The sequence below is a fragment of the Strix aluco genome, chromosome 5, assembly GCF_031877795.1.
Source record: "Strix aluco isolate bStrAlu1 chromosome 5, bStrAlu1.hap1, whole genome shotgun sequence".
In the NCBI taxonomy this organism is placed as follows: Eukaryota; Metazoa; Chordata; class Aves; order Strigiformes; family Strigidae; genus Strix; species Strix aluco.
Window position 1 is genome coordinate 43,191,212 of NC_133935.1, and position 576,716 is coordinate 43,767,927.

A 576,716-nucleotide genomic window follows, 5' to 3' on the forward strand; every position below is an offset into this window, starting at 1 on the left:
ATGCATGAAATGTGACAAGCCTCCTCCAGCTGGGATCTTGAGTTCTGCAAACAATGACTTTTTGTTCATCTCTGCTTTTCTGCTTGCCTTTCCTTTCCTTCGTTAACTAATGGTAGAAATGAGAAGCTTGTCATGCATACAGATGTTAAGAAATCTTTGCCATGACTGAAAATAGTTTGAAAGTAACAAAATAAATTGCTAGCAGCAATGCACATAATTAGCAGAAAATATGACTCACTTAAGGGGTAGAACTTAGAAATATTGCAAATACATGTATTTCTCCCTACTACTGAATTTCTAGTCCATTACTATTTTCTACTGTGAGTTTTTATTCAGATAATTGAAAAAAGTAGAATTAACATTTTCATATTTTCATTAAATATAATGGTCATTAAATAGCACTAAAAATTATAAGCAAAAGTGACATACTTGACAATAATATTTTATGCCAAGTGTGCTTTAGAGTAGCTTACCTTTTGTCTAATGTAATCCATAACAATCTAACATATAGACAGCAAAATGAAGAGAGGCTCAACATTATTGAGTTTTATGCAAATTTAAATTTGTACTGCTTCAGGTTTAATGATACGACAAGCACTTATAGCTCTTTGTTCATGGATGGCTGTTTATTCATCTTACTATATAAGTGTATCGAGAAGTACAGAAAAGAGCAAACCTAAGAGCCCTGTGTTGGTGTGCAGTCTGACATGGGGAGAGGCTGAAAACTGCCAACCCTGTTGCAATGTAGTTAATGCTGTCTGGGCCACATTATGAAATATGCTTTTCTGGTTGCAAGAACAAGAGCATGCAAGCCACTTTAATTTCTCTCTCTCTTTTCTGTTCTTGTCTGTCATTTGTTTGATTACTATTTGAGATTCTTTGTCAGGTATATTTTGTGGGCAGCAAATTCAACAGATACATAATAAAATGGTTTGTGCATGAAAACACATTTAAGTACATGAACTTCCAAACCAAGCAAATAATTTTGGCTTTTTGTAGTCCCACATCTTCCACTGCTCTTCTTATTGATGATCATGAACCTAAGCTTGTGCCATAAAGATGTATGGTTCATTTACTGGCTTCTCTTTCTGTTTTCCATTAATTAAGAAAACACTTTGTACAGATGGAACTCCTGCAGTCACTTCACTTTTTCTGGAAATGAAACTGGAAACCCCTCCAAAGTACCTGGTTGTTAACAGGTACTCCACAGGGCATAAAGAAAACAGTTTCTTTTTCTCTCTTGTTTTTTTTTAAAGGCCTGATTTCATAATTGGCCCCATGTACTAAACAAGATGAATTTACATTGTCCAGAAAGCAAGAAAACTCTTTTCTTTTGCTTTAATGTAATTCCTTTAACCAACAATTTGCACCAATAAAGAAAAGAAAAAAACCTCAACCCACATCTTAAAACAGTGAGAAACAGTCAGTACATGTATATGGTAAAGCTAAAAAAATACTTTGGTGAAGAAACATTTAAAATTGTATTGCTAACTTTTGTACTGTAAGCATATGAATTATTTATTTTAAAAAATATTAAATAATGTAATTTTGCACACCTGTGATGAAGATTTCCCAGCTACAACACAGCCCCATAAACAACTCAGCATTCTTTGAAACTTTTTACACATAGCAGGACTCAGCAAGAGCAGATATTGAAATGCAGTGCTGGAATCTCCTAAACTACTGACATTGTCTATTGACAAAGCAAGGCTTTAATCTGTTGGCAACCAATTACCTTTTGAAGTTCTTTCCTAACACCAGAAGTTACCATTCTCTTAACTGTACCAAAGTGGAAGAGGACATACTTCAGCTACTGTCGTGGTTTGGACTCAGCCGGCAGCCAATCACCATCACCACGTGGCCAGTCATTTGATTTTCCCCCCGCCTCCCCCACCCCAGTGAAATAGGGAAGGGACAAAAAAAAAAAAGAAATTTGTAGGTTGAATAAAAAAAATGTAGTAATAGTAACGAAATAACAGTAACAATAGTAAGGCCAAATCAGTAATATATAATGCAGTTGTCACCGACCAGTAGCCTGTATGCAGCCCGCCCCCAGCTGCGATCCTGACCACACCAAAAATCCCACCGCGCCGACCGGGAAACTGGAAATGTAAACGAGAGAGCACGTGTCTACTTATATACTGAGCATGATGTCACATGATATGGAATACTCCAGTGACCAATCTAGGCGTGGCCCTCTAGCTGTGCTCTGTCTCAGCCCAAGGAAAGTTAACTCTATCCTGGCTGAATCCAGGACAGTCCTCCATACCAAATGGGCTTTAACTTTTTGGCTTCCTTGATAGTAGCACATATGGATTACCTGTGCATGGTTAAGTCCACCCCTTGGTCACAAGCCCATCTATATGTTGCATCTCTTCCCTGATGGCCTGACAATTCATGGGCCCAGCGAGCCATAAATTGTTCACCCTTATGTTGCCAGTCCAGATCTACTTGAGCCACCTTAATCTTAGCAGCCTGATCCGCCTGCTGGTTGTTCTGATGTTCTTCAGTGGCCTGGCTCTTGGGTACATGAGCGTCTACATGGCGTACTTTCACAACCAGATTCTCTACCTGAGCAGCAATATCTTGCCATAGTTCAGCAGCCCAGATGGATTTGCCTCTGCGCTGCCAGTTGCTCCGTTTCCACTGCTGTAACCACCCCCACAGTGTGTTTGCCACCATCCATGAGTCAGTATAGAGGTAGAGCACCGGCCACTTTTCTCGCTCAGTGATATCCAAGGCCAGCTGGACGGCTTTCACCTCTGTGAACTGACTCGATTCACCTTCTCCTTCAGCAGCTTCAGCAGCCCATCATGTGGGGCTCCACACAGCTGCCTTCCACCTTCGATATTTCCCCACAATGACACAGGACCCGTCGGTAAACAGGGCATATCGCTTCTCGTTATCCAGTAGTTTATTATATGGTGGGGACTCCTGAGCACGCATTACCTCTTCCTCTGGCGCCATTCCAAAATCTTTGCCTTCTGGCCAATTTGTAATCACTTCCAGTATTCCTGGATGGCTGGGACTCCCTATTCGAGCCCGTTGTGTGATTAATGCGACCCATTTACTCCACATGGCATTGGCTGCATGGTGTGTAGAGGGGACACTCCCTTTGAACATCCAGCTCAGCACTGGCAGTCGGGGTGTCAGGAGGAGCTGTGCTTCAGTCCCAATCACCTCTGAAGCAGATTGGACCCCTTCATATGCTGCCAGTATCTCCTTTTCGGTTGGAGCATAGTGGTCCTTGGATCCTCTGTATCCCTGACTCCAAAACCTCAGGGGTTGACCCCGAGTGTCCCCTAGTGCTTTCAGCCAGAGGGATGGAGAAAAATGTGTCGTCAATATCAGTTGTGACACGTACCACTTGGCTGCCTTCGACTCTAGTTCATACTGAAGTTCTAGCATGTCTGGCACGGCAGCACTCAGCAGTGATGTGACTTCATTCAGGCCATGATAGCCTACTGTTAGTCTCCACTCTCCATTAGACTTTTGCACTGGCCATATGGGGCTGTTAAAGGGGGAGCACGTCTTGCTGATGAATCCTTGGCTCTCTAGATGATGAATCAGTTTATGGATAGGGATTACAGAGTCTCGATTGGTGCGACATTGGCATTGGTGCACTGTTGTAGTGGCAGTTGGCACCCATTGTTCTTTGACCCTCAGCAATCCCACAATAGAAGGATCCTCTGAGAGACCAGGTAACACAGACAGCTGTTTAACTTCCTCTGTTTCCAAGGCAGCTATACCAAAAGCCCACCGATACCCTTTTGGGTCCTTAAAATACCCTCTCCTGAGATAATCTATACCAAGAATACGTGGAATTTCTGGCCCAGTCATAATGGAGTGTTTTTCCCACTCTTTTCCACTTAGGCTCACCTTGGCCTCCAATACAGTCAACTGCTGAGACACCCCTGTCACTGCTGAAATACAAATGGGTTCTGCCCCTTGAAAATTTGATGGCATTAGGGTGCATTGAGAACCAGTGTCCACTAAAGCCTTATACTGCTGGGGGTCAGACGTGCCAGGCCATTGAATCCACATGGTCCAGTAAACTTGACTGTCCCTGTCCTGCATCTGGCTGGAGGCAGGGCCCCTCTAATGTTGGTCATAATACCTGCTAACGACAAATGGGTTAGTGTGGTGTGCACGGGTTTCAGTCTCATCTTGATTACTTACTTCTTGTGAATACAAATCAGAAGTTCTTCTCATAGGATCGTGAACAAAGTTGACCTTTCTGCTCTGTTTGAGCACTTGATTACTGGAAACTGGAGCAGCATTTCTCCTAAAAGAACCCCGTTTTGTAGTTGTTCTTCCCTCCAACTCATGTACCCGCTCTTCTAGGAGATAGGTAGGCTTTCCATCCCATTTCTTCATGTCTTCTCCATGGTCACGCAGGCGACGCCACAGATTTCCGTGTGGTGTATACTGGTTTTCTCGAGTAGAGAAATGACTGCTCCTGATAGCTGAGATCCTAGTCCATGCAGATGGGGAGTAGGACATGTCCTCTTTAAATTGCTGGAATTCTTGAGATAATTTCTCCACAGCAGTGACGAGGGAGGAAGAGAGACTTTCTTCATATTGTTGTAGTCGGTGAGCCAGTTCATCCACTGTTGGCCCTCTTCGTCTCTCCAGTCCATTACTGCAAATGCACTGGCATATGATGATGGTGTGCTCCATACAAACTTCCTCCACATGGGCCGGGTGCACTGGACTTCATCTGGATCTGGGGGTAGCTGTGCATTATCTGGGTCATAGTAAACCATCTCCCACATGGCTAGCTCCCTCAAGGATTGAATAGCTCTCTCCATAGTGGTCCACTTACTTGGATGACATACAACATCTTCCTTGAGGGGATAGCTCTCCCTCACACTAGATAGGAGTCACCTCCAGAGACTGAGATTTCATGTCTTCTTTCCAATTGCTTGGAATCAGATGGCCCCTTCCCTAGACAGGGATCCTAGCTGCCTCGCCTCCCTACCCTCTAGTTCCACGTTACTGGCCCCGCTATCCCAGCAGCCAGGTAACGAGTTGCTCACCTGGACGGCAGCCAAAATCATTCTGCAGGTCTCGCAACTCACTCAGGGATAAGGATTGGGTGACTGGCTCTGCCTCCTCCTCCTGTTCTTGTGACGGGCCTGGTTCACCATCACCCTGTACACTGCAAGGGGATTTTCTTGTGTATTTCTTCTTCTGTATAGGAGCAACTGACACCGTCATGAGTTGTTTCTCTGGTTCAGCTGCAGTGCCTGTGGTCGGGGTTGTAGTGGCTGCAGTTTCTGTTGTGGACTTTGGAGTGGCTGCAATGTCTGTTATTTTGTTACCAGATCCAGAGCCCTTCTCTTCCTCTTGAGGGTGCTGAACAGTGTTTAATAGCACTCGGTAAGCATGGGCTAGGCCCCAGCATGTTGCAGTGAGCTGTGCATGGAATTACCTGGGTGACAACATACTTTTTCCAAATATTTTACTAGTTCTTCAGAATTCTGCACCTGTTCAGGAGTGAAGTTCCAATACACTGGAGGTGCTCACTGTTCTAGGTACTTGCCCATGCTACTCCACACCCCCAGCCACTCATAATTCTCCAACCTTGGGGTAGATTTCCAGGTGATATTCTTAAATAGTTGCTTAACCGTGAACAAAACCTGAACCTCATGCAGGAACACACTGGCTCCTAGCAGTAAAATGACCATGTTAATGTCAACATTCCAAGGATATTTGAAATTCCTGAAACTCTCAAACACAATTGTAAATAGCCCCAGAACCAACGAATGCATCATGTCATAGATCAGCATTACATAGTACAGAAAAACCAAAATCTTAACCCAACTCTCACAGATGGTGAGAAACAGCATGGGGAGTACCTATGGCAAATGAGGTGACAAAATCTTAAGGAGCCAAACAATAAACATTATGACCCAATCTGTTGTTATCTCAAACCTCAGGCCCCATGTTGGGCACCAAAAAACGGTTGTGGTTTGAACTCGGCTGGTAGCCAATCACGACGTGGCCAGTTGTTTACTTCCCTCCCCTCCTCCCTGGTGAAACAGAGGAGAGACCAAAAAAAAAATTTGTAGGTTGAATAAAAAAAATGTTGTAATAGTAACAAAACAACAGTAACAATAGTAAGTCCAAATGGGTAATACATAATGCAGTTGCTTACCAACTGGCAACTGGTACACAGCCCGCCCCCAGCAGTGATCCTGACCACACCAAAAATCCTGCCACGCCAACCGCAAAACAGAAATGAGAGAGCACGCGTCTCCTTTACATACTGAGCATGATATCACATGATATGGAATACTCCAATGACTGATCCAGGCCTGGCCCTCTAGCTGTGCTCCCTCTCAGCCCAAGGATAGTTAACTCTATCCTGGCCAAAACCAGGACACTACACATGAAAGTGAATGGTTGAAAGGTGAGGAAACTTTTTTAAAGTAAACAGATCATTTTTGTGAAAATCTGTTTAACATTCCAGCTAAAGCATTTAACCTGTATGGTTCTTTATATCCCATTCTCTAGCATAATATTAATATACTTTTGAAATAATTCACAAAGCGTTTTCACTAACATCTGTTTTAACTAGCATCTCTTGTGCATTTTTTAATCTTGTTACAGGCAGAAGGTGCACAATGAAGTGTCTTAATTCATCATGTTTCCTTGTGTGTCTTTGCTTTGGCATGTTTATACATGGCCACATTCAGCCCAGCAGCTAAAAAGATCCTATGAGTGTCCTTCATTTTATTATTTTTGTTGAGCAGATTTTTCCCAATAATGAAACATTCTGTTATAATAAAAGAACATAACTGTTAAACCCCAAACTTTAATTAAACTACAGACATCCAAAAAACCCATGGAATATTTTAAAGTATTGAGAAGCAGAACTTATTTTAAAATTCCATATCCCCATGCTTAAAATCTAGAATGAGCAGTGGAGTGTATATTTCAGCTTTCTCCTGTCTAGCTGAGGAGCCATATTGTACCACAGTGCAATACTTGCAGTTTGCTGATCACAGAAGGATTTTTATTTACATAAATAGCACTTTTTGTAGCAAAGTTGAGAGATTATGAATGTCTAAGTAGCTGAAGCTACCTCACTGACATTACACTGAAATGGAGTTTACTGGCAATTTAGCGATGGAAATTTTAATGTGAATACTGTTTTGCATTGGTTTAGTGTAAACAGGTTTGATTTATTTGTGTGTGAAGGAGCCAGGCATGACCTGAAACACCTGTGAGATGTTTCAATGTCTTGACATTTTCAGATGGAGAGACCATTGGTCTTTACCTTCTTATCTTTTTTTAGGTTTGTGATGGAGCAAGAATCTTGGGGTGGAAAGGTAGAATAATGGTGTCAGTTTGTTGTGATGCTGGCTGTGTTATAGATTGGATTGTTTCTTAATAATAAAATCTTTCACCAGTATCAGTAATGGCTCATGACAGTCTTTGCTGATTCCTCTGGTCAATGTCTACTTTGTGGTCCTCACACTTGGCTTTGGAATTAGTTCCTCTTCCTTTAACTCACACTATGTAAGGAAGTGGATTATGAAATGAATGACCTTTAACAAATGCATTATGATCACAAACTTTAAAATGTTTAAACTATTTTTAAAATCATGATACATTGTTTCGTGATCACAGTTGCTATTTTGATAGTCTGCATGTTTTTACATTTCCATGGATGAAAAGGAAGCTCCTTAGCTGGGTAATGTGCACAGGACACAAATTTCTCTCTCACGTGCCTGGATTTCAGTGGCTTTTAAAGACATCACTGTTACTCACTTAGATCTGTTTCATGCCATTGAGTAAAGATCAATTTAGAGCAATTTGTGAAAAACCCGAACTGAGACAAAACCGAAAAATTATGCCAGAGATGGGGGAATTATTTTCTTGCCTTCATACAGTTTTTAGTTAAAATAATAACTAAATTGTAGTCTGATAATCTGATAGCACAGCTAGCTACTGTCAATACACCTGAATGCCATTTTTTATGGTAATCACAGTAGGATAATATTTTCTATTACACCTTAAGTATTTCAATAGCAGACTGAATTAAAATATTTATTCACATCTTATGCTACTTTAGTTGCAAGCAAAACCTCAACAGAGTAACATGACACAGAGTGGAAAAAGAGCAGAATGACTGCTCCTAGACAACGTTCCCAACCTCAGATCACAAAAATAAAAGGTCCCCTTCAGTTTTCAGGTCTCATATACAACAGTATGTGAGTAACTGGAATTCTCAAGCATGTCTTTATCAACCCTTAAATCACGTCTCCAGAAAAAGCACTCTGAAGGAGTATAAAACCAGAAGATTCTGGTCTAATCAACAGTTCCATAGCCAGGAATTAGAGTCTGCTCTGCAGATCAGACTGACCAAGACAGAGATAAAATCTGTTCTTTCCCAGCTGAGGACGTTCAGTTGTACTGAAAGGTGCTAACTAAGCTACCAAACTCTCAGGCTTGTCTTCTATTGGTCTTCAGTTGGCTTTAAACAATTCACGTCTAAGCTAAAGGTATGTCCCTGTTCTAAACATCCTCTCCCTCCATCAAATGTCCGCAGTGAAAGTTTTTTAAGGTTACCATGATGATCTTTGAGGTTACTTGAGGAATGTTTCTTGTGTGAGAAAACCAACTTTGTGAGAGTCTTCTAGTTAAACACAGCAATCAAGTAGGTAAAACCCACAGCTGAAATAGGCAAGAAATTCAAAGTGAGGAACTACAGAGGAACCCTTAAAGCTATGATAATATGCAGAAAACCTTTGGGAAATAAGCATGAATGTAATTGTAAAGTACAATTGGAATTATAACTCAGATTACATTGGAATGTAATTTATTCACACAATATTACATTTCTTTTTTTCCAGTCTCAGCCAAGATCCTCTGAACTTTATTTTTGCACTCTTCTCTTAGTCTCTAATGGCTTCCTTATCAAGTGAAGACTAGCTCTAAATATTGCTGCTTTTTTTTCTTCCCATGTAACATTTCTAAGGTTTTCTGTTCCCCATCTTCATCTAAAAATCTTATGCAGGCCGTCACCATGCTGTAGTAGCTGTTGGCAGGCTTTAACAAATTAAGTGCTGCATCATCACTATTCGAAGCAGGGCTACAGGAATCATTTTCCCTTCTTACTGCTTTGACTACATCACATATCTTTGCAACCATTACCTGATCCTCAGTTTGCACTATATGTCTTGAAAGTAAAGTCCAAGCTGGTTCTTCACTTCTCTGTATAATCCTCTTTTACACTGTTCACAGCAAAAGATTTCATAAGTCTCCACTTTATTTTCGATGGAGACAACATGTGAAAAAGACCCATTGCGAGACTTACACATGTGAGGAAGTCAGCTTTCAGGCGTGTCTTCAAAGTCTTTCTGATATAAGTTTATATTTTATTTTTTGAAATAAGCTGGCAAATGGTAAGGAAAACTTCCTACCTGTCTTTACCCACTTAATTTATCTCCTGTAAGTTTCATGATGAAACAGAACCAGTTGACAGAGAGACTGGGTATTTCATACTTTTGGGGTAATTAATAGATTTGGTTGGCATACTTGGAGTTCAGATAAGTAAAACTATGTTTTGGAGATCTGATGGTCAAATTCCATTCAAGGGAAGCTTAAACTCATAATTAAATAGTGCATTCAGTACCTTTCACTACTGAAGTTTCCATAAAATATATCATTATGCTTTTGTGCTCTTGATCAAAATTATCCATGAACTTAAGTTTTACCAAAAGATGCCCTCTACTGTAGGGAACATTCCCTTATTCTGACAAAGACCAAAGAACTTGCTCCATCCCAGTTTTTGTGGTTCTTCCATAGTTCTTCATTTTCCATTCTTTAGAGTTTTTCCTTCTTCTTCCATCTCACTGACCTCAAAAGTCTACTTGCTAGAATAGAAGGAGGCTCCTGTTTAAATTGGTACCACAAAGCACAGGTACTAATTGGCAGCTTCTGCACTGTGCAGTAACCTCAGCACTGTGAAACAGTATTTCAGCCACTTACTTGTCTGTGAATCCGGCAACAGAGAAGCTAAGGGCAGCAGGTCAACTAGGACAATACTGTGAGTGGCAATAATAGTGTTTCTGTGCTGGGTTTTTGCTTTAATGATTTAAAGGCAGTAGAGAGGATGGGCATGAGGAGCTGAGGGGCCAACAGACTTCCTAAAGAATTCCACAAATGTTTATAAATTGAATGACCATGAAGGAGGCCTGTCTGCTATACAGCTTTGCAAATAATTGACTCTTCCAATCCATGGAACACAGACTGGAATCTTTTCCAAGGCAAGTGCTGAAAACAACCACCTTTGGTGAACATGGACAGTGAGCTCAGATCTCACACATGCCTGGCAAATGCTTTAATCAGTAAGCTGCTGTTTGAAAGGGGTAAGAAGGAAGGGTGTCATCAGTGACACTCATCTTTAGCAATACTTAGAAAAGATATTTCCACACATACAGATGTTGTTATAAAAAATAACAGTGCTGAGTTCTAGAGTTTGAAGCTGCAAATCCTGATCTGACCTACGTAACTTATTGTACAGAGAGTAGTCTGCTTTAACTCCAAAGAAATGAAAAAAAACCCCAAACAAATAATGAAAAAAACCTCATCAGATATGCCCTTCTTTGAAGAAGTTCATACCAGCCAGCCTGTGTGACTGCCTGCTGAACATGCTTGCTCTCACAAGTGCTTTCTGAGCTGCTTAGTTTTTCCTCACTCACCTATTTCAAAGCTCAGATTTGTTGTGATAGCCATGTGCGTAAGTCTCTGATGGATGATGAATCTTGCTCTCAGCTACAGTGTGATTGTCAGGCAACTGCTCTAGTGGTTTGTACGCTGAAGATAAATTGTCAGGATAAGGATCTGAAATGACCAAAAAAAGTGGCAAAAAGCCACCTGGAATAGTGGCACAGCTGGAGTGGAAGAATTATTTTATTTTGGGTCTTTTAACCCATGCATTGCACTGGAAGGCCAAGTTCTGGCAACAAATTCTGGCATAGCACCAGTACTTTGCACTTGTTTCTGAAATGGCCACGTTGACAACCCTTCTCAGAGATTTACCTTCTACGATACATGCGCATCCCCTGTGCATTTACATTTTCCACAATACAGGAGCAACCCTACTGTGGAGCCACCACAGCAGCAAGAATTGCTGAGCCTGAACCCGCTGTTGGCCGTGGCTCCCCCACCTCTCCAGCACCCTTCTAAGGCGGATGAAGTGACTTCAGGCTTCTGAAGCAACACAGTCAATCCTGCATGGACGAAACCTTTTTTGGGGGACGTGGAAGAAATATAAGCAAATACTGCAATGTTTCTTGCAAGAGCCACGTTTGCGTAGTTGATACCAACACATCGTCCTCCAACTGGGATGAACTTAATTGCAAATGAACGCTCGGAAAGCCCTGACTTTAAATCGGTTTCTGGTACTCCTTTACTCGCGACGCCCGGTTCGCAGGGGAACACCCGCCAGCATGCCGCCTCCCTACCTCCCCATCCCCTTCCTACCCGCCCGCCTCGGGTCGCAGGGCGGGAGGGTGAAGGGCCATCACCGGCGGCAGCGGGCCATCCCCGGGGGCAGCGGGCCCCCGCCGCCAGGCCGGGCGAAGGCGCCGTTTAGCGGCTGAAGGGCCGCACCCCGCTGCCCCGCCGGGCCCCCGCGCTGCCGGCTCGGCGGCCTTTGCTGGAGCCACCCCGGGGGCCGCGCCCGCGCGCGCCGCAGCCGTTGGGAGCGGCGAGCACCCAAGGGCCGGGCACACGCCCGCCCGCCCGCCCTTTGTGACGGCCCGCCGGGAGCGGCCGAGTTGAGGCTAGGGGAGGAAGCGCCGCTCTCCGGTTAGGCTCGCACCCTAGTGTCCCCCCCTTTTTTTTTTTTTCTCTTTCTAAGGAGTGGGCGTGAGGGAATTAGCGCCGTGCGAGCCGCGAAGCAGCAGTAGAAGCTGCCTCTGGGGAGCCGCGTGCGTGAGGCAGGGGGAGCAGACGTGATTACTTCAGAATTTATTTAAGGACCGGTGGAAACCACTGCAGCGGCTTCCAGGGGAAGTCCCCGCCGCCGCCGAGGAGCTCGCCGAGCCCAGCAGCGCCCGTGGCCGCTCCCTCCGCCTCCGTCGCGGTCTCTTTCCGCCGCCGGCCGCCCTCCGGCCCCCGGCGGTACCGCCCGCCCGGGCTTCGGCCGCGGGGAGGGGGCGCTTGCCCACGCCTGGCGTTTCTAAATGCGTAATATTAATTACACGCCTGGACTATTCAGATTATAGCAGGTTTTACCACTGCTTTGTCATGGTCGGATTACAGCAGATGATACGTTTTATTACACTATATATCCGATTAGATGAGATGTACCCGTGTTTGCCTGAACTCTTTTAAATTACAGAATGTAGCCGTTCAGAGCTCTCATGCCGTTTTCAGTACAGGCATCACCGAGTAATTGGCCAGGCCCCGAGCAGTGCGGCGGTCGGCAGAGCCCGGCCCTTGGCGGGGAGCCGGTGGCGGTGCCCCGGTGCCGCTGGCTCTGCCCCGCGGAGCGGAGGCGCCCGGGAGGCGCAGGCTGGGGCGCGGGCCGTGGGTGACCCGCCGGGGCTCTCCCAGCTCCCACTGCCGCCACTCCGGCGCCGCGGCTCCTGCTCGGTACCGCTGAGATCCGGCTCTGGACGGTGCCGGCCCCGCAGCGATGAGCTGTGGACAGAAGGTTTCTTTCTGTGAAGCAGAAAACCTCGTTTGCTTTTAATCGTGCGGGGAGTGGTGCGTGCGTGTGGACTTGAGTCACGCACAGAGGCATAGTTAGCCTGGGAGGCACTGAAGAACCAGAGAAGCCAGATACCGCTCAGTTAAGTTTAACAAAAGATGAGAAATAAAAGAAAGATGCTTTCGCCCCGGCCCCTCCCCCCTGTAATCGCTTGCCTCCAGCTGCAAAGATGCTGCTGCTCGAAAGGGGCTGCTGGAGCTTTAAGAACCGTTCCCCCCCCCTCCTGCTCCCGACAATGGTCTGAGCCAAGCTCTGCTTCCCAAAGCAAAATTTGTAATATGCCATTTTTCCCATGGATGCTTCTCCTCTTGGCTGCTGACGAAGTGACCGAAGAAAATGCTCAGGTGCCAAGCAGACAGTCTTGCCGGAGGACGGGTGCGGGGGCTTGGGGTTCCTCGGAGCAACGCCTGTGTCACCATTGCTAGGAAGATGGTCCAGGAGTGCTCGGCTGTGTGAGTCCCCGCTCGAAGCCGGTGGAGACTGCGGTTGTTATTGATCAAGTGAAATAGCAGACGCCGAAATAAAAGCCACTAGGTACTGAACCTTCTATTTCTGAGTTAAGCATTCCCTCCTTAGCCCCGATATCCTCCGAGAGGTGAGGTGCAAATGCAAAATCTTGCTGTCTGCCTCTTGCTGTAGTACTTGTGTGGTATTTAAATGCATTTCTGTAATGGGAGTTGGGAGTTGGGGAATTTCAGACTAAAAAACGTGAAGGCAACTTCTTTTTTTTGGTGCGTTTGAGGGAGATACGAGACCGGAGGGATGACATAAAGAACAAATAGTTGGAATGAGTCCTTCTTTTAAGGTACTGTGTTGATCACCCCTCCTGTGTGGAAGGAGCGCAGGATGCTTCTGTTAAAGGTGATATCATAGTTTAGTGGAGACTGGCAGGTAAGGAGTTAACTAGGAGGAGGAATATGCATGTAATGCAACTCAGACAATAGGAAGGATTTTCCTTATGGAATTACACCGTGCTGCCTAAGAGCAATCTTGCTGAGAACATCTGATAAGACATAATTGCAGTAAGAACTGGATTTATCAGCCACTATAGCTATTTAACGATTTGAAAAATATAGCTTGTAAATGCAAAATATCCGGAATGATCCAATGAAATGAGTTTTCAAGCTGATGTCACTGGACTAGCTAGAATATATGGTAGTTAGATTTCTACTTCTTTTTCCTGCAGCAAAATTACAAGTAACTTGAAATGACTCCTCAACCTTGCTGTGCAAATCAAACATCTGAGTATACAGAAAACAAGCTTTTGAAACCAGTTATGGACAGAAAGGTGAGGGAATAAAATTAGGTTCACATCTAAGGTGGTAGTCTTCAAGGTGAGCAAAATGAATGCTTGTCTAAGAGCTTTTGTCAGGCAGAAGCTAAGTAGGGTTCTGTCTCCTCATTCCCAGAACATGCCCAAGTGAAAGAAGTCCAGCTGGTAAATTATTCCCAGGCTACATGAGATTGCAGAGGTGTTTGTTACAACAGCACTTTAAATAATTCCAAGACTCTTGCACAATTGAGGTAACAGAAGATGTCAAATAGGGTGGGGTCCAATGAGAAGAAAGATGACAACTTTTTTCATTTCATATGCCTTATAGGATACGTACCACAGAAATTTCAAGTAGTTTTAGAAAAAGTCAGTATTAAGGATGCACTTTCACACCTGGTCCATACATGATTCTCAGCATCTGTAGACAGAAGATAATATAAGGGAAGTGCTATCAATTTAGTTGTTAGTGGAATAGCTCCTGAAAAGGGCTTTATATAACTCTTAACCAAGGGTGGGCATAGCCTGTGCTGTTTGTTGCAATTTTTGTCCATTCACTCATCTGGATGTCTAAACCGAGCTGCAGAATTCCTAATTGAGCTAATACTGAGTTCACTCTTGATGGAGACATAATGCAGCTAATCTTATAGATTTGCTGTGACATTTTTTCATACAACCTGAAAAATGTTTAATGCGATGACAATGAACCGCATTCTTTCCCCCTCTCATAGAACAGATTACTTTAAACAGTCGTTGCTTTTTTGCCAGTTAAATGTTTTGTGTTTAGAGGGGAAACCTGTTCGTGATTTCTCCTAATATTGTGGGTAATGGTCATATAACATCCAGCATGCTCTTTAGGCATTCATAACACACATTTGTGATTTTTATGGTCCTGTTTGGAGGTAGTAAAATGACAGGAGGTTGACAGCTTGCCTATGTTAGTGACTTTTCCAACCATCTACACTGATTCAAACCCACTGAAGTCCATGATGGAATTTCTATGAATTTATGCAGTTGTTGGATTAGGCTCCATGCAGATGGTTGGAGAAAACACTGAACTAGGAACCAATCAATTAGGAATAGATTTTGCCGTAGATGGTATAGTAGATACACAATGGACAAGGAAGAGAATGTATTTAGAGAACTTTCAATGTGCTGCTTCACAGGCTGCCATTGTGTATGGCTATGATACCTGAGCACTTCAGGTCTAGAACTACTATTAAAATAAGTGCTTAGGCTTTGTTTCACATAAGAAGATTTCTAAAGTTATTATATTGCCTAAAAGTCTTGTTTGATTTTAAGGGAAGCAGTAATTTGTCAGGATCCTGCTCCCGCTTCAGAACCTCTCAGAGGGTTTGGGATAGTCATAAGGTACTACAGAAGTTCAGTATGCGTTGCAGACCTTGAGAGTTTGGGGCATTTCATGTTCTCCCTGAGCAAGGGAACTGTAATGCTCTGCAGCTCCTGATGAGTCTAAGAAACGGTGTTTGTGTATTACCAGTAAAATGCTGGTGACTTAAATGCATATTTCATTGAGGGATTGCTTTACTTGCGTTCAGAATACCAGGTAAAGTGGTAAACTTTTTACTGCAGATATACTAAGTTCATTATCAATCGAGCTGGTTTTTTTTTCTTTTTAAAGAAAGAGAAACATTTAAAAGTCTTATTTTTGTTGACTTAGATGATTCAAGCATAACTTTATGTTGTATTACTACAGGGCAAGTCAGCCTTTTTCTGGCAAAGGAACACAAAATTTCTCTTTTTTTCCTTTGAGTAAAAAGGTACATAATGAATGCATGTTTAGGTATGAATGAAGTGTATGTCACCTTGTTAAGACCTTTCCCTCCACTCCTTCCTCTTCTTTGCAGTCCTGGCTGTAGAGGAAGTATTGCACAGAATAATGTACAGGAGGGCTTACTCTGTTATCATGGACTTCTGTGGTCCTGAAGATATGGCACAAAGGTGTTTAATCGACCTCTTGCAGTTCCTAAGACCAACCGAAAGAAATTCCATCACCCTCAATGTTCTTTCTTGGATGCCTGTGTTCCCTCGTATATAATTCAGCGTGCGTTCGGTCATATCCTAACAGCAAGATGGCTGCCACTTAGTAGTGGGCTGCTGCTACTGTAGTTATCTGGCCTGTTCCTCACTTACTCCTGAGGACCATGATGATTAATGAAGGTGTTCATTATCTGTTCCCTCTCCACTTCCATTCCTCCCCAACTCCTTTTCTGACTCAGTTTTTTGGGGGGATCAGCCTGCATTTCTCCTCTAGTGGCACAAACAGCTGCATAACTTGCTAGATGCATGGTTGGGCACCACTAGTATAATTAAGTAGGATTTGAGGTATCAAATTAGGAGACCAAGTTGGCTGCCTGAAGTACTCCTTCTTCATCTTCTCCTTTATCTTTCATGTGACCAGAGTCTTGGTAAAGAAATCCTTAGTAAATTACTTTAGTGGGAATTCACTCAGTTTCTGCAAAGTTGACTCCTTATAGCTGGTTACAGATCTCTGAGTTTGCTCAATTCAACACCACATATCTTTCTTTTGAGAAGAAAGCAAGTCTGTTTCTGGGTTCTTGGGTTTGTTTGTGGCTTGGTTGGTTTGTTTGTTTGGCTGATTGATTGTTTCTTGAGAGGATGGTGTTAGGAAAGCTTTTTTTTTTTTTTTTTTTTTCCTGATGAGAATGTGATGTGTTCATATTTTTATTTCTCATTAACGGCGTAGTCAGAAAACTTCCTAAATGTATGAAGGACCTTCATGCCTTTATGTATGTTGTAAACATTGACTTGATAAGAGATTATGACCTTGAATAGGAACAGCGTCAGTGTTGAAATTTTGGGGAAAAATACTTATTTATATTTACTGTTACTTCCCTTTAGATTCTAGAAGGAGCATATACCACTTAACTACTGTCATACCATACATATGTGTTCCCCTGAGAAGCTAGGCTTCAGCAGCTTTTCAGTCTTTATTCCAAAAATATTTTTTCATTATTTGCTTTACTGTGATTCACTGGGTAGGTGAAAAAATGTAAAGCATTAAAATCTTTCTTCAAACCTTTCTTTTGTTTAAACCATTTGAATGATAAGTAAAGCCAGAATATAAGTGAGGCCATAGAAGTTAGTCAAGACTGTTCAAACTTTTAAATTTAAAATGTTCTGAGACGTGGCATTTTATCATCCAGTATAATATTTTAGTGTATTTTTTTGTGTATATTTTCTGACAAAGAAAGGAGTAGGCTACATTGCCAAAAAATAAGCACAGATTTTTGTTTAAATTTGGATGTCTAAAAAAGTATGGCTTTGTTTCCCATCCTCATGTGGTTATGTTTTCAGGTTTCTCTGGCTTGTGTTTTTTTTTAATGTCACTCAGACATTAGAACATTTAGTATAAATGGCAATATTTGAAAACATGGCCATACTTGTAATCAAGTATAACTGAGGTTTATTTTTTTTTTAATAACAATTTTCTTTACTTTCTGTAGAAGTCTTCCAAGTATATAGAGGCCCAAATTCTCCACAAGGCAGGCCATCCTAATAAAATCAACGTGGTGTTTTTGGTTTTTTTTTTTTTTTGTTTGTTTGGTTTTTTTTTTGTATGAATGCAATGAGATGAGCCACAATGTGGGATTTTTTTGGAGTTTTTTATTTCAAATTTCTCTCTAGCCTTATTTAAATGTACATCAGATTTCAGAATCTCTGTGGTAAATGAGTGAATTCTTTGGACTTAAAGCTCTCACATTCACTCACGGAATTACTCAGTGTGGAAGGGACCTTTGGAGCTCATCTGTCCCAACCCCTGCCCAGTGCTGGGCCAACTGCAAATTAAGATCAGGTTGCTTAGTGCAGGTTTGGAAAATAAAAAGAAGATTCAAAAATCACTGTAAATTTCTGAAGTTTAAGGCAGATATTTATACACTCCAATTTTGCTTAGACTTTGTCACATTACCTGATAATTATAAGAGAAGTTACTTTGCAATTTAGAATTGTGGCAATGCAATTCAAGTTTTTTGTTGTAAACTTAAGCGGTTCTGATGTTTCGTGCATATTGTTGTTTGTCTTCATTTATCCTTCCTTTACTCAAAGCTCTGAATTCTTTTTCCCTAATAAGACTCATCAAAGATAGGTAACTGTAATTTCCTTGTAGTAGTTTATGGGACTATATTGAATGAAAGGAATACTACCCTGGGATAACAAAAATCTTAACATAGGAGCTGGCACATGCACACTGAATGGAGAGATTAAAATACATGCACAGACTCAATGAACATATTTTTGCTTCTGAATTTCGGTGTGCACACAGAGTTGAATGAGGAACCAACAGCCCATTCAGCTGTATAAAACCAGTTCAGAGGAGTAGAGGGCTGGGAAACTTCATCCTGATCTTTGATCTTTTGGGGCTGTCTCTGGTTATATAGTTATATGCAGGCAATTGTATGACAGGGGAGCAGGATCTCAAACCATTGGCTGATAAACACAATTAGTAAACATGGAATATCCAGATGTCAGTTGATGACTGTATTTGGTCTATCCAAAAGTTATGGTTTAGAAAATCAGTAAGAATGGAGGACAAAAAGGAAGTTTAAAGATGGTCCATTATTTATCCTGCTGAATCCTGTTCTGAGTGGAATTGATATCTACAGGAATTAGTAGGAACTGTGTACTTGAGACAAACACCTGCCACATATGCATGGATCTGTTATTCCTGAACTGTATATATAGCCAGTAAGTCCAGGATGCATCTGACCTGTCTATATGAAAATTGATTTATACATGTATAGTGAAATGTATCTGAGATGTCTCAGAAGTTCTGTAACTTGCAGAACTCACAGATCAGCCACAGAAACACATGTGCCATGGTAGGTCTAAAATGTAATAGAAGTGGGCCTGCCAATAGGCTTATTCTGAGCCTTTAAAAACTGCAGCATTGCATGTGACTGTGTCTCCCCTATAAATACAATTGAAAAAGGCATATATTTTTCACAGAAAGAATGATTAATTCTAGTTATTTTACTAGAAAGATCACTTTCAGTGTCTAATTATTGAAATCCTTCCTGTATAAAATATACTTCAGTTTAACACAGATTTATGGTCTTCAATTAATGGGGCAAGAATAGGTAGTTACAGTAATTCCGTCTGATTTCAGTGTATGAAATGTTTCAGTTGATTATGTTATGAACCCAGAGTAAAAATTGTTGCGATTTTGGCATTTTTTAATCACCAAAATTAGGTTTAAAATTCAAAGTTACATAGAAGGAAAATCAGAAGTTGCTTTCTTTCCCCATCGGAAATTTAAAAATAAAATTACTCAGGGTATGACCACATTAGCAATCAGACCTAACTGTTCATAGCAATACTATTTTTGTTTTATGTGAATCCTTCAGATGTTTCCATCTGCATTGTGTTGGCTTGGTTCACTGTGTGCTTTTGGTGTGTGCAAACTAAATTCCTTCCAGCTGTAATTAAACTGGAAGCTGACTCTTAAATCTAATGTCCTGACCCTATGTGTGAACCACATCATCATGTGGTTAACCAAGGGTTGTCTAATACATGCACACCATCAGAAGGCTCTGGAAACTTCAAGAAATCTTGTAACTCCCTGACGTGATTCACTTCCTATATAAAGATACAAATGCATATGTGCCCTGCTATTTGTCCTCAGCTGCCAATCTACTACTAAACTGTGATCGATCTGTTTGCTGACACTCTTCCTCTACTTTTGTTGGTTTTGGTGGTCCTTTCTCTGCTTTATCTGCCCCAGCTTTTGTTACAGCCCCTCTTGATGAACCTCTCTTTTCTTTTTTCCTTTTTATCCTTTCTTTTTAAAATTCTTCAGATATTCTCAATATTTTGATTCCTTCCTGCTATCAAGCAGACAATTCATAAAGTGTGCAATAAGGTCCTGGGGAAGTGGGGAAGAAGGCCAGCATTTCTTGGGAACAGTGTTAAATGGTGGCAGCCTCAGGACATCGAAAGCATCTATCTGCTGGCAGGTATAAGAGTGATAAATGCCAGATAAAGTTTAAAAAAAAAGAAAAAAAGAAAAAGAATTATTTTCTAAAGGCAAGAAGAGACAAACTGTAGTAAATCAGAACAACATGGCATACATGTCTTTCATGAAGAGCTGTAAGAAATCTTTCTTTGGGAGCCCCACAATAAGCCTGCAGTTGTTCAAAATTTTGTTCCTTTTTTCTGGGTTGATGACCCAGGAACACCCTGAGAAGTCAGGTTCCCTTCAGAGTTGTTGTGGGGTCCTCGTTGCTGGCTCCCACAGAAGTTCCATGTGAGGACATGTCCCAGGATTCCCTTTTCCCCTGCTCCTCACTGTTGCAAGAATCAATGCATCCCTTTATGGCACGCCCTACCAGCATTTCTGATCTGGCCCAGGTTAGCATACTGCTTTTCTCTATCTGTCTCCAAACTGAGGGTAGGGAAAGTGAAAGGATGCATGTGGTTCCAATGGAATAATGGCACTGATCTCCAAACTGCCAGAAAGCAAGGTACCTCACCAGTCTGACTGCAGGAACTGCCAGACCTTTTAAAGATTCTCCCGGGGCTGTGAGCTGTGGGAGAAAACTTCCAAATAGCAACTGCCTACATCAGAAACTGCCCACCCGTTCCCTGCCTTCTCTGCGGTCTTACTCATAGACCAAGTTTGTTACTTGTGCCATGTCAGGATAACGCAGCCCAGGCTTTCAAAGTAAGCACAGTGCATGGTCCACTCCCCTCCCTGAATGCAGCAGCTTAGGGGGAGAAGACGTGGTAATAGTGCCATGGATTCCATGCAGCCCCACAACCACTTATATATATGGCTTGCCACATCCCCATAATGACTATAGGAGGACATTTTCTATCTAGTTTGAATACAGGGTGCTAAGGTAGGAACAGCTGTCGGCCCAGAGGTTTCCCTGCCTGTTCCCACACACACACAGCATCGTGTGTGAAAAATTGCACCACTCTCTGCCAGTGCCTGTGAGCAGTGGTAGTGTATGCTGTGCTGTTCAGATCATAAACTTGATCTGCGTGTGCAGGACATTGGAGATAATTTCTTGAATGATGAATGTTCACTGCTGAGAATCCCCTGGGGCAGGAAGCGTGCCCCATGATCATGAGGCAGGAGAGGTTCAGTGACAATCATCTGAATTGTTTTCTTTGGTCTTGAAGAATAAGCATGCAGAGACTTTGGTCTCTGGCCCACCTGCTGCATACTGAAAAGGTGTGATTAAACTGAGCAAGTGGCAGATGGCCTTGGATGTTTGAGTTGACCCTTAGCTCACAGTGAACTTGACCATCCCAAGCTGGTTAGCCACAGGTGGGGCCTGGGTGGAGACACTCCAGAGTGATGTCCACTTGCTGAGTGAAATGTACTCCCACAAGTGAGAGGATTGTGGAGGTAAGACAATGTCTCCCCCCCTGCTGGTAGTTCCACATCTCAAGGTATCTGTGGTCAGTGGACAAAGTGGTTACATCAGCAAGAACTCCCTGAAAGCTGTTCAGACTCTGCAGGGAAGTTGAAGTGTAGGAGGATGAGTACTCATTTATTCAAACTGTCCTTCTGCTGGTGCAGCTGCAGAGTTTAGTCACTCCCCATCTGTGGTGCCTCACAGTACACACTGTCCATACTCAGAAGAGGAAGCGGTAGGTACCATGAAGTTTGGTTGATAATGGTGCAAATGTTTTTAAACTTGAAGTTTTTTTATGGCGATGGAGGCACTGATGTATTAATGTCATTTCAATTTGAAAAGCCATTGGGTGCTTCCTAGTGGAGCCTGTAGTTCAGGAGAGGCAAAGGTTTCTGGAATAGAAAGTTTTGAACCTCATGAGTAATGGAGATATGCAGCATCAAATCAGATGATCTTGAGTAAATACACCTGACCTAAATATATCGGAGATGTGAGGAACTTTTCAGTATCTATCACTTCAAGCTATTAACTGCTTCTCTTGCACCTAATTAATTACTAAGTGGATAATAGCCACAAGCAAACTTGACATTGCCTCAAGTCCAGACACTTTAAAAACAGGATCAAACACTACCTGAAACTTCAGTAGTGAAGCTATTGCCTGTGAAAGCTACGCAGTAGTAGCTGATAATTCATGCTGAAATACCAGTGTTTGGTGCCAACTTTACTCGTTATCACATCTGCCAAAAAAATGAAAATTAAGAATACTAAATTCTGAATGAGCATTCAGAATATGATCAAGGCCAGCTAACGTTAGCAAAGCTCTTTAATTTTCCCAGTAAATCTTAGCAGCAAGCAGAGTTAGCACAAGGATTGCTTGTGACTTAGTGATAGTAGGAGGAGATGGTTTTAATGAATTAAATACAGGTGTCTTAGCTCCTCTGTTCCCTGGTGTATGACCTGTCTTTAAGTTATATTCTGTAACAGCTAGATCTTCCATTTTTTTGTAAATTCCGCTTTCACAAGTTCCATTTTCCCACTGTGGAAAGCAGATCAGATTTAAGAATATGTAGAGTTAATCCATCATAGTATTGACTGAAATGATGGGAATGTTAGATGATGGCACACTTAATAGTGGAAGTGTGTCAGTCACATGTATTGTAGACAAAGTTCATGTCTAGAAGGTCCACAGTACTCCTAAGTAAAATATTTTAACTTCCAGTAGATGAACCAAAAGCACCTTGATCCCACTTGCTGAGATAAAAGGCTTCCAATAGTTACTACAATAAGAGAATTTCCAGAAATTGACCCTTAACTATGTATAAAGTTCCTTCTGCTGTACTACTTCACTAATACTAGAAAAACAATTTCTATTCTTTGGGTGGCTGTCACTGGGTAGGTATCATCTATTGTTAACACAGTCTTCTTATTTTTTTAAAAAAATCTGATCTCTGAGACCTGTCATATCTTTCATTTGGTTTTTTCTTTTCCATCTGCTGAACCCAGTATCTCGTAGCATATGGTTCTCCCCATACACAAGTTGAGGGTTTGAGATTTACCTAAGAAGCTTTATAATGAAAGATTGGGACTAGGTGATATTATTTGCTCAGGACTGTTTTGGGGAAACAACAGTGATTCTGTCCCTGGTAATGCAGTTTGCACAAGATATCACAGGGTTGGTAATTAGCAGAGAGTTTCTAGTTCTTGACCTCTTACTGAACAAGCTCACTAGAGAAGAATTTCCCAAGGGTGGGAATAACTAGATAGAAAAATAGATTAACCTGGCATTGTTAAGGCAGCATGATACTGGATCAATGGTTAGCCTGAGCTGTACTGCAGAAATGCCTAGAGCAGGAAAAAATCTGGCAATTAATGGCAGCTGTTGGCATCAATACCAACAATTCAACAATGACATTAAGTAAGAGAGGGGAGAAAATCAACAATTAAGGAGACTACAATTGCAGAGGAAGTATTTTCTGTCATTTTAAGACAGCATTATTTGCGAAACGATTGATTTAAAATATTCTGTTACCCTCCATCTCCTTCCAGTCATTCTTCTCTCAGTTTCAGATGCACATTCAAAGTCTTTGCTGTGTGGAATTAGTCACTGTATTTAATCCCTGTCTATCGATCATCTGATTAACATTGAAAGCACAAAGTTGAAAGAGGGAACAATGCAATAATCTACTAACTGTGTCCATGTGACAGAGTTAATTCCTCTTATGAAATCCCCTCAAGTGTTTTTCTGCTGAAGAGCTTTTCCTTGATTTGTGTTTTTTTAAAGACATGATGTGTGAAGTGATGCCAACGATAAACGAGGACACCCCGATGAGTCAACGGGGGTCCCAAAGCAGTGGCTCGGACTCGGATTCTCACTTTGAGCAGCTGATGGTGAACATGCTGGATGAAAGGGACCGTCTCCTTGATACTCTTCGGGAGACACAGGAAAGCTTGTCACTTGCGCAGCAACGCCTACAGGATGTCATCTACGACAGAGACTCCCTCCAGCGACAGCTTAACTCAGCACTGCCTCAGGTATGTAGTTTATAAAGATTTTCTTTTTAGGTTCACCAATTTTCTACATAATGCCACTTACTTTAGTCCTAATCGGTATTTATTCCTTGAGGCCCAAATTCTGCTCCCTTTGAGGTTGGCTGCAGAAGTCCTATCAATTTAATAGTACCTGGTTTGACCTCTTTGGGACCTGTCTTCTCTTCAAAGTTAAGAGTAGGAGTAATGCTGTTGACTTCAAGGAGAGCAGGATGAAGGCCTGTAGCTACTGGTTCTTTTGGCTGTTGCTCTAGCATTTACAACAGATGAGGGATCATTTAAATTAAAGATCTAATGGTGGAAACAAAGAAAAAAGAATGAGGATGTTTCCTACAGACTCTATTCCAGATAAGATTTTCTAACTAGCATTAGAACAAAACTAGCTTATGTAGATTAAATAAGGTACTACACAAAACCACAAAAACAACTGATATCTTAATATTTTTATTATTTTATTTTTAAATAATTATATACATTTCATTATCTAAAATCACCTTGGTCTTTTTTAGGAACTGCAAAATTAATTACTTCAGTAATTTGATATTATATTTCAGTATTATATATCAATATAACATTATTTTTCAATATACTAGAATAAAAGCAAAGAAACATCTTAGTTGCATCTGTATATCTGGCCAGAGGTTTGAAATATACCATGATGCAAAACGCACTTTTTCTCCATGTTATTTTCTTTGTATCTCCCAACTGTCACTTAGTAGAGAATTTGCTTGTTGTTGTGAGGGCCTGGGCATACTTGCCTGGGCAAAGTTGTATACCTATTCAACAGTGGTTAGAGAGGAAGGAAAACCAATTCAGCTGTGTGATTGGAATAAGGATGTGGTAAGGATGAATGAAATGAGTGAGAAAGTTCTTAAAGATATAAAAAGAAAAAGGCACCCACTGGAGTAGGGAACAGAAGCAGTTGCTTAAGGGCTGACCCCAGCAGGTTATTGGAAGATCTTGAGGTAGGGCTGAAGATGAGAGAGAGAGACTGTTGTCATTTGAAGGTTAGCATTAGCAACTTCAGCATTGGCTCCAGGCAGTAAGAGTGACTACACTTGGCTTGAGTCAAACAAAAAGGAGTAGCAATGATCTTGATATACAGTAAAATCAAGTGGGTTTTTTTTTGTTTTTTCTCTAATTTGTGGGTAGTTAAGCTTCTTTTCCACTGGTGTCTCTTCATAGAAGAGTGTAAAAGAATAAGTGGAAGACAGCGTAGACCCTTTATTCAAAGATTTATTGCTAGCAATCTGAAGAAGAGAGGAGGTTCTGCATCTGTGAACCCCCATTTGGTGTGCCACCTATTACAGAGGCACTCTCCACTCAACCCATAGTGAGGTATTTCTGTTGAGCACTAGCAGGTGTCTAAGCCTTAATATTTCTGTGTCTCACATAAATAAAACTCCTGCTAAAATGCAGGAGACGAGCTAAGGAAAATAGTGTTCAGCATAAATGTGATATAGAGCCTAAAAGAAGCAAATTCTAAGGAACTGAATCATTATAAGATTTTTAATCTTTATTTCTTCTAATAATGTTGGTGTTGTGTGTTTTTTGAATGATAGCTGTACACCCCCTAAAAGTAATTGATTTGTCAGCTGAACACTTCACGCTACCACGTACCATTAAGAATGCATATTTCAGGTAGCATTCATCAATGTATCTAAGTAGAGATGTGGGGTTCCTGTATGAGAAACAGTGTGACATACTGCTTACACTTTAAAAGCAGAACCAGATTTTTTTCCCATCAATTAGGTTGTCTAGATCTTCATGTAAGTAATTCAATTCTGTAGAAATCTTTCTATAAGTACAGAACACTGGCCTAGTAATACAGTCTTCCAAGAAAATAACTTCCATATGACTGCTATACTATTTAGCTTCCTTTGTGGATATGAGATATTCTACATAGTATTTTTATAATTTTCTTTTTTGTTTACAGTTTTATGAACGGCAGGCTTGCATTGCTAGCTGCCTGACATAGCCCTATGACAAAATACTACCCAATGCTTTTATTGTGGAGAGGAAGAATTCTGTGTTCACTTGATTTAAGAGAAGAATACATACATGAACAGTAACGATATGATAATTATTATTGTTATAATGTGACATCTAATGAGTCTTGCTTTATCACAATATATTTCTTTTAGCTCTTGATTTTTTGAGTCGTTTTCAAAATTCAATTATTTCTTAGCATTTACATAGTGCTTTGCATGTAGAAAGTGTGTATTGACACAGTTACATTCTGAAGCATTTTTATTAGGACACTTTTTGTTTATTGTCTTAAACAGTTAAAAATATGATCTGGAAAAATCATTGCAGATGATAGAATCTGAACAAAAAGAACCTGCATGAAAACTGGGGTAATGAATGAGACCTTGACAAGTCTTGTCTGACTGGAAATAGCAAATAATTACTAACATTAAATATGAAGCCTGAGCTATTAGGTAATGCTGTTACAGCTACAGCTGTTAATGCTGTATCCAAAATATGAAGTATGACTGTACATGGCTCTAAGTTTTTATACTGATCTATACTGCAGCAGAACAATGTATATAGTTAACTACATCTTTCAAATTTGAGTTACAGAAATATAGTTGTCTTGCTAATTGCTATCACTGAAGTAATTTTTATTTCCATTAGATTAGCGGTCTTAATTTTATGAACATCTAAGTTTAACTGAAGAGCTATGTTTAAGGAAGGAGGGAAAAAGTGAGCAGGCGATTACTGACCAGTTAGACTAAATGACTAAATAGAGAAGACTTTAAAGCTTATTTTGGAGGAAAAACTAATAATAAAAGTTAAAAATCTGTCAAGGGTTTACCAAAATTATACAGAATAGCTCAACATCACTCTCTGGTACCAGAATTGTTAGACTAGGGAACTATGATATACCTAAAACAGGTATGGTTTGAAGTGGTCTCACTGAAATTACTAGTAGATGTGAGGTGGGTAAGAAAAGGTAAGATGATTAGGTAAGTAATAGCGAGAGGAAAATTTTCACTTACAGTAGGCATTGACAGGATGGAAGAAGGCTAGTAGTAGTTGATTAACAATGTATTTTGGGATCAATTTTTGTTAATTTGAGCACAAGAGGGAGGAGCATGCTAATGGACATTTTAGATGACAAAATTGAGTTGCAAAGTCAGCTAAGGGAATGAGTATGATAGTACAGAAGAACAAGAGTAAAAGAGGTGCGATGATACTGCATGGTACAAAGATGAGGGCCCTATATCTAGCAGTTAATAACAAAGTTTATGTTCTGACCTTTTAGATAGCAGTAGTAGAGAGGGAAAATATATGTTACACAATGGTTGTAGGCAGCCAATGGGAGGTGGGTGTAAAAAAGGGAAATATCGTTCTGAAATGTATTATGTAAGATATTTCTATTAGGAGTAGATAAGTATTAATTCAGTTAAACCAAGGAGTGGTTTGAAACTTATCGTCTGGGTTTTGTCTCAGTAGTGATTGAGAGCCAACCTTAAGCTGGAAGAGATTCAGCAAAAGACTGCTAGAGCACAGGGACAATAACATCTTCTGCATGAAAAGACTAATAGACGTTTTCTTACTTCTGGGGAAAACTAAGTTGAGAGGGAATATGAGTGATTTCTTAAATTTTCTTGGAGTGGCAGGAAGATAGAGCAACTAGGTAAAGATGAAAGAAATGGTTTAAGCCAAAAATAATGTTGATGGAGGAAAAAATGAATATACATTACCATGAGTAAAGGTATATCATTCATCAGAAGAAGGTCTTGAATGATCAAGGAATGACTTGGATCAAGGAAAGAATCCATCTTAGACAGGATGAAAACCCCAAAATGTTTTCAAGATGAATCTGGTGTGAAAGACATTACATACCATAGTACCTTTGGTTAACCTCTGAACTTGACCCAGAACACCCTTTCCTGTTCTTTATTTCAGTCTTTGGAGAGATTTTAGTTTGTGTGGGATTATTCACACAAAGCATGAAACATCAGTCTGAATGTTTTTACTAAAACTTAGAATTATGTGATAGTACAGTTAAGAAGTGTTCTGTGCGTAATAGGTGTTCTGATATTAAGAATCTAGTTCACAAGTGGTCTTGTTTATTCTTTCCAAAGCTGCCTGTTGACAGCGGTAGCCTCTAAGGAAAGTGTTTTTGGGTCTGCACTGCATGTTCCCTTAGAACAGGTATTTATTGTATTTAGGTCATGACTCTTGAGTCCAGCAAAAAAATAATAATTGCTAAATACAATACAACTCTACTGTTACGGGGAAGCATAGGATCTAAATACTTAACAGTATGTTTTTATTTTAGTGGAGTAAAATTAGGTCTTTTACTATAGCATAAAAAAGTGTTCTGCTAAAAAGGTTAGTAACTGTAGTTAGAAACTGTAGCTCCTGTTTTGAGTGGTAGGAAGAGGAAAATGCTCAACTGCAAGTTTCTCAACCAAATTTCACCATAATTTTCTCTAAGCTAAATTTTCTAGAAAGTGTCACCTATATTAGTTGCCTTATAAACAAACACTGAAAAAATACAATTTCTGTCATCGTAAGACTTACACTGAATCATAAGAATCATAAGAGTTTTAATTATAAATGTGCTCTGATAAACAGGGCTTAATTAGGATTGGTTTGTGGTTGTTTCATTGTTTCTTTTAGTCTTTTAAAAATAAGTTTCAAGGTATGGAAGATGCTGAGGTAGTATTTATATGAAGATGTTCATAGGTTATCACTCTCTAGTCAAATATGTATATTTTGTTCACTAGTAACGTACTTGCTCAGTGATTTACTTAGAATTAATCTAATATTCACAGAATCACAGAATGGTGCAAGTTGGAAGGGGCCTCTGGATGTTACCTTGTCGAACCCTCCTGCTCCAGCAGGGTTACTAAGAACAGGCTGCCCAGAACTGTGTCCAGATGGCTTTTGAATATCTCTGAGGGTAGACTCCACAACCTCTCTGGGCAACCTGTGCCAGTGCTCAGTCACCCTTAGAGTAAAAAGTGTTGCCTGATGTTCAGGAGGAACCTTCTGTGTTTCAGTTTGTGCCCATCGCCCCTTGAATATTATATTAACAGAAACAGGATAACAATGTGGCCCAGTCTTGTGGCTGTGCAAGATGATAAAGTAGAGCAACTTTGCAAGCGCTTTAAAAGGTTCTGAAATGCTGAAACGGATCCTGATGATTGTCAGAGTCAGGACAATTTCTCTGATAGTTGTCAGTCTCTTTCTCTTGTCCTGGACCAGGAATTTAGCTGGATGTCACTGGGCTCATTATTAAAGGATTAATGAAAATGTGTTAAGATCTTTCCACTCTGATGAGTGAGTTACTTTCTGTTTGAATCTGGACTAATAACAGAATTATATTGTGGATGATTCTGAGAAAATAAATTCCAAACTAAGTTTTCAAATACAACAGTTTGATTTTAAATTTGAATGTTTATATAATTTTAATAACTATATGGAAACTAAAAGTCAATGATATTGCAACAATTTTTTTGAAGTTTTGTGCTTATTTCATAAAATCAGCATTTTTAAATTTTAAATGTTGCTAAAGGGTTTTTACACTTCAGTCTAACAGAGCTTAGACAAATGTTGCAAGGCTGAAAAGCCTGAGATAATCACAATTTGAAAACAAACTTTGTAGGTGAAATATTGTTGCAATTGAAAATGGTAGATCATGACCTGCATTCATTGACTAGTGCTTTGATATTTATAGTAATACACTGATCTTGTTCAGTCTTTGAATAAACCCCCCCTGGTTTTGGAGAAAATTCATGTGTGATGGAAATGTCACACCAGCACGGACATTACTGTCATTATGCTGATGTTTTCAAGTGGGTAAAAGACATTGGTACATAGTTTTTGTGGCTTTAAAGAATACATAAAGTACCCAATTCCTTATTTACCAAATCTTCCCTTTGTGTGTTTTGATCTCCTTTACTGGTCAGTTGCTGGATTTTTGTAAAGGTCTAAGTTCTGATTTCACTGACCATTTATGTTAGCAGATTTTTTTTTTTTTTTACATGGCTATAACTCTTTTCATGTTCTGATGATCAGAATCTGCACCTATGGGATGTCTTTTATAGTACAATTCATTCTGACTAATAAAGCTGTCTAAAAGTTAAGCATTCAGTCTTAAGTCATATAGAATCTCTCTATAAGAAAATGGGAAAATTAGGCCCTTCAGAAAGGGCAGTTCATTCTGTAAGATGGATAGGGTGAACCTGGAAATGCTCTGGTTTGGTTTGGTTTTTTTCTTGTGACTACAGAAAGAGCCTTAATCTCTAGCTTGGGTGATTAACTTCTAGATAGCCAAATTTACATGTGGTGAATTCTTCTGTGCATGGGTATAAAAACTAAATTTAATATGGACCTTTTAAAACTACAGCAGTCTAAATATTCTATTACTTGGTAGAGATCATAGAATAATTTATACTGAGAGGGACCATTGGAACTCAAGTGGTCTAAACACCCTGCAAAGCAGGGCTAGCTATCCAGGCCTAGGAAGAGGGTGTTACTGAAATACATACTAATCTACTTCATAGAATCGTAGAATAGTTTGGGTTTGAAGGGACCTTTAAAAGTCATCTAGTCCACCTGAGAGAGCATCCTCCTCCAAGAAATTGTACAGCAACGTAAACAACTCTGTGAATGGTAGCTAGCATACAAACACATGTATAACTTTTCATTTGATTAAATGTTTTAATAAAAATGTACAACTTTATGAAAGACCTTCTAATATTACATGTACAATAGAACAGTTGACTTGCCTGTTTCTATAGTAGGCTCTTCAGAAATTTACTGAAAGTATCTTTACTATGAATCTTTACAACAGACATGGAAACATCCAGTACTAAAGAATTAAAAGTCACTCTTTTTTGTCTTGATAAGAACCATGGAGGGGAAATGGCTCCAGTTTCCGAATCTACTTTTATTTAATGTTTTTATTTCCAGCAGCTTTGAGTGTATTGTGATTCAAGTGAATCTCTCTGGAGATCTAAACACCTAGTTCTAATTAAGTATAAATTCTTCAAGATGTTGCAAAAATATTTTTTTTCTCTGTAATAAATATTATCATTAGCACTCTTTGAAAATCTGTTCTGTCTGGATATAGATAGTAGAATTGTTTGTGGTGTGGAACTTCAATGCTAAAAAGAATCCTCTGATAACCCCTAGCACCCCATAGATTTCAGCTAAACTCTAATTGTTAGCTACAATAATTCAGTAATAAAATCAGTAATAGAAATATACTGGTAATCTTTAAGGTTTTATTTCATCTAATAAGATACCACTTATTTAGTAATGCTTACTGGAGGCATGATAAAAGGGAAAATCCAAAGAGGGAAATGTAATGACCTTGTTTTATTGAACCAGTTTATGTAATTTGATCGATACTAAGCTTTAATAGGATTGTGATTAGAGAATTTTGTTGATAGCCTTGCAGTGTCTTCCAATACTGATAAACAATGAATGTTTTACTTCCAGGGACAAGAAAGATATAGGAAGACAACAGTAAATCAGTAGGGCCTTATTCTGAGGTTGTATTTTCTGTTTAAATGTGTGTGCATATAGTGCATAGATAGAAGATAGTGACATACATATAGATACATGTAGTGACCTAGATACAAAAATAAAATAGCCCACCAGAAAAAAACAAACACTTTTAACAACTCCTAACTAATATTATCTGTCAAAACACAGACTGGCTGTTATCAGTCGTGTAAGTAGGACAACACTTTAACTGGCTTCTCTCTAGACTGTCTTTTTTTTTTAACTGCCAGCATATTCCCAACAGACCACAATCATAGGTATAATTGTGCATACAAGTAATTACTTAAATTCTTTTCAAGTATGAGTTTATTTGCTTGCTCTTGTGAAGTTTGTGTATTCAGTAGCATATTGCAAATATTTAAAGCAGAAGATTTTCTCTTAAAAACTGTGGACTTCGAGGTAAATACTTGATGACTGAAGAAGACTGATGTGACAGTCCAGCAGAAGAAAAAGCTGGGATACAAGAAAAAAAACCCAGAAACATAAATATTTAGAGGAGGAGGGGCATGTGGTGAATGCCTGAAGCTAGCAACAAGACTGTGTACTCACATTTCACTCTATATCTGCTTCATAAACGTTGCTATCAATTATTTTAGCTTGAACCAGGCACATCAAGTGCTACGTTAACTAGTGATGGCTCATTATCTGAATGCTTATAAAGACACATGACTGAATATTAGATAAAAGTACAGTGGTGCTGGTCAACAGAATAGAGCAGAGATGGTTATCCAAGTCCTTATAAATGAAGCTGCTGCCATGAAAATTATAGACACAATAGTTATCATAACAACTATAGTCATAACAGCTATAGTCATGCCCGTTAGTGTTTAAGAGGCATTTGGACAATGGCCATTTAACTTGGTCAGCCCTGAAGTGGTCAGGCAGTTGGACTTGATGGTCATTGTAGGTCCCTTGCAGCTGAAAATATTCTAGTCTGTTTTACGGTGAGGAAAAACTGGAAAAAATAAAGCAATTTTATAAAGCTTAACTCTGATGGGATACTCTTTGATCATGTCTTTGAAAGTGGATGGTAGAGGCTCAGACATCATCCAAGAACAGCACATCAGGACAAAAATGAAAGATAAAAATGTAGCTTCTTGAAAATATATATTCTTTCCTTAATAATTGCTCTATTAAAAGCAAAGAAAATGCAGAATATTTAAGAATCATCTTTTAGAAGTGTCTTATTCAGGCTGTGTTCTATTTAACAAATATTTGCCTATACAAACAAGCATTTGCTCAAAAACATAAAATTTTGTTAGGGACATGATTTTTTCTAAAGTACACATAATTTAGCTCTCATTGAAGTTTGTGGAGTTTTTCTGTTGACTCTGAAGAAAACAAGTTTGCTTGTATTGTTGAATGTGTATCTATCTTTCACATGATCCCCAGGAATCTGAACTTCTATGGATAGAAGTTAAGGGCCAGGTAGAGCAGTAACGTTATTTTATATCATATAACTTTTCTACAGTCTACTCACGAATCTGCTCCAAACCATCATTTGGTGAGAATATCTTATCATTTAAGTGTGTTTTTTTTCCTAGTTAGGATCGGATTATGGTGGGGTTTTTTAAAATTATTGTTGGTCTACTAGTTTCTTTGCCATGTGTGAGTTCTAGAAGAAAAAACACTATTATACTGTGACAGTCAATTTGTTATGACACTCAATCACCTGTCAAAACAGATAATATTAAATAAATCTTGGAGACCTACAGTAAGATACTCTCTTTTAGGTTGGTTTACTTGAAATTATGAAGTAACCAAGTTACAGATTTTTTTTTTCCCTTATGGGTTTTTTTTCATAAGACTCTAAGCAAAAGAGAACATAATGATAAATAAAGGGAAGGTGTAATAATGAAAAGGTAATGAACAAGTAGATAAACCATAATTCTGCATCAAAATGGTAGAACTCAATAAGAAGGATAGAGTGAAAGACAGTCAGCACAGGAAGTAAAGCCCTAGGCCAGACTTCATGGAAGTCAGTATGGAATTTTTTCTATTCATATCAGTCAGTGATACAACTAGTCCTTAAAGATCAAGTAGTTAAGGAGCAAGCTGAGCAAAGGGGCAGAGGGTCTGCAAATCTGTTATCATTGTTTTCTCACTAGCTGTTTGGCATTGAAGTAACATCCATTATCAAATAATTGCATTGCAAGTTTAAACAAGCGGACACAATAAAAAAAACCCTGCAGTTTTATAAGGAAAAATTAATCCCTTGTCTTGGAACAACCTTCCTATGATTCCTTTGGAGCTTCATCTTCTGCCTGAACAGTCCCCTCCATGTCTGCAGTTTCATGGATTATCCAGAAGATGGGACACATACATGAGAATGCAGTGTTTCTTGAAATGCATGCTGCAGTTACTTCTGGAGTTCATTGGATGGTGTTTTAGACATATCCTAGTGAGTTAGGGAAGAAATACCCAGGGGCTTCTGGAAAACATTTTGGTTGGGCATGATGGGGCTTCTAGAAAACATTTTGGTTGGGCAACGCCATTTGTGATTCTTAATTTTTTAGCTTGCCTGACTAAGCTAATGTGAAAATTTGCTCTGCACCCACATCAAAAGTGCTCCTTGCCATTCTAACTATGAAAACAAGGCTCATGAGAGTATTTGAGTCTGCAGTGCAAAATTCTGATTTTTGTATTTTTTTGCTGTTATAATGACAAATACGGTATAGGCATTGAACACTGAGATAAATACTACATTCAGAAGATAGATTTTATGATCCCCTTGTCCCGATCCAATGTTGGGGGAGGTCTCGATATGATCCCAACAGCGAGATTAAGACACAAATGTGTTCAGATGCCATACAACCTTGTAAGCTTTATTTCCATAACAAGGGGTAATAGCGATAGGACAGAGAGAAGAAGAAAGAAAAAGTCTGAATACCTAAGCAAGCAAACGGAAGAGATGCAGCAAGATCAGTTAGCACCACCATGAATTCAGCGGCATCCTGTTGGCTCGGTCTTGGTGGAGGTGATGGGTCTTTGCTCCAAGCTCCGAGCTCCAAGCTCCGCAGAGAGATAACGTCAAAATCCCAGCTCTGAGAGAGGAGTATGCAGTCCTTTTATTGTCCCAGTCTCCACAATTTCTCCAAAGAGTCTGGCCATTTCCACGGAGTTCATTGTCGTACGTGCCACCCCGTGTTCCTCCATGCGCACATGCCCAGGTGTTCACGGTGGTTGAGCCGGGGGGGGTCAACCTGCTGCATCTTCAGCCTCCACATGTCTTCCTCACCCTGATTTCCTTTCCACCCGGCTCGTGCGCAAGCACATCTTGGTAGGCACTGCCAAGGATGTTGTTTTTCTACCTTCGGGCAGATATGGTGGTTTCTTTGGGGACAATTCGTCTCCTTCAGAGTGTTGAGGCCAGGAAGTGGTCGTGGTGCAGCAGCAATGTCGAAACAAACACAGTCCAACACAGTCTCTTACACCCCTGAAAAAAAAAGTTACTGTTTCTTTGGTACTAATGAATAAAAGTGTCATCTGGCCAAATGTGTTTTGGAGATGGGATTTGGAGATTATATTTATACACTAAGTTTGTGCATTATGCTTCCTTTGCTTAGTAATATCAAATCCTGCATGGACAATGGAAAGAATGAATACCTAAGACACTAAGAAATGCTGAACGCCTTTGCAATGTTTTCTTTACTAAATGATGAAGGATGAATACTATTTCATATAATTGGCACATAAGCACATTGTTCTAGATCTTTGGTCAAAAAAGTTTAGAAGACAGTACTTCTGAAATAATGAACACTAGATAGATATAATTGCCCCTATTCAATTAATTTGTCATTAGCAGTAAAATCTTGGTATCAGAAGTATTCCATGAAAAAATGAGATATTTTAAGATAGATAATTTCTTATTCAGTAATTTATAGACATTCATATCAGATCCAGATACCTGACTATTATTTGAGTTGCTGTTTGTATGTGCTATAAACTAACACAAACTTTGTCAGCCAAAACATATTTAAAATGCTAACACTGCATATGTGGAGAATAAATAAATTGACTTTCCCATGTCTTTATCCTGTTTTATTGAATATTCAGCTAAGTTCTGTGGCTCATATTCCTTTCCATCTAACTCTACTTAGGCTCTCAGCTATAATACAAATTTAACTCTCTCCTGTATTAAGAAAGAAATGTGTATTTATTTTTGTGTAGTCCCACTGATCCATTTTCAGTGTGAACTACTGCTACTTCTGGCCACAACTGTGGCATGCAGTCAACAATGTAATCATATCTCACATGTATTGTATAGATTCACTACAGAGACTCAATATTTGGATGGTATGGGCAGACTTGAGGAGGTACTGTTCACTGAAAATTGTAATTTCAAAAAATGCATTCTAAATCTGAAAAAATGCTATCAAGAAGCAGTACAGTTTTTCACAAAATTGAACATGTCTATGCATTTATAAAGTCTCAGATTAAGTTTTCAGAAATAATACTGTGCATGAGCAGATGGTTTTATTTCCATACAACTAGAAACTTCTGCATACTTTATAAGGATCAGTGAAGATTATTTGGGAACCTACATTTAAGTCTGAAAATTGGTAATCTGATTTGCAAAACAAATGGTTAAACAAGATCTCAGTCTGAATCAGACTTGCTAAAATATGTACATTTGGTACTAAAAATATCACTATACCTTTCTAATTTTAATATTTCAGCTGGTTACAATTCTTTATAATTTATTCATGCTTGGATCTGAACCATACACTGACAGTTATTTTCTGTTCGAATACATCCTTGATAATTTTGCTTCTTAGTTTCGTATTACAGAGCTATAATAACTAGGATTACAAGAAAATCAGTAACAACTGAAGGTAATAAAAAAATCAATGTTTTTATGTTAGAAGATACAGAAAAAGAAATTTTTTGTTGTTGGTCATTATTTGTATTCTCAGACATTATAGAAAGAGAAGTGAGAAGAATCGCTTTTGCTCTGGACAGAATAAAACAGAAATTACTTGTCTCCTGGAAGAATACTAGCAGATAGGTATGAAACATCTGAAATGCTACTTGTCCTAACCCAGTGCTGCATTTTTGAGTCCTTCAGCATGATGTTTCTTTGTTTTCCAGAGTAACTTTCCTATACTACCTAATTTGCATGGTGATAATAATATGCTAATAATCTCCTTAAAGAAGTCACAAAAGTGTTTCTTTTACTCATAGTTTAAGAAAGAGTTTACACTTACAAATGTTTTTAGATGTGTTTTAAAGATGCCTTCCAGATGATAATAAAATTCTTGTTTCTCACTGGTTATTTAAACAAACAAAAAAGTACTTTAGTTGAAGTCGTATGTCACTGAACTGAATGCAAAGCAGAAGTTTCTAGGCCTATACATTAAGAACAGTTTTAGCTTTACAATTCTTTGTTTGATTTTTCCAGAGATGGGAGAATGACCTCAGGCATAACATATAGGCAAGTGTTGCCAGGTTCATAACCCCATAGTGCTCATTTTTAGAGTGCATGCACACTGGCTGCTCACAAGAAGATATAAAAGGCCTAATGAGGGGAGTAACAACTGGACAAGCACTGTACTGTGAGATCTCCAGAATGCTTTCCCAGACTTCTGTCATTTGCAGCTGAGGGCAGGTTGTCAACTTCAACTTCAGTTTATATGCTACTTCTAAGATACAAGTAAAGTGTGTTCCAGAACTGGTCCAGTCACTTTTGGGCCCATGTAAAATTTAAAAAAAATCGTAGCATGGACATCCACCTACTTTGTTTTTTTTAAAAATTTATTACTTGTGACATCACCAGCTGATACCCTCACCTCCAAAAAGACCTCAGTGATATGAAAAATTAGCCTTGCTCTCACTTTTTCAACAAAAAAGAAAGTATTTAGATATTTGTAATCATGTCAATCTTGTACATGAATATGCTTGTCTGCATGCAAACAATGAAATAAAAGAATGCATACATGATATTAATTAGCTGCAAGTTACCGGTCCAGATGCACTTAAAAATCTGAAAACAAGGTGACCAAGTCCAGTAGCAAGTTAAATTTAGCAGACTCATCAATTCAAGTGTTTTCTCCAAGTAAGAAGAGAAAAATTAAAATGTATGGATACTACTGAATACAAAATACTTTTTGTGTTCTCTTAATGAGTCTGCTTCTGGCAGAAGGAAGAGCACGTTATACATTGTCCTTGCAAAATTGTTCTGTTGTCATTTTTGCACAGAACATATCCTTGAGTAAGAATGTAACCTGTCTACCTCCTCTTTTTCCATGAGTCAGTTGTGACTCATGACTTGTACACTGTCCTCCAAAAGTGAGTTATTTTATGAGTATAAAGTGTGCTATGTATGAAGAACTGTGACACAACTCAAAGTCACAGTAGATATTATTAGAATACTCTCACGGAATGTTGTACATTAACAGAATTTTAAATGGCTTGTGACATCTTCTGGTTTGAAAAGGCTGATGGTCTACCTGTCAAAGATAAGCAGTAAATTTTTCTGGCAGGGTGGTCATTTTGTAATGTAGTACTGGAAGTTATATAATTTGATTATGTTGTACCTACCCTTAGTATCCTTCAGGATCCTTCGTTTAATTTCTAGTAGTGAAATCAATATTGGTATCTATTTAGACTGTTATTGGATATGTAGGTTCCTTTCCCCTATGTCTGACCTTTTTACTCCAAAAACTTCTGCAGTTTGTTGCTTCTGAAAGCAATTTTTGCACTCAATATACACACTTGTTGAAAGCAGTTTTAATCACTTGTGAGAGTAGGTTTACATGGAATATGGATAAAACACTGCTGGCTGCATGTGCCTAGTCTTGGATACTCTGCCATTGCTGAAGCTGTTCTTGTAGTAATAATACACATGTTCAGTTAACTGAGAATTTCTATTAAAATTCAGTTGCTACTGCACAAAAGTTACTACTGATTTTCATAAAAAAGAAAAAAATCCAAAATTAATCTGATTGCATAATCATTCTTTAAAATGTTATTTATTATCTAAAACATTATTTTAAAAATCATTATAGTTTTGATGTTTTATGAAGGATAAACTTTTAAATATTTCCACTATTTTAGAAGAGTATTTTGGAACCATTTAATATACATGCATCTCTGAAAAAATAGTTTATTGGGAAAAAATACAATTCTATATTAGGAGCAAAGGTTCCATTTTGTGAAGAAATAAATTATTTACTATAAATTCTTGTTTTGACAGCCACACCTATTTTTCAGAGCATATCATGACTGGGATATTGTTTTTGTTAAGAAAAAAACCTAACATTAGAAAACTTGAAGATATTTTCTTACAGACATTGAAACATTTTTGAACACCTTAGTGAAATGTTTATAGTTTTCATTGAATTTGCCTATTTAAAAAGAAAAAGATTACCTTCAGCTGGAATAAAACATTACAGCTGAAATGAAAAGAAGATTTTGGGGATTTGTCTGGTGTTTGTTATCAAGGAAATCAGAAAAAAAAAAATCCTCTATAGTGTAGAAACTAAACCCAGTTCATTAGAAATTAAATTTCAAAAACAGTTGTTTAATTTTAAAGCAGTGAAATCAGCATGAATATGTTCTGTTACATACCATTGTCTGTTTCACTGAATTCTTCTTACTTATGTAAATACGATGATTTCAGAAAGAAGAGTAGCTAGGACTCTGGGTAGCCATTCACATTCCACTTTTGGTAATGAGTACTTTAGGAGGATATGCCCCATATGTCCTTTTTTTTTTTTTAATGAGACATAAAATAGATTGGTATTTCATGAAGGTGTAAAAATTCCTCTCTGTCCATTTCTCTTCTGTTTTAGTAAAACAACAAATAGTGGTTATTTTGTCTTCCATTACAATTGTGTTTCTTGTTGCCTTTCTTCCTAAAACACTTCCTGGTCAAACACGTAGATTCCAACTTTACTTAGCATTATTCAGTGGTAGAGTTGATTGCCTCTTTTCATAGCTTGAGAGAAAGAGAAGAGGAAATACTATGGTGTGGCTTGATCTTTGTAATTCTACCTTTTCTTAAAGGCAAAGTACTTATTTATAAGGAGGACATGCTTCTAATTAATTAGTTGTTCTGTGATTTAAAATTAAATGTTTCCCCTCTGTTTTTTTAATTGAACTCAGTCTATATGCCCATATAAATTTCCAACAGTTACATCTTTTGCACCTGGTTTATTTAAGAAACTGTCAGTGGATTATTTAAGGACCTTTCTCAGCCCTCTACCATCTAACCAGTCTAGTCCGAAGCCTTTGTCTCCAAAAGTAGTTAATGCACTGCATTTCACATTAGTGACTTTATTTTTGAGTCAAATTTGAATGGGAAGTCTTTCCTACAACTAACATGACATATGCAAACCTTTTGGATTGGAAATCTAGTTAATAGTCTGTTTGGGACTTCAGGGACAATTGGTCTTTAGGACCTTATGGAACTGCATAGGACCTTTTCTTAATAAGCTTTGGACAGAGATCTCTTGAAGCTTATTTTACCACATTCTATAAATCTGCAGTTCAGTGAACTAAGGAAACACCTTGCAATTCTTTCCATATTTTGGGCATAGCAGGAACAGACAACCTTATTTCTCATTTAATAACTACAAAGTACTCAGCATTACTGAGCACATGGAGAGGAAGGGAGAAGAACAGACTGTAGTTGAAAGTTTCATTTGCAACTTCAGCAAAGTGGTTTGAGTACACATACAAAGTTCTCTAAATTCTTGCCTTATGGCATTTTTGTAGAGAGTTTAGTTTCAACTGTTTGAAGCAGGTTGCCACCTTACATCTCAAAATAAAACATGAAGTTTAATTTAACAATGTTAATGTTTCATACTTTTTGAGTGTTCTACACCAGGGTAAAATGTAATGGAAATCAAAACGTGATATTTTTATAAAGCAGTTTACATTTTTTTTTTTTTTTAAATTACAACCTATTTGTTGTTAGGAATGCCCCTGAAACAATTAAATTCTTCATTTGTTTAGCTGTCCCCTATAGAAGATGGCTTTTTTCCTTCAGATTTTCCTGAAAAATGGAGAAACGTATTTTTTTCCTATCTTGAACAGATAGACGTCACTTCCATGCTTACTTTCATTAAAAAAATTAAAAATATTTTGAAAAAGTTAATCTGCATTTCTGCAGTAGGACTGAGGACCAGTTGCATCAAGGAGTGAGGAGACAACCCACTGTAGATAATTTCTTCCTTTCTTTGTTCAGGGTCACTCAGCTGGTAGAAACATTGCAGGAAAATCGAGGGTCATCTTACAACTGCCTTCAGTCAGTGATGAACAGATTGCCTTTGTAGATTGCAGATATGCTTTTCTTGTTCTAAACTAACTGTCTTCTGTTTCTTGCGAAGTGAAGCTGAAAACAGTTAAGCAGTGCATTTATTTTTTAAAGGAAAAAGGTCCTAAATATCTGAAAGCCTATATCTCTCATGTATTACATGAGTAATCAAAATATTGACCATTGTTGCATAATTTCTATTTATTACACTGATTTTTAAAGTGATTGTAACAAGACAGGTACCTAATTAAAAAACATTGATTTTTTTTAAATTAGAAGTAAGAGTGGCCGTATTTTGAAAGAGCAGCCTTGTTTGGAAGGTGTAACTTGTGCTTAATAGGATAAAAGCACACATACAATTCTTTCTTGTAAGTTACAGATAATGTAACTTTGTACTTTGATCTACCTACTTATTAATTTAAATAGAGCAGTGAGGAATGGCAGTATTCATGTTTACTTCTACTAATTCAGTCCGCAGAAGTATTTTGAATATAAAAAAAAAAAAAAGTGGGACTATATGCTTGGGAGTCTGTACTTGGGATGTTAGCACACAGCAAGAAAATGAGTCTTGTAAAACAAGACACTGGACTGTGATTTAGAAAGGCTCAGGAGTACTTAGGTATACCTCTGATGCCCCATGAAACCATAGGTCAGTCACTTAAATTTGCTGTTCGTCAAATATCTGAGATGGTTTCCTTTCTGTTTCTTTACCTGTTTAATGTTTCTCAGCTGTAGCCCAGGCTTTGATCTAACTGGTCACTCACTTCCTCTGTCACTCAAGAAGATGCAATCTCTCCATACACCAAGATGCACATTATTCTAGTTTCTTAATATTGAGCTCGATTAAGGTATACAGTAGTCTTCCAAAGAGAACAGCAGAGTGCTATCCAAATGTACTGTTTGAAACTAGGCTGAAAAAGTATTTTGAAGAAAATTTTCGAGCTGGTTTTGGAACAGACTGTGTGGACATTCTCATAGCATATTTAAATACTTTTCTTGTTCAAACATAGGAACAAAGTTTTACCAAGAAACCTGTTATAATAAAGTTTTTAAGTTACTTTTGAAAGGGGAAATGAGGAGCAAATTAGTGTTAACCCAGCTCAGCAAGGCCTGTGGCTGGGTAGGGCAGGGCTGTGGGGAACCTGGAGACTGGCCCTGCTGCCGTATTGCTGGGTTGGGGGCTGAAGGCCCCGTGGGGGCTGACATGGGGTCCTGGGGGTTGGGGGGAGCCCCAGGCAGGGGTCAGGGACAGTCAGGGCCAGTGGTGACCTAGGGGCCCTAATGTATTGAGTTCTGAAGGGAAAGAGAAAAGGATACAAATGCTACCATTTTAACCTTTAACAAAAAATTCTTTAACTGATATTCTATAATTCACAGAAAGAAAACTTCAGTGTATTTTTCCAGGGTGGCTTTGATAGTGTTGTGATCTGGTGAGTTTATGAAACAATAGGATTCCACTACTTGCACTGGGGGGTGACAGATTACAAATATATTGTGAAATGTGAAAACCTCTTTATTTTGCATATAATAATGGTTCATGCTTTGCGATTAATTTTTTTTTTTCATTTATCCCCAAATTTGAAATACATAATTCAGAAGGAATTTCCCAATCCAATTTTCACACTGACAGTTATATTCAAAAGCTATGATTTTGCAGGTTATAGCAAGTGGCAAGGTCTTCTATTCAGCCCCTTTGTCTTCAGCAGGCTTCAGATAGCTGGTAGGGCAGTGCTCTTTTGAACAAGCAGGGGGCCTTGTGGATCACAGATAGGTAACATTCTTAGAAGTTTGAGAAAAGTTAAATTCTGTTACCCAGAGACTTAAAAATCATTTGGTTGCCTTTTTAAGCTCTGCTAGCAGGAAGATGATGACCCTAACTATATATGCCCGAGTGACAAACAGTATAAATTAGTGTGGTTTGTTATCAATACCCAATTAGGTTATAACTGAGGTTTGTTAGAGATGACAATTCTCATTGAGATTTTAGAACAAAAATACTTCTCGACTAAAATGAGTCTTGAAATTCCTTCATATGGGATATAGTTTAGTCATTATTATACTAGTGAACTTGGTCACAGATGATCTTACCTAATGGTTTAGAGCTTAATGATCTGGAGGTGTTCCTTTTATTATAACAGAGATACTTCATGTAATTACTTGACTGAAGGGGTATAATGTACCTAGGTTTATAAACCATGTATGATTGTTACAGTCTTTGTTACATAAGGGTTTAGTGGTTGTCTAACATACAGAAAAAAGGATACTTCATTTAATAAGGAAGAAAAAAATCATCATAAGGAAAAATATGGTATTATTGTCCCTATAAATGATGGTTAATGTGTACTTTAACACTTTCAAATGACTGCCCTTCCTTTCAAAGCATTTTAGGTTGGTGGGATACAATCTTAATGTGACAGCCCTAATTATAAAAGTGTCGCTTCTGGAAATCAATAAAAAAATTCATTAAGAGCTCCATGATTATATTTGTGAAGATTGTCTAGATAATTTAAGTTGCAAAGGTACAGGATGCTATTAAGTGGTAATCTCATGCTTTTTAATAGTTGTGTAATTCTGAATAATTTCAAAGAGATTAAACAAATTCTATGATACTGTTAAAGATGCTTTTAACACAGAAGATTATTCATACCCCATTCATTGTCAGCTTCCAAATATAACTGGAAAATAGGTATATGTTAAATCACTTGAGAGGCTGGGTGATTAACCTAGTTAGAAAGCTCATACAGTCATTGCTGCTCCACATAACTGCAGTCAGATGGGCATACATCGGTAGGGTGACTTTGTGCCCTGGTGGGACAGATTGCCCTCATTCTTTGGGGCATCTGCAGCATCCCTGTTAGTTTCGCTGACTTTAAAAAATGGCCCAGATCCTTAAAGGTATCTTTTGTCTAACTGTCTTTCATTCCTCAAAGAGGTTAAGCTTCATATGTCCCATTAAGCACAACCGATTCATTATCCAAACCTCCAGTCTTCCTCTGTGAGCCCTGTACCTCAACTTTCACATCCACTGGCTTCAGCTAAATACTCCTCGCTGTGCCAGTAATTAGCTGAGAGGGGCTAGCAGCTGCAGTCTCTGCAGCCGACAGCCTACACTGCTGCAAGTTCTTGGAAAAGGAACCTTGATTCTCATCTAGTCATTGTCTGTTTTGGGGGAAATTAAAAACCTACAATTTTGCTTCATTGCTTTAATGCTAAAAAATACAAACCTGGTATAAAATGTAGGTCTCTAGAGTATCATATGTTATTTTTTATATTGCCTATAGGCTGGCCAACCAAGTATAATTGGCTGAGAATGTATGTATTTTTTGGCTTCTCAGGCTGCTCAAAACTGATGCTGAATTGCGTATAAGAGAGGTCATAGAGAGAGCACAGTACATTATGCTGGCTGTTCATCTCCTCTGGGCAGAGTTATGCAAATATATATAACATTGCACTCTGTAATCTTTCATCTGAGTGGATTTATTTCAAAAGAAAGTTGGTCTTTTCTAATCTCTGATCATGATTTGGCTTGTAGTCTGGGTCACTTATTTTCTCTGACCAGCCTCACTAAGAGAATGCAGTTGCATGTAAAGTAAAGCTAACTTTTGGGAGTAGTATCATCTGAATTTCTTTTCTTGATTTTGTGGGCTTGTAGTAGTATTCACATGAAATGGAACCAACTAAAACGAAAAGAAAAAAACAACAAACTTAATCTAGTTCATTACTAATGAACAAATCTTCAGTAAGTCTTCCTTTTCCCAGAGGGAGAACTCTATATTGGGAGCATATAGGTACTTCTCATGATATATATGTGTACAGTTGTCATGGAAACACTCTAATGGTAACGCAGACTGTTGCCATTATAGAGCTCTAGTGAAGCAATATTTTTTCTAAAAAGTATAGATTTAGGCTTACAGTAACTGTTAGTTGAGGGTTATAGAATCTGAACTGATAATTTAATTTAAGGAACACACTACCAGCTTCTTAAAGGCTGGATACAGTCATCAAAGTCAACCAGAAGACAGGACAACAAAATCTTAAAATGACATCTCTAGTATATCTTTTTTTTTCTAGACTGGGATGGGGAACTGAAGTCACTAGGTTAGATGAAGTGACATGCTGATGTAAATTGCTTCAAAATTATCTTGAGATTTTATTTTTTTCAAAATTAGTCTGTTAATAAGCACCTCCCATTTTCAAACCTGTTAAAATCATCTGTATTTTAGATGCTAAAAGGATATTTTAAACAGCAAAAAATAACTTCTTGGTTAAATTGAGGTTAACCTTAATCAGTAAAAATACATACAGAGATAACATTTCTGCTTTCTAATGTCCTAGAAAGGCCTACAAGTTGAAGTAAGACTAATTTGGACGTGAGGTAAGATTCTTTGAGTAGAGTCAATGATGATAATACGTCATCGGTGAGAGTAAGAAAAGTTATCAAGGAATTTGATGAATTCCTTTTTTTTTTTAAAGAAAAAGTGCTTCTTATTGAAAAGACTTCAGAATTTTTCAGGTTTTTCTCAATAAAATTGTACATTGCAGTTAAAAGCAGATTGCTTCAAAATATTGGGAATAATATGAAGGTATGTCAAATGAAGTTGTAAACTGGCCATGTAGGTAAGAAAGGCTTATTGCAAGACAGTTTACTTAACAATGAAAGGATGGAAAATGACATCATGCATTCTCAAGTACTGAAAATAAAAATATAAAGACTAAAACTGAAAAGGGACATCTGTTTTGAAGGAAGAAGTGAAGTTTGCAACGGATGGTGAAATATGTAATATGGTATGAAATATTTTTTTTTCATTGGAAACTCTACATGTAGAGGGGATCCTGAGGTTTGGTAGTGCTTCATAACACTGGAAAAGATAAAAGGTTAGAGAAGTCAGATAAGCATAAAATTTAGAATGCACATGAACATTGCATATTCATGAAAAAAATTAATGATTTGGGTTTTGTGTGTAATTAGAATGGGAGGGCTAGCCTGCATGCAAATAAAAGAAATTTAGTCAATCTTGAATGTAATGGAAAAACCTGCTATAATACAAATATTCTTTTGAAACATATTTAATATAAAATCATGTAATAATAAAATGCAGCTAGTATCTTAGCAACTATGTGAGTGAAAATCAGGATAGGCATGCAACTGTTTCTTTCATTGTTTATGATAATATGTTGTGGGTAGGAAAATGAACCTGAACTTCTTTCCAAATGTTGTGTTACATTTCTTCATCTGCTTAAAATCATAAAAATCTGAACACTAAAGTTCTGCATAAAAAATTATGTGGGTTGTTCTAAAAGGCTATGTAAGGCTTCTTTAAAAAGAGAGATTTTACAAAAGTAAGGTACATCAGTAATAATTCTTGGCACAAAATCAAACATTCAGTTGATATGCTGCGAAGTGGAATGGCTATGAGAAAGCCCCACAGGGGGAGGACTGTAAAAGTAGCAAGCAAACTGGAAGTCACACTGATACTTAAAGGCACGACTTAAAGCATTACGAAACAAAAATAATAAACCTAATGAGCAAAATGGTTCCTTTGTGGCTCAGTGCTTCTTTCTGCTGTTTCTTTTAACCAGTTTGGTTTCAGGGCCCTGAATTTATTAATGTATTTTAATGGTACTCTGCATGCAAATATTCCCCTATTCTGCTCCTTTTGTTTCCCTGTTATAAATTATGTATCACTATTAATAAAACAGAGCTTTTCTCTTTAGAACTTATTTTTAACACAGTGTGGGGACAGGGAAGTGGTAGAGTCGACCTTGCACAAACCCTGCTCCTGCCATCCCATTGTACTTCACCTGTGCTTAAAGCAAATCCCATGGGCCTATGTATAAATAGAAACAGCAGCTTCATGTTCAGCCTCATGTTGTTTGTTTGTGGAATGAGAACGTGACCTATTAGAGAGACACAAAATTGCTTAGTTTAGAAGGAAGGATTTTGGCACTTAAGTAATTTTTGATAGTTTAGCTATTTTATTAATTTTATATTATTATCTTGGCTTTTTTGGGAAGTAAAAATTGTTTTGATTTGATACATTTTAGTCATTTTAAAACTGCAGGAGTAGCTGACAAGAAATGAGCAGAAGGATATTTGACATTACTGATTTGTATCTCAACCTCATTGTGCACTTTTCTTCCTCAGATTGTTGATTTATAGCTTTCACCCACATCAACAGCTGTGTGACATGGTTACCTCCAGGTCCCTTTAAATTATACATATCTGAATGTTCTTTTTTTTTTTTTTTAAAAAAAAAAGTGCTTCTGTCACATCATATATAGATATGCTCCAGTGCAGATAAAAATTTTGGTATATTTTGGTTTGAGAGAAAGTTCTTTGCATAAGAAAAGCAGTATGTGCAAATGTCATGAAGTATTAATTAACTAATATTAATTAAAAAGTGACTGGTGGTGGAGTAAAAAAACAATGTTAGAAACGTATTTGGCATGAAAACACAAGTACTTATTTATAGAAAAGAGACTTCTTGCATTCAGCACTCACATGCATGTTTTTGAAAGGTGAAGAAGCACAGGAGTGGCTAAGCTACACGTGAATGGGTTTGATGTCAAGAAGGGAGCCAGTAACCAGCTGGCAAGCAGAAAACAAGGCAGGCAGCTGTGTGCAGGGAGAGGCTTGGTGGGCTGGTTGGCTGCAGACTGCTGCCTTGTGTCAGGGAGGAAATTGGCCAGCCCAAGTTACTACTTTGGAGAGAGCCTATTTATCAGATGGTTTCCACTGTCAACAGGATGTTTTTGCCCTTGGTCTACTTGCAGAAGAAGGAGCTTCAAAGTGGGATTCTGCAGTACCTGAAGTTATTTTTTCTTGAAGTTACATAAAAGTAGCAGGAGGAATAACAGGGAGTGGTACAGAAATGGTTATAGCTGCTCTCATCTTGGTTGTAGAGCAAACTTGTGCTTCCTTGCTGGCTCCTATGCGACTAGTTACTGAAGTTTGAGTAATATATCAGGAGTGGTGTTGCCATGAAAGCGGGAGAGTATTGCTGGAGTTCTGTTGAGTTCCTTGTGAACTACTGGATGGGAAGTGGTGAGACAATGTCCTGTTGTACCATTGTCACACTTCTGCCTCAACAGTTAATACCTCAGACTTTTTTTCTCTAGTATTTCCTTGTATTAATGCTCTTTTTGCTTCATTTCTTATTTGTTCTTGTGGCAATGGTGATATTTTCATTAGCTTACATTAACAGTGCTCCATGCTGATTTAACTACAGTTACTCTAATTTTTTAATAAAATTTCTTAGGCATGGTTTTTCAGGCATAGATTCACAACACTGAGTTTTAAAAACTCTTACTTCTATTCTGATCTTCCTTACTGTAAAGCCAAAAAGAACCTATATCTGTGTTCTGTCAACCTTGTAAGTGACCTTCTAACTTGTGGAGAGAACTTCTTGTCTCCTTCCCTATGGCAAATTATCCATAACTAAATTGTAATTCCCCTTTTGTGTGATTTATTGATCATACTAATAATTTGCCATTCTTTATGTTAAGCTTGTGATGCAGAATCTTGATGAAGTGTTGTTTCTGTTCAGAATCACCAGACAAAATAGCTTCTGTAGGGCTATCTCACTCCATTATGTTGGTCTAAAACATGTCTGATACCAGGCTGTGTGCTGGTGGCAGTGAATTCAGAAATATATTCTTTCTCCTACACACAAAAGAATTTAATTAGAAAAAGAAAGGTAGTATCAGGATGGGCCTGTCTGGGTTTTTTCCTGTTCTGTTGTAGAATTTTGTTAGCCTTGCCTCTAATAATAACTGCACACTCTTAAATTTGTATTACTTTCAGAAACTTTTAGTGTCTCTTTTAATTTTCAGTTTTCTTCAGAAAGGACATACTCAGTTACCTTAAGTTTTCTTCTCATAGTCTGAACCTAATATGTTTGGTTTGTGCCTTATTTTAGTCAGGCAGTGACAGCTGTCTTCTGCCAGTGGTCTGTAGACATACATGTATTTTTTTAATACTACCTCTTTTAATATTTCAAATTAGTGTTGATGTTTAATATTAAATGAAGAAGTTAAAGCTTTGTAGTCATATGTTTATGCTACCATTGAATTTCTGAAAATAATGAAGTATTTGGCATTGTGCTTACTGATTTATAGTTTCAAGTGCTTTTCTAGAAAAACATTTGCTCGATATTCAGTATGTAGTTCCCTGGAAATAATTCAGTGAGCACTCAAATGTCCTTGTGGAGCTGATACAGATTCTACAGTTTTGTGCTGTATTATCTTTGAATATGTGCCATGCCCTCCGAAGTAATTTATTATATTCTGTATCATCATTAAGTTATACAACCCCATTAATTAGCTTTATTACAGTAAGACCTTTACATGAAGTAAACTGCTTTGAATGATGATATAGTGAATGTAGAGGGCAAATGGAAGGGAGAGAAATTTTATGTTTTAAGCTTCTGTTTATGCTTAAGATCAGTATAGATTATTGTCTGAACTTATCCTTACAGGAATCTAATATTAAATCAAATAATGTAAGAAGCTTGATTAATCTGATATGCAGAACAACAACTCTAAAGTGAAATTCTGGTCATTTTGTTACATTTTATCTGTTTGTTGTAGAATTTTGTATTCTGTTGAATGTACCACCAGGACAACTTTTTGTAATAATTTGGTGAAAGGAGGTTTTTCTTATTGTTCACGCTAAAGCTATACAGATCTTTAAGTGATGAAGTTAGGATGGTATTTCCAATAAAAAGGTAAATCACTGTTAGTTAGTTAGTTTTCCTCTAATTCATAATGGAAACGTTGGGGGATGCAAATTCTGATTTTTTTTTTTATATTTAACTTGTTCTATGATTTGCATTTTGACTATATCATGCATGCTGCCACTGAAAGTAGTATGTTGATGCACACCTAATATCTTGTTACAGAAATACAAAAGAAGAGAATTACTAAAACCAAATTGTAACAATGCTACCTAATATACAAGAGTCCATTGAAAATAACCTAAAGAAATGTTGAAGAGACCTGTTGGATTAGCCAGCCTTTTTTTTTGTGCTTCCTTATTGTGATAAGGGGCTAATAATTCCAAGCATTCTCCGTTAGGGCACTGAGATTATTTTTCTTAAGGGTTTGTTTTTTTTTTAGCCATGTAAAACTAGGCAGTTGAAGATGTTTCTATTGACTTGCATTAGAGTCTGGAATTCTTACAATGAAGCTTTTTCTCAGATGTAGCATGTTTGCTATCTTCTCAAAACATACCACTTAAACGATCGTTAGTGCTAGGCAGAATGCTACAGGTGTATTATTAGGAGGTCAGAAAATGAAATAAAAATGCCGTTGTAAGTATATGTCTACATGGCATTTTTTTGGTTTTGCTTTGCTGTTTCGCTTCCTATTGATACATAAGATAATTCTCAACAGACTTTTGATTTCACTCTGTGATTGTTTTACACTTAGAAATCGCAATGATTTCAGGTGTTTTCTTAAATAAACTCAGCCTGTGCTTTTACTCTAAACCTACAATTTGAAGAATCAATTAGTATCCTGCTGGTTGCAGTGAATGTGTGGAAGGAACAACATTCTTGTTCTAATAATGAATCATCCACAAAACTTAACAACAAAAAGAAATGGAACCATTTTGTCTCCATCTGCCTTTCTTACTTTAACAAGATAATTTAAAAATAAATAACAAAGAAAAAAACCACTGGGCTTAAAGTTATGGTAATTTGTTCCTCAGCTCCTGCAAACTAGCTTTTCTAGCATATCGAGTTTTTTAAGTATCAGTGAACTGAGAACACTCAATAGTGTTCAAAATCAAAACCAGTAGCATTTTACCTGAGGCTTTTTACGAGTGTGGAATCCTCTTGTTCTCTGTTCTCTTTCTTCTTTAACTATGGAGAGTTTTTTCAAGGCCCATATGTGTTTGTATATGTTACCTGTATGCACAACAATATATTAAATTCTGGCCCTGATCAGAATTACTTTGGATACATCTATCCAGCTATAAACATATTTAATTACAGCCTGGTTCTGTCTGTCTTTTTCACTTGGATCAGAAAATGTACACTGTGTTATTCCTCAGATCTAGTATATTTTAGTTATCTGTTCATTCCTACTAGCACAACAGACTTATTTCCATATTAGACACTTTGTAGAGAAGAAAAATGGTCAGGGGACTGTGCTGTATACCCCATGGCTGTCAACATCAAATCAAAACATCAATTTACTAAAAGCAAATCAGATGGGCCAGTGTTAGTCTGATAATTTTGGTCTGAACTTAAAAAGACCTCAAAATTCTTTATTATTAGCAATTGATGATGTGTCCTCAACTAAAAAAAAAGGGGGGGGGGATTTAAATTAGAAAAACAACTAGATAAAGATAGAATATAAAATCGTAGAATCATTTAGGTTGGAAAAGACCCTTAAGATGGAGTCGAACCATTAACATAACACTGCCAAGTTCACCTCTAAACCATGTCCTTAAGCACCACATCAACATGTCTTTTAAATGCCTCCAGGGATGGTGACTTAACCACTTCCCTGGGCAGCCTGTTCCAGTGCTTGACTACCCCTTCAGTGAAAAAATTTTTCCTAATGTCCAATCTAAACCTCCCCTGGTGCAACTTGAGGCCATTTCCTCCTGTGCTATCTCTTCTTACTTGGGAAAAGGGACCGATACCTACTTGACTACAGCCTCCTTTCAGGTAATTGTAGAGAGTGATAAGGTTTCCTCTCAGCCTTTTTTTATCCAGGCTAAACAACCCCAGGTCCCTCAGCCTCTCCTCATAAGACACGTGCTCCAGACCCTTCATCAGTTTCGTTGCTCTTCTTTGGATGCAGTCCAGCGCTGCAATGTCTTTCTTGGAGTGAGGGGCCCAAAACTGAACACAGTGTTCAAGGTGTGGCCCCACCAGTTTACCTTATTAAAGATGGAGTAGGTGGTGGTATATGTTACTAAGACTGCCTGGTAGTTTTGACTCCCTAAGGAATGCTGAGAAGTTTTTAAGCACTGGAATGAAGCTTAATTTTATTTTTCTAACATTGAAGTAGTTCTGATTATCATTCCATTTGGCATGCAACATGAAGTGCCCTATTTTCCTTCTTCCTGCACACTTAAACTATAGCTTGGTTTTCATTGTGGTTTAGAAGCACTAAGTCTATCTGTCAACAATAAAACATAGATTATCATGGCCAAAACTTGTCTAAACAGATGACACAGAAGGGCAATTTTGTTTATTTCTTGAAGCAACTGGAGTTTTTGCATGAGAAGAATTCCAGCTTCCTTGCAACACTGAAATGACACAAATTACAACATGGTTTTCTGTTACCTTCTGAAATTAATACATTTTGACATAATATTTGCATAGATTCTGAAGTCTTATAGAGCATAAACATTAAATATTTAATCATATGCAAGTTATGCTATGCTGGCTGGAAGCAAAAGTTACATAGGAGATGATCTGCAATATGCAAGTTCATAATAGACAATGCTGAGCACTTTCTGATAGGTGCATGATTTCCCTCACTTCCTACTAAGTTCTTTAATGCATTCCAACTCTGTCACAAGAGTTGTTGTTGTCATGTTGTTGCTGTGTTTAGCATTTCTTCTTATCCCTAACACTTTATCTTGGAGGTGAAATGACCCTTGAAATCTAATTTTCAGTGTAAAAATTTTAAAGGGTGATATACACTGACATATAGGAAAATAGATCATGAATGCCTAAGAGACTCAGGACACCTGTTATCTTACCAAGTCCTGTAAAAGGGATACAAATAACTGCCAGTGTATTTCATACACATCATTACTGTCCCCCTGCCAGCTTTTATGTAGACACCACGTCCAGTTTGGTGACTTAGTAGAGAAGGTTATGACAGGATTCTGTGTGTGGAAGTCAAAACAGGGTTAACTACGACTGGGAAATACAATGTAGATCTACTTTAGATTCAGAGCTACCAAACAAATAATAAAAATAAGCCATTGTCAGTATGTCTCTTTAAACTGAAAGAAGATAACGTGTTTTAACCAGAGGAACACTATTAGTATGGTACTATCAGACAGACCTTAGAAATTCACTCTTATGGAGGCCAAGTTGTGGTGGTGGTGGTCAGAAATTGTCATCTACTACAATGCCTCCCATTCTTCACTGTTCAGACTTAATTTCATTTAATCAAGAAATTTTTCATGCTTCATTATAGTACTTGGCTCCTGGTGAATGAATAAACAGATTTGGAAGGTGACAGGCTCACCTGATGTTTGTAATGCCATTGAGAGAACCTCTGATCCAATAGTGCCTTCCAGTCTAGTCACACAAACTCTAAAATAATGTGTGGGTCCTTTCAGTCTAAGGGTGTATATTAACAGTGAAGGTGAGGAATGAGCAATGAAGCTTCATGGCTGCTCTAAGATAAAACCAGTACAAACTCCACTGCAGATGAAGTACTTAATGCCGCTGTGTCATATGCTGGCTTAGCATTCTTCTCCCTCTACCCTTCCTTGACTATAAATTGCAGTGACAAATCCAGAAGTGGAGATCCAAGTCGCCTGTATGCTTCCTGGCTCACAGAATCATCAAGGTTGGAAAAGAGCTAGAAGATCACCTAGTCCAACCATTAACCTAACATTGACAGTTCTCAACTACACTATATCCCTACGCGCTGTGTCAACCCGACTCTTAAACACCTCCAGGGATGGGGACTCCACCACTGCCCTGGGCAGCCCATTCCAACCCCTAACAACCCGTTCTGTAAAGAAATGCTTCCTAATATCCAGTCTAAACCTTCCCTGGTGCAACTTGAGGCCATTCCCTCTTGTCCTATCACTTGTTACTTCCTTAAAGAGACTCATCCCCAGCTCTCTGCAACCTCCTTTCAGGTGGTTGTAGAGGGCAATGAGGTCTCCCCTCAGCCTCCTCTTCTCCAGACTAAACAACCCCAGTTCCCTCAGCCGCTCCTCATATGACATGTGCTCCAGACCCTTCACCAGCTTCGTTGCCCTTCTCTGGACACGCTCGAGTAATTCAATGTCCTTTTTGTAGTGAGGGGCCCAAAACTGAACACAGTCATCGAGGTGCGGCCTCACCAGTGCCGAGTACAGGGCTAAGATCACTTCCCTGTCCCTGCTGGCCGCGCTATTTCTGATGCAAGCCAGGATACCATTGGCCTTCTTGGCCACCTGGGCACACTGCTGGCTCATGTTCAGCCGGCTGTCGATCAACACGCCAGGTCCCTCTCTGACTGGCAGCTCTCCAGCCACTCCTCCCCAAGCCTGTAGCGCTGCTGGGGGTTGTTGTGGCCGAAGTGCAGCACCCGGCATTTGGCCTTATTGCAGCTCATACAGTTGGCCTTAGCCCATCGCTCCAGCCTGTCCAGATCTCTCTGCAGAGCCTCCCTACCCTCGAGCAGATCAACACTCCCACCCAACTTGGTGTCATCTGCAAACTTACTGAGGGTGCACTCAATCCCCTCGTCTAGATCATCAATAAAGATGTTAAACAGGAGTGGCCCCAAAACCGAGCCCTGGGGGACACCGCTCGTGACCGGCCGCCAACCGGATTTAACTCCATTCACCACAACTCTTTGGGCCCGGCCATCCAGCCAGTTTTTTCCCAGCAAAGCGTGTGCCCATCCAAGCCACGAGCAGCCAGTTTTGCCTGGAGAATGCTGTGGGAAACAGTGTCAAAGGCCTTACTAAAGTCAAGGTAGACAACATCCACAGCCTTTCCCTCATCCAATAAGCGGGTCGCCCTGTCGTAGAAGGAGATCAGGTTTGTCAGTCAGGACTTGTCTTTCATAAACCCGTGCTGACTGGGCCTGATCATCTGGTTGTCCTGCATGTGTTGTGTGATGGGATTCAGGATGTGCTGCTCCATCAGCTTCCTGGGCACCGAAGTCAAGCTGACAGGCCTGTAATTTCCCGGATCATCCTTCTGACCCTTCTTACATATGGGCGTCACATTTACCAATTTCCAGTCTGTCGGCTCACAGGTAGGAATTCATTTGATGCAGTGTTTTGCCTTCTAAATGGGATGTGAGGGATGATCATATACATATTCCCTCTATAACTACCTGAAAGGAGGTTGAGAGAGCTGGGGATGAGCCTCTTTAATCAACTGATAAGTGATAGGACAAGAGGGAATGGTCTCAAGTTGCACCAGGGAAGGTTTAGACTAGATATTAGGAAGTATTTCTTTACAGAACGGGTTGTTAGGCGTTGGAATGGGCTGCCCAGGGAGGTGGTGGTGTCCCCATTCCTGGAGGTGTTCAAGAGGCGGGTTGACATAGCGCTTAGGGATATGGTGTAGTTGGGATCTGTCAGTGCTAGGTTAATGGTTGGACTAGATGATCTTCAAGGTCCCTTCCAACCTAGATGATTCTGTGATTCTGTGATATGAGAGCAATGTGTGCAGCTCCACTGCTTGCACTGATTTTGATGCTGCCAGTGTGGTTTATTTAAGAAGTAGCTGTCCCCCCTCTGCAGTTGTAAACTATAGTTGTGCAGGAATTCTTGACATACATCTTATTCTTCAAGGAGTGTGTTTAATTAAGAATTTGAAGCTGCATCTATCCCTTTTATCCCTACTAATGCTTGGCAGATCCATAATTTTATCAGATGTGACTCCTTTTTTTTTTTTTCCTCCTCTCTAATTGAATTGTTCTATATCTTATGTTAGAAAGAGATACTGTTTATAGCATAAAACAGGATTTCATAAAGCAATGGTAAATAAGCCTGAACTTTTGTGTGTACAGTAGAGATTTGCTGAACAATGGGGGACACTTAAGATTTTTCCTAGCTATGAAAAGTGTGAGGTTTTAGTGTTTGCTTTGCTTTGCTTTCTTCGTAGAAATGGCTACACACTTTCACTTCATGCCTTTCTTTTGTAATCCTAAATCATACTTGTCAATTAAAATTTTGTGGATCAATTAATGTCAGCCTTAACTGCTTCAGAGTCTCATCTCTTACCCTTCTTTCTCATCTTTTCCAGTGGGTGAATGACACATGCTGGATTAAGAGCTCTTTTTCATTCTCCAGGATGATTTCTTTCCAGTTGATCTGTTACAGCATCTATCCCCTAATCACAATGATTGGGAAACAGGGTGTAAATTGGGAATTGGGAAGAGTGTATATCCTTCTATTCTTCCACTCCCCATTTAAGAATTCTCATTAAGAATCTACTCTTCATTCAAAATGAACTTTCTTAATTAAGAAAGTTTCAACTCTTAATTTGAAATTAACTTGTTTAATTTGCATGGTGCTTCTTTAGTTTTAGTTTTCTGAAAATAGCATTAAAACATTTTTCATTGTACAGAGTTAATAATGGCTATATAATTATGTTAGATACTTCTTCTGTGAGCTTCAAATAAAAAGCAAACATGAGTTTGGGAATTGCCTCATTTAAAATATGGAGAATTTTAGGAGCACTCTTCTGCTCCAAAAGTTACTTAACTGTTTCTTCTCTGCTTCTACTTATTATGTGATTTTAAAAAATTTGCCTTAGGCTCCTCTCATCCCACTAGGAACAGGAAGGCACTAAAGCAAAGGCAAACCATGTCAAATGCCACACAAAATGGAAGTATATCAGTAGATAATGCTAGTCCTGTCAGTTTATTTTTGTGGTATGAAGAGTTTATGTGACAGTGTTCATCACTGATGAATGCTGAAATACAGAAAATTTGAGCTTGGGCAGGGAAAGAGAAAGAGGAGGGCTCAGACTATATCTGGCCTTGTTCATGAATATTATGTGTAAACCTAGCTGAGTTTCTTCCTTGGAGAATGTTTCATAATGCCACTTTTTAAAAATGTGTCTGAGTTGAATGTTTGTTGTGTTTCTTGGTCTTTAATTGACATTTCCTTGTAAATCAACCTCTTAGGAAAATGCATTGACTGCATAATATCACATTGTAAGAACATATTGATGTTATTGTCAGTTTTGCCTGACCATATGCTTGGACTTGAACAGACTGATGTAATTCCTGTCTTCTTAATGTGTTAAACATAAAAGTTTTAATGTGAAGTAGACTACAAATTAGTCAGGGAAAAATTCTACTAAGGTTTTTTTTTAAAGCCATCTTAAACACAAAAGAATTGTTGAAGTCAGGTAGCCTCACTTCATGTAAGCAATTTGTAGGGGGAAGCAGTTGGAATGGCTGCATCATTCTCATTTTCTGTGTGCGCCCACCTAAATTAAAAAAAAAAAAAAAAAAAAAAAAGAGAAAGCAGACCATTACTGACTGTTCAGGAAGATTTCAGTCTTTAAGATATTGCTGATACTAGTCTGATCTTGAGTCACAGCTGCAACACTGCAGTGTGTCTGTTAGCATTTTTCTGTACCTGTGCCTATTTTGTTCATCAGTAACAGACCTGGAAGTATTTTATGTATTCATCCTTTACTGTGATGAGCCTTTCAGCACTGTAAATTGTTCCATTTTATGGAAGAATAGAACGGCAGCTTTCTTAGTTGTTGGCTCCACTGTGATTTGAGTACTTTGTGCGTATTAGTATATTCTCCCACTGATAAATGAAATGGATTTTCTGCAGTAGTTCTTTCATACTTAAAGTAGATCATAACACTTGAAGGTGAGTTTTATTTACTTCAATATAAAATTATGTCTTTATTTCCTTATCCTGCATCTCTTTTACTATTAAAAAATCCTATAGAAAATCAAAGCATCTATAAAATTGGTAAGTTTTGCTTTTCTGTAGAACTTGATAGTTCATTTTTGAAGACTAAAGATTCAGATTCTGTATTCTGTGATCACCCATTGTTTGATTCCTAGCAATTACTTTTTTCATAAAATTAAGGACTGATTATGGTAAAAAGGATTCATATTGAACTTGATATCAAAAATCGTGGAATGGTTGAGGACAGAAGGGACCCTGGACAACCCTCAAGTCCAGTCACCATGCTGAATGCAAAGTCAGCTAGAGCAGGTTACTCAGGACCATGTCCAGTTGAGTTTTGAGAATCTTCAGGGACAAAGACTTCCAACCTCTCTCAGCAAATAGTTCCAGTGTTCGATCACCATTAGAGTAAAAAGGCTTTTTTTTTTTTTTTTTTTTTGGTATTCCACTTTGTGCCCATTGCCTCTTGTCCATTCACTGAGCATCACCGAGAAGAGTCTGGTTCCATCTTCTTTTTGCACTCCTGTTCAGTATTTATACACATTGGTAAGATCCCCTCTGAGCCATCTCCTCTCAAGACTGAACAATCACTTTGAACTCTAAACAATTGAGATGGTACTGTTCATGTGTGTACCTTAGAATTTGCTGGAAAGTAACAATTTCAGTGAAGACATGATACTTTCATCTATTTGGTAATTTTCTATTTGGCATTGTGCCTGTACATTGTGGCTGATGTTTGCACAGCTGTTAGGAATTGCTTACAAAGAGACTTGCAGTAGAGACTCTAGCTCATAATGTTAGATACAGAAGACTTCATCTTTTTAAAATCTACAGATTTTCAATGCAAAAAGATAAAATCTCTTTAAAGTATTTTAAGGCTCGTTCTTAGTAATGTTAGTTCATTGTGTTCTATGAAGTTTTTAAAAAACACATTAATGTTTGCTGTGGAATTTAGGGATACTATTCACATCTGCTAGATACTTTGCAGAGGACAAGGAGATGATTTCTACACCAAAGACGTGCTACTAAGATAGGACAGTGGGTTGAGGTAGCAAAAGGAATTTAACTTGCCAGTGTTGACTGGCAGAAGACAATATTGATCACAAAGTTAATTCAGGTGTGACCACATCAGCCCTTGCACAAGTTTTTATTCAACAAAACAGAATTTTACTAGTTTTGAAGAATTTTTTTAGATTTGAAGAAAAGCAATAAAATCACAGAAATTTGTGGGGAATTCCTTTCAAAAATGAGAAACAGTTTCAGATGAAACTCAAAAGATGTGGATTATAGAATGTCACAAGTAAGCAGAGTTATATATCATGGTATGCTTAATGGTCAGCTCCCATTGAATCCCCCATAGAATTCCAGTTAGGATTTTGGCTAGCTATCTTACTAGCACTGAAGTTTGAGAGAGAAGTCAAGAAACATCATTCCTTTTGGAAGATAAATGCATCATGAATCAAGCACCTACTTTTCACACTTAGGTGCATAAGAGAAACGATGTGGGGGCTTTTTGTTTGATGTCCTAGTTTAGGCAGTCTCTGTTATGTTGCTGTAGCCCAATTTAATGGATTGTTTCCTGTTGCATTCAATCTTCAACTCAGTATCTGGTATTATGGGCCCGCTACCTTATTTACTAATGGGTAATTTCAAAATGTGTTTAAGACACTTCTCACCAATAAACATCTCAAAAGGGAGTGTGTGTGGGAAGGCTCAACTGAAAATTATGTATGAATATACTTGCTGTGCATTCAAGAAATGCTTAGAGAGTTTCAGGAAGAAATGTTTCTCTGGATTCTGGGAACTTAACTTTTTTTTTTCTTTGATAGCTGAATCATTTCCAGCCAAGTGTTGGAGGCTCCCTCTGGTCTGTGTTTCTTGATGTCTTTCTCATGGACACTCAGAACAGGAAGGGGAATTTGAACATAACAAATTCTTTCCTGACATGGAGTCAGAAGCAAACCTAGAACTAAGTTTCTAGTTCTGCATGCTGATGGAAATGCATGGTTATAGCTGATATATCCTTAAATTACAGCTCAACGTGAAGGAGAAATACAGTGTAAGGACAATCCATAAGTTGTGGGTTTTTATTTCCTTACACATGTCAATAATTTTTATAAAAGGAAGGAGAATTTGTATTCTCATACCAGTTTCTAATGCTGTTATGGTTGTGAGAGAGAAATGATTAAGCAGAGCAACAAAGAGAATTAAACATTAAAGGCTGTTGGGTGTTCTGTTTCTGTAAACACTTCTCTATTCTGAATTAAATAGCATGGAGCTTTTCAGAGCCAACCTATTCTAACTTCTGGACCAGGTATTGATGAAATTACTGAGATTTAGATGTCATATTTGATACAAAGTTCAGTTGAATTGCATGTGTAATGATCTGCTTTAGGGCTTGATCCAAGACCTCTTTTGAGCAACCTGTCACATTTCTGAGATGTCCTGACAAGAACAGCCAGATTGAATGAACACAGATTCCAGTCTATTGGAGAACACTGTAATCTGCATTTCTGCAATTCGGCCATAGATTTGAATTAAGTCCAGAGTATCTTTCTGTTATTTTTAGTCACACACTTAGCTTTGCTCTCTTGTAAAAAGCTTTTAACCATAGAGTGGGCTCAGTGGAATATTCCTTTGCCTTAGCAACTTTGGCACTAATGTAAGGAAAAGCATCAGGAGCGGGAAAGATGGAGCTGCAAACTCTTGTACTTCAGGTCTGGACAGCCCTGCCACCTAGGGGAGCCTGGTATTTCCTGCTGTAATTTAGATGTGCCAGAAGCCGTTATGAGCACCGGAGCAGTGCAAACTTAGGAACATGCAACAACCTTGGCTCTCACCTCCCTCAGACCTCTCAGAAACCATAATAATACCATACAGTGACATTGTCTTGTATTTCTGGAGCCAGTACAGGCACAAGCTGACATGGATGAGAGCTAGTGGTGCTCATGATGCAGATCTGAGGTTGGGAAGTAGAGGCTCTAGACTTGTTTTCACTCTCTATCCTCATCGCTTAATACCGCAATCTATTCAATGCTGTCAAATATAAACATGGATTTATTCACCAAACTTCTTAGTTCCGCTGATGCATCTGTAAGCAATGTTCATTTGAATAAAGGAAGACAGGCCAAACACAAATTAATATTATGGGAACTTCTTCATCAACATTCCATTGTCCAGAGGAAAGAAAGTTCAGACACATTCTAAGGGGCAGATATGAAATGGTGTCTTAAAACAGGCAATGATCAGATTTGTTTGTTTTGCTTACAAAATAAAATCTCAAAAGAACAAGGAAAAAAGTCTCAAATTCAACTTTAATTAGAGTGTAATTAATTAGACTATGTGAATTCTCACTCATCTGCATTTTGTACATTTTCAGATTTCTTTGTCTTTTTACGTGGAATGAGAATAGATTGCCTCCAGTTTTACTTGTCCAAAAATGTGAGTAATAAGAATTGAATAGGCATAGCATGCTGAAATATCTCAGCATAGATGTTCATACCCACTGAAAAAGAAAGGACATTGTATTAGAAAGGCAAACAGCCATGAATAATCAAACAAAACTCTCCATGTATATGGGGACATAAGCAGAGTAAGAGAGAGAAAAAAGAATCATTAGCAAAGGAACAGCTGGCAGAAACACATGTTTATCCTTCATGTCTCTCATGAGATATACAGCTTTCTTCTCTTATTGGAAAATTTAAATTGATACTGTCATTTATAAGAAAAACAGTTCATGTAGCTTGACTTCATTTGATGTAACAGTTCTTCAGGATAGTAACATCTATTAATAAAAATGAACACTTGCTAAAAGCCACAGCGTGACAATTGCATACAGAATTTTGTAGATTTTTTTTAAAAAATTAAAATCTGGAAAATACTGCTATCCCTGTCTGAAGGAAGATGGTTTAGGGCGGTAAAATGATTCTCTCACAGCTTAGTGATTTACCCTAGTCATAGTTTCTTTAACCTATTCCACTTCAGTTATAGCCCTTCCTTGAAACAAAACTGCAAAATATGCTGAGACTCTGAATTTATTTTATTTCTATAGATCTGTGAATTTATTTTTGTAAACGGTCATGAATAGAGTTTCTATATTGATCATTAAACTGGAGTGAAGGATCACTAATAAAACATATTCTGTGCAGTGTCTGAAGGCTGTAATAATTTTTATCATTAAAAAATCAAGAGGATAGATCCTCTCTCTTCCCGTCCCTCATTATCTTTTAGTAGATATGTGAAATATAATCAAAGATGCTATTAAAATAAGAAGCTACTCTCTATAACTTCCATTATGTTCCCCCAAAATGGAAAAGCATGCTTGTATGAATAAAGTATCTATCAAGAATTTATGATCTGGAGGGTGCAACCGACTGGACTGGTGCTCAAAAACAGTTGGTTTGACATAACATAATTTCCCCAGAGTCCTGCTTGATTAAAGAGAATACAAGCTATTGCTGTACACGATGTGTTTAGTTTGTTGCACATATTTTGAGTATGATACAGGGAAATACTTCAGGACTTACTAATTTATCCTGCGGTATTTAAAACCGCATGACTTTGAAATACTTACGATATTGCTGCATGACTGGACAGAATGTAGCTTTTTTTTTTTTAAAAGAAAAACCCAAACACCTCTGAAATGCCTGTTTTTAAGTCATTACGCCTCCTCAGTATAAAATGTGTTCTGGACTAGAAGACAACTTTGTTATAAAGATTATTATTTTAGAACAAAAAAACCTTCAAAGGGCTAAACTACATGACTGAGGGTCTGCAAGTGGACTTGCTTCCTCCCCGCCCCGTCTGTTTTGCCTGTTATATTCTGCCTGTGTAATGACCATTACTCCTCTGAAAATACAGCTTAAAATTCCCAAAGAAGTAGAGAAATCAAGTCTCAAGAGTATAGTAAGCTTAGGGACCTTTGAACACAAGTGATTTTTAAGTCCCAAGCAGTGTTTCACTGAAGCACTAGAATAACATGAAGCAAATGTGATATAAAGCTCAGAAATGTTAAGCGGTCTCATGATTACTGAGTTGAAGAATAAACTGTAATGTATGTCAGAATTTTTGTTAAAAGTTTAAAAGCAAAGTAGTTCGTTTTTTTTTAAAAGATGTCTACTTTTGAATATCTGATATATTTTCTATCACATGAAATGTCTCTTTCCACTGGTAAGTCTAGTATTTTCTCTATAAATGGAGTAGAGATGAAAGACTTGAGCTTATTTTTGGGAAAGAAACAGTATGATCCTAAACATTTAAGATTCTTATTCCTATCTGTGTTACTTACAAAAGGTATTGTGATCAGTCTTTGGAAAGTGCCTTCTCTGTGAGAGGAGTAGAACCAATCTATTGTGATTGCACTTGAAGCACAGTCAAGATTACTGTCTCCCCTTTGCTCCACCTGTCATTGTGTTTATGTCCCCTCAACAAGGAACATACATACCTCCAGGGTGTGCAAAATCACATAAAAACACACTAAGTTGGACAAGCTGGTTTCAAATAGAAGCAAACCAGGTTTTCATTCTTTCTTCAACCTTGGTTTTTGCAAGGGTTGATCTTTTGTTCTTTGTTTTGGCATATGTTTGTATTTATTCTCAATTTTTATGTACTAATGCCAGCTTTCAATCATATTTAAGATATTTTGATGACACAAGTGAAACAAGAAGTCCTTCCTGAGAGGCAATTTGGAGTAAAATACTATTTAAAGATGAGGTTAAATGTCCTACCAGTCTTTGAGGGGGCCTGGGCAATAGCCACTTTACAAAGAGGACAGTGATATTTTTCTACCATAATACTGTAAAAGCAAATGTATTAAACCATTCAAGATGTATCTTGGTAGATTGTTTTGCAGGACTGTAAATGCCATTGCTTCCTATTGGTGATATTTGAAAATGAGGGTGATACTTAGCAAAGATTCATCTAACAAACATTTGGCTCTTGCTGAGGCTTATGGTGTTTAATTGCATATCCTTCAATACAAACCATTTAATGTGAGTTGGTTTATTTTACTGATGGGAAGCAAGACAGGTATCCCCTCTGTCCTGCTGTCCTTTGGAATTATTCACTCAGAAATTTTGGAAAGGATTTTCAGCACACTCTTTCAAAACAAAACATTTCGGTGAAAGTGCAAGTATGGAAACATGTAGCCACAGATGTTAATTTCTCCCAAAGTTATGAAAATGGGAGGGGGTAAAAGAGCATTATAATTAGAGATGGTTGAATCTTGTTTGTCAAAGACATTATTCAACAAATTATTTATTATCGGATAATTTGAAACTCACATTTGACTATTTCTATAGCTTTTCAGAGGGAGTTCTCAAATTTTTCAGTGAATAGGAATTATGTAAATTGAATACTTTCGCTGATGTTTTTTAAAAAATTTAAGTTTTTCCCTGCTATTTATTTTGTGTCATTTGGGGAAAAAAAAACCCCACAACTTTACATCCTTGTATATCAGGAGCTACCAGGGCTCATTTAAAATACATAAAACTAAAAATGCTTTATATCTCCAAACTATGTTATGAGTGAAGACCAATAAAGAATGTTCTTTTCAGTGGCAATCATTTAGTTATTCTGATTTTTAAAGCAGAAGAAATGGATAGGTTAAATGATCTTTTCAAAGACACAAAAAACTGAAGTAAGACCTGGATCCATGCACTAATTGTTGCTTTAAAAAGAGTTCTTCCTAATGAAAGGCAAAGTTTTTTCAACTGTAACCTTTACTTTGAAATTCTCTCACTTTCTGCCGAAGGTAAGCACCGTGTTAATGCCTCTGATTTCAAATGTAGTGCAATGTAAATGAATATTAGATTATTCGCAACTACTTTCATATAATATGAATGAAAAGTAAATAGGCTAAGATGAGATGCATATGAATCACTGAATCACTTAAAATTATTGTTCCTGTAAATGAAGACTTTACCAAGACTTCCATGAGACAGTCCCTTCTTCATCTGTGCCCTTGGCTTTTTCAAATTGCCTTGTGACTATCACCCCACTAGTCTGCTCCTGTGCAGAGTGTTTGTCATGTGTTGGATGATATATTTATGTTTACTCTTGAGGAAAGTAACTTCTGGCACTTGATGGAAATTCCTTCTGGTTGATTGGACAGTCCTTTACTGGAAAAGGCTGACTTCCTCATTTCCCGGGCAGCTCTTCACCAAACTGACCTCTTGGTCGTGTAGTTAGACCGTGCCAGGAGCTGCAGGCAAGAGAGTTAGTGTAGCTTCCCTGCTGCATAAGCACTCAAGTGGATCCTTTGGGAAAGATACTGGGTGCTCGACTTCCTTCCCTGGCAATTACCAGGAACTTCTTTCTCCTTCTCAAAACAGTTCTGGTCATAGTTAGGCAGTTCCTTCACTGAAAGAAGAATATCTTCTTCAACAGTTCAGATCTGTTGGGGGAATTGGCAGCTCCTAAAACTGGGCTTTGAGAGCTGGCCATGAGTCTGTTAAGTCCAGCAAATATACTAGTTGGAGATTTCAGTGGATTGTGTGAAACATCTGGAATGAGTGACTGTATTGTTATGACATAATCCAGCTGTGGGTTACCAATTTACTTTGATTTAGATATGTCTCTTTCAAACCTTTTGTTGTCTGTAGCTGTTCCTGGGATGCAGTGAGCCATTGTCTAGTGGTATCCAGAGGAGGATCTGCTGGGTTTCCATCACAGACAATTAGGCTGGAACTACTGGCAGTGAATTGCACCATTCACACAGAATCATCAAGGTTAGAAAAGATCTTGAAGATCACCTAGTCCAACCATTAACTTAACACTGACTGTTCCCAACTACACCATATCCCTAAGCGCTATGTCAACCCGACAAACAACTCCAGGGATGGGGACACCACCACTGCCCTGGGCAGCCCATTCCAACGCCTAACAACCCGTTCTGTAAAGAAATACTTCCTAATATCCAGTCTAAATCTTCCCTGGCGCAACTTGAGGCCATTACCTCTTGTCCTGTCACTTGTTACTTGGTTAAAGAGACTCATCCCCAGCTCTCTGCGACCTCCTTTCAGGTAGTTGTAGAGGGCGATGAGGTCTCCCCTCAGCCTCCTCTTCTCCAGACTAAACACCCCCAGTTCCCTCAGCCGCTCCTCGTACGACATGTGCTCCAGACCCTTCACCAGCTTCGTTGCCCTTCTCTGGACACGCTCGAGTAATTCAATGTCCTTTTTGTAGTGAGGAGCCCAAAACTGAACACAGTCATCGAGGTGCGGCCTCACCAGTGCCGAGTACAGGGGTAAGATCACTTCCCTGTCCCTGCTGGCCACGCTATTTCTGATGCAAGCCAGGATACCATTGGCCTTCTTGGCCACCTGGGCACACTGCTGGCTCATGTTCAGCCGGCTGTCAATCAACACGCCCAGGTCCCTCTCTGACTGGCAGCTCTCCAGCCACTCCTCCCCAAGCCTGTAGCACTGCTGGGGGTTGTTGTGGCCGAAGTGCAGCACCCGGCATTTAGCCTTATTGCAGCTCATACAGTTGGCCTGAGCACATCGCTCCAGCCTGTCCAGATCTCTCTGCAGAGCCTCCCTACCCTCGAGCAGATCAACACTCCCACCCAACTTGGTGTCATCTGCAAACTTACTGAGGGTGCACTCAATCCCCTCGTCTAGATCATCAATAAAGATGTTAAACAGGAGTGGCCCCAAAACCGAGCCCTGGGGGACACCGCTCGTGACCGGCCGCCAACCGGATTTAACTCCATTCACCACAACTCTTTGGGCCCGGCCATCCAGCCAGTTTTTTACCAGCAAAGTGTGCATCCATCCAAGCTGCGAGCAGCCAGTTTTGCCAGGAGAATGCTGTGGGAAACAGTGTCAAAGGCCTTACTAAAGTCAAGGTAGACAACATCCACAGCCTTTCCCTCATCCAATAAGCAGGTCGCCCTGTCGTAGAAGGAGATCAGGTTTGTCAAGCAGGACTTGCCTTTCATAAACCCATGCTGACTGGGCCTGATCATCTGTTTGTCCTGCATGTGTTGTATGATGGTACTCAGGATGAGCTGTTCCATCAGCTTCCTGGGCACCAAAGTCAAGCTGACAGGACTGTAATCTCCCGGATCATCCTTCTGACCCTTCTTACATATGGGCGTCACATTTACCAATTTCCAATCTGTCAGGACCTCTCCGGTCAGCCAGGACTGCTGGTAAATGACGGAAAGCGTCTTGGGGAGCACCCCAGCCAGCTCTTTCAGCACCCTCGGGTGTATCCCATCCAGTCCCATAGACTTGTGTATGTCTATGTGATGCAGTAGGTCACTGACTATCTCCTCCTGGATTGTGGGGGGTCATTCTCCCAGACTCTGTCTTCTGGCTGAGGAGGCTGGATTCCCTCAGTACAACTAGTCTTGTTATTAAAGACTGAGGCAAAGAAGGCATTAAGCACCTCAGCCTTTTCCTCATCACTTGTTACCATGTTTTCTCCTGCACCTAGCAGGGGATGGAGGCTCTCCCTGGTCTTTCTTTTGCTGTTGACATACTTACAGAAACATTTCCTGTTATCCTTGATTGCTGAAGCCAGATTCATTTCTAGCTGGGCTTTAGACCTCCTGATTTCCACCCTGCATAGCCTCACAGCCTCTTTCTAATCATTGTGAGTGGCTAGCCCCTTCTTCCAAAGGCTCCTTTTCTCCCTGAGTTGCAGCCAAAGCTCCCTGTTTAGCCAGGATGGCCTTCTCTGCCGCCAGCTTCTCTTACAGCACCTGGGGACAGCCTGCTCCTGTGCCATTAAGACTTCCTTCTTAAAGAGTGCCCAGCCTTCCTGGACCCCTATACCCTTCAGGACTGTCTCCCAAGGGGTCCTGTCAAGCAGGTGCCTAAAGAAGTCAAAGTCAGCCCTTTGGAAGTCCAGGATGTCAGTTCTGCTTCCCCCTCTCCTGGCCTCTCTAAGAATAGAGAACTCTATTATTTCATGATCGCTGTGCCCTAGTCAGCCTCCAACCGTCACATCATCCACCAGTCCTTCTCTGTTCACAAAGAGGAGATCCAGCAGGGCACCTTCTCTGGTCAGTTCACTCACCAGCCGGGTCAGGAAGTTATCTCCCATACATTCCAAGAATCTCCGGGACTGGTCCTGCTCTGCTGTGTTGTATTTCCAGCAGATGTCTGGGAATTTAAAGTCTCCCACGAGAATAAGGGCAAGTGATCGTGAGATTTCTCTTAAGTGCCTATAGAATATTTCATCCACCTCTCTGTCCTGGGTGGGTGGCCTGTAGTAGACTCCTACTGCAACATCTGCCCTGTTGGCCTTCCCCTGATTCTAACACAAAGACACTCCACCCTGTCTTCACTACACTTGTGCTCGAAGCAGTCATAACATTCCCTAACATACAGCGCCACCCCACCGCCTCTCCTTCCTTGTCTATCCCTCCTAAAGAGCTTGTAGCCATCAACTGCTGCTCTCCAGTCATGGAAGACATCCCACCATGTTTCTGTGATAGCCACTACATCATAATTTTCCTGCTGAATCATGGCTTCAAGCTCCTCCTGTTTGCTGCCCATGCTGTGTGCATTGGTAAACATGCACTTCAGATAGGCTGATGTCCCCAGCACCTTTTTGCATTTAGAGGTCCTAAGTCCAGACAGCCTGAGCTTTCACAAGTGTTACCACAGTTACTGATACATCAATATCCCTTGCATCTTTGTTGTGCTGCATGTCTCCATCCCTTGTCTTCAGGTCTACCACCGTGGAGTGGAAGGGTGTTATTCTTGTTGTGTAGGTGGAGACGTTCCTTCTAAAGACCAATTTCTCTTCCTAACGGGCTAAGTGAAATCTGTGGCTGTGCCAAAACTGCATTGCTTTCTCTTAATCAAAGACATGTCAAGGATGCTCAAGGGTAGTATTTCATTGTAGCTAATGTTTTGGTTTTGTTTTCAGACTGTGATGAATTTGTATTTAAAGTTGTACTTCCAGTGGATTTTAATAACATGTAATGTCTCGGCTACTCTGAAAACCGTGCTATGTTTTCTTCCAAATAAACATTATTTTCTAGTTGGTCATAACTAATAAATACATAGTTAAGTTATTGGGAGACATTACTAAGAATTGAACATGATTAGGGTTTTATAGTGCTTTATTTTTCTTGGAAATTGGTGCTACATTAAACATTACTTCAGGATGTGATTGCTCTATCCTTTATATTACTTGAGTTCAGGAAAATACACCTGCAATTGTGTCATTGTGAGTAACTTAGAAATTACTACTATTACTACTAAGATGCTGTAATATTTTTACTGTGTTTCTATTACTCTGGTACCTGTGTTCAGTTTCAGCATGAGATATTCATTGCTTGTATTTCTTCAAATGCAAATGAAAAAAGGCACTTTTAAAAACAATTGTAATTTTAATTGCTGCTTTATTGGATTATACTACGTGGATTGATCTACTGTATTATATTTTAATGAAAAGAAGCATTAATTTATTTTGGTATCTGCCTACATTTATTTTCAAATTATATAAGAAAATTAACTATTGGTTTGAATGTATGTCTTTAACAGCATTGTCTCAACAATCCAACCCATTAACACAACTTCAGCGATAATCCAGTTTACTTTTTATGCACATCGGTGTTTATTTTAAATCTGTGATTTTTTAAAAAAAATTCTACTTTCTGCTTTTATATATCTTTCCTTGTTCCTTCTTTTCAGTATTGTATCAGTTTTTTTAGCAGTCTCCCACCTACTTGCTTTATAGAGGTGAAAAGGATGCATGTAAGACTGCCACCTTTCATAGCTGCCATAGAAGCTTGGTTTACATGTATATATGCAAGATACCTCTGAAGTCCATATTGATAAACTAGTGTAGTATTTACCTCAGTACTTATGTGGAAGGCCTCGGAAAGGCCTCGTACTCGTTATGTACCTGTCTCTTAATAGGAACTGGTTGTTATTACATGTCTTCATTTTGGGGGGACCTGTGAAACATGCACCCTATCTGTCAATATTGCATGTCATCATAAGTTGGGGGGGAAAGAGTTGGGTGAGTAAGAAAAGAAATTTCTACTTTTTTCTACTTTTTCTGTAACATCAAATTAATAGTTGTTCATTGTAGAATTATGGGGAAAAAATGGATTTTCTTAGAGAAAATTTTCTGCTCTTTACAAAACTCTCATAATGCTTAGCCAAAGACATATTACAAAAAAATCTTAAGTAGATAATCATGCATAAACTGTGATATTCTGATGGCTTTTGCAGTGTACTATCTCTGTGTGTGACACTTGTATTTAGAATATTTTAAAATACCTATGCCCTGTTTATGGAAATATTTTTTTAAATAATTATTAACTAATATGTATGTACACTGTAACAGTAGTATAGTATGTTTTGGAAAAATTCATAAAAAGAGACATGGCTTTCCTACTGGGTTTTTTTTTTGGATGATGCTGGAAAACCTCAGTGTCTATGCTACACTTCATTTGTTTATTTTTTCATTAATATTTGAGACCTTTCTAAATCATGCATATATAGATGAGTTATATCTATAACCATGTTTCTGTTGTCTTCTCCTTTGAAGGAGATACTATAGCACAATACTATAACGGTTGAACTTGAAATTACTTGAAATTACTTAAATGAACTTGGATTTTTTTTTCTGTGCTTTTTTCATTTGCTTTGTATATATATGTGTCATATCAAATCAGCGTTACAGATGGATTTCTCTTGTGTCTTGTTTTAGCAACATTCCTTGGTTGGCTGGTATAAAAACATGTTAAAATGGCTTTGGTAGATTTGCTATTCAGACAAGCTTTTTTTGCCTTGTGATTTAGAAAACACTTTTTTCTTTTTCCCCTCCAAAAATTTTTAGTGTCACTATTACTCTTCTCAGTTGTGCATCCCTGTGGTATCTGAAACCTTACCAGGCATTTTTCAGAGATCAGTTTTCAAACATGAACATTGTAATAAAATGCTAGCATATGCACGTTTATTATTAAAAAATGCATGTATAAATGGCTAAACTGACAAACAGAGTTTATACTAATAACGTAAAAATCTAATGTAAGACCATTTTCATCCAGTGCCTGCTTTTATTGTGGTTGATATAACTGCACATAAGTGAGAAAATTTTTGGGAGGTACTGATAAGTGCTTGTTACTAAGCCCTCATTCTTTTTTGTAAGAAATCATATTGTAAAAACTAATAATTAAAGAATATATTTCTCATATACCAGTCTTGTCTTTGCATTAAGTTTCAGCACCTGCAAGTCTGGATGTCTTAATTTGTATAAAAAATACTGGCTAGCATTATTAGGAAAAAAAAAAGAAAAGATGGAATCTATCAGGATATTCATTGTTAAAATTGTTTTTCTATGAAAGCTAGGAGGTATGTGATGTTCCTGAACTTAATGTGCCTAATGCATTGACACAGGGAGAGGACTATTTGGCTAAAAATAAACCATAAAGCATTATCCAGTAGAGTTCCTTAAATACTGAACTTCATTTGTGTTTGTATGCAGTGAAATAGTGGATGAGAGGAAATTTGGTTCAGACCAGATTGAAACTAATCTGCTAGATTTTGCATGCAAAAATTTAAATTTTGATATTTCACCTTTAATGAATTAAAAAATACTTAATTTGATGTAAAACAAAAGCTTGTTTAAAAATATTTTTTGTTTGTTGGAGTTTTTTTTTTTAATTTAAGGCAATTTTGGGCTAATGCTGATTAGGAATGGACAGGTAGGTTTTGTTAAAATAAAGATTTTTGTCCTTTATTTATATGAGTGTAATGACAAAAAGATTTTGTTTTTTGTGATTCCCATTTCACCTATGTTTTGTTACATGGTCATTTTGAATGTCAGAGAAAAAAAATTAAACATGTACTCACCATACCTCATTCAGAATGCAAACATGCAATGACACCAATTAATGATTCTGGAATTAAGATATTTAATTGGGTAGCTAACTATAGTTGGTGTTTTAGAGTAGTTCATTTTAAAGCTCCTTGTGTCGTCTTAATGAAACCAAATGGACTGGCTTTTTCTGTCTGATTGGAGCTCTGATTGGTTACTCTAGACAGGTATACCTGGTGCTCCCCTCATACCAGTGTGAGATAAAGCTGTTTCAGTGTAGGACCAGTGCGGATTGTTCTAGCAGGAAAGAAAGCAGAAGATGAGGCCTTGGCTGCTAATTTACCTTAATTAGAGCAATTTGTTTATAATCAGAAGTTTTATAGCCTGCTCTAAGTACTTTCAGTCCTCTCTGTGGTGGCTTTTTTTCAGAAATTCCACAAGATGAGCCCTAAATAATGCTTTGAATGCATGTTGTATCTCAATGTCTGTGGCATCTTCACATGTACAGAGTACAAAACCTCCCTTTAAAATGACGGAAGACTGTATATTTTTGTAGTAGTAACTGCTGCTACACTGCATTTTTTTATTGTGTTCTCTGTTACAAAGGTCACATCAGAACCGTACATTTGAGAGGCAGAGCTAGACTTGGTGCATGATGGTGCTTTTCAGTAGAAAATAATTGTACGTAGTTTACAAAAGGTGTAACGAAGTCCATCCCAAAATCTTTTGAGTACGAACTGAGGTTTTACAAGGTCTGAGGTCTAGGCTGTGACTTTATTTCTCCTCTTGTGGTGTTCATCTTTTTGCACCTGCTACTTGTGAGATTTGTAATTGTCTCTTTCAGGAGGTACTGGAGACCTTTTGAAACAAGAGTAGCTACAGAGAAACAGCAAAAAAACGAGATGCAAGGACAGCTAGAGGGATTTGGATCTACCTGTAATACGGTGTATTTAATATCCAGATACAGTGCTTTCAATCCCTGAAAGTTTTCCTAAAGGGATTGAGGATGCTCTGCTTGTAGAGAAATACTTTCTCAAATATGCAGGAATGGGGTAAATATTTTAAGTATCAGGTGTGAGGTACAGGAGGCACAGAAAAATGAAAGGACATGTAAACTGTAGGAAAAAAGCTTGAAAAGAAATACATTATTTTGTGTTACATCAGAGACATGAGACCTGAAGAGACTGTTGCATTTAAAGGATCATTTTTTCTTTTCACTGATATCTCAGTTATCATCCTGTTATCCAGAAACAGGGGGATAGCTCAATTATATTGATTCCTGAAACCATAAAATGTAACCCAAGGAACAATTCAGAATTATCTGAATTAAACTGGAAGGAAAACCAGTAACAGCTTTATAGCACTTAAGTTACAGTTTTAAATTCAAAACTTAATTTGGGAAGGTAAGACTCTAATACACTTTTTATGGTGAAAGCAAACATGGTCACAAAAATGTATACAGATATTTCTTCTCATTTTACAAATGCTTTCATTTGAGATGGCAGACTATAGTGGTCTGTCTAGTGTACAGTAAAAAATCCTGAAACATTTCACCACAAAAAAAAATTAGGCTGAGGTTAAAGATAGGAAAAAGTTGTATACCTCTTTAGGGTTAATACTGCCATTCATGTTGCTACTTCCTTTTAAAATTTTCCTAATTACCATACCTTAAGAGCATGAGCTTTCATCAAAGTATGTTTATCTGTGTGGAGGTGAAGGAAAAGGAGTGAAGGCTTCTGGAGCTGAGACCTTCTGGCAGCAGATTTGAGCTTGCTCGCCCTATGCAAGCTGGAAAAATGCCAGCTGGTAGAGAGTTCATGCACCATGATTCCAGGCAAAGGAACTGAACTGTAAGCTTGAACTTGGTCCCAGGATGCTGTCCTTGATATCACTGTCCTCTGGAAAAGGATTATTGGAATAGGAGTCATTGTAGTGCCCAGATCAAGACACTGCCACCAATTCGGAGCAGTCAGTAAGCACAAGCAAGAACGCTGCCATGGGGGAAAGAGACACTACCTCCCCAGAGGATGATTCTGAAACCCTGTGTCTGGCATGGTGAACCTCAGAACAGACATACTGCTTGAGGTGGAGCAGTCCTTTATCCTTTCTTGAATCATAGTTGGAGGAGCCTGGGAAGGGAACAGCCTTCAAGCAGATAACAGAATCACAGAATCACAGAATCATCTAGGTTGGAAGGGACCTTGAAGATCATCTAGTCCAACCGTTAACCTAGCACTGACAGATCCCAACTACACCATATCCCTAAGTGCTATGTCAACCCGCCTCTTGAACACCTCCAGGGATGGGGACTCCACCACCTCCCTGGGCAGCCCATTCCAACGCCTGACTACCCGTTCTGTAAAGAAATGCTTCCTAATATCTAGTCTAAACCTTCCCTGGCGCAAGATAATGTTGTTTATGTTACAGTACACTTACAGCCAGTGACATAAACAACGTACAGTCCTGGATCTCCTCATAGTGATGAATGCCATCTCTCCCTCCAAACTGACTGACCCTCACATAGTCTTATTCATATGGATGTTGGTGCATGGTTTAAAATGAAGTCAAGGAGCAGAGGAAGGAACTAGTACAGCCGCAAGTAAAGGGGAAAAGTAATAATGGAAATGTGAGCCAGCAAGTTTATTCTGATGCCTCAGTCTCCTTGTTGGGAACATGATCATCCATTACAAGGTTTGGAGGCAGACAATTAAAACAAGATAGCTTTATGGCATTTCCCCATCCTGCCATGCTCTCAAATCCTCCAAGGGCCCTTTATGTTATTGAGAATTCAGTTTCTTTCACGTCATGATTTAGGCTCCTGTTTCTTTTAAAGAAGATCAGACTATTGACTGTAAAATATTGCAGTTCTAATATATGACCCATGGTGTCGCTGTAGCACATAGTAGTGAGACACAGCTTACCAGTTTCCCACTGCATATTCGAGTGAGTCTCTTTCTGCATTTTTGGGTGTATGACTTCTGTTAGTTTACTAATTGCTATGACAAGGCTGCAGGGTTTCCATTGCTAACTCATCCCTATTGCTTCCTCCACTCAAAATCCCTTTCTGTCACATTCCCATTCAAAATGCAGAGCTATGTATGAAGGTACCGGTCTATTCCTGCTGAAAACCCTTTTCTCCCATCCATTATCTTTCTGTTGATGCAGTTAACTCTCACTTCAGGCGACCTCCTGAAAAATGAGGAAGTATTAAAAAAATTATTTCCTCACTCTGCTCTTTAGTCTGCAAAAGTCTCTGGGAGTGCTAATTTCCTTGATTGTGAAAAACCTTGCGTTATTATCCATTGGAGATCATCAGCTGTAAAGGATTACTTGTTTTCATTCTTTTCCTTCTGTAATATGTAACATGTAACAGCATCCACAGACAGAGGTTCCACTTTTTGACCAAAGTAAACAAGAGGAGAAAGCAATTAGGATGGGATGCCTCTGGAATATGCCACTTAACAGAGGAATGCTTCAAAAATAGAATTCACTTCTACTTCATCTGTCCAACAACAGAAACCAGAAACATAAATGCTTGCTTAATGAGTGAAGAGATTTCAAAGGAATTCTCTGTAACCTTGTCATCTAAAGTGGTGAATTAAATGCCACTTCTTGAATTACTAAAGATATCAACAAACAGCCAGGCAAGGCTAAAAATAAGATAGTCCAGATACCATCTCCTTGCCATCCTCTGTCAGAATAGATCACATATGGTCTAGTTGTTGTAGGCAAAGGAGTACTCTCCACAGAAAGCCCTCCATATCTTGACAATAACTTTTAAGCATGGACATCATGTTGAATTTTAGTACAATTACAACATACAGGGTATTTTTAGTTGTGTGGTTGGGTTTTTTAATTGAATGAAAAAATAATGACATAAAGTTTAATCTATTTTTACTCTATCATGTTGGTATTAATGATCTGTTGCTCAACTTGCAGTTTAACCCTAAATATTGTGTGTGTGTGTGTGTGTGTGTTGTTTTTCATTTATATCCTTCTAGAGTGACAGTTTCAAGCATTGACAGGGTACTGTCAGAAATTCATGTCATATGTTATCCCAGATCAGGGGACTGCCTGTCAGGAATACCAGTAGATTGATATATAGATATGGAAAACTGAGTGAGGATTTAAAACTCTGGGTGTCATATGTATCACAAATGGTTTTGTTAAAGATACATATTTCTGTCAGTAGCTTTTGGAGAAAGAAAAAGACACAAAAACCCACTTTCATTTTTTAATTTGGTATAACATTTTTTTTCTTTTTGTTTGACTCCAGAAGTTAGTCACGGATATAATAACTAAGTCTCAGAAGATAATTTTGTCCTTTGAAGAAAAAAATAGGATGTTGAAATTGATGCTCTACCTGTTTTTCTCTTCATTTTCTATGTGTGTATTTTCTATGCAGAGTTTTACTCTGGTAATAAATTACCAACATTGTTGCCTTTCAAATCTGTGTTGTTTACTTTTCACAAGACTTGGGGGTACTTAAAGAGATTAAACAGGGCAATTACAAAGTAAAGTCTCTCTATACTGTCTCTCTTGCTAATGTGAGAAAATGCATGCATGCTTCAATTTAAATGAGACATGTGAAAGACAAGTTTTTAGTATATCGTAGTACTGGAGAACATGATGTAAATGTGTTGGAGCAACCTGATGGTATATCAGAAAAGGGAGTAAGAATGGACGTGAAGCAGCAAGGTTGCTATGGGGAAATACATTAGATCTTCTCATTGCATGCTTTGTAGCCTTTGAGGAATTCTTACGGCACTGGAATTGGTGATCATTATTTGAGACATCCCGGAATTGGTGTTTCTTCATTTTCTGGAATAAATCCTTTTTTTTTTTTTTCTTCCCCTTTCTGCCCTCCACCCCCGGATATGTGGAAGGCCTGATTTTGCAAAACATCAAATGAAGTAACTGCTGTTCTTAGCATGGTTAATAAGTATAAAATGCTCATTGAAGGCAAATAAGGTCTCTTCTACTTCCTAGTAATTCTGAGAGTATTAAAGAATGAAATGGGGCGGGGGGGGGAAGGCAAGGAAAAAAGCTACACTTGGTAGAGATTGGTCAGTTTATGAGAACAGTTATATAACGTGTTCATCTTCATTGGCACTAGGAGATGGGTCTTTCTGGCACAGGCTGATCATCTGCAGTTCCATAGTTTGTAGTAATCTAGATGAACTTTTGTCAACTTTTTTCATGGCCAGGAATTGTGTTGTTGTTTGCTTTTATTTCCTTCTGTCTTCTTTTTTTGCCGTCAGAGAAAGGAGATCAGATCAATACTTAAAAAAAATAATGTCCACTGGAAAAAGCATGAGGCTGGAAGTTAGAAATATTAAAAAAAAGTGCTAAAATTAATATTGTTACTGTTTGAATTGAGAGAGCATGTACAATGTGATTAACTCTATTTAGGACTATTGTGTAACAGTTCTTATTTATTAAGCTTGAAAAAGAGTATAAATAAAAACTACTGCAGAAAATTTTGCAAGAGATTAAATAGTTGACTACAGAGTTTTAACCAGGTTGTGGTTTAACCGCAGCTGTCAACTAAGTACCGCACCACATAGCCACTCACTCACTGCCCCCCAGTGGGATGGGGAGGAGAATCAGAAGAGTAAAAGAGAAAACTCGTGGGTTGAGATAAAGACAATTTAATAGGTAAAGCAAAAGCCTTGTGCGCAAGCAAGGCAAAACAAGGAATTAATTCACTACTTCCCATCGGCAGGGCTCCATCACCTGTAATGGTTACTTGGGAAGACAGACATCATAACTCTAAATGTCACCCCTTCCTCCTTCTTTCCCCCATCTTTTATTGCTAAGCACATTACATGGTCTGGGATATGCCTTTGGTCAGTTGGGGTCAGCTGTCCCGGCTGTGTCCTCTCCCAACTTCTTGTGCACCCCCAGCTCCCTTGCTGGCAGGGCAGTGTGAGAAGCAGAAAAGGCCTTGACTCTGTGTAAGCACTGCTCAGCAGTAACAAAAACATCCCTGTATTACCAAGACTGTTTTCAGCACAAATCCAAACCATAGTCCCATGCTAGCTACTATGAAGAAAATTAACTCTATCCCAGCCAAACCAGCACAAATGATTATCTCCTCCTATGTCTGAAATCAAGTCTGTTTGGAATTACTACCTCCACTTACTTTCACCCTAGTAAATATAATAACAGAACTTCAGTATTTTTAGCCACTGGAACCATAAAATTCCAGATAATTAAGGAGACAATTTGGATGAAAGACAGAATTTTCAATACTGTGGATGTTGCAGCAAACATGTTGCACTGTTGAAACAGTGTTAAAAAGCAATCAAAACACAGAATAAAATCTTTTGTCTCATTGTTATACTGCCTCTTTCTTCCTTTGAAAAAACTGAAGCCCAGATATCAAAGAAACAGAGTAGACAAAGCAGAATAGAAATACTGCATCTAAGGAATAAAAGAAGGGACTGTGATTATAGAAATTACTAAAAAACAATCTTAGTTCTTGCTGTGCTGTGTCTTCAATGAAATTGCTATTGTCATTCTAACCTGTTGGTTTTATCAAAGGTGTGCAAAAAGGAGTGCTTTATTAAGTCCAATGGTTGCACTTACACCCAGAAAATGGCCAAATAAGGCTTTCATATAGAAATCTGCATTATGGTAGTTTAACCATTGTTTAAAGTATTTTCATGTAGGCAAATATTAATATATTTAGGTGCTTTTTTTTGAAAGATTGATAATCTTTACTGTGATTTGTTGGAAATTGAGAAACTTACTTCTTGTAACAGGTGTAACCTGTCAGGGGAAAGAGGACCATGGGAACTCTATGTTCCTCCGTAGACTCCATCTTGCAAAACACCAAGTGTTTTGCCCCAAAGGTTGTAATGTGTTTGGGTTTTTGATTGTTCGTTTGTTTAGCGAAATGAAAGAAATATTTATGTATTTGACATGTAATCAATTTTCATGCCCGTCAGTAATCTCTGTGAATCTCTAAATATGCACTGCGGTCTGAAATGTGCCCTCCCTACGTAAATGCAGTCTATTTTGCAAAGTCACAAGTGGTAATTTAGTGTTTTGAAATATTTTAAATCAGGTGTAAGAATTATGTGAATTATGCACACACAACAAACCTTTTAAAGAAAATTAATCAGTGCCTTGTACAGCAGGTAAAGTTTACATGTTACTGTCACACAAAGGCGATTTTTAAATAAGGGCATCATCTGCTACTTATTTGCATGCATTTTTGTCTTTTCTAGAAGTGTTAAAATTATTATCACATCAGAAATCCTTCTTGTTACCATTATGATTGCAAAAATCACATGGAAAACTTGGTGTCCTCTTCAATACACCATTATTTAGTAAATAGGACATAAGCTTCTGAAACTGCTCCTTGCTTTACGCAGGCCCTGTTTTCTATTTAAAAAATAAAACCACAAATTATTTTAAGATTCAGATAGCAACTAAATACTATGTATTAATATTAATGTATCAAATAGCCTTGCAGTTCATCTAAAGAGAATTAATTTTGTCTGTTTCATATTAACTTGATTTTTCAGGGCTGTTCTAGTTTCTGAGGGAACCACCAAGAGTATTTCCAAATTCTATTCTGCCATCCTATTTGAGACATATTCTGCAAACCTAGTACAGCTGAAGGATACATTATATTTCTCCTTTTATAGCGCTGATAGATCTTTTTTGCTGTGACATATGTTTTGCTTTATCATAATCAGTTGTCTTTGTACCTGAGCATGAATTCTGTAAGCTCTGTCGAAATTTCTTCTAATGTGTTAATGCCTTTTTTTTTTTTTTGAAAATCACTGTTAATGTGAATACATATGTAATAAATTACTTAAGATGTTAATATTTTTCTGCTTTAACTTGCAGGCAATGCTTTCCCAGTTTGTAATGACAATTTTCCTCCAATTTAGAGGAGGATAATGGGGAGCAATATTTCTCTCTCATTTTTTCCCCAGTAGATACTTTCAATTATGAACAAACAACTAATACGCTGCAGTTGAAATTCTGAAAATATATTTCTACTCTGTTTTTCTAAATGTAGTTCTTGCTTCTTTAGAAGACTGAAGTACTGAAGACTGTGGCAAAAGTATATACACATACACAGACTGACAGACACACTTATTCTTACATCTGCACTATCAGGCATTTTTGTGAAGTATTCATTGTACTGAATTTTGTTAAAGTGAAAAAAACTTACTTTGTGGTAAACAAATACAACTCTGCATAAAGCTACCAAAAGTTAATTTTATATGGGATGAAGTTATCGTTGATAGTATGTTCCTGATCCTTAGTGAGGCAACCATTATTTTGCAAATAATTATTTAGAAATAAATTTGAACTCTTAATTTTTGAACAATATCTTTGTCACTTCAGAAGCTGTGGCACTGACAATTTCCTGTAAAGAAGGTTTAACAAAACGTCGCAAAAGTCCTGCCATCCTTATTTAAGGTTCTGGGCTTTTATCCAATTAACTTCTTTGGTTAGATTAAATTTAACTGCAGTTGGTTACTAGCCATAGAGGAAATTGCTAGTGTAGAAGAATAGGAGTTTACAAGCAGTCCAGTTCATACATAAGTTAAAAAACAAGAAACCTCTTTTGTGTCCTAAAGGCTTTTAAGCATGGTTTTCAAGTAGAAATTTATATCCAAGTTAGTTCCTTCTGAAATAGTATATTTTAGAAAAAAGCCAGGTCTTTTTTTTAGTTTGACTAGATACCTAAATATTACATAGTCTCTTCACAGCTGGGATTTTATTAGACAATCTGAATTGTACCATTCAGGTAAATCAAAGACATCACATGTTTTATGATAGAGATAATAATATACATTGATTGTGTTTTTAGAAGTGATTTTTGATAAAAGTGAGAAAGTGGTGTTGGGTTAAGCAGGCTTTACTGAAATTGAATTTCTGAATCTTTGCTTGAAAGCCAACTTGCCAAAATACAACAAATTAGGATCCAATAAGCAAGTGACAGCCAGTATTTTAATCAAAACACTTGAAGAGGTAAAACATTACAAATAAATGCAATATATATACCAAAATCATAAATACCTACTAGGAAAACCAGATACTGCCTACCTGGTAACCTGGTAGATATGAACTGCTATTTGTAGACTGTCACAAAAACTCAGGTCCTGCTTTCCACTGATTCAAGAGAAGTTCAGGTAATTCAAAAGCACTCCCACAAAGTCTAATTAATGATAGATTCACAGGGCTGTTGAAGTGGGGATTTATGTTTGAGCAGTAGCTCATGTCTGTTGGTGAAACCTGAAGAGCATGAATAGAGCTAACAAATTTGGAACTTCCAAACTCTTGGCAACTCCAAGAGGATGCTGTCCCACTGGCATGAGGCTGCACAGTGCTTTAAGATTCTCTTTAAAAATAGTAGGCAGAGTGCCTGCAAACTTTGTTTTGTTAATTTTAACTATACCATATGTTTAATCTTTCTGTCCTTTTCAGAAAGACAGTCTGAGAGAACAGTGTTTCTGTGGAAGCTGCAAAGACCATGTGATATGCATTTACAGGGAACTGTGAAAACAAGGATGACTTTATCTTAAAATATGGCATGTCTTAAACATTTAGTAAAAGAGATTGTCAGAGAAAATCACCTTCTCCTCTCCCCCCTCCCACCCCCCCAGCTTTGTGTCTATAATTAGGAAGCAATGATGAAATGCAAATTATGAGTTAATAAGAGATATCTTATACCAACTATAGCATGTCTCAGAATTCACTAGCAGTTAACTAGTCATTCATTTTCTCTATTGTATCTATTATCAATTCCAGTATTTAGAGTGAATGTAAGGATGGGTAAATATCACGTACTAATTTAGTAATACGTACCAAGAATGATCAAACTGCATGCATTCACAACATAGAAACTTGAATTTCTCTTTTAAGTAGCATAAGAGTACCAGCTCTAGATTTGTCATGCTTCATAAAAATAAATCAGATGTTCTTTCTATGTTGACAAATACAATAATGAAACACATCTAGTTTAGGTTTGCGTTTTCTAAGGCCTTCATTAGATTTATTCCTCTTATTGACAATTAAAGTACTCAAGATCAAATTTACATAGAGTTCTCTGAAAAAAAAAAATCAGTCACTGCCATATGAATAGATGTCTGTTACTCAAGCATCTACATAGTTTTACAATAGGCAGGGAGTACTAAAGGGATTCCAAGCAAGTTATTTGTCCTTAGACTTTTTGTTTTACACCCTACTGTCTCCAAAAATATCTCTGAGATTGGTTTAAGGAAGTTAAATTCTATAGAAAACAAATGCTAGAAAAGAAATGCTCTTTCTTTCCATTTCCTGAGTTCATAATAGAAATTTATAGTTCTGTTAAACACACCTTTATTCTTCCATTTAGTAGCCTTGTATTTTGATGGGAAAAATCCTGAAGAGTAGACTTGTGCAGGAAATAATACATCACTGATAGAAAGAAAAGTTTGTGTTCTGAACACTCCTGTGAGCTGAACATTTTAGGGGCTAAAATCTTAACCTTTCTTGCAAATCTACACTTACAGAAGTACTTCAGTGTTGATAATTAAAATGCTCAGTTTTAAAATTAAAGTATTTGAATTTATCACACTTAAAAATTTATCTGAAATATATTTTGAATTTTGTTTGCAGAAATCAAAAATGTTTAGTTTGGAAAAATGTTAATGGAGTATTTCAACAGTAAGTGCTGTGTAACATTTCCTTTCAAAGTTCAAGTGAAGTAAATGTTGAAAATCTATGTTCACATAAAATGGTTTTGTTTTCACAAACCAACATTTTTGGACAGAAGATTATCCCTCAGAAACTCATATAGAAAACCCCTCTACTTAAATGGAGAATGAAAAAAATATACATTTCAAATCTTTTGGAGCAGTACTGCCTCTGTTTTTGTATCTGCACAATGGCATGTGACATATTCACAATTTATTTTACCTTCCTCACTGCATGAAACAAGCTCTTTGCATTTTTTTCCACTGAAATTATTTATTTTCACTTAAGTGATCCACAGCTGGGTTCTAAACTTCGCAGTAACATCACTTGTAAATCAGTGCTTTGCTGATGCAGCCTATGTATATAACACTATTCTCTACATGTGTAGTGCATGCTTTTTGCAACTATGAAGCATGTGGTATACTTTGTGCACTTCATCTGGAAACACTGCTCTTATTTCCTCTCTCTTCAACCTTAATTATTCTGATGTACTAATGTGCATTGTGATGGTATAGAAGAGCCCTCATTCTAGTTTAAACAAACCCGTTTTCTTGCAACATCTTAATCTGTGCCCATTCTGTGCATTGTAAGTGGCAGTTACCTGTAAAATAAACCTCATGGGAGTCCTGGCTGTATTTTGAAGCACAAATAAAAATTACCTTGGGCATTTGCCCAAGGAGAGATATTAGTGGAATGATATTAGTGTTCTTGGTCCTCTCTTTTAAGCTCCCAATATGAGAAAATGTCTCACAAAATAATCACAGCACTGCGAAATTTCATGAAGTTCATGAGTTGCCAGATAAATCTGCTGCAAGTTAAAGGAACTACTAAGGTTATTTTAAATTATACTGGCATTTCTGCTGTCACAGTTACCTGGAGTTTCTCTCAGAGGTGTACAAGAAGTTTAACTGCTGGATGAAGTTCAGACTAAAAGGAGTCTGAAAAAGGATTGGGACATATCTCTGACTGGCCAGCTAGAGAAGGGTATGCAAAGAAAACAGCCTGCAACCAAACGGGAAAAATGGATTTTTCACAGTGATACTAACACAAGAAGCTGATGAGCTGCTCTGTGCTCATCACTCTATTCCCTTATGTGAACCTATGTCTGAAGGGATAATAGTAATTTCTGCCTTGTCAAATTCTCCCCTTCTTCCTGATTTTCTTTGCACCACTGATTCGATCATCTGACATTCTGTTGCAGATTAATACCCCCCTTGTGGCTTTTTTTTTTTTTTTTTTTTTAATGGAGACAGGATATGGAGTCAATACAGAAATATATGTTGAATGAAGCACCAGATTATAATTTTAGGAGGTTCCTTTATGGCCAAATGCTTTTATATCAGCAGAAGGAAAAGGGAGGTAGGAGGGAGAAAAATGAAAGGAGGTGATTGGAAGAGAGAATGTGAAGGGGAAATTGTGTTCTGAATAAAATGATAAGAGGATAGGGATGTGGGAGACTCCATGAAAGGATTAAGTCACGTGCAAATAACAGCACTGGATCCTTATGAGTTCTCTCACTGTGAAAGGAGCACACACAAACATTGAACATTTTTCAGGGTTATGTATAATTTCTCATTTCATCAATCAAAGGTGAGTGATGTGAATTAAAAAATCAAACAGTCTGTAGGCAACAATACACCTTAAAAACTCACAGCAATTCACTGGTACTAATCACTGAGGAGAGTAAGACACAAGCATGGATCTTCACATTCCATTTTTGTGCATTCCTCTATCCACTAGGATCCAAAAAGCTCAAAGAGAGGCATACGATGTGTGTAAGAACTAGAGAGGGCCTGAATAACTGAAGAGCCTCGTAGATTATTGAGAGACTTGGGGTTGTTCAGCCTGGAGAAGACTCCAGGGAGACCTTATTGCAGCCTTTCAATATATAAAGGAGGCTTACAAGAAAGAAGGAGAGAGACTTTTTACCAGGGCCTGCAGTGACAGAACAAGGGGCAATGGTTTTAAACTGAAAGAGGGTAGATTTAGATTAGATATATGGAAAAAAATTTTATGACAAGGCTGGTGAGACACTGGGACAGGTCGTCCAGAGAATTTGTAAGAAGTGCCTCATCCCTGCAAGTGCTCAAGGTCAGATTGCATGGGATGTTGAGCAACCTGATCTAGTGAAAATGTCCCTGACCATGGCAGGGGTGTTGGAATTAGATGATCTTTAAAAATCCCTTCTAACCCAACCCATTCTATGATTTTATGAGTATTATGAGTGCTAGACATACCAGAATAATTTAGCTGTATCATTACAGCTAAATATGGTAGTGTATAGCATTCAAATTTGCAGGATAGGTGATGGAACCATCCTTCAGGACTTCAAGCATAGCAGAAATTAACTGAAAAATGAGATGCCTTTGAGGGCATTAGCTATACACAGGAGCTAACTGCATATTTTTCTTTCATGTTGATGGTATCCAACCAGGAAAATATCAGATGTGTTAGTAAGCTCTGTCTCCTGTTCTCCTTATTGTTAAAACTTCATTTTGTAAAATCTTCACTGCATGTAACAAACTTTTTCACCCTTTACAGGAATTCAAGTGTAGATACTAGAGAAGAGATTTAAGGATCAGCAAGTGTTAGTCCCATAAACTCCAGATGGAAAGCCCACAGTCCATCTTTTGAACTTTGAACCTTCTCCTTTTCTAGTACAATAGTTTAATTTCAAACAGAACTTTTTAAAATAATTATGTTTTTTAATCTTTCTTGGGACATATTCTTTAAACATGTCAGGGGAGAAACAGTTGCTCATTTTACAGAATCTTTGGTGAAGATACCATTTTGTGTATCTTATCAAAGGACAAAGTTGAAGATTTTACTTAAAAGTTTAATGCCCTAAGCTATCATTCCTCTAAAAGGAAAGCAGTTTTTACAAACATGTTGCATAAGAACTTTCATCTGAAAATAATTAAAAAGAATAAATAACACCCAAGAGTGATAGGACTGTTTACTTGCAATATACAGTAAATAGGGAGTTAAAGTTAGTGAATGTATTTGTATGAAAATTTAAAATTAACAGCCAAACTTAATGTTTCACACAGGAAACTAACAGTTATGAAGATCTCGAGGTTTGCATAGGCCCTCCAAAATTTGGAATCCTTCTGTAATTCATAATACTTTTCTGTAATCATCCCAGGCCAGCTACATGCACCATGGCGTCTGTCAGCTAAATCATGCACTGTACTGGGAAAGATGGGATTATTTAAATTATGAAATTGTCTTGAATAAAATATTCCATATATTAGGAGCACTGTGCTTTCTCGCAGTGAAACAGTACAGTTCTGAAGTGAGTGCAAGAGGGCAGTGCAAGATGTTCAGTGTGGGAGATCTCTAAGGACACAGACTATAATATAATAATTCCTGCAGTTAGTCTGGGATGTTAGCTCCTGTCAGCCACATGTTGGCAGTTTTAGAAAATCTCTAAGGCAGTCCATTGTATTAGCCCCAGAGAAGATGGTAGGGGAGGAGGCCCTTTGGAGATCCTCTCCCAAGTTTTTCAGGGTGTACTGGAATTTCAGGTGTTTTTCAGTTAAGATGGAAGGTTGCATTCATGTGCTTCAGCTATGATTCTTAACTTTTAAAAAGTAATTATAGGGGTTTTTTTAAATATTTTTCATTTCAGAGAGAGAGATTTGTTCTCAAACGTGATGAACCAAAGCCATGCTTCCTATGAAGCTAATGATATGTGATAAAAGTGATGTGCTTGCTTCAAGCTAGTGATTTGACTGACATTTCTCTTCAAAATAAAATAAATTCATTTTAATGTACATTTAGAAAGGCATGTAAATACTTTCTGTGTTATGCATGAAGAACAGTTTCAATAATCTTTACCTTTCTGGTTTTCCCACTTCCTAGTGGGAGCTGGATATGTATTTCGTTTTGAACAGAAATGAAAACTATTCCTACTTATGTATGATCTTCCTGAAACTGAATATGTTTATAAATACATACTTACAAGGGAAATTTATACAGTAGTCACAGAGGCACATAATTTATTAAAAACAATTTAATATTATTTATGAAATATGTATTTTAAAAAAACCCCAATTATATTTCTAAACCAAGAATTTAGGAACAGCTTGAAGCCTCCTGTCACTACTAAAGTAACTGAAATACTTAAGTACAGAATAAGACGATGTTAGAAACAATAATCAAAAGAGAAAATATGCCCAACTCAAGAAAATTTTTTATTACTTCCTTTACATGCTCCTGACTCTTGCTTTTCTTCTTGTAAAGGACTTGTGTTATTACTGCATTACTTCCTAAACCAAAAATCACATTTTTATAACTGATCGTCTCAGGAGAATGGAGATAGTAAAATGCAGTTATATTTGCATTCCTACTGCTTAATTGCATATAGATATGAAGAGAAAGCAAGTCTGTGCCTGTAAGACAGACCCAAATTGCAAGAAGCACAGCCACGTTACCTCAAGGGAAATGCAGGGGGGGCATTGTGTGCCTCAGGGAGGTAGAGACAAAAAGAACAACTTCAGAGCCCAGAGAAAGATTTCATCCACTGCTGAAGGTGATGGGGGAGAGGAATAGTTTGCTGCCTCTAATACCTTGCATTGTTTGCAAGGTTACATTCCTATTTATGCTACAACTGAGTGATCTTCTGGGAGGTCCAATAATTGCAGCTGTGCTTCTCCCTGTGTACCTTACTTTTAACGATGCCCTAAGAATGACTCCTGACTATATAAATTACACAGAAAAGATCACAGCCTGCCCTCCATATTGGACCTCCTCTGTCATCAACAGTGAATTGTAATACTACAACAGTGGTGTTTATAATTCGGGAAAATTCACAGTATGACTGATTAGATTTTCTTTTGACATTTTAATCATCATAAAGGCTCACTGCTGCTTTGTTGCACTGAAACCTTTGTGAATTGGATAATAAATACATGTCGTGTTTGAAGGATGACTCCTTTCCCTGAAAGTAGTTAAGCTTGACTAAATGTTGAAAATGCTACAATGCTATCAGTTGGCAAATAGGTTGGTTTCTTAGAAATGTTCTTAGACTGCACAACACGTTTGGTTTAAAATATAACAGCACATTTTAAAAACAATACTATATATTTTCTTGACACTTAACTGCTAATGGACAGTATATTTGAATATGTAATTACTATGATAACCAATTTAACATATTGTAGCTTTTCTGATAAATACTTTTGGGAACTGACTTTGTCCCAGTACAACTTAAATGGATTTCAGAACAACTTGCAGTGGATTTGGATAATACCCTTTCCATCAGCACCTGATTGGCAGGAAATTAGATTAATAGTACACGAGGAGTTCTTCAAAAAGTTGATTGCTTCTAAGTGTGCTAAAATACCTGAATAACTCTGCATGGCATTACACAACACCTACTGATTTAACTCTCAGACACTGCTAATAAACTGCCTTATGAAAGTCACATAGGAAAAGGTTCTCAGACTGGGTGTACTAAATCAGTAGATGCTTTTTTGAAATTCAGGCTTAAGTCCTACTTTGTAGATAGTTGTGTCTTGAGTTATGAGTTGCATGTCTACAAGCACTGGTAAAGAAATACAAGCATTGGTAAAGAAATTTGGGCTTTATATTCTAATAACAACACAGACATTATTTCTAAAAGTTGACATTTGCCATGAGCACTTAGCACCAATTTTAATACATCCAATTGTTTCTGTATAGTACTTAATTTTTTTATATCCTGCTTAATATGTGTCTGGTTTGCAAAAAATATGTACACAACATATGTCTTTTCTATTTGCTTCTTGTCCAAAACAGTTTTAGCACAAATTAGTACATAAATAGTGACTATTATTAATGTTGGCATTAGTCTGGAATCATTTGTTATACCCACTCATCTATATTTTGCATGCTGATCATGTTGAAAATCAATGAAGCATGTGAAATTGTAAACAAAAAAGTGAAAGCATTCACAATTCTATCCACTTCTGCTCACAGATTAGCTGTTTTAATCTTCAAAAATAAAATCCCCATGACACTGAAGGCCAACAATATGAGTTGTAGCCATGTGAAATTTGTCATGCCCACAAATGGAGATTTGTACCTATTGCACCAAAATTTCACATAAGGGGTTCAAATGATAAAGCAGCTATAGGAATGTGTACCCATTTCTGTTACAGATGCTTTGTGCACATTGATTTATACCCATGTTGTTGCTTGTATACTGTGTAAGTTTGTGTTGGTAAAACAAGAGGAGAGGGAATGAAGCAGTGTGGCTGAATTGCTCAAGGTGACTTTTATGAAGTTAGTAGCAGAGGTGGGACTAGAAGTCAACCATTTTTGTAATTGTGCTGCAGACCAGTCATTCCCAGAATCCTATCTAGGTGATTATATCCACCTTACATTACAGTGCCTTTCCTAAAGGGCATTGAACTCCAAGCTTGATTAATGGTGACACTTTACTTTCTCTGACAGGAGCATAAGCTTTGAATGAACAATTATTTAAATGTTCTCAACTGAGAATCATGCCCTCGTCATCCATGGTTGATGTACAAACATGGTCTCCTGACTGTCTACGCTTTTGCCCATCTGTTTGGATGGCATAATGCCTGTTCTCAAGTAGGTCAAAACCTTGCCGTAGGGCATGTATGCCAGGCAACAATGGCTTTCAGTGGAAGACTGCATAATCCTGAAAGTGTCTTCACTTCTGCAGGAAGTTTTTCCTTTGGTGTAGGATTGAATTGTTAGCTCCTCAGGTTTATATACTTATCCTCAGATATTGCAAAGCAGTATCTGAACAATAGGGAGGAAAAAGAGAGAATGGCCTAATGTGATGGAAACAAGGCAAGAAAGAATCTTTCCTTGGTTTTATCTCCTATGAACTATAAGAAGAACAGTATAGTTTTAATATTTTAAAGTGTGGAACCTGCCAGGCCAAGGGGAGAATCTGGTATCATGTCTGTTGTGTTAGGTTTCTCTGACTACTTGAACTCCACATATTCGGGCCCCTGAGGCTGAAGAACAGGGGGACATTGATCAATGCACAGACATCTGATTTCTCAAGAAGACCACTTACTGTAGGATGTATCGCATAGACAGCAGACTGTCCTAAAATAATTCTCATCCAATAAATGAGTGAGGATATGTACATAATCTTAATTAGTCTGACCTTAATACTTGCCTTGTTTATATCTGCTGCATAAAAAGGCAGCATACAAGATGTAGTAATGGAATTCCTAGGTGGTATGACTTTCTCATTGTATGAACACTTATCTACAGACAGCAACATACATATCTCTTCACAAGAGATAGTAAAATGAGTGAAATATCTTGCATATATTTGTCAGTGTTGGTCTTCTCCCAACAGAGTAGACAGGAGTTGATCTTCTGAGCCTAATGGCTGCTATACTCTGCAAAATATAAGCTAAGCTCTTTTAGGCTATATTAAATAATGATTTAAATTTTCCGTTACAAAATATTTGAGATGCTGTCATGTTTATTTTATTTCCAACCATTATATACTAGCATAGCAACATAAGCACAAAAAATTACAGGCCTGTCAGCTTGACTTTGGTGCCCAGGAAGCTGATGGAACAGCTCATCCTGAGTACCATCACACAACACATGCGAGACAACCAGATGATGAGGCCCAGTCAGCATGGGTTTATGAAAGGCAGGTCCTGACTGACAAACCTGATCTCCTTCTACGACAGGGCGACCCGCTTATTGGATGAGGGAAAGGCTGTGGATGTTGTCTACCTTGACTTCAGTAAGGCCTTTGACACTGTTTCCCACAGCATTCTCCTGGCAAAACTGGCTGCTCGTGGCTTGGATGGGCACACGCTTTGCTGGGAAAAAACTGGCTGGATGGCCGGGCCCAAAGAGTGGTGGTGAATGGAGTTAAATCCAGTTGGCGGCCGGTCACGAGCGGTGTCCCCCAGGGCTCGGTTTTGGGGCCGCTCCTGTTTAACATCTTTATTGATGATCTAGATGAGGGGATCGAGTGCACCCTCAGTAAGTTTGCAGATGACACCAAGTTGGGTGGGAGTGTTGATCTGCTCGAGGGTAGGGAGGCTCTGCAGAGAGATCTGGACAGGCTGGAGCAATGGGCTCAGGCCAACTGTAGGAGTTTCAATAAGGCCAAATGCCGGGTGCTGCACTTCGGCCACAACAATCCCCAGCAGCGCTACAGGCTTGGGGAGGAGTGGCTGGAGAGCTGCCAGTCAGAGAGGGACCTGGGGGTGTTGATTGACAGCCAGCTGAACATGAGCCAGCAGTGTGCCCAGGTGGCCAAGAAGGCCAATGGTATCCTGGCTTGCATCAGAAATAGCGTGGCCAGCAGGGACAGGGAAGTGATCTTAGCCCTGTACTCGGCACCGGTGAGGCTGCACCTCGATGACTGTGTTCAGTTTTGGGCCCCTCACTACAAAAAGGACATTGAATTACTCGAGCGTGTCCAGAGAAGGGCAACGAAGCTGGTGAAGGGTCTGGAGCACATGTCGTACGAGGAGCGGCTGAGGGAACTAGGGGTGTTTAGTCTGGAGAAGAGGAGGCTGAGGGGAGACCTCATTGCCCTCTACAACTACCTGAAAGGAGGTTGCAGAGAGCTGGGGATGAGTCTCTTTAAGGAAGTAACAAGTGATAGGACAAGAGGTAATGGCCTCAAGTTGCACCAGGGAAGGTTTAGACTGGATATAAGGAAGTATTTCTTTACAGAACGGGTTATTAGGCAGTGGAATGCGCTGCCCAGGGCAGTGGTGGAGTCCCCATCCCTGGAGGTGTTTAAGAGTCGGGTTGACATAGCACTTAGGGCTATGGTGTAGTTGGGATCTGTCAATGTTAGGTTAATGGTTGGACTAGATGATCTTCAAGATCTTTTCTAACCTTGATGATTCTGTGATTCTGTAATGGCTTCAGTACCCTGAAAATCACTGAAAGGATTTGGACTGGGCATCTGTCCTATTTTTCCCCTATGGTTTAAGATCTTCAGGGTTATCTCAGATAGGTACTGACTGAAATTGATATTCACATAAATGTACTTATTGCAAAAAACCCTAACGGCACTAAAAGCTTTTGGAGTTCAAATATTGCAGAAAACTCCATACAAGTTATAGTGCACTAATTCCATGAAATATAAGGGAATAAGCAAAGTGCCCTCTAGTGCAAAAAGCTTAGCAATGCCTGTTTGTAGGGGACTATTATATATATATTTACATATATATAAAATCATCCAGTCTATTTTTGATCAAGGAAGGGCATGGATAGAGCTGAACTTTCTAAATTTTGCTGATAATTCATAACTGATTTTTTCAGTAGCACATTAGACTGAGAATTATTACCAAAGCAAATTCAGGCCCACCATCAGGAAAAATCAAACAAAACAACAATAAATAGCTCAAAACCAGTTATTAGGTGTATGCTGTCCTAAAGAAACACCAGTTTCCATTATGAAATACTGCTGTCCTTTTTTTGAACAATGTCAGTCCTGGTGGCCTCTGCCAATCTGTTTTGTTTCTGCCTCTCCTTCCTGCTGGCACCACGCCATAAAGTTTGAGCTGGAGTTGCCAGTGTCATTGCCTGTCTAGAACAGACAGAAAAAGTTTAAGAGCTAACATTACCAAGGTGTGTACCTAAGCTTCCTCACATATAATTGGTCAGCTGTTCCTTTCTAGCTGTAATCCAATGCAATCTTTTAGTTAAATTGTCCAAGTTCTCCATATGAATAATGGATACATATTTGTATAAATCTTCAGGTGGGCAGCCCAAAGTGCGTAAACTAAGAGCCCCAGTCTCTAGATTAGTTTCACAAGTAATCTTGCTCTGTAAAGTGATTCGATGTATCTGCATGCTGGCCTGGAAGTCTTAAGACAGCTGGTAGGAAATGTTACATATCAGATACTTCTGTGCACACAGGTGAATCAGTGCTTCTCAGAATTATTTAGGACTCAGTTATCTTCTGAAATGACAGGCTATTATTTAGTAGTCTAAAGGTTAGAGTAGGAGATTTGGAATCTTGGTTCTTCTCAGCTTGGATCCATAACTGTGTAAATGAATGACCTAGCCACAAGACTGCCAGCAGCTGTCAGTGAGGCCCCTCAGCATCCTTCCAAGGGAAGCAGCGTTACTCTGCAGCCATAAGTGCAAGAACCTCTCAGGTGGAACAAGGGTGAGCTGAAGTACAGCACAAGTCTGGTGAGACCAGACAGCTGGGAAGGAGCAGCCTGGCAGTTCAGCACCTGGTGCTTGGGCTGCTGGAATCGCACAGAAAACCACTGTACTAACCTTCTTTCAACCAAGTGTCCTAAATTCTCACAGTGCCTTTATACCAAGGTTCATCTTGCTGGCCTTGTTTCTGGACCCTTGTATTGTTTTGCAGTCCCAGCATTAGCAAGAGACATGGCAGGAGCTCTTACACAGAGCAGGCATTTGCCTGGAAGTTAAGGCTTCTTCTTGAATTGGGACCTCTGGTTCACAGCCTCCTAGGCTGTGTAAGTGTTTTTACCATTAGGACATGACCTCAATTTAGTATAGTCACATTATGATAGTGTATTGTTTGTGCATATACCTCAAATACATCTAAACATTCTTCAGGGACCTATAGATGAAATCAGGCCTTCCAATAATGAAAACAAGGACTAGGAAGTGCTGAGTTCCTGAAATGCATCACAATATACCTCCATGAAATGGCAAACTGTCAGAGAACCAAAAGCAAGTTCTTCAGAGCTACTTCAAAACCACTTGCCAAGCTTGAAGATACATGGAGGGTTTTAGATATTCTTAGAGCAGTTTAGAAGGACTTCACAAAATACCTTTTTGTCTGCTTTCTCTTGCCATATCCCAGAAATAACGGGCAGCCTCCCGTTAGGAGAGGGGAGCCCAAACAGTTGTGCTCGAAATGTTAGACCAGATCGTTCTTAAGAAATTTCAGGAATGTATACTAGAGATGTCTCAGGGTACATTAGGAGTGTGTGGTCAGTAATGATGGCCTTTTGCAGCCCAGAGAATTGCTACTATAGACCATAGGAAGTGAAACAGCCTACTCTGAAGCACTAAAGGAGAGCTGTTTTCTGTCTCCATTGTCCTAATAAATGATGGGCTGCAAGAGATTTTCCAGTTTCATCAGAACTTTCTATAGGCTTATCCCTGTACAACTTTAGACCACCCTCCTTTAAGCATATGATTCATTTAAATTACATAGTCTGGAGGTCAATCTGCAGAGGAAAATCTATAGAGAAAGCCTTAAGAAAACTAGATGGCTAAATGTTAAGGTTAGGGACTGTAAATAATCCTCTATTCTTCCTAAATTTAATCCGTTCAGTGGCAGCATTATAATAAGGGGCACTTACGTCTTGCCTTGCACTCCTGTTATTAACACTAAGTAGGACCCAGTCTTTTTACAGATCTTGCAACTTCCCAGTCAGCAGGTCTGTATTTATGGATGCTATTCTGAGATACCTAATTTCCTGTACGCTCTGTGAAGCCTTGGTGCCTAATACAGTGTTTTGGATTCCACCCCAGTGACCAGGTGCCTCCAAGTTACTTGTATAAGCTCCTGACACTTTTTTTTTTTTTTTTTTTTATGTCTAGCCATTAAACCGGAGAGCCAATCACTGCTGAATTTCAAGGTTCCGCGACATGTCCAGTGACATGAGGTAGCTGGATGTTAGGAAACAGTAGGGTGAATAACTCCCTGATCAGGGACAAATTGGACAAATTTTACATGAGGAAGCAAAAAATATATAAGTGGATTTATTTTACTTTAAAAAATTCAGAATTGTAAAAATCAGAATAGTATAGGTCATACCTATGCAAATGTGCATGGTAACTTTCATTTAAATATATTGTTAAAGAGATTTAATAGGAGTAACAGATAAGGAAAGCTTGAATACAAGAGTGACTCCTTTTGAATTAAAAGTATTTCACAGAATGTTGAAACTTTGAATAGAAATCTGTCCTGAAGATATGTGGTATAGGTTTTGGTTAACACCACATGAAACAACTGAAATTAATCATTATTAATAAGGATTCTTGTACATAAGAAAGGAACAATTGTTCATATCACAGCAAAATCTGTCAGGCTCCTGAACTGTTTATGACTGTCAGGTTTAATCATTCCTGGATTCACTGGATATGTAATAAATCTGATAAAATGTGATTTAGTCTTATAAAATTTATTCAGGCCAAGTTTCTGGTACTGAAAATCGAAAGTACTTGATCTGTAGCCATCTGTAGCAAATAGAGCTCTTTACAGTAAAGGTCAAGTATCAGTTGTTCTGAAAACTGTCCTACCAAGTGAAACAACTCTTGCTGTTGATATTCCGTAGCTGTATAAAATGGGGGAAGAAGAAGAATCATGCTGTGGTTATCAAGAAACAGCAGCACAAACAAAAGCATCTTAAAAAATGTAGGTTAAATCAAAACTAGGAGGGAGGTTGGTCTGTTACTTGGTCTTCCTGCTATCGTCCCTGCTACTTTTGTTGCCTTTCCCCTTCTGTGCTAGAAGTGGTAAAAATTATAAGGTGAATCCCAATGTGCTGCATGTTTGATTGCTATTTTATTATATGCATCCCATTTTCAGGATATTTTTTCCTTGCTGTTTATCTCTCAGCTAAATTTGGAAAGCTCTCTGCAGGCTGGTGTTCTGTTGAATGAGCTGACTGCCTGAATAGATACGTGACGTGATTCTGCACCAGTTAGGAACTGTAAAGTAAGAGTACTGTTCTCTGGCTTGCCAAGGGCCTCTTTACATATATTAAATCTTGTCTCCTTCATAGCATGTGAAAAGGCAAAACTAAACCAATAATCCATTTTCTGATTAATTCTCAGATTTATCAGATAAATAATTTGGAGGAAGGGAGGAAGGGGAGATGCCTCACGCTCTAAAATAACAAATTTGGGATACTGTTTGAAAGTAAGGCTAGAAAGGGACCACTAGGATCAGCTACACAGATCTACCCATAGAATTCCTCCTAGGTACTGCCATACACTGTGTCTGAACTGAAGTGGGTTAAACCTCTTCATTTTAGAGACTCAGACTGAATACATCAAATTTTGTGGTAAGTTATTTTGTTTTTTAATTTCTAAACAGGGTAGTGTTCTTCCATCTTAATTCTAGTCTCAAATATATACAGTACAATACCAGAGACAAGAACAAAGCAAATGAGTATCTTATATCTAAAATCTTCAGGTTTTGCCCTTTTTTTTTCCACAGCCAAAATTAACAAAATGCCTAGTTAAATTTCATATACATTTTCAAAGTTGTCCAAGCTAGAGTTCACAAAGACATATTATTTCACAAGCTTCCAGCACAAAGCTGCTTCTGGAGGGAAAAAAACCAAACAAAACATAGTGCTAGAGAAGAGATGATGAACAGGAAGAAATGATAGAGAAGACAGAAGCAGGGCAGAGCTCTGAGGCACCTCAGCTGTGAGGATCTTGCCTGTGATACAAAAGAGAATCTGAGATGGTTTTGCCTGCCTCTCTGGCTAAGCTTAAAGAACTATGATTTTGAAGTCCATACCTGACTCTAATGGAGACGCTTTTGGGAATCCTCTAATCTGTTCCTTTTTGGTCATAAATTAAGCACTGTGTGAGAACACCTTCATTTCTAGTCATCTCATTTTGAGGAATACATAAAATACTGCTTTCCCAGTATCTCATTTTAGATACCATTCCTGTAACGTTTCCTTTATTAAGTGAAGGATCTACCATAGCAAAGTCACAGTTTTATATAACGTTGTTGCAACTCTATAGTACAGTAAGAACAAAATGAAAACACATAACTTTTTTAAGGCATCAGTTATGACTACCACTGGCAGATACTCAAAAATTCTGTAAAGGAAACGACCACATGCTGCCAGCAGCTCATAACAAGCACACTCAAATCTTTGCATAATATTTCCACTTTGAATATGCTGCTTTTAACATCTGGAAGTAGTGCTGAAATTATTTTTCCTTGAATTTTTGCTGGAGAATATATAGAAATTTCCTAGGCCATGTTTGCTTTTCACAGACATTTAACAAATGAGTTTATTAACTGGAATGTTCAGTGATATGAGGGATTTTATTAGTTATGCAAAGTGAATTTTGTAATTATAATTGTGAATGATGGCATCAGAAATTGATTTATGTATGTAAAGATGTAAATGTGTCCATTTAAAGAAAGGGATGTCAGATGAGAATACTCACCCATTTTCAGAAAAAGCAACAACCAAGAGTTGTTCGTAAAAATAATTAGAACCCCACCCAATATTAAATAAATACTGAAAAAACTTCTTTTCCAAGACTTCAAAAACAGCAATAGAGATACAGTGAGCGAGAGTAATTGTTCATTGTGTATTAGTCACCCTGCTGCAGTTATTATTATTACTAATAATAGCTGTCTCAGAATGTTTGGACCCTGAATTGGATTAACTTTCCCATCTGCTCATCAAATAAAAAGTTCTTAATTAGGCAAAGACTTGGAAAGAATCATTAGGAACCACTGACTAAACATAGCTAGGACTTTGTGGAGACATGAACCATATCTTTTTTACTGTCTGTTTCAGAGCAAGGGCCTCCCCAAAGTCACAGGAGCCGTATTGTCATTTTCCCTATATGGTGATTGTAGGATTTCCCTTGTCCTCTTTGGCTTTTGTCCCGAACAGCTGTTTACAGTATCTCACAGGATAAAATTGATACTAGTAGTATGAGACTTGAAAGGATCCAATTCTGCATCACGCTGTCTTGGGATATCTTCTAACCAAACATCATGGATAGGAGCAGTGTAACTTCTCATTGCATCATATGCAAAACAGCATCCCAAGTGATGTTTAAAGATTAAAAATTTCCTGTGCATCATGGCATACAGCAATCCACACACCCCCCACCTGCCAAGGAGAAATAGATCTATCCAATTACTTTATCATCGTAAAAGGCATTTCCATTTTGAGGAGGAAGGAAAGCAAGAAGATTTGAGTGAAGCAGAATGCTTCATGGAACTTTTACTTTCAGCAGTAGAAAAATAACCTCTATTTTTTTTTTTTGTTTTCCAAGCCTCCAGAAAACAATATATAAAATTAGTACTGTAACTTTAAACATGGGCCTGTGTCTGATGTCAAGAGTTATGCTTTGCTAATAAAAAAATGTTTGTATTTCGTGATACAGCTTCAGACTATTCCATATTTTGGCAATTAAAAAAAGAAAACATGTTCAGTTTCCATTGTTCATCAAAAAGATGGGAAAAGTGGTTTATGCTGCCTTCTTGTAGCTTCCTACTCCCTCTCCTTGCTTCCTGTTTAATTGGTTTCCTCTTCTCGTCCCCAGCTGCTTAGAGAATGTTCTGTCCCTGTGGCTTTGCTCTCTGTGGCTTCACACTCCTGATTTGCTCTCTGCAGTTGTCTCCTCTGCTGCTCTGCTTTGCGTGTGAGCCCCAGCAAACTGTCATTGACAAATCTCAGAGAACATTAGGAGCTGGGATTTTAGGTTTTTCCCCTTGCTGTGCCTACACATGGAGAGCAAGAAAACAAGGATGGGGGGAGCATATCATGTTGATGTTTATTCTATTTCCCCCTCTATCCTGTCTAAATGATAATACATATTATGTTTATATGTGCCTAAAGCATAGTGCAATCAGGATATAGACAGTAGCAGTGTACTGAAACTAAATAAATGAGACAAGAGTTTCTCTCAAAACCTTGTCAGTGATTTCCTTTAAAAGATTGCCATAAATCCCTATTTGCTTCGTAAAAACAACTTCTGCTGCGTATCTGCAGCAAAGTTGCAGAGAGACTGTCTTAACACATTGCCAGAGGGTTTTTCTGGCTGAGCCAACCATGTTCATAGAAGAAAATTGAAATTATAATCATATTGGGAGATTCTGTGATCCATGATAAAAGAAATTACATTTAAAATGTAGCATTTATGTTAGACAAAGCTATTTCCACTATTGATACTTTTATTAGTAGTATATTTCAAGAGAAATGAATTTAACTTAATTTCATAAATATGTTTGCTTAAATTTATTGAGAAGCAATAAGGTCCTGTGTGCTTGTGTAAAGCTTTCTTATTTCTAGTATATTTAATTTAAAATGAAAAAATACCCCAAACCTGTCTATAAAATAACATCCCTGCTTCAAGTTTTTTCTTACCAATAAACATATTTCTCAGACATCAGCAATGCTGATTGCAGACAGTATAATAATCTTAGGGGAAGATATGGTTACCAGCATACTAGGAAAAATTGACTATATAAACTGTCATGGATTAAGGCAGGAAGTGACAGCAAATTATTATTTCTGTGATAATCTTTGCAATTCAGTAGTGCAAAACATCTCAACTCCACTGTGCTTCTATATAGATATGTAACATTAAGCCATGCACCTCAGACTGTAACTTTGAATTCTTATTTTCAAGAAAATTTAATAATTTATCCATTGATTAATTCCCATTTTATTCCTTGCACCTACTGTGTATCAAAATTACAGTCTCAGCAAGCAGTTTGATGCTGCTTGTCTGTAGATGGAGTTGGACATAGCTCTGATGTGAGTGGGGGAAATGAGCATAGACCTTGTGGTGGGGATGGCCCTTCAGTATGAGACTTCAACCCGACTTGAATTCCTCTCCTAATTCCTATAGCATGCTCTCACTGAGCTGGCAGCACTTACGTTTACAAAAGGGTTGTATGATTTCTCCATATCTTGGTAAATCAGGGACCCGGGCTGAAGCAGCTAGAGAGACCTGCAGGGTCTGTGCAGCATTGGGAGGCTAATGGGGGTGGCAGGGATATAAAGTCCCATTTCTCTCCCCCAGTATTTCTGCACAATGTAGCTACAATGCTGGAAAGTCTCCCGCCAGTTGAGCTCTTTTGGTACTGGAATTGAGAGAGCTACAGGAAACCAGCCACCTGCAGCATTAATTATTGAGACATTTACAGCTACTCAGAAAACTTCCTTAGCTTCCTGGCCCACATCAATGCTGTAATTTCAAATAATTATTGGGTCATTCTGTTCACTGAACCAGCCAGCTTAGAACTAAGGAAGACTTTAAGTTAGCTGAAATCTGAGATACTGCAACTCATTAGTCATCCTGAACATTATTGATCAGAGAAGGATGTTGTAGTAAGCTTCTCTGACGTCTGATTTCTTTCAAAAAGAAGGGCTGAGCCACCAGCATGAGAGTGAAACTGCGGATAGCACCCTGTGGCATCAGAGGCAGTTGACAGCTCTCAGGAACTGGCAGATGCTTGGGGCAAAACTGAGGGCATGGAGGTACTGGTTTTGCTCCATGTTAAAATGGACATTTGTAAGGCTGGAGACAGGTGATAATCCCTTCACATGCTGGCATATTTTGGATACTGTCTTTGGAGGGAGAGGGAACAGGTAGAAAAAAACAGTATGCACGATGGATAAAGCATCCCGGAGCAGTTTCCTGTGAAATGAACTTGATTTCTATTTCTCCTTAGGCTGGATCCACTGATATAAGGATCAGATTATTTTCTGTGAGCTGATGCAAATTACAGCCATCACAATAAAAAGTAGAAAGAGGCTTTCCTCTTTTATTTTTGTTCTTGATTTCTTAGCTCATTTATGCAAGTGAATCTCTATTGCTTTAATTTTTTATGAGTATGAGGTGGCCAAAGAGAATGGTACAAGTCTGGTTAGAGGGAACTCTGCCCAGCCTGTGCCTGGGGACAGAGGATGCAACCCTGCTTGTTCCAGCAGGCTGCACACATTCTTACTACTCTTGGTGCTGGAGATGCTGTGAAGAGAAGTGTGGGTGATCCTCTGCAGAAGTGCAAGTCTGTGGACTTTCTTCTGACTCCCAGTCTCTGTCCTTGCAGCTGCTCGTAAACCCTAGGAGAAGGAGATGGTCCTGAACCCTTCCTGCCAGCCCAAGGGCAGGAGTTGAGTGCCTTGTGTTAATAAGGAAGGAGGATGACATGGGGGAAGGTGGAGGGGGGAGGAGAGTGTTTTTTAAATGGAAAGAGAGGTCCTGAAAGCACACTTATCTCCCTGTCTCCCTAGCTTCCCCACTACGTATCTAGCATACTTCTACTTCCCACTCCTACAGCAATATTTTACTCATGTGGCTGAGATGTCTTCAAGTATCTTTTAATTCTGCCCAGTACCTGCTTCCAATGTCATGCAATATTATTTGCTGTTTAACCTGATTCTTCACAGCACTTTAACAAAAAGATCAACTTTCTGCTGTGAATATATGATTGCTACAGTATCTCTGTTACCAATTACAGTTCAAGTTTATTGGTTGGTAAAAGAATTTTTCATATAGCTAAGGGCAGATCAGGTCACAAGAGAAAGTTGTTTTTTTCAAGGAAAACAAATGTGAACATCTGCAAATGTTGTTACATTAATGAAAATGGATGAAAACCAATAAATATAACATGTCATATCCGTTGTTGGACCAGAAGTTCAGGTTTCAGTGACGTTTGCGGAATTCCCACTGAAGCCTGTCTTTTTCATTAACAGCAGAACTTTACCTGCCTATTAATATTTTACTTTACTACGTGTGGTTTTGTTATTTATCTGTCCCTATGAGTAACTCACAACTTTACTGGATTTGTGCTAACCTCCTTCCCACAAGAGTCAGATGTGTAATCATCGTACATTTTCCCAGTGACGAAACAAAATGAAGAGGGATCAAAAACCCAGTTTTGACAATTATGCTTACCCTATAGAGTTCCTGACTCTGGGAATAACCCTATTTCTGTGAGTGAAGCTCTTTCATGGAGCAAATCACAGCTGTTACAGGCTTGAAGGGCATGTTAAATCTTTCTGGAACCCATTTGAGCCAGCTCCTTAGTGATGGGTTCAAAACCACCAACAGGAAATGAACTCCGGGCTCCCCACAGCCAGTCTGATACTTTGAAACCAAGCGACCTGTTTTCATCACACAGTTCTGTGTGATCCGTGTCGCCCTTGAAAGGTGTGGGGTGAAACTCTGCAGGACACACCAGAGCTGTGGAGCTGTGTCTCCCGGCCTGCAGCCCGCGGCTGCTCCCAGCTTCACCCAGGCAGGCAGCCACAGCTCCACACACCCAGCACCCCCGGCTCCACACCCCAACACCCGCTGCCGCTGCTGCGGGACCAGCGTCGTGCTCCCTCTGCTTCCTATAGATTTGCCGTGGTGAACATCGTCTCGGGAAGCAAGGGACAAGACACCTTTTATGTGACCTCGGCTGGATTTCCAGGAGGTCACTGGCCAAAGACTACAGTGCTTTAAATCCCGTTTTCACAAGCAAATTAGTCTCCTTGAAGTATTTTTCTTCATTGTTTATTAATCAAAACGTTTTATTATGCAGGCGTCAGCATATTATCCTTGAAAATACTTGCATAAGTAAAATGGAGTTGAACCTCTTATAGTTTCTCGGCATTTTAACTTGTTAGGCACAATAAAGGAGGATTTTTTAAGAAAGAGCACCATCTTGTGGCAGTACGTGTTCTGAGTGTGCTGAACAGCCAAAATCCTGTTTAAAGCTGTGCTGTTAAATTTGGGCATTGCAACTTTCAGCATCAGTAGTCACTATAGTTACAGTTTTAGCGCTGAGAATTAAGAAAATAAGAAAAAATAAAAGAGGAACATGAGATAACATATGTATTTTGTATTACCATGAGGGTTCATGAAGACTAATTTGGAAGCATAAAAATAATTTCAGAGTTTATTGATGTAGATAAACTTTAAGAATAAATAAGGAGATACTTTTATACATACTCTAGGATGACAAAGTGACAAAGCTAGATTTGAGGCTAATTCCTGAGAACATGAACTTGAGGTTTATGATTCCTGCACAGAAATTATTTTAGACTGTAAGTTTATGCTTTACACTTTCATATTAATTGTTTGCCAGACCAAGGCAATGGCATTAAAAGGGAAGCCACAGAACTGTCCTTTGCAGTACGGCCAGCTGTTAGAGCCTGGATTTAAGCCTATGGTGCATTCATTGTAAAGCAGTCACTTTTGTACTAGATGTTATTATGCTATAGGTGAAGTGCAGTCTTCTTAGACCTTCTGTTATATTTGATATTTCTCTGTACTTCTCTGTACTGTCTGGTTTCATGCTTTGTTTTCCAGAGTCATTAAGTATAAAAATGTCAAATAGAATTGCTTCATTAAATGGAAATGAGATGATAAACTGGTTCTATTTATATAAACTGATCAGTTTAGTCAAGCTATCACTTATTTACATAAAATTCAAATAAATCAGCACTCAAAATTTCCATTTTTACTGCATTTTGTTTTCATGTGTGTGTGGCACTCTCAGATCCTCCGGAGTAGTTGCTATGGCTCTTAACATAAGAGCTGTTAACATAGAGTAACTGTTCAAATCCGGCCTGGTATTGTGTGCCCATGAACAACTGCACAATTGTCCCAGCAAGAATACCATCATCCACCAGGCAACTGCATCACACTGACATTGATCATTTGGTATGTCAGATATAAAACCTTTGTACAGAAGCATAAAAGTATCTTGCTTCAAAACTAAATACAGGATTTCTTCTGCCTTCAACAGCAGAAAAGGTTCTCCTATGACAAATACCCTGTTTGCACTGATATTAACATTTTATATATATGCATACATAAATATATCTAATACAGATGTATATTTTCAGATATATACATACATATATATCTCTGAAGAATAATTTCCAAAAGTTGATTCAGTGAGTAAGTGAGCAGATTTACATTTTTATGTCTCTTTCCAACATACAGCTGCAATAACTGTTTTGTTGGTGGAAATGCAGTTCAAGATGGGTATAACTTAATGACTTGCAAAAGTACTTAGAAATCCCTTTTGTATTACCACAGTGGACTTCATAACCATGAAAATCATTTTTATATTCCCATTAAATGTCCTAGCTATCCTATATAGCCATTGTTACTGTTATTTCATATCAAATGGTGTGTGTTTAAAGCAAGTGCTAAATCACACAGAAACACATGCTTTCATATGTGAATCGCTCTTTAAGCAGGAAATTTCCTGAAAATTTCTATTTAAGCTTTTCAAGGAGTCAGATTATTTCTGATGGCTTCCTGAAAAACTTCAAACTGTAGTGTTCTTTTTAGAAAGCAGCTTATTCTTACTATTGTTAAAGGTTAGGCTAACATGACCCATCACAGTGATACCTTTTTTCCTATCCTGGTAAGTGCATTTTGTCTGTGGCTGTGTGTGTATTTAGGCTAAAAGCATGTATTAAAGCCTTAAAGTTTGATGTGTCTGCCTCCAATACACACAGTTCAAAATGAGCACAAGCTATATATTACACCGTCATCTGAGAAATCAGAAAATGAGACTTTTTACTAAGTATGATAGAAAAACACAGGTGCTGCCAAGTAGAGGTGACTGGAGATCTAACAGTCTGGTATGCCCTTTAATCATGCTTAGGGATACATAATTCCACAGAAAATGCAAGAAATTTTGAAGGATGTTTTGACTATCCATTTACAACAGAAATTGCCTCTTTGTGGGTGGGGTTTTTTGGAGAAGCATTATTTTGTTTTAGAACTTTAAATTAAAGATAGAAATTGGAATCTTCCACTTGGGTAAGCTATGATTTTTCACAGGTTTTTTTAAAATTTATTTTATCTTACAATTCTAAATGTTTTGTACATATAGGTAAGTGATCATTCTTTAACTTGAAAGCTACTAAATGGTGGAAGTGAAAAAGAAATAGGCTGTACATATTTTAAATTCTCTGGCTTTGAATGACTATTCTAATGGATTTGACATTTGTTACCTTTACCTCTTTAATTGCTGCCACTTTGCAGTTTTGGGGAGCATTTTGTATCTTTTACTTTGCTCAAAAAACTATCAGAACATGTTCTGAAAGAAATGCCTGCAGCAGCTTCAGATATTGTCGCTCTCTACTCGGTGAGAGATGCCTACGCTTGGTCTGGATCACCTCACGTTTTGACAGAAATTAAGATGTACTTTCATCTCAGCCATTGCACATCACAATCCAGTGAAGCAGTGCAAATCATTTGTATTAGTAGTTTGAGCTAATGTTGCAGCCTACCAAGTGTGATCTGTGTGTGTGAATCTCCATTTGTGAAAAAGGCAGAATACTATAAATGGGTATACATACCACTTCTTATAGTTTAAGAAAATCATTGCCTTTACTCATGTCTATTCATGTTTAAGATGTGTGAAAAGTTTCTTAGTGTTAGGAACAGCTTTTCCTCTTTAGGTTGTATATGTGATGGATGCCTCCTCCTGAAATCACACATCTAAATACATCTGCCTGGAATCTAACAGTAACGGCTCTGCTGGAGATGGAAGGAAGGTGGTGTAATTGTCTTTGTCTAAGGGCTTTTTCTCCCATGCCTCATTATTTCTTATTTATAAGACTGCTTGAATGTTTGTTCTGTTGTATTCTTTTTCTTTTAAATATTCCGCAGTTGCTGCATAATATTGAGATTTCACTGTGCGCAGCAAATATATTAAAACAAAATCAGAAAAAAACCCTTCTTGTTCCCCTCCTTCCCTAAATATAAGAAATTCTAGTTTCTGTAATGATCCTGGCTTTGTAGCGTTACTCAAACTTGTAAAAGACTGTGGGATGTGTTTTCCTACCAGGAGTAGTTGCTAACTTCCATTTTATTATATGTATCAAAGTAATTTCAAGAATCTGTCCCTGTATTATGTAATTTGTCAGGATTCATACTCATCCAAAGAGGTCATTAAAACAATTATATGCAAGCTGACAGGAAAGCCATGTTTAAACTTTCTACATGAAGCACTTATTTTTGCATATGCTTTTAAGGAAATGTTCCCTTGTCAAAAGCTGGGTAAAACTTTCTGGCGTGTTCTGCTGAGGTGAACACTAAAGTGTTGTCTGCTATTTGGTGAACAAAAAAATGCAGTCATCAACTACTTAAATTTAAGTAATAGTCTGTGTGGCCAACAAACCACAATTTGCCTACTATACTGTGTGTTATCTTTGATAAATTTCTGTCGATTAGTCCCAGCTCTGGCAAGCACAGTCCCCGGTGCTGCTGCTTACTGCCTCTCCTTGTTAGAACCCTGAGTCAAAAAAGCTTGTTTGCCTGAATTTGCTCTTGTGTAGAGCAATCTTTGCCCAGTTTTTTTAAAAGCACAGTTAGTTCTGAGATCCATTGGCCTTCCAGCCATGCCCACAAGTCCTTTTCCTTGATTCCACTTCTGCAGGCAGTCTATGTTTGCAGCTGGGCATTTGAGAGCTTTAAGAATATATGTAGAATACAACACATCTATACACATTTCATGTGTAAGTTGATTACTTCTGTCTCCAACACAGCTGACACAAATTTCCCAGTTTCAGAGATCCTGTGGCTTCAGTTTTTTTACCATTCTCGAGTGGGGATGTTGGGTTTCTTTTTGCTTGCTCAGTTCTGTTTGGCCTGGTCAGGTGCTGTGGCAGATCCCCCACCTGCGCCAAGCTGGCAGTGCTCTGTGTGATCTCATGACTCAGAGAAGAGGTGACTCCCATCAGCATTTGCTTTCCCTGTCATGCACTCTCTTTGTGTTGTGCACTTGCAGAGAAGGAGAAAACTTGTCTTCCCAGATCACTAGTCCATGGTTTTGCTTAAGGTAACTGTAGGGACATACCATGAATCAAGATTGCTGGCAACAAATGGCAGAGTTTGCATGTTTTGATACTCTATGATTGAATAATTCCACAGTAATAAATTCAGTAAGAAGTGTTAGCACTGACTTTCTCCTGGAAAGAGAAAATTTTGAAACATACTCCTAATGCAGGGACAATTTTGAGAAAATTTCAGCCTCACTGCAGTTTATAGCACTGTTGTTACAATGTCATATACAAGTAACACGGTACTACCTCTAGAGAACAGATGTGGTTATGTCTTTTTTATTGTTTATCTTGCATGAAACAGAAGCGTATATAGTTCTGTGCAAATTTTTCACAAGTTTAACCCCAGCTGGCAATTAAGCACCACACAGCCGCTCGCTTACTATCCCCCTGCAGTGGGATGGGGCAGAGAATAAAAAAAAAAAACAAAAACCAACCCTAAAACTCATGGGTTGAGACAAAAGACAGTTTAATAGGATTGAAAAGGAAGGGAAAATATGAAGAGAATATACAAGACAAGTGATGCACAATACAATAGCTTACCACCAGCTGACCAATTCCCGAGTTGCAGTGCCCCCTGCCAACTCCTCCCAGTTTATATACTGGTCATGATGTCATATGGTGTGGAATACCCCTTTGGATCGTTTGGGTCAGCTGTCCTGGCTGTCCCCCCTCCCAGCTTCTTGTATCCCCAGCCTCCACTGGCAGGGCAGTATGAAAAGCTGAAAAAGACCTTGACTTAGTATAAACACTGCTTAGCAACAACTCAAACATCTGTGTGTTATCAACATTATTCTCATCTGACATCCAAAACACAGCACTATACCACTATGAGGAAGAAAATCAACTTTATTCCAGCTGAAACCACGACAACAAGGGATACAGATACTTCTTCCACTCATGTGGGCTTTAAAACTCATTCCAGTAAGACTGTACTTTATATTTGCTATTTAATGAGTTCAGTAGTCTAACAACAAACTGACAAAAAATTCATGAGAAGTACTTGGTACTTCTAACTATCCGTGATTTTGAATGCTCATCTTAAACCTTTACCTAAAACATGTATTACTGACTACTGCTGAACAAAGTCGCTTATGTGCAAATATGTTTGCAAGACTGAAACTGTAGAGAACTATCATGAGTTAATGCTCGGCCTTTTTGCCAAATTTACCTGTTAAGAAAACAATAATCCAAATTATGTCCCATATTTTTCCAGATTAAACATTTTATGTATGTATTAAAAATAGTTTACAGTTCACCTTACTGCCTTTTCTTGAGGCAACAAACTTACTTAATTCTGATAACAGCCATAATAACACTTCAAAGGACCCCTGATTTACTTCCTCTGTAATTGCCTTCTGCTCCCATACGAACAGTTTATCACTAATTTTAAGCAATTTTAAACACAAAGGGTTTCTAAAATTGTTATAACTGTGTGCATTAGCTGTGGAAGGACTATAAATTTGAATTAACTAAATGTTGGCTTGTCTTTTTGACAAAAAGAAATCAACATACAGCTTGCAGAAAAGTTTGATTTTGTCATTTATATTTATTGCCTCTCTGTTAAAGTAATAATAAAACAGTAATGGACCAGTGACTGAGTTAAAACTTTAATAGTTAATATAAAGCTGCCACGTGGACACCAGTGAGTTGGGGACATACTATTTTTTTCCTGTTTTCCTTTGACCTCCACCACCAATTACGGATTGAGTAATCTGCGTTCCACAACAAGCGCCCATCTCTATCTAAACTGTTCATAGATTTCTTTTCCAAGAAGCAAGCGCTTTGCAGGGGAGTGACAACGGTGGAGAAGCCCCAACATTCGTCATTTTCTTCAACATTACCCTTGTTCCTCCAATGAAAGACTTCATACCTGCCCAGAATTATCGTCTGTCTCCAACTCTTGCAAACCCGTTTTCATTCACTGATGACCTGAAAGAACATCCTTAAAGGATCCTCACCTGTGGGGCCGGAGTCCCGTCGGACGCGTGGGGCCGCACCGCCCGCCGCCCCCCGGCGGGCCGCGGCTGCCGGCAGCGGGAGCGGCCTCGCCGTGCTGCCTGCCAGGCCTGCCGGCAGATGGCAGTCAGCGGAAGAGGATCGGGCCAGGGCTTGGCTGGCGCCATTTGTTGTGCTGGTGCTTGGGGGTGTTACACAAACCGAGAACACGGGCGTGCAGGAGAGGGTGTCGACTGGTTTCAGAAAATCAGCCTTTCGGCTTCTCAGACATGCAAGCAAATGGCTTGTTTTCGAGCTTCAGTATAGTATCTTTAACTAGAAATAACGCCTTATAATGCCTTTACATCTTACAGTTTATCGATGGTCGCTTCGGCTTTAAATCCTGCATAAGATGTCACATTTTGCTAGGAGGATGTCTGTTTTCCTCATGTCATTTAACAGATAACTGTTGCTAGGAATAAAATGAATCATGCACGTAAATCCATGTCCATTAAAATGAAAATAGGCCTCTAAAGCACCAGTGTCAACTTGGCTATTCTTACCCTAAAGATTTAGTGCCTAAGTCCGTGCTAAATTTGTTACATATGTCACTGCATATCTAAGAAATCACCCGATTCGCATGTATTGTAATACTGAATGTTTGTAGATGTCTGTTAACTGCATCCTGCTTGACAGAGATTAGAAAGTGGGCCCTTATGTTTTAAATAGGATATGCATATAATTAAAGAAAAGCTTACTTAGTGACTGAGGGGCCACTTTCTAATCTCAGATATATAGCATGCTCTGCCTATTTACTATATATGGAAAAACCATGATACTGAGCAGAGATTAGTGTGGCATTAAACCTGTGCATTCTGCAATAAATTACCTGTATGATGATAAATATTAAAAAATAATTTCTTGAACCACAGAGTGGTTTTTTTCTTCTTTTTAAGTATATCAACAGCTTCCCTAAGCATTTTTCTAACACCTTTATTTAAAAGCCAGTATGCAACTTTGATGTGACCTTTGGTAGGATGATTCACAGATTATTTTTGCATGAATAGTTTGATACCCACATTTGTTCTCTTTGTATCTGCAATTGCAAGTCATATGGGGATAATTAGTTTTGTTTTAGAAGCAACCACAATGCAGTGGGAATGCTGCATCTTTCACATAAGGCGAATTCCTTTAAAATATCTTCCTTTTAACTTGTTTTTGGCTTTGTTCTCTTTTCTTTCTGAAGAAACATCCTCATTTTTCTGAAGACATTCTCAACACTGCATGATCATCAGAGAAAGTTGATTTTTAAAGTGCCTCAAGTGATAGAAACCCAGTGCAAGACATAGGGGACAGAGTGATATTTAAATATTTGTTAGAGTGTGATACAAAATTTACATCAACACAGAAGCCAAAACCTAAAGTTTTCTCTTCCAATGATGTCATTTTTCAGCAACAAGAAACCAAAAAGTACTCTGTTTTTTGGCTGGAACCTTGGGAGGGGCTGCTGTTCACCCCACACAGCACTGTTGTACTCATGTGCTGCTCACAGACCCCTCCCTCTGCCGATTGAATAGTATAGAAAAAGCCTGGCTCTGCTAACACTTTTTTTATTAGCTGAAGTAGAAAAAGATACAGCTTCGTTGTGCTAGACAATTCCTTCGAACACCTACATGTACATCATGATGCTCGTATGCTGAAGTGCTTGGAAAACCCAGTTCAGGAGGGATAGGTCCTCACTTGGATGGTATATGAAGTCTTTTTTTTGATGGTAATTTTGTAACTGGTCCACTGTTATTCCTCATCCTTATGTTTATGTAGCCTAGCTTCATGGAAAAAGCTCCTCATCTTCCAATCTAAGCCATTTTTTTCCCTATGTCATATTTGCAATACTTACGTAGCAATATTCTGTGTCAGCAGAAACACTGTTCTGCGAGGCAGCCTTTGCTTTGCAACAGTTGTGAAACCTATTTATATAGTATAACATTTGTTTTAACTAGCCTAGTAGTTTATTATAAATCATTAGGAGATGCATTTGGTAATTGGTTCATAGTGTGTTTATTGCATGGTTTGGGTCACTGGTATTTTCTGTATCAGCTGGAGGAAGGGAGTAAAAGTACTTTCTTTTCACTGTGTATGCTTCCAGGGCTGACGCATCACAGTCTACAGATGAGAAAGGGCTGTATAGAGTTGTACAGTTTCGGACTTTTCTGTGGATAGTAACATGTCTGAATGGTCATAGATACAACTCCTGTGTTCTGCCATCTTCAGAACAAAATATCAAATGAGGTCTGAGCCAACTAGATTTTAATGAAAGCAACATTTTATTAGTTGTTTCTATAAAATCTAGCTCACCAAATTCCTGGAGAAGTCAATAAACAAGAGAAAAAAATCCCCAGGTTTATCAATGCCTAATCCAGAAGGCTTTCATTGTATAACCTACCAAATCCATAGAACAAAAACTTTAATGTTGAAAACAGCTCTTCTGATGGAAGAGGTCCAGTGTAGTTTTTACAGCAGCATTTTTAAAGATACTACAGTTAATCGCTCTTTTCTTAAATGACTGAATGAGCAAAAACATTTAGTGCTCTGAATTTAGCCACATGATCCTAGCTCAAACTGAGGTCCTAAACCCCCAGCCAGCCATGAAGTAAATATAAATATAAAGTATTATGAATGCATATATATTACAGCTTTACAAGTTGATTTAGAAAACACTGAAAACTGTTAAATCATTAACATCCTGTCAAAAGTTATTTACCATTATAACTGATGCAGAACTTTTTGTTCTGTATTTCTATATTTTTAGGACAATGTTATTCACTATAGAAGTAGTTTCCTTTAATGAAGAACTGATTACAAAATAACTTATCAGTGAATACTTTTCATTTAGCACAGCTCAGTTGCCAGAGGAATATCTGTGTCCCCTTACTTACCGTAGATGCTGAGCACCCATCATTTCTGTGGAAGGTGATAGGATATGGGCATGCTCAGCATGTATTGGAAAGGGCCTGTGGTTAGCAACACTTCCTGACAGTCATGAACTGAAACAAAATGGGGGAAAAAACAGGTTTTAATTAAAAATTGTTTCTCCAGAGTCAGCTGCTCGTAACTGCATATTATTGAAGAATAAAATAATTTGTGAAACAAGTAGACTGAAAAAAGAAATGAAGTTTAAAAACCCTCAACTTTTAGAAGCAGAGGTGCCTACAGTTTTATGCAGCACTTCTGTCTGCAAGATTCAATGTGATCTATACTCTGGTGATTAAATCAGGAACACTTAGTGAAGGAGGATGTTGTCTTTTGGACTCTGCTGTGCCACTGTTTACAGCTATTAAGATGCTGGAGAGTGGCAAGAGAGCAGAATAAGAAAAAGCCTGCCTTCTGGCTGAAGAGTTGAATGTTTCTCTGAAGCATGCTGTGCGGCCTCTGCTACAGACTACTTGTGTGATTTTGGTCAAGTCACATAAACATAAATCTTAACAATCAAGAGCTGGTCATGACACATGGTGTCCGTTCTTAACTCTTGAGACCATCTAAGGTTTGCAGGTCTCAAGCACTCCCAGTAAGAATGACAAAATTTCTTTGATCATATAATATTGAGTTAGCTGAAAAAAGTTGTATAAGGTACTTCCTGTCTGATGTAAAATTAACTGACATTTTTGGCTGCAGTTTCCCAGTGTCACTCAGTCTGAATTACTGATATATACTGGAAAGTAAAAAGCAACCTCATCTCAAGTTGCACAGAAGAAATGGGACTTCGAATCAGTGGGATGCAATGGCAGTATAGAGAAATACAGATTTTCCTGGGTGAGTGTTAGCAAGACTAAGTTAATTGTAAGGCCAGGTCTTAAGCAATTGAATACCTTCTTATTCAGAGAGCAGCATCAGAATGTTGAAAATATTTTTAAAACCTGGGAGAACATAAGAGATATCAGACCATAACGAGTGTCATCATCTAGAGTAGTTCATTATGCTGAATTTTAGGAAATTTTAAAAAAGTCTGGAAATATATTTGATTTAGAAACTTTTCATGAAGATCTGTCCTGACAAATCAAGTAAAAGTACTATGGAACTGCTGCTTTCTTATTTCCATAGGATAAGAAACATCTCCATACTACACAGATTTAATGCTTAGAACAGAATACATAAAAGGATTAAAATTATCATAAGGAAAACATGAACAGGCTGGATCAATGGGCCAAGGCCAATTGTATGAGGTTCAACAAGGCTGAGTGCCAGGTCCTGCACTTGGGTCACAACAACCCCATGCAACGCTACAGGCTTGGGGAAGAGTGGCTGGAAAGCTGCCCTGTGGAAAAGGACCCAGGGGTGTTGGTCAACAGCCAGCTGAATATGAGCCAGCAGTGTGCCCAGGCGGCCAAGAAGGCCAAGAGCATCTTGGCTTGTATCAGAAATAGCGTGGCCAGCAGGACTAGGGAAGTGATTGTCCCCCTGTACTCGGCACTGGTGAGGCTGCACCTCAAACACTGTGTTCAGTTTTGGGCCCCTCACTACAAAAAGACATCGAGGTGCTGGAGCTCATCAAGAGAAGGGCAACGAAGCTGGTGAAGGGTCTAGAGGCTGCCCAGGGAGGTGGATGATTCACCATCCCTGGAGGTATTTAAAAGATATGTAGATGTGGTGCTTAGGGACGTGGTTTAGTGGTGGACTTGGGAGTGTTAATTTTACAGTTGGATTTGATCTAAAGAGTCTTTTCCAATCTAAATTATTCTATGATTCTATATGGAGTCTTTTACGGAAGAGGACAGCAAAACTTGGAATTCAAACATTACACTGTGGTTCATATGTGGTTCATTTGCTCCCTTCTGCAAGCATCTCCGAAGGACTGAGGTAGCCTTTTGCTCTGCAGAGCTATTTCTACTGTCTAGGATGTTGCAAAAAGTGATATTTCTTGATGCAAACATACTCTGAAAGAATTAGTAGTTGTCAAAGAATGCCTTGAATAGGAACATCTTTCACCTTCTTAGCCTGAGAAAATATGTGAAACGTTTTGCCGACATCTAGTAATTTGGCTCCATTTCAAGAAAACTCTCATTTCTAAAGAATAAGGTCAAATGTTTTAAAACTGAGCCCAACACCTTAAAAATAAAGTAAAACACCATCACCACCAGCCCAGCAAATCTGCTATGTTGCTTTTTGGCTTGGCTATTACACTATTCAAATGTTGTCTTCCACTGACACATTTTTCAGCCTTTCCTTTAGTAGCTTATGCAACTATCATGGAATAGTTTTCAACTTTTTCTTTTCCTTTTTCATTTTTAGCATGTTCTTCTCATGTTTCAACAGGTTTATGTCATCCTCTTTCAATATTGCTAAGACGTACTTTTCTAGGAATGTCTGCTTATGACATGATCCCTCATGGCTAGACCACACACACTGTTGTATAAATTACATGTAATTTACATTACAGAAGTTGAATGTTATCCAAACTCAGTTATTTTCAACATTGAACTACTGTTCTCTCTAGGACTGAAACTTGCATCTAATTTCAAGATACTTTTAAGATACATACTTCCTTTGGCCAATTCTATTCCTGTATCATTAACTATTCACCTGAGTTCTGACATCTGATTACAAGATACATGTAACCCTTGTGCAATGGTCTGTTTGTATCTATTTATATTTCGGTTGTGGGTTCTTTGCAAACAGGTTTTCCCTTGAACAGAAAAAAACTATTATCTTTTTAATTTGTATCCTTTCCTGCTTTATCTTCTCATTTTTGAAGATTAGTAGGATATATTAATTTCTAAGTATTTGCTTGAAATACAATGTATTTTCTATGCTCTTGACAGCTCCCATATAACTTGCATTGTATTGTTTTGGTTTGGTTTTTTTTCTGTTGGGTTTTGTCCCTTTGCATTGTTGTATTTCTGTTATGTTTCCTATGTGTTTTTTAACTGTGCTGTACACATTACAGGCTTTGTGCTTCAGTTTGACACCTCTGTGTGTGTTTCTCCTTGTTTGCTGCTTGTGGTAAACTCATGCCTGAATCTTGAGTCACCTTTCACATACTGTTTCATTACTAACTGTGGAGAGTCTTCCCAATATTCTCAATATTCTACAAGGATAAGTATATCAAAAATTGTAAAGTTTTGACAATTTACGTCTCCCCATTCTTTCAGGCTTTATTTCAGACTACGTGGACTCTGTATTCAGGAGATAAGACTGCAATATGTCTAGATAATGTAACTTGTGCCAAGTTTGTTCTAGATGACTTGCATATAAAGAGCCTTGAAGACTTGGTAGCACAGATGCCAGGAATCAGTAATCTTCTGTAGACAATACAGGCAGAGCACATGCTGGTTTACATCAACAGCTAGGAATAACGGAGTGAAGTGAATTAAAGGTGTCTGTCATGTATGTGGTGTCAGGCTGCATTCTCTCCCCAATTACAATATTGTATTCTTTAGTCAAAAGTGCAACTACTACACTGCATCCAGTGTGATAGAAATAGTTGATTAATATTGATCATTGATATTCTATCTTTAAACACCAAATGACTTTCAACAGCAAGACTTGAAATGCATGAAATCTTTTATTATGTGTCATAACTTTAAACCTTCTGGAAAGGCTTGGCATGTTTATATGCTAGTAAATCAAACAGTAGTGGGAAATGTTCCTGGACTGTCAAACACAATTATCTGTAGTAGCAATCTATTGGCCCAGACCCTGGCACACTTTTCATTCACACTAATTTACACTTTTTCCAGGCAATTCCTAAGTATGGTTTGGAAATAGGACTGTTGCAGGGACCATTCCCAATAAGTAGTTTGCATGCAGCCTCTTCGGACACTTCAGTATTGGCTAGTGTATTTGTGTACTCTTCTGTGCCAGGTGGCTACGTTTGGGAACTTTCCAAAGCACATTTAGTTTACTCCTATAAATATAGCTTTCCTTTCCCCTCTAATGGTGTCACAGCCTCCATGCCAACTCTGCTACCTCTTCTGTTTTAGCTTTGACAGGTTTTGCCTGCCTCTTTCTTGCCCTGTTAATGTCTCCAGCAACTCAGATTGCAACTCCAAAGATGGGCAGTAACGGTGAAATACAGTAGTGTTTGGGATGGGATTGCTTAGGAGGATGGTCTTTGTCTAAGCTGAAACAAGAAACAACTGAGCTGAAAAAGAGTCTGTGAAAGGGTATCCATGACACAGATTTGTGCTTGGTGAAAGTTATTGATAATAGCAAAAGCTTATTTTTAGCCCTCATGAAAAGGGATGATTTTTAACCATGGAGCTTGATCTAACATGTCATTTTTAATCTAAATATAGCCTTCAGTGTTCCACAACAGACATTTTGTTCTCTAATAACAGTTTACCGTTTTACCTTTTAGGTGCATTAATGAAATTGCAGAAATCAGGGAGAATTTCTCAAGGTTCTTGTAAAGCAAATGAAAAGTTCACTGGTTAATTTAATATGTGAATGGTTCAAAGACATATGAAGCAATAAAGTATCTTGTTTAGCTTGAACAGAAACCAAGTTCATCTGTTCAGATATTATGAGGCGGAGTGTATGCAATGGAAAATGATGGGGAGATAATCATGAATGAGTCATTTGAAATTTTTAAAAAATAAAATCACAAGTTTTATTTAAATTGTTGACTCATCTGTGATTTATTTTCCCAACTGTTCTATCTTGCTTGTCTGTCAAACCACGTCTATGGTCATTTGAGTTTTTTCAGTTAAACAGAGAGTGCAAATGTAGAAAACGGTTCTGCTGTTTAATGAAATTTCTTTCTTTTTAAGGATTTCGTATGCCATCTTATGAACATGTTAACATTGCCACTGCTTGACACTTATCAAAATTTAAAGCTTCTTAATACTACATGAAATTCTAAACAAAATTTTGATCTTTGAATTATAATAAATGTATATTGTATCCATTTAATATACATGAGATATGTGTTCATGCTGCAGTGAACATGAAATAAGCACAGATATAGTACTGAGAATTAGGTCTGAGGTTGCTGTGTTATTTAACTTTGTAGATGTGATTTAACTTGTTTCTGTCACAATATCTCCTTTTATAAAACGTGAGTAATTTTGCACTTAATTTTGCCGTGCTCTGTAATGTTCTGTATCTTAGTCTGGAATGTTAATCTTGCATGTGATTATAACAGCAAACCGAATCTGGGTGTGACTGTGAATTTGTTGCTGCAGATGTTGCTTTTCACATAATTTGTTTTAGGAAAGTACGAAAAGCCATTTTCAGGTTTGTGTGGTTTTGTTTTTATTTCACGTAGTTATAGGAATAGTTATTTTAATAATAAATTTCCCTCAGGTGCACTTAATCAGTGGTGGGTTTTTTGTCCTTGATTATAATATTTTCTTGTCATATTTTGATGACTTGTTTAACATTCAGTTCAGGCTCCCAGGGTAGGATTCAGTGCACAGTAACTTCAGACATCTACAGCGTAGGCATTTCTGTCTTTACTGCCTCCCACCTCTGTGGTGTGATTCATCTCAAACTGAAATAGACATTTAAAATAGGTCAGAAGCAGTGCCCTTTGAAAGTGCCTGTCTTTATCGACTTTAAAGGGAACCTGTGGTAATGCACAGAGACACTGGCACTTACACTCCAAATAAAGCCCACCAGAAGACGCTGATGTTCATTGCTGCCATTGCTTCCTTGAAAGAAAGAAATGGAAAAGCTACCTTAGGTACATTGGTGAGGAGGTTTCAATGTGGGGATATAGTCCTTGCTCAATAGCAGCCACATAATTCTCAGCTTCCCACCTGGTATCACTCCAGCTGAGGCTCTCTGGCCATAAATAATGCTTGTTTGATCTAGCATCTTTATAGCCTTACCACTAAGCTTTCAGCATTTTCAAAATGAGCTATGAGTGCAGAACACCAGGCAGTAGTCATCTGCAGCTATGCAGAAGGGACAAGATTTTGTTTAAAAATGAGAGCAGTACTGTGCGAGTACCACAGTGTTTAGTTTAGGTTTGGCTACATTTTTATGCTCTTGTCAAGTAGCTGTTTTTCGTGACTGACCACTCCAAGTGTATGTTTTTAGACCGTGATCTTTAATAACAACAGTTCTTTAATAACAGTTAATATAGGCACACACGTTTGTTAATTGCTGATCCGTCTTCATCTTGATTTTCTATCTAGAGGCATAGATTAAGCCATAAGAATGTTAAGAACATATATATTACACTGCTTATAAGTTTATGGCACTTCGTACATGCATAGAAAGATAAATCGTGAATAATGATACTTAGTCACTTGCATGACGAATATTGAAAGGAAATTCTTTTTTGCCATTTTTATGTCATCCAGACTGAATGCAGAAAGGAAATAAAAACTACTTTTGCTTTTCCTATGTCCTATAAACAGTATTTTACTTACTTAATATCTTTTCCTACTTTTTTTTTGCAAAACGTGTTTAATCATAGAATGGTTTAGGTTGGAAGACTCCTTAAAGATCATCTAGTTCCAACCCCCCTGCCATGGGCAGATGACACCTTCCACTAGACCAGGTTGCTCAAAGCCCTGTCCAACCTGGCTTTGGACACTCCAGGGAGGGGGCATCCACAACTTTTCTGGGCAACCTGTTCCAGTGTCTCAACACCCTCACAGTAAAGAATTTCTTCCTTATATCTAATCTAAATCTACTCTCTTTCAGTTTAAAACCATTACCCCTTGTCCTATCCCTACACTCCCCGATAAAGAGTCCCTCCCCATCTTTCCTGTAGGCCCCTTTAAGTACTGGAAAGCCACTATAAGGTCTCCCCGGAGCCTTCTCTTCTCCAGGCAGAACAACCCCAACTCTCTCAGCTTGTCCTCATATGGGAGGCACTCCAGCCTCCTGATCATCTTCATGGACCTCCTCTGGACACACTCAAGCAGGTCTATGTCCTACTGATGTTGGGGGCCCCAGAGCTGGACACAGAACTCCAGGTGGGGTCTCACAAGAGCAGAGTAGAGGGCGAGAATCACCTCCCTTGACCTGCTGGTCACACTTCTCTTGATGCAGCCCAGGATACAGTTGGCTCTCTGGGCTGTGAGCACATATTGCTGGCTCATAGTCAGTTTTCCATCCACTGCTACTCCCAAATCCTTCTCCGCAGGGTTGCTCTCAATCCACTCAATGCCCAACCTGTATTTGTGCTTGGGATTGCCCCGACCCATGTGCAGGACCTTACACTTGGCCGTGTTGAACTTCCTGAGGATTGCACAGGCCCACCTCTCAAGCCTGTCAAGGTCCCTCTGGCTGGCATCCCTTCCCTCCAGTGTGTCAGACATACCACACGGCTTGGTGTTGTCGGCAAACTTGCTGAGGGTGCACTCAATCCCACTGTCTGTGTCACCAAACAAAGATGTTAAACAACACTGGTCCCAGTACCAACCCCTGAGGAATACCATTTGTCACTGCTCTCCACTTGGACATTGGGCTGTTGGCCACAAATCTCTGAGTGCGACCATCCAGCCAGTTCCTTATCCACCAAGTGGTCCATCCATCAGATCCATGTCTCTCCAATTTAGAGACAAGGATGCCATGTGGGACAGTGTCAAATGCTTTTCAGAAGTCCAGGTAGATGATGTCAGTTTACTGTACCCTTATCCACCAGCGCTGTAACCCCATTGTAGAAGGATACCAGATTTGTCAGGCATAATTTGCCCTTAGTGAAGCCATGTTGGTTGTCACCAGCCACCTCCTTATTTTCCATGTGCCCTAGCAGTTTCCAGGAGTATCTGCTCCCTGATCTTGCCAGGCACAGAGGTGAGACTGACTGTCCTGTAGTTCCCTGGGTCTTCCTTTTTGTCCTTTTTAAAAATGGGAGTTATGTTTCCCCTTTTGCAGTCAAAGAGAACTTCATCAGACCACCATGACTTCTCAGATATGATGGATAGAGGCACAGCCACCTCATTTGCCAGTTCTCTCATGATGCATCTCATCAGGTCCCATGGACTTGTGCACCTTCAGGTTCCTTAGATGGTCTCGCACCTGATCTCCTACAGTGGGAGGTTCTTCATTCTACCAGTCCCTGCCTTTGCCTTCTGCGACTTGGACAGTGTGGCTGGAGCACTTGCTGATGAAGACTGAGGAAAAAATGTCATCAAGTACCCCAGCCTTCTCCATATCCCACGTAACCAGGTGTCCCGTTTCCTTCCAGAGAGGACCCACATTTTCCCTAGTCTTCCTTTTGTCACTGACATACCTACAGAAGCTTTTCTTGTTGCCCTTGACATCCCTGACCAGGTTTAATTCTATCACGGCTTTGTCCTTCCTAACCTGATCCCTGGCTACTCAGACAGTTTCTCTGTATTCCTCTTAATAAAGAATAAAGGTGACTAAAGAATAAAGGTGGCTATTGTGAAGATTAAGACTTAGAAAGTCCTTTTTTTGGGATTTAGAATGTTTTGAAGTCATTCAGCCCAAAGGTTAGGAAAATGGTGGTTTTATATTGTTGCCTTTTGCCTTCAGAATTTTCAGAAAGAGTAATTGAAAAGCCACATTAGATCATCATTAATCAGCACAGCATATTCTGTGATTACCCAAGTTTGAATTGCAAAGGAAATAAAAAATCAAAAATATATAGTTTTATTTGAATTCACATTTTCTAGCACTGGACAAGTATCTTTCAACTGTATTTGTATATCATAACTTTCTTCACAGAAAACTGCAATGTTTGCTCCTACTTAATAGATATGCAATTGCTGGATCGTTCTATATTGTTATAATATCTCATAAGGGGAAATGAAAGTCTGCTGAGTCAAGAGCTGGAACAGCCATTTGCCCTCAGGACAGTATTGACTGTTTCATTTTATAATCCCATATCTTTTCTGTGTTGGAAAGATGATTTTAGACAGTATCAGCACACAAACACTCCCACTGCACTTTTGAAAGGAAAAATGGCATCAAGAGGTTAAGGACAAGTGCAGAAGAAATAGGATACATTTTTAGAAGATAAACTCTTTCTGCTCTCTACCATGACCACTTATCTTTATAAGGCTGTATGTATGGCAATGGTGTACACTACAGCAAAGTCTTGAAGTCTTTTCAGTCTAATATATCATTACTGATTTGTGGTATGTACTTAAAGAAAAAAGTCTTAAAAGGTTTGATTGCTTCTCTTTAGCTATAAATGGGAATTTTGCATCATCTGTAGAAGACTACATTTTGTGAATAGAGTTGGAGCAACAGGTCTGACATTTTCAAACTTGCTCAGTCACTCCAAGTACCTGACCTGTTATGTGTACAACAGTGAGCCCTTATACTCAAAATGGCTTATAACAACATTGGCAGGACAGAAGTGACTTAGTGATGCTATTCAAAGACTAAGCATCCTTGAAAATTAGATGAAAGATGTCTTCAATTAAACAACTGATTTAATTACTGCTTTTGGAAGTATGACTGTAAATACTGTTCACTTTAACAGTCCTTTAGCAGATTCCAAGGGGTATAATCCCATTCAGAATCATTGCTCTAGTTGGCTTCAGGACAGAAAAGCTACTGGAGTAAATGTACTTTTGGGAATTTTATTAGAACATCAGTAATATTTCAATTCTTGCACAGTGTGAAAGGAGGCATGATTATTCAGTTTTATGGGTTTTATTCTGATTATTCATGTTTCTCCAGTTCCTGATAGCTTCATCCAGAAATATGTTCACAAACACTATGGAAATTTTAATTGAGAAAGAAAACAAGCAGACTTTCTTTTGCAAAGGCTTACTGATATCTGCAGTCCTTACTGAAATGAGTATTCCCAGTTCCCATGTAAAATATGGAACTAATCAGTTGTGAATTTTAGCTTTTGATTAAGTTCTTCAAGTTCTTACTCAAAGGACCAGTTTAGCAACTTGCATCACTCATTAAGACAAAAGATATTTCCCAGATGGAGCAGAAATAGAAATAAAAGACAAAGACGATTGCCTTGGCACAAGCTTTCCTGACAGCCCTTATCTTCTAGATATAATTCTGCTACTCATTTTCATTAGTAGTTTACTCTCTGAATAGTTTCTTTACTTGTGGGACAGGATACATTTCAGGGTACGGAAAGATTGCAGAATTGGTATAAAATAAATGAATAGTATGAAAATGAAGAAAATAATGCCATTAAGAAGAAAAAGTGTTTTTTGAAGGGAGGATAGGAAGGTTAATAGTGAGCTGTGGTAAGTTGTAGTGCTTGAACACATTATCTCAAATTTGTATCTTCTTTTGTTTTTCCATCATAGGACCTCATCCTATTTTTAACCTCATGATGAGGCACATAATGTAAGATGTTCACTTAAAAAGAAAAAGCCTCTCTGCTGAGGATGATACATAGGCAATGATTATCATCTCTTACGTTCTTTCATAATTTCTCTCATCCTTAATGTACTGTGATCCTTGGCAGTAATTTATATGATTTAGATTCTACATTTACTGGTAAGAAATGACTCTTATTTTGCAAAGTACAGTGATACCACTGTGTATAATGTTACAATATAAACAACTTAAAGGATGTAAATAATGAAAGTGATACCTAAGTGGTATCGTGCAGGGTGAAATAACAAGCTGCCTGTTTTCATTATTTCTTTGCTACCATCTGGAATCATGTTATTTTGGAGTTTTTGGTCTTGATTCATCAAAAGTTAATGTTAGATTTTACTGGATTTTTATTGAAAATACTCATAAATGCAGTCACTGCTGTGATTCTACATTAAAAAGTGTCTTTAATTCCAAAAAGCCTCTAGACTTTTTCATTAAATATGTAGTTATGCCAGAATACAGAAATGCAGTCATTCCTGGCATCAAAAGTGAATGGCAGAGGACACAGGTTGTGTACTAAATATAGATTCATATCTGTGCTTTTGGCAGTTGAATCCCAAGAGTCATGGAGAAAGGAAAAGTTTGTATCTTTTCAAATCAGGTAAGATATAACTTAGTGGAACAGAGATAAATCTTCCCTCATTTTTTTGTTGTTTTGTTTCATTACACATTCTCGCAACTCTGCCTTCCTCTCCTCCTTTAACTCTCACATTATGCTCTACATCCAGAATACTTCTTTATAATCAAGCATTATGTTTTCATTCAGTTTCTTTTTTAGATTCACTTAGTGAGTCACTGTCATCAACATATAACTTAAAAATAGATAAAAACAGTGTTTATATCAAGTTAATTTCAGTTACCTAATAAGCTTCTGTGTACAATCTTGATTCACTGATAGTCAATTTATATAGAGGAAACACAGATCCAGTGATGAGGAGTTGAAGTGTTTCAAGAAAAACAGAAAGGTCCTTTGGATATTCATCCCAGCTTTGTTGAACCATACAGAAAGGGAGTCAGATATAGAACTATTTGATCAGTAAGCCTTGAGAGTGTGAGAATTAATTTTTCACACCTGTGATGACCAGAATATTGTAGGCCACTGCTGCACAGGGGTCCTAGCTGTGGTCAACAGTTACCTCTCCAGAATGTACAAAAGGAAGGGAAATTTTACTTCTTCCCAAGCAAACAAATTGCAAAATCAAAATTTTCTTTTGGACTTATTTGCATTGTGGTTTCATTTGAAGATTGTCGATTATGGACTACATACATGATAGGTTGTAGGAAATGTATTCTGGATTAGCTCCTGTATTCATACTGAATCAGTGATTTTAATTTTATTGACCTTTTATAGCATAGAGAGTGTTAGTTAGAAAAATGAATTGTGAAGTTTGCCATTTAAAAGAGAAATGGTTTTGAAAGTTTGAAGTTGATTGTCGATGTTGACTCTTTTTTTAAAATAATTGCATACTTGGTAAAATGTCCCAGTACACACAACAAAGCAAGAGTACTTCAAAAAGAAATTACATTCATATTTGCATTTCTTCTGAAAGCTTCAGTCATTGTTCGTGTGCTTGAACGGGAAGCCATTGTACAGAATACATGGTTTATACTTTACTATTGCTGACATACAGTTTATACAGCTAACAGAAGATATTTTGTTCTGCGGTGTGCTTGCCTTCATAGGATACACAAATCCTTATGTTTGAGGTTAAAATGGGGCTTATAATTGCATGCTGACTTGGTACCAGCACTTGCTCTTGTAAGACAGGCTTTCCTGTACAAGCATTGGTATTTGTATATTCAAGATACAAAGCAACAAAGAACATTGATGGAAAATGTTGATAATCAGCTCTTAATTACAGAAACAGGATGAATAACAGATAAGCTGATCTATTTCTACGAGTCTTCCATTCTAAAAGGATTTTCTGTTTGTACCAGAAGGCTGAAAGGGAGCAAAAACTTCCTTGTGCTGGGTTTCATTTTCCTTAATTCTCCCTCCCACTTTGCTTTCTGGGAGCTATAGCAGCTGGGAAAGGTTAGTTTCTGAAACTTGATATGTATGAGTTCTATACATTCTTTAAAGTATATTCATTTGTCAGATAATGTTTTTGTGTTGTTTTTTTGATGAAAAAAAGGAAATACTTTTGATGTAGAACTTCATTAAATGAGCTAAAAGGAATTGTAAATTTGGATATGGAGAACAATTAGATGTGATGTGTGCCTTTATGTAGATATTAATTGCAATTTGATAGCAGTTTGAATAGCTTTTCTCTGAACCGTGGTAAAGGTTTAACATGTTTTTGGCCATTAATAGTTGGAAATCAGAACTCTAAACATTAATAGTTTTCTGTTTAAAGCAAATTCAGGGTATTTTATCCAGATGAGTAATGTATCATATGATACTCCCTCTATATTGACGTCTACAACAGCAGGTATTAAAGAAACATCAATTCAAGTACAGTATTGTAGATTTTGGAAGCTTAGTAGGGTTTCTGTGGGTCTGTGAAGTAAAAACCCGGTAAAAATCTGGGTTTAATGTGAAAGATCTCTAATGTTCTGAAAATCATACACTCTCACTGCTCCTGGAGGAAGGCATGTTTCTTTAACATGGTTTTCCCTGATAGAGACAGAAATGAGAACAGTATGTGATATAAAGTACATGTTTCTGGATAATTACTCACTTAATTTAATAAGAGCTGGTGATTTAAATCTTAACTCAAAACATCTGCTTTTCTATTGCACTACATATTCTGAAGAGAAACTATATCACACAAGCACTAGCAAATTAAAAAGCTAAGTGTGTTTGTAATTTTAAAAAGTGCATCTTGTCTCTTCAGTCAGAGATACAAGTTCTTGTATTAGTGTCCCTGAATTTTCAAAGTACATCACATAATGGTCTGATATATATATTCCTTATTTTTTGATGTGTAACTTACTGGTTTTTAATGCATACATATATCTCTATCTATCTACATATATCAACATATATCTACATTTCTGTATCTACTATAAAAAATACTAGGCTACACATCAAAAAAGAACACTATTTTTTTTTAAATTTATACCACATTGAAAGTTTGGGGAAGGGGTATCTAATTAAAATATAAAGTCAGCATAACACATATAATATATATTCAGAGCTTGGTAACTCATACATTCAAAAGTAATTGGAACTAAAAGCATCTCAGAAGCATTGCCATGTCTCATACTTTTAAACATGTAGGATTTCTTTTTTTTCGTATAGGAGGTTTTTTTTCCTCCACTAAAACTCTTTCACTTCATGGAATAATAAAATCATTTCATCAGAAGACTCATTGGAGCAAGTATCTGAATTGGGATTATATCCTCTGTGAGCACTCCTACCACTGAGCTGTAGTCATGGTCTGTAGGTGTGTTTCTCTGTTTGTCCTGTTGGATCTGTTCAGTTTCCTTTATTCTGTTCCACTTTCTGCTCCCTTTCAGGCTGTGTTGCTTGATACCCAGTTAGACATGGGAGACCTGGTTTTAGCTCCTTGCTCTGAGGAGATTGCTGAATCCCAGCTTTGGGGTTGCTAGGTTTTCTGAAATGTGACTTCTCTTTCTGTAATTGTGAACACGCATATTGCCATGCATCAGTTCATACTTTACTGAATTTTCCTATACCCAGACCAGTTCCTGAAGGGAGACTGGTTTCATGTTTTTCAGAAAAACATTGTTTTACACAAACATTTTCAAGCTGTTTGAGTGTTACATAAAAAATATGTTTTCATTCCATGAGAATCCTGCAAGAACATGGTGTTGGCCTGTTTCACAGTGAGCTAGAAGAAAATTTATAGTTGTTACTGGGAGCATTTCACATGAGGTAGAAGTTAGTGGAGAGATAGAACAACAGTTGCAATGCCATGCCTTCTCTCCAGATCTATACTGATTAGCTAGGGATATGTATTGATTGGAATTTAAATGTGGGGGAGGGGAGGGTGTTGGGGGTTTTGTTGTTGTTATTGGGTTTTTTAGGTGCAAATTCCTTCATCTAAGCAGGGAAACCAAAACAACAGATTGGGAGCAGTATTTTGAAAACCAGTATTTTTTTCAAAATAATGGGCAGCTAGGTCATGGTGGACAGTGATCCCAGTAAGAGTTCCCAGTGGAAGGCTGCAGCTAGAAGATGTGCAGTCTTTCAGGGACAAATATGGGACTAGCAAGTCAAAATACAGCAATAGTATTACAATTGTGGAAGGCATTATTGAAACTGTCACTAGAGCAGTTATGTTTAACTTTGGTATTGACCATTTCTTAAAGATGTTGAAAATATTTTTTTAGCTATGAACTAGCTTAAGGTTTAGAAAATGTCAATATGGGAGATGACCTAAGTTTCCTATATCCCTGGTAGAAACAAGGATTGTGAAAGTTGTGAAGTTGTGAAAGTTGAAGCAAGAGAAAATCAAGCTAATAGGTAGTTATTTAGTAATGAAAGTAATTGTCAATTGGAGAAATGTTTGTGGGATTTTGCACATGAATTCTTCTAATTATGCATTTGGTGAGAAAAATAAGAGGTAAATTTCTGTCATTTTCAGGGCAATCTTAAGTGTCCATAAAAGAAACTTTATTTGTTGAGCTGCAGGGAAATAGCATGTTTGGTCAGTAGATCATAAAGGGGAAAGTATCAGCTCGGAATAAAAGGTTCTATACTCAGATTACCAACAATCTGGTACCACTTCTTTGACCAGTTGAGGGGCCCATTGCTAACACCAGCATCTAGATCTTCTGGAATAAAATGCAGAGAGGGGAGAATAATCTTAATTGGAAATCTAGGTTTCAAGAAAATGTTCCAGACAGTAGTTTTGCTTTGATTCAGTAAATGTTATAGAAGCAATATCATGGTAATTATAAGAAATTGTTAGACATGACTAGGATCTAAGAAGAGTTTTCTTCTCTTTTAGAAAATGATTATTGTGGTATGCGCCACACTAGCATACACATTTAAACAGACAGACATCTCTGCATCTATCCCAACTCCTTTCACAGTAATGTTACTTTAGAAGCTGTATTATCTTCAGTTGCTAAAAGCATTAAGATAAAACAGGATAAAAAACAGAGGCGGCCTGGCAACTCAGCAGGCTTTTAGATTTTTGACAAGTTTCATTTTGAAAGTACCATTTCTTAAATGGTTTGTCTGTTTCTCTTAAACCTTATGAATAAAATGCAAAGTGCTTGACAGAACATGTAAAGTTAGTTTTCCAACCTCTTTACATTTTTACCCCTTACTGAAACCCTACTTTTCAATTTTTGTAAGTGGAACACTTATTTTTTGTTGCTAAAAGTTGTCAAGTTCTTTGAATGTTACTTTCTTTAATGTCTTCATGTAGTTCAAACAATTGTGCGTGAAGAAAAATACAATGAATGCTTTTGGGATGTTCAATGCAGGTGTTCACAATATTATCAACCTTAAAAATTACATTTTTTGAAAGATACTGTATATAGCTAATGAGCTAAGCTGTAGATCTATAACTTTGTGGAGCACAGTAAGGCTCAGAATAAAATTTCAACCTTATACTTAGTAATGTTGGGTAAACCTTTCCTAAAGAGAGATTCAGACTGAAGATGAGAAAAAAGAATTAGAAAACAATGAGAAAAGAGAGGCTTATAATGAGTATTATACTTAAACTGACTGTAGCTCTGTAAACAGTCTCATAAATATTTATTTCCCACTATTTGCAGCCTGTAATAGAACCAAAAAATTAAGAAGTATAAAAAATATTAATTTGGAGAGCAATACCCTGTTTCTTTGATCTCGGCAAGGCAGTCAAAAAAAAAAAACCAAAAAAACAAAAACCACCTTCGTGTTATTTAAAGCAAGTTGGGATGTGTTAACATAGCTGTCAGCAACTGAAAAGATAAAATTATCATTGTTATCAAATACAGCTATAAACTGAACACAAGACATGCTTCAGGTTAGTCAGAAGAGGTCCTCTGTTTTTCACTGTGCGTGCTTGCTTGAAATGAAACTGTGTGTTATTGGTTAACTGGGATGCTTAGCATAATCACTTTGGAAGGCTGTGGTGGAGGGAGGTGATTATCACTGAGAACAGATGGGCAGGTCCAAAGCATTGCCAGATTCTGCACAAGCTCCATGTACTGTAGGTTCTAGCTCTCTTTTCTTCGGCATTTCTTATTTTTATTCATTGTGCATATTTTGAAGGGCTAGCTGAGCGAGAGGTAAGGGAGCGATGACCTTACAGTTTAGCTCAGAGATGTAGGAGTGGGGAATTCAAAGCGCTGTCACTATACATCTGAATGGATGGGACAGACTGCATTTTGTACGATTGCCTCCCTAAATGTATGAAAGGATTTATCTCTGAGCTTAGCACTCTGCATCTGTAGCTCTCTGTGGATTGTATTGTGAGTGTGACCAGAAATGATATTCTCGGATATGAACACTGTCTCTGCCTCTTCTAAAGTGCATCCTCCTAATGGGACCCGGTTTTATACTTTTCAGGTAAGTGAACTTTAATAAAACTGAAAGGATTTTTCTTAGTACGTAAACGATAGGTAAACTTTGAGTAAGAGTAACTAATAGGTTAAGAAGCTTATGTGTTAATTAGTTTCATATTGGTACAAGAAAATATGTAAGAAATCAATATTATCACAGTAAGTTTACTGCCTTAAAAAAATCAGCATGTAAATTGTTCCTAAACAAACATAAAATTGCATTCACAATGATTTTGCTATTGATTGTCATTCCCAATAATATTATCGTCTTACAAATCATTAGATTTATAGTTCCTTAGATGGACCCACACTGTCTTCCTGCTTAGTTCAGATAAGCACTGTGTTGGCATTATCAGAAATTCCAAATTCATATTATACAAAAAAATATTTTAAAACCTTTGTATGTTGTACCTGTCTGGATTTTTTATATTAATCCTGAATGTAGTTTTGTGCTAGCTGATGCTTAATTTGATTCATGTGGATAGTAATCACACATGTGCAATTGATAGAACAGCAGAATCTATTGTTAGTATTATTAAGGTTCTCATTTAAGCCAAGTTTTGCCTTATTCAGGTAAATAAGTTTGTGTTCTTAACTAAAGGTAAGAATTTATTATATGCTCTAAATCTAATGTGCAAACCAGTCTAATTACAACCATCTTTCAGTAGCATTTAATTAAAAGAAATCTTCAGTGCCTTGGCTCTGGAAAACTATGTAATCCTACATTAAGATTTTAACAATAATTAAAAAACCCCACAAACCTCCTGTCCCAGCTGCTCCTTATAGCACTCCAGCCCTGCAGGGCAGTTCAGACACTCCACGACTTAAAGTGGCAATAGCTTTTTCAGCTCAGCCTCTGATAGTTAGGCTTTAAGTAACCTGCCCATTCCTGATAATATAACTGTTTTGCCTTTTTAGTTACTTTATGCTATGTAGTGTGATGTCTTTAATATGTAATAAATCCTGTGTATGCTACCAGAGAAAACAATCTGAGGCAATTAAAAGTTGATCATAAAATGCATGGCAAACTTCTTTCACAAAATACAGGTACCCCATTCTTTGGGTCCAATAACTGCATTTCATTTTGTCTTCTTTTAATCCATTGTTTTTAATTGTACTGTCTTGCCCTTCTTACAGTGATGTCAAATGATAGTTGAGGGCTGTGCAGAAAGAATGGCATCCTCCTAACAGTGACGATCTGCTGATCCTGGCAGTGATTCAGAGACATGAATGCCCCAGGCCTGTTCCTCTACAGCATGACTACTTTTTTCACACACTGACATCTAAATATTCTGTACAGCCTACTGTAGCTATGCTCTTAAACACAGTTCCTGATGTCAGGTATTCTTTTTGAGTGTGTTGAGTTGAAAAAGTCACTAAAATTAGGATGCTTGGTTGTGATACCAAATTGACTATTTTATTATGTGGTACTTATGAAAGTAAACGCTAACAATGAAGTATATAATTTTTTTACAGTATGTATTGTTGCTACTAGCAATCTCTGTGATTATTGTAGATATTATCCCACATACAAAAAGTTCTCTTTTGAAAATTATTTCTTCCACTGAGTTTTAAGCTGAGGGCACAATAAATAAAAGGGAAATATAACCAAATTTCCTGTTGTGTTCTGGATACTTTAATGAACAATATAGAGTTAAATGATCTTGGAATGTAAAGCTGCTAATTCAGGACAGTCTGCGTTTGTCTTCTAGAAGAGCTTGGTGTTATGAGTGCTAAAAGAATCCCTGAAAAAATAAAAAAAATCGACCAAAGAGAGCCTATATTTTCCTGTAATGCCCTTTAAAAATTATTTTTTTTTAATATTTATTTGTTTACTATATGCAGTATAAAGAAAGATATGTGATGGAACTTTCCAGTTCTTGCTTTGGCTTCCTTTGTCATTGCTTGCTTCCTAGCTTTTGATCACCATGTTTGTGGGATCTTCTCTTTCCCTCTTGAGTTTCTTCAGTCTTTTGCAAATGTAATAATTGCTGAGGACTTCATATGACTCTTGTTAATTGTTTTGATCTGTTTTAAACAACTTTCACCTTTTGCTTTCTTACCTTTTCTATTGTTTCTATATGTTACATTGTGATCACTTTGAGACAGAGAATCTCTTCCATTTAAATAGCTTGCAAAGTTATGGGACAGCTTAATGGTTCTTAATTTGAAATACATGTGCTGGTATTTAACCTAAATATGTGAAAATAGTCTTAGCAAAGTCAATGTCTAGCATGTTTGAAACTGAACAAATACAAAAATTGTGAGATGAGCATCTGAACTCTGACTGATGGAGGGTAATGAGTCATTAAGCTACTGAATTAATTGTACATTGATGTAATGATTAAGCAGCTGAATTAATTGTACATTGATTAAAACCCACAACATGTTAATTCCTTCAGCAACAAAAATGGTACTGAAAGAAGCACAAAGCATGAGTGCAAGTTGTAACTTTATTATCGGCAATTCACTGATGTTCTTAGGAAATAAGACCAAATTGGTCTCCACTGGCCAAGGAATCAGACTGGCCATACAGGGGTGCATCTGGCAGAGCACTTGGACTGGGGAGAATCATAATTAGTGGATATCTTTGCAAGTTTTTAAGCATTTATTAAGATCTAAGTATGCTTTAAAATAAACTATAAAGTGTCTTCACACTATAACTGAGCATTAATTGAAATTAGAAGTCTGCCATAAATTTTCAAATTCAGAGATTTTCTTGCCTGATGAACTTTACTTCCAGTAGATTAAATTAACAACAAATTTCTTGACAACTAAGTGCAACATTTAGTTCTATTTTCACCTGTAATGACACAGGATGAATAAACAGGTTTTTTAACTTCTCCCTTCTCTCCCTCTTTGTTGTGTTTTATTAGCTTCTTTGGTCTCCAGGACACCTACTGTTCAGAAGAAGTATTAAATTTTAAAATTACATTGATATCTGCAACTATCTAGAAGCTATGAAATTGCTAGTACCTTTGTTCTGCTCAGGAAATCTGTCGTGAGATTCTGAAAATGTTAAAAGCGTCGGTATTCAGTATATTGGCTGAACCAAATGCTATAATTTAAAGAAGCTTAAGCTTTGGTCCCTAGACTGTGCTTGATTAAAGCAATTAAAATATAAAACTATATGAGAAGGTCATACAAAGAAACTACATACTGTATGAAAGGAAGGAGTTATAACACTATTACGAACAAGGTTTAGTTTTATAATAACCAAGGCAATACCAGAGTTTAGCTCTTTGTATTTCAGTATCTCTCTGTTTCATCTCAATTTGCTTGTGCCATCCTTGTCAGACTTCTTCAGCGATATAACAGAAAGCAGTGATTTTTCTTTCTTTTTGTCTTCAAGCTTGGTAAAAAGGTAGCATTTCTGCTACTCTATGTGGATAAATTAGTTTGCCAGCAGTTCCACAGTAAGCATGTATCTTTCATGAGCATTGTAAACATCAAAGTCCAAGTAGTAACATTGCCTTGCTCTCTGGTTGGTCTTGCGTTTCACTGCATTTAACAGTTATTTGCATAAAATAATGATACGGGTGGAAAAGTTTGGATTAGAAAGGAGATATTTTTAACTTGGATATTGGTTATGAAATGGGAAACATTAATGAACTGAAAAAAATTTTTAATCAAGCTGTTTTTATAGAGAACTTGAGGGTGGTTCCTTTTTATGGGAGCATATCACAAAGAAAATTAATCTTGAAATTTCAGATTTTGTTTTTGAAAGTCGTGTAATAAAAGCAACTTAAATTTATGTTGGTGTTTATCATATCCAGTAAATATTTTTTGTGTTCTTAAATTGGTTGTCTACACCAATAGATGTGTATGCTAACTTGCACAACTTACAAACATTCAAAATATCTTCACATTGTGGACAATGTTTATTTCAACAAAATTTGAAATTGAAAGAACCTTTGTTTCAGGATCTTTCCAAAAGAAAAAAAACCTGAAATATTTCTGTGAATAGTATTTTTAACTCTTGTAACTTTCAATTATTAAGCTAAGTACACATCTAAAGCACAGATCTAAACGCAGAGCTAAATGAGGGCTAAAAGTAGTTGCCAGTAGGCAGAATTTAGGAACTAGGCATGTGCAGTAGAGAGAGACAAACACACTCAAATTGTGGCAGTACATGGGGTCTCATGGATCTGGCTGCATCTCTAGCTTTGAAATCAGCAGTATGCAGTAACAGTTTCCATAAATGTTAAACACAAACCTTCAAATATTTGGAAGCAATACTAGCCCATTTTCTAGTCAGATGAGATTTGTAGTTTATAAATGAACTCTTACGACAACTAGACTATATTCCTTCTTGCTAACAAGTAGTGAAATAAGGACTGGTCTTTTCTGAAACCTTGGGAGGTTAAAGCAGTTTTTTAAAGTTAACTGATGGTCAGAAGATCTGTAAAGAAATAAAATCACTTTCTTACAAAACCTGCAGAGAAATCCTAAAATACTGATATGACATAAAAATATAAATACACTATGAACTACTGTAAAAGTGCTGATCAAAGGTTTGAAACTGGGTTACTGGGAAACTGGGAAATGTTTCTATACATAAAACATATCTATCAGCATGATACTGATTACTACTGGTTTTTATTTCTTAGCAACTAAATGTTAACTCCAATGACAGTGAATTAACAACAGAATGCAAACAAAAATGTTACTTTCTGGTACAGAATGTGCTTTGAGCTGTGTGGAAAAAAGCATATTCTATAAGAAATACTAGATGCACTCATTAATTTTCCTATTAATTCCTATATTAATAGTTTAAATGAACTTACTCAAAACTTCTGGTTTATACTGTTGTAGTTTTAGTGTTTAAGTAATCTATTGTTCTTTCATGTATCTTCTTATATGGAAATAGTAAATGAAACAAAAAGCCTCTTTATAAGAGAAAGTATCTTGTTAAAATTTACAATTGCACTTGTTAGCATACATTTATCATTAGATTATGCTTTGGGCAGGTATGCTATGCTACTCTAGTAGGCGGTAACTTTTCTTTTTGACTATTTTGTTTCCTCACATATTTCTGTGCAATATAATTTAATAACAAAGACAACAGATTTTGAGTTTATTTGCAGAAATCCCCAGTTTTATGAAAAAAAAAAAAATTTGGTGATAGAGATGGGCTGTTAGTCACCTTGTATTTGATGTGATCACTCATATTGCTACAGAATTCTTGTAAAATATATATTTGACGACTGTATCCCTAGTCTATGCAGACTTAATTGCACATGCAGAAAATATACCATATATAACATGAGAATACGGCCAAAAATTTGTGTGTACTTTCAGAGTTGTGTCACCTGGTCCATGGAAGAACTGTGAAATCTGATCTTACCTCAAACTGTTCCTCTGGCCAAGCAAATGGGCAGCACCTTTCAGCAACCCTCTGCCAGGCATTGCATTTCTCCCTTAGTTTTGCCTTTATTTTTATCTAAATCTTTATTTAAAAGATTTTTCACTTAAGCACTGAAACAGTATGTTTCTTTCACAAACATAATGTAAAAGTACTAAAGGCATGTTCTGTGTGAAAACTGCAAGTCCATAGCCAACTGGTAGCTTGTATCAGTAATGCAGGTAAACATCAGTAAAAGGCCAGCTATAACAGGAATCAACTGAATAATTGGTTTTACATGCAAAAAGTTGTGGTGCAGATCATGTAAGGTTATTGTAGACTTCAGAAGGTTTGAAAGCTGCATTAGTGAACATAAATAATAACAGTGGCAGAAAGGCTAACAGTGAAGTGTTTTTAAAGACTTCTGACATGTTAATGGTGACAGAAAATGGTAATGCTGGACCAGTGCTTCACCCTGTAGCCAAAAAACCAAAAAATCATTACAAAGTATGGGCAGTGTCAAAGGCAGGAGACAATAATACAGTGATTTGCATTGCAAAGAGCTTGGAAATATTTATAGCTGTGTAAGTGGGTTTTATATAATTTTAGAATTTAGGAACTTTAGAGGAATAGTGTGAGCAATATGCTTACAGGCTCTTTTACTCAGATATAAATGACAAATGGCAATAGCGGCTGGTGTTACATTACAAGTGAGTGTTATTTATTCTTATTTACTATAATTATTCTGTGATATGTATTTTTATTGCCTGTTTTGTGAAGAACAAACTTAAAGGTTTTCTGCTCAAATACAGACATGTTAATGCAGTGTTAATCTGAATGTACCCCCAAAATATTAATGTTCTCTGTATTAAAAAATTATAACATTTTGAAGGAAAAATATTTTAACATTTTATACATTAAAACATGTTATACCAAATAAACTTTCAATAAGTTTCATCTGGTAGTGCTGTTAATTTTTTTTTTTTTTTTTTGGTAGAATGGAGAAGACTGAGCATTTGTTAATCAGTCTAGCTATACTGACAATTAGTAGGTTTAATCATTTTACTGAGTTGGTCAGAATGTGGCACATAGAACAGAATTATTCAGGCTGACAGGAAAATATGATTGTCTAAGTTTTCAGCTAAAAAGCCCTAAAACTGTTACTGTGAAGTATTTAATGTGGTGTGCCTTAGGTATCTAGAGAAATAATTTTGTTTGAACAAGGGTTTTTTTGCATAATTCTGTTGTGCCAGAGAATTGTGATTTGTGGCCATCAGTGCTCATGAAAGACAATGTCCTCACCACCAGCAACCCTGTCCACACCTATGATACAGGGAGTATCTTTGAAAAGCTACTTGTTTTCTGGTTAACTTCTGAGTTTAATCATGCTGAGAGCTGCCCCAACTGCCACCACATACCCGCTTCCTGCTTAAAAATCAGTAGCACTGCATGGTCCCACATTTTCCATAGTTTTTTTCTAGCCAGTCAATAAAATGGTGATAGTTTTTATGAATATGCTGTTCTTCATTCAGTGAACTAGGAAGGGTGACTTGACTGAATATTAACTGATCTATAGATACATTTGATGTATGTATTTGATACATTTGCATCCTTCTTTGGGTGGAAACACACATTGCTTGAGGAAGAAACGAAAAACATTATGGTTCTAAGATAAGCCTTATTACCATGAATTTGGTAGTGGAAATCAGGAAAAATAATTTTGTGAAGCCATGAGATGAAACTACACATATGCACACACACAGACACATGGTTTCCAAAAAACAATTAAGAAAATAATTGAGCATAAAAGGATTCTGTCTATAGTATTTTTCAATTGTAGAGACTTAGTAAATTATGCTATTTACTCAAAAAATATTATAATTAGAGTAAGCAAAGAAAGCAGGACCTTAAAATACATACATAAAAGAGCGCTTAAAGGCTTTGTGGCTTAAGTCAATATTCATGTAAATTTTTCTTTTGCCTGTCATACAAAAATATTTTGTCCACATAATAGCATTTTTTCATGTGTTGAAACTGAACAGTAGCCAAGCAGAGCAGTCAGTGCACCTTTTCCATGCAGAATTCCTGTCATTCAGGGCGTGGCCAATTCTGCTTTGCGAAGTAATGGAGTAAAGAGTCAGAAGGTAACTTGTCCTTTTTCTGCCAGAAGCACTGGAGCTAAAACAGAGCTGCTGTTTCTTTTGCAGCTGAGTGGATGTGACCAATGAAAGCAGGGGATCAGTAGGAGGAATAGCAATAGGAGTGCTTTCCTCCTATTCCAGAAATAGGATCGTGGTACAGTGTCTGAATCATAGCTAGAAATCATGTTTCTGGCTCAGTTTTCACTTCACTTTATTTTATATAACATATTTTGTTCTCACGGTCGTTTTGTACATAGTTCATAGATCTGTAAGGCAAGAGGATCTGTTGCTTGCCTGTTATTCATGTAACACTCATGTTGAGAGGTGGGTGATCTACCTGAAAATTTCTTCTTTTTTTTACTCTGTCTTAAGGCAAGAAAACAAGCAGATGAAGGCAGACAATGCAAAATACTTGGCATGTTGAACTGTCCTGTGATTGAAGGCAAGAGATAAAATGCATTGTTTTAATGGTTTTCAATAAGTTGAGATGTGAATAAGCTTTTTTTCCTGGGGAACTTAGCCTATAGGTATGTCTATTTGTGGGAAATTACTGTGATAGAAGCATTAAAGTAAATATTTCAACCTTATTCATAGGTTCTATTTTCATTTTGGAGTAATGTTAATATACATCACAAGATTTTTAATACTAAATTTCTTAGTAGTGATTTCTGCAAATAAATTTTATTTTGCCTCACCTGTTCCTGTCTAGTTAAATATTCAGTTGGCAGTTATGCTTAGCATAACATTTATGGAAGACCATAAGGTTAGAATTGTTTTGAAATGACAGCTGACATAATTAATTTGATATTGTGATTCACTCAAATATGAAACAAATAAGAAAAATATGGATTCAGTATTTCCACTGAAAGAATTAGAATTACTGATTCATGGAAATTTAAGTGATCTGTTTAAATTTTTTCACTAGGAGGAATTACACAGTTTCACATGAGTAAGAGTGCTTGTTCCCATAGAATGTATTATTTCTAGTGATAGGTCTAACAATGTATAAGTTGATTTTTTTTTAAATTAAGTATTCTAATACTGCATGCATGGTGGTGCCACAGTGCAGAGGAATGACTTTGTCTACACCATCAGCCATAACAGTGTTGGTGCTGAGCAAAGCCAGAGTAGTGAGGAGATGCCAATGGCACTGGAAATGCATTTAGGGTGTGATTACATGTAGAGATAAGCTTGTGCTGTAAGCCTAACCAAGGTGTGAGGGAAGCTACTTGATCTGAATTCCTGTGTTTATATCTCCATTAGTAAGTAGTGTGGCAGAATAAATGTTAGAGCAAAGGAGGAGGATCTGATGTCTGCATTATCCATGTTTGGAGGCCAGGTGGGTTATTTTGGAATAGGTCTAATCAGGTCCAATAGGCTGAACATCCACGAATGGATGGAAAGCATTAGATGCAATCTAAGAGATCATCTTTCAATTTCATTTCATCCAGGAGTCATCCAGTTCAGGCACTCTGAAATTACTTCATGATGCAAACCAAAGCAAGTTGAGACAATGGGGAAATTTACTTCAGACCTCCTGATGCAAACTAAAACACTAATGTAGACTTGATTTCTGTAATGGCAGGCTCTGATAAACAGCATTTCAGTATAAGGGCTGAGTTCTATGAGTCACAAATTGTATTATGGGAGAGCGTATTCTTCTGGAGTCCAGAAAGATAAGCCTCCCTATGTTGAGCTAATCTTTGTCAATATAACTATATTGGCAAAGACTGTTGACTCTCTAATGTCATACAGTAATTTCAGATGAAGCTTTTCGAGGCCTGCTATTTGCAGTGTGTTTATTATTTTCCTAGGACTTTATTACTAAAATAAATACTATGTGGAGAAAAATATTATTAGGATGTTACATTTCTGAGCAAATTTTTGATGAAGCAGAGAGGAAGATTTTTTGACATTAAGTTATGGAAACCTCTTTTCTGTACCATACTTTTGTATCAGTAATAGGCAGGCAGAAAATTATTTCAGGTTAGTAATTGAGTCTCTAATATAGTTGAGAACCCTAATTCCAGACTGGCTCAGTAGACGGATTTGATCTATCTCATAAGGTTTGAAAATATATATGGTCTCTGTAGGCCTGAAGCCTTGGATGGCTTGGCTAGCACTGTAATGAACAGTGGAGCATAAACCTAAATATCTGCTAAACTGTGCTCAGCAAAAAAATTAAATTAGTAACTTACTAAACGCACACATACACACATCTATTGCTTGAAGTAAAGCTGTCAACATCAACATTTGTGCTTCAAATAAAGATCTGATGACAGTAGTGCATATGCTCATCTCCTCAGACTGGGAACATTGTAGCTTGTTTGAGATGATCTGAATTTTCAGCTGTTCAGTAAAAGAGACCAAAAGATTTTTAAGTTTGAATAAACCACGGGTGATATTAAAACTGAATTTGGAATCCTCCAGCAGCTTCCAGTTTAGTACCAGAAGAAACAATCCTCTCTCCTTTCAGCAGATATAACAGTCACCATCATGTTTCTCACATACATAAAACTAACACACCTCACATACAAATATAAGTGAATGAAGAAAGAATGAGCAGTTTTGGAACAATGTCAGAGAGATAATCAGAAATAGTTTGGGTTTTGGTGGGGTTTTTTCCTTCTATTTCAGATAATGGTAAAAAACTCAATGCATTTAACCAAACTATTAATCAAGAAGCCAAGGAAAAATTCAGATCAGTAGGAAGCATGAACACCAAACTAAAAGTTACCCATTAAACTAAAGAATCTGTCAATTTTACATAGATCATCCCTCAAGAAGCATTACTTTTTACTTTTGTTTTTAAACATAGTATCTTTCCAAGCACACACAACACTTGTCTACAGATATCTTTTGGAAGAGATTTATGGGAGTTCTAGAGGTATGATGGAAAGTTGTAATGGGTTCATTATGGAGTAGTGCTTTCAATTGCTTCTTGGAGTTGAGTTGCTGGCAAATAGTTGAATAGCTATCCTCTTTTACTCAAAGTCACTTTGGAAGCATAAGTCATGGTTTTTAGTTAAAGCTTAATTGGATTTTGCATTTACCATAGTATATATAATCATGTTTAGTACTCAATATGGCTTTTTTTTTCTCTCTTTCAGAAGTCAGTATTTGTTGTTGCATCCTTTTGAATAGTAAGAAAACAAAATGTAAAAGTTATGCTGAGATATTTTCTGCTATGTTCCTTTTTTCTAAGGGTGACTCAATGAATAATGTGCAGAATACAGCTGCTACTGAATGCAGTAGAAAGAAGTATATTTTCTTCCAACACTGTGCTCTACCACAGCGCATCTTTGGTGACTAGAAGACAGGCAATACTTTCCATAACTGATATGAAAGCCTGTCCCAGTTTGTACATACCCTGAAGGAACTCTTGCTTTTGTAGAGCTCTGCCACTAAAGAAGTGGTATCTGAAGTCAATAGTAAGTTTCAGCTTTGTCAGTATTCACTATTCACTTATGCTGATTCCAGTGATCTTACCTTTCAGTGGCTCTCTAAACTAAATAGATGCAAACTGACACAAAAATGTGCCTTATTCAAGTAACAGAGTTCATTCAGTTTTTGTGTAGCAAATGAGTCCAGCAGTATTTTAAATAAATGTCTCCTGACAAGGCAAAATTCATATTTTTCATTGCATTTAGCTTTTACCCTCTCACTACCAGCATTTCAGACCCAGCAAGGTACCTACTTAGTGCACAGCGCCTTTGGCATTTGTGGAATTAGAGCTCCTGAGGGTGGTGTCCCGGGTTGAACTAAAATTGTAATGTATTTGGGCTGTTTACGTATTAAATGTATACTTTTTATATTTAGCCCAATGTTAAAAACCTCATAGTCTGTGTTTGTTACCTGTTAAAGATACCTTTAACTGGATTCTTTATGTAGTTCTTATTAATCTTCAGCACTTTTATTATGTGATTTTCTAAAAACACCAAACTTTGTGGTGATTAAATTCCCTGATAATCATCATTTTTAGCCTGCTCTCTTGGAGGGCATTTTCTTGTCATGGACTTTTAATAATTTCAAGCTACAGTTTAAAGCCACACACTTTTGGTCAGGTATTATGCATAGTATGCAGGTGTTGTCAAGTATCATTTTGAGAGTTAGACATCAAATAGGCCAAATACCTTTTATGCAGAATTACATTCTTATGCTCAGAGTAAATCATCAGGGACCATGAGGAAAAAAAAAAAAAAACCAAACAAAACCCAAAGCTGAAACAAAAACAACCGAGAACAAAGCTACTGTTGAAAGTTTCTCACAGTTTCCCACTTCCTTTCTTACTCTTCCAGGAACAGCAATATATGGCAACGCTTCACAGACTGCATCTATTTCCCTGTTCTGAACAGCGCAACTTCATTGGAGGTTTGACGTTCAGGACAAGTTTTATCCTCTTTCTCACCTTTGGTTTGTGAGGAGATTCATAACAGGTCTCTGAACACAACTCTCCTTCCATTACATATGATTTTTTAATATTCATAGGCTATTTATAGAGGGAAGCTTAGTCCTCTGGAAGCATGAAAGTATCAGTAATGCATTAGTGTCAAATTTAATCTCCAATCTTTGTAAAACAACAACTGAGAGGACAGTCAATCTTTTTTATTCAACAAGTGGAAGTTTTCATTAGATTGTCTTAATTTTAAATGCCCTTCCAAGTTAATGTTGGTGTCTTCTACTTAAATGTAATGCTTATCTGCAAGATTTTTTAAATATGATTGCTAGAAGTAGAAAATAAAAGAAAAATATATTCCCCCCCTTTAGTCTATATTTTGCTGCAATTTGCATCAGATCTTTGATTTCCTGTATAAACAGAGAAATCTGATGTGCATTGAAGTCTTCTGACACCAGCTCCTGATCCTGTTTAAGTCTCATTGATGTTCACTGGAATCTACTGAGAACTTTCAAAAGAGCTCTGGACCCATAGTCCCCTGATTTGTGGGCATGGTCATCTTTAATTTAAAAATTGTGCTAAGGAAATGTGGCATGACCCTGAAAATAGGTGGTATTAGATCTAATGGTTATACCTTTACATTAATTCTTATCTCTAAACTAAAACAAATGTGATTTTATCTTTTCAAACTCTTACTTTCTGGAGAAAGAACAGTTTGCACTCTTCTAGTCAATCAGAATCACCAAATTAAATTATTATGGCACCAGTGTGGTCTGTGACTGTCTCTAGAGTAACAGTGGTGGGGTCTAATAGAACAATAGAATATCTAGTGTATTTAAGGAGAAGAGGAAATTCAGAAGTTCAAAGGAAATGTTCATGAGAAAATCCATGCTCTTATTTTCCAATCTTTTAATATGAAAGTTTAAAGGGAAAGTTAGCTGTCCATTTCTGCTGTAAATTCAATTGTTACAGTAATTTAATAAAGATCCTAACTCTGAAAAAAGTGTAAAAGAATATAAAACTCCCCTCTCTGTATGACAGACCATTGATTTCAAAGGAATTATTCCTAATCCGTGACTATAAGCATCTAGGTATCTTCACAGGACCCAAGCCTGCCTGTCTGTAAATTTGCTATCTAGCTTATGCTAAACATGATATGTAAAGCTAAGTGAAATCAGGGAGATTGTTATTTCATCATCTCTCACATACTTTTTTAGAGAAGTGGCACTTACAGGTGTACCTGTATCTCAGTTTGCATAGTCACTGTTTGTGGTAGCATAGTGAAACACTGCCGCTCTCAATATTTCCTGCTTTCATTGAAGGACTTGTCTGCTATTTTAATGATTTGGGGTTTTTTTCCTGAAGTACCATAATGATGTTGTGAAACTTCAACACAAGTGTTTTGGAGTAGTTTCTAGGTCAATAGTAAATTAATCTATTTATTACTTCAAGAGCATTGACATTTTTAAATAATACATATTTTGTATGTTGAGGTAAACCGTATGAAGTAGATCTGTACTTCCAGCATGTTTGTGAGTTGATATTATAGAAGATTTATTCTGAAATGTCTTGATAAAGCTTTACCCTGCAAAATTTGAGAAAGGCACTTGAGAAATCTTTCTTACGGCAGTACTTATGCAGTCACTTTTTCCTGGGAATGTTTTTCCCCAGAAATTATATATAAACTAAATATATATACATTAATTTGAATACGTGCATATGTGCATAAATATATATATTTCACTATGAAAAAATACCACTTTGGAGTCTGAAATAACTGGCAGGACATCAGAAATCCTTGGAGCTCTGAAAGAATTCTTAGGAGTAGGGGGGTTTTGGTAATTTTGAGGGATTTCAGCAGTGAGAGTTTAAAAATGTCTCTGAGAAAGCATAAGCTCTTACAGCTATGCAGCTGTCATTAGCTGTCACAGACCACTTAAATATGATGCTGAGTATTACTTAATTACTGACACCATTCATAAAAAGTTTTGTGTTTTTCCAGACATATTTGAGGGTATGGCAATCTAGTCTTGCTTTGTGTAGGTAAAATCAGCTAAAGGCTTATTGTGTGGTATCTGAGTAAAATAATACACTAATAAAATTCTAATGTTCTAGTGGAAGTGCAGCTGAAGCATCTGATATGTCACTGGCATACGGTCCAGGACAGGAGCTTAGCCTTGTATGCTGGTCTCTATCATATTCCTAATCCTGTGGGTAGAAATATGATATATGTGAAATGCTTGAACAGTTCAGGATATGCTTTCCACACTGTGTGACCAGTTGGGAGCTCTGTAAATAGAACTTTTTTATTCCTTAGCTTTTTGACTGCTTTCACTGGGTAAGGCTGCATAGAAAACTGGTGAACAAAGAGCGAGCTTACCTTCCATTTCTCCAGAGAAGAATGGACTGTCCAGGCAATTGTTTTCATCATTCCCATTTATTATCTGAATGACAAAAACTTCACCTTGAGACTTTTATCTCCTGGGAGACTCCTGACTTTAAGGAAGCTGGCGAAAGTCAGCATATAGTAGCAGCTGATAGTTCACACATGTTTGCCTGTTTCATCTCTGTGATTCATTCATAGAATGCCAGATTTCAGAAAACTGCTTTTGAATGCTTGATTTCAGTTTCAGGAAAAAAATCCATTAGTTTATTACCCATCAATGAAGAATGATTTCAGAGCTGTAAGGTGAAGAGCCAAGGGCCAGATGCACGAGGAGATATTGTCATGACTTACTTTGGCTCTCAGATTTCACTAAAAAGGTAGGAATGCCATTGTATCTAAGTCTAGATTAAGTAACGGAGAGCAAATGCAATTAAGTAAACAATTAAGCACCTGTAAGTCTTGAAAATCACATTTAGCCTATCCTTTTCCCCCAAACGTAGCCAGAACAAGGGAATGTAGTATGTTGGCCCACACAGTTCCCTCCATAAATAAGTCGAGACCAAATACATTTGCTTTTGTCAAGGCAGCATTTGTGAAATCATCCCTGGTAATTTCCTGTTCAGCAAACAAAAACTTAACAAATCTCCTAGATATCTGCAATGGAGCAAAGAGCTAGAGTTAGGTCTTTTGAAGATCACCAATACTTGTAAGAGAAAAGAATTTGGAGACGTGAATTGTTTTCATTAAAGAGAGGATTTTACCAAGGAGACAATGAGCATTCATTTTGATCTTGAGAAGCTTAAGTGAGAAGGACTGATAGTGGGGCTGAAGAATATGCTGGAAGCTTTCCTATGGCACCTGCAGCATGTGAGATCCAAATCACAAATTGGATTGCATTTCTCTCACACATAAAAAAGGGTATGAATATTTTCAAATTTAAGTCCCACTCATTTCATGTACCAGCTGCTTTTTCACCATTTAGTCTCCTTTTATTCCGCTTACAGTTCTGATATAGTTACAGTTCTTTTACCATCTCATTGAACATGACAAAAATATACATTCAGATAGCAGCTGAGTATACAGTATGGTATGACTGGATGGTATAATCTACTAAAGGAATAATAAAAATTTTTTCATTCCATATGTTCTACATATTTGGGAAAACCAGACATGTTTGTTAGCTCTGATTTTTCACCTCACATTTGCATGAAACCAGTGTAAGAATGGAAAGTCAAACCCATTATTTTCTTCCACTTAATTTCTTTCAAATAACAGTGTTATATTACTTCCTGACAGGGCTTAATTAAAGTCTCTGGAGATTTTTCCTAAACTAAGGTTTGAGATTCTTCAGAAAACTCAATTGTGAATTTATCTGACCAGCAGAAAGCTAGCAGGATTGTTATCATCATTATTTTATTTACAGTGTATATGTGTCTTTGTGTGTGATGTGTGAGAGTTAAAATCATTTCAATTATATGTACAATTTTTATAAATGGATGAGCACAGCTAAGACCCATTTCTTCGTAAGTGAAGGTACAATTCTACTTTTTCTCTTTTCAGAAACAAATTTGGATTAGAAGTCAGTGGATCCATTCGTGTTTGGGGTCCTCTGAGGACTCATCTTTCTAATATAAAAGTTTCACCTTCTCTTTCAGGGCAAAGTTCACCTCACTTGATATTCTGTATCTGTACTGTGAAACTCTACCCAGACTTCTAAACCTACTTGCAGTTCCACTAACCTCTTTTCTGTGTACTGTGTAAGGATATAAACTACTCTAAAAGTACCTGTTTCTAAGATTTTGAGGGGAACTTAGGAAGGTTATCTTCAATTTATTACATGCTGATTTTTGGTCAAATCAAACTTACCTGCAGTGTCCAGAGGCTTAAGAGTGAATATTTGTTTTGTTTTTAAATTTAGCTCATATTTTTGCATTTTGAAAATTTAAGGAGAAGTTATTCTTGATGCAAATTTTGTGTGTGTGTGTGTGTTCACTGTATACTTACTCTGAGGAAAGCCAATCTGAATATGAAAACTGTATATTCCAATCACCTTCTGAAAAAATGGATAATCTGATAGTAAGGTTTAATGTGTGGTTGTTTGATCCTTTTTTGCCTAACATGATTTTAGAGAGTGTGATATAGACATGGAAAAATGACTTTGTGCTACTAAAATAAACACCATTCAGTGATTTTGATATCAAATGTTATGTCTATAACCATGACAAGACTGGGGTTTCCAGTGAAGAACAGATGTAGTTTGAATTTTTAGATCAATCTTTCTTTAAAGAACACATCTAAAAATACTGTTTATTTACATTTGTAGTAGAGTTGGCTATGCTTTCAGATTTGAACACTCTAAGATATGTTCACTGTGCTTACATTGCTGAAGGAAATTTCTGTCTGTTTAATATTCAAAATAGTTTTGATATAAACCTATCTGTCAAGAATTGAGAGACAGAGCAAAACAAAATGAATTATGTCAAAGTTTACATATCAAGAGATCAATCTTGTCTTAATAAATAATGGTATATTATGCTTTGTAAGAACCATGTATTAAAATTGTCATCCCTTTTAAATTCTGTATGATCTTTTTTGGATAAAAACAGAGGAACTACAGAGTTTGATTTTAAAAAGCCAGAGAGTTTAAGGGAAAACTTGTTCGATTTTTGTACGTTTTGTCTAACCTTGACATCAGACATCAGCTCTAGGTAAAATGAACCCCTTTTATGCTTGGTTACAGGAATACACTCAGGTTTGTGAGTACAAAAATTAGACATACTATTGCTGAAATTCAATGGAATTTGTCACTTTTCTAAAGTAATGAAGAGAGATTTCTGCAGAATTCAAGTAATGATCTACTGAACAAACAATATGTAAGGAGGCATTTGACTATGGAAAATGAACATTATCTCTTTTATTGAAGTGTAATTGTAAAAATAATTGTAGATTTCAGCATGTAGTATGGCTGAAACTTAAAATCTATCCCAATTTTCTCTCTTCTGCCATCCTATTTGATTCCATACTGAAATCCATCATAGGAAGAAGGTAGTAAATCCATCAAATAAAAGCATATATCCAATAAATAAAAACATACTGCAGGAATGACAGATTGAGAGGCAACTTCCCTTTTGTCCTCTGGCTCTGAAAAGTAAGCTTTTCTTAAGTAGAAGTAGAAAGACCGAAGAACTGCATCTTTTTTTTCACTATTTCAAGCCATCTATGATGGTCATAGCACTGCTCTGCAGCAGGTTACAGAAGCTATGACCTGCATAGTGAGGTAATATATGTAGGGATCTACTAGGTTCTTGAAATCTTTAATGATTTGGTTCTAAAGTAGTGTAGTTAGGCAGTTTGTAGAAAACTGCAATGGCTTTAGATAAGCAGCTGTCTGGAAAATATTTTACCAGGTCTAGGAAACAATGTTCTCTAAAGAAACCAACTCTGTGTAACTGCAGCGTCTGTGGACTTCTACTGAACCTAGGAACAACAAATTGGAAAGAAGTTACAGAGTTACTGTCTAGAAAGAGAAGAACTGATCAGTGACTGTCACAGAGTGAAAACTATACTGACCCCAGATTTTCAAAGTCTGAGATTATATGGGCCTGGTAATACTTTAGATAAAAAAATATATTTGTCTCTTTTTTTTGGTCATTAATGTTGAACCTTTTCTCAGTGTCTCAGATATTTTAAAAGTATTTCAAGTGAGCTGCTCTGAATGGAATTTTAAAGGATCTGCTGGTTGAGAATTTGATGCAGAAGGTGCCACAGTCTATTAGCCAAGAATGACTTCCATAGGGACAGAAAATGCAACTCATTGTCAAAGGGGTTTTTAGGAATTTATCTTTCAAAATATCAGTTGGCTCCAAATCTCCCTTTCTTAAAGCCAAAACTGTCTGAAACCCATACAAGACTGAAGGAAATGCAGGTCTTTTTGTGGGTAAAAATATAATTTTTGCCTTCAGCATGGAGTGGCAGGACTTGGAGACTCACTTCAGGGGCTAATTAGACACGTAGCAGGATCTATAGCTGTGACACTCCTTAGTTCGCAAATACAGTTTACTCCCATATAAAAATCAAGCATCTTGATAATGGTTAAAAACTGAACAGGATCTGCCACAATATCAAATGTTTCATGCATTAAAGCTGTAGGTGAAAGGTTTCTTCTGAACATGCCATCAGATAAAAGACAAATTGATCAGTGTCATTATCTAGGTTTTTTTCCAAGTTAGCAGGTAATTGCTTTCTTTAATGTAGCTTTGACAACATTTAAAGAAGTTGTTCTGTAGAAAACAGTAAAGCTGGAGAATGGGGGCTCCAAAGCAAAATAATTATCTGTTCTTGCAAAACAGTTACTGAAGTAGAATGATTTTGTCTGTAGACCCACAAATCCAAGAAACAGTATTTATTGCAGCCCTTAGCGGAACAGATGGAACTCTGTGCTTTTCAACTTGCTAATTAAACACAAATTAAATCTTGTTTCATATCAGCCATTGTCTTTCTCCTTCTTTGTTCAGAGCGGTGAAAAGAAGGCATATAATTCTCTTTACTCTCTCCTCTTTTCTTGCTTCTGCCTACCCTATGTCCTGATTATCTTAAGAAAAGCTACATTTTGCATATTTTTCTTTTTTTTTTAAAGATAGAAGGGTAAAATACTTTAAGAAATTTAAGCTTCTTTCACAGCCTAAAAGTTTTTTACATTCTTGTGTTTCCATTCAAAGTCCTGCTGTGGTAATAATAATGACAGTTTTACCACCTACAATGTAAGGGTAGCTCTGTTGCAAGTATTCAGAATGAACAACTTGTGAGCCAACCTTTTCCGTCTCTCAAAGGAGGGATTAATGATAAAGGCTGGCATGTCTCGTTCAGATTGTCAGTGTTTTCAAAGACTGTGAGCCCCCAAAGCTTTGTCACTTTTGTGGAGCTTACTCACTGTGTAAGTGACATATTACACAAAAAAATACTGCTTTATAGGAAAGCTGATAGAAATATATAAGATAAATTACTTCCTTAAAACTGAATATTTTAATATAAAATTTTATATGAAACCGTATAAGTATATTCCATGATTTAGTATGCTATGTATTATTTGTTACTGTATTTTTATCAAATACACATTAAAGTATATAGTATCTTTATGATTTTTATGAAAATAAATATTATAATCTGGTGTAATTATCTTTCTATTTTAAAATTATAAAACTTTAAGCGTTAACTGTCAGTTTTAGAAATGCTGGAATTTGATGGCAGTGTAGTATCTAAATTATAAAATGTATGAGATACCTTGGCTGGCATAGACCATAGCAGCAAGGGTTCACAAATATATCCTTCTGTTAATTCATTTCTATGATATATTTCCTTTAAAAAATTTCCATTATCCTACTAGATACAGTTGGAAATTAGCAATACTAAAGGCATGATATTAAAACCAAATAATGGTTCTCTAACTTTCCCCATAATCATGCAGAACCTCTATTTCCAATATTTCTATAACACTGAACATATACTTGGTTGGAGGTATTAGAAATCATCCTTAATTTTTTTCCTTGGCATGGTGCATTTTTTTGAGTATCAGATCAAATATCCTATCTGTAATCTTTCTATATGGAAAACTGCAACTGACTTCAGTGGTTCTGTAAGACCTCAAAAATAGGCTCTTTTTTATGTGTTTAATAGTGCTGTTTTAAGACAGTAAGACCAAATAGATAAAACATTAAGCTAACAAAGCTACTTTTGATTTAGTTTCCATTACTGTTTTATAGGATGTTAAAATGCTAAGGAATGTAATTCTCACATATATTCTTTATATTAAATATTATTATATATATAATATTATTAAAAATAATTGAAATTTATATAGTATTTGTATACTGCCTTTTATCAAAGGCATTCACTTTTTTCCCTAAGATCTATATCAGAAACATAGTGTTATCAGAACCATATCTCAAATTATTATTTTTTAAAAAAATTTTAATGTCTCAAAGTGTTTTGCATTGTTCATGTACAGAAAGCAGACTAATAGAGTCTTTTTCAGAATACTCTATATAATATTAGCTTAACTGTGCTAAGCTTTTACAAACATTTCTGCTAGAGAAATGGAGGCAACACTTTGTTGCGTGGTGTTTGGTGTGTCGCCTCTGTAAGAACACAAAAATGCTTGATACTGGTCAGTGGGTTGATAGTTTTGCTGTCAGACACTTTCCAGAAGCTTTATTTGAACATTTCACTTAAGTGAAAAAAACCCAACCAGCCAAACAAAAAACCCTCAATAAGTATAATTACATGTATATATAAAATAGAATTCAAAATTAGTTTTGAAGATTGATGCTAACTGGGTCATTATTACAATATAAGTGAAGACATTAACAATTTAATGCTTCATCCAGAGAGAAAAACAAAAAAATGGAGCCTCTCATAATTCTTTTTTCTTTCATATATTTGGAACAAAGTATTTTGAAATCGTACCTAGACAGAAAATTATTTTTTTTCCCTAAGCCAAGCTGAGGTGGTAAGCAGAGATGTAGCCATTAAGTGTAACTGCAACTATTACTAGATCATAATCATACATAAATATTAAATATTTCTTCTAAAGGTTTTGAGAAATAGGCTAGATCTGTTTTAAACACTGTTAGGTTTTATTCCAGTCCAGCTTGATATTTAATAGAAACGTGTCAGCCTCTCGATTCAATCTAGAGGCATATTTCACTACAACAGGAACATAAAGATATGAAGGATAATAAACTTCGGGTTTACTGCCAAAGAGCAAAATCACTAAAATAAACAAGCAGGTATGACCTGTACTTCTTTTTCAGCATTGTTGGGAGCTTACTAGTAATTAAAGAGTACTAGAACTGTTAAGTAAAACAGCTAGTTTTGCTTTTCCAGGAAAGAGAGAATAAATGCAGACTAGTGTCAGGGAAAAAGACAGAAAAAGTAGTTGTCATGGACTTTCTTAGCTACCTCTTTCAACTTTCACTTTCACTCTGCTAAAGGATGGCATCCTATGGATAGAAAAAGAAATAAAAAATAAAGTCATGGTCATATATACAGGATAATGACTGCCACAGCTAGTATTGCATAAAGGACAGTATACACAACAAGATGAAGAATTTACAAATGACTGTCATCTTTTACTAGGAATTTAAAACATCTTCCGGTGATTTCAGCTGTCATTTTTTCCCCTCTCTGAAGCTTGTCTTAAGAACAGACTAGGTTACTTCTCCTTAGGGGGCCTTTGTGATCCAGGAGCAATGAGAGGGTTTTGTTGTTTTGTGTGCCATAAATGCAAAACAAAATATTAAATGATATGTTCTTTAATCTTCCCTAACCCAAACAGCAAAGTCCAAAGTCCCAATTTCTTTTCATAATGCATTTAATAACAATATAGGACTATGGAACAAGTCCATGAAATTTCTCTGGTTACTGAATATGTCTCTCGCTATTTTTTCCTGCTCAGAACTTATGTCCAGTTTCCTTCAGCACTTTGGCTGTATTATGTAAAGTTTTTCAGATGAATGACCCAGAAAGAGCGTATTTTTTTCTTTTTCCCTCTCTCTCTGTAACTGACTTGTGCATATTTTATCTTTGTATAGCATGTTTTCCTTATTCTGGTGAGTTTTCAAAATGTATTTCTTTAACTGTAGAGTTGAGAAACTTTTTTTCCTTTATATTAAAATACACACTTATAATTGCACACAGAAAATAAGTCTTAGTCATGGCCTAATATGCGTGAAGTTAAAAATAAGACAATTTTTTTAAAACCACGACATCAATCATACATGAAATACAACAAAACTTTTTTTCAGTGGATTGTTTTTATATTGTAGACTGTGTGAAAAGGTACTTTGATTTAAACAGTAAAAAACTCTCCAACATTTACATGGAAGGTTTAAAAGCACACCACCAAGCATGTTTTTTCACGTAATTCAGCACATACAATAAAGCTGCCCAGAATAAACAGTAAAAAATTTAATCTCAATTTTGATCACTCTCTTGTATTTTAAATTAGGCTTGAAAATTGTAATTCATTGCATATTATCAGACTACTAATTCAAAAATTAAAAAATCTATCAGAAACACTTTGATCTGTGAGTACTTCAAATCTTGTGGAAGGAAAAAGATTCACCAATTCCTCTCAGTCTAAAACTTTTCACTAGGTAAATTTCAATGAGGTTTGTGTCAAGGGAATAGTACAAAGCAATCCAGATCTCTAACTTTCTCTGTTCACCTTACCAATTTTTTCCACTACACTCGTTATATGCTCTCCTTTGAACAAGTATTTTGGATAGGACGTTATCTTCATACTTATCTAATGACACATTTTCAGTGGGGTCCAAGCATGAAAGGGCATGGGAATGTTAGAAGATTTTAGCCATGGAAATATTTTGGCACCATATGCTTAGCAGGAAGTTTTATTGCCAGACGCTGATGTTACAGCTAAGTTAAAATTAAGCTGGCATGAGACTGATGAGACCAAGCTAATCTTTTGAAGAAACTGAAATTATTCCGTATTTGGAACCCTAGCTCTACATAGGAAACCTCTTCTTGTATTAGATTAGAAAAACTGAAGCAATTTAAAAAAATATTTCCTACTTTTTCATCACTTTTCCTTTTTCCTAATTTAGATCACATGATGCAATTTTGCCTTTGTTTCTTTTGTTCTAAATTTTTACTATACAACCTTTTTTGGAAGAAAGTAATCTACATCAGATGCACGGTTGTTCTGCTTCTTCCCATCTTTTCCTCCCTACTCTGGCCTCCCCTTTTAGAAGCAGAAATCTGCTACAGATAAACTTCTATACTTTTAAGCATCTCTCATGTTCATGGGTTCACCTGTCTCCGTTACCATCAGGCTGGGAAGTGGAGAAGGCTCTGCAGCTTCTCTGCCCTACCTCTGCACTTTCAGAAAACTGGTGAGACATTTCAGAAAGATATGCAGTCCAGTGTGCAGTATGGACGTCTGTATTAAATGTACTGTGATTGAAATGCAAGACTTGCAAAAAGAAAGCTCCATGGTGTAAGAAATCTAGAGCCTATGTATACTAGACAAAGCTGTGCATGGAGTCCCACTGAACTCTGCCAGCAGTGATTTCTGTTCATGCTATTTTGCATTGTTAGACCTGAAGAATGCCCTTCAAAACAAGATAGCTCTGTTACCTTGGAAACATCCAGCTGTCCATGGATAATCTGCCCAGTACTTCTGCTACATTTCAGAGCTTTCATCAACATTTACTGAAACAACACCTTTGACTCCAAGTAAAACTTGGTTATGTTTATGGAAAAAAGAACCATTAGCCACTCTTGATTTTTTATTACACTTCAGCAGCCTGACAGTAAAAAATGAGTTTGTTATGCAAGAGCAGAGCAGGTCTTTCTGTCTATCCAAAGCCTGAATGTTGTCTCATTTACTCCTTCAATTTCCGTATTCACCCAGAGAAACTACCATTATTGCAATAGTTTGAAAAAAATTAGCCTTTTCCACTTCTTGAGGATGGCCTGAAAGTGGGACATCATTTTGCTGGGACAAGTATCAGGCACTACTATTGTTATTTCAGGTGACTCCTGTTGAGATCCGGGGTTGTGTGTCTCAACTCTGACACAATACAGAGCATGAAGCTTCTGGCTGCTGCTGCAGATATCAGTTGTAATATGCACACAAACTAAACTGCGGGACATCAGAATTTGTACTAAGGTCCGTATTTTTGAGAAAGCACCAAATGTATCTTAAGTAAAGGGTCAAACTTCATGTTTTTCTTAAACAGACTGACTTCATGAGTCAGTTAAATTGAACCACTGAGCTGCAATCCTGAAAATCTGTGACGAACTTCTCATACAGACTCAGGCAATTTACTTGACCTTCCTTTTCCTTCATTCTGCAGGTGTAAAATGAGATTAAAATGCCCTTTTCCTCACCCCTTGATCATCTGATTTATTTAGATTGAAGATTTGAGAGGAAGGGAGTAAGGCTGTTGACCACATGACTTTTCTATTGCTTTAAATGCTCCAATTTTCTTTTAGAAACAATTAGCCTTCCTGAGACATTTTCCCCCTGTGAACTAGCACCAAAGATACAATTAGCAAAGCTGCTGCAACTAGATATCATCAAGATGAGAAAGAGAGGGAGGGAAAGACTTTTGACAGGGCCAAACTGCTTCAGAAGGACCTGATGACCCCAAATTATTATTCCAGTAGTCTGGTTTTGGTGACTTTTGGGACACTCTTTTCACCTGGAGCCAAGAGAAAGATATTGGCTGTTGAGCAAATATAAATAATGAATGGGGCTTTACTTTGAATTACAGTTTTCAAATGAAGTGTGCTTTCTTTCTTACAAATCTAACAACCTACTTCAGTGATACTAGGAAAACTGTGTCTTTAACCTTGTATTTGGCCTTTAAGCACCATCATAATTAATGATAATAGAAGTTTGCCCAAATAAAGACTAAATACATGTTAAAAAGAACCTGTGGACTTGTCCTGTGTTCTATTTTTGAGAAAAGAAACGTTACATTCAAATTAAAGTCTGGCTGAAAAGCCATTCTTGGATTTTGAAATGCTACTCATTTAAATTTTAAGATAATGTCCTTTTTCTTTTGACATAATTTCCTAATAACATGCCATATGTATGAAATATTCATGAAAAAATGACTGCATAAGCAATAGTATTAGGTTTTCCTTTTCTTGAGACTGTTTGTATTTCTTTTGAAACATAAGTAACAAAACCAAAAGCTAAAGTTTCAGTATAGCATTTAACCAGAGGTGATTTGACATATGAAGTGGTATTTCTCATACATCTCAAGATGTGAAAATGTCAGTAGGATCAGTCTACTAAAACTCCGTAGGACGCTTCATGGTTTCAAGGATAATGAAGTGGAGGGATTTGGCAAATTTCCTCTGGGAAGGTAAAGCTTGTCACCCGCCTAAGACTCCTATCAAAGCTACTTCACAGATAAGCTGTAGGGGAGGTGTGGCTTAGATGAAGAAAATCAAATCATCTGGTTTGATCAAATCCTACAGAATAGAGGCTGCCTAAGGAGAAATTCTAATTTGGATCACAAATGCAGTTATTTATTTTAAAAGATAAGCTTCATACAGAACAATAAAGGAAATTCAAGTAAGGCTGAGAGTGCAGATCATGTTTTTGCTTCTTGCTATGTGACATTTTTCAGCTTTCACCAAAATCATGTTTAATTCATCAGATATCTCTGGGCACATCTCATCTGCTGTATTTTATTGGGAGCATGTCAAATCACTCAGTATCTTATGGTCAGGTTTGACCAATAAAATTTAAAGGGAGATTTTTATTTTTTTTTTAAACCAACAAATTCTGTATGTAACAAGCTGGTAAAGCTACGATCCCACGTGACAGCTTGATTTTTTAAATTTCAATTTGGTTTCTCTGAATTCAGCTAAATTATTTGTGTGATAGCCATAGTGAGTGTTAGGTTTAAAAATCCAATATGGGATGAACAGAATAAACATGGATTACTTTACAGTAATTAATTCTTTAGAGAACAATTTTACTTTACTCCTGTCTTAATAGCAGCATAGTTTTAAAATACAAGTTTGTATTGACTTTGTATATCATTTGAAGTGTGTTTTTTTCTTTTAAAGTAATATTTTATATTATAGGTCAACTGTTATGTAAGCAGGACAACAGCAATGTACCCCCTGAAACAGTTACAATACTAGTGCTATTTATTATTAATGGACTGCTTGTAAAGTCAGGGATATAAATAATCCAGTGTAATTAAGACTGTCAAAAGGATACTATCAATCCTTTAAGTCTATAAAACCATTTTATAAAATGTGATACTCATTCTGTGTCACATTTTAAACTGGTAACCTTGTTTCTTCCTTTCAAGTTTTTGGTGAAACTAATCCTAGTTAAAGGGATTGCCTTTGCCCACACTGTGCTGAGACAAATTCTTTAGGAAATGCTACCAAGGAACCTTAATTTAGTTTGTGACTTCTTCATTAGTAATAGACAAGGCATTTTCCTTGTAGAAAAGTACAGAGGAAAAGGTCTGAAATAAAATGCTCCTCCATATAGGCTTTTCTGGGGACACGAGACAGAATGACAATACCCATCATAGAAGAAGATCTGCAGCAGTCCTATTTTTAAGTCACTTTCCAACTTTCTGGAAAGAAGAGATATTTTTGTTGATGATTTTTATGAAGAAGTATACAAAGACTTATCAAAGAAAATGTTCTCATTCTCTGGATGGACTTGGAGATATGTCTCATATTGCTCTCAGTGTCAATAGATGCTGGGAAAGGTACACTAGCCTCTAGAGCCTGCACTTTAGAAATACTATGAAAGAGACAAATATCTAGGGGACAGTCGATTCTAAGGTACATTAGAGAGACAGTATAGGCATCTAAATTTAGAAAAACAGTGGGGCACCATGATGTAGGATAATCTGGCATCATGGAGTAATACTTAATATGTAATACCTAGTAGTTATTTAAAAATACAGTAACAAGCTGAGAGGAAATTTGATTTCAAATAGGTAAAGCCAGACTGAATCTGGTGCCTATAAACAGGGAATGTTTCTGTTTCCAAGAGCTACCTGTTGGAGCAGATTGCCTATACATTTACTGTTTGGCTCCAAACTTTCATTGCCATGTTTTAGCCCATAATTAGTTTTTAAAAAATCTGAAACACAAATTTGAATAGAAACATTTTTTTCCTGTATGTGATTATATTTAGATAAAATTGTCAGAGACAATTTATCTTGTGACATCTTGTGATTAAAAAATCACTAATTTTTTAAAAAAATATATAAGAAAAGGGTATTGATCAGATTTTGAAATATGGTTAACTACTTTATTAATTTTTATTTGTAGTTTTCAGCATATAAAATAGATGTCTGAGCATCACATTCATGTATATGTATATAATCAAACAGCTGAGTAGATCAAGGGGTGTCAGGCTTGCTTGGCTTCTCATGTATGCAGATCATGCCTTGTAAGTTTATTGTAATTAAGGTGTGTGATTGTTTTAAATGGTAGAATTACATGAATAAATCCAATTGTGTTGCTACCACAGGAATTGAATTCAAAGTTCACTGTAGGCCTAAGGGAGTTGGCAGTGTCCAATTAAATGAAAAGCATGTCTAATACTAAGTGGCTAACAGCACCATAATTACCATGGATAACTAGTAAAAACAGGATTAGAAATGAAAAATTACACATTATAATTCTGATCCTTAATTTATTGTGCATGAATTCAGTAGTGGACATATAGCGAATATCAGGATTGGGACATAAATAAGAATGGAACAATTTTTATTATTATCTTTTGAGGAAGTAGGAAAATATGGGACTACCTGGTACATAGACATTCACCCTCCTTCTAAAGCCCCTGCTGTAACTAGCTATAACATTGCCAAAACCTCGCTACAGGTATGCTTAGACCAACACAGACCCACACTTTAGTATGGTCTAATTCACAGATTTGTTCTTGCTGATACTTGCAGCTGTGGGGGAATCTTTTTACTGCTATATAGGATTTTTAGGGGGTATTATCCCTTTATTGAAACAAAAATGCTTTTGATCCAAAACCAGGACTGGGTGAACTAAAACTAGGATGACTTCATTGTGTTGCCAAAAATACATGTTCTGATAAAGCCTATCATGTGCTGTCCATGTCCATGAAGAAGCTAGAGAGGAACATGTAGGTACTGTAGTACTAAAAAAATATTTTGAACCCCCTTTTAAGAGGAGGGAGAGAAGACCCAGGCGTGAGGATCCTTTCTCTCCCACCAAAGAGAACAGTGACTGGCCAGTGACTGCTTTAATTAGGTTAATTCAAGGATGGGTTTATTGATCAAAATCAATCTTTCTGAGGTATCAAACCAGTTATAGCTTATGTTTTGCTATGCTTGTATACAATGTATGCTCATTAGCAATGGTTGTTAACGTGCCTCGTCTCTGTCTTCCGCAGCTGCCTTGATCCCACTAATACAAGTCCTGATTGTAATACTTTTTCTTCCTTCCTCCCTTTAAGTAGTTGTGAGAAGTAGTCTACTATTCCTGATTGTTACTTTTAAATTAACCTAGTCTTTTTTCTCCTAGAGTGTTCAACTTTCCTCTGCACATTACTGAGATAATCCATTATAGCACTTATGCAAAAGATTAATTTGATCTTGAAATGTTTCTATTTATACTGAGATTGTCCAATTAAAAATAGTAGAGGCTTAATTAATTCTTACAGCTTTGTACAACATGGTTTAGTTACTGCAATATAGTATAGATGCCGGGCACGGCTGCCCAGCGCCAGCCTGCTGCCCCCGCTGCAGCTCCTGCCTGCTGCCCAGTGAGACCCTTGTGTCCCCCAGCCAAGGTCACAGAGCCGGCCACCTCCACAAGCGTCGCAGGAGAGCGAGCACCGTGTCTCCAACGAGTGTCTAAAGTCACGCTACTCAGGCGTTTATTTCTCGCAGTGCTGGGCAGTAGCACCTATATGCAAGAAAAACAGTGGTTATGTATCTGTAAAATACCTACAAGTACTAATGGATTCAATTTAACTCTTTTTAGACCCCAATGTTTGTTTCTTTATTCTGAGGAAACTTGTATCAAAGCTATCAGTAGGTTTTAATGTGTCCAGAGGCAAATCCTGTAAATAATTCTCTTCATATGCAGGAATAATTAAATCTCAGTCTTGTGATGCTCTGTGCATGGATCATAGATCAGAATTTATTGCATTAAGGTACATCAAGGTTGCAAAATCAGAACATCAAAGAACTTAGATGTTTCACAAAGCAAATCTCTTACTTATCTCTCAAGGATACATTACTGTTGAAAGGCACCATGTACTTACTTTTGTTTTGATTCTTTGTTCATTGCAGAATATATGAAGCATTTGTAAATAAGCTAATACCTTCTATTTCATATTCAGGCTTCTCTTCTTGTCCTCCACATTCTTAATAGCTTTATCATTTTGACAACTGGTGTGATACTACCAATACAGCAAATGGAGCTTCCATGTTGTAACAAACCCATCTGCTTCTGTAACAAAAATATTACTGAGCTTCCTAGTTTTGAGTCCATGTGCCTGTAGTAAATCATCTTTGAGTATAACTTTTAAAAGCAAGGTGCTTCAGTGAGGTGGACTGACCTGGACATTCACCCAGAATCTGCTGTTGGCTTTGAGTTTTATGATGTTTAGCCTAAATTTGATTCAGCTTCCCCCAGGCTGATTGAGCTGCAGCTCTCTCTCTCCTTGCCCTTGCCCAGCTGGATGCCTGTTTTTCAGTGGCTCACCCTCATTGGTGTGGGTAACCAAAGCAGTCCTACGGCCCCTTTGTCCAGAAATGTTTGTTATCTGATACAAAACTGGTCAGTTTCAACCTTAATGGAGCTTTGGCCTTCCATGTCTTCTCCCTGAATATACGAACCACAGCTCTGGAATCTTCCTGTGAAGCCTGACCTTACTTCCAGAGGTTCTCCAGCTCCAGCTCAGTCGTCCCATCTCTCTGAGCATGCAGACTCAGAAGTCATGCAGGTATTCCAACACTGATCATCTCTAACTTTTGCTAGCCCAAGAAAATAATGATTTAAGAAGAACAATGCAAGAGTTGAATATGTTTTCTCACAGAATTACTGCCAATCAGACATTCTCTGGACTCGGGGGCTTATGATTTAAAAATCCAACATCCTTCCTTCCTTTTCTCCTTTCAGCATCTTTTTCTTTTACAATATGGATCTCCACATTCTCTTCTCTTATACTAAACAACTAGAAAGAGTCTTCCTTTATAGCTTCAACCTTTTTCAGATGGTCTCTTGGTTGGTGTCACTCAGTCACCTTCCTTAGGTATCTGTTGCTTGACCCACTTCTCTGACATTGAGCTTTGAAAAACTCCTTAAAGTCAGAGGATCGTCTGTTTATAGTTTCATTATATTGCATCATTGTTTCATACAGAAGTTAAAAAGGAAACAAATAAGGCTCCACATTAAAATGAGGCTTGCAGCCTGTGATAAAGCCCTCCAAATCAGTTAGAATTATTAACTTGTACCCCGGCAGGCTTCCCAAACTATCACATAAGTGAGAAAAACATAAAAATTGAATGCTATAAGAATGCAAGATCTATACAAACACAGACTCTGAAGGTCACTTTTTCTTTGAAGGTCAATTTTTGTCCCTTAATATTTGGCTATTTATTTAACCACACAGTATACAAACAGAATTCGGTTAATTGGTCTTGTACATGCACACTTTCCCCGCAATCCCTAAACCTCTTACTCCGGGAGTCAACATTTGAAATAATCAGGGGTATCTACTGCAATGGGCAAAAGTATCATGAAAATGGAGAGGAGAGGAGAGGAGAGGAGAGGAGAGGAGAGGAGAGGAGAGGAGAGGAGAGGAGAGGAGAGGAGAGGAGAGGAGAGGAGAGGAGAGGAGAGGAGAGGAGAGGAGAGGAGAGGAGAGGAGAGGGGAGGGGAGGGGAGGGGAGGGGAGGGGAGGGGAGGGGAGGGGAGGGGAGGGGAGGGGAGGGGAGGGAAAAAAAGGGTTATGAAGAAGAACATTAAATATATCACTTAGATGCCAAATCAAATTTCACCACCAACTGCATGCACATAAGTTCTAACCCATGGACTGACTGTCGGGGGAACAGGTAATTTTGAAAGAGAAGAGAGACATTCTAGATCACTGCTGCCGGGTCTAGTAGACGTCTCAGTACAGAACACAATGTGAAACCCAGGAGGCTCTGGTTATCTTACTGTCTTACTGAACCATAAAGATGAAAATGTTCAACTTAGGGCAAGACTGAATAATGGATCTTACCTTTTTCCTTGCCAAAAAGCAAGTTGAAAAGGAAGCATAAAATATGTTTTAAGTTGAACTAGATATTTCATTAGACAGGTACTTTATTTCATTTCCAGATGAAATACTGTCCCATAGAAGTTAAATACATAGATTTTTTTCAATATCTAAATTAGTATTTTGAGATAAAAATTCAAATAATTTTGAAGACATCAAAATTTAGCAAAAATATTAGTAAAATCTGTCATCTAATGAAAGTAAATTTGTAAATCATTTTATTGACCTGAATCTCTGAATTTTTGGTGTTACTGTTAGAAAGAAAAATAAATTTGATTACTGTTAGAATGAAAAATGGAAGTTCCTTCCATTATTTTTCCCATGACATGATGGTAAAATTATTTTTATAGGAGGTTGCCATGGACCTACCCCTTTAAAAATCTACAGTCATAAAAAATTGCATTCTTTCCATTGCTTGCAGTCTTTAAATACTTTGTTCAAACAATCTCAAGCACATACTTTACTTTTGATTAAAAATTACTTCACTGAAATGTTTAAATGATATTATATTAAATATTGTAAAGTGTATAACTACATATTTGTATTAGAAAAATACATTTTTGTATTTTGTATCGTACAAGGTAGTTCTTAATCACTCAGCTAAGCACTTCCTTTTTTTCCCATCTCTGGTTTTCTCATCTTCATATCCTCTCTCTGGCTTGACTCTGCTTCAGTGAAACCACTGTAGCATGTACATAAGTGCTTGTCATAGCTGATCAAAGATGGGTTTTCATACTGCCAGTGAATCAAGTCGTCTTTCTTAGCTGAAGTCCCTGTGTTCAGCTGCTCACAGATAGTATAGGTCAGCTTTTGGGCCATATTAGTGCCTTCTCAGGGAAGCAAATAATCAGAAACTTCCACCTTGCAAGCCACTGGGCCCATCTTTCTTTTCTACATCTGGTTTGTGCCTTTTGTATACCCATACCAGAACCTCAGTGATGTTTCATTTTGTTTTATCCTATTGGTAAAACAGATATCAGTGGTATCTGAAAGCTTTCAGGCTTACAGAAGTCAAAGGGGCACCATGCCAGGCATCCAGTGAATAACATTGCTTCCCTGAATTAGTACCACTTTTTGTTATCTCATTCTGCCTTTTTTTCTTCTTTTTTTTTTTTTTTTTTTTAATGATGTTTGACTTCAGACCAGGATGCCTATGCCAATTTATTTTCAAATGTAACATGGTGACTTTTTGTGCCATTTAGAAAAAAGTAATAGTGACTACTATCACCAGAGAGCTTACATCTGGGAAAGCTCTCTGAAATCTGTGTAATACACTCTACCAACCCACAGTACTCTGTTGGTGAGGCCTGGAAAACTTTCTTGAAGCTAGTTGTGCAATCAAAAAAAGATGCACGTAGTATTTATTTTTGTGGGAAAAATTCATCTCTCCTGATAGCCATAGCTAAAACTGTATGCTACCAAATACATCAGAAGAGCATTAACTGACTTTCTGTATATAGGCAGATTAAAAAAAAAAATTATTTAGCCTGGACACACCTTCTTGGTAGTCCACAGAGTCCTTAAGAGTCACTTACTCTGAGATGTATTTCTTATTAGAAGTGTCTTTTACTACCCAACCACCTCTACAAGCAGCTGCAGCTGTGATTAAGGAGAGAAATACAGCAGTAAAGCAGTTTACTAACCCACTGCTGCTTAATTTAATTTGAATATTCCTTATGGCTTTAGTAATCTAATTTTATCATGTAGTGTTTTATTTGATCCAAATATGCTAATTAGACGGCTGAAGTATGTATGAAGACAAGGGAAAAGTAGCAAAATGAAAAAATATAATACTGGAAGAAGATAATTATATGTTAGCTATATTTCTATGATGTTTGTATTAGTGGCTTTTAATCCTAAAAAAGCTGTGTAAAGAGTGTTGAAATGTTCTTCCAGCTAATTAATAACATAGTGAAGTCCCATTTATTATGTATTAGTCAACACATGGTTTTGATTGGAGAAATGAAGCTACTGTTTTGTTAGTGAACTATAAAGACTGAAGCTTTAGGTTCATCCGAGTGTATTAGACATCCTTAACTTACTTGAATATGATGACCTTCTGAAGCTGATGAGATTCTTTGCGCCTAAAATTAAGCACATGGTCTAGTAATTTGTAAGGTCAGAGACCTTGAAGGTTGGCACCCATAAAAATGAAAGAAATAAGTCTAGTGTGTCAAGAAGCTGTTAAAAGTATTCCGTTTTTAGCAATAATACTTTTGATAAGCACATAAATGAACCCGAGATACTTATCTAACTGACTTCACAGAATTTACAGAAAGCCTACTGCAGTTAAGCTCATTATCAATGTACAAAATTCATTAAAAACATAGAAATTCTGGCTATAAAAAGTAAGGCAGAGCTAAGCATGAGACATCTTGAAAAAGTATTAAAAAAAGCATTTGGTAGAGAATGAAATTAACCTTCACAAAAGAATAAACATTTGATAAATAAGATAAAATTAAGTATTTTTAATCCAGGTACCATAGGGTTGGTTTTTCTCTTGAATAAAATACATAAGCTAAAGCAATTAAAGTATCTTCTAATTGAGAAAAATTAAAGCAAAAGGATTTGAACAATAAAAGTAAAATTCCTTTTTAAAATTCATATAGTATTATTAAAGTTCCCATTGCATATTGATATAATTCTTATGTAGCCTGTACTTGCGAGTATTTTTCTCTCAGATTTCTCAAGAAAATAAATTACTCTGTATCTTCCATATGTTGTTCCTCATTGAATAATACCTACATAGTTCATGCGGCAATGCTATAGACTTCAAGAATGCTCAGCATTGAAGACAAGTGGTTTGACTCAGAAAAGAGGTGCTTTAAAGAACAAACCTAAATACTTTTTCTTTCCTTACATGCAATCAGTTTCCAGGCAATTTGGAAAAGATTTTGGTTTTATTAACTCTATTCCCTTTGCCCAGGAAGGACATTTGGCTACTTGAAGAAGAGATCAAGTCCTCGATGCTTACTCTTTCTGGGAGCACTGTACCATATTTGTCAATATTGTCAAAGACAATATTTGTCTTTGGCAGGGTGCACAAGCACTTTTCCTTTCTTGACTGATGCACATGGCATGGCTTTTCACTCTGCTCTGTGATGGCTTAGTAGTTTGATTTTTTTTTTCTTGCTGGTGCTTAAGTATAAATCAATAACTCATGCCACTTTCTTCAAATAGGTCTGTTTGCTAATTCCAAGAAGAACCAAGGTTTTTAGGTGCCTCTCAATGGTTAGAAATCACTATTCTGAAAATTTAAGTGCTTCCATCTGTGGGTCATGTGTGAGATTTGACTGGTTTAAGGTTAAATAAGCTTTTCTTTGCACTGGGGAGGTGAGTGAGATTTTAGTTTCTGGACAGGTCCAGTGTTCCATGGGTCAGTGGTCAGGAGGCTGCAGTCATGGCATGTGTATGGAATAAACAGTTCCTTTGATAGCAGGAGCTACAAAAAAAAAAAAAAAAAAAAATTCCTGTAAAAAGCTGAACAGACATCTAGGAATTTTTTTGGTTTGTCTTGAATTTTTTTTTTTTTTTTCGATCTCATTGGTGTTACAAAATTACAGAGCATGGGAGTTCTACAGCCATATTGTGGCCTCAAGGGCAGGTTATTTATAGTCCCAAAAGCTGCCAAGCTATTGTGCGATTACACAAATAAGCACCAACAAAGGTTAAAGTTGTCAGGTGGGCTATGAGTTTAGGAAACACTGTTAAGGAATTTTAGGTCCAGCAAATGAGATATCTTACATCCAGTGTGATCCCTAAGGGAATTAAAGGGGTTTTGCTCACATGATTATGCAATATAAATGGTGCTTTTATTACCAAGATCTGGATATGCACACCTTATGCCTGGTTATTATTTCACGTGTGTATTCAAGAGAGCTGTGGCCTGTCATTTAAGCTTTGGTCTGTATTTGTGTCACGCTGCTTTGTGTGTCTAGAGCAGTTCAGCATTTTCAGAGTCCTTATGTATTCACCTGAAATCTGAGCGAAGCCCTCTGGGATTGTTATTTATAAGTTTGTTTTGGTGTGTTCTGTTATTGTTCTGTGCTTGTGGTTTTTGTTGTATGAAATGCAAAACTCCTCTACTTTCTGACAAGGGATTAGCTTCATCTAGAGTAAAAGAATGCTTTGAATGAGCTTCGGCTGTTAACAGTGAGGAGGATCCTAAGCTCCAAGTCTTTAAACCTTTTATGTGAAGGGATCAGTGGGGATTTTTAAGTTGACTAAACTGATGGAGATTACCATACTGAACAACCCTCAAATAGCTGAAAAGGTTAGACATATGTTTCAGACAAATGTACTTCAGTAGAGTAATTGGAAAGCAATGCCGTGTCGAAGAGTTACAAAATACCATAAAGAAAATTATAGCAAAAATTGCATAGGATTTTTGCACAGAATTTTACCTGAAATTTAATGTGTTAAGTATAATGTAGCTATTATGTATGATAAACAACATTTTTCCTAATGTCTTTGAAATGCCACTGTTTAATTATAAATAATATAAAGATGTTATCCATTAGATAATTGGATTAAGCTCTAATTGAAAAAAATTGCTGCTAAATTATCTAGGTAGCTAAAATAAATATCAAGGTAATGGTATGTGTTCATATAGTAAAACCACTCTCAGACAGATTTTGCGAAGATTGTTATTATGAAATCCTAATTTACATCTCTTTATAATATATTCACATGGAATTTATTGTAAATATATTCACACTGAATTTACTGTATTCAGGTACTACTGCAGGACTTAACTGCCAGTGATGTTTTATTCAGACTTTAAGGTGGAATGACCAAAAGAAATTTTTAATAATGAAAAAGGTTACTTATGCATTATTAAAGGTACTCAAGGCCTTTAAAAATTATAACCTACTCCTGCCCATACCTTACAAAGTTGCTCAAACCATACTGTGCATCTTCATTGCATTGGGATTAGGACACTAAAATTGTTTGGGGAGAGGTTCTTAAATTTTGATAGGATTAGATTCAAGTTATTATTGGAAGTGTTTTTCTTCACCAACGTTCAACTTTGGTTTTTAGAGAAAACTGCAAGACTGAAACCGCAAACTATAAGTGTATATCTGAACAGTTTTAACTTCTTCAGAAACAGCTATATTTCTCAATTTGAAAGAGAGTGTTTTTCCTCACAGAATGCAAAAAATATATACTGGAAAGTTTTTATTGTATTTTAAGAAGTTGAAATGAATTTTGCTACATACCATCAGAAATCCTTTTTTTCAGCCTCTAGAATTTTTGGGAACTCACATTGATGTGTGGACTTAGATAGGCAGGGGAAACCCAAGTCTGCCCTCTAATGGCACTTTCTCCAGTGATCCAGTGTAGCACAGCTAAACAAAACTACCTGGTAAATTACCTTACTGTGGGTTACACAAATCATTTCCAGTAATTATAGCTCTTCTTTATTTCTGCAGAACACCTGTAAGAAAATGTACTTTTCATCAAATGAAGAAACAGTTGACAATGTCTGTGGCAATTTTAATATTATAGAGTTCACAGAGGGGAGAATGGATTTCACTCTTCACAAATCATTTCTGTATAAAAACCAAAAAGACAAAGGTACTAATTTATGAAGCAGTAGGTCTCTGCTCTTTGCTGAAATGAATTTCATTTTGTCAGTGCACTGCAATTATAGACTATTAGGAGAATGATTATGACCGTGCTTTTTTGGTATCTTGATGTGTGTTAGAGCTGTTAACTTCTATCAGCTGGATATCATCCTCACATTAGGGAAAGGACATGCTCTGGCAGGACTCCAGACGTGCTACTGCCAGCTGATACACCTGTGTGCTGAGTGTGAGCTTTAGAAAGGGTCCAGAAAGCAAAAGAGGACCCAATTCATTCTAATTATGGTGGGGTTTTTTTGTTTGGTTTTTGGAGGCTTTTTTTGAGCCTTGTGAGGAAGCAATTACCTTTTGATGGGAAATGTCCCTGAGATATGAAATAACAGAGGGCAGTGTTCTGCTTCAAAATGAGCAAAACAGTCTTATTTTGCATTACTACCCAAAAAAGAAAAGGGGGGGGGGGAGGAGATACAAAACATTCCCATTGTTTTTGAGTACCTAAATAATGCATTTGATACAAACTTCTTTTTAGGTACTATTTGTACCTAAAAAGACTCTGAGAGGTAATTTCTGCTATTAGAATATACACAAACAAATATATTCCTGTGCTTTTAAGTGACTATGTCTTTGCAGAGTACATTCACTTGATCAGATACGACTTCTGAAAAATCACACAGATGCTGGCCAATAACACTGGCTTTTTCAATTTGTAGACCTTTCAGCATTACCTAAGAAAAGTTTCAAGTGCATTACTCTCACCAAAACTGTCTGTTGGTCTGGAGGAGACATGCCAGATTGAGCTGAAGCTGAAACTCAGCAGCAGCTGTTAAATGTCTCATGCTCCCTCGGAGAATTGGCAGTATTTCTAATGAAAAGCTGCACTAGAATTTAGTTAATTCACTTTTTCATTCTTTCAGAGGAACAAAGGGCGCACAGTAATGGAGTGGTAAGAGGCTGTGTTTATGCTTATGCCTACTGCAGAAGCAGTAAGATGACACAAAGTATAGCTCAGAAATACAGACCCTCTCATGAGTAACCCTATAATTTTGTAGGTTTAAGAGAAACTCTCCTGAAAATACTTAATTCTGTGTGGCTTTTTCAGGCTTTTTCCATGCAGCATCTGAGAGATTATAAACCTTGTAATTATTAGGAGAGCAAAAACTGCAAAGCCTCTAAACTAAATCATGAGCTGTGAGTAATTCTCAAAACTTAGCCCATGTGAGGATATGACCTAACTGTTGCAAACAGGTAGGAGGATAGGTAGATACATAGGTAAGAAAAAAAAAGTGTTAATATGTACTGAGATGATAGCTACTCTCTTGAATCTCCGTTTTCCTATGTTCTCCTCCAGTCCATTTTGAAAGACAGAATTATTTCAAAGGATGTTTCACTGTCAAACCATCTTTCAAATTAATATTTCTTATAAAGTAGAAGCTATGTAAATTTCTAATTTGTGTCACACCAGTTAGACACACACACACAGGTTAAGAAGCTTAACAGCACAAGTTAAGAAGAAACTTTCAATTATGTTAAAAAAAAAAATTCTATTGTGTTAAAACAAAATACAAGGGCATAACAGTGAGAACCTTGCAAAATCATAAGCTGAAACGTATTTTTACATTTTCAAAGTAGTTTTACATTTACAAAGTAGTTTTACAAAAATATTGCCAAAATACGGGCTACTTCCGAATTCATGGAGGCACAGTCTGGCCATTGATTTGTCAAGGGCATTAGACCTGAGAAGGGAAATTTCAGAGAACATTAGGAATATTTTGTGTCTGTTAAAATTAGGTACCAAGTTGATGTAAGTTTGATTTCCATGGATACCAGAGAACTAAGAGATTTTCCAGTTTATGTTGTGCTTCCTATTGATAGTGTTCCAGTGAGATAGTGGGGAAGGTATTCACACTGCTTACGCTGGGTGTTTACAGTAGCTTTCCTGATAAGGGAGACAGAGATGCTCCTCTACAAGACCAAATTTAGGACTCACCTGCCCTGAGACTGTGATTATGCAGAGCCCCTGACCTGACATACCAGCTGCGTGCTGTCCATGGGGCAGTCATGGACCCCTGTTTTCTCCTTCTATTACCAGGTTGTGGCCTCAAGGTTCTGCCCTCCCCTTTGCATTGCCAAGACATTTGCTGGATGGTTTAAATCACCCCCATGACAGTTTGGGGGTTTTTTTCCCCCTGAAAATTTCTGGTTTTATTAAGTGATCTCACAGAGGAGTCAGATAAGCTGCAGAGGTGCATATGCTCAGCGTATGGAAATGGGACCTACCCTTTCAGAACCTGTAAACTCTTATGTCAGCTTGTTACATCTCCTGAAAGTGTACTCTGAACCACCCTGGCAGAAATGCACCCTGTCCACTTTCTGCTGGGGCTACTCGTGGGGCAGTTTGGCTTCCAACCTACATGCCTCAGTTAGGCAGCATTAGTATTCCCCCCCACCCCAAAAATCAGTGAACAAGTTCTTTTGATTTTCTCTTTGGCAGTCTTGCACTCTGCCACTCTCTGAAGATGATGACCTCTTTCTAATCTACATAGAGTTTTGAACTGCTAAACTTGTGTAATTTATCATGTCATTGCAGCTGCCCTCTGGGATGTTGTACAGGAATTTTGATTATCTTAATCACAACATCATTTTAATTGGCTTTATGAATGATGCTCTTTAAAACTTAAAAATAATTACAGAGCATAATTTACATTTAGAAAGAGCACATAGCTTATAATAGTGAATTAATAATACATTTACTTGACCTGAAGCTTTTTCAGTTATGATACAGACAGCTTCTAATATCTTTTATACTCTACATTAATTCTTAGAAGAGTTTGTTTTGAGGTTTTGGGAGTTTGGGGTTTTTTTTAATGTCAAGTGTCCCTAGAAGCTAAAGATTAAAAGAAAAGACTTTATCAGGCACCTCTGTAAAATAATGAAATAATCTCCTTGCGTAACTCAGACCTACAGGTCTGCAATTAATATGTAATGTAACTATTTTACAAGTCTTTCCCATATAGAAGCTAATTTATTTGTTCCTATATGTTTATCAGTGTTTCTAGTAGAGGATAAGCTGCTAGGACTTTTCTAGTTTGCAGTTTAACTTGAATAGATATATTTTAGTATCAAGCCAAACCACGAATGCTGCCTACTATGTTAAAAAATTGGAAATTGGCAGTCATAGAGAAAGAAAAGAATTAGAAAAAGCTTTCTGTAACTAAATACTATCCTTTTCTGTTAGCAGTCTCTGTGTAATGAGGCCAAAGAAAATCAGTAACTTCTCTTCCTAAATAAAAACAGATACTCCATAATTAGCTCTTCCTAATACCCCAAGTCTGCATGTGTACACATGCTTGTGATTATTTCACAGTATTAAGCCTGGAGGGCCTGTATTCTCATTTGCTGTATTTAAATAACAGAATATTATTCTAATACTTTCTTAGTCTGCTAAGAGTCAGTTACACCTATGTATAGAATCTAATTAATTATTCAGAATCATGAATAAATTTTATGCCTAAAGTATTGTAAATATTAGTTATGGTGATACTTCAGGGACACAGGGAAATTTTCAACTAATCCAAGCAATTTTTTTAATTTTCCAAATAACAAGTAATTGTTTAATCTGAAAATTCTTATTGTAAAATGTATTGTATGTGTTCATTCTGTGCATTTCTCTTAAATTGGTTTTGGAATAATTGAGTCCACTGCAGTGGCTTTAAGGGAAACTTATAATTGGAAAGCACAAAGTTAGATTTTATTTTCTTTTGCAAAATTCCATTCGATTATTCTATCCTAAACTATTAATACATGGAGTATTTATGCAGTTACATAATAATCTGCCCTTTTTTTTTTTTTTTTTTTAATATATTCTGAGATAAGGTCACAGTTCTAAGAGATTTGGACAGTTAAATTTTAGGTTGAATTATGTTTCAGGAGAAAGCTGAGGGGCAGATATTTCTCTGCCCATGTATGAAGTCATAATAATTTTGTTGCTTATTTTCTGGCTATCTCATGAGAGTTTTTATCAGAGAGGGAGTGTGCTCACTGTACCTGTGTAGCAGACTGACACGGTTGCACTAAACTACTGTTACTCAGAGACTATGTTAGAGACACTGTGTAGTTATAATGCAAGCTGCTTTCCATCAAGCTTCCTTGTATTTCAAAATCATAGTACTTTTGACCTTATTTGTCTCTGAGAAATCTGACCTGGTGCAACTGTATTGAAATGAAAGCTGATTTTTTATATATTAAACTAACTTGATTTACATGATGAAGGGACACTTCTAAATCCTGCTCTACAGCAGTGTATTCCTTCCATGCTAAACAACTGGTGTTCAGTTTTCATTACAGTGATTCCATTTTCTCCTAATATGAAATTACATTTTGGGGTATTTTTAGTTCTTTGTCATTGGATACAGCCCCCTTTCCCAATAATATCCCCCACTCCTGGCCCCAAATCTCTTCACATTCTGAAGTTGTATTTTTTGATGTGTTGGTAAAATTAAGTGGTAGGAAGTAGGTGTTGCTGTAGCTTAACTGTCAAGACAATGGGAGGACAGACATGAGTTTATATAATCTCTTTTATCTTGATTTTATTGCATAGTTAAAGATTAGGCTAATAATTCTGACATTTCCCGTTTCAGTGTCTGTAACATTATTACACTGTTGGCCTTCATGTTACTTCTGTATATTCTAATAAGAAACCAATAGGTAGGAAAGTAAGTGTGAAATGTGTTTATTAAAATAGCATATGAAAGCAAATAAATGTTTTTTAATAATAGTTGCCTCAGCCTTCTTTTATTTTATTTGTGGATAGAGTGTGAACAAACTAAAGGTATGTACTACTTCATAGGAGGTCTAAGGTAGAACACAGTCATTATTAACTTTAGTAAGCATAGTTTGGCCATCACATTCTTTCCTTTATTGTTACCACCTTGTTCAGATTTACCAGAATTTAAATTAATTTATATTACAGGAAGGACTGTGGCTACATATAAAAATTCAATAAGACTCTTGGATATTAAGACTAGACTAGAACAGTGTACCCATAAGAACATTAATAGATCTGTTATGACACTTCTTTTCCTGTTAGAGGGGTGTTGTCTGTATTTATAGATTACATCTCCCAGATGGATATATGTCCGTTTTGAAACAGGTGGGAGAGTGGGCACTCTGTACCAGCTGTAGGGAGACAGGCATTAAGCAGCCACAACTTGACTCCACTGTTATTTGCACATCTTGACTCCTTGTAGAAGAAATTGCCTTTCTGAATCAAATAGTCACAATTGCTAGCTGTGGCATATAGTTATTTTTCTGAACGTTACTTTTACACTTCTATTGTTAAGCATTTGTCAAAGACCACTGTTATTCACATATGTTCACAGCGGTAGGTATAACTGGATATTAAAAATAATACATTAAATGTGGTTAAAGATTCAGTACAGATTTCAGTGGTGCCTGTGTACAAAGCTACAACAGGATACGTAGGATGATTTTAGAGCATAATATAACCTTTAGTTAATGCCATAATACACATGAAGTGCTAATTCTTCTAATTATATTTAGATACTGTTGTTAATACCTTTATATTGTATGTATAAAGATATTCAGCTTTAATGTTGTGTTGTTCAAGTAACGTTTTATTTGAATAACACATAGGGGCTATGGAAGTGACTTCTGTTCAAAGGTAATTTCCTTGCTTTCAGCTGAGGAAGCAGAAATAGCACCAAAGAGTGGGAGTCTACCTAAATGTCCCTTTGCAATTCTAAATAACAGTGTAAGCATGTTTTAAGTACTGGCTCTCCAAGCTACACATATATCTGCCTGATCTTGCAAAATGTTCTGTGAAATCTACCACTGTAATATTTTACATACCTTCCACTGCTTCCTCAGCAAGCAAGTAAACAATGCTTAGGGAGGGGGCCTATACAGGGACTCACAGTGCATGCATTAAGTCAATGATCCATCCTATTTCACTTACAGCATTTGTTTTACTGCAAGAAAAACTTCTGAGTACAAGGTATGTCATTGGACTTATGAAATACTGTAATAGTGGTAAAATTACTTCTTTAACACATTTCTTAAATGAGGCGTCTCAGAATTTCCTGCACAAACACATCCTCTTTCCTGCACAGAATGTACTTAAGGCTAAATTTAGGAAACTGGTGCTCAGTATGACTATCAGCTTTGCTATTGTGAATTTGTGTGTCATCTGTTGAAAGCTGCCTCTGCTAAACACGACGTAGGACTGTGTTCAGGACTCAGGCTCTCAGAGTCCCCTGATGAATACAGAAGACAGCCTCTTTTGTAAGAAAAAAGTTGGTTTAGATTTGATAATCAAAAAGAGTGCTTTAAAGTGTAACAGTGTTTGCAGAAAGTGAGAAGGAATAACTAAGAGGGCAGGAATGATTTCATTAATCCATGTCCTAAATTTCACCGGAAGACTTGTGCCAATGGTATCCCAGTCCTCATCATTGTCAGTAGCTCATTGTGGTTTCAGTCAGAGTATTTATTTGATAAGGGAACTGGAGCATGAATCACCTTCACTTTGAAATGGGCTTTAACTGGTCTTGTGGTGCAGAGAAAGTCAAGGCCTGATTAAAAAACCTTGTGATGCTTTTTGGAAGCTTTTCCATGCATTCCTGAAATCCAGTTTACATATCATGTGCTGGGTGTGGTGCTGGAGTTAATAGGATTTTGCTGTAATGAGGCACTTTTGGAGTAGCTCTTGAGCAAAGCTGTCTTCCTTCTTGCCAAAGAAAATCCAGTAGATAGAAACAGTTAAAGAACAGCCTTAGGAATCTGTTTGCAACAATTAAAAGGGCAAGAATATTAAGGAAGCGAGCGACAGAGGTAGAAAAGGAATAAAAGAACCAAGTGCTGATCTATGGCTCCTAATGATAGTTTACCTCATCATACATTGTTATGGCTACTAGGTAGCTAACACCTTAGTAACCTTAGTATTCCTCTGAGACTCCAGACAATTGACTAGTCCTTCAGGCCCACTTGAACTGGCAAGTTCCAGCTAACTTCAAATCTTACATACGATGAATGGAAAACTAAATAAATTTGATACTGCATATTTGAATGCAACAGTTGAACTCAGAGCATCTCAGATGTGTCAAAGAAGAACCGTTTTCTACCCACTTTGTAATCCCTGAGAGTTTTCACTGTTGTAGGCTGATCTGGGATTGCTGCACAAGGAGACTGTAAGTGTGCAATTTACTCTGGTTGTAAGATTAGCTTAATCTGGCTTTGAATAGGAAGGAACAAGCTCTCTTTTTTGCTCCTCCCTGATATGTTTGTGCATGTAATTGTGCAGAAACTTCTACATAAATATCACAGGCTTTCTATGTGTGCCAGCTATGGCCCTTACTCATAAAGCACAAAAGCCTGGCTTTCCATGACATGACATCTCTATTACTACAGTAGTTGACTCTCCATGGTGGTATGAATCTGCAAATGACATGCAAAGTTTAAAGCTGGATACTACTGTAGAGTCCATCTACTGGAAAAATTAGTACAAATGACATTTGTTCTGTTTCAAGAGCTGTTGACAGGTATGGTAGCGATGTCAACAAGTGATGGGTAAGTGCTCCAGAGGTAGAATTATACTGTCTGAAATTTGATCTGATATTGAATATATTGAGTGTTGTTTAGTGCTCAGATTCTTCTATTTGGCACAGGTCACATGACAAAAACTTGGAAAACCAAAAGGACAAATGTTTGTGAGGAAAACTATATAACTTCAGACCAGTAATAGCCAATAAAGCCCTTCTAACTTCACAGTTTAGATACAACAGAGTTCCATGGACATAAACAGTATATCCTAATGATATATTCAGTGCCCCTAAAATAAAAGCAATTTATATCAATAAAACAAAATAATTGATTGCAATCTGCTATTAAATAAAAATTGTTTATTCAACCCCCTTTTGAACACTACTTTACCGTATTTATTTTCTTGTTCTTTTCCCCTGTTAGGACTTCTAATGACCTGTATCTTCTAGTTAATAGATTAGATTACATCACATCTAAAACCAATTATGGATTTAAACAACAATCTACGCTTTTGTTGAAACAAGTGAAAACATTCAGTCTGAGAAGAAATTGTGCAAACAACGCAAAAATAGGATTAGTTATTTTTACACCATTATTTCCTCCAGTTCTCCAAATCATTGGTATCAGTGATCTTCCACATGGACACGGGAGCAAGAGAAGTGCGATACAACTCCCTCAAGGGGGAATATTATGATGAAACTAATGCAGAGGGAACAATGGAGTAGTAAAAATAAGACTCAGCCTTATAATGTTCTGTTACCATCATAACTTTCCAGCTATGTCGTCAGGCACCTGATACTGAGAGGTCAAGAGATTAGACAAAAGGCTTTGTATGTTAAAAGCATACAAATTGCACTGAACGCTTGCACGTTTATAATTAGGGAGTATTATTGCATGTTCCTGAGGGAGGAAACTCACATGAATACACACCTATTTAAGTAGAAAGCTAAAGAGAGATTCTTCATTTGCAGCTTGAAGAAGTGAAAGGGACAGAGGACCAAAATCTGAAGCTGAAATTGGCCTCTTCCTCTCACAGTATTACAGTAATTTTATTTTTATAGTTATATTTGAAAATAATCTTGTATCATCTCTTCTCACTCCACTGATCTGTCTCTTGCACACATTCTGAGTCATACACATGCACTTCAGGGACAACTATTTTTTTCCTGTTTTTCTCTCCTCTGTAGAATTCTAATATCAACAGCACTCTAGGGAATGGAGGTGCAATGTATTCCACCTGGGATATCATCACCGTTAACACTGACTGCATTCTGATTCCAAAATGTTAATTGTTCTTGGTGACCAAGATAAAAATAACCATTTCTGACTTTCAGATTCTCGTGTCAACCTGCATGCAGCGTATTTCTCTATGCGTTTTAATGGAAATATGTTTTTCATATTAAAATTAATTTTTCAATAGTTTTTAATAGTAGTCATAATATCAACTTGTACCTTTAGTGGAGAGTGGTTTTGTTACTTTTCTTTGTGCTTTTCAGAAATCAGTGCAGAGAAAAAGCCTCAATCCAGCATTTATTTTGAAGAGAGTAGAATTTTAAGTAGCTTTCATCATCTTTCCACTTTTATTAGCAAAATCATTCTTGAGGATTTGTTCTTTAAGCAGTTTTCATAAGAAATGCATGAGATATAAGTATATAAAGCTGTAAAGGTTTGTAGCCACATATATGTACATACTCTGTATAATTTAATTGATATGAGTAGTTTTCAGTATTTATAGGCTTTCATACAAGGTTTAAATTATTTTTGTAGTGCTGATACAGTTCCATGTTGTTAGACTTCAGAAAATCTAAAGAAATTTTTAGAAAGACCACTATTGGAGAAGTTTCAAACACAAAAATTCAAAAGCAATCACCAGCCTGAAAATGTTTTGTGTTTACTTTTCCAGCTGCATGCTGATTTACTAATACACCTGAAAGAGAACTGAATATTCAGCTTGTTTCTTATTTTGATGCTACCTGCATTAATACCAAAATAAAAATGGATAAGTTGAACCACAGAAAGATTTTCCTTGGGAACTCCTGTAACTGTATTCCTATTTATTTATTTTTTGTGTGTTTAAATGAAATAGAGATATAAAACTGCGTTCATTAGTAGCTTATCCCTCCAAAATCCGATAGAATTGAAAGACTTAAGTGGTTACAAGAGGAGGATGGCTGGGAAATAGATTGCTATTAAATATAAAATCTAAATCTGTGTCATTTTGTCCTAGACATAAGAGGGTTAAGTAGGCTGCCAGTAGCACTGTTCAATTAAAAATGGCTTATATCCCATAGTTCTGCTATTAAAGTCTGTCTGTTTGACTTAATTCCACAATGAAACTGTTCTCTTAAAAATTCTTGTAACAGCATATGGACAGGGTTTTATGTTAGTCAAACAGATGCACACAGAATTCTAATATGTACTTAAGAAGATACCGTTTTAACAATATAAAGACTTAACCTATATTTACAGCTGGGATTTGCATGAAGGTTTATTCAGTGAGGTATTAGTGGACACCATCATGCTACACATTCAATTATTTTTTTTGGTGGGTGTATTCAATTAAGAAAAAAACTCAAATCAGCACAATGAGGATTGTCAGAAAAACCCTTTTCTTTCAATTTAAATATATGTATATTTATATGTGTAAGTATATATAAAACCCTAATCAAACATAGGCTGTGAACAAATACTATGAATGCTTTCTGACTAATTCAGCACACTGCCAGCTGTCAAAAAGCCTTTAGTCTGAAGTATGTTTCCCGGTACTGCTCTAAAAGAAAAATCTAAATAACAAGTGATGTGGTTTTTAAAAGTGACTGAGATGCCTAAACATCTTACAGCATAAAGTTGTCAAACAAGGTGACATTCCTGAAGCTTGTGAGAAGGGGATACAGAGAAGTGGTCACAGGACATGTGACGTTTATATGTTGACTCCACTTGACTTCAACTTTGGATGCTTCTATGGGCCCCAGTCAAGTATTTGGTTTTGCCATGCTAGGTTTGGACACAAAGTGTGTACAACACAAAAGCATATGCAAGGTTAGACAGTTTATTGTTGGGTTAGTTAACACAAAGTCCTTAGGAAAGGCAGCAGGCAGTAAAAACAGCATAATGGGAAGTGGGCAGGGTACACTACCTTCCAGGCCATTGGTAAGTGTCCTTTAGATGTACAAGAGAATATGAAGTGCTAGGAGTACCAGTGCGTAAGAGCTGTAAAACTAAGTGGGAAACTTCTCAGGTGTTTAAGGGCAGAATGATTTACAGTATTTGAGGAAAAGGTGGACTGATACATGACAGAACAGCACTGTTGACAGATTAGAAATGAGGAAAAGCTTAGAAGTATTTTGACAAAAACATGCCCGATGAAACAAAGACATAGCTACCTAACCCCCTCTGTCTTAGCAAAATAAAATTACCATTTTGTTAATGTACTTGAGAAATAGAGAAGCACTTAGAACCCATGCCTCTCACAATGTTTTTTTCTTCTTTCATAAAAATAATTTTTTTTTTGTGCTGTGAAGTAAAATTACACCATTCAGTGTATATTTTCAGGTTTAACCTAGCTGTACAAAGGCTACAGTTCGATATATTTTGATTTTCAGTGGCAAAAACTCTTATCTCCAAGATGAACACCTACACAAAAGAATCTTTCTCCTTTTGCACCTGTCCAAATTCATTCTTCAGCTTTGCAGTTCTTTAACTCCTGCAGAAATGCGGAAGTAAAACTTCCTAAATTGGGAGATTGGCCAGCAGTAATCAGCCATGTTCAGAAATGCTGCCTGCTGCTCTGCTTCTGCCTCATGATTTTACAGATTGCTAATCTGCAGGATCCTTCTTAATCCATCCCTGCTGGCTTTCATTTTTAAGGTTTTATTATAAGGTTATGCCTCATGTAAAAACCTTGAACTAACTGTAATATTTGTAAAGAACAGTTTTATACATTCATCACTGTGACATACAACATTTGTACTCTTCAAAAATACTGCATCTGTTTTTAACATCAGGACTGTTATATGCTCTGTGTAGTGTATGCACTCTTCAATATTAGTGATACTACTTAGAAAGCCTAATTAAGGGTAAGGTGCCATTGTTTCAGGAAGGGTAGAAATGTAGTCGTGGCTACAAAGTCGTGGCAACAGTTTAACAGTTAGATACACCACATTAATGGCAGGCTGGAACAGAGGTGTAGAAGCAGAAAACAATACATTACTGCATAAAACATGTAATGCTTATTGTACTTGCAAATAATGTTTGCAAACTTGCTTTTTTTAAGGCATTTTACATGTTTCATAGTTGGGATTTATCAGAAGTGGATGTCTCTGTTTCTAGCACAATAATTTGTGCTCTAAAAGCTCAATACTCAGTAGTGATTTAGGAAAGATAAAATTCTATTAGACAGCAGTGACAGAAGCATGTAGTTCAGAAGATTAGGAATAATGAAAGTCTTAAATATTCAAAACCATAATAAAACATGATCAGGTGAAGATGTGACACTTCATTCCCATCCAACAAATGTTAAAATCTAGACATCACTCCATTTTGTTTTCAAAGTATAAGTAGATTTTTCCATGCAGGTTCTTTCATCTAGTGTCAGGAGTGACATAGAAAAAAGTATGCATGCAAGTTTGTGGATATCACAAAGGGACATCTGAAATTTTTCAGTCTGAGTTCACTTGTAAGAAAGTGATTTTGTTGGTTTAAACCCCACATTCTCCTAAGTGTGGTTTCAGAATACTGGAGTACCAAGTACAGCCTAGTATCCTCATGTGTCTGGAAAAGTATCAGATCCAAATGAAATGTGGGGTTTTTTTCATCAGCTCATGTGGATAGCTCTGAAAGTTTTAGAGGTCTAGAAATGATAGTGTATTGACTCCACAGAAGGATAAATATATTGGTTACAGTTCTTGGGATGACAGTCTCATCTCTCTCTTAAAAAAAAGAGGTGAGCTGGCAGTAGTGCTGATTGTTCTGACAAGATATTTGTCTATTAAATAAATCGTGGGCACTAAAAGACTACAAAATCAACCATTTGGAAGGTACTTGTTAACAGCTTTTCATTTGCCTTTGTGGAATAGCAGCATTGAATAGATCTATTCTACCTCCATTTGATTGCAATAATGTGTTGAGCAAAAGTATGCACTTGTGATGGCTGAAAATGTTAAGGGTTATTCTTTTAATAACCCAGGTATTTTGGATATTTCACAAAACTCTGTTTTGGAAATTTTGGAGAGATTAAATATTTTTATGTGAAATTCTCTTAAAATGATCTCCAGCCATTGAATGATTTTAAGAACATCTCTTGTGATTTATGCTGACCTGAAGCTGGAAATCAGGTTTCAAAACACATTTAAAAGAGTAATCTTAAAAGATACTTATCAAGAAGTAAAAATTCCAGTTTGTCTGTCTCTTATACAATTGTAAATAGATAAAAATCTGAGGCAGGAGCTCTGATAATAGGTTCATTCATAATATTCCTGAAGTTACTAAGAGTTTCTCATTTTACTTCTCCACAACTTGCTCCTGCTGATCTTGAATGTGAAAAATGAGTGAGCTTCATTCATGTTTTTTCTATTTATTTTGTGTTTCTGTTGATACAACAGACAAGTCGGTGGGGTTGGGTTGTTCTTTTGGTTTCTCGATATGCATCCAGTAATGTTCAGAGGAAAATTTTGGAAGCCTTAAAGCTAGTTTTTTAACGTATGTTCAAAGTGTTACGTAAGCAACATGGTTTTGAGAAGTTGCGGTCTGCATCTTCCTCTTTACTGAAGTTCAAGTACTCAAATCATATACTTTGAAGTAGTTGGCTTTTGTGTTGAGCATATTTGGAGCACCTTTCTCACAAGGGTGACATGGTTTTATTCTTCACAGCATGCAAAGATTTAGTGTTCATATTCCATATGACTTAAAGTTGAGCAGAACTGGTTCACAGCAGTAGATTATTTTATTATTTTTCCGACACCTAGTAGGATTATTTTTTATCTAGAGCAATATGTGCAAACAGGACATTAATTTGCTATTGTTACTGAAATGAAATGGTTAAAACCATTGCATTTGATTTCTCATTGGATTACTCAGTAGTATTTATACTAATAATCTCAATGATATACTAATAATATGATATTATGATATAATATAATCTCAATATACTAATAATTGCAATGATAATATGAGTTGTAGTGTATTTTCTAATATAGTAGATGACGTAAAACCCTGAGAAGCAATGCTGGAAGCCTGATAATGCAAATGTTTAAAATCTGTGTACTATGTTTGCAGTGCTGACATTTTTTTGAAAAGCTTTGCTTAGAAATCTGTCTACATTTTTTTTAAATGCAAGTTTCTGTCTTTTTTTAGTTTTGCAGGTTATAATAAGAGTCAATTGAGTCATCAGAGATCTTAGAGACAACTAATATGACATGTGAACCATTTCATCTTCTCTTTTGGAGCCCCATGAGTTTATACAGCTCACTGCAGTCCCAATGAAGCCAACATCTCAGCAAAGCATGGTGCAGAGCAGCACAGAAATGCCTGCTTTGTATCCAAAAGAAGGGGTTTGTGGTGGTGTTGTTCCTGAGTTACTGAGCGCTCCTTCTTCATAGGCATCATGCCCCACTGGCAGGGCTGTGCTGCTTCCTGTACTGGAGTTAGGTCATTCAGGAGAAATTCAGGGGTCTTTTATTGCACAGCATAGCTGTGCTTACAGACTCTGTTCCTTACACTGTAGATTTTGAAATGGTTCCAGTTTGCTTAAAAATCCTTTTTAAAAAAAAAAAAAATTGCTGGCATATTTTGTTTATTTTCTGTGTCTAGTTGGTACAGTCTGGGCTGGGCTTCTTTTTGCCTCTTACTCTTTGCCTATGCTTATAAGGAATAAACCATAAAATGTACTTTTTTTTCTGTATGCAACTCACACATGCACCCAGAGCGCAGGAGGGTCCAGATGCGCACAATGAAGAAGTGTAGTTGGCCTGGAGAGCTGAACAGCACCTGAAGCTTGTGGGCTGCTGGCACTGGCTACAGATACAAGCCTTTAGTGGTACATACATTGCCAGGCTACCTAATGATAAAAACAGATAAAAACTTAGCAATTTTGTCTCTAAAGCCTGCTGATGAATACTGCTGTATGTGAGCAGGGTATTCTTGTTTTTCTGCTGTGAGAGTTAACAAAATTTCAGCAATGTGTAAACACTGAAAGAAAAATTAGCTATCCCATCTGCTTTCCTCTGACTAATGTTTCTTCCATCACATGTTTAACACTAGGCCTCTCTGATGGAATTAAAAATAGCTACAGAGGAGCCCACATCTATTCATTGACACTCAGTCTTTGAAACTTACAACCATAAAATCACTGGAGTAACAGACCCAACCAGGCGTATATATAAAAGCCAGATTTTCATTAAATGCTCCAATTGCACTGTTTCTGTATCTCATCCTCTTGGGAAGATTCTGTTGGGAAGTTCAAATATGAAGATAAATTGATGAGGCTTACACAGACTGGAAAAGTGAAAAGGGTTAATTTTAATTCCTCAGGACAGTGAAAGGCAGAAGTTTCATTTATTCTGGCTCTCATACCAGCCCATTACTTGCAGTAACTGATCACCTCAGAATCACTGTTATAGTGACAGTGAATAACTGATCTTTTTGTTTGGCAGAATGATACAAAAATGGAAGAGGATAACCTAAAGGTTTACCTGGCCTGCGGGTGTGTAAAGATTGAAACTGTGGGTTCATACGACATGGAGACTTTATCCTTTAAATCTCTACTTTATTATAAAGGTTACCACAAATACCACAAAACTCACTGCTAGCAAGTATACCTGTGATTAATAAAGAAGAAAATATATATTTCTCTCTTGAGCTATTACAAATTGTCAGCAATCATTAGTATAGCAGTGATCAATAGCAGCAACAGTCAATAACAGCACCCAATAACAGCAATCAAGTATCTATTTAATATTATTGCCACAATCTTAGAACCAGTGAAGCAAATTTAGTAATATAACAGCAGATATACTTATGACAGATTACTTATATGTATATATATGGTACCAAGCACATTAGACAGATTCTGGAAGCGGCCAAACCATCCCAGAGGGGAGGAGTGATCCATCCCAGAAAGGGACCCAACCAACCCAGAAGTGGGAGGACAAAATGAACCAACCCAAATATTTTTTTTCCAGACTGTTTTCCGGGTCTTGCAGTTAGAGCAGCGAATGGCCGTTACAGATTCTTACTTTCTCAGGATGTTTTCCCCTTTTTCCAGACTATTTTTCACACTTTTAGTCGATAAATTGCCATTACAGTTCATGGGTTTTGCACTTATCGATGGTATCTCAGGGTATCTCTGGTTTTTATGTACCCAGATCTACTTCAAAGATGCCAGCTGCGCTTCTCAGGGATGCTTTTCATTCACAGGCCTAGTTCCCACGCTAACAGGTCCCAGGCTGGCAGGCATGTTCTCTGTCAATATTTCAGCAGACATGTTATTCTATTCAGTAATTTTCACTTCCAACTAGGTCACTTTCATGGCTGCTCACATCAGAGCTCGAAGTGCAAGTTTAAATTTTTGTATTAATAAGAACTTTGTCAGAAAAAAAGTGAGACATTTGGTTACAAAGCTGATAGTTTACGTAGGTAATTTAAGTAAACAAGAATGCATGATATGGTCATCTTTTTTAACCTGTTGTTTAGTAGCTGGGACATTGATCCAGGATCAGGCATGAAATCCAAGCAGCCTTTAGATTCCTTCTGTGCTTGGGAAAATTTGCCTCCACTCCTGCCATCATGTGGTAAACCATTATCAACTGAGTAGGCGAGGGACAAAAACCCAAGTGTGCCATTACTGCAGGAAGTGCCTCAACTGGTCTGAAAGTCATTTGCTCTTCTGGAGGAGTTAACCATAGGTAGGTAAAGGGGAATAACTCCAGTAGGAGAGATTAAGGTTCACAAATGTCCAAATTCCTGTGGACATTCACCTGAGCAGTAGCAGACTTTGGTTCATGTCCATGTTCTGAAAATGGTAGAGACAAAATTTGACATGAGTATCCTCCCTATCGTGTGAGTCCCTTAGCTATACTGTGCATTGACGGGGGGGCCTCTGTCTTATATTGGAAATGCTCTTAGTAATTAAGACAGAAGTAAAAGAGAGATACTCTTTCAGGGTGACAGTGGAGGACAGGAGACAGACAGCTTTACTGCCTAGCTGCTACCTAAACTCCCACTGGAATGTCGCATACATAATATATTTTTAATAACAATATATTAGTTGCTAACAGGATTTCAAGTGATTGAAACTTTTGAATATTAATAGCAAACCCAGACTGTGAGCATAGATATATGGAACTGAAGAAGATGCATAACCACATAAACTCTCTTAAACAAATATGCATGTAAAATGTTTTATTCTCAGTTTCACTGAGATGATGGTTGAAACAGAGTATGTTTACAAAACAGATTGACCTGAAGTCATAGCTATGATTTTCTTGAAATTCCTATCTTATTATAGAAACACAGGTATTTCTTTCACTATACACTATTTAATTATTCAGTATCACATAGGTTTGCAAAACATCTCGAAATTTTTTTTTCCTTATAGATGCTTATAATTAATGTCATCATTGTATTTGAGACAGCTGGATGAGAAAAACCATAAAGCTGTTAAAACTGCATTGAAAGAGGCACAGCTGTTGATAAAAAGAGTGGGATTCTGAGCTAGAAAAGACAGTACTTCTGTTAAGGTTACATGACACTCATAGCTAAGACTATCAAATAAATGCACTTGATATAATGTATGTATCTTTGTTCCACAACAAATGTGTTAATGATTAAAACTGCCACACTCTGAGTCACATATTATTAACTATGTCTTCTGCCAGTGTTAATCATGTATTCCTTTGATGCACACAAGTACATATACTAAGCCGTTGTCTGGAGAGAGTATTAGTTAATATGTCTATGGTGGAATTCTTCTTAGGTTTGCTTTTTTATATTGTTGAAAGATAATATACTGTATTTAAAACATTATTTAGTCAATTGCAATATTAAATTGCAATATGAAGTATTAACTAAACGTTATCTTTTTGTTAAGCATTTTTTCCTGAGCTTATTTCCTATGACTACAGCTACAATTTCAAGTAATGTTTCTAACTCCAAAAATTGTAGTGTCATGTTTCAATTACTGTCATGCACCAAAGTGCAATCAAAAAGTAAATGGAAAAAAAGTCAGGAATTAATCATGCTTTGAAGTCTTGTGGGTGGGTGGGTGGGTGGATGGATGGATGGATGGATGGATGGGTAGATGTGAGAAAAAACTCACAGTGCATCCTAACAAAACACCTTTTCCATATATACAAAAATTATAATGATTAGAGAAATACACCCTAAAATCAGTGAAGTTATTACTAACTGAAGGTACTTTTTAGTTGCATGAGATACTTCATTGCACTAAGCCCTTCATGTTGATGCTTGCTCAAGACTAGCTTCAGGAGTGAGCTCTGTAGCATTCAGGCCTACACAGAACTGTCATCCTTTGAGATGTTTTCTTATAGTCAGAGGCAACTCACTTGGGAAACACTTGCACATGCAAGTTTTAGAATGTGACTGTCCTGTGCCCAACTAGCACTTCTACTGGCTTTCTACTTTTGGGAATGTCATGCAGTGGGTCTCCTTAAGGTGTGGACTTGGCAGCTGTGCGTGTTACCAACATAAACTGCAAGAGAATTATCTCTGTTTCCCACCCTCCTTCCCCCTACCAAATGCATGAACAATTTTCACTGCTCTTAAGATATTCCTTTTAAGATGTTCCTGTGAGTTTGCCTAGCTAGGATGAATATTTAGGCACACTGTTAACTGGTGGTATGTGCAAGCTAATGCAACTTAGTTTAGACCACAGTGAAAAAAAAAAAAAAAAAAAAGTTACTCATTTGAAATTCTAAGTTGAATTACTTTGTATTTTCCTCATGCCAAGAGCAGGCAGTCAATCTGCACTGCCTCTTTTGGTAAATTTACTGTCATCTGCATATTTGCAATTATAATGCTTTCTGCAGTATCTTAATACCCGAGAGGCATATTTCCTTTTATGTTTTATGTGGAATTGTGATATTGCAGATTACATTAAAGTTAGCCTTTTAACTCCATTTGCAACTGAAATACAGAACATCTTGGAGGAAGGATTTAATACTGAGTGAAATTAGGGGTTTCTTGAGTGTTCCCAAGCTGGAATAAATTTGCTACAGTTAAAACCCATAACACTGTAAGGAATATAGTTTGGTTTATTTTTTATAGAAAAAATTGCTGTCACCGTTTCTCAGAAGTCTGATTGTCTAGACATTCTCTTAGTCTGACTGTGTCCTTTACAAAGAGTTAGCAACTCATTGGTATTTCGCTTGAAATGGGAACTCAGCTCAGCTTCTCTCTGACAGAGATGTGTTCATCTTCAGTGCCAACCTGAAAATCCAGTGCATTTGGCACCTGCTAAAGTTTTTCTTTCCCGTGCTTGCCTGTGAGCAGTGATGATGAAGCAGTGGTGAGGAAACAGCTTTTCAAAGCAATGTATTGTGCTTTGCCAAGAGAAATGAACTAAACAACAAAATGCTTGCCATTCCTTAGGAAGCAAGGCTTGTAGCTTTTTGGCTGAGAGAGACGACTGTGCTATATTCAAACCATCTAACTTTAGGCAATTCACACAGATGTTAAGAATTACCTTTGAATGTACCTGCTTTTCTCACTCACAGGTCAGAATCTTGAGCTTTTAACTTCAAGTACTCTGAATTACATTTAATTTAGATGAGATTTGCAAATTCAATTTCAGCTATCTTGGTACAGATCCTGGATCATATTGCTCGTTATTGAACTGTGCTCTCTCCATTTCTTTGTACGACAGGTCTTTTAACTGATCAGGGTATTTTGATCTGCCCTTTCCCAACTGTTAGAAAACTTCCCCTATTAACAAAGCTAAGATCTTTATTACATCATTATTCTGGCTGTGTGTTTTATGAGGATTCTTCTTCTGGGGGCTATTAGTTCATATCTTTCTTTTCCCTTTTTAGCTATGTTTTATGAACACTTTTTAGCTTATAAAAATAATACTTGAAATACATGTAACATACAGATAAAATCAGATTATAATTTACTAGGTTGGTACAGTTGCCAACTTTTCAGTGACAATATGATGTGAAATCTTGATTTTTTAAAAATAAATATTGGAAAGCTGTATTTCTTTTTTCTAGCCCCAAAATAATGTTCAACAATTCCATTTTTTATTAAATTTACAGAATGTTATTAGTGTTATTGTCAGACCATCATGGTTTAAATTTTTACACTAATCAAAAAAACACACGTTTGCAAACTAGATTCTGTATTTTTTATATATGCATTTGTCTATATCTGCAGTTATGTTGTACTCAAAAAGATTGGTTTTGTCTGGATTTGCAGTCTTTCATGTTGCTGTGTGGGTGAGTCTGAGAAAAAAATATAGCCAATATTTATCCAGTGATGCTTTGATGCTAATGCTTTGGCTGTTTGAATAAGTGTTGCCAGGGTAATGTTCTACTCTTTTTATTATATTCTTTTCACTGTAGTCAGTGAAGTATGTGCTCCTGAATTTAGCATTTTAAGTTGTGCTATAGTCTCAGTTTTATGTGGGCATAATAATTATTGTTATACTTTAAAATCCTGGTGTTTAGCTAGGTAGAATAGCTGTCTGCAGAGAAGCAAGATCCTAGGTATCAGGAAGCCTTTTCTTCCCTGGACTACTCCTTGGTCACTGCTGCAGCACCAGGGACTAGTAGCAGCATAGAGAAGGAAAGTGGGTTGTCTTGCTTACTTTCCTCAGTTCTCCTGGTGTACACACTTTAAGCACCCTTGTCATTACTTTCAACATATTTTCAACATCCATTTCTGTTCATTTCCATGAAAAAGAAATAGCTCTTCCAACATACTCTGTTAGGAAATTTGGTCTGATACATTCTTCAAGCAGCTGAAGGGAATATTACACGTGGAGAAAATTAACTACTTACTTAAAAGTTCCCAAAGCTTATTTTTTTCTTGGAGCATTTTCGATTTGGGCTTCCAGTCAGTGCGGTGTTGAGTTATAAACTAGTGTCAAAAATGACAGCTGAAAAAGAGTTTAAAAAAGCTTTTGTGAATAAAAGTGCTATTTTAATACGTACACACAATCCTCAGTCTGCTGGTCTTCACCTGCAAAGTTTAGTATTTAATTTAAATCAAAATTGTTTCCGTTCTTTCCTTTACAATTAGAATTTCAGTTCATTTTTGAATGTGCTCTTCTTAATAGCTCTTTTCATGAAAGCTTTTGTGGAAAGATTGGGTAATCTCCCTCTCCTACATAGCCAAGTTAACAAAAGTAGAAATCTACATTTGAGCTATAGTTAATGGAGAGGAATAACCAGTTTTATGTGCATTTCACCCTAAAGTAGATCCTGTCATAGGTCAGATGAAATTTGGTTTTATTTTGATAGTGTATGGGTTTTGGGTTTGGGTTTTTTTAACTCATTGGACTCTGTGGATAAACACATTATTTCCCTACCCTGGTGCAATACAAGAGATGAAACTATATCTGAGGGCTAATGCAAATAATCTTTCGTTTTCAATCACATAGATATAATATACACGTTTTCACATTCTCTCAGGAGATAGTAAAAAAGAGTTCTGTTTTGCCTCTTCATCACTCACAGCTTGTTATTTTCAGTGGAAGTACCTCCACCTAGTCTCCACTGATATCCTCCACCTTTGGGCTGTCTTTCCAAGGTGTAGTTTCACTGCCTGTGTCTGCCACTGCTCATGGCTTTTTCAAATGACATTAATGTGAAGCTGAACTGATTTCTGATATCTGGCTGTTGCTCAGAGGGTTATGAACAGCTGAGAAAAAGACCAAATTCTTGTTAATTTCTCTTTGCTGCTGCTTAGCAGCATCATAAGCAGCCTCAGTTCCTGAAACTGTGTAAATCATAAATGTATCACTGCACTGCTGTATATTTGTTTGGTATTTGGATGTCAGGATTGGGGGTGGTGTGGGGTGTCTTTTAATGCAAAGAACAATGCTGCTGCTGAAGTCTGTGACTTAGACTTCTGTACTTACCAGGAAAAACAAACAAAGCAAAACCAGCAAAGGGCATCCAACCAGTGTACAAGTATCCCATGCATATATTGTTTATACACACACAAAATGTTCCCTTCTGCCTTTTTTCAGAGAAAAAAATTCTCAGAGCTATACTTGCACCGTGCCTAGCAAACATGGTGGCAAGTTACAGTATAAATTACCTTAAATAATAATTGCTGTAAGACAGCAGAAATATATGTGATGGCTCTGACCTACTGAGGACCTGCAGAATGTTGTACAGTCATCAGTGAGACAGGGAGGGAGAGACCCAGATTGCTTGGAAGCTGGCCCAACAGAGTAGCATTAAATCCCTCAGGAATTAGCACTATCATATGCCTGTTCCACTTGTATGTTCAAGAGCAAGCTGTATTTTTTCAGCAATGTCTTCTCTAGAAGGATAAGCACTTAAAATGAACCACCAAACTAAGAACAGTTATACCAAAACACTTTGCAGACTGTAGATATGTATGTATGTGTACATGTTTTTCTCTGAGGGGACAGACTGAGAAAAATCAGTGCTCAACAGTGTTAGCCATATTTACTGGCCTTGTAGAATGAGGTTATAGTTATAAAAAAGGTACTTGACTTGTATAAAAATAGAAATTAGAATATGAAATTCTTTTCATGGGATTTGGGATTTACACTGATAATCTCAGCAGACCTATTGTTGCTGGAATTAGAATTGGCAGAGCTTTAATCAAAAAACCTCCTTCCTCTTACATCATCAGGTGAGAGTGTTTTTATGTGCTTTTTATTTTCCTCTTTAACTTTCTCCAACTCCGTAGTTTTAAAAACATAGATTTTTGTATTCTCCAAAGAAAGATAGAGCAGAAATAAATCCTCTTAAACACTAGCCAAAGGCCAAAGGGGAAATCATCATAAATTAAAAGAAGCACTTTCTTTGTTGTGGATACCTTTTCAAAATTTATTTAAATCAAAGGTGGGGAGAGGGAAGAATATGTATGTTCTTTAAAATCCTTTTCATATAGTACTTTCTTAGGTAATGTTCAAAAATTTCTTAGTAGAAATTGCCAATGATGTGATCAGTAAGACTGAATCTTGTTGTTTGAGAGGCTGGTAATTGTGCATTTCAAAGCTATACCAAGACAACTTGCAGTTATACGCTCAGTTTGTGCAAGGTTATTATATTTTACTGTGCAATCACATCCTTCATACTTAAAATTTAATGAACCAGCCAAGAAGCATTAAATGTGGCCTTTCCTATATCTCTCATCCCTGAGCTGTGTTGCAGAGTCTGGGATGGAGGATGCAGAGTCAAAGTCAACCTCACTCTTGGTTTGTCCCTGTAGTGGCCAAAGCAGTTTTCTCCACTAACTCGCTCTACGTTTGTCCAGGTCTCTTGTCACAGCTGCACTGAACACAGCAGTGTGGTGGGGCTATTGTCAGTCCTTCATGACTGGCCTCCCCGGCTGCTTGGGATGGACTGTGTCAAGTCATTTCTTTTTCGTCATGTACCATGGGACTGAGTTCAGGGAAGACATTATGTCCCTTTTCCTTTGTAAGAGGAGTAAAACGCTAGTTTTCTACTTCACTGTCTGAAAAGAGATCTTCTCCTCATTACCTCATATGCCTTCTCTTATTTTTCCTGGAAGGAGTCATTGGTGTACGTCTGAAGTCTGGCATATTCTGGATTCATAAACCAATATAGCATAGACAGTCCAAGTTCGCATGTGACAAAGCATGCAGTCACTTGCAGAGGAACAGGAAGTTCCCAGACAGATATAGGAAACTTTAAATTAATACAAGTTGTTTTTTTATACTGTAATGGTTTTTTTTTTTAATATAAAGGATATGAAAGATAAACCATTACTGAAGTTTAGCTGTCTGTGATTACAATTTCCAGATAGACTTGTCTTGAAGACTGTTATTGAAGGACCACTTTGCAGTTGATCAAAATAGTTCAGTCTATATTCTGATGATTTGGCTTGGTGAGGATATTTCAACTGATTAGGCAGAGCACAAATTCTTTTATGTATATGTATGTACAGTTAAATGATAAATGTGTGTTAAGTGCCTTTAAAGAGTATCCTATCTGTCTTGTACTTTCCAAAGTAAATACACGAGCCAGAAATAGCAAAACACAAATCTCTTCTTTTAAGATACAACTAACTTGCTGTCGGTGTTGATGTTTCAGAATTTATAGTGATGGGAATTTTTTTTACAGTTTTCCCATCATAAGAACACTCATCTAGTTGTGAAGCCAGTTAACATGGTGTTTAAATCAAAAGTACATGCACTGACTGACTTCTTCAGAGAAAAAGACGTTCACTTCTTACCTAGTGGGAATGCTTCGTTGCAAAATTCCTCAAGACTGTCTTTCAAGCTTTTCATCAATGGTGCACACATTTACACTGTTCTGTGTAAAAAATAAAAAAAGAATAGAGCTTAATTTAGCCTTTATTCTATATTCTCTCTGAAAATGTATACATAATAAATGATATTAAAACACTGTTGTGAGCCTGAATCCTATCTGTCTGCAGCCTAAAGTATCCTGATAACAACATGAAAAATAAGCACTGAGGAGATTGACGTGATCAAAAGCTTGAATGAAGGCTTCTGTGTTTTATCCCTTACCATCTTACATTCTCCTTGCATGGTTTAATTGAGGGTTGAGGTATACCCTTCTGTGCATTCCTAGGAGAGGGGGTCATGCCAGTTTCTCCTTTTTGTTTGTTCACACTCATACAGAATAGGCATGTCCCGGAGTCCATAGCCCAGGCAGAGCAGATATCTCTCAGGAGTGCAAGAAGGCACTGCATTCTGCACTCACCCAAAGGCATGTTTTCTTCTGCCTCATCCTGCTTCCAGGAAATCAAATGGCAGATTGTCCCTCTCTTTGCAGGAAATTTGATATGCTGGCACATGCACTTAGGGAAATGAGGGAAGCAGTCATTACTACAAAACAAAACTATTATTGACTCTCCTGGGTTTTTTTCCCTATGTAGAAATCTGAGGATTGGAACAGGAACAGATCTTGAATAGGCTTCACCTGACTTTTGTGCAGCATTCAAAATTGTATGCTGTTGTTGAAAGCGATGTAGACGTGCCTTTGGCTTTGCTGTCTGTGTAGTGATACAGTGAGAATGAGACTACAGGAAGCAAAATTTTCAAATTAGAGCAAGTATGATTCACTGTATTTTGAATGTATTTTCAGATTTCTCTCTCCCACAAGATCCATGAGGTGTCTGAAACCTATATACATCCCTCAGGTGCGCTCCAGCTCTGTCTAACCTGAATCTGTCAGAGGTCTGATCTCCTGGGACCATGTGCACAGTTTAACATTGTTAACATCACACCTTTCTAAACTATGTTTGTCTTATTGCAGGGCAGTATGTAGACACATGTGAACTGCTTTATCTTCCTTCCCCACAGTCTGGGTGTCGGTGACAAAAGAGATTATTATTGTAGGCTGGGGACAAGTCTAGCAGCCAGGTGATTAGAGGAGCAGGATTTCAGGCAGTGCAGGAAAACACTGTAAATGTATTTGGTTGGTGGTTTATTTTTTTCTTTTATTTTTCTCTTTCATTTCTTTTACCCCTCTTTCTTTCTTTCTTTTCAATACTAGTCATCGATAAAATGAGTTGGAACTGGATCTGGAACATAAATATCAGACTTCATGCTTCATTAGACAGAGCAAAAGAGTAGTCAGCATGATTTCCCCAGACCTAGTTTGAAAACTAATTAGCGTAACATTCCAACATGTTCATATAGTTTCATATTTTTACATTATATCAAATGAGCATGTCCTTTGTTTTCTACACTTGTAGTAAAAAAAATCTTGTAGTTTGAAAAGACTTTATGTGAAGGAAATTCTGACAATTAGGGAAGGAAATATTTTTTGACTAAGAACTATTCAGACTTTCTAGGCTCTTTTTATTAACTAAATTTTTAGTGATGGAATATATGCCTGAATTATTTCTGTGCCTTGGTACAACACAGAGGCATGATCTTGAGATATTTTAATGGCTATATGAACTCAAACTCTGCTTCTGTGATCACTGTTCAGAATCTTTATTTGCTATAATAAATTTCTCCTAAGTTCAGTACATTAAATCAATATTTTATAGTGTAAATATAAGAGCTTATTGTAACTACAGTGATTTTCTGCATTCACATCTCGAAAGATTTTTAAAATGATTAATCAAAGGATAATTAGTTCAGTCACTGTGATACAGGTAAACAAATAAATATTAATCTTATTATCTCATTAAAATGATCATTTAATGATGTATTATTACCTTACCTTGTATCATCATGTAACAGTACTGTGGGAAGATTACTATACAGACTGCACGGTCTGTCTTTCTACATATTAGGTTTTAAGGGCTAGATCTTGAAACTTTTTACATGTAGATTTAACTCAGTGATAACAAGTTCCCTGTAGCTCAGTGGGAATACTCCCATGTACAAAGTCAGGTGTGTACATACCAGAGAGCTACTATTGATACAGATGTTTGTAGAGGGTGGTTTTTGTTACTTCTTTTTACTTTTTCTCTGCAGGCTAGCATCATCAAGCATATAATAATTATTAATTTATGTATAGTATGTGTACATACATATATGTAGATGGATACAGGGGTGTGTGTGTATGTGTACAATATATATCAAATCTTAGAATCCTAGAATAGTTTAGGTTGGAAGGGACCTTTAAAGGTCATCTAGTCCAGCCCCGCTGCAATAAGCAGGGACATCTTCAACTAGATCAGGTTCCTCAGAGCCCCATCCAACCTCACCTTGAATGTTTCCAGGGATGGGGCATCTACCACCTCTCTGGGCAACCTGTTCCAGTGTTTCACCACCCTCATTGTAAAAAATGTCTTCCTTACATCTGGTCTGAATCTATTCTCTTTTAATTTAAAACCATTACCCCTTGTCCTGTCGCAACAGACCCTGCTAAAAAGTCTGTCCCCATCTTTCCTAGAACTCTCTTTAAGTACTGGAAGGCTGCAATAAGGTCTTCCTGGAGCCTTCTCTTCTCCAGGCTGAACATCCTTAGATACTTCTTTGTATATATTGCATCTTATCTATGCAAAATTATTGTGTATTTATATGTACACAGACATGCACAGACTCACCAATTCTGGTCATACAAGTGAGACTCCTTTTGATTTGCTTAACTTCAGAGTGTGGACAGTTTCTATTAGATTGATAATTTAGAACCATTCATTTACTTCCCATATTTGCAATGTCATTACATGTAACTGAATAGTTAACGGAATGAGAAGGTATAATTAAAGAAGACGGATCATATATTAAATGATTTTTTTAGATGGAGGAAGAAAAATAAAGTATGTATGTTTTGGTTCAACAATAAAAGATCACTTTCTGCACAGAACCAGCTGACAGTTTCAGATAAGAGGCCCGTCACAAAGACAAATTTGATATACTTACGGCAGCTGATAGTAAGACAGGGCAATATAAAGCATTAGATTTAGTGAAAAGGTTATTGTTGATGGGTTTGTTGATTTTTTTTAAGAAGATATCTAGCATTGTTTTCTAGTACAAATGTTACAAGAAATTACAGTGGCGCTTTTTTTTTTCTTAAGATGATATATTTAGATATGAAGAGATCAAACCTGCTAGGCATATTTTCTGAAATACCAACTTCTTTAGTCAGTTACATCCTCCACTTGAGTAGTCAGAAGAGATTAAAATGTATCCTTTACATTTTTTGTCCTCCCTAGTTATGTGTCTGATACTCCGAAGGAGCATCGTCCTCAACAGATCTAAGTGTAGCATGGTCTGCCTTCCAACTTCTTTTCCACCCAAAAGTCTACCTTGCAAGTGAGCTGTGAGTCTGAGCCACCTGGTGGCATTCAGCTTTCCTGGTGAGTCTCAGACTATTGGACGCTAATGTGTCCCAGAGGCTGCAGTCAACGCTTACCTAAAAGCATGCTGCATGTGACTGGCAAGTTTGGCCTTCACTGGGCCTGCAAGACTTGTCTTCATTGCTGCATTTCTTTCTAAGCCAGCCTTTATGGACAGTTTTAAGACTTAAAGCCTGCCAGGGGATCTCTGAGGTGGCTGCAGAAGGGAAATGTCATGATGTTTGTTCGTAATGATGTTGGCAATGAAGTGAGACCTGAAACTTGTTGGTTGTCACAAACCTAATTTATCCAGAGCAAGCCCCAAGAGCTTCAAACCTTTCCATCACTTGAAACTTCAGGCAGGTGCAGAACTAGAACGATTGTCAGGATTAAAATTCTGTCCAGATTGTCTAAGGATAGACTGGATAAGGTGGTAAATCTTCACATCCTTCATCCTTTGTTCCCTTCTGTTGTAGGAGGTCTCTGTCTTTCTCAATTGATAGGTACCAAATTTAGCATAATGAAAACCAAATAACATTTAATATTGAAAAATAATAAAATCATAGCATGACTTAGTTTGGAAGTGATCTCTGGAGGTTATATAGTCCACGCAGAGCTAACTTTATAACTAGACCAGGTGTCCCAGGGTCCTGTCCAGTCAAGTTTTGAAATGATCTTCCATAAATGAGAACACATTGGTGGGTATAGATTAAACTGATTTAAACTTGAGTTGAAGGTACTGGTTGTGAAGTAATCATGTGAAATTACATGGAACAGGCTTCACTTCAGGATAGGCTAAGCTGAAGCCACTTTCCTAGTCTGAGTGCAGAGAATAGGCAGTGAATTTCATTATGAAATATAAACTTAAATATTGTACCTATGTATTGTGAAAGTGTTCTTTTTGGTTTTGTCTTGTTTTTTTCTCCAACTACGAAATAACAATTAGAATACTTGTCTGCATGTCTGTGTACATATAAATACACAGTAATTTTGCATAGATAAGAGGCAATATATACAGGAATGGCTTTAGAAAGTAGGTAACAGGTCTGTTCCTTTTGGGCTTTTCACCTTGACGACTGTTCTGATAGCTTGCTAAGCATGACCTCAGTTAGCTCCCCTACAAAGAGATGACACATAAGGGAAGAAACGGTTCTTTTCTGACTGCCTAGTTTCACTTATTTATGTGAGTAAAAACAATTTTCAGTAGACTAAAACACCTAAATAGCATTTTGGACTGTGGTGAGTGGTATAAGACTGGTCACCACAAGATTCTTGTCAAGAAACACCAAATATTCCTCTGAGGGAGAATATTTCTGAGAGCAGGATTATAATTATTTTTCTAGTAAGTAGGTTCCACCTGTCAGATATCTACATTATAGAAGTCAAAGAATTGGGGAAGATTCTGAAATGGTTTCTTCAATTTATCAATAAATTAGATTTATTTGGTGAATATCTGAATTTGTCAGCAGCTTTGGATACCACTGATTATAGAACCTGACTTGCTTTTTTATTCCATGTTCTTATTTTGGACATGTCCTTGAAATTAGTGCTGTACTGCTCATATCATAACTGAGAGCAAGAGTTCCTGCTTTACCAGCGCTTTGGCTGGGGTGTTGCTAAGAAGGTTTGGATTATAACGATGTTGCTATTTAGGAAAATATGTCTTGTTTCATGTGACCCGAACAGCAAGGTCACTTGAAAGCCCGGTGTAATTAATCAATTAAAAAAAAGCAGTTGCTACATCGTGTAAGCTTAGGTATATCAGTGTTAGACTTCATGAATTTTCATGTATTTCTTGAAGGTTAATACACAGAATTAGCTAAAACTTTCTTTAATTTTAGTGCTTCCACAGAAGCTTGAAATTGTAGCCTCATATATCCTTTATCACTATTTCCCTCTAGCTGTAAAATGCAGGCCAGTTTGGTGCATATGTGGGCCATTATTCATGATTATTATCTGATGCGTTCTTGGAAACTCCAGGAGGTGTAGCTGGGCTGTGTATGTACCTAGAGTGCTTTTCATAGGTGGTGCATTTTCTGAAAATGTTTTCAGATGTGCCACAGCCTCACACAAGGCTTTTCTATGTGGAAACTTAGAGAGAAGGAGCCTGAAAACATTTCTGGGTCCATCATTTAGGATACACCTTGAGAATTTGTCCCAGTGCATGTGGTTCACAAGCAAAGTGTAGCTGAAGTGCTCATCCCAGGCAAGAATATTTGCATGTTCTGGAGCTTCATTTTCAGAGTTTTCTCTCCCTGTTGACCCTATTTTCTTCTCTGATAAATTTTAATACTTATGCAGTTTCTCAAGGAGGAAGACCAAACTGTAATAGAAAGTTTCATGAATATTAATTCTAATAGGTTATAGTTATTAGGGTACAAATTACTAAGTAGATGCTATAATATTAGATGCACACCTGAATGGAATAAATATTTTATCAACATGCATGAGATGGGAATTGCTGCATTACTTACACTGCATAACTCATTCATGGATTTTGTATCTCAAATGATTGCTGGTAAAATCATCATGATAATATGATGGATTTGCCTTAACGTGCATAGTTTGAAGACAAACAATTTTAGAATTAATGCACAAATTTTATATTTTTATTGAGTATTTTTGTTTCATTTATCTTCTCTTACACTTGACATCTTAGGCACTATGAGTCCAGTTGGACTACCATGGCTATAAGGAAATAGCCTTATGGCATTGAAATATCAAGGATCACTCATTTCCAATTATGTAAAGTTTCCTATGGTAGGCCTGAAGAGTCAAAATACTGGACCTTAACCCTATCAGCTGCTAGGATTGAACACTGTTCATTTTATACCTTTCATCAATAAACACAGTTAATCACAGTTTTACAAGAGGAAAAGGGGGGAAAACTATTTACAAGATAATTTCAAAAATTAGGCTAAAGTTACTCAGGTTATTGCTGTTAAGAGTGATGGACAGCAAAGATGAATTAGTTAACAGAGCTCAGATGCAGCAGTCAAAAGTATACAGTAGATCTACCTTTTCACACAAAAGTGCAAAATTATCAGAAAACATTACATATGAGACATATGTAAATTTAAAAATGTGCAAAAAAGTGTAAACTATTTACACATTTTCCAGGTGCATTTGTTTCAACCCTTTTTTAGTAGTTGTGTATGTATAAACATTGAGATTAAATTTAATAAGCATTAAACCATTATTAAATAAAGATGTCTTAGACTGAAATGATGAATGGTTAAAGTTTATAATGTGTATGTTTTCTTGTGCTAAGTTATTGTTTATTTAAAAGAGTGTCGTGCTGACATAATGTGGGCTGTGTTTTCCTTACAAAATTCTGGAGCAACAGTGGTGTTAAAGATCCATCTAAACAGCATTCATGAATTGACCATGAAGTTGCTTTGCATGGAAATGTTCTTTTCAAAAGTAGCTGCTTTGTATGAAGTGAAATCTCCTTTAAAAGAAAACAGTAAAAAAGTATCATAAAAATGTTTTCAAATATTTAAGGGTGGAAGTCTAAAGAAGGGAAATCTGACACAAGCAAGTTAAGAACTTGCCAGCATACGTTGAGAGTTTTGCCACTAATAGTATAATTCTCCTGTAAAAAATTGGAAGTTTAAAACTATTTCAAATATTTAAAAACTGTTTCAAATCACAATATGAATTCATTGGCAATATGTGATTTGTAGACAGATGAACATGGATACATGCCTATGGCTGTTGTTAAATGTAGTGATAATGCACACATTTTTGTTTGCTGCGTAATAATACACAGTCAGGCTTAACTTCCTCATAAATTATAATAGTAAAGTCATTACAAAACACATCTTGCAATATGCATTTTATAAATGTTATATCGTGCTACTAAAAATACTTGAATCCCAAAATACTGTCTTTTTGTCAGTTCTGAATACCATGTTTACTGAATTAAGTTGTTAAATAGTCACAGAAATAAAGCTTAGGTCAATATTTACTTTGAGAGATGATGAAGCTCAACTATAATTAGCATGAATATTGTATGTATTGTTACATGTGCTCTCAACAATGGAAAGAAATTGTTTAGAGATTTAGTCTAGAACTGTTGTGGGGGGTTTTTTAAGTGGCAGTCAGGGTAGATTGAACCAGAGGTTTAAAAAGTACTTCTAGAACTTTCTGAAAATTTATGCTGTTAATTTCCTCTGAAGTAAATATGGAGATCTGAAGAAATGTCATCTGGTCAGATTGCCTACTAGTTAAGGTCTTTCTAAAGAAGAATGTTATATGTTGGGCTCTGCAAAAATAAATTTAAGAGTCATGAAAAAGGAGGAAAAACAGCATTCAGTGCTAAAATATATTCTTCAGATAGCTGAAGGGACTTCCAGATTTTTAACTGCACGTGGCTTTTTTCCTACTATCTTTCCACTCTCATGATTGTTTGGTGCAACAGAGAAGTCTGAGACAGCATGAAAAATTTATCAGTTTAATAGGTAAATTCTACCTAATAATTTAATAGGTTTTCTTCTTTTGGTGTCTTTCCATAAAGTGTTTTAATTTGGGGAAGAAGATCCTATTTTCTTCAAACCTTACAAACAGGTAAGCCTTTTGCTTTCTGTAGAGACCTCAGATTAAAGTTAGCCTTGGAGCTATGATTATTTCTCCAGTTATCTGACCATTTGGCAGTGCTTCAGAGTTCATTTCTGTGAACACAGTACAGAACACTGAAGTGAGTTACTATTTGGTTGTTCTCAGCACCTCATGAGCCAGAAGATGTAACAATACTTTCAAATTTTTTATGTGAATTTTGGTTGAGCCACATTTTTGTTCTATCAGCTTGCTTGAATGGTAATAACATTCATCTTAGCATGGTGTAATTTAAATATACTGTAGCATTGTACAAAATTCTGTTCCATTCAGCAGAATCTCTGTTGCCCCCTTTTTCAGATGACGGTTGCTGCTGGTACGAGCATTGAGAATAACATTCAAAGGACCATATCCTGCCCTAATGTATGTTCAAAATATCTTGGATTTTTGTGTAATTTAAATGCGAAGCATCCTTATGTGAATTTGATATATTGTTGCCCACAGAAGCTTATGCATCTTGAGGTTACTTCATACTATGTATTTCAGGGTCGATGAATATTGTACTACAAGTGAGGTCTCAGCCTATCAAAATTACCCAATTACTGTCATTTTTTTCTATATGGTTTGATGGTGCAGCTAAATAAAGACAATGATAATATATTCACAGTTTCTTCTGTGTTTACCTTGCTACCCACCCAGCTCAATGCTCCTGTCAGTTGAAATCAGTAGAACAGCAATAGGCAAAATGAGGAAAGCAATGAGAGGTTATATTTATTCTACTTAACCTTGTTCTAAATTGGATTTTGATATAAAGATGTGTAATACTAAATGTGGAAGGAAGGTAATTTCATAGTTCTTGCTTAAGTATATCCCATGAGTTAAAAAAGAAGGGAGGAGTTACTGTTGCTCATGAAAGGTAGAATAAGAAATCTATTTTGTTAACAAAAGAAGCAAATTATTCACTTGTAGTATAATAGGTCATTTGTCTTTTTTTACTAAAACTATTCAGATAACAGAAAGTCATTGGGCCAAAATTGAACTCTTATACATCAATGGGGAAACATTAATGAGAATTTGGGATGTACCACTGAGAAAGGACTGTGGGTCTTCATTGTATAGAAGCTTTTTTTTATATATAAACATATATATATTTGTTTAACAATTTATATTTCAGCTGAAGATTATCGTGTTTAACTGACAGAAGGAATTCAGGATAAGCATTTCCATCACCTTAAGTTCTTTTAAGATAGAGCAAATAATCAAAGTACAAGCACAATATAGTTAAAATAACTAATAGCTAAGAGAAAAAATACTGTTAATTAATGTTGGCAAGAAGTTAGTTCATTCTCCCTGTCTGGGGAAAAAAAATCAACACCTTAGAACAATCTTTTTTCTGGAAAGTTTGTGCTTTTAAGGGAACATAGAGAAATTCTTTACACTGCATTCATACACATGCAGATACTGCATCAGACTATCTGAAGCATTATGGATTTCTGAATACATTCCTTGAATAGACCAATATTATCAGTTCTTGGCTATGATTTGTACTGTTCGATTCCAGTTTCAGACTTGCTTCTATGCAGAGGAAAAAAGCTTCATCAATACATAATGTATGATTAATCTCCAGTGTCTTCCAGATTTTCAACATGACTTTTAACTTCTACAAGGCAATTTTAGTATTTCAGTCTGCAAATAGTACAATTTTTAATGGAAGATAGTAATGTGAAAGATAATAATATGAGAGAATTGACAAGCATGGAAAAATGCAGGATTTCAGATTTAATTACAGAAGTCCATACCATTACTTCAAAATTGTTTGAGGTCTTTTAGTTTGTTTTCTTTTTTTGAAAAGTACATTGAGACAGGATCTAAATAGATGCTTTATTAAAAGAATGAAATAAACCAACAACTCAGAGGTTACTTTTTATCATTTGGATTATATCCATTACTACTAAAATCAGTAAGGAATTCATTCACTGCCATTGAACAAGAATATCCTTATTCTTGCATTTAGAGGTCACAACAGCTGTCATTGTAAACTACAGTTCTTAATTATCCCCAATTTTAAATTTTTTTCCTTCTCTTTGGACTTCTGTGAGGGTTTTTTTTCTCCAAAAAGAAATATATCAACTTCCACAAGAAAGAGGATAAAAATTAGAATTCATTAAATGCTCATCTAACTTCATCTCCTGATTTTCCTGTCTAAAGTTTAATGTTGAATTTAATGTTGTTGTCTCTGCTCTAGAGACAGTGGAGGCTAGAGTCAGTCTTACCTGTTGTCTCCCTGAAGGTATCAGTCTTTCTCGACTAAAAAGAGGACCTAAACGGCCATCTTGGCTTAGATACCTTGCTTACAGGTGGCTGAAATGAAGCAATACAAACCCTGTTTTCCCAGTTTAAGATGATGTTTAGGACAAGAATTACCTCACCAAACTGTAGCCTCCTAAAAGCCTGGTGTTCAATTACGCTATGATGCAGCTGCTTTCAATGAAGAAAACAAGGTATACCATTTGAAGAATCAACCCTCTTAAGATAGCTTGGATGGATTTCACTGAGGGGTCTTTTTCTCTTAAGTTAAGCAGTAGGTTAAGCAAATTAGTTTAGACTAGACATTAAAGAGCATTCTCAAATCTGAAACTTGGAAAAAAATGTAACTCCTGTGTAGATAACAGTGAAAAATCTTGCAGTTCAGTTGAAAGACTAGGTTTTAATATTTCTCTCTGAAATCTCTCCATGAACTAGAATGAATTCTTAAATGGTCTTTAATAAAAAAGTTCCCATTCTAGATTTCACTTTTAGTGTAAATGCACTAAAAATAAAAACTTTTGTGCTTAAAACTACTGTTTATTTCCTCCCCAGGGGAAAATAGCACAGTTCAGTCACAAAGAGTGTGAAACAAGCTCTTGCCATTATTATTTACTTATACCCAAAATCATTGTCAAGTGGTCATGAGGCCTAATTTTAGATTCTCACCTTACAAATAGGTGTAAACAACCGAACTCTTAACTCTGAAGACTCTTAACAAGGAGATACAGTATTCTGTTTCAGACTTTAAAATAATTCTCAGTGAAAGTTCGTCTTATCACGATGATTTTTTTATACTTGAATTCCTCAGATTTCTTCCTTGAAACTGCCCTGCAGAGAAGGACTTGGGAGTAGCAGTGGATGGAAAACTGGCTATGAGCCAGCAATGTGCGCTCACAGCCCAGAAAGCCAACTGTATCCTGGGCTGCTTCAAGAGAAGTGCGGCCAGCAGGGCGAGGGAGGTGATTCTCCCCCTCTACTCTGCTCTTGTGAGACCCCACCTGGAGTACTGTGTCCAGCTCTGGGGCCCTGTTTTGCTGATTAGGGATATCAATTAAACTCAGACACCAGAGTGAAAAGAGCAGGCGTATTTTACTAGAAATAACTAAATAATATAACAGAATAATACAGAAAACATACAGTAAGAAAAGACAGAATAGTGCACTTAAACAAATAGGAAAATACAGGTTAATGCATCAAATCATTACTACATGAGAGAGAGAATAGTGGTTAAGAAAGATACATCATCACTTGCATAAGTTACCATCATCCAGATCCGCAGTCTCTGGGGAGCCCCGGTTACAGCGAGGATTTGGAGAGCCTGTCCCGGCAAGTGGGAAATCCTACGCGGTGCGTCCACCCGTAGGTGAGGCTTCCAAAGTCACTGTGAGCGGGTCCAGCCTTATATACCCAAAAATCAGCAAGCCAGAATAGCTGGCACCTTTGTTTTAAGCAGAAATATCTGGTTTCCATCTCACATTAGGTTCCCCCAGAGCCTGGCCAGGGCTCAAGGGGGAAGCTAAGGGAGTTTCCCTGCTTATCTAGTTGATTTATGAGCAAGGTCACACACCAGGTCACAGGGCCAGACAACTGTCTCTGTGGCCCTGTTATCTTGCTCACACACACAAAGAAGGATACATTCAAGATAGGCATGTTTTATGATGTTTTAAGCTACATCTTCTATGCGTATTTCACTAATGACTACATACTGGGTTAGCAGTTTCAGTTCAGGGCCTGTTGCTCAGGCTTCAGTATTCCCACCTTTTACATCAGAATAGTTGGTTTGCTATAATTTAGTATAATACCTGTTAGCACAATGGTTATCAGTTATAAAATATACAGGGTTCATCTATAGGTCAACTCTGGCTTGGGCCTGTTGTCCAAGCCTTAGCACTTCAGGCCCCCAACATAAGAAGGACATAGACCTGCTCAAGCAAGTCCAGAGGAGGTCCATGAAGATGATCAGGGGGCTGGAGCACCTCGCTTATGAGGACAGGCTGAGAGAGTTGGGGTTGTTCAGCCTGGAGAAGAGCAGGTTATGGGGAAGCAGCCTTCCAGTACTTAAAGGGGGCCTACAGGAAAGATGGGGAGGGACTTTTTATTGGGGATTGTAGTGATAGGATGAGGGGTAACGGTTTTAAACTGAAAGAGAGTAGATTTAGATTTGCTATAAGGAAGAAATTCTTTACTGTGAGGGTGGTGAGATACTGGAACAGGTTGCCCAGAGGGGTTGCAGATGAGCAACCTGGTCTAGTGGAAGGTGTCCCTGTCCATGGCAGGGGTGTTGGAACTAGATGATCTTTAAGGTTCCTTCCAACCCAAACCACTCTATGATTTAATGATTCTTTTCAGTTTCATCAGATTTTTTAATTTATAATTAATAATGACCAAAAGTCCTGTTAGATACAAAAGAACCATGTTCAGAGACAGAATATAATCCTTACCGACATCTACATGTCATCCAAATGCACAAAGCCTGCAGCAAGAGTGAAGAGTGGAAATCTGCACCCACCGTTTCACCCAGCATCTTGCAGGGAGGATAGGAAGGGAAGACAGTTCTGCTTTACAGGTACTTCTCACCGCAGATCTTCCTGGGGCACTGTAACAATTGCAAAAGCAGACCCAGCTTCAGTTTAGACAAATACTGTAACTGAAGAGAGTCATCCAAAACTTGATGAACAATTTCAAAGTGTTTTATTCGTTCCTGAATCCTCTAGTTTCCCAATGATTGGATACTGCTTTTGTAGCTATTTATTACTGAATAAAACCCAGCTCTTTAGGCTTTTTCACACGTACACTTTTATATTACGACTGATTGTTCCTATGTTAATTAGAAAAAAAATTGCTAAAGGAACAACTTTGTAATATATGACAAAGAAAATGAATTAAATCATTTATTTTATTCTATTGAATTCCAAACCCACAATTACCCATGTGAACCATAGTGTTAATAGTTGGGATTAAAGCTGTCGAATCTACAGCTGAAACTGTTTGAATGCATGGTAACTTTTCAATTATTCAGCTATTCTGAAATGTCTTCTGGTTTCTTGTGATTACTGTGAATGGCACAACTTTGTATTTCTGCCTTTTCTAAAAGGGATAGCTGTGGAGGATGATCTCAGAAGCATAAAATTTTCAGTCAGTATATATTGCACTTGTTCAGCATTTTATTTACATGGCATTAATTATACACTTATAATTAATTATAAAACTCAGTTATTTAGTCAAAAAAAGGCACAATACATTTGATTTGGCTTTTCTGGCTCTTAATCTCAGACCTAAAATATATTTCTAGATGTACTCATCTAGTAGCAGAGTTTGAGATGCTAAAACTGTACAGAAACAGAATAGATTGTTCATGAGACATATGTGCTAAAATATTAAAAGAGGCTTTATCAAGCCTGAATAATATCTCCTGATGTTATTAGTAACAAATGTAAACAGGTTTTTAAATATAAAGGGTGTATAGTATATAATTTTGCTTAATAGACATATACTGCAAAGCTTGCAATAAAACTGAAACTCAAGAAAAAACTGCAATATATTCAAAATTGAGAATCAGATACTATAATGGTTTCATAGGTACAATTTTGTGGGCAGTTTCCCACAAATGAAAAAATCTAATTTGCATGCTGTTGCTCTGTGAAGTTTATACCTCCACAGTCTTCGTTATAAGCCTCAATTTACCTTTATTCCCACATAAGCTTTCTGGTTTCTGTTTCTCATTATTATAAATTGTTTACATGACAGAAGCTGAGTGAAGAAATTGATATTATATACAAGAGTAATATGCTATTGCAGTTTATTCCCTTCTCTTACGTATTGCTTAGTGGGATAATAGGAGACACTTAACTTCTAGGTTTGCTGTCCTTCATGCAAGATATCCAAAATCTTGGCTGCATCTATAGATATATGTATTATTTTTATAGATTAGTCTTTAAACAACCACTACAATTCCTATATGCTTTGAAAACACTGTCTCTTGATAAGAAGTAATTTCTGTAGATGTACTCTTAACGTATACATGCATTCTCATATGCCTGGATGGACATTACTGATGGATAGTCATTTAGACAGAAAAGTCTATCATACTTTGATATCTCAATGCCATTACTTGATGATTAGAAACACTGCAAGCTAATGGTCAGAACAAAGACAGGAGACTTTGTATGCAGATCCAGTTGCTGTAGTTACATGACCTTGAGCTTCTGCAAAATGGCAGTACTAACACTTCTTTTTTACATCTCTTCAAGATCTACAATAAAAATGTAAACAGCAAAATATGAAAGAAAATGGTGGCATGTATTAAACATGCTTCATTCGAAATAGCAGAACTTAAGTCTGTGGTTTTTTAAAACAAAATTGCTCTATATAATAAATGAAAACATACATCACTGCATATAACTGCAAAGAAAACTAATTATTTAGTTTTAATCAAGCACAAAACCAATGCATTTTGTTATTTCACCGTCAGCTATTCCACTACTCTCTCATTGAGAAGCCACATTTGTTCTATCTAAAGGGATACATACCTTCAGGAATTCTTCATAGAGCTAGTGACAAGTTCTAGAGTAATTACTTTGAAAATGCAGGGATTTTTAAATTTCAGCATATGTGATCCAGGCCATTTTGTTCAGGTAGGTGTTTTTATTAATTACATAGCTCAATGTGTGTAAATGTTTAACATTAATTTTTTTCATTATTTTATGGCTTTAGACAAGATATAGAGCATATATATAGACATTTTCCACAGTAGTTCTGTAGGAAAACCAATTTGCTTATATTTTATCAGATTCGGCTGTTACGCAGCATCTTATAAAACTGTTTTTCATTCATCAGCAATCTTAATTCTTTACACTATTTCAAAAGTGTTTTGGGAGGGTTACAGTAAGGGGGAGAGAGAGAGACAAAGCTTTGGTAATATAGATACCTTAAAATGTCAGTGTATTTGTTTTTCTCCCAAATTAGAATGAAACTGTACCTCCTATGCTTTCTGGATACTTTCTTTTTTTTTCTATCAAAGATTAAATCCTTCTTGTTTTCATAAGTTTATTCATGTGAATAAGCTGAGTAAGCTTTTTTTGTTAAGTTTAAGCCAAATGCCTTTATTTCAGGTGAGCTGAAGCAGAAATATTTTTTTCTATCCTGGGAACATTTATGAAATTGAGGGAAAAAGTAATCCAGAACTACTACACATAGGAACAAAAAGTCAGAAGCCTAAACATAATTACAAACCTCCAGCCTTTCTCAGGTTGCTATGAAAGGTCCCTGAGCTTTCAGCTTGACTCCTTCAGCTCTTTTCCAACCTTCATATGATTCAGATTTACCAAATAGTGACCTACCTCTTGAAGCTACAAACCCTTTTTATGTGATCACCTGACACTTTCAAGTGTCAGACCCTTTTGGCACATAGATGTTTTATTTTTGTCCATGGAAGGAAAAAAAATGTAAAGAGATTTCCTTTCACAAGGTTTTACTCAAAGTCCATAGTTCAAAGTCTTCAGGAGTTACTTCATTAATAAATAAACTTGCAAACAGAAAAGCGATTTCAGTTTGCTCTTATTGCCAGTGACTGTGCAGCCCTATTTTTTGAGCATGACACTAATCTTTTGGCCCTCATCTCCCATTTCCCTGCCACAGGGCTAGCATATCTCACTGTGCAGTTCAACATTTTTGCCTCTGCTTCAGACCTCGTGACCGGCAATTAGTTGGCAGATCCGCCACCTGGCTGTGCCAAGTATGTTAAACCCTAAGGTAGAAAGATAGCAGCAATGCGCTGCAACTGGGGAGATGTATCACTGGCAAGTGTATGTCTTAGCAACAGTGTGGTGTCCTTGCTCTCAAGTATGTGGCTGCATGCTCGTGGTAGTGCTATTACATGCACAGTGTCAGTGTCCCAGCATAGCTTTGCAAGCACTCCAACACTTTTCCTTGCCATTTAGACTGACACAGTCCCAGTGCAATGATTCCATTCGAGAGACTGAAAATTGCAAAATGGAAATCAGGAATTAGGAGTTGTAGCAGTGTTAGCAAGGGATTTGCAAGGAACAATGCTCAGATGATACCTAAGTTGTTCCACACCCTTTTAATTTTAATTTTTATGTATACACTGGGAATGGACACAGTACCGTATGATTAGCTCGGTTTTCAGCTACAGCATGCAAATTTATAGGTGCTTATCTGTGTCATCCTGGGAGAGGAAACAACTTTAAAATCAGTGCATCAGTATCATGATGAAGAGTATTATATGAAAAAATCTTGCCTGGATTCACAGATGTTACTAGACAGCTTTCCTGAGCAAATCCACTAGAGTGAAATACCCAGTACCCTTAAGCCAAGCATTCCTCTCTCTGTGGCTCACTGAGAGGCTTGTTGTGGGCTGACCTTGGCCAGCAGCCAGACACCTACCCAGATGCTCCCTCATTCCCCCTCTTCAACAGGACAGGGGGAGAAAATAAGATGAGAAATCTCACAGATCGAGATAAAGATGGGGAGATCACATACAAGTTACCACATCAAAACAGACTTCACTTGGGGAAAATTAATTTGTTGCCAATTAAAATAGATTTGGATGGTGAGAAACAAAGACAAAAAATTAAAATAATACCTCCCACATAACCCCACACTTTCTCCCAGGCTCAACTTCACCCCTTCACTCCCAACTCCTCCATCCCCCCCACACCCAAGTGGTGCAGGGGGATGGGGAATGGGGGTTGGGGTCAGTCCATAACAGCCCCTCTCCACTCCTCCTTCTTCCTCACACTTTCCTCTGCTGTGGTGCGGGTTCCCCCATGGGCTGCAGTGTGGATACCTGCTCTGGTACCTGGAGCACCTCCTCCTCCTCCTCCTTCTCTGACCTTGGTATTCACACTGTGGTTTCTCACTCCCTTTTTCCTTCCTTCCTCCTTTGCCTGTGTAGCATTTTCTTACCCTTTCTTAAATACACTTTCCCAGAGGTGCCACCATCTTTTCTGAGGGGCTCAGCTGTGCCCTGCAGGGGATCGTTTGGGGCTGGCTGGAACCGGCCGTGTCCGGCATGGGGCAGCCCCAGCCTCCCCTCAGAGAGGCCCCCGCAGCCCCCGCTGCCAGCGCCTGGGCACCTGTGCCCTGTACGCTTGTGTAGCTGTGCTCTGAGCGCACCTCACACACACAAATCTGCAGACAGGGATGAGTGCTGCCCGTGTCCATCTAGTAATGGAGATGAAAATGTCCAGCTTTCAGACTCCTCTATGAACCACCATCTGCCAGAGAAAATGAAGAAAAATTCATCACCAGAGGCTTTCTCTCTCTTCAGCTCATGCCACATCTCAAACCAGCTTCCATGTGCTTTCAACAAAGGAGCTGAAAAGAACAGAAGCACTTACCTAGCATTTTCTCTTTTCTTCTAGACTTCCCCAGTGGTGTTCTTTTTTGTTGTTGTTGTTTTCCCCACTGTTTCTGAGACACATGCCATCAAGTCACAGATGGAAGATCTAGATTTGGAAAGAAAGTCATGCGTTGTCTGACTTTTAAAGGAAATCTATGCCTATAAAGATGTCCTTTGGGAAGAATAGCAGATTCTCATAGGTTTGGTAACATTTTGCCTCTGTATTATTACTGAAAAAAGTCTTAGTCCTATCACCAGAAAATAGATGGGAGGAAATCATTCTGTGACAGAGGTTTAATGCATAGGAAAAAGATTTCTAGATAACAGTGATGCTCCTAAATACTTTCATTTACTAGTCTTCTGGAATTTGCATTTGTCTTGGGAAAGAGAGATACAGAAGAGCCATCAGCTGTTAAAGACTGAGAAATAACTCATTTGGGAAAGGCCAATTGGCAAATTCCTTTGCAAGAATAAAAGAACACCATCCATCCCTTTGCTGTACACTCGTACTCTGGTCCGAATGGTACTGCTGACAGTTTTGTGAACACTTTTTATGGTGAGTTAAGAGGGCTGGAAAGAGACCTTGACTCTTTGCTGCAACCTTTAGCAGGATCAGTCATCATCCCCTTCTAATAACATAATCTCAGTTCCGTTCAGTTTCAGGGAGCTGTATTCACTCTGACACCATCATGAATCAAAATGAAGTTTTACATCCCAGTCATTCTTACTGGTCCTTACAAAAACCACCATACACAAAGCCAACAAAGCTCAAAACTGTCCTGCAGTCAATGAAACATTAGGAGAAACTGTCCTCAAAAGATGACTACTGTGCTTCTTGGCAAATAAGAGCCTAAATGGATTCAGAAAATCATTGGAAATTTTTATTTATCTGTCTTTTCCAAATGCCTGTCAAGTACTGTGGTTTTGTTAGCATTGCAATGTGAAGGCATTTTTAACCTATTCAAGGCATGGATAATTGCCACTTGCTATCATCAGTGAAAATCTGTGATAAAATGCTCTCATCTGAGACTAGGATTTAGATTACTTCTGATATCTAGCAGTTTCTTAGTCATAATCTTGTTTGCTTGTTTTAAATACTGTGTATTTATATGCTGATATTTCAGTTAAATGGAACTATCTGACTAAACATCTTCAGCTCTAATTTTAGTAAAAAGAATTAACTCTGATTACTTGTAACTTAGTGCATCAAATTACAGACTTTTCTGCAGCCAGTAACTGCTCTTTCTTGCTTTGGCTACATGTGACTTCTATAGCTGCTAAAGACTCCTGGCAATTTACACAGTTGATTTTGTGAAAATAACATTATTCAACATTTACAATACTTCTCAATATTCTACAAGGTGAAATCTCCCCAAATAGCAGGCCATGTTGCTCCCAGTGTGTCTGAAAGCAAGCTCACATGTTCTGCACTTTTTCTGCACTACAGATTTGGAAAGTTGTACTAAGTTAGGTTCTAGTCTGGGTAAGTCAGTGAGGAGGGGTTTAGGATAGAAAAATGCATGTCCTGGTCCTGAAAAGTTAGGACCAAGACTGGTGAAAAAGAAATCAGCTCAGATTCAGTTTATTTTTATATTTAGATCCCAAGGAATCCTTCAGTTAAACTAAGTAATGAAAACTTGACATTCCTTATTTTCTTGGGGTTTTAATTAACAACGGCAGGAACTTACAGTTTTTTCTTCCTTCCTATTATATTGAAATAGTTGATGGCAAAGAATATCACTTTATAAAGCAATCAAAAGTTTTCTCATTATAATATTTTAATATGCTAAAATGTACAAAATACTCTTTTAGAATGTGTCCAGTAGGTTGAAATTTTTTGAATTATACTAGACAGATCATTCAAAGTCTCAAAATGTGATTACTCAAAATCTTAATAATTATGAAAGTTTAAGCTTACACATGGACATGCTGGGTTTTTATGAATGATGATAATGAAGGTTTTGACTGAATCGTCTAACACATTTTAAAGCTAAAGTTAAATATACATATTAAGGATGAACAATCATAAATTAATATGTGTTTAACCAAAGTTTAAAAATACTTTTTATTACACCTATTTGGAAATCTTTATTTTTTTATTAAAATATATGCCTAAACTGGACAATGTCACAAAATGACAGTAAACAATTAGCTCACAGAGCATCAGTATTAGTCATGTTCACGCTATTTACTTTTAATATTGATGTTCAACAGTTCAGCATTGCTGTCCTGGTCCTGAACCTTCAGAGTGACAAATTGTGCAATTGTGTTGTTAAGTCTACGAAAACAAGGGTTATGCTGAAATTTCACTTTAGATGTTTGATGGGTCTTTGCATCCAACCCATGGTTCTTGTTTGCTGTTCATGGCTGTTATCAGAGCCCATTGCTGTTCCCGCCTGCCCTGCCTGCCGGGGTGTTGCTCTCCTTGGCAACCATGGTTGCAGATAGAAACCACTCTGATTTACATGGGGACATGCGTCGGGCACATCCAACCCTGTGAGTGGAACGAGTATCTTTTCCCCAACATAGATATAGCTGAGGTGAATATGCTGCCAGGCAAATTTGATTTAAAATTGCGTCAGTTTCTAAAATAATTTAGAAATTATTTCTAAAAATGTAGCTATAATCTATGTAAATGAATCTAAATTCCTCAGAAGATGGTAGAAGGGATTTTATGTGTGGCAGATAACAAAACAAATCAGTTGCTTTAGTGGGTTAAAACAGTGTCCCTTCAATCTAAATCCCATATGCGAAACTTCTGTCATTTAAAATGGTAGTAGCTGCTAGTATTGTGATTGCTAGCTGTAACAATTAGCATAGAGTTTGAGAATAACATGTGAGTTTTGAGGACAACATAACCCCCATAGATGTTCAGAAAAATCTGTCTTGAGCTTTGCTATTCAAAGAAATAAAATTAAAATCACTGTAGGCTCTAAAACAAAAACATTTGATGGATAATATAATCAGATTAGAGCAAGGACTTCAGTACTTCTAATAGTTAATGTTGATTGATGCTGAAATGTACTTTTCGTGTTGGAGTTTCCTTGCTTTTGGTGTATAACTTTTGCTTAATGAACCTGGGAGCCTTTCTCTCTTGCTTCTGTGACACCTTTGCTGGAACCAAGGAGAGGCAGAGGAGGAAGCCCTGCCATGCAAAGGGGAAGAATCCTGGGCTAGAACAAAATAATGATTAGATTAAAAAGAGCAGCCAAGGACTGGAAGGGGGAAAATAAAGATGAATCATTAAGCATGGAGTCTGGAAGCAGGTGGAGGATCAGAGACACCAGTGGGAGCAGGGGCTTGTGGCTGTCGGGGAGGGACACGAACTGACCCAGATGAGAAGTAACAGTGGAGAAGGAAGTTTTCAACGACCCAGGTGTGCCAACTGAAAAAGCAGATCATCAAAAAGAAAACTTCTCATGGAAATGTATCAGGTTTTATAGGAAAGATGTCTCAGGTCTAGAGACTGAGGGAGGGTGAAAGCACAACAGAGGTGCCCCCTCAGAAGATATCCTGAGTTCCAATAGTGAATGATGGTATAATAGTGGTATGTGTGCATAAGGCACTTCTGTAGATAATCGTAATCCTGGTACTAGCACCTAAATAGCACTCCTACACTCTTCTAATATAGCCTTTTTAGTAATTACGTACACATACAAATATATTACATTTTGAGTGGTGAGAAATAAATTTTGTTGTAATTGTTTCTCCAGCCAATAGTTATGGTTTATTAAATTGCTAATAGTTGTCTACTAAAAAGAAACGAACATGCCCCAAGAAAGAAAAGGAATTATTTTAAAGATCAGTATTACTTAAGCACCTGTTTCATGCTTACAGCAGTTTGGAGTTAGAAATAATTGAAAAGCATACCGATATTGCAAGTGATGGATCAGAGGAAAAAGCTTACACCAAAGATTATGTTTTAAATTTCCGCAGTGCCTCAAGGAAGTCATTGGCTTGGAAATGCATAAGTGTTTTATACAATAGTGATTGAATATAATACTAAGGCAAGGATTAAACTTTATTTCAGTTTCCCAAAGGAAATGCCAGGGAAAAAAATCTATACCATGCAAACTCTAAACTGTATATCTCAAATATAGCATATTTATTTTCTTTATCTGAGGAGCCATGATGACAGAACATCCAAATGCATTTTTTAAAAGAAACTCTCTCTCCAGTGTTACATTTACATTCTAATGCTGCTGCAATATGAATTAGTTTCTGTTTGCAAAAAGATAGAAGTGGGAATATGATCCTTCTGTAGAGTTTGAATCTCACCTGACCTTTGAATTTCACCATTACTTTTTCATTCAGGTGCAGTAAGTCTGTTAAAGGTTACCTGGGCAGTGATACAATGAATTCTGCAACTCTTTCCTTTTTTTGAATAAATTGTTGATGCATTTTAATCTAGATAAATAAAACAGGCACAAAAAAACTTGAGAAGAGCTTGTCATACATCTTTGTTGTCTGATCTTAGTTATAACTAATTAAATATTTATTTTTGTTCTAGATTGGCCATCCTTTGTATTACACATTTTAGACACTCAGCAATATCAGATTATTAGCATCAACTGGCTTCTTATTTCATTATTCCCCATCTTGTATTTTACACAGTAAAAGGCATAATTATAGAGTAAAGCATAATTATAGGGCAAGGGACAAGTGTGAAGAGACAGATGATTTGAAATAATAGAAATATTTAAAAATTAGAAAGAAAAAAAAGAAACATATTTAGGGACAAGTGAGCAGAAAGAAATCTTATAAAGATACTTCTAGAAAGGCATCCTGTGATCTGCTAAACATATTAAACTTTCACTTAAACATATACTTTTTCTGCATGAATGGATTATTCCCCAGACAAATAATGAACAAATTTTACTACCGTGACTTCCTGATTTTGATGCATATTGAGTTACTTCTTGGCTTTATTATTCTTGTAATTAGACTTAATCCAAATTTTATACAAATGGAAAAAGAAGCTTTTTCAGATCTTAATTTTAAAAACTTCTCAGGATTCATCTGACTGTCTAAATTTCTCTTCTGTGAGTAGTATTAACATAATTCTGAAAACTGGATAGTAGGAAATCATAATAAATTTTATATAGAGTGAACAGTGTCTCATTTTTTTAAAATACTAACTTTAAAAATATCTTTGAAGAAATAGCCTTATTTTATTTTTATAAAATAAAGAGTAAAATGAGAACTTCTGTCTTGTCTATGGTCACATCCCCCAGGGTGAGGATCAAAAACTATTAAAAATTTTTAATTTTATCATGATTTATGGAATCAACTAATATTACATTTGAGGAATAGATAGATTAATTTTGAGAGAATTGAAAAAAAAATCAGTTGAGGATACTTTGAAGCATGGATGCCCAGTTAGATTTAGATGTGGAGCATGTGCTGATTCCTCTCATAAGTCCTTAATATCTTCTTGTCATGAGCTGATTCTGTGCCTCCCCTTGAAGAGCACGATCACTACCAGGGAGAGGGGGAAGGAGACCAAGAATGTATTTGGTTACAAGATTATAAGAATAAAAGCACAACTGTTTCCACTTTGCAAAAGTATCAAAGAAATAAAAATAGCATGTGCATATTGTGAGAAAAGCTTTACTGGATTTCAAAAGTGATAGAACTACCTCTTAAAATGCTTTAATTTTTTCTGGTGAATTAAGTACTTTACTATTGACTTCAGTGTATTTTGCTCATTTTCATCAGATGAAAATTTGGCACTTTGTCTCTTTGATCTACTATTTTGCTAAAGCAAAATAGAAAATTACTGAAATATTATTAGCTCAAGCTTACACTGGAAATCTGTTTCTTCTTGCAGTCATGCAAAATGAGTTTTATATTTCCATTTAGTTTCAGAAGGATTTTGGGTTTTTTTTTTCAGGCAAGTATCATTACTGAAGCTTTATTAGGAAATGTTACCTTTAAATAAGTTTTCTTTTTCAAATATCATCCTCAAATTTCATAATACATTTTTATTTGTTCCATAAACAGTGTCTTTGATATTTCTCTTAAAGCAGATCAAAACAGAATCACAGAATCATATGATAGTTTGGGTTGGAAAGGACCTTTAAAGGTCATCTAGTCCAATGCCCCTGCAATGAGCAGGGACATCTTCAACTAGATCAGGTTGCTCAGAGCCCCATCCAACCTCGCCTTGAATGTTTCCAGGCATGGGACATCCACCACCTCTCTGGGCAACCTGTTCCAGTGTTTCACCACCCTCATTGTAAAAAATTTCTTCTTTATCTCTAGTCTAGATCTAACCTCTTTTAGTTTAAAACCACTACCCCTTGTCCTATCGCAACAGACCCTGCTAAAAAGTCTGTCCCCATCTTTCTTAGAAGCCCCCTTTAAGTACTGGAAGGCCACTATAAGGTGTCCCCGGAGCCTTCTTTTCTCCAGGCTGAACAACCCCAACTCTCTCAGCCTGTCCTCACAGGAGAGGTGTTCCATCCCTTTGATCATTTTTGTAGCCCTCTTCTGGACCCACTCCAACAAGTCCATAGTTACAGAACTAACTACTTGTTCAACTCAATTGATTTTAAAATATTTGGTAAGTATCAATATTTATCTTGAGAAGGAATCAATTTTGATTGATAACTTCATGTTTAAACAACATCTTTTAAAAAATGCAGTTTCTCAAGATGTATTGTTTACACTTAGACCCAGTTAATCAATATTTGTATTACCTGCCTGGCTATTTAAAAGAATAGAATTTCTCATAAATTACGTGGGCTATAGCTGGAAATTCTGACATGAGACTATGCAGTCACACTGGTAGTCTTTCCTCATTTTTTATTTTCTCATGCATTTACACCTGTTTTAACTCAGAACCCAAATCCAAATGAAGTTGGTAAAAGCAGATGAAGGGTAAAAATATGTCTAAGAGGTCATAATCTGTTTAGTATTTCTAAATTGAGATATATAATGTGATCTGTATGATATAGCCTATATCAAATTGCATTCTACAGTCACAGTTAGTCCATGGTAGGTCATTTTTTTCTCCAGGAGGCAAGAAAAGACTGGAAGTTATAGTGAGTTTCAATCCTGTGAATTACAGAGTCACCAGAAACAAGCTCCTCTTATGTGTGAGGAGCATTTCTTCCTGGGAGCTACTGTAGGAAAAAAACATGTATTTCCGAGATACTCTTTTACCTTTTTCTTCCATAGGACAGTCTAGTCTTATGACCTTCTGCCCACAAACAGCATAACATGACTGTTAATTTTCCTGTTCTTATGTCCCTTTGAGGACAAGTCTGGACTGTTACAGTGGTACAGTTTAAAGATCTCATTTAGCCTCCACCTCCAGGACCAGCTGTGCAGGTAGCATACACCTGGGGGCAGTTTTACAGTGCAATAGATTTAGTTACTTCGGCAAACAATATATGCCTTACAGAGTAAGGAGACATATTTTCAGGGACTATTTTGTGGTATAGTTCCTTTTTGGTAACTATAAATGTGTGACCTGTATCTATATATTTTAACTAGTCCAGAATCCTCCAAAGGTATCCCAGGGGCATGTCATTCTCTCCACTTCTTGGTCTCCCTTTAAAATATTCTGTTCTCACGTGACAAAAATTATAACATTTTTTGCGGTTATTCATTTATTAGCATGTCTAAGGAACAAAAAAGGTTTGTACAGTGTCACATGGAAAATTAAATTTTTATGAAGATCTGAACTCTAGCAAACTATCTGCTTCTATTCTTCACTCTAGAGCTGCACCTGAGGATGAGGTCTTCTACAGACTGTATCTCTGTCACAGTTTGTGATATCACGTACTCCAGCGGTGAGCAGAGATGAGGTTGTTCTGATTGTATAAATGAATGTTTTCTGGCCTGAACAAAAGCATGTGCCCAAGATCAGGACCAGGAAGGAGAGTGAAGTGGCAGTGCTATGGCAATCACTCCTAGGAGTTCCTCGCACAGTCAGGGAGTCAGGGACTGACTGGAAGCTGCTGCAGGACATCTTGAGTCTTAAATCTTAACCAGATGCTACAACAGCCACCTGCAGTTTATATTTTTACTCTGCCAGCTGTGTGGACAGCTCACGATGCAATTTGGGAGTTGTGGGCTATGGAGGCAGACATCTCTGTAGCTGGCATAAATGTACACTGCTGCTTATCCTGGAACGCACCCAAAGGCAAGGGAGGCGCAGAACAGTTTTTTCTTGTTCTATCACATATTTTTCTATCCTTGGATGCAAGAATCTCCTAGTCTTTGTTTAATCTGTCTCCAGGAACACTGCAGGAGTGAAGCACAGCCCCGACTCTAAGCTACTGCTACACCATGGAGATTCCCTGTGGCTGAAGGTGATCATCCATAGCTGTAAACTATTAGAATGGTCCCAGCACAATTTATCCCCAGGACAACTAGCTCTCACCCAAAGCAATTCCCAGGACTGGTTTGGGAGTTGTCATGAGCCGGAGATAGCAAGCCAATGAGCAATTTACTAGTAGTTACACTGTTTTGAAGGCTGAGGAAGTGTAATTAGTGTAGGTTTGGCCAGAGTACATAATTTTGCATTTACCCTTGAGGTGTATCAAGTTTCCACTTGCAGCTTTTGGTGGTACTGCTGTTGCCTAGGTCGTCATAGTATATTGTATTCTTCACTGCTATTTTTAGACACTACTCTTTTACATAAATGTTACACATTTTTAATTATTTGTTATGTCATTACATTGTAGAAGATTAGTGAAATCTGGAGGTTACTTCTGTCTTGTTGAATTTCCTATCCTGGGATTCATTTGGGTTTTTTTTTCATTTATAACACTGTTAGCTACTGTTTACATATTTTACTTTTATTCCCATCAGTTTTATATTGTTCATATTTTTGTCATTATTTTGTTCATTGGCTTTCTTGCTTACAATTTAATGCACTTTTCAAAGCTTACGTGTTAATCAGGAAAATGAGGAATGTATTTCCAATGTTTACACTCACAATGTTATTTTGACATAAAGAGGAGACAGAGAATGAAAATGAGAGCTCCCACTGAAAAGTGAGCTGTGTCAAAAGGCAGCACAGCTGATGTTGCTGGCCCATGACTCTGTAAAGGAAGAGTTAGCAATCAAAGCACTGAAGGAGAACACAGTGCAGACCCATCAAGCTCTAGATTGTACTGTATGACAGTGTATAATTCAGATCTCCCCTGGGATTACTGTTTGTTTATCAGCCCAGGTGGCTGTGATGACTACCTTTTCTCATTTCTGTTGATTTATCAGGAAAATTGATTATGCAGTATGTAGCTGAAGCCAATTATCTGTCATGTTGTCACATTGTCTCTGACTTGTCCCTTGCAATTTACTGCCTCTTTTTTTATACTTAGATTCTAAGTTCCTTTGGAGAGAAACCATATCTTTCTCTGCTTTCATACCACACAGTATGATGAAATGCTAGGCCTTGGGGTAGGGTTTCTAGTGCAAATTTATAAAAATGATTTAATATGAAATAAATTTGTTGTGTGTATAGAGTGTTATAGCATAAGGACTGAAGGGAAAGTTCTATTATTTTCACTCGGATCAGCCAGCGACAATGTCCAATATATTTGACCTTGATGAGAAAGTGTTTCCAAGTATTGTACCTCTGGTGGAAAAATTCCCAAAGCTATGTATGCATGGGATGATATATTTGGTTTTCTTAATATTTTCAAATGACATAAAATCACCAGTTTGCTTTGTCAAGTTTTGATAGTTTAGTTCTTGTCCCTTCAAAAGAAGTTTACTGGTTTAGACTTCTAAGCCTGACTGACTTTTGAGAGAGACATCTGAAGTCAGACTTCTAAGTCAGGATAGTGAAATCCCAACTATATAAATCGATAACCCCATCCTTGAGGATGAATCCATCCACTGGATTTAGTGTCAAGATGCAGATTACTTTTTGGAATTAAAAATTCTAAAAATATAAGGCATTCTTGGGATCTAATTTAGCAAGATTTACTGCAAGGGACTAACTTTCTGACGTAGTTAGCCTTGCCACATTATCAGATCTGATGGAGGGTATAGCTGATGATCTTCTGGATCCCAGCATGATTTTTTTTCTTGATTGAAAGTAGTGCAGTAGGTGCTAGAGGCATTGTCACCTGGTACTTTTAAGCCATGGGGAATCATTTGTAACATTACTGCTACCATAGAAACCTATTTCAACTCAACAGAAACTCAATTCATGGAAAAAGCTTTTGAGTCTGAATCATTCATATGTTGTTACTCCTAAGAGGTTTGCCAATGCAGTCGAGACTTCTGGAAACATTTTGCAGTCCCTTGGAGCAGTAGTTTTATTCAGATGCTTTGAAACTCTGTATTCACAATGTTGTCCCATGGTCTGTCCTTTTAGTAGAGCTCCAGCATAAACTAACATTCTCCACACATGCCTACATAATATCATCAGTTTCTAAAGAAGTGAAGAAATCTGAGAGCTATTGAATTTCTACTGCTGAGTTTTCAGAATATCAGAGCTCAATACTCTTTGACCAGGTTCTTTTAAATATTACATATGAGGAAGGTTTAATGTTTAATACAATTTTACTTATTTGAAGATATTTCCTGGGATTTTGATTTAGAAAAGTGACACAGAAATATTCTGAAATCTCAATGAAAGCACAATATAGCAATTGCACTATACAGTGAAATCACATAATGAACATAATTCCCATTACCTTTCTCTATATGCTGTCATGGCACCGGGCATTCCTAGTTACTGGGAAGGAATACATAGGTTGAAGCCGGCTCAAACTTGTTTCTCTCTTCAAAGTCATTTTTTGCTGTTTGCTCAATATTTATACTCTTTGTCGGACTGAGCCACATATACAGACTCCCCCATGCTGGTCTGCCTGGCTCAGGAAGATAATGCTTTCTATTAGTTATTTTAAAGAAGGCCATTTACATAACCGGTTGACTCACTCAACTGATACAGCCATTTATCTACAATAAAGGCCACCCTCTAGTCTCCCTCGTATTGAGATAAATTCAGCTTCCTTTATTATAGCTGTGGCCATTTCCAACATTATTTTCTGAGCTTCATGAGCACATCATCCTTGTCTGTCTTCTCTGAAGTTTATTTCATTGTAGGGGTTCATTGATCGATCACACGGAATCAGCAATATTGCAAATTACAGGAAATATTCTTGGAAGAACAGAAAGAATATGTTAAGCAGTTTGTATGTGCATGTCCCTCTTTCCTTAACAAGTCCAAATGACCACATTCAGATAATAAAGCTGAAGCTTGTAAAATTCAGGTTTTTAGTCAAGTCTTCTGGAATACAGAAGTCTTAATAGGGAAATTTCATCAACAGAAAATCAGAAGTATGATACTGCACATAGGAAAGGTGAAGAAGACATCAGTCATAGGAATAATTATTTTTATTACGTAATTAATTCTCTGATACCAAACCAAAGATTTGGTTTTAAATGCTTTATAAAGATTTCTATGAAATACTAACCAGTGATTACAGAGAAGGCCTTTAGAGAATAATTTAAAAGAAATAAAAAAAATTCATTTATATTTAAAAATTAAGATATATGTAAGTTCTTATGCAAATGGTTGTTTGAAGATCTAGTAAAGATTGCATGCGCATATGTTCATACAGTTTTACATAAGCTACCTAATAACAAACAAATAAAATTATTTCAATCTCAACAAATAAATGTGTAGGAAACAAGCAAATCAAGTTGAATAAGCATCCTGAGGCAAAACAGAAGGTACAACTTTATGCAAAGCTCAGCATGATCAGAAGGGAAGGATATTTTAAGCATTTCTATTTCAGCAGATATGGGCTTGTGTGTCTCTGTATATAAAGTACAAAAAAGGATAGGTTTTATTATCCCCTTTATGTTTGCAAAGCCACCTTGTTCAGTTCTCATATTTCATTTTTATGTTGAGAAAGTCTTTTGATGTGATTGCAATGCTTGGGTTTCCAAAATGGTCTAAAAGTGGTTAATGAACACTGAAATGTTGTCACTGCATTTTAATTCATTTAGTCTTGTTCTTTTTGGCCACTGCATGCATTTGAAAAATAACTCCAAAATTTAAAGAAGGAATTGTACTTTTCTTAGATGTCCATTTACTGTCTCCCACATTACAATAGATTGCTTTCTTAGTGTATAATAAGGCATATATATTTTGCTTCAAATAAAAATATTGTATTTTTATTACTTTTATTATATGTGTCTTATTCATAAAGTTGGTAATAAAGCTTTGAATAATAGAAACTGGAAATGGAAATGTTAGATAACACACAGCTTTACAGGGCATTGAAAACCAGTTGATTCAGAAAAGATCAGAAGGAAGAGATGATGCCTTAAGGTGCCGCCTTCAATTCCATAATGAACTGATTTTCTTGCATTCCAGTAGTGCTAAAATAGATGTCCACCTACGTAGATATCTTCAAGACTTTTAGTAAATTCATACGTGATGGTTATGTACTAAATACAGTGCAGGCAGCTAGCCTTTTGGCTGACCAAGAAGTCAGATTTTCAGTTCATCAGGCAGGTCAAGACACAGACAGGGTGCTCTGTCCATGTTTACTGAGGTATTTATTACCTTTCCAAACTGTTAGGTGGTTTAGCGCCCAGGCAGGTTACTGGCAGGCAGTTTACAGACAGACTGTGAGATAGCTACAGTACCTGTGAGAGAGCTGAAGGTGGGCTGAGTTGCGGGCTGCATGGCCACATGTGGGACAGTGTTTTACAGGCAGCTGGAATGTAGACTTTGACATGTAACAAGAATCTCTGGAGCTATCTTCTGCTTTATTTCTGATGCACGGATTCTTTCATTTTTTAACTTCTCCTCATCACAGTCTTTGTCAAACAAGATAAACTCGGAAGCACTAAACTAGGTGTTTGCCTGAAACAGATATATTCAAGATTTTTTGTAAACTAATGGGTGATGGCTATATACTAAATATATTCCAGGCAATTACCTTTTTGAGATGACAGAGATTTCAGGGCTTCAGCCTGAGAGGATTGCATGTCTCTAAATCAAAGTTAACAAAGTGTAGTATAGTATGATTGCTGTAATTATTAGTTGTCTTCACTACGCTTAACTAAGTCCCACTACTTTTTTAACAAGTAGCAAAACACATACGTTACCTAGAGAATGGCGAACTAGCAAGGTATCATTTTCTGCAGTATTTATGTTCTTCCTACTTAGAAAAATCTTGCTTTTAGGACCAGGAAATTTATTTTAATATACGAGCGGCATGATACAATGCTGTAGCCTTAATTCTTTATCTACTTCTTTCCATATCAAAAGTACCAAATGCCATTTCTCTTGATTTAAATATTTATCTACCATTATAAGAAATTTTCCCCTTTTACTAAGGAACTAAAAAGTAAATGTTTAACATAAATGGCTTACTGTAGAGTTTTGTTGGTAATTTATGCAAACAAGCAACTGTTCAGCTTTAGCAACTCTAAACTAGTACAAGAAATTCTCTTCTGGAGAGACTGTCGTCTATTAAGTTTTGCTTTTCACTGAAGTTTTAGTATCCTCTTGATTGCAATGATCACTTTTTCTCAGCTTTCTCATATGATGATTTTTTTTTTTTTTTTTGTAGATACACCAAGTAGTTGATGAGTGAGGGGACATTCCTTTGTTTACTTTATGTACTTTTATTTGCTTTCTGTTTTATTGAAGAGGTACTTCCAGATAATTATTTTTAATTTATCACCTCCTTTTGCCCAGTTGCCCATCAAAGAAAGCACTAGCCACATTCAGAAACCTGACAGAGTAAGCTGTTTGAGCAAGTTAATTGCTATCAGCTATTAATTGCTTACCAGTTTATCAGGGCAAGCACAGAGTTTAATACAGGGCTACCATCATGGATACTTAACCTAGCAATCTTAATCTCATTTGTGAGTGCTGGCACTTAGAGTCATGTTGTGGCATCATGATCTCATCCATTGCTACCAGTTTGGGAAAGGTAACACAGTAAGCCATTCTGGCTAGAGGTGGAGGAAAGAGTGCCTGGTTGAGAGCTAGCTGTAAGATCATAGGTGCTAACTGTGACTTTCTACTCAGCTGCAATAAAAATTTTCCTCTGAAGTTAATATGCTTTCAATTATAAATTGTCTTCAAAGAATTGATGGGTTGGGTTCAGGGACTGACTTTTTAGAAGCTAAATCCTTCAAAGTTTTTCCACGGTTGTGGCTGAGTTTAATTTCTTTGTATGCACGGGCTTCAGGGTACAAGGGCAAGAGGAGGAGAATATAGCCATAAGGTTTTGAAGCACTGTGAACTGCTATGTGGCCCTAAGCTTCAGCAGGTGTCTAGTTGTATATTGTGGTTGCAGTCTTGTGGTTGTAATGAGAAATATAAACAGCCAATTTAGGAAAGATAGAATGGTATCTGATTTAGCAATATTACATGATAATAAATAGTTACACAAACAACTTTGGGAAGATTTCTGAGGTTACGGTACTAATGCAGTTCAACCCAGCTGGCAATTATGAGCATGCTCTAAAACACAAGTTCCTCTTCTGTTGGATTTCTGGTGGTTTGCCTTTGTTTGGATGTTTATTTATAATTTTTATAATGGTCCTGTTTCTGGAAATATATTTTAAATACACTTAGGGAAAAATATGTATTTAACATACACTTTTTAGCACATTCTCTAGTTTGGGGTTTTTGGTTTGGTTTGGATTGTTTTTTTTTTTAATTTCTGAACCTTGGCAGTTAGCACATCTTGGAGAAATACAAATCATAAACTGAATATTGTACAGTAAAATGCAAGAAGTTTGTGAAAGTTCTATGCAGTGAATCTGACAGACGTATTTATGGGCAGGTAGGATTGAGTCTGTATGCATTCTATTTCACAGGGGAGGCATAATATAAACATGGTTTGTTTATGTTGCAAATACACCAGGATTTCTGAGAATCAGTATTATTAAAATCATGTTTTCAATTTCTTTTGACTTTAGCTACTGTGAATGCAGAATGATAAAGAAGGGCTAAGGTATAGTCTGAGTATGTATGTATGAGATGTATGTTATGAGATGTATCTGGTGAAAGTATTCAATAGTCTGTATGTGTGCCTTTGTGAATGTGCATGTATTTCACTAAAACACTACCTTAGAAAAGTAATTTTTATTCCTCTCCCCTTCATATGACTCTTTCAGATCTTCTGGTGATAGCTGTAATCCTAAACTGAAGTTTCCTGAATAGAAGAGCTCAAAGCTGTCATCTATACTCTGTCCTGAATGTTATCATCTGTGTTTATTTAGTTGTCTGGAGACACAATGTAGTAAGAGGGGACAGATGTAACATTGAATTGATAATAATGTAGTAGGATAATGAACTTCAAACAGAAACAGTAGCTCTACAGCACCTCAAAGGTAACTGGGCTTGTTTGAAGCATAACTTTCATTTAGAGCACTAGATCTGGATCAGCAAATCTGATTTAGTTTTCAAAGTGGCAGTCACACTTCAAACAAGCCCAACTGCTTCTGAAGTGTGTGTGTGAAAATTAGGTAGCAAACCTTCCTGTGACAAGGTGTTGACAGAGAGGCATGAATTGCCTCGGGTCTGAGCAGAATCAGCCTCTAGACCACCTGTCCAGTGAGCAGCTCAAAACTGTATAGCTAATGAGGCTTTATTTTGATGCAAATTTCTTATTTATTGAATGCAATCACCAGAGTGCTGCAGAGCAGTAATAAGCGGTAGTTTTTCTTATATATTGAACTATTTCTCATACCCAAGACTACGCTATGTATAGATGATGTAATTTATAAGTTTTTTTCTCCTTTCATGAATGCAGCACATTATTGAACATCAGTGAAAAAGTCCTTTCATCAAAATTTCTGATTTAGTGTCCTGTTTCTCTGAAATCAACAAGACTCTGTCTATTATTTTTGCTGACTCAAAATAAATAAAATCCTTTAGGATAACATTTTTATCACTATTAACTACTGGGCTTTACCAACTTCTTTCTTTAGAGAGGAAAAGATAAGTTTACTCACTACATTTTCAGAACTGAAAAACTGCTGTGTTTTACATCAATTATCCTGTATTCTTAAAAAAAAAAAAATAAAATACTTCAGTAGTTGTGACAGCATATGGATGAAATTGCCAGTGTCTGAATGTTAATATCATTTTAAGATAGTTTATTATTCCTTTATCTTTAATATGAGAAGCACAGAGGCTAGTCAGATCTTTGCTGGTTCTGCGATTTCTGATATAGAAGATGCCATTCCTTAGTTAGGTGTTCTTGGCATCTGTAAGTACATTCTATATTTTTATTCAGGACAAAGTCTATGTCAGTAATTAGCAATTCTTCATATTTCTTGATGAAGTATGTCTGCAACTAATTATCTTGTTTTCTCTACTGAAGTTTTTAAAGGTCACTGTAATAGTGTAGACCAAATGAAAGAGTACTATTAACAATCTTAGTATATAAAATAAGGTTTGAGCAAATTTTAATGTTACTTCTATTGTACATATAAAACCCAAATATTCTATTAGATTTCTCTAAAGAGCAAAATTGGAATTCCTCCTTGAAGTACATATTTGGACTTTGTGGATATTAGGTAACTGTTTAGGCTAACTGTAAAGAGAGGAAATCAACATAAGAAGAAAAAGTAATTTGTTTGCAGTGTAAGGATCAATAACACATTTCTACAAAACAAACCACTTATGTCTTACATTTCTTATCAAACAGAAAGCAAGTTAGTGAAATTCATGGCTTAAATGAACTCCAACAGAAACACCAAGAAAGTACTATGTGTAAATGCAACTTCTTCATAGAAGTCAATATATACCGTAGTCATCTAAATTAAAGGACCCACCAATAGAAAGTAAAGTAGAATTCACAGTAGTGAAACTATATATATGGATTCATTGTCATGGACTCAAAAAATGGACATATCTTCCAAATGTCATTCCATCTTCATTCTTTGAGACAAGACCATAAACCCTCACAGATATTTGTCTGAATTGTCAGTGAAAGCGTGTCATTACACAATTCCTGTATAGCCAGGTTTGTTGCTTAACTATACTTATGAAGGGTTTTCCTAATACTGCCCTGCACTGCCTTAACTGCCATTTAACCTGATTATTTATGCCCCAGTCTCAAGGCACATGGAGAATAATCACTCCTGTCATTATAACAAACAACCTTTTTCTTATTGGAGCAACATTACTTTATCCACAGTTAAACTTTTCTTTTTCTAGAGAAAACAATCTGTCCTTTTAAAATAATTTTACAGATGCCCTCTCCCATACCTTTCATTATATTCTCATTTGAACTTCCTGGTGTTCATCCTGACTTTGTTCACTTGTCTTGTTGTCTTCCCCAAGAACCAAACCACCACCCCACCCCCCCCCCCCCCATACTCCTCCAGTTGAATACTAGCACCTAGAAGAATGAGTTAATTACTACCAATTTATATTTGTTATTTCCACAATTTTATTTTTGGGGGCGGAGTGGGGAAGGTGATTGCCACCAGTGATACCAACTAAAAAGTGATCCCTCATAGCTAAAGTTGGGAATTTTATTTATTTCTCTCAAACAAGCTTTAGTTAGGCTGGGACTGGTCAGATTGGCAGACATCTATTGTGTCAAAGAGGTAGTTTTTCCAATAGCCTTTATAGAAGCCCTATGTAGAAAAATAAGGAATTCAAAGCTGAAGTTCTTTTCAAGCCAAATAGGTATCTGTAGCATGTGGGGTCAATCACATCCTAAAAGTACATTTATTCCCTTTGCTGTTCTTGGGTGACCAGCTTGGATATAGATTTTAATACAACATACCTTTCAAATTAGGTGAGAGAAAACCAACCCAGAAAATCTAATGTTTTCATACTCAAGCATCAGGTAGCATCTATTCTTGCCAGGAAGAAGATCAAATATGTGAAGAGATCAGTTGATGGATGAGGTCAGTTAGTAGTCTTGATTCTGGTTTTAGCTTGACAAATCTTTTTCTGATAAGAAGAAAAAAACCAACTTTTTAACATAATTATTTTTTGTTAGAACAGAGTATGTATAATATTCTGAAGTTTGGCGGTGTTATTCAAAATAATAGAAATAAGCATGTTTACATTTTCTCTGTCATTTTCTATAATTTTTTATACACTGAGCAAATTCATGAAAAAATGGGAAACAGTGGAAAACAGCCAAATATCAGATAGCTTTCACTTGATTTTATAAAGTGATGAATTTTTAAATTTTATTTTTAAGTATATTTAAAATATTCAGTAATTTAATGTTAGTTATTTAGTATGCTTTTTCAAATTCTGAGATGGAAAAAAATACGATTTTACTGTGGAAGGAAGAATGTGTTCTGAATCAGAACAGCAGACTTGTTGACCTATTATTAATAACTGAATGAGTGATCATGGATAAAATTTACCCAGAGACAGTGCTGAGGAAGAAGAGAAGGAGACAAGTGTCAGAACAGTATGTGTTCCCCTAAATGAGGGAGAAGGAAAGGTCACGCTGTATTTTGTCAAGTTTGCCTGGAAGAAAACAACAAGATGCCGTGTAGAAAAAGTCAAAGCTAGAGAAGTAAAGAGTTTGAAAAGTGAGTCAGGCATCCTAAAAAGCAACCAGAGTTGTAAACTGGAATTGGCACCAAAATAAGCTGCGCGTTCCTTACCAATATTATAAGACAAGGCCTATTCTGTTTACTGGTAAGCATGTGTTGCTTCTTACAGTCACCCTTCATATATCCTCTGTGTAAGGATTTATTTTAGGTTATTTCTCAGGGCCATGTACTGACCTCAATCAGCCTTATAATGAGAGTTGTATGTATGCATGTATGTGCTCAAGACATTACAGTCTGTAAAGCACTTCAATAATTTAGATATTATCCAGGGTGATTCCCTTTATAACTTTGTTTATTTTAATTTTGAAAAAAAAAAGAAGTAGGATGATAAGCATAAAAGAAGATTCTGTGCTGACAGTGACAGGCTGTAGTCTTGTAATTCAATACAGCATTTTACTCTTCGTTTCTGCTACTGCTCTGTGACCGTTTCACATATTTAATATTTAAATATCTGGAAAAATATACTTCTGATGAATTGGAATAAAATCAACCCCATTTTCCATAATTTTATAAATTAGTCATAGTATGCCATTCTAGACCCATATTTTGCTCTTTCTCTTTATTAATAGATGATAAATTTCTGTTGAATAGTTAATTGTCATCAGTTTTGGTGCAGCAAAATATTTAATTAATCAAGACATACTGATATAAGTATCTTTTATGTTAAAGAGTGTCACTTGAAAATAACAATATAGTCTACAACATAACCATATCTGCATGTTATTTACTTACCTTTAGAAGAAGTGAATACGAATATCTGTAAAACAAAGGCATTGATTATTAAGTGGAAAAATGTTGATGGTGCAATTTCCCTTATTATATAACTTATTTACTTCCATACTTCAGTGGTATGATTTGAAGAAAAAATCACTACAGACTCAACTAAACATCACTTTCATCCCATTTCTGAAAAGTGTGCTGCCATAGTGTCTTACATGAGTAATACTTCTACAAAATACAGTACAGTATGATTAGTAGAACATTCTGAAATATGACTAATTAAAACACATTGTAAGCCAGTCTGCAGTTTCATCCTACACTATCTATAATATTATGAGCTGTTTAAGTCACCCACCTGAATTACAAATTCAGCTTTATTATGTTTACAGATGTTTATATGAGTGATGTTTCATCCCATCCCGTTTCAGTAATAACCAGACAGCTGGTTTATTTGGTTATAGACCTTCTGTGCCTTAGTCTTCCCACCAGTCAGGAGCAAACTACCAAAGACACAATTGTGATTTTCAAACTAAGTATGCTGTCCTTCACTGTGATATCTATTCCAAATTGAACCAATCGAGTGAACATGAACTGCAGAACAAGAGACTTTTAAATTTTCCATTTGCTTTTTTTTAGGGGGAAAAAAAAAAGACTTTCATTTCATTTTTGTTCATAAATATGGGAGAATGACTCTAGTTTGGTATAACTGGATTTGCTACATTATAATAAAAAATATTTAAAAGTAGGCTATATCTTTATAATATTTAATTTTTTTTTTGATGGATGGAGGCTGTCAGGTCTTTTGAAGCCTCAAGCTTTATAACTTGATACTAAGGATGACAAATAAGGAATGTTTAATTTTTAGCATCTACTGCCTTGTGTTTAAGATCTTTTTTTTAAGCTTTTGTGAACTCACATCTGTTATAATCTGAAGCGTTTCAAAGAACACAGGAAATTTTAGGTAAAAAAGTAAAAATCTGTTGTCGATTTTATCACACCCTTTTTCCCTTGCCCTTCTGTTTTATTATTACTGTAAGTGTGAAACATAGCTTTATTTTAACAGACCAATACCCACTGGGTGGACATTATTATTCAGAAAGCATAATTTTTAGTGATCAGTATGCAACAGATAATACAGAGCACCAAATCTAAATTATTTAAAAACAGAGGGAGTGGAAAAACATTATTAAAACAGCAGATTGCATACTTTATTCAGCAGTTTTCCCTTAAAGAGTATTTAACTCTGAAAAAAACCAGGAATATCAACTTTAGCTGGTGTCATGTAAAATTTATGTTTTTACATAACAATTTTGCACGCTAATTTGGGAAATAATGAAACACAGGTTTGTGTTTGATTGTTTGGTACTGATTAGAGAGTTATACTTGGGTTATTCCTTGTGGCAGTACTACTCTTTAACAGTGATTCTAAAACCATGTAAATTACATTCATATTATTATTGCCGTAGTTTCAAGTGAAAACTGTCATGGAGGATTTGTGCCCATGTCTTTTGTGTAGTGTCAGATTTCTTCTGAAGTAATCCTGTGTGAGAAAATCATTGCCAAAAATTGAGCCATTGTCATAATACTCATGGTGCTGGGGAGATTTTCTTTGACTTCAAAAATATGTGGGTATTAATCGTCATATGACAACTATGTACTATAGCAGGAAAATTAGGCAGATTACATCATAAGTTCTGACAGTGGTATGTTTTTCCCATTATCTTTAAATTTATCTAGAAGTACTATCACATGGACTAACATTTAAACAGATAACATCTAAAGTTTCTTTTTGGTTGACTTTTGAAATATAATTTTGAATACTTTTAGTACTCTTGTTCTAAAAAATCATGAAAGTAACATGATACAGCTGTTGAATTTAGATGACATTTATATAAAAGTCAGGTTACATATGCTGCAAAGCTAAACCAAAATCTGTGTATCCACATTCATTCAATATGTTCAGTGGCCTTAATCAGATATATAAAGTTTATCTAGTACAATCCTTAGTTCTCTATTATTCTTTTCATGTCTTTTCTAGAAGCAAACTTCTGGGGTTTTTTTAAGGTACTGAAACAGAATTTGAGGCATTTTCTGTTTGCTCGGAAAAAACAATTACATCACTTTTAATTTGGGACCACAGTCATAATGATAAATAATTCATTCACAATAGTAGGCCATCCACAGAGAGGCTACACTAGTTTGAGATTATTTCTTCTACCCAGAAAGGGATGGCTGAATAAGTAAATATTTGCAGAATTTAGTTCAAAATCTGATGTAGATTCAACTGAGTATTCAAAGAAGGAATTCCTTCTTGATGGAAAGCTATATAGCAGTTCTTCATTTGTCCAATTTTCTGTTCAGTGAATGTATTTTGTGATATTAATTCTTGAAGATGTTAGAATGGGCTCTGAAAAGTTTTTTTTCTTTCTGCCAAGGAGCACTGACTGTGTGCTTATGTGTGGGCAGGTGTCTGCATATTTCAAAATTACAGTCAGTGCCCACATTTCTGGAAAAAAAAAAAAAAAAAAGAGTAGGGGTCACAAGTCCACTGTGTTACTGAGTTAGTTTTCTCTCTTATGTAACACAAATCTCATCCTCTTCATTTACCTCTGTGAATTAATGAACTCTTGCATTGTCACATTTAATCACACTTTCCTCATTTTAGATGTCTTGCAGACTGGTAAATAACCCAAACCAGCATTGGTAATTCCTTGATAGTTTGAAGCACGTTTAGTGGCTATGTAAGTGCCACTAAGATCACCCCTGAAGAAAAGCACCTTATTCCCTGTCTGTGAAAGCATGGTGTGAGTCAAACAAAGTAACACTCAGTTCAAATTTGAGATTCAGTAGGTCAACATGATGTGGCCCACCCACATCATATCATTTATTATATAATTTACTACTAGTGGCCACTTTTCTTGAAGAGATAAACAAAGAAACCAAAAAAAATAAAGCCCACTGCATAAAAAAGGGGAAAAGGGGGAATGAATCAATTCTGCTTACATTTATTTGTGAAGTACCGAAAACTCTGTGCAATTGGCATCATAGTGCAAAGTGATCTGATAATATTTTAAAGAAACTAATTCAGAGTACTCTACAGTTTTGAAAGTATGTCTTTTTTATGTATGAAGAGACCAAAATTTTAGTCCTGAGATCCAAACAGATTTCCTGTTTTTACCTGGGTCTTGTTACAATACAATATTTCAGGGTACATATTTTCCAACCCAAAACTTGTGGGCAAATGAACTCTTATTTTGAGCAGAAATGTAACAATAAACATTTCAGAAGATTGACACCAAACCCACATATTTAAATCTTGCATTCAACCTAATCTAGAGTCAAGGACTATTATTATGGCTCTTCTGTAGTAAGAAGACAAACAGTGAATTACATTTAGAGCTTTGCAGTGTTTTGTCTTCTTAATAGGAGTCAACAAGGTTGAAAACTGTGCTGGCAATGGCAAAATTGCTAAAATAAATCACTGGTCATTTAAAAAGTGTGGAGAATTTCCAACAATATTTCCAGTGAAGGAATAATAAGAAAGAAGGTACAATTTTTTTTACAAAATTGGATTGGATGAAAACATAATAAATGAAAGGTTAAAACTCCAAGGGGATTGTAGTAGATAGTAATTTCCTATGTTAAATGAGTTACATATAAATTTGTAGGAAAGCAAATTGGTTGATACAGCTTGTGTTGAATGTAAAATAAAAATTATAAAGCCGTGCTATTGTTTCTCCATCCAGAGATTAGTTCACTCATTCATTCCTGAAATGAACTGTGGTTCAAAGATAGAAAATCCAGAGGAGATTTTAAGCCAAATCTCCCCAGTGTTTCTGAAACTGAATTTTATGGATTTTTTTTTTTTTTGGTGGTCTTACAAAATTTCTTCTTTCAGTAGTTATTTTTTTGTGGGGACTATGAGAGACTGTATTTTCGTATCAACTCACTCTGTACTGGATTGTATACACATGCTGAACAGTTCAGCGTTGCAGCTATGAGGTCTCATAATTTCTGTGGCATACCCTCAGCTTGGAGACTAGTTATATACATTTTCTGCATATTTTGTCGTAAAAAATAAACCTCGCAGGCCTTTTCTGGGAACAATAAGCAAAGAAAGTAGCATTTGTTAAGCCAGCCCCTAGAGTCAGAGATTTAATGGTAAGAGCACTGTGTATGCCTCTTCTGCACAGTCCTGCTGCCAACACATCTGGCAGCACTGTCAGCCTGCCTGTCCCGATGGCCTCCCCCTCTCCCAGGCACCCTCCAGCCTCTGCTCTGAGTGTATCTCAGATTCATCACCAGGGGAAGTCCCTGATTTTTTTATTTGTAATGCCTAGCGGTCCTTTTGGTGGCTACAGATTTCTGTTGAATTTGTTTTCAAGGCTTCTGCCCTCTCTTCAAAGATAAACATGGGATAAATGAAGACCTGTCATTTTGAGTCAGCTATTTTTCAGTCAGACTGAGTGTTATAGCCTAAGTATTAAGACATAAAGAGAAACAGCAGATAAAATAGGGTCTGAGATTATATTTAGTCAGATGGCAAAAAAATGGTCTTTCTTGGATTATCATGAAAAAAATTTGTTAGTGTCCTAATATCATAGTATAGTATAAAAGCAGTGCAATCAACTGAATAATTTTCATACAGTTTTAATTCACTTCAGTTCTTAATTAGCTTTATAGCCACACAACTTCTACATAAGCTTTAAGAGTGCAGTTGTGCCTGTCAAGTCATATTAGTTATGCAACAGATACTACCTTCAGGGCTCTCAAAGTATGACTGACCATTCAAGATTTCTGCTGCACACAATGATTCTAGATGACAGTACTCCCTTAATCCCTGTATATATAAGAGGGAATTGCACGAGCAGAGGTCATTATCATCACATGTTATTTATTACATAACTGGGTAAAACAAAAATATGCTTTGCTTTTCTTCTAACCTGTGGGAGAAACATGTTCCCTGGAGCACTACACTGCCGTATCTCAGGGATGCCTTGGATGAAAAAGGTATATTGAAAATGAGTTTTACGTGTAGTTTTGGAAGTATGAATTGAAAAACAAGTTGTTGTGAGGTTTTATCCTAGTTATTAATTCATCAAAGCAGATGTGACAGAAATAATAATTTGTAAAGCTCTAGGACAAACTCAATTTTACTTCGAGACTTCCTCTGTAAAAGGCTTATGATATAAACACCAAGAAAAAAACCTCTTTCTGTCATCATTTGTCAGAGAAGTCAAAGCTCTTGATGACTGAGTAGTCTCTAGTACTACAGATGAAGAGATGAAGTTGGCCACTTTAGCTCCAGAGGTACAAAGAGGTGACTGCTTGTTGTAAATGCTAGTTCTGAAGGTATGTCAAGAGCGGTACTATTGGAATTTCAGAGACCAGCAGCAACGGAATAATTAAAAGGCTTGAAGGGGCTGTGTCAGTGAAAAGATCTAAAAGTAAAAAAGTCTAAAAGAAAAGTAAAAAGGTCTAAAATACTGGACAAAGATAGCCCAGCTAAAGTGGATGCTAACTGTTATTACAAATATAAGCTGAAGATGTTTCGAGGCTGAGAGACCACTGTGTTAGGTATGGGACCCTCTGGGAGCAGAATTTTCAGTAATGATTTGTTTTTAAGCAAGGGAAAATTTAATCTGATGACCAAACAAAATTTCTCTAAGAATCAGCTCCATTCTGCTCAGCAAACTCAAAGGAACTCTGTTCCTTAATTATTTGAGATTATATTGACCAAGTCGTTAGGGACTGTACTGCTGGTATCAGGCTTGCCTTGGCACAGCAAAGAATGTACAATTTGATAAACTCATACCCTCTTCTGTTTCCAAGGAAAGCAACAAAAGCATCATATCAGACTCCTTTGCCTTACTGTAGTTAGGAAATGGCAGAGTAAGTCACCAGATACTTGTTATCCCTTTCACAACCTGTCATCCATCTGGATGCCCAAGCATATGCCAAAATGTCTATTTTAATTCCAACTGAAATGATAGAAAGAATTGAGAAAACATAAATAACAACGACACACTACATAGATTACACAGAAAGTGTATTCTGTGAGATTCTGAGAGTATTATAGACATTTATCTATGTGTATAAACTGTATGTAAATTAGTAACAAGAGTTCCACCCTGTAGTGCTATAAAGTTTCTTTTAGAGGAATATGAAGAAAAAAAAAAATGTATGCATGTGTAGTTTTGTACTTCAAAATTCTGATTCTCACTGTAGATTGTTGGCTTTCTATTAAATATGATATTTTCATTTGGTATGTAACATTAGTTACAACCTTAAGGAGAAGAGTATTTTAAACAAAGTTCTGGACAGAATAACACTGCTGGACTGGCAGTTTTTGAACCCTAGAGTAAGACCTACAGACTGAAGTTTTAATGATAGTTTTTAAAAGCAAGAGACAAGTTTTAAAATTTAAATCTAAGTTTCAAAGCTAAATTAAAGGCTTTAACATCAAAGCATTCTGTGTAGCCTTACAAGTTATTGACCACTAGGGTGTAATATGAAAATACTGATTAGGAGGTGTGACACAAAAAGTTCATGGTTCATGTGATCAATGGCTGATCTGTAAAACAAAATCCACTGAGGATATCAAAACAATGCTTTCCTTACTACCATGCAATTTGCATGGAGGTTTACCGTGAATCCAGTTCTAGCTGCTGAAAAGTTAAAAAAAACCACTTAGTTACTCATTGTTGGAATATCACCTGAAATCTATTTGAATACTTTTTAATATATTATTAATAATACCATATACCATTAACTATTTAGAAACTTCATTAAAACAGAATGTGCCTAGAAATACCTACCAAGCTTCTGTTGAACAGCACTTAGTTCAGATAAAAGCTGTTTTCAGCAACTCGAGGGGAAGCAGCAAGCCAAGCCCTTTTAAGATCATTGCTAGCTTTTGTCTTAAATAAGTAGATTTAGTCTCAGCTTCATCCTACTGGCTGATAAGATAAACCACCTGTTTTTTTCTTAAACTGCTTTCTTTTGGTGGGGAGGGGGAGAATTACGAATGACTTCAGTTTAACTCTGGCTGCTTGTGGGTGCTCTTAAGCACTGACTATTTTTGGTCAAACTAAAATTAACTTAATATTTAAAAAATTGTATGTATCATTCTTAAGCAGCAATGCTGTTCATCAAGACATTTTTTTTCTGAGATATGATCACAAAATTTAAAGGCTTTTCATCCTTTGCCTCACCTTTTTGTGAGACATGTAGCATCTTTCTGCTGTAAATGATAACATTAACCACTACAGTTTAGTATATGTTGTGCCTGTCAAAAATAAACCTTTCTGAAATAAACCTTCTGAAACCTTTTCAGAATTGAAATGAATGACAAATCTGTGACTGCCCTTTGTATAGACAAAAATTTATGTGTGTTGTTGAAAAGTAACAACAATGGTAAAATCAAGACATTTTAATAGGAATTTTGACAACTGAAAAATGAGTTTCTCAGAAAACTTGTTAGTTGCGTGTATAAAACTTAGCATCTGGAACAACTTAAAATCCAGTTTCATTTTATGTTATTATTTCATAGGAAACTCACTCCAAACTAACAAACATGAATATTGCTCTGACTTATCACAGTCTTTCACTATAATGCCCAAATATATTTTAATAGTTAAATTCAAATATCAAGTAAAAATAATGAGATTTTTTTTTTTCACAACACATATTACTTATGTTAATCTGATATTAGATAGATTTTGATCAGTGAATGCCTTAACCTTTTTCTCCCATGCCATATTGCAACGGTGCCTTACAGAGAGGCAAGAACATTTGATAAGCAGATATGTTGAGTTGAACCTCTTTATGTGTGAAATGTGGTGTCTCTGTTGCTATGAAATAGGCCAGCTCTGTTCTGGTGTGGTTCTGATAGCTGATGTGTGGAGGAGGTTGCCATCATCTTGAACCTTCTTTTGTTTCTAAACTTAAATCAGTGTTTTCCATAGGCACTTTTTATTAGATATGCCTAGACTTTAAATGGTTTTGGTAGATCCTGGTGCTTACATAAGCTATTTTAATTTGTGTTGATAATTTATAAATCCTCAAACTCTAGAATGCATATGGATTTGATTATTCTAGTGCTTACATCTTGGGTAACTTCATATATAATTTAATTCCACAGGAATTTGCTGCACTGACAAAAGAATTAAATGCATGCAGGGAACAGCTGCTTGAAAAAGAGGAGGAGATTTCAGAACTTAAAGCTGAAAGAAACAACACAAGAGTAAGTATACAGCATACCTTTTTGAGGGTATCATGTATGTGTAAAGCAAGAGGAATATACTTATATATAAATTTGTCTAAATAACAGGACTAAATTCCAGCCTTTTAGTAAGTACATAAGACTTGTAAGGTTCTAAGTAACAGGATGTTCAGTCCTGGAGGAAATGGGTTAGCAAGATATATTACAAAAATAGCAGATTCTCTGGTAAGTACAGTCAGTTTAAATGTTTTCTAAAGCAAGGGACTCATGCAGCCTCTCTTATCAGGGCAAAAGACAAGGTTACAGTAGACAGCTTTCCCCTGTGCCTTGGATTTGATCTGAATAAGGATGAGATGAAGGCTGCCACACATATCACAGTCAGTCTGTTGTTTAGTCTAGATGCAGCCATGTGACCCTTGAAGTAAATGTCATTTGCCATACAGCTGAGTGAGGACAAGATTTACCATGTTCCAGTTTAATCAGAAGATGTTATTCTGTCTGGGAACAAAAATATGTGATAGCACCTTCTGAAAATTCTCAAATGGTGTACAGAATGGTTTTCAGAATAAAATAATTTGCGCGTGCAAGTGTCTGGGAAAAAGCAGAATTGGTCAATAAATGGAAGAAGAGAGTGGAGGAGGCTTTATGGGGTATGGAAAGGTGTGAGAAAAGAGATGGCGTAGTCCTAGATCAGACAGGAGTGAGACTTGTAATAAACATATGGAATAGATCTCAAAGAGTTTGAACACCAAGGATGTTTTCTCGTATCCATATTTCATTCTTCTGTGATCTGGGTAACTCTTCCTGTTTTCCACCTCTCACTAAACTAATAGCACTTTGGCTGCTCAGATAACATCTTTTCTTGGTCAGCTAATTTGCATTCTGAACGCAATCTAACAATGTACGTGAGGAAAGAACAGAGAGAGGGTCTTTCTCCCTCCTTTCTTTTGTTCAGCTATAGCATTAGCATGCCATAGACTTCAGAAATCCAAGGAAGGACAAATGATACAGATGCCTAAGAAGAGACAAAGCTAACCCATCTACCTTCATGATAGCTTGGAGGTGCTGGAGATGATCACAACACAAAAGTCTTAGAGGTGATGGGTTTGTGAAATGTCATGGGAGACATAGGTGAGGCCTCCTTTTTGTCCCATAATTCTCATACAGTCTATACTGTCCAAAATGACCCCCACAAAAGTACAATTAATCAGTGTACAAGCACATAGGCATTGCACTGCATTCTTTAGGTTTAGCAAACCATCTCAACTACAAATCTGAAGACTTTCTAAAGCTGCTTACATTATCACTAACAGCTACCTGTATCAGTTATTTTAGTACTTAAGGTAAAAATAGGAAAGTCAATTAAGAAAATAATTTACATAGAATAAAGAATACTTTGTGTTAATTTCCAGTACAAACTTTTGAATACAGGGATGTAGTTAAAATATATGCTCAATTGTACCTATTCAGTAATCTACGTATACCCATTCCTGCACAGAACATATATCCATTTTCCTTTCTTTACAGAAAAAATGCCATATAAACTAGATCTGCAATGTCATCATGTCAGTTGTCCTAAGTTCTCCATAAGTATGCTCACAAAGCTGCCTAGCACAGTGCTTTATCCATTTCACTACAAGCCCACTGAACACCAACTTTGCTATATTAAAACTGCAGTGTACCAGTACTTACTGTGGGTCTGATCTAAGCAGTGCAGAATAGCAAAAATCCCAAAACAGCCTAGAAGCCAAGGATAGTCACTTGCCAAACAACTGTGAGAGAAAAGGAAGATGAGTCAACTGCAAGTCATCACCTAAATCAGACTGAGCTGTCATAGACACTTTCTTTGCAAACCAAGAAACTTAAAGATCATCCATTCCTATGTTTCTTGTGTTATGTAAAAGAAAAATTGGTAAGAGATTTTCCAGGAGAACTAATACCAACAAATGAGAGTTATAGTGTGATAATCCTTGCAAGAAGTCCTTGCAGTTAAAATTAACAAACTGTACCAGTGTGTTTTCAGAAAAAGGATGAAGCTAGGTGTTAGAGATTAAAAGATTTAGGCTATGAAAAAATACAGGAAATGCTGGAGAAGTTACAGTAAACAAGTGGGGAAGATACAGTTCAAGTATTAATGGGGAAGGAGAGAGAAAAAATTGAGAGACGTGCCTTATCCTGATCTCTAGCATGTTCATTAATAAATTATCACCCCATCATGTCATAGATATGTTCTTGCCAGGCTCTAAGCTGACATATACTACATGAGTTGCCAGTTTGCTGTAATAGTCATGCTGTCTTGTATAGGCTCCTGTGCACTTCTTTCATAGGGGAAGACCAGCATTTTAGATACAAAGCTGTTGTCTTCAGAATACAGTCTTGATGACATGCTAGTGGTGAGATTTCTAGAAACATTCATTGAGAAGGCATTGCTTATAAAGAGGCACTTTTGCAAACTGAGATTTATGCTGTTATTAATGAAAAGCAGCATTAATATTTTGTAAGAAAAAGTTGCTCCAAATTTTTTCTGTTAATTAAGCAAAGATTCTAATAAAATAATAATATTTGGAAGATCACTGATACACTTTTGCAATGAGGAAATTAGATGTAATTTCTAATATATAAAGTTAGTCCAACTAAGCTTTCTTTCATTCCACTAGTGTTCACACTTAACCCAACTCTAGCTTGACTGTGCTAGCAAGGCTTACCTGCCCTCCCAGGACACGCTCATGCATAGCCACACATAGTGGAACTACTCACAACAACCACTTTTGTCCCAAGTAGCACTTCCCACAGTTAAGAGGCTCAGCTCCAAATTCTCAGAATTTTTTAATCCAACCTTTTATCTCCCTGGAGTGACAGCATAATGATACTCTTTGAAGTACCTACTGCTTCAAACTGAAGATCAGCAAGAAGAAATAAACGTGGCAACTCAGGTTCTGAGTACATACAAGCCTTCTAGCTCCCTTTTACATTTTCAGTTATGCCTAACTGGCAATTTTTTCTTTATTCTAGACCCACACCTATGTGCGTCTTTATTTCTGGGCAACAACCTCATACAGTTTTTGCCAATCTCCACAAAAACAAACCAACCAACCCAAAACAACAACACACATCATGATTTGCCACTCTATGCCAAGCTGCAGTAGCAGACGCTGACAGTTAGATGTATTAGAGAAAGACTATGATGGAATTACATTCTTTGGGACTCGTATACTCCAGGTCTCATCTCAGCCAAAATACCAGGGTTTAAACCTTACCCCAATATTTAATCAAGTTCCTACTCAATCCTTCTAGCAGCATTCTAATGCAAAGCTTCCTACTGACCTTTTGCTGTTAAATATGTATTTTTACTGCCTACAATAATTAACTTTTTCTGACATATTACAGTAGAAATATTTTCATGTCGAAAACTTATCTGGCAACTTAATCTGTCAGTACACAAGGCAAAATAGAAAATGCAGGAGCATATGTATATGTATGGCTTTGTGTGGCATTGCTGACAAGAAGACAAACAGATTCTCTCTGAAAAAACATTGCATGTGTCTTTGAAAACATACACAAAAATATCTTAATAGAAACCATTACAGTTATTTCTCTGGATATTCTCTATCTGGAATGATCACCTATAGCATGTGGAAAGAAAGCACCTTTTCTGAAGCTGGAAAAAAGGTCAATATGATCGAACATATTATTTAATGGAAATTATAAAATAACACTAATTTGGCTGTGCTAATTTTAAATTAAACTTGAAAGTTATTTTTGTCTCAACCTGTATTCTTTAAAAGTAGAAAAAGTTTGTAGGATTAATTTATTAAATTAGAATATGATTATGAGGAAATTCAGGGTTTGAACTGGCAGCTGAAACAAAAAAGTTTTACAATACTAATACGGATTAATCTGACTGTGTTTATCACTACAAAGAAGCAGAGAGCAGACACATACATAAGCTTTTTGTATATAGCATAAAATGTTACTTAAATTGGTCTAAAATATTTCAGTTCAAGCAGTTTTAGAAACAGGAGAAATTAAACCTATTTTCATGAATGAAAGCAGTAACAAAGACAGTATCATCGTCTTAATACCTCAGGAGCTGAAGCATTTATTAAAGTGAATAAGGCTGACTTGAATTTAATTTTATTCATATCTTATTGTCTCAATTCCTTAGTGAATGGTTTATAAAACATCTTCAATTAGGCATTGCAGTCTCATAAAGCCATAGATCAGAACTTAACCCTCTTAACCCTATATTTTATGATTAAATTTCCCTTTTATTGTGTTGGAAAACTCTAAGAATGTATTTTAAAGTATGGTTTTAACTCCTTTATTTAGTTCATTTTCTTAGAGGTCCTTTTACTTACATCAGTTTGATAGGTGCTGAAACTAAGTGAGGCTACCTTTTTTTTTTTAAACATGATAACATGAGTTCTTACAGTCTGAAGGCACTGTACACATGAAAACAAGTATGTTTCCTAAAGTTCTGTAAAGACAAAAGCATTATTTCACTAATGCAAATGACAGTAATTTTTATTATTTTCACGTCAATATTGTGATCTGTCTTCTAGACTCATGTGTTTCTTCTTTCAAAATAAGAACTTCTGTCACAGAAAACAGGATGACAATATTAAATGTAATATATAGTAATTCAATACCTGTATTTTCAAACACTCTATAATCTAATAGCTATTATATTTGTATTCATTATTCTCATAAAAACCCTTTTCTTCTTTTCTATTACTTTGTATCATTATCCTGATTATTACATTTTCTTTCATACTTTTGCTTCACATATGTGTGTTTGCGTTAAGGTTTTAGGTGACAGTATTTTCTTTTCTGTCTTTGATGTACAGAAGGACAGACATGGGACATGTGCTGTAGTTAACTTTGTTTTTTCAAAGAAAGATTTTCACCAGTAATTGAACAGTATAGCTATTTGACCCCAGCTGACCACAGGTGCAAAATGGTTTCCACCACTGTGGAACAACGCTGAAGAAAATGACTGATTTTGTGACTGGTTTTAGAGATAGCCTTCAACCCCATGTTTGCTTCTTTTACTTAGTCTTCATTGCTTGCACTGGAGATGGAGATTCACTGAACAATGTGCATTCTAAGTATAGACTGAAAAGAAATTAAATTTTGCCTGTGCTGTTGAGAAATTGTAAGCTAGACCTCATAAGAGAACTGTCTTCTTAGTGGGTTGCCCCACTCCTCTAAGGAATCCCTTAAGCTAAGTCTGTCTCATTTTAGTGAATCCCTTATCATTTATATTTTTTCCCTGTATTCCATTAAGTATGCCTCTGCTTTTCTTTCCATCATCCTTTCCTGATTCTTTAATTTCTCCATTTATTATCCTGCTGTGAACTTTTTTTTTACAAACAAGCTTGTTGAAAATAAAGTTATGATAGAATATTTTGTATTGATTAAAATCCACGTCCTGTAGCAATACAAACTCTACTGAATCACACTAATTTCAATTTACTGAGTCATCATTCCTGAAAAAGAATGTTTTAACTTTTTTCATTTTTCATATGTAAATCAGTGTCCATGTAGTAATGATAGTATAGCATAACATAGGTAGGTGATAACCTACACTGATGTAGTTTACATCATTAAATTTAACCATGCATTCACAGAAATCAATCAGTTCCACAAGTACTTTGGAAGTGATTTCAGAAATACAGGAAGCTGGGTACATTCTAACAGTTTTTTCTATTATTGTTAATTTAGAATCATAGAATGGTTTGGGTTGGAAGGGACATTAAAGATCATCTAGTTCCAACCCCCTATTTAGTTCTAATTAACATTTTGAAGATGCTTCACTCACTCACAGAATATGCACTAGAACATTTTTCAGTCTTTAAATGATTATTTTAAAATATTCTTTATGCTCATGAAGAATCCAGAGCTCCAGAAACCTTCATCCCATTTAGCTAAAATACAGTTATCAGCACAGCACCTTGAGCATCCTAAAATTTGCCCAGCATAAAAGTAAAATTCACTTGTCAGATTATTTCATAATTCATTGTCAAGTTTATGTTTTCCAGTAGGAAAAGCATAGCAATGATGCGTGGGTGATTCTGTCCCGCCTGCTGCTGTTGATCTTCATCTTCTTTGCTCTGCAAGCTGCCTGTCCCTCTGAGAGCTTGACAACTGTAGCAACTTGACAGTGTGAGGGAGCAGAAAATGCTCAGCAGCCCATGACCTTTATTAGTGCCAGAGTTTAATTGCAACATACTAAAATACCTAAAGCTCTTTCTAACAATTCTTACGTAATTTCAATGAACTACCAATACTGTTACAATGTTATTTTGACATGAAATCTTGTGGTGGTCTCACAAATATTTGGAATAGTAATTCTTGAATTATATAGGTGGGGAAGTCCTCAGCATGCCCCCATGCCCACTATCTTCAATGTCAATTTTATATGTTTATATGTCCCTTCCCACATCATTGTAGCAGTGAGGCACTTCATAGTTCTGTCAGTGTAGTTACGTTTTCTATTCCAGGGAAGTAGAGAAGATCTATTACCTTTTTTTTTTTTTTTTAATAAAACTGTAGTTGGGGCAAAGATGGATAAAATAGCAGTATCATTTCAGCAGAGCAGGGGACAAGGATTTGCTATCAGTTGCTCACTCAGAGCCAGATGTTCTAACCCTTGGGTTATTCTTCCCTTTCAGCATGGCTGGGAGTAATGTGGCACTGAGAGACTTGGTTGATAATACTCTTTGCCCAGATGGATTTGCTGTAAGAAAATTTGCTGCTCACAGAATTTGTGGAGAAATAGAGTTAACTTATGTTGAAAAGCAAAAATACAAAATTTTTACAAGCCAAACACCTATGTTAGCATGCCTTCTTGAGCATTCTTAGGGCTGATGGTGTCATGGTTTAGGCCCAGAGTGCAAGTGGTCACCATGCAGCCGTTCACTCACTCCTTTGCCATCAGTGCTGGGAAGGAAAAAAATGAAACAAAAAAGCTCAGGAATCGAGATAAGGACAGGGAGGGGTCTCTCACACATTTAAATGGTCACAGGCAAAAGACACTCTTAGAGGAAGAAAAACAAGAACATCACTTTAGTTCACACACTAACAAATCCAACACTTAATAGACAGAATGGGACAATGAGAAGCACCCACCCCTCCTTTCTTCCCCGGGCCCAGCTTTTGTTCCTGATATCTCTACCTCTCCCCCAGTGGCACAGGGACAAGGGATGGGAGGTGCATTCAGTCTGCCCCTTCGTCCTCCAAGGTGTGTGTGAAGGAAGCACTCTTCTGAATTATTCCCCCTGCTCCACATGGTGTCCCTCTCACAGGAGACAGTTCTGCACAAACTTTCCTGCTCTGAGTCCTCCCCACAGGATGCAGCTCTTCTCGAGATGCTCCAGCATGGTTCGCCTCCATGTGTTGCAGTCCTCTGAGCATTGAACTACAACAGTGGGGGCTGCTTCTTCCCACAGAGTCCTGGGGGTCCTCCACAGGACGCAGGCAAATCTCTGCTCTTCCGGTGACCTCCATGGGTGGCAGAGGAGGCGGCCCTGCTGTCTCACCACAGGGTACAGGAGGGCTCCCTACTCCAGTGGACCTCCCCCCACTTCCTCATCCTTTTTTCCACTGATCTCTGTGTTCACATAGGTGTCCTTCTCAACTCCTTCTCAAAATCCACCCCCCTCTCAGGTTCCCCTTCTTAAATATGTTATTGCAAAGCGTGGCCACCATCACTAATTGGCCTGGCCTTGGCCAGAAGTGGGACCGATTTGGAGCCGGGGGAGCTTTGAGAAGCTTCTCACAGGGGGCCACTGCTGTCCCCTCCCCCACTACCAAAAACCCTGCCACACAAACCTAGCACACACAATAAGGAAAATTCCAGTGTTCAGAGGTAGTCTCTAGAAAAATGAACCACTTCAGACTGAGTAGCTTGAGTGAATAAGAACAGAAAGAAAATGTGCAAAAGTAGCGCAGTAACTCTTCATGAGTATTTTGACACTTAGTTGTGACATCAGCTCCTCTGTCTTGATACAGTAAAATAGGCAACACAATATTTTGCTCTTGATTTGTTTAATGAATATGAAATACATGCAGACATTGAAATATGATATTGTCACCTCTAAAATGATAATTCTAAGCTAAGGGCAAAATTAGCTTTTGTGTATATTAAATACATGACTTTCATTGGTTTAGTTTTATGTATTATGCATGTTTCTAACATGACAGTAACTTAACCTAAAGTTACTTATGTTATCTGCTGCTCTGCAAAGGGCTAGGGAGCTGCACTGTTCATCCCACATAGTAAACTCCTCCATAATCACCCCATTAGAAATTCTTGAGTTCCAACCACTCTTATACTTGGAAACCTTGTTTAACTTTTTTGCTCTCTTCATCACTCTCTTTGATCTCCATTATTCCTTCTCTTGGTAAGGATCTTGTCCTTCTTCTGTCCATGCTGACTTCAAATTCTCTGTTGAGATTATCTGTCTACACCAATTCAAAATGAAGCTCTGGATGTATATTAGCTTTTTTCCTATGTTCCTTATTAATTCCTGTGCTATAGGTTATACGCAATTCCCTTTGCCATTAAACCTTTTTTTGTGTCAAGAATTCTGTCACCATAATTTTTCTTCTCTCCTAAACCAGATTTTCTCATTTTCCCTTCCAACTAAGACTTGCATACAGGCTCTCAGAATTCTCCTTTCCGATCACCACAGCATTTGTCTGAGAGATAAGTTGTTTAGCGTAGTAGGGCATCAAATATGATAAATTTGCTCAGCATTAGGCCAAAAAATAGTCACCAAGGTTTTGTTACTCAGGACTATTTTAGTGGGTGTCAGTTTGAGCTTCAGACAACTATAGACTTATGGAAGGAATGCCCATTCTAAAAGCTCAACTGTGGTTCAACATTTTCCTTTTTTTTCTCAATTTCTCCAGCAATTCATAGCATTTTGATCAGATTTAGACTGTTTCAGAGATAGCTATGATGCATTGAAAAGTTTCTGCATAAAAAAAGGCAGACAAGACAGACAACAGAGCAGGATGAGCCAGACTAGCAGGATCAGCCAACAAGTGGAGAAATGTAAGTCCTCACCATAGATTAGAGTCAGAGTCTGGCTACCCCAGAGCTGTGGAGTGGGGCAGAGCCCAGCTGCAGAGAGAAGGAAATGTTGCAGCCATGCAGTCTCTGGAGAGATTGGGCAGAGAGTAAGTTGTAGCATTAGAAATCAACTATTGACTTACTTTCCTCCATCTATCTCCTAGATAAACTAAGTGGCCTAGAAAAATCACAAAGATATATGAATTTAGACCCATATTCAGTTCTGTTCATGGTAACAGTCTGTATTTTTAAGTACTGCAATGAACAGAAATGCTCTGTAAGTATTTGGAAGTTATTCTGATCTCATTTAAGATACAACCTTACCACAGCCCTGTACCAAGTTCCTGATGGCTCTATGATGAAGAGGTCTCTTCAGACTTTGGACTGCCTCAAATAATTAAAAATCCACCGGTATCTGCGTCAGCCCTATTGGATTTCTTGCACATTTGCTTTTGATAAATACAGGCCATGACTTGAATTCAGAAACAGTAGAAATACCCTCCTTTCTTGAACTGTGTGGAGTCATTATAATTCTTAATATATTAACATTGTTTGCATATGTGTTCACTATTTTTGTGAATAATACAGTTATTGTAACATAATAACCAGGTGCAAATCCAAACACGAGAACCATGTTTGAAGCAAAGATAACATCAAACCCTAATCATTCCTGATTTAATAGCAATATATTGCAAGTGTAATGTGATTACACTCTGCTTTTGCTCTTCTATGTCTATTAATTCATGTAACAATAAAGGTCATTATGTGACTGAGAATAACTATGGATTACAGATATATATTTATCTTTACTAATAATAGCTATATTAAGAACCACATCGAAGGAGAAATAATAAACAATTATCCATGTAACTCAAATTTCCAGTTCAATGACTTAGATGAGATTACATTGTGATTCACGAATTTAGCTACCCTGCTTTAATCTTACAGCTAATCAATTCTCTTTTATGTTCAGACAACAAGAGCAGCAATGGTAGCCCTATGAAAGTATAGACAAATCAGGAATCTTCTATACAACATCAACACATCATTTTAATTTTTCATTTAACCTCAGAGTAATACTGAAAAATAATTATAATTTTTTTTTACAATAGATTATTTACAGGTTATTTTACAGATATTTACAATAGCCTGAAATTTTTCTTTATGAACCTTTTTGTCTTCCATCATGTTTGTAATACAACAGAGACAATGAACATTTTAGAGCACATGCTAGCAACAAACACCATTAGCTGTGGCGTTTATGAATACTCTTAAAAAATTAATAAAATATACTGTTTACTTTTACGTATTTTGTTAAGTAACTTCCAGTGTAAATTGAAAATATATTACAGTTACAATTAATTATAAACTTCTTTAGTATTTTTGCATGATGCTTTATACTGGCTCTGGTTGTTATTTCATTGTTAATGCTCATCAATTACTATCATAACTAATATTGTAAACATGTACTTAATTTAGTTAAATAGTGACCCTATGCTGAGTGATTTGTTCTCGCTTTTCATAGCAGAGTTTTAAGTGAAATCATGAGTAGATTTCCTTTTTTTCTATTTATTCCATCTGATTTAGAACTGTGAAATATTGTCAATAATTCCAGCAGTCTCTCCTACAGTGAGGTTGCCAGGAAAATTGCCATTTGGTACCATGTATTTTGCAGTTAGAATTACATGGCATTTAGGTGCACAAAAATTAATAACCTTTTATATCAAATCCAATAGCTGTTACTGGAGCATTTGGAGTGCCTTGTCTCAAGACACGAAAGGTCACTGAGGATGACAGTGGTGAAACGGCAAGCCCAGTCTCCTTCAGGAGTTTCCAGTGAAGTTGAGGTCCTCAAAGCTCTGAAATCTCTGTTTGAGCACCACAAGGCTTTGGATGAAAAGGTACAGTATGGAAAAAAAACCTTGTTAAATACACTCTTTAGCTTACTTAACTGTGCCTTATGATGCAACAGAGCAACAGTATTGTTTATTAACATCTTAGAATATGTCCTGTACATAGAGCATTTACACATGTCCAGAGAAATCCATAAGAATGTATGAGTAATAGATGCAATGTGCTTCAAGTCCCTTTAGCTATCTTTTGTAGACAATAGGACTGACTTTTCAAAACAAGCAAATCTCACCCCTACCAGACGTGCTTCTCCTATTTAACACTAAATAAAGATGACACTGTGGATTTTACTGTCTGTATGATATGCTTTTAAGTTATTGCTGAGAAAATGTAGGTATCTCAAATTTTAAAAACACACAGAGTAAAAAGGCAGAATGAGATGCTTCTAACTACATTAAGGAACTTGCCTCTTAAAAATTTTTAGGAGGAAAACCTCCTGTTTCAGAGATGTTTTTAGCATTTACTACATAAGCACAGTGTTCCCTCTACAAGTAGGGCAACATAAAATAAGTAGTAGATCTTTTGTTATCAGAGGTAATGAAGGGCTTGCAGAATCAAGATAAAAATGACTGATGTTAACAGCATCTAGTCATGCTAATTAAGAGGGTCTTTACAATGAATTCCTCATGTGTCCTGTGCAGGGAGGACTTTTGTCTGAAAGAAACTGTACAACTGTGAGGTATCACCTTGAGCATTGCTTATATGAATTCAGAAATTCAGTTCATGTCTAGAAACAATATGCTCAGAAGTTGATGTACCTGAATTAAGTGCCTCAAAACTACATATGCAGGAAGCATATGAGACCCATTGCTCTCAAGCAAAGAACCTAGTTCCTTGTGGGGTCTGTCCTGGCTGAGTTGCTTGGGTTCATCTCTGTGGCTGAGCTGCTTCTCTGTTTGAGATGGTTGGGTAGGCTGGGGAGACATTCGGCGGCAGCAGAAATCTGAAACTGTTGTCTGCACAGTTGAGCTGTGTTGTGTGGAACCAGTTCAACAGTCTCACAGTAGTAAGTTTAACTTTTTAAAATTCAGAAATATACTCAGAAAGTTGACTATATTTAAGTAACTATTCTCAAAAGAAACAGCTTTACGAAAAAGGTAGCTGTAGTTATACAGTAACATTTATTTTTCATTGGAAATAGAGGTGTGAAACACTGTGGGTTATGAGTCATACTTGGTTCAAAGAACTTATGCCAAATCAAAACTTACTTTGTGTTTAGGTATACTTTGTCTTTAGTTATATGTTCTATTCAGTTACATATCATGAAAGCATATTTAAAGAAAATCTAGAAAAGGGAATATAGGGACTTCTAGTTGCTGCAAGCTTTTAATTGTAATAAACTTTTAGATGTCATTAGGACTTACAAAATTCTATATTATTAAAAATATCTTTTGAGGAGCAATAGGGTCTGAGCTTTGATCTTTTATCTAACACTTTAAACATTGATAAAACTGTAGAGTAGGGAGCTCTCCTTCTTTTTTACTTTTTGACATTATGCTGGATAAAGTTGAGAAATAGTAAGAACCAAACTTTAAATAGATTCTGATTATTCAGCAGCTACATACTTCTTACACATTTTCTTTTGTGAATGTTTTAGTGTTTAGGTACTATGCAGTTTATTTTACATCTTATTTTGAAAATTATTGTACAGCATTAGATTGAAGCTAAATATAATATTTTGACCTATATTCTTGAAAATTCTGGGTTTATATTTTTTTATTGTAACAGGTTAAAATCAGTATTCAGTTCATCTAAAAAATTTGGAGTGACACAGGTACACATCTTATGTATATAACTGGTCTCTGTCCCAGTGGTAATGATAATTATCAGTGTAGAAAAATCGCCATCTACAATCGTATTAACAGGAGATTTGTTACATTATAGAACAAGTTTTAAAATTGATTGGCCAAAATTACTTTTTCCTACGTGCTATTCATCTATGTGTTGAAACTTTTTTATTTTGATATAATAAATAATATTTTTATTATAAAACATTCCAAGATCAACCAAGGAAACAGTTTAGTAAATTATTTTAAAATAATTTGTTATAAACTTAGCGCACATTCTTTTCAGATATAAATCCTGTATAAAATTATGTGTTTATGTTATAGTGTCTCTCTTTTGAAGGATTAGATCAAAGATCTTTGATGTATCATCTAGATACCTGATAATATAATGCTATCATGTTATACCACACATTGTCAGCATTATTGGGATTCTTAATCAAAAATAATGGAAGTAAAAAGGACTGCATGCACCCAAATGTGCTAAAAAACCTTTATGTCATGAGTCATCTATTCTGCACTTTCTTTGACAGAAATATAAATTAGATTTGTTTCAGACCCTTCAGAAATAAGATATTAATCCACCTATGACAATTCATTGAAGTTATTCAGATACTAATAGAATAATGTAGGTTGGACCTCCTAGACATCATCTGGCCTAACCGGCTCAAAACAGGGCCGACTGTTTCAGGTTGCTTAGGGTCCTGTCTAATCAACTTAATATCTCCAGGGAGAAAACCTGTTCTGGTGTTTCACTACATTCACTGTAATTTTTTTTCTATAATACCCAGCTGGAGTTTCTGTTGTTGAGTCTTGCACCTGTTCCCTCTTGTCCTGTCAGTCTGCATCTCCAAGAAGAAGGTGGCTTTGTTTTCTCAACATCTTCTCATTAGCTAGTTGTAGACAGAAATAAGGTCTCCCATGAATCTTCCCTTCTTAAATTTGATCAGACCCACCTCTCTCAGTCTCTTCTCATATGCCGTGTGCTCCAGCCCATGACCTACTCGGAGGGCCTTCACTGAAGTCTGTCAGTGTCTTCCTTGTACCAGGGAGACAAAACCAGATGGAGTCTCAAAAGTTCGGAGGGGAATAATCATTTCCCTCAACCTGCTGACTGAACTGTATGTCTGGCCTTATTCACCCCTAGATCTTTTCTGCAAAACTGCATTCTCTTCCCTAAGCCTGTTCTGTTGCCTGGGGTTATTCCATTCATAGTAATGGGATGCCACTTGAACTTTGTGTCACTGATCACAAACCTTTGAGCACTGCAGTCCAGCCAATTTTCTATGAACTGTGTAATCCATTTATCCAATTCATATCTCATGCTTTTCTCTAGGGGTAAATGGAAGATATTGCAGAAAACCTTGGTAAAGACAAAGTAAAAACATTCACTGTTCTTCTTTCATCCATGGAGCCTGTAATCTCATCACACAAGGCAATAAGGTTAGCCAGATGTCATTTGCCTTTGACAAAGACATACTAGCTCTTCCCAATCACCATGTGCCTTTTATGTGCCTGGAAATGGCTTCCAGGAAGATTTGTTCCATAACCTTCCCAACACTGGCCAGCTTGTACTTCCCAGGATCTTCCCAAGATAATTCTCGCCTTTCATGATGGTGGACACATTTGTGGGTTTTCCACTCATCAGAAATCTCCCCTGACTGCCATTACCTGTCAAAGATGAAAAAGGCCTCACTATGACGAGTTAAGTCTCCTAGCACCCCTGGATTCAGCCAACCTACTCCCTTTGACTTATGTATGTCTTGTCCTCCTGCATTGTGGGTTATGCTTCACTTGCACAGACTGCTGCTATGCTCAAGGAGGCCTGAGGGGAGAACTTTGCAGTAAAAACTGAGGCAAAAAACCATGATATATGATATACTGATATCATATGAAATAAACACTGCCCTAGCAGAAAATACACTCAAAACCAAAGTAGGTTAATGGATAAAGAGTATGGAAACTGTCAAAAGTACGTTGAAAATGTATCATGACCCTTTCAAATGAATAATGGAAACATTTCTTTAATTTTTTTCTTCACAAAAAATGTTGACATTGAAACCAATAATTTAGCCATTACACCCTTGAAAAAGCATAACAAGATATTTTCATAAAAATGTTTGTCTTTTAAACTTACAAAAATCCCAAGACAGTCTTTACATTCTTCCTAAATGCAAATGTTTTCACTTCCTCACTAAGACATCTCGAGGTGATGTAACAAGCTCTGCCACAAAACATGACTAGTCATGCAAGGATTACTATGTACACAGTATAAGAACTACAAAAATGTCCTCATTACTATAATAAAATGCAATGAAAAATACAAAACGACTGGAGGGTGGAAAATAAAACCTATCAATTCAGGGTTCATATTTCCAGGGAGGCCTGCTTAAGTATAAGGAGAATGATACTTTAACTTTTTTCAAAAAGCCTATTGGGTCTCGGTATATTACATGAAGTCTGGGCCTTGCCTTTACCTTTTGTTCAAAAGATAGACCACCATAGGGAGATCACGGCCATCATGGCTTTATTCAGAGAAAGCATGACTGTCATTGGCAGTTATTTCAGTGTCTGACAGCTCCTTCAGCATCCCTTCATCCCCTGTAGAATGAAAGCCTATCATGAGCTTCCTATGATAGAGAGCCAGTCCTCTTTGGCTGAACCCAATAGGTACATCCTAGTAAGTAGAAGGTAGTAAGAGTATGCTGTTATTCTTACCCCATTATCTATATGAAATCCTAGAAGTGCCAAACAATAATCTTCTTAGTCTGTTCTTGCATAGTCCTGGTGTATTCTGTGAGAATTTTCACTTTAGGGCATGGGGATAATGAAAGAGTTAATTTAGTTTATAAATATTTACTATTTTATGTGTATCTCAAAGAAATTTCATTGTGTCTCCCTGGGTAACTGAGGTGTGGCACAGAAAATTAAATTGATACTGCACTAGCTGTATTATTATTTAGAAATTTAATTTGACAGAAGCTATACATATTTTCAAACATCTTTATCTAATTATGCTAAAATTTTTAAAAATCTGAAAACACGAGACATGAGTAGTTCTGCTACCAATTCTAAATTTTCTTTATGTTCAAAGTTAAATTCAGTGATGGATTTTTCTAAGTGTAAGGTTAAGTTATGTCCCACAAACAATGAGCATTGTTAAAAAAAAATGGAGTTTTAAACACTAGAGGTTAGGACTGATTACGACTGGGACTGATAAGAAATTCTGACTTAACATTTCTAATAGCCTTTGCTATTGTGTAAGTCACTTGAAATACAGACCTTTATTTATAGGGAAGATAGTCTTTGTGGAAACTTCTCTTCAGTTAATCACCCCCAACCTTCTTGGTGCTTCAGATCTCAAAGACTTCTCTTACTTCTGCTAAGTAACTGATATCTTTCTTTGTTTTATTTCATGCAATGAAAAGTTGTAGAAATAATGTAAGACAGCACTATGAAATATTTGGGATATTATAAATGAATATACATAGAATAGTTTATAATACAGCAAATGAAGTTGAGATTTACTAGACATCATCAGAGTTGAAGAAGCTCAGATTCACTTCATGGTTAGAATAGACACTGAGTATAGAGTAGATCAGGAAGTACATATTCGTTATATGCAATTCTGTGGTGGTTTGACCTTGGCTAAATGCCAGGTACCCACCAAGTCGCTCTATCACTTTCCCCCCCTTTCCCCTTTTTTTCTCAATAGGGCAAAGAAGGGAAAGAAAATAAGATAGGAAAACAAAACAACCCTTGTGGGTAAAACAACAGCAGTTTTAATATAAGCAAAGCGAAGCAAAAGTCCGCGCGCGGAAGCAAAAAAAAGAAAACAGATTTATTCTCTACTTCCCATGAACAGGCGATGTCGGGCCTTCTCAGGAAGCAGGGCTCCCATACGCGTAGTGGTTGCCTCGGAGGACCAAGGGTGACCCCACCCCCTTCCTCCTTTCTCCCAGCTTTATACTGAGCAGACGCCATATGGTATGGAATATCCCTTTGGTCAGTTCGGGTCAGCTGTCCTGGTTGTGTCCCCTCCCAAGATCTTGCCCACCCTGTCCCACTGAGGGGGGAAATGTCGGAAAGAGCCTTGGTGCTGTGTAAGCACCACTCAGCAGTAGCCACAACACCAGGGTGCTATCAACACCCTGCCAGCTCCCAGCATAAAACACAGCACCATGAGGGCTGCTACAGGGGAAAACCAATTCTGGCTCAGCCAGACCCGATACAAATTCAAGAAGAAAAAACTAGAAAAAAGAGATATTTTATTTATACCATCCCATAGCTATAATTACCTCTAATATCTGTCAGAACATGTTTATTTTCCTGCAGACATTTTTCCTGTTTTACTTAAAACTTTGGGTTCAACATTTAAAGTGTCCATTTGGAAAGAAGAAACTGTTTGAAGCAACTTCTCCAAACCCATTTTTTTGTCAATGTTTTAAGAAAAGTTTCCAGTTGATTTTCAAAGAGGAAAGCAACTACCAGGTGTTATTGTCCTAGCTAAGATTCAAAAACACTCGTTCTCTTAAGATTAATTCATGGCACAAAAGTATGCCTAATATTCATGCAAATAAAACCAACCTATTCATGTCAACATTATCACTATCTTTTTATTCATTAGCAGGTAGCTAGGAGAGCTTTTATTCAATAGACTGTTCGTGAAAAAAAGTGATTCAATTCTAGCATGTGCAAGTGCTTTTTAAAAGCTCTTTGTGGGCTACAGATCTGGAAAGAATGAAGAAAGAATTTGACAGCAAGGAAAAAGTGGGAAGCAGTTGCTAGGAGACAGAGAAATATGGGTGATACTTTGCACCGACAGCAGTTCTAACATGACATTGACTATGTTACATTTCAAGATAATGTGGTTGCACTTAAAAGCCAGAGGAATACCCAGTCATCTGGGCACTTGTTGGATATACCCTCTAACATGGAGAAACCCTTTGCTGCTGTGTCTGTGGAACTGTAATGGGAATCTGTCCTTTAAAGATGTATATTATAGCATGTTTTGATAGATCAGGTGACATCTGATTAATCTTAGTTTGTTTAACCTTATTTAATAAAGCTTTATTTGGTGAAAAGAAAATAGAAATACACTGAAGAACCATGTGAAATTTAAGTAGTATGTTATTTCTGAAGTGGTAAACACTATCTCACTAAGATAATGCTTACTTCTACGAACTGTAGTTACTCACTTACCATCTTTGACTTTCATAAAAGAGAAAATAATGTAATACTCTAATCATTAATTTGCATTCATCACATGAAAAATAAAAACAAATTATAAGATAAATATAGTTTCCATTTGTTCCAGCTCCTTTTTCTGTAACAAGATAGTGACCAGGAACAACACCCTTTCCCGCACTTCTGAAAAATGAGGATGGGTCTGTTTGTTTTGTTTGCTGTAACATAAATTTGAAGAGGGAATCCAGTATAAAATTCTTTGCAATACATTTGTATATGACTTTTCAGAGGCTTTGGCTGTTGCCCTGTATTTAGATTCAAAGGTTATTCAATATAAACTTTAAAAGCTCAGGAAAACATTAATACAATTACTAAACAGTAAATAATTGCTCAGAGTAAAATCTTTTTCAAAATATATGTACAGCACATATGTTGGTATGACATTTATAGCCTGTATTCTTTCCTGGAATGTGAATGACCAAACCTGAAATCTTTATTCAGCTTTTTTGCTCTTCCTCAAGTTTATTTTAAAATCAAATGACAACTGAGAAAGAAATTTAAAGTGAGAAATAAAGTTACAGTTTCTGCACTGTAAACCAGAACAAATTTCTCCTTAAGATCAGAGCACTGAGGTAGCACTTTTCCTCTTTTTCACTGATAGAATCAAAGATTTCCTTCAGCTTTATGTATGTGGTTGAACATGAAAAATTAGTTGCAACATTTCCAATGTCACCATGGCAAATGTGAATCTGAATTAGTTGTTTACTGGTCAGATGAAAGGAAAAAAGAAGTCTTCTGTGCCAAGGCAGGGTTGCTTTCAGTTCCTTCAGCGACTCTTATATTCAGAGAACAAATAAGGGCCATCAGACTGCAATTTTAGTTAGGTCATTATAAAAAAGGCAGTGCTTTAACTATGTACATAGAAGGGAGGGAAGGCAAGGCAAGGCAAGGCAAGGCAAGGCAAGGCAAGGCAAAGGAAATAACTTCCAACTGTTGCTCTGTGTCACATTTGTACTGTTCCATGTTGTTACTGACAATAGGCCAAGAATGAAAAAAATTGGATTTGAATATAATAGCTAGATATTCAGAATGAAGACATTAATTCTCTATCTATTTTTTCTGAAATACCATGTAAAAATGTGTTTCCTAAATTTTCTTTGGAAAAAAATGCCTATTATTTTCAGGGAGTGTTGTTTTCAGACTTTAAAATGTCTGTATAAAACCAATTAGGACTCAGTTCTACAGTGCTACAGTGTGTAAAGGTTAAAGATAATTTTTCTGATTCCAGGTCCTTGTGGAGATGTGACCTCCTTGGTAATGTGGCCTAGTTATGCCAGTGTTAAGACATCTTATAACATATTTTTTAAACATGCATTCTCATTTATAAAACACTTAGGTTTGAATACATGGAGGTTTCAGGAAACTTATAAAAATTTAAATTACCAAATCATTGCATTTCATTTCAGCTATTAACAACTGCTGTCTTGTGAATTTTCTCTCAATTGTCTTGTCCCTCAGCAGCGCTTACAGCAAAGAGGACTGAAGCCAGAAATATGACTGTTATTTTTCCATGTACTTTTACTATCTAAGATGAGGTTTCCGTTAAGAAATTATTGTCTGCCAGCTCTCACTGTCATTAGTGAGATTGAAATCAAGCCTCCTGAAGACAGGACTACACCCCTCACTGGTAGGACATGGACTTTAATAGTGGAGAGCTAGTGCAAGACAGAAATGGTGGTGGGAAGAGAAGCAGGATACAGAAAGAGAGTTTTGGAATCGGGAGAACATCTGGGAAGGCAGAGAGTGTGGTAGGAGTAGAGACAGAGGAAAGATGTGACTACTGGGTAGTGTACTCATACTGCTTGAACTTTCTGTCCATCTGGACAGGCAAACGGTTCATTGAGCATCCCTTGGAAGCTGGTAGAAGAACTGGAGAAATTATGCTGTTTTTCAAGCAGAATATGATTTAAAAAATAGAAAAAAAGAAAGGCAAATGAAGTAAGAAATACTTTTTCAGCTATTTAAAGAAAGTTTTTCAATTACAGCCAGAATAATTGATGCATTATACAGTTGGTGTGAAGTATTTTTATTAAAAATAGAATTAGATGAAAATTACAAATAAATTACAATTAGTATATAAAATACTTCAAATTAATTTTATGTAATTCAAGTGGTTTAGAAATGAATACTAAAAAAAATTATATAAAATGACTGGTATGATAGCTTATGTACTACCATAAATCTGAAGCTTTATGAGGATGTTTTCCAGGAATTGTGTAGCTCATTTTGGAAAGCAAGCTTTATGATTAAAGATTTTTTACATACATCTTTGATGAAAAATAATACAAAAGTTTAATAAATAGCAAAACCATTTTGTGTTCCATTGCATATTTTCACTGTATTCTGTTGTTCTGGTGCATGAAAACAGTTGAAACAGTCATGAAAATTTGTAGTAATTTTCACTCTTATCACTGCCGCTCAGAGATGGCTCAGTTACTGCCACTTCAAGATGGCTTAAACTTCATTTGCATCAAGTGAGAAACAGGCACAGTCAGTTACGGCAGTTCAGCTGTTGATTACATAGTCAAACCCTATAACAAATGTCCATTTAAGCTACAACATGCATCTTTGGGAACATTAGCAGTTGATTTCTTTCAGTCTTATAGTGCTGAAGGAATAGAGGGAAATTAATAAATCAGAAATTGAACTAAAAAATTGAGGAGTCTTTCTGATCTTGAGAACGGCTTAATATTTATTAAACCTTAACACTCTTCAACTCACTTTTCTTTTGCTCCTTTGAACAAATCACAAGTGATTTCTGTTCTGTTAAGGCTAACAGTATTATTTAGTGTATAGTAACACCACAGTTACCTGAGAGCATTCAGATAATTTAAGTGAATACATAAAATACATTTTCAATTTTTGTTTCTTTTAATAAAGCTGAAGTATGTAAAGAGGACCCAAAACCTCAAAGGACTGCATAAACAACTATATTTGCATTTGTTAGAAAGGCTGAGTAGTTGGGGGTTTTTTAGCATTCATTTCCTGAATATGTATTTGATCTTTAGATTTAGTTAGTTTTAAAATTTAGTGAACATGCTATGTTATAGTTCTAAGTAATTTTCATCTATTAAAGTCAACGCCATTCTTGGGATGTGGTGTGTCTATTTGCAAAATTTCGCTTCTATCACTAGTAATGGAAAATAAAGTATGTAAGGAAAGATAATATTTATTAGTCTAAGAGGTATCACTGGAAAAAGTATGAAAGCATTAGGATATACACAGCCTTTTCAGGGATCTCCTGTATTTGTCAAGGGTGTGAAAACAATTGTACGTACATGAAAATGTACGGTGTTTCATTGAACATGAAAGATTGATTTTTGTTTTGCTTTGTTTTCCAGCTACATCTCTTGGTCTAATAGAATGTGCTAACTTTCTCTACAAACATTGCTAATGGCCTTAAACATCCTTGGATCATCAGCTGGAACAGCATTGCTGCAGCGTAGCTGGATCGTGTTTAGAAATATAACCTGAGTGTTGACTGATTAGCCAGGTTGTAAAGTCATTTAGTGTAAGGGGCCTAATGAAGTTGTGTAGATTAGGAGAGGCTCCCTTCATAATCAGGAGAGAGTCACCTACACACAGCACTGAAGATCACTTTAGGTCTGATGTGCCTTTGATCATATTGGGAGAGCTTAGGTTGTCTGTCACTACATGAGCTGAGGCTGAGGCAGAACACTCCATGGTAAATATGTCCTCAGAGGTATTAAATCATTATTATTATTTAGTAATAATTAGTATTTAGTAAAAATTGCAATAGTAATAATAATAATTGAGTAACTATGAAACTGGTACAAATGCAGCAGTCTTTTCTGCTTATGAGAGTATATCTTGTTTATGACTTTTTTTAAAACCCAAGCAAACCACATGACGATACAAAAAAATCTTTAGTATGTGTACCTGAAGGCAATGCTGCAAGTTATTTTTTCAATTAATTTATTGCATTCAATTAATATGAACAGATTAGTTATCTTCCATGGACTGGACTTCAAACACCTTAGGTTTTTTCCTTATCCTTTGTAAAAGATGCTTGTGAACAACGTTTTATTTTTATGCCTAATGTGGTCTTAGAATATTTGCATTTCCTGTGTATTCCATAGAATTATAGGCAAACTGTGGAACAGCAGTATGGCATTTAAAGTTTGACATCTATTTTTGTGGGTTAAATCTTCCTATAGTTAGGTTTAAATGTTTACTACACATGTTTCATGAAAGGATGCAACACACATGCCTGCAAAGAGACTGGCAGGGCATACAGTAGTGCATATGGCGGATTATATAATCTTTAAAGACTGATAGAAATTACGTTACTGCACATATTTTGATTTTTCTTCTAGGTAAGGGAACGACTGAGGGTTTCTTTAGAAAGAGTCTCTGCACTGGAAGAAGAACTAGCTGCTGCTAACCAGGAGGTAACATAAAACACTTTCTCCCCTTTTGAGGTTCAATTTCTCTAATACTTTGTCCCATGTGTTCCCTGTCACTTTTCTTAAAACTGTCAGAAAAAGAAAAAAAGGTAAATTACATTCTGAGTAAGTTGCTCAGTGAGGCTTGTTTAAGGTGGTTGTAAGATTAATACAACCTTCTATTTACTGATTTATTCCCTTCTTCTATTCCCTTGTGAGCAAGCCAGAATCCAAGAGCTAGTGAGAGATTCCCTCATTTCTTATTGGACATGAAAAAGGAGCAAACCAACAAATATGTCAGATACTATAAGCAATATAATAACCGGAATTTACATTTTACTATAATATTAAGAAAAGCACATATATATATACACGCATACATATATATATATACACATACACATATATATATAAATGTTAACACTGATGGAGGAAAGGATTATGGATGACCTTGAAATTTAGGTTTGTCTCTTCCCTTTTAATTGCAGTTTATCATGGTGAACTGTGGTGTCATATAACTATTGTGAACTTGGACAAGAGATTTTTTTCGTGTATGGTAGTTTTCAGACTGTTCTCTTTTCTTTGAAAGGGTGAACAGCAACACATAGTTGTATTGCACACATAACTGTACATACATATAGAAATGAATTTTTCACCCCAGAGAGATGTTTCTAAGGCCAAAAAATATAAATAATGGAGTCTGCGGTGACTTTACCATTCCCACATGTTCTGACTCTTCACCTGACATGTGCTTCTCACACTGTGAAAAATAAATCAGACAAGCAATAGAGTTGGATTAAAGTTATTTTGGGTTATGTCCATTTACTGGTGTCATTTTACTCAGGCTTAAGACAGAAACTGAAAACAGACACAAACTTGAAGTACTACCAAATAATTCTGGAAAAATGGAATACCTGTAATTTTAATAATGTGTGATAATGTAAAACAGAGACTCCTAAAATAATTTTTTTCCAGTATTCAGCTAGAAAAAGTTACTTTCTTACAGTAGTTTCTTAAAAATAGGATCTGCAATTAAAATATTGGTACTTCCTTTTTATAAACTATGAACTAGATATTTTGAATCATCCCTTCTCTGAACTAACAGCACTTCATCTCTGTCAAAATAAAATTCCTTTTTTATTCTTCCATTTCATAATGTCCAGAATACTTGGGTTCAAATGATTTAGTCACACTATGTTGCGTAATCTGTTTTTTATACTAGTGTTTATTAAATAGAAAGCAGTCCTTTTGGTCAGTCCAGCCAACTGAGATGCATCACACTCCCCTAATCCTTCCCATTCATGATGCAATTAAATCCGAGTTCACTTCACTGGGAATGGGACCAGGTCTTTAGAGCATTGCCTTACTATTTGGAGTTTTAAAAAAATTAGTGAAACTTGTATTGACATTAAGGAGTGAAAACACACACAATTAAATTAAATTGAAATAGGACTTTCATAGCTTTTCTTGCCCCAAATCCTTCAAAATGTTATACTAAATACTAAAAACATTTAGAAGGACAATTAATCATCCAAGCATAACATTAACATTAAGACAATCTGAATACTGTTATTCCAGTTTCCTGTGAGGAACTGATAAAGCTGAAAAATGGAAATTCAAATGAAAAAAGGGCTAGATCAGAAGAGATGTGGAAGAGAATCAGTGGATTATTTTCAAACAGTTAATGCATTTGAACAATTCAGATAATGTTCACACAATTAGTTATTTAGACAAGACAAAATTAATTAGAGAACTGCATTATATAAGCCTGGTTTTATACTAGATTCCACAATGAATACACAAGCTTTAAAAATTTATTTTACTATATATGAAAATAAGTGGGCCAAGTTTCCAAGGGATTCGAATATATGGTTTTCAGTAATTTCTGTATTCCTGTCACTCAGTGTCTGTTCTCCCAAGAGAATTAGTATTTTCTATCATATCAATACTGATTTTAAGAGTGTACTACATATTCAGGACTATATCTAAACATAAAACAATAAGAGTAAATTGGTCCCCTGATTTAACAAGTAAATGATTAGGTATATAACAAATATCAGATTCAGGGATAAAAATAGTAGAAATATGTATGTTAAAATAGCATCTTTCTCTGAAAGCTTATGACTGTGGCTCTGACACAAAGCAACAATGGGAAACTGCAGACACTCATGAGTACTTATTGGAAATATCCCTGTATAAAAGCAAAAAATTGAGAGAGAGAGACTATAGCTTTCCATCATTGAATGGTAAATAAGCTCTCATTTAACAGTCTTTGTAGCATATTACACACATACTAAAGGGAGTGAAAACATCTATAACTCTGGCGAAGCTGAATTCAGCTCTAGTTGCCAACACCATCTTACAAAGCATGTCATGTTTGATAGGGAATAGTAACACACACTGACTTTAAACTGCAGGGGCAATTGAGATGGATAGTTGGACCCACTGTGGGAACTCAGCTTGTGTAGCTAATATTAATATGTAGTCACACCAGGGTAATAGAGAAGGGCTTTTGTCTGCAGTTCTAACAGGGACTATTGATACAGCATAAGTCACTGTCATTGGTTCAGTTGAACTTCTCAGAAACAAGAATGTCCACCAAATGGTTCATTGCTGGTTTGATTCTGTGAAGGCAATAGTTTCTATAAAAAAAAAAGTGAATATGTAGTTTATCTCCTTTTCACATAAATGTTACACAGAAATTATTTTGATTTTTTTGTAATATTTTAATATGCAGGCAATGTTTAATATTTTCAAAAAGTCAGTTCTCTGTAAATGACAATGTATACATCAAATTATCAAGGAAATCCTTATGTTTGCTACAGGTTTAAGAACAATGTTATAGGGGTAGAATTAAGCATATCAGTTACATTAACTATTCTACTGAATATGAAGTCTTGGTTTTAAATTGTGTCAAGCTGGAGGATACTTACAGGGTACATCATTACAAACACTAAGCATTATACTATATCTTACAGAGCACAGGAATTAGGACTCTTGAATTTGAATGTCTAAATGTGAGCTGGTATCTAAAATTTGACTGTAGTCTGTGGAGCTCTAGTAAATCCAGTCTGCCAGCTAACCTGGTGATAAATCTGGCAGGGCTGTCAGATACAACACAAAACTAACAGGAGGGCTGTGTCTATCTGGAGCTAGAGGTTGGGAAGCAATAACCCTTGTCACTACAATGACACCAGATGCCTATGTTAGGTAACTGACTCTCACAACAAGCTCATATGTAGACACCTAATGCATAGACAGCTAAATTTAGGTGTCTTATTCCTTACAAACAGCAGAAGCTCTCTGAATCAGGCAGTGGGCTTCTAGATATGGGGGAGATACAAAATGGACCTATATTATATTTAAAGAGTGGACTGAAAAATTTTTAAATATATATTTTACTAGGGGAAAAAGTTATTTGACTATATATTTTATTTTGCTGCAGCTGATTAGTGGCAGTAGAAGGGACCTTTAAATACAGCAGCAATCTGAATTGCCTTTAGTGAGTTTTCATGCAGGCTGGGGCAAGATAACTGTCTACAGTAATTAAATTCCATAGTCATCCTTATAATATTTGATTTTTAACATCAGTTACCACATGATATACCCAAAATTACCACATTTTTTTCTTTTATGCTTACACTGGAAGCCATTATTTGTTCACAACTGGTCTGTTGTAGCTAAGATGAATAGCAGATATTGTTAACAATTTTCTGACAAATTTACCTCCTGCTTTTAGTTAAATTACTGTAAAACACAGCTACGTTTGCTTACCCCTCAGGTGCTTTTAAAATGATGTTGGTTTTCATCTAGTTCCACATAACCCATGTTGTCACCAAATAGTTTTGTCACTGAAGGTTATAATTTGCAGTTAGTAATTAGAGAAGCTGCAAGTGGTACATCCAATACCAAAGCTCAGTGGTAAAATAGTCTCTGTCTATGAACATTTTGAAGGCAAATGTGATGTTTTTCAGTGAGTGTACGAACATTTTCAAATTCCAACAAGGTTCTGCTAACCAGCTTCCATTTTACACACTAATTTGAGAATGAGTCTCATTTGCAAGGAAAGTGGGATGCGAATTTTCCTTCCCAGTTTTGTCATTTATGATCTTTGTGGAAATTAAATTTAATATTGAAATTTCTAACAAGATAACCACTTGTGTTCCACAGCTTTTGAGATCCTCTTATTAGCGTTTCAAGTGTGAGTCTTTGTTAAATTATGGTAAACTACAGCATGTGCAAACAACACACTAAGATATTTCATTAGTGCCATATATCACCAGGAACTCAAGCTCTAGTGACTTCCACAGGGCAAGGATACATAGATTATAGACTGACCCATAGTGATGCTTTTAAATCCATTTCTGGTGCAATGTGCAGTGTTAAATGACAACCGTTGGCATTTCCATTAACAGATTTCATTGTTTGCCAGAACTCTCAACAGTTTCCCAAAAAATGACTTTAGAGCTTTTTCCCAAGGCTTGTGTGTAAAATTAAGCCTTGTACATAGTTAATTCTATACCGGGAAAAAGTAATTTTTTTAATGGCTGTGCTTACTTTGCACATGAATTTTCTCATGCCTTTCTTAAACATTTATCCAGCCCTTGTAAAATCTTCCTGTGTTAATAAGAATCATATGATAGGTGACATTCCAAAACCCTTTTTTTTTTTCTGGTTAGTATGCTGGCTTTCCCATCTTTCCTCATTAGTAGAAAATGTGTCATGGAAAATACAGCTTTAATTACATTTATTATCTCAAAGATACACTTTAGGAACCGAGAAAACACTGGGACTGTGTAGAATATGGAATTAGAGAAATTACTGGTTTGAGTTTATATTCACTGTACTACCATACACTTCAGCATTTGTTGAAAATGCCAGTGCTGTTTGCAAATACCAAACAACATTACATTGCTTCTGTCAGCTGACACACAAATTACATTTAAAACACTCAGGCTTCATTTTAAAACCTCATTGTTACAATTTGCTCTTGCTTCTACAGAATTTTGCTCAACTTTGAGGCTAAATTGAACTCCTGGAGGTATCAGAGACCTTGCAGGAGTTTTGGAGCATGAATTTCTGCCTCATATAACAGCATGTATTCTCCTAATTGGGCAGTGGGTTTCTTCCTGACAGTGGGTTAGTTTATTCATTAGAGTGCCGGAATGCTATTTTTTATAGAATCCATGAAAGCATTAAGAAATTATTTACACCACTGAAGAGAAAGGATGATTTGTGATTTATGATTCTTTATATTGTATACCAGAAACATCAGAAAATGTAGCCACTTATTCACCAAAGAACTTGAAATACCATGTTAATTGCCTAACTTCTTTATGCAGGGCAAGTCAAGAAACCAGTAAAAAAACTTCTAACATTTGAGAAGAGTTTTGACTCTGACCATGAGGGTTGCTGCAGACATGACTGGAGTATCATGACTGCTAATGAAATATTCTGTAATAGTTAATATATATGTATTTGAAAGTAAAACCTCAGCTAACTATGGCATGTTCTTTTTACCCGTGGTTGCATGTGAAAACATATTTTTATACCCAGCTGTTTCAGGTCCTGTTAGGATAAGGCACATTTTGTTGCAGGAGTTTTTTGGTGTCCTTAGCCTTTGTATGTAAATACAATGCAAGGTGATTTTTGGAGTAGAATAGTTTGCTGAAAAAAACAGCATGTACATTTCTTGAACATATAGTATTTGCAGAATTTCATTGATATGAAATTCAGAAATTATGGATATCAAATCTCTGGATGAAACTGGGTAAAATTCAATTACTTTTTTTCTGAAGAAGTCCATATAGATGGCTTATACTTTAAGCATAGTTTTTTCCAAAAAATCTGAAACAGCCTTCATATACAGTACTGTTTTACCATATTTTCTCAGAATCTCAAAAATCTGAAACAGCCTTCATATACAGTACTGTTTTACCATATTTTCTCAGAATGGTGTAACTGAAAGGTACTGCTTTGTAAACTCTCTCCTACTTTTTTTTTTTTTTTTTTTTTTAAGCTATAAATTTACACAGGTCTAACTCTGGAGAGACTTTCTTTGTTGTCTGAACTTTAATTTTAAATGTCTGTGTAATTGTGCCAAATTATATCTTTTCTGCAAAGTTGCACATAATTAAAAATATCTTGGTCTGAAATGTAATCTTTATGTGCTATATATAATTGCTTTTCATTCTGCCTTTAACCTTAGCCATCTAGTTAAATGTTAGCTCTGCAGAAAGTCATTGTTGCCCTTAAGTTTTAAATGTGGTAATAAAGCAAAATGATTTTTTTTGTGGATGTTTCTCATACTCCATGTTCCACAGCATTAATTTCTGTCTCTACACATTTGAATTAGGATGTGTGGCATGGCAGCTGAAGAGGTTGAAAATTACTCCAGCAGCACTATTTCCTTCATTGCCTTATTTTTTTATAAAGTCAGAAAGAAATAAGCACAAGAAATAGTTAAGTTGCTATAGTTATTTCATTTTATGTCCTCAATTCTAATCTAAGTTCTCAGAGGACAAAACCCACTAAAATTCTTTGTGGATATTGAGGGCAGCAGGGCTGATATTTGCATTGCCATCAAAAGCATTTTTCACTAGATTCGGGGCAGAATAGGTCTAAAATTCAATGCATTCTTCAGATAGTCACTTAGAACATAAATTTCTATTGACATGTTTGAGATGAACATCACTATTCCACTTACAAAAGTAGTTTCTCAGTATAATTTCCATAAATTTCTACCACAGAGAAAAATTTTCCAATTTTGAGTACAAAAAGAACATATATTTTCTACAGTGACAGCAGATAATGATTTTGCACATATTTTAGTATTGTTATACAAATCTTGATAAAAAATACTTGGGGATTTAATTTCCCCTTTTATAACTTTCCTTAGTAACTTAGGCCTATTTATGTGTTGGCCACAGTGTATTGTTGGCAACCCAGTAATATATGTTAATTAAGTTCAACAACTTTGGTCTTCACTGAAATGATTTTGTAAAGCAGAATTGTGTAGTTGCCCAAATGTCTTAGGGTATTTTCAAAAGACATCCTGAAATGCTGTGTTCTCTTACCCCTCCATTTAGCATGTAGCCACCTGTAGCAAATCCTAAAATACTGATGGCATGTTCAAATTTTGCACTGACTTTTCATTTAATTTGAATGCCTCCTGTGTATTCTTTAGAAGAAACCAATGTGAAAGAAAGACTGTGATTAACAGAAAGGATGCATTGCTTGTGCTCATGTGTACATGGAGAGCTTCTTGAGGAAGAATGTAGCTGAATGGAGAGGCTTTTATTCCTTCACAAATGCCGTGTGATTAATAGCCCTAATAAAATCTTTGATATCGAGTGCTTGGTAACTTGTATATATTACTCTCCTTTCAATATCATGTCATAAAGACAATTATTACATTCTATTTTTATTTTCAAAATATTCTGAAATCTGAAATATAAATGGATTAGGGTGCTTCAGAATGTTACTGCTGTTAAGGAAGGAGTCGGCTTCTTCCACTAAAATGATTCAAGCTGCTAGACATCTCCACTGCAGTTTTAATGTTTTTCTTGTGTCATGGCTAATACTTCTCCTTCATTTTATTTACTTGTGAAATTTTAAATGGGATTTGTTATATAAAGATTTGTGACTCAGGTGAATCCCAATTTCACATATTTATCATTGAAGAGTAGATCTTAGTTCTACTCTGATTATTCACAAAACATCCCGAGATCTATTGCACCTCTCAATCTTCTGCTGTGGCACAGCCCTATGTATCAGTAAGCATACATACATTACTCTTAAACTGCTATAAGCTGTTAACTGCACTTTCTGAAGAAAAGAAAGATCTAAGTTTTATAAGATAATGCTTAAAGCAACATGGCAAAAGGTAAAAAAGCTGTGTAAAACTATGATTTGCCAATTCCTCTTTCTTTACTCTCTTCCCCAAACCTGCTGTGCAGCTATGAAGCAAATGTTTAAATATACATTAAAAGAGCAGACAGCTAGATGTTTGAAATATATTTTGCAAATCTCTTCAAATTTACTTCATTTTTTTGTCTGACAAACATTTGACTAAACAAAACCTTGTTCCACCATGATTAGAAACATGAGTAAAGCCAAGGTAGCACAGTGACCTGTGCAATACATGTGGCAATCATCACTTGCACTTTTTGCTATCATAGGAGCTCTGCAAATATCACTCGCAAGACTCAGGCTAATCTGGTCCTTTTTGAATATTCTTGCTCCTAAAAGCATCAAGGTTATTTTAACTGGAGTGACTGACTGAACGTTCCTACAGCAGAAAAAGTAGGATGCAATCCAGTAGAATTCATGGGTGCGATGGTCAACTTCGTAAGTATCGATAGATGAACTTGGCTAAATTGCTTAACTCGATTTTTAACAGCTGATGGCTGTAGTGACATCTACTCAGGTGCACAGTCTGCCACACAGTTGTTGTCCTGGTACACCACATAAATCCTGGTACACTGCAGTAATCCTAGCATGCTCACCATGTCATAACTCCGTGCCTGGGAGATAAATACTAAGTACATCCCCTCACCCCAGCTACATCCCTGTTTTTTTAATGGAGGAGCAGCTGGGACTGCAGGCAGGGAGGGAACAACAGTGCTGTCCCTGAGGTCCTGAGTTGAAATAACTGGAGGACATAGTGTTCAGGACTCACTACATAACACAACTGCTCTACAGTTAATCAGCATGTATGGAAAGTTTCCATTTTCTGGATCTCATGAGGTTGAGTTATTGGAGTTATTTTGGGGGTCTGTACAAATTTTATATTCATCAGTAAATAGGCATCACAGAGCATGCCTGACATTTCTGCACAACAGCAAACAAATATATCAATATATGACACAGAGCCGTGAAGCTGAAGAACATGTCTCAGAGAGTGATAAATGGATCTTTTGGTATCTTCTCTACTTCATTCCAGAGAATTATAGAATAAGAAAGCTCTGAGTTTCTAGCACAGGTTTCATGGATTTCTAATTTACCACATATTCCTCATACAATCTAGAAAAAAGGGAGAAAGAGGAGATGGGATGAAGCCACAGAAGTACAAGCTGAGAGCAGGACACAGGGATGGCAGGAGCCAGATGTGTGGCTGAGCATATTTCAAAATCTTTTGCCTACATGCCTGAAAACTCCAGGAGATTAATGAAACTGGAAGACTATTTGTATATGGTTGGCTTAGGGATTGTTCATGGTCAGCATGAGATTAGACACTGGGATAATTTCAGACTGGATTTAACGTCATATGTTTGGCAGCCTCTTTAGGGAGCTTAACAAATCAATGGAATACAACTCTCACAGGCCCTGGTTTCATAAGGTTGTGTAAGCAAATTATCTTACTTTAAACACACCAACTTGCTAAAGTAAAGAACATAGCATATATTTAAAGGTATGCTTATCTGATTTGCATTGTAAAGCTCACTATTACTTGTACAAAGGATATCAGTGAAAATTTTAATGTCTAATGTCTAATGTCTAATGTTTCATTTGCTCACAGTATGCACAGAGTGCCTCTCATGTGGCATCAGAAAGAATACATCAGTTCTCTTTGATCTGTTATTTTGGGAGTCATAAACTTTGAAATGTATGCCATTTTATCCTGCTCTGAAAGTATAAATTCAGGTTTAAGAACGTAGTTGATTATCTTTCTGTGTATCAGCTTCAGGGTCATTTGACGTTTGGTAAAATGAGATGTTCATGTGGATCAAGATAATTGCAAGAATCAGTCTTGTTGATTCTTTATCATTAACAACCTTCTTGCACATCCATCTTGATGAAAATGCAAAACACATACGCAGTATCCTTTGTTTTTAGTCTGCTGGACCAATATATTGGTTTTGTGTTTAAGGGTCATTTAGATGAGATGTTGGGGGATATGGTGTAGGGGAGAACTTTGTAGAGTAGGGCTGATGATTGCACTTGATGATCCACAGGGTCTTTTCCAACCTGAATGATTCTACGATTCTGTGATTGCTTTAACATTTGTTTAATGAGCTTCTTTGGAATGATTATGCAGTTTTGTGCATATTTGTTAAATAGTACATGATTTGTTAAGAACATTTACATTCATTAATTCTCAAACCAGATTTTAAATAGTATAACAAGATCACAGTATTATGTTTTATGCCTGTTACTCTCCATAATAAATTTTTAATGTATGAATAGGCCTTACATGCTGCATATGAGTAAAAGATTTAAATTAATGACATAAGTCAATAAATAAAATTGATATTTATTAAATAAAATTATTAAATTTCATATTTATTAATCAATATTCCCATTAAGATATGAACCAGAAAAAGTATCATTTGTGTTTTCATATTAGATCACCTCAACTGAACAGTGCACATGCAGCTCTAAGAGTATTCAGCAATTTTATAATGTAGTTAACTAGTAAGACACTAAAAACTGATGTCTGTGAGCAGTGCCAGCAATAACGTTGAATCAAGAGTAATTTGCCACTCAGAGGTCTATACTGGCCCTCCATTGACAATAGGCAAAGCGAGGTCCACAAGCGTGACAAATTGATTTCACATTTGTTACTGATACGCTACAAAGAAAATTATTGCCATCTTGCTACTGGTCTACTAATGCTGATAAAACATCTTAGTGATAAATTATTTGTGAGAAAAATAGGAACAGAGACTTTGCTGGGGATATACAAAGGATAGATGTATCTTGGTAAATGCTTACCTAAGTAATCGTATCAGGACAATTTTTTTAAAATCAGGGGTTTTTAATTTATTGCAAACAAGTTCCCGTCACATGTCTGTAATAGAAATAAATATAGGAATAATTTTAGTTGGGATCCAAAAACATAAAAAGTATTTTGGGTTTGATGGGCTGAAATTAGATACTTGTCCTTATTTGGGATCTTGATTGGAAAATGTAAGCATTAAGATATATTAAATAATCTTCATTAAGATTAATAGGAACTATCAATGTATAGGTAGAATTAGTCCAAGAGGAGCTGTAGAGGGTTTGTTTTGCTTGGTTCATTCCATAATAAATGATCCAGCTTGCTTGACACTGCACCTGGAGAGTGTAGTTTGGACACATTTAATTGTGTGGAATCCATGGTTACGAAAAAGAAGAAAATGTATAATTCCTTTGCATTAGAAAATAGCTATCATGATAGATTATTTTCTGCAGTAATTCTAGAATAAAAAATTATTTTAGAAGTTCCACTTATGAAGAATGTTCTTTACCATTAAAATTATATAAACGTTGTATCAGTGAGGACCATATCCTTGATCCTCACCGGAGAAATCAGGGGAAAAAATTGACTCCTAGTAAGAATGTCATTGAAAAGTATTAAGATCTTGACTAAAATTAAATGGGTACATTTGGTTTAATATTTGAAATATACATTTTAATTCACTCTGCTTCAATTTCAACAATGGAGTTAGATCTAAGTTGGGATCTCTTCAGTTTGTGCATGCAGATCAGGGCTTTGATATTCTTTCATTGTAGTTCTGGGGTGAAGTTCATTTCCTTTCAGGATTTTTACTCATATCCTATCTATCTGTTGTATTTTCATGTTTTGTACAATCAGTAACAGAGGTGATGATTTTAATACAGATACACTGTATAGGAAAATCTAATAAAACCGAGTACACATGCAGAATAGTGGTGTTTTCATAACAGATGTGTCCAGTCAAAATAAATCTAAACAATCTCAAAGTCTCTAGGTGACAATATGCAGACAAAAAATAAAAAATTTTGTTTGGGAAAGACTGTTGTTACTTGGAGGGTAATATATTAATGTAATCAGAAGAGGAAAATGGATTTGCATTGCAAATAGCTAAATACTTCATTTTAACCTGAGCAGGATTTTTCAAACAGAATTATATAACTTAAGCATGGGAAGTTTTCAATTAAATGCTTATGTACTAAGCAACTACATAAAGCCCTAGAGGCACATTATTTTATTTATGGTCAATGTCCTGGATACTAAAAATATGTTTGGATGTAAACATATATATCCATATATAATTATATACACAGGGTGTAATTATATAATATGTAATTATGTAAATAAAATACTTGTGTATATATTCTTATATATCATGTATATATATATACACACTATGTATATATATTTGAATAACTCATATATTGTTGAAAACAATGAAGTTCATAATGTTTCTGCCAAATCAGTCCTCAGCTCTGACCAGCTGGAAATCAGACCCTGTACTACCAACAAATTCTAGGGCTTTTGTGCCCTGGTTAGGGTACATTACTAGTGTCTTTGTGAGAGTAATAATGAAAGAAGAATAATTTTTCTACTATTCTGGTGAGCTTGGTTAGAATAAAAAAAAGCAAGATAAATTAGTCAGCAGGTGTCAAATACACACTATAATGCAACCATGTAATTGGTATTTGTTATTATTTTCCCATTGTGCTAGCCTTTGTAAAAGACAATTCTTTCACTATATCATATTTCCTACAATTTTTGTGACAAATTAATAGTACATTTTTGTTTACTTAGATAAGGGGTTCTGAAGCATATGTACTGAAATATACCTGGTAATCTTCTGTGAAAAATCTTGACAGATATTCTTTTTCATAATAGCAACTGCACAGTTGCTTTAGATGACTCCTATTCTGTTTACAAAGTGTTGCCAGTACACCATAGAAATAAATGGTGCATGCTCTAGACTATGTGCAATAGCACAGGAGAGTTATTTACACAGTAACACTTAATTTGGTTCAGAATTCATAATCATAGAATCATCATAGAATGGTTTGGGTTGGAACAGACCTTAAAGATCATCTAGCTGCAATCCCCCTGCCACAGACAGAGACACCTTCCACTAGACCAGGTTGCTCAAAGCCCTGTCCAACCTGGCCTTGAACATTTCCAGGGAGGGGGCATCCACAACTTCTCTGGGCAATCTCTTCCAGTGTCTCACCACCCTCACAGAGGGTGGTGAATTTCTTCCTTATATCTAATCTAAATCTACCCTCTTTCAGCTTAAAACCGTTACCCCTCATTCTACCCCTACACTCCCTGGTAGAGTCACACACAGAATCACACACAGAGTCATTCAGGTTGGAAAAGACCATCGAGTCCAACCATCAGCCCTACTCTACAAAGTTCTCCCATACACCATATCCACCAACATCACATCCAAACGACCCTTAAAACACATCCAGGGATGGTGACTCCACCACCTCCCTGGGCAGCCTATTCCACTGTCTGACCACTCTTTCTGTGAAAAATTTTTTCCTAAGGTACAGTCTAAACCTCCCCTGTTGCAGTTTAAAGCCATTCCATCTTGTTCTATCGCTAATTACCTGTGAGAAGAGACCAGCAACAATCTCTCTACAATGTCCTTTCAGGTAGTTGGAGAGAGTGATGAGGTCTCTCCTTAGGGAGTCCCTCCCCATCTTTCCTGTAGGCCCCCTTTAAGTACTGGAAAACCACTATAAGGTCTCCCCAGAGCCTTCTCTTCTCCAGGCTGAACAACCACAACTCTTTCAGCCTGTCCTCATAAGGGAGGTGCACCAGCCCCCTGATGATCTTCATGGTCCTCCTCTGGACTTGCTTGAGCAAGTCCATGTCCTTCTTATACTGAGGGCCCCAGAGCTGAACAGAGTACTCCAGGTGGGTTCTCATGAGAGCAGAGTAGAGGGGGAGAATCACCTCCCTTGACCTGCTGGACACACTTCTCTTGATGCAGCCCAGGATATGGTTGGCTTTCTGGGCTGTGAGCACCTACTGCTGGCTCATAGTTTTCCATCCACTACTACCCCCAAGTACTTCTCTGTAGGGCTGCTCTCAATCCACTCATGACCCAGCCTGTATTTGTGCTCGGAATTGCCTCAACCCGTGTGCAGGACCTTGCCCTTGCCCTTGTTGAACTTCATGAGGTTTGCACAGGCCCACCTCTTAAGCCTGTCAAGGTCCCTCTGGATGGTATCCCTTCACTCCAGCATGTCAACAGCACCACACAGCTTGGTGTCGTCAGCAAACTTGCTGAGGGTGCACTCAATCCCACTGTCCATGTCTCCAACAAAGGTGTTAAACAGTGCTGGTTCCAATACTGACCCCTGAGAAACACCACTCGTCACTGGTCTCCATTTAGACATCGAGGCATTGACTGCAACCATCCAGCCAATTCCTTATCTACTGAGTGGCCCATCCATCAAATCCATGTCTCTCCAATTTAGAGATAATGAAGCAAGGGAGACTAATAAATCCTATTGCCTTATTACCAGACTAAAATAGTAGCGTATTATTACATTTAAAGTACAAAAATGACTGCTGATCCAGGCACTTAGTGTTCAGAAGGAGTTAGGGCTCAGTGATGGTGTAAACGGACAGCAGGAGGTCCTATGAGTGGTCCCCTGCTGCAGCCAGCTGAGTGCCACAGCTGTGGGCTACCCCTGGACCACAGTACCCTTGTCACAAACAGAAGTGACCTTCATAGGCGTGTCAATGAAACACTGATAGCAGGACCTGTCGATAGTTATCACAAGCACAAACCAGCAACAGTAAAAGATCATGTGTGGTTAGTATTGTCATGTTTTCCAGTTAAAATTACGAATCTGACACAGATTCAGAGCATCTCCCGTCATCTTTGCATGTTGTCATTCATTATTTGCACTTCAGTGACATGAAAGCAGAGTCTGAAAGTGCTAGCCACCATACAAGCAGGGTCACAGAGAACAGTGCTTACATCAGGATTATAAGAATAAAGTAATCAAGACATACCAGAAGCTGCAGAAGCAAGATGCTTTAGATTTCTGTGACAGAACTAGAAGGATAGAAGGTAAAGACTTACTTAAACCATGGAATAATGTAACCAAGTGCTGGAGCTCAGTGTACTACTTCCCTCTTTTGCCAAAAGGTGAAGACCCTCTGACATTTTAAGTCAACTCTCTTTTACAATGCTCCTCTGATTATCTTAAAAATTGTTGGTGTAAATCTGAATGTACATTCTATTGCAGAGCTCGCTATCAAACGATGGATTTGTAGTAATGATAGGGCAATGCTTCTCAGCCATTAAAGAGTAAGAGCATAGAGATTATATTTCAATTTCCACTTATTTAAACTCCATATAGCACAAACGTACAAGATTTGTTTTCATTAGGCCTACTACTGTCTAATCTCCAGGGGTTATAAAGACTCCCTCACAAAGTAGATTTCACCTTAATGAGTATTTCCCCAGAGCAATGAAAGCTAACCAGCAATATTAGTAAAAGGTCAAAAATCTCAAAAAGGAAGGAAGAAAAGAGTTTATGATGTAAAAATCTTGAAAATATGTATTACTCATAACTCCTACAGATTCCTTCTTTGAATAGAGTAGTATTTTTCTTGACATGTCAGGACATATTTTAAAGGGCTCAATCGTGTAAAGTTTCTGGAAAGCTCGCCACTTAAATAGCAATAAAATACACTGGAATCCAGGCAAATATAAAATAGACCTAGCTGAGGTTGTCAGACATGAACACTTAGTTTATAAGTGAATTTTCAGAGTGCTACAAAAGCCCTACTTGCAAATTTGTCTCATTCTTTTTGTTTTAAGTAGTTGAATGGAAGGGAAGACAAAGTGCTAAATTAAAAAAAACTTTTATGCTTTTTTCTTCCCCCAATGTGAGCCCAAAATGCATTTTTAGTGCTGAAGGTTTCTTTCCCTGTCTTCCAAATTATTTTTTTTTGATCTGAAAAGGCTTTTTTTCTTTTGTTTTGTTCTCTCAGAGTGTGGCTAATGTTGATTACAATGCTGTTCAGTCCACAGCTATTTTAACCTGTTGTGAAAATAAAGTTCTAAGTCTGTACCTGAGCTTTTAAATATAACTGGTTGCAAAGCTCAGAACCTGCATTGCTGAATGGAAAAACTAAAGCATTTCAGCACTAAAGCCATCTTCACAGATACTCATTTTTATCTGTTTTAAAAGACTATGTGGATTTATGAGAAGTTTGGTTTATGAAGTCAGAATGTGCATTTAAGATAGCCTGAAGAACATCTTGTTTTCACTCTCTCAAATGCTATGTATATAGCTACTCATCAATCCTGTGCAGTTCATTTGTTCATGATACTGAAAGGTACTGAGATTTTAGCTACCACTGTAGGAAGAAGGATCCCCCCCCTGCAAACCAACACCTCACTTTTCCATGTGCATTTATTAATTTTATTTTATATGTGGATAGCTCCAAAATTCTGTATTTGCTTGTTTGTTGGGAAAAAAAATAAATTAATGTTTCTTACCTTAATCCCTTCTTTATTCCATCTACCAAAGTCAGACAATTTGGTAGATGAGAAGGAATTTACATTATTAGATAATTTTGTGAATCTTAGACTTTCATCTGCTGTTGTCTAGTAAAGAATGTTGAGAAGGCATTTGAGCCACACACCCCACCTGTTCCCCTGGGTTTTCAGGAATACTTTGGTGGTTTTATTACTGAACCATCCCACTAGTACATGTTTCATCACTGTTATTCAAAGATGAGGAAAGCTCCCAACTTGTGCTCCTCTTTTGATCAATGCAGAAATTGAAGCCAATCAGAATTTGTGACTCAATCCCATTGATTATTGGAAATACTTAAAACATTGTTGATCTTCAAGACAGGCTAAGAAAGTCATCATTAATGAATGACCAAATACAGTTGGTTTGCTCATGTTAATTAGTATATAAGTTTTTATTGGGAAAAGGAAGTCTTGTAAGAGTTTAAATAGCAGGTGTCAGGATGCCAAAACCACCTAAAACAGTGCACTGCTTTACATATTGAAATTCAAACAGATCTTGCTGCAGTGCAATCAAGCTGCTAATCTGGAGATCCTTTGTAGTTCTCCATGTGTGCCTTTTCAGGGCAGCTCTCACTGGGTTGGTACTTCTGCTTCTCACTGCCAGAGCTTGTAATCCAACCACTGTCCTGCAGGGCTCGGGGTTACATCCACTTCTGTGCTATTTACTGGGAGACCCTGTAGCTTGGCACACGCAAGGCTTCCTCTGGGATCCTGCAAAGAGTGACAGCATGATGTAACTTAGAAGTGGTTTCTTTCATGCAAAATATGATTATTGGGCCAAAAGGCTTTGTGTCATGATTTTGCCTTTCCTGCCTGGTTTCTTACCTCATTCCAGAGCACATAGTACAACATAAACAAATACACAGGGACATGTGCAATACTTTTATGTGTGAATGTAGGTGTTTCCCCAGTTCTTCAGGATGTATATTTTAGGCATGTTTGAAAATCGGACTGTTCAATTGGAATATGTTTAAAGCCTAGAAATGTCTAATCTTCTGGTCAGAACAAATTAAAAATCTTAATAATGCATCTACTTTCAGGCAAAATCTAATTACTCATTCAAAAAACTTGCCACTATACTGTAATAACAAATTTCCATTCAAATCTTCTCATACTAGTTTGACTACTTCTAAACCATCCTATTGTGACACCTCTACAGAGTTCTTGTTTGTGATTTCATGAGTGGTCTGTCGTGCAAAGTTATCAGTGATTTATTCAGTGATGTGAATATGTGTGAAAACATATGCAGGTTAAGTGTATACAATGCTATGCTAGAATTGCTATAATTTGGCAATCATGAGGCTGCAAGTGATTACAAAGCAGTGGGACAAGAAGTATAAGCTGGAAAGTGGGGAATGGAAAGATGTTCAGACACCACTGTGACAGTTTGTTTTGCCTTTGGTTTGTAAATTGCATTAACTTTGTAGACTGGAGGAATCTGCTCAGAAATTTCAAATCCCCAGTAGATTTTTCTGTATACTTGTATAACTTCCCCTGCCCCTACAACAGAGAATGCATTTCTGTGCCTCGGGTACCACAGTTCCTAGTTTTGCATCCTATATGAAACTGTGTTGAAGTGGAAGCATGACCAGCAACTCCTGGGCACTTACTCATGCTTCTTCTGACATTCTGCTGATAAACTCAGACTGAGAGGATAGAGGCACAAATGTCTTAAAATACTACAGCTAAATCTGTCACACCTCAACTGACAGGTTCACTAAAATTGAAATAAAAGCTGAAACTATCCAGTGGGATTCTAATTAAATATTGAAAGTACCTTTTGAAGAGGATTATTAAAAGATTCCTTTTTACTCATGGAAAAATACAATTAAAATTAATATTTTGACATATCTGAGGTTTTTATGTAAGTCCTATTCTTACAGTTTACGGCAGGCATCCAGGTGACCCCCACTGAATGACATGCATCCTTCCTAACCTACTTTCAAGGAGCACATAAATTTTCATGTAATTGGCTTAGTTTGGTTAAAATGCTCTTTCCCTCATGAAAAAAGTCTCCTTTCATAATACCTGTTTTTCACTCAGATTAAAAAAAAAAACAATTTGTTTTTCATGAAAATGTTTTTCAAGGGTGCATCGCATGCAGTGGTTTTCCTCCACCAAATAGTGAAAGGAATATAGCATATTGTTTATACTAGATCCTGATAATACAAAATGCTGATTACCATTGTAATTATGTTCAAAATTTACATATAAAATGTCAAGAAAATGTATGTGCATTTCTATAACTAAAATAAAATATTAATACTGACAAATTTATTGTACAATTGAAACAATTTTGGTCACCTTATTTAAATATCTCTGAACTCTCTAACCAGTGGTTTCTGAAAGGCTGTGTTGAGGTTAACACAAATTAGAAATATAACTGGAAAAGGCTATATTTATGTTTATGAATCAGGATTTAAATTTCCATTGAAGCAGAAGGAAATCACCTCAGTCTCTAAGCATCCTTTATTCCCCATGCTACACTTAATATTTACCATATAAAATGATAGACATTGATTAAAGCTTAACAAAAGCTATTCCTGTCAAAATTAAAGCAAAGTCAGAAGGTGGACCAGGAATCTGAATTATGTTCTCAGTAGACTGAAATCTGATATTTAACAGTGTTTAAATATAGACTGTTATGATAGAATAATGTAGGAGGACATCCAAGTAGGCATTTTGACTGTTCTCTGAAAGACATAAGAGCTGGTTGGAAAACTGACACAATATAGTCACAAGAAGTTTGGTTTAGCATACTGTCCATGTAAAAAGAAGCACCTTCTTGATAAGAGGAGATTAAACAAAAAGCCTTCTCGATCTGTCAGCTGTAGCAAAGTAAAACATGGTTATCAATGAGTTTAATTGCGTAGGACAGATTTGTTTCAATGTTGGAAGATCAAAGAAACAAGTTCAGTGATTTAAGGTGGGGCAAGTTTATAAAAAACAGCTTTTCAAAAGCTTAAAATAATTGTCTTCCTGTAATTCTTTACATTTTTTAAGTGATCCAGGTTCTTAGCGGTTTTGGGGACTGCCTAACATGATATATGTGTTTAGAGCCTCTGTTAACAACAAAACAGTATATTTAACTTGTTCTAAAACTATTTAAAATATAGAAATTAAGCAAATTCAAAGTAGAAAAATTTAAATAAGTAAAAAAGTTTTCTACTACTTTAAATATTAGAAAGAATTCTACAAAAAACTCTGTAAACATTTGGCCTTATATGTTCATTAATTAAATATCTTTATAGCTCTACATACTGTAATCATTTATTCAATGGAAAGCAAACTTAAATCAAGATGATTACAATAATTACATTTAAATCCCTTACTGGTGGATGGTTTTAAATACAATTTAAATAGCAAAAACATTAAAGAAAAAGTCAATAGAGAAATTGATTATGTAACTATTTTAAAAATTAGAATAGGATTTTATTTAGCCTGCACAGGGGCCACATACTTTTGAAAACATGTAACTAAAATTTCTTTTTCTCTGTACTGTACTGTGTACAGGACTCTCTATTGTATACACACTGTGAGAAGGGAAATATGCATCCATAAGGTAACTGGAACAGTTTTCCCCACTGTGTCTGAGAAGTGGGCAGGACCAGGTTAGTGTTTAATACCATATTACAGGCATGCTTTTTACTTCATAAATTTCTTTCTGGAATTTCTTCAGTCCTTTAATGGTATTTGTTTTACTTAAATTTAGCCATTATGATGGGACCCTCTAGTTTAAGATCATTGTCTTTTCTCCCTTCAGTCAGGAGAAAATATATGCGAGTCATTCATCCCTAATTCAGACATGGAAGACCCACTGGCAATGTTTCTCCCTCCAACATTTATAGAAGGAATGAGATAACCACTTTAAGCTAAACGTTCAACGTTTTGACTTTTCAGTTATGCTGCTCTGTGCCAACCAGATAAGTTCAAGATTTTCAGCTCAATTGTTGTAATTCTGCCTTAAGTCACTGGGTGATACAGAATGCTGAAGGCTGATACTTAGCATTTTTGCTCTAAGTAGACCATGGTCTGTGCTGAGGTCAGATATGGAGTGCTCACTTTTTACAGAACAGCAGCATTGGGAACAAGGCCTCAGGGGCCAGGATTTCAAGCAAAGGAAATTGTTATGGGTAGGTAAAGTACCTGGAATACCATCCTTGTAATTTACAATGTATGCTATACATTGATAGTAACGACAGCTTCTCCCTGAGGATGTCAGAACACTTATGGGGAAAGTCTAGTGCTGAGAGCATTATTTTGTCTGGTCCTTAACTGGTCAATATTCTCTGATTCATCCCAAATCTATCAGGTAACACCACCAGTGATCATCTCAGACTTCCAAATCCTGATCCCCTCTGAGCTTTCAACTACAAAATCATTTTTCCTGTCTAAAGTTATCATTCTTCCTTCCTGGACTTGTCAATGTCAAATATCACCATAATTCATAAAAGGAATGCATTTAGTTCCTTTCCACCAACCTTGTGGGATTTCAACTTAATATTTGAACAAGAAGATATTGTTACATATTTATATCTTATATCTAAGCCATATCTGACAAGTTTCTTGGTATTTTGTAGGTTATATGATGCTTTCTTATTGGATTTAAAGTAACTTGATCAAGAAAATAAGAAATTAATTCAGGTTTGTTCTTACACATCTTGTTGCAAAGTAGCAGTCATCTTTCTTTTAGTATATGCTCACAAAAAAGCCCAGAACACCAAAACACGGGGCAAAAAGCAGCCAAAACATCATATATCTCTCAACAAAACCGAAAGGGGTTGAAGAATGCTGGTGCTTCGAGGGGAAGTCTGGCAGTGAGACAATTACTGCTCCTAGGAAATCTAATAAAAGCTTTTCCACTGATGCTCAAGATATGTGTACAGTAGTAAAGAGACAAGACCAACATTCTGTAAATGTAAGACAGATTTTTGAATGACATCAGACTGCACAGACCAACAAGTACGTAATTTAAAAATTGATCTATAGTAGGTAACTGTTAATAATAAAATAAGTGTAATAAGTTGGTAGCTCCTTTTCATTGCTGTTATAGGTAAGTATATTAAGTATTCATAGTAAACTTAATTACCTGAAACTATAATGAGGTAATGAATGGCCACTCAAGCAATTGGAAGTAGAGAACTGATTCAGTTTCAGCAGCAGAGGTACTCAGTCATTTAGGATTTTGTATGTTTAGAAATGGATTCTGATCTCATACCTCTCAAATAATTTTAAATTAATTATTTTGTAAATTATCCAAAGTAAACATGTAGAGGAAATGCTTTTCCTGCTTCGTTTTGTGTCTTGTGACAGACTTTGCACCGTGAATAAATCCATTACATCTTCATGTATAGTTTGTATGTTCCAGTTTATTTTTATTTTGTCCCATAAACTTAGTTCAAATATTACCATTTTTTGTGTGCTGATTTTTCCTTTTTTTTTTTTTTTTTGTTATCCTTCACTGTTTGGCAGTTTTTGCAACTACAATGTGAATCTTATTTCTTTCATGTATATGTCTTAGTGTCCTACTACAGATAGTAATCAGACTGTTTCCCTTGCTAAATGGATGGAATTTATGCTATTGCTTACTGATTTATAGTCTTGTGTAATCTTTATTCATTATGAGATTATTGTTTTCTTACATTGTCCTTTTCACCAGCATGGCTGTTGGATATGATTCTGTAACATCAGGTACTTCTTCAGATCAGTTCTAGCTTATGTGTTGATATTCTGTTTCATGGTGTATTTTAATATTTGAAATTAATATTCCCTTAACACCTAAACTCAGACTGTTATTTTCAAGTGTACAGGCATGAGATGTAGATTTGGTCATTTATGGAAATGAAGACCAGTTGTAATTTTTAATCTGAATTGTTGAATCCTAACTTCATAAAAAACATGGGTCAGTGTTATCTGTAGATAATGGACACAAATTCTGCTAAGATTCTGGAGGGAATCTATATGGATAATATAGTAGGGATGTTTACCAAAATTGTAATTCAAAAATCTGGGCTTTAGGAAAGTTGAAAATATTTTCAAGTTGAGACAAAAAGGTGAAGTTTTGTAAAGGTATGTTCAGAATTATTATGACAGAGTGGGACTTTAGGAATTGTGCCATTTGTTTCTATGTACGTTTGAAATCCAGAAGGAAGAATCTAAATAGATGGAAGTTCTTTAAAGTTTCAGTGTTATAAAATTATCCCTTGTCAGTCATAAAAACTGACTACAAAAGTCAGAAGAATGTTGAAGATCAACATGCCTGTGAGAAGAGAACAAGCTAAAGGAAAGTTTCTTTGGGTTATAGGATATTTTAATGGGTTTAAGCCACAAAAGTCAAAAAGGTTCACTAGAAGAGTAATATTCTACCTTTTAATCTTGTTTCATTTTTTTCAATCAAAAAACAGCTTTTCAGTTCAGCTGACTTGAGTTTGGCAAAGTTATCAGGGAGACAAATTTAGACTTGCGACAGGAAAATATCTTTAGACTTAACTATGAAGAGACTAGCATCTCTGTAATTTTACACGCACTTTAGATTAGAGTACCATTGAAATGTGTTGTTGTGGTCCAGGTCAAATGTTGACAAGTGTGCTAAATAGGAAAATAATGTCCGTGATAGCAATTTAGTAAAGGAATCTAATCATTTGAGGCCCACAGTCAGAAGTTGGTAAAGAAAAAATATGTGATATGTTTGATCCTATTTTAGCAGGTATTATTTGGAAGTGAAGGTTTTGGTTGATTGTGCAGTTTGGAGTACAACAATAAATACAACAGTAGTATTTATCCACATTTATTTTCTATTAATCTGTCTCTTATTTCTTTTATTTAGTTTTGTTTTTAGCATATATGACTTCCTCCTCAAGAATGTTACCTTTTACTTTTTCAAGAGATAACTTAGCATGAAAACCATTAAGAATTTAACCTTACAGGGTTAAATAGTATCTAGGTACTTAGAAAGCTGTCTGTGGACATGTTTTGTAGTACATATGTTAAGTTGGATGTCATAAACATAAAAACATCAATATAAGAAATAGGCATTTCTCAAAAGTAATATTACTGAGTTTTATCTATGTTCAACAACCAGTTTCTTATCTAGATCTGTGCTATTACCACTGTCTGCTGTTGTAATAAACATCAGAATTTAAGAAGATTCAGAGGCTACCTAGGAAAACATTTAGAGTCATCTGTGTCTTCATCTTCACCTGTTTCATCATCATCATCCATTCAGCTGTGTTTTGGCTACCTGTATAGATGTTTATTTGTAAGACATGGGAGAGTTTCCATGCTTCCTTAGGAGCATTAACTCTGCCTTAATTTATTCTTTAAATCAAGGAGAGAGAACAAGTATGAAAGCAAGTTAGCTGTGTGGTTCTTCACAACTTGGATCTGTTATCTGTTGACTACCCTAGAGCTGAAACTTTTAAGACCTTCCAGACTTCAAACTCCCATTTTCTTCCTGTATAAAGTTACTCTGCATGCATTACATAATAAAACCATTGAAACAATAAGCTTTAGTAATGATGGATTTTTGGCAAAGACATTGTTCCCAAACATTCAAAAAATCAAGTGAATCCCCCAAAATAATGATACATGATATTGTATTCTTTGCTTTGCCTTTCACTTTGAAGGGATAATTGAATTTTATTTATTTACTTTCTTACTTAGAAAGTGGTTATCCTAGGGTATCTAAAGACCAGCAGAGGCTAAGAAAAAATAAACTGTTGTGGAATATGTGGTGGAATGATAAAATTTTGCAGTAGTATTTATACAATATTCTTACTGAGCTAAAGGGTGATTAAAGAGTTGTATTACACACAGGTGATAATTCAAAATGAAGGCATAGTGAAGTCTGCAGTTTAATGGATCAATGAAAGACTGTCATATGAAAATTCAGATCTTTGTTGGCTGCCAGTTAACATATCCTGTGATTTTACGTTTGTTTCACGTGATGTATAGTTACTCTCCATAAATCATAATTTTATAATATATACATTTAAGTATCTCCTGCAGTCTACGTGAAAGTCACTTTTAGCACTAATTGATGCTAATTTTGCTTGGTGGAAACCGTATTTTCTGTAGTTTAGATTTGAGAACCATTTGAACCATAAAGAAAAAGAAATGAGTGAAGCTATTAAAAAAAAAGTTATGGAGTTACCAGTTACAGCGTACAAAGGAAGTGTGTTTAATACACAATGGTAGCCATTCAGTAAATCATTTCTTAGATGTGCTAATGAAAGCAGATTGGTACAGCAAGATCTAATTGTGCAGTTTATCAAAATAAATAAGTTTTATATTAGCCAGATCTTCCAATTTATCATAATATACCATGTAAAAAATTTTAGGACCTGAATCTTTCCATCCTGTGTATTGTCTGAGAATAAGCTACAAAGTCAGAGAGAAAGCAGTTTATTTTCCAGTATGGGATTTTTAATAGCACTATGATTAAATAAAACAATATGTTTAATACAGTAAAACCTACTTGTATATGCATTAAAATAGTCAATGTCCACAGTAGAGGAGTTTTACATACATGTTTTCTTAACAAAAACCACTTAAAATGTATGTTGCAGTTACTAACAGATGGGAAGTTGACAGAAACATAGCACTTTGTTTTACATAACTTGGTTTTGATTCATAGCCTTTTGGCACTGTTTTCCTACAATGCCAGTTTGGCATCCATTGTGTTTTATATGAAAGTACGAGTCTTGTTCTTGCAGTGTTACAAAATCAACACCTAACAGCTCTTTCATCTTTCAAGCTAAAAAAAAAAAAAGTTCCCTAGCACAAAGTAAGGATAGAAGGTAAAACAAGACAGTGTTGACTATCCTATCATTTATTGGTTCTTTTGTATCCTTAATGGCCTTTAGGCATTATTAATGTGTTCGTTTTTAAAACCTCTCTGCATGTACAATCATAATTTTGCAAAGGCTACAAATGACCAATAAAGGATCAAAATGTTAATAGATTTAACAAATTTTCTGCTCAGTTATATATATTAACCACTTATTTTCTTTCTTTTGCAGATTGTAGCTTTGCGTGAACAAAATGCACACATTCAAAGGAAAATGGCTGCTGGTGAAGGGCCTGCCGAATCAGAGCACATTGAAGGAATGGAGCCAGGGCAAAAGGTTCATGAAAAGGTATAAAATGTTAGTTTTCATTGGATCATATAATCAATATGACAAATAATCAGTTGTTAGATTTTTGTTATGTGAATATTTTATGGGACATCCCTTTAGAATATTGTCTGTCTACTGAAATCAGTATCAAAAAATGAACTTGTTTAAATGGAAAGGAAATGCAAATGGGCAGGTCCTTGCTCTTTGATAGGGTATTGATTTAAACCCACAGCTTATAACAATTTTTTTTTTTTAAATTTTTTGTGTAATGTTACAAGGTTACTGTATCCTGCTGAGTGATCCTCTGCACATCACATACAGAAGAGCAAGGTTTAGTGGCACATATATTTGCAAGGATATATATGCAAAAACTGCTGCCAAAATAGTCCATAAGGGGATGACAGAGACGTAAACCCTAGAAAAAGTCATTTTCCTCTGTGCCACCTATGGATACTCTTCAAATTCATGTCCATGTTCACAGACAGAGAAGTGAAGAGCATTTTACTTAGCACTCTTTCAATAAGAAATAGGTATATAGACTTCAGGCTAAGTATTTGCCACTTAAGGCTTAAAGAGAAAAAAAGGTAGAGAATATCTGATTTAAAAGCAAGGTTTTCTTTTAAGCCTTAGTTTTCCAGATTGATAAAAACCAAGTTGTGTATCTTCTTTTCTTGCTTCAGAGTTATGAAATTAAAATGCAAGCATAACATAACTTTTGGCAGACAGCTGAAATGAGTAGAGCTGCTCTTTGGATCTCTGTGCATTTTGTCTAATGGCATGTGATGAACAGTAGCATAAATCATACTTACAAAATATAACTCATCATTACTTATTTATTTTATAGGCAATCCAATTAACAAGGGCACACTCGCACTGCAAGCATTAATTTTACATGTTTTGTGGTTTATTTTATGTGTGTATCTTTCCTTGAGTAATCTATGTGGTTGAGAAACATACAGTAAACACTGTTCAGCTACTTTCCTCTTCCTTGCAAAATCTTACTCTTTGACACATCTGTGAAATTTTATTAAAACAGTGAACATCTCACTCGTGCTTTTAAATACAACCACACTGCTTAGCTGAAAAATCTCTAGTTTTCCACTTTCTTTGCAAGTTATGTCTTCTGATTTGATCCACTGAGCTCTTTACTTATAAGCAGAGTTAAGTGGAAATAAGAATATCAGTCCTTTAACAAGTCTGCATATTTAAACATTAATGACAGGAATGAAAGCCAAAGTAAGACATAATTATCATTTTGTATGAAATGTTTCTAGAATATTATGTCCAGAAAACTTCTATGCTTCCTAATCAAAACAATTTATGTTGGCCTTGTTAAGCTGAATTAAAGGCTTGTGCTTACTGATTTTTGCTCCTTATAGTAATGAAAACATACTGGAAAGGGAGTTAGCAGGAGACTATATTGACACCAGATCAACCAGTGTACTCTAATTCACATCCTCTGCACTAGCTGCTCTCTACCTTTCTACCATTAACTTAGTGCTCACCATCAATTCCTTCTTTTGTTAAGAGAAGTCCCCTCTTTGTAAAATACTTCAGCTTAATTCCAGACTCTAAACATCCATTTAGAAAACAATAAGCTATGAGGTAATGGTTTGCACCCTCTTACAATACAGGAGATCAAGGTTCAGTTTCACTCAGTCTGAGCAGATCCTACATTTTAGGTTTCAATGTTGTGGCTGATTGTTGCAACAATTGTATAGGTAAAACTTAAGCAGGACCTTCAGGAAGTCACCATATTAATCATGCCTATCTTCTTGGACTTCCCGGGAGATACAGACATGGTAAAGTCTACATAGACATCGATGTAGAGCTTGCCTAGGTTCCCAGAACAGGTAGTCCCAAAGCGGTATAGCCAGTTAGAGGATTCCTCAGTTAAAAGTTACCTACAGAAAGAGTTAGCCAGCATGGCTAACATGGAAAACATGAAGACTGGACTGTTTTCTGAGGTTTAGTTGTGTCAAAGTTTAACATCCCTTCTGAAGCTGGTATAACTTCTTGTGTATTTAGGAAAAATATGTCAACATGGATTTCAGCTCATTTGTAGCATCAGTACTGAATGATTGCTATACTCTTGGGGGAAAAAATGAGATAATCTGACTGCATTTCACAGTAACACAGAAATAGTACTTATTACTTCAGTGCTTAGAATAGCGCTAAAAGAAGTTATTATATACTTTTAGGCTACTTCCTTTCAAGAGGATAGAAAGAACAGGCCAAGAACTTTTCTGGGCCATTCATTCTCTTTTTCAAAAAATCTTGGAAAAATGAGACATTGCAAAAGAACTAAGAGTTAATGTCATGCCAGTAATAAAACAATATGACCAAGGTTGCATTAGTCTGTTTATCTACACTGATATCAGAAAAATTATGAAAAAGCTAATAGTGAAAATTGAGTATTAAAAAAACCCCTCCAGAACCTGAAAATCAAAGAATACTAAAATGAGAGTTTATACATTTTATAGAAAGCAATTTATGTATATATATTTTTATGAGACAAAAAATATTGTTCAAAAGGAGATTGTTCTACTGTACCATAAATTGATTTCTATAAAGCAATGGCTCAGTACATAGTAATTTATTTTTTTAAATGAGCAGTAAGGGAAATAAAGCTACTTAATCTTTAAGAAATAGAAATCTTATTAATGGTGACAGGGTGTAATCATAAATGGAGACTCATTATCAAGTATGAATGAAAAATCTCAAAAGAAAATAACAGTAAAATGAGAAGTATTAACTGAATATTTATTACTTCGCAAAAAAAAAAAAAAAAAAAAGAAGTTCTAAGAAGAGTGAATGGCTTTTAATTATGATTTCACAAAATTCCAAATTTTGTAATATATCTGCTGTAGGAAAGTATTAGAGATTTCAACATGGAATTATCCTGATTTAAAACAAAACAACAGAAAAACAACAAGGAGCTTCTTGGGTCTAGCTTTTTGTGCCTGGAACAGACTGCAGATCGCACTGTGAGTTGCTATTGGCAGGGGGATGCCAGGTCATTAAACAGGTACAGTCACACATGTTCTCTAGGGGAGATCTTGCCTAGGTATGTTAAAATTTCTGCTCTATGACACTAAAGCTTCTAAGTGTCCTGGTTTGAGCCCAAAGGGCAACTGAGTACCATACAGCCACTCTCTCATCCCTTTCTCCTCAGGAATGGGAAGGAGAAAACAAATCAAAAGGCTCAGGAATTGAGATAAGGATGGGGAGGGATGATTCATCCATTACTGTCAAGGGCAAAAGACAGACTCGTTAGGGAAAGAAAAAGAACATCAATTTAATTCAAACACTGACAACAGCAACACTTAACAGACAGAGTAGGATAGTGAGAAGCACTACCACATCTTAAAAACATCTTCCGCTCACTCCTCCTTTCTCCCTGGGCTCAGCTTTGCTCCCAATATCTCTACTTCCTCCCCGCAGGGAGGCAGGGGGCACGGGGGCAGGGATGGGGGGGTGTGGCCAGTCCCACTGCTCCTTTCTCCTTGGCGGGGAGAAACTCCTCACACTCTTACCTTGCTCCAGCGTGGTTCCCTCTCACAGGAGACAGTCCTCCACAAACTGTCTCCAACATGAGTCCTTCCCACAGGCCACAGCACTTCCCAAGCTGCTCCAGCATGGATCCCTTCCAAGTGTTGCAGTCCTCCCACTGCCAAACTACAACAGTGGGGCCTTCTTCCTGTAGAGTCCCTGCCTTCTTTTGGTGCAGCCACCTGCTCCGGTGTGGGTCCCTCCATGGGCTGCAGGTTGACATCTGCTCCACTGTGGATCTCCGTGGGCAGCAGGAGGGGGGTGGCCCCGCTGTCTCACCATAGGCTGCAGGGGGGGTGGGGGTGGTGTACACGGGTGCACCTCCTCCCCTTCCTCCTCTTTTCTTCTTTCTACTGACCTTGGTGTTCACATAGGTGTCCTCCTCACAACTCCTCCCAGATTCCCCTTAAATGCCTTCTCAAAGAGGTGCAGCGACCATCACTAATTGGCTCAGCCTTGGCCAGAGGCAGGTCCAACTTAGAGCCAGGGGAGCTTTGAGAAGCTTCTCACCTGGGGCCACCACTGCAGCCTCTCCCCCACTACCATAAACCCCCACCACACACACAAACCCAGCACACTAAGCTGTATCATTTAGGCAAGAGAAATTTAAAAGCTAACAAATACAGAAACTTGCAAAGAGGCCAACTTGCAGAAACAGAAGAACATTAAAGGACTTTGAAAAATTGTTTTAAAAAAAACTGGCAAAGATCACCTGCTGTGGGAATTAAGATGCAACCATTTCTATTATCAGATACTCTCCTACCTAGATCTGTGACCACTGGACACCACTTGTCACCACCCAGATCCTCCACTTGATCTGTAAGGACCACAGCCTGGTCACAAGCAAAGGTCAGGAAAGGCAGAATTCCCAGTGAATAAAGTGCCCATTGGGAAATCTCTTAGGAAGCAGATAGGGAAGCTGCAAAGGTGGGACTGAACAGGATTAGAGATCAAGATGATACCAATGGAGGATCTATGTAGGGATGTTAAAGGAAAGAAGCTGGGCAGGTATGAAGCTCTGTAATGGCACAAACAGTGAAGAAGGTGCTTGCTGTTCTGTGGGGTGTATTTTATGTGCACCTCTTCTCAATATTGGTGGTTTCCCATCTGAAAGAGCCAGCAGTGAATGACAACAGATGAGCCGCTCCTAACAGTACAAGAAGGGTCTATTGCCTACACCTGATGTACCTCTGGAGAAACTTGAGTGCAGGGTGTTAGTAAAGTGTTACCAAAGTTTATCTGCCACCTCAAATTATTACACCAATACAACTACAGGAGGCTATTTATCCCAAGCAAACCCAAAATGATTATGAAGCTTTGGGACAAAAAGGCTTGGTTCTCATGAGTCCTTGATGATAAGCTTCATAGCTCAGAAAGAAAGGTACATCCTGGAGTGTGTGGGTGGTCTTGCCAAGTGATCTTTGGTTTTCTCAACTCTGGAATAATGTTTCAGGAGCTGATGGGCAAAACCAGTCTATATCTCATGTAAAAGCAGGAATGTCTTTGACCAGTGGATTTCTACCTTAGTGAGAAAGAATAAAAAAACGAAGCCCACAGATGCATTTTACCACAACGCTTAGGTTGGAAGTATATGAGAAAGTATATGAATTTTCATTAAATTTCATAAATTTAGGTGGTTAATGGGGCAATGGGCAATATAGAAAAAGATTGTTATCATCTGGTAGAAGACTAAGTAGGAAAAACTTGCTATCCATTGAGATAAGGTTCTACTAGAAATCGCAAAGTGGGAAGATGAAATGGACTAAGTGTTTTAGGAGCAATAAGCAGAATTATTCAGAAGGTAGGACCTACACTGAAGATATAACCTAGGGTGATGTGATTGCCAGTGACACAGGTAGGATCTCAACACCAGGTAGGAAATAAGCTTCATCCCTTGGTATGGAAAGAGGTCTCTGTTTAAACCTCATAGTTATTTTTTTAAGAATTCATACAAGGTATAGGAAGGCTGGAATGAAGATACATAGTACCTACATAATATGGGAAACAGGCTTGTAATAATTTACAGAAGTGGTTCTGGGGATTAATGTGGATGATAAAAATATAATGGATCAACAGTATAAAGGTAAATGCTGTGATGGGAAAGCTAAATGGAACTAGAACCTCCAGAATGTGAAATATTCCTGGACCTTCCTCGACCCAGTAAGGCTTCATCTGAAGTCTTGTATCCAGCTTTGGGTCCCACTCTTGATAAGAGATATGGACTGTCTTGAGAATTCAGAAGATGGCAATAAAAACAATCAGAAATCTAGAGAATATAACCTGTGAGGAGAATTTTCAAAATGTAGGCCGAAAGCCTAGAGAAGAAGAGACTAATGGACACAGAATTATTATCTTGAAATATATAAAATGAACCTTCAGATGTAAAGAGAATCAGTCATTCAATCTAGTGAAATCAATGAAACACTAGAACAGACTGCTGAGAGCAGGAGGAGTCTCCAGAACTGGAAACTTTTAAAGATTTTTAAGAGAAACAACTTGCATTTGAGACAGTGTACGGTGCCGAGAAGGCTAGGTGGCCAGCTCTGTGATTCTGTGTCACAGGGCAGCTGGAGCATCATTTTAAATTCTATAATCACAAGCACTGTCCTCTGACTTCCAACAGTAATATATTAATTGCCAATAAAAGTGATAACATATTCAGTAATTGCTTCAGAACTCTGGGTGAATACAAAAGCAGTTTTATGAGATGATAAATCAAGGCATATGTCCTTCTTACTGATAACTACATGGCCAGTTCTCATGTATGAAGGCTAAGGGGAACTTCAAAGTAGAGAAAACAGACAAAATATATCCAATGGTAAAACTAATAAAACAAAGACAAGTACTAAATATGAGAAACAATAAGTATGAGAGTAATCCAAGAATATGCAAAACTCCAGAACTAGCCCTTATTGCCACGTAGCAGTGTAATTTTTTTAATGAAAAATAATGGAATTGTATTAATTGTTTAAATCTGTAAGAAAAGTTTCAAAGGAAAAAGAAAAGAAAGAAATTATGACATAGTAACGATCCAGTTAAGCAAGCACTTTTTATTCTCAGTTCCAGACTGTGGTATGTTTTAGAAAAAATCCATCAAAACAAATATTTGGGATTATTCCTATGCAAGCTTTTTTTTCAGAGTTCTAATTTGTTATGTGTAGAAGTATATCAGAAACGTTTTTTCCTGTCCTATCTGAAGTCACTTTGAATAGTCTTATTATTCATATTATAAACAAAGTATACATATCTAGAGAGAGAGAGTCTACATTACAAGTATGAAAACCATATGTATTTTTATGAAACTTCATCACCCGTTAGTTTTTCAGACAAGTGACTATACAAAGACTAATATTTTCGTTTGAAAAAAAAAAAAAAATTGTACATACTGGAGACCAGCATCAGATTATTCGCCCATCTAACTCATAACCCATTGTACTGTTTTCCATGTAATTTTGTCAGTACGATTCCTTCTGGTTTTTATCAAAAAGCAATATAAAAGTCTTTTTAAGTTTATGAAGTAATGAGTTACTTGAGGAATCCATTGTCTCTACTTTTATTTGCCATTTTGAACTAGCAATCATTTTCATGTATATCCAATCAATGATCATAGTCAAGTTGGAGGAATGAAATATTTTTCACAATGTTTGAAGGATAATTTGTCAACATGCCCCAGATATAAGATTTTCCTTACTAAAATAGTAACTAGTATTTTTAAAGACATATTGGGATGCCTGAACCTGTGGCTGAATCTCATGCACCATCTACCATATGTAACTGGAGCAAGAAACAGGAATGAGTCTCAGATCCTGATAGGAAGCAGAGTGTGCTCTCATTTCTTGCTATAAACTGTGTGCCTTTAAAGTGGTGCTTGATGGACCCCAAAAAATATGATACTGTGAATAAGTAGTTTGTTTTCAAATAAAGTTGTTTTTTCATTCCTCTATTTCAGCTTCCATAAGAACCACAGAAATTGAATTATGCAGTAAAACAGAATGTTTTCAGAAATGCTCATATGCAAATTGGAAAGGATTGAAGTTGCTTGGGAGAACATTGAATCTTCTCGTATTTGTATACCTTAAATGTCCACCATTAAAGAATCCCCTTCACTTATAATGATCTCTTTCCTTGATGGTTCAAAATTCATTGCCTATTTCTGGCCCATGTTCGAGAATATTCCTCAGTAAATTCCATGCCACATCTTTTAATTCAAATATATAACAAATCGTTGCTATAATTCTTCTGAAGTTAATGAAGTTTTATCAGAGATTAATTGGCCTGAGGAATGACTATTTTTATCCTCAAAGATGCCATGTATGCATGAGAGGGGTCCTGCTTGACAAAGCACTTCAGCATTGATTTCTGTTACACTGAAGACATGAAAGCTAAGCATTTAAGTACAGTGTAAATCAAGATGTTTCTCCTTGGAAGTGCACTGTTCCTATTTTTAAACTTTATTGCTGACCCTTGTAGCTGCAACCTGAAAACACTATTAAAATACAAAGACTGTTTGTCCCTATTTGGTGCCTTTATTTTTTTTAATATTTCATATGTCACTATGATACCTGTAATGTTCTTATAAGGGAAATGTTCCTTATTCCAAGATCCATAACTGTACCATTAAAACTCATTAACTAGTTTTTCTAACAAGTATACTGCACTGGTCCTACCCATAGTTTTACCAGTATAGCTATCCCCTTTGCCTCAGAATAATAAACCACAATGTTTTAGGCTTAGGTATATGGAAACAGATACATATACCAGGATAGGTAAAACAGTCTGATAGTTCTGGTGCAACAAAGACCTTTTTCTCTTAAATAAATAATACTACATTTTATGAGGAACTTAGAGCTGTATATAACTATTTTTACATGTGTTAAACAGCTGGGGATGTTTTGCTTTATAATATACCTCAGGCAGTCACATTCAGCTTATTTAAGAGTCACATCTTTTCTTATTCATAGTATTAACATATGCCAATAATTAAATCAAATGCTGGTAGTTTATAAGTACTAAAATCTGTTAAAACATTGACAACGGTTACAGACATTGTATCCTGTAGGAGTAAAAGGTGTCTTGCCAAAGCAAACGCAGTGGACTTAATGTTCAAAGTGCAGATTAAATACATTTAAAATTAAATAATATAATAAAAGTAACAGGTCTCTTTCAGAGCTGTCATCAGAATCTGTTCCATTTTTGGACTTTATTATTTTGGGGGTTTCTGATCACTTTGTATGGTTAGTAGAAAACTGCAGAAGAAAACTTTGAGTTTCAGTTTTTACTTATTAATTTATATCATGTGTGCTCCCTTGCTTTGAATGACTAAATAAAAAAAACCTTTGCTTTTAAATGTCAGCATAGTGGAATGGCAGAGAAATCAGTGAAGGCAGGACACATGGAGCCCTCATCAGAAGCACCAGTCTAAAAAAGGAGTTAGTAAGGATTGAACACCAACCATCAAAGGGGTGTTTGTAACTTAAAGTTTGCTGTAAGGACTTTTTGTTTTGCTGTTTTCTGAGTGCAGTCAGAATGCACAATGTATAAAAAATAGTGGGAGATGTGATCCTTGCCCCAAGTCATTCACACTCTGAATTAGAGAACAAATACAGTTCAGACACAAAATACATTTGATAATCAGATGATGGGTTTGTTTCCAAGCCATACATATATCTTTCTGGCTTCCTAATCATCTCTTTCTGGATTAATATTGATAAAGCTAATTAAAGAAGCATGTGCTGAGGCTAGGACTTTATGAAGATTGATGGGTTGACACACCTGGGGAGGTGAGGAGTTTTCAGAGTGAAAGGAAATATGGATAAAAGCTGCAGCTGGGACTAGGGATTTTCATGAGTCTAAGGAGTAAGTCTGGGGGAGTATGAAGTATTCTCTCTGAAAGAGGCTGGGTGCATATTTTGTAAATACTGTTCTGCATAATAGTTTAGTATGTCTGCATGACTATGAATACTTAATGCTCAACACTAGTGCACTATACTGAAAAGCTGCATTACTTACGCATCATTTACATGATAAATCAATAGACTTCTCAGATCTTTAATTTTTCAAGAAATCAGCTCTTTTTCTGTTTCATATAAATTAATTTGTTTTCAGTCATGAAAACTTTCTGTTTACCTCATAGAAACCCCTATATACTTCTCTGTATCAAACCTGTTAAAACATTGCTTTAAAAGTCTCATTACCTTTGCAGGGGAATTTTACACTTCAAGCACTGTGCTAGCTGACAGCATTGACTGACTGACCTTTGCTGGATGATTTGCTGCAAGGAGTTATCATGCCAGTCATTTCTAATGGTAGGCTGGTGAGACTAATAAGAAAAGGGAGTTAGGCAAGGCAAATGAGGGTGGGGTTTGCATGTATAATTTGGTTTGGACAGCTAACTAGCCCTTATAATAAAGAATCAGGGACTGATTTCTCTCTCCTGTGTAAAATCTCCGAATCTTTTCTAATAGCGTAAAAGAGAAATAGTTGGGAGTTCTGGAAGAGGTCAGTAACAAGAAGAAAAATACCCACCCATCAAGTAAACCTTCTTTTCCTACCCCATTTTGCAAAAAGAGTGAAGTGTGACAGGTGATTACAGGCATCAGAAAGAAGAATAAGATCTGAAAGCTCATCAGGAAGCAGAGTTATTCCAGCTCCTTAAAACAATAATAAAAGTTGGAGTCTTTTGATGGCTTGGTAGGAAGAGCAAGAAAGTGAGGATGTCTGGGGAGAAAAGTGCCAGAGAAGGTACTTATTTTTACATTTGTATTGAGGTAGGGAAGAAATATTTCACTTGGGAGAACATTGGCTTTGATAGTTGATTAGAGGTTGGAGAAAATTCAGAGCAACTGAAGAGAAGACCTTTAATGACTATGAGACTACTGCCTGATGGAGGCCAAAAGATGTGGAACAACCCAGAGAAGCAGCATGCCTTTGAACATAAAGAGGCAACCAACCGCTTAGAAATGACTGTGACAGCTTAGGTATAATGCTATTATTTTTGGCATAGCTTTTCACATTCTGTTTTGTGTGCTGATTATATGGATGACGATCATATTCCTTTTGCTTGTTTAGTTGTCACTTGTGATTGGGCTATCACGTAGCTATGTATCTGTGTTAATTTAATTTACCTTCTTTTAAACCTTTTGCATGAAGCATTTGAATGGAATAGGGGTGGATGAACTCTACAGTAGAGTAAAAAGCATCTTCTGGTAACTTGTTATTCATTTATTTTTACATCTCAAACAGCATTAGTAGACATTACTTTTTACAGCATTAACTTTTACTTTCATAAAGTCAAGTGATATGTGTAGTTTAGCTTCCTTTTGTGATTATTTTACTTTTTAGTATTTCTTTACTACAGAATTCAAACAAGTTTATTTAACCTGAGAAATATACAGTATTTCTGTCTTTTCCCTGATGATCTGGCCTTCATGGCCAGCTTTTCCAAGATGGAACATCTCCACCACTACAGATCTAAAAATAATAATTTTTTCCCTGAAATTTGGGACAAAGTTTTCCAATTTGTCTGTCTAACTGGTTTTAAAGCTTTTTAAAAAACAAAAAAACCAAAACAAACAAATAAACCCACAAAACCCCCTAAAAAAACCCAAAAAATTGTTTTTAAAGCTCTTAAACTTTATATGGCATTGCTTTCCTACTCCTCCTCATGTTGAATTTTCTATATATGTATTATTTGTAGGTATTATCTTGGTTCAGAGAGAGTCTAAACATAACTTAGGCCTCTAAAATTGGTACTACCACTGACCATGTTCTATTTCCAAAATATTTCTAAAGTGATTGATACCATTGAAATTCTGTATTTTGCAGATAAAGTGCAGGAAAGCCTTCATTTCTCAGCTTCCATATCAGCAGTTGACTGACCAAAAGTCAGAGCAACTGACCAAATACGTCCATATTTTATAAAGCAACACCTGGCACCCACTTTAGTAGAAGATGAAGGGAGAAGTCTCACAAAATTGAGTCAGTGATGTTTCTTTAGGTTGAGATGCCATCCTAGAATAACAGGGAGTGAAAGAGGAATTATCACCAAGTCCAGTCACCATGAATGTTAGGGTCACAGGCTTATGGGAGATGTGAGGTTATGTCATGTCTGGAGGTGGGTAACAGTATATTCCAGTCTCCAAGAGCTACTGCAGCAATAACATTCTGTTATTTAGAAGCAATTCTGTCTTATATTTACAACCTTTTCTAAATATTGTGATTTTTCTGAAAACAATTCCTTGCTGAACCTTAGCTTGTATGTATTACTTTATTTTTTATGTATGCTTTAGATCATTGCTTTCCTGTCCAAATTCATAGTGGGGGGAAAAAAAAAAAACAACCTGATTTGGCATGTTATAAGGTTCGGAGAGACCTTATAAAAACTTGTGTTCTTTGCTTGCATATATTTACAATATTTATATGGTCAAATGAACCTTCACATAGTTAGTAAATAGAACTTACTATATGCAGACCTTTGAAAAGCCATTTTAATGTTAGATTTTATGTTGCATGTCAAGAAAATATGTATAATCAAAAGGATGTTTTTTTACAAAAGTTTTCATAGTGTAACATAGTGTCAGAACTCTCCTGGGTTATGCTATTTGCCAAAGTCAGCCAGCCTAACTAACACAGACAGTTGTCTTGAACATTAGGAGGAGAGCCTGAAAGAAATTTGTTCGGCATGAACTCTCAAAAACAACAATGACATTATACTGACTTGAGAACATGGTGAGGATTTCAGTTTTGACACTACGGGTTTATGGTGTAATGAACTTGCCAGTACTCCTTTAAAAAAAAAAATAAATTTAGGGAGTGTCTTAGTATAAGGCTAGACATAAGGCACACACTTTTAGGGTTTAAAAAAAAAAAAAAAACCAACAAAAAAAGCCCCACAAAAATAAAAAACTCAACCACTGCTTACACCATAACAATGATAGTTTGTTCTAGGAATTCTAAAAGACCAGACTTTTGAATGTTAAGATTATTTTAAATTATTCAAAGATACCTTGTGCTTAGACAGAGCTTAATGTAGTCCTTGGGCATGGAAATGCTTATGCACATGGGCATCATGTGAATCACCTGCGCTCCTTCTACCACGAACTGAGAGGCACTGATGAGGAGCCCTATCTCCCCTGCTGATTGTTCAGAGGTAACCCTGTGAGATTTTTTTTTTTCTTCTCACCACTCTCTGAGGTTAAATTCTAGCACAAAATATGTAATTAATTACTGGTTGATAGTATTTAGACCAAACATATATGTCTCGGGTGTTTTACAACTGGAGAGAAAAATATCACTTGGAGGTGCTTTTTACTGTTCTTGGGGTTTGCCTTTATAAAATTAGATTCCTGTGTATATTTTGCAACCTATGTAGTTGACTGTAAGGTTGTTTCAACAAAATAAAATGAAGAAGTACTTTACAATCAATAGCCTGGGACACTTTTACAATTTCTTTGATAACTGCTGTATTTGGTGTCCTTACTCTTTTCTTTTTTTTTTTTTTTTTAACTTAAGTGTACCTCCACTCAGATTGCCTTCAGTATTATTGCTAAGGCTTAATTGAAAGAGCAATATGAAATGACTTAACACAGGCTACAATATTCTGGGTTAGTCTTGTATTATGCTTTCACCTGGTGTTCCTTTTACCATTGTTGTTTTTTACTAGTAAACCAGTCTGTAGCTGGTTTTATTTTTTCATGGCAGAGAGGAATAGAGGAGAGAAGCAACCATCTAGGGGGGATTTATTGTTATGTGTAATGCTCCAATTTGCTGTCCTTCTCCCTGCTGACACTCCTATGCAAGCAGCAGATTGCCTTACTGCTGTGTTTTTTGGATCTTGAAAGAAACAAAATCTGATACCAGGGATGTTGGTGTCCTTTTCATACTCTTCAGCAGTAGGGAACATGAACATTTATTTCTCTCCTCCATTTCCACAGATCTTAAGCAATTCAAAGATTTATTTTTTTTCCCCTCCCCCAGACATTCCTTGTTTAATCTGTAGTACTCTGTAAGGTGCTCAGTCCTACAGGATATTTTTTGCATTTTTATTTCCTCTGTGGTATGCTGCCTCTGTTGTAGCTGGTACCATTACTGTCATCAGATTTACCTGATTATTTCATCTCCTTTCTGTTTCTCCTCCTAGCTCCCCTCAGTATGTTTGGGTGAGTGTAAAAGCCTGGTTTATGAAGTAAGAGCGTTTCTGAAACTCTTAGTATGGACTGTGAGTTCTCAGTTATTTATCTGGTATGTGGTGATAACCTCCGAAAACCCACAGCAGGCCCTCCTCTTGCTGCTTCTCTTTCCTTCATTCTTTGCAGCGATGAGGAAAGCAAGTGCTACCTTGCTGGGTACAGATGTAGTTGTTCATTTACCTTTGTTTGCTCTCAACTAGCCCAAGCAAAGATGTCTGAGGTTGCATTAGATCTTTCAGGCTGATGCCAACCAGATTTCTCACCTAGCTAAGAAACCTGGGGAAGGGGGCAGAGGGATAGGGCAGAGACCCTTCTGGTGTGTGTAGCAGGCATGTGCACGTTGCAACTGTGTGTACTTGTTGTGTCTGTAGAAAGCAAAAAAGATGAAGTCAACAATATATGATTATACCATTTCTGCATCATTGCGATCTAAATAAGAAAATGTGATATGAACAGATGGGCTATCTTTTATTGGATAAACTAATCAGTAAAAAAAAGCGAAGCATTGGTCCGTATGAGCTATTTGCCATGTTTCTTTTTTAAAAGGAAAGCTAGCCATTGCTAGTATATACTTTTATGTGAAATTGCTGAAATTAAAGAATGTGTCCATATGTAGCTTTTTCACAACCACATTTGATAGTCATCATCATGAAATTTGTTGAAGACTTTATTTGGATGACTAAGTTATAAGCCAGATCTGGGGACCAAGTACATTTTTTGTTTGTTTGTTTCTTCTGCTAGAATGTTTCAGCTGGTTAGAAAGTTTTCTTTCATGTTCCTGTCCTCCTTTAAAGACTTCCCAATTGTTTCAGCTTACTTTCAGTACTTTCTTTTTCCCCTTCTCTCTACTAATTTGACACTGTTTCTTGCATATGTTGGGGATTTTAGGTAGTATAGGGATATGACAGTTAAGAATGTGTACTTTGAAACTTTTTTGTGCATGCACTTTTGAGAAGATTTCCCTTAGTACTTCAGGTAATTAACAGAGATCTATTCAAAACTTAGATTTCATTACTATAAGCATTCAACTAATTTTTTATTTACAAATGGATTGTGATTCATCAACAGGAAACTCTTTGAGTACCAGGAAATATTTCAGCACAAAAAATTCAACCAGATAAAAAAAAATTCAGCTAGATAAAAAGAAAAATTTAAAAATAAAAAAAAAAAAAGATTATGAGGGACATGGACATTCTTCATAAAACAACTAATAGAGAAGTTGTTGCCATTCTGTCCCTCAGCTTATTCCATAGGGAATTCTTCTGGAGCATGGGAGGTTTCTGCTCCTTTCACTAATTCAGAAAATGCATTTGAATCGGCATCAGCATAGCATATTTTCACATTTTTGTTCAAGCTGCTTTTTGTTTGGGAGAGAAGGGAAAGTATGGCCATAAAACTGTTGGTAAAAACCTTCCTGAGAACCTGAGGAATGTTGTGTCAATTACTCCTTGAATTAATGCTTAATAACTTTCTACCCGTGATCTTTTGGAGTGATTACTCCATGTTATGTATCCATATAATGATAATAAAATAATAGCAAGACATAAATGACAAAATGTCAATTAAAATCCCTGGATAAACTTCTAAAGTATGTTTCAAAATTCTAAAAATACCAAATTTTAAGCTGAGTTTTTTTTATTTTTTATTGTATTTTTAAATAAAACTTTTTTAAAATCCCATACTAAGAAAAATTAAAATGTTGACATTTTGGGTAAATTGGAAATTTCAATACCAACAAGCTCTATATATGAATACAGGAATAATGTAAGGCAAAAGTGAACAATGAATAGAATTAAAGCAACTTGTACAAAGAGCTCATCAAAGAACTATGAGGGAAGTTTATGTGCATAAATCAATATATATATATATGCATAATTGGCAATCACAGCATTTGTCTAGTGGTGAGAGATTAATTCTAAATACATTTTTATTTGTCTTTCAAAAGTCTCAGATATTAAGTAAATTAGAAAAAGATATCTTTTACATTTAATAATCGAAACACATATAAATTAATATCTTGAGGAAAAAGGTTTTATTAATGAAAAGATTTCTTTGCCAGTGAACATACTCCTAGATATTGCACCTTGCCATTTCAAAATGACCAAGGTTTATATCACATAAGGTACATGATCACATGCTATTTATTGCTTTTCAAATTTCTTATTTGGTTTATTATAACCTTGCAGCAATTCCTGGATCAATATTTAGAGAGTTACAGGGCAAATTCAATGCAACGTAAAATCCGTTCATCTGTGAGAACTGCTAGAATTGCTGTATGATATTAAACCTGTAAACCAAATTATCACAGATAAAAAAAGTTATCTCTAATTTACACAGTGGAATAAAGTCTGATGGTTAGAATGTTTTATCTTGTTTGAGTACTATTTTGTTTGCATATGTGATAGCTTCATATTAATGGGATTTTGATTCAAGTACACTAACTGAATGCTTTCCAAACAACAAAGTGTAAATAATTTTTTTAATTGCTATTGTCATTTTACTGTGGTGTCCTGAAAGTAGATTGATGATGGTTCAGCAGCTAATATAAAATGTCAAGATAATATAATTAACTAGTATAAAGAAAGAAGTTTTGGAACTGAATTATCTGATGTAATGAATTTTTAAAGTAAAATAATTTTATTCAATGATCCGCAGAGGGGCAGGTGGTCTTGTTCTGGGTTCATTTTATGGCTGATTGGGAAGGAGTGTTGTTAAAGCCATTAAGCAAAGTAATGTTCTTTGAATTTGTTTGAAGACTTCTATGTAAATATATTTTGGCAATAAAAATACAGAAGTGCTAATGAAAGCAATCTTGCTAGGAATATTTCATATATACACTGCTATACACCCTACCATCTGAAGGACAACAAGCGCCTTTTAGGACCAATATTCCTATATGATGCTGAGATCCATAGCCTATTTAAAAAGACAGTTACACTGAAATATTTTGTTTCCATACTGCATAATATGAAATTAACCAATGAATTGGCGCCTAATCAAGAAAGTTAACAGCAAGTTGGACTATTTTGAGTTTATTTTTTCATGTTATAGGTCAAAATAAAATCATTTTGGTTTTTCTTGTTCTTTTTGCCTTTTTTTTATATGAGATAATTAAATTTGTATGAAACCATGGCTTAGCCTATACTGGAAAAGGTTAGTGTGACTATTATAATGAGGCAATGCCAGCAAGTCCTGCTAGTGAACACCCTTCTTTCTTGAAATCATTTATTTGCAATATAAATCATATTCTTGAGATCATATTTCAAATGCCATGTGCCATGGGAGTTTTGGACTCCTGGGTTGTTTGGGGTTTTTTTTTATATACCAGGGCTTTCAGCAGCACACAAATTACTTCAGCAGAACTTGTTTCTAATGTAGACCTAACCAGTATGTTATCCAGACTCTAAGCACTTTCTGGTACAGTGAATTGGTGATTTATTAGTGTTGTTTCCTGTCTGCAGTGTGGTCTATTTTGCAAATGAAAGAGACATTAAGTTTAAATTCTGTGTAATTATAGCTAAGACATATGGATGTAATTTGGTGCTTTTTAGGAGTAATATTGTTGCAATTTGTACTTGTTTGGTCATAGTGTCAAACTAAAACCATTTTTGTGCAGTATTCTACCCTTAATGCAAACATTTACTTCTCTGTGTTGTTACATTCTAGAATCCCTTGATATGAATTAATACAAATCTTTTGCAATTTTCTCATAACTGCATCTGTTTTATCTACCATGAAAATTGTTTTTGTCTTGCTCGTTTCTTTTGTAATTTTTAAAATAATCTTTGTTTTAAAAATTCTTTAGCTAGAGTCCACATTAAAAGATAATTAATAAATAATGTCACTTCTTTGTTAACAGCGCCTATCAAATGGCTCCATAGACTCAAATGATGAAGCCAGTCAAGTTGTTGAACTTCAGGAATTGCTGGAAAAACAAAACTATGAAATGGCACAAATGAAGGACCGCTTGGCTGCATTGTCTTCCCGGGTGGGAGAGGTAGAGCAGGAAGCCGAGACTGCCAGAAAGGAGCTTATTAAAACAGAGGAAATGAACAGTAAATATCAGAGAGACATTAGAGAGGTAAGGAGTTCACCAAACTCACCTCGTATTTCTTGACTGTTTTTCCTGTGATACCCACTACAAACTGATATAGGCCAATGAATATGAGCAGCAAAAGTTGAGCACTAATAAAAGCCCTTGTACATAGGAAACACAAAATTTACATTAAGAAATAGTACTAGACATCTCTGGATAAAACCATGTTCATATATGTGCGACTCTAATAGGAGGAAGGCAAACTTCTTTGTGTTTTAGCACTACTAGAGTACGTTCTGGCAAGTTTTAGTTATTTTAAGATGAACCGTGTTAAATAGAGGTGCTGGTCATGTAGATAGTCTAAAGTACATTTTTAAAACTCCTGGGCTGTTTTATAAAATGGTGTTATTTACCTAATCAGTTATAATTACTCATGTGTGGTAATTTCATTACTCCTGTTATAATATGCTATTCCCTTCTCTCAATAAATGGAAATATAATTCAATTTTACTTTTCTTTCCTCCTCTTAAATTTGTGGTGCTCCTTAGTACTCCCTGGAGTATCTTCCCTTACATGGATGTTCTCAATATGTGTGGGTGGTTGGCTTCTAGAATCTATTTTAGTATTTTGAAATTAGAGTAGTTATTTTTCTGTTACACTGCTTCCTACAATGTAGGTATTTCATATGGATTTATATATATGTCTGTGTGTATGTATATATGAATTTGTATGTATGAATTTAACATACATTATATATGTGTGTATATATATATATTATTTCCAGTATTCTGGAAGAAATGTTCCTTCAGAACTTCTGATGCCCGACACAGCCTCAAAGTGTCTTCACATCTTTGTACCCTGCCTCTTTTAAGTTTTGTATATTTTTATCTGGTTACAAGGAATACTTTACACCCATAGTTTCTCCTTCACCACTGCTACATTATATCACTAGGGGTCTCTAATACCTCCACTCTCATTTACTTTTTGACAAGTATTGCTGTCTCACGGATCCTTGATTGCCACTTGCTGTTTCTCTCTTAAATACCACATTACACCAGCTACAAGCTTAGTTGCTTTCAGCCCTTTGCTTCCTAAGTAGAGTGACCACTGATACATTTGCATGTGGAATAATTACTAAATGTCAGTGCAAAATCTGCTGTGAAGAGTATTTGTAAAGGTGGAAGTGTCTGTCTTCATCATTTCATACTGCCACAAAAGATAGTCTCCCTAATGCAAAAAAAGAAATATCTGCAACAAGAAGGGTAGTTTAGTATTTTATAACTTGGATAAATTATTTGATTTTTCTCTGTATGTTTTTAATGAATTACATACATAATTACTATTTTTATGTTTTTTTTCCAGCAATATGCAAAAGGAACACCTGAATATGGTCCATTTTAGGACTAGCTGTTTGGATCCATTTATATGTTCATTGTGTCTTACTTGAAAAATAATCACACTTCAACACTGCGTTCATAATGTAATACAATACAAACAGCAAGGCATGCTCATCAGTAAATATTTTCATTGTGAAAGATTACATGGCAACCTGTAAGTCTTGTCAAGAGCCAGACACAAGTTTAAAACTAATAAGATTTTCTGCTTTCACTAAAATTAAGTGAAGTGAAATAAACAATGTAATAGACAGACTAAGGATTAATCTATCTAATTTACAGCTATTGACTTCAGTGAGGCCAGCTTGTAATACATGAATAAAAACAGCTCAAGATTTTAAAGAAATCCTTATCAATAACATATATGGATAACATACCCATATGTTATGGTTATAATATGTATCCAACATTACAGTCATTTGTTTTGCTGAAATTTCAGGGCATGTCATGGGCTGTTTGCTACATGTACTTTGGCAGAAAATTTTAGCAGGACCCAGGAACAAAAATAGAAATGTGCATATAGATTTTTTTTCCCCACATCACTGCGCTATGTTTCTTCTATTGTGTAACTATATCAGTTTCTCTATTTTCTGATCAAGCCTGCTGTTGTTTAAGAAGCAAGCAAGTAAATGTGAGCTTCATTTGCTATGCTTTTTGCACTGAAAAATATAGAAACTAGAAAAATATACAAAAGTAAGGATTGTTTCTGTTTGCTTTACTCAACAGTTACTGCTTTAAATATTGTAGTTACGAGAAATCCCAAAGAAAATCAATTCTATTTAAAACAGAAAAATTACTGCTGAGCATACCTTACATCTCTTTCTACTGTTAGCATGAAAATTAAAATGTATGAAAATTCATTAAAATGAATTTTGTAACATTTCAATTGCATGGTTCTTTATGGGTTTTTCTGTCACATTAGGCAATGGCACAAAAGGAAGATATGGAAGAGAGAATAACTACGCTGGAGAAGCGCTACCTCAGTGCACAGAGAGAATCCACCTCCATACATGACATGAACGATAAGCTGGAAAATGAACTGGCAAACAAGGAAGCCATCTTACGTCAGGTGCACTATCTGCATTAGTCAGTTGCTTTCTTCATACATACATAAAAATTAATGCAAAAAAGGGGGCAGACTTACAGTAGGAGGTTTCCACTAGGTTCATCTGTTTGTTTTGAGTCAACAGACCAGTTAATCTATAAAAAAAACCCTAAGTTGTTCAGCACCTCTAGGCTTCATTTTAGCTACTACAACTGTGAATACCAAATCAACATGTACATTTAACACTGGAAAATATGTTTTCTTACAGTGTCTTGCATAAATGCACAGTCATATCCCCTAAGTAAAGGATTATCTTTGCTACTTATGTAACAATTTTCTGAATTTTATTTAATTAAAAAAAATTAGTATAAGCAAAAGAAATTTGCTTCTGCAGGAAAGATCAAAACTTGCACACAATATATTCTAAAGATTTCATGTATCAGTAGTGTGTAAAAAAAAAAAAAAATTTACAAAGCTAAACTATCTGTGAACATCTTTTTAAAAAGATTATAACATGACTGTACAGCTTTCTGTCATAGTACTTTGTTTCCATGGTGATTCCAAAAGCTGAAGTGTAAAGTGAATAGAAAACACTGGTTTGTAATTTGAAGAATACAATGTCAACTGAAAGCTAACATGAAATTAATATAATTCAAACTGTAAAAGATGAAATTGCTCCTCAGCCCGAGTATCAGACGTCTTTATTTTTTTCACCTATGTCTTCAAACAATATAAAATGCTATATGGGAAAAACCTGTATGATAATCTCTGCTTCTATGATTTGTGTGCAAATATATTTACACACACATGCATACATCCCTGTGTGTGTGTGTATGTGTATATATATATGTGACTATGTCTTCAGGGAAATAAAAACATCAGAACTCAAATTCTCCAGCTTCTGCCAGCTTCCTTTGACTATTTTAAGAGGTATCTTCAATTGTTAGAAAAAAAACCCAAACCACCCAGCAATGGAAGAGTAAGGTGTCTGCATCTGAGTTTTTATTGCTGCCAATGTAAGTCATGCTGTCCTGCAGAGGTCTACCTACTCAAAGCAGTGATCAATAGAACTAGGCTTAGAATACACACAGGCAGACTTAAAGTTGATTTGCGGGATTGTGATGTGAAAAGCCTACCTTCTCATGCTTTTGAAGGACTAAAAAAGAATCTGAAAGCACACTCCTCTTTTTCATTATGTCTTCTATTGCCTGGAATGAGCAGGAAAGTAGGAAACATCAAGCCATTAAAAAATTCTTAATCATGTAGTGCTTCTCAGTAGGCAGAAAATACTGCAGTTATCAAAAGTCCTCCTGTTTCTCCTTAACGGTTATCACAGATTAATCAATTTCACCTCTGTAAAATAAGACTTAATTGTAGCTTCACAATGAACAATATCACTGCACCTTTAGCAAATAGCAACCAGGTTATGCTCATGAATGAAATGTCAGTTTTAACATTTCCTGATATATGATTGGCATTTCTTCAGAAAATTGCATTTGGCGATTTGTTCAGAAACTTTGCTGGGAATTCTATCCTTTTGGAATAGTACTTTGCCGTTTTAACTCATACATAAACTTTTCTGTGAGATGGACTCAGTATTTCCATTTAGAAAATTCTCATTTTACTGGCACCAGTACTTTTATTTTGCTCAGATAAACAACATATCGATCAAAGGAGCTTTTTGTTCATCTTCATTAGTGCCATTTACAACTCCTTTTCTTCACCTTCATATGATCCTTGAGCCTCAAATCACTCATGATTAGTAAGACTGGCAGCCTGCACTGTTCCATGCTTGAATTAATACCTCTCCAATAAGCTGTCACAGGTTGTGGAGTATCTATGCCTTTGTAGTGAGTTTTGATTGCTTCTCCAATACCTAAGAAACTGAAGGAAAATCTTAATTATGGGGGTTTTTTTTATACCTGTTTATCTCTCTTTGGCCTTCAGTTGGAAGACAAAAACAGACAGCTGCAAGAGCGTCTGGAGCTGGCTGAGCAGAAGCTGCAGCAGACAATGAGGAAGGCTGAAACCTTACCTGAAGTGGAGGCTGAACTGGCTCAGAGAATTGCAGCTCTGACTAAGGTACTGCCCTGAGAAATAGGTTCACTTCAGAAAACCCACTGTTTCACACTGATTTGAATCCTGATTCCTCACCTCAAGGACTAAACAGAAGTAGTATCAAGCTAATTTGAAAGAAGAAAATGGATTCATTTTACTGTGTAAGAGTTTCTAATTTAAGGGGAGAGGGGTGGGGGGAAGTCCCATTCCTACACTTAGTTCTTCTGGACGTTTTCATACACTATGTATATGAAACAACAATTATTTTCATTCAAATAAGTGCTATAAAATCAAATCTTAGTGGCAGCTGGGATCATTTGTGTAACATAAATGAAGACAACTTGCAGTATATACTTTCAAAGTTTGTTTTGAATGATTCTTTGTATCAGATATCTGGAAAGAAAAATGTGAAACCCTGAGAGGACTTCAAACTATTTTTTCTGATAAATTTATTATATGGCAACTTTCTTGCAGAAAACTAAAATAAAAATAAATTTTCGGTAGTGTGATTTTCATATTTGGCATCTAATACTTTCAGGCGTGCATGTAGTTAATACTATAGCTCAGGTATTATCAGCTTCATAAAGACATATAAATATGTTTATTCTTCGTCTCTTAAAATCAGACAAATAAAGAAAAAGACATTTAAGAGATTGTATTACATATCATTCTGATTTATCTAAGCTTTCCTTTTTCTATTGCCAAGGAATGTTTCTAGCTATTTATGTGCCTAGCTCTTTTTAAATTCGATGGCATTTTTTTTTTAAATTCTCATGTTTGTATTTATAGTGAAACCTTAAGTGTTGAGCAGCTCATTAATAAAGTCTGATTTTTAAGTAATTTAGTTAAGAACTAGAAGAAAGAGGGACTTCTGGGGAATTTGGGTTGGGGTTTTTTAATTTTATTAAGGCAAGATCATTATTCAGTAATCAAGAATTTGTGCTGTCCACTTTAGGTTTATATGAATGGGTGGGAATCTGAAAGAGAGACTGAAAATGGTGGAAAAAAAGAAGAATCAGCAAAAAGAGACCTACATGAAATACCAAACAAATGTCATTGCATTTTAATAAAAACTCAGGCGCTCATAAGAGCAATCTCTTGGCATTTTAACTTTTTTTTTCCAGTTGTTTCTGATTCAACAAATAATCACATATTCTAATGCCCTCAGTAGCTTAAAAATATTGTTTTCTATTTTAAGAGGATTTTTCCTGAGTTATTTCTCCAGCAATTAGGCACCAGTAAGTATTTTGCAGTCTCAAGCATGTCTTTTCTTGCAACTGCGTTTTTCTTAACATATATTAATGACAAATACTGTAAGAAGAAATCCCATTTCAACCATGCAGAGCACTCAGGGACTTCCATGAGATACTGTTGTTATTGTGACCATAAAGCTGCAGTATACATCTCTGTTTGTCTTCTTACATTATTTCATGGGATGTGGTTAGAGAGCTGTGAATGGAGCTGATGCTTGCTCCACCCCATTTCACTTTGTACTTTATCAAAGTTTTTGCCAAGCGGGAAACTCTGAGAAGTTTATCAGACTGTAATGCTGGTTCTGTTCATTTCTCTGTGATTACATGAAAAACTGAAGAAACTTATATACATGACATGGAGAAGAATGTCAGAATTTGGCCAGCAGGCCAAATAAGCCTGTGTTTTATGTTTCTTGTATACAACATCTTTGCAAACTGTAGAGCTTATTAAAGTTCTGCTTTGACAGCTCTGAAGTTTAAAGTCCAGTACTTTTCATGGATCACATAAATGTAGCCTGAAACCAAGGATGACACTGTAGTCACTGCAGCATACTTAAGTAGTTTTAGCTAGCCGGTGTACTGTTACCACACTAGCTATTCAATGAAAGCTGCAAGACCTACATAAAGGGCTGAATAATGCTTAATTAATTTTGCCTTTTTTTGAGCTTTGTGAGCATACACATTGTCAGTAGGGCTCAAATTAGCTGGCTTCAGACTACCTTAAGTCTGCCTACCTGAGCTATGGTCACTGCATGTTCATGTATGCTAAGTAAAAGATGAGTGCCCTGAATCAGCTAGTCCTTCTGCACTGCAAAAAAGTCAAAACTGATTCTCCTTTCTTTTGTACTACCTCAATAAAAGTGGCTTCTCTGAGATTAATGGGGTTACAATCATATGAAAGAGGTGAGTTAAGCCAAATATGGTTTACATGGTTTTTTTTAAAAAGTAGTATGGGATAACTGGAAACCATGACTGCTTCACTGTGGGTAAAATATAACACCAGGTATTTACATGTGGAGATAAAACAGAACAAATGTGTTCTGGATTTGGATGTGATTTCCCTCCCCTCCTCTCAAGTTTCAAATATGCATGTTACAATTCTGCATTCAATTTATTATACTCCTCCTCATAGCACTCAATTTATGATACTCATAATAAATCTGGCTTGGGTTTCTGCAAAAGAAGGATGTAGAATGACATCCTTCTACGGTGTCAGTTTTTAAAACTAGTTGGTTTTTTATATATATGAGTTAGTGAATGTCTTTTGCTACTTTTCCATGCCCAAACTAGTTCATAAGGAGTGAACTTCCAAAAGTTTGGACTATACTGTGAACTCAGATAAGTACCCATAAATTTACCTGAATCGTTTGAACTTTTCTTTGGCTTTGTTTTCACTGTGTTCTGCCCATTGGGTGAGCAACTGGAGGGTTAGTCAGCCTGGGGCAGACTAACCTGGAACAGCATGATACCATGTACTGTGCTGTCCTGCCTGGCCGTCGCACTGGTATCTGTCTGGTCATGACAAGTAGCACAGCTCTCAGCATGTATCTCAAGGTTGAGACTGCCGTGACTCATTGAGCCACCTTGTACTCGCTCTCACAGTATTGGTCTGTTTGCCTGCCCTGAAGAAGAGGCAGTTGGTAGTAGAAAGAACCTCCCTCCAATATTAACCAAACCTTTCTTTATCCTGTAAGATGTTTATTTTCCTCAGAAGGGACAGACATTGGAGCATCCAAAATCTTGAGATGGTTAGTCTGTAAATATGGTTTCTCCTTGCATGTATTCAAGGAGGGGTCTAGTTGAGACAACCAGCATCTCCCTCTTCCATTCACTCACTCCCACTATTAGTCACTCTCCCCTTTGGGTGCTTGTGCAGCAGAGCTACCATGTCACTTCTCTGATCACAAGACAGCAGTCAACATTTTACTCCATCATTCCTGTATGCAGATCACCAGAAATACCAACAGTGCTTTTTAGCTGCATTAGAGAAGCACTGAGATAGAGAAGAGGAAACCATAATCATAATAAACCACATTTAGCATAGTAACAGCTTCAGCTTATTTTAAAGGTGATAAAAAATTACTTGAAAGTTGGAGGCAAGTGGGACATGATGCTTGTTTTGTGACAGTGTGGGGATCTGGTTTGCATTAAGTAGGGAAGTTGCAAGAAAATTAAAAGAGAAGGTCTGCAGCGGAAAGTATGGAAAGCAGGGAAAGACATTATCCTGCAAGAAGTGGATATGGTTAAGACAGAAGCATCTCTCAGAACAAGAGACAGATGTGTTAGCTGGAGAAGGAATCTGATAAATCTTCTGGGGGGAAAAAAAAGAAGTCTTCTATGGGGAGGGAAGTCTAAGAAAACTCCACATTTATAACACAGTACTATCTTCTCAAACCACCCCTTCTCTTGTGCTTCCCTTTCCACAGAAGGTTTTGTCCTGACAGAAGGAAGAAATGAAAGAAGCAAGTTTGACAGAAATAAATTGAAGGAGTTGCTTACTAAACCTAGTGGAGATGTAAAAGATAGTGGGGAAATGAAGGAGGGGCAAGAATGTGTGGATATCTAGTGACTGAAAAGTTTGGTTTCAGAAAAAGGGATGACTTAAGCCAACATACTTTGTCACATTTGTAAGAAGTGAACATGTGAACAAGTAGCTGATAATTTTGTGAGCTGTTGTTACTCAGTCACCATGATCACATATTTTCACCTTCAATTACATAGCTTGATGCAATAATGCATTCTCTCTTCTTGAATAACTCACTCATTCAAAGGATAGCAAAAGGATGTGTGCCGTAAGAAGCCAGTAGAAAATCTGGAGACAACAGGTATTCAAAAGTCAAGGTCACAAAAGTAGAAATTGGCTTGTACCATTAGAAAAGTTTAAATTTGTTCCCGCAGCTCAGCATGAGTAAGAAAAATTATAGCACCTGTACCATACAGGTGCTTTCTGTAAATGAAGTTGGACTTTGTTTTTCAACTAAGATGCAAAGACCTAGAAAATGTGCAGTGCCAACAGTAACAGATGATGTGAAAGCAACATTTTATTTGTGGGCGCATTAGCAGCAGGAGCAGCAGCAGAGTTTTAACAGGGTTAGAGAGAAATAATACAAACTGCTTCGGTATTCCCTCAAAGCAAAATTTGCCTATTACTGGCTTATACTGGCTATTTCTTTGCTGTTTGCATATAGGGTGCATATAGGGTGCAAAGTGAGCATTAAGACTCATGCGGGTATCTCGTAGGGGTCAGACATTGTTAGTTTTTGTTCATAAATTTTTAATCCAATCTAAGATGCACAATTTGCATATCTATTTATAACTGAATGTGCTGGCTAAATGCTTTTAATATTAGTTGCTGAATACTGCATCATGTGTCTTACTAATCCTCCTGTATAAAGTATTAGCAAACAGGCATGCAAATCGTATATTAAAAAGAAGAATGTAGGGTAAGGTCTGCCAAGCAAGTAGTCACACATGTTCCACTTTAGAAAGCTTTTGACTCAATTAACTCCTAGCAAAGCAAGTCAGAAGAAATCCAACTTCTGTTTATGAACCTCAGAGTCCACAGTTATGCCTTCTGTCTCACATGTATCTGAAATTCTGCTACAAGAACATGACTAACACTGGTGTCTCAGCCTCTGCCTCGTGCCTCAAACCTCAAGGCAGAGATAGAGACATTCAGTATTTTTATGGTAGGCTCCCAGGTCTCTCAAAGAGTCTATTTCAGTGGGAATGTCGGGGGCTGACTAACACACATGGACAACAAAAAAATGTAGCTGCCATAGGCATGTCAGTCAATCCTAACAGTGTGGTGTGGAGAAGTCTGTGCAGGAGGCATTTGCAAATCCCTTAGTTCCCTAGCTGAATTGCTAGGTCTTTTTGTCTGGAGTAAGCTCTCTGAGACCTAGGTTGGGGCCTTCCTCAGCATAAAGGGCAATGAGAGGTGTTGAAACCTTCATTTTGGGAGTATTTTCCAGCTAGGCACACCAGGAGGTGGAGGAGCTGCTCTTTGTCTACAAGTGAGTTTCTGCAAGTGAGAGAAAAAGGGAGTATGTACATGTGTTTCTGTCTCCCTAGTCCTTACAGAGGACACCCTTTTGATTCATGTCCCTGCTGCAGGGGCTGCTCCTGCATTTGCACATAATAACCAGTGGTTAAAATCCCTAAATAGCATTAGAGCCCAGAGTAGATACTAAGGCTGCTCACCTGTGCTTGTTCTCTGCCAGACAAGCAGCTGAGCCTAATTGTTTAATGTATCAATTATTAAATAATTTGGTTCTTTTAGAGTAATACAGAATAACACATTAGGAACAAACAAATAAAATGCATATAGATAAAAGAAACATAAAATATTCAAATGCAATTGAGGTGTTTAGAATAATTACATTTATTTTTATTCTAAGGGATATTGAATTTTAATTAATTTTAAAGTCTCTTTGTCCTACTAAAGTGATGTAAAAGGAGATGAATGTGGAGATCAGCTCTGTTTTCTTTCATTGCTGGAAAATGAAGTACAGGTGCTCTGAGCCACATTCAGAAAGATTTTTTTAACAAGGATGTACCTATCAACATTTTAATATTCTTAGTGAAATAACTGCAAGCTATTATGCAGAAAGGTTTATATATCTTAAATATCTACTTTACAGAATTATTAAAACTGTAGCAAGTTACAAAATAACAGACTTAGCTATAACAATCTTAAGAGAACATCATGTTTTCTGTATAAGAATTCAGATAATATACATAATTCTGACAATAATTTTATTCTTCTTCCTCTTCCAAATAATAGTTAGGCCTAATACCACAATTATTTTATGCATTGAAAAGACTGTTTCCTGCTAAGAAATAAGGTATGGTATGGTTTGGACTGAAAAATCTATTTTTCAGTTTGAAAAATAAATGTAAATTATATAGGAAGCTAGACCAGCTTCTCAAGGACGGGTTATGACAGACAGCACCAGATTTCAGAAGGCTTAAATGAGATCCCCTTTGAACCTAGAAGTATTACTATGGTTATCTGCATATTTTGCATTAACCTACAATTAAGTGTATAGAAGCAATGAAGATTAAGTAACTTGCTTTTAAGGTTTGCAGTCAGCTAATGAAGCTTCTAAGTAGCTTAATTTTGTAGGATGATACCCCCAGTGGGTTGTATATCTCCCTCAGTGAAAATGGTTTCAAAAGAGGTAGAATTATTTAAGCCTTCTTCATCATCAGCTCAGAGCTTTGATGATTTCAGATCTTCTCCTGACCCTTGGAGATGCATTAAGGGAAGGCCTTGAACCAATAGTGCAGCCAGGACTCAGAAGGGGGAAAAGTCTATCTTCTACAGAAGATAAAGCTTGGTCACTTCGTGAAAGGGTTAGCATGATCTGGTTTTCTGCAATCACAGGGACTTAACTTTTTCAATCCTATCTTTCTTTTTATCCAGTTGGGTGTGGAAGCAATGCATTATCACTGGTGTGCTGAAACAAACTAATATGTAAAGCTAACAGATAAAAAAAATAATGAAAGGAATGTCACTGGCCCAAGTTGTAGTAAATAGACAATATATTTTCAGATAAGTTCAAATACATCGCAGAATGCCTGCTTCATGATCAGAAACAATAACTGTACTTATTAAATTAACTTAGTTATAACATGTACTGAATTTCCCTTAAATTTTGCAAGAATCTGAGTTCTGTGAATATACTTACTCTGAAAAGAATAGTAGTGATCTTCAAAGTTAAGCATTGTTCTTGTATTTGTACAAAGCAGGATTTTCTCATATGGATGTCTTCATATCAAAAACTGTAGTTTACATTTGTAAATCTCTAGATCACAGGCTTGTTTTCTGTCTGATCTTTTGGTCCTGACAATACTGCTTGGTAATTTTAAGATATGATCTACATCTGGAATTACTTACCTATTCCTAATGATTTTGATAAATCATTAGTAGATAACAATATGAAAAACAGTCTCACTAAAAAAATACAGTTGTAAAATTAGTATTTCTTGTACATATTAAAGTTTGCTCATCTAAAGATGGGGTTCAGGATCTCTTTTTGAGAGAGGCTAAATCTGACAGAGTGAAATAGCATTTGACAACCGTGAGCTCACAACTCAAAGTCATCAGTAGCAATGTCTATATGCCTTGTGCACATTACTGTTTCCATAGCAACAAATCCAATATAGCATTTCCCTTTAAGAGCTTTTTTTTCATTTTGAATGATAACATAGCCTTGTTTGATGACAATAACATGAATATTCATGTTTTGAGATGAATGACCTAATTAAGGTCAACTTCTGTCAGAAATAGTAATGAATATTTCAATGGATTACCATTTATATACTCAGTAATTACTTTTCATTCCTATTAATTAATTTTTATTTATAGGTTCTTCTTTTATCTCATGACCTTGATCTTCCAAAGAGATCCACCAGGGTGGATCTTTTCAAAGTGATGAAATCTATATTGTTTATTTGGACGAAAAGGCTTATGTAGTGTATTCTAAAAGGGAATACTGAAGCTTGAGCCTTGTCTCTTTTGACGTTCCTTCTGTTTTCTAGAAATTAGGGAATGTACCATAATATTGCACAGTTCTGTAACTGACCGATCCATTAATTTAGTATTTATGCATTGTTTTCATTTGTAGAAAATGATAGGATTATTATAAAGGGCATTCTGACATTGGCCTTGCAGAGTTCTGTTCTGGTGTTTAGTTTGTCACAATTAAAAAACAAAAACATTAGATTAGACAGTATTGCTTTGAATCCACTCTATAGTAATATGTCATCAGCCAGCCATCACTAACCTTGAACCTCCATGTGTAGGTTGATAGCTTTTTTAGCATTCCATTATTTTGAGTTTCTCCACATCAACTGCATCATATTCACCAAGTATCAGTGTAGTTTATTCCATGTAAAAATCTGTCAGTTAAAAGTATTAAATTTTCAGTCACACTTTTCTTTTAAGCATTCTGTGCTGTGTTCTGTTCAGTGTCAGTGTCTTTAGTTCTGATTTTTCAATTTTGTCCCTCTCCTTTTCCTTGACTTGTTAGTCTGATCCAACCTCTTCTACCTCATCTGATGATTATCAATATGTTATGGAAGCTAAACTACAAGAAATGATCTCCATACGTAGGAAGGTAGTCCTACTGGACTTTACTTTCTATTGCTAAATAGAATCCATCTGATTGGTTTTCATTTTCTTTAACTTTTTTTTTTATTGATAATCAACCATCGTGCAGTTCAGTGCTTCAGGAGCTTACAATATTACGATGGCAGGTTTGTGTTCAAACCATGCACAGTCTGCATGTTACATTTGGCTGATTTCATTGCTCATAAATAACTCCAATGTTTTGCTGATGCTTGGATGTAACAGGCCTTTGTAGCTGACACATTTCAAGCAATGCTGTTCAGCTGCCTGTTTAAATAAAGTTTCTTTTCGGAAAACTAAGTTTGCAGTTAGTAGTAGCTTGCTTTATGTTTTGTTTAAACTTTACTGAAATAAAAACTTACGAAGCCACTTAAATTACAGAACAAGTCGTTCTATTTTTTTACAGGCAGAAGAAAGACATGGAAACATTGAGGAACGTATGAGACACTTAGAAGCTCAACTTGAAGAGAAGAATCAGGAACTTCAAAGAGTATGTGTATTGCAGACAACTTATGTGTACTTTTCTTTTAATTTGTCAATATAGCACTACATTATGCACTCCAGCACAAAAATCTATCTACTGGTAAATGTTTTATTTAGGAGTGATGGCAGCATCTTCCCCCTTTACTTAACCATCTTAATATACCAGTTTACATGTAGTTGCAGTGTTCGAAGTATTCTGCTGATACAAAAATGAAAGTGCATTAATCTGTAACTATAATTACATTTCCTGAGGAATTTCTTTAAATGGATACAGTTACCATAGCTTTTTTTAAAATTTTAATTATACAAGTCTGTTCTGGTTAATTTTGGACCCTACCAATCTGTCTTTTCTATTCTACATTAAAGGCAAGGCAAAGAGAAAAAATGAATGAGGAGCACAACAAAAGATTATCGGATACCGTAGACAGACTTTTGACAGAATCCAATGAACGCCTACAGCTACACTTAAAAGAGAGAATGGCAGCACTTGAAGAAAAGGTACAGTGCAAAGAGCAGTATAAAGTTCAGCTTAATAAAGATTCTCCTGTAGGAAACATGTTCTACTTCTATCAGGATAGAGGCATCATGCTGATTTTGTGTTACCAAATATTACCACAAATATGATCAAAGTTACACATTCAACTCTTAATTCAAGAGTGTGCTTAAGCATCTCTCCAGAACTACTGCAAACTGGATATGCTGAATATTATGAGTCCGTCTTATCAGCAGGGAGTCTGATGAAGAGCTTGTAAAGGACCAGTGCACGACATGGTATGAGGCAGTGAGAGAAAGTGGACGAGAACTGAGGAATTGCTATGTTTCAGATGTGCTGTCATTCCTGTATTTTAACCTGCTGATTTCACCTCACTTCCTCTGGGAAGAGTAAAATGCTGTCACCACATGAGAAGGAGCATCTACCCTTGGAGAGGGAATGTTATTTACAGGGTTTCCTTGATGTGAGGCACAGTGGGCCTGTAAAATTCAAATCCTATGACCTTTATATTGACCCTCCTTAATCTCTCCTTCTTCTACTTACTTACCTTCAGTTGATCTGAGAGGAATCTTTCAGTGTCTTTCAGAAGGATATTTCAGAACCTCTCAGAGGATGTACTTCTGGTTTATATCATTGAAACAAAATGTCATACGAAGCAAGAAATAGACCTGCCAAAAGAAGAACCTGGGAGAAATAGTTGTGTAAGAATGTGACAGTTGCTCAGTTCAAGGAAGATACTAAGTTTTTACTGTTCTTGAAATAACATGGTCCTACATGCTTGGATTATTTCCAGTGTTTAAAATTTAATATATACTCAAACTGAAGCGTTAAAGAATTTTAAAATTAAAGTCCAGTGAATATGAACTTTGCTAACTTGTACATGGAGTCTACATGTATATGGTGATATTTAGCATATCTCTTTCTCATTTTTGTTATTATTCTTCTTTTTATTTCTAGAACGTTTTGATTCAAGAATCTGAAAGTTTCAGGAAAAATCTGGAAGAGTCTTTACATGACAAGGTACTACAAAATACTGTGATTTTATCTGTTTCTATCAATATTTATATCTTTATTATTTGGAAATATGTATATGCTCTATTAATTATCCAACTAGCATGTAAAATCTTCCTGGCATCAGTGATAATTCCTTTAATCGCCCAGATGCCTTAACTATCCTTTACAGGTCTCTAACAATTGTTCTCAGCTAAATTCATGGTTGAGATCCTAGCCTCAGGAATTCAATGCTAAAATTCATATTGATTTTACCAGCTCTGGAATTTTTATTCTAGCAGTTTTAATTCTGAAAAAGTCTTGTTTAACAGAGCTGTATGCATAACTGGTTACACTTTCATAATGAAGAATGTAATTCCTTGATTTGATGCAATTCTTCTTAATGGGTGCATGGCATTATGCTAAATATAGCTCAAAGTGGCCTTTCTTAGTTCATTGCAAATTAACCCCTAATACTGTTTAGTGAATCAGTCAAATTATAAATATTTGTTCCAATCCCAAATATTGGGATTTTGTTTTGAAGTTATACTTGCCCTGAACGCAGTAGGATACACAAATGTATCTGCATTCAGATTCACAACAGTGCTTTTGTAATGTATCAAATCCATTTAAAAGCGATTTTATAGAATTTAAAAAAACATCGTTCCATTCAATACTAATATAATTATATCATATGACATCCAAAATCAAGAACTTTGAGAAAAATAACGAAAGAAGTATCTGTTCAAATAAACTGTTATTTTCATCTACATTCATAACCTTCTAGAAAGGCAGAGAAATTAAAGTCCCAAGAAGGAGCTTGAAGTCCATTTTAAATAACTAAAATTTCTGTCCTGTACTACCACAGTTATAAGGTGATTTAGGTGTCAGAAAATCAGGATCGTACTTCACCATTGAGTGAGATAACAACACCAACCTTTCTAAAGATGTATCAGTGGAAACAAAAGTTTCTATCATTTTGCTACCAGTGAATCTAAACCTGAATTATGGATACCAATACTGTCTGTGTAAAGAAGGTATTTTTCCAATGTTATCTCTAACCTAACTTTACTGTTTTAGTAGCGTTTGAGTGAAAGTGAATATAGTGGCTAATTCTTTTTCAGTCCATTTTCTGGCTTGAATGTGCATATCAACTCTTGACAAAAATTAAAAATCTGGTGTAAAAATCTACATTTGTTTCAAAAGTATTTTTGCAAAGATATTTTTGTATTTATTGATTCTTGCTTAAGGGTGAGAAGTGAAATAAATAGAACACCTCCGCTACCACTCAACTGGAGATGAGTTCTCTTCACACACAACCACATACATCTGACTCCAGAGCTTCTAAGCTCCCACCTTGAAGGGTTTATTTGTTCCACTTTGATTAAGAAATTGATGAAGCAATTTAGGACAGATGGACATGGAGTGATGATGCCCAACACCCCTCATGTGCAACAGCATCCCTCAGGGAGCATGAGCGACCTGGGGCGTGGCGAACAGGGCAGGCAAACAGGGCGTGACGCGTCAGAAGAGTATGGCACAGCAGTTCACGCAGGCAGGACGAGCAGACAGGGCACAGTCCATCTCCTGGGTCTAGAACTTATCTGAGCTAGTTGTCATCTCATCATCCTCCACGAGTAGACTGAACCATGGTCTCCACTTGCATCAAAACCACCACCAGAAAGAATGTGGCAACGCAGATGGAGCTGCCACACAAATATGCAGTGGTCCAGGTCCCAGACTGCAGGGAGTGCCTGAGCCTGTCAATCCTGTTGGAGGGCAGCAGTGACAACACCTGTGTGCGCTGCGATCAGCTGGATGACCTGCTCAGCCTGGTGGCAGAACCCAAAGAAGAGGTTGAAAGATTAAGAAGTATTAGGGAGTGCAAAAGGGAAATTGATTGGTGGAGTAGCACCTTAGCACCCCTGAAGCAACAGGAGCAAATGGAGGCTCCAAACGAGGCAGGTAATCCCTCATCCTCTTGCTGCCAGGCAAAAGGAGGGGACCTAAGAGATGGGGGAGGCTGGAAATAGGTTCCTGCTCAGGGAGGCAGGAAAATCCTCTCCCGACCTCCCTCACCCTCCATGGTGTCCCTTCACAACGGATATGGGGCCCTGGAACTTTTGAATGAAGTAGAGAAGGACAAAGAAAATGAGTCAAACAAGGAGGAAGATCAAGGTCCACCAAGGCCAGGTCGCTCTAGACCAGGTATTAAAACCAGTTCTAAAAAACAACCCCAGAAGAGGGATTCTAGTGGGTGACTCCATTCTGAGGGGTGTCAAAGGCCCCATATGCAGACCGGACCCACTTCATAGGGAAGTCTGCTGCCTCTCTGGGGCCCGGGTGAAGGACCTCACAGCTAAACTCCTTGCTCTAGTGAGACCCAAGGACTACTGCCCTCTCTTGTTTTTTCAGGTAGGTAGCGACAATATTACCGGGAGAAGTCCTAAATCAATGAAGAGAGATTTCAGGGCCTTGGGGAAACTGGTTAAGGGGTCAGGGGCAGAAATTGTGTTCTCCTCCATCCCTTCAGTTGCAGAGATGAATGAAGAAGAATACAGGAGAACTCAACAGATGAACTTGTGGCTCCAAGATTGGTGTTACTGTCAGGGCTTCAGATTTTCCAATCATGGGTTAGTATACAGGACGCCAGTCCTTTTGGCATCAGATGGGATGCACCTGTCCCAGAGGGGGAAAAGGATCTTGGGGCAGGAGTTAGCTGGGCTCATTGACAGAGCTTTAAACTAGATTTGAAGGGGGAAGGGGACAAAACATCAGCCCATCTGAAGTGCATGTATACCAATGCACACAGCACAGGTAAGAAACAGGAGGAGCTTGAAGCCATGATGAAACAGGAAAATTATGATGTAGTGGCTATAACAGAAACATGGTGGGATGTCTCCCATGACTGGAGAGCAGCAGTTGATGGCTACAAGCTCTTTAGGAGGGATAGACAAGGAAGGAGAGGCGGTGGGGTGGCGCTGTATGTTAGGGACTGTTATGATTGCTTTGAGTACAAGTGTAGTGAAGACAGGGTGGAGTGTCTTTGCATTAGAATCAGGGGGAAGGCCAACAGAGCAGATGTTTAAGTAGGAGTCTACTATAGGCCACCCACCCAGGACAGAGAGGTGGATGAAATATTCTATAGGCACTTAGGAGAAATATCACGATCACTTGCCCTTGTTCTTGCGGGAGACTTCAACTTCCCAGACATCTGCTGGAAATACAACACAGCAGAGCGGGACCAGTCCCGGAGATTCCTGGAACGTGTGGGAGACAACCTCCTGACGCAGCTGGTGAGTGAACTGACCAGAGAAGGTGCCCTGCTGGACCTCCTCTTTGTGAACAGAGAGGGACTGGTGGATGATGTGGCGGTTGGAGGCTGACTAGGGCACAGCGATCATGAAATAATAGAGTTCTCTATTCTTAGAGAGGCCAGGAGAGGGGGAAGCAGAACTGTCATCCTGGACTTCCAAAGGGCTGACTTTGTCTTGTTTAGGCACCTGCTTGACAGGATCCCTTGGGAGATGATCCTGAAGGGTATAGGGGTCCAGGAAGGCTGGGCGCTCTTTAGGAAGAAAGTCTTAGTGGCACAGGAGCAGGCTGTCCCCAGGTGCTGTAAGAGAAGCTGTAAGAGAAGACCACCCTGGCTAAACAGGGAGCTTTGGCTGCAACTCAGGGAGAAAAGGAGAGTTTACAGCTTTTGGAAGAAGGGGCTAGTGAGTCACAATGATGACAAAAATGCTGTGAGGCTATGCAGGGCAGAAATCAGGAGGTCTAAAGCCCAGCTAGAAATTAATCTGGCTTCAGCAATCAAGGACAACAAGAAATGTTTCTATAAGTATGTCAACAGCAAAAGAAAGACCAGGGAGAGCCTCCATCCCCTGCTAGGTGCAGGAGGAAACATGGTAACAAGCGACGAGGAAAAGGCTGAGGTGCTTAATGCCTTCTTTGCCTCAGTCTTTAATAACAAGACCAGTTGTACTGAGGGAATCCAGCCTCCTCAGCCAGACTGGAAGATCGACCCCCCCACAATCCAGGAGGAGATAGTCAGTGACCTGCTACATCACATAGACATGCACAAGTCTATGGGACTGGATGGGATACACCCAAGGGTGCTGAAGGAGCTGGCTGGGGTGCTCCCCAAGACGCTTTCCATCATTTACCAGCAGTCCTGGCTGACCGGGGAGGTCCCGACAGATTGGAAATTGGCCAATGTGACGCCCATATGTAAGAAGGGTCGGAAGGATGATCCAGGAAATTAGAGGCCTGTCAGCTTGACTTCGGTGCCCAGGAAGCTGATGGAGCAGCTCATCCTGAGTCCCATCATACAACACATGCGGGACAACCAGATGATCAGGCCCAGTCAGCATGGGTTTATGAAAGGCAGGTCCTGCTTGGCAAACCTGATCTCCTTCTACGACAGTGTGACCTGCTTTTTGGATGAGGGAAAGGCTGTACATGTTGTTTACGTTGACGTTAGTAAGGCCTTTGACACCATTTCCCACAGCATTCTCCTGGCAAAACTGGCTGCTCGTGGCTTGGATGGGTACACGCTTTGCTGGGTAAAAAACTGGCTGGATGGCCGGGCCCAAAGAGTTGTGGTGAATGGAGTTAAATCCAGTTGGCGGCCGGTCACAAGCGGTGTCCCCCAGGGCTCGGTTTTGGGGCCACTCCTGTTTAACATCTTTATTGATGATCTAGACGAGGGGATCGAGTGCACCCTCAGTAAGTTTGCAGACGACACCAAGTTGGGTGGGAGTGTTGATCTGCTCGAGGGTAGGGAGGCTCTGCAGAGAGATCTGGACAGGCTGGAGCGATGGGCTCAGGCCAACTGTAAGAGTTTCAATAAGGCCAAATGCCGGGTGCTACACTTCAGCCACAACAACCCCCAGCAGGGCTACAGGCTTGGGGAGGAGTGGCTGGAGAGCTGCCAGTCAGAGAGGGACCTGGGCGTGTTGATTGACAGCCGGCTGAACATGAGCCAGCAGTGTGCCCAGGTGGCCAAGAAGGCCAATGGCATCCTGGCCTGTATCTGAAATAGCGTGGCCAGCAGGGACAGGGAAGTGATCTTACCCCTGTACTTGGCACTGGTGAGGCCGCACCTCGATTACTGTGTTCAGTTTTGGGCCCCTCACTACAAAAAGGACATTGAATTACTCGAGCGTGTCCAGAGAAGGGCAACGAAGCTGGTGAAGGGTCTGGAGCACATGTCGTATGAGGAGTGGCTGAGGGAACTGGGGTTGTTTAGTCTGGAGAAGAGGATGCTGAGGGGAGACCTCATCGCCCTCTACAACTACCTGAAAGGAGATTGCAGAGAGCTGTGGATGAGTCTCTTTAAGGAAGTAACAAGTGATAGGACAAGAGGCAATGGCCTCAAGTTGTGCCAGGGAAGGTTTAGACTGGATATTAGGAAGCATTTCTTTACAGAACGTGTTGGTAGGCGTTGGAATGTGCTGCCCAGGGCAATGGTGGAGTCCCCATCCCTGGAGGTGTTTAAGAGTCGGGTTGACATAGCACTTAGGGATAATGTATAGTTAGGAACTGTCAATGTTAGGCTAATGGTTGGACTAGATGATCTTCAAGGTCTTTTCCAACCTAGATGATTCTGTGACATAACAGCAGATATTAATAATCTCTAAATAACTAGCAAATGATGCATGTAGAGTGACCAGCAAGTCATCTCAGTGATTCTATTCAACCAAGAAATAGTGTAAAAATACTGTAATAAGAGTTACTGAATCAGATATTACTTCAGTGCAGATCCTTCTCCTTCCTAGCATTTTGGAATCCTGAACATTTTAAATTCTAGGAACAGTAGTGTTACATCTTCATGCCATGTTCTCTCTTAATTTCTTCTAAAATTCTTTGATTTCATTTTATTAGTAGACAATAATTATTTGTACATTTTCAGAACAGCGCTGTTTTCCCTAGTGATTGCTGTCAATAGCCTTTTTGTTAGTTGGTTCCAAAAATCCATTTTTTGTGGCACACACTCATTTTTTACCAGCAGCACCTTGTACTGGAATTTCATGAGCTCCCATGAGCGAGCTGTAAAGCTGCAGTTCAACAAGCCACCTATAATGTGGTTGTCTCTAAGTCTGTGTCTCTGTCAGTAAATAAAAAGCCAGGACGTGATCGTGATCTCTAAAGGGCAAATGTCGTGTCACATGCTGAACTATGCCTGCCACAGAGTGCAGTTAGTGCACAGATCAGTGCTGTTTCTTCTTTTCCTCATCCTAGCTGTATAAGAACAAAAAAGTACGTTTCAAGGACAAATGTGTCCTGCCATCACTTCCAGATAGTGGAAAAACAGTAGAGTGCTATACAACCTCCTCTTGATGCATATGTCTTAGCAATAATGAGACTTGAATGAGCTTGCTGACTTTTATTGTTATAGTCAGTGCTACGTTCAGTTTATCTTATCTTACTTGTTTAGTTTTATGAGAGCAGTATCCCATAAACTAAACATAATTTGTATCACAAGTATATCTTACTGTTCTTGTTTCCAGGAAAGACTTGCCGAAGAAATTGAGAAACTGAGATCTGAACTGGATCAAATGAAATTGAGGGCTGGTTCTTTAATTGAACCAACCTTGTCAAGGTAATATTTAATGACAAAAGTTTCCTCACTTTGAGTTGAAATAGAATATACATGTAAGTGTCAAGTATTTACAACAGGGATGTGTTCAGACCATGCATAAAAATAGTCATGTATTTATTATAAAATGTAAAATCTGTGAAATGATTATTACTGTTGCTTTTCACTTTTTTCATAGGTAAACGGGGCCTTATAGCAGTGAGTATACACTGAAATATTACTGAGATTAAGGAAAGTCTTAAATTATGTAATGTTTTCAAAAGTATATCCAAATACCCATTTTTTTCCTAGGACACCTTAAAAATAAAGTTGAAACCATTTTCTTCAATGCTGAAACTGATCAGCATATTTATGATCATCTTTATTCTGTCAATTATATCTAATAATTATCTTTTTATTAGCAAGAAATAACTCAGCTTTGCTTAGTGTGTAGCATGCAACCACAGATCTTCAGCTAAAGCTAAAGGCAGTATTCAGAGAGATCTGAAAATACCATTATAGGACATTAAACATTATGTCTGTTTTTGGCAGAAAAGCAATATGGGAACAATAGTGAGACAGATACCATAGAATAGTTCTTAACAGCTGAAGTGAATTTATAATTCTAGAAAGTCCTTCTTGGCTAAAAGTATCCCTAAAAATATAATTGTTACTTTATTGATAATTGTGTGCTGTGTCCTGTTTTCATAACAAGCAACATGTTAACTTCTAAAACCTGCCAGCCAAAGGTCATGGACTGAGACTAAACTCAGAGCACTGTAATCCTCTAAAGTTATTTTTGTTGGATAACTTTTTTGCTCGCATCAAGTATTGTCTGCCTATTGTTTCCTCAGTACCTGGAAATGGTTTCTCCCTCAATCTTTTACTATCTCTTGGAATTATATTTTTCTATACATTGAGAAGTGTAAATGGATGAATTTCAGAATGTGTTGCTTGTAACTGTTCGAATTTTTGTTCCTTTGGGAGTGTAAGTGTGACTATAGGCATGCACAACATTTTTTGAGAGTGCTTGTGAGGACACAGACTATTGATCTGCTGCAACAAACATCAGAGATGTTTTTGGAGCAGCCATTCTTGGTGAAGAGCAGCCTTTCTTCCTGGGTAGATGAGTATCATTAGCTTGTGCTCTATAAATAGGAGTCTGGTTAGCCCTTGTCAGATGGCTGTTTGAACTTGGTAAGCTGTCTAAATGTCTTGATAATTCAGCAGGTTCTCCTAAAGCAGTATCCTTCCCCTTCCGTGACCTCACCTCGCGAAGCTACCAGCCCTCTCAGGAGTAGGGATATAATGCTGATAGCAGCATTAAATACTTATTGTTCTCAGCCCATATTCAGTTCTGTATTTGCTGGAGTTTGTTCTTTCAGCAGATTAACGCAGCTGGTCAGCAGATAAATATCTGCTGCCAGAGACAAACCTGGGCTGTTTCTTTTGTCCTGCCAACTTGCTGCACAAATGCCAAGTACTATCAATTATCAGAGCAAAGTTCTATTACAGCAAATACTGTACATAGGCAATAAAAAACAGTCACTGCCTTAAAGGGTTTGCTATATAACAGATGAGAGACATGCAGACAAAAGATTTTTGTCTGGTGCTGTAGATGGAGGGGTCAGGACATTTGTAGCCCAACTGTTGTCAAGTTTTCTTACTAGTATAATGACCAAAATGAGTTTTAGAGAATTTTTTAAAAGGTAAAATCATACTTTTTCTAATATTATGGAAGTTCTTACCAGGCATGACAGAAAGCATAAGAGAAGATGGTTGTTCAGTAAAGGACATCTATGACAACAACATGAAATCTGATGTATGCTTTACCCAGTACCTAAGTTCTAAAACATCCAGTATCTGTGATGTTTTAATGTATCTGATTTGATTACTATGGCACATACTCACGTTTCAGGAATTCTGGTACCTCTCTTTTTCATTTGTTTTCTTACAGTATTTATTTTTTGTAAAAGAAACTATATTAGCACTTGAAATCCTTCCCTTATTAGTTTAGATTTGTCACAGTATTTTTAATACCAGAGAGTAATTATGTTTCTTCATACCATTCTGTCAAAGTAGCTTGTAGTAGAGACTTTCATGTTTTTCCATGACCTTCTTGCATTTCCCATTTATTAATAAACAGGCACCACAGTTGTAATATTTTATCTTTCACTTTTACTTTATTAAAGTGATGTCTGAAATTTGAGACTAATGCTTCAGTCTTCCAAGTAGGAGTATGTTTTAGTTCAAATTAAGTTCTTCTCAAGGAAAATCAAGGAATCACTAGAGCTCAGGAAAACAGTCCCGCTTACAGCCTGCACTTTTCAGCATAGATATATATGGTTTTCTGAATTATTTCCTTCAGTTTGGGAAGCGGATATTCTCTTAGTTTTTTTAGGTCTAGGATTAAAGCCATCATTTTCTTGAACAGCATTCTTTTCAAAGTAAAAGAAGTGTTTAAGAACAAAACTTGTTCCTATTTTGTTTCCCAAAACTGATTATCAACATTGCTGTGAACCCTATAAGTTGTCTGCAGGTGATTGTAAGCATTTTTCCTAATTTTAGAAAAAAAAAAAAAAAAGGAAGTGCATCACTAAACTCTCATTTTATGCTCTTATAGATAGGGAAATGTCAAGCATGTTTTAGGAGTGACTACAAACAAATACATAGTTGTCTTATTATTATAGTATTTGTTACATTTAATTTTTTTACTATAATCATGCTATTCATATATTTTTATGTGGAGATTGCTTATATGTTAAGACCTAGAAATTTTTCAGGTCTCCACTGCTGTGATTGAATGCTCAAATGGTACATGAAGCCTTTGCTTTTCTGACTCAGATACACAGCCCATGGGCAGGATGCTTCTACTGCAACATGCAGGGAACTTTTACTGCTGCTGTTTGACCAAGGACATAAAGGCCAGGGACCATTGTCTGCAGCCAAGAAAAGATATGCTGAAGTCATTACATATATGCCTCACCACAATGTCCCAAGATTTACCAGGACTGCAGGAAAACCTGGGGGTTAAAACTCTCAAAAGCATCATCAAATAAAGATGAATCATTCATAACTGATGGTATACATTGCAGGGCAGTTCACTAATATTTTCATGGTGTAGAGCACAGGCTTACAGCGGGAAAGTAATGGAAGGAAAATATACAGGGGAGTACATTCAGCAGCCAGTTCTGTTAATTATCTTGAAATCTGCCAGTTTTTTCATGTTAAAGTTTTGGACAGTAAGTTTTACTATGCAAGTCCTTCCTTTTGAAAAATCAAAGGTCTTATTTGTTTGTTTTCTTCCTTAATTTTCTCATAATATGATTTCAAGTTTAGACTTTTAAATTGTATTTTGTGATGTGATTTGTCATTTCTTATGTGATACATAATAATTTGTTTGTTTAAAAAAAGAAATCTGTTCCTAGACTGAAGGTCATTGGATTGCTGTTGTTATTCCAATTACTCTCTCAGTCTTATGTGGTTCTTTTTATAGGCCTCATCTTGACACATCAGCAGAGCTGAGGTACTCTGTGGGCTCACTGGTTGATAGCCAGTCTGACTATCGGTCAACTAAAGTGATAAGGCGACCTAGAAGAGGCCGGATGGGAGTACGCAGAGATGAACCAAAGGTTAATCCCCAACTTTTTCTCATACATTCCCTGATAAGAGAATGTATTTCAGGCTGTTAAGCTTACAGTTTGTGTTTTTCAAGAAGAAAAACAACAAAAAACCAACCCACCAAACAAGAAAACCCAACCCAAATAGCAGAGCTTTTTTCTATACGTGCTCAGACCAGAGTACTGTTGTACTAAAATGAAAGCAGAAAAGGTTGAAGTTCAGACATCAGAGTTCAAGTATAATTGACTATCTGTTTCCTCTGGGTATCTTTTTGTGTAAATTTTCCTGAGAGTAATTTTACACACCATTAGCAATAATGTGAAAATACTTTACATCATCTGCGGTAATATTGCAAGTATTAATGGATAATTAATCATTAAATAACTATTCTTAAATATTAGTTGCTTTCCTTTCCCACTTTATAGAAGTCCAAATTTGCAGTTGTTTTCCGTGGAATAAGCCATATACATCCTAATTCCTGCTCAGGTAAAATCACTTGGAGATCATGAGTGGAATAGGACCCAGCAGATTGGCGTTTTGAGCAGTCATCCATTTGAAAGCGACACTGAAATGTCTGACATTGATGACGATGATAGAGAAACACTTTTCAGCTCCATGGACCTCCTGTCACCAAGTGGCCATTCTGATGCCCAGACACTGGCCATGATGCTTCAGGAGCAGCTAGATGCAATCAATAAGGAAATCAGGTATGTAGCCTGAAAAAGTTGTGATGCATTTATAATTACAGCTTCAAGCTTCCTTTAGTGCATGTGTTCAGGTACTGTTCATAACAATTAGGAAACCACTTGTACACTTAAAGGATTGATAATATGTGAGCTTTTCATAGAAGAGTATTGATTGTGTGAAGATAACAATAGCATCTTCATTTCCTGACCATAGAGATTTCTTTCAAAAATGTTCCAAGTGAAGAACTGCTCACCAGTTGAAGAGAAATATATCAGAGAAGGCTAACACATGGCAGATGTGACAGATCACTATTCATAGTCCTCTCTTCAAAGTCTTTTTCAATATTCTGCATGACTCCACTTACTCAGTAATGACCTCCTATCAGAAATATTTTATTTCAGTGCTCTTCATGCTTTCTTCTGGTAATTATTCCTGTGTTACACCTAATATAAGCCATGTTTTCTAAGACATGGTTTTGATTTTCTATAGAGGCATAGAATGTGATTTTTTCATGCTCCAAATCAGGTTATAGGGCTTGGAAATAGGTGGTAAATTGATTGTATCTTAAGAATTTCTGGGCAAATTAAATGAAGTGATAGAGAATCAAATTACATATTTTAATTAAGTGATTTTGTAAATTAAACCATATTTTAGGCGTAAAGCGTTCCTACATGTTTTTCAGGAAGGGTAACTTTAAAAAAAACCTTGGTGTATGGAAACATCCTCACATTAGTGACTCTTTCTCTAGAAGGGATGTTGCTAAATGTATTAGTGACTTTCTGGTAATATTATAGACAGAAAGACTGTGGTGAGAAATATAATCAAAACCAGATTACCTTTTGCCAGATCTCAGTCTTTCTCTGAGCAAGGTAACTTCAAAGGGAGAGCTCTATTGGAATATACTGAATTTGAATAACTTTTCTGTGCAGGAGAACACTTTTTATATAGATCTATGACTTCACATTTTCAGTACTCCCAGAATTTCTTTGTTCAGATAGGTTTATGCTGCTGTTTCTCAAACCTCTTATTACACCTGTCAAGATAGAGTCAATGAGAAATTTTGTTGTTGGGAGGGTATATCTCCTTAAAACTGTATGTAAAAGAGAGAACCTTATCCATATTTTCCATTATTACAAAGAAGTAAGTACTGTGACCAATTCAAGAAACTGTAGATACAACAAATATATTTGTTTTTTAAAAATATTAGCATTTTGACAATTCACATAATACATTAAAAGGCTTTCACAGGAATTGTACTTGCAGGTGACATAGTGGATATTATTTGTGCCACCCTGAATCAGATCACTGTTTTACTTAACACAGGATCTTGATTTAGAGGTTAGGTAGAGTTTTATCTCAAAAAGGAAGCACATTGTATATGGCCATTTTTACTGGAGGTCCGCTGGAGTAGTTCATTTCCCCTACTGCTAATCTTATAGTGAAGTACAGGCTTTCATTACCATCACCGTCATTATTAAAGAACCAGATAACTAATTTTTCGGGTTTTTTTAATATGTTTCAGGAAAAATGATTCTACAATGATAGTCTTATAAACTGTACTACATTTCACATTTTCTTTGTTTCTTTGGTTTTCTTTTTCTTGACCACACTATAAGGGTTTATCAAATGATTGGAGATATCAAAAGATTAAAAATGTGTTTTGCCTTAGATTTGTTTTATTATAGAAGATGATTCAGAATTTTGATTGCTAAAATGAAAAATACTGTTATAATTCCCTTTCAAAATATTATTTGCCTTTAAGTCTCTACTATGCCTCATTTCAGAAAGAACTGTAGACTTTTTGTAGAAATTTTGAAATGGATGTTAGGGAAGATTTATGACCGTGCAGGAATTTGTGTGTTTCTATTTTCAATGTATTATGGTTACATTTATTGTACTTACTTCATTTAACTCAGAAAAGCCTGGTTCACAGTTTCAGCCTCCCCAGACTTTGTATTCTCTCATTTAACCTTGATCTATCATACTTTTTCCTCCTTTTCACAAAAAAAGACTGATAACATTTGTTTATGGACAAAGGACTTATAAATGTTTGATTTTAAACACATTTTTTCATTCTGGGTGCAATCACAATTAAAAACCAAAACTAAAGAACCCAATGGAAACATCCTGTTGAGGCTATATATGTTCAAGGAGCTTATATTTGTTGCTAACAAGAGAGCTATTTTAATTAAACTCACTTAAATATTCAGTGCTTTAGAAACTACTGTCATTTTTTCATCAATTTGTAGGGATGAAATGGACAATTTGTTTTACATGTTCTCTTGCTTTAATAATATGGATTATTTTAGCAATTCCCTTCTTAAAGCCCCAATTTCATTTGACTTTAAATTTGAGTTCATGCTTTAGCAACAGAAAATCAGATGAAGCCAATTTAAGATTGGAATTAGTTTCCTATGGTAAATTGGATTGTTAAACCCCCTCCCCTTCACTGTCTCCTTTGCATAGGAACTAATCTTCCTGAAATGTCATATGTCCGAGTCCTGTTGTTGGGCAGATTCTTCAGTTTTTGAGAATAGAGGAATTAAGAAAAAGAATATTATCATTCTAGAGATTAAAAAATACCCTTTTCAATATTATTTTGGAGTTGATCTATGATATTCATCTTCGTTTTCTTTTACTTTTAAATCTCATTTGAAAATAAATGAGTTTTAGTATCGCTTTTGGGGTATCCAGAGACAAATACAACCACATTCTTCTTTTATTTAATAAGGTTAATCCAAGAAGAGAAAGAGTCAACAGAACTGCGTGCTGAAGAGATAGAGAACAGAGTGGCCAGCGTGAGTCTGGAAGGCTTAAATCTAGCCAGAGTCCACCAAGGTACATCCATTACTGGCTCTGTGACAGCATCGTCACTTGCAAGCTCATCTCCTCCCAGCGGACACTCAACTCCTAAACTCACCCCTCGCAGTCCAGCCAGGGAGATGGACAGGATGGGGGTTATGACACTGGTAAGAAACTTTGTGATGCCAATTTTAGGTGTGATATTTCTAGTATTAAATATTTCATCTTTTCACTGTATGAATGGCTCATCTCTCTAATTCTTTATTCACTTCATCATACATACAGATGGCAAATTAGCTAGAATATGGACATTAGGGTGGGTTTGGGTTTGATTATTGTGGTTTTGAGCATTGCATGATTCACCAGGGACATAATGATCTGAGGATCAAGGGCCTTCAGCACACAGGCCATGGAATTAATAACAACTGATCAGTGGAATTACTGTAATCAATTTATAGGTAAAAAATGTTTACTAATGAAAAGTTCTGAAGTGATACAGTTATTACTGTGTAGTCTGTGGGACTATTGCTGAGTTTAAACCTCCAGGGAATGTCTAGAAGACATTAAAACCTTCTACTACTTCATATATATGATCATTTTGATATACTTCTATATTTGCTATACTCTTTTATACTTGCAGCATTTTGTATGTGTTCTTCATGACAATATAACAAGCACTTGAAATAAGTGCTCTGTTTTCCAGTAATTCATTTAACTGATATATTTCAGCATTACAAGCAGCGCACATAAATAGATACCAAGCCATCAAATTGTCATGCGAAGCATTTCTAACATTAATGTACCTTTGAGGACACATTCTGAAATGTCTGGTTTGATTTGAAAAGGGATTTGCCAAAAACGTTATTTTGGTCCTAGACAAAAAGAAGCAGTGCAACAGTCAAGTGAAGGTAGTATGTGTGTCGATATATTCAAGATGTACAACTCTGATACTGATAAGAGTGCAGACGCAGGGTTCAGTGTGAGCTACAAACCAGTTTGGAGCCTTGGTGAATTCATCCCTTTAAGCTCTCAGAGAGACTCAAAGCAGCCCATGCTGCTGATCTCTACATACAAGGAGAAAAATGGGATATGTGTAACCCCATTTTTTATTTGCTATTTCTCTGATAATCATGTCACCAATGTCCCCTTATGGTCCATTTCTGGGAAGCAACAGCAGCACTGGTTCCCTGTGGAGCCTCTCAGTAGAAGGGAAATGAGCCTTGATCTCAATCAGAAAGCAAGAAATTAACTCTCCTAGCTGAGAAGGTTGCTAAGAACAGCTGGGAGTGGAGCCTGGCTGTTCATTCTGCTCAGCTAGGAGTAGGGACTTTTGTCTACTATCATCTAGCTGAGTACTCCCTCTTCCTGGGAACTGACAACTACTTGTATACAGCTCTATCCCTCCCAGTTTAGGATGGTTACTGCCTTCTTGGGAACTAAAGACAGCAGAGAGGAGGTCAGTGCTGGTGGTTGTGGCAGATTGTGGCACCGATTCTTTGCTGCACCCAGTTCCCACTGATGAACAGTACAAATGAAAATGTTGGTGGTGCAGAGTGTTGTGGAGGAGGTGGGGTGTGCAGGCTGCCGCAGCGCCACCCACTTCACCAAAGCAGCACCTTCCCGAAGATGCAGTTTGTCTCCATTTCACCAGCCATTTAAACTAAGCAGCCTGGCTACAGATAAATGGCAATAGTTAAACTGACCTTCCAGCCGACACCTGCACTGCCTGGTTGCCTTGATTTGGATGCAGTGGCTTCAGTAGGTTCATCAGATTGAAATACAAAATGACAGCATAGCCTCTGCACTTCAGGTTGCTATGGCCTTGCTGGCATCCAGCTCTAGCTGTGATAAAGCTCACATGAATATGTCTATATGAGCTGCAGCTGAACTCTTGACATAGAATAGGCTGTAGAAATAGCACCCCACTGCGTGCTCAGCAGCACAGCCCACAACTTTACTCACCCTCATCAACCATTTCAGGATACTTCTGCCCTGCACTGATTCAGGAGGAGTTCAGTGTCGTATATCTCCTCCTTACTGGCTGGGGACAGACACAACAGGCTATCAGACATCCTCTAAGTGGAAACTTTGAGTTGGGAAGAGTTCTGTAGAGCTCTGGTCTCTAGAGCCCAAATTGTCAAATTGTCCTGTAGGGGTTGGCTGGAAAAGCAGTACTGCATGAGTTTCCACAGCCCAGGTCCATGCAGTATATAAATTCTGCAAAGTATCCTAAACTTTCCTTGAATGAATGAGACATCTACCCAAAATAAGAATGAAAAGGGTGTTGAACAAGATACGTTCTAACAGTCTTCTACTGCCAAATAATGCTGTAGTACAGAAGATGGGTGAATTTGCATCCATTGACTGAAAGTGCCAGTCACTTTAATATGAGATAACTGGAGAGGACGACCCCTTTTTCAGACATAGTATTTGTTGATGATATTTTGCCTTTATACATTTGTAATATTAGATAAAACTAAAAAAAAAAAAAAATTAAAAAATCTCTGTGTTGGGAGTAGTGGAAGGATTTATATGAAAACGCAAAAAAAAAAAAAAAAAAGTGCTACTATAAACTTCCAATGTCCTATTCTTTGCTAAGCTTATGAAAATGAAAGAGATTGTAACTTTAGAAAAAATTACTACTTTCCCAGAATGGCATATTTGTCAGGGCTTATTTTATGACACCAATTGTATAATTAGTATATACTATGGATAGTATTAAATTAATGAAATCTCCGCTTCCCACTTCTGAATGCGAGAAGAATAAATGTGTGGCATTTTGTTATGCTCAAATAAGATTTATTAATCATTCTTTTTTTGTTGTTGCTGCTTTTGTTACCAATCTAAGCCAAGTGACCTAAGGAAACATCGGAGAAAGGTATGATTCTGGGGGATTTTTTAAGTTTGGGGGAGCACATTTATCGTATTCATCTGCTATTTAGATAACCAGGTTCCTGGCCAGCCACTTTATCCCCTCTGCTCCTTTTTGTTCGATTCCTGAACATAATCATTTTAATCCTAGCTGGAAAGTCTTGGAGGGGTCACAGCTAAGCCACAGAATTAAGGCCCACCAGTGATACTGTGGAGTAGTAGCCTCTACACCACAAATTTAAAGGAATACAGTTAAAACCAGCATGGACACAAAAGAATTACCTTCAAATGTATTTTGGCCATTCTTCTTGCTGGAGGAACCAGAGTCAGATCACTTGAAATCTTCTGGAGCAATATAAAATTGCTTATGGAATTGGCACTGAATATGGGATCTATCTTTACATGAGAGGAGATGGCATTTAAGATAAATCATGATATGCTGTGACAAAATTCCCTTTTGTTCATGCTTATTTTCAAGCATTCTGACCATTCTTTTAACAAGCTATGGTGAGAGTGGTCCTGTTTCTGTCTGTATTAACCTTCTGCCTTACATCCCTGAGAAACTTTGTTTACGTGAATAATCCTGTTTAATGCAAGAGACCCGCTCATGTCTAAGGTTATTTTCTTGTTTCGATCTTTACTGGATCAACCTGTTTGGCATAAAAGGAATGAAATTCTTCTCCAAGTGTAATCTCTTTTCTTTCAAATATGTACTTTAAGCTGCCATATTTAGGCAATTGCTCTTTCCTAATAGTCTCTTTCAAAAATAAGAATCCAAACAATTTGCTCAAAAAATTGCACTTGAGACCATACATGCTTTGGTTCACTTGACAAATTCGTATAGCATATGTTGAAACTTTCTTGAAAAGCTAATCTGCTCTCAATGGAGTCTCTCTCCCCCAGATTGCAGTAGTTGAAGAAGATGGGCGTGAAGATAAAGCTACAATCAAATGTGAAACTTCTCCTCCTCCAACACCCAGAGCTATCAGAATGACTCATACCCTTCCTTCTTCATACCACAATGATGCCAGAAGGTAAGATGTTTGTAACATTAATTAGTTCTTCATTTATTATTCTTTTCAAATCATGTTGTTCTTTAACTATTCCAAAATGACCTGATTTCTTCCTGTTTCTTCTTGGCAATTGTTTCCCCTGCCATGAGAGAGAAAGCCTTACCCTTTGTCTCTTGCATGACCCTGGGAATGTTTCTCAGTGCTAAAATACATGCTGAATATTTCTGGTTTGAGGTACAGTTTTGATCACTGCTAAAAGTAGCAATACTGCAAATCTAGAAAGACAAATAGCAGGCTGATTCCTGTATTTTTCATCAACTGTTCTTAGCAAATTAAAAATATATATTTATTTTCAGCCTTCTTTTTTTAATAAGATCCAATCAGCCTGATCGAAAAAACGTGATCTTGTATTGCTCTACATGTTTAGAAACATGTATAAGATTTTTAGAAAAAAATAATTTAAAAAAGATGTGATCGTTTCACTTGTTGGGAGATCATTACTAAAGTATAACCAATTAATTTGCTTGCAGAGCTGCTCACAGTAAAAAAATACCTGCAAATGTAATCTATTCCATTTCTTTATTATCGTTTTGTAGTAGCTTGCCTGCTTCATTGGAGCCAGAAAGCATTGGTCTTGGCAGTGTCAATAGCAGTCAGGACTCCCTGCACAAAGCTCCCAAGAAGAAAGGAATCAAGTCTTCAATAGGACGTTTGTTCGGTAAAAAAGAGAAGGCTCGACTTGGACAGCTCAGTAAGGAATTAGTGGTAACAAGCCAAGGTCACCATTTCACAGTCATTTTTCCATTTTTAATTTTGCCTCTTTTCAGTTTCCCATTAAACTTCATTGCTATCAGCAGTTGTATTTGTCAGGAGTTTGCTATGACTATAGCACAAATGAAAGGAGACTTCTGGCAGAAATTACGAGAGTCAACCTCTTCACCAAACCTACTGCTTTGATAGTCTCTTGAATTAGGCTAAAGTGTATTCTCAAATAATCAAAATAAAGAGGTAAGAAAGTAGTAAGTAATAAGCCAGTATAAAGGGTGTAACTGTGTGATATGGAAGATCCTTGCAAGTAAGTGTAGTTGCATTTCAGATTTCAGTCTGTCAATAGATGTCTGCTAGTGCCTATCACTGAATGTCCTCACCATACTCTTTCAATTAATTATGCTGCTCAGGGCAATGCTTTGTTTTCTTCCTACTTCTTCTTCCCTTTTCTCTTGGCAAGACCTTAGTATCATTAATTCCTGGTAAAAATTTTCCTCTGTGATATTCCATAGGATATGTCTATACCACATGTAAAAAAAAAAAAAAATCAGTTATAGCATAAATTTATTTGACTGCCTTAGGTAACATAAGCAATGGAAGGTGAAGGGACAGTCTTCAGCAAAGGCTCATAGTCTGCTTGCCCAGACAGGCAAATACATCCTTAGCTGCAGTCTATATTGCCAGGTTATCATCTGATTTAGCTACATTAAGATTGGCATATACACACATCCCAACACAAGCATCAAATTGAAGTGTCAGTAAAATAGAAGTATAGCTCTTTCTTAGTCACGAAGATGTCACGTAGTACGAATTTGTGAGACACTAAATGTTTACTGCCATGGTGACCGCATAACACCTGTAAAAGAATTTTAAGGGTTTGCAGTAACTATAAATGCTTAAGCAATATGTAAGCCTGAAATTTAAGTATGTCCTTATCACAACTAACAAACCGATCACTAAAATCATACAGAATAAAATAAGGTAATATTAAGGTCAAAATATCAGAATAAAATCAAATAACAGCATTCTCCATTTAAGCTCCAACCTCTCTCCTCTCTGCCTCTGAGAACCTTGTGTTCTTGAAAAAAAAAATTTCTAATTGCAATTTAAATTCTCTTTTTTCTCACTATGGGAAGAATAAAAGTGATTTATTCAATCTTTTCCATAACTTAATGTATTTCAGAATCTATTAAAGGAGTCTCTCAACACCTACATGTCACCGTCTGCACTGATGGAGAATTTTATAACTTTAGACCACATTATTAATTCATATTTACATTCCATAAAAACAATTTTATTGATACTTATGGATTATGCATAATAATCTATGATTTCACAGTAATTCAGGAACATAGAAGACAAAGATGTAATAAATGTGTTGGTCTTCCCCGCAGTTCCTTGCATTGTGGAACAAAAATAAAATAACAATTTAAGATTATCTCAGGAACAAGGTAATCTGGCAATAGATTAATTTCTTAATAATACCCACCATGATTAATAAGCCATATATATAATTGGATAAAGCTTATTTGTAATTCCCAACACTAGCTCATGAAATTGCAAAAAGATATTAGTGAAGATTTGCAATTAAATGAAATTTTTATGGCTTCCATCCTTTAGCTCAACAGCAAAAATTTCTGTATAATGCACCTTTTAATTAAGCAAAGTAGGTTTACAAGAATGTATAAAATTAACAATAGGACTGTTAACTGACTAAAAACTAGGAGCAAAATTTTTTTAGAAATTGAAACAGCATTAAACAGCTGAATTATAGAGTAGTTTTTCTCATCTTAAGTTTTAAAATACAAAAAGAAAAACAAATATTGACTGGCAGTTTCCATTCAATGGCAGTACTTTAAAGACAAAACAAAATTTAAAAAATAGCAATCATGGTAGTACCTGAATCAATTCCATGGCAGCTATGCTATCTGTGCAGCTATATAACTAATAGTTCTATTTATAGTTAGATACTATATCACAGAAATCTGGAGAGTAAGTCCTATCATTACTGCACTGCAGTATATTTCTATGGTTTTCATAACCTAAATTTCTAATGAAAAATCAATAAAAGTATCTAATTTAATTCCTTGCTTAAAATAAATATTCTAATTTGATATGGCTACATGCTACTTACATTTTTGAATATGGAAAATACTCTTTCTTTCATTGCACATCAAATATCAAAGAAGTAATAAACATAATTTTGAGCCTCCGAAACATTAATTTTCCTTATATGCGTACTTGCACATGCACACAATTGCACTTAAAGGAGCACTTTAAACGTTCATGTCAATGCAGAGGATATTAGATTATACATTGTAAGTACACATAACACTTCTGTAACTAATTCTATATCTCTAAAACCACATGTAATATATACTTATATTTAAGAAGCAATCTTGGAACCTCCAAAGTTTTATCACTAACTTCAACAGAGCCAGGCTATCACTCAGAAGATTTCTGTGCTCTGTGTTCCCTGCAAAACTCTGAAATTATTAGTTTTCAACTGCGAAACTTGTCAGAGTTTCGTTATTTTGTAATTTGCTACTTTTACCATCCCTGCTAAAGCATTCATATTATTGTTCAAAGGCAACTTCATGCCTTAGGAGATCTTTTTTAGAATCAGGATTCGAGATTTCTAGATTCTTCAAGATTTCTTTCAATTATTGAAGGGAAAAGGAATGTTAGAAGGGAATACGAGTGCCTTTTGTTTATTTATTTATTTATTTATTTGATTTTAAATTTATCTCACTTGGGGAATACCACACTAGACACTTGCATATTCCTCCCATGTTAAATTTTAAATATTCTAGTCCCTAAAACAAACAATACATTGGAGGGATTTTTAGCCCTGCCCCGGCAAGCTAATCTGTATGATGTATGCAAAGGTTAGCTTGTTAGGGAATATTTATCATGGCCATCTACATGCCTAAGATACTGACAGGCAGAATCACCACATCCAATACAATGTACCCTGGGTTGTTCAAAGGGCTAGATGTGTTTGTCTTATGGTGAAGTCCATTATGCCAAGAGTACTTTCCAACCTGTGATAAACCCTCATTGCACTGCACTCATGCCATCGCTATCTAACATACTGCGAGCTGCTCTCTCAGAAAGGTGGGATATGTTGATACAGCAGTTTGACAAATTAAAAACTTACTCCAGAGTCAGCAATAAACTTTCCATGAAATATTCTGTAAAACTTTGAAAGTCATATGAAGTAAAGCAGTCTACATTCATGTTTTCTACATTCGTGACTGGAGGCATTGTTCTCATCATGAGACTTACGGAAGTAGTGTCCTCTTTAATAAAGAAAAATTCTGTCTAGACAATCAGGAGTGTTAAAACTACACTTGCTTTGAAAGGACAGCTTAAAGCCAGGCTTTTCTAAGTTAACGTCATAAACACGATAGAGCAATAGGTTTTGTTCTCACTTGATTGAGATTCATGTAAGTGTGACTTGTAAAAGGCTGTGATACTATTTCACTATATAATATTTATGCATTATTTTATGGTTAAAATCAATGAATCAGAATAGAAATATTTAAATTTATACTTGGCTTCTTAATTATGCCAGTGTCCACTCTACAATTGTTCACTATCCATTAGCTGAGAAATAAGAAGTTGCCATTGCCAAATGGAGTCAAGTTCCAACATTTAGCATACTGTTGTCCCTTCTTGTGCCAGTTACACACCTTCTGAATAGCAGCACAGGAAGAAAGCATCCCTCAAAGAAGTGCTGCAGCCCCTCTGTCTGCACACATACATGTGCAGATGAGAGGCATGGAGGTGGAGCCAGGAGACTACTAACAGTTCCATGAGCAGGTCCCTTCTTCCTTGAATCCAGAAGCAGTAAAAAAGTCAGAGCATCTTTCCACTTCTGCATTAAGAAAGTCACGTTAGTGGATATATTCTGTGATCAGCTCAAATCATACAATATCAGTCATGTCCTTAGTTTACAATACGATTTTATTTTGATTCAGGTGTCCTTGCTTAGCTTCCCTTGTCAATCTATGCCAGTTATTCAAGTTCCCATGACTTTGATAGGATTTTGGTGCCTACAAGATACCTCCAGGGAGACCTAGGAGGCTTTTTACTTCTCTGACAGATTCTTTGTGTCATCTCTGGCTTGGGAGTTTGCAGGGATAATGACATCAAAGACTCTAAGACTCAATATGAGAGCAAAGTGAAGACTTTAGCATTACACCATTAAGTGATGCTGTATTATGTCAATAATAATGAGACAGTTCCTGAGAAGGCCCTTTCATTTCTACATTTTCCAACTAAGATTAAAAAATGGTGATGGCATTGCTTACTTAGTACCATGAGACTGAGCCTTAGGAGGCAAATAAAAACAGGCAAAGATCAGGGTGCTCTTCTCATACATTTCTGCTAAACACAAGGAGGAAACAATTTTTCCCCCCTACTTCTACTCTTTTCCAGCATTTACTTCTGTAGGTGACAGATGTTCTCCCACAAACACCAGATGTCATGACTTAAAGAAACCAACATAGACGATGGTGGTGGGTGAGAAAGGGATTGAAGGGAGAAGGGGAACAACTGGGAAAGAGTTATGGGAAAATACAGTGTGGTTTGCTTTGGTTTGGTTTGTTTTCCAGGAGGTTACATGGAAACAGAGGCAGCAGCTCAGGAATCTCTGGGATTAGGCAAACTTGGAACCCAAGCAGAAAAGGACCGAAGACTAAAGAAAAAGTGAGAACCTTTTTCATGTGACTTTCATTTGCTCAAACTTGATTCAAATGGCAGTTTTATGTTGGTTTTACGCAGACGTGTAATGAGAAGCGAGACCGTCTACTATTGCAGTTTACCACTTAGCGTGTTTTTTTCCAGTGTAAAAGTTTTTAAAGCTGCATGTGAAATATAGAGGAAAATATTTAGAGTCTATCAAATGTGCAGTAGTGTTTCATTTGTGAAAGAACATAGGTTTATGAGAAAGAGACATTTTCTATTTCACATTGACATTAATTCCATGCCATTTGCCTTCTGTGCAATTCTTACAAAATAAGCAGGCATTTAATGACTCACTACATATATTTTCAGAAGGGAAAAAAAGATTTTTTGCATTATCTGTTGAACACATGATTACTTCTGTCTACAGAAGTCAAAGGCTCCCCATAAAACCTAGCAGCTTCATTTTCTTTTTGCCTGTCAGCAATGGTAACCTAGCTTTTTGTTCACATAAATTATATAATAATTTAATGCTGTCTTTGGTGCATCTCCTTGTAAAACTAGTACACTGACTCATAGCAGCTGCCAGAAGCTAAGGAGACCTATTAAAATAAAGCTACAAACACAAAAGAAACCTCTTGGCAGCATCACAGTTCCAGTGTAATTAGAGGGTGTCAGAGAAAAAAGATGGTACTTAAAAATGGCTTTGCAAACTCATTCTGTAAACAAACAGGTTTATTTTTCATCTATAACCATTAATTTTAGTGCTATTATTTGGATTCTGAAAGCCTCATTTGTAAAATTTCTAGGGTTTTCAGGTTTCTTTCAGTCTTTTAATGTTCCTTTGCAAAGTTTCAAGAGAATTTGCAATTCTAATCCAAAGAATCTAGGGATAATGTTTCAGCTTCTCTTTAAATTTATATGTAGAATATTTTTAATCACTACTCTCATATCAAGCTGCTGATGAAATATAACTTTAAATGTGCACATCCATGCAATGTACAAATGTAAGTGTTCCATTTAAATCAGCCTCAATTTAGCAATTAAAGATGGAGAAGCAGTCATTTTGCTAGCTGAGAGAGAAGAAACATTTTAAATTCAATTAAGAAACTCACAATAACATTTCCAGGGATATTGTGGTTAATGAGTCTTGTCCCTATATTTCTTATCTATAAATTTTTATCACTCATTAGTCATTTTGAAATATATGGATGTAAAGAGTATATTACTATGCTTTTTTAATAAATCTAGAAAGCATCTTTGAGACCATCATTACTATTCGTAAAGAATATAATTGAATTTTCAGCAGCCTATTCTTTGCAGTCCCTATTTATCTTCCAGTTCTGAGGTCTGAAGGTACCACAGTATTGAAATCACTCTGAAGGGACAATTGTGTTCACTTTGTTCACTTTTTCACATTAGTTCCTTAAACTGGATAAAATAACATAAGACTTGACACATATATGACATGACTACTTCATATATGACAGCGGCTACCAAGTTTTGGGTCCAGAAATAGTAGGTGTACAGGTAATCTGTTATTATACTTCTGCCTAATCTCACACAATTAGACTTTTCCGTGCTCTCTGCTTTTCAAGTCTTTCCTTTTTTTCTCCTGTGTCTGTCTGTCCTTGGTTGTTTATGGATTACATATAATCGAAATGTTCTCTGGTTGAAGGACAGGAATCTTTCCTTTGAGGCTATGACTATTTATCTACTCTGAACTGCATACTATATATCCTCAGTACATGTTATAGACCTATGTCGTGAAGATTTTTAATTTTTTCCCCATTCCTTTAGATTTGTCTGTCTTCATAGCTTCTCAGTTTGGAATTCTTACAACTGGTGTTAAGATTCTTCTTAAGCTACTATCAGAGAAAGGTTAACAAATATTGCTAGTTTATATATATATATATTATATAGTTGTAGAAGAACTGTGATATGGGGAAAAATGTAACATTTGTGTTAGAGATAATTCAGTAGAGTCTCATGTATATGAGAGGCATTAGGGTGCCAAGCTATCAATAGGGTGTAGTAGAACTAACATTTCGTTGTAAAAAATGCAGTCAGGTGTTTGCATGTCTTACCTTGGAAAGTGTTAAGTTGAAACAGTCCAGAAAGTCATTTAAATGAAAAGTTTGTCTCAGTAGGTCAGATTCCTTTTTGTCAACACTTAACAACATGTAACTCCCTCTGAAGACAGAGCCTTCAAATGCATATAGTAGCTGCAACATTACTGATCTGGATAGTGCAAATGAGAATACTGTGCTGTGTAACATAAAGGTTGATAGTAATGTGTATGAGGTCTTTATAAGATGTATTAATAGAAGACTGAGGATCACTTGCTATCTCATGATATAGCAGTAAGATTTAAGTCAGGCATTTGATTCCCTTTTTATCTGCTAAACAGTCCCTACAAACCCTGCAGAGTTAGTGAGCCCAGTCTCTTGAACAGAGAGAGCAGAGCACTTCACCTTTTAAGAATTTCTATCTCTAGTTTAGGTTAGGACATAAAACCCCAAAAGAACCAGGCCCACCAGAAGGATAGTTAGAGGATAGGCAGGGAAGCACTCCTTTGTATTACGTTTCAGGTCTGGGAGAGCTTTCTTTATGCTGGCTTTGTCACTTCCTTAGGGAAAAGAAAACCAAACAAAACAGTGAACCCAGAGCCAATTCCCTTTTCTGTAAAGCAGGAATAATACCATATACTGAATTTATGTTTCTCTCTTACATACATAAGTCAAGTGAAATGGCTTTCAGTCCTGTTAACAACTCAGTGAAATTCTCTTTCAGTTCAATGGTAGTTCTGGTGCAAGAAAGCAAGGAGTCTCCCTCTGATGTGAAACCAGATGTCTGATTCATCACTGTGATCAACACATTCTCACAGTACTCATTAACCTCACCAGAGTTTCCAATTAGCTTTGAGTTAGTAAATTAAAAGTGGATAGAAGTAATTATAAAAGGACAAATTCCTGTTAAAATGTTAGCCATGGTATTTCTTTCAGTTGAATTAAACTCCCAAGTGAAAAGTACCTTAAAATGCTAAAATTCTAATTTCACATTTTTCGTTGTACTCAACTTCATCAGTAATTCAGCAAGGATGCTCCTACCCCAGGGATGAAGAAGCATCATGTTTCACATTGTTGGCTGCTGCAGCCAGTAGGTACTAATGGTCCACCATTAGTAGGTACTCTCCTGGCCACCTGCTCCAGAATACCGAGCACATGCATTGACCCTGCTCTGGCCTTGTGGAGTCACAAACTGGCTGCAGTGTGTTATACTATTTTAGCACAATCTACATGCATAGAATAGATTACTGAATAATACATTTCACTCTGAAAAGTTGCATGAGAGAATATGATAATTCTGGAGACCAATTCTCTCTCTGGTGATTATAGTGTCATTAACCTAAAATTCAAAGTTTTCCTGCTTCTTGCTTGGAAGATGCTATTTAGATGTAAAATTTCTTTCAGTTTCAATTGACTACTTAGGCATCATTAAAATGTAATTAACAGTTTGTCTCAGTGATATGCCAGACATTTATAAACCTCAAACAAGCATCTCTATTCATCCAGCATTTGGTTATTACAGTAGATTTATTAGGAACAAGTCTTTCTTCTAAGGCATCAAAGAGAAATTAAAGAAGCTGTGTAGAATTTTTTAATTAGACCAAACATGTCCCTAAAACAATCTGAAAAGATAACTTAAGTTGCATGAATCATCCATAGATGTTTACTCTCAGACATTAAATATATGACAGGTCTAGTTAATATTAAAACTTTTTAAGTCTCACTATTTCTAAATCGAGCATGCAGTCCTAGAAAACAAAAAATGAATATCAGGGGTATTTAGAATGTTTAGGGTGTTATTCCATTATTTGGTGAAAATAAGTGATGCTGGGGTGTGACAAGGAATATTACACTACATTTTTATTATTTAAACTGGGCTTTATATTCCACTTCACTTGTTCTGTAAAAAAGCTGTTAATATTTTGTATATAATGTCTTCTGCCTTTTGTCTAACTCTCAGAGTGTGTTTGCCTAATGAGTAACTTTTTGAAGAAAACTTGGAGTTTAGGACTAAAAGCATTAATGATGCTGATACCCTCTATGTCACCATTACATTCATTTAAGTCCCCTAAAGATTCAAATAATTTGCACTCATATAAATCATAAATTTTATTTGGTTAAGATATACTTTCCAGAAGGCACCCATCACTGAAATGAGGAATAGAGCTTTTCTCTTAGTACATTTTTTTCTAGTGAGTAATCAGTATCCCTGTGAAAAATTACTGATTTCCCCTGTGAAAAAGGGTTACCAAATTTCCAATTCTGAATTTTGTAGGTACCTTTTCTTCATGATTGTATATTCACTATCCCAGCTGTTCATAAGATCATCCTTTGTGGGTGTTTTTGCACCAAATAATATGCCGGCACACAATAACTTGGCCTTGGCATTCACTCAGGCTTGTCATGATAGGCCAAGCTGGGACCCAGTGTAGGAAGTTTCAGGCCAGTCCAGTTTCTATTATAACTCAAGGGTTCACAGAGGGTTTGGATACAGGCATACTGTCCTCTGGGACAGCAGAAGTTGATCAGCGTGTGTCCCACGAGACAATTCATACTTCAGAAAAAGAGTGCCTAAAATCAAATAATCTGTATCCCCCTTAAAAACATATCCCCACTGACCTCATCTCAGGTAGCAAATTAAGGCACTTAACAGAAGCTCTATAAATGTTTTACTGTCCTTTTCACTAAAATACCATATGAGGAACTCTTTATAAAGATCTTCTTTAACAATGGACTCAGCCAAACCTGAAATATTATCAACAAATAGAGCCATGTTTGCCTCCCTTTTTGCTCTAACTGTCCTAGTGAACATCAATTGTATTCTCCTTATCCACAGTTTTGCTCAGAAATGATGTCAAATCGTCCTTACCCAGGTGCGTCACTGGTGGCAAATACAGCTCTAAAGAGTCTTTCTTTGGTTTTCAAAGTGCAGTATAGCTCTGAGTGCCAGTAATATATATGTTTTTCACATGTGATGTTTGATTTGATCTCCAACAACATGCAATGTTGCAGCAAGTAAGTATCTGCCTGAAGAAGGAAGCAGGCTGAAGACAGGCAGGATATATATGTCTTCTGTGTTGCATAGAAGTATGTAATTGTTGGTCATAATTACTGATATCTCACCGGATATGTTTATTTCATCCTGTGCAAGACACCAACATAAGGCAAGCTTTGAGAGACATTTAAGTGCCGTGTAGTCCTAGATTGCCACACAGAGGTGGATTTAACCTTGTGCATGCCGCACAGTTGAGATTGGCCTATGCCATCGCTTCCGCAGCAATCCCAAATATAAATTATCTCCATGAAAAAAATTTACATGCAAGTCAGTTAGCCTGGATCATACTGACAGGATTCCAGCCCAGAAGCTGATAAATTCCCTAGTTCATTACTATGAGCATTCAAATAACAGTCATTACTTACCTTATAGCTGGTAAAATAACTGCACTGTATCATAATGCTATCACTCCTAGTCATCTGTCAGACAAGAGCAGAGCTTTTTTCTTCAATTTTGTTTGATTTGACTCTGGACAAGAATTTATTAATTCCATATTTCCAAAATGAGCTTAGGATGTGAGGTTTATATTTTCCAAGGAAAATCGAAGTAAACCGTTCTTTCCTATGAACCTGTTTTGGGGAGATTTACTCCACAAGTATAGGTTTTCGTTTGCCAGATACCACCTCCTGCCTTCAGGTGGATTGCAGAAAAGCCTTGATATGCCAGGACACATACATATGTTTACATACATCAATAAAGACTTGTAAAATCAAGTAATAAGTAATAAAATCAAGACCTAAGTAGTACTTATATGTAAAATCACAGTGTAAAAATAAATTCTTAGTATTCATAGAGAGAATTGCAATGATGTTAAGTCTCAGCTGACTACAGTGATGTACATATTAAACAGCAGTAACTTCCATATGAACATGAGAGCATGCTGTATGAATTGACTCTTCTTCCCTTCTACCTGGAAAAAAAAGAATGATAAATGTTGATATGTTCCTTTGATAAATTTGACAAATTCCTAATAACGCTTTGGTCCTTTTCTTTTGTTGGTTTTCATTTGTATCATATCCTTCAAAAATTGGAAGATGATAGAGAGAAGTCACAAAAAATAGGCCTCATGATCAGTAAAAGAAAGCAGAATACTGGAACTTCCATTTTTAATGGGCAAACCTAAGTTTTAAATCCCTGTCAATAGGCTACTTGAAAATGTCTAGGTAGACCTTTTTGTGGAATAAGAGTTTCAAATGATGTAGTTATCATTTAGTTGCTTTTGAATCCACACAATGCCCCTTTAATTACGTTTTATGTGTGCAACTGCAATTAGAATTTGACATAGTGTATTTGTGACTAGAAATAATCTCTGTCTTCTGCAGTATACAAATACCTGTTTCTAATGATTTTCTTAATTGCACACATTTTTAAAAAATGAAGCCAATTGGATTAATTAAGGTCTTTTTCTGTGCCATCCATCTAATGTTCCTGTATACTTAATGCTTATTAAACACTATTATATCCTAAATGTACATGATTTATTTTTTACAGTAGCTCTTAAGAACATGATGCCTTTTTTTTCCCCAGGTCTTTTATTTACTGAATCCTTAGGAAATTCAAGTTTTGCATTTAATTTCTTCCCTTCCTACCTCATCTATGAGAAATTGCTTGATGTTAGTAGCTTTCAGACTGATCTTTAGTTCTTCCTCCCTTCCTAGCAAAACATATTGTGTTCAATAGGATTGAGTGCTGTGTCCACCATGGTTTTGACTTGGCTGGATCGGTGTCTAATCCTTCAAGCATACATAAAGATGAATTTTCTTTTTAAATTTAATTCTTTTAGCAAACATTTTTAACGCTTACTGGAAGATCCTTTCAAATCGTTAATCAGTCAAAGCTTTTGCAATGTTAAAAATGTATCTTGCTATTACGTTAGATACTTGGAGCCTTTTTAGCATTACAAATGTAAGGATATATGGATATTTATCTTGCAGAGGATTAATAAACCTTACTCAGATTATTCTGAGGATGAAAAAATTGACAACATATTTTATTCCATATCTAACTCATATTTTTTAAAATCTTGTATTTTTAAAAGTAATATTTTTATCCTTTGCCAATTTTTTTTATTCTTTTCCTCATAAAAGATAAGGGTATTTGTAACAACCAGTTGCAAGTTTTTAATCAAACAAAACCAGAACAAAGCCCCAGTCCCTGCCTTATCTACACATTTAGGCCTAACTATTGCAATTTGGGATTTCTGGATAAATATAAGCATCCACCCTTATGCATGCAGCTGGCTCTCTAAACAAGCCATGCAACTCCAGCACATGCAACTATCCTTTCAGATTAGCTGTAGAATAAGGGTTTAAGGGAAGAATGGATAAAACACAGCACAGGAAAATAATTCTACATAACTTCTAGTTTAATATATGTCTAAGGGAAATCATAGGTTCCTTCAATAAAATGGTGATAAAATGGTTGTCTTACAAAAAGGTGAAAGCTAGAATTTAAAGATCCATTATTTTCTGCTGTGTTTTATTATTCTGCAGACAAGATGCCCAGGAGGTGAAGGAATGTCCCTTGATCCTCTGCTTTTGTAATGGGGGAGACTGGAACGGCCTTCAGGTCCCATAAGTTATCCCCAAGCAACTGCAAACTGCCAACTCATTAAAGCTGCCAGAAAATTACTTGCATTCCAGTTAATTCCCCTGTTTATTTATCTCTACCCATACCCAAAGGAGTACTCAGAGGAATATGTAAGAAGTGGGCGTTCTGGTTCAATAGTCTCTGGAAGGTCCTAATTTAAAAGCTTTTCTAGCACAGGTGTTCAAGTCAGTCTTTACAGTTAGCACAGTAGAAAATGAGCATGAATCATGAATGCTTATTCAATTCTAGTGCTACTTCCATCAGATTTGGTAACTGTTTAAATAGTTCTCTAGTGCTTTATTTTTATTGCATACCTTCATTGTCCTTCCCTTCCTTAATTTTCCTTTCTTAAACTTTCTGTGTACAAATTTGTCATTTGTTTCCACCTACTTTTCTGTATCACACTTCCTCTCCTCTCTCCCAGCTGTTCTGCTGATCTCACACATGTGAAAACAAAATTTAAGATCTTGAAACCCGCGCTGTCCTGAACTCACTGAAACGTCTGCCACCTCTTCTTAATTAGAGCACAGGCTTTTCACACCCAAGTTTTCTACAGTTCTATCTACCAAGCATTTTTATATCTCTGTAAATCGTTTGTTAATAGAAATATAATATTCTGAGATGTCTGGGTTTCATTCAGGCATATAATTTTCTTTTTATGATGGCAATTAAAGGATGCTGAAGAAAGTTTATTATCATCAGCGGCATCCTGCTTTCTCCTACAGATACCGTTACCAATTATATTGGTAAGAATAGGTTATCTAGAGGGCAAATCACTCATACCACTATTGCTACTAATCTAGTATTAGTATGACAGCTCCAGTTAAAATACTGCAAGGCATGAATAACCATTACAAATGTTAGTCACCTATGTGCATGAAATCTGCATACTTAAAAAAAAAAAAAAAAACACCAACAAAAAACACAAAACCCTAAGTCTAGCTCATCATTACTGTAAGATATTTTGCTAAAATATTAGTAAAATGCACATAGAAAATAAACCTTGGTTTGTAGTCCACTCAATTTTACTGTATCTCTGTAGTAATTTGCTTAAATCCACAGGTTTGAATTTTCAGGATTTTTGGTGTCATGCAAAAATCATTATGAAATTATTCAAATCTGGGCAAAATGCTTCAATTTGAAATTCTATTCCGCTTTCACTGTGTTTACAGATCTTTGTCATGAATGTTTTGTAGATGAATAGCCAACATCAGTTTAATGAAAATCTCATCTTGAAAGATGCATCTGTTCTTCACAAGAACATTTTTTTCTTTAAAGCACTCAAAGACCAGTTAGAAAGATTTCTGTAGTTATAATAGTGGTATTATTTTATCTATCATATGATTTAATTTTTTTTATGGACTACTATATGTTCATTAACATTTATGTGCTTTTTTTTCCATTCATCTCTCTCCATCTCATGAAAAGCGTATCTGGGTAAGTTAAAACACCGTGGCTGCTGAACATACTAATTTTCAGCACCATGTTTATTTTCTGTGTTTTATTCTTTTTTTTTTTTTTTTCTGTGAACCTTATCTAACAAATCCATGCAGGAAACTAACATGAAAACTTTCAAAGTATTCAAAAATAATGGTAAACCTTGAAAGCATATACAAATTAAGGCCAGGACTTGTTCCTGCAGGTCTTAACATAATGGATTAACTACTTGAAGATAACTGCTGTCAATTTTTTTAAAATAAACACATTTTGGGAGGTATAAAGCCCAGAATCACAAAGACTTTTGAAAGATTAAGTCAGTGGAAAAAATTGTGAGAGTGAAGGCCTAGATTAACAAGTGCTGTTAAGGCATAAAATCTGTTTTATTAAATCACAGGGGACTCAAACTCGTAAAAACTCTAGTAATCCAGAGTACACAATTCAATTTTTTCTGTTTGAGCTCTCCTGTTGTGTAGTAGTATAATAATATTTCATTTGGGCATATAAATTTCTTCTTCACCAGTTCATTTTTTATTTTTTTTTAATTGTTAACCTGATATCAAGTTTAAAATCTTCATCTCCTCTTGATCTATCATACAAATACAGAGGTTTTTTGAATAATTTTGGAATTTAGGGAGAAAATTTTATCTGTTCAAAGCACATATAAGCTATAACTTTCTAAAGGTATAAGGATAAAAAACTCAAAGAGAACAGGGGCTACCACATTATTTTAAAATATGTGATTATAAAATGGCTTTATAAAAATAGATTTGATAACATTTAATCAACCTGGGAACTCTGGGGGTCTCTAATGTAGTACAGTACATACAACATTGCAAAGCTATGTATTATGCAAGTGTGTTTACTTCACAGTTTTATTATTTTTTTAATAGCAACTCTAATTTGTTAGGGTCTGTATTAAGCATTCCTGAACATGCTTCACTTAGTTTAATATATGTCTTTAGAAAAAAGAATGCTGCCCTTCAATTTGCATACACTTAAAATGTACACCTATATAGAATAATTACAGCATTGTTAAATCTGCTTTGCTAATCTGTGTTATTTGGGCTGCTGTTAAATTTAAAGTTATACTTTCTTGTTTTATAGATTTAAAAACTTTAATTTATTATTTACATCTTGATTTCTGTGTTTTAGTCATTTTTTTCTAAAAAATCCTTAAAGTTGGATACAACACATTTTGTAAAAAAAAGGAAGTTGAATTTTGTCCATTGTTCTTAGTCTGGCTATTATATCAAGTATCAAAATTGAGAAAGAATGAGGATTTCATGTGATTTAAAAGACAGGTCACTTAAGTGCCAAAGTTGAAACAAGATCTGACCCAGTTTTTAATTAATGTAATCTTTAAATCAGATGGATCCTTTCAGATTAAATTAAATCAGCATTATATGACAATATCAAGTCTGAGTCTTTTTTCTCTTTGTTTTCTACTTCTTTACTACTTTTTCTACTTTTTACTACTTTTACTACTTTTTCTACTTCTTTTCTACTTTAAAAATATTTATAGTCTTGTAGGAAATAAATAGATAAAATGTAACTTATTTTTTACTAGACATTTAATTTCATTATTAATTTATACAAATTCAACTCCCTTATTTTGTCATACAGTGACCTTAGCTACAGAATTCTAGCCTCTCTTAAATATTTAGCACATGATAATAGAAAAGATAAAATCCAAATCCAGCTCAATTTATTAGAAATCCTCTCTCCTGAATTTTGGAGTTTTTGAATGTGAGTATGTTAGATTTGAGAGGCAGATGTGTTTAATCTTAACTTGAAATCATAGGTTTGCTCAGATGAATATAGCATATTTGGTCTATCGTTTCTGTCTATTTTTCTTGTAGAAACCAATTGTATAATATTTTGTTGTAAACTAAACATTTTAGTATTGATAATAATCATAATAATCAGAGGATCTGCTTGGTAAACACTGCAGTCTGTTATCATTTTGAGAAAATGTCTATGAGTAAAGGCCATTTCATAGAATCTAAAATGCCCAATTGCCCCAATTTTTAAATAAATTCTGCTTGCATTTTACAAACATGATTTGGCTCTTGACTTCACCATGCGTCCTTTTCAATTTATCTCACATTTATGAATACATTTTAACTAAGAGACCTTATAATATGTGCAATATACTACCCCTGAGGACTTTCCATGTGAACCCTACTAGAACTATCAGAGTAAATGCTATTATTTGCAGAAATATGAAGGTCTGTGCTGAAACATTGTTGAAGTTTCATCAAGACAGTGTCTGGACTTCATATATTACACAGAGTGTTTGCATTATGTGTATCAGAAATCCTAAGCTGTTATTTCTTGTTTGCTTCATGGGGGGAGTCTCATCTTTGTAAAGAAAATTGAATGTCACTGAATGACATGCTTTAACTCCAGATCTTGTTAACTTCCCACACAAAGTCTATTTAAAGTTTATTCTTATTTTTAATAACATTCAGTGAGTTTTATGCAATGAGTTAGTGAGGGCTGCTGATACAGAACTAGAATTTTCCTAGTGCACGGGAAGGATATAGAAAACTTGCAGGATAATAACATAGTTTTGCTCTTACCGTTTTCCCATTCCTTTTGCTCCAATGTGCCTCCGCTGTCCAGAGGGATATTGAAGCATTCATAGTCCCTATGGTATGAGACAGTTGTGTTCTCAGCTTGGTAGGTTGATTTGGGCAGATGCACCTGGCTCTGAAAGAATGGTGCTAAAGAAAATAGCCCAGTGTAGGAATATCTTTAGGAAGTAATTTGGGGGAAGGATTAAACATCAGAAGTCATTGCTAGGGAAGCAACCTTGCTTCTCTGACATACAACTCCACAACACAACTTGGCATGATGTGATTTTTATTTTCTGTCTTTCATAAAAGAGTAAAGACAGCCACTATAAGGCACTCTCTCTAAAACAGACAAATCTCTCAAATTCTGGATGAATGCTAAACAGATGATGTTCATGAAATTTCCTAACTTTGCAAAAACAGGCTCAGGGTAATGATATATTTTAAACAGCATATTGCAGTTATTCCCATAATGTCTCCAGGAAGATTTAATTCTTGAACAGTAATAACCTTATCTTTAAAAATACGGCTTTAATTTGGAATTCATTCCAGTGGTAGTAAGTGGTTTAAAGCCCTATCTGCAAAATAATAGCATTCATAGTAATGCCTAATTAATGTCAGTTCTTCCTTATCGGTTTGTTTTCATATGTTGCCAAAAACCTAAATGAGCATGGAAATAATTACATTTTAATTATGCCTCCTTACCAATGTAAAGTGGACACATTATAACATGTAGTACTCTTCTGACTAAGTCTTAGGAGGAGAAAATCTCCACGTTCCCCTGCAAAACATCTTCCAGATTAGAGAAACTGTATAATGCTATTCACAACTTCCAAACCCTATCTTTGCAATGAAAGGGAGAGGGAATGATGAGCTTTAGGGTATTCCTCTCTTCTTCCCCCTGTGATCAGTTGTATGTTTTTGTGAGGAAAATTGAACTGCAGTCACCAATATTTGGCTTTGGGGACCTTCTGTTTTCAGGAAGCCAGTGACTATCCCACAAGGACAATAGGCGGTTCAAAGATACTCAGATTATATTCCAAAATAGGCAGAGCACTGGATTAATTTTTCTGATGATTTGCACTATTGATAAAAATGATACATGTTTTTTCCTATATGACACTTTTAACTTACTTTGAAAGAGTGAAGTTTTTCTATAGTGCTAGTTCATATCAAAAACACCCCAAAGTTTTCTTTGACTGCCAACTAAAGAATATCTCTCTTAGTCAAAAAATAGAAATTCTGGGTTTAGTTCTGGTTTAGAAATTGTAGATTCATGTTCTGCAGATCTCCTAGTGTGTATTAAAAAGTAGTCAAAGAATACTGTTCAAAAAGTAAAATATAATTTAAATGAGCTTTCATATTGGAGAGGCATTTAAACAAAACATCTGAGGGAAGGAAGTATAAATTCTGAAGCATAAAATTCTTTTTAAGGGAAAGAAATGTTATAAAAATCCTTTTAGTATTACACATCAATAAGTGAGGCACAGGCCTTATGATGGCTGTATTCCCTGTGCATATCTGAGTAAAGGAATTTAACTTTACACTAAAACATTTTCAACCCAAAACACTTTCCTTCTACATGCCAAACCCATTTGGATTATGTTTATCATACTGTAGTCTTTGGCTATAGCATATATATAGGGTATCCCATTCCTGGCCTGACCCCATTTTCTTTGGCCAAAATCAATAACCATAACTATATTTTCCTTTAGCTCTGTGAGCCAGACTGCCTCTGAAGTAACAGAAGTGCTTTCCTACTCTGGGAGAGTGTATTTGATTGAGAAGCACAGGAATAATGCTAAGCCTCCCCACCAAGCTTCAGGCCAGCTCAGATGTTGCAGTCACAGAAGACTTCCTAGAAATACATACTTTATAATTCCAGCATAAAGGAATTAAGTTTTTCATGGAAGTGAGACCTTAAAGTGCCAATGCCTCTTCTGCAAGCACCTCAGTTCCTGAGGCCACACAGGGATTTAACACCAAATCAAAGAAATAGGCAAAAACTTCCTCCCCGTCTCCTTGTAGACCATGTACTGCTGCTCTCCTGCTTGGAGGAGACCAAGACAAGCAAGGAAGGCCAGTGGCTCTCAAAGCCATAATCTCCTTTTTTACTTACTGTGGTAGCCAGCCCTTCTCTTTCAGCTAGGATGGTTGATGAGAATAGTCCAGATAAGGAAAAATCTGGGATCATGTTCCTCCAAGGATGGTGTCTCCATGGGACTCCCAGCTGCAGAAGGGGTGGCTCCCTGTGCTTGGGCTGGCTTTGGGGAAGGAGCAAGTCACACAGGGTTTTGTGGGGTCTGCGCTCTGCTGTGGGACACCAAAACTGGCCAGGTGAGGCAGAGGCATTCCTGAAATCATTGCCCTCCCTGAGGACAGCCATGCCAGATCACAGCCCTGCTGGCAGCAGGAGCCTTTGTGGCACCTGAGGGAGGTACAGCATTGCTGTAGCTTTGCAGGCACCCTGCAGAACCAACTCCGAGGGAAGGCTGCAACCCAAATACCTCATCCACAAGTAGCTGGGAGGTGGCCAAGTCTGGCCATGCCTTAATTCTGCTTTCCTGAGCAGCCAAATGTGTATGTCTCTGTTGGCCTTCACTACTTGTCTCCCCAGGAATATGTGATTCCTGCACCTCCACCAGCTACTGAAGGTAACATGGTGTTTGTACCCAGAGAGCAACTTCTTCTCATTTTACCAAGGATCATGTTTTCCTTGAAAGCAAGGATAGCTCTACAATGCCTTTGGACATCTGAGTGACAAAGGATAAGATATGCTGCAAAGGATGTGTGGGAGGAGAAGCTAGATAAACTTCAGTAATGCTGTCAAGTATTTGTAATGTTACATATTACTACAGCATAAACATAGAAAGTAAAGCAGCTGTCTTTCTATTAATATTCAGAGCCAGGGATTTAGATACGTATGCAAAATTGCATATTTGAGTTCCATTTTCTACTAAAGACAAATTCTCTCAGTCTGGCCCCTTGGCGGTGCAAAAATCCCAGAAGGAGTACTCCTTACAAGTAAAATCACTCCATCACTTTTATCTGCTGTGATTTTGTAGTACGTATATTTGAAAGGCTGCTAAGGCAGTGAATTGCCAAGGGATAACTGAACCACAAAGCCTGTGGTAATAAAGGAGGACAGAGCAAAATTGAAGCTATAATTCCAAGAATTCCTTGTTATGTGGGAATGTAAGCAAATTTTAATACCATATTAGCATAGTCCATGTCTAATTTGTTTTTCACTACAGCTTGTTGCTGAGAGCATTCTTTTGTGTTTCACTCAGTAGGAGGCAGCTGAAAATATGTTGTTAAATACCAGGAAAAAAAAAAAAAGACTTCTGAAGGACTGCTTTCTCTATAGCACCACCACAATGGGTTCTTTATTCCTGCCCCAGGAATAAAAATATCTGATCAAATGGTTGAATGTGTTTAATATAGAACGTTTTCCTGATAGTCTAGCTGACTGGCCTATACGTAACTTTACCAAATATTTAATACTGCTGTATTAAAAGTATATTTTAAGCTTTGAGAATGATGTTTTACATACATACCCATTGCATTCCAGAGTAGCTGCAGATGCGGGAGTTGGATTGATATCTGATCAATTCAATAAAAATATATCTATGTATATGCATAAAATTGAGAAACCACATCAATTTTATAATTATAAAAATGTACAAATCAGTAAACCACATGGATTTCTTTTGTATATAAGCAATAATAAAAAAAATTAACATGGAACTATTAAAGATATAACCAATTCTTAATTAGCCACAGATGGCTTATTTAAAATGCAGAATACCTCTACTCCAGAGACCCTAGAATTGTGCATAGCTGGTCCAGCAGGTTTAGTGCTTCAAACACTGAGACCTCTGAGACCCATCTGCATTACATCCATGCTTAGCTCAGGTCAAGAAGTTGGCAATTTTGGGCCTTTCTGGGTCGTTACCTGACCAGAGCTAAGCTCGTTTCAGGAGGAATCCCTCAGTCTTCTCTCTTCACCAATGTCTTCTATTATATGGGTGATCCTTTTATATAGGGTATCCCAATTCTGTATTGCTTCAGCTAAGAACAAACAGAAACCTTTCCTTTTGTATGTTATGTGTTTAAAGGGGTGTCAAAATGCAACAGGAAAAAAAAGAAAGTTGGGAATAGATTAAGGAATACATTCAAAAAGGGGAAGGAGCTGTGTTGTTCACTGGTGTTTGCTATGCCTGTCATTGTTCTTCACTGTTGTTACCCTTAACAAAAAGGCATGGTTGCATCTATATTGTCATTACACATACCTCTACATATTTAACATTTTTTGATCCATTTTTAGACATGAACTTCTGGAAGAAGCTCGGAGAAAGGGTTTGCCTTTTGCACAGTGGGATGGGCCAACAGTGGTTGCCTGGCTGGAGGTAAGTGTTGGCCATAACTTGGAAATGTGAGTCACGTTTGTAGACTACTGCTATGTACTCGTCCTTACAAATTCTAAAAGAGACTGTTAAAGTCTCCTCCTCTCTCCCCTGTGTACTGTGCCATGAGCACTAAGCAGATTTTGACACTGGTTGGTGTAAATCAGAGACTAGAGCTGAAAAAAGTAAGACAGGATTACATAGGGGGATGAGAATAGGAAAAAAGGCTTATCAAATGCAGTTAAACCCCAAATTTTTGAAATCTTATAATTTCTCAGTCTAAAATATCTAGGAACTCCACAGACAGAGTTTATCTAGGATGATGTGCTAAGGAGAAAACAAAAATTAGCTATCAAATTTTATTTGAGGTCAACATAGAAGCTACATCTTCAGAATTTTTAATAAATTTAAAGAATTTGTAACTTTCTGTTCTTTTTAGAATATAATGGGAAAGGGCTGACTTACCTAGGTATCACTCAGAACAGGAAAAAGAGGTGTCCCTCTCAGCACTTTCACCCAGGGTGTGGGAGATCCAGGTTGAAATCTCTCTGATTTGACAGGCAGTGCCTTCATCTTGAAATCAGGTTTGCAGAGAGCTCTCCTTTATTTGGAGACCCTAAGTGAGTGGATTTTGGAACCCATCAAGAGAAACATTCAGCAGAGCTGTCCATCAATTTTGACAAAAAATCAATGAATGTTTTAGGTGAAGAAACTGTTAAAAAAATAGTTACTGAGATGTTGAGGGGAGGACAAGGCAGAAAGTAAGGATGTTCTTACATAAGTACACAGTCACTTACATGGCAAGGCTGTATCACTTCAATGGAGGTATAAGCTCTTGGCTCAAGGAACAGGTTGTCTATTCCTTGTCTAAAGCAAACGTCTCTATGCATTCCCACCCATTCTCATGTCTGCTGTGGGTATCATACATTGATCATCAGATAGAATTTGTAGAGTTTTTCCCTTCAATTAAAGAAAAAGGTGCCTCTCCAAAGCTTTAACCTGAATATGTTCAGGGAATAAATGAAGGATGAGGAATGAAAGCAGCTAATGTCTACAAAATTTCTGCTTCATATTGGACTTGCTGAAGGTACCTAATGAAAAAGATGAAATGAAAACCGCAGAAAGACAGTTCAAGCATTTGTGCATGACTTTGGAAAATGGCATTATATTTTCCTTCCCTCCAAAATCTCTGTTAATATGGATCATCCATTAATTTGGCCACTACCTGACTTCTGTATGACTTTGAGAGTTATGTAACCAGATCTCTATCAGTTGGACATATTCAATATTACAGTCAAAGCTGATTTGCTGGGAATGTGAATACACAAAAATCTATACATTTCCGAATACTGAGAAAAATCTGCCCTTGATGTCCTTCAGGATGATCCAAAATTTGAAGATATTTCTGACAAGTTAAGCCCTAATCTTCTCTTCCCTTGATTCTTAGCTGCAAAATAGGACATGCTTCCCACTGTCTCCGAGAGGGGCTGTAAAGAGAAATTGATGTCTATGAACTTCTTGGGAAATACGATGAGAGTAGCACAGGAAAGCCCATGAGGAAGTTTGTGTTGCAGTATTCAATGCAGATTGAATGCTGATGATAAAAAGATATGAGGGAAGAAGTACTGTATTTATTCAGTAAGCATCAGTGCATTCAGTCAGCAGATGGATGCTGTGTGCAATTCATACTCTCCTGGGGAAAATATGGTATGTGACTCTTCAACTGAAAACTGAAATTAATATTAAAGGAGACAAAGGCCCAAATTAAAGAAGTATATGTGATCACATTTGTGACATTTCCAAACTTTACAGGGCTTAACTTCTCAGCCTTATCATTTATTCTGGTCATTTGTATTTAGCACAAACATAGTTGAGATATATTTTAAGAACTGTAGGTTTTCTTAACTAATTCAGGAAAAGTATATCAATCTTGATATCTGGGTTCTCTGCCTAAAACAATTACTGTGCCCTCTTTTTAGAGTCTATTTTCATCTAACTGCATTTTCTGAGACAGCTGTTTGTTAGAGAACTAATTTACCTAATTTGTTAAAGAACTAATTTACCTAATGAGCAGCAAACATTTGAATCTATTTCTGCAGGGTAAATAACTCCCAGTATTTACACTTTCCTGCTTTTCAAGTGCATGTATGAAAAAAATAATGTCAAATTAAGTGAGAATATTAAATAAATTTTAAAGTTATGCATAGTTTCCTCATGGCCCTTTGCTTAAGCGCAGCTGGGTGTAATCTACATTTTTGTTTTCATTTTCTGACTTTCATTAAACTATTTTGTAACAGTTAGTTGGAATTAGATCATATTTTTAAGGTTCAGACTAGCATTGGATGGAGATCAGTGGTTTATCCCATCAGTGGGAAGAACTTTATGAAACATGATGCAGTCATTCCTCAAGCTCTGTGATTCACCAGGAGTCAGTACAGAAAAGCCTGACAAAGCTCTTTCGGAATCTGACATTCAAGTCTGTTTTCTCTGTGACATAAAAGTGATCTAACAGATATCTTTTAAGTAAATATTTCCCAGATAAGATATAGACTTGTTAATAACCACACAGGACTTCCCTGTATTGTGAGAAATTAGGTAAAAATTCTTTTAATTTGTCTCTGCTTTCCAGATTTGTTGGTGAATTTACTGATGGCATGTTTTGACTCATTTGTGTCCTCTTTTAGTGAGACATTATTAAGAGAAAAAAATTAAAATAATGAAATCAGCTAATTCTGATGGCATATTCAAGATGCACTTAGCTAGGTCTGTCTTTGTTTTCCATTGTGTTATCCCCAAAATCTCAGTGATTATGGCATTGACGGCTTATGGCCTTCTCACAGTTTTTGCTATAGTATAATGTATTTCATACTGTGACAAAAACTTCCCATGTGTATGTATCCCTGCTATAAAATTATTATGAGAGCAAAGAGCTGTAGGCACTGACAGTCATATTAATGAGGCAGCACAAAATGAGAAAGCTGAGAAAACCAAGAAGAATTCGTATGTGGTAGGTCCCAGGAAAGACTGCTAGAAGTGGAAAGTACCTCTTACAAGGAAAGACTAGGTGGTGAAACAAGGGGCTGTTGCTGATCTAGGCTGGTAAGGCTAACATTAGGAGAGGAAAAGCATGAAGTCACAAGTATGTGTCTTCTAAATCCACAGGTGATGTAGCTGTGCTCACACTTTGCTACAACTTCTAACCAGTATTTCTAGCTGGGATATGACACCATTCCAAAATTTACAGTAAGCTCAGTCCTCACTAGGTTGGTTATCTGAACTGTGCTTGGTTTATTTCTATGAAGAAAATAAAAGCTGAAAAGCATAAGATTGTGCACCATGGGGACTAACATGGAAAAAGAAAGCCATTTTAGTACAAGAGTAAAAAAATTACTTAATTCCTCTTAGATTGTTTTCTGCATATGATAAGACTATCGAATGGGCAGTAACCCTGACTTGTGCCACTACTTGCTCATTAAATATCTGGAAAAGGAGTATCCCAGGTGATGGAGGGACACAGCTCTAAAAATAATTCAATGCATCCCTTGCTTTAAAGTTCTGGTTACAATAAAAGCAACAGAAAGAGTTCACATGAAGCCATGGCAATTTCAAAGGTTCTGAAACAATTTAGTTTTATTAAAGACTATGATATTCATACTCATCTGTGTGTATTACTGTGCTTATGCAGCTTGATAGGTGCCTTGATGATTAATTTCATTTGAGAAATGAAGCAATGCTTTGGATGAATGTGTCCTTTCTCTCAACAGCTCTGGCTAGGCATGCCAGCCTGGTATGTTGCTGCCTGTCGTGCTAACGTGAAGAGCGGAGCTATTATGTCTGCTTTGTCTGATACTGAGATTCAAAGAGAAATTGGAATTAGCAATCCTCTACATCGCTTAAAGCTCCGATTAGCAATCCAGGAGATGGTATCACTGACAAGTCCGTCAGCACCTCCAACATCCAGAACAGTGAGTCCTGTTCAGCTTTTTCTTCCCCCCTTCACCTTGCAGGAGTCTGCAGAAAGGTTTTTGTAGTACAAGAGTGGCTCTATGGTAACACACACTTCATAATCAGTGGGGCTTGTCCTATAGAGACCTAGAAAGACCTGTTCTCGCTCACTTGATTGTGATGGTTTTTAAATTGTGCTTTTGATTAACCTTGCTGTTACCTAAATTATCAGTATTGAGCATCTTACTTGTAATTTTGCCTGTATTTTTGCCTTTCTCTTCCTTCATCTCTTCCAATCAAATAAGATTATATTTCTGTTTTTTTTCTTGTTTCTCTTTTTTTTTTCTTTTTTTTTTTTTGGGGGGGGGGACAGCGGGTGGACAAGGCAGGAGGTGGGAGAGGTTATTTAGGAACACAGCTCTTTTGACTCTTGTTCCCATTCCCCTTTTTTGCATCCTTTCAAATGTTATCTAATCTGAGTCGGCTGGCTTTAGGTACTTCCTGCTTTTAAGAGAAGCAGTGATTGGAGGTGTGAAGGGAGAAGTGGAGTGTGTGCATACAGTGAGGAAGGGAGGGAGAGTGGCAGCAGATGGGAAGGAAGCAAGTAAATAAGAAATACTGAGATACAAGTCTGAAAGAAAAGGAGAATATACCAAGAAGAGAAAGAAAGTAGAATAGGGGAGAGTAAGAACATAATGTGCTGTAGATAAAAAGCATGTTTTAGTGGAAAATGAAGAAAAACAGGCCAAACTGATGAGGAGAAAAAGAAACAAGGGGGAGTTTCATGCTGAGAGGCTGATGGTGATGGCTGTGAAAGAGGCAACAGAGACTAACAAAAAAAAAAAAAAACCAAACCCAAAAAACAAAAAGAACAAGGCTTGATCAGATGGGAAACACAGCATAGAAGTGAAGGAGAAAGACTACTACTCAAGTAGTGCAGCCTGGACTTCTAATAGTAAGATACAAATAATAATGGTGTTCCTAAAATAATATCATTATTTATACTTTGTAATCTCTTCATGGAATTAATGGAGAATCTTTTGGTGGAAATTAGAATTGAGATACCTTTGAGGGGTACCAGATCCACTGACCTATATAAGCAACTGGGCAACAGGACTCTGATGTCCCTGTTGACTGGCCTTTTATCTTCATGTTGCTAAGGTTCTTTAAATATTATAGTTCCCCATCTGATATTTTCTCCCCTCAGAACAGTTGTATATGTCATAAGCATGGTAATACTATGAATTGTAATGGATTTCACCTAAGTAAAGCAGCATAGACTCAACATTATGTTGAATTAATAAACAAAATTCATTTTGATTTTAAAAGCATAAGAGCATTGACTGACATGAAATGAGAAAACAGTACATGCGAGCTAGAAACATTGGGAATGATTTTGCCTTGTTTTTTTAATTCTCACTGAGTAATTGGCAGGCAAAGCTGCCCTGCCCTGGAATGTGCATTTCTGAGTCCCAAATCTTTCTGCCTCCCCTCTTTCTCAGGAAAGGAGTTAATTTACTTCAGCTCTCAAGAAAACGCAGCAGACTTCCACACCCTCTCCCTGCCTCATCTCACTGTCCTAGTAGTAATCTGACTGAAAACAATAGGATGAGGAAAAATAGTTTTACAAGTGAATTCTTTTGACATTTTGATTTACAGAAATGTGGGGGGAGTAATCATTATTTAGATTGCAATATGAGCATGTGATGTGTGCAGAATATTTAGGCTGGAAAATCTGAAGCTTACCTCCAGACAGAGCTATGAGCTAAAGGTTGTATTCGCCACTTGTGTGTGAAATGCAACTTTAATTATTATTCTTTCCTTTGTGACGGTGCTCTGCTGGATTTCATCCATCAGTTCTAGTTGAAATACTGCACTGCGTCTGTTCAGAAAGATACAAAGCAAGTCATCTACAGTTGTCTCTAGTTGCAGCTCGGTAGAGGCAAGAACGTGGTTGTGCTGATGGTGATGCTATACGCTGTTAACTTACAGTGGTGCTGCCTTTCTTCTTTACCACTGCTTACCTAATGTGGATCCCACCTGCCTTCCTGTGGGCCTTGTCCATAGCCCTCAGGCAATGTTTGGGTGACCCATGAAGAAATGGAAAATCTTGCTGCTCCAGCTAAAACGGTTAGTCTTTCCACTTGTTTAAAATGGTTTCAGTGCTCGAAAGAGAACTAGGATGTATCTGCTTTAGTGCAGATGCCATATCTTCTGTAGGATGCTTCCCAAGCATGCCATCAGAAATCTGTGGAAGGAAGTAGTGAAATGGAATTTAAAGAACAGTTACATAATTTCTCAGCAAAAGAGATTACAACCTGTATTGCAGTCACAAAAATTGTGTGAACCTAAAACCAGTACTGGAGTACAGTACATAATAGTTTCACTGAGAGTGTGAAACCTGATTTAGTGAAACAAAATTGTCGCGGTTACAGGTGCAACATTACCCCTGTACTCAACTCCCCAGTACTTCTGCTTAATATAGTTTTCTATCTGCTGAGCAAGAAAGAAATAAGAAAAGGCTTGAGAATTGTGCATTACACAACTCAGTGTTTTCATTAATGCTGACTCTTTCATGTCCATACTTGTGTATTCATGCTCTTTGATTTAGAGTGCATGGAGTGTGTCATTTATTTATTGATTGTTTTGTTAAAACTCTCCCTGCTTTGGGGGCACATAAGTAAATATTAACAGATTTTATTTGATAGTTCTGACTTTTTTCTTTTACTTGGAACATAAGTTATTTTAGGTTTTGTTTTCAGCATTACATCATAACAACTCCGTAACAGTGCTAATAAAACATGATACAATCCTACAGTGAGATGTTTGAAAAACCTATCGTCAGTTTGGAAAACTTTATAGTCAGCCCAATCCGTAAATGGTGGGGGAGGTACTGAAGCTACATTTTCATGCAATAAAGATTTATTTCTCAGCAATTTATGCTTGCTACACTATTTTAAGTTTTCTCATGAACACTCACGAAGCAGATTCTCATCAATATTTTTTTTTTTTACAATTGAGCTCATTTCCAATTTTATTATTGTTGGTAAAGATAAATACAAATATAACAACACTCAACTGACCAAAAGTCGAATTGATCCTGTTTAACTGGCCAGCCAGAAAAATATAGTTTTGCTGTAAAAAAAAGTTATATAAAAAGTTCCTCTACAGTACATTCACAAGAAGACAGCTTTTTATTGTGAATGTTGCAAAATCTAAGTAGAAACAAAAAATGGCATCTCTAATGCCAAATTTTGTAAGGAAATGGTAGTGTTTTGATTGTGAAACCATAAAAAGTGTCTAAGAAAATGCTGTAAAGTTTCACCAAGCTATAATGATTTTATATCTTGAAAACTTAGCTAGATTTGCCCTACTAACATTTTATCGTTCTGGTCTTGTAATTTTTAAGGTAGTTTAGCCCATGGATTGCCACTGACTGGAGTTATTTTATTGGCACATTTTACATGTATGTTTTCATTTGTACTAAGATTAACATACACATGAAAACCACATCTTTTTATCACTAATTTTTTATTGTCTTTTTACCTGCTTTACTAATTGCTTCCTGCTGATAACACAGAAGGAGTCTGAAGAGGGCAGCTGGGCTCAGGTATGACTCTTTCATGTGATTTTTTTAAATGGAAAGCTAATAATGTAATTAACGGTGTATTAATATGCATAGAGGAGTATAGTATTGTGACACTATCTCAGTGATTGAATTATGATTTACACATTTTAGACTTCTTCTAATACAAAGAAAATATTCTTTGGACAGGTTTGCTAGGTAAGCACAAAGAGGTACATATGCTGTAAATATTTTTCTTAAAAGAAACAGCTAAATTCCAGAGACATCTTCTACCTTCCAGTTAAATCTAGAAAGTCTGTTTTCCTCATTTTTGAGAACAGGCTAATAAAATATGGCAAGAGTTTGAGATCTAACATTTCTAAAATTATACCAGATTTTTTTTTAGAACAATTGTATAAATCAAACCCAAGTATCAGTCTACAAATAGTCTGGTATAATTAGGAACAAAATTTTTCACTTTAGTTAGACTACCAATTACTTATGTTTTTCAACTTCCTTCTCTCTCTCTAATACATGCACAATCTTACACAATCTTACTGTCTTTACTTATGGCATTCCTTTTCTCTTCAAAATCTCACAAGAATGAGAGATGAGGGGACTGTATTTTCTATAATGACAGGAGACATTAAAAACAAAACCAAAAAGATAGTTAGACTTAAAAGTGATGCTCAAACTGAGCATGATCCTATTGAGGAGGTATTAAGCTTGCAATTTATGAGTTCTCTTTTCTGTTAAGTTTTAGTAGTACAAAGTAATTGACAATAGTGAGATGTAAAATATAAAAATAGCTCAAAATGCATGTGTGTTTTTCATATACTTTCTTCCTCACCCTACTGAAATTTCAGCCGAGCAATGAAGTCTCTTAATGCCTGAATGCTAGCTTCTAGGAGGAATCTGATTTACTTCTATCTTAAAGAATTAATTTACTGAGCTCTGCATATGATGCACTTAAGTTGTTCACAGCTAAAAATATCTCATTAATAGAATGCATGTGGTCACCTGCTGTGACTGATGGTGAACTTAACCTTGGCTGACAAACAACTGAAATTAACTTTTAGTCTCAAAAGGACATGAAGTGTCATTAGATGCTGTTTAGGAAATGCTAGCCCCCACTAAACAGTGACACAAACATCCATTGGTTCCCTGAGGCTGTATTTGTTTTACCAAGTTCAGTGTACAATTTGCCTAGCCTAAATATTCCAGAATGGAAAGCAAGTAAGATTATGAAACAAGCACATTTTGATGTGTAATAAGTTTGCTTGCATTTAAAACTCAAAATTGAAACTACGATTTCTTATAACAAAAAAAATGCTTAAAATTTACAAAGATAGAAAACAAGACACAACAGACAAAGCTGCTACTAGTAACAAATATCTCACAGTGGCTTCCACCTCCAGTGTCAAAACAGAATATTATTTTTTTTTTTTTTTAGACAGGGTTTCTAAGCTAGGAGATCTTACTAGAAATGAGCATAGCAGGTAGATATTCTGTCTTCAGTCTGTGGTACAACCTTGAACAAACTCAAGAATTTATTCCCCCTCTCCTTTTTTTTTTTCCCCTATAGACCCTGGCTTATGGTGATATGAACCACGAATGGATAGGTAACGAATGGCTCCCCAGTCTGGGTTTACCTCAGTACCGAAGTTATTTTATGGAATGCCTGGTAGATGCAAGGATGTTAGATCACCTGACAAAGAAAGATCTGCGTGTGCACTTAAAAATGGTGGATAGCTTTCATCGGTATGTTGGCATAAAGACTACACCTATGAAGACATTTATGTGTCTGATGTAGTGATCAGTGCTGCACAGAATAAAAACACTTACTTTCTGTTGTTCTTGTGTGGAAAACCACACAGAGAAGTGAATGCTGTGTCAGAAATCTGACTTCAGAGAGATTCCTTTAGTAATAGCAACTGCATTGCAATTATGTCTCTCAAAACTAAAATATTGCTACAATAAATTTCATAATGAGTGCGGAACCTTCAATATATAAATAAAGCCTTGACAATACAGAAACAGTAATAATTTATTAAGTGGTTTAAAGTATTAGAAAGTGGTAGACTAAGATCTGAAGCCCTGTGATCTTCATAATAATGAAAAGCTATAGCACATAAAAGCTGTTAACAGTACAAGCAGATTGTCAGTTGTTCAGGTTATCTAGGGATATAGCCAGGAAGCTAAATTGGAAATATGGAAATAAAGGTATTTAGACTTTAGGGACAATGATATTTATGTGACAAGAAGTGGATTTTTTTTTTTTTAATGTACTGTCTGATTTGTCACTTTTTTGAGGCCTGATTTGACAGAACATTTCATGGCTCGCAAGGGCTGACTTTTTCTGAAAAGGATTTTTAATGTTTTGGGTTTCTTATGCTAGAACATTTATTCAAACGTACTCATTTTGGTTTTGTCCATTTCATTTTTGAAGTCTGTGGAGTTTTTTTAATGGTTTTGCTCTCCCCTCTGTCCTCAAGATTTGCTTCTTGGGCACCATAAAACACCTCATGTGAAATGAAGGAAATACATCCTACATATGTTCCCATCTTCAAAATTATCTTTATTAACTCTGTAAATGTTTCTCTTTAAATAACAGAACAAGCTTGCAATATGGAATCATGTGTTTAAAGAGGTTGAATTATGATAGAAAAGAACTGGAAAAGCGAAGAGAAATGAGTCAGCATGAAATAAAAGGTGATAGTTCCTGGGAATGAATACTGGAAATGTTTCTTCTTTTGATACTTGACAGTATTAACCCCTTGTCATGCCATTTTAGCAAAGCATTTAAGCATGTGCTTTAAATAAAACTAACGTTAAGTCCATCTGTTTTCAGAACACAAAATATCTCCTTAAATTAGGCACAGTTAAGTACTTTGCTAAATTTGGGCTGCAATTCTGAATGGCGGTTTGATACGTAAATTTTGTTAAATTGGATTTTTGGGATGGATCTTATCCAAGCCTCTTTCTGTCTCAGATGCAGAAGGCCAAATAGCCTGCAGATCAATCAGACGTGCTGGCGGAAACACTGGGAAATGGGAGCACTCAGATCACTAACACTGTGCTCCTGCTTTTGAAAACATTTGCCTTTCATTTCTTACTTCAAAATGTGTATCATAGAAAATGTTGCTTGGAGGGGTGGCCACTGAAGCAGTTGGTTGGTATATAAGAATAGTTCTTAACAGACCTGGCCTTAGTAGAAGATTTAACAGCTGATTTTAAAGTATTTTTCTGTGTAAAGCTCTCTAGAGCAGTTGCAGGCTCACTGCATGGTTCCTTTTATATATAACAATCAGGGTTGTTGGTTTTGTTTCCATTATCAGAGGTGAATCCTTTGATTCCTTTAAGCATTTCCAGCTCTAGCAAATACAGCAGTTAACACTTCTCAAGCAAAATGCTGATTGAAAGAGTTAAAAAAAAAAAAAAAAAAAGGTAATTAGAAGGGGGAATGGCTAGTGAAAGCATGCATTTGCTCAAGGCAGATGATGGCATGCACTAATGCAAAGACTGCCTTGGATGTGGAGGCATCAGTGTCAATCAGCCTGAGTGGGTGTAGCTAGAAGCTGATGCGGAGGAATTGGGTAGTGGTCTCAAATTCTGGTGTTGCTTCAATGCTAGTCACCACTGGGACAAGGGTAATAACCCATAGCCTCCATCACCCAGCCTTCACCCTGTCATGCATCGGTCAGTTAGACATGGTCCCAGGTGGGATTCAGTCTCAGTGATCCCTGGCTGCCACACTGTGTTTCAGCCAATCCTGACCCCAAAGTCTGGGATGCCCCTGGTCAGGCGATGGAGAATGCCTGCTCCCAGAACAGCTGCATTAGCTAGATTTCTCTGGGTTCAGGAAAAAGCCTCATCACTTAGTAACACAAAACTCAGTATCACGTTTCCCACTTGCAAGTATAAAGATCAGTGTAAGTACCATTCTTTTAATCTTACAGGCAGGTTAAGATACTTGTCTTGTAATAGCTAAATGCTCAAAAATGGTTTCCTAGCTTATTTTGTCACCTTAGTTTTATAATTGGCATGGACCTTAACAGCTCAACCAGCTTACTGAACTAAAAATAGTGTTAGTCTTTAAAATTGTGAACTCATCGTTTGCTTTATGGCATGTTATAAAATAGTAGGTGCTGACCCAACTTTCAAAATGTTTAATATAAAACTCTCAAGTGAAGCTTTGAGGAGCAGATATTTCTCCTGTGCCCTTACACTATTAATCTGTAAAATCTTGCCTAAGAATTGAAAAGGGAATCTATAGGAGGTGAGAGGAATTGCATTCTGGAGATGCCCTCTGGAGGCACATTTCTCCTTTGGAAACATTATTTAGAATAAACATTTAACTTGTAAGTAGCTAAAATCACACAGGATTTTGAATAGGAGATATTAAAGCTATATGAATAGTTTGCTGGCATTCCTTATTTAACAAATAAAGCAGTATGATGTCTGCAGTGCATGCACAACTACAGGCATGCACCTGTACAGTTTGGAAGTTACCGGCTATCAGGAGACTGAACCGGTGTTATGTCCTTACAGATGTGCTGGTATGGAGCAACGATCGAGTCATACGCTGGATACAAGCTATCGGCCTCCGAGAATATGCAAATAATATTCTAGAAAGTGGTGTACATGGTTCACTTATAGCACTGGATGAAAACTTTGATTACAGCAGTTTAGCTTTATTATTACAGATTCCAACGCAAAACACCCAGGCAAGTTTTCTCATACTACTTCTGGTTAATCTGTACCCATTATTGCCTTTTACTCATCTTCAACCATTTTAATTTTTACTTTGGTATCTCTAGGCACGGCAGATCCTTGAGAGAGAATACAACAACCTTTTAGCACTAGGAACTGAAAGACGACTTGAGGAAGTAATTAATTTTATTTTCAGTATTTATGAAATATCACAGTTACATATAAAAATTAAATTGAATGCATGAAGACATGTTAATTCGCACATTGTTAAAAAGAATCAGTTACAGCATTAAGAAAAAAATGAGGAAATGCCAGTAAAGGTTTTTAAAGTAATCTCAGTATGGCTACATATTCATATAATTTTGGATGCTAAATTTGGCACTGCACTTTTACCTTAAGATGAATGTTTTCTGTAGAGGAAACATGCAGAAAAGAGTGGAAGTTCTACTGGCCAGAGCAAGTGGTGGGGGGGCACTGCCTGTGCAACCTATTCTTTAGGACACTTACACTATTTCTTTAAAAATAAGAAAGAAGAAAAGTGGATTTTTGGTGGTGGTTTGGTTTTTTTTTTTTTTTTGGTTCTTCAAAGTTAATCAATATGTAATAGAGTTGGGTTTGAGACAGTCATCTAGGATGGGGAATCTCAAATCCACCTATGGAAAATACTCCTCTTAAGGTAAGAGTCCAGTGCAAAAAAGTTCAAGTCTTGGACTTCTGCATGTGAGGAGGAATAAAACTTTTAAGGACTTGCTGAAAATGTGAGATGCCTATGAATTCTGTGCATGCACGAGTGTTTTAACTCTTTATTAGCACTCTATGTAAGCCTCCTAATGCCATAACAAACCACTGCCCTTTCTGTCATTAAAAGAGATCTGACCTTTAAGAGTTCTACTTTAGCTGATACTAAAACCCTCTACTGTATCAAGGCAGAGATTTAAGAAGAGTTTTCCACCCTAGCATTCACTATTTCTAAAGCATTTACTTTTACAAGAATGTCTCAAATACACTGCAGTTACTGGATGCAGTGCAACAGAGCAGTGTAGTTGTTGTAGAATACATTTGACAGTGGGAGGCAGCAGACAGCTAGATAATTAATCAAAAAATTTCATTTTGCTTTATCAAATACAACTCTGTTGACAGAGCGATGACAAGAACTTCAGACGCGGCCCCTCCTGGCGACGACAGTTTCCTCCGCGCGAGGTTCATGGGATCAGCATGATGCCGGGCTCCTCAGAAACGCTGCCAGCCGGGTTCAGATTAACCACTACATCAGGGCAGTCACGGAAGATGGCAACTGATGGTATGCAGTCATTTCTGCACTTATTGTTGAAAAGCAAGAGGCTTATTCTAATGTGCTAAATTGACTTTTAGTGCATGTCTGTCTGGCACCAGAATGAATGCGCTCATGTAACTAGGATGAAAGGAGTTTGGAAAAGTTGAATTACGGAATGGAAAAGCACTGACTTGGCGTACTATTGATTTTTTTCAGGTTTGCTTCAGAGTGTCAGTGTTTATTAATAAATAAATAAATAAATAAAAGGCTATCTAGCCATCCTAGGTCTGCAAAGGAAACATCCAGAGAGAGGAATTAATTTACTGACTTTAATCTAAGATTGCATATATCTAAGCACATTTTTCAGCTCATTAGCCTCTCTAGGAGATGGAGTGTGTTTTAGAGAATGAACTTAGAAAGGGCTATCACCTTTATTTTCCTATTTGACTTTCAAACTCACTAGCTTAGCCTTGGCCATCAAATGACTCAATCAAACAGGTAGTGTAGTTATCAAATACTGAATTTCAGGTACCCATTGAGTTACTGTATACCAGTCTTAATTTTCTCTGGAAATCTTTTAATTTCCAAAAGATACACTAACTCAGCAATGATTGAAAAACTAACAAGCAGATCATAATTAGAAAATAAGCAAAATCTAAAAATCATTGTAAGAGGGTGGGGAGAAGGGACAAATCCCATTGCAGCTATTCCTTCAGGTAGATGGATGATAAAGCCATGTCTACCTGCCTGAAGTTCTGAGAAGTACCAGTACACAGATTGGCCCATTTCAAATAGTGCTGTTTATTTCCTCAGGAGAGGATTTAGATCTGTGAATACACTTGTCTCAAAGTAATTTAATACACTACCTGTAGTGATTACATTCTGTAACTCTTGAATGAACTTGGTATGACAATATTGCCATGTAAATTCCATTAAAGCTTCTCACCTTTAAAAACAATATGGTTGCAGTTACAGATGGAATAATTTACTGATTGCATCACTGAATTCCATTGACTCCACTGCTCATGTGCACGCTTTGCTTTTAATCCTGCACTTTTCAGCAATGATGAAGGTATAAGACAAAAATCCATTCCAAGTCAAATTCCATGTACAAATAAAGGTCCCTAGGCATTGCCATGACCCACATTACTGTAGTAGCCAAGAACCTTACAAACATTCATGGATTTCATCTTCTAGCCATGCTATTATGTAGAAGATACTATTCCCATTTTACAAACGGGGAACTAAGGAACAAGGGAGATTTTAATGATTTACTCGACGTCTTCCAGACAGAGCTGGGTACTGAACTCAGTAGACTTAAAGGTAGGTAGCTCTGAAGACTATCTTCATCCAGGATTTGGCTTCCTATCTCCCAGTGCTAAGAACGCTATAGTATTTAAACAGCACGATAGGTACAGTATTTGAACTTCCAACATAATAAAGACAAAATTGAGTTTTAAACTTTCAGTTGACAGGTTTCAATAGTACACCAGATATGAAGAAACTCTGAGTTCTGAAATAGACCATGCCCAGATCATGTCATAGAAAGCCACAGAGCAATTAATAGCCACCCTTTCAGTGGGAAACAGATTGATTTATTTTCTTCTTGATTCTAAAGAGGTTCTGGTTTGTTTCTCTTTTTTGCAATTTGCAGTTGCTTCATCACGACTGCAGAGGTTAGACAGCTCAACAGTTCGCACATACTCATGCTGACAAGGCCTAGCAAAGAAGCCCGCACTGAATTGTTGTGAGTATTCATAAGGGGCCATCATAACTGTACGCTACACCCAATATTCCTTGGCATTATTGAAGCAAGAGCCAGCATGGAACAGAGGACCTAACTCAACTCATTAGGGTGGTCATTTCATCATGACAACAGTCGCAAGCTCAGTCCAGGAGATGCTACACTGTTCTTTTCCCTATCTCAAACAGCAGGTTCTTTCTGCTGAAACCACTTTAGCAGATAAAAGTTTTTAGAGAACTCTGTTCAGATGATAGCTCACTAACCATTTTGTATGCTATCAAACTGAAAGCTAGAACTGGGGAGACAGCAGTAGGCACAGGGAGTGAATTCACTTTATAAGAACTTGAAGGAGATCTACCAGGAGCTGGGGAGGGGGAAGCAGCTAGTAAAGCAGAAGAGATTTTTTTTTTTTTAAATGAGACATATGGCTCAATTTAGAACACTACAGCTGCATAAATCTAGAACAAAACTTCCCCTATACAGAAAATCTTCCAAAGTTCTCTATTACAGAGATTCTTGCACTTCTCAAATCATTTGAGAATTGACCAGTGACAAAGAAAGGATATTCTGAGCTGGATGCAACTTTAGATCAAATTTAGTAGTGGAATTCATGTTGCATTTCTCACTGCTTATCTTTTGAATATGGCTATGAATCTCAGAGATTCACTCTTCCAGAGTTCTGTGGAAATACACTGTTTTCTGTTACCTCACAAGTTTTACAAAAAATACCAACATGATGAGCGCTTTCATCAATATGGCACCATTTCATGCTACTATTTTCTCAATAAAACAGTTTTCTTTTCCATTTAGTTACTCAGGGGACTGTAGGGGAGGTGGAAAGAATATTTGGATAGCACCAAAACCTCACCAGGCATTAAACATGCTTCAATAGCTGTTGCATAGTGTAGGCAAGACATGCCAGGATCTGCAAGAAAGTCCTTTTTTAAGACTGGGAAAGGCTTGGGGCCATCAAGATTTTACTAATGCTGGGCAGGTTCAAAAAGTGCTTAGGAACAGCAAACATTGCCAGTGGGAAATGTAGATTGCTCACATAGATGATGTAGGCCTTACTTCACAGATCTTGAGGAAACTGCAAGAGTATAAAATCTTAATCTAGTAGAAAAGGGAAGTTTTCATGCCACCACTAAAGAACAGGCACAGGAGATTTTTTTTTTTCCCCTGAAAGAGGTAAGTTTAGCTGCTGGTCCTACAAAAATTATGATGAAGCACGTAAACTACATAAATCTTTTTATGTTTACGTATGTATAGATCAGATATTGATATTATGTCAGTAAAGTCAATGACAGTACTCTCACTGGGTTCAGTGGAAGTAGGAACTGACAGCAGAGATGCGTATCTTTTCTTCTATATGCTTCAGAATTTCAATGTTGAAAGCAATAAAGTATGACCAAGAAATGAAGTTCAAACACCAAGCCATCTATTAGGCCAACAGTAGTGGGCCATGCACATGAGGTGATATTTTCCAATAGGTTTGAAGAGTGCAACAACGGCAGACATTGAAAATTGGTATGTTAACAAAAATTAATTTAAGATTATCCAAACTACCTATTCCTACTCTATTCAAACATTGTCTAAAAAGTAGTAATGCACAAAGAGAAGTAAAGTAGCAAACTGCTGGCACTATATGTGTATGGGAGTCATGTATTTTGAGAAAAAAAGATGTTTATACAAAGTTATACAAACTATAAAAGTTAACTTCTAATTTCTATAGGAGTATTAGTAGTGTTTCAAGTATCGATACCTGTCACATTGGTACTTGCTGCTTGTCCACTATTCTGCCAATTACATTCTAATCTTAAATGCTTGAGAGCTCTATAAGAATATCAAATTTACATCTAAATTGTAAAGGCTAATACATGAGGATGACTGACACTAATACACTACTAATTCTTTTCACTTACCATATACTCCTTTTAGAGAAGCAACAAGATGGTGTGAACTAGAACTTTAGTATATGCACTGTTCATAAGTGCAATTTCAAAATGTCACACAGGTTAGAAACCAAAGAGCAAGTTAAAATAATTTTGCATTTCAGTAAATTATATAAAAAATATGCAGGAAAAAGATTGCCTTCATTATTATATCAAACTTGAAAAGCTAGACAAATTATCTGAATCTCAAGGATGAACATATAAACAAAAACTGCTCATATGGGGGATGTGAAGTTGATTGAAGGACAACAGAAGAGTTTTCAGAATTTTGTGATCACAGTTCCTGAGTAACAGTTTCTTCATGGAAGGAACTGATTGATACTTGGACAAAAGGGAAGATAATTCATTACAACATGCCTCCTGAAATTTTCCAGATCCAGGTCAGATGGAGACCCAGGCTCATACCACCTTGCCTAGAATACACCAGTAGCTGTGTTACTCTGGTGACTAAATTATCTGCATGCATAGAATCAGGGACCGATTCTAACTAAGAAGCAGAGAGGATGGATAGCTGGATGAGCTATCACACAATAGCAATAAAAGAGTATTTTTACTAGAGTAAAGGGGAATATGCATATGAAGAGCAGACTGAAAAGAGAGCTTCGAACACGTTGCACGTGGAACAAATGAGATGGCCTGTGATCACAGCAGGCTGTAGATTCTCACATTCTGCTACTCACCTTTCTTACAGATAATGTCAAAGCCTCGTATTTCAAAATACTTTATGCCAACAATACCAATGGGGTACAACCTTACAGTGTTTCTTCACAACAGCGGGGTTCAATTCACATGCTTTCAAGTTGTGTTTCAGGTATTTTTTTAAACATTTGTTGAAACTACCATGACAAGTTGCCAGAAACCACCAACTGATATTCTCAGAACAGTTACATGAGCATACTCTGCAAGCCCTGTTTGAATGAATTCTCAAGATCAGAAATTTAAGAATATTTAAGACTGATGGTGTCTGGCCATTTAATCTTGCAAATAACTCTACCATAGAGCACATGGGACACGTCAAGCTTTCTGCTGCGGTGGCTGTATGTCTAAGCTTTCCCAATGCTTTTCTCTTATGAAATACTTGTCACCACCAAGTCAGAAGGCTCAGCCAGGACAGTTTTATTGCCACAGGCTGGGGCAATAGAACATACCAGTTTCACTTTAATCCTAATGAAATGTCAAAGGGGATTTGGCAAAATCAACGACGTACTTTATCAATGAAGGGTTCTGAAGGGGATTTGTAAAGACAGGTGGAGAAGAGTTCCGAAAAGGTGTGAATGATAATCTGGAAACAGCTGGTCCATAGCAAAGAAATTGCCAGGGTGAAAAAGGTAAATGCTGTCAAGCTGCAGTGAACAAGGAGAATCATGAAGTACATCAACAAGGTCTATACACTTAAAATGTGTGTTCAGCCTTGTGCCAAACAGGCAAAGGTCTCCAGATGCAGGAAACTAATCCCAGTGCTGAATTAAACCAGCAAGAAAACAACTGTAAAATGAACATAAGCAGGAGTCTCTTTTGATCTAGGACAAAAGTCAGTATACATTAGTAAAATATTAAAATGCATTATTAATAGATTTATGCTACAGATCTAAAAATAAACAAGTGCATATCTCAGATACTCATAATCCATGTTTTAGTAAAACATGCAATAGTTTACTTAGTGCTATAATATTTTCTGGTGTCATTGCATCTTAGATCAAATTAGAATCAAAGAATCTCACTAATTAATGTTTATTCTTTTCCCCTTAGATGTCATCTCTTTCTTCTACTTTACCTGAAGTGCACTACCACTACTTAGGAAAAAGAGCATTAAAACTTTCTGCAAGAACAGGGTAATAGGGAAGAGAACACATAAAATTTATCAGAAAAACAGATATGATGTTCCTTTCGTGTATTGGTTAGTTTAAAACAAGAAGAAAAAAATACCTAAATTACTAAAAAAACAAAAAAGAAAAACAAATCAACCTCCCCCTTTCCTTTCAGCATCTCTGTCATCAGAAATTTGGCAGTAGTGCACATCCAAAGCTTTTAACAAATGAAGTCACTCATTTTTACATTGTTCCATCTGTTTTATTGTAAAATACTAGACATTTACGTATTTACTGTGTATTTCTTTTAAAATGTGTAAGTCTTATGTAAATGGATATAAATATGATTTTTTAAAAATAAAATCTATGGTACATGGGGTCTCAGTGCAAACATTTGACAATACAGTGTCAATAATACCGTTTGTATCTTTCCATTCCACCATTTTTACAGTTTTTGGATTGTAACAGTCAAATGAATATGTTTAGCAGAGTTAGAAGCTTCAAAATGTTCCTACTGAAAAAATCTGTCAATATTTAAAGCTGAACACCTGCCTCTGATGATGCATAATAGAATGACATAACCTGGAACTGGAGCCAAAATGGACCTCTAAAGACAAAATGGAAATGTTAGATATCTATAGAAAAGCACCATGATGGCTCACCTCTTAAAAACAAATAAATAAACCCAGAAGAACTGTTTACAAAAAAAAAAAAAATAAAACATGATTTATAAAAAAATCCCAAAAAACTTTCTTCTATGTTACCTGTGGACCAAGAAGAATCTTGCTTTACCAAGAGCCACCTTTTCGTTCCAGGATCTTCAGACACCAGCCAGCATTGGAAAATGAAATCTAATATTTGCATAGAATCAGATTCTCGTTTCGATATGTACAACAAAGAAAAAGAAAGAAAAGAGAAGCCAAACCCCACCATTTCTTCATTATAACAGGGCATTAGACAGGCTCCTGTCTAACGTTATGCTTTTAGCCAAGATGGCCTTGCTGAGACTTCACAGAAGTCAGTTTTATCAGAGGAAATAACTGAAAGACAGAGTGATTAATATATAGTGTATAAAAGTTTAGAAGAGCAACTATTACCTGCTGTGGCTTTCTTTGGTGGTGTTATTGTTGTTTATTCTTTGTTTAAATGGGAAGTTTCAAAGTAAGACCTACTTAATAGTCATTTACCTATTTGCTATTTTTATGCTGCTTGATCTTAGCTCAAGACCTGTCTTTTAGTTATTTCTTTTAGCAGTTTGATCTGCAATGTTTGCACGTACATAAACATTTGTTTTGTCTATTTTCATTTGGCAAACTTCAGTCAATCAGATGGTGAAAGATTTTTCTCCCCCAATGTCAATAAAAAAAGAATTCAGTGCTATTTGTGTTTATAAGTCTGTTAAGCTTGGTACGTAGTAGCATTAAAATAGCTTGGATGCCAGATATTTCTCATAGCTAAGCATAAGCAGATTTTGCCACTAACAGGTATGAGGTACAATGAATTTAATGGTCAGAATCTGCCACGAGAGGGAGCACTGAACTTGCTGATGGGTGCGATATGATGGCTTGGGTTAGCACGCAACTGTATAAAGACATGGCTCTTTTATGTACAGTTCCTCGGGCTTAACTGACATCATTGCTGATGTTCCTTCTTCTCCTTCCTCAGCCTCCTTTTGGATTATTTTAGTCCAGATTGTCACAAAGTAAAGCAATGCAAACACCATTTTTGTGGTTGCAGTATCATTTGAATACACTTCCCCTTGTAAACGTCAGCTCCCACTTTACAAAATTTCTTTTGCAGTCTGCATTGTCACAGCCCACACTCAAATTAAGGGAGCAGGGGGGAATGAGGTGTGTTGGGGAAAAGAATTAGAGAGATCTTTTAACCATAGCTGCAGGTATCTTGCCCTAGCTGTACAGCACTCCCAAATTATTTATTTCACAGTGGAAGAAAACAGACCAGAAGAATTAAAAGATACACTTTTAGGAGTATTACTATGACTTCAGTTTTGACCTAAGGCTAACACATAAAATCTCCTAGCACATCCCTGTCTCCCCCATAGGAGATGAAGCTCTACTCTCAACAGCTAGAAATTGTGGCTATGCTAGATGTTGTCTAGCTGGCTCCAACCCTTTCAGTACACTGGGAATAATTACTACATCAACCTCTTCCAGACAAGTTTCAATAACTCCCTGACCATTCAAATCTACCCACATGCTGCTTCTGTCTAAAAACAAAATTAAGAAAATCAGTGCTCTCCTATCGCTTGTTAAATGGGCTTGTTCTTCCTTGGTAGTATAACCAGGTTGCTGGACAGCACTAGGGCTGTGAACAAGAATGATTACTCCTCCTCCCTTTCTCCAGCTCAGCACAAAGCTAAAGCTGTAGAGAAAGCACTCGGCAATCACAGTTCTTCAGCAAAAGTTTCTCTGGAAAACAAAAGCAATGACCGTGAAAACTATTTTTCCATACTGTACTGCTGCAGTAAAGTGCCTTTCTTTGGCTGGGTTTTCTGAATGCTGATGAATGAGACATTTGGTATTTCTGGAATCCTCCTCCACATTACCAGCGTAGTAGCAGAGTATGTCTGACCACTCTGCCCCACTCTTTTATCCCAGTCTTGATCTTAAATAATTTCCACCAAAATAAACAAAAAAAAGAAAATTTAAAAAAAAATAAAATATTTTAAAAAAAGCTCAAGCTTCCTCAGAAAGCAGAAGTTATTACAAATACTTTTGTCATGGAGACACTTGAGAATTCTAACTATTCAAGCCTTTCACAAACAGTTCAGAGAAGAGATAATTGTTTCTTGTCAATAAAGGTAAGTGCCTAAATATCCATTACTAATGTTCTGTTGCGTTGTTATTTTTTAAGTCTGATATTAATTCTCTCTTCCTTAAAAGAAGGAGCCCCAACTAGAAAACTGGATACCTTTCCTTACAAATAGAGAAACTGGTGCAGGAACATGAGATATCATTGGGAAAACTATACAAGATCTAGGAAATTAATCCTCTTCTCCTACATGCTACTGCAGTATCTTTACTAGAGGGTTTGTGCTCACTCATTAGTTCCCCTCCCCTGCTTCTGCAATTACAACATAATGGCTGCAGCCAGGATAACTACAGCAAACATACACATCATCTCAGCTTTCACTGTACAAAAAAGTAATGGCCATACACCTCGTGAATGTGCCACAGTTCCCCTGTGACAAGACTCTTGTAGTTTCTCACTAATTAAAAAACCCCACTATGACAACTCCCAAGATCCCTCTCTCTTGCCCTGTAGCTGTTCAGCATAGGTTGCTAAATTGCAGCATTGTGAAACTGAAAAATACCCGGCAGTCTCTGCAAGGCACTCCATTATTTGGCACAGGCCTCCTACTAAAGCCTTGGTACTTTAATAATCCATCCAGAAGAAAATACTAACTGCAACTTATATAAGAAGTATTTCAAGCAAGTTATCAGGACAATTCTGAGGAGCAAAATTACTCCCACATATAAATCACTAACCTGTGTAGTAGGCATATCGACCACAAAGCATCATTAGTCTTTACTCAGTCCTGAAATGCTTTTACTCCCTGTTCAGATTGTGATTCAGATTGTGAAATCAAACAGCTGAGCAGGGTGGCTACCTTATGCAATTATTTGGCAAAAAAACAAGTACAGCACAGACTCAGACTAGGCTGCTCTACTATATGACTGTATGACCTGGTTCAACACAGCTGGCTCAGCTGCATGCAGTCCCTAGTGAAAAACCACAGAGCCATTTTACTTATTTCTTGTAGACTGGTAGAGCTCATTGACTCTACAAAAAGGTCACAGACACAAGGCAACATCGGGGTATGGCTCATATTAATTAGTACCTATCTGTGACCTTTTAGTTCCTATATCAATCTGCTGGCTTATTTTATCATTTAACAAGGCTATCATCCTTACCAATAGGTAACTATTTCTGGACTCTTCTGAGGACACACAGCCATAGCAAAACGTGTCTAGACTTAAATTCTACTTCAGCTTAGCCTAAGTACAGAACCTCTCTTTTATACCAACATTATCTGAATTTGCATATTGCTTACTGTTTCCTCCTCTGAAAAACACTGCCGAGTTTCAGTCACTTCTCTGCTTTTAAACTTTTATGTGAACATGTATTCTAAAAAGGATTTTTACATTTATTGCTCAAGTAAAACCCTGCAGCTTGAGAAGTAATGCATGCAGGGTGTATCCTTCATCCCCTGGTTTGCTGAGAACCCTGGAAGTATTTTGAAGTGACCTATAAAGTCAAGAATGGTCTGACTAGTATCTGTATTTGCTAAATTTCTCAGGTATATATCTCAGGGAGCCTGAAATGTCCAATTATGCCAGCAGAAACACATTCTGGTTATCATCATAAGTGATACAAATGACAACAAAATCGTCAGAAAATGTAAAGGGTAAATGCCTGACTTTATTTAAAATACATGGGTTTTATTGAATATTACTACAGACAAATCAAGATTTTCACAGATGTGGAAACTAGAAATTATCTATCATTCTACAAAAAAAGACTTCAAGAAAGTTATTGAGTAAAAAAATTATAGGAAGCTAATTTATAGCAGAAAGAACAAAATCAGTGGAATCAAGGAAACTAATTTTAAAATTTAAAAATTTATAAAAATTTAAAAGACATAAAGGCTCATAATTTACAAGTGAGGACAATTAATGTCTGCAATAATCTTCACATCAGAATTCCTATTTATTACTATCCTCAGTTCATTACTTACCTTTTGTAAGCTGTTTTAGCCAAACTCAAGTTACTGGTCGCATACAATAATGGATGGCAATGTAAGGTTACACGACATCATATGAGATAGATACTCCAGTGACTCCTTCCCTTTAAGGCTATAGAAATGTATGAATTCTATTTGCAATTCTTAGCAATCTTAATATCCAGCATATGACAACATGCAGAGACTTTAGTATGCTTCATTGTCTGTGACAATATGGTAAAGAACACAGTAACATTTCTGAAGTAAAAAAATTTAGTCTCAAATCATCACTAGTTTTTAAAATGTGCTATTTCCTAACAGAAAGTCTCTTTGTATACTTCAGTAATTGACACGTTTGTTATCAATGTATTATCCCATTTAATTTTTCTTTAGCACTTCTTCAATGTGTTTAAACACACTAGCATCCTCAATGGTTGGTGTTATCTGAAAAGGAAGAATATACAGAAGCATGTGATAGTAGATTTCAGTCCTTCAAGAGTAAAACAGAATTTCATTCAGAGAATCTCCTAAATCTAGCCTTCAAAAGCAAACAAGAAAAAAGTATTTGGAAGGCTCTGGAACATGAAAATCTTTTGGGTAAGCTACAGTAGAAATAAAATATAATGTACCACCTGAAGTCATGGACCAGTTGCAGAATGGTTTAGATAATCAAAACCATGATGTTGTGTCTCTGGATGTGCACGTGTGCCTGAGTCATTAAAGCATACATCTCCAACCTACCTTATATGGCTTTCCACTGACAAGTGCAGAAAGAGCTGAACGCGGTATCTTGCCAGAGCGTGTTTTTGGTAGCTGTTTCACAAATACTCCCTTCTGGAAAGCTGCTACTGGACCAATGTTACTTCGAACTCGCTCAACAATCTCTTTCAAAATCTTCTTCTCTTCTGTCTTTATCCCTAGTGAAGAAGTTCATATGTTTTACCTTTTCTGGGACTTTTGCAAGTCTTAGTCACATCAGTATCAGCAAGCTCTCACCTTCTCTCAGTACACACAGTGCAAATGGAACATGTCCTTTTAAAGGATCCTCCTGGCCCACAACAGCACAGTCTGCCACAGCATGATGGAAGAGAACACACTGAGGGACAGAAAACAAAACTAAACTGAACTAGTAATAACTGAATATTTCAGTGAAAAAAATCCATAGGCATGGACATAAAACATAGACTCATTTCTTACATTTTGACAGCAAAAAATATTTAGTCAAGTACACCTCAGGGTTCCAACTACACATACTGCAGATGCACATGTGTGTATACTTTCATACATACCTAATCTGTAGTTTTCAAACAAATATAAGAAATTATGGCAGCACAAGATACAAATATAGAACAAAGCAAAGGTGATTTCCTCACAGCTTTGGGAGAGTATCACACCTTTGGTTTTGTAGCGAGATCTTTGCTAGAACACATAGCATTAGTCTAACATTACAAATAACATGGAGTTAAGTGCATGGATTAAGGACCAAAACCAAAGAAGCACTCCTACTACAGGGCTATAAAGTCATATTAGTTCATTCTCTCTGACTCGTATCATTTTCATTCTTTGCTGCACAAAGGCATAGTTTCAACCAAAGCCAAATACAGGCACAACCTCAGCTTGCGGCCAGCCTACTTCAGCTCACTCTCTTGGAAACATTAGGTCTCAGCTCCTTATACAAAAAAGGGAATTAAACCAGAGTCCCCTCCTTGCTACTACATGTTTACACAATTATACAAGTGATGGACAGTAGCACTAATATCTCAAGAGGAAAAAAAAGTGAGAGGTTCTCTTTTCTTTCCAATTAGCCAGCTGAGGTTCTCACTTCCTGGAAAAAAGTCACCAAGATGTCTCAGCACATACTGAAATGTGTGACACTAAGTCTGGGACAAAGTTGGACTAAAGGTACCAGCAGTTGTGAATCCTGTTCCAAAGCAACTGGCTCTTTTCATGTAGATACCAGTGTCCCTTGGAGCATCTTGCTGTCAACAGTGCTTTCAACATGTCCTCTGTACTCAACCACAAAGAGGACCTAACGTGACACTACACAAAGGCCACATAGAGGCCACATGACGTGACTGTGCATATTAATTTATCTGTGCATACGAGGACTATGTGTTTGCTAATAACAGATCTTCACACTGTGTTGTCAAAATCAAAGGCAGTGGTGTGACTGAAAGGAAGACTGACTAAAAAATTTTAAGAATAAAAGCTTTTTTTTTAATTAAGTAGGAACACCACATTTGCATTGGTGTCCTGGTTTTGGCCAGGATAGAGTTAACTTTCCTTGGGCTGAGAGGGAGCACAGCTGAAGGGCTGGGTCCTGATCGATCACTGGAGCATTCCATGTCACGTGAGGTCAAAGCTCAGCATATAGGTGGGCACGTGCTCTCTCATGCGCAGTTGTCGAGATCGCTGCTGGGGATGGGCTCCGTGCCGGCTGCCGTTCGGTGAGCCACTGCTGCATTTTACTGGTTTTGGACTACTATCATTACTGTTGGTTTTGCTAGTAAATTTTTTTTTTATTTAACCTACAAATTTCTTCTTTTTTGTCCCTCCCCTATTTCACTGGGGCGGGGAGGGGAGTAAACAACTGGCCACATGGTGATTTGCTACCTGATAGAGTTCAAACCACAACAATTGGCTACTCATACAATGGCATGAACATGAGGAAGAAGACAGAAAAGGCACAGAGAAGACAGGAGAAAAAAAACCTGAAGGAATGGAAAGCTGAATCATTGCTGTTCCAATAAACAAAAGGGAGGCTCTTGTGTGACCTGGTTGTGAAACCAATGGTGGAAGGAACAATTCAAAGGGTCTCCCACAACCCATCCTCAAAACAGATTTCACCATCCTTAAGATTTGTAGTCAAAACAGGAAGGAGAAACTGGCTGTCTGTGCCATGGTCACTACAACACACACCAAGTAGTTTTTAGCAAAATAAATCTGCACAAGGTGTTTCTTGCATACTTTGTTTGACAGAAGCTATACTTATTTCACAGACTATGATCCTAGAAATGTCCCATGCTACAAAAAAGCAAATGGTCAACAGTAAGCTTAATAGCAGAGGCATGCTCTATCAAAGTACAAAAGCATGACCATTTACACACAGCTTTTGCAACTGTATATTTTTCACAGGAATTAAATGGGATGTGCACAAGCCATATATAGAACAGCAAGTGCAACAGACTGAAGTTAGTTCTGGCTGGGCTCATCCCAGAACTAGAAGGGCAGAGGAGCCTGCTGCAAAAATGCTGAAGCTAAATATATATGAGTATGTTTGAATTCAGATGCAGCCTACTTTGTCCAGAAGTTATTGTATCCAATCTGACAAATCATACAGGAATGAATCTTACGCAACTCCAAGTCTCCATGGTATTTTAATGCATCACATACACTTATGATCTTCAGTCACTTTTAGTCTATAGAATCAGTAATGCATTCTGTTTCCTGCTATAAATACCCATTCTTTCCTGCTCTGACTTCTTGATCCTGACCACAGCAACTTGATTGCCATATATAATGAACAAGCAAAAAAAAAAAAAAAAAAAGGAAAGAAAAAGAAGAAAAGGCAATGAATTAAGTAAGGTCTACAACCAGAGTAACTGCTATTTCCTACAGAAATACAGGAAGAAGGTCTGCAGTAATCTGACATTACCATGAATACCATAATTACCTATCAGGCATCAACAGGACCCCTATGGTGGAGATTTAAGTGTTGCCAGCTTGTTTTGTAGTAGCTTGTTTGTGTCATTCCAGTCTGTCACTTGTTCATAATTACGTTAAGCTGGAATATTGCAGTCACCGTAATATTTTTCTTCAATCTATCCATAATTCTATCAACATGCCTTTGACTTTGGGACAGCTAATTTCAAATGACTGAAATTGTAAATACTAATTTAAAAATTATCAAACTTTGTAAAACAGCTAAAAAGAACAGAATCAGCACTAGACATTTAAAAATTGTTTAAAAGTAAGAAAAATCTCAGCAGACAGAAACTAATGCTAAATTCCTTGATTTCAAGTCTGTTACCTCAGATAGGCAAGATCTGATTTGGACTTTTTCAGCAAGAGTCAAGGCAAGCAGGGACACCACAGATGAACAGACAAAAGAGATGGATGGATCAACACAGGCTGAGGTTACCATAATGGCTAACATTCACTGATTGGCAAGGTAAACAGTAACACCTACCACACTGCAGTAAAGATGGAGCTCCAATGATATTAACAGATACCTTAGACAAAGAAACTATTGTTTGGAACATAATAAAGCTGAAATTCTTAGTCAAAGCACTAAGGAAAATCTTGTTAAACTTGTAATGCAGCTATAATGTAAATGCAGATAATATACTTGCACAACAAGGTGACTGACAATTAGATGGTGATTCAGTGAACCTCTAATTCTGTATTTACTGATCTTACTGAAAAGCTAATTGTAGTCTTCTTAATCCTTTCCCATTTAACTAGTAATTTGCTGTGCATGCATTAACAACACTCTTGGTTTTTAGCTTTGTTCCAAAAGGTGACTAGAAAAGCTTCTAGAACTTCACAGTGATGAAACATCTTTTGTTTCTACGGGAAAGACCTAACTAGCAGGGAGAAAAACAGAGACACTGAGCTCAGGACAATGAATACAAAGGTAATACAACTGAGGAAGTGATTCAATTTGTCATTTGTTATACTAGCTTCAGATTCAGCCTGAAGGGAAGAAACAATGCCCAGGTCAGCCCCAGAGCAATAGAGCAGTAAGGGGTGGGGATGAGATTCCCTGCTGCGCTTTAGTAGAGCAACACGAAAAAATTACTTCAAAGGGAAAAAGGTTTAAGCAGACTGAAAGCCACCTTTATGTCTCCATAGACCTGAGTCAGGGCAGCAGCTAGTTCAGCTCCCTGGCTGACCAATCCACGAAGGATTGCCTATGTTTATCTGAATCTGTTCAATTTTGTGTAATCAGAATTTTGTCTATTATCTTTTAAGTTTTCTATCCTTTAAAAAAAAAAAGTCACTAGACTAACAAACATTTTAAAGCAAAAACTGACTAACCGAACAGTTAAATTCAGAGTTCTTAAAGGTGTATTTTTCCCTTGCACATGCCCAGCACACCTTTTCCCATACTCCCTGAATAGGCAATTGATACATCATCAGGGAAATTTGTAACTGGCAATCAATCGCAACAGTTCCAGAGGGGTGAGAGAACAGTGATATGAAATTCAGATACTATTATGAACTGCACTATTTTCAACTTCTTGAGTTGCATGTGTATTACGTTAATGACTTTCAATTTAACAGCAGGGTTTTTTTACAGAGATTTTCATTGTTCATTTAGCACTGCTCATACAATAAGAGACAAAACAGCTCTCAAGAAACTGTGAGGAAACTCTTCAAGAAAAAGCACTAATATGAGTCTATGTGAAAAGAATTCAGCCAACACCAAGCACTTTAAAAAATGCACCTAAAAACTGTATTTTAGGAATAAAAGTTTCTACTTCTAAGTAAGTACAGTACCTAGTAAAACTACTTGGCACACTGACCCTACATTACCTTAATGTATTCACAAATAAATATGTTATCAGACTTTACAGGAATGCTTCACATACTACTATATTGCCCCTTAATTCCACCTTCAAATGTGAAATCATGCCTGTCTTATCAATCCCATGGTACAAACTGCTTGTTGTTGACTAAATTTATTATGGTCTCAGAAAGCACCTTAATAGGAAAGACCTGAAACAATTAATGTTTTGGTTAAAAGATGGAAATGCAATCAAATAAAGCAGAAAAAAAAATGATTTTGTGAGATTTTCAGTCTCAGTTTTCTCTATTCATCTTTCAGTCTTCTATTTTACTGTGAGGCAATGCTAACCTCTTCAATCGCGCCTGCTGAAATTCTGTGTCCAGCAACATTGATCACATCATCAGCTCGAGAGAGGACGTATAAATAGCCATCTTCATCCATATAACCTGCATCCATAGTATCATAATATCCCTAAACAAAACACACCAAAAATAAACTCAGAAATTCATTCATTTCCCATGAAACTAACAAACAAAACTGTTTCAAATGAAATATGTTTTTGGTGCCTGAAAGGTTTAATTCTGTAATATTTTTCACCATTCTTATGTCATAATATACCGTGCAGCTCCCTTTCCAGAAAGGTTTTGTAGGCTTTGTTAAGACAGAAGACAAAACATAAACCTGTTTTTTTTTCCAACTCTGCTTACTTTGATCCCTGACAGCTTGGAGAAGGATGTTGCCTGAATCTACAAAAGGAGAATGGAATTGTTACAATATAAAGACAGTTGCCAAATTGCTCCTAAAGATATTCCTCTTTGCTGGATCCAAGCATACCTCATCATCATGATTCAAGTGCACACACAAAAAAATTTGCCTGGCCAATTCACTCATTTACTTTTATTGAATCAAACTTTCCATTTTGGACATTTGGAAAGGAGGAAGGCAGTCCCTGGATAGTTCATCTGACAAGGAAACATAACTAATGTAATAAGGAGCCTCCAACGTATTTAGGTGCTCAGTGGGCAAGTGTATATTTTGGACTGATACAAAGTTAGAATGACTACATGTCAACAGCAGTAGTATATTTGAAGCTATGCTAGTCTAAGGTTGCGAGGCTTATATCTTTTATTAGATCAAATGACATAATATAGCTTTTAGGTTCAGAAGCTTGAGGTTTAGTTCTTTTGTTTTAAATCTTAAAAAGAAAACAGTGTGCCCAAAAACTTGAAGTATGGATGAAGAAAGTTTTACCTTGAAATGTTTTTAATTATGTAACACATACATTCAAAGGTCTCCCATTAAAATAAGGTACAAGAATTTTGTATGTTATCCAGTTTAAATCTACTACCATTCAGTTCTGTAGGATTACCAAATGTTTATATAATTCATTTTGCAATTCTTACTGGAAATTTCTGGAAATATAACTTCTGGAATGTTTCCTGATTTTCCCAAAGACCCGAGAATGCTCCGGGAGGCAAAGGCAACCTTAAATTAAAAGAGTAGAGGGAAGTAGTAAGAAACACAGATATAACAAGTACAACTCATGCTCTCCATTCATACTTTATATTCAGATAGATAATAATTGGCTATAGAATCAGAAAACAGTTCAGCTTAATAATATGCAGGTAACAGATCAAAAAGACCATACATTTGTTGCGATCGCATGCATATAGCTCTGAACTGTATCCAGACCACACCTTTTAAAGCATCTCTGGCATTCAGTAAAATAATATTTGGTTTAGTAAACATTATGTACGATACTATAAATATGTTATCAGCATTCAGCTTTCAACATTCCCAGGGATTAAGTATCTGCCAGAACTGTATGCATATATGCTATGATACAGACAACTTCATTATTATAGGTATCTCTTTCTCTAACACACAAACACACTCACACGTGCATAGACATATGAATTATCAGATCTTCAGTTTTTGTAAAAAGATATAACTCAACTTCAGTAATGACAATATGAATAAAAATGCTTTTGTTTTTTATTTAAACTGTGCATAGTATTAGTGGAATTATTGGAGTTTTTTGAAAGTATATTGATAAAAGTCACTTTTAGAACTTTCTGAAAACTGGACTTTATTTTTTTAACAAGTTAAGCTGCAAAATTCTGGATTTTTTTATTAGTTGAGTTTTCAATGGATACTATACATCCATTCTTCAGTCAAGGCCACGGGCATGACAAAACATGGGACACTTCACATACATATCTGCTGGAAGAAGAGAAGCTACAGATGTCTCAGCTAACAAGTTGTTTCTCCCTCCAAAGATCTGATAGGGTTAAACACATCTTACTTGAACTGCCTAAGAGATACATATTTGGGCATATCAACACAAGTTTTATGAACCTTAACCCTACTAACAAGAGAGAATGATCATGCAAGCAAGCACATTTATACAGATAAAATCATAAATGTCTCATACATATTTTACTAGCATATGCCTGCATTCCTAACCAGCAAATATTTAGCCAGGGGTATTATATTTTCTACTCTGATAGGGTCCCTGTGACACCAGAAAGCAACATCCCTAGCAATGCAACACCCCTCTGTAGTGTAGCAGCACTGGTATCAGTACAGGTCTCCTATGATGTTCAGGTCACAAGAATAGGTGCTACCAGCTCAGTGACATGTACATTTCTAACATTACATTTACAAAAAGAATAGTATTATACACTTTTTTTTTTCCTAAATATGGTATAAATAGTACAAGCTACATTGAAAAGGCCACATCATCTACTAATGATTCAAATCCATGATTTCTTACAATCCCAGGTTTTTTCAGCTTAATTCAACTTGATTAGCATAATAGAATATACTACTATAAATATCAGTACTTTCTCTGAGTGTTCTGGCTCCAGACATGCTATAAATCACATTCCCTGAAAGTATAGTTAAGGTAAGGCCAGAAATGCCAAAACACTTTCCAGGTAGCCATCCAGGCTTCAGGAGGGCAGTTTGGCTTCTGCCCACCTGGAGGGATTTCACTGGCCTATTTCAAGCCTTGCAAGCTTAGTAAGCATCCTTGTGATAGGCAAGCAGGACCTATAGAGTATTTGCCTTGAAAAAAAAATAATTAGAAAGACAATATATTGATGCTGGTGTGTGTATGAGTTTAAAAGAAAAATTTCTTGTTTAGATTCAAGAAAAGCCGCTAGAGAACGGTAGTTACTATGGCTGTTGCCTAGTTGCTAATAGCATAGCAATTCATAACAGCCTCAGTCATTGCAAATTTTGCACTTTACATTTATTTAACAGTCTGAAACATCCTTGTGATGGGAGAGAAAGGACAATTTGTATTGACAAAGTCTGTAATAATTTCTCCACAGCTCTATACAGTACTTTGCAGTTACTCATTAAATCGAAAAAAACAATTTTATTGCTGAAATCAGAAAAGCATTTTCATTTTTGTAACTGTAATAGTTTAGAAATCTAAACACAGAAGTATGTAACATATCACCAAAAATATAATCCCTGCTCCCACCACTTGGTTTGGGATTTTTTTTCGGGGGTGGGGGTGGGGGGGTGGGGGGGCAGGGCGGGGGGCGGGGGGGTGTTTCTTGTTGTTGCTTTTTTAAAAGGAAAATCACATTGACAAGTACATCCATGGTGCATATTTTTTGAGTCTATGGAAACCAGACTGCTAAACTACTGGCTACCGCAGGTACCTCTATAGCGCAAATCATAGCACAATACAGACACAGTCTGAAAATATGCTTCCATGGCTTTCTGTAAAAATTTACTTGCAGTTAGGACCTTATTCCATCTACTAAGCAAAAACTGAATGCCATCTTCCATGTGTCCATCTTTTAGGCAAAGTAATTCCAGATCAATGGACACATACAATTCTTTGTTCTTAGCATCATGACTGACTAGAATTTCTAGGTGCTGTGCAAACACAAATAATTAATAAAATTAATAAAGGTAGAATTCAGCTTGCCAGAACATAATTGTGTGTATTGGAATTTTGCCAGGACATCAGAATTTAAAAGTTCTATATTTACAAACTGTTGCCTCTTTGTCCAAACACTGAGTTGATACTCATGGCCTTTTGGGGTTACTTTTATTAAGAGGATATATTGCCCAAAAAATGCTGGGTATACATAAGTAAGCATGATTGCCCCACAAATGGTCCTGCTTTCCTTTCACAAGTGACAGGACCACAGAAGACCAAGACAGAAAGTAGGTTCCTTCATCATCATTTCTACAATTTACAAAGAAGCTCCTCTGCTTGGTTTCCCTTTGGGACATATTTACTGTATTTCTCTAGCTATCCATTAACTCATCTCTCCCTCATCCTGCATGCCAAGCCACAAACAAGCCAGTGTTGAGCTTCTGCATCTGCTATCGGTTTAAAGATAAGCTCTCCCTTACACTATTCTTGCTTTGATTTTTCATATGGTCGTAACTCTGGTAGCATCTTCCTCATTGCTTCTTCCTTCTGCAGAGGACAGTCACAAGCTTGCCAGCTTTTTCTAAAATACGAATGTGTTACCAGCTATATTGGATCAGGCTAACTAGTCAACTCATCCCATTTAACTAGCAAAGCATAGGCAGTTTCAAACCCAAGTGGAGGTTCAAGAGAAAAACCTACACTGAGCTGAATCAAAACATGTGAACTTGAGAAAAGTTTACCTTTGGATTTCAAACCTCAAAAAAGATGTATTTTTTCACCAGTTCAGCAACAGCAGTACAAACGATGCTATTCTCCGTTTACTCCAGTGACATTAATATGACAATTGTAGAACTACAGGAATACAGACTCAGGCCCATTTCTCATTTCAGGGTTGAATACATTTAGAACAGCATCAGGAAAACTAAGTAAACTGTGTAAATTAATGATGTAAATTATATGGGTTCATTTTACAAAGATCCACTCTGGTTACATTTTACAAAGATAAACCGGTAATTTCATTCTAAATTGGAGAAACTAAGACAGATTAGGTGAGCTTGGCAGCATCACAAAAAAACCTCTGAAGCACTTTCACAGTAACTGTTTTCTGCTAGAGAATTTTAAATGACAATCATTATCTGTTTTTTAAGCATTGTTTCACAGTTCATTTATTTTTCATACAATGGTGGCTGACCTTATACAGAACAGCCCACCTTTAACTTAGCCCAAGAAAATCTGACTTGATGTGTCACATCCTTTCAGGATGCCACTCATCAAAATGGTGTAGGATTCCTTGTTGATGGAACAAAGCAATTATAAACACAGCACTCAAAATATAATTTACACAGAAAAGCAGATTTCTGAAAGTCCAAATGAAAGTCAAAAACTATTAGTGATGCTACCTTGCAGAGTTGCAGAGAAGATATCCTTTTATTTTATGGTAGACAATGGTACTCACAGGCTGTTCATTACAGCCAGTCAAAGCAAGTACAGGTCATTGTTAAATGAGTTTGGGCTTGTGAATGGAGCTAAATCATCTTGACTGGCAGCTATGTTATTTCTCAGCATTTATGCAGTGCTGTGCATAAACATCACTCTTAAAAAAAATATGATTGAAGGTTCAAAAGCCATCTGCAATCTAGAAGCTTTTTCAGACACTAGGAACAATAGCACAGGAAAAAGGGTGGAGACGAGGTAAGAGTAGATCTTGAACATTCATCAATCTTCATGAAATGCTACTCTAGTTAGCTGAAGGGGTCACAAAAGTAGTTGGCCTCAGTGTGGATTTTGAAAAAAAAAAATATTTTAGTGGGGAAAAGAGAAAGCCATCAAAAACTAGTGAAAGTGCTTGGAAGAAGTTAAAAGTAAAGCAAGTTCAAATGCTACTCACATGTTCTCAACTAGAGACCTGTTAGAAAACCCATCTTTGGCCACATTCCTCTCATGATGAGTGTCCTACTCATTGTTTCACTTGTAAAGGGAAAAGACAAAGCTGATAAACATGTGGAAGGCTGGCTGGGCAAGAAATCTTTTGCACAGGTTCTTCATGATCGTCTAATCTGATCTCCCATATAACACAGGCTAAAGGATGCCATATACTAAATCCTGCCTCAATTCCATAACTTTTGGTTAAAATAGATATCCAGGTTTGACCTAGAGGTGTAAAAACCACCATATCCCCAAGAATTTGTTCCAATGGTTTAATGCTTTCACCATTAAAACTGTGTTTTATCTCTCATCTGAATATTCTAGCTTCAGCTTCCAATCTCTTTATGCCAGATTAAACAGCCATCTCTCAATGACATCTTTGTCCTGTGGGTATTTCCCGGCCTTGATAAAGTTATCATTTAACTGATCTTGGATGAACTACATACCACAAGTTAAACTGTAATTTCTTTAAGCCAAGATTTCCAGAAGACAAGTCACTGTCATTCATATCTTCTCTAAAATCCAGTCATTTTCTCAATAGTCTTTTGAAATACGGACATAAGAACTGAACATAATGGTTTTACTAACATCATATCCACAGAGAGTAGTATTAGTTCCTTTTCAGTTTTTTGCATAGCAAGAAATCATATTGCCTGCTTAGTTACACTAGCAGCTATCTTCCATTCAAAAATCTTGTGTATTCTGTGGTTTATCCACTTTAACATAAAAAGCTCCTTCGTAAGTCACTGCTTTCTGGCGTACAGTCCTTCATGTCAAAATCTAGCAAATTTTTATTGTTCCTAGCTGTATGGCCTTTACTTACAAGAACATACTGCAAGTGGTCTATGCAGGATGACACGTTTGCTTTACATGATTTTACAAGCAATGTTTTTCTCCCTCCAAGCAATCTTCCTTGAGGCCAAGCCACTCAGACCAGTCTGCAACATGGCCTCTGCTGGGTTGCCTTTAATTTTCTGCTACCTTATGTAATTTTTTGTTTATTTTATATTAAAAAAAATAATAGGAAAACATTAAACACCACTTCCAAAACAGACAAGCCATCATTATATTGACAAAAATAAAAACAACTCAAGCAATGGAGATATAGCTTAAACCCCTTCAGACACTCTAGAACAATCACATATGAGAGAGAGAGAGAGATGTTTCTTAGCATGTCAAAGTACTTGTATTTTGGGGATTATTACATTCATAGAAGGAAATTTCAGAATACTGAGTATTGTTTTTTATCATTGAATCAAATTTAATGATAAAAGCATGAAACAGCAATAGTGTCACACACTTAAAAAAAGAAAAACTGACAACATTCATTACTATGATACTACATAATAAGATCTTCAGTGGCTATTTTGGCATCTCAGGTAGCTTCTAACTGTCTTTCTTCTGAGCTAAGGCCATATACCCCACTTGGCTTCAGATGGAGTCTCCCCTTGCTTTCACTATCTAACACACTGCTACCGCCTCCCGGCCTCCTTTTCTTCCAGGGAAGGGGAAGAGCACAAACAAGAGCTGTGACCTTTCTCATGCGCATATCCCAAGTCAGAATGCCCAAATGTTGACCCATCAAATCCTACAAGATTTTTCTTTATTTTCTTTAATGAGATACCAAGGTACTATAGTGTGCTGCAAAATATTACAACTTTTTCTTTACCTTTTCTTCCTTTTAAGCTCTTAACTTTCTATTGTGCATCTTAATGATTACATTCCTAGCTTCAGGTTGCTTCAGACTTCCACACAGATACTGATTTTTTTTTAATGCATTATAAGAAATATTAAATAAGTAAGCTTTTTACTGAACATCTATTTGCTCTCTAAATACTGCATAAAGATTGAACACAGTACCACAAATAGTGAAACTGCGAATGGGTTGCTTACTTCTAAACATCTCTTCTATTAAAGGATATTAACTTCATGGTATTTGCTTCAAAAGCTTTGTCACATTTCTAGTCAGCTAACTTAAAGTATAAAATTATAAAAAGCTGTAAATTCATCATGGCTCTTTCTTTATAAAACCTCATTCATTATTTTTCAATACTTTACACTCTTACAGCACTGTACATAAAGCTTTTCAGGATTCTACTTTATATAATGGGTTGGGTCATCATTTGAATAATTTTAACTATTGACAGAACATTATAATTTTCCTTTCTCTTCCTCCACTAATCCAAAATTCATGAGAAAAACCCCACAAATTAATTGTCTGCAGAGCCTCTCACACAGTCGCTATTCTTAAACGCAATTTAACCAATGCAACCAAAGCATTTCAGAATCACTTATGATGTAACTACATTGTCTCACCTCTTTCTGAATATGGAACAGAAATATTTATGTGATTCTGTGCAGTGGAGATTGGTAAAACAAATTTGTAAATATTTATCCTGTAAACCTCCATTACTATGGCACAAAATTAACGATACAGACACTATAGGAAATGTAACTAGGATCTACCAGGAAATTTACTGGCAGGCATTACTCTCTGGATAGAATGAGTATATGGCAAATGCAGTCCTCTTGCTGTTGTGAGTGAACATAAATAAAAATGCTAGCTAATGAGACAGTTCTGACAACTGCTTCATAAAATAAACATAATAGGTTTGCGATCTTTATCATGTACAAGACCAAAACTGAGTTTCCCACTGCACTGGAATTTAAATGGTATTTCTCTTTGCTAACGTTCCTTATCAGAACTTTGAATATTCTCACAGCTAATCATGATTAAATATACACATTTTCATGTGCGTATTAATTACAGGCAGGTCAGATCAATGCAAGAAGTGTGTCACTAAATCAGACTGCTCTTGCTAACAGAAATTGAGGTCATTGCTGCTATCATTTTCACTTCAAAATAAATCCTCAGTTAATTATCTTTCATGTCCAAAGGTTCTAGCTCAAAAAAATGTACAAGCGCACCCTCATGAGCTGCAGTCATCTTCATTTTCCCTTGCCCTTTTATCATAAATGTTGTGACACTGTATTTGATTACTTTATCCTGAAAGACTTGAGAAGTCAAAAAGATTATTGCATTGTTCATGTAAATTAGCCTCTATGAGAGCTCTTGTCAGCAAAAATCTTTCCAAAGGGAAAAGATGGTTATATGAAAAAAACCCAGGTATCAGTTGGCAGATGAGTAAAGAAAAGAACATACTTGGGGCAGAAAGGTAGAGTAATGAGGTGTAAGAACCACCTTTCTAAAGCATTTGACTGCTGCAGGGTAAAATTAAAAAGTTTAAAACTCTGTTGCAAGGATATTTTAAATACTATACTTAGGAGCACTGCAGGCCTCAAGCAGCCCCCAACACTCTTTACCGGGAGTTAGACTGGGATAAAAATAACCAAGAGCAGCAGCATACCACTTTTTCACAGCAGTGTGTGGCCACTCTCCTCTCCAAGAAATACTGAAGAATATTTCACAACTCACATATGCTGCAGATAAAGCAAATACCTGTGTTTTTTTCTAAAATGGTACACCGTATTTTTCTGCTGAGTGTATGACAGAGTAATAGTGAAAACTATCCTGCCTACCCCATTTTCTTCTAGCTGCATGGGGACATGTCCCTGCTAGTAAGGATCATCCCCACTGTTTTTAAGGCATCTGTACATGTTGAAGCCTGATGAAGAGATGAAGAAAGGAAAGGCTTCTTGCAGGAGGACTTTATAAAAACTAGCCCTAATCAGAAAATGAAAACACTTTACAGCTAAATAACTGCTTAGCTGAATGGAGAAGATAGAAAATGTGATGCCTTAAGCTAATAGTCACAGATTTTTATGACCAAAAATCCAACTAAACACTGCAGCAAATTGTCACTCACCAGAATAAAACCTGGAACAAAATGTTAAGACATTGCTAACCCTAATATCCTAAAACTAACTTCTCTGAACAGTTCACAGACTGAAATGTTGGAAGTGTTAAAAAATCCCACAATTGGCCTCCTAAAGTTCATCAATCCATTTGCTTTGTTTTGCTGGGGTTTTTTTTTGTTAAGCTGCAGAATGGATTTTAAGTGATCCTATTGTCCCAAAAGATTAAGTCAGAAAAGGGCTGGAAAAGGGGTGATAGTTAACAAACCTCAGAATTGTTTCATACTGACTATGTTAATGATACAGTGCAATCTCTTTGCCCCCTACTCTCCCCTGTATTTCACAGTGGACATTACGATACATATGGACATGATAAAATAACAGCGTTCCTATGCCATTACTCTTTCTTGAGTGACCCAATGCAAAAAAAGACAAAACAAAACAAAAATCCCCCCTTTCTCCCCTATCAATTTATGTGACTGCAGCAGAAAAGAAAACAAAATAAACAATAACAACAACAAATCAATGTATAAACACATTTGTAATTTCTTAAGATAAATGCCTAATGGGGCCACATTAGGGAATATAAATTCTGGCTTTAAGATTTTGACAATAACTCCAAACAGGATCTTCTACTATGGTAATATCCACTCCTGACAGGCACTTAAACATAGCAATGACTCAGAAACGTATGCACACATCTACCAACATAACCTGTTAGTAGATACAACTGAGCTTGTTCGGCAGAGTTGCTAAGGATGGAGTTCATTTCATTTTTGGTAGATAGCCTACCCTAAGCTACCTGTTCACCCCTGCAGTCAGCAGAGACATGAGCACATCTGGTAGGCAATTTATTCAATCCAAGCTGAATGCCTAAGACAGCTAGGATCAATTTTCTTACAAAATATTGATTACAAGCTTACATTTTATTATGGCATCAGGCACTACAGAGGTGAGAGTTTCAAAAGACAGCCCTCCACTCTGACCTGGATTACTGATACTGCAACCCACAATCTATTAAAGGCTGGAGTGATATTAATTATTTGTACTCAGCAATGGAATAAAGGCACAATCTTACATCTGTCACAGAAAAACTACATCTAAATATGAGTCTGCTGCTTCAAGGGAGATTGTGTGTGAACTTAAACACATGCCTGTGTATTCTGGTGACTTAGCCTAAAATGCTGAAAATTAGGCAGGCTATAGACTTTATCCTGGAAACAAACATCTGTGTCACACAGTACAGTAACTTAACGTAGTACTATCTTAGTCTCCACAGTGGTCTTGTTACATTAGATCAGTAGGACAGCTGAGCAAAACACCTCCACACCTTGGCAACTCCGACTCCCAAGCAAGCACTATGCAGCCAGCCAGCCCATGTTTTTAGCACTGCACGTCTGCAGCATGCTCCAGGGCCTGTAGCTCTTGCCTGTCTCATCTCCAGTTCACATGAACAGTGCCTCAGTCCTCAGTTAACTTCTCTCTTTAACAACTCATCAGAATCAGTACATCTGTCCCAACGCTTTGGCTTTTGACAGAATTTCAGTTCACTGAAGGTTAATGCTTATCTTTATATTTCCTTCCATTCACCTAAGCAAGCAGTGAAGACTGGATTACCACAACTCTCCTAAATTTTACCACAAAAGAAGTAAATGAATGCATTTCTTTTGGGACTTGTATTTGCTGGCAGTTAGGAAGTGTTCAGAACTGAAGTATTTTCTGTGACTGAAAACAGAGAAGACTACAGCTAGCATGTTAATCACAAAGTAGGTATCTGTCTGAGAAAAATGCCATTAGCCTAAAAGCCTGTGAAACATCCAGAATCCAGAGCTGGCATGGGCTGTGGGGAGCAGTAGCCTATCGAGCTTTACAGAAGCAAGGAAAGGTTCTGGCAACAGTGAGACGGCAGAAGGCAAGATAAGAGAAATGTAACTGATATTCACAGTCTTATCTAAACAGAGGCCCCTTTATCTAAAAAAAGGTGCAAAGAAAGTTGTACTTTTAAAAAGAATGTTAAAGCTTATGGAACTCATCTGACAGGAGTCTGCTAAATGGTACTAAAAATCACCTACATGATGCACAGCAGGTCTTTCTTTCTTTCTCTTTCTCTTTCTTTCTCTCTCTTTCTCCCTCTTTCTTTCCTTCTTTCTTTCTTTCCTTCTCTTTCTTTCTAGTCTTTTCCTGTATGCATTTTGTCCAAGTACTACCACAACTGAACACTTTGTTTCATGCAAAACATGTGCAGAGACATCTTGACATTTTTACAGAGAACAGAATATATACATTTTCCCTCTAAAAATGTTCATGGGTTGGGATTAGGAGATAGTGAAAGAGGAGGCAGCATCACACCTGTAAACCAAAGCATGTCAATCTGCACTGCTGTATTATTTCACTAAACTTAAAGATAAAATAGTGAAGAGAATGATTCAGTATCTTGCTCATACATCACAACAGGAAGACTTCATCCTGGGCCAATAGGCTGGTAGTTAAGAAAAAGGTAAATTTGGCTGTAGTCTAACTAAAAAACCAACAGTCCACACTCAGTCACTCACACAGTTTCATCTGCAATTTTTCAACATTAACAGACATAAAAAGTTCTGGCAGTTTTGCAAAAGACAATCAACCCATGTAAGAAGCTTCTCTTAACTGTAAGAGACTTAGTTTGCTTACTTTACCACAATATTTCCCAAAGTCTTTGCCTTCACTGGTTCCTTATTTTCATCCAGTATCATCACTGTAAAAAAGTAATATAGGAAGAGAACTCCCATTAGGTAGTGTATTTTTAGATGGAGGACAGTGTCTTTCTTCATGGCTATCAACTTACATCACACCTCAGAATGGCAATACACCAAGCAACTAAAGGAATTAAGTAATTTGTGAGTGGGCAATCTCATGTAAGGAAGAAGTTCTTCACTGTGAGGGTGGTGAGACACTGGCACAGGTTGCCCAGAGAAGTTGTGGATGCCCCCTCCCTGGCAGTGTTCAAGGCCAGGTTGGACGGGGCTTTGAGCAACCTGGTCTAGTGGAAGGTGTCCCTGCCCATGGCAGGGGGGTTGGAACTAGATGATCTTTAAGGTCCCTTCCAACCCAAACCATTCTATGATTCTATGACCTTATTAACATCCAACCATAAGGACAAAAAGTCTTAAATAATACTTGTGCTTTGGGAGCAGAAATAGCACAAACAGAAAACTAAAGAACTGAAAATTAAAGGTCAAATTCATACTGGAAAATCTAAATTTCCAAATACCAAAGGACCTTTCAGATATGTAACATACAAGAAAAAGTGTGCAGGTAACATGAGTAAGAAATAACAGCTAAGATTACTGGAGGCTAACCCAGTTAATGTGAGAAATACTATTAGCAGTAAGTAAGTGTGTCTGTTTTCCAAAGATGCTCTCCAGCTGACAAGGCTTATTCTAGTCTAGCACAAAGAGGTAAAGTAACTCACAAACTACCCACAGCCGCACAGCAGGGTAATGCTAGAGTACAGTGAAGGATCCAGAACTCCCAACAGAAGCCTTTTCCTTGGATGACACTGGCCCATCACAAAGCATCATATCCTGGTACTGAGGTTTCTGAGGAAAAACACCTGAACTAGCCTCTTCTGTGCAGTCATCTCGGAAGTCTACAACCACCCATTCCATCTGAAGGTGTGGGCATAGAAAGGAATGACAGATATCAATAAACTTGGCCTCTGATAAATGGAATTAAACAAAGTGAAATGACTAAAGCATGGGAAAACAGGGAGGGAACATTTTGACAGATTGGGCTGACATGGATTTAAAAACATGCCTTTTGAAGCCTGACCAAGCAAAGAAAGCAATGTGCAGTTGGATCTATATTACTACAAGTAATCTTACATTCTGTATTAAAAATCTCCAAAGGAAATGGGGAAAAGAGGATGACAGACTTCTGACTAAAACCCCTGCTAAGACTCTTATAAGTAATATCATATCCTATCTGTCCAAAGAATGCCAACAACTGTAATTTACTATTTCTGGCTGAAGATGCTCCTTCATAGAGGATGGTAATTTTTAAGTAACTGAAGAGCCTGCTGAAAGCAATGGCTCAGCACATAAGACACAAGCAAGTACACAAGGTCAGTTTTACAAATCAGTGACTTGGAGCAACTGGGATAGGATAATCGAAAAGATGAATGGACACATAGAAGACACTTAAGTAAAACAGCAAGAATGGCATAAATAAAACCCATTTATAATCTGTAAACACTTTTTTTTTTTCTTATATATTTTTAGATGTTGTAAGAACATGTGTAAAAACATAGTATCATTAGACTTGGAGAATTTAGGCTCAGAACACACAATGAAAAAGACACACTTACATGCAGCTTTCAATGCTCTCTACTGTTTTTTTCCTATCTTTAGTATACTAAAGTAAAATCTAATCAGTTTATTGTAACTATCTTATAGTAGCGATTCCACCACTTATTCTCCTCCCTACAAGCACTGTATTTCAAGGTACAAAAATTCAGGGAAGGGGGATAATATACTGCTCACTCCTGAACTACTGTTGAACAGAATTAATTCTTCAAAATGTCAGACTTGCTTCAGTTTGAAAACAATGCAATGAAATTATCTGGAAAGGGTTCAAGTAGATCAAAGGGAATGCACAAAATAATGTCTGATTTGAGGAAGTAGAACTAGAAATTAATATAGTATCTTGATTCACTTTTAAACGCAATTTGTGCCACTGCACTTTGTAATCATAGCTAAATACTGCTTTTATTCTTTATATACTAAAAAAATCCAAATAAATCAGTTTATTTTAGCAATACTGTAACAGGAAAGTTGTGCTTAAAAAAAGTATATTTTTTAACTTTCCATTTATATTGCAGCATAAATACAATACAACTTTAGCAATGTCCAAAACCATCTATCTTCTAAATGGCATAAGGATCTCTTCTAATTAATATAGTAACAGCAGCAAAACAACATCAAAACAGAAGTGGGTGACAGCAAGACAGCTGCCAGTACAGAGTAATTTCAAGATCCACTATTTTATGGCTGCATTACAAGACACAACTGGCCTCAAACCAAAGACTGAAAGAGGTAAAGTTCCTTCATAAATCTTTAGTGAACTTTAGTGCTCATTTTATGTTTCCCTTTTAAGGCATGCTAAAGACATTTCCTTCATTCTATCTAAAGAAATTCTTTACTTACACTAGGCCCAATGTTCCAAAAAATCGATAGGAAATTTTTGTATTCTTGCTACTCACGCTTTTTTCTAGGCCTGACTATCATTTGATAGCGCATGTGATGCAATTACATTCTTCTACTCTTCCCTATTTATTACAACTCTGGACAAACTTCACAGCTTTGTTTTAATGTTGTTTTTAAGCTATTGTTTGTCTTCATGCTGTAACTGTAAATGCCAAAATCCAGAGCTGCAGAAAATGCTTATTTTCTTTAATGTTCACTTCCACTTGTACGTATTAGAAGAAAAAAACAGCTTAGCTCTTTCTGCCCAGTGTTGTGAAAACTTTTCCTGAAGATCATTTGATCTTTAATGTAATTATTTTTTGGACTTCCAAGCAATTCTTGAAAACTGTGTTAAAATCAGGGTTCCTGAATATGAAAATATTTTTGCATTCTTAATCCTGTAGCTTCACCCTCTGCATGAAAATACCTGCCATACAATGAGTGCTCATCCTTTTAATGTTGGTCCATAGCCTACCATTTCTCCCAGCTGGAAATGAAAATTCTCCAGAAGTATTGAAAGATAATGTGCTTAACAACTCTCTCAAATATGAGCCCATATACCTGTACAAAAAGGCAGAAAAATGACTTTGATTTTCTTTACAAAAGTATGAGATGAGTTTAAATAGAAGATTTATATCCTTCCCAAGCTATTTGTTAGTTCACTATGACATATTTGTGGAAGACAGACCTCAGTAAGAATTTTCTTTATGCACTTCAGAATACTCCTCATATCAAATTGTAGGGCCAAAAAAAAAAAAATATCTAATCAAGCTAATCAATGTGTCTCTGAGACATAATTATTCAATACATCTCCCAAACCAAAACAATTTAGCCTCTGAAAATTGATAAACACAGGTATAACAGAACACTTAAAGTGCAAGTTACAGCAATTACTTCTCTAGTTATCATTTCCTCTTTTGCTTATGGTTATTACTAGCATTTTTCTTTCTGATTTGCCAATACAAATTTCATTGCTGCTCTCATTTAAAACAGTGCAACTGTACACAAGCCTTAAAGCACAGTACTTTTTTCATATCTTTTTTATATCCAGTGTAGAAGTACATGTTAGTCCTTTCGTATAATAAAGGTAGAAGTAGTTGATCAATTTTCTTGAGCATAACTGAATTTCATATTCCATAACACACACAAAAGCAGAGCTTTCTGTTACAGGAAGGAGAAAAATGTGTTAAAAAGACTGTAATTTGCTTTCTCTACAAGGTATGGAAATTAAAGAGCACTTACTCAGGAATATAAGCAATATTCTTTTCTAGTAGAATGTTTAGTACAGTCTTACCATTGTATCCCGGCACTGGTTTTCCTGCCTGTCCAGGTGGAGGTGTTGTAGAGTTCCCCAAACCAATACAGGAAGCAGTAATTGCAGAACCAGATTCTGTTAAGAGAACACAAATATTGTCAGTTAAGATTGTTCTTAGTGTCATTAAGTATTTATTGGTTTTAAGTTTTGCTTCTAGTTCAGCACGTCAAAATAATAAAATAAAAATTCCAGACAAGCAATGGAAGATTCAGAATTCAGGAGCTTTTACATCAATCCATTCTTGGTTGATTATCTTATCCCTGTAAAGCAATATCAAAGTGTTTGTTGTTCTATTTTGGAGCTACACATTCAGAGGTCTGGAAGGTGAATAAATGCCAAATCTTTTCCAAGACAATATTGGTGAGGAAGACTGGAGAAGAGGTAGTGCCTAACAAAATTTACTGTAAATAATGAAATCAGGAATATCTCTTTTATAATCCTGGAGATCTCACTAGTATTTCTTGGTGAGAACTATTCCAGATAATGAAAAGGTTCAAAAAGAAACAGGATAGAAAAGTCAGACCTAAATTTTCAGTGTTCACAAAATAAACTCAAGAGAAACAACCCAAGAAATGAAAATCAAACTGCTGCAAGATTTTGTGATCATAATACAGATGTTTTCTCCTCCTCCACCTACAAACATTAAAGTTTTACTAACCACAACATTTTGGAGTGGGTTTTTTTGAGGGGTGCAGAGGAGATGTGAGAAGACAAATGTCCCTCAGTTTTTGAATCTTAGGAAGATATACATTCATCTCACTGCCCACCAATAAATTGAACACTGGCACTGCATGCCTTTGCTCCCTGAACAGAGCCCAAAGAAGTAAGGTCTAGAAACCCCTCTGAAGCACCAACATAAAATGTCTTTTCCAGAGCTTCTAAATGAGACACCTGTAATGCCTACGCCTTCCTAATTATCCCCACAGTTAGGCAGCTAGAAATTCCTCCCTCCTCACCTTCCTCTTTTTCTTAAGAAAGCTCAATTTCACATAACATTTTTATATTACAAGAGTTGTTATTATATAAGAGGAATAAAAACTATCAAGTCATATATAACAGAGAGTCTAAGTTTGAAAAAAGACCAGTTGCTCTTCTCTCTTTCCCTCTAAGAAAAAAATCTATAGAAATTACTTTTAAATGCTGCTGTAACTCTGAGCCACAGAAAACAAAGTGTAGGTGGTTGTAAATATTACCAGAAACACAGTATGAGACTATTACTTTAAAAACATGGCTTCATTATTCTGGAGAAGTCCCAAGTCTCAGGTCACTTGGCCTGGAATTCATAGTCCACACCACCCTCAAGTGTCAGCACAACAAAGCAGGTTTGTCTTCAGCTCTGTATTTATATCTGATCAGTACGGTCAAAACTATTTTCAGTTCTCTTGCATTACGAAATTACAGTTGTTTTGGTGTTTCAGCTTCCACAGAATTACTTTGCCACTTCAGAAGTTGTTAAATGTCTATTCAAGTGCTAAAAGAAGCAAGAAGAACAACAAAATTACAGAAACTTGTGGTGGTTTTACATCAGGTGTTAGTAAGTAGTGAAAATTAGCATTAACCTAGCACAGTTAAGCTACAGCCCAACTCCAGCTGTGGGACACAGAATGAGAACCATCAACCCTCAATCCTAATGCAGACAGGCTAAAAACTCTACTTAGTTGTCTCCCCATCGTTCCCTGTTCCTTCTTCTACATAATGCACATTACCCACACAGTCGTATATCCTGATCTTTTCTTCCAACACACAGAACACACAAGCTACAACTACAGTGGTGACACAGTATCAAAATGATCTAACATACTCCATCCGTGATCACACTGAAAGTTGCAGGAAGAGAAACTCGCAATTTATTCAACAGTTTGTGAGCTTAATTTTCTGTACAGCATCTATACTGAAGACTTTTTTTCTCTTTTCCTCAGAACAGAATAAAAAATGGTATTTTTCTTAGAGAACAGGGAATTGGAAAAGACAGTGGAAGGGACAGTTTACTATTTGACTGTGTTAGGAGGAAAAGAAGGCATAGCATAGAATATATGTTGCTTTACATACTGCATGGCAAGAGCCAAAAACAATACTGCAACAGATCACATGAGAAAGGTATTTTCCTATCACCAAAACACAGTAATTAGGTTTGCTACTGAGAGGTAGGGAACACAGCATCACTGTTAACCTGATGTACCAGTAAGATTTGTATGAACTGGGAATTAATAATCATTTCTAAGCAAGAGCTCTCAATCAAAAAACCCTGAGGGGAGAGGGAGAATCTGAAGTTTCTGAAAATTGGTTTGGATATGACTCTCTGATACACTGCTAATGAAAACAATATAAACTAGAAAGAAAACGTCATCTGTATTTGTCCCTGCTTTTTGGACAACAGTGAACAAGACTGAATGAAAGTCCACTATTCTAATCAAGAATCACGAGTTCTAAAACTTTGTGAATAGGTCTTTATAATTGCTGCTATTTCTTCTATTGTCTTCTCAATTACCAGTGAATATAGCATTTTCATATTTACCCAGTGCCGTACGTTCAGTTCCCATGAATCAGTAAGACTTTTTATATACACAAAAAAAAAAAAATGGTTTTTTGGTGCTTGGACCAGATACTAATTCAGAGAGGGAATCCCAAAAGCATCTGCTCTTTGTGTTAGGGTAACAGCTCCTGAATGCTAAAGATTCCCTTACACTGTAGAAGCACAAATGAGTACTGTCAAAAGATAGCATGAATCCTTTGTGCTGTTTTTTGGGAAATCAATCCATATCTTCCAAACAGGATGCTGGATTGAAATATCAATTTCCCAAAACGATCAGAAAACAGTACACCCTTTCTAGGACAGCATTTTTTATCACAGAAAAAACAGTCTGACTTGGAAGTGGAATTCAATTCAAAACCCTGCTGAAACAAAATCATCACTGTTCAGAAGAATACAGAAAAATAAGTACTAATACGAAATTTTCCTTACCAATTATGTGTAATACAAGTATTGTGTGCCCCTTTTATATATTTCCAATAAGTAAAGTTGCTTAAGAATCTTTAGTTTGAATTAAGGTTGGTTTCTTTACAATTCAAATCTGGACCTATATGCAGGTTACGAGACCCAGGTCTGAAAGTTAAACCAGCAACAGTTTGAAGAAGGATAATGCTTGCCAAATGGAGACTATATTCCACCTATCCCTTACATCAGGCTTCTGAGTGTAGAAACAGACACCCCTTACCTGACACTCACTTGTTTATAGTTGCAGATTCTCTGAAATTAATGTACAGCATCTAGACAGATTCCCAACACTGAAGTCTTTAGGAACTTGCCTATTTTTAATGTAAGGAAGAGAACAATGGATTTGTCTTCCAGTCAGTCCCTTCTGTAAACATTTAGGCACTAACCTTCCACTCACTAAGTTAGCAAATTAGCTTTCCCTCAGGCTGTGGAAGGGACAACTGGATCATAAAAACAATTTTCTTTTTGCGTAACACCTTATGATGTAACAATGAAACAGCTATTTAGAAGATAAACGTTTTACACTGGAAGAGCAATGTTCCACAACTAGTCTGGTAACTACATTCAACATCTGCTCTGAATTATAATGGAATGAATATACATACCTCTGAGAATAATGAAAAGCACTTCACTAAGACTTGGGAGAGAGTTAGTGAGAGATCATCTTAAAATCATAGCTGTTAAAGTGTCCCAAGTCCCTCCTTATGCTTTTACTTTCAGGATAAGGGCTGATGTAAAGAAATAGTCCTTGAAATTCAAAGATGTTATGTTGTTTTGTCCCGCTCTACATGTAAGTGGAAGATATTATTTTTAAAATATTTCAGTATTATTAAGCGGACAAGTAATGAACAGTCCGATACAGGCATTTTTGTTGCATTTGCACCTCTGAAAGCAATTCTCATGCCAGAGAAAGTGCTGCTAATGTAGAAGCAAAAAGCGCACTCTCTTACAAGTAGCAATGGGAGTCTGTGAGGGTGTAAAGGCCTGACTTTATTCATCAGAAAGTTTCCACCTGTCCATGTGCCTCACTTGCAGAACCTGTTCTCTGCCAAATGATGCAGAGAAACAGCTAGTAAGTTCTGTGCTCAAAACTGTCTTGCTCATTCACAGTCAACAGTCAAGTTCAATCAAAATAAACAGTTTTGAAATAACTCAGGACTTTGAAGATGAAAAATGCTCTGTACCACTTACATTCCTGATATATTATAATTTCTAGACTGTGTCTCATGTTCCTCAACATAATAGACTGTCACACTGCTGAAATACTGTATTTTCTGACAGGATATACTTAGGGAAAATACACTGCATTCTGACATTAATATTTGAGTTTGGGCTGCACTAAGTGAGTAATGTAAGGCTGCCTGGTTTGACTTTCTTAGGATGCAATGCATAGACACTGGAAGCATGCAAAGGAGGTGGGAAGTTGTCATGCAGCAGGAGAAAAAAAAGAGAAGAAAAAGGAGCAATTGTCATACATTAACACATTAATGAATGCAATAAATATATTACACTAAATTCTTACTGTGGCAGTGCTGTTTTAAGCAATTCTCCTGGCAAAGCTGTCATTTTGGTTGAGAGGAATTAAAGGAATTACTACAGCAGAAGACAGCACTGATAAAATGAAGAGGAGGGTCTATGGAAGGGAGAAAGCTTAGGCAGCAACTGATAACAAATGCATCCACAAGCACAGGCTCCCTCACACAATGGTAATTTTAATTATGCCAGAAAGGGCAGAATGAAGAATTCAATAAAGTAACAGCAACATGCTTTCTGGTATGGCAACAACTACTGGACATCCAGGAACAGAAAACCATAGTACCAGATGAATTATAGCACTCAAAATCTGCATCACAGCATACCATACTGCTTCCTTATAACAAAACTAAATCTAACACTCCACAGGAATAATAGGTATTGGCAGGGTCCTGAAAATTCAGGGGCCAGATCATCAAGTATTCATACAGACCTCATTTCCTTTACTCTTCAGCATATGACTGTGCAGAGCAAAGCAGTCAGTTTCCCTGCCAGTTCATCATCACTAAAACTCAAGCAAGTTTCTAAGTCTCTGACTGCACTAGTGGTAGGTGGCCTCGCTCACAACTTGTGATTTAGCACTGTTAACTCTGACAAATTCTGTCTAGATAGCCATGCTACAGGCTGGTAGCCCAAGCATCACTTTAGTCTTATGCTTACTGGTCTTGGAAGATAATTTCAGATAAGTATTTTAGCCTCTGTGTAGTACAGCTCATCATGCCTTTAGCATGGACTCAAAAATATCTACTATATAATTTTGCCACAAAGTTTTCTTTATCCCTTCCCTGGAAGAGATCTACATTTTCTGATCAGCTCCAGGTTGGTGCATGCTGAAGTATTAATGTGTGGAAAGACCAAGTACACCTGGCTAGTGCTAGGTATTTAACTACAAACAGTCTGATGCTAATCATCCATCAACATTAAAACAAGGAGATGACACCTGGCCACTGTTATCCCAGGGCACTAAAGCGCACAGAGGAGAACAGGTTGCTGGGCTGTCAGATGGCAGACTGTCACAAAAGTCCACAGCACAGTTGCACCCACATTGTTAGTACATGTTCATATGCCATGATTTTTGCCACCTACTAAGGGTAAAGGCTAGTGAAATTATATCATGAACTTCTCCACCCATTTTACTCATTTCCTCTTCATTTTGCTTAAGCCTATCAAATGAAGTAAAATTTAATGACAAGAGTTTATATTTAGTGAAATTCTCATCGTCTAATATATTTAGCAGGGTACCGCAGCAAACTATAACAGAAAAGTGAGAGGAGCCACAAGGAGACAACGACTGAAGAATCTGGAGAGCTGTAAATTCTTAAGGATTCCCTGGTTCAGTTTTACCAACTGTCAGAAAGCAAGTGTGAAATTAAATCCAATCACACATTATGCACAATTAGGTTAGATTAAAGACAATCTATCATCCTAAACTGTGAAAGGCTTTCCTGGCTAGTAGTGAAACTTCAAAAACTCTTTCATGCATCATTTGGTATTTCATTTCACCCCTTATTTCTGAGGAGGATGACAGATGCAGCAGAAAAATTCTTGAATAGTGATGGTAATTATCATTTATTTTTCCTCCATCTGACTGCATTCTTAACTCATTTATCTTGTGACTTAAATGCATGCAGCATTAACACAATAAATATCAGGTGCATAGAGAATGTCAAAATATGGTGAGTAGCAGGAGTCCACCTTACCAAAACCCATATGAAGTATCAAATTTTAGGTGAGGTATGCAAATTGAGTGATTTGTAATCAATACTTTCATACTTGTTTTACAAGGTGTTTTCTTACTCCTTACAAACTTACAGCTAGGGTAAAGAATATGTAGTAAACGAACTGGAAAGAACTTCAGTTAAGACTTTCTTGCTCGAATACTATTCAGAGAGACTACCACATCTAAAGCATGGCATCCATCAGGCTGCTTACAATTTAGATTACATTCATTTGGCAGAAGATCGGAACAATTTGCTACCTTGAGGTGGGATGGCTGCAAAACATGTTTGTTCATCCCACTAATACTCTACAAAACAGTGTAAAACCTCTACAAGTTAACTGTAAGCCTCATGGAAAAACAACAGTGGTTTTCACCTATTCTTCACATCCAAGTGAAATTAAATTTGACCTTTCTCACATTGTTAAATTATATACAGAGCCTTAAAAAACCTCTACTTAACTGTTTAACTTTCTCTATTCAGAAACTGTAATGTAGAAACTTCACTTGGAAAACATGGAAAAGAGATATAAATGGGAAATGAACCAATCCATTTTTTAAAGGGTGACTAAGGAAACCAGAAAGATCCATTAATTAAACAGACTCTTGAGTACAGATGTACTTGAACAGGACAAATCCACTGCACAAAAATTTGCTTTTTTTCTGGTTATGACTAATTGCTGTTCAGTATTCACTTCCACTTGAAGTTCTCTACATTATTTATGGTACGGTAGCACCAGTGGTACTCTATCAACAACAAGGCCATACGCTACAGACACCACAGAAAGTGGTTATTGTCTGAAACATGGCACAGATGATAGCTAAAAGGGACAATGATGTGACAGCCATATTCGCTTTCATTATTCATTATATGAAGGATGATTTTGTAATTAAGATGCACAACTGGACACTGCACAGTTGACTTGAGCTAATTTAAATGCACATCAGTGAAGATAACTAAAAAAAAGTGTGGTCTCATTATCCTTCTACACCTCAGCTGTACATTCCCATCTTCCTTTTTACCCCATTTTTACATGGAAACGGATTGAACTGATTCAGATTAAAAAAAAAAGAAAAAAAATTATTATTCTTTCTTTCAGCCAGGTTAGTTTTTGCCTAAATCAATGCTCTGATTCTGCTCGTTGTGTGGCCACACACATGGTAGGACTGGCCTAAGAGCAGAGGTACAAAGGCAGGGCGCCAGAGATGAAGGAGGGATGCTCCGCTCTGTCTTTCACTGGTGGTTTGCACTTAGGTAAGTGTGCTGGTTTTGGCTGGGGTAGAGCTAATTTTCTTCATAGTAGCTAGTATGGAGCTATGTTTTAGATTTGTGCTGAAAACAGCGTTCATAATGCAGAGATGGTTTTTGTTATTGCTGAGCAGGGCTCACACAGAATCAAGGTATTTCTGTCTCTCACCCCACCCCACCAGCAAGTAGGCTGGGGGTGCACAAGAAGCTGGGAGGGGACACAGCCAGGACAGATGACTCCAACTGCCCAAAGGGACACTCCATACCGTATGACATCATTCTCTGCATATAAAGCTGAGGGAAGAAGAAGGAAGCGGGGGAGGTTCATTGTGATGGTGTTTGTCTTCCCAAGTAACCGTTATGTGTGATGGAGCCCTGCTTTCCTGGAGATGGCTGAACACCAGTCTGCTGATGGGAAGTGGTGAATGAATTCCTTGGTTTGCTCTGCTTGTGCATGCGGCTGTTGCTTTGCCTATTACTCAACCCATGAGTTTTCTCACTTTTACTTTTCTGATTCTAATTCTCTCCCCCATCCCACCAGGGGGAGAGGGAGTGACCGTCTATGTGGGGCTTAGTTGCCAACTGCAGTTCAACGACAACAGTAAGCTTAGACCATTCACAAATCACACACCCAGTTACATACCGCCACTGCTGAGCTATTTATCTCAGTATGTTTCATTTAATACAGGAACAGTATCACAAGAATTTTCTCTCCCACAATCAATTTTTCCATTTAGTCTAATTCATGGTTTAGGATATCACTTTACATTTTAAATGTCAAATGCAACACAGGTACACATTTAAGTGCTTTCATAAGCCAGGCCATTTTTCTGAAACAGAGCTTTAGCAACAAATAGCTTTCTGAAAGCTCACCTATGTAGTTACTCTATTGCTTTAACTTCATATCAAATCCTAACCTGTGGTGGTATCAATGATTGCCTCCCACCTCAGCTGGGACACTATTTCCAATCTTTAAAAGGAAATATTGCATTATATTCAGTGTTGTGCTAATTAAAATATATTCATACTTACCTAAATGGGCAAGCATTCCCATATTATTATGCACGTATACAGCACTGAGACTGACAGCTTCAAGCGTGTTTGCACAATCTAAAAATTACAATGTTAGTATTAATCTGACTATGGAGCCATATTAATATGTGTACAACACCTGTGTACAGCTAGCCAGAAGCAGAGTGTCTCCCTCATTTCTTGTGAATGTGCAGAAGTCCAGGAAAAAAAATTACAAAATAAGCTAAAGGTATTTGAAAATCTGATGCCTGTTTCTCAAAATAAAATCAACTTTGTTTTTAAAGTAATATATTTTCTAAAAGTACCTTAGTTTCCATGCTTATTCTTAGAATTTAATGCCAGAAGAGAAACCTGCAATGCTTTTAGTATTTTCTAAATGCTTCAAAGCACTTGTAGTCATAACTCATCTATTACCATGAATGCATATTACACTTGTGAAGGCCAAGCACTTCTTGCATAACAGGTCTATTGCTATATTCAATCCACTCATTTGAAAACAAAATCAACCCCCAAAACCATTAAAATTCCCCCAAGGCTCCCTTTCACAATCCTATCCAAATACAGGGAATATTTACAAACTGTGCTGTTTGTGGTATCATATATACACACAAGGCCTCTGAAGATTTCTAAGCACATCCAAATAAAATTTCCAGAATAAATCTACAAAATGTAACTGTAAAGAAGCTCTAACTAGCTTAGTTAAAGATTGGTGAGCCATGACAAATATTAAGATCAAAGAAGGAAACAAGTTCAGTTACCATGAACTGGCAAGCTCATCAAAAAGCACCAGGGGTTTATGCATTCATTTTGCCTCCAAACGGTAATTTATAATGTACATCTCATAAGTTGCCTATAACAAAATGACAGCCAAGATAATCAGCAGAGAATAGAAAGTTTTTTGGTCATATTTTGAAGATGTCAGATGGCGTGTTTAAAGATGCATTAAGTCGGGCAATGCATTGAATTATAACATATTTATAATATATTTTCAGAATAAAAATTAATTCCTAATTTTTACTTTTCTCCTACTGTAACATCATGATGAAATACTATGAGATAAATGGAGATTATAAGAAGTAATTACAAATCTCAGTACTAACCATTTACTGTTTAATAATTTTGGGGAATCTTAATATATTGTATGCGTAGTAATACTGCCAAGATGGAAAAGACAGATAAAATTACTACTGTGCAATTCAAATATATTTTTCTGTATCAGGGTCTAACATCTTAGAAACTCGTCTCTCTTTCCACCTTCATTGAGCAGCCTTAAATCCTGTAAAGGATCATTCCTTCCATGCACTAGATCCATGCAGCTTACTACTAGCTTTCCTGTTCTTAAATCATCTACTGTACACTAATGCAGCCTTTATTCTCTGAGCAACAAAAAGAAGTTGTCATGTGACATGAATGAGATCAGAAACCTGTAACATCTTCACACACATACAAACTCAAGGTGCTGCCACAGCTTGTCTCCTTCTGGCAAATGAGACTGCACTATTCTTATTTAGCACACTCATTCCCAAAGGTGTACCCTTTTCTCCTTCATTTGCCTATTCAGTGCACACTAAACACCGTTCATGGCTGAGTTCTGTAACTTAAGACTGCTCTACAGTTCTTTTATTTTCAATCTTCTAAACCACATGAATGAAATTTTAAAAAGGAGGAAAACATTTATAATACTTCATTCATATTAATGCATGTCCCCAGCTGCATGTGGAAAGACAATCAGAAAAGATTAAGATTAATAAACACTGAGAAACTGAAGTCCAATGGCAACAGAAAAGCTTAATACATACTTTCTATCAATTCTAAGTTAGAAAATGTCAGCACAAATGAGACAGAGTGGCAGTGGCACAGCTGATACTGAATTTGTATCAACACAGAGGAGGTGCTGACCAGTGGGAAGAAAAGAGTACAGCCGGGAGGAAGAGAACCTTCCCAGCAATTTAAAGAACAGAGATGTGTGCTTTTTTTTTACCAGAAAGACCTAGTGTGCTTACTGAGTTAACCATGCCCAAACTGGTTATCAATCCCATAAATAAAAACAAAAGAGATCAATCTTTTTTTCAAGCCACAACACTCCTGCCATCTCTGACCCAGTATCATCTTTGGAACGTGGCACTTTTCCCAAAATGCATGGGAGAACTGAAAGCCATGTGAAATGCAAATCTGAAATAACCCTAAAAATAGAAACATTTTTGGAGGAGAAAGCACACTTCATGAAATGGGGGAGAAGTGAACAGCACCAAAGACCACAATAAACGTATGCAGCTGTAATGATTCATTCAAAGTAAAAACACCTTAGAGCATATGTATATAATCCAGACAAACATTCTTTCATGTCCAACACACACATAAGCAGTACATAGTAATAAACAAGATACTGTTGTAAAAAATATTTCTCAGCTAAGCAGATTCAGCCTAAATTTCTGAAGGAGACTCCTCTTCACATGGTCTTCACGTGGATTCTGCAGAGAAAACTCATGAAAATTCAGGACTGGAAGATGAATATAGATGACTGTAGGACTGAAATGCTACAGAGGGCAATACAATCAGGGGAGTAACATCACCTATTTTACTAAGGCATGTCACAAATCATGTATGATGGAGATGTTAAACTGTGTCAGCATGAGCAGAGATTCAGTATTTTACCATTAGATTAACAAGGATTACACCAATAAAATGCATGATTCTGAGCACCAGCACTCTTCAACACTTAATTCTCTTCTCTAGCTGCCTGGAAACAGGGTACTCAAGGCTCATTTAAGAATATTCTGTAATTCTAATGTTCCATGTGACTGCCCATATAAAGGCACAAGTAATTTATATCTTAAACACATTCAACCACCAAAATAAAAAGTAAAAGGTGGGGTGGAAAGAGAGTGAGGCTGAGGAAATTTTGTCTCTGCAATAACAGCACGCTCCTTGGATGTAGACACGGACTGAGGGCTCTGATGTCCCACGCTGAGGAGGGGCAGGTTTCCCCCCTTCTTCCTCCACATCTGAGTGGTAACATAACTGGAATACTGGGACAAAGAGGCACAACTGCTCTTCATAGGTTTAAGAGACTGGTTCGCTCCTCCAAAGCAATTTAGCCCAAATCACCTGGCTCATTAGAAATAAAGAGTGTCAAATCCTACTGTAAACCCATGTTACTCCTTTTAAGTTCTGTTAAATTATCATAAAATAAAAATTTCAAGAACTATCAATGCTCCAACCTCAAGATAGAAGCCAATCATAAGGATGAGTTAGGAAAGAGCTCCTTGATTTTGACACAGGTTGATCAGACAAATGAAAAAATACAAGTTCTGTTCCTTTTTCTTTCTCTGAAGCTAATGGTAAAGGCCACTGTACAGAATGAGACAGCCATGAACTACTGAAAGGTCAGTCTCTGCCTTGGCAATGCCTGTGGCCCCTGAAAAAAATTCCTCCTCTCTCTCTTCTAATAAGGACAATCAAAAATCTATTTGAACTGGGTGTCCTAACATGACACTGAAGGAATGACAAGTTATTGTAACTAATAACATGCAGTTCACATCTGCACGTCTGATTTACTAAGCAAAAAACAATGGCTGAAACAATCTTTATGTTCATACCCTTAAAGGACAGAATGCAAGCACCCAGGTAGAGACACAATAAATGACAACTCTTCTCCTCTTCCTCTACATGAATCATAGAATAGTTTGGGTTGGAATGGACCTTAAAGACCATCTAGTTCCAACCCCCCTGCCATGGGCAGGGACACCTTCCACTAGACCAGGTTGCTCAAAGCCCCGTCCAACCTGGCCTTGAACACTGCCAGGGAGGGGGCAGCCACAGCTTCTCTGGGCAACCTGTTCCAGTGTCTCAACACCCTCACAGTAAAGAATTTCTTCTAATCTTCTATCTAACCTAAATCTACCCTCCTTTCATTTAAAACCCCTTGTCCTATCACTACACTCCCTGATAAAGAGTCCCTCCCCATCTTTCCTGTAAGCCCCATTTAAGTACTGGAAGGCCACTATAAGGTCTCCCTGGAGCTTTCTCTTCTCCAGGCTGAACAACCCCAACTCTCTCAGCCTGTTCTCATAAGCGAGGTGCTCCAGCCTCCTGATCATCTTTGTGGACCTCCTTAAGACACACTTGAGCAGGTCCATGTCCTCCTTCTGTTGGGAGTCCCAGAGCTGGACACAGTATTCCAGATGGGGTCTCACAAGAGCGAAGTAGAGGGGGAGAATCACCTCCCTCGACCTGCTGGCCACGCTTCTCTTGATGCAGCCCAGGATACAGTTGGCTTTCTGGGCTGCGAGCCGGTGCTCATAGTCAGTTTTCCACTCATCACCCAGCTTGTATTTGTGCTTGGGATTGCCTCGACCCACGTGCAAGACCTTGCACTTGGCCTTGAACTTCCTGAGATTTGCACAGGCCCACCTCTCAAGACTGTCCAGGTCCCTCTGAATGGCATCCCTGCCCTCCAGTGTGTCGACTGCACACACAGCTTGGTGTCATCGGCAAACTCGCTGAGGGTGCACTTAAGATATTAAATAGCGCTGGTCCTAATACTGACCCCTAAGGAACACCACTCATCACTGCTCTCCACTTGGACATTGAGCCATTGACCACAACTCTTTGAGTGCGACCACCCAGCCAATTCCTTATCCACCAAGTGGTACCTGCTATAAGTTCAGTCATCCAGAAAATTATGCTCAGAAGACTCTCTAATTCAGTGCTGCAGAGCTGCAGAAGTTTCTGCAAAGTAATTCTCACCTCAGTACAACTGTTCTGCAGGATATCAACTTCCACTAAAAAAATATGATCCTAGTCTTGACAGGAGACACGTCTTCAAGAAGCATGAACTGCATCTACACTGAGGCACCATCTGATTAACTTAACCAGCACCCTGGACTTCAGAAGAAATTTGTTTCATCTCTTTCATCTCAGCTCCAGATTCTTGGGCTCTATAACTCCAGAACTGAATTTCTGGCACTCAGAAAAAATTTTCCAAAAATTGACTCTTTTGCTGCAAATGAAACAGCCACCCTTTGTCTAGTTTACCCTTCCTTCTGCCTATTGGTCTGAAAATTTCACCATATTAAAGGAATGCAGACTGGAATGCATCATATTAAGGAATGCACTGGACTGATCTGCACAGTTTTGAATGGGGAAAAGCAGAAGATGACTGAAGAACAAAATCTGGAATCCAATTGTCAAATGTGGGGAGATGGAGATCTAGATTAACAAGGTAACTCATCTAAATAACAGTTCTGTGGTGGAAACCTGGAAAGATTAGCTAACACAATTCAGTTGCAAAATCCATCTTTCCTGACACTCACAGAAGATTCTTCACAATGTTGCCAAGACAACACAATGGAAACTGAAGACTGGGGACCACACCATGCTGCTTGGAGACATATTAATAAACTCCTCCTCTGACATGATTGTGGTAGGAAATACTTCACTGAAATATATTACAGTGAGTATACTTAACTATGATTCATACTCTTTACGCTGAATTAAATGATACAGTTGCTTTGTTTGTATAGTCCTAAGAAAAGATCTGTATAACCATTACTCCTATGTGGAATTACATAATAATAGTATGTTCTAATAAAAATATTACCAACATAGCATTTGTGTGTTTCAGAGGTAAGACACAGAGAAGGAACAAGACCAATTTTAAAAGTGATAGAGTATATTAATTAATTGTACTACTTGGGGACTTGGGAAATTCCTACCAGTAAATTTTACCATACTACATCTCAGACTATCCAAGATCTCATTACGATGAGCGCATACCATAACCTTCTTTTTCAGCAGCGATACTGTAGCAAGCACTATGTGATTTTTGTCCTAATGCCTGCTGCAGACACCCATTCCTTACTGGATAAGGCAGCTTATTTCCATGAAAACAGAAAATGTGCACAATCTTCTCACAGTTCTGCCTGCCAGTGAGCTGACACTCAGAACATAGTAGATATCTCCAATTTGAACCTCCTACACTCTCATGCAACTTTGGTTCTCATAGTACACAACCAAAAAAGTTGTATGGAAACATGTCTCTTGAATGAGATTTTATGCATGTCAAATTTTATCACTGAATTTTCAGTTAAATTTCTGTTTCATCTGAATTTTCCTATACATCCTCAAAGATGGAGTCTTAAAATGTTTTTATTAAAATATCAAGATAAAAAACCTCTTTACATCCTATACTTATGAAGAAAGAGAAATCTGACTTCTTAACATTTTTTCAAATGTGAAAAAAATGTGGTAGAGTTTAATTTTATTTCTTTTTATTACAAAATACTGAATAGCTAACATGAAAGCAGTTGAAGATGTTTAACACAAGCTTTCAGAGCCTTTGTGCTTCCACAGCTTGACACAACCTCATGGCTGTTACCCTTTTTTTCTTCTAGAATTCAAAGCTAGCTCCAAAACCAAGGGGTACTGGGTTTGCATGGGAAGGTTTTGGTAGTGAGGGAGGTGGCTACAGGGGTGACCCCTGTGATAAGCTGCTAGAAGCTTCCCCGGCTTCAAGTCGGACCCACTGCCGGCCAAGGCCAAGCAAATTAACAATGGTGGTTGCACCTCTGTGATAATGTATTTAAGAAGGAAAAAAAAAAACGCTGGGGGAACCTGCAGTGGCAAGAGGAGTAGGAGTGAGGGAAACACCCCTGCAGACACCCAGGTCAGTGAAGAAGGAGGGTGGGAGGTGTGCTGGGGTAGAGACTTCCCTGCAGCCCATGGTGAGAGGGCAGGTTGTCCCCCTGCAGCCCATGGAGGTCATGGTGGAGCAGATGCTGACCTGCAGCTCATGGAGGACCCCACGCCAGAGCAGGTGGCTGTGCCCAAAGAAGGCCAGGACTCTATAGGAAGACGACGCTGGAGCAGTCTGTTGCTGGGAGAACTGCAATGCATGGGAGGGACCCACGCTGGAGCAGTTCATGAAGAGCTGCAGCCCTGTGGGAAGGACACACATCAGAGAAGTTCATGGAGGACTGTCTTCTCTGAAAGGGACCCCATGATGGAGCAGGGGAGGAGTGTGAGGAGTCCTCCCCCTAAGGAGAAAGGAGCAGCAGAGACAATGTGTGATGAACTGACCACAACCCTCATACCCTGTCCCCCTATGCCCCCCTCGAGGAGAGGAGGTAGAGAAATCGGGAGCAAAGATGAGCCTGGGAAGAAGGGAGGCGAGGGGGAAGGTGTTTTTAAGATGTAGTTATACTTCTCACTGTCCTACTCTATTCTGATTGGTAAATTAGTAGTGGTGGTAGTGGTGGTGTTCAAATTAAATTGATGTTGATTTTTTCCCCAAATCGAGTCTGTCTTTTGCCTGTGACCATAATTGGTGAGTCATCCCTCTCTGTCCTTGTCTCAACCCCCGAGCCTTTTGTTTTATTTTCTCCTCTCCATCCCACTGCAGGGGCTGGTGGGTGGGGGTGACGTGGAGAACTGACCCAGCCACCAAGTGGTCCTCAATTGCCCTCTGGGCTTAAACCACGACACAAGGAAACCCAAACACACATCTTTTGTATATCAAAGACTCTTCCAAGGATGTGAGACAGCAAGTACAACCCAAACACTGTTTAGGCTATTTAAACAGATCTGGCAAAGTGCCCTGTAGTGTTCTTACCTGGAATACTGAAACAGAACAACTGTATCATTTCCTTAAACATAAGTACACACAAAGACAGAACAAGGTCCAAAATGTGCATTCTTGTTCCCCTTCAGACACAATATCACAAAACCTAAGTAAATATGACAGGAAAATTTATCTCTGAGCAAGAAAAGCTTTGTTTTCTAAAACTGAATTTGCAATGGCTTCCTGGATAGCTTGGGGCAAGATACTTGTCTTTCTCAATTTAATGTCTGCGAGACTGGAATAACTTTACTTATTTCACAGGGGCGTTAAAAGAATTAATTTGCTTGTGTTTGCTCAATTACTTTGAAAATGAAAATTGCTATTTACATGCTAAGCGTCCTTTCATATAGATAAGCAAAAACTAAACAGCTGCACAAATCCAAAACAGGAATGTCCTCTCTCCATGTACAGAGAAGCACAGGATCTGAAAGTACCATTCTTTCATCCATTGCCACGTCTCCAAAGAAAACAGCAAGTGCTTATCAGTCCTTACTACCTCAGATCCTACTTGCTGCTCATTGATCCTGTGACATACACTTCACAGCTTGTAAGATGTGCTTACTATACTTGTAATACAAATATTAACATTTAAAGTGTTATTGATGGAGGTGTATTGACACAAATCAAAGCTTTAATCAATCAGACTTTTCAGGTATAGCTGCTTTGAAATCCCCTAAAGAAAGCTTTCTTCTGTTTCAAAGTACTGTTTCAAATTACTGTTTCAATTCACAGTGATTTCATATATTCCATAAATCTTCCAATGAAAAAACAAAAGAAAACACTAACTACATTTCTTTGTCCATACTCATTTATTTCTAGTTTAAATATACGGCAAAGGGGCCAAAAGCTTTGAAGATACCTTACTAAACCTGGAGAAGCAAGTGGTTTACACTCCCTTTTTATTTTATAATACTTTTGTTGGTCAGCCTTTTGTTTCCCGTCACTCATACTCATTTCCACCTCCAAATAATGACTCAGTCACTTCTCATCTCTACAAAGCTGATCTTTTCCCTCCTTTTCTCAGTCATAAACAAGGGAACAGAAATAACCCCATCATACAAGAAACACTAATTACCCAGATACTGAATTGCCCTCCTCGTCCATCTTCTGCTTTGGCCTCAGTCGAAAGCACCAACAACTAAGACATAACTGCATAAGTAAGATCTACAGTATTCAGGTAAAATTAAGATGCCAACATTTCTCATAGTTTTGCAATTCTCTTGTTTTGGGAGAATGCAGACAAATATCAGATTGGGGAATAAGTAATAATTTCCCATATTATCAAAGGTGAAAAGTGTTTTCATATCTAGAAGTCAGAAGCTTTCAATCTCAGAGATAACAAAACAGCAATTTATAACTTCCACTGCAATTTAGTTACAAAAATGGCAATTCATAAAATTCAATGGTTTTGTTATTTTGAATTGAATTTTGTTATTAAAAAAATCAATTTTAAAATTTTATTAGCTCTACATAAGATAGCTAATTGTCTCAATCTCTTCCTGCTAGAAGTGATTAGGGTTTTTTATTCTGTGCTTTTAGTTGTCATTTTTTATTTTAGAGATAGTTTGGAAAGTTGTTCTTTCTGAATTTTTGGGTCTTCTGTCATCAGTCACGAACCTTGCATATTTCTAATATGAAGTGAAGCAGACGGTTATCTACTCTGTAAAATATTTCACGTTCAGCACATACAGCTTTAACCTAGTGTACTGAAATCCAGTAATATTGGATTGAAAAGGCTTTTCCAGCACAGAAATCTACTTTCAGCAATATTTTACCAAGTGACAGACACAGTTGAATGTGACATGACTGCTTGTTTTTTCACAGTTAATGGGATATGTTTTGTATTCTGCTAAAAAAGAGGTAACTGAACTGCAGAAAGGAAGGCTGCTTTCATCTGCTCCCCTTGCTGCTGTGCTCCAGGACAAGTGAAGCCTTTCAGAGGGAGGAAGACCTGCTTCTTCCCCTGAGCATTTGGGCATATTAATCTCAAGGGAAGTTCAGGAACAGAGGACAGTGTGGGGAGAAGCATTTCTATTTCATCTCACTTGCGAGACCTGACCATTCTCTATTTTAAAAGTTATACAAATCTAGTTTATTAGCTTGTATTCTATTAAGCACTTTTTTCTATGGCTGGGAGGCAAGGAGGGAGTGTTGCACTTTACCTGAGAGGTTCTCTGCCTTGTCAGAGGTCAGTCAGGTCAGAAGTCAGTCAAAAACTAAAAGTGAAGACCAGCAGGCAGACCAACAATCATGCTGTTGTAGTGAGCATCTGCTGGAGACCTCCCAATCAGGATGAGGCCTGTAGATGAGGCCTTCTTTAAACAAATGGAAGAAGTCTCACATTCACAGGCCTTTGTCCTCATGGAGAATTTTAACCACCCTGTTATCTTCTGGAAGGACAACACAGCAGGGCACAAGCAATCCAGATTTATGTAGTGCATTGTTGACAACTTCCTGACAAAGGTGATCACGGGGCCAATAAGGAAAGGTGCTCTGCTGGACCTCATAGTTACAGACGAGGAACAAATGGTCAGGAGCAGCCTTGGCTGCAGTGACCATGAGACAGTGGAGTTAAGGATTCTGAAAAGAGGGAGCAAGGCAAAAGCAAGACCACAGTCCTGGATTTCAGGACAGCAGACTCTAATCTCTTCAGAGATCTGCTTAGAAGAATCCCATGGGATACAGAGAGAAGAGGGTTCCAGGAGAGCTGGTTGATATTCAAGGATCACTTCCTCCAAGCTCAAGAGAAGTCCATCCTGACAAATACGAGATCAAAGGCAGGAGGCCAGAATGGATGCACAAGCAGCTCCTGACTGAACTCAGACAGAAAGGAAGTGTAGAAGAGGTGGAAATAGGGGCAGATGTCTCAGAAGGAGTATAAAGATGCCATCCAATTGTGCAGGGATGGGCTTAGGAAAGCCAACGCTCACCTCAAGTGGAATCTGGTAAAGGACATGAAGGGCAACAAGGAAGGACTCTACAAGTACACAAACAGCAAAAGGAACAGTAGGGAAGACATGAGCCTGCTGTTGAACAGGACAGGGGATCTGGTGTCAAAGGTCACAGAACAGGCTGAAGTACTGAATGCCACCTTCACCTCAGTCTTTACTGGTAAGATTGACTTTCAGGATTCCCAGACCTCTGAGACCAGAGGGCATCTGGAGCAAGGAAGAGTTACTCTTGGTGGAAGACACCTGATTAGGGAGTACTTAAACAAACTGGACATACATAAGTCCATGGAGCCTCATGAGCTGCACCCATGAGTGCTGAGGGAGTTGGCTGATGTCATTGCAATGCTGCTCCTGATTATCTTGCAAGGGTCATAGCAACTGGGAGATTGGAAGACAGTAAATGTCAGTCCTCTCTTCAACAAAGGCAAGAAGATCCAGGGAACTACAGGCTGGTCACCCTCACCTCAGTTCCCTGGGAAGGTGATGAAGCAACTAATGCTGGAAAGCTTTTCCACAGAATCACAGAATTGTCTAGGTTGGAAAAGACCTTGAAGATCATCCAGTCCAACCATCAACCCAACATTAACAGTTCCCAACTACACCATATCCCTCAGCTCTATGTCGACCCTACTCTTAAAAACCTCCAGGGATGGGGACTCCACCACTGCCCTGGGCAGCCCATTCCAACGCCTAACAACCCGTTCTGGAAAGAAATGCTTCCTAATATCTAGTCTAAACCTTCCTTGGTGCAACTTGAGGTCATTACCTCTTCTTCTATCGCTTATTACTTGGTTAAAGAGACTCATCCCCAGCTCTCTGCAACCTCCTTTCAGGTAGTTGTAGAGGGCAATGAGGTCTCCCCTCAGGCTCCTCCTCTCCAGACTAAACAACCCCAGTTCCCTCAGCCGCTCCTGGTACAACATATTCTTCAGACCCTTCACCTTCTAAACACAGAAAGGACAAGAAGGTGATCAAGAGTAGCCAGCATGGATTTATGAAGAGGAAATCATGCTTAATCAACCTGATTGCCTTCTATAATGAGGTGACTAGCTTTGTGGATGAGGGGAGAGCAGTGGATGATGTTTACTTCCACCTTAGTAAGGCTTTTCGCACTGCCTCCTATAACATTCTCATAGATACACTGACAAAGTGTGGGTTAGATAAATGGACAGCGAGATAGACTGAGAACTGTCTGAACAACCAGGCCCTGAGGGTTGTGACCAGCGGCACAAAGTCCCACTATAGGCACATCACTAGTGGTATACACCAGAGGTTGATAGTGAGGCCAATACCACTCATTTTTTTTGTTAATTGCCTGAGCAATGAGAAACATCGTGCCCTCAGCATGTCTGCAGATGACGTGAAACTAGGAAGAGCAGGTAATATATCAGGTGGGTGTGCTGCCGTTCAGAGGCACCTCAACGAGCTGGAGAAACAGGTCAACAGGAACCTCAATGAAGTTCAAAAAACAGAAGTGCAAAGTCTGGCATCTGGGGAGTAATAACCTCAGGAACCACTGCACACTGGGGACCAGAGAGCTGGAAAAAGAAGAATCTGCAGAGAACGATCTTATGATCCTGGTGGACAGCAAGACGACCATGAAGTAACAATGCATCCTCACAGCAAAGAAGGCCAACAGCATCCTGGGCTGCAAAAGGAAGAATGCTGCCAGCAGGCTGAGTGAGATGATCCTTCCTCTCTACTCAGCACTAGTAGGGCCACATCTGAAGGAACCAGTTGTGGGTTCCCCAGTACAAGAGATGGAGGTACTGGAGAGAATCCAGTGAAAAGCCAGGAAAGGGGACATCTTTTATATAGGAAGAGTCTGATAGAGCTACAACTGTTCAGTCTGGAGAAGGCTTGGGGGAGATGTTATCAACATGTATAAATATTGGATGGGAGGGAATGAAGAGACAGACAGACTTCTCAGTGGTCCCCACTGACAGGACAAGAGGCAATAGGCACAAACTAAAACACAGGATATTCCAGCTGAGCACAAGAAAAAACATTTCTACTGTGAGGGCGGTCAAACACTAGCACAGGCTGCCCAGAGAGGTTGGGGAATCCCCATCCATAGAGATATTCAAAACTGGACAGGATCCTTGGCAACTCTCTCTCTGACCCTGCTTGAGCAGAGGGGTTGAACTAGATGACCTCAGGAGGTCCTCATCAACCTCAGTGATTCTGTGATTCTTCTTTCCTTCCTTCTCCTTAATCCTTGAAAGTCAGTTCTCTGATAGGAACTCTAACTTAGTAATTTCCTTCAGACTGAATATCTTGCTTACATTCAACAGGACACATTTCTACAAAAATCACCTGGAAATAAAAATGAATCTTCATTCTAACCAAATTATTAAATACTCACAAACACTGTATTTGAAATGGCCTTAGCTCATTAAGTCCTGCTACAATTTAATTTAAGAGCATGCCATGAATATAAAAATCAAGAAACATACTGTACTTTGAGCTGGGCTCGTGGTCTTCTCTGAAAAGTCTCTCAAACACAGTCTTACCTCTACACACTATGAATACAGTTACATCCACATGCTTCTTTGAGGTCTCTCATTGATACCTGAGATACATCTGAATGAATGCAGTAACATTAAACATTTGCACTAAATATACACCAGAGCTATAGGCAATTTTATATATATATGTGCACATAGATAAAAACACACACAAAATTACATACAGTAATATTGCTTACTGCCAGTTCAGTAGGTAGTCAAAGACATTATTTGATCTTTTAACCTTTGTCAGTTAAAAAATTTTGCTCATTCTGCATCACTGAGACATGTTCTTGCCTAAAGACATTAGGATCATAGAGAAGTGAGCAAAATATAGGTCTTGTCTCTTGTATTAATTAGCAGATTAAATCAAGATTAAATAAAAAAATGACACTATCTTCCAGTACCTTCTCAGTGTTTATCTAAGATTGTGGGGGCTTTTTAATAAAAATCATGCTTTTTAAACCTCCTCAACTGATTCCATTACATATTATAGATAAACTAAAGAAATTTCCACCTTTTATTCTAATCTTATGTATCTGGTATCTGACCCATCATGGGGGAATCAAAATGTTTTTCTCCATAGAGAGAAATGCCATGGAAAATTTGCATCTCAAAACAATGATACACAGAAAATAGAAGAGGTATTCTTGGAAGGAAGCAAAGGAGGGAGGAAAGGAGGGAGCTTTTGTAATACACTGCTTAGCTTAAATAACAATAATGTGTGTAAGCAGCAAAATCTAAATCTGATCCTGTAATAGTGAATTTTTTATCCATAGTTATAAGGAGATACATTTGATCAAGATTAATCCAGAATTTAACTGGGATTTTTGCAAAGTTACACATAGCTTGGTACTCTGATTCCTTCATTGCAGTCTAAGTATCTAATCCTCCTCCAGTGAAATAAATGGGAGACATTCCAAAATAATCAGTAGAAGTTGGATGAGATCCATACAGAACAATATTAAAGACCAAGGAGTCTACTCTGGGCTGCAGATTGTTTGGTTTTAATTACACAAAATGTATGTGGAAAAACCTGAACTTAAACCTGAAAGCTTCCCTAACTACCAAATTCTCTGTGACAAAATAGTCACACGTGCAAACAATATAAAAATACATCTGGAAAAAATATCACTGCAAACTTCTTTTTTCTTTTTTTTTTTTTTTTTAACACAGCCATCAGAAAATACCCTTTTTTTCTATATAGCTTTTAAAAACCCTGTGTTTTAAATATACCCTGAAATCACTTTTCAGACCACTTCCAAAGAAACTAAAAACATTATTCCTGCTTGAATTTTTATTTTCACACTTGGTCCTGCTATTTAAATGTTCATGGAAAGAGAAACCAGTTCTACCTGCAGACTTGGGAAAGAAGTCTGAAAATATCTCCTCACCATATTTTATAAACAGTATTTTAAAACACTCACCAGTTTGCCACCAGTGGTCCAAGACAGGTACCTTGAAGACCTTTTTTGACCATTCTAGTGTGTCCACATCACAGTGCTCACCAGCTACAAATAACATTCTGAACCTTTAAATAAAAATAAAAAAAGTATGTATCTTGATCTGCTTGGGGAAAGGAAAACAAGATAACAAATTCAATAAATATCTCTGGTCAGTGTCCCAGATAAAGGGAAAAGGGGAGGGAGGATTCTTTGTATGCTCCTTCCCACTAAGGAACAATTGGAATCTTAGCAACATTAATTTATGCTACTTAATACAACACATAAAAGAAGCTTTCTTTTCTGACTGTAAAGACCTTGGGAGACCAGAGGCAAGCAACTGTCAATGGAAGTAAAAAATAATTAAATGACCTGTACACAGGAACTAGGTAGATATCCATTAGGCAAAACATAAGAATGAAATACCAAAAAAGGGTCAGAAAGAGATACCAGAAAAAATTAGTGAAGAAATAAACAGAACTAAAAGGAAATACCTGTAGCATAACTTAGTTTTAAGTTGTTAATAATGTGCCATTTAAACAGATTTTAGTATTTTCAGACACTGTCACCTAACAAGATACTAAGGAGAAGAATCAATTACGATCTTGCCCCCACACCTCCAACAAAGAAATACACAATCCTCTTCAGGTAGAAACACAGAACTTTTAATTCAGGTTCATGATATACAGATGAAAATGAATGGCCAACTATACTCCTCGTTCCCCGGAAGGCTGGTGTGGCAATCTGAAACACTTCAGCCATGTCAATGCCTGTAACCAGCAGGTGCAATCCTGCCACGAGGCAGGATGAATATATAATGTGAATTCTGAATGCAAAGCTGCCATGCAAATACCCTATCACCACAGACCAAAGAACTTGCTTGTCTTCTGTAATAGCTGCAGAGGGTGGGGTCATGCCTTCCCTCTCCTGAATCCTCCCTACTTGGCATATAACCAAAGACAGCACTTTCATTTTGCCCAGAGATGCAATTTAAAACCTAAAAAAGTTCAGGAAAGAGAGGAAAGACAAGAGGCAAACACAGATCCAGACTCCACATCAGAAGAACTAGCAAATAGTTTACTAGCAAATAACCTCCTTCTTTCTTCAAGTGAAAGTGTACAGGTATACTCACACTACAAGCAACTAAACATTTTGAGAACAGCCTGTCATGCAAGAGAAACCACAGAGACACTCTACCAAATACTGCATCAATCCTCAAGGCTTCTGAGATGACAGAATGCCTAATTAAGATATGAATGGAGCTTCATGTGGCTGAACATTAGACCCTAGGTTTAAAAATACTTCTCAAAAATGTTCCCTTGTTAGGATTACAGCACACTCTACCACAGCCAAATCAACGTCAATGACATTTTGTTTCACTTCAAGTCTTCGTACAGTCCATTATAAATGAAGACAACCTCTGAACAAAGGACTTGACTCTGTCGTTCAGCAATGGACACAAACTGCATTGATTCTGTAAAACCTGTAGACTTTTGGCCACAAAAAGAAAGAATTCTTAGATATGGTGGGCATGAAACAAATTTCACATCAGAGGCGTGTAATTTAGAAAGAAAACTATGAGATTCATCTTTCCATGTAGATGAAATCCAGAAAGCAATTTAGGAAATTAGGAGAAAAATCAGAGCAAGTAACTCAAGGGTGTCAGAAATGAGGAAGAGAAACGCATAGATTAGCCTGTCTGGCCAGAGAACTGGGAATACCTCTAAGAGGGAACCTAGACATTGACCTCTCATCTAGAGACCACAGACATCGCGTTTGCTCCCAAAACAAAAAGCATACTTTGAATATTCACACTCCATTCCTCTCCAGAGGATAAGCACGTTCCATTAGCATAAAAGGCAACCTCTCACAGCGTAAGGAGTAGTGACCTACTTGCTGTGTAGATGCAAGGCAGGAGAATGTACAGAGTAAAGCTACATCTGGAGACAATGTAAGCAAAACATGGGATGAAACATCATGAAGTGCAATAAGCCATGTGCCCCAAAATTGAACAGAGTTTATTTAACAGTGATGCTTGGCCTAGACTGAAAACATTTATTGAGTTTATTGTCTTTTAGATCCATTTACAGATCCATAGTTAGAATACAGGAAAACAAATTTCCACAAGCAAAAGATATTGGGAAGTCTAGTCATCAAGGTAGGGACCCCTGCACCAGCTAAATATAATAACCTGAGAATGGTCTTATATGTGAACTAAGCAGAAGTAACAGTCATAGAGGTAGCCATAATAATATCTGATATATGAAAATGAACTTACTGCACATCTATTTACAAACTTATGAAAGATCTTGAAACAATGTTACCATGTTGAACTTAAATATGCAGATGAAATAATTCAACTTCCTTAATTTCATAACAGTGTTTCAGCCAACCCTCCTTTCTGACACCCCAAGATGGCTTAGAGTGGCTTCCTTCTTGGAATAGAAGACAGGGGAACAAATGTATAAGCAGCTTTCACATCAAATAAGCATAGTTTTCTGTACTCATAAATACACAACCTCACTTTGGTAAACTGCTTTCTGAGCACACCTCCCACATTAGAAGATAATTATTACATTGAGTGTGACCCAAATCAACATCTTGCACCTGAATGCTTTTTATTGTAAAGCACAAGCCATTGCTGATAATTACAGTTAATAGCTAACTGGAAGTTATAACACAGAAAAAAGTTTATGATAGAAGAGAACAAAATATTGTATAAGTGAAAACCACGAATATGTATTTTATGACTTTTTTTAAGACTCATGTTCACATGCAGGGCACTCTTGTTAAGCACTGCTCAATTTACATTATATGGAATGTTCTGTAATTAGGCATGTTAAACACAAGATTTCAGCTATGATGTAAAAATTTAATTTATTAATTCATTAACTTTACGAGATCATGAAAAAATCTGTTAACTGTCCTTGTTTTAAAAATAGGGCTATTAAAACACCAAGAACTTAAAAGACTTGATGAAAAAGTTAAGACAACATGTGATCCCCTGAGCCAAAAGCAGAATTACCATCTTCTGAAGTGCTGGTTTTAATAATCAGTTTTAATAATCAGATTTAATAATATGCAGGCTCAAGAGCAACCTTATGTTGTGAGGAAAGGGATTAGCTCTGGCAAATTCACAGCACAAAACCATCAAAAACAATATCAGAGCAAAGTGCCACAAGCCTAGCAAAGTATAAGAACTATGGAATTATTTTCTCCTATCAAACAGTATAGCAAGAGAAAGATGGAAAAGGTTATAAAATGTCCCACTGAACAATTTTTTAACAGTCCACTTAAAACATCAAAGCATGTCAATGCACCTGTTATAGCAATCATCTATCACTGCAATGCAGTTAATGGGGATGAAAGATCTTAAAACTTGTTAAATACATATGTCCTAAACTGTTGTTCTGAAAACCTACATTCCTAGCACAAAATTCACTGCAATCAAGTTTCTAGGAGCTATTCAGGAGTCCAGCAGAGTGGACTTGAAGTATCACCTGATACAGGGGACAGATCAAGGTGCCTAATGTCCCTGACACAATCTAAATTGTTCAATACAGCACGTACATTTTAGTGTCACTCCAAACACAAAAGAAACCACATATTCAAACCATTTCCCAAAAGCAGGAGTGTTCACATGGGTAATAATCTGAGCTGCACTTTTCCAAATCAACAGATCACAGAAGCATTTTTAATTCTGGAATGCATACACCAGATTTTTTCTGGCAAAGAAAAACTCCATCAGCATCGCATTAAATAACCTTTTTTTCCTGAAAAGACAGCAAGGAAGGTTCATTTGCACTTTTTAACATTAACTGGAAATAAAGAACTCTTACTAATTCTTAATGCACCTGGAGACTGCAGACACTTATGTAAAATAAATAAACAATATGTTCATGTCTTCTGAATTTTCTCCACTGATGTGTTTGTTTGTTTTCCTCCCTGAATAGATTTCACTTTGGTCAGAGTCAAAAGAGACAACGAACACAACTGCAGCTCAGCTCCTTCTCACAGGGTGGGTGAAGGGGAGCTCCACAAAGGCTCAGGACTCCAACAGCAATGGCCATACATGATTTACAGCAGCACAGAGTAGAGGGTAGCAGGCAGAACTACATAATGTACTTCAATTGTCCTAAATTCTGGGTCTTGATCACATATCCTCCAGCAGCATGTATGAGACATCAATTATATAAGAAAGTATTTCATTCTCACGGGTTTGAATTTCCTACTTTAATTTCACATCCTCTTGTTCCTGTGTTATGAGACAGAAAATGGGTGTTTCTAATCTACTTTATATTCATTATTTCTGCACAGTTTTTATGCAGTCTCATACTTTTTTCTAAAGCAAGTGCATTAATACCTGGTATCAGAGGAATAAGCAAGAATCTCTTGATATAAAATGACAGAACATTCACAGCTGACTGAAAGTAAAGCAAGCCAATTAGGCTATGGGACACCAAATGCAAATTATTACTTGCATGTTAACCTAATCTGCTGAGTTGTTGCCCCATTTCATGCAAAACTGTCAGTTGTCAATCATTTGGAAATCAGACCTAACCAGTTCATAACAATTACGTCAATTAAAGGATGAAGTGTGATTCCAAATATGGGAAGAGTTAATGGCTTGGTGTTATAGACTTACCTCGTGAAGATGAGAACAGATGCTAAAAGTTGAACAGAGTAAGGTGAGGTATATGAGGGTTGTAGAATTTGGATGTTACTTGTTTTTCAAACAGAACAGGTAGCAATAGGATCAGCCAGCTTGCTCAGCAGCACTGTGTGTTATCAAAGCCAGGTCTTTAGATCCTCTAGCAAAGTATGGTTGAACAGGGTTTTTATCCTACAGTATTATAAATTAAACATCTCTTTTACTGTTAAGCATGAGCCATGTTTAAGACATAGGTGATGTTTTGTGTCAAAGGCAAACAAATTTCAAGATTTGACTCTGATAGCCAACAAGGAATTTGAAGCATACACACTAGAACCTTTGGAAATCTCACGTAAACAGAAATTTATTTAACTTATGTCATTTCCAAAGAACGCAAGTCTGCTTATAATTCAGTTTACTCATGTAAATCAAGTACTCCCTTGTATACTGGAAGCTGGCATTGCCTGCCAACTTTGTACCTTATCAGTAATCGTCTTTTTTAACAGGATTTTTAAAAAGTGACATTGATCTTTATCAGTTTTTTTTAATAGAATTTTTCAGGAATGAAATGTAATATGGTAGAACCCTTTTTCAGGACTGCATTCCTCGATATGTGTTTTGGAGTTTCTAAAGTAAGTAAGGATACATCTTAGCCCAGGTAGCAGAAAGACATCTCATTTCAAAGATTATGTACCATATAACAGAGAAGAAAGCATCATAGATCAAGTAAATGAACTAAAAGTAAGACTGATTTCAAACTGAAACAGACAGAATTCCCTTGACCTTGGATGGAAAAGTCCATCCAAGTAACACCCAAAAGCAAAGATCTTCCTAGAATAGAAACTTTAAATCACCTGTTGGTCTCAATTTCTTAACTGCACCTACTAGATACTAAATGCTGTGCTAGAAGGTTTAGTAAAGAGAAGTCACGTACCAGTAAATGGCCCAAAGCTGAGTGAATTATGAGACAACTAAATCTGCAGACAAATGGAGAAGCTCATTAACTATGCACTGAATAGGAATGATGAAATACCTCTTTATATCTGCGGCAACTGATATCAAAAAGGAGACTCTTATCTGGAATTCTCATTTGGCCAAAAAATGTGACAACTTACAGAGCAGGTTAGCAGATTCTCCATGAAATGAATACTCTAAAGACAGACTAAGTCATTTTAGTCATTGCCTAAAAAATGCTGAGGAATAGCAATTAAATTTTCTAGCATCTGAATCACTTTCTTGTCAATAAACATCATAGAAGAATAGCACATTAGGGTCTCAAATGAGTTTGTTTCCTGTTTCAAAGAGGGGTAAGGATTAATGATAGCACTCAAAACAGATGGAAGAAAGCAATGATGAACTTGTAATGAATACCTCAGGAATAAATCCAGTTTACTAATAAATAAAACTTTCCAGAGCAATTAAGAATCTGGAGGTCTAATGAAGCTACACAGCTTTTTATCCTTCCCTTCTCTTTGGACAAGTGTGATAAAAGATGTTTTTACAACTGAATACTGCCTATACAGTCTGACACATTCCTTGTTTGATGCTGAGCAAATTATTCAACTTCAAGATCAGATGTGGTACATCATTTTTAGAATGTTTGCCAGAAGATACAGAAACCTGGTCTGCAGAAGTACTAAACACTCACAGATCCAAATCAGTGTGAGAGGCATTTTATTAATATAATGCTAATAACACATTTTAACCATATAATGCTAAGAACTCTGAAACACTGGTAGTTTAGTGGCTCAGACTGGATATTCAAAACTTATAGAAGACTTTGACCTTAATCTCTCTGTGCCTCAGCTTCCCATCTGCAAAACACAAATACCACTCTCTCATCTCACAGGGGATTTGTGAGGATGAACTCAGTTGTGATTTTGAAGCATGCTGATAGTATAAACACCTTAAAAACAGTACGAGACAGCAAATAGCTCAATCTTTGGAGCACATAACCATAAACAGCAACTATGTTATGGGGAGATAAACAAAACATTGACTAGCTGCTGACTAAACAAACACTAAAGATACTGTGCAGGCAATGAAATGAGAGGTCATGTGGGAATACAGCACAGAATCATGTAATCCAAGACTGTATCACAGCGTATAAGTACAGTGGAGTAAAATTAAGGTTGAGCAAGCACTCCTAACTCGCTAAGAGCTCTTAACCTTAGAGTCATAATCTTTTTAACAGCTTTCATCTCCTCCAAACTATCAATATAAATTTACAAGCAAATACATGTACACCTAAATTGTCAAGAACACATTTAAATTCTGCTATACAGAGGCGGGCAAAGCCCCAGACACTGCTATTCTTAATTCATCCAGCCTGTTTCTGTAAGAAACTGCTTCCAGTGTACCCTTAGTTCACCTTTTCAGGGAGTACTGCTTTCCCAAGGCTGCCTCAGGGTCCTGCTGACGAATTGCTCTAATTGCAGTTGGTGAAGTAAAGAAGGCAGCTACTTCATGCTCTGCTAGCACACGGAAATAGGCACCAGCATCTGGCGTTCCCACAGGCTTCCCCTATGGAGAGAATAATTTAAAATGTCACAGGATAAAAATACCTTATAATTCTTTGACAGTTCAAGGCTTGAACACATAACAGTAGTGGTAGCACAGCAACAGAAGTAATTTCAAGTAAGACTTTAAAAAAGGCTTTGTTAAAAATAATAATACTGTGAGTGTATTCACTTGTAGAAATAAATTCACAAGGTTTGGGCACAATCGCTTGCATGAACACAGCACATACTAGCTGCTACTTAGAAAAATAGGACAAATGGACGTGTGAGTGAAAAGACAGCCACAAACTGCTGTCATTATGCTGGCAGCAGAGGGAGTCATGTCTACGTCTACCCTTATTGCGAAGCAGCCTGTAAAACACCCAGAGTCCCACTGAACAAGGAGTCTCTGGACACAGTGGCACTGCAGCTATATCCCCATGCAACGCCCTACGGGACATAATGCCAGCTTTTTCTTACCTAGTAATTTCCTCCCAGTTCTGGAAAGATTCCCACTTAACTCCTTACAACTGGCTTCTTGAAACTTTGTGGGCTGCTACCCCACATGAAGACCAGATCCTTTTTCTGTTTTAGTGTGCAACCAGTCTGTGGGCTGGTTTGTGGCTGGTTTTTAAAACTAAAGATTGTCTTGAGCTAGGGAGCATAATCAGGAGAATTATAAACAGAAGTAATCAGATGTGAAAAATTGTCCAATGGTAAGTAATAATAACAAAAAATAATCAAAAATACTTTTCTGTGTTGCTGCAAATATGAAAAGCAGTTGGCACAGGATCGTATAATCACAATCTTACTGTATGCCATTACTGCAGTGTATGAACTGCTCCACACATATTCTAAAATTATGGAAAGATGATGTCAATGTAGAATGAGCTTTAGCTCTACAGATATTGCCATGACCTTTTCACTAGAAAGGCCACACTTGGAAGATGGACATTGACAGAGCACACAAGTTAGGAGAGACATAAACTTTTCACACTGCAAACAGTTTTGTCAATGCTTTATGCAAGAAGCCACAAACACAGAGAAAGTTTCACTACTGAAGCATCACCATCTTTACAGCAGTTCACCAGTCACAAGACAAATTCATACCTTCACCATCCTTGTATAAATGCAAATTCGGAATACATTAGTAGGTCCAGTGGAAAAAAAAACAGCATACAAAACTAATACTTTTTATTTTACCAAGATGCAAAAGGAACAGAGGCATTTTAATACCTTCAAGAATTTACTAAATTCAGTATTTTTATGCTGATAATGAGACAGTAGTAACACAGTAAATGCCTTTATGAAAACACACACTAATCAAGTTAGTTGACCCATCCCAACACAAAAAGCAGCACGCTGGCTGTGATGCAGGCTCACAGAAATTCTTCTTTTTCCCTCTCTCTCATCTGCCTTCCACACTACAGTCTTCCCAAGGCTTGCTCTGCATCTGGCTGTGCCTGAACAGTGGCAAGAGCACTGATGAACCATTTGGCAGGTTTAAAGAATGCAGGACCTCTGAGGTTGGATACGTACCATTGGCTTTGCAGCCCTATGGTGAGATACTGCTGGTGAGACGAGTGCTGGAGCAGAGGATCACCGTAAAAAGAAAAAAAAAAACCAAACCACAAGACAAACCAGAATGCACAATTGAAAAGACCTTTTTTTTGAAGGATGGAGCAGGTGGTGAGAAGCAAATGGGGAGAAAATAAAAAGAAACAGTTCCCAGCCCAAGTAGCAGGGAGGAATATCACCAGTGCCAAAAATCCTCTTTTTGCTAATAGCCTATCCTGAATTACCAAAAAAACCTGCAAAACTATGCTATTTGCTTGCTGAAAAAGTCAGTTATGTCCTTTTGTCTGTCAGATAACACACAGTTCCCAAAAAAAATCTTTAAGCTGTCTTTAAGCATCATCCTTTCAGACTTCTTTATCACAGCCTTCCTGTGTTCATCAAGTTCAGGAACTTATTTATTCAAGTTCATGTCATCTCCCTATAATGTTCACTATACCTGCAGATCTGTAACCACCTGGTTAGGAGTTCAAGCCCACATCACTAACTAACGCTAAAACAAATGGTCTCAGACTCTGAAAAATTCCAAATTTCCATAAACTTCTCACTAATTATGCCATTGAATTAGTATCAATCATCTTAGACAGCAAAAAACCTAGCTGTGGAGCAACCTGAAATTGGTTAGTCTGCCAGTTACAACGCAGGCTGTTATTTTTAACCAAACGGAAATGTCCAAAGCCCGTAAAAGGGCTGTATCTGGCCCTGAGCACACCCACTCTCTCCTATGGGCTTGGCTGCTGATGTTCAAAGCCAGGTTTGCCATGCTGCAGTTGTGCAACCTTGGATCAGACCACTAGGAAAACAGTGAGTTTTGAGAAGAGCTGAAAGGAGCCTCCCCTTCCTCAGAAGGTGATTAACGCTTAGGCCCTCACCCTTGGTCCCTGCCTGAGCTACATCACAGCCCTGCCTTTGCCTCACACCTCCAGCAAGCCTGAAGCACATGTTCCAACACAAGCAGCTAAACCTTCAGGAGTGTGTGGGTAGGCATGCAGGGCTCTGTCAGGTTGGTATTTATATGTCACAGTAAGCTACAGCAGCTTTGGTTTGGAGAAGTACCATTCTCAGATCTAGGACAAAAACAAATAAAACACAAACAGTGGAAGGAAAGAAACAGAAAATTCACCTGACAACTGATAGGAAATAATACCCAAAGAATAAGGTGACACTTAAAATATTCATTTAGGAAAAAAAAATCTGGCCCAGCTGTAAAATATTCTTACTGATTCTGCAGAAAAACTTCCCTGAGGCCTTGGCAGCTATTTACAGTTTAGCAAATGCATAAACAAAAACGGACATAAGCAAAACAAATCTGAGACAGTGCAAATTAATTTCAGAACCCCAAAAATGCAAATAAAATTGCCAAAGAGAGTTCTCATTTATTATACAAAAATTTTAAGAAGTACTACAAGATGCCATGAGAGGCTTATTACCACATCCAATTTTGATTTTTAAAAAGTTAGTAATATAAACCATAAAGCACAGGGTAACTGAATTCAGAATATGCTGACAGATTGCTGAGTCAAGTGGGGACTATGAGCAAATGAGATGCTTCTGCTGGATTTCTGCAGGGTTCAGTTCAAGACCTGTTGCTATTCAGTATTTGCATCAATACTGGAGATGAAAATTTATTTTAGAAGTTACTGGCAATAATATGTGTGGTTGGCAGGAACTAAGAGTGTGGTAAACAAGAACATGGCAGTCAGAAAGAGAGTGATCTGCCTCATCTAATTTAAAAAAGAAAAGTAGAAACAGACACTTCTTGTTTCAGCTAGGAGGATTCAAGTAGAAAAGACTTTCTTTTAATAACCTACCAAGAGACTCTGAGACAGACAGACAGATAGGAACATCTTTCTGGAAGTACCTAGATTTAGCATGTAATTTATCAGACATCTACCAGCTGAGCAGACATCCTGAGGCAGAATGTGTTGATGGATAATACATGATTATGAAAGAAGATTCATAGTCAGGCAGCAAGAATGATCAAGGGGATAGAAGAGTTCTCTATGGAGAAAGTCAGAAGCCACCAGGATGGATTACTTGAGGAAAAAGATATATAAGAGGAGCTATAATAAAATAACCACAATGCATCAGTAACAGCGCAGCAATTCCCTATCCATCTGACCCCTAGCAACAAGGGGCTCTTCAATTAAAGATCAATTCAAAATCATGAGGAGGAAATTCTCTCTGCATAGCAAATATTAAACATGGAACTCCTTGCCACTAAAACCTGCTGACACCAAAGCACATGCAAAATCCCGACACATCAGGATTCAAGAGTATGTTCATAGAGACATTCACCCTTCTGCTGCTGACCTTGTCTCCGCTAAGGACTTGAGATTATACATCCTACTGAATTCACTCCACAAGTACAATCAGTATGGATGATGGGAGAAAGATCACAAAACTGGCAAACTTCAGAGACAGTGATTGCTTTGTAAACTGATGACAATGGCTTACAAGAACTGTAGAAAGTCTGGATGCCTCCAGAACTGTGCCAAGTTCTTTTAATTTTAAGTAATTTTAAACCTGTTGCTGTTGTGTACCCTGCAGATTTGTTGCAACAGCAGATTTGCGTACCCTGCAGATTTGTTGGGGACTGGAAGGAACCCAGTGAGTGTTGTGAGGAAGGCTCCACATGCACAGCAACATCCTGCTGCAGCTCTGTGTGGAACAATAGCTCCTTCTCTGTTCTAGATCACCCAAATGAAGTTCTTAATCCATGGCTCCTTGGCAAGTGTAGGCATCCTCTTCCATATCCTAGCTCCAATTCAAAGTCCCAAGAACTGGAACTACAATGCTGCCTTCTTCCTGACATCACAGGATCACAGGTGGTAGTTAGACTTTCTCTTCATGCTGCCCTGTTACTTACAGATTGCAATCCTATTAGCAAGAGCAACCCAGAGTGGGCTGTGAGACTTCAAGTAGCTTATATATAGCCGAAGTTTGTCATGCCTTGGAGAAAAACAATCCAGGACAGATTATAAAAAAACTAAACAAACCTTACTGTATTCAAAGGAATTCATTACTGTTTTCACATTCCTGACAATGGTGTCACAGCAAGTAAAAATTAAAAGTACATAGTTTCCATAGCAATTGCTAGAACGTCAAGTTGTCACCTACTAAGTAATTTTAAAATAAACAAATCAATTGAAGAAGTGAGGGTATGAAGTCAGCATAGTTTATATTCAATAGTGGTCGTCCCTAGACAAAGTGGATGAGGTGTTCTTTCCCCGTACCTAAACAGCATACTTACACTCCCTAACCCAAACCTCATCATTAGGCAAACATTTAGGAAAAACTTTGACTACAAATTTATGAATATTCACTGTTAAGACAGTCTTCTGAGCAGAGGGAAAATTATACGCTGTTCCTCTTTGTCAACTTTATTTTTCTCCCTGTGTGTACAGAAGCCCTCTTTTTCTTTCCATTTTTAATCCTCAAAAAGATGACTCTGCTGTCATGAACTCTGTCTGAAGACTCGATTGGTGGCATCTCAGAGAAAGAAAAATGGGAAATGTCCTATTACTGTTTAATGATGTTCTCACCAAGAGCAAAAATCACAAAGCAGACATGTAGGTCAACCAGATATTAACTCTGATTTTTCTTTAATACTCACTGTTAAAGAAATAGAATTTTTACTCTTTTTATTTTCCAAACCCAACACATTTTAAATTCAGAGGTGCTTTTATAATGACAATAACATCTTGATCCCCACACATTCACACAGAGATAAAACTTCACTGTAAGACAACTATGTAACAGAGACTGCTGATGGAACTCATCACTTTCCTCCCCATTCCTTCTTATCTTATTCCACACCTGCTAGAATGAAAACCTCTTCATTGCAGTATTTATTCTAGTGATTCTCTTCTGCCAAATTCATGCAACAATTTTAATGTGGCCAAGTGTATCAGTGGTCAAAAATAGCTACTATGAAACTATCAAAGTCTTCTCCTTATCTCCAAGAAGCTGCTGTTTTTCTCACACTGCTTTCCTCTTCTACTTAACTAGTGTGGTGGTGATAAATTAATCCCTTTGGAATGAAAAATCTAATTAATGTCTATTAGGTGTTTAAACATTAATTAGACTATACTAATTTAATACTCGAGCTAATATTGTATTTGATTCTATAAATGGGCATTTCTGCTACTGGGTGAAGTTTTTGCTCCTTGTTATTCAGAACATCAGAGAAGTCAACCACAGTGGTCCCCAGCCTTAAAATTCTATTAGTTTAGTGTGAAATCACTGGGTTTTTTCAGACAAACTAGAAAATTGAACTCTTTTGTAATAGAATTCAATTTGAAAGGGAATAAAAACGACTTTTTTTTTTACTATTTCCATTTTTTCTAGTGAAAGTAATTTGTAACTGGAGGTCTCTGTTTAATTATTTGTGGAGACCCTCAAGCCACTGAAGTCCCCAAAATTGTATACCTGAACTATACTGACCATCTGGAGATACAATAAAGATTGAGATGGAGTTTGAAAAGTATCCAACATCAGGTAAATTATGCAAGTTATAAAATCAGCCTAGAAAAGAGCTCAATTTCTTTCTTCTCCAAATTTCAGCTGAACTCACACATTTAGTGTTGATACGCTCTGAATAGGTATGTTATGTGTTCACTGCCTCCAAAATTTCTTCATTAAAAAGCAAAGGAATTTAAAAGAAGGCCTTATTATTCATCCAGTAGGATTCTAAAATACAAAAAAAAAAAAAAATCAAAGCAGTATTTTTTGATTAGTGGCTAGAACAGCTGAATAAATCAACTGAAAACTGTGGATGATTAAATACACTTAGAAATGTAAGAAACAGTCATGTACATGAGGAGAAAAAAGAGATTACTATCTGTATAGGTATACTTAAATATGATGTAGGCTTACTTTTATGAACACCCATCTGCATATGGGAATGCATATGTATGACCAAATGATCAAAAATGATCTTTTTATACGCAATAGAAAGCACACTGTAGTGATCTCTATTTCATAAGTAATTAATCAAGAGCCTACATGACAACTCAAGATATTGAAATCAATGCCAAATTATTTAGTGAACCTCTTGGAGTTCTCACAGATATTTCCATGCTTGTCCTACATAAACGAACAACACACAGGAAGAATCTGACAAGCATGACCTCTGGCATGAGCAGAAGGTATAGGAAAGCTGTACAGTATGCACACATGTACTACAAAATATCATGAATCCACCTCTGCATCTGGAGTTATTTGCAAGTTCAAGTACACAAGTATATAGTGGTAGTTCTTTTGGACATTTTCATTCATCTTACACAAATGTATTTGAACATATAAACTGCAATAAATATACTGTACTCCCTTTTCCACATATATTTAGTTACTAAGGAATCCTTTCTGCAAAAGAGTGTACCTCATGAGTTTAACATATTCTCTCACTTACCTGTTCCTCTTGAATACTGCCTTTTTTTCTTTTCCTAGGATTTTGCCTCACTGCTTTTAAACAAACACCTTCCTCCTCTTTTTAAAACTACTTGTTACTTTTAATTTGCAATGTGTTAGAAATAACCTTGCTTCCTAATGTCCTTCAGAACTTGTATGTGCACTAAGAACCTAGCATCACTCCTGCAATCAGCAATCTGACACTTGTCATTGACTCAAAAGCTTTCCGAAGTTCCACAGTGAGCTGGTTTCTAAATTAACAGAAGCAAGTGGATTCCACCAGATTAGCACATTGGAGACTCTTCAAAAAAGAGCTAAGCATAAGCAATACTCAAATGAATGGCTGATTTTTATTGCCATAGTTGCACTGTAGATATTCTTTGCATCATGTATTTCAATAATGCATTCATCGCAAGCTATCATGCTGAACAACTGAATGTAAGCTTTATCTGGACAGAAGGTACATTGAGATTCAAATTAAGAATAAACATTTAAGTTTTCTCCAGCTGCTGCAATGATTGCCCAGGGGCATTAAGGCATGTGAGCTTCTCCGTCTTAGCTGCTTAGGGAAAAAAAACCCTTGTGCTTGTTAGCACTTTGTGTATTTTAATATTTAATAAAAAATACTTGTTTTGAAAACCTGCTTTTCTGAGAGATTCTTGAAAAATCAATCCAATGCCTAGAAGCCAAAAAACAAAATTATTTGCCTCAGATCCTACAGATCACAAAATGATATGGAAGAAAAACATCCTGACAAAAGCTCATTTTCTATTTCACAGAACAACTTAACACACTACCCACAGTCTTTCCATGAACAGAAGAATAAGTAAACACTTTTAAAAGTTAACCACAAAGTTAAAAGTTAACCACAAAGACAAGAGCATATTCCAAAACACATCTGTAAGACCTCAAGATCTGCTTTGCTTTTAAACATTGCATTTTGTTCCTTATTTTACATAGTTCTGTTAGAAAAATTATAAACAACAGGATTTTGTACAAAACAACATACACGGGTGTCACCTATGCACAATCTGCTGTTGTATGAGAGATTATCAATCTTCTTCCTACTACATGCACTGGTAAAAATAAACTTCGTACCATGTGAACATGAACACGAGCACATACGGTGTCACAGACTTTGTTTACATAGCAAGTAGTGAGGTGAATTAGAGCAGATTAGTAGATCAAACCACTTAATGCCAATGCTCTTTACCTCTTCCATTAGATGTTATTTGAGGTTTATTTTATACTAGACAGCCTTGTTCACTGGACCAAAAATGCAGCTCAGAGTTCTCTGACAGAAAACTATCCCACAGATCTCTGCTCCCTTGACTGAAGGGCCTTCTCTTCTAGGAAGTGTCATGCTGTCCTTTTCATCTGTTTCATGCAGGTGACAGCAGCATGTCACTTCACAGATCACCAGTAGGCTCCACCATAAAGTTTCTATATTCCCTGTCTTCCATATCTCTGGTCACAGAATGAAAACATACGCCAGTGCCTTCTTATCAAGAAGGGACAACATCATTCATGATGTCCATAAGGCCAATGAGCATCATGAGAGATACTGCATACCCTTGTGCCCCACATTGACGATGGTGCAGCACAGGCCTAATTTAGTTGTGCTTTTATGAAATGCATAATGGAACAGCAATCTACATTTGGTCATTTGAAAGACACTGGGCTATGTGGGACAGACACTGTGCAAATTTCCAAAACCTTGCAAATTCAGGATTATCACTTTTAGTCTGAACCATCTGCAAGGACATCTTTGAGACCTTCCTTCAGATTACAGCACTGAGCATAGCTTCTGCAGTACCTGTATACAGAGTTCTCTGCTCTCTTTGTCACAGGTGGGGAATCCAGCGATGCACTTTGTCTGCTCCTTCACTGAAGACAGTCATCAACTGTCAGGCATTCAGTGCATGGAGTGGGATGGGAAGAATGCCACTGGACATCAATGTCTTTTAATCTGGCAAATGTTATGCAATAATTAAAAAGGAACTGATTCCCAATACTTCTCTCTGTCCTCAGTTTTCTCCTCCTTCACACTTGTGTGTTTCACACTCTCCCTTGATGCATTCAATTCATTTGTTTTGGGTAAACTTGGCTAATTCAACTATGCCTTACCTCAGCCTGCAGTGTCCTCCCCTTTATGACCTTTCCTGAGTGTGACTTGAGGCAGAGCAAGAGATAAGATATTGCCAACAACCACTACCTTAACCACTGCATTTCAAAGAAATGGTATCATCCTGAATTGTAGGGCAGGGACAAGGTCTTACAGGTGACTAGAAGTACCAACACTGCTACCACCACTGGATAGGTCCTTTATATACTGCATCTGAGAAAGAGACAGTGTGGCCGGGTTTTCTGCAGAAGCCTCAGAGGGCTATTATCAAGGTATACTATATCCATGACTTATGCGGCTGCCAGGACTGTGCCTGGCACACAGGCAGAGCTGGGATGGCACAGGCAGTGTCTGGTGGGGCTTGTTGCTCCACAGAACTTCCCTCACAGTGCATGGCCCCATGGGAATCATCTCTTAAGGCACAGCAGCTCTCACAGTCAATCCAGAGATTTACACCATCTTTCCACAGCTCTGCAACCGGTGCCCTAATTCTACCAGAAACCTCCTAAACACAGTCCCACGCTCAATACATGTACAGGAAAAGAGTACATACCCATGCAGGCATCTGGACCACTGATTTTGCAATTCCCACCACCTGCCATGGCAGAGAGGGGATGTTCCTGCATGTTGTCTCGCAGCAGTCCTCTGAGGGTCGCAGGCATACAGATGTGTGCAGCACTGTAGGCACACTTTTCCCTGGACTTTTCTCCTGGTCTGTTGGTCCTGGGACTAAGGGCGTGGATGTCCTCCTGAGCAGTGGGCTTGATGGAGTGCTCTCCCCTCCCCTGAAGACTATTCAAGATCTCTGTGGTCGTGGCACATGCACTGTGCCACCTCTGAAGCACGGTTTTCCCACCTGACCAAGAACATGGTCTTCATCTACTTGAAATGAATGCAGCACTGTTTGTCAGTCCTCTTCCACTCTACAGCAGGTTTGACGTCAGAAGCAGGGTGATGCATCTGCTGGAGAACTTTTGAGCCTTTCAGAGCACATGCTGTCAAGCTCCAGGTTGCCCCTTGCTCAATATTCTGGGAGGCCAATATAACAGTTGTCACTACTGCAAAATGCAGCAGTAGGAATGGAGGAATAATTTTAATAAGGTTATAAGAAAGATATTGTTCATAAAGGTAGAACAGTAGAAGAAATAGGGCTGGTAAAGAGGATAGAAGCAAAAGCTTGGGAGAAATAAATTTAAAGGCTGTGGATGTAGTTTACCTTGACTTTAGCAAGGCCTTTGACACCGTTTCCCACAACATTCTTCTGGCGAAACTGGCTGCTCGAGGCTTAGATGATCGCACACTTTGCTGGGTAAAAAACTGGCTGGATGGCCGGGCCCAGAGAGTTGTGGTGAACGGAGTTAAATCCGGTTGGAGGCCGGTCACGAGTGGTGTCCCCCAGGGCTCGGTTTTGGGGCCACTCCTGTTCAACATCTTTATTGATGACCTAGACGAGGGGATCGAATGCACCCTCAGTAAGTTTGCAGACGACACCAAGTTGGGTGGGAGTGTTGATCTGCTTGAGGGCAGGGAGGCTCTGCAGAGAGATCTGGACAGGCTGGAGCGATGGGCCAAGGCCAACTGTATGAAGTTCAATAAGGCCAAATGCCGGGTGCTGCACTTGGGTCACAACAACCCCCAGCAGCGCTACAGGCTTGGGGAGGAGTGGCTGGAGAGCTGCCAGTCAGAGAGGGACCTGGGGGTGTTGATTGACAGCCGGCTGAACAGGAGCCAGCAGTGTGCCCAGGTGGCCAAGAAGACCAATGGCATCCTGGCTTGCATCAGAAATAGCGTGGCCAGCAGAGACAGGGAAGTGATCTTACCCCTGTACTCGGCACTGGTGAGGCCGCACCTCGATTACTGTGTTCAGTTTTGGGCCCCTCACTACAAAAAGGACATTGAATTACTCGAGCGTGTCCAGAGAAGGGCAACAAAGCTGGTGAAGGGTCTGGAGCACATGTCGTATGAGGAGCGGCTGAGGGAACTGGGGTTGTTTAGTCTGGAGAAGAGGAGGCTGAGGGGAGACCTCATCGCCCTCTACAACTACCTGAAAGGAGGTTGCAGAGAGCTGGGGATGAGTCTCTTTAACCAAGTAACAAGTGATAGGACAAGAGGGCATGGCCTCAAGTTGCGCCAGGGAAGGTTTAGACTAGATGTCAGGAAGTATTTCTTTACAGAACGGGTTATTAGGCAGTGGAATGGATTGCCCAGGGAGGCGGTGGAATCCCCATCCCTGGAGGTGTTTAAGAGTCGGGTCGATATAGCGCTGAGAGACATGGTGTAGATGGGAACTGGCGGTACTAGGTTAATGGTTGGACTAGATGATCTTCAAGGTCCTTTCCAACATAGTTGATTCTGTGATTCTGTGATTCTGTGAAATAAAGGAGCAGCTGAAAGTCAGAACAAGCAGACATCTTGCTGTCATTAGCAAATATGAAGTCACACATAGCATCTGGCCCTTTCGCATAGCACAAGAAGTATGTCAGAGTAAGGTGGGAGCTCTTGACAGTTTTAAAGCTTTCTGTTGGCACATTTACTTTCCATTTGTTCTAGAAAACTTCACAGCAGTACAGTCCCACTCATTGGATCCTATTCTTTTATCCCAAGTGGCAAAGCTTCTGTCTTCGCTTTCTCTGTAAAGATGTCATTCATATGTCTAAAACCACTCTGTGAACCAAATCAATAAGCAAGGACAATCAGAGGACTTACTTCAGAACTGCACTACTGCTGTGATTTGACATATCATGTAGATGCACCCCCAATGACCACTGCTCTTCTGGACTTGAGGATCCTTGACTTGCTTCAAGAGGTGTCTTCTGCTTGTGAGAATCTCACTTATAAATTCACAGAGTGAACTTCCAGCAGTATACTTCTGACTTCCAAGACAGCCATAGTCAGTTCTGTAGTGTCTGGTGCAGCAGCATCCAAACAATTTTGGTGGCAACCTCACCTTACTACAACTGCCCATGTGTCTTCGGTATCCCCACGATTCAAAAACATATTTACTCAAAATTCAGGCACAATCCCAGCACCAGCTACCCACCAAGCAGTAAGTTCATAACAGCAAAGCACATCTCAACCAATACCAACTTAACTGGTTGTGCAAACACCAAAGGATTGTTTTGATAATGCTTGCTGCTGAAAACAGTAACAATCCAATTCTGTTCTAGTATGGTCATCTTCAGCTGTATGGTGTAATAGCAGGAAGACAGAGAAAGTTTACTCGTAATATCCATTTCCTTACGCAGAACTTCTGCATCTATGATGGTCTGTAAAACAGTAAGTTTCCACCACATCATGCTGACTCCCTTGCTCCAGAAGTACTGTGTACAGATGGTGTCCTGACAACTGCTATATCCACAGTGTCATCAAAGCTTGTTTCATGTGCTTTTTCATGCCCTCAGTATCCAGTACATTCACTACACTTCTGCAGCTCTTGTATACTCTGAGTTACCATTGGATTTCCCTTAATGGTTCACATGTTTCTAACTACCACTATAAATCAACAGAGGTGATAGCATGCCACAATGGCAGAGCTAAAAGAACTTCTGCCTCTAGGACCATTACAAAAGACAGAACAGTTACTAGGTGGGCATCATGCTGCACAGTGTTGGAGGAGTTGGGACACACTCAGAATTCCTGATGTCAGGTGAATACAGACAATCAAGTCTCAGCATGCTTAATAGCTAACAATGTCAGTGCTTTTACATAAAATGTCTTTCACTGTCACTGATAGATACTGGATTCACTTCCTGAAGAATAAAGATGGTTCAAGCAATACCATATCTTCCTACCTGGAGATTAGACAATCAACAATAACTTCTGAAAAAATAACAATAAAAGGCAGCATGATTGCTTTTTTGAGCACTAAAGTTAGGATGCAGCCAACCACTCTAATTGGACTAGTTTCCTCTCCACCCCACTGAGTTTCATCCCCCAAGAAGTCTTGGCTTCAGCTGCCTTGGAGTGGTAGAGTGAGGAAAGAAGAGACAAGTTTTCTTAAAAGTTCCGGTTCGAACCATAAAGCTCCCGATTGCCTCCAACTCAGACCCAGTAAGGATTTGTCATCTCCAGACATGCAAAACATAAGATCCTCTCCTAGACCCATAATAAAGGTAGTCTAGTGGCCTGTGGCTGAAGACTCAGCAACACTCCAGGTACACTCCACCATCTGTCATTTCTAGGTCTGTTATTTTGGAGTTCCTTGCCCTGCTGACCATCAACAGTCACACAGATGAAGTAGAGAAGTTCAACGGACAGTAAAGTAAGTTTCCCTTAAGAATTACTCTAATAGATGGGAAAGTATAAACACTGAAGATATACACAAAATGTAAACAAAACATACATGGCATGAAGAATAGACAGGCATAAATGGGATCATCAGGATCATCAGCTGGAGGAGATGCTGCCTTTTCAAAGGCTGGCTTTTTAGAACAGATCATACCTCATACAAAACTGTAGTATTCCCATGAAGGAGAGGCCCATAGCAAATGTAGGAATGACCAACAACCCAGCCTAAATCAGAAGCTGCCCACCACACCTAAAATGAAATAAAAACATAAATATAGAGAAGAGTTTTTAAGACATTAAGAGTTCAACATTTACATGACATTTAAACAGAATTACCTCACCAGGTTTGAGTCCATATACAGCTGACATTGTCCAGTTCAGCATAACTGCATAGCCACCTGTTGGTCTGACAACACCCTAAATGAGAAAATTTGAATATTTAAGATAATTTGAAGGATGCAACGATACTCCTGTCTTCAGTGAAATTTTTGGGTTTTAGCACTAATAGACTTAAAGGTGTCTAATTCACATACTTTTCACTTAAGAAAAGAATCCATTCCAACAAGTACATGCTTCTGATAGCATTCCCACTGAAGAAGTAATTTTGGAAAACAAACAAACATAAAAACCCAACCCAAGGCCTAGATGACAATAGTTTTCAAAAGATAACTAACAAAACTAGAATTCTCTCATTAAAATCAGATATACGACTATTTAGTCAACATACACTGACAATATACAGATTGAGTATTTACCTCACTTAAATTGTGGCCATCTAAATGCTAGGTGAGTTTGTAATTCATTGCATAGACTTTCTGTATCATCACTGGAAAAGAGGAGCACCTGTGAAGTAGCCGATCCCTAAAATAACTGGGGTGAATTACTGCCTGAAATGTACCCCTCCTTCTGCACCGACACGTTCTAAAGATGTCAGAAAACTGGCTTAAACCAGATGTCCATTTTTGAAAGGTTTAATATCCAGCCTGAAGTATACATATGAATGCAAAATGAAGACCATCTCGGTCTCAGTCTAAAAGAGGGATTTGAAAATCAGAATGAGAGAGTCTCAATAGCATCATGCACCTTAGTAAGCCAAAAAACAGCTCTGGAATGCTGTTAATAGGAAAAATTTCAAAATATTTTGTAGTATTTGTATGTTTAATATATATTTCATAATCTTCCAGTACATTGCTTCTAGAAGAAAGAATTAAGTAAACTATGCCCTGATGTCCTAAACTAAAATTCAGATGAGATTCATTGGACCAAATTCTACACTGCAGACACCGCAATGCAGCTACCTGTCTGTGCTAGGCACGGTACATTCTCTTTATGTAGTTAATAGAATGAAATAGGCACTTTCAGGCCTCATCCAAGAAACAAGGGACTGTGGAGATATATTAAATCATTAAAATGGAGATTGCCACAGCAGAGGATAGTTAACTAACACTTCACAAATTTCAGAAAGCAGATTGCCTTTGTTAGTCTCAGCTTTTAACTTAGTCCCTGCTGTGAGATTAACAGAAGTTTCGTTATGAAGGTCACAAGTGAGCAATTTTACTTGCATCACCAAAAGAGTTATTTTATTCATTAAGTTACTCGTCGTAGCTTAGCACTAGCTGACAATCCCCCTCTTATGAGGGTGATTCATTCAAGGTGTCTATATTTTTCTCTGGAAAGCCAACACAGTGAAGTAAACTTCTGAAAACTTGTATCTCTGAGATACTATATTTTGAAACTAACAGTCAAAAAAACCCACCTGTTGTAATAAAGGATCTTATCTTGGACCTTTTGACAATATAATTAAATAATCCAATATACATATGTTGCTTTAAAGTGCCCACATTCAAGGTAAAAGAAGAAGACACTTTTCTCAGCAAAACTGATGTTTGTTTTCCCTTTACCTCCCCATAGATTCTGAACTTTATAGGCCACATCATTAAATAATTTTCTAGTAGTAGTCTAAACACTGCCATATCCAGGGATGTGTGATACTGTCTCTGAATTCGCAGTGGTAAGACCACTGCCAGAAAATTATATTCAGCTTGCCTTCTACACTTTAGAAGAGAATTGTAAGTACTAAGCAAACACTCAAAAGTTTGCTTTTAGAATAAGATCTTTTAAAAATAGATCATAAAGACTAATTGACATTTGAAAGCAAACATTTTCAAAGAATGCCCTATGTCGGTTTTCACTTACTCAGACTAAACTTTCATTTTCATTGGAGTTATGTTCTCAGAACTGTTCAGTAACACAAGCCTTCAGAACATGCTGAATTTCATTTAATCTGTAATGTCATGCACTACATCTTATCTATGGGAAGATTAGCTAATATGTAAATAATGAATAAGCAAAGACTATTCAGCAATAAATGCTGTCACACAAATGATGTATTAATTAATCTTGCCATTAAGTGACTATACTATGCTTATCTATAACACTTAAAACACAGCAGATATTAAAGGATAAAAGACATTCTGCTGCCCTCAAAAGTTTACACTGTACAAACATTTTGAAGTAAATGCAGTTTATCTTACTACTATTTAAACAAACAAACGTGATTTATTCCCAGACACTGACTTTAAAGTAGTGAAATGTGAATAAATGAGATTAAACCAATTCTAGCAATGCTTATCATTTATAGCACTGGCAAACATTTTCAACCTTTTTAATTAAGTATTTTCTCAAGTGGAACTGCAAATAGATTGGTCACAGACACTTAGACTACAGATAGTCCTTTACCTTGGGCAAACCTGTTGTTCCAGATGTATACAGAATATAAAGTGGATGGTCTGAGGGAACAGAGACACATTTATAACGCTGTGCTTTTGCAAGCTCTTCTTCCCAGTCAAGATCACGACCTGGGGCAAGAGGAACATGGCCCTGCCCATTGAAAAATAGAAAACCATCAAAAGAAAACCAGATGGAATACATGGAATTCAAAACATGGAAGTCAAAAAATATGCACTGTTCAATTTTGTGTACAGTACTATTCAATTTTCTGTACAGTAATCTCTCTGCTGCTTTAGATCTATTTACTATTTAAAACGTATAAAGTTCTCGCATAAAATTCAAAAACAAACAACAACAGATACACTAAAATTTTACTTGTAAAAGAGAAAAGACACGTGCACTACATACACATCTGCAAGTTAACATAAAGGCACAACAACTGTACACTCACCAAATTAGGTCGCTTGTAAATGAGAACTTTATGAGGTTTGCTCTGTACCCTTGCCAGGGCTCCTTCTAGGAGGGATATGTATTCCACTTTTCTTTTTGGTTCTACACCAAAACTTGCTGTTACAATAAGCCTGGGCTAAAATGAAGAAGTTAGATTGTTAATACATAAATTTGCAATATATTTTATATATGTAACCTAATAACATGTTTTCCATTAAATTCTTTGATTAATGATACTCAATGTATAAAATCTATCTTCATATAATTAGAAACAAGGGTTTAGATCAGTTTACTAAGGAAGTCAGGCTTGTGCGATCATGCTGCCCATACATCTGTTTTTTGTTCAGGAGCACACTAATAACTTCTGACACTCTTCACCATTTTCAACCAAATTTGAGTAAGAAATCAACAGCATTAAGTTCTTATAAGTGGTACAAAGATTAACGAACAGAGAGAAAAAACATTTCCGTTTTAGTCCCTCCATTAAGGAAAAGTGGCACAGTGATGTCAACAATTATCTGTCCTATTTAGCCTGCTTTCTGATCATCTGCCTGCACCCAATGGCATATTTCAAAACTAGCTGTATCACTTTGCTGGCTCTCTTCCAGCCTGCGATTAAATGGCACTGGAGGGAAAAGAGAAAGAGGAAAAAGGCGTCAAGCGAGATGACAGGAAACTAGAAATACAAGAAGAGAATAAGCTAAAGTCATAAGGCACATGAGGGAAGTAAAGCTAGAGTCTTTCAAGTGATGGTTGCAGGATTCAGGATGCAAAATCACTAAAAATCAGATTTCCATAGTTCTGGGGTTTTTAGAACAATTTCTATTTCCAAACGTGGACTTAGCATCTTTGTCATTAATTCAACCTCAGGTTTATGTAAGATTTCTTAAGTCAAGAAATCTGCATACAAACTACTTTGGCTTATGTCCCAAGATCAGAATTTTTATTTCTTGTATTCCAGAAAATAAAAAGTAGCACTGAAGAAACTACGTGTTAGAACACATTTTAATTGGAGAAGAATGAGTCTTCAATCTCCTTGCTTTTGGAGTTTCAGAAGTATATTTATCTTACGCTCCCCATTTTGATCAAGCTAATTTACAAATTGTATTCATTAGCATAAATGTCATTAAGCAGACACAAACCACAATGCCACAGTTAAGGCTGCATTAAACTTAGCACAGAAAGCCCAGATTAAATTGTTATCTTGTGCAGTAACAAAATGTTTCCTGTCCAAATCTGCCATTAGGGAAGTTTGCTAATTAGTGTGTATTCAAAATAAAGATTTCAGGTGAGCTTTAAAATTTCAGTATTTGTCATCTTTCTCTTTTGGGATGCACCAATTTTAATAAAAGGTGATACAATACAATGCAGTTAAACTGAAACTTCAGCTGGAAGCTACCCTGAAATTAGACTGTAATTAATGCAAGATATTAACACAGTTCTATTCAATTGTTAAGAGGAAAGACTGTTGTCAACACCAGGTTTACAGTCATTTTTAAATGGTGCCACCTCTGCCCATCAAATGCTTTGTATGCAGTAAGGAAGTCTAAAAATAAGCAACACTGATTTAGTGATGTATTTCCTAAGTGAGGGTTGCTACTTGGAAGCATCATGGATCACTCCATGCAAATCAAAGGTCCACTGCTGGCTTTAACTGCTGTTCTCTAGTGTTTTATCTCTCTGTCTACTAACGTTACTTCCCCTGCATCTCTGCTCCCATGTTGCTTTTATACACTCATTTCCCATCTCTTTTAGTCTTCCATTTAGTCCTGCATGGTAAGATTAGAGAGAAATATACCTAGTTTGAAGGAAAACCAGGAAAGTTCAAAGGTTTGCTGCAAAAGGAATGCCAGCTATAGCAAGCTCTAGAAAAAAAAATATGAAGTGGAAAAGGGATAAAGCAAGGCCCAACAGTACCAGACCAACAATTTTATTCTGTTGTAAAGACTACTACTACAAATTCTTCTATAGTCTTTTAATAGCATACAAGGCAAAGTTTAGAAAAAGCAATAAATACATTTTATTGGGCCAGCTAATAAAGCTGCAAAAAGCCCAAACTGAAAACCAACTAGCTTTGGGGCACAAAATGTCAGGAGTGTCATGAAGATGTTTACTGAGAGATCCAGCACTCAGGCCCTCATTACTCAACAGTCAAAGCTCTCTCCTCTTCATGCCCCAGCCACACATCCGATCACAAGGCTATGCTCAAACTTACTGCACTTTCATTGTGCCTCGGTCCTCCTTAAAAGAAGTGACATGGATTTTACAGAAATCCGGTGCTTATGCAGTCATTATGTAGGTCTGCTGCACCTGCTTGTACTGCACTGGCTTTGTGGTTAGATGATCCATGTCAGACTGCCATGCATGTTAAGTTCTGTCAGACATTACACAGTGCTCTAAAGAAAAAGACCTGAACCATACTATACAAGCAGTTAAAAATAAAACAGAAGATAGTGCTTTCTAATCTACAATACGTATTCTAAAAATAAACAGTGCTTCAAGACAAGATAAGACTGGATTGCAACTATTATAAGGCAATTGTGCATCCTAAGTATCAGCAGCTGAGCTTGCTGCCTAATCACTCAAAAGGTTTGATCATCTCATGATGAAAACTGGGGATGAGTCTCTTTAACCAAGTAATAAGTGATAGGACAACAGGGAATGGCCTTAAGTTGCACCAGGGAAGGTTTAGACTGGATATTAGGAAGCATTTCTTTACAGAACGGGTTGTTAGGCATTGGAATGGGCTGCCCAGGGAGGTGGTGGAGTCCCCATCCCTGCACGTGTTTAAGAGTCGGGTCAACTTAGCGCTGAGGGATATGGTGTAGTTGGGAACTGTCAATGTTAGGTTACTGGTTGGACTAGATGATCTTCAAGGTCTTTTCCAACCTAGACAATTCTGTGATTCTGTGAGAAGTAGAGGTAACCATTCATAGCCATACCTGTGCGCAGGAACTATGTCTTATTCAGAATAAATTATTACAAAATATGAGCTCATTTTTTTGAGGAGATCTTATTAAAACTTCTAAATGTGTCAACTGTAAATAAGTGAGGAATACAGTATTTCTCACTTCAATGAAAGATAGTAACAGCTTTGAGCAACTTGGGTGTCTTGTACATTTTGTATTTCAAAGAACTGTTCACTTGCAAATCATAACACTGCTTTAGTGAAGCATCTTCAGAAAATACATGTCTGAAAAACTCCATCACTTGTATTTTATTTTGCAGGGTTTGGACTTAAAATCTAAAAAGTCCTCTGGAATTGCTATACAATTATTGTGATTTAAAAAACAGGAGAAAATTTGATTGTTGAAGCATAGCAACTACCCTATTAAACAAGCATATAAGCATATTGTTCTTAAGTAGCCTTCTTGGTTTTCCTAGTTTACTAAGATAAAAGTGTTTAAACAGATGTCACATTTATTTCTCAAAATATAGTTAATGTCCTTTCCATCTGCTGGAAAAGCAGCACTGTAGGCAATCCAGGAGATTCCTGAAATGCACTGAGGATAACTTCTTAAACCAAGTAATAGACAGACCTACCAGAAGGGACACGATACTGGATCTGCTGGTCACCAACACAAGTGAGCTAATAGGTGATGTAAAGATTGGAGGCAGCCTGGGCTGCAGTGATCATGCACTGCTAGAGTTCACAGTCCTGAGGAGTATGGGTCAGGTGAAGAGGAAAGTCAGGACCCTGAATTTTAGGAAAGCAAAATTCCAGCTGTTCAAGGAGTTGGTCAATAGGACCCCCTTGGGAAACTGCCCTCAGGAACAAGGAAGCAGAACAGAGCTGGCAGATCTTTAAGGATGCTTTCCATAGAGCACAAGAGCTCTCAATCCCCAGGTGTAAGAAATCAAGAAAGGAAGGCAAGAGACTGGCAAGACTCAAGACCTGCTGGTCAAACTAAAGGGCAAGAAGGAAATGCACAGGCAGTGGAAGCAGGCACAGGTATCCTGGGAAGAGTATAGGGACACTGCCAACTTCTGTAGGGATGGGGTCAGGAAGGCCAAGGCACAGCTGGAGCTGAACTTGGCAAGGGATGCAAAGAATAATAAGGGCTTCTACAGGTATGTCAGAGAGAAAAAGTAGGTCAAAGAAAGCGTATCCCCCCACAATGAACAAGACTGGCAAACTGGTAACAACAGATGAGGAGGAGGCTGAGGTACTCAACCTTTTTGCCTCAGTCTCCACTGGCAACCTTGCTTCTCACACCTCTCGAGTGGATGGACCGCAAGACAGGGATTGGGGGAGCAAAGTCTCTCCCACTGTAAGAGAAGATCAGGTTTGTTACCACCTGAGGAACCTGAACATACATAAGTCTATGGGACCTGATGACATGCATCCCAAAGTCCTGAGAGAAATAGCTGATGTAGCTGCCAAGCCACTCTCTGTGATATCTGAAAAATCATGGCTGTCAGGTGAAGTCCCTAGTGACTACAAAAACAGAAACATTGCACCCATTTTTAAAAAGGGTAGAAAGGAGGACCCTGGGAACTACCAACCTGTCAGTCTCACCTCTGTGCCTGGGAAGATCAGGGAGCAGATCCTCCTAGAAGGCACATGAAGGACAGGGAGGTGATTCTAGACAACCAACATGGCTTCACCAAGGGCAAGTCATGCCTGACCAACCTAGTGGCCTTTTCTGATGGAGTGACTACATCAGTGGACAAGGGAGCTACAGATGTCATCTAGCTGAACTTCTGTAAGGCCTTTGACATGGTCCCTCACAACATCCTTCCCTCTAAATTGTAGAGATATGGATTTGATGGGTGGACTGTACGGTGGATGAGGAATTGGTTGGATGGTCACATCCAGAGGGTAGTGGTCAATGGCTCAATGTCCAGATGGAGATCAGTGATGAGTGGTGGCCCTCGGGGTCCATATTGCAACAAGTACAGATTAATACCTTCATCATTGAAATAGACAGTGGGATCCAGTGCACCCTCAACAAGTTTGCAGATGACACCAAGCTGTGTGGTGCAGTCGACACGCTGGAGGGCAGGGATGCCATTCAGAGGGACCCGGGCAGGCTTGAGAGGTGGGACCATGCAAACCTCATGAAGATCAAGAAGGCCAAGTGCAAGGTCTTGCACATGGGTCAGGGCAAGTCTGGTAACAATCCAGGCTGGAGGATGACAGGATTGAGAGCAGCCCTGCGGAGAAGGACTTAGGGATACTGGTGGCTGAAAAACCGGACATGAGGTGGCAATGTGCACTCATAGCACAGAAAGCCAACCATATCCTGGGCTGCATCAAAAGAAGCACGGAGAGCAGGTCGAGGAAGGTGATTCTGACCCTCCACTCTGCTCTCATGAGAGCCCACCTGGAGTACTGTGTCCAGATCTGAAGCCCTCAGCACAGGAAAGACATCAGCATGTTGGAGTGGGTCCAGAGAAGTGACACAAAAATGATCAGAGGGATGGAACACCTCTTCTATGAAGAAATGCTGAGAGTTGGGTTGTTCAGCCTGCAAAAGAGAAGGCTCTGGGGAGACCTTACTGCAGACTTTCAGTACTTAAAGGAGGCTTCTAAGAAAGATGGGGACAAACATTTTAGCAGGGCCTGTTGTGATAGGACAAGGGGTAATGGTTTTAAACTAAAAGAGGGTAGATTCAGACTAGATATAAGGAAGAAAGTTTTTACAACGAATGTGGTGAAACACTGGAACAGGTTGCCCAGAGAGGTGGCAGATGTCCCATCCCTGGAAACATTCAAGGTGAGGTTGGATGGGGTTCTGAGCAACCTGATCTGGTTGAAGATGTCCCTGTTCATTGCAGGGGGGTTGGACTAGATGACCTTTAACGGTCCCTTCCAACCCAAACTATTCTATGAAAGTATCTATTGTTTCAATAGCACAAACTATATATTCTCAGATTCAGGTGAAAGGGAAGATGACAAGAAATGCCTGTTCTCATGCTCTGTACCACTTGATCACAATTCACCACAGAATTATCTGTAACTGCCAGTACATGACAAGAGTAGAAATTATCAGCTGCAGGACTTTGCAGCATTCCCAGATCTATTTAAAATTCAAGATAAATTAAGGTAAACTGGTAAAGTATATGTACCATTTCATAGTCACTAGAAAGTGCTTATTTCTTTCACTTAGATCTTCCAATAAAATGTCAAGTTTGACCTGTCTTTACAAAAGCATCTCACAGCCAGGTTTGCACTGCACATATTTAACTCTTTCTAATTAATCTTACCAACACTAGGTCCTGTACTGCAGCATCTAAACCAATTCACATAAAAGCCTAATAGGAAGATTAGGGTTTTTTGAAAGTGCTTAATTAACTTCTGAGTTCAGCAGAATACCATGTATCACAGCTACTTATATACATATCTTAAAGATAATATTAGTAGTGTGCAATTCACTTAACAAGAAAGCTTTACTGTGTTGCAAAACTGGGGCATGTTTTGAAATTTAGATTGATTGAGTTACACTTTCATTACACATCAGATGGACCAAAAATCATCACAATATTTAGATCTGCCTTTTAAAGAAACAAAAAGGCAATGTAAATTAGGATTTAATCCATGGCCTGCAGCTAGTAGTTCTATAGCTAACCCTTCAAAAGACTTGCTATGTGACCTTGGGTAAATCACTTAAACTTTATCTGTTTTCTTTTTAACGCATGAAGCAAGGATTATGATCACTGTGCTGTCTCCCTTCATTGCTTAGAGAAAATCCATTGGGATTAACTAGTTAATATTTGCAAAATATTCTAAAAGTAAACATGCTACATGACTTGTAGCAACCTTCATTTTAAGTTTATAATTTTTTCTTCTACATTATTTTTCCCTAATTCTATGAGTTAAAATTAATTTTTATAGTTTGTTAAAAAAGTGGGGGAGTGGGAAGAAAGACAGGAAAAACTGTGGAGCTGTTGTTAGCCTTCTCCCAGCTTTTTCTCACAATTCCTACAAACCACTAGAGCCATTTTATTAACTTCTTTGTTAAAACATCAAGGCAGGGAAAGGAGATGCCTTCAACTTTCTATTTACAGATATTCATAAAATTCAAGCCTTCGTGATGTGAAAAGCACTTCTATACACAAAATCTAAGTAAAAGTTCCACAAATCCTGTGGACTTTACCCTGCATAACGTTTTGGCTTATACATCTAACCAGCATGATTCAGTGATAGATGGCTTCCACGGGATAGTCTGAATGATCCAGGTGACTGATTACGATGACAAAGATTTTTGTCTTGTTCACTGGTACAAAACAACAACAGAAACTTCCAATACAAACATTGTTAGCTGGTTTGAAATTAACGCATACACAAGTTGCTAATACGCACACATAAACTACTAAGTAGATTATTAAAGTACTATTTGAATTTTCACTTACAAAGACTTACTTAATGCTTTATAAACAAATTCAGCTTGTGTCAAACTTGGAAGCCTTTAAAGCATTCACCTCTATTAATTATGCTCTCTGCAGAGTCACTTACTTAAGGCAACTGGTTCCCCAGCTGCCTTGATTCATGCAGAAATTAGATGAAGTAGATTTATAGCTAAAAAAAATTTACGACCTAATATGTCTAAACATCAAGTAAACCAGTGAAGTCATTTAGGGTTGGCAGAATTTTCCTCATACACTTGAGGAAAATGCTGGGTGAAAAGCCAATTTTAAGGTGATGCTTTGTAAAAAAAGATTGACAAACGTGAGAAGAAAATATGCTCTAAACGGACTGCAGCATGTTAAATTCATGCTTTTTTAAAAAGAGGTCAAAGTTTGTATCTCAATGTCTGCTATAAAAGTATCAACCTCAGCACAGATGTAGTACTTTGTTCATATTGCGATGTTAGGTATTATAAACAAATTGAGACTGCATGGCACACGAAGAGAAATATTGTTATCCTCTCTGGGAAAAAAAAAAAAACAACACAGGTTTTTGACATTGACATACGAGTAACTAATGCAATGGTGTGTGTTGTTCCAAATACGTATTACCTTTGCATGCTCAATGCGAACAGAAAGCTCTTTAGATGCAAATCCACCAAAAATCAGGCTATGGATGGCTCCTATTCTCGCACACGCCAGCATACAGTACACTGTCTGTGGAATCATGGGCATGTAGATGACCACACGATCTCCTTTCTTCACACCATGTCTGACCATGACATCAGCTAACTTGGAGACCTGTACTGACAAAACATTCACAACATATTAAAAGTTTCTCCAGATCTGCCTCATAAAAAAACAACTTTCACACAATCAGTAGATGCAGGGCATTAAGGAGACAAGCCAGTATGATACAGAAAGTTGATGAATGACGCAATCCAGGTTCAATAAATTTAGGACAATTTCCTTTTTGCAAAAAAACACCATAACACATTTTTCTTTTGTAAAATGAGAATGGACTGCAGCTAATTATTTTATACATTAGAGCAAAAATAAATCAATAGCAACGTTTTGCAAATTTTTAAATGACACTCCAACTACTCATAATTGCTTATATTTCTGAATTTTAGCTTTTAAGAATGGATGCAAACAGGGCATTTCATAATGAATATTCTGTCCTAACTAGTTAAGTTTGAAACACAAATCAATATATAGTAATATTTGCTCTACTACAGTGTTGTAAATTCAGAAATCTGAGACAAGAAATCTTACACTCTTAACCAAATGTAAATACAAATTCAGAGAAACACGTTTACATTTAAGAAGTAATTTTTCCTCCCATTTTTAGATTTCAATTTTTGGTATGCAGAAGCCTGAAGACAGACTATGCACGGCAGCAAAGGACTGGAACTCAAGAAATGTGATAGACCAGCAGCAATGTCAGCCATCTGCATCACCATGAGAAAATATTTATTACCTCAACAGTGTATAGTAGTCTGTCACAATACTAGTATTGAATATTTCATTAGTACACCAGGACAGACAATTTAACACATAGTAAGTTCTGTTAGAGTGAGCATGGGAGCCTGTGACAAGCACCATGCACTTGTCCCAACCTGCTTGTTGTGGCATGAAAATGCGGCATCTTCTGAAGGAAAAGTAAATTACTAATTTCCCAAGAGCAACAGAATGAACTCAGCTGTCAGAGGTTTCTCGAGTTCCAGAAGCTGACAGTTGTGTAACACTCAGTATCTAAACCTGCTCACTGCCTTTAAATTTTTCAATTAGACATCATTGTGTAAAGGTGTATAAGTAATAGAGGTAAAACTATGTGTAATTATGCACAAAACATAGGCTAATAGGTTAAGAGGAAAAACTGTAGACTAAGAAGAAACAAAATAGACTAATAAGCTAAGAGGAAACAGGATGGAAGTAGAAACATCCCAGGAAGTTGTGAGCTGGAATACTCCAGAAGCATGTTTACATGTCGGTCAGATGTAAGGAGAACAGGAGCTTTGCTTGCAATAGTTTTACATTATGATATGACTAAAAAGTTAAATTCTCTAGGAAGTTCTTGGGATATCTGAAGATATATAAATCTAAGTTCAGAACAAAGGAGTTGCTCTGTCTTACAGGAGAACTCTTCTTACCTAGTAGTAAAATGGTAGTAAAACTATTCTTTAAGAGGTTGCCATTCACTAGAAAATACTACAATAAACATAGGAAGTTTCCAATTTCTTTTACTATCAATGTAACATGACTCTATTCATATATGAATTCTTCACATCATAGCTGTACTGCATTACTCCTTATCTATTCATTATATCACATAGATAAAGTTTCAAGTAAAATTTAGTCTCGTGAAAGACTCTTCAGGTAGTATCAGACTAGAAAGGAAAGGGGAGACAAACTCCTGAGCGTAGCAGGGGGATGTTGCCTATAGAATAGAAAATACCCAAGCTTCTAAAGCGGTAAGAGCTGTTTTCACTGATCCAGCAAATAATGCAAGCAATGGGAGCTGCCTAGGCCAATAATACACATTGCGCTAGCACGACAGGAGGGAAGGACCATCTTTTTCAAGGATGAGCTAGTCAGGAAGGTAGATTTTCTTTGAAATGTTTTACTTTCATTTGTATTATTTATGAAATTTAAGTCTTCTCTATTTAAAGAGTTACCTTATTCCAGTTTAATATTTCAAATGCTAGTACCGCTGTTACTTTCTGAGATTTATAGGCATTAGGCTCTTTTATGGTCATATTCAAGAAAACTTGGGGCAATTACATCCAGTCCTGGAGGCCTATCTGATACACATACTGAAGAGGATAATACAGCATTATTCACTGCTGCTCTCTTCAGTGGGAACACATGTTCAGTCTTTCAGCAACCTGAGAGTAAATTACAAAAGCTCCAAATGCATCTGACCTGTGTTTGCATTAAATACACAGCTCATACACAATCAAACTATGCATATTTCTACACTTCCTGAGGATTTAAGAAAATTGAAATGTAGAAGCCCCAAGCATCCACGCTTGCATCAGAACATAACAGCATAGCTTTCATTTTTCATAAACTTTGCATAAATCCCTGTTGTTATTTTCACAAGAGAGTATGTTTAGAAGGTAAAGTCATCACCATACCAAGCTGAAAACTCACACAAACTAAGGTATGTATATGATTTATTTGTAACAGACCTCTTACATGTTACCCATTATCAAAAGAAAGTATCTTTAATTCTAGACCTATTAATACCTATCAATACTGTATGAAACTGACATACGCTACCAAAACCCAACAAAAAACAAGACCTGAAGATGTATACAACTAGAATGTATTGCCATACCACGGGCATTTACAGTCATTTCTAGATAGGAATAGTGAAAGTAATTATAAGTGAGGATAACAACTCTACTTCCAAAGGTAAATTCCTTTTCTGTACTTCCTACTGCGAAAACATTAAAATCTACAAACTCATTGTAACACAGAGCTACTATCACATTATCTCAGAGAGTTGAGAAGACTAATCCTTATCTTTGCTGCTTGTGAGACTCTCAAGCAGAGTGTTGACAAAAAGGCCAGAGGCAATGAAAACAATATTTAATAAGTGATTTTATAGTCAGTGTAAGTGTGGATAGTAGGCAATAAGTAGTTAAATACAAGTATTATTATTCATTATTATTATTTTATAATTATTAATTATGAAGAAAAAGGCCATGTTTGCTTGCTAAAGGAAAAAGGTGTAATTTAAAGATCATAATTAGTAATTTCATATATATTAATTTAATATATATAATAATATAATTTAATATAAATTTCAAGAGATCTGGACAGGCTGGAGCGATGGGCTCAGGCCAACTGTAGGAGTTTCAATAAGGCCAAATGCCGGGTGCTGCACTGTGGCCACAACAACCCCCAGCAGCGCTACAGGCTTGGGGAGGAGTGGCTGGAGAGCTGCCAGTCAGAGAGGGACCTGGGGGTGTTGATTGACAGCCGGCTGAACAGGAGCCAGCAGTGTGCCCAGGTGGCCAAGAAGGCCAATGGTATCCTGGCTTGTATCAGAAATAGCGTGGCCAGCAGGGACAGGGAAGTGATCTTACCCCTGTACTCGGCACTGGTGAGGCCGCACCTCGATGACTGTGTTCAGTTTTGGGCCCCTCACTACAAAAAGGACATTGAATTACTCGAGCGTGTCCAGAGAAGGGCAACGAAGCTGGTGAAGGGTCTGGAGCACATGTCGTACGAGGAGCGGCTGAGGGAACTGGGGTTGTTTAGTCTGGAGAAGAGGAGGCTGAGGGGAGACCTCATTGCCCTCTACAACTACCTGAAAGGAGGTTGCAGAGAGCTGGGGATGACCCTCTTTAACCAAGTAATAAGTGATAGGACAAGAGGTCATGGCCTCAAGTTGCACCAGGGAAGGTTTAGACTAGATATTAGGAAACATTTCTTTACAGAACAGGTTGTTAGGCATTGGAATGGGCTGCCCAGGGAGGTGGTGGAGTCCCCATCCCTGCACGTGTTTAAGAGTCGTGTCGACATAGGGCTTAGGGGTATGGTGTAGTTGGGAACTGTCAATGTTAGGTTAATGGTTGGACTAGATGATCTTCAAGGTCCTTTCCAACGTAGATGATTCTGTGATTCATAATAGAAGACTCCCAGTGCCTGTGTACACAAGCTACATAACTTTGGTACTTGGCTATAGGAGGAAGACAGCAAAGAGATCTGCATGTACTTAAATCATTTTTATTGAAACCTATCATGGGTAAATTGTACTTAAAGCAGAACACATGTAGCATGCTGCAGACAGGAACCACGTCTTCCATGGAAACCCAGTAATCACTTGTCTGCACTTAACCTCCCCAACCTTGAGAGTGTAATGTCACTGAAGGCAATAACCCAGTACAATACATTGGTATCTACGATTTCCCTTGTGCCCTTTCCCTCATCCTTCTGACAGCCAGGGAACATTTCAACTACATAATACATAATAAAACACTGCCTCTATCTGCAACTATTTGGAAGACTACAGAACATCATAAAGCAGGTTTACACTGCCCTTAAGATTGATGTGGAAACCCTGAAACATCCGAGCAATCACTGTTTCTAAAAAGGGGTGGGGGGAATAGTGAGTAGTGACATTTCTTTCAACTGTTAAAAGCCATGAAACCTGTCACTTTATTACAGTGTGTTGTCATTTATGGTTTACGTTAAGACAGCGTACTTTGTCACTCAAGATTTTACAGTTGCTATTTTCCTACCAGCATGCTATTTCTCCACTCTTCTTCAAGTTTTAAGATTGCTCTATCACTTTAATATATTTGACACTTCAGTAATAAAATCACTTGAGACCAAATGATATAATAAGAAACTCAAGTAGGCTTTCAGCTTTGAACATCCAGGCTTAAATTACACTTCTGTCAAATGCAAGCCCCCAGTGAGCATGGCTTTATTTTTACGACACCAAACAAATACTACATCTGTATTAGCAGTTCAGGTTTGGGGAAGTACTGCAGTTCTGAAGTAAATCACCTGGCTGTCCCTAGTAGTTACAAAAAGCAGTTTTGGTCCATGTCAGAAGAGGAGTTCTTAGAAGATACTAAAACAGAAATTCCATTCAAAATGCTCAAAACAGGAATTTCAAACCTTCCTGGCTTGAACAATGACTGGATCTTACCAGTGTCAAGGACTTCAATGCAAGCTAAACACAAAAGTATTCTTCAAATACTGAGAGCTCCTGAAACACCTTGAAGTGCATCTCATGGTGTAAAAAGAGCCACATCACATAGGCATTCCTCTAAAGCAAAGGCAGCAAGTCGCCTTATGCTCTTCAGCTTCTCCGCTGTTTTGTTTTTTCAAGACTACTAAAGGAAGTACTCCTTCCTACTCCCCCCGCCTTGATCAGCCTCTTCACTCTTCTATTACTCTTCTTAATCATTGTTTCCTTCTTTTCCTACTGCTGCAAAAGCTTCTCCAGCAGATGCACCACTCTGTTGCTAATGTCAGTCCTCTACCACTTGGCAGCAGGCTTGACAAGCGGTGCTGTATTCACTTCAAACAGATGAAGGCCATGTTCTTGATGAGGTGGCAAAACCATGCTTCAGAGGTGACACAGTGCACGTGTCCCTACCAGAGAGATCTTGAACAGATCGTCAGGGGAGGGGAAGGCACTCCACCAAGCCCACTGCTCATCCACAGACATCCACGCCCTTGGTCCCAGGATCAGTAGTCCTGGGACAGAATATAGGGAAAAGGATGACAACAGTGCCGTACAGGTTTACATGCCTGCAACCTCCAGAGTACCCCTGCAAAAGAACATGCAGAACATCCCCTTGGCCCACTCTCTGCCACGGCAGGCAACAGGAACTGCAAAATCAGTGGTCCGGATGCTCTCATGCGCAAGTGTGCATACCCTTTTTCCTGTACATGTGTTGAGCATGGGACTGTGTTTAGGTTTCTGGTAGAATTAGGACACTGGTTGCAGAGAACAGAATGGGTTCCAGACTGGTTGCACACAAGAGATGGGTTCCAGACAGCCACTTGCCTCAGAAGGAATTTCTGGTACTTGTGAAGGATAGCCCACAGTGTTCTTCACAACTCCTACAGCATCTATGTTCTCCTAAAAGGCCATTATTTGGACAACATCCACGCAGAGTGGGGAGAGAAATCAAGCAGCAGTGAGAAGGGCAAGCATGGTACTTCCTAAAGGAATCCACAAGTCAAGGCAGCAAAGATTTTTGGGATAGCTATGTTCAGACGGCTTTGAAGTGAGCTATGGGATATTTGGTTCAAAGGATGAAACTAAACCTAGTCCAATGTAAAGCTCACAAACCACATATAGTGGAAATATCAGGAGTCTCAGCAGTTAATTCAGCATGGCTCTGCTTCACTCACCTGCCCAAGCTGCACCAAATTAAACATTACTGTAAGCATTGTTGAAGTTGACATGCCGCAACATAACTATCTTCAGTCAGGGGAGATCAAGACCCAGCTGCTTCTTCACACTTTTACAGTGTCATTTGGAAGTCTTTTGCGTGAAATGTGAAAAACCCAAGACAACACTCTCTGTAAATTCCTGATTAGTCTTGTCCTTCAAAGAATACTAATATTGATATTTCTGAAGAGCTACCCCAGTGACATTGCAGTTAAACCTTTCTAGGACATGCACTGAAGAATGCCATTTGAGATTTAAATAAGATAAGGAAAACCAGCATTAAAGAAGTCTAATACATAGTTCTATCAAGATAATGTTGCATTACCAAAGAGGATAAAAAGTTGGATTATCAGTCTTGGTAGGATTTTCTGCGTTCTAGTTTTGATTCAAAATCAACTCTGACAAAAAATATCTTGCAAGTCACTATTTCTAGCTAAGAAGGAATTGGTCATTTTTTAAGGCAGAAGGCAAAGAAAGAAGATGGAGTAAAGCATGAAGAATGAGAAAGACTACTAGTAACAGAACAATCTGAGTGATTCCTCAGTCACATACAGGAGATATGATCAAAGCAAGACAGATACAACAAATAAATCCAAACCGAAAATGGCTGATACAGCTATTTTGGAAAAAGATGTTTTTAGGGTGGGTAATTATGGAAAAAACCTTCCTACAGAAGAAATTACATCCTAGCCCATTGTTGACAAACTGAAGCCCTTCTTTCTCATCCATGTTTTTGTAACACTCAATGCTGTCAGAGACTTGGGGGGGTGTTGGTTTTACTAATCGCATCACGTTACTGCACTCAAATTATTTATTATGGCACGGAATTCAGCATGTTAACTGCATTGTTATTGGAAGGAATCACAGAAAGAAATCATACTGCTTTTGTGTACATGATCTGTCAAGTGTCAACAACTGCAAATAATATGACTCACATTCTTGAGATTTCTTTTTAGCAAGTGAGACGTTCTAGAGAAATCACCCAATGATGTATACAGAAGGGATTTTTCCACCTACCTAACAACCTTTGCCTTAACTTCAAAATGGTAGTATTTTCCAACATAATCAGAAAATTTGTTTTTAAAAGCCATCGCTCCTTATTTCTTCTGGGTATCTTTATATTTCCCTAATACTACACAGATTCAGAAATATTTCTAACAGAATTTGTGTCTCCCTTATCTTCTCCTGTCATCTCATTACTGGAATTAGAGAATCTCCCAAGGCATACTCAAAACTTTCACCTACATCCCCATTTCATGGTCTTCAGTCCAACATTCTGTCCAACCTATTTAAAGGCCTATAACAAGCATCAGTAAAGAAAAAAAAAGTCCAATCAGTACATTCTGGAAGACTGTTATGTCTTAAATTTGCCAAATTCCTCCTCTCTTCATTTGGAAGATTTAATCTGTAATAACAACATATAATTAACACACTTAAAATGCAACTGCATGCACTACATACAACTTCAATTTAACTAACTGTAATTCTCAAGACTTTCCAAGTATGAAGACAGAATAGTGGTACAGAATATCAACAAAAACTGATCTTGCCATTATTTCCATCAATAAAGAATTGCTGAAATTGTCCTGAAATATTTCTGTTCCAGTTCTGCCAAAAAAAAAAGTTTCCCACAGGTTGGGCACTAAACATCCACAAGCTTCCAACATTTCTCTCAATTATTTAGAGTTTAGTGGTGCTTAATTTCAAAATCACAGCATTACTGTAGCTCTCACATCTGAACAGCAGTGCAGTAAGTAAAAAAGGATAGGGATAATTTGAATGCAACAGGCTTCCTGAATACATAGCTCAAGCTATCCGACCCTCCCTAAGGAGCCTTATTATCTCTAGCCAGGCACCTATGTCATTTTTTTCATCCTTACCACAAGTTTGATCCTGGAACAAATGATCTAACCTGGTACCAAACTCTGCATCTTCCCATCCTGTGTCCCATAGTTATCCTACATAACTTCTGGTGAATCCATCTATAAACTCCACTTTTATTACCAAAAGCCAGAAAGAATTCCACCACTTCAAGTGCTGATATCGTGTAGAGACATTTTGAACAGGCAGCCTCTCTGAAAAGACACCGTCATTACACTATCCAGACAGACTACTAAGCATCTGTTGGTATGGACAGTCCAAACAACAGTCTGAACACAGATACACACTGTCAGGCTATTTTAAATTGGGAAAGGAAGTCATGAAAGAAGGCAAAAGGCTTCCTTCCCTGTCAAAGTTTGTCAACTTTGGTCATATGTCTGATCTGCACTCGTACTGGTCTATAATGAAACAGTCAGAGCACTGAAAGTCTATTTCAAAATGACAAGATAAAGTACTTTTAGGTTACATTGAGCAGACTGAGAACATAGTGACAAAGCAGTGACTGAGGGCTGTGAGCCAAACATCATCACCCACGCTCCACGGTGGTTTTCATAAGCCTTTTCTCAAAGTCTGACCTAGCACCTACAAGACCCATGACACAAAATACACCAGCCCACATCTCTTCCATTTTCAGCAGATCTCTTTGTGAATACCTTTGTTATCAGGTGTCCAGTAGTTACCAGGTAAACCAAGTTAAATTTATTCCACAAGAGTGGACTAGAAAGCTTCAACCTACAAGGTATTAATCTCAAATCCTGCCTTTCACTTATATTCCCTTTTGATTAAGAAGAACAGCAAACTGTAGAGAATTCAAAAACAGTATTTAGATAGGACTCAGCTACCAGCAAGATTATAGTGAACTTCTGAATGAGTTCTGCTACATACCCCCAGAAAACTTAAATCCATTCTTCCATTTGGTTTGGTAATGCTGCTGTAAGAAGAAATGTGGAGGAAAGGATGCGTATCTCAACTCATTTCCTCATTCTGCACAAATCTGCCATATCCTAAAACATTTAATACGCTTATAGGGAATACAGTGACACAAATTTAGGAGACTTAATAACAACATCAAGCTTAAAAAGAGAAACAAAGGCTGTTGTATTACATCATTAAAATAAAACAAGTATGTATTTTTATATGTATATGTATAAATCAATTTCATATATGCATATATATTTCATGTGTATATTATGTATATATTGTATTTATATATGGCATGACGTAAAATTGAATATATAATTTTAATTTTTATATAATATTATATACATATATAGAATAATAAATTAAATTAGATAAGGGGTTGGGCCTTTTTAAAGTCTTATGATTTCTTAAAACACTGAAGCTAGCTGTTCTAGCTGCAGCATACTGTATGGTAATTTCCAATTTCATTTTTGGACTTGGTAAATCAACAGAAAACTGGTGAGGAGTAAATGTTTTCTATATTTTCCTTAAAAGGTAGAGTGCAGTACAGGTTTATAATTTTTTGTAGCTGTATGACTTCTCTTTTCTTGAAACAGTGGAATAAAACCCTCACAAACTGAAGGGCTGTATTGTGAACCTCATTTCACATTTTAAACCATAGGTTCACATTACTCCAGACACTATGCGCATATCTGAAGTAGCGTGAGTGTGTTCCATTCACTGTAATGCATCGCGCACAGTGAACTACATTAAGGAAGAATATGAGTCTGACTCCAACATTTCTTTGTACTCATTATTAAGTGCAACTGCTACATACAACTGGAAGAAAAAAAAGTCAGCTAAACAGAGGAGCAGCGCAAGGGCAAACCACCAGCTGACAGCTGTGAGAGCCGAGAACCTTGAATGGGGCAGATTGCAAACACCCATGGTGGCAACAACCTGTGGTCACACACTGAGTAAATCTGAATGGGCTGAGGTAGAGCTGGGTATTCACAACCCCAGCTGGGGGTAAGCTACCTCAGACAACAGGGAAGTTGAAATCCACAGACTTCCCAGACAGAAAAATAGTGCAGGGTCACCAGCACCCCCCACTACAGCCTACAATGGGGCAGGTGACACAGCTTTCTATAGAGATCCTCCCTGTTAAATTTCATTTGGTTTTACACTCAATTGTGTGCAGCAATAGCCAAGTTGCACATCTTCATTTCTACAGAACTGTACTTTTGTTCTTCAACAGAGAAAAGTTCAAAATTTAACCAACCAGGAAAAAAAAATACAAAACTGCAGAAGAAAGAGAACTAGAGGAAGATCAAAACCTCTTGGATGCAGTATAATTGGGTACAGGTATGAAGCTTATAAATCAATACCAAGCACAGCAAAAGGAATAAACTAGGAAGGTAGACTGTTTCTACCCCTCTAGTATCTACCTGCTATGCAATATTTACTGCCCATTTTCAGTAACAAGGTTATTCTCAAACATACCTGTTCAAGAAGTTCCTTGTATGTTATTTTCTCTTTGGTATTTGTTACAGGACTGTCATAAATAATGGCAATCTGGTCTCCTCGTCCATTCTCAACATGGCGATCTACAGCATTGTAACAGATATTCAGCTCTCCACCTACAAACCTAAAAAAGAAGTTGAAGTATGTTAACAGCTAGCCTTCCAGGCTAATAAGACTATTTTTTTGCATTTTACGTGTTTTTTAAGGAATGAGAACATTCAATTAAAATATAGCTCATAAAACTTTATACTCAGTTCAAAAAGTCATTTTTTATTCTATATCCTCACAACTTACTCAAAAAGCCTATTAGCGAAAACAGTGAAGTACTGTACCTTAATTGACTTAACTAAGAATCTGCTAAACTTGGTCTTAACTTACTTCGCATCAATCGTTCTGATTTTTATAGCTAAGGTTTCACAGATAAAAGCACACATTCACATAAAATAATCTGACATTATGAAAATATGTTACTACACTACTTTCTATTGGTATGCACACATACCCTTTTTAAGAACAGGTTCAGGACTCAAAATATTCTTATTCATCTCTTGGCAATAAGTTAAGCATACAAGCATCTGTATCCAAGTTAAACGGACCCCAACAAATATAAAATCTTATAAATTTGTCTGACATTCATAATGCATTTGACATTACCGTGTTTTACATGTGACTCAAAATCCCCTGTAAAGTGATGTGAGTCATAGCCTCTTCGACAGCCAGACATTTACAGAAAATTCTCATCTTCTAATTAAAGAAAAACACAAACTCAGGTTTCATTGTTATTGTAATTTTACATAGAAAAAGAAAATTCAAGTGCGGCATGATCCTCAAGTAAGAAAACACAGAAGGCACCAGATTTAAAGATGACTCTACTTACTGAAAGATGACACAGAATCTAAAAATTAAAGTTCACTCTAAATAATGCTCTTTGTGTTTGTTTTCCTATCTGCATGTATCTCTCCATAGCAAAAAGAAGAGCAACACACAGAAAAAACACAGTTGAAAGTTTCCAAAAAATTCTGTGGGGACACTGGCTGTGATAATGCAATATTGTTATAATGTAGCTACAAATAAAAACAAATGGCCTGAAGTAATGCACTACTAGTTAAAGAGTATTTCCTTCTTTATCTTTCCTGTCTGATAAAGGACTGCTCTAAATTAGGATATTTGATATTATTCATATATACGTATGCACAGATGCCATAGGATAGTCTTCATTGTCAAAAAATGACAATTATTAAACCAAAACCAGTTAGGATGTTTAGGATGCAGCAATCTTTTATTGTGACTCCTTTACAATGCCATTAATAAGGAGAAGGTGGGGGACCAAAAAAGTAACAAAAACATTCTGTACTAAAAACCCCTTTCCATAAAAGAACTGTATGGACAATAAAGGACTGGGACTTGTTTCATGTAATATAGAGAAACGTCCAATTACGGTCATAAAAGCTGTGTAAGATTCAGGTCACCATTGATTTTTGTATCAAACCACTGTAGAACAATACAAACAAGGGAACAAGGAAGCACAGTACCTGGGCTACTATGCATAACCACTTAAGAACAGTCCAAACATGAGCAAGTACCGAAGCTTGGATTGTTCTAAAGATACGGGGCAACACTGACACTGCTACATAAATTTTTAACAATCGCTTGTGAAAAAAATGTGACTGCAGGTTGAAACAAAACCCAAGACTATCTGGACAGTGTGATGGCAGCTTTGCTACTCTGTTCAGGAGGGTGGTTCTTACAGGATCAGAGGCAGACATGCAGCTACCATGACCATAACTGCAAGACTTTCGCTTCTCTACTGCCACCCAAGGACATGCTCAAATATCTCCTTCCAGCTGAGAAATAAAAGCTGCTTGGCTCTAAAAAGCTGCCCTGTGCCACTGCAAACTTCTGTTGATCCAGTGATTCACAAGGAGATGAGTACCCGGGAGGAACTTTTGTTTGCTTGAATAAGCTTTAGTTGGAAAGAAACGGCAGCATGACACCAGGATCCAGTTTTAGAATAAGGACATCAATGAGATGCTCCTATTTAAAACAGAGGTTTATAATCAAAAGGAAAATATTCCAATAGACTGCAGAAAGATCAGAGGTGGATCTGCAAGATGTTTGTAAGAGCTGCCAGTAAATCTTGCCATAATAAACAGGACTGTAAAATGCTAATCTGTTGCTAACCAGATAATTTTCTCAATGCAGCTTACCAACAGAAGCCAAGTCTGAAGAACCTTATTTTAGGCTGTGCTCCTAATGCTGAGAAATTAATAACATTCAACAAATGGAGCGCAGGAAGAGTAAAACAAATAAAAAGAGTAAACAGTAACAACTCTAATACATAAAAGAAACTGCATTCAGTTCACTAGCAGGCTCTTTGAAGAGCTCATCTACCTTTCACTAGTGCTACGGTGGAAAAAAAATGACATGGTTCTTCCTGTCAAAAATCACAGCAGAATTTAAAACTGGTTATAATATCAAAACAGCTTGCTTCACAACATTTAAACCAATATTCTTACAGTATCTACCTATCCTTTTGATGTCTTTTTTCCTGTACATTCACGAAAGCAGCAGCCTTTGATAATCCACATTATGCATAACTCAGATCTAATAAGGCATCTTTTTAATAATTTGAGTGTGGTTATCCACATTAGGACCCCCTTGAGCCTCTTTAAAGCTGCCTACAGTAGTCACCTAGGACTTACTGCCTCTTCATGACTGGGGTGCAGCACCTCCCATCTCACCCCGGCCAGAAGTCTCACAGACTGTTGTTTCACAAACAGGAATCTCAAGCACATGCACTTACCTCTTTAATCATACTTCAATATGACTACTCTGTTAACCTTTTAGGGGTAGGAGTAGAAGAGGGCACAAAAGCACTGATCTTCTCTTCATGTTTTACTTTTGGCAAGTCAGTAAGTTAGGTCTTCCATAGGAGGACTCCCATTACATACAGCTTTACATCTACCCTCTACGGCCTGGAAATTTTTTTACCTATATTCAGATTCTTTTGGATGTGACAACAGCCCACCTGCTAGTAATGAAGTATAGTAGTGAAGAAGGCAACACATAACTATAATTCATTTCACAAGAATATTCAAAAGTTATGCTTTAATTTCCAACACTATCTGCTATCTTAAGAATCAAAGTAGCTGTATTCAGAGACATTTTTTAGTCTTCATTCAATGGCTCAGAAACAAAGATAATTAAGATAAAAAAAGAAAGAAGGTAAAGGTTCTGAATAAAGCTGGCATATATGCAAAAGAAAAAAATAAAATTAATTTGTACCATAACAGTAAAAAAAGTATATTGCTAAAATCCTTTTATGCCGTACAGTGTATGTATGCTTCTCCAAGCTGAGTTCCCAGGAATCAACTGCATTTTTTTTCTTTTTATTTTTCTAGATGAAGTGAGAACAGAAGCTGAATAAAGTGTTAGACAAAACCACAACAGTATTAGATATTTTGCAATAATATTGTTAATTGATCCAGCCACATTTTTAAAAAGTGTAAGCAACATTTGAATAGCAATCTGTTCCAACATTCCTAAAGTTTGAAGGTGATTTTATATTGCTCTTATGTCTTCAGAGAAAAAACATAACTTGCAAAATTGCCCTCTGCCTGCATGCATTAGGAAAAACTGTTTCTATCATTCCTAAAGAAATCCTTGCTTTAACCTTTCTGACCGGGATTCCACAGATCTCAAAATAATCTGTTCAAGCATTACACCACCTTTAGCATTAAAAAGATTTTTCTTTCTAACATCTAAAATCTACATCTCCCTTGTTGCAGTTTGAAACTTCCAGTTTTGACCTCTTCAAAGGCAACTCAGAGATTCCTTCAACTATGTAGCCAAATTTTATGTGTTTTAAAACATGTCCTTTTTGGCTTCTACACCAAACAATTCCAATTCCCTCATCCTTTTCTTGACCAACCATGCTTTCTGCTCTTCTTATTAGTTTTGATGTGAGCAAAACCAGATGATGTTTTGAGTCATAGCAGCCACTGATATGCAGGTTAGAACAGTCAACAGACCCTGGGATTACTGCTTCAACAAAACAGTCAGGGGATGGTGACACTAATCACATACCTTTCAGAAATCATTCTGCAAGCTACTCACATAACACCAGGGTTTCCAATGGAAAAGACTGAAGAAAACACACTAGGGCACACAGCACATTTCTTTCACGCTCTTAGGGTATTTAGAAAGGACGAATTGACATTTGCCTTACAGCTACATTTCAAATTCATTAACCACCTCCTTCAACTTCTTCAACTGAAGTAAATGAGACCAGAAAATATATGAAAAGTATCTGTTTCCATAAATCTCACATTTGGTAACCAGAACCAAAGATATTGAAAATAAATGGATATTTATTAAATGACGTAATAATATGTCTCTGACACAGGAGATAAATTCTAACTCAAGAAGCACATCCATGAACTTTTTAATACTGTTTTTAAGGTGTCCCCAAGAACTACATCTTTAAGCTGTTAGACCAGCAAGCTATGTTTTTCTTGGAAGCCTGGCCTCTTCCTCATTTTCGTTCCATCCTCTTTGTTTTCTCTTCAGCATGTCCTCTGAAAGACTCTCTTGTATCCTCCCTCTCTTACATTCCATCTTTTCCTCAAAGAACTTACCTATTTGTTATCCTGCCAAGCACACTGAACGCTGGTAACTATCTGGGACTTCAGAGGTGTTAGAGTACTACACTAGTATGCTATCACTTAAGGCGAACTTAAATAAAGAAACAAATAAAATTGCATGTTGCACATTAAGACATTAAAGAGGTTTATACAAATTTGAATTGCTTAATGTTTTACTATCCACAACGGAGCAACAGATACCTGACATCCAAGCAATAATTATGGCCTGATGTTGAGTCTTCAGAGACTTGCATCTTTCTATAATCCCACCAAATCACAGACTGGTTGAGGCTCAAAGGGATCTCTGGAGGGCAGCTGGTCCAGCCCCCCTGCTCAAGCAGGGCCACCCAGAGCCAGCAGACCAGGACCATGTCCAGACAGCTTCTGAATAACTCCAAGGATACAGACCCCACAACCAATTCTGAGACAGTGCTGTCACCTTCACATTAAAAAAATGTTTCCTCGTCTTCAGAGGGAACCTCCTGTGTTTTAGTTTGTGCCCATTGCCTCTGGTGCTGTCACTGGGCACCACTGGAAAGAGCCTGGCTCCATCTTCTGTACACCCTCCCTTCAGGTATGTGGCCACATTAATGAGATAATTTCAGTCTGTGGCAATCTTCATCCATAGCAGGAGAAAGATGCAAGTAGAAGTGAGGCCAGAAAAGACCCATGAAATTATCATAAGTCTGACTTCAGCCCATAAACTTTATCCAGTCATCCCTGCCGTAAGACCAAATAACTTCCATCTGAGAAGTCACAAAGCTTTACAAAGACCTAATCATGTTACTTTCAGCAAGCAAGATTGTCGTGCTCAGCAAATCAAACCACGTTTGTTTGACAGAATCTAATAGCAAAACCATGGTCACTGGCATCTATTATATTCCCATTCCTTAGTTCTTAAAAAGTAACCACTGTATTGACTTCTTCATTATTCTGTTCAGGAACACCAGAGCCAGAGAGCTTTACGGGTCTTTAATTATGCAGGCAATCCTACTTGCCATTTTTGAATAACACCATGACCTAGAAATGAAGGTCAGTGGAACACAGGTCTCCCTATGCATCCATTTTAAGACTTCTGACTGTTATACAGCCCTGCTGACTCGAAGAGATTTATCCTGCCTGAGGGCTGTTTAACATTCAGCTTAAGACATATAAACAACTGTCGCTACTAGAGATGCCAAGCAATAACATCAGTCACCAATAAGAAAGCAAGCTCCACTCTACTGGTTCTGTATCTCTTCATTCAGACAGATTTGAGAGTGATTAATATTTTTAATTATATTTTGAGAACGATTAGTATTTTTAAATTAAAATGAAACCAGAAAAATATAAAAATGGCAAAGAACATCAGTGTACCGAAGATGACCCTCACCCTGCATTGCCTTATTTATCCTATACCAGCTTCTCCTTGAGAAAAGATCAAAGAGCACGATGTAAACTTGCTGAAAAAGAGGTGATGGTGGTCAACACAGAATTTTAACAGGTAAATCACCTTTGAGAAAGTACTGAGAATTGACTATCCAGTAATTTATGAGAAGGGTATCACATTCTGTCTTAGGGCAGTTTGCCCTTCACTACGTGGATATATATATTTCAGTGTCAATGCTTTTGCCAAACATTACCTTAACCACATCCTTTAAATTATGACCTACTTAGTTAGTTTCAAAGGTTAAACAACGCTGAAAGCTGCCATCTCTGTGTTTTCATACATGTACCCGGCACCTCATGCTCGGTTTCCCGTGCTCACTTTTCTCAAGCCAAGCCCAAACAGGGTCGGATGGGGCAGCATCAGGCGCACCCACCCGTGTCACCCAGACAGGCACAGACATCACACCCACCCACCCACGTGTATGTCGCGCCTGTCGCGGCGCAAGCTAACTCCCCTCTCACCCCAGCACACTCATCCACGCTGCTTTTAATCATTAAACTTAACCAAGTGTAATCATTAAACTCCCCCATGCTCTGAGGCCATCTCCTTCACCAGCTACGGCACCCTGAGCACCCCAAATACGCCGTGGGGTAGTTTTGTGTTACCCCCGGGCCCCCCCCACCCAGCACAGCCGCAGCGCCCCGGCAGGCAGCCCCCCCGCGCCCCACCAGCCCCGGGCCCGCCCCGGGGGGGCACAGCCCGACTCACCAGGAGGCGCTCCCCGGGCGGCCCCTCTCCAGGGCCCGGGCCCAGGGCTTGTCCCACTGGATCTGCTCGGCGGCAGCTCCCCAGACCCTCTCAGGCTCCGCCACGGAGGACCTGAAAACTTCCTCGTACTCGCCCGGCGCCCGGGAGGAGGCGGCGCGGCCGCCGGGCGGCGGGCGGCGGGCAGCGGCGGCCCAGCCCGGGAGCGGGCTCCCCGCGCAGAGCCGCCCCCAGGCCCCGCCGCCGCCCCGGCCCACCGCCGCCCCGGCAAGTTTTGGCAGCGCCGCCAGCCTGCCCAGGAGACCCATGTCCGCGGCCTTCAGGGGAGAGGCGCCGCGCGGGCTTCGGTGAGGCTCCAGAAAGCGCTCGGACCGCACAAGACGGAGCGGCGGCGGCGGGGCGGCTCCCCGGGGCCAACGGGGCACGGCGGGGCTGCCCCCGCCCCACGCCCCGACGCTGTCCCCGGACGCCGGCTCCCCTCGGCCAGGGGGCGCGGAAGCGGCCCGCGGCGAAGCGGCGGTCGCGCCTCAGCCGTGGCCGGAGCGGGGGCGGGCGAGCGGCGGAGCCGCGGGAGGACCCGGGCGGGCGCCATGGCGGGGCCCCCGGCCCTGGCAGCGCCCGCGACTCTGGCAGCGCTTGGCTGCGGCCGGCGGCGAAGAGAGACTGGGAAAGGAAAGACCGAGAACCTGAGACTGACTTAATGATTCGCATGACATGTGGCCATAATACCCCTCAAGTATTTATTTGGAAAGACATTCTTGCTTTGAGAGGACTTTCTGTGATACAATCAGACGTACTGCTTGTACCAGGAAAAAACCTGATCTCCTTCTATGACAGGGTGACCTGCTTATTGGATGAGGGAAAGGCTGTGGATGTAGTTTACCTCGACTTCAGTAAGGCCTTTGACACCATTTCCCACAGCATTCTCCTGGCAAAACTGGCTGCTCGTGGCTTGGATGGGCACACGCTTTGCTGGGTAAAAAACCGGCTGGATGGCCGGGCCCAGAGAATTGTGGTGAATGGAGTTAAATCCAGTTGGCGGCCGGTCATGAGTGGTGTCCCCCGGGGCTCGGTTTTGGGGCCACTCCTGTTTAACATCTTTATTGATGATCTAGACGAGGGGATCGATTGCACCCTCAGTAAGTTTGCAGATGACACCAAGTTGGGTGGGAGTGTTGATCTGCTCGAGGGTAGGGAGGCTCTGCAGAGAGATCTGGACAGGCTGGCGTGATGGGCTCAGGCCAGCTGTAGGAGTTTCAATAAGGCCAAATGCCGGGTGCTGCACTTCAGCCACAACAACCCCCAGCAGCGCTACAGGCTTGGGGAGGAGTGGCTGGAGAGCTGCCAGTCAGAGAGGGACCTGGGCGTGTTGACTGACAGCCGGCTGAACAGGAGCCAGCAGTGTGCCCAGGTGGCCAAGAAGGCCAATGGTATCCTGGCTTGTATCAGAAATAGCGTGGCCAGCAGGGACAGGGAAGTGATCTTACCCCTGTACTCGGCACTGGTGAGGCCACACCTCGATGACTGTGTTCAGTTTTGGGCCCCTCACTACAAAAAGGACATTGAATTACTCGAGCGTGTCCAGAGAAGGGCAACGAAGCTGGTGAAGGGTCTGGAGCACATGTCGTACGAGGAGCGGCTGAGGGAACTGGGGTTGTTTAGTCTGGAGAAGAGGAGACTGAGGGGAGACCTCATTGCCCTCTACAACTACCTGAAAGGAGGTTGCAGAGAGCTGGGGATGACCCTCTTTAACCAAGTAACAAGCAGTAGGACAAGAGGTCATGGCCTCAAGTTGCACCAGGGAAGGTTTAGACTGGATATTAGGAAGTATTTCTTTACAGAACGGGTTGTTAGGCGTTGGAATGTGCTGTCCAGGGCAGTGGTGGAGTCCCCATCCCTGCACGTGTTTAAGAGTCGGGTCGACATAGTTCTGAGGGATATGGTGTAGTTGGAAACTGTCAATGTTAGGTTAACGGTTGGACTAGATGATCTTCAAGGTCCTTTCCAACCTAGACGATTCTGTGATTCTGTGAAGACCTGCATCATCTGTAATGGATCTTTTGTTTTGCACATCGTGCATGCATTTAGAAACCCTTTCTGAGTTTCGGTGGTAATGTTTGAGAGTTTTCTAATGCACAAGTCAGCTAAGACATACACGAGCTTCAAAGACATTATTTTGTCCCTTATGAAATTATTTTAGAGCTATAATAGGTCTATCCATTACAGGTCTCTGAGGAAATTCTTCCTGCAATCACATTATAAAAATGTCATATGGCTAAGGGGAACACTAGGATATGTTTTATATTCATGGCTAACTTAGGTATCTGTTACCTGACTGTTGAATTAGTGAAATAGGAACATAACAATGTATCACATTACAGGTAAAGGAATAAGGGGATGAGAAGAACTAGACTTTTTACCCCCTACAGTAGGTTTAATACATGAAATCAATTTCTTATCCTGGCTCAAAAAAAAAAAAAAAAAAAAAAAAAAAAAGGAGAATTTGGTCTATAGAGTTTACATTCATCAGAACTTTTAGGTCACCTTCAAAATAACTAAGAGTCTTTCAGCATAAAGACTGGTTGCTGATTCTCTTTCTGAGGCAAATAGCTGACAGAGAGTTTCCCATGGCTTGCAGAGGCTGTTAGCATTGCCCAGCGCTGTGTGAGCTACCTGTCCAGTGCTGCACTGCAGTTCACCGCTCTTTCCTCCCAATCAGTGCCACAATAGCATGCAGCCCTGAGTAGCATAATGCAATTCCCAGGATGTTTTAAGTTAAGGATCAGAAACTTCCTTCTAAAAAGTTAATACCCCCAAAACCTAAAACACCTGAAGGACTAAGTGGACATTATATGAAAACTTCCCTACTGCAAGGTAAAGGCTACAGCATGCCAACAAAGCAAGAAAACAAAAAATACATTTCTCAAAAAAAACCCAAAATAAAATAATTCTCACACACTTTAACCGCTGTGACAGGACAAGTGCTGTCAATAGAGTCCACTAGCCAAAATTTAAAAAATAGAGAAGCTTGCAGAGACTGTAAACACTGTGACACCGTGACAGCCCAGAACTCAGATGCCATTGCTGGATGCCTGGCAGTATTGCATGCTTTGTACAAATGTGCCTGAAGAACACAACTTCCCAGTCAAGTCACACATAGTTGTCTTAGAATTTTAAAAATACTCCCAGAATTATATATTTTTTTCTACCTTTATGATGGCTAGGCTAACTTTGACTTAAAAGAAAGATTCTGACTGAAAATTGTTACGGAAACATGATTAGTTTTTTTGGTGCCTGCTCAGGAATTAGCACACACAGCCTTAGACTTGAGGGTTGTTCTGGGTTTATGTGGGTGTGGCGAGGTTTTTGGTAGTGGGGTTGGCAGCTACAGGGGTGGCCCCCTGTGATAAGCATCTCAAAGCTCCCCAGCTCCAAGTTGGACCCACCTCTGGCCAAGGCTAAGCCAATTAGCAATGGTGGCTGTGCCTCTGGGATAATGTATTTAAGAAGGGGAATCTGGGAGGAGGAGTGGGAGTTGTGAGGAGGGGTCGAGAGGAGGCCACTTATGCAAACACCGAGGTCAGTGGTAGAAAGGAGAAGGAAGGGGAGGAGGTGCACCAGTGCAGAGACCCACGCCGTACCCCGTGGTGAGACAGCAGGATGCCCTACCACCACCACCCATGGAGGTCCACAGCAGAGGAGATGCCGACCTGCGGCCTGTGGAGGACCCCACGCCAGAGCAGGTGACTGCACCTGATGAAGGCTGGGACTCCATGGGAAGAAGTCCCCACTGTTGTAGTTTGGTGATGGGAGGATTGCAGCATGTGGGGGTGACCCATGCCAGAGAAGCACAGGAACGGCTGCAGCCCATGGGAAGGACTCATGCCAGAGAAAGTTCATGGAGGACTGTGTCCCATGAGAGGGACACCACACTCAGGCAGGGGAGAATGCGAGGAGTCCTCCCCTTGAGGAGGAAGGAGCAGCAGACTGACTGTACCCCCCATTCTCTGCCCCCTGCACTGCTGGGAGAGGAGGTAGAGAGACTGGGAACAAAAGTGAGCCCAGGAAGAAGTGGGCAGCCCAGGGGTGGGGGGGAAGGTGTTTTTAAGATGTGCTAAGTTTCTCACTGTCCCACTCTATCTGTTAAGTGGTGGTGGTGTTAGCGTTCGAATTAAAGTGATGTTCTTTTTTCCTTCCCCTGACAAGTCTGACTTTTGCCTGTGACTGTAAGGGGTGAGTCATCCCTCCCTGTCCTTATCTTGATTCCAGAGCCTTCTGCTTTATTTTCTCCTTCCCAGTCCTGAAGGGGGAAGGGTTGAGTGAAGGGCTGCATTGCCCTTAGTTGCCCTCTGGGCTGAAACAAGAACAAGGGTGTTCACAAGCCCATTGTGTGGCTGAATCCAGTGCAATGACTGCCTACCTGAGGCATGCAACTGGTGGACTTAATGAGAGGTATCAATTGCCTCAGACCAATTTGTGAAGCCCACTTCCCCAAATCAAATTGTTAGAGGTAGATTATGTCCACTCCCAAGGTGTAACCCTTCATTTCTTTGGTATTCTCTGGAACACTCTGGTATTCATTTTGAATAAAAGTCCTACTAGAGATGATGCACCAGGGGTGTAGGGCATACAAATGAACTTAATCAGAACATGAAGTGCATTAAATTTCTATTTTAGCTAACATTCTAATATATGTTTCCTGAAAGAACATTTCTAATGAGTATCTGTGGAACTTACTTCGTTATTTAAACTCATCACAGCCCATACTGATAGCTAAAAGGGTAAAGAAGGGATTGCTAGTTCTCCCAATTGCATGCTAGTAATTTAAGGTTCACTTACAAATGCCATTATAGCAGATTTCTGAACTGATTAATTTTCCCTCTATGGATTTTTTTATTCTTTGCAAAACTTGATGCTCCTGAAATTCATACTCAATAAAGAATTTTGAAGTAATGTCAAGCGATGTGTGTAGCAATTACCCTTGTAGCTGTAGACTTAATTGAAAAACATAGGTATGTTTCTAGGCATAGATCTAGCAAAAAACAAACTGTGAAACATGGCCTGGGTACTTCTGCAATTGCAAAATAATTTAGCTGAAGCCTTTCTTTCATTTAAAAAAGCATTTTTTCCACATCTGTATTCTTTAGTGTATGGCATGCATGTTTGAAGATATATGTATGTTGAAAAAAGATTAGCAGAAAATTATTTTAATATCACCTTCTGTATATGAAATGCTCTGACTGTCCTAGTGTACAAGACTTCCAAACTTTGGTGATTCAACTGTTAATTAGAGTCCTTTTGTAAGCACAAAGTAAAATGGTAGTTAAAGAATTAGTACATATGTTAAATCACTTTTGTCCGACTCTTAGACTGATTCTATCCCAAAAAAATGCCAGTCTTGTATAAATAAGTTTCACAGTCCTGTATACCATTGATGTCTAAAAACCAGAGGCAGTCACAGTTTTTTACGATATGCAGTGGTGTGCAGAGTTAAGTTCAAGTCAAAACAAACTTTTCCATTTTCCTGAAAGGTGATGGAAGGAGTAGTAGCAACTGGCACTTTCTAAGGTACATAAGTAGATATAATTATTCTTCCAATTTAATATCTAGTCTTAGAATATTAAACATATCGCAGCTTTACTTGAAATCCACTAAAAATCTTGTACAGAATTCAAAATAATTAAATTATCACTTGAAAAAATACATATTTTGATAGAACTTTTCAAGTAGATATTTGGACTATTTTCAGTGAGTATAAAAGATGGCATGGTTTGTTATGCAATAGTAAGATCTTGTCATAGGGAAAACCAAAACAAAGCAACCAAACCAAACCAAACCAAACAAAAAGCCCCACAGAAATACCTGTACTTGTCACTCTTCTTTGTTTGACTGCTGCCTTCCAGCCTAAAGATGCCTTCATTTCAGAGGTCTTAGGTACACTTAGTTTTTGCAGGACTCAGAACAGTGATGCGGTCCTGAAATCAATGTGTCCATGCTATATCACCCATCTGGCCACTGAAATGCTGGGAATTCATGACCTTCTGTTTACTTCTGTGTTCTGGAAATGAGTGTGTAGTGTGCTGGGAGACAAACGATGAGAACTTACAAAAATGCTAAACTATATGATTCTGTAGGCAGAAGCCACTTTTTACAGACTACTGGAAAGTGCTGAAATGAAAGTCTGTCTCAATCCAGGTGAGAATGAGTTAGAGATCCTCTGGGATGAAGATGTGATTTTAGTAGCAATTATTACTGATGTTATCATTTGATTCCTCCCAGAGGAGGTCTTACGGTTTAGGACAACCTGTATTTCATCCATATTTTTCCAGATCTAAGTTCTGTTTCAGAAAGCTTTTCAGGAAAATGCTTAGCTTTATTCAAGTAAGTAGTCTTACTCACGTGAGACCCTGCTAAATCTGAGTCAAATGTTCAGGCAGCTTTGATAAAACTCCTCTGGGCAATGAACTTTCATACTTTTAAGTTCTAAGAAGACTTTGAAAATGTGAAAAACAAAACCAGATAGATAATGGGGATTTCCTAATTTGTAAAAAAACACTAAAAAACCCAACACACCACCTAACAAATCAAGCACATAAAAGCGAAATAGTTTCATGCAAAAGCAAAATTTATGGTATGTTCTTCAGTATTTAGGCATGCTTGAGGAAAAGAGTCCATGGTAAATGTCCATGGAGGACAAGTAGAATTTTAGCTTCTGCTTTGCATTTCTGCGGTTGTGGATTTAACATGATGTAATTTTATAAAGACTGTCATTGAACTTTGATTTTTAGGTAATCCATGTCCCCGAGCTGCCCAGCTTCCCGAAATTGCAGATTATTGATTATTTGTCTATACAAGAGTAAAATCTGCTGGTTTATCCAAAGATATTCCCATTTCTTTGATGTGGTTCTGCCACTGTTTTCCTGATTACTGCATCAGAACCATCACAGGCACAAGCACTGTTATTACAAAACATTCAATATATATTCTTTGAAGGGGACAAAAGGACTCGAGGCACTGGCATTCTTATTGATGTTTCTTTTGAACTTGACAACAAAAATAACCATGGATTTCACAACTTTTTTTTTACCCAGAAAGTTGTCTTTTTCACAGAACTACAAAAGAGTCCATTAGCCCTCAATCTAAGTGTTAATGTCACTCTTGGCATAAAAATAAAGTAATTTTTAAATTACCTGTTATATAAATATTTCTTATCAGCAACGTTTTCTCAAATGGAGAATACAGCCCAAGAAGTATGAAGAAGTTAGCCACTACTGGAGGAACTCTATGCTTAAAAATTGCAATGACTCTAAGTCCTCTTTTCAACCATGCTTGCCTAAGATAAAACAGAAAAGCTGATTTTTCCAAGAACATCCAGACTTGCCTGGGTCTAAGGTACAGAAATTCTGTCTCCTGTCTTGAAGGGGTTGGAGAAGGTGAGGGGGATGTGGCTTATATGTAGCTAAAGATGGAAAGAAAAAGAAAAAGACATATGCTTGAGATTTTCAAAACAATACAAAAATCTAGTACTGAGTGCTTTTGCACTCAAAGCTCTTAATTTCACACGAGAGCTCTGAGTGTACAAGGGGTGTAGAACCTGCATTATTGGCTGGGCTAAAGACTCCTAGGACGCTCCTAGGAACACGGAGTTAGTTGACACAGCTTTAACATTTATCTTGTCACCTGTCACATCCCCCTGCAAGAAGCTATCAGTTGTATTGCAAGGACAGCAAACTTGCCTAGGAGCCTAGCCCATGGCAAATTAAGGCTCAACATATTAACATATACTGAAGGGCCTCTTTTTGTGTAACTGACGTTGGCTTAGTCTGCTCCGTTTCTGGTTATCTACAAAAGTTTCATTCTTGCAATCCCATTCTCAACAGTTGCCGGATTTTGTCCTTGTGACATATTTCGTGATCCTTATTTCACTACATAACTGTATTCACTGCATGACAAGACAAGCTAATGTTCAAACACTGTGGCAGTGTGCTGATTTAGTTCATCTGCAGAATAATCATGCAAGCAAACCAGAAATTAACACCTAAATTGACTAAGTGCAAAGTCAATAGCATTTCATTACAACTGTCATTTATTAATGTGTGCTATATTTTTAAGAATGCAAGTTCATCCAGAGTGATACAGCAAATAATTCTGTGAATTTCTTGAACAATCCCAGTTTTGAGCAGCTCAGACTGGTGAAGAATGGATGAAATTTCACAGCAGTTTAGGGAAGAAATAGTTACTGTCACTCAATTTGCCCCAAATAACGTCAGTAATAATCCCTGGAAATAGCTTTTTCTATAGCTCATCTTGCAAATTAGCATGTCACAGGATTCTGGAAGAATCTAAATAAGAAAAATAGGCATGAATTCAGGCCCAAGGAGCATTATATGGAGCAGAAAAACGCTTATTGCTAAGCCACCAGAAAAACCATTCAGTTCCACATTCAAGTCCACATTTTCTCATGGTCTCACTCTCTTATGGTGCTGAACTAGGCTGCCAGATATTTACATTTGCACCCTCAGAAATACAATTCCAGAATTAAATTTCATGGCTATGGGGATTTTAGATTGCAAGATAAATTTAAGACTCATTAAATCTAGAGGCCAAAAGTCATTGATTATAACAGAGCAGAGGCTACATGCCCACCCTCAAGATACTGTATTTATTAATTTGAAGTCTCTATAGCTATTTATACTAGTGGAAAATTAGTATAGCACATTCATGGACACTTATCCTAATTTTCATACATCAAGGAGAAATTCAAGGTAAATAGCAGTGAAGAATCTTCTGCCATCAGATAACCTATTTAAGTAAGCTCTCTGGAACTGGAAAAAGGCAGAAAAACCATTTTCTCTGTCAAATCAGTATCATAGAAGTGGAATTCAATGAGGCAGACATCCTGAATTGAAACCTGGTTGTTTGCCGTATCGCTGATGTCCTATTTTTCCTTCTCCAAGCACCATGAAGTTTACTTACAGTACCTATACAGTTCTGCTTTTTAGGGGTCAAAGGAAGGAATTTCAACATGCACACTGCATGCTCAAATATTTACTCACTCCTGTTAAGGGAAAGCAGTGAAGGACTTCTAGGTACATGTTTTAGATATTGCACAATATTGGATCTTCAGGATTTATTTTTCAGTAATAGCTTTAGGGGGCTTATACTCAATATTTCTGCTCACTGGAATAGATGGGTTACTTATAAATCTAAAGGACGCTCAGCTGGTTCTTGCTCAGTTATCCAGTGTATGTATTTGGAATTATATAACAAATTATATTTTACTGTGTAATTTAATAGCAGAGGCTAAATTGCCTATTCATTTTGAAGTTCTAGAACTCTAGTGGACTCTTCTTAAGCCATGTAGTTTTTATTCATGTAGTTGTTATAAGAGCCTTTGAGAAGACTGAATTCATGAATATGTGTGAGATGTTTAGATGTGCACTACAGAGGGCAGCTTAAGATCCAAAGTGAGCTTGGGAATTTGTCAGAATTTTAGAGCCAAGTCTTATGAGCTATATCCAAACAGATTGCTTTATTGGCTGTCAAACCCCAAACAGTCCCTTTAAATTGTCGTGTCCATGTATAATGGTCTCTAGAAACCAGAATCCAAAGTTTGACTTCTTGGCCTCTGGGAATATTAGGACAGCAAAATCAATGTCCAGGCTTTACATCTCACGGTAAATATTAAAAAAATCCTTGAGCAAAAGCTGAGTCCTTACCTTTTAAAGACATCTGCTTTTCAGCTCACATAAAAATTTTACATGGACTCATTAACAGCTGAAAATCATTTTTATATGCAGTTAATTCTTTGATATTTTAAAAAGTGTCTTTTCTTGTAAAGAGCCACCCTGAAGGATGGCTCTTCCTCTGTAGAATACTATGATATTTCATACAAAAAAAACAAACAAAAAAGCATCCTTCCTTGTAACAATTGGAAAAGCCAGATGTCATCTGGCAACTCCCAAAGAGTTGACCTGTTTTCTTGACAGATAACATATTTAATGAAGAATGTACTCATGGGATTCTGTTTTCCCAATAACAATATTTGCTCCCTTTTTACATCGTTTATGGTTTGCTACTAAATGTCTTACTTCCTTTTAGTTAAGTATAGGTAAATCTGGAAAACAAAAGCTAAAAGCTATCTCCTCTCATTCTGGCACTAACATAGATGCGACAGTAGATCATGAATCAAACAGAAAAGCTCACTATTTCTCTTTGCTAACTGCACCATAACCAAGTATCACAAGGTTCAGTATTAATAGCTATACAAACAATCTAGATCCTGTGAGCTACACAATCTCTGACCAACCTGAACTACTTTTTAAGTTGTAAGAAATAATTTGTTATAAAGAATATTAAACTATAGTGGGTATTTTCCAAGTCTAATTTGATCAGTCCTTACTTTCTATTTCTGGCAATTGATAGTTTTGAACACTACAAAAAATTATGAATACCAAATCATCTCTCCTTACAAAGCTAACAGCATGGATATGTATAGGTTAACTTTTTTAGGACAACTACAGGGTGGTTTTCCATACCATCACTACCTAGTTTGTTAAGGGTTTTCACCAGTCTGAAAAATCTTCAGATCCAAGAATCCCCATGTATGGGAAAATATTCCAATCATACACATTCCTTTACATTTTAGTAACAAAACAGCCTGAATAAACAAAAATTATAGTAAAACGTGGATTAATTTAAAGAACTAAATTCATTTATAATAATTTAATTAGAGAAACAAATACTTCTTCATAAACTTTGTCTGATAATTTGTGGCAGTAACAGTCTTATTTTCCTAGCAGCTCCAAACGTGAGAACAAAACCACAGTCTCAATATCAACCAACAGATTTATTTCCAGCTGACAGATCAAGGATGTGTTATGGTAAGGATCAATCCCTTCTGATTTCTGTCTCGATACCTGTAATCCCAATTCAAGCAACAGGCTTGCCTGTAGACTAAACAGCGGAAAAACAATCAATAGCCTCAGTATACAGACTTGTGATAATTCCATTGTAATTTCAATGATGATATTTTGGAAAAAAGAAATCCTTCCTCCTCATATGCTTAATATTTTTTTCATACATTTTTGAGGCTTTTAGAGTTTGCAAGGCTATCTCTAAATCTATGAACACTTTGCAAAAGCACATTTTAATGAGGGAAAAATGACATAATATATAGAATACAAACAAGTGGCAAAATCACAGGCATTAGTTTTCTTAATAACTTGTTTGCATCTTAGCCAAAAGAAGAATTACTCCATTATAACTTGTCTTCACAGCTATTGGCCATCAAATTTTGGTTTCTCTCTGTACTGCAATATCAGAAGGATTAGGTAGTGTCACACAACAATAAAAAATAAAATGCAGACTCTAGTATAAATTCAATTTAACAAGATATCCTAATGCAAGATTTCATTCTCTGTCACAAACTTAGCAACAAAGCAAAGAAACGCCAGTTCCACTTTCTGTATTCCTTACACCTTTGAAGCTACAGACAGAAAGCTCCCTATGACAGAATTGTTTATGATCCAATTCACCCATTCAGTTATGCAAAATCTCTCTTAATCTTCCATTTTTTCAGCTACCCTAACCTTTTGGGCCATCTCTTCTGACAGAGTTCACTTTTAGCATTATTTTTTTTTCCTCCAAGGGTTTAAAGACCATCTCATTTTCAGTTAACTAGTATATACGCTATTCTTTAGAGCATTTCATGTCCAAGTCCAAACTGTTTTCTTCTTTTTTGGTTTCCATGAGTCAATTTCACTTCTGGAGCTCTTGCTTTTGATGTACTGCAAATGGTAATTATTGCAGTGTGGGGGACAATACAGACTTGAATATGCCTCTGAACACTTTCCATATATTCAAAATTAACTACATATTTGACATGTCAAAATACTGCCAGATGAATTTTAAATGTCAAGGTTCTCTTAGATAATAACTTTGCATTTTGAATGCCTTCATTTGAGGACCATAACCCTCCTGTAAAGATTAATGAATTTATTTTCTCAGTAACCCTGTGAGTTAGTATGCATTACAATGATGTTTGCACTAGGGTAAAGTAAAACATTAAATACTCCAGCATTATATGAATATAGCTCCACTAGCCATAATGATTTTTTTTCCCACTTTACAACTATCACAAGCTAAAACAAGTCAGGCACTGCTCCTTAGCCAAAATCAAACAGGAAGGCTGACGTCTAAGAAAGCATTTAGTTATGTATCCAAATAAATATTTAGGCAGAATCTTTGTATCTTAATTCAAGAGAGCAATCAAAGAAAGCCCTGAGGCACCATAAACTATACTACCAAATTGCCCAGTATGGTTACTCATGACACCAAACACATGGGATACCTGGACCCTTCTCAAAGGCACCAGGTAACCTAAATTGGGCATCTGAATTTCTCCCTAACTTTATCTCCTGCTGTACAAGCAGGCTAATCAGATACAACCCAGGCTGTGGACAATATTACCACCTCCTTCTCTTCCACTGTTAAAAGCAGTGAGGCCTCTTCGGTTACTTGAAAGAGCTTTTGCACACATTGATTTTTCAAGACAAGATTTGAGGGTCAAAAAAAATGGCACCATCAAGCCACAGTCTTGACCTGGGTGCCTAAGTTCCAGGAGCAGGAAGGGAAAGGGAATTCAGACATAGATTTTTACTCATTATTTCCTTTTGGCTCTCTGTAGGAGCCTGGTTTGTTGTGGTCGTTGTCTGAAGAAAGTAAAGATGTAAGTACAAAGGAAAATCTTTGTCAATTAGAGAAGCCTGACTTTCTATAAATCAGAAATAACTAAAGCAGTCCTTTGTCAGTCTGAAGCAACTCCAGCCCACAGCTCCTCTCACCTGAGAGCACCCTAATTGCCATAGATAACCTCTGCAATGCAAAGGGGAGCCAGGACAGGAGGAAGAGGAAGCCTCATTTTGTTGTCCAAGGGTAAGACAGTGACTTGGAGACAGGAGCTGGGTTTGCATTCCAGGTTTAGTTCTCAGGATTATTTCACAGAATTACAGAATGGTTGAGGTTAGAAGGGACCTCTGGAGGGAAACTGGTCCAACCTTCCTGCTCAGGCAGGGTGTTTTGCTGATTAAGGATACCAATTAAACTCAGACACCAGAGTGAAAAGAGTAGGCGTACTTTACTAGTGATAACTAAATAATGTAACAGAGTAATACAGAAAACATGCAGTAAGAAAAGGCAGAATAATGCACCTAAAGCAACAAATAGGAAAATACAGGGTAATGCATCAAATCATTACTACATGAGAGAGAGAATAGTGATTAAGAAAGATACATCACCACTTGCATACATTACCATCTTCCAGATCCGCAGATGCTGGGGAGCCCAGGTTAGAGTGAGGATTTGGAGAACCTGTCCTGGCAAGTGGGAAATCCTACGCGGTGCGTCCACCCATAGGTGAGGCTTCCAAAGTGAGAATCACAGAATCTTCTAGGTTGGAAAAGACCTTGAAGATCATCTAGTCCAACCAGTAACCTAACATTGACAGTTCCCAACTACACCATATCCCTAAGCGCTATGTCAACCCGACTCTTAAACACCTCCAGGGATGGGGACTCCACCACTGCCCTGGACAGCACATTCCAACGCCTAACAACCCGTTCTGTAAAGAAATACTTCCTAATATCCAGTCTAAACCTTCCCTGGTGCAACTTGAGGCCATGACCTCTTGTCCTATCGCTTGCTACTTCGTTAAAGAGACTCATCCCCATCTCTCTGCAACCTCCTTTCAGGTAGTTGTAGAGGGCGATGAGGTCTCCCCTCAGCCTCCTCTTCTCCAGACTAAACAACCCCAGTTCCCTCAGCCGCTCCTCGTACGACATGTGCTCCAGACCCTTCACCAGCTTCGTTGCCCTTCTCAGACATACTCAAGTAATTCAATGTCCTTTTTTGCAGTGAGGGGCCCAAAACTGAACACAGTAATCGAGGTGCGGCCTCACCAGTGCCGAGTACAGGGGTAAGATCACTTCCCTGTCCCTGCTGGCCACGCTATTTCTGATACAAGCCAGGATACCATTGGCCTTCTTGGCCACCTGGGCACACTGCTGGCTCATGTTCAGCCAGCTGTCAATCAACACCCCCAGGTCCCTCTCTGACTGGCAGCTCTCCAGCCACTCCTCCCCAAGCCTGTAGCGCTGCTGGGGGTTGTTGTGGCCAAAGTGCAGCACCCGGCATTTGGCCTTATTGAAACTCCTACAGTTGGCCTGAGCCCATCGCTCCAGCCTGTCCAGATCTCTCTGCAGAGCCTCCCTACCCTCGAGCAGATCAACACTCCCACCCAACTTGGTGTCATCTGCAAACTTACTGAGGGTGCAATCGATCCCCTCGTCTAGATCATCAATAAAGATGTTAAACAGGAGTGGCCCCAAAACCGAGCCCTGGGGGACACCACTCATGACCAGCCGCCAACTGGATTTAACTCCATTCACCACAACTCTTTGGGCCCGGCCATCCAGCCGGTTTTTTACCCAGCAAAGCGTGTGCCCATCCAAGCCACGAGCAGCCAGTTTCGCCAGGAGAATGCTGTGGAAAGCAGTGTCAAAGGTCTTACTGAAGTCAAGGTAGACAACATCCACAGCCTTTCCCTCATCCAATAAGTGGGTCGCCCTGTTGTAGAAGGAGATCAGGTTTGTCAGTCAGGACCTGCCTTTCATAAACCCATGCTGACTGGGCCTGATCATCTGGTTGTCCCGCATGTGTTGTATGATGGGACTCAGGATGAGCTGCTCCATCAGCTTCCCGGGCACCGAAGTCAAGCTGACAGGCCTGTAATTTCCTGGATCATCCTTCCGACCCTTCTTATATATGGGCGTCACATTGTCCAATTTCCAATCTGTCGGGACCTCCCCAGTCAGCCAGGACTGCTGGTAAATGATGGGAAGCAGCTTGGTGAGCACCCCAGCCAGCTCCTTCAGCACCCTCGGGTGTATCCCATCCGGTCCCATAGACTTGTGTGTGTCTATGTGATGTAGTAGGTCACTGACTATCTCCTCCTGGAATGCGACGGGGCCGTTCTCCCAGTCTCTGTCTCCTGACTGAGGAGGCTGGATTCCCTCAGTACAACTGGTCTTGCTATTAAAGACTGAGGCAAAGAAGGCATTAAGCACCTCAGCCTTTTCCTCGTCACTTGTTACCATGTTTCCTCCTGTGTCTAGCAGGAGATGGAGACTCTCTCTGGTCTTTCTTTCGCTGCTCACATACTTATAGAAACATTTCTTGTTGTCCTTGATTGCTGAAGCCAGAATAATTTCTAGCTGGGTTTTAGACCTCCTGATTTCTGCCCTGCATAGCCTCACAGCATCTTTGTAATCATTGTGAGTCACTAGCCCCTTCTTCCAAAAGCTGTAAACTCTCCTTTTCTCCCTGAGTTGCATCCAAAGCTCCCTGTTTAAGTCGCTGCAAGTGGGTCCGGCCTTATATACTAGAGATTGGCAAGCCAGAATAACTTTATTTTGAGCAGAAAATTTCTGGTTTCATTCTCCTGTTGGATTCCACCCAAAGCCTAGCCAGGGCTCGGGGGGGAGAACCAAGAGAGTTTCTAAAAGGCCGAACATTTGGGTTCTCAGCCTTGAACAAGGCTGAGCAAGGAAAGTTGGATACATTCTCTCAGCATTTCATCCTCACTACTGATTATATTCTGTCTAAGCTGCATTTTCACTAGTGAGCTTACTTACTTTGTTATCGATTACATACTAAATTAGCAGCTTCGGCTTGGGGCCTGTTGTTCAAGCTTTAGTATTTCAACGCTTTTGCACTTTTTACATCAGCGTAAGTGGGTTGTTATAACAGTACAATATCTAGTAGCACAATGGTTATCAGTTATAAAATATACAAGATTCATCTATAGGTCAACTCTGGCACTTCACAGGGCCACCTGGAGCCAGTACACCAAGACTATGACCAGATGGCTTTTGAATATTTCCAGTGATGTGCCAGTGCTCATTCACCTTCACATTAAAGAAGTGTTTCCTGATGTTTGAAGGAAACCTCCTGTGTTTCAGTTTGTGCCCATTGCATCTGTCCTGTCATTGGGCACCACTGAAAAGAACCTGGCTCCATCCTCTATATGCTTTTCCTTCAGGTATTTATATACATTGATGAGATCCCCCCTGAGCCTTCTCTTCTTCAGGCTCTCCCAACCTTTCCTCACAGGAGAGATGTTCCAGCCCCTTAATTATCTTAGTGGCCTTTTGCTGGTGTCTCTCCAGTATGTCCATATCTCTTGTGTACTGACGAGCCCTGGACTGGACACAGCACTCCATGTGTGGCCTCACCAGGGCTGAGGAGAGGGGAGGGTTCACCTCCCTCAACCTGTTGGCAGTCCAGGACACCATTAGACTTCTTGGACGCAAGGACACATTGATGACTCATGTTCAACTTGGTGTCCACCAGGACCCTCAGGTTCTTTTCTGCCAAGCTGCTTTCCAGCTCAGTGGTCCCCAGAATATACTGGTGTGTGGGGTTGTTCCTCTCTAGGTGCAGAATTTTACACTTCCCTTGTTGAATTTCATGAGGTTCCTGTCAGCCCGTTTCTTCAGCCTGTTGAGGTCTCTCTGGATGGCAGCACAACCCTCTGATATATCAGCCATTCCTCCTGGTTTGGTGTCATTGACAAACTTGCTGAGGGAACATTCTATCCCATCATGCAGACCACTAATGAAGATATATTGACCCCTCCAGGGTGCACTGCTAGTTACTGGCCTCCAACTAGACTTGCGTCACTGATCACCACCCTCTGGACTTGGCCATTCATCCAGTTTTCAATCCACCTCGCTGTCTGCTTATTCAACCCATTCAGCCATCAACAGCTTGTCTTTGAGAATCTTATGAGAGGCAGTGTCAAATGCCTTACTGAAGTAAACAGGTAAACAATATCCGCTGCTAGCCCCTCCTCTACCAGGCCAGTCATTTCATCATAGAAATTTATCAAGTTGCTGCAGCCATGCTGATTACCCCCAATGGTTTTTTTTATACTTGATGACTCTGGAAATGGTTTCATCATCTTCTCAGGGATGGAGGTGAGACTGACCAGACTGTAGATCACTGGGTCCTCCTTCTTGCCCTTCTTGAAGATAGGAGTGACAGTTGCTTTCCTCCAGTCTTTGGGCACTTCTCCCAGTTGCCATGACTGATCAAAGATTATCGAGAGTGGCCCTGCAGTGACATCAGCCAGCTCCTTCAGCACTTGTGGATGCATCCCATCGGGGCCCATGGACTTATGTGTGTCCAATTTGCTTAAGTATTCTCTGAGCTGATCCTCTTCCACCAAGGGTACATCTTCCTTGCTCCAGACTTTTTCAGTAGTGTCTGGTATCTGAGATTCCTGAAGGCTGGTCTTACTAGTAAAGACTGAGGCAAAAAAGGCATTTAGTATCTCAGCCCTTTCTATGCCCTGTGTAACCAGATCCCATGTCTTGTTGAGCAATGGGCCCACATTTTCCCTAGTCTTTCTTTTGTACCTTATGTACTTATAGAAGCCCTTCTTGTTTTCTTTGACATCCCGGGCCAGATTCAATTACATTTGGGCTTTAGTTTTCCAAACCTCATCTCTGGATGCTCAGAAAATGTTTATCTTTTCCTCCCACATTACCCATCCTTCCTTCCACCCTCTGTACACTTCCTTTTTGTGTTTTGAGTTTGGCCAGAAGTTCCTTGTCCATCCACACTGGTCTCCTGTCATTTTTGCGTGCCTTGATGTTCTTTGGGATAGAACTCTCTTGAGCTTGGAGGAGAAGATTTCTGGTTTTATTCTATAGGTTTTATATAAAAGCCACAAAAGGGAAAAGGGACAAAGACATTCCTCACCTACTGTCTTGATCACAAGAGACACACTCGTGCAAGTGAGACACAGTGCTGGAGGTACTTGGTTCACTTTGCAAATTACACCACTTGCAGTGTTCCCCCAGACTTTAAACAGAGGAAGTTCAGACTGCAGGTTTGGAGTTAATTGTCTCATCTACATAACATTGATTTAGACACCTCAAACTTTTTAAAAATTTTTTAAACCCCTATAGCCCTTATGTAGTTGCACTTCAGTCAGTTGAACTTGAGAACTAGATAAAATAATAAATAGAGGGATGTATGTTTAGAAGGTCAGTTGAACTGGAACTCTCACAAGCCTTGTAAAAACACAGTCATGTTAGAATGTGTCCTCGTTTATACACAGTACAGCATTTTTATACCTATTTTGCATGGGTCTCTTATGATTAAATAAAGCAGAAAGCAATAATAAATCAATCCTCTTTTTTGGTTTTGAACTTGTGATATAGAGGTGATTAATGGTAGCTCATTAATCAGGCTGAGTTATTTATTTCACTCAGTTTTAAGACTTATGTTCTAATGAATCCTTTGCAAGAAAAACACATACTGGTTATGTTATAGCTGAATGTGCTTGAGAGGGCATTTGTTCTTTGTTGTTGCTTTTTAATCATCTTTAAATTTACTACTTTTTGTAAAGGACACTTGTGTATTTATAACAATATTCTGTTTACCCCTTAGATTATTCATGCCTGAGTGGCTAGCCTACTGCAGAAAGAGGTTTAATGAGTTTCAAGGGGATAGCGCCGTAAAAACAGGAAAAATATAGAACAAGTGCCTGAATACTAATGTAAGCCTTTAGCTAAAACATATCATCCAAGCCTATAATAATAGACAGTCCTCCCATGATGTACCACATTTTAAATAGGATACCTTTATTCCTAATTGTACAGTATCTCCTTACCTAATGTCTTTCTAAATGAACCACACTGTAGCTAAGCATTTCAACAAAGCACACCCTAAAACTGAGGTGGTTGACCCTACTCTGAATTTTTCACATGTAACAGCTCCATGTATTAGCAGGCTCTTCTATTTCATGTTTTGACTTTCAGAAAATTCATCTGTTTCATCGTGGCGACTCCTACTGACAATGGACTACTGCCACAATGAAATCCAATATTGTCATATTCATGTTCGAATTAGACACATAATCCCATAATTGGTTTGCTTCAATTGTTTTTATTCAGGAAAACACTGATTTCACTTATCTACTTATTTCTTTTGGTAAAATATGTTTATTGTTTCTCCCAGTGCTAAATTTGTAATTAATCTTCACAACATTTTATGTAATTTTGTTTTCATAGAGCTCAATAACTTTTTTTGTCTAAAAAATGCAAAGTCAGAATGTCCAATTTGCCACAATACTAAAATCTACATATTAACACCAGTGGTTTATATTTCATATTTAATTCCTTCTCTCACTCAGCTACAAGGATTTTGAGTTTTCTTGAAGTTTTTTCTATTTCTGCTCTCCTCTAGGATTCCTGAAGTCTTTTCTGATCTCAGTACTGCCACAAAGTATCCTGCAATTGGCTTCTAAAGTATGTTAAATATACTATCATACCAAACTTTTCTGATCCTGTATTACTGAAGGCTCAAAAAACCATTTTTTTTAACTTCCTCTGCTGTTAATCTGGCCTCTCATCCTGCTGTCTTTGAAATGTAAAGTTTATCTCCACTGACTGCTAGACAAAAAGCTTCACAGTGCATGCTGTATTTTCAGCTCTTCTTAAATTCACTGCAGTTTCTCCCATTTTCTTTTGACCCACAATTTTGCAAACGAACAAAAATGAACAGAATGAAATCACCTATACAATATCTCATCCACCACCTGTTGATATCGTTGCCTACCTCTACTTATTTTCACAGGGTCTTTGTCCCATTCTCTAATCCTTTGGTAAAACACCTTGAGATGGAGGCTACCCTATCCTTGCACAGCAGGGGCAGGCATTCCACATCCGAAGAAACAATGTCATGAAATGCTGGAAGAAAAAATTGAAGTTTTGGCTATCACTTGAGTCTGATACAAGATCTAGTGTGCTACTTTCACTACATCTTTTCTGACCAATAATAAGGGTTTGTATAGTTGTGCATCTAGAGGCAGCAGAGAAAGGCCTTTATTCCACATCATCGTTATATTGATCCAACAAAAATAACTCATGTAAGTGAATATAAAGAAAATCAGTTTACGTAATGACAGACCATAGAATCATAGAATTATAGAATGGTTTTGGTTAGAAGGGACCTTACAGATCATCTAGTTCCAACCCCCCTGCCATGGACAGGGACACCTTCCACTAGACCAGGTTGCTCAAAGCCCCATCCAACCTGGCCTTGAACACTTCCAGGGAGGGGGCATCCACAACTTCTCTGGGCGACCCCTTCCAGTGTTTCAACACCCTCACAGTGTAGAATTCCTTCCTTATATCTAATCTAAATCTGCCCTCTTTCAGTTCAAAGCCATTACCCCTCGTCCTATCACTACACTCCGTGATAAAGAGTCCCTCCCCATCTTTCCCATAGGCCCCCTTTAAGTACTGGAAGGCCACTATAAGGTCTCCCTGGACCCTTCTCTTCTCTAGGCTGAACAACCCCAACTCTCTCAGCCTGTCATATAATCTGTCACCTCCCATTTTAAGTTGATCTGGAAAAGCTCATGTTGCTCTATAAATAAAGGTATAGCAGAGGCACCATAGCCAAAGCTTAGCAACAGAAAAACACAGCATGGAGGGTCCTATCCACCACCCCATTTGCTGAGTAATTCACAGGCTGGATTTTACAGCATTTGTACAGTGATGCATTCACTGTCCCCCCAATAAATTTAAGAAATCTGTGAAAAGATGCTTTCAGAACAAAATGCCAGTTTTCTAATTGTGGAAGAAAGCTGGCAGCAGGGGTGCTACTTCCATCTATTGCCACTGCAGGATTGCTATATATGACCACACAAAATGAATTCAGGGCCGTAGAATCCACAAGCTGAATTATTCTCCCCAAATTGCTAGCAAGCTAATAGCCATCCACAGAGGAATGTTGTGCATCTACCATGCTTTTGAATTTCTGATACTTCCCCCTCATCCAATTGCAGATGAATGACTTTTGAAGGAGTTCCTGCATTGTGTGGGGGAATGCAAAGATTTTTAGCCCCAGGACCCCTTACCATTATTGGAAGTGGTTATGAAAAGAACTGTGTGAGAAGCACTGCTGAAAAAGGTGGGGTTTTTTTAATACCAGACTTATATCTAATAACCTTGTCATGGATTCCTACGCTGTGGTAGGCCTTTGGAGAAATCCAGAAGAGACATGGCAATATCAGTAGTATAATGAACAGACAATTGATAGGACTCAAAAGACCAATGTTTACTGCTGAGCTGCTAGCAAGTCATTTAAACTCTGTGCTTTAGCCTCTTCCTCCATAAAATGCAGGCTTGACAGTTATCTGCCTTTAAAGTGTTTTCAGATCAATTGGTAATATCTGAGTTACTAACCATTGCTTCTGTGCAGCAGCATGGCATTCACCTTGCCTCTATCTGAGTTTCTTTGCCACTTCCCCTGGTTAGTGGGACACTGACATCAAGACTATTTGAATAAGTTTGTGCTAAAAGTTAAGACACCTCTGGCTGCTTTGCTTTCTATCTTTGTGCTGGTTTTATATCAATAGTGCTTTCTGATAGATGATTTTCCCCATCCTTCCACACTACTCACAACAATGCAGCCAGACAGGGATAACTGTAATGACAAATGACTTCTCACTTATCATATTAACTGGCTTTTGCTTCTGCATGCATTTAATGCAATCAACAAAAAATCTAAGTCTAGAAGATTCAATCACAAGCTAGATGGCAGATCCATTGCTTTCCTCAGAACCAGATGTATTAAATAATGAAGTGAAAAATAGAATGTGGTGAGTGTCACAAGAACACAGCCTTCTCCTTGCACAGCCCAGGAAAACTTCTAGATGAAGCTTCACTCTAAAATTCTTTTCTATTTCTCATCTGGGAATCAGGAAGTTTTAACGGATTTTAGATGGGTATTTATAAGTCACATGATAAATTATAAACATAACATAATCACAACTGTTTTAATTATAGGGGTAACCAGCCATAAGATGTGTGCAGGGCTACTCATATAAATATCCCAAACAGTAATACATTATTACAATAGTTTCTAGGACAACCTGTCTTGGGCAATAGAGGTTATATTTAAATTAGCAAGTCATGGGGCACAATGAGAATGGATATATAGAAGGAAAAGCTTGGTGCTAAGAACTTTAATGGCTAAAATACACATTTTTTTAAGAAATATTACTTTGGATTTCCTTTAATCTGGTCACAAGCATTAAATTGCTATTAACAGCTGAAATGCATTAAGTGGACCTTGGAGCATATCTTCTGCTTTATCATCATCTGAAGGGAATTCCACTTGCCTGGACAAGGTCTGGTCTATCATGTGAAATTCCAGAAATCATTTGTCACAGAATATGCCATGCCAAATTTCTTTCTGAACATGTTACAGAAGTTTTGAACTTCAGGCTGGGACTTTGCATAAGATGTTAAAATAAGGCCTTTAAAGGTTTTGTGGTACCAGCCCACCTTCTCTCCCTAACAGAACACATGAACCACGGCTAAATGCGTTACTGGCCAACTGGTGCTCAGTCACTGCTCAAACGTGCAATGCAAGAAGGCACACTGCCAAAATAATATAAGGACTTGAATATACTGAATTGTTTTCTGATTGCTTAAGAAATACTTTTCTTATTGACAAACAAAAGAGAAAACAGCAGTTAATTTTAGAATGTGCATTTTCTGTTATTTGTTTAACATGAATTACAACACTAGTGAATAAATTCTTATTTCAGTGCAGTTCTTTAAAAGAACACTGATAACAGAAGGCAGTTTCTTCCTGTGATTTTACTTTATTATCCACTTTCCTCTTGCTTACTAATACTAAGCTGTTTTTATACCAACCAGCACTCTTCTCAGTAACAGAGCATTTGATAGCTGCCCTAGTGTTGATAACAATGCAAGAAACAAGCTATGTTGATCCCTCCTAGTTCTAATGGAAGAACAAAAGAAAGTGACAAAGAAGCAAGAAACAGAACTTTTTCTGATGAATCAGGAAGCTAAAGATCAAGAAGTCAGTAATTAAGAGAACAGATAATTGAATATTTTGAGTTGGACTGATACAGAGGAGAAACTTGGTGAATCTTGTGCAGACATGAACAAGAGGCAATCAGAGGCAGCACATCTGACTCTCCTTCCTAAGAGCAAAGAAAAGAGAAGAAATTTAGTCACCCTTCAGCCTGTACCACAAAAATCTGTCCAACCACAATGAAAATTAGCACAATCAGAAATAGATCTTTTTTTTTCTGAAACACACTTTCAAATAGAAAGATAAACTTCAAAAAATTCTTTGTAGAAATGACTTTTTTGTTGCAATCTATGATTTTAGTATCTAAACTGATGCAATTTGATTCCTATTTGTGAGGGAAATGCTTAACTGCGAAATTGAATGTTATATTAAGATAACTTTATAGCCGATCATGGCAATTATTTCACTCACATTAAATCATCTGCTGCTGTTTTCTTCTACATGACATTTTTGTAGGCTATCTTTGAAACATTTATTATTCCTAAAATAAGCCTTGATGAAGTGATGTGGCCAGGAGAATATTTATGTAATCAAGCTTGCTTTTGGCTAGTATCTGCAAGATTTCATTTAATCCAAATATAAGAAATGCAAAGTCTGCCCATCCACAAAAAGTAATCTTTTTTTCTACTTTGGACATGACATTCAAATGTAAGGTGAATCCTGGTAGTGAGTACACACAGCACTTCTGTGCAGCTCATAGCTGCAAATAGTTCACATTTCCCCATAACACAAGGAATCAGAGGTCATAATCTTTCCTCTCATCTCTCAGACCCAACCTAAAAGCTGAGCACTTTCCAAGGCCCTAACTCATTTCCCCAGCAATACTTAAGGTGCACTGTGCTAGCCAAGAGAGCTCCCCTTTTTCCACCCATTACTAATGGTCAAAACTGTTAATGCATTCCGGCTTGCCCACTTTTATGGCCAAAGCACTATCAGTATATAGGATACTGCTTTGTAGAGTTCTGCCAGTGTGAAAATGAGACGTTATTGTGCCTTTCTCACCAAATTAGATCTCTTACTGTTTTTTTTTCTTTGAGCATCCTGCATCATTTCACAGCAATACATTCCATTGTCTCAGTTAAAAATTACTGATTCCCATGATAATTATTATATGAGAACTTATAATGAATGTATGAACCTTTCTGAACCACAAGCCAAAAAATTTATGGTTGATTAATCATAAAATGGATACATCTCATGTTGGAGATCTAAGGAGAGAAAACTCAGAGTTGCACATGAATGAGCAAGGACTGTATAGCCCATCACTCTACTAGGGTTTGGGAGATGACTGGGCAGTAGAGGTCTTAGGGAACCAATATCAACCGTTGGATGCTTACCTGGGGGTTCAGACCATTCAGCAGCTTCCCAGTTACCACAGTGCCACTGCCAGTTACGGGATCAGCATTTGATCTACTTGCAGATGTATGCAAGACATACAGGTGGGTCACCTTTGATTTTGGTCTTGTTCATTTGCATCAATAAGAGTCTTGCCTACAGAAGTATAGGACCATCCTACACCAGTAATGATCCATAGAGTCTATTTTCAAATGAGCGAAATAAATATATTAGATTTGGTTCAGCACAAGAATAGGATGCATGCATGGTGGACAGAGGGGAGTGGAAACACCGTAACGTCCTTGCTGGCAGAAGCCCTTCAGTCCTTGGTATTTAGGGTAATCAGGATACAGGAATAGATTTGGAGTAGTTCCTTTTAAAAGTAAATGTTGTACAGCTGTAGATCCTTTTAAAAACTTTGTCATATACAAACCTCTATCAAAATTAGTTTACAACATTTTTAATGGTATAAAAAATGCACTTTTCCTTTCCTATTTTAAATAGAAAACTGTCACATACTTTATATTAGTGTTATGTGTACCAAATCAATACAAGTATAATCAGCATTCTCCTTATGAGAAAATGAAGTTATCACAAAGACCAGACATTACTCAAGATCTTAATTTAAAAATAGCATAAACCCTAACTTTGAAATAAGAAGTGCCAACAAACCATACATCTTTAATTAGATTTTCATTTATTTGCATTTTAAAATAAAAACTTTTGAGATACTGTTTTTCTCATTTGAAATTCTTGAAGTGTTTCTAAGGATGGAGTGACCTGCTGCTTTGATATTGCTGCTACTTATTCACAGGATTATCAAAACTCAAGCCTTAAAAATTTACTTCTTTTTCTCTAAAACTAACAGTATAATCACTTTTTTTAAACAAAATTATTGCAACTTTAATGCAGCAGATTTTTTTTTTACTATAATACAGCATTAAAGAGGAAAACAAATGAAAATTAAAAAATAGCCTCTTTATTTCTAAAATATACTCCATTATCCAGAAAAACTTAAACAAGAAAAGTAATACAGACATTATTTGAGAATATTTTCTCAGTTGATTAAAGAAAGAAAAGTCAGCATAAACTGACTTCATAATACTGTACTTCATTTCTATTCAGTGGTATTGGACAAATTCATATTTGTTTTCTTCCTGTTTTGTTCTAATTCTTGTGTATTATGTTTTGCTGGTGAGTTATTTGTCCTAATTATAAACTTCCATGCTGCACTCTCTCTATGTTCTTTTTACAGAGATGAGTGTCTGAAAAGTTTTATTTAAGGTCATCAGAAAAATAGCAAGATGCCCTATTTGGGTTTGTCATTTTCTAGTTAATTATTCTCTTTGCCTTATTTTATGAGTACAGCATAGCAGAAACATTGATAGTATTCAAACAATATTTTCTAAAAATTTTTCTGGAACAGAGATGAAGTGGTTCATGGTTTCTGATTCACTTCTGATGCCTAAACACTCATTAGCAAACATTGGCCCTCTTGATTTTTGTTAGTCTTATTTTCAAGTTTCCCTACAATTCCATTGCACTGAAATTTAGGTGGGTTTCTGGGGGGTTTATTTTGGTTTGGTTTGGTTGAGTTTATTTGACAGAACATTGGATGGTCTTGCTCTGTAAAAATCTAAGATAGAAACATAAAGCCCAGAAATCCATATATAATTACTGAATCCCTCCATTAAGAATGCATGTACTAGAACTCAGACAATTCAAACATGTTTTTCTTCATTCAAAACTAACCTGGTTTAATGTTCATCTTCACTCTGTTTATTTAGTTTTCTGAACTAGAATTTGTTAAATATATATTTTAATATATTTTAATAATAAATATGTATTTCTCCTTCCCATCACAGACATTTCCTGAGAATTAGGGTAGGACAGAAAAGACAAGAATTGCTCAAAGTGTCTCAGTTTCCCTTCTGGGAACAGTGGATGTAATACTCTACAGAATAACAGGACTGTTGCTGCAGCTTATGGATTCTAGCTTTTCCCTTTTGCTTCTTGCTACATACAACACTGTAATCCAGAGCCTTTGGGGAGGGAAATCTTGAGCATGGAAATGTGATGACAACCAGGACCTCAAGAATTCACCTGTCCCTTCACCACAAAAACTACTGAGTGTGTCTGGACCTGAGACATGGCTCGTTAGGCTGCTCTGCAGAACATCCACCAACACTGGCTCCAGGATTCCCCCCTCTGCTCCCCTTCTGTTCTCCATAACTAATGGGCTTTCCATCGTATCCTCCTTACAACTTCTTTACAGGAAGCTGAGCTTGTTATTGTTCACTGTGCTAGCAGACATACAGAAAGTATGAGCACTATCTTCACTGGAACAACTTTCCATGTATTTGAAGACAGTTCTTACGTCCTCTCACAGGTTTCTGGTTTCAGGACTAAAGAAGTCCAACTCTTTCAACCTGCTTTCATGTTTTATAATCCTTTTATTCTCGTTGCCCTGTTTTGAACTCTCTTCAGTTTGTCTACATGTCTAAAATAGTGACAGCATATCAGATGAGCAGGTGAGGACTACTTCCTTGTAACAAGCAGAGCAAAATATTTATCATCCATGTCTTTTCTCCCTTCTTCTTTGCATCAATATCATACAGTAATTCATAGTCTGATTCTTTTGTACAGTACTTGATCAATTCTTTTCCATTTCCTGTTTGAAAGTAGGATTTCATTTTGAGTAGGATTTCATTTTAGAGAAGTCATACTTTACAAATGTGAATGTTTCGCACCAGGGAGGGCAGAGAGAAAGACATGGTGAAGGGGTTTTTTTGGGATCTCAGTAAAAAAGGCCCAACATCCAATGGCCTAATAACACAGCTGTTTTAATAAGATAGAATTAAAAGAGAAGTATAGATAGTGAGTAAACCTTGCATCCCATCAGATGCTGGGAAGTCCACTTTCACGCAGCATCAGACAGACCGCAGATGGATTTTCCCCCAGCATGCTACACAGATCCTGTCCATGGATAGGTTACTCCTCCCTCCCATGCTGCAGTGCCTTTAATTTTGTGTAACAGGCAAAACTATGCATCTTCTCCTGACAGACTGGACTGTTATCTCTGTCATAACATCCACCAGTATGCAGCACAGGCCAGTCTGGGGCACTCCAGCAGATTTCCTTACAGCAGCTGCTCATGCTAATGTATGGGCTGCTCCAGCCTTAAGCACAGGGCCCAACAGAGCAGACATGGCCTGGTCAAGCTCACTAACCCCTCAAATACAATGTCTTCTGCAAAGATACCAATAAAATGTAGGACGCTCAGTTTTGCACTGTTGCATTTCAGACCATTTCTCTAGTTTTATCATAATAATACTCTATGTCAGCACCCAAACCAACATCTCAGAAGCTGCCATGGCCTCCCATTCATAATTCATTCACCTAGGTGAGTAAGCATAATAGACTTCCTGAAGCATCTCCTAGGAAGGAGCTTGGCATCACCTTTATCCACAATGATTTTATCTCATCAAACATATACATGGGATGGTCTTCCCTGCCTGTAGAGAAAAATCAGAAAATCCACTTTCTTATTTATCACTTTTGCCCAGTGTTTTTTTACTGTGGTAGGGTGAAGGATTCAGAAATGTGTGCGTTTTTCTTTTTGCTTTGTAGTGACAAAAAAGAAATAAAAATAAGTATTCAACTTAAGAAAGAATTTACTTGCTCTCTTAAGATCTTGAGTTCCATTAAGTTTCTGTCCTTTCAGAGGTCTAAGAATGTCTAGAGATCCAGGTAAAAGTAATCGGTTGTCCTGGTAATAGAATTGCAAATGTTATTCTTGTTTTTAAAGTTCAAAATATGGGTTCTCTGTATAGTTTAGCACTTAAAGGTTGTCAGGTACTGCAATAAATAAATTCATAAGAAATGACATCTCTGCAATTTTGCAAAATACAAGGACAATCTTTATGTCAAAGAGAGGAAATATGTATTTGTCCAGCAAATTCTGTAGTACTGCTGAGAAGATAAGCATTACAGAAACAGGCTCAAAGTTTTTTCTTATTGGGTGTAGATCTCTGTATTGAACTTCTGCTGTTGAAAAAGATGTCAAAAAACTTACACAAACAGAAAATGGAGAGGTAGCATGTGTGATTCTTTAATCAATTGCAAGGTGAAATAAGGAATGGAATAGCTTTTTTTTTTCTTTTTGTTGCTTGAGTCTAGTGGCAAGGGTCCTGCAACTTAGGTCTCAACATATATTTAGTAGAATCAGGAAACAAGTCAGTTGTATTAACATGTATAAAAATACATAGAAAATATTAAAGAAAATACTAAGAATCAAGTGGCATTATATAAATGAAAACATACACCTTCACCTGCAATATCAGCATCATCAAAAGATACTATAAATGAATGCAGAGTGACGTGTGACATAATACTAAGAAGATGTGAATTTTATAATTCAATGAGAAAGAAAAGAAATAAAATTGTTAGAAGTATAGAAGAGAATGGATAGTGTAAGTACTTAGATGTTCCTATGTAGACTGTCAGAGTATAATGGTAGGTAATTGGTGTTGAAAATGAAAGAAAACACCTATCTTGTTAAAGATCTATTTCATTCTCACCCCTTCATAAGAACAATTTTTTCAGGATGGAAAAAGTCCTATGATATATCTGTTTTTCACATGTTCTTGCAAAGCCAGTTTTTTGATACTTCGTCTCAGTTCTGCCCATCCACACACCTATACGTCATCATTAGCTACATGACTGCAATGAAAGATTTAGCAGTAAAGGGGCTGCCCACTGCACGTGATCTCTTTCTGTGGCAAGCAATGGTAACAGCACAAGGATCCCTTTCATCCAATTCTGTAAAGCAGCATGAGCACCAGGTATTTCATTGTTCACCTTGTTTCACATACCTCTCAACCATAACACTCTTTAGGTGGACATCTCCAGTTTTGTTAAAGAATTGGAAAAAAGGAACCCCAAAAGAAAGCTCAATTCTGTATTTTCAACAGAGTCTCATACAGTTATCATATTCACACTGTGATATACATTGGTCTCCCCAGGTAGCACCTGTTGAAAACTAGAAGGATTTTTATATTTTGGGACAGTATTTCTCTACACATGGTCTTAATTCAAAAATAATTGAGCTGCTTTAATGTAGATTGATAAGATTCTTCTTCGCTTAGAGATCAGAAATAGAAAATTACAACCCAAGAGCTAACGAGTCACAAAATCATTATTTGAAATCAGGTTTTAAAGCAGAAATCATTTTGCAACCTCAGTATCACTATTGCCCATGCAGGAATACAAGTTATTAAAATCAAAAGCATAAGGGAGAAAAGCAGGACAAGCAAGATAAGTTGTTTTGAATCTAGATATCTGTAATAGCACCAAGTGTATTGCTTATAGATGTTCTCAGCTGGAAAAAGAGGGAATTGTAACATAGATTTTCTCCCTCAAAACCTATTCATGTTTCATTGTGGAGGCTTTGCATGAACAGCTTTAGATCTATTGGAGCATATAGGTATCAAATATGGAGTAAATGAAAGAGAATGTTTAGACCAGAGCAGCAGCACAGACCCACAAAAGGATTTTGGTGGCTAACATGGGTGTAGGCTGAAATGGCAGTCTAATGTATTTACTGTTATCACTGGTCTGTGGGATTTATGAAAAAGTGACAGACTCATAGACTGGGTACCTTTAATAATAAAATTCAAGCACAGGATAGTATCTTTCAATCAAAACCACAGTAAGTTGAGTTACTTCATTCTGCTGTTTCTATATTCAGTCAGCTTATCTTACTAATACTCAAACACCTGAATCTCTTAAATATTTTTGAGTGCTAAGATAACCTTTAGGTAATTTCTGGCATCATACTGGAAGACTATCATGAAAGCAAGTTTCTGCAAAACAAACAAGTACTGAATTTTCATTTACTCACTGAAATAAATACTTTAAAACACCACAATACACATCAAAAAGAATTTCAGTCCTTTCACAGAAGACAATATGATGTATTAATGATATAAGGAGTGATGAAAAGGGACTGACTAAATGACATTTGTTTGTTTTGACATTAAAAGAAAATGAAAGCATTTCTCTCTAAAGATTGGTATTTCCACTTCAAGTACCTAGAATTAATATCAAGTCATCTTTTATAGCACTCAAGCCCTGCCACACAGATGTAAAGCTGCAAGATTTTAGAACTCAGTCAAGACCCTTCTGTTCTCTCATTGAAACAAGAAAGGAAAATGGAAGTGTGTAGGTGATGCAAAGATGAAAAGGAAGGTTCAAGGAGGCCACTGGGCAAAGTGCATACTAGTTCCTAAAATTTCCATTACATTTTTTTTTTTCAGCTTGCGGGGTATACTCATGGAAAGATTCTCATCAAGCTCAATTGTTCCTGTTCCTCAGCCTACATATGGAATAGAAACAATTTAAGCAGTGCCTGTTCAGGGCAACGAAGTTTACCTTTCTCCAACTGTTCAGGGAACATTTTCAATCTAGGCTACAGTTATGAGGTCAGTTTAGATAGGAAATACAGTAATGATGAACAAAAAGTAATATTCCTTGTTAACATATTAAAGGGAGACGTTGCACTGCAGCTGAAAAGTGCTAGATAACTCAGTACCTCACATCAAATGCTTACTCATTCATTTGTCTGGACAAATCTACAATGATACAGGCAGGTTTTTTTCAGCTCCAGATCAACAGTTGGGTGCTTATATTCCCACCAGAACCCCCTTTAATGACGTGAATACATCAAATTATTTAATTTCTGGGATTTCTGAACACTGTTTCAGAGTGAAAAGCTCCAAAAGAATAATTTTTGGCAGATGCCTGAAATGCTGAAAGTTGCTCTATTCAGAGATACTCTTTCCTTACTTCTGGGTCTGGCAGTTCCCAGTGATGAAGCACAAAAAATCATAAACTCAATATGAGGCTATAAAAATGTATAAATGCAGAAAATTTAAAATTTTGCATGAAATCTCTTCTTCCACTGCAATAACTTTCATGACTTTATTTCTAATTAGAAAAATCTTCAATCATAAAGATGAAAGGGCTTGAAGGTCTGTTATACGTCAAAGTTTGCCTAAGGTAGTGACAATCTATTTTCCTCTTGTGCTTCAAACATCTGACTGTTTTGGGCCATTCTCAAGGGCATCAATTACAACTTTTTTTAAAATTCAGTTACTACTACTAGTTCTGAGAGTTCAAAAATACCCAAATTACTATCAGAAAATGCTCTCTATCTTACTTTTAACTTCTGAGAACCACCTATAATGGCTCTCACTTTATTCCTATGACCGCGAATATGAAACTCATTTAGGATTCTGTATCAGTGCAAAGTTACCTATATGTCAGCCTATCAATCTTTCGAATAATTTCATGCATTCCGTTACAAAAGTGTCCAGTAAGCACGGATTTACTGTATTCCTTGAGTGAAAACAGAGATTTTCCAAATAATGCATTTCATCTCTCTGTTTTTAGATCTTAGTTTGGACTTTGATAAGAATTTTGTGCCAGAGATTTCCCGTTTGCATTAAGTCAGAAGTCACATTGTTTATCACCTCTTAGAAACCTGTAATTCTTTCTGCTTTTTATTTTCAGGCTCTTCCGTAGTACTGAGTATTACAGAGTTTTGTTTTGTAGCCTAAGATCTTGGGTGTGACATGTCTACAGCAGTTCCAGATGATTTAGCCAGTATTATTTTAGTGATCACTTACATGACAGCAGGAATATCTCTATTCATTGAGAAAACACTGTAACCCAGTGTTGTTACATTTATACTCAGGAAGCACCAAAACCAAAATGGCTACTGCAGAATAGCAAGTGATGTATACACCTTCTTCACCTCAGAACCAGATCTGCACTGAGATGAAATATTCACTTCACTTTCACACTTCAAAGGGTTGAGTTCTAGTCTAGGCATGGCACATGAAAGGAACATTGCCCATTGCAAAAGGCCAACTTTGCCTACTTTGGGCATCACACTATCCTATCCTTGGTGAGTCTTTGTCATCAGAATCTGCAAACCAAGAAAGGTCAATATAGTATCTGTGAAAGCATCTCTTAGAAAGTTCTTACAAGTAGCATATACTGACCAAAAAATGCTTACTCAGCTTTTCCACTGAAATCCTTAGAGAGGACTATGAAACAGACATATAAAGGAGAGCACAGCATTATAATCTGTGTAACATAAACAGTAACATGGGGATTGAGTGGACACAAAGGCCATTGCTATGTGAGCATCACCAGAATTCATTTCTAGTAGAGAAACAGAAACTTCTGCTCTCCCATTTTCAAGGATGTGAAGGACAGGGAGAATGACAGTGAGAAAGGCTGTAAGCAAACAGCATTTTCTATGGATAGACAAGGTAACAGTGTTTAGTGCAACGAGCAGATCATACACTGAATTCTCTCTTTCTTACCTGTTCCATGTCAATAAAAATGCAGTCAGACCTTGATTACTTTTGCAAAGAACAACAAATAGGTTTGATATGATATAAAACAAAAGCATAAGTGATATTCTGATAAAGAATAGACAAGAAACATATTACAGATGTTGAATTTCAAGAAAAAAAAAAGTAAAATAATTTTATCTGGATTTTTTCCATGATGAAGATTTTTAAATAGTCTGCTAGATTTTAAAAATATTGTCATTTGGAAGTAGAAACCCATAAAAAGAGAGGTTGAATACAAGCAAGATGGGAAATGAGGACAGGAGAACCCCTGAGCATATTATGAGAAATTCCTCTGTCTTTCTCCTGGAAGACTAGAAAACAAAGCTGCTTTCCTGCTCTGGATTTTTTAGTTTGGTGGCAGACCAGTATGTCCGGTATGACTGGGGTGGTCTAGGGTCTTATTATTAGTGTCTGTCCACCTAACATTACTACTATTAAAAGGCCATTCCAGCCTTCCAAACAGAAAGATTAAGCTGCTGTAAGTGAAAGTGTATGTTATTTCTTTTGCCCATGTGTTTTATTTTTTGTTTTCTTCTGACTACTGCTCAGGACTGCCACTTTCCTACTACAGTCATGCAACTTGAGTGCATAACATGACGGTTCACGGTACTACTTATGACAGACCATAACCCTATCTTCCTGACCGCACAGGTTAGCAAACACAATTTGCATTAATAATTACAGTGTCAAAAGCAGCTAGAGGACTAACCTGTACTTAACTACCATCTCCATATGATTTTTTTTCTAGTTTTTCCTTTAGAAAAAAAACAAGCCACTCACCACAGATAAAAAAATTGACTACCTTGAATTTAAAGAGGTTGTGTGTCAAAACAGCACTTCTGGTGAACTCTTGCTCCCTATCAACCTCTTCTATAGTTTACACTTCAAATTTCCAGCTCAGGGTTCTCAGTTAAATTGTTTCAGCTGTTCATCTTAAGAGCCACCCACTCATGAGTAAAAATGACTACTACAAAAATAAAATCTTGACAGGAAATTAATGAAATTCATAACTCCCACAACAAAACTAGTACTTTATTTTCAAGAGTAGCTTTTTTCATTTACTACTTTACTCTTTCTCCATTAAATAAATATCAATTATTAAGTTTATCTATACAAGTGCTTCATTTCCTATAACCTGGAATTTGCAAAGTTATTCTTGGATTTGCCATGAAGAGGAGTGCTTTTAAGCAGAATTGTATTTTTCCATATGACTTAACAGTTGTATAGAACATAATGAAGCAGTCAGGAATCTGCATGCATTTAATTAAGTCTACCAATCTGTCAGTCCTACAGCATTCACCTTTAATTGTGTTCATTATATAGCTTGATTGTGTTTGATACTGTTAGGTTTCTAAACTTAGTATGTGCCGTAAATAGTGTTGCCCATGGCACAGGTCTCCTGTTCAGTATTCAAGTGCAGTACTCAAGTCAGCAGATTTTCAGTTGTCCTGTACCATAAATGAAAAAAATACATTGAAAACTAACCTTTCTAGTGCACACAATTTTTCTAAATATAGAAATGTATTCAAAAAAATCTGAACGGATATAGCGTGATAGTTGTGTCCCGTAAGAAATTATCCACATCAAACAACTGATAATGTGTACAAAATGTCTTGCTATGTTAAATCCTTTTCGGGGTTAAAAAAAACGCAACAAGAAAATGAAGGCAGGATTTATTCCAAAGCCTGTTAATGATATTTGCAAAGAGCCTTTATGAGTCAGAATGCAAAGTTTGCTCCATGGTGGCTTAATTTGCCAGCCAAGAAGTGCTCTCAAGCTCTGCTAATCAAAAGATTGAAATGCAGCCTTTGGGATCAGGCTGAGCCTCTTACTCAGAAGATGAAAGAATTTAGTTGACTTGCCAAACCAACTTTAGAATCTTTCTTCCAAAACAGTTGGTTTTTACACCTTGCCACTCCAGTAAAGTGAAATCTCAGCACAATTCAAGACAGATTAGACGTGCAAATGCCTATTACTAATAAAGACAGGTAGGTGTGTCTCTTTCACAGTTCAGGAAAATTACCATGGTTTCCAAGGGCCTTATGGACTTCAGGAGCTTATTGCTGAATATACCATAATCTAGTTATTTAAAGGTTAGGTGACAAATCAGTGGGACAGTTAGCTGTATGAAGATTTGTTTTTTCAAATGGATGTCTCTAATGCAATGATTTTATTATCATCTTCTAATACAATTTCTTGTTTTGCCTTGTTTAGAAAGTTAAAAAACATCAGACATCTCCTCTTACTTGTTCTTTCATGTAATCGCATATAAATGTCCTTCAAAACACTCCCAGTGTATATATTAAATTACACTGCATCCTCTTCATAATTCATGGCTACCAGTCGCGGCCTTCCTTTGAATGCTCTTTGTGTCTTCAACAGTGCAAAACTAGTCAAATTGGCATTAGCAGTACTATTAACATAGTCTGCAGGGGAATATATGCAAATTCACAGATATGCACCTATAGCTATGCATTACTGGTAGAATCACAGCCTGTTAGAGGTTGGAAGGGACCACTGGAGGGGATCTGGTCCAACACCCCTGCTCAGGCAGGGCCACTTAGATCTGGGTGACCAGGACCATGGCCAGGTGGCTTTTGGATATCTCCAAGGATGGAGACTCCACAACCTCTCTGGATAGCCTGTGCCAGTGCTCAGTCACCCTCACAGTAAAAAAGTGTTTCCTGATGTTCAGAGGGAGCTTCCTGTGTTTCAATTTGCCTCCAGTCTTGTCACCAGGCATCACTGAAAAGAGCCTAGCTCCGTCTTTTTCACACCCTCCCATCATGATGAGATCCCCCTGAGCAACCTTTTCTCCAGGTTGAACATCCTCAGCCTTTCCCTTAATCATCTTAGACTAGATATTAGGAAGCATTTCTTTACAGAACCGGTTGTTAGGTGTTGGAATGGGCTGCCCAGGGAGGTGGTGGAGTCCCCATCCCTGGAGGTGTTTAAAAGTTGGGTTGACACAGTGCTTAGGGATATGGTGCAGTTGGGAACTATCAATGTTAGGTTAATGGTTGGACTGGATGATCTTCAAGGTCTTTTCCAACCTAGACGATTCTGTGATTCTGTGATCTTAGTGGCCCTTCACTGGACTCTCTCCAGTATGTCCATGGCTCTTTTGTACTGGGAAGCCCAGAACTGAATACAGTACTCCAGGTGTGGCCTCAGCAGTACTGAATAGAGGAGAAAAGCACCACTATACAGTGTTGTGGGAGAATACTGGACTTGCACAACTCTATGAGAGTTATATCAAGCAAAGCCATTTATTTTTCTAATAGTACATACTTATGCTCTCACCAAAGTTCTTACTTCATAATTAGCAAATCAGCAATTAGACAGTTATCAACCTTTTCTCCTATCAGCATAAGACCACTCTAACATGCGCTGTGCAGACCTTGAACAAGACCAACTTCTTGTTCCCGTGCTGTTCATGCAGTGGTAACTTCTCACAGTCCAGTACTTTTCCACAGTTCAGTGTTGCAGCTGTCCGTTGCTTTTCCCTGCCACCTTGGCACAACTCAGCAATTTCTCATCTTTCTCCCAAGGCCTGTTTCTCATCAAAGCCTAGCTGCTTCTCAGAGGCTGTGCAGGGCTGACAGGCCGATGTCTCCCACAATACTTCCCACAGTACTTCACACTTCAAACATATACCAGCACTTTCTGAATTTGTTTTGGTACTTCCAGGCCTCAGGACCAGTATTTCTACATTTCTTCTTCTGTCACTCTACTGGATACACTGACAGGAATTATTTTAATAAAACAGACTGTGTGGTATATTCATCTATTACGTCTAACTCTGTACGTACACATCTATCTATATTTCATACAGGAAAGAGATATTCAGAAGACTCCAGTTATGCTGAATTTAGTATCATTTTACGTGGAGTCTCAGCTTGCTCTATGTTACCATAGGGTTTAAGTCTTTGTTAAATAATTCAACACTATACGTTTCACTGTTGGAACTTTCATTTATGCTGCTATTAGGTTCTCATCTGATGGACAGCTATGGTCCTTGTAACTCTCTTCTTATCTGGAGAAATAATTTTATTTTCTTACCCAGTGCTCATGACAACCATGCATATCTTTTCACTTGTCTTTCCTTCTATAAAGACATTTTTTCCTGACATTTACCTTTTGGATTTCTTAATTTTAGAGAAGATTCATGGCAGTAACTACTTAAATCATCTTCAGGTATATACATTCTCCAGCAGCTGTTTCTATTTAACCATGCTTCTTGAACTTCAAGGAATAGTCTATGAGAAACCTGTAAGATTTTTTTTTCTGCTGATCCATAAAATCATGTACGTACTTACTTGAGTTTGAGTATCTTCTCTTTCACACTTGCATAGTCCAGCAGAGGTCTCTTAGCAATTCTTGGACACAATTTAAAAAGGGTTGCAAGATTAACGTGTAAAAAAACAGGTAAAATAATACATGTCTTCTGTACAAAGAAAGCTTAACCCTTTCCACAAACAACCACCAAAGGAAGCCTTGTGAGTGTTATGAGATTCTCAGGAAGTGAGTGGTCTTAAAAACAAACAACACTGGGACTTTTTTCTTTGAGGAGTGCTGTCAGGCATCTATGTCATTTAATAAGTTCTCAGGCAAATGGTCATGATATGCACTTAAATGTAGTCATCCTCAAATGATGAATCAGGGTTTCAATATCCTCCTGCCATCTGCAAACACTTAAGCTGACAGGTACCTTCAGAACTCTCAAAAATGTTTTGCTGATTTTTATCACATTTTGATCGCTGAGATGAAACTTTATCAGCGATGTATCAGTAAATACAGCAATGGGTAAAACTGGAATTTTATGTATTTCAGATTACACCTGTCAATGTTTCCTGTTTAAATACATACTGCATCAACCTGTCTGTGGTGAACTGATGTTTGTTATTACATCAGTTCTATATGAGATAAATGTTTGATGGAACACAAAATTTAAATATATTCAAGAGACAAGCTTACTAGCAATTTATCCATATTTATTTCAGGGCCACACAAACATACATAGGACTAATCTTCGTATCAGAAAATTCCCTATTATCAGAAGGTTTTCTTCAAATGTTTGCTACTTTGCTTTGATTATATTAATAAAATAATTTTTAAAACCCACTCATTTTTAATATTATAATAAATTCTGCCAGGAAATGATCAGGCAGGATCTGAATGTTAAGCAGAGTCAGCATAAAGAGGTTTTATGTTACAAGTTCCTTTACTTTTAAAAATCAAATACTTTGGTAATGGAATAGTTCAACGAAGCATTCATCTGAAATACCCAAGATTAAAAACACCACCATAATTAATAAAACTATTTGTTATGAGGAAATAATATAAATAGGGCCAATAAGGAGATGACATTTTGCTCCCTCATAACAAGAACTGAATTGCCAATATGGACTTAGAGGGATCTATAAACAATGAATACAGAAAAGGTAAAGCTACCAAACTTCTAGTTCCAGGATTGACAATAAAAGGAAATGCAGTAACTTTGATCCTAAAAGTAAGCCTTATTGAAAGCTGAGGAAAAGTTAGTAAGCAGTAAAAATGAAATATGTTATTAATTTTAATAAATATATATTAATGAAAAAAATACTTTTAAAAGTAGAACCAATTCCAGTCTTTTGTACTTGCTTTACCACTTGAGAAAGAACACACTAACCTGCACAACCACCACCAATGTACCATTGAACTTCTAGTTTAAACATCATGCAAGATCCACCTTACATTATGAAATAACACCTCAATAAACTGTGGAAAATATTCAGCTACTTTATGATCCAGGCATTTTAGAATAACTGTGATCTTTGTTATAAAAGACTTTTACAATCAGGGAGGAAGTTTACAAGTGGCAGATGCAAATTAAGTGGGACTTAAAACCATGAAGGAACCAAGTGCACGTATGCAGTCCTGTAACATGCAGAGAGAGCTATCCAGTCAGTCCTCCCAGCATCCTAAACTGGATTTTCTCACCTCTCTTTCGCTTGGCACCCAATCTGGTAGATACTCTCAAAACACATCCAGAACTGGACCCAGGAAGGCAAGAGGTTGACCCACACCTGATCTGAGATCCCTCTCAGGTCTCAGATGTGATCTGAGCAGACAGGCAGCACCAGCACACACATAGCCAAGTTCAGGATAACTAGCAGAGGCTTGGGCACCTGAAAGGTTCAATGGAGCTGGGACTTTAAGCATTTCATGATGCCCAAATACCACTTTTACCTGCCTGGAGTAGCATATGATTTTCTTGTGGCTCTATTCTCAGCTTCTGGGAGCAGATCTGCAGCCTTGTAGACCATGAAATATGGGATTTCCCTGGCTTGTAGACCACAGTCATCATGTTAAGCTACCGACACAGACCTCAGATCTTGTGAGGCTTTGGTCTTGTCCTGGACTGGCTGAAGCCATATTTTAGTTTTTTTAGCTGTAACAGCAATTATTGAACAACCAGGTGACTACTATTCTCTTAGGTTTTGCTAAGATTTCATAGAATCATAGAATCATTTAGGTTGGAAAAGACCCTTAAGATCATTGAGTCAACCATTAATCTAACACTGCTAAATCCACCACTAAACCATGTCCCTAAGCACCACATCTACACATCTTTTAAATACTTTCAGGGATAGTGACTCAACCACATCCCTGGGTAGCCTGTTCCAATACCTGACAACCCTTTGGTGAAGAAATTTTTCTTAATATCCAAACTAAATCTCCCCTGCTGCAACAATTGTACAATTGTGTGGTGAAATACTCTCATATATTTTTGTAACTAATAGATGATAATAACAAATAGCTACTTGTAGGGGGTAAACTACTTTTTATACTAAAATAATGTAGTATGGAGGAGTACAAGCATGAGATAACAGCAGAGACCTTGAAAGTGTGGGTACAGGATGACACTGGAGGCCCCAGGGCTATAAATAACTCACCAGCAGTCAACTACTGGTTATTGAAGGAATGCAGCCTCGGGAGCTGTGCAAACCCAGTGTTAGGCTTAACAAAACTTAGGCATATCCAGTGTATGTAAACCACAACATATATTGCAAACCCAGATGTAATATCACATTGCATATTAATGAAGAAAAAGCAAGGTGTAGCATGTGTTAGCAAACACATTAAAATGAGCCCAGGAGTGAGGATAAAGAAGCTGTTAACATCAGCATCATGCTTATCCTACAAAAAGACGTGGGATGTTAGTACCTTGCTGATTAGACTGTTAAGACTTCAACTAGATTTACAATAAATTCTTCTTGACTTTGCCTATGAGGTCCTCCCTTTTCCCCATAACAAGACTTTGAGTGTAACACGTTGGTAGGACTTCAAGCACCTGTTCTGTATCTCATATGCAACAGATTGGGAACAGATTGAGACAGTTTGAGATTGCAAAAGGGTGAATGGCTGGAAGAAAGGTAGATTGCACCAGTGCACCATCACAGATTAAAGGGAAGAAAAGTATAGCTGCCATTTTCAAACTTACAGAAATAACTTTTATTACTTGTATAAATATATTTTAAAGACATTTTTGTATATATATATACCCCTATATTAAGGGGGAAGACATTGTTACATAGTGTGCCAAAGTAACAAGTACCCTTTTCTTCAAGATCTAGAGAAGAGAAAAACATCAGACTTGATAACAACATTCAAAACTAAGATATAAATGACGAAGGGGTCTGTAAGAAAGAAAGAGTTGATAATATAATTTGTGTCATTTTGCTGACAGTCAGCCTCACAGACTGCTCTGCCAATCACCAAGAATAGCAGCAGTCACCCAGCAAGAACTGATTACAGGCAGTGAAAGGTAAGGACAAAAAGTTTGTTCCTTTGTTGAGATTCCAGGCTCCTGAAATGCTGAATATTTATGTTAACTTACCACTGCAGTTCACATACTTCAAATGTAATGCATAAATTTTTGTGTGTGACAGAAAAATAAATGGCATTTTCTTTGTAGTTAGCTATTCCGGACATAATAAGGTAAATCATGGTTAAATAATTGATGTCTTTGTTGATGTCTTTTCTAATCCTGTGAGTGGTTAGTGAGAGCAGTGACTTAAATTTCTAATTATGATGAATCTCTCTTGCCTGTAGAAAACATATCAGAGCATGAAAGAAAACACACCAATTCAGGTAGCTGCTGTCACAAACTGCATGTAAGATGACATCATCCAGTGCTAAAAGGCTACAAACACGAAATACACTTTAATGGTGCGTATATCAAATCAGTCTGCTATTGCCTGAGATTGGGAACATATGTGTGTTGCTAATAGACACTCCAAAGATAATTAGAGAAAGCGCTACAAGCATTTCCTTGCAATTTTTGCTGTAACAGGTCACAAGATACTTCTCTTTTTTTCTCTGAGAGACTTCAGATATTACTCAGATCCTTTCAAAATGAGCCTTGAGTGATCCCTTCGTTTCCAAAGCTGTCATCCATGCAGTTTCTTAAGTCTTTGCTCAACTTTTCCCCAACCAATCCCACATTTTTGGAACCTTATCAGACTGCTAACAGGATGAAGTACACAGCAGTTTACATAGACATTCCTTGCTTCCCATAAGCTATGTGAAGACAGCAGTATAATTCATGTTTCTTGATACATCTCAAAGTCTGACAGTCTCAAATGTTACAGCAGTTGGCTAAAGCTGAAGCTCCACTGTGTTTGGAGAGGAGTAAAAGAAGAGAAAATAGTTCTGAATAATTTGCTTCTTTTGAAAGATCCTCTGGCATTGATGATCTCTCCCGTCATATCTTAAGTCTCTCTGCACCCAAAAAAGCCTTTTGGATTCATTCAGTGCTTCTTGATCCCCAAATATCAGTCAGGAAAAAAAAAAAAAAAAAGTATGAGTAATCAGAAGGTTGTAATCAAGTGTGATCTATCATTGACACAGTGATGCCAAGAGTCAAGCCTCATCCCTGCAATCCAGATAGAAACAAAGGACCAAAGTAAGCAAAATTAATCTCAGTACAGCTGTCTCATTCATTTGCTAGTGATGTGCTGGAGGCCTCTGCAGCAACACTTTCCTGTAACTAGATAGTCATGGCACTCTGTTGGATTGCTGAATGACCAAGGATGGAACCTGACAGGAAGTCCTATGAGACTGAAGAGTCAAACTAGATCCAAATATTGCAGGAGAACTCAGAGCAGCTTGAATATGACCTCTAGGTCTAGCACTGACCAGTCCAAAGCAGAAAGCTGATGTTTATCATTTCTGAAATCTCTGGCCATCTGTTCTCTAAAGCTTTACAATATTTATATTCTGCACATGTCTAAGCAACAAGGCCAGCTTTGTAGCTGACTCATAATCCCACTCCCTGAAATTACTTCATTCTGTTAGGGAAGTAGTCTTAATAAAAATGAGAGTGGGAACCCTTTCCCTTTTAAATTGCTATATCTAACATCTGGAATCTGCCCATCTTTGTTTATGCTGTTCTATATGACTGAAACCAAGTCCCTAATGAACATCGTTTAATGCCTGCAGTGTCCTGACATTGCACTGGTAGAAATATTTAAATTCCCATTTTTGAGATAATTGAAGCTTGGCCTAAATGGGCTTCACAACATTCATTTTGGTCTGAACAAAACAATCATTTTTCTTTTTTAATTCTCAGTGATGCAAAGCTAAAATGCCTTCCAGTGCCAGCTACATTTTGTTTTGGGGTTAGTGAAAAATTAAGTAATGCCTTTAACATGCCTAACAGCTGGTGATGGAAGCTTCATCCAGGAGATTCTCAACACCTGCAGTTCTGCTTTGCCCTACAGTGTTGACCATTTCTGTATTGAAATATTTACCAAGCCACTGACGGGCAAAACACATCATTGTTTTGCCTAGTCTTTTGGATTTCTTCAGTTCTTCTTCTGTCCTTGTGGATGCTAATAATCTAATCCATTACTAATATATAAACTATTGAATGCAATTGATAAATTATGCCTCAAATAGTACTTGCTATGCTCAGCATGAAGGCTAACTGTTGTTCTTTGCTTGTTCACAATGCTGTTTTGTTTAACTAGCCTGTAAAATAATGCCCATTGTATTTTCTTTAACTGCACTTCATGTAATTTGTATTTGCATGGAGGAATGGGAGGAGTGGCTTTGAATAATGCAAGTTCAAAAGCCCAAGAGTTCTCCATGGAAGCATTCCCCTACTCAACTTTCCAGGGACTTAGCACAGCTCAATATCTTGCAGCACTGGATCTTAAAATATCCTTCATGCCTCACTGCAATTCATTTGTTGAGTATTCATGTACACAGAGACTCAGTTCCTGCATGTATCACTGAAAGTGGTTTTAGACTCATTTCTCAGCGGTTGAATGCCATAGAAACACAGTTAAAAAGCATTTTATGCACTTATTATTAACAAATTCCCTTAGCAGGCCAGTCTCACAGCACAAAATCCACTTAAATACTCTACTGAATACACTATACTAGATTTACGGATGTAAATAGCCTTTAGCTTTTATCAGAAATACCAACACAGGCATTAAGAATGGTAGCATTGGGACCTCTGAGTATATCAAATATGGTATTTTAACAGAAATGGGGGGAGCAAGGAATAATAGCATGACTATCAAAGAAACTGGGGGGGTGGGGATCAAACTTTCAGTCTGTCTCAAGAGAGACAGTCTTACTGCATCAAGTCATGAGACCTGACAGAGCTAGCCAAGGGATATTTATTGTGACACAAAAACAGATTAAATATTGACTTCTTTATAAGAAAGTGTTTGTTTTTAAGCTCACTTGTTGTTGCCAGACCTTTTGAACCATAGCCACTTTCCAACCTACAAAATGTTTCAAGGTTTAACAGGTACCTGTTTTATCAAACATTGTATCAAATGCCCAGGCCAGTTGTAGACCATCCTTCTCTGCGTCCCAGAAACATGGTTCAGCTGAAAGAGGAGATAGCTCATAGACCTCTTGCTTCCTGGTGGAAATCCCCTTCAAAGGGGAAGGCCAGTCAACACATGAATTTTGAGCAGCGCGGTCTCAGGAAATGAAAAGGTGTCATCTTGTAGAGCAAAAAGGATATTACTGTTTTGGGGGCTCCTGAGCCAGGACCAGCTGAGGACCCTCTATGATCTGTGACACAGCAATTTAGCCTGCTTCATTACTCCTGCCGACTTTCCCAAATTGTTTAGGGACATTCTCCTTTAATTTTAGGACGTTCTTAATGAGAACCAAAAGCAAGGGGTCCCACCGCAGCTCAGGTCTGCCCCCTTGTGCATACAACCTTACGGTATGACCATATTTTGGCTACCATGTTACGCTGTATCAAGACATTTCCTTCAATACAGAGCTTGTTCACAGCTGAAAAAAAAAAAAAAAAAAAAAAAAAAAAGAAAAGAAAAGAAAAAAAAGAACTTTGGTGCTTTGGTGTCTCCAGCCCTCAGGGCTGCAACAGTATTCAGTTTTACAGCACTACCAGAGCAACAGCCACAGAAGTGGAGGGGGGCCAGTGCAGGTCCAAGTGGCCAGGAACGCTTCCAGTGGCTGTAGGTAGGGGATGAGGTCCTGCACTTTCTTCTCCTACTAAATGAAGGAAGGATCTACCCTGCCAGCAGACAGCATTTTGTCATATAACACAGATAGGGGCTGTCAGAGCCCCATCAGGACTGCTGTCTCTCACTGTATGGCAGTGTTCCCCGCAAGCAAGGAGTGCTCACCTTCAGCATGAGGGTGGGGTTCAGGATGGCAGCCTTAGGGCAGGGATACATTGTGTGCTGCTCTCTTTATTTTGTTGCCCAAGTTGTTTATGCTTGAAGCCAGCTCTGCTTCTACATTTTCAGCCTGGAAGATGAGCAGTGTGTTGTGGGAAAAGCTTTTCCTGCAACAGCTACACAGAATGAAAATGTAAAGCACACATAACTGATAGGGGATGGTGTTGCAAGGTCTGGATATAGAGGGGAAAAATCCTTCCAGCTCCACACCTTATGGTTCTAATCCTGCACCAGAAGATGAATCTGAATCAAGATCCTAAAATCCCCCGCTCTTCTGAAGTTGTTATCTGTTCATAATAATAGCCCTGTTCTCTTGGAAATACCCTGGAGTACAGCCAGGTTCAGCAGTTTTACGTAAAGACAGTTCCGAAATCCCTCACAAGCTAGGTAAACAGACACAGCTTTTCTTTTGCATGGATACTAAGAATCCACAGGTATCTCTAGAGGGAAAAAAGAAAACAGACTTTAAATCCCTCACTGGCCCATCTGTGAGATAAAGTTTCCCTTCTTGCTGCCAGAGAACTCAAGCTCAAAATAGTCTGTTCAGTCTCACTTCAGTAGGAGAAAAAAAATTAAAAAACTGCAAAACTGAGACCTTTTGCAGGCAGAGAGCAAAAGAAAAAATTACAAGTCTAGCAAATTCCTATCCCACAGCCTGCTGATAGCAGTGCCCTTCTCTTGCTATTGTCCTCGCTTAGTTTCTGGGCTGTCTGGTGTTCTGATACCCAGTTCTCCCCATCTGAAATCCACTGACCTTGCCTTAGTGATGCATAACCAAGTCAAACCCTGACTATCCATGCAGGTTTCATACACAGCACTGGAGAGTGCAACACAGAGATGTTCAACCCTGTGAAGTCCTCTTGGGTCCAGCAAAGCTTATTTAGTTCAGTCTTAGTAAATGACAGACATCGTACAGGTGTCATGTTCCATTCTGGTTAGTAACTCAGAACAGTAGTGAGGTCAGGGGACATTCCCCAGCTGCCATGGCCGACCTGGACCTGGTGACAGGAGATAGAGATGTTGGACCCAAACTTAGTCTGATCACCCAGACTTATCTAGTTCTTCCCTCTCTCCTAACACGTGAGATATCATCAAGTGATAAAAAGAGCAGCTCACATGACAATAGGAGGAACTGCAGTCATAGGCAATAGTAACAGTATTAGGCTGGTCCAGGTGTCTTGTAGCTGCATGTCATTGCATATAGGGCCTCATCCTGCCATGTTTTCAGTGATGCAAATCCAGTACTCACTGACAGATAGCAAATGAAGTCAATGGGTGTATCTAGTGGAGAGGATCCTGGACAAGGAAACTAAATGTATTCCACTGATGCAGATGAGTAAAATGCAAGTGTAACTACGGGAGTACTTGTAATTGTACTGAGTCCAGTACAATTCCCCAAGTCACATAACACTCACCAACTTAGGAGTGACTGCCTTGTCTCCTGTGTCTCAAAACAGGTAGTGTCAGGGATCTAGAGTTTCACAGTAGGTCACAACAGAAGGGCGTTACTGGAAAGATGCTAAAGAGACCTGTGAATCACTGCCAGACTGAGTGTGCTCTTGGGGGAAACACAAACAGTGTGCAGCCTGGGATGCCCTCACATGAATTATTATCAGGAACAAGCTGGCAACTGTCCAGTGGTCACTATACTCAGAGCCACTGCCTCCAAGGGCTGCTCATAGGGAGCAATTAACTATACATCCATGACGGGAATTTCCTTGATTAAGCAAAGAGATGCAACAAAAGATGGCTTCTTATGCCAACACAGAGGGATGGTGCCATCAAACAGGGCTTCAGTATGAAGCACTTACAGGCTCATTACAGCCACTGACTAGGTGAGAGAGTTCTGAACATCACTGCAGCGACTATGACAGATCTGGAGAAAAACTGGAGGCTCATGTTTGATGATAGCTGTTGACATGACAGGAGTGCTGCTACAGTGAGTCTTGTTCATCATCAGTGGCTGTGGAGAAAGCAAGGCACAAGACCTCTGGTACCTGGTGTTAATCCCATCAGTATTTACCTATTTCTTCAAATATTTTTTGTTTAAAAACTTAGATATAAACTGTTGACAGTGCTGCAGCCATAGAATTGAAGACATTGAGAAATTGTTCTCTGGCCTGGAACATAACATGGGTCAACTTGAAGGCAAATTTGATGGCTTTGAATGTGAGTGAAGAACAAATTTACCAGGATGGTGTCATCTGAGGGCTCTGAGCAGATGGACAACAGCATGTGTTGGAGAATACTGTTAGTATAGTGCCAAGAAGAGATGTTCCTCTGAATATTAAAAATAAGTTATCAAAAAAGTCAGCCAAGAACCTTAAATCTGTACATTTCAGGCTTTCCTGAAGGCCTTTCATGAGGAAAATATGTCATTTAAGTAGATTCTGAACCGAGTCAGGCACGTGTTCTCACATTAGTTAACTGAACTAAAGCAAGTAAGTTTGCCATGAGAGCAAAGATAGAGTATGCCCAGATGTTTGCAGGATTAGTCTTGCAGACTCTCTGGCTCAGGAACTAAGACTTCAAACTGTCTCTAGACAAACAAGCTTCCTAAAATACTGGGACTACACACAGTTTTATCAGCATCTGTACACATCTAAAACCCACACATGCCCTGATGCTGGTTTTGCCTCTGGGATGCACAAGGAAATAGAGTAACTTGGCAAGTGAGCGCAACTGCATTGCAGTGACCAGATGTGATTTAATTGTTCGCAAAGTCACACAGATCAGCTCTGAAGTGATGTTGATTGGAGATGCAGAGGTTACCATTAAACTGCTTCTTAGACCAAGACAACTTAATTATATTTCCCCTTGGCTTTCCTTCCTTCCAAAGACAAAATATTATTCTCAACAACAATCATCAGTATCCTTGACATTCTGGTCCCCAGCAACACTTAATTACTGTCATCTCTTGTGAGCATGTCACTAAAAAAGCACAGGAAAGCTTCAGTACAAACATTATCTGTCTTCTGAAAGCTGAAATAAAATTAATAATTTCCCTTTTTTTAATAAAAAGCAGGACTGAAACGGAAGTACTGCTGAGTTTCATTTTAGTCACAACACTTTTCCTCCAAGTTGTCAGTTTTTTATTCTTCACTGGTTTGTTGGTGCTTTTTAATCCTCAAATTGATAAACCTGGCTATCTGTGTAGCCTTAATCAGGTAATCAATGATTTCAGATAATACTTAAGCTCAATTTAAGCCTCGTATGTCTATAAACACACAAGCTTTGCAAGCAGCTTGCTTTTTTTCGCTTCTCAATTAAAATCTGAAAATGCACTCTAGATCCCAAAAGGGCTTTTTAATCATATTTTAATTTTTATGGCTCAAAAAGGTACTTACAGAGTATACTAAAATCAGATAACTCCTTGCAATCAAGGTCCCACCCATTTTCAGATGCATATCATCATGTCACTAATCTCACATGAAAATTAACACAGGACTAACAGGTTCAGGAAATATAAGGCTGACAGCAAGTGTTATCTGTTGCGCTGTTCACACTCCCAAATTAATTAGCTGTGGCAATTTTATGGAATTGTGGTTTGTCCTTGCACTTTTTTTTTTCCCTATGCCTACATACTTGACTATGCACCTCCTTGTGACTATCCTAATAGTTCAACCCTGATAATTCTAAAACTACTTAAAATCATATGCTCTGCTGTTTTAACTTCCTGTTTTAACTCTGCTGTTTTAACTTCATGACCACATATCCTTTCTCCGTCATCATTATTTATAGGGATGTTTTGATGGAAACAATGAGAAACCCAGTGAAACACAATCAATAAACATTTCCATGGACAAGTCTACTTTTTTTTTTTTTTTTCCGAAGGGTTCTTGTTAAGAAATCACATTGATCCAAAAATTCTATCCAAAATATATATTAGTAGACTGGACAAAGAAGATATGTGGATAATTCATTATGCTGGTCTGTGAGAAGAGAAAATCAATGCTTTTGTTTGGTTGTTCAAATAACTAAAAACACTGTGTGAATTCATGTGTTATGGGTGTGTTAAGACAACAGGTACAGCACTTGCAGATGTAGCCTGAACTGGCATTAAACTAGCTAACTGAAGATGTCTGTGGCCTCACAGAGGATAAGTTACAGTCTTCTCAAAGGTCCTCAGTACTGACAAACTTTAAGTCGAGATCCAATCCTTAAAACAGTCAAAAGAAGTAACAAAAGAAAATAGATTGACATTTCAGATTTCAAGGGTATCCAGAGATCATGGATTGAAGGTCTGATTTGTAACTGCTTTTAAACTACCTCCCTGCCTAAAGGAAAGGGTGGATGCTGCCCAGAAAGGCACAGCCCACTTCCCCAGACAGCAAACGTAAGCCTACCAGCAACAGGTTTGCTTTTCTTAGCTTTTGCGGTAGATATTTTTAAAGACGCTACCTAGACATACAGGCTTCTACAGACTACAGGTAGAAACTCACTGGACTGATTAGACTTTCCACCTGAATTTCAATGCAGCCCAAGGAGAATTTCAGCAAAGCTCAATCCTGTTCTCCCTGTTGTCAACTGCACTTGAATCTTTAACAAAACCAGAAAAAAAAGGAAGTATTTTAAAAGGTTAGATTAGTTTCAGTGTTTGGAAAAACAGTAATTGTACTATCTACAAAAAGTAACAGATTACACGATATTAGAATGTAAAATGAGTCCTGTAGGAAAGTACAGTCCTGTGGTACAGTGGGAAAATACTGAACCATACACAGCTATGCACCCCTAGTAGGACTTCCTAGCTCACCCAAAATATTATTTGAGATGCCATGGCTCTCCTGGGTCAAAATGAACTGTACTTGTGAGTAATGTATCTAGTTCTCAGAAAGCACTAAATCACATTTCTTACGGGTAACTGATGTAGTTCTTTGCCCAGTAAACAAACTGCTGTTAAACCATTAGATTTCTCAAATAGCAAGTTCTGCCATGGAAACAGCGTGGAAATAACCAATGGATTTTAAAAAAGGAAGGATTCTTTCCCTTGTAGATGCTAAATGCCACTCAAAAAGCAAATCTGAATGATGACAAAAATCCTCAGTCTTCTGAGAATTCACAGCCCGTATTACAACACCACCTCAATCTCTGCTTTTAGTTGTGCTGAAGTGCAAGGCGCAAGTGAAGCACAAAAAAGAGAAAAGGCTGAACGCATGTTCTGAATCAGTCCTAAGAGGTGATCTAGGTCTGGAAAGTTCTCTGTACCTGGAATCTTCTCTGAAATAACCTGGAATTTCACATAATGTGCAAACATAAGCACACTATGTTTAATGGGGGAATGACTGATACAGCTGATCATCCTGCAAATTGAGTGTGTGGCATTCCCCAGAGCTGTCAAGCCAATACAAGAACAATGGACTAACACATATTTAACAAAAAGGGGTATAAACAAGATATATAATAAAAATTATCTATTTTGTAGCCTCGGGCTAAAATAAAGCAGCTGCCCAACAAACCTTCCAGTGTAAAGCTGGATGTGAAAATTCCTGCAGCAAACAGAAATTTCACAGGAAACTTAGGTAGGAACCCAAATGTAAGTACCCAAGGTGAAATTTAGCCCTGGCAAGACATTTAGTCCAATGACTAATATCCAGAATACGGCTAAAAGGCATAAAACAGTGCTGTGTAACCCAAACACAGATTTAGCTGTGTCACTGTGGTATGGCCTCTTGCCACCACGAACAGGACTTCCACCTCTGATAGGGGTGGCTCTGGTACTGAAGCGAATAGCTGCATTTACCACAGTGTTCCAGTCATGGGGCAGCATCTTAATTAATTATCCCATGCAAAGCTTAGGACAAAGGGAGATGTGCTACTCTGTCAGCCAACAAGTGCATTCAGAGTGGTGCTGGGTTTTCCCCCACTGCATTGCACTGTGCTGTGTAGAAACAATTCTCTGGCTCTTGTAGCACCAGTTCTTCAGCAAAGCCAAAGGGTCATAAAAGTCATGAGAGTAATAGATCACAATCATTATCTCATGTAACCTCCTGAATACCTCAGCTATTCTGTTTTTCTTTGGATGTTAGATCAAAGCAAGCTTTTTAGAAAGACCTCTGATTTCTGTTAAGGTTTCAAGCAACAGTGAGTAATTGGTCCCTATGTTATCCTTATTGCTAGAATAGTACATCTTACTCAAGGTTGAATTTGTTAAACTTCCAGTCACAGGATCACCTTATGTCATAAGATTATAAATTTAAAGACTATAAATCCCTCCACTATTACACTTCTTCCATATACATGGACCTACACACAGTGATTTAGTTTCTTCTTACCCTTTTCTTTGATAAGCTTTGACTGAGGTCCTTAAACCTCACATCAAAGCTGATTTTCCATCTTGAAAGGCAAACACTAGATCTGCACACAGTATTCCAGTCAGTTGTTTTATGGATGCTAAGTACACAAGAAAGATCATTTCCCTAGCTGTATTTGCCATTTGTCACTTATATATTCAAGGATTGCCTAGCCCTTTTGGCAACATCACACCAAGAACTTACACTGAGCCTGCTATGCAAGAACACCCATTCCCAAAACAGTCTCTAGTCCTGGAAGTAACGACTGCATTCTTCATCGCTTGCTTGCAGCAGCATTAAAACACATTATTTTTTTAAATGTAACAATTTAATCCAGCTATTCAGGTAATTCTTACCAGTAATTTGGACAGTTTATTACAGAACCATAGAATAATTTAGGTTGAAAAGGACCTGAAAAATATCCAGTCCAACCTCTTGCTCAAAGCCGGGCTATCTTCATAGTAAGAGCAGGTTGCCCGGCACCTTTCCCAGTTTGAAAATCTTGAAGGACCGAGATTTCACAGTCACTCTGGACAACATCTTTCAAGGTTTACCCACGTTCATGGTGATTTTTTTTTCCTATAACATGTTATCTAAAAGCATAGCCACTGAAGCCTTTATATCAGCATTTTAGGTCTTTGAACAAAATACTAAATTTTGTTTAAACATTTAGCCAAAAAAGTCTACAGGCATCTTATTAGCAATAGCCTTGTTCACTGGCACCTGACCACTGACTATATGTTAAAGATGTGTCAGTAAGTCAGTTTCCAGTCCATATGATATAAAATCTGTTAATTCAGTCTAGTTTCATCGGCTTGGTAAACATCATGTGATATTGAATTAAAACCTCTGATACAGCTGAAGGAATCAACAAGAAGACTGAGAGTCAGACCAGTTGCTTCTGTCTAAAAAGATCCACCTTCCAAGATAGCACTCATTCTTTTTGACTGGTAACTTTTGTAATTAAGAGTCCACTATTTCTCCTGGGAGTTGACAAAGCAAGAGCTACTGCACAGCTCCCTGCCTTATTCCACCGCCTTTCTCCACTTGCTGAATTCAGCTGGACAACTTCTGCAATTTTCCCAGTTCAGCCACTTAAAGTACTCCTCAGCTAGGTCTTCAACGTTCCTGAGCATTAACTATGAAGCTATGCTGATTAGGAAATGTTTAATTTCAGCAAAAGCTGCTTTTCATCTTCCTTAAGTGCAGCTAATACTTCCATTCAAGTCTTTCATCCAAGTGCCAATTAGCCCCTGTGGCAGAGCACAAAAATCAGACCAGCGGTAGATAAAAAAGGATAAACCCAGAATAAGTTTATGGCTTTCCACAGGCACCCTGCTCAAGCCCAAAGATTGATTTTTCTAAAGTTACATGTTTCTAAGTTATATATTTGGCATATTTATTGATAGAAAAGTTACTGTTATGACTGTATTTTGCTTCAAAATGTCTGTTCACAAGATAGCAGTTCAAAAGAGCAAGTCTGAGGGTTATGAAATCCTATGTGGAAAGTACCTTGGTTGGCTCATGAACTTGGCATCTTGCTTTTAATATTATTTAAACGCACTTTTATATCTGTAATAGATTTTTTTCAAGTGTCATAACAGTTTGAGAGTTGTCACATTAGGTTGTTATATCTCCAAATGTGTACTTCTTCTCTGTTCAGGACTATGAATCCAATATACAGTAATTAAGTGACTATTTAAGAGGAACTGTTACACTTTATGTCAATCCAGCTGCTATGCAAGTACATAAAAACTACATAATAAAATTCCTTATGTTAATTTTGATTTTAAAAACTGACTGCTTGCCAGGAACTGATTTCTCGATTTTTATATTTTAGCCAACTGAAATGTTTTCTTGTCAAGATACCCAAATGGGCTACTGTTTATTGTTTATTAATTAGAGAAATTTGTGCTGAATTCAGTTTATCAGAAGAAGTGGGTGGTTCATCAACATTATTTAAACTTCTCTAATTTTAAAACAGCTGAACGTATTTTTAATCTGCTCTGAAAACTTTTAATGGCAAAATTTCCACAGCTTCCCTAATTATCTATACTAGTGTTTAAATATCCTCTCAGTTGAAAGCTTTTCTTGATGTGCAGCGTTGAACTGCTGTACTTCCAAGTCCCTTGTGGTTTGCCAGACGCTGGTTGGTGAGGAGAAGAGTGTTACCTTCCCGTTTGGAGTGACGCTCCACCCCATTCCAGTGCTCCTTGGGCAAACACAGGACTGCACAGGTACTACACAGGGCAGAGGACACCATTCTTCTCTCAGTCATTTCTCCACACCATTGTCCACCGTAGGGAAGGCAGCAGGAACTCTGTGGGACTCTGCCGCACCTTCCTCGGACAGCAGCTGACCAGGTGCCTTTGACTTCACGTGAACGGCGAGGGTGGACAACCAGACGACTGCCGGCAAACCTCGCAGAGCTCCGGTGTGAAATTCCACCTTCACCGATGGTCTGCTGTGAAGGCCTCCAAGCTGGCACAAGCTGCAGCTGATCTTGCAAGAGGCGGCTGCCACATCTGTGGCCAACCTCTTGCTCTGCAAATGTGAGGACCCAACCCCACGCTGTGGAGACGTGTGGACGCTTTATGAGAGGACCTTGGGTTTCTTGCGGATGGCCGGGCTGCACCCAGCAGTTAGAAAAGAGGCGATGGCCGGACTGGCGGTGAGGCCGGCAGTTTGGTCCGTCCGAAAGGGCCGCTACGGGACGCGCCCCTTCGGCCGAGGCCCTGCACAGGAGCCAGGGACCTCGTCTCCCGGCTTCGCACGCGGATTTCCACCCCCTGCGGCCGCTACTCGCAGCCCTGCCTCACCCAGGCACACCGAGCCCCCGGCCGCTGGCCAGACCCCCAGCCCCAGGACTGGACGGGGCGGCACGGCCCGCCCCACCGCCCCCGGCCCAGGCGAGGCCGGGCCGCTGAATCCGGCCCCCGCCCGTCCTCCCCGCCCCGCGGCGCTGCGGAGCTCCCCGCCCTCGCCCTTCTTTCTTCCTCCCTCCCTCCCTCCGCCGGCCGCTGCGGCATCCCCGGGGCGGCGGGACCGGCGGCGGCCCGCCCCCCACCCCCGCGCACGGTCCGGGCCGCCCCGGCCTCTGCGGGCCCCGGGACTCCGCCCTGAGGCGAGAGCGGTGAGGCGGCGGCCTCCCGCCAGGCCCAGCTCCGGCGGCGCAGCGATGCCGGCAGCCCGCGCCGGGCCGCGCCGGGCCGCCCTGCGCCCGCAGCATCGCGGCGCCCCGTCTACGGCGAGCCGCCCTCCCCTGGGCGCCCTCTCCGCCCCGTTCGCCTCCTCCTCCCACGGAGCCACCCTCCTCCTCCGCCCCCTCTCCCTGCCAGCCTCCTCCCCGCCCTTCCCCGCACTCCACGCCGGTGCCGGAGCCGCGCGTCACTCGGGCTCTAGCCCCGCCGCAGACATGGCGACACTGACAGCGGTCCAGCCGCTCACGCTGGACAGAGGTAAGCGCGGCTGCCGCCGCTGCCCGCCCCGCCGCCCCGCGCCCTGCCCGGGGGCCGCCGCCCCGGCTCTGCCGCCGCTGCCCCGGCTCTCTCCCCGCAGCTCCAGCTCGGCGGGCGCTGCCGCCGCGGCTCTGCCGGCCCCGCGGCGGCGGCGGAGGGTGGCGGGGAGGCGCCTCCCCGCGGGGCTCAGGTGGGAGGTGGGAGCTCCAGGCTGAAACGGAGGAAATAAAACTTTGTCCGGGCGGGTGGGGCGAGCCGGCATCCCACCGGCGGCAGCGCCGCAGGCGCGGGATGTGACTTCGCGCCGCTCCGCGCGGCTCCGCCGGGGACTCTCCTCGGCGCCGCTCCGCCGCCTCCGCCCTGCGGGGCTCCCCCTTGGGCGCCTCCAGCCCCGCCGCCGCCGTCCCCGCAGGTGGCTCGGCGGCGGGTGCGCCGCGGCGGGGGCAGCGGCTCCGGGCGGCCCTTGCCGGCGGCCAGGCGGGAGCTCGCACCTGCCCGGCAGACAGGCGTTCGTTGGCCCAGTGCGGCGTTTCGGGGGGCTGGCGGAGCGGGGACGGGGGTGGCGGTGCGGCGAAGGGATCAGCGCTGCAACTTCTGTGTTCGCTGCCGTTAATGATGTTACCCTGCAAAACAGCGCGTCTGCGTATTCCTGCAGGCAGCTGCTCGGTCCGGGTAGGGAGAGCGGTTGGTGTTTCACTAGCCGGGAGAGTGTGTCAGTAGCCTTACTGAGGTAATGGAGGAGGGTGCTGAAATCTTGAAGTTATTGCTAAAATTCAACTTTTGCCACCAGGCTGTAAAAACTGGACCTCTCCCCCGCGGTGCATTTGTGCCCGTAATAAGGCTCAGGAGAAAGATTTCAGTGGGTTACAGAGGAGAGTAACTCACGGTTCTGATTTGGTTTGCTCCTTTAGCTCCGTGGGTCAGAGAGGTCCAACAGCTCCCGATACAGCATCCTGAACTGCCGGGGTGTCCTTCTTCCTAACTTGCATCCAGAGCCTCCAGGAGGCTGCCAGCACATATAAATCTTGTACTCTTGAAAGCATGATTGAGGCCAGTGCCTTCGGTTTTTAAATGTTTTTTCCAGAGGATTAAGATGGGCTTTTGAAGTAAGATAGAAAGCTTCTTGCTGTAATTCCTATGCAAAAGATACCTGATGAACTCAGTTTCAAAATGATAAAGGAGAGGTAGGCACCTTTTCTGGAACCCAATTGAGAGCAAAACAGCCCACAAAGTGCTCTACAGTTTCTGGATGGCTTAAATTCCAACATTAGTAGAAAAGGAGAATCTAAAGTTATTTTTACTGAAATAAAAAAGTGCTAGCATGTACTTTAAATTAAACTGCTCAGAAATCCACTGTGTAATCTACAGTTTCACCCTAATACTGTTTTCAATAAGCAGGACAAATCTATTTCCTGGCAAAGGGTTGAACAGATGGCAATCCATTAGCAAACCTGGCTTTTCAAAGGAAAGTATTACTGTTTCAGAATGACACATTACTTTTACTTACTAAAACTATGCTTTAAAAAATCCACAATACACAAAAATGCAAATTAGTCCCAATTTAAATATAAGCATCTGTTGACTGTGTCCAGGATATGCCTAACCATTTGGCAGGGGTGACAACATTAGAGTCTCCCTGGTTGTCAGCCAGGGCTGATATAAGTGCGAGTGAGATAAAACATCGCAGAATGATAGGATGTGATGTGCAAAAGGAAAATACAGACAAGAAGAAATAGATTTAAATACTGCACCTGGCCTGCAGAAGGCCATTTCATCAGCAGGATATACTTCATCACCTATAACATGTTGCTACTATGTCAGCTGAAGAGGGTGAGCTGAAGCAACCCCAGAAGCAACCACACCAAGCCCAGTGCTTCCAGGTATTTCCTCTGTAGTCTTTCTTTCACAGCCGTGGAAGAATGAAAGTGCTACATGGTGAGATTTTCCAGATTTTTATTGCTTTCATTAAAATAGACACAGCTATATTTAATGTCACTATGCTTTGCACAGGTCTGCTGTGATCTAGGCGCATCCCTGAAAAGTCTTGTACTCTCATATCCACTTTGCCATGTCCCACGGAGAGCTCAGTGCAGTGAGAAAATAGCGAGTGTTTCAGGAGACATTGCTGGGGGAAATGCTGCTTTATCTCTGTCCAGGAAGTGTTCTTCATTTCCCCTTCCTAAGGGTCACTGAAACGGTAATATCATATAGATACATACATCAGAAATCTGAAATACGCTCTTGACGTGGTCTCCTTCTGGACAAAATATTTACACTGTATTCTAGTATGGAGATGGGAGCTTTCTTAAAGCCTGATGTAAATGGAATTCAAAACCTGGATGGTAAAATGAATTACCATTTAAAGGTGAAGGGCATGTTGTGTGTGAATGATTGAAAGCCAATTACATTCTGGAAGATTACTTTAGTCCAAAGCATAGGAATTAATTTCCTTAATTCCTGTCATCATGTGCCTTTCTACCTGCACAAATGTGTGCAAGTTCCATTAGGGCTCTTTAATATGTGAAACAAGTTCACAAAATAATGGAAATTTTAATCACAATTTAATCTCAAAGGCTTTTGCTTGACCTTTGCGTGGTGCTCTGCTGGGAGGAGGAGAAAGAATCAGCAACTGTTTCAGGGAGGAAATGTAAAGCAGTGGAGCTACGTGTGGGTACCACTTAGGGAAGCTGGCTCCTGTGTTTGAGAGCTTTGGGAGAGGGAAGAGTCTGCCTGCTGGGTGTCTTCCCACAGCCAAGTAAGTCTCCTCCGTAAAAAAGTGCATCCTTCCTATCTTTACTGCAAGCATCTTACATCCTGATTCGATACCACCCCATCAGTAATCTCCAGTGTCCCTCAGAGCTAACTAGGGGAATTTTTTAGGACAATTCAAAGCTTAAACCCTGAAGGTGTAAGGAGCTATACCTTGTTCCAGGTTGAGATGGAAAGTTTCAGTGCTGCCTTTCATAAAATGACAAGCAAAAAAAGCAAGACTGGGATTTTTATTTTTTTTTATTTTGCGTTCAAGGTCATAGATTTTTACATACGTTCCTAGCTTAATTTACGTCCATTAAACAAACCAAAGCAGTCACTCCAAACCAAAATGGGAATGTTTAAAAACACCTGTACAATTATTTTTTTACTTCTTCAACAGGTGTGTCTTTAATAAGAACTTGGTTGACGCTGATTTTGGTTACGGAGAGCTCTGGTTGCAATTAGCTGGCTTTTTCCAACAGTATTTATTTGTATTGTCATACCGCTCATCTTGTCACATCTTGCATCTCGTCCTTCTCTATGTGGGACGAGCAGCACTGCCTGAGGCGTTGCCTCAGACTACCTGATGACCAGCAGTTGCTGCCTTCCCTTTATTATCCAGAGCCCCTGTCTCCCTTGCATGGTGTCTTCTGTTGCCCTGCTTTTCTCAAAGCCTCAGTGCATTAACTCCATTGCTCTGTGCATCGCCTGTAACCGTTACCCATTTTCACTGTTCAGCAACCCAATTTCCTCCTCTAATCCTCTGTTCTTCTGCTGCCCCATGACCGTCAGCGCCTCTCACCAGCTTGACGTTGTCTCAAATGCTGCATAGCCATCCGGCGGCAATGTTCTGCTTTTCTCCGAGTGCAGTGTCATCTGCCCCAGCCAGCTTAGCCTCCTCACGGTTCTCCGAGGACCTCCTGTGAGTTCCTGTGTGCTGCGGATACGCATTGTGAGCAATTAGAAATTAAAGGGAGCTTGCTGTGGGTGGGATCACTTAAAGGGTGTGTTGGCACAGTCTGATGGAAACATTTTCTGCAAGTACCATTATGCTCCCAGAAATACGTTGGGAGGGAATAGATTTCTGTGCTTCCCTTGGCACTCATTTTAGGAGTGGTCATATGGAGGCCTGCAAATTGAAGCAGACATCTTTCTAGCTATGCATAATAGATGTTCCTCTCTATCTGAACTTTTTTATTTTGCTAAACATCTGGCAAATTTTTCATAAAGCTTATCTTTGAATTTTACTTTTGCTCTTCCTTCCAAGATGAAAATCTGCTTTGAAAGAAAACTGACAGTGTATTTGCTCAGATTGCTGCAAAACCTCAGTCCCAGTTTCTTTCTGCATAGGACCATGAAAGTGGCATCTTTAAAAGGGCACTTTTCAAAAGTTCTTCTTGTTTTTGAAGATATTGTACAATTAGCCTGTGTGAAGACCATCTCATGATTAAGAGCAAGGGAATATCTTTTCATGTGAAGGGGGGCTTTCAACTGTCTTTTGTTAATAATCCGTGTCCTATTATGTTTTTCCTTATATAGTTACTATTCATGTCACTGGTGGATTCACTTCTTCATCTGACTGAGGATAAAAGAAGAAATTTGAATAGACTGAATATACAGTGCTGATATTTTAATCCCTGTGAAGTTGCATAACAAGGTCATAGCTATTGGCTATTGACAACCAAATTTCTCTTGCTTTCAAATATATCCTTGGAAACTGGAAAGGCTTCTTGCTGTTTGGCTGTAATGCGTAACTGAGTGCTGTTGGTTTTTTATGAATTCAAGCAAATATTTTTCCAGGAGAGTGGGTGTCCCCAAACTTCCTGAAAATCCTTTATAAAGCACCATGTTCAGTGACAATAAATAAGAATACAAATGGGCTTGGAATTGCCATCGGCTGTTAGAGGTGGTAGACAAACTGTCAGATGTGGTACCAGATGGTGCCTGACCATTAATATACATTGGTACTTGCTAGAGTACTCCTCCTTCTTTCCTCCTCTCCTCTTCCTGTCATTTTTTCTTCTCATTACATACTCATAGCCTACATAAATGGGGATTTTTCCCCATCTGTGCCCAAATATATGTATATAACAAATAGTATCGAACATAAGTTGCGGTAGACTGTGCATATATTAGTATAATCTATATTATCTTGGGAAAAAATATATAACGTACTCATCAGGAAGTGAAAATCAGATTCATAAAGTGTGAAATACAGTCCTTGACAGAAGAGCAGCATAAGGCCAGATCTCTCTCACACGGGGTGAAGCCCTGTGGAGCAGTGCTAAGCGATGTGCTGCTCCCCGCCTGGCTCCCTGTCTGTCACGGGGATGTCTTCTCTTGCTCTTCAGCCTAGTGTGCTAAAATTGAAAAATACTGCTGCAAGTGCCACATGCTTTAAGTCTAACATTTCTCTGTTTGGTATGCCAACTGAGGATGTGTAAATAACCAAATTCATTCTTCCAAGAAAAAAAAAAGGCCAATTGTTTGTAGGAACAGAAAAAAGTGACAGTTCTGGTCACAGACTGAAATATTTGGGGTTTTTTTACATCAGTGTGTCAACATTTATTTGATTTTTTAAAATTCATTTTTATGAAGGGATGGATTAAGATAAGCGGATTGAGCTGGTGATTTATGGGTGATGACTGGGACATTTTGTGAGGATCCATGCAGGTGAAGTTTTGGTTAGATAAGCATGCAGTTCAGTGTGCCTCCTGGAGCTCTGGAGCTGGAGTAGGAGCAAGTACCTACCTACATGTCATCTTTGGTTTTCATGAGCGGTGTAAAAATACATGGTTTGAAAAGTTATATGCGTGTGTCCAGCTTAAATGTCTCTGGCAGTACAGGCCTGACCTGAAGAGGTGCTGGGCCACATGGTGCCAGGCTGGGCACGCCAGGTGGGCTGAGCACCCCTGGGAGCACACCCCTCCCGGAGAGAGCCCTGTCCTCCAGCCCAGAGTGTCTCACCGTGATGTGGAAATTGAGAGAGAGCTGCACCTGTACACAGACACGTTTTCTACAAAACTTGTGGCATCTTTTAACATTAAGTCACCTTTGTGGAGTGTGGAGGGGGAATATCTTAAATTTCTAGTCATGTTTCCCTCAGAAACACATAACTGATAATAAGGTATATCTCTGCAGAAGCTGGATGTGAGGTCAGGAAATGTTTGTGAGGTACCTTTGAAAGAGCAACCAGGCTTGTGGCTGACCGACGGCTATGCAGGGACCTTGAGTTCCTCCTGCTCTGTCAGGCTGAAAATATTCTTTAGGCATGGTAGCAGTGAATTAATCATTTTAGTCTATCTGAATTTATCCTGTGTAGAGCAGAGTAGTAAGCTGAGCTCCCCTGTATGTGTCCTGCATCCGATCCCTCAAAGGGGATCTGCGCCTGCAGCTGGGTGAAGAGAGCGGAAGCTTTGACAAGGCCCTGCACAGGTGCGAGATTCACCATTTGCAACAAGTTGCCAGAGTGTTAATTAGAAAGCACAAGGGATGCTATTTTTGCATGCAGTAAATGTATAGTCTCTATATACAGATAATGTTGAAAAAGTAGGATTTGTTTTATAAATAACATTCCTATGCTGGATCCTACAAACTTCAGTTTCACTTTGATGTCCAAGAGACATTTGTGTAACTACAGAAAAAAGGATTAACCTCTTAATGTAATTATAAGTAAACAATTTGCTTAATTCCATCCTATCACTTGAGTTGGAACCTTCTAGTGATGTTATCAGACAGAAACTTTCTTTTTAAATGTGACAAATTACTGAAGTCATCAGCTTTGTGCAGAGGATAATTTGTCCTTTGAGTTTGCTGTTTCAGGACACGTACATCAACATCTCTCCTTAACATAGATGACAGTCATGCAAGACCAAAAAGATATAAATACAAGCTTTTGGCTGACCTGTGTTATTCAGATACAAATTAATGTTCTTGTAAGTAATGGAATAGAATTTAAAATATGAATTATGTAAAACTATTGATTTTAGTTACTCATTAGAAGCACAAATAATGAGAAGCTGGTGATTTAAGAGGAAACGAAGCGAAGGCAGATAGTGTTTTAAGAAGCATGTAACTGGAAATTGTCTGCCTTCCATCACACACAGTTAATTTGTTTCACATGATGCATTTTTGACATTTTAAAAGTAATACATACCAATGTGCTGTAAACTGTGTATGTATGTATAAATCCAGACATTTTCAAAGTTAATCTCAGTCATCTTAATCTTCTTTTGAGACATTTGCTGCAGAGTCAGCCCCTGAATGAGAAACATTCAACTGTTAATTCTCTATTCAGATGAGAAGATTTTGATTCAGAAATGCACATTTACATACTGACAATGTTTTCCTGAGTATTTAAACCACAAGCTTGGATCTAGGATGTGTTAAATACAGAGAGAGATGCATGTACATATTTGAGAACTTGTTTCACCAAGGTCCAGAACAGAGTGGTTAAATAAACCCCAGATTTCTCAAATACAACTCAGCTATGTTACCAGTAAGTGCATACAGATTCTCAGGATGTGTTGTTACCCTAGTGCTGCTTTACTATTAAATATAAGAAAAAGAGAGAAAAAATCTTGATTAGAAAACTGTGTCTCAAGAAGAGATTGGAGGAAGATTATTCTTTGTTATTTAAAAGATGGAACAGTTAAGTATCCATGAATACACAGAGCATCAAAGCATTGATTTTAATTGTTTCTGTATAAACATGGATAATTGTATAAGGAAGAGTGTTGCCCAAAATAGGCTCTTAATTTATTTCTTCTGAACCAAAATTACATTTTTACGGGTTCTTTTCAATAAAAGCCCATGTTTAATCACTAATCCTTCACATCCACTAACTCTTTAATACTCTTTTTCAACCATATTTTCTGAAAAAGAGTAAATCTCCTAGACCTTAAGGTATTGATCCCTCTACAATCAGTTAAGCATTGGGGAAGAATGTACTTGAAATAGATTAGGTGGATGACCATGGCCATCAACAGCAGTCTTAGCCCTTGGAAATTTATATACCATCATCTCTTCACTTTTATATAGATTTGGCAGCAGTGTTTTTGTCAGTATTTACTGAACCACCACAGGAACAAAAGGATAATGTAGCTGCTCTTATACAGAGCCAGACCAGAGAAACTTGAAGAGGGTATGATGACTTTAAAATCTACGAAACAGTCTTTGGAAAAAGAGGTGGTTGTATGTCTGATCGCCTCTGTAGCCTGATAGTCTTGTAACCCAATAGTAATAGCTCTGGAGTTTCTACTGATTTATACAGCACCTTTTGCATTCTAACAGTACAACCATGTCAAAGTATGCCAGGTGTGCCCCTCATATCTTAGGTAGATAAACTGTGAAATCAGACTGCAACCTGAGATGAGTTCCAGTTCTCCTGCTCCTAATCTCAGCATCATTCAACACGTAGGACACCAGGCAATAGCACTGCAAAGGTGACAGTGAGCTCTGTTTCTCACAGGGATTTTCTGTTTCAAAGTTTTGTTCAAAACTTGCAGCAGCAATTCAACATTCACAGCTTTCTTCTAAGATCATATTTGTTTCAAAGCTGAAAGTTAACAGTGGTCAGTTATTGACATCTACCAGCAGCATATTTGTACTGCCTAGTTTTGCAGGGATTTATTAATAAAGGATTTTATTTATATTGCATTATTCTTGCTGTTGTAACTTTTCACATGCACGCTTTCAAAGAACAGAGTTATTTCCTTTCCTGAGAAATGAGTAGTATGTAGTCAGCTACCAGAGGAATTCAATCTGCAAAAAGCAATATCCTTAAATCCACTAGAATTGAAGAGAGAATATTAACTCTCTTCTTGTTACCTGAGCCTACAGATAAAGTTGTGTTAGGTATGTGTATGTAACAACTACATCGCATGCATTGTACTGCACAAATGCCATCTTTTCACTGTTGTCTCACCAGAGTCTCAAACCACCTAGACAAACAGAAGATAAAATCGTGGTGCTAGACTTCAAGTGACAATTTGTATTGTTGCTATGTACAATTGCCAGTAGCCCACGGCCATCTTTCTCATCTTTCTGGTAATAACAGAAAAAGATTTAAGACTAAGATTAACTGGAGAGATAAGAACTGAGGAGAGGCAGCAGGAGACTCTAGTAATGACATATGAGCATAGAAGAAAGTGAGAGTTACTGCTTTGGCTCAAACACAGTGCCTGTTGTGAAGGAGAATTAGCATCCCAAAGTTAACCTTACCTCCCTTTACGAGACACCTGTTGGGGCCTTGTTTTCCCTCTTCCTGTCTTCTTCCCTGCCAACAAAAATCTCTCTGATGCAAACTAAAAACACACGCTGAAAGTATCATTGTGGGAAAGACATGAGGTTGCCCATATGGCCAATACTTGTTTTCTGATGTGCCCATAGGATGCATAAATACTTGGTTTTGCTTAGGCAAGGGGGCGAGAGAATAGATATTTAGATATATAGATAATCCAAGAGAAGAGTGTGTTGTTTTTCATCCTGTTTTTCTTTGTTCAGACAAGTTTATTCCTTGTAATTATTTCTGCTTTCTGCTTCTCTAGCTTAGTCAAATTTTTAATTCATTCATTGATTTTAATGTTTTTCTCTTATATGCTTGTGGTTTAAAACACAAAAGCAACTATTCTGTTAAATAGGGTCCTTCAGGTATGTTAATTGTACCAGCTTTTTTTTCTATTAATCTGGGATCAGAACCTCTAAAGTGTTAACGTTTGCAGTTTAAGCAAAGTGTCCGGTATGCTTTCATCTGTTTAAAGCAGCTCCACTCCAGCATGGGGAGTGGTGTCTGCCAAGGCGAAACTGATCCTGTAAGATCAAGTGATGTGATCAGGAGACAGATGAGACTGGTGGAGAGTTATCAAGGCATCTCTCTACAAGATATCTACGGCTACAGGAGGCAGTAGACAGCTTCCTTGTTTCACATAGTTCAACATGTAGGAACTTAATTCATTAAGGCCAGGTCTATTCACCATGCTGAATTTCTCAGGGGTTATAGCTTTGCTTCAGAGGATTTTCTTTTTGTCATTACATAGTTTCAGGAAGTCAGACAGAACACCATTTTACATGTCCTGTGTAGGCAAATAACGGCTTTAGACACCTGAGATCTCTCTTTTTTAAAAAAAAACTGCTTACAGAAAAACTGAGAATTAAAATAAATAACACAAAGTCTGAAACTACAAAATATCCTGCTTTCTGCAGGAAACAAGGGTTAATTTTTTTTTATTTAAAGAATGAATATATACTTATATATTCATTATATATATAATATATATTTATTTGAATACAAAATAAACTTTAAAAAAACTGTTGTCTTTTTGTGTCATATTTGGAGATGACTGTCCCTACTCAAAAAAAGGACCAGAATCATGTCTCATCTGTTCTATTCAACAGTGAGTGGTTAGCTATAAATCATAGTTTTGATCACAAAGAGCAGGTATGATTAAACAATATAAAGTCAAAACTATATACAAAGAAAAAAAAAAGGAATTTTACCTTCCCTTCCCTTTTCTCTACAGCTAATGCAGGGGAAAAATTATCTTCGGTTTTAAGTACTGTGTTAGAAAATATCATAGTTTTCAATGCTCTTCTGTTCTTTGGGTTTGCAGCTTTATTTTTTAATCTTTTCTCTTAAAGTATAATTTGGTAACTTGTTTTCACACTGATGCTGAGTTCAGTGCCTTCTACACAAAAGCAGTGGATGCTGTCAAATGTAAAGGGTTGGTGTATCTCTAATTCCTTGATTTCTCACAAATGGCAAAATCTTCTGGTGAAAATTTTTGAACTCATATTTATGCACCTCCTCATCCTGATTGCTTTAGAAATTGCAATGAAGCTAATTTGGAAGATTAAAAATTGTATCAGTGTTTAAAAGTGATTAGGTTTTAAGCTTAATTTTAAATGCCCATCTTTGAAAATTCTGAATTGCATTATTATTCTTCAGGCCTTGAATTAAGCCAGTGAAACTCATCTTATTGAAATGATCCTGAATTACCCATTAATTCAGTCTACTGTTTTGTGATTTATTGTCATTCCTTTAAAAAACAACAATATAAATGTGACGGTACCAAGCCACTTTCTCTAAGTATCTGATGAACTCTTAATAGTTTTAGGAACTCTCTAGATCAATCTTACACACACACACACACACACAAGCAAACAAAATCTGAAAATTGCTGACACAGATGCTGCTGTGACTTACATCAGTTATGTGAAGGCTTCAGTGAAAAATTTGAGGACTAGCTCTATCTATGTATAGTATGGAATATGCTAAGAAGATTGACCAAAATAAAGCAAATCCAGTTCTCCCAGCTGGCCTTTGTGGTAGGTTAAGGCTATGAAAATCCCTAGCTGAGGAGAAGAACAGAAATCACTAGTTAAAACTTAGGAGAGGGGGAAGGGCAGGGAGATTACCCAAGACATTGTAGACATTGTGAGGTTCATTTTTTCTTTTAAGGGAATCTTTTGAATGTTGCGTTTGAACAAGCTAAGCAGAGTATTCAGGAGCAGTATGCCTGAAACAGCAAAAGTGACTGAAATTGCTGAAGAGAGCCCTAAAGGGCTTTTGTGGTCTTGAGGATGCTGGATAGAGGGGTCTCCGCACAGTTTGCTGTCTGTATTTGGATCACAGGTGGCACTTCTTTCTCTGCAAATAAACTGTGTCCTTTCTATAAGTTATTTTGCAGAACATCTCGGACCTTTTCTGTCATATTCAGGTGTTCCTGCCAAAGCTGCTGGGAAAACTTATGGTATATAACACTGGCTTGGGTTGTGCAACAGCTGGGTCACAGGCTCTGTGTCTGAGAAATGGAATAAAACAAAGGACTTGGATGCCTATGGTGTGCCTGAGGAGCTAGAACCACACAGAACCTGGGTGCAGCTCAAACATATAGAAACATACAGACCAAACTACGGTCTGATGAGTAGCTGTAGAAAATGAGCCTGCCCCAGGCAGTGGGCGAATGTATGTAGAAACTGACGGGAATATGCCATTAATGTCATTGCAGGCAGTTGCCTCACATCAGGCAAAATGAGAGAGAGATACACTCAATCATATTTCATGGTTGATTTTTCTCATACACTAAGAAGAAAAAAATCCATAACATCATTGGTTAAAGTGTTTTTAAAAGCTTTAACTGAAAAACACCTTGGCCTGTCTGCTAACAACACTGTTCTTGTCAAATGTAACTGTTCTGAAGTACAGCATCTCCTGGACCACATGGAGATAAATTTGCATGAGTCATTAACTGTGTATCTGGACAGTAAGAGTGGGTTTCATCATACTGATGTAAATGTCTAATACGTAGGATGCAGGCATTTACATCTGAGCTAATCATCTAGTCTCCCTTTATAGTCAACAAAGGGAACAGGCACACCCAGAGTATGATTCATCCCATCCAAAATAGGTCAGATGAATTGTAGCCTCAAAGTGTCTCTTTTTCCTCATTGACTACAACAGCAGTCTAGGGTGAGTCGCTGAGCTGTTGATGTCTACATCAGAAGTGTGGCTGCTTGAAACCCTTCACCACAAGATGAATCATGAGAGCTCTGTATCGTTGTTCTTTATTGTATTTATTTGTTCATTCATAGTAATGTTTGACCACAGGAGTGTAAAGTGACACTGCATTAAGTCTCTAACTGCTACCCGTATCATCTAAATCAGAGTATGAAAGCACTAGTAGTATTATTCTTGCTATAATTAATTTGAATAGACCTCACATATACACACTATAAACTGTTGACTAATATTGCTGTTTTCTAACAGCTTAGCTCATTGCCCCCTGCACATCGAGTCTGACTTACCATGGTGAAGTACACCTTTATGCTTACTGATTAGCATGAAATTTTGGACAAGACAAACATCAATTTAAATTGGAAAAAAAGGCCACTCTTTGCCTCTGTGTTTCTGAACTCTGCATATTAGATTAAATAAATATGTTAAATTAGTAGAAGAACTTTTGTATTTCAGGAGAGCACTGTGCTGATAGTAAGGAACCAAAGAGGTGAATGGAAGCATATTGAACAGTCTGGTGTTTGACACCAGAGTAAATTGTACAAAGCAGTGACTGACAGCAGAGCTCTAGTAATACAAAAAATTTTCAAAAGATACACACTGAAAATTTTCCAGAGCTCGTGTTTTAACCATGAAGTCACATAGATAGTTTGATACAATGTACTAGGGCTACTGGCTATGAATTATGAGTGAACTTTCCTAATCACCACAGAATTCTAATTGCCTAGCCATTGATTACCTGTTGGCATTTGGTAGTGTTTGAGAAGATCGCTAAATATAATAAAGCGTCCCATGTAGGCTTTGGGAAATATGATAAAAAGTTGCCAGAATAACATTAAGAGTTCTGGAATGTATTCTTCTGAGCTTAAAGAAATAACTAAACCTGAATGAAAGTATTGGAGGAATGAAAAACTACTGACGATGATAAGGACCTGTTATGTCATGCAAATTCTTCACCTTCAGCCTGATTAAAGGTCTTCAAGCATGACAGAACAGAGATTGAAAATTGCCAGGATTAATATTCTGTAATGTCATGGTGAAGCTAGTGAATATTTTAGAGACTTGCTGAGTATCCTTGCTGCAGTTTGTAGTGATGTTCCACCTCTCTGAGGTACCAAAGGCTGGTGTTTATGCAGCACATTTTACTGTTCCTAGTAACCAGCATACTAATGCAGTGAAGGTCTCCAGAATTAACAGGAATGAGGCATAGAAAGACTTCAAGAAGATGAGAAACCTGTTCTGTAGTATCTTGTTAATAAACAAGTGTTCATCGTATTTTGGCTTTGGGAACAACCCAACAGCATGATTCTAGAGTAGTTATCAGAGTACAGAAATGCTATGTTTCTGAGTAATTGCCATTTGAACACAAAGTAGTATTACACAGCATTGTAGCTACTATTTAACTGCCTAATAGTCTCTTAAGTCAGAGGATAATATATTTATCTTAAGGACTGCAAACCAACTCACAGACCTAGCACAAGAAAGGAAGGTTGGACACTGGTAGATATGCAACAGTTTTCACATTTTACAGTACAAAGAATGCACATACGTTCTTTTTAAAGAGTGACTCTGGTATTAAATGGGACACGTTTAGCATGCTACAATCATTTTCTACATTTTTCCAAATATTTTTCAACCTTTCTGACTAAACTGAAACAAACATAAACCCTGCACAAAATCTACCAGAGTGAAACCCCAGACTGGACAACTTTCACAGAATGCTGGAGCCTGCTCTATCCGATTTTAAGAGTAAAGAGAAAGAGCACCAAGTTCAGACCAGCCAGGGTTCTTTCTGTGGATTCATAATTTGCTTTTGAGTTGTAAAAGCTGAATTGCCAAGTATTGGAAATAATGTTTACTCTTCAAAACATCCAGCAAATTAAATAAATCAGTCTACATTGTGCATTGCTAGCAATTTGAACAAAAATCAGCAAGTGAAAACAATATATAACAGAACAAAGTGATAACTAAGATTACCTTTTTTTTCAACTGCATTATGGTATATGGCTATGTATACATGATTCAACATTTAGTATAGCATGGGAATGTTCCACTTGTATCATAGCATGGTATCTTGCTAGTTCTATCTTCTGATGATTCTTCTCTTTCTTAGTGTTTGTATAGTAACCTCCTGCTTGTGTCCTACTAACAATGGAAATGAAACTTCATTCAAATGAAAATACAGAAAGAACACTTGAAATGAGATTTTTTTCTGAGAGTCATGCTTTTCTTTTGATGAGTGCACTTGATAAAATGCATTCCACCCACCCACAGCCCCCTGCTTTCTCTGTGTTTCACTGATAATGTGACCCACCACACTGAAACAGTATTATTTCCTGAAAGGCCGTAGGCAAGCATGATGATGAGAAGACAAAAAGGGAAGTGAATGTTAAACAGAATGAGAGAGAAAGGAATTGTGCATATGTATGAGGAAATCAGAAAAAAATGGTAAAAAAAAAAAAGGTGTGGTTAGAGTTGGATATAATAAGGGGGGAAATAAGTGCATATTCCTTTTAAAGTGTATGCATCATAGAATACAGAGGAATAATTCTACCCACATCATTACTCAAAATTCCCACCAATTTCTGTGGGATATGAACGTAAGAAATTAAGATAGATTTCAATGACATTACCATGAGTTTAATGTTAGTATAATGGAGTTCATATTTTGGGAAAATGTTTGAGAGTAGGCAAAACAATCCTTTTCAGAAGTTGTGTTTAAACAATATCTTTGCTTAAAGGAAGGACAAATCAGAAATAAAAAGTAGGGGTTTTTTATTTACATAGAAATTAACTGTATTCAATGTAATTCCAGGATTTTTTTTGACATATGTCTATATAAATACACACACACTCTTTTCATCGATTTGCACTTTGCACAAGTATGTAAGAAAATTATATTTGAGAACAATTTCTTGATGATAACATTTACAAGCAAAGCTAGTTAGGTTTGTAATCAAAGGATAACTGGGGACAAGAAAATTAGCCCAGCAGAGAAGAACCAGTCTTTCTCAAACACATGACGGTGCTCTAATTGACTTCAGCAGGGGTGGCTTCTCTGCTATATGCTTTTTTTTTTCAATGTAACTTTGAAATCTTCCTCATTGCCAGTCATATCACTTCTTTGAGCAAGCACTTATTTAGTTTTAGCTGGAACTCACCTTGAGTGAACCATCAGCAAAAAGCCTATGCATCACTTAACTTCTCGTGCACTGATAAATTTAACTTTTTAATCTGTCCTAAAGCAATTGTTTGTTCAAGTCTCCCCTTCAGAGTTATTAATGGAAGGAAATACAGCCTATTTATTACATGAGGTCATATTTTATACACTCATGTTTATCCATTTGTAGTCTGTTCAAAATCTTCTGTTTTGTACCAACTGTTATATTTAGTTCCTGACAAAGCATCAGCTGGTAACAAACAGCTTTGGCCCTGAACACATGCCTCGTTTTCATTCTGTAATTTTATCCCACGAAGCTCTTTATTTGTCTGTATTCTCTCTACCGTGAGCAGTATCCCACAAGTCATTGCTGAATTGAGCAAGCTATGGGCCTAATTGTGATGAAAGAAGACTTGTTAACAGATATGATAGGTGAATAATAAATCACAGCAAGATCTTGGGCAACCACATTCATGTATTTTAGCATGTTGGATGAATTTGGAGGTGTGGAAAGTCAGAATGCTCTTGGAATATTCTGCTTTTTCTTTACTCCCAACCACTTAATCACAAAGTTAAGTGATCTAGTATTGGCAAATGACAACTTAGTCCCCAGTTTTCCTTACAAGACTACAGACTAAACACCCATGCCAGACTTTTCAACCAGAATATGAATTTATCATTTGTATTGTAACACTTGGCACTTTAGAAGTAATTAGTTATCATTTAGAGTCTGGTCCATGCCCTAGGGAAGTGTTTAGACCTGTGCTTAACTCTTCTAGATTGATTAATGTACCTAAAGCTATTTATGTTTCCTCCTGGATCAGAACATATTTCCCAATCAGTACAAATTTTTCACTGAATATCATTTAGTTCAGGACTACAGCAAATGTGGGGTGATTCACAGAATTTTCAGGTGTGGTGATGAAACTTCTAAGCAACTGCAAGACAGCAACCTTTCTGTCATCAGTAGCCCTGACCTTCTGCAAGTATAGCTGGTGAGAGGGAAAGACAGTTTGAAACTTACCTGAACTGGCACTGGAAAAGACCCCAGTATGATTTAGAATATCTGAATAACTATCATGTATCACATGAATTTCAGAGGCCTTATCTGATTTATTACAGCAGGCTGTTGAAGCTTCTTCAGGATAAATCATCTAATTGATTTGTGCTGTCTGACATACCAGTTTGCACCAACTGATACTAATAACTGGGGAGTGTGAGTTAGTATTTAGCTAACTGCAAGGGTGGCAGATACAAAAGAAAAATTTCGAGGTAAATGATTCGATAGTTTTGTTAGAAAATCACCGTGACATTGTTACTGAGAACATTAAAAATTGTGTTTGTCTGTTGCATCATATTTTATTTAATGCATTGCCATTCTTTTGCACTTCATTGAAATGGTTCTTGATAGAGTATACTTACCTCTTCTTAAACCTCAAAACCATCCTCTTTGATATATTAGCTGCCATCAGTCATATTCTTCTTTCTAATATCTCATTTTTTCTTGGTTTCCATGACCTTATTATTTCCCAGATCTCATAACTTTCTGATCATCACTTCAGTAAGTGCTTTAGAGGGATCTTTCTTGGTACACCTCCACATCCCTTTTTATTTGCAAATACAGCTTCAGCTGCTGTCTCTGTACATGCAGTTCACAAGCCTGCTTCATTAATCCACACCTTCTCTTTCTCATCACACCAAGGTCTCTGTCTCTTAGATGATCCCTTTTGAATGATACTATGCTTCCACCAGCAGGTAGTGTAGAGTGGAGAAAGAGGGGCAGAGCAGGAAAGCAAAAGAGGTGGTGCTGAAGACCTCACACCCACATTGTGTGCATTGTGCAGGGAGGTTGTTTCAGACTAGCTGTGATCTAGTAACATGGACTGGATGCCCACTAGCAGCTGAAGCACTGCTTGGAGCAAAAGCACGGGTGCAGTCTTTGAATGTGGAGTTAGCGTTAGTTTCATCTGAAGGTTCCTGAGTTCCAAGACTGCTCTGCGATGCAAACTACAGCCCAGTAAGTGGAAACATCCTTCTGAAAGAAACACTGCGTGCTTTCTGCCATGCTTCTTCTCATACTTTGAGCTGTCTTTTGGCAGAGGCCTATGAAAAACCTTGAGAATTGTTTGGGTGTTAATCTACTACGTCACAACCTACCATGCTGACCAGTTGCCTGCCTCTTTTAATTAAATAGTGAATTTTTTGAGGTGTCATTTTCTCTTTTCCTAATACTGATGCAGCTGGATAATAATTATTTTTTTATAAATGCAAATATATGATTATGATTTTATTCCTAATGCAGCTCGTCTACTGTAATCTCTTTTCTTTTTCCAGAAAACTTCTCATGTCTTTGTTGTATAAGACATCTGGTCGGTATAGCTCAGCTACAAGCCAAGGATTGTAAGAACAGTTTCAATTAGCATAATATCCCAGTCACAAACAGTACAATCTTTGTCATCGGAAAGGAGAATTATTGCTTCTAGCCATTGTAGTAATTTTGGAGTTGTGTGGTTGGGGGGAGCGTGTTTATTTCTTTTTTGTGCAGAATTAAAATGCTTCAAATACTGTTTTATCACTTAGTACTATGCATTCATTTCATCACTAGGATACAGACCTATATTTAGTAGAGTGGTGTAACTGGCCAGTAGTGGCTCTTGTAGCTATGCAAAAGACGCTAGAAGATGTGAGAATGATCACACAGTCAAGACAACAGCATTGCCAGGTTCAACTATACCAGCAAATTTACAGGAAAAGCTGCAAGGTAGCATTAAATGACACAGGAGGAGAAAACCCTCTATTTAAGATACATCCTCCTGAAGACTGACCAGGATATGCATCTCTCAGTTCACTCCTGCATGTAAGTCAGTGTGTCCCTTGCTTGACTATGAGGCCAGCCACTATTTCTTGTGCCCCTGTGTCCCCAGCCATAAAGGATTATTTGGCATCTCATGGGTTGGGGTTTTTCTGAATGTATGTATGTATCTTAGTAATAACTGTAAATTAGGAACTAGGGTTAAAGAGGAAAAATACAAGAGTGAGGGTATGGGCACTGTTCAACTGGACCAGATTCTCACTCACCACTCAGTATGGCTACTCACTTAAGCCCTCTGGACTGCTTTCCAAGGATCTTTCCCTTGACAATACATAGGTGCTTAAGGAGGATTCAGGCCACCAAAAATATTATTCCACATATTTCTGTGGGTCATACAGGTTCTGTGTGGCAGATCAGGTCTTTGGAGGCCTGGGCAAGAGCCTTACACATTTACTCTTCTCTAGCAGACTTCCCATTCTTCTCTAGCAGACTTTATTTGTCTCTAAAAGACTTTCTTTATCAGTAGTTGATATTTAGACTTAGATTTATGAGAAGATGAAATATTTTTCTTAGGTGTTGTCATCCTGAGGGTGCTTACATAAGGACTCAGCTTCATTCTTTCAGACTTTCTGAAAGTAGGACCCGTACTGTTCCTGTGCTACTTTCTCTTATGTAGAAAGTAAGAAATATTTTATGTCTGCTAATGTGGATTAGCTGCTTTGAACTGGTAGCTTTGTCCCAAAGAATGTTTGCAACTAAGACCGAACTCTGTGTGTGTGTCTGTTCTATGTGTACATGCGTGGTTTGTCCATACTTTGGGATTTGGATCTCTGAACAGCAGTTGCATAGTTGAGGCTGGTATAACACAAGATTAATACAGTATGTGTTGGTAAAGCTGATTTTAAATTTAAAATGACTATCAGCGTGCCCCTTTTAGTCACTTATTAGTCACTATACTCATCTGTATTCCTTTTTTTTCCCCTCTCAGATGTTGCAAGAGCAATTGAGTTACTGGAGAAACTGCAAGAATCTGGAGAAGTACCAGTACACAAGCTACAGTCCCTAAAGAAGGTGCTGCAGAGTGAGTTTTGTACAGCTATCAGAGAGGTATGAAATTGAGATTTTTAGTTATTTCTCAGAATAATACCCCTCGTCTGAAAAGTATATTTGCCTTTCAGTGCTGGAGAAGCAGGACTACCTTGTATAAAGGATGATGGATGTGAGATGTGTCTGTAGCTGCCTGCTACCGTGCAAAATGCTGAAGTTACTGAGAAGCAGACACAGAACAGTTGCGTCAGCAAGGCATCAAGCCTGAGGCAATTAGCCTTGCTAAGGAGAAAGGGTGATTAATTAGTACTTTAGAATTCTGCTCATGCTGTTTCAGGGTCTGTGCTAACCTGTACAAGCACTGTGCTGGGATATGGGTACATGCCAAGTTGGGTCAGTGCAAGCTTAAATGCCTCTCCTTTGAGCTCAGATGTGTGATAGGGTTGTGCTGATAAAATCAGAATGCTGTGAGAGACAAATCGTGCAAGTGCTGAAGTTAACTGAAGCTGACAGGAATCTTGCTGTTGAAGTCAGTGGTCAGGTCCCCAGTGGGCCTTGCTTGCTCCACGAGTCAGAAGTCCTTGTCAGGTTGCTAAGAACTGTGATCATTACCCCACCAACTGTGGTCAGGGCCTTCCTAAGCTCTGCCCAATAGTAGATAATGATTATTGTTTTCTTCTAGTCAAGCTAGAGAAGAAGCACCCCACTTTCTACGTGCATACAAGCAGTATCTTTAAATCAGTTAAATTACAAATACTTCTGTTAGAAGTTTCTTAGATAGAAAGCATGACTTAATACAACATTGTGTCAGACTTACCTACTAGAGTGCTGTTAGCCTGCCAGATAGAAGCAGCTCTAAATGCCCTAATGAAGGCAACATCTTTTCAGCAGAAAATCTGTAAGAACTTCTGTTTCAGTTTATCTGTCTACTGCCTGGAACTAATCCTCCCTCGCTGAAATCAATGGGGAATCTAATGTTCCCTTGATGGTAGCAGAATTGAACTCCCAATAACTAGGCAACAGCAGCGCATTGATTCAGTGGACTGCTGGGTGGCTGGAAGGAAGGAAGAGAGGAACAGACATTAGTTTAATAAGCAAAATGCAACACACTCTTTGTTTTATGGAATATATTCTTCAATGTGAGAAACAGAGAGAAGCTTCCACTTAATTAAACGACAGTTTTCAAGGCTTTTTAAAGGGAATAGTGTTCCTTGACAGTAAATAATGGCACTATGTACCCTGAAAAGCTGATATTCTGACTAGTCCTTTCATTTAACCAACTAAATGCTTCTTTAATTGACCACAGAGCATTGAAAAGCTGTGGGGTTGGGTGGGTTTTTTACAGATAGCAGAGCCTGGTATCTAGTTGCTAAAGGCAGCTTTTAATCTTTGCAGCATCATCAGTGAAATCTTACCAAATTTATATTCATCTCTGGAAAATTGTCATAGCAGAAGCAAACACAAAGCTTGTTGAAACAGGTACAGGTCCTACTTTCCTAGGAAGTAGGAAAATGGCTTAGACAAATGCACTCTCAGTTCAGTGAACTGAAAGTAGATTTTGACAAAATCATCTCAGTGGCACAAAAGGTCTTTATAGAGTGTTGTGTAAAGACAACCTGCACATGGCAGACTGTCTAATTCATAGTCACTTTAAGAAACCTGAAGCTAGTTACACAAGAATTAAGCAATAATGAATGAACAGTTAGATCAGTTCTACCAACTTCATAACAAAAACATTTATTTCTTTCTAATATATTATAGTTATATAATATAACCTATCTATCTAATATAGCACTACCAGAGAACAAAATTCTACACCCAAAAAAATTATTAATGCCATTCACCACTATGTATGTAAAATCTTTTCTTGGAAGAAATCTTCAAATATGAAAGGCCCAGTAATAAATTTTTTCATCTAGGGAGAGTGGGAGAATTGACATATATATATTGCTAGTACTGAAGGTTGTTCAACATGTGGCTCCTCTTTTCAGTACTTACATTAAGCCCTTGGCAACTATTTTGACTGTAACTCTGTTTTTTTCCACCAATCGAGGAGTTGTTGGAAAATTGCAGAAAATAATTTCTTCCATTTAAAAAAAATAAACTAATAAGAAAAGCACAGAATATTTTGATCAGGTTATGTTGTTAGACATCTCCAAGCACTGCAGCAAGGGCTTGGAGGATATCTGAACTAAGTCTTGCTGTTAATTAGGGATGTCCTCTTTGCATGTCCTTCATGTACAATGGAGTTTATAAAAGACTGATAGCTACTTTCTTGAACAGCACAGTTTTTTCTGAGCATATTTGAGCTTGAGATAGCTGAGCCTAGACAGAAATCTCCCTGCAAATGCTCCCTCCCATTGTTTATCTTCTCTTATCCTGAGTGCAAGAAGTGAGAGTGTGGCAACTAGCTTTTAATTCCCTCTATTAGCACCTACATAGACTAGAGGAGAAAAGTCGTTGACCTTACAAGAGAAGGAATGACAGTGATTTGGAAGTAATGAGAAAAGTGGGAGTTGTTTGGAACACAAGAGCTTGGCAAACACAGTGAAGCAGACCGTGTGTGAACAGTAGGTAGGAGTAATCGAAATGGGATGAAGAGCAGTGGCAGGCTTTGTATTAGTATGCAAATTCTGGAAGAGGCTGCTTATTACATGTATGCAGAGATTCAGATCTGCAGTGAGGTGTGTTCATTGTGTAATGCAAGATCTGAGCCTAATTTTCTTTCATCAGAAAATCTAGTAAAAGAGATTAAGGCTGACACCTATAGTCCTGTAAACTGCAGTCTAAGAAATTATGGACACTTAACTATCCATTGAGTTTGATTGTTAAAATATGTCCCAGAGAAACTCAGTACTGGGCTGAGTGCAGGTGAAGGAATCAAAGATAAAATGTAATCCACACAATATTGATTGAATGTGATTTGTCCCCTCTACAAGTAGGAATTCTTTAACTACAGAAGCAGGAGGTCACTTTTATGATCAATTAGTATAAGATATTTTATTAGATGACATGCATTCCAATCTAATGTATAGGAATCTATTAAATGGCTGTAATGAATTGTATTTATGGGAACTTATTTAGTAAATCAACCTGCCAGTTCAAATCCCCATACTAATATCCCATAGAAATTAAATCTTTTTAAAGTGACTGAGTGAATGAAATTTAAATAGAAGTACTTTGGCATTTTTCTAGGATGCTATGTCAGGAAATGGTGATTAATGGTTCTCACTTAGCTAAATATAAGTACCACCAACTGAAATGTTCTGTCTGGCACTAGGCAAGAATACATATTAGCTATGGAAATAATGGAAATAATTGAAGTACATAATGGCTCAGTATTTCCTTTTCACCTGAAGACCCCCTAGACCAGAAAACAAGTTAACTGTAGTCTGGTCACATTAAAATTGCGTTTTGAAAAAAAATAAATAAATTGTGTTTTAAAATTACTTGTTTCAAAAGCTCCCTAGGTACATGAAGATTACTTAACTTTCTATAGCCTTGTCACCTGGCAAAAGATTCATCAATCTTGTCCATTATACCATTAAGTCCTTTCCCCTTCCATGTGTTCTTGCTGTTTATTCAAAGCTGTTGCTATGTTATAGTCTTCTGATTTCTAGGGGGTTACGGGAATAGATGAAGGGAAAGGCTGCAAAAGTGAATGCATAACTGAACTACTGAGAAGGTATATTCATGAGCAACATAAAACTAGGCAATCTGAATTGATAAAGTGACTTTAATTGTTGTAAGTCAGTAAAAAGGAAGTTGAGAACTGTAAGGTAAGGTGAACTTCTGGTCTGGCAAGAAACCTTAAAGAACTGTAGGCACAGAAGATAGAATAAACAGTTGAGCAAAAGCCAGTTAGTCATCACCAAGAAAATGTGACATGCTTTAGCAGATTATGGGAATTTCATTTACTGTTAACATCTGGTAATCGGTACTGAAACTCCAGGAGAGTAACAATACAGCTTGATAAATCCTTGCATCTCCTGATGAGTGGAAGTTTTCTTTCAGGTTGATTCTCAAGTTTCTATTCCTTTATGTTAAATATGTAAAATTCAGGTGTATCTCACTTTTCTCCCAGCCTTCCTTTGCTACTCCATTTTCCATTCCAAGATTAAATCTAATGGTTTTTTGTGTGGATATTATTTAAAAGAAAATCTGATTGGTAGATAAATATGGTGAAACATTGATCAATACCAAAAGTAATTAGATCAGAAAGTCTTTATAAAAATGTGGTATGGCAACCAGACACACAAAAATAACCACTATTTCATTCTGTTATCTTATGACTCCCACGAAAATACCAGGTCATCACAGAAGAGCCCTTTTGCAAGACTGGGTCACTGACAATCGTTTCTTAGAAGGAGGAGCAGTCAACACAAAATACTGTTGTGTGTTTTGTATGAAATTAGTCTGTGGAACAGCATGCTGTCTTTGAAAATAGTTCAGTTTCTACTCTCAATAGTTTAAAGCTTTTAAACTTACTATAAAAATATCTTGTGGACAGAGTATCCTGAACATTTAGAGACCACTAGTGACTTACAGGCAAAAAAACCAGCAGTGGCAGAACAGTGACCCATTTCTGATGAGGTCTGGATGGCCCCCAGTTACTTTAGAGATGTATTTGATTATGTTCTATAATATTAAAAACATAGTTTCACTATATGCTAGGTAGGATAGTTCAACAAGCCTAGTTGGTATACTGGAATGATTTCCTTTAATGAATAATTTTCATTTTTGTGCCTTAGCGAACTGAACACCTGGAATCGCAGTGCTACTGATAGGCAATGTGTTGTTATCTGGTCATTTCCTCAAGCTACCTACCTGTGCTTTTCGTTATTAACCCTGATATATGTCTTTGCAAATATTAGGGAACCAGAGGAAGGCTGCTGGGTGGTGAAAGCTGTGTCTGGTGATACTATGCTCATTACTTTACTGTGATGCAGTGTGTGACAGGAGGAGGCTGGCTGGAACCCTTAGCTATTTATTCACTGCAGAAGGCCCAGTACAGTGGCATACTCCATTTTAAAGTACTGTACTAAATATAACGATCTGGGTATTAGCTGGAATCAGGCGAAACTTCTCAGTAATTCTTTTATTAAAATTATTCATTTAGGATTTTAATGTAGGGGTCATTTAAAGTCCTGGTTTCATCGTGTTTCAAGAATCTCAAGATTTGTTTGTTCAGTTTGCAATTCAGTGCTGTTCCTCCACCTCCCAGACCTAGCCTCTGAAAGTGAGTTCCACTGTTTTCTGCCTGATGAATCCTATTCCCTGTAAAAATAGAGGTTTGCCAGGCCAAACTGTCTTGGTTGGCACTGAGGGCAGCCCCCGAGTTCAAATCCTGCCCTGTGTTACTCTTTCTTATCACTGAGAGCTGAATATTTATTACAGGAGGAGAAATACAATTCCAATCAGTCTCTCGTCTCCACAGGGCAAGCCCAGCTTTTGAAGTTTTTAAATTATAAAATGCAACTTTGGAGAAAAAAAAAATCTATCAAGACTTACTGCTATAATTCATAGCACAGGATTGTGATTAAGACTCAGTAGGAAGCCTGACATCTAAAGTCCTCTACTGTCACATTTACCCATGCAAACAGAGGTGTCAGTCAGGTTTAAGCAAAAGTGGTATGTAGGACTTCCTAATAAGGCAATTAGTAAACAAAAGGCCAATAGGACAACTCATATGAGTAACGGAGCAAGATTTATCAGCTCAGATTTGTAGCTCAGGTCATAAAAGCAGTATGGTTATATTAGCACGATGCCCCATTAGACTGACTGGGAAGCAAAGTTCTCCTTAGGCTAATGTGATACCTTGTTATGCCTTGCTCTGGTATTCCAAATAGCTTATTCACAATTACAGCACCATTAATTTAGCAGTAGCACTCATGCAGTAGCAAATACGGAACTGTGCAAATTGACCAAATTAATTCAGATTTTCACATGCTTATGCATGGATTGATTTGTAACTTTTCATTAAAATTTGCATTCCTGGATGCTAATTGTAAAGTTTCAGCATTTTATCTTTTTTTAGATACTGGGATGTATTATTATGTCAGCTGAACCAGTCCAGCTTACCTGAATTCTGGGGCTGAGTAACATTTGCAAGAATCTTTTGCTGTACGTTTCTGTCCCTTTTCCATTACCATTGTCCCAGCAATGAAAAGCCATATAAAATAACGATTAAAATTTCCACTAAATGAGTACCTCCATCACTGTTTGAAAAGGACATTACTTAGTTTCCTTCAGAGATGCTGGTATGTCAAAGTAGTAATGTTTTCATGTTTTACAGAGTTTTGCATTCCCTCTCCTGGTTACAAGTACTGTATCTATAATGATGAGTTGAGAGAAGGATTTGTAATGCATGTAAATCAGGGCAGAAAAAAAATCAAATTTCAAAAGATGGGCTTCCTGCTTTTTGTCTTGCCACCATGCAGTGTTAGGCATTGAGAAAGTTCAGCAGAAAAGCTTAAGTTAGCAGTAAACACAGAAAATATTTTTTTTACAAAATTATACTAGTGTGTTAAAATATGTGCTATATTTTAGGGTGAATGTAGCCAGAAATTACGCAAATTTTGAAAAACAATGGAGCTTCATTTACCACTTTACCATAAGTGATTGAAGCATTACTCTGTTGCTTGCAAGCCCTGGATGGCATGAATGAGAACTTTTGGAATGATTACCTTGTCACTCAGCAGATGGCCTTCATTAATGGCAATTATATGAATTTACCAAGCTGCCCAAGCATTATCTGAGAGAAGGCATTATTAAGTCTCTGTGCAATTACTAAGTTCCTACGACTTCCATGACTTCACTGCAGGATATTTAAAACAGCTGCTGTTGTCACTTTTTTTAGCTGCCTAGAGCTAAATACATCGATTTCACAGATGTAGTACCCCACAATCTGGGGCCAAACTATATCACTTGTCTTTAATCAGTGCTTTCTCCCATTGGTTTTGATTAAAGATCAATTTTCAGAGTTGACTGATGTAGCCATGTATCTACACACATATATCTACGCACATTTGTGCTCTGCTTGTGTAGTTGTGCCTTTCACAAAAGATAAATATTTTAGTGCTACAGGAGTCCTGCAATGTATAGAATCAAAGCAATGACTCATTCATGTTACAGTTTATTCGGATAGCTATACCATATTTACTAAAACTCTCTGATGAGTGGTGCTCAGGTGATGTGCTTAGTTCTGCACACAGGTGCAGCTGCATGCGCTGCAGAAAGTGACTCCAGTGGAACATTGGTTGTGCATGTCAGCATCTTCCTTGTTTCCTCATTTTAGTTTATTGTTGCACTATCATATTTGATTACATAAAATTCTTAAGAATAAACAGAATAGCCTCTCCTGCAGTTCATCTCAAGCCTGCTTCTTCCTCTTGAGAGAAATCAGCCGCAAGGTGAACTACTGAGGAATATTTATGCTGACAGGTTGTTGGAAGCCACTGCACCAGTTTCTGCCTTGGTCAAGCCTCAGTATCCCCCTGCTTCTGCTTAACTGATGTCACTGATGAGACTCAAGAAATGCTGCTCAATCTCCATTTTTTAATTGTGCCTTCAGAAAAAAAAGGAAATTGTAAAACTGTTTTAAAACTCCCATTTTAGCTACATTTTTTGTTGGTATTTAAATCAAGAAACATCAGCAGTTTCCTTTCTTCTCCCTACCTTCTCACCTTGATAGGAACACTGGAGATGAACTTGCATGATGGGCTCAGGTTATGTCAAGTTTCATCCAGGTGCTGATTTTGGCAAGGTTTAGCCAAATCTGCTAATGTTTGGAGTATGGCTGTTGTATAGGGCAGCCCCAACAGGCTATACAGACTTACTAATAAAGTGGAGGAAATTAATGTTTATTAATGCTTGTCATACTTTTGAACTCAAAAGTAAATGGCAGTGAGGTCTAAGAGAGAGAGTTTTAAATTGTAAGTTATGAATTCCAAGTGGTCTTATGGGAATTAACTAATCACATGTAGCTATTTCTTTTGATCCCAGTATATTGCAGTTGAAGCAGCAAAAGACACACTTAGGACAGTATTTTGCTAAGGTTTAGAGACTGCAAATCATACAATTTCTGAGACACCTACAACTGTCCTCGATGCTAGATCATAGTTGCCATTGACTTAGAGCAGAGTACAGAACAGTGTGTAAGGGACGTGAAATAAACTAAATGACACAGTCATATTTTTATTGTTCCTCATATGGGTAATGTTTATTTGCAAATAAAAGTCTATTTTTCATTATTCTTAAGGAGGTGCCAAGCAACTTCCTATTGACTTTACAGTGTCAGAGTGATGTTTACCGACAGAATCGACATTGGAGGGAAAAAGAGGGGGGGCACAGAGGTCTTGTGTGTCCTAACAGCAACACCAGGAGTATTTCAACTGACTCATCCAATATGTGCAGAGGATGTGACAGTATGCATTTCCTGGTACATCTGCTATGTTCTTCTGCTCACGCAGAAGGGAGGAGAGAGATTCTGGCCCCAGCCTGTAACCCCTGTTGGGTTGTTTCTTGGACAGGCACAGCCTCATATGGCAAGAACTCAGGGACCAAAACTTAATTCAGCTTTCAGACAGCAACACACATACTGTCAGAGCAGAGTGAGCACCGCCCTTATCCACACAAAAAATGAAAAAATGCTGGAGCAAGTAATATTTTGGCATTTTAACTGGACCCTCCATAAAGTATTCCACCCTAAATTAAAATATTATACCCTTGCAGTGATTATACTTCATTCATTTTTAACATTTCAGGCCTGTGCTGGTTTTTTTCCTACTGCCTTAAGGACAGCTTAATAATGCATCAAGATTTGGATTGGTTTTTTCACTTTGGTAAAACTGACCTAGTTTCCTCCATAACCCCCGTCCCCAAAGAAGGAAACTTTTAAATGAGATATCTTCTATGAAAATGTAAAAGCCAACATTCATAATATTTCTTCCACATGTGAAATTAAAACTGTTTTATCTCCTCAGGTTGTTAAACAAGACTGAGTTTCATTTACAGGTTTGAGATTTTTAGTGGGTTAGAATCCCTACTGCATGTGGCAACATCCATGCAGTGTTACTTCATGGAAAGGGATTGTTATGACAATTGTGAAAATGATACAGATGTTCAGTTTTGAAAATAGACACCAACAGTTTTCCCAATGCAAACATGTAACTGCTCACATGCTAGTCAAAGCTTCTTATGTAAAAATATTCAGAATGCCAACATTGAATGACCACATTCTGTCAGATATAAATAGCTCATTAATACAGACTAGTTGTCACAAAGCAGCTTTTTCTACTAGTTGTCCAAATTCAGTAGCTGTAGGAAATAACTTATGTAATACAGACTTTTTGGTACGTCCAGTAAGCCCAATAAAGTATCACATGCTTCCCCTCAAAGGTACTTTTCAACCATTTCAACCTCACCATACTCACAGGCATCCACTGACTTGTCCTTTTGACACTGACAAGAGAAGACCTTTTGTCAGCTTGTTCTCAGAGACAGAACGAAGATGATGTACAGTATTCAGGGCAGATGTTGTAGTAGGAGTCTACTATAGGCCACCCAACGAGGACAGGGAGGTGGATGAAATATTCTATAGGCACTTAGGAGAAATCTCACAATCACTTGGCCTTGTTCTTTTGGGAGACTTCAACTTCCCAGACATCTGCTGGAAATACAACACAGCAGAGCGGGACCAGTCCCAGAGATTCCTGGAATGTGTGGGAGATAACTTCCTGACCCAGCTGGTGAGCGAACCGACCAGAGGAGGTGCCCTGCTGGATCTCCTCTTTGTGAACAGAAAAGGACTGGTGGATGATGTGGTGGTTGAAGGCCGACTAGGGCACAGCGATCATGAAATAATAGAGTTCTCTATTCTTAGAGAGGCCAGGAGAGGGCTAAGCAGAACTGACATCCTGGACTTCCAAAGGGCTGACTTTGTCTTGTTTAGGCACCTGCTTGACAGGATCCCTTGGGAGATGATCCTGAAGGGTATAGAGGCCCAGGAAGGCTGGGCACTCTTTAAGAAGAAAGTCTTAGTGGCACAGGAGCAGGCTGTCCCCAGGTGCTGTAAGAGAAGCTGTAAGAGAAGACCACCCTGGCTGAACAGGGAGCTTTGGCTGCAACTCAGGGAGAAAAGGAGAGTTTACAGCTTTTGGAAGAAGGGGCTAGTGACTCACAATGATGACAAAAATACTGTGAGGCTATGCAGGGCAGAAATCAGGAGGTCTAAAGCCCATCTAGAAATTACTCTGGCTTCAGCAATCAAGGACAAGAAGAAATGTTTGTATAAGTATGTCAACAGCAAAAGAAAGACCAGGGAGAGCCTCCATCCCCTGCTAGACGCAGGAGGAAACATGGTAACAAGTGATGAGGAAAAGGCTGAGGTGCTTAATGCCTTCTTTGCCTCAGTCTTTAATAACAAGACTAGTTGTACTGAGGGAATCCAGCCTCCTCACCCAGACTGGAAGATCAACCCCCCCACAATCCAGGAGGAGATAGTCAGTGATCTATTACATCACATAGACATACACAAGTCTATGGGACTGGATGGGATACACCCAAGGGTGCTGAAGGAGCTGGCTGGGGTGCTCGCCAAGCCGCTTTCCATCATTTCCCAGCAGTCCTGGCTGACCGGGGAGGTCCCGACAGATTGGAAATTGGCCAATGTGACGCCCATATATAAGAAGGGTCGGAAGGATGATCCGGGAAATTACAGGCCTGTCAGCTTGACTTTGGTGCCCGGGAAGCTGATGGAGCAGCTCATCCTGAGTCCCATCATACAACACATGTGGGACAACCAGATGATCAGGCCCAGTCAGCATGGGTTTATGAAAGGCAGGTCCTGACTGACAAACCTGATCTCCTTCTACAACAGGGCGACCTGCTTTTTGGATGAGGGAAAGGCTGTGGATGTTGTCTACCTTGACTTCAGTAAGGCCTTTGACACCATTTCCCACAGCATTCTCCTGGCAAAACTGGCTGCTCGTGGCTTGGATGGGCACACGCTTTGCTGGGTAAAAAACTGGCTGGATGGCCGGGCCCAAAGAGTTGTGGTGAATGGAGTTAAATCCGGTTGGCAGCCGGTCACGAGTGGTGTCCCCCAGGGCTCGGTTTTGGGGCCACTCCTGTTTAACATCTTTATTGATGATCTAGACGAGGGGATCAAGTGCACCCTCAGTAAGTTTGCAGATGACACCAAGCTGGGTGGGAGTGTTGATCTGCTTGAGGGTAGGGAGGCTCTGCAGAGAGATCTGGACAGGCTGGAGTAATGGGGTCAGGCCAACTGTAGGAGTTTCAATAAGGCCAAATGCCGGGTGCTGCACTTTGGCCACAACAACCCCCAGCAGCGCTACAGGCTTGGGGAGGAGTGGCTGGAGAGCTGCCAGTCAGAGATGGACCTGGGGGTGTTGATTGACAGCCGGCTGAACATGAGCCAGCAGTGTGCCCAGGTGGCCAAGAAGGCCAATGGTATCGTGGCTTGCATCAGAAATAGCGTGGCCAGCAGGGACAGGGAAGTGATCTTACCCCTGTACTCGGCACTGGTGAGGCCGCACCTCGATGACTGTGTTCAGTTTTGGGCCTCTCACTACAAAAAGGACATTGAATTACTCAAGTGTGTCCAGAGAAGGGTAACGAAGCTGGTGAAGGGTCTGGAGCACATGTCGTACGAGGAGCGGCTGAGGGAACTGGGGTTGTTTAGTCTGGAGAAGAGGAGGCTGAGGGGAGACCTCATCGCCCTCTACAACTACCTGAAAGGAGGTTGCAGAGAGATGGGGATGACTCTCTTTAACAAAGTAGCAAGCGATAGGACAAGAGGTCATGGCCTCAAGTTGTGCCAGAGAAGGTTTAGACTGGATATTAGGAAGTATTTCTAATTAGGTTAATGGTTGGACTAGGTGATCTTCAAGTTCTTTTCCAACCTAGATGATTCTGTGTTGGGTTTGCAGGTTTTTTTGTGGAAAAGCAAATGCTGTTTGAAATCTCAACAAAGCTATCATAAAGGGCATACATATCAAAATGAGACAAAGACCTGCAGATACTTCCAGTAGAGAAGGAAAAATTACCAAAAGAAATGAAAAAGACCAAATTACATCCAACAGTTGTAACTTGAAATTGGGCGTATTTAGCTTATAAATAATCCATTTTTAATGGAAATGCTGTTAACCAGTTGACCAATTTTCTAAACAACCTGGAGGCTTGAAATTCACAGACCTTTCTAAGGAGTCTGTAGTTCAAGCAAAAATTATGATTGCTGCAGAAATTACCAGATGAGGTTCCATGTTTTATGGTGTACAAGAGGTTAAGGGTGACCAGAGTAGCTCCTGATCATTGCCATATTTAAAACGTCCTTGCCCACTGATGTGGTAGAAGTATGATCTGAATTGAGTGCTGAAGTACAGCTCTGGGGTAGTCTATCCAGGCATTTGAACCAATGCATCTTCCTCCACAGACATAAATGTATTGGATTAAGAATGGTAAATAGAGGGAGGAGTTTGTGGGGAAGGAAAAAATGCCAGACAGTATGTGAAGAGGTAAAAACAAATGATGAAAACAAACTAGAGGGGGTAAAAAAGACACAGCTGGTTTGTGCTGCAGGTGGAAGTTTGCCCTTAGAAACAAGGCAGTCACAGGCACCGCAGTGGAGGTCAGCAGCTCTCCAGTGCACCTTTTCACTGTAACTTCTCCCTGTCAGAAGAGCAGGCATCCTTTTGCCCCAAGGACTGGACCACGCACACCAAATGAGATGATATATGGGTCTCACCTCTTAGGTCAGAAGAAGGCTGAAGGTATGAGAATCAGCTGCAGACTTTGGGAAGAGGGGAGGAGAGAGGCCAGCAGTTATGTTGACTAAAGCACATACACACAGACATGAGCTCTTCTCACCGTGGTAAAAGACATTGAACTATTCTTTCCCACTTGACGTCTTAGAAGGGAGAAATATTTGCTTCATCCTTTCCAACATATGAAGGCAACTAGGAAGATGGATTCAGCGTAGTTGATGGCAGAAGCATCGTACTGAGGTGTAAGTAAATAATAATTTCTCTTTTATAGCTTAACCTCAGTTCTGCAAGGATGCACACATGTATACTGTTCAACTGACATAAGTGCAATGAAACAAATTATGTCATCCTTGCACTGGTTATTCTCACGCTAACTCTCCCTCTTTGTACTGTCTGTCAGGCTCCTGTCTTCTTCTCTTCCTTGAAAGACTTCTTCCAAAAATAGACACAGTTCTCCTCTACACTGAAGCAATAAAAAGTATGGCAGACAAGCTAAATAAACTAAACCCAGATGATGCCAATATATGTGTTAAACGTCATTATCAATCTCTTTGGAGGCTGCTTCTTCATTCCACCCTTTAACTGCTTAGCTATGGCACTTACTTAGGTTGTGACTTGTTGAAGGAAGACTTTTATGTGTTTCTGTATATTATCATACTGCAGGCACTGTGGAAACACAACTGATTACTACTTCTTACATATGTTGTCTCATATGCTAAGAAACCCCCAATATTTTCAAAAAGGTTACTTCCTCACCTATAAATCTCAGAAAAGTGTATCTGGGCCTGCTGCTTCACAGGTCTGAGTTGCGATGTACTCTCTCTTGGGTTTTGTTTGTGGGTTTCTTCTGGACCACTTGTTCATTGTTGTAAAACGATTTGTCTCACACCTCTTCCCTTCTGATGTTTAGACTAACTTGTCCTAACATCTGTTGAGCATCATTATTGTAGGTACAGTTGCACTTAGAAATACATAATATTTCATCAGGGGAGGAAGCACTGAATACCTCTTACAGAAGTTAATGGAACAAAATCTGTTTAATTTAATTGTAACTTCTAGAATTCGGCAGAAAAGATGCTGTATCATTCAGGTTGTAAACAGAATTCTGCTTCTAGCTGCCTTTATAAAACAGGCTGCTAAGTGCACTGCTATTCCTGGACCTTCTCCTAAAGCTTCACATTGACTTAAATAGGCCAGCCCAGTACGTGTTGCTTTGTTATGAGTCCATATGGAGTAATTTTTGTTAAGAAGCTAGCTCCTAAGTACCTGTAAGGCCATCCCCCTTCCCATGCTTCAGTAATGCTAAACCAGCTGCTTTGCCTCCCAGCTGAATGCGTGGGGGTGAGGACCATCGTCATAACAATTATACCTGCTGCATCTGACTCACTACAGCTCCTGCTGGGAGAAGTAATAAAATGTACATTTCTCTGTGCCAGCAAGAGCTGCCACAGTACAAGGAGGATCCACTTCCAAGTTCAGATATTCTAATTGCAATTTTCCTCCCTCACTCTTTTTGTATTTTTTGAGTACTGTGGGACAATAACTTTAGGTTATGGTGTCTGAGGAGACTACCTGCAGAAGCTGAAAAAGTCTGAGATCTATATTTCTGCTTTCAGGAGTATTTCTTAATGGGAGTGTTGTATTCTCTGCACCACAGGAAGGAGAAAACAAAGCCAAGTACATCTAGCTCCACAGCACAAATGAGAGCTGTGTGAACAAACCACTGTCTGCAGCACACTTTTGCCCGATGAACATTCAGCATACAAACACTGACAATCTTGGTAGAAATTGCTGTGGGGGAAAATTATCTGAAATATTACCATTTACCTTACAGCTGCAGCTTTGTGTCTTGAAACACTGACATTTCACCTGTAATTCAATCTCTATTATTAATGAATTGTGGAAATGCTTTTCACTAACACCAGACCATCAGACTGTGTATGGAGTCTGTCAGCAAGTAATATTACTACACACCCATGTACTCTTTTAGACACTCTAAAAAAAAAATAGCTGAACATACAAAAATAGATATGCAGCTCTTTTTCAAATTAGTAGCATATATTAACTGTCTAGGTACTGTCCTGGGCAACCGGCTCTAGGTGGCCCTGCTTAAGCAAGGGGGTTGGATGAAATGACCTCCAGAGGTCCCTTCCAACCTCAACAAGTCTGTGATTCTGTGATATGTTAATTGTCTTTCTTCAACTCATTCCTATTACACAATGATATCTTTCAAAAAGATTCATCTGCCATGGTGAACAAAGATCACTGTTTAAAATACTTCTTTAGTAAATATCCTAAAAGAGCTTTACAAATACTTATAATTAAATTCTGCACCTTCATCTTCTTCTGTACTGAGTGATACTTTGTCCAAATAAGAAAATCTACAGAAGGTCTGATAAGGACATCTTAGGGATGACATTGTTAGATTCAGGAGAATCGCTATATGTTAAAAATGTAATCAGATGTACAGATAATAGTAGGCACTGAAAGGAAAGATTTTACAAAACATTTCAATTACTTGTCATGTACAGTGGATTGAAGCTATATTCCAATCCGTGGGGATTTAAATGCCATCTTATTTAGTTTGAGAACAAAGAGATTTTCAGTTTATCTCTTCTGTGTACACAGAAGATGCAGCAGAATGGATTCGTTGTGCACAAATCATGGTTAAGGTGGTGCTGAGAACAGCATAGATAAAGGGGTTAGTGTGGCTACAGGCAAACAACAGTTATTTATGGACTTCAGTGTGCTTTTTGTACATTACCAGAACGAGCAATTATTAGATCTGAACCCTACAAAGAGTTTAAGGAGCTTGGTGGAACAGGTACAGTTAATTTGTGTTTGGTTGTTAAACTGACTTAATAGCAAGAAAGTTATGTATGTTCATGTTTTATTATTCTTAAACTCAAATTACATTAAACATTATGTAACAGTCAAACTGGAAAATTAGATTTACAATGCCCCAAGCAGATATTCAAGACTGGTCGCATCTGTTGCTTATAGAGAGTGAGATTTGACATACAAGACTTCTTTTCCTAAGAACTGTGCTATACATACTATGATCACTGATAACTCTTTGCAGAACACCATTTTAAATGTTATCATTGAGAATTTACAAATAAACCCAAGGATTATGTGGCATTATTGATCATATTTTTCACAAGTTTTTGGGTCAGTTGATCTTTTTTAACATATTAGTTTAATCACACACTAGTGAATTTGTTCTTTCACTAGTAGTAGTTACCAGTATAATATTGGATATGATGAAGTCTACCAGCTAGATACTGGTAGGATGCAGACAATATGAAGTTATATGACACCAGACCTAGCAAATAATCACATGAATGTGTCATTATCAGCTCACCTTTGTGATATCCTACCTTAGTAATTAATATTTCAAAGAACTTCTTAGTAACTGTTCTATATCTGAAATATTGTGACCTGTTTTCAAAAACAATTTAATGCCATAATAGTTCAACAATCAAATACATGCTTTTAGACATTATAGCCAGCCACAGCATTTATGGCTGTGCAAGCAAAAACGATATGTACAATCTGCTCTCATGCTTTAAGATGAAGGGGAACCTGCAGATAGCAAGAAGATACATCATTATCAGTGGTTCAATACAGGCTGGGTTTTGAAGTAACAAGTATTTAATGATTTATTACCGCAGTTACACAGTATTCTTATATAATGTAGTAGTTGTTCTTATATAAGAATATGTCCTACAACATAATGCAATAAACATTGAACTGATCTGTGCAGGATAATGCTGAGTATGTAGACTCAACCTATTTTTTCCAGAGATCCTTTAGAGGCTATAAAAGAGCTTTCTTCTTCTATATTTTTAAAATTAAGGGCAAAATCCTGGCCTCTACTGAGGTCAATGTCAATTTTACCAATGGAAGCAAGATTTCATTTCAAATGGAGAAAGCAAGAAACTTTTCAGCATCCTCCCTGTTGCTGATTAAGGATACCAATTAAACTCGGACACCAGAGTGAAAAGAGTAGGCGTATTTTACTGTAAATAACTAAATAATATAACAGAGTAATACAGAAAACATGCAGTAAGAAAAAGCAGAATAGTGCACTTAAAGCAACAAACAGGAAAATACAGGGTAATGCATCAAATCATTACTACAAGAGAGAGAGAATAGTGGTTAAGAAAGATACATCACCACTTGCATACGTTACCATCAGCCAGATCCGCAGTCGCTGGGGAGCCCCGGTTACAGCGAGGATTTGGAGAGCCTGTCCCGGCAAGTGGGAAATCCTACGCGGTGCGTCCACCCATAGGTGAGGCATCCAAAGTCGCTGCAAACGGGCCCAGCCTTATATACCAGAGATCGACAAGCCAGAATAGCTGGCACCTTTGTTTTGAGCAGAAAATTTCTGGTTTCATTCTCCTGTTGGATTCCACCCAAAGCCTGGCCAGGGCTCGGGGGGGGAACCAAGGGAGTTTCTAACAAGGCCAAATACTTGGGTTCTCAGCCTTGAACAAGGCTGGGAAAGTAAAGTTGGATACATTCTCTCCTCACTACTGATTATATTTTGTCTAAGCTGCATCTTTCGCTAGCGAGTTTACATATTTTATTAATGACTACATGCTAAGTTAGCAGCTTCAGCTTGGGGCCTGTTGTTCAGGTTGCAGTATTTCAATGCTTTAGCACTTTTTACATCAGCATAAGTGGGTTGTTATAATTTAGTACAATACCTACTAGCACAATGGTTATCAGTTATAAAATATACAGGATTCATCTGTAGGGCAACTCTGGCTTGGGCCTGTTGTCCAAGCCTTAGCACTTCACTCCCCTAGTCTCAGTTTTCTTCACCATCCCAAGTTTTTCTGAGTTAAGTCCTAGAATGACTTATGTGCTGACAGTAGTCAAGACAAACAGTCTTTTTGCTGTACTTTGAAAGTGTTCAGGATATTTTAGATCTCTAAAATGGATTGCATTTGTTATCTCCTTTCCTTTTTTGCCTTTCCCTTGTGTATGATATCCCTCAAAAAAGGTTTGGGGATCAGTCATGCCAAACATTTTACTACTCAAGAGTGTTTGATTACCACTATGTCTGTCCAATGAGATCAGAAATGAGCCACAGATCTTAATTCCATTTAGATGTTTGTAGCAATATGTTCATCAGTATGTAAGTTTTATAATAACAGGCTCAGTGAGGAGAGATACAGCATTATGATACTGCGTAACAACTCATCAGGACAGGGGGATGGGGAAGTTTTATCTATCAGTGGGACAAGCCATTGTTTATAGAATCACAGAATCATACAATCATTTAGGTTGGAAGAGACCTTTAAGATCATCAAGTCCAACCACAAACCGAACACTGCCAATTCCACCACTAAACCATGTCCCTAAGCACCACGTCTACACATCTTTCAAATACCTCCAGGGATAGGTCAGCTAAGTACAGGTTCTGACACCCTCTCTGCCAAAGCAACATTTACATTACCAAAGAGAGAAGTTTTGGCACTCCTGTTAAAGTATCACCAAATCAGTGAAAAGTAAATATATTTTGGAAAGTATGGTTGAATCTACACTCCTCAAGGACCCTAAGAGAGAGATTGCTGTAAAAGCTAACATACTTTACCAGCAAAGGTTCTCTCTGAGGAATGCAGCCTGAGACATAAAGGTCATGAAAAGACAAAATTCCTGATGAAGTAGGTCAAGAAAACGCCCAGAGTAAATCAGTGGCATATAGGAACATTTTTTTAGGTTTGTTGGTTTCATAATAAAATTAAATAAAATGTTTTGTTTGTTTGCATTCACCTTTTTTTTCAAAAATATTTCCATACATTGTATATAAATATTTTTATTTTTTAAGTTTGCTTTCAAAATAAGTGGCTAGTATCAAGGCATTTTTTGATATTTTTCGTCTTAAGAGTGTGACAAATCTAAAGAACAAAGACAGTGTGAAAGAGCCTTTTCCTTTCTCCTTACTGAAGATGTTTAAAAGGGAGAGTTAAGGACCAGAGAAGGTGAGCCGAGAGTGTATAACAGATAACAACAACAGACAGAAAGTGGTACATATTGGCAATGTTGATTTTATACCATTTATGTGAATTTACAATTCCTTTATAAAGGATAATCTTACCCATTGTCCATGTCTGACCTACCAGACTGCCAACGCTTTTCACTATTCCTAGCTATGGTTGAAGGAAACCAGTACTGTGACCTTTCTCCAAAATTTAATTTTCACTTCCATTCTTCAACATCTTTATGCTGAGCAACTCACATATTTTTTTTTAACGTCAGCCTCCTAAATCTTTAGTTCATAAGAAAGTTCAGAGAACAAGCCATTTTTGGAGGCTAAGACACCACTCAAATCAGTTCAGATCATTTGCATTCAAATCAGTTGCCTGGGGACCCAATTTTTGGTAACGTAGAACATAAGTGTCCTGATTTTGGGAAATGTGCTGGAGATGGGAAGGGAATTGTGTCAGAAGATGTACAGTTAAGTTTGCAAAGAGAAACACTGATGTTTTCCATAAACCTAAGCACACAAGTTTAGCAGACACTTTACTATGTGATTGCATGAATACAGCATTAAGGAAACATAGTCTTAGGAGGGAAAGGGACTGTCCTGTCTGGGTTAATATAAAATCCTTGTTTTGCTTATATAATTAATTTCATTTTATTTTCATGAACATTTTAGGTGTATCAATACATGCATGAAACCATAACTGTTAATGGCTGCCCCGAATTCCGAGCCAGGGCCACTGCAAAGGTAGGATACGTGCAACTGTTGAAATACGTGTTACCAAAGTGACCTAGTAATTGACTGTGCGCGTGTGTGTTTCAGGTATTCGTGTGTACACTGTAAGAAAATTTAGACATCAGTGGCAGCCCAGAGTCTAGAACCAGTGCTACTTCCCAGGTAACAATCATAATGGAAAATTTCAACCTTTATGCTGCTTCTGTAGCTTAAGAAAAGAGAATGATTTTATGAAATTTGATGCTTTTTGAAAAGTTGCTTTGCAAAAGCAAATCTACTGGTTCATTCTGTAGAAGTCTGCCTGCAACAACCACTATTTTAATGGACTATTTTCCCATACGGCTCATCCAGAGAGGACACAATGATTTGGGAGATAGAAACTAAACAGTCAAAATTCCATTTTTAATTAATGGGAACTGTAGGTACTGAGCAGGTGGTAAGGATGAACAGTGACAAAAATGGCCTGATCAAGAGACTCCACAGCCAAATGCAAGACCATATTTTCTGATGCATTACCTGTTTTAATATATTGTCTCTTTATCCATGTGGACCTGCCTTTCTCATATCCTTAGACCTGACAGCTGCATTACTGCTACTACCAAAATGATAATTTTCTAAGGGAATTCACACAACCATGAAAGAACCCATTCTATGTGCCAGTATGAAATATGCTCTGTCTTTTCATAATATGCACAAAGGTAGATGCTTCCAAACAGGGAGATCCGCCATGGCTTTCTTTTTCCCATTATCATTTTGTACTCAACACTACCTTCTAGGTGGTATAGCAGGTAGTGTGCAAAAACAGGTAAATCTGCAAAATCCATAAATCTTTTTTAGAGATATTTATTTATGGTCCCACTCCTGTGAAGTTAGTGACAAAACTCTCTGAAATTGTAATGGATCTAAGATCTTACCATTGTGTATTTATGTTAAGAGATTTTAATTTAAAGTAGTATCAGAAGATGAAGGTTGGAAATGTGTTACAACATTATTTCTACAGTATTTTAGAGAAGCAAGCTGTACAGTAGCCAGCAAGTAACCTAATATACACTAAATTGCAGTGTATTTTCCATACTAAATAGAATGTTCTTTTCTGTAGGCTGTTCTGATTTTAACCTTCTTCTAATTGAAAGTTAATGGACGATGTAAATTTGTAGTCTGTGGTTCTATATAGAGAAATGTGTATATGAAATCCTGATTTGTCTACACTGCAGGTAAACATAGAAATTATTGCTATGTTGTATAGTAAATGGGGAGAAATCCAATTAGTGTTTGCCATTCTCATTTCTTATTCATATAGAACAGCAGGGTTCCAGAGCAATGTTTCAATATCGCAATATTTCCTGGTTATTTCTGGGCTGTCTGCATTGCATTCTCCTAGTGCATTCATGTCTGACATAAAACGTATGCATGATGACAAGGTCTGCATGTGCAAAAACATGTAACTGAGAATGATCCATTATGTCACATCATTCACTAGCTTCTATAAAGCATAAGCATTACTAGGATGCTCAAAAAACATTAGTGTAGTGCAGAATTGTTTGAGCAGTTGGGACTACAAACACACATTGAAAAGGATAAAAGATTTTCTTAATGTTTGTAGGAAAATATTTGTACTGAAGAATGAAGTATAAGATGTAGTATTTTTCTGGATGAAAGCTTTACAGTTTGTTATGTTGGATTATTTTTTTTTGCTAGAGTAAGATTAACAATCTAGGATTTTTCTAATTGATTTATAAATCCATTGTTTTAAGATTTAATTTTTCAATAAAAGTTTTTATCCAATTATATTATAAAAAATCTCATATTCCTGTTTCAGGAGTTATTTAGTTTGCAAGATTTCATAAAGATTGTGAATTAAACTTTTAAAAATAAGACTATCTTTTTGGGATTTTTTTCTGTACCCAAAGAATAAAATAAATAATTCTATACCTCTGAAATCAGAGCAGAGAGTTAACAATTCAGTTCATCCACTTTATTTGAACTAAGAGCACAGTAGAGATCACATTATCTTATCCCACAATAATGAATTTTGTCCCTGTGAAAAGGCAAAGAAGAAATGCGCTAGTGATCATAAGTGTTCACCACCATGTAGTCAGGCTTCCCAGTGCCTACTTCTGGCTCTGCTGCTAACTTTCTGTGTTATCTTTGACAAGTCTCCTAAACTCTCTACTCCTCTGCTTATTCCTTTATTTCAAAAGCATTGGCATGGAAGTTAATATTTTTAAAATGCTTTCAGATAATCAGAAAAAGTCAGAGTAAGATACTGAAATGTTTTCACAGGAATTAATTCTTCCTGCAAATGAACAACTGAGTGCTTATCAGTGTTCTCCCTACATAGCCAGATCACTCATTTTTTTTCTTCCAGGCAACAGTTGCTGCGTTTGCTGCAAGTGAAGGCCATTCACACCCGCGAGTGGTGGAGCTGCCAAAGACTGATGAAGGCCTGGGCTTTAATGTCATGGGAGGAAAGGAACAAAATTCACCTATTTATATTTCTCGCATCATTCCTGGAGGAGTGGCAGAAAGGCATGGAGGTCTCAAACGAGGGGACCAGCTGCTTTCAGTTAATGGAGTGGTATGTGGAAATTTGATAGAGCTTTCATTTTCATCCGGATTTTCATTTTTCTCAGCTGTTCTAATACCGTGATTTAAAATGCAGCCACATGAAACAAAAGAATTAGCTCTGTGAGAGACCTTCAGTGTGCATTTGTGGTGCAGTGAGGCACAACTTTGTGCCACTACCAATTCTGTTGTAATGGAGGGTGCTTCATTTCACCACATGCTTAATTTGCAAGGAAGCTATGTCTTTCTTAATTGATAATTCTGCAAATTCCTTTTGCAATACAAGCATAATAATAGACTATGTCATTCTCGTACTTCACAGCCTCTGAGGCACACAGCCCTTTCCAAGAACAGTGATGCCTCAGTGACACTTGTGTAGTCTTGTGACCTTCAGAGACTCTGAACACAAAATCAAAAGAAATTTGGCAAGCACATTTGGTGCTGATTTGCAATGGAAGGTGCATTCCAGATTTCTTTCAGTGGCATTCATCCAGCTATGATATCTTTGTCAAAGAAATCAGCTGTACAAATGTACACATACAGGGAGCATGTATTCTCAGTAAAAAGGTACATTTTTTACATAGTCATTTTTCATGCAAGTCAATACTTAAGGGTGGATTGTTCTGCAGTAGTTTCACTGTGACTGTCAATATGGAGGTAAAAATAAAAGAGCTATTGGAATAGAGAGGAAAATTAAGGCTCCAACTACATGATACGGATCAAATTCTGCCATTCATTTTGCTTTTTGTTCCCTTTTGCAAGGGAATGTGAAGTACTGAAAAGGTAAGCACACTCATTCATATAATCCTACACTTCTCTTAATGAAAACATAATCCTTTCTCATGCAAAACCTCCATCTAAACCTCATATTTAAATGCACCAAAGGCACGTAGGAGTCAGTCATAATGTAGAATCCAGTCATAAGACTTTCCAACTTAAATTTCTTCTTTGTTGCAAGCCCATAAAGAATGAAAAAGTGCTATTTTCTACATGCTTCCATGTTGTCATCTGTTTTTCTCAACAATAGCTATTTCCTTTCTCTTGAAACAAAATATCAGTGCAACACTTCAGACAGACTTTTTACTACTTATTCTATCAACCATCATGTTCTCAAAAGAGAAATAATAGATCTGGAAGCTTGCTTGCCCCAGTATACAGTGAGAAAGTAATGATACAAAACAAAGAAGAAAACCCACTGAAAAGATTATTTAGTCTCAAGGAAAAAGAAAACAACTGAACATTTAATAAAGTAAATTGCCTGAACATCGTTGATTGGAAGTAGATCAAGTAATTTTGTTGTTGTTCAGCATTTCTTTCAACAGATGAATAAAAAGGTGGATAAAAAGAGTTTCTATGCACTAATTGATGGATGGTTTTTGAAAAATCCTTTTCCTGTCAACAGTGTCTAGCCAGATACTGGGGAGGAAAGTGGTGACTTTCAGATGTCAAGATATATTGAATCTGATTCTGTTGTCACCTCTGTTTCATGGTACTCTGTTCAAAAAATTCCATGAATGTGTTCTAGAATATATATTAAGCTAATGTAGCAAAAAACCACAATAAAAATTTCCCAATTGCATGTAGGCACACAAAAAAGTTGATTCAGAGATGCAACTAAAATATTTTTGTGTTCAGAGTCTAAACAACAGAATTTGAAGTTTGAATTGCAGTTGCATACTTGAAATAATTCCTATGAGCAACTGTTCGTACAGCAATCTCGGGCTGAATTAAGCCCATACAAAATAATTTGTAAAAAGGCAAAAATTATAGAAGTGGTAATTTGTTTGCAGACAGCTTGAGACAGGACGAAATAGGTCTAAATTTAACATTGTTCACTGGGACTAGTTCACTCCGTGCTTCTCTCAATTTAGCTGAAGAAAAGCAAATAATATACAGTATGTACAAAACAACAGACAGCTCAGCAGTGGAACATAAAATTAAAATGAAGTATCTGTAACTTGTTTGTGCTCAGAAGTTGGTGGTTATCCAACTTTATAATTATCAACATAAAATTAGAGCTGTGTGTTCAGAATTCAGATTTGTTATCCCAGCATGACTGGGATGAATGTTCCTTGAGCTGTTTCACCGGACCTTAAAAAAGTGTTTTCTCATTATGCTGGGGATTTTGTTACATAGTTTTGTCCCACACCCCCTAAAAGTAAAAGAAAATTTAAAGCGGTAAGCCGTGCAGATGGCTCAGCAAAGGCACTTGCTGGTGGCTGTTCATATCTGGCAAAGATTCTGCATTTGTCAAATACCTGGTGTGAGTCAGATACAGAAAGGGATACAAAATAGGTTTATAATGGCAAATTTCTCACCCAAGCATTTGCTTATAGATATCTAATAGAAATATTATTCTTGGTTTCTCAACTTGTGGGGTAACAATCAGATTCTCTTTTTTGTCAGCAAGAGAGTGGGATTTTTTTCTTTCATATTCATGACAAGTCTGTGAGCCTGGATACAGTAATGGTTGGTGTTTCCTCACACCATATCTGCAGTTCTTTCAACTGTTCTTGTCTCTACAGTACTTGCATCCCTTTTTTTGATGCAATGTGCCAATGCAATAAGGGAAGTACAGACATAAGTATATATAAATACAAGTAATCTAAAATTACTTATTAAATAAAGATACACATTCCAAAACGAATTTATTAAATCCCATGTTTGGTGGGTGGTTCTAAAGTAACATGAGTGTCAGATCCTTGCAACATCCCCAACCAGTGTAATCCAGTCAGCAAAATCCCTTGTGCAGGCATGACCGATACCAGCAGGAGTCCTTCGCCAGCACAGTCTCAAGAGTCTGCAGTGGCAGAATAATTCAAACCGCAAAACAACTTCCTTTGTTGGTATAAGCTCTTTTCCCTATTCCAAGGGGCTCTGCTATTTCAGTGGTGCAGTTACCACTATGCAGGTGAAGCATTTGTAATGCCTTGGAAATACGAGTGCAAGTGGCAAAGATGACATTAAGAGCAAGTATAGCAGTCATATTAATAGCATCTGAAAACTGTAGTTGTTAAGACCTGAGTTAGGTATGTTTGAAGAGTAGGATCTGTATTTAGCAGCACTATGTTTTACTTTGCCTTTGTTATTTTCACCTCTTTGGTTATGGTTCAGAGCTTTAGGCTTAATTCTGTAATCATTACTATTCAAGTCAATGTGAGTTTTCCATTGACCTGGATAGCAACAAAGTCAAACCCTTCATTTCTAATTAGAAAATACTGGCTGTAAACGGAAGAGCAAAGCCAGAGGCAAATGGGAAAGAAAACAGGCAATCATGAATTAAATGCAGTTTACTAAGCTGAGTGAAGTATTAAAGTACACCATCTTGTTATTCTCCTACAGAACAGATACAATCACAATTGCTTATTGGTGTCGGTTGGAACCATCCAATTCTTTGAAAGCAAAAGAGTATTTTAGCTATTTCATGTAGCTTGGGAGCTTGCAATTTTTGTTCGTAGCCTGTTCTAAGTTCATACTGTTCCACAGCAAAACTCATGACACCAGTCAAAAAGCAGTGAGTTATGGAAAATAGCTAGTTACAGTATGCATTAGTTACGATCACTTCTTCTAACATTGAGCAGTTATGGGGTAGGGGATGTGGGGAAGAGGTTTTAATTTGTACCTGTGACTTGTTCATTAAAGCAATTTCACAAAACACCCTGTGCATCTATAGCTTTTTATTTTAGCTCTCTTTGAAGCATTAGACGCATTCACTGTTTCTTACGCAACAACAATTTCTTCTTTTTCCAATATTTGTAAGGAAACTCTATTTTCTCCAAATTACTTTTGGGTAGCAGTGCTTGTTCAGCAGATTTATCCCAATCACAATTTCTAACAAATCTGGTAATCACAGATCATTAATTTTCTTGAAGATATTTGAATAGGAAACCTACTGGAGGAATTTCATGAACATACAGTTCAAAACCATGAAATAATTTTTTTCAACAATTAAATGTATATTTACTTCAAGGTTTTCTCTGTTTCTGGTAATCATTTCAGCACCTAAAATGACATTCATTATTCTAAATTGCATTAATATTTTCGAAGCATCTTAACATTTCTGTAGAAACTCTTGAGTTCAGTCAGTTGACCCAGACATGAAATAATTATTTCTATTAATATGTTGAAGGAGATTTAATAGGAAAAGGAAGATAAATAGCAAAGCAATAAACTTGAATTTTGTTTTTCATATTATTTATGTAGAAGTGTATGGTGTCTTTTTGAAACTTTTAAATCATTATTTCTAGCTCATGGTGTGCCACAGCAGAAGTAATTCTTACTCACTGTTCTTGCACAGTGCTACTCAGTCAAATAGGAGAGATGAAAATAGAAAGAATTTTCTTCTGACAGTTGCTATAATGATGCTAAGTTATTCTTTTAGCATGAATTGAACTTCAAATATTTTGAATGCTGCTGCTTCTCTTTGGAAGCCTATGGGTATAGTTTCATCTTAAATAGCATAGTATACATAAGAGTTTTAAAACACAGCATGTAGTAAAACTTTGATTTATTTTATGTGGGAAGAAAATTACTTGTTTTTAAATGACATAAAATCCATGTGAAGATCTCAGTTGTGCAGGCTTTTTTTTTCTGCACAGAGATACTTTTGTTTGTTGGAATACACCCTACAACACACACGAGCAGTCATATGCCATTAGAAAATTTCTTCTTTTCTCTTAAGGTTTGGAACAATCCACATGGCTGAAAAGCACTCTGGTCAGTCCACTTAATGGTAGAAATTAAATACTCTTTTCACAGCCAAGTCACCGCTCCCTTTTGGAAATGTATTGTTTTAAACAATGTTAGCATAGAAATCAAAGCTTGAACCCCTTTGGGAATACTTTTGATTTCACAGCAGATATCATCTTACTATAAAACATTTTCCAGGAAGGGAGGAAAAATATATATTCCTTCAGCAAGAACTTAGAATGTTTCAGTTAGTGTCTGGTTGCTTACAACTAACCAGATAAACACTAGTTTATTTCCAGTAGAGAACCCCTATCACATAAATGTTAAACGTGTTAGCGATGCCATTAACTCTAAGAGGCAGGTTGTCCCCGGGAGCAGCGGGCATGCTCCTTCGCCTGCAGCTCAGTGACTGCTTAATCACTACACGTCGTTCCCTGTAGGATCCAAACAGGGCCAGGGCCTGAGAAAGTAATTGCCATTTCAAACTTGCAATTTCTTCCATTTCTTACCAACATTTAAATAGGATTTTATTTTTGTACTTTGCAAACAGTTTGTTTGGGTTTTTACTGCAGAGTTTGGGGCTTTTTTAACATTACTTTTGTTTGCATAAAGCTTGTTGAGTATTTCCCCTCCTTTTCACACAGCTCAGAAATTAGGTTTGTAACGCAACCTAAACCAGATCTGGGTTATTTAAAATATGAAAATGAATACATTCCTAGCAGTGCATAAATCTTATTTAACTCAACACTTTCCCTTAATGGTTTCTTGAAAAATGTACGGTGTGGAAACTTGCTAAAACCCCTACAGCCTTTCCGTATGAAGAAGAGGACAAAGCTCTAGATTAAAGAAGCATTTTTGTATTAAATCTGTTTTCCCTGCTCCCAGAGCGTGGAAGGAGAGCACCACGAGAAAGCGGTGGAGCTGCTGAAGGCGGCTAAGGACAGCGTCAAGCTGGTGGTACGCTACACTCCCAAGGTGCTGGAGGAGATGGAGGCTCGCTTCGAAAAACTGAGAACAGCCCGGCGCCGGCAACAGCAGCAATTGCTCATTCAGCAGCAGCAACAGCAGCAAACTACACAGCAAAACCATATGTCGTAGGTGAGACAATTCATTGGTCTTCCCTAAAGCCCACTGACGGCACCCCGCCTGGGCCGCAGCTCCCGGGGGTCCGTCAGGGCAGGGCTGGCACTGGGGCTGTCCCACCCCCAGCCAGGGGCACTGGGAGAGCCTCAGCCCCAGGCATTGGGCACCTCCCTGGAGACGGACCCAGGACAGGATGTGGGCCTGTGAGTGGGCCTGGCTCAGTGGGGCCCATGACTGGGCTGGGCAGGGCAAGGCTGTGGGGACCTGCAGCGTTCCTGGGGCAGGGACTGAGAGCTCCGAGGGGCTGACATGGGGTCCTGGGCTGTGGGCAGGGTGAGGGGAGCCCCGAGGAGGACAGTCAGGGGGTTGGAGGTACCCTTGGGCCCTGGAAAGCACTTAACTGTGGTGAGGATGAGGAGAGCTCATTCTTTGGTACATGTCCACATGGTCTGTCCCAATAAAAATGCATTTTGAAAATAGGTGAAAGGCCCTAACAAATACTGGAGCGAATTTCCAACTCATAACCCCAAGATCAATAGCCACTGTGCAGCTCCAGCTTACCTGAAAGCAAGACTGCTTAAGAAGTCTGTAGTCCCTGGGAACGTTTTTTAATTAAAAAACAGAGCATTTATGACAAGAATATGCTACCAGATTTAGACATAGTTTAATGTATTTTCAACTAGTCTGTTACCACTCTGCAACAGAACGTCGTGATTTGCTGCTGGTACATGAAGAAAAGTCTTCCTAGTCCCTTCCCTGTACCCAAACTTCGCTCTGTGGTTCCTCTGCAGGGAACCCACAAGTGCTAGCTTCTCATCTCCAGTTTGGTATGAAGTATTTCATTCACTCTTGACTGACATTCAATATTACAATAGCTTCCAAGAGCCTTGCAAGTTTCCCAATGTAGTCAGAACACATAGCATGTGAGGTACCGAGATTCTCCATATATGCAGTTATTCTGAAATCAGTGAGAGTTTGTGAGGTGAATACATTTATAGATACGCTCCCTTTGCCCAAATGAAATCAGGTAGGAAGCATATCCCAATGACTTCCATCCCCATCCTCCACATCTCATACCAGGTGTTCCCAAAACAGGATGTTTGTACCAGGAAAAGTCTGCAAGTGACTCAGAAAGTCCCCAGATGGCCAGAAACTGAAGCTCCCAGTGATGGTTTCATCATTATTAATGTTGACACTGACCTCTGCTGATATTTAGGGAAAAAGCCCCACCTTGTAGACTCCTTGTCCTGTGACCATCAGAATTCCAGCTTTGTTGATGCAATCAAAGGCTCTGAGTGGGATCTGAATCCCACCTCAGGGCCTCAACTCTGGCAGGAGGTATAAACAGTAGTATTTCATTAAGTAAGTTTTGGGGTTCTGTGTAAAATAGGGCCGTTGCAGGAGACAGACATACAAATGGCAGTCTCACGTGAAGTTTTTCATATTTTTAGTTACCTAAATCTTTTTATTGTCAAGTAAGGTATTTTTACTGATTTTAATTTTTTCTTTAAACTGAAAGAGACAACCAGCAACTTAATTCCTCAATTCCTTATGCTTGCTCTGAGAAATGTGTTTCTTTAATTCTAGGTTTTTCTCAAGAAAAAAAAAGCTTCGATCAAGAGTTCAGTAATCAAGCAACCAGAGCTGTACTTCAGCACTCCAGCAAAAGGAAACAACTACAGGAACACAAAACAGAATTCATCTGGAGAATGTGCAGTACAAGAATAATGTAGTTAGGACAGCCATAGGGAGGGTACCTTCATGATAAGGCTTTTCAGCACAGGGCAGTCACAGATACATTATACTATACTTCTGTGACTATTCCTAATGAGAACAGCACGATAGGTAAACCCTGTGAAACAGAGAAATCCAGGGCTTCCAAATAATGCTGTTTGATCTAATCTTGCACTCCTTACTCTGACAAATTGGCAAATTGGCTTTCTCTAGTCATTGAAGGGTTGGTTTTAAGGAGGTCAAGATTGGCTGCTTTTGGGGACAGAACCTTTCTTTACAGTTATCTCCAGAAATAAACAACTACATCAGTTCCAAGTTTTGCCACAGACATCAAAGTCGTACATCACGCTTCATGGCCACTTTGTACTATATATTGTAGAGCTGTTTTAATCTAACTTCCTGTTTATAATTTTCAATTTTCCCTCTGGAAATAGCAATTTACTATATTTATAAAGTATTCCATTTGTAGAAGCAATTGGCTTTTTACTCTTGGTGTTTCCATATATTTTATTATGCATCAACAGAGTGAGAAAGTTTTACGTCAATTTTAATTTTATTAGTAGTAAAGTTAGGGAATCCTAGAACTGTATTTTTAAACATAGGTATTGCTTGTATCTATTATAGTTACTATTCAGAAATCTATAACTGGATATATTATATATTTATTCCATAAAATATATATTGTCTGAATGTACATGTTAGAGAAGTAGGGTCTTTGCTTAGCATGTATTGCAAATGTAGTAAGCTAATGTTAGCAAAGGACCAAGCTTTGTTTGGCAGATATTACTGTGATAGCATAATCTTGGCTTTTCTGTATTCTTTAATTTATTTTTCAGTCTAATATTAATATATTTTACAGAGGAGGAAGTGTAAGTTGTTTCTTTTAAGACTCGCACATTATCAGTTAAATGAATTTGAAGTTAGAGTTCTGACTTTCTTTTTTTTAATCAAACCAAATTGGAATGTGCAAACAAAATATATAACTAAGTTCTTAAGTTTACATGTCTGCTTTTCCAAAGAAAATAGTCAAAGCTGGAAGGCTATAAGATGTCATCTACTTTCAAGAAAATAAGAAAATTGAACGCCCAAATTCTAAAAAATAATCATTTTCATCAGGCCTTCTATGCTTCATTAAAAAACACTTGGGGAGAAGGAGCTTAGGGGACAACCCTTGCATGTTGAAAACTGCAGATGATGTCAGTGAAAGTTTAGTAACGTGAGGAATGTAAAAATGGTCTGAACCAGTGTTCTGGTTGTGAACTTGGAATAAAGTCAGAAACAATTAATATTTTGAAGGATCTATTCTCAAACAGAGAGAAGCAAAACAGAACAGGGGAAAATGGCAGTATGCTAGCATATGTTAGAAACCAAATGCAGGCTAGCCAACAGTCTTGACAGTGTTTGATTACTGTAAGTAGCCATTGAAAGGAAATTACTGTATTTTTAAAACCAAACAGCATGAATTCATCCAGAGAAGCCTCATTTTATACAGAGGAGTAATTCTATCCAGTGGTCGTTGGTGACAATATCAATTAAGACAGTGGAGTTTGAGAACTACCAGAACTAAAGATGAAATATATTGTATTGTGCTCTGCACGGTGTCTTTTTATACTTAATAAAATTGTACGTACCTATTTTAAAACTGTATTCTCAAACAGACACTGCTATTAATATTGATGGTATATAAATTGTTACTATGACTGCGTATAACTGTTCTGTATCTCATCAGTATGATTTGAATTACACCAATATCTGCATTTTCAGAGACCAAGTATTCAGATTTAGTCAGCCCACTGTACTGCAATTTTCCAAACCGCCTCTCCACCTCCTCCCCTCCTCTTCCTCAAAAAATTTAGGTTTGATGGAGTGGAATGTGCTGATTAATAAATTTCAATAATAGAATGTCATTCATACAGAGAAGCATATCAAATTCATTTTCATATATTATTACTCAATAAATTATTTATACACACTAAAATTAACATTCTAGTCTTTGCCAACATTTAATGATAAGATGAAAGAAAAATAGAAGTAAAATACAACTGTCAATGAATTTGAAGTGGAAGCAGGAAGAAATAACTTTTTAAGGGCCACTTTTCATGCCCCTTGCTGATCAATAAAACATATAGCCACTTAATCACAGAATAATCTGTGTCCCTAAACCTATCATCTGCATTTAGTTGTAGACAGTGTCTTCATTTGTGATTTAAATGTCTTTGTTCCTGATGCAGTAAGGCACTTCCACACATGCATTGCTGAATTAGGACCTAAAAGAATTGCAGGGAGAACACTTTCCACATGCAGGTCTGCAGGTACTTGTGCATCATATTTTAACTGATTGGTCTCCTGGTATTTGCTGTTTCACTACACTGAATTGATATTCCTTCAGTCAACGTAGTGAGTTTTATTGCTCCCTCGTGTTTCTCTGCACTAGCAGCAAACTGAGGTAGGAGATCCAAGATGCCTTTTCTGTCTCTTTATTACAGTAACCAAAGGGGTGCCATGTGATTTTTACAAGATCTTACATCATGTTTACTTATGCCAAAGATCCAGATGCAAGATTTAATAATAATAGAGATTCAGCATTGGTGGCATTTACTTACTGAAGTTGATGGATCTGCTGTGCTAGCCGTAGTTTTGCTGTTTGTGACATCTGATTTCATAGCCGTTGATAAAGTGAAAAGCTCACCAGCTTGCATTTTCTTGTTTTCCTTCTACAGTGGCAAATCGTAGATGAAAGGTTAATGAATGCACATAAGTGAAAGGAATGACATAAAAATCTACCTGCAGTTCCCTGGTGAATAATACTGCAGACCTCTTAGTCCTATACATCGTACCTTTTGTATGTATTTATCACAGCCAAGCTTCCAATCTGATTTAGGAACCTTTGGGAACTCTTGCAGAAGGCATGAAATTATATGCCACATTTGCAGAAGAAACTGCTTATTCATCTACTAACTTTAGGGATTTTAGAGTTCTAAATGAAATTAAGATCTCATGAGCAAACAAGGTTCCTAGAATAAAAAAATGCTAAACAAGGAGAAGGGTAGTTTTGCCTGCATTTGAAATAATACAGGATTTTAAGCATAATTGCAGAATTTAGAATAGTTATTATGCTCATAGATGTATTTTATTACAGGATGAGAGACTGTTTCAGAAAGTAGCAATTCTTTCTGAATCTTTCTGAAAGTGGGATAATAAAACTAAACAAGCTCCTAATGCAGAACTGTGTCTAGAAGGAGCTAAGGGGGTCCTTCCGTATATAAGCAAAGGATTATCAGCTAGAGATAGTAGTGTCCCTGCATAAGCAGTAGTGAGACCATTTCCGTATTTAGCATTCAATAAAACAAAACAAGTTTCAAACCCAGAGAGTACTCTGGACCAATTCGCAAGAATGTGCTGCCTGCTGCGATACATGTCTGATGAGAAATACAGCCCATTCTGCTTAGCCAGGAGAAGGTCAGGTCGAATTAGGGATGTGTTCAGTCTTGCAAGGAGACCCAAGTCACCCTG

At 37.6% G+C, this 576,716-nt stretch overlaps 3 protein-coding genes and 1 long non-coding RNA gene across 19 annotated transcripts; 2 read left to right on the forward strand and 2 right to left on the reverse strand.

Annotated features, from left to right (window-relative positions):
• The first annotated feature begins 13,036 nt into the window (after positions 1–13,036).
• Positions 13,037–373,266, forward strand: PPFIA2 (PTPRF interacting protein alpha 2). 13 transcript variants are annotated; one of them, XM_074827127.1, is made up of 33 exons: positions 13,037–13,267; positions 23,691–23,941; positions 196,136–196,198; positions 232,849–232,950; positions 243,745–243,909; positions 255,288–255,362; positions 280,657–280,773; positions 298,351–298,572; positions 300,844–300,990; positions 302,914–303,048; positions 311,315–311,401; positions 311,819–311,902; positions 312,262–312,393; positions 313,346–313,408; positions 319,891–319,982; positions 323,455–323,590; positions 324,066–324,286; positions 326,998–327,235; positions 329,917–329,946; positions 330,843–330,973; positions 331,549–331,703; positions 336,340–336,433; positions 352,466–352,547; positions 356,309–356,509; positions 358,557–358,619; positions 360,070–360,099; positions 361,640–361,815; positions 362,669–362,766; positions 364,606–364,781; positions 364,875–364,943; positions 365,908–366,067; positions 367,695–367,787; positions 371,486–373,266. In XM_074827127.1, exons 2-32 carry the CDS (start codon positions 23,693–23,695, stop codon positions 367,751–367,753), a joined length of 3,852 nt encoding a protein of 1,283 aa, XP_074683228.1. In that variant the 5' UTR covers positions 13,037–13,267; positions 23,691–23,692; the 3' UTR covers positions 367,754–367,787; positions 371,486–373,266. The 13 variants fall into 13 exon arrangements, with proteins under 13 accessions (XP_074683228.1, XP_074683229.1, XP_074683230.1 ...); XM_074827128.1 differs by having other exon boundaries at positions 360,073–360,099; XM_074827129.1 differs by lacking the exon at positions 360,070–360,099.
• Positions 373,267–375,967: 2,701 nt separating this feature from the next.
• ACSS3 (acyl-CoA synthetase short chain family member 3) lies at positions 375,968–471,404 on the reverse strand. 3 transcript variants are annotated; one of them, XM_074825429.1, is made up of 16 exons: positions 470,122–471,404; positions 463,321–463,465; positions 452,721–452,909; positions 444,760–444,894; positions 444,318–444,458; positions 441,915–441,995; positions 441,733–441,828; positions 428,053–428,204; positions 421,016–421,119; positions 397,963–398,058; positions 394,117–394,180; positions 383,204–383,285; positions 382,149–382,271; positions 377,285–377,384; positions 377,030–377,205; positions 375,968–376,732 (listed from the first exon to the last, which is right to left on the reverse strand). In XM_074825429.1, the coding sequence occupies exons 1-16, from the start codon at positions 470,424–470,426 to the stop codon at positions 376,667–376,669; spliced, it is 2,055 nt and encodes a 684-aa protein (XP_074681530.1). In that variant the 5' UTR covers positions 470,427–471,404; the 3' UTR covers positions 375,968–376,666. The 3 variants fall into 3 exon arrangements, with proteins under 3 accessions (XP_074681530.1, XP_074681532.1, XP_074681531.1); XM_074825431.1 differs by lacking the exon at positions 470,122–471,404 and adding an exon at positions 463,996–464,076; XM_074825430.1 differs by lacking the exon at positions 375,968–376,732 and having other exon boundaries at positions 377,027–377,205; positions 377,285–377,404.
• Positions 471,405–524,016: 52,612 nt separating this feature from the next.
• On the forward strand, positions 524,017–575,185 carry LIN7A (lin-7 homolog A, crumbs cell polarity complex component). 2 transcript variants are annotated; one of them, XM_074827141.1, is made up of 6 exons: positions 524,017–524,330; positions 543,556–543,674; positions 563,073–563,144; positions 565,501–565,710; positions 571,272–571,480; positions 573,057–575,185. In XM_074827141.1, exons 1-6 carry the CDS (start codon positions 524,051–524,053, stop codon positions 573,097–573,099), a joined length of 933 nt encoding a protein of 310 aa, XP_074683242.1. In that variant the 5' UTR covers positions 524,017–524,050; the 3' UTR covers positions 573,100–575,185. The 2 variants fall into 2 exon arrangements, with proteins under 2 accessions (XP_074683242.1, XP_074683243.1); XM_074827142.1 differs by having other exon boundaries at positions 571,272–571,484; positions 573,057–575,110.
• Positions 526,267–531,314, reverse strand: LOC141924528 (uncharacterized). Its single transcript, XR_012623565.1, has 3 exons — positions 531,238–531,314; positions 527,884–528,018; positions 526,267–526,519 (listed from the first exon to the last, which is right to left on the reverse strand). It is a non-coding gene; the product is annotated as an uncharacterized LOC141924528 (long non-coding RNA).
• Positions 575,186–576,716: the final 1,531 nt, after the last annotated feature.

Bases quoted from the DNA above. Each gene is read 5' to 3' on its own strand.
- PPFIA2 (XM_074827127.1), top strand. From the start codon at position 23,693: ATGATGTGTGAAGTGATGCCAACGATAAACGAGGACACCCCGATGAGT. The intron at 356,510-358,556 runs GTGAGTCCTGTT...CCTTGTCCATAG, and splicing joins CACCTCCAACATCCAGAACA to CCCTCAGGCAATGTTTGGGT. The intron at 364,944-365,907 runs GTAATTAATTTT...CTCTGTTGACAG, and splicing joins CTGAAAGACGACTTGAGGAA to AGCGATGACAAGAACTTCAG.
- ACSS3 (XM_074825429.1), bottom strand. From the start codon at position 470,426: ATGGGTCTCCTGGGCAGGCTGGCGGCGCTGCCAAAACTTGCCGGGGCG. The intron at 441,996-444,317 runs GTAAAGGACTAT...TTTCTCATTTAG, and splicing joins GAACAACAGGTTTGCCCAAG to GGTGTTGTCAGACCAACAGG. The intron at 377,206-377,284 runs GTGAGAGCTTGC...CTTCTTCACTAG, and splicing joins ACTGTGTGTACTGAGAGAAG to GGATAAAGACAGAAGAGAAG.
- LIN7A (XM_074827141.1), top strand. From the start codon at position 524,051: ATGCCGGCAGCCCGCGCCGGGCCGCGCCGGGCCGCCCTGCGCCCGCAG. The intron at 563,145-565,500 runs GTAGGATACGTG...TTTTTCTTCCAG, and splicing joins GAGCCAGGGCCACTGCAAAG to GCAACAGTTGCTGCGTTTGC. The intron at 565,711-571,271 runs GTATGTGGAAAT...CCCTGCTCCCAG, and splicing joins TGCTTTCAGTTAATGGAGTG to AGCGTGGAAGGAGAGCACCA.